The sequence below is a fragment of the Rhyacophila brunnea genome, unplaced genomic scaffold (assembly GCF_057557595.1).
Source record: "Rhyacophila brunnea isolate RB1 unplaced genomic scaffold, BYU_Rbru_1.0 scaffold_2, whole genome shotgun sequence".
NCBI classification, from domain to species: Eukaryota; Metazoa; Arthropoda; class Insecta; order Trichoptera; family Rhyacophilidae; genus Rhyacophila; species Rhyacophila brunnea.
This window is the reverse complement of record NW_028232859.1, coordinates 27,930,696-28,507,411: the sequence shown is the minus strand read 5'-3', so window position 1 is coordinate 28,507,411 and position 576,716 is coordinate 27,930,696. Positions and strand designations below refer to the sequence as shown.

The following is a 576,716-nucleotide window of genomic DNA, read 5'->3' as shown; positions in this document are numbered from 1 at the left end:
TTTGTCTATATTGGATAATTCAAACACGCAGCGTTTTCGCCGTAATCATTTGGAGCGCGATATCCGGAATGAGTTATGCTGCCCTGTCAAGTAAAACACAGTGATTTTACTTAGCAGGGCAGGATGGCACTGAAATCATACAACACTCATCGACAGCTTCGTTTAACTAGTAATTTATGATACTTACGTCTTTTTTACACCCTTTTAATCCTCACCTATAAAATATGAGAACGCAAGACTCACAAAACCAGACTACATCGTCAGATGTGAGAGATTCAGAACCATCCACTGGTTCTACGAGGGAACTCCAGCAAGTATTTGACACATGTGCCGTGTCAACCATATATTGCCAGGATATATGGTCGACATCTTTAGCTAACCGGAATATTGAGAATTAATCTCTTCGCCAGTTAATTAATTACGGTACACTAGGCGGTATCGTGTTTTTTGTAGAATCCGATATACTGATTGAACGCCATTTAAGATGACTGTTTTGAAGCCGCCTTTTTAAATCTTTTGATGAATCTATTGCGTCATCTTCGTCAATGAAAATCGCCACTGTAACTAGGTATATAATAATGAAACTACGCTGAAACTATCATAGGCAGAACATAGATCTTACAATAATATTATATTGTATTTTATTTCACTTTATAGGAGAAACTCAAAGAAGTAAAACAATGAACATCCGCCACAAACATATCATTCTTACCATTTCTGCATATTCTAATATTTTTGGGTAGGTGTCAGAAAAAATCGTAGATACTTACCAAATGGACTAAATACACATTTCACCGAAAGATTCAGCGATGGAAATACAGATACATGAGTGAGCATAGGGTGGGGAAAATCGTGTAAAATGAAATCATATCTACTCAACTCGGCAAGTCATGTCAGTGAAATGAATACCAAAAAATAATCTTGGTTGGGAACCAAAAAACAGATAATAGATAGAATCCCGATAGGCTATATCCAATAGGTACGCCACATCTTGATGCAGGGTTTTGAATGTGTGAATGTCCTACGAAAATGAAGCACGCATTATGCACGTGCAATAGTGTGTGTAATACACCAACATTAAATGAGCGTAAATGCATAAACCGACAGCAGTTTTCAGTATTCGACGTACAACGTGTTCTTGATACGTGTGTAAGTTTAACGCGGATTCTTCCTTACTCGAGTCGGTTACCTGATATCGCCTTACCCGTTAGGTATGTCAGTTCCCATTATTTCTGAGTTCCATGTTGGGAACCCAACAACTAACGGTTGGTAATGGGCAATGGTTGTAACGTTACATCTCTACGGATCATATACAATCACACGTCATCCACTGTGCCATAAATATGTCATAATGAAAAGCTATGAAGGCATTACTTTCAATGATGCAATATTATATACAATAGTGTTTAAATAAATAATTTGACATGACAGTTTTATTTGTGACTAGATGTTAAGAGTTCTCTGTATCACTAGGCGGCACGTGGTAAGGTCGCAGATGCGCTAGGAGGAGGTGGTCATAAACGATGCAAGAGTTTTACTGAAAGATGGGTTATAGAGGATCGGGCCAGCTTGGGGAAATCGTTATAGTAGATCAAGTATCAAGTTTAACTGTAGCTCAATCGGAAGAAGCAACAGAAGGATAGCCACATAATCGTAAATCAGTCAAAATTACAAAAAACTTATAAGGTATCTACTTAATTTCAGATTAGTGTAATGCAATTTATTTTTCGTGATCTCTGTGAAGTACCTACTTGGCTAAATCAAATTTCATTATGTGGGTACTTTTGAGTGAATAAAAAAAACATTTCCTTAACCAAATTAATTAATTTTATTCAAACATTTCGCGTTCATTTTGTTTTCACTGAAACAAGAAAATTAATGAAATCTTACTACATCGCATTGCTCAACAAGGGAAGCTTTAACAACGAAAATGAATCTAATCGCCATTATAAGAGTTTTGATGTAAATTAAATACAAATTTAAAATTACAGAATTTTTCATTTTCTTTTGAAATAAGCTTCAAGTATCTATGTACACCTACATATCCATATATTTTATTAACCCACCAATTTAAAAAATATATAAATCATCAGTTTGTTTTAAACATGTTTTTATATTTTCTATTGGTAGGTTCTAATTTGTTTTTTTTTTCTTTCTTAAAGGTACATCACAACTTTGTTATATTATACCTATAGCTAACAGATATTAGTCTGTGAGGTGTGTGATTTTTTATATATACTACTCGATATAATATACGTAAATCATACTAAAATGTCACTTATACGTTGCTATCATACGAGTATTAAACAAAGTTTCTCGGGGACCAGGACCCAGTCCGAAAATCTTTCCTTTGGGGAATTTCCTCAGAAGCTGGCCCAATTATTGTATACAAACTGTTCATTTCTGTAATTAACTCAGTTTGAATGTTGAGGCAATTGTGTGTTTACCTCAAACGTACAAAGTTTTCTTTGTCAGTTTCCATGCCATAAAATCCAATTGAATTACGTATTTCTAATTATTTTTCAATTATAAAGGCTTGTTCGTGAATTCTTAAGTGTTGAGATAATTGTTTCATTGGAAAATCTTCAACACGGAAACGGGGGCAGTTAAAGCCTACTTTGTAAGTCAATTCAAGAACAAAATCAATCAATTTAAAAGTGTGAATATAGAAACGTAGGTACCTACTATACCTACTTCTATTTTTTACCAAATGAAATAGGTACTTCTAAAGTTATATTGTTTGGATGGAAGTTTATTTCGGTTTTCATTTTTTGGATAAACGTAAATATTTTTTTTTAGTTAAGTAAATCACAGCAAGGAGTTGAGGTATATAGAGACCTCCAAAATATAAAATACCTATCTTACCGCCTTATTTCAAAATAATATTCCTTTCAATCGCATTACAAATATTGACTGACAAAACGTGTGAATGATGGACCCAGCTGAAGGACTCAAACCCGCGACCCACAAGTTAAGACTGTGGTGGGTGTGAATATTTTCAACGCAATTAACGTCGTTTCGATTGCAAAATTGTATACTTATCTGCAAAATCTCAAGTTTTCAGGGGAGCATAAAAACAGTTTTAAAAATGTATGGCACTTGACTCAATTCAAAGAAGAACAAAATATGAACAGCTCTTCTCTTAAAGCTACAGTGACCATTCGTTCATTATTTTATCCTGCCCTGTATCTTAGAGCTGTATAATTTGGATCTATTTTTTATTAAAAAAAAAACCCATATGTGTCCTTTATTTATATATCACTACCTTTTTCCGTTGAATATTTTAACAGAAAAAATACTGAATATATAAAAAGTAGGAAAAATTTGATTGTTCAGAATATCGTATTTTTAGAGCGTCATGAAAAAAATCTTTATACTTACATTAAGGGCGCTGTAAAAAGAAAAGCTTAAAAACCGCGTTCCACATTTCCATCGTCACCACATTCAGTAGAGTTTTTTTGTTAATTACATTTTCGGATAGTCCATGAAAGTTTTTCCGCTGGAACGACTCAATAGGCTTTGCTTTTGCCTCTCAGACAGTGCTAGAACAGTGGTGACCTCTCTACTTCACTTGAAAATAATAATTACTCGCGCGTGAAAGTTTTCCGTAAAGGGTTGTAAATGCGGAAAAATAGCCGCACGAAATATACCTAGTATATTATGTTCTAGACGTTTCGTAGAAAAAATATATGTTATACACAACGGAATGATTTAGTTTAAAAACATAATTCATCTATTTATACCACTATAAAATACATCCGTACATCATTTGCATTGAATAATGAATATACATAATACATAAGGTTTAATAATTGAAATTACGTAATTTTTAAACAGGTTCCTCAGAATCACACCTATAAGAAAAATTCTAAAAGAAATGGATAGAGTGGAAGTCACTCACATCTTTCACTTTCCAGGCGGTTGCCCTACCCATTAAGTCAATGATGCAACTGCTCTTCTTTTGAAATAACTGTTAACGATGACGCCATCTAAGGTACTTCAAATTTCATTAAATAATAGCTACCAAGTGACATGGACGCATTTAGACGACTGAATAGTATATTCAAAAATAACTTTCGAATGAAGCTAACACCTAAAGTGTTCAACTAAAGCCTGCCAACAACGCTTATATATTATTAATATGAAACATGTACCCTTAACGTAAGAGAAGTCCTAAAAAGAGTATGACAACGTGACCTGGGTGGGTGCATGCTGAGCATAACACTGAAAGACCACGAAATAAACCAATGGACAGATAACAGTACGCGATGTGATACAGGTCACCAATTTGAAAAAAAAAAAACAATTTCTAATGTAGATAACCGTTTAACAAATTTAATGCATTATAGTGGACTGGAGCTCGTCGGGTCGGCAGCCTGGGACTTTTTATGAAAGTCTGAGTACGCTCCAGCACGTCTTCTCCGGTTAATCATTTATATAACGTTACAAACAATAATTTTAAATCATTGAATTTAGAAAATTATGTAGTCGTTATTTTTAACTTGGAAAAAAATCCAGAACATACTCTAGGTATATTCATACCTAGTAAACTGCGATTAGACCAATTTCGAAGTCATCATATGAAAATATATTGTCTGGTTTACTTAGTGTCTAACATCCCGTTGCATCAATTTGTTGTCTATTGATAATACGAATTTTGCGGTAGGTCATTGTGTTAAAAAAGGTGGGAGGGATGATTTTATATATGGCACTATACTACTGCATACCGTGGTATCCAAGACTAAACGGTCCACCGTATTGACGAACTCAGTATGTTTGGTGAAAGTAAAGATAGGCAAGCAAATAACTAGATACCGATAACAGTAGAAATAAATAGGGAATACCTTCATCGAGCAGTGAATCATAATAATGATGATGCTGACAATATATTGTCATGATATGTCGACGAATAGCTTTTATGTGTTCATTGTGGCTAATATTTGGAGGCAGTAAATTGTGTGCCACATGTGCTCTCATTAGTTTCAAACGTCACAAAACAAATCCTGGCATTTTTCACAGCGCGGTATTTCGGTGGAACGACACTGAACAGACGGCGCGGCGTGTGTATGAACCGAGCTTGTGTTTTCCAGTGTACACAAAACTCCACAATCCCAAATATACTTTCCCATTGGATGACCGCGTTGTAAATTTATTGCGTCTTTGTTTGCAGGATAGGTGACGGCAATAATTAATTGCTTTTCTGCTGAAAAAAATCTGTTTTTAATCTATTGTGACCCTTTTGGGGATGAAAAACGATCGACCGGACCAGTTTATGATATGAATAAATGTGAATAAAAACACATGGTATATATTTTCAGAATGTAAATATCCTAAATTGAATTATGATTGGTTTATAAAGTGATTGGATATCGAGTTTTTTATATCATCATCAGCCTGGATCTATTTACTCTCTCTAAGCTGATTTCATTCATTTCGGTCATTCAAATATATCATCATGGGTCCACCGGCCTCTCTGTAACTATATATTTATGGTTATTATTAAAACTATGTCGACAATTGCGTAACCTAACCCTTACATAACAAATATAATCAGAATGTAGTTTTCAAATTTGATCAAATCCACTTTTTGACAAAGTGAAAATATGTGATATTTTCATTCCGCATTACTAAAACGTTTGTGATTTGATTAGTAATAAAACAAAATCGCCATTTTTCTAATCGCCTTGATAATGTATGGCATCTTTTTGCAATGATGTGATTGGTAGAAATTGATTTGATGCTGTTTGAAAATAACCCTGCTAAATTTGTTTGCTATCGAAAATTTGGTGAGTTCTGATAATTACATAATATTATCAAGCATTCTCAAGAGAGTGATCTGACATTGGCAGTAAAAAAGAATTGCAAATTACCTCCTTAAGTATCACATTCATATAACCATTTATTTTTTAATTTGTTTTTGTAGAGGAAGGACCGATTCATCTAGCATTACGGCCTCGAAGAAATCATTTTGTACCAGTGTTAGTGTCGATACCAACACCTAAATGAGTCGCCTGCACTGCCAGAAGAATCTGACACTAGTTAGATTTTAAATAATATAAGTGATCTTTTTGTAATTTAAGTTTCTTGAATCCGGCCATATAAGGTTACAACTAGCTAAATGAAGCCTTCAAAAATAAAAAATATTTTAACTAAACCTAACCCTCGATTAACCCATCATCTGAATTATCTTAGATTGTGAGGTATGTGAGGTTATAACACTGCACCAAACATAATAATATTTACATTATTTTATTTTTCCGAACAATCTTTGCAAGTACCTACTAGATCAGCGATACTCAACCTGCAGCCCGCGGGCCGCATGCGGCCCTTTAAGCTTTTATGTGCGGCCCGAAACACATTTATTATCAGGAATTTCGTATATCTTAAGATTCGTTTCGACTTTGAGGCACAGATCTGGTATAAGAGTGTTGCTATTGCACACGATTAATTTAAAAAACACGCATGATTTTTAAAATATCAAAAATGTTTGGTAAAGAAAGGGGTGGGGTTTCATGATTTTTTTCGTCACACCAGTAGTGATGCGGCCAGCGTTACTTTACGAATATATCGTCGGTGTTTTGTAAAAAGGGCGAATCAACCAAAATGCTATTTTACAGGAGGAGGATTTTTAACTTTTGACATTTATTTATTAATTACCTATGGATGATTATAAATTTCTAACAAATACATAATAAAGCTTGGAGGAACTACTGTCTTGATAATATAAAAAAAATGTACAAACTTGTATAAAAAGGTCAGAAAAATCATTTTAAATGGATATTCGCCCTTTATGTGTGTTAAACATACGAAACAGTTGCACGTTCGCCCTTGAGTGTGTGGGTTTATTAGGGAATACTTATAAGGAAAGTAATTTTATTATGTTTATAATATTTTATTTAAACTTTTAATAACAATATAATATAATAGTGAAAGTTAAATTAAATAAAAACCATATTCTAGTAAAAACTAAGAGTGTTTTTGTCCTTCAAAGGCATATTATACCTAATCAAAATAGTTATGGAACATCAGATTATTTTTTATTAAGTAAGGATAAATTAACTAGACTGGAGATACTAAATGAATAAAATTGTGTGAAATATTGTTTACACGCTACCTTTTGGGGTTTTCAATAGTTATACTGTCTGAAATATATTGTCTCTGTTCATCTTGGTTGCCATCGTTTTCACAGAGTTTCCAAAATTCCCCAAAAATCATGTCCTTTTCTTCCTCCAAAAATCTATCACTGCAAATGTACATTTTCTGCATAAAAATTAAATCGTTTCCTATGTTGAACAACATTTCCCGTCGCAGTTTTATACTCTTTTCCAGTGGCTCTCAGCTGTTTTTTTCTTTCCATTTCCGGTATTTTATCTTTATGTGTTTTTTCCAAAAGCTTATTAATCAAATGATTTTTTAATTTACTTTTATAACGATATTTCTGCATACAATCATTACAAATAAATGCGGACACAAAGCTCCCTGTTTTCTTATCCAAAATCAAATAGTTTTGAGCACTTCGACGAAAGTGATCACTTGAGACTAGAGTTGGGTTTCGGGAATTTCCCGACGTGAATTCTCGAGAAATTTTCAATCCCGAATCTCGAGAATAGAAATTTTTAACATCTCAGGAAATCCCGAATCTCGACAATCTTTTCTCGGGATTCAGGATTTCTTTATTATCAAATATTAATTGAAAAAACGATTTCCTATATATATGAAAAAGTGGACAGAAAACACAAAACGTTCAAAGACTGATCGGGGCATTTAAGAAAATTAAGCCAACGTCGACTCCAAATGAGCGCAATTTTTGCAACATCAAGGAATTTTGTATCTCAAAATCGTATGCGATTGTCAGACGCAGCGATTGACAGTCTGTGTTTTGAAATTCCATTTTATTATAAGTAGGTAATGTTTTTAATTATTTTTCTTTTCCTACTTTTATTTTGTTTATCTTCTTACATAAATAAAAAAAAAGATATTTTTTTGGAATTTGTCTGTTTTTACACTGATTATAGGATTTTTACAGGTTTTTTTTTGAAATTTCCCGATATCTCGAGAATTCCCGAGAATTCAAAATTTCATCATTTCGGGAAATCCCGAATCTCGAGATTGAGATTTTTTCGGGAAATACCCAACTCTACTGAGACAGCAATTACTTGGTTGGATTGGATTTCTGAAGATTTCTCAGGTAAAATCGCCAGCGAATTAGTGTAAAAAGCGGTAGCGTCACTCAATCTTTCTGCAGTAATTACACCTAATTTGAACTGAACTAATTTAACCACCTGTTGTCCTCGAGACAATCTGAAATACAATAAAATAACGAGTAGGTAGGTATCACTTTTTCGTAATTTTAAGCATGTCAGAAAGAAAGAAAGTAGAAAGAAGGAAGTGTTAAAAAGAATGAATATACTATTATTAAGTAGGTATGTTATGTATACATATGCAAACAATATTAATATGTCAATGTAAAATTACAATATTACATAACGAAACCAAAATTGCTTAACAACTGTACAACACGAAACATTAAACAAGAAAACTTACATCTCGCCCATTTTGAGGTAAAGTATGTTCTATCACTCGATGAATACTTAATATTGAATACAAATGCAGTTCAATTAGTAGAAAAAGCAAATAACTATATTTCAAACTATTGTTTAACAAGTTGTCAACTTAAACATTCTTTTATCACTAATGGCTTGATGACATTGAGCTACTTTACAAGCTGCTTGTTGGCGAATTTACAATCTGCTTGTAAACTCGCCCAGTGTCATCATCGAACAAGCTAACAAGCAGATTGTAAGCAGTCTATCGAGAAAAGTTGAATGCCGGGCCACTTTACACGCTACACGCTGGCGTGTGGGCCGATCTGCGTCTGCGCAGTAAAGTGATAGTGGCAAACCAGCCGGTAAAAAAACGAACTATTCTATACATCCTGTCAAAATAGTACCAAAAATTATGGTTTCAAATTACTAGCTTGTTGGTTTCTGAGCGAGTGGAAAGTTTTGTGTGTCATCATCACAATCGCATTAGCTGACTCGCCCGCTTTTAAATTCGCCGACAAGCAGCTTGTAAAGTAGCTCAATGTCATCGAGCCATAAATTACACGGAGGAAACTTCTAAAAACAATCCCGCCAATAAGTTTTGTCAATAATAAAATGACACGAATGATAGTGACGTTGGGCGAACTTGACAATTTTGATTTAACAATGTAGGTAGATATGCAAAAAGGGCGAATATCGTATATTCGCCCGTACATCATAACACTTACCACTACTTTAGGACAGATTTTATTTTAAAAGGCCTAATATGTCACATTCGCCTTTTATTCATAACACAAAGTGGATATTCGCCCTTACGATTATCGTTTTTAAGTGCTTTCCCGAGGAGATACAAGTTCGCCGTTTTTACATAACAAGGCTAGTCAGGTACATATTGAGTTTTCATTAAAATCTCAATTTCGCCAAAATGGCTGATTCGCCCTTTTTACAAAACACCGACGATATATATTTGGCCCGAAGAAAAAAAAGGTTGAGTATCATTGTACTAGATGCTAGATGTTTTTGCAAAATACTTACAAACTGACGCCATTCGTAAGTTTCCATGGTGTGAAAATAAAAATAAATGTCTGCTCACACAAGTTCGATACAATATTGTTTACCCAAGAAATCGTTATACCGGTAAGTGTGTAGTCTCCGGGACAATGCTCTTATAAAATTGTACCTGTCGATGGCGTACTTACTAGGATTTTCCCATCGCAAGATCCCAAATTCCGGGATTTTTGATGTATGAAAACATAAAATGTTTTTATTTACAATACTAAGTACAAAAAATATATAAGTAAGTAGGTACCTATTCAAATTTACGAAGATAATGATTTACATTTTTACTTGCCATCGTAATAATTGGGAATGTTTCATGAGACTGTTTATAAGAAGAAATGAAAGTGATCATGCATAAATATTGATTTTCGCGGGATTATATGATTAGAATATTTTTTTAAATAAGATTAAAACTTATTCTCTCATACTTAAGCATAATAAAAAGATGTCTCAAAATATGATTTTTACGGATTTTTATACGAATGTAGGTACATGCGTGGTAAAAATATTTCACGTTTTCACCAATCCCGGGATTGACAATTCTCAGTGCTCACCTACCATCGACTTGAGATGCATAGGATGCTGTAAATTAGAAGCATCCCCAACAATACTCGATAAATTACTAGGTTTGTAATAATAATATATTATCTATATTTTGTTGCGAACGTATATGGTATTTTTTTTAGTTCTTCCAAAGCATATTATAATATATTGCTTGAGACTTTCACGGTTGGTTATTATATATAAATAATACGTTAATATATTTAGGATATCGCAGACTTATGACTCAGCAATAATGCACAGCTTACTACGTCATCAGCCGCCCACCAAGAATCAATTATTTACAAAACCCTAAGTAGATAATATGGAGAAACTGTGGGTATACTTATATCTATTTTTGACAGCATTATAACCACCAAAATTCGCCGCACTCTACTATTACATGATAACAAATGGTACCTACTTATGTAACGATGCATATTTTTTGAAAGATAAACCACGTACTCTCCTATTGTTACCTCAAAATATGCCCAAAAATAAACCTGTAATAATTGTTACTATCAACTGAGAGTAGTTGATGGATATTGTATTTAAATTATATTTGGCACGAGTTTTCGTTTTATCGATCAGGTTCGCACCATTAAGCATCTTCACACTGTACATAATATAACGTGAGTATAGTCGAAAGAGCTAAGGTACCTACATTTTGGCGAAATGAGTTTTCCAAAAACATCCCTAAAGTCCTGTAATCGGTGTTGAAGTAAAAACAAAATAAATATATTATTTCATTTAGCTTTCCTTGTAATTTGCGAATGGTCCCTTACTCCCATTTCGCTTTGCAACCTTAATATAAATATACGGCATCGATAATGGAATAGGTAACTGACAAGTCTGGGCCGCTAAAACCGGTTTCAATGGAATAGTACAAAACTCTCATCAATCAGAATAGAAATCTGTCATGTTTTTTTTATCAAACGTAATTTATGAATTGGTAAGGGAATTTATAATATTTTTAATATATTCTAATAATAATTTACTTGAATGATTTACTCCAATTGATAGGTAGTAGGTAATACAGTAATATCCTTATCTCTTCAAGTCATGCTCGTCTTTCATTCTCTTGAAGCTCATATGTCACTTCTGCTCCTAAAGCATTTTTCCCTGCTCTCACGTGGTATACTTTCCAATCATGATATTCTGGAAAATTTGAATTTTTATGCATGTCGCAGCCATGACCTATTTTGGGTGGAGGCTGTTTCCTCATGTGCTGTAGCGAGGGCTGTGCGGCTCGTCAATGCACTCCCTATAGATGTAGACATTTTTAGCGATGCAATATGTATTTTGATTTTAAAATTCCATTTTATTGTTTAATTTCTATTTTTCTTAAATTATTGGTGGTTTTTTTATTTTATTTCTTTTCTTTAAAATTATTTTTTGCTTTGTTCTTTCTCTACTAAGTTGATTTACCTGTAACTTTATACTAAATGTCATGTTGTGGACGTCTTAAATTAATAATTTGTTATTTGTGATCAATCTGTCTTTTTTAAATAAATTAAATAAAAATAAATATCATTTTCATCGATTATGATTGAACGTTTTGGCATTGCTACAAAAAATACTATGAGACCAATTAAAATATGATATAATAAATTGGATACCTAGACTGATCGACGCATTTGTGGGAAAGATTATGTGGATACTATACAGGTTTGGGTGTGGTGAATTAGGTAAAATGAAAAGATGTGTCGCATAGACCAGACCTCTATCTTCACAAAACTCACAAGGCTGAACTGCACACGCCATATCTAGCGCATACCAATTATGGGGTACCTACCAAAAATGCATCCTCATTGGTAAGCTGTGTGGAGAACCAAAGCTCGGGTTAAGCTGTATATAACCTAACTCTCCTTTAGCTACCTACTTACCTATTCCAAGATATATTCCGACATACTGCGTCGACAAAGCCCTTAGATAAAAAAACAAAATATACTTTGGCGTAGATATAAAATGCTTTTGTTTTTTTAGTAGAGCAAACAATATGGAAGGCAAATATTTCGGATGTATACAATACGTTCACTAATCAAACATATCGTAGATTATAGGTCCCGGGTCGCAAGCGAGAAAAACAACACTCTCTCTACTTTATCGGTCGAAATATCAAACAGATACATAGGTAGATCGGTAGTATAGGTACCCTTTTAGGTAGGTATCGCAGATCTGAACAACGTAACATTTTGTTATATCAACGTGAATATCTAAATCTAAAGCATAATACAAACCAAAAAAACATTTAGCCACAACAATGTACGAAACCTTTTTTTAACATTTTATAATATATAAATGTTTTTAAAATAAAAATATATTCAGGGTTTGGTAAAAACTCATTCACACTCTAAAATTTACTATTTAGATTCGAAATAACTAAATTAGACAAAAATGCATTTTCCTTACAACATGACGTATTATATTATAACTCTTATTAGTGGGTATTATACCTTTTAAAATCAGATAACTGTCTATATTACGGTTTCTTAAACCTGAGACCTTCCTCCCTTTCTTTATGTGTGTACGTTTAGTCAATATTAAACGTTTCGTCGCGTTAAATACCTCACTATTTAGGGGTCTAGGACGATTTGGCGCCGGGACAACTGGACGCCACGCAATTCGAAATTAAATAGACGTTACGTACTTATATGTACTTTAAAAAAAATATTTAATATTATTATTTATATTTAAAATATTATATTATGATTTAATAGTTGGTTAGAATTTAAATATACACACGTAAATAATGATTTAATCGTGCACATGTTTAAGTTCCAACGAAAAAAGACTTTTTTTACTTTATATGAAGCCTAAGGCATGGTTATTCTTAATCTGCAATAAAAAAAACATTATCTTAAGAGTAAAATGAATTAAAACTTCTAAGTAGTAGATAGAAACTGATTAAAACTCCTCGTCTACGTTCTGTATACGTGTCTACGACAACGCGGCGTCCAATTGTCCCATTCCCCTATTTAGCTGATACAATTCAATGGGAATACGGCTAATATTCGATGTGAAATTTACCATAAATTATAATCATGTATGCATTCAACGATGTAGGTACAGATTGCCAGGATGTAAATCAATTTAAAACAAATTTCGCGACAGAGTACACACGGTATCAATTCGTTCCAACATGGCCGCAGGACACGATTTCGCTCAAGTTTGTTACTTTCCCATTTCGCTACCTGCAAAATATTCGCTCATATTTTGTAATCAAAAATCTTCGATGTAATACGTCTTCGCTGTGTGACGTTCTGAAATTGAATTTCAATCTTAAGCGCTTCTTCGACGATGACAACGTCGACAGGTTAGGTCACAACCAATAAGACCCACACCGAAAGTATTTTATTTTACTAAACATCTATGTTGGTACCAGTGGAAGCGGTTACTTTTAGTTGTTGGGATGCTGTCTGTGGTGTGGATGAAAAAAATACCCTCTTTTCCAGTCAGCGCTCGAAGTGGATCGGAGCTCACCGGAGCTCAGCTCCGTCTCATAGAAAAATGCCGTTCTGGTTCGGGAATTATTATGTTTAATATATTGCATAAATAAAATTGTGATTGATGAGAATCTTGTACCATTCCATAAAATTTGGGTTTAGTATTCCAGGTTTCACCTTCCAATATCTTCAACATATGTGAATATATTGTGATATTACTAATTTAACTAAATAAACTATCGTTACGTATATACAGTTACAGAATAAAAACTTAATAGACAATAATATGGTAGTTTATTGATTATTTTGGTAGATTCTTCGCCTCTACAGGATCTATGGACTGCACGCCTCTGATTGGTAATACATTCCACCTATTTAATGTTACAACGCTATATCATCATAGGACATTCAATTGGTAGATCCAATGGCATTGGTATGGACATCCCCTTTTGACGAATATGATTTTGTAATAAAACATGAACTTTGTTACTACAACTAGGTATAACAAAAGTTGGAACTTGAGAAATTTCCTTTTTCAAGGAAAGTAGATACATAAAATTAAAAGAGAAACTTCAAATAATCAAACAATAGGAAAAATTAACTTTCATTAGAGTTCATCCCATTTTATTTCCTATTTAAATTCTGATAAAATGTTATATTTATCGCGAATTTGTTCCATAGTATACTCACAGTAAAAAAGGTGCAGTTGTGTTGAATGTTTATTAACGTTTTCAATTTTATTCTTGTGCAATACTAATTCTTTTTTTTTAATTTTCGTACTTACTATTGCCTGTTTCTATCAGAGACTACACAATTAATATGTTCTCTGGTTTCTATCAAAAATAATAAATAGGTTTCTTTAGTTGTTGTCCTGCTTTAAGGCCAGTATGCACTTTTAGTGTAGGCTTTCTCTGGCACGAGTGAACATAAAAAATAAAACTTTTTTTTTAATAGAATATTAAAAGCAGGGATCCTGTTATGATTTGGGAAATATTGTACACTCAATTTGTGAGAAATACGCATAACTTTTATATCTTCTTATATATCTTATATAACGATTTGAGGCCCTATTTCTAATTTTTGACGAATCCATTGCGTCATTTGCACAAAGTAAATCGCCCCTGGCGGTATTACGTATTATGAGAATCTGTAAAACTCAGGGATACAATAAACTAGGAAAGTTTCTCATCCTGCTGTGGAAAATTTTAAATCACCAATTTGTAATGCAGTTATATAGTTTTGGAAATTTTAATTTTATATTGAATGTATTTTCTGGATACACCAGTGCCCACAACGCAAGCTTTTCAACTCGAAATATCTAAGTATCTAGATTCTAGACTCCACATATAGACGAATTTTATTACACTACGTATTACATCATGGTATGCTACAAATATTGTCATATTATAATCTATCGCACACGATATCAGAACGGTGGGATTTAGGTAATCAATTATAATGTATAGTGGAAATAAATCGTTTGAACGACGACATAACCATTAGACGCGTTGTCACTAAGGCTTATTGTACAGTCCTGGGATTTCGCCCATTTTCAGGATAAGTTTTTATAATGATTTTTGATTTTTTTTATTGTTTTGAATAATATCTATTGCTATGTTATTTTTCATTGAACTCAAAAATCGTAAACAGTCGGGATTCGAACCAAAAACGACCAGAAAAACAAAACCTCTGCTGATGAAGTTTTTCTTTGCAAAAAAATGGTTGCGATTTTCGGGCTGGTAGTGGTGCAAATATTTTGTATAACATGACTGGTATTTTTTTTACTCATCAATTATTGTGTCCTGTTCTTTCGTAAGTAAATTTAATGTTTTCTTTACATGTCAATGCAATCGTCAAATGTTAAATAATCGCTTAATAGTTAATATTCACAATTGGCTGATGGACGAGTCATGCAGTCGGAGAAGGTACAATTATATAATTGCGAATTCGATGATTTTGTCAAAAATATAATCGAAGGTTGCTTTGAACAGATCTGGCTGGAATGCTAAATGTAGATATATTCTATAGATGTAGGCACATCTTTGTACCAATGTACCTATATGTGTCAAGAAGATCAAGAAAAAGAAGAGAGAGAAGAGCATTAGTGTATAATACCAAATTGACTAGGTCTCATGATTGATTACTGCCTATTCCACTATTCTTAATCCGTATGCATCAATCCACTGGTGGATAATTATTAATTACTATCACTTTCCTTCGTTTTTCGTTTGGGCTTATGGTCAGTAGCCACTCAGAATAATTTTAATTTACATATTTACCACGTCTTAATTCGCGTAGATTTATATGCGGTATCCGTATGAATATGTAATTCCATTATCTTTTGGGTAGACTTAGCAACATCTATAACGGACCCATGGGACATTCGCACAGGATATATATAACACCATTGGCGTTCGCAGCCTTATTTCGATTCCCACTGATACTCTCTTTCTTTCCTGGCTAATTGGATTGCTAACAATATATATATTTGTTTAATTCCACGTCTTATATAGGTAGTAGTATTATCCTTGCAGCTAATTTGATTCAACACATTACAATGTCATACTATGTTAATGTTAAGAAATATAGGCAGGTAATCGTAGGTACCCAGTAAATATTATAAATTCAAAGAGCTATGTAGTTGTAGGCTCTTCCTCTTCCGTAGGGACCATCCCCACATCGTTATAATGTCAAAAATACATGCCCGATATTTTTATCATTGTCATAATATACCTACTTAATCACATGATTAAATGAACTATTTAATTTATTTTATCCATCTAAACCGTCGCAATTTTGTAGAGATATTTAGTCACTCAGTCCCATCTCATCGCCGCGGTACAAATCTCGTTCTACAAAGTATGTGAATGCATTAGCGTTAGTATAGGCATACGGGGGAACGAATCAAATAACCCCTAGGTGAGTAAAAACGTTCGCTGTATGTCGTTGTTCAAAACTGATGATGGTAAGTCTATAATAATTATTTTTGTTAATTAAGTTATTATTTTCAAGCACGCTTTTTAGATGTAATTAAATAACGACTTAGATAATCATATTATTATATTTGCACATAATGTATAATATGATAAAGTAGGTATGAATGTATATTTATTAATTAATGGCTAAACCCCACCACTTAGAAAGTCGTCGAGCCGCTACTGTTCTTCCTCATCATCACTCTAATGCCTAAGAATCATGAAATACTGACAAATTCAGCTTTCTCCATCTTTCTATCATAATATCCTTAGTAAGCCTTGTGGCGGATGTTAATTCCAGTTAATTCCTCAATCCAATCACCATATCTAATAACTAAGGACTAAAATTTCTACTTTCCAACTTAATTGATAAATATAGTCACCTCAATACTACAACTAGACAACTTGATTTCCACTGTTTTTGAGATAGTTATTGAATATGATTCTACATTTACTTCTCTACAAAATGATGAAACTAGGTTCTTAAGTCAGAAGTTAATGGGAACTGTATTAATTTTGTGTTTGAAAATAATATTATATATCTTAAAAACCATAAATGCATTAAATAAATAAAATAATATATATTATACAATATGTATTCATACAATTGAACATTATTTACTGATTTCCTATTATACAAGCACAATGTTCGATTTTTATTTTAAATAATATTTACAGCCTAGATTTGTATTAGATAATCAAGTAAAGTATAAAAAATTTCATTTTCCCAACAGTGAGCAAATCAAAATTATCTAGTGGTAGTATTGAGGTAACGATATAATAAAATAGACTAATTTATACTATTCATATTGATTGTAAATTGTATTTTAATAGTTTCAATGCGGATTTTTATACTTTCGTCACTACTTTCTCTCTAATGAAAGGACGAGAGGGAAAAAGGATAGAGATAACCATTAGAGAGAAAAAATCAATTGCGTGCATTCAATTATTAGATTGTCATAAGTAATTATGCTGTATGTAGTACGCCACTGGATGACGCTAATCTCCAGGGTTCATTAATCCGTCTATGATCCGAACTAATTTGTGATCGAGTAGCCACGAGCCCCCTTGGGAGTAACTTTATGCCACAACTAGCTACCTACTTTAATATTTTGGGACAATTTTTGTCGTCTACACCAGTACTTCTCAAACTGGGGGCCGTGGAGCTTCTGCCAGGGAGCCGCGAAATATTTCAGTATTTGAAAAAACAAAAATCATAACGTGATCATTGGACGATACCTGATACAAATCAAGAAATGAAAATATAATTAATATTAAATTATACAGGTTTTTAAAAACCTGTAGAATTTAATATTAATTATATTTTCATTTCTTGTAAAATGGAATTCTACCAAGTAAATGCTAACTCAATTAATGATACAAATCAGTTAAAATCTTGAGGTTGCATTTTTACACGATCACAATACTTTATCCGATATGGATAAGAATTGTAGAATTTAGTATTGAACTTCGCCTCTTTCTTTACACTTTAGTGATGGAAAATGGATGTGTTTTGCTTCATATTTGGCCGATTAGTAAATGAATTGCATTTTTCTCTTCAAGGAAAAGATATCAACATTCTAATTCTGAATATCAAACTTCAAGCTTTCTAAAAAAACTTTCTTCGTGGTCAAAAGGTATTAATCAAGGATGCACTAATATGTTCTCATGCTTGAATGAGAGTGTCTTACGACCAATGAAATGTCGCTCTCGACTTCAATTAAAAGTGTTATACTTGATCACATTGTCGAATCACGACGATTTTTCAACATATATTTCTCTAACTTAAATGAATACCGAAAGTACAATTCGAATTTAATGAAAAAAGTCTTGCAGACTTTTGGATAAGGTGACAGGAAGAATATCCGTCAATCGCAAAGGCAGCATTGTTAATCATAATTCCTTTTGCGACAACATACCTAGGTACCTACCTATGCGAAACAGCATTTTCATCATTACTGGTAATAAAAAATAAGCTCAGGTCGTGTCTTTTAACGAAGTCTTTGGAGCAAACCCTGCGAATTAGCATTTCAAACATTGTACCGGATATTGATTTATTATGCAAAAATATGCAATCACCCCCCCCCCCTTCTCATTAGATTGTTTTTGTAAGCTGTAGCTGTAATAAATTTTAAGTTATTTTTTTTTAATTTTTGTTTTACTTTTCAAAATTAATGTTTAATAAAGTACTGTTTGCCACTAAAGACTAATTTTTTTGGGAAGGGGAGCCATGAATTTATTTTTTCTGGTTTAGGCGGCCGTGGTATGAAAAAGTTTGTGAAGCACTGGTCTACACTAATCATTTTGGTGCAAATTGTAAAAGGGATCGGCACTGTGCTAGGGACTTATTTTCTAAATTCCTTGATTTGTGATTTTATTTTATTTTATTATTAACTAGCTGAAGTACACGGCTTCACACGAAGTCGCGTCGTTGATCAATCAATATACGTCATTTATCTTACTTACCAAAACAATAGTTATATCTTTATTAATTATATCAAAATATTTAAAAAATAAAATAAATCTAACACCAGTAAGAGTCGAACAAAAGAACGCCAAATTAAAATCATAAAATAAGCAAACTTTGTCTTAGTCCATGGTAAAAAATCAAAATTGGAAGGAACAAACAAACATACCTAATTGGTTATGTTTGAGGTTTGAGGTAGGCACATAAATTATTATGTGCCTGGTGATATGATTTTGGCATTATAATATTGTGAAAGTGTTTCCATTAAATAGATAAAAAATCATTTTTGATACCTACGTAGAATCATCGTATGTGTGACAATCAGGTAGGTACACACCAAAGAACTCGGCCGTCACATTTCAAGAACAATACTACCCCTTTCAAAGAAAAGTTTAATTTAATTTACCAAGTATTATATGTAGATAAATAAGTATGTATGTAATAATTAATATCCCATCCCCCAAGGGTGAGTGTAGTAATGTGTAGGACCACGTAGCGATAAAATACAAAATATACAATTTAAAATGTAGGTACTTTAGCAAAATACGTAATATTATTTATATTTTATTGTAACCTTGGTACCTAAATTTATTTTTCAATTATCATTTTTATATTTTTAATATACGTATTGATTATTTGAAATGCTTTTAAATGTAGACTAACCGTAACATTTAAATTGCGTCTTACATAACAAAATTATTCTGTCGCAGGATACCCTCTAGTAGCAGTACGCTCTCCCTTAAAATATGGTGCATGGTAGGTAGTAGGTATTGTGAAGGTTTTTGCAAACTAAAACACGCACATACGGTGATATGGTGTACAATGCAAATAATATCTAGCTATGACCTAGGTATTTGAAACCTTATAAATCGGTTTGTAAAAAAATATATGTATTAATATTTAAAGAAAGAAAAAAAACTATTGAGTGCCTGCTTTATACGGTAGGTAGGTATTTTAATTCGTATCTATCATCCTAATCATCATTCAGTACCTATGTATAAGGAATACAACATAACATAATAGTAATCTAATTTATGTACATAATATTTTGTCAGCAGCTATTTACAGTCCCGTCATAATATGGAAAATTATATAAATAACATAGAATAAATCCCTTATCTGGCCAACATCTACAACAAACAGCACGTCATCCTGGCTAGTCACTTCGCGAACACTTGTATTTATGACTGCAATGTCATAATAACAATATTTTAAAGTGTATTAAGTACTTATATATTTTTAATAAGCATTATGTAGGGATTTTAAAACTATAAAACAAACTATTTTCACATTTTATTATTTTTATATCATTCTCGTACGTAAAATTGTATTGATATTCATATACAAAAACATTTTCCATGGAGCTATAGCATCGGTGGTTCAGTGGTAGAATGCTCGCCTGCCACGCGGGCGGCCCGGGTTCGATTCCCGGCCGATGCATTCTTTTTTATAATTATAAAAACAATAATATTAGTCTTATTATTTCCTATGGTAAATTATGATGTGTTTTGTATTGTCACTATATTTTTTTCTCTCGTTTCGAGATATTGAGACTGGTCGCAGCAACGAGCCCGACTAAAATAACATAGGTACTTAGATACAAAAGCAATAATGACGACACCATAGATTAAATAGATACCTAGGTACTCGTGAAATAAAAGTCTCATGCAAAATAGTAATAAATTAATCTCAGAGTGATCTTATATTATGTTTGGTTTCACTGTTAATTTTCTTGTCCGTAGGTACTATCGTAAAATACGCCATAAGATTCCACAACCAAATTTCATCGACAACATAAATTATGTACATATAGATAATTTTATGAAAATAATAATGCCTACCTACAACATAATAAATGATATTATATTAAAAATAACTCTAAAAAAATTCGATCCTGCCAGGATTCGAACCTGGAATCTTCTGATCCGTAGTCAGACGCGTTATCCGTTGCGCCACAGGACCTGATGACAGTGGCGACTAAAATTTTGTATAAGAAAATGGATCTCGACTAAATAATCTCCCCTCAAAAATAAGAGTAAGTACCTACCTATGCATCGGTGCTGTTCGTATTTATTTTCTTTACATGGTGAAGAAGTAGATAAGTAATAATTAAAGAATATAGGTAAGATACTATAAAAGATTTATATAATTCCTCTACTCGTCACCACGCTGCCTGAATCGTGAAATACAACAGAATTCTAGATCAGCTCTCATCTTCTTCTTGGTTGTACACTCATGGCTGAGGATCGTGACCACATTTTAATTTCGTCATCCTTTGAGCGACCAAGACTTTCCATCCTTCTCGATTTTCCGCTTCTCTCAGGGCAGAATGGATGGTGCCCCCAGGCAGCTCTTTCACTTGGTCGCTCCAGCGCGCAGACGCTCTTCTTCTGCTTCGCCTTCCCTGGAGGCCACCCAAAACCACCAGTCTCTCCAGGTTGTCCGGTCCGCGCCTGACAATATGTCAAAAAAAACTGCAGAATTCGTCTCAGACACATTGTCGAGAGACGTTCCTTTATCTTCAGTCCATGGATGATTGACTGGTTCGTCCTGTGCTCTGTCCAAGAAATACGAAGCATTCGGCGCCAACACCACATCTCAAAGGCATCAATTGCCTTCCGTTCCCTTGCCTTCATTGTCCACGACTCGACTCCGTATAGAAATATCGAGAACACTAATGTTTGCACATCGTTTTTGTGGCAATCGAATTTCCCCGATCCTTCCATATAGTGGTAAGACGTGTCATCGCATTTTTTGCAATCTGTGTGCGCCTTCTTATTTCCGCTTCACATCCGACCTATCTACTGATGGTCGATCCCAGATATACAAACTCGTCGACTGTTTCGAGGTTTTGGAGTGTACTTGCAGTTGGTAGAAGGTTAGCCCGATCAACAACCATTCTCTCAACCAGCTGTCATCATTTCACCATTTTTCTACTTACCTATATCCCCTGCTATAATTTTTCAGTGAATTCCTTCACCTAGTCACCTCATCTCGTCGGCGTTCGCCCTCATTTTACCTGGCACCGAAAAAAAATATTATCCTTTTGACGAAGAGTGTGTCGCTTAATCTAAGCAGTGACGTACCGTTAGAGCATGAAGACCATGCGTTGCTTAGGGGTGACAAATTATGAAAGTAGTTTTGTGTAAATGTTAAGATCAGAATTTCCACGATTTCCGTTATATTTCTATGCTTATGATGACCGAGACTCGGTTTATTACTTTATGACGGTCGGGCCATATATCGTAAAAAACGCAATCCGCACCGCACCGAGTGTCCTCAAATAAAATCGATATTGAATGCGTGTTTCGTTTACGTGACAAACTTTAATGTACATTATAATAAACTATTGAAAATAACACGTAACGTGTCTATTCTTTCACACGGGCTTAAATTTTAAATTTGTCCATTATTTCTCCACGCTCGAGATTTAAAACTTCTTACAACTTCCCCCAGAAGACAACCCGTCTCCCATATTTTTTGTGGATACAACACAAATACACAGAAGAAAGTTACTAATTTATTGATGCCCAGCTATCACAGACGGTTACATATAAATTGTACGTAAAACATTTCACCGTGGCACAGTTAGCCGTTAGCCTTTTATTGGGAGATGACTGTATAATATACGGTCTCCAATTTGATTAGATCCAATATTAACATTAATTCAATTTTCATAGCCGATTTTGGCAAAATTCATAAATTCAATAATGATAACCAAACCTATCAAATAATCCAGTATATCGGCTATTTGTAAAGTGTAACCGCGACACGAACCGTGTTTTATTTTGACATGAATTTTATGTCAGTACTATACGACCCAAAGAGGTTGGACGGTAAAGTGTGATACGGCGAACTGCATACGTACAAGTTTCCGGACACGAGCACAGACTTCGGCCCAGAGCTGCGTTCAAGATATCCTCTGCAGTCCTTGCCAGCACAACATGGCGAATACATCGAGCATTTTTGTTTCATTGGCTCGTAATGTCCAAGATGTCACTTATTAGAAAAAATGTTTAGTTTATTTCGACGGCCTATCACTATCTACTCTGCTTTGGCTAGAGTGGTACCTAAAAGACACAATTTGCCACAATATTGATAATAATGGCAACTGTCATCGACTCACCCCATATATTAATAATTAAAATGAAGCTGGCGCGCAACACCCCGTTAAAATAGTTTATGGTGAAATAAATTATGATAGTTATTGTGTACCAATAAAATTATAATTATTATATTGGTTATACTGTTATACCTACATATTACATTATTTTCTCTGTTTGACAGAATAAAAGCATCGCCTATTGTGTTTTATGGGTTACTATCAAAGTAAGTACACTCGAACTTGGTTATTACGAGTAAGATGGGACCGACTGAATCTGCTCGTTATAAGCGTTACTCGTCATATCAGGGAATAGATATTTTTAAATGAACGGTCACATAACACAAAAAGTTGCAATTCAAGCAAAAATACACAATTAGATTTTTTCCCCGAAACAAGCATGGCATTCATAAACTACAAAAGAAGTTGTTTATTGTAATGAACGCTGGTAGGTACCTACTGACTTCACAAACATTGGATTTTTTACATGCAATTTCAACCATATGCGTGTATACTTTTTCAATATTGTCAACGAAAACACCAATTAGGTAGGTACTTAGACACTTAACTAGTGTCATAAACGTAATCCGATCCCGGCGGCACCCTGTCCGGTCGGATTTTATTGCTTAGGGTCGAAATGTTTTTAAAAGATCGACACATTAACAGTTTTAAGATTTTTTGACGATATTTTAGCTCGGTATAACCGATAATTAGCTCGTTATAAAAGAGAATAAATGGATGGAGAAAATCATAAACTAAAATGTCATCGAATGTTTCCTCGTAACACCCGAGATCACGCTATATCCGTGGCCGTGATAACCGAGTTCGACTGTATATTAAAGTTATATAAATACCCTCGTTTCTGATAAAACTCATGCAAAAAGTGAATAAACATATTTTTAAATACTAAACAACGATACAATATTATGCTGTTTATTTTGAAGTTGTATGAACCTAGTTACACATGTAAATATCCCAATATGGGTAATATTCATAATAAAAATACCTACGTATTCATAATGAAAATTCTTCTATGTTTTTTATTTTTTTTTTTATTATGTAGGTATCACCCACAAAGGAATGTTACGTATAACAAACATTGCATGCGAGGTTGCACTCAATCAGTGGCGTAATAAAAACGTACGAATTTTCTCGTCTCGTATAAAAAAGAAAGCCATAAAGTGTAGGCGAGCAGCGCGCCTTCCTTTATCGAACTAATTAGAATTCTCTTTTAAAAGATAAGCCTTGTGCGGTGTAGTAGGCTTCACCAGAGCTGGACCAGCTATTCTAATATATCACTTAACTCCAAAATCAATTTTTAAAAAGTGATAATTATGCTGTTACGATACCTACAGTTAATTATACCGGGATGTAAACTGTCAACCGTGGTGGTTTTTTTTAATACGGCCGCTCATGATCGTGTAATCTGTTTTAGAGCAAGATAGAGTACGACAATTACATATTGAAAATTTGCTGTTTAGAAAATTTACCGCGAGCTGTCAATTAATGTCGTTGATTATACCGCAACATATTTCTAAATACGTCATTTGACCAACACCAAACGGCTACAAAGAATATAGACATAGGACCGCATGCATATGAAGGGGTGGACAAGTTCACGTATCTCGGATCCAGCCTAAATACCCAAAATAAGACAGCAGAGGAGATAAAAATCCGCCTTATCTCCGGGAATAAATGCTGGTATGCCTGCAAGCGACTGGTGGGCTCGAAAATTCTAGGCCGAAGAAGTACACTCCTAATATACAAAACAATTATAAGGCCAATGGTCACTTATGGCTGTGAGACTCGGTGCTTAACTCAAAACGAGGAAAACAAATTAGCTGTCTTCGAGCGCAAAATACTCCGAAAAATCTTTGGATCCACGTTGGAAAATGGGCACTACAGAATTAAAATTAACCACGAGTTGGAGGAGCTGATTGAACAGCAAACAATCATAAGATACTGTAAGTCCCAAAGACTACGATGGGTGGGACATGTGGAAAGAATGCCTGAAGTTAGAGCGCCAAGGATCATGACGGAGTGGCTACCCCAACGGAAGAGACCCAAAAGCCGTCCAAGAAGGAGATGGGCTGACGCCGTAGAAGTGGACTGGCTTCGTATAGGAAGACCCGGTAACCGGAGAAGTGTGGCGAGAGACAGGAGTGAGTGGAGAGCGGTTGTGGAGGAGGCCAAATCCCACCCCGGGATGTAGCGCCGTGGAAGAAGAAGAAACGGCTACAAAGATTTAATGACTGTAGTAGCTAATCGAGAATATTGACTACAAACCAAAACTCTGACAACTCTAGTTCATAAAATGAGACTTTGTGCACAGTTTTTTTTTCATATATATTATTCTTTTTCCACAGTTAACGACAGGTGTATCTTGCGAAAGAATTGATGGTTTTAATAGATGTTTGGCTTCCACCGCGTGTTTTTCCTTCTACTTTCCTCGACGTTTCGGGCTCATCGCAGAAGCAATTCTAAAGATATAGTGTAAATTATACCGTGATCCGTAAGGTATATAAATGCGACCGCTGTATATCACTGCTGTAAACTATTGGTTGGCAATCATTATTGTGATTGTTAAAAATCTCAATGACAATTAATAATCTTATGAATTAATTCTAGCTATGATTAAATTGAACCGAAGTATGCATTTGCGTGAATTTGTTTCACTAATATAATACTTATTAATTAAAAAATATAAATTATATTAAAAAGTCCTAAATACGTCCGGGGTATACCTAAATAATACGGAGCGGAAATAGGACGAGCTTTTCACCAAACAGGTACCTCCACGCGAGGTTATTTGGAAGGTGGTTTTATCTCGGCACATACAAGATTATCGAAGTAGTATTCCTTGCATAATTTCAACCTCTTTTCAAAGCTTGTCAGCTTTATTGTAAAATATTCCATAAAATTGTCCATTTAGATTACGTATTACCTATTTTAACATAAGAGAACGAATCTTAGAAATGATTTCGATACGGAGGTATATTTTATTATTATTGAACAATTCAACTGAAAGTTTTTACTCGCTGTAGTCTTAAATTCATTGAAGGAAAGTAATAGAAGATGAATATTCTTGATAAAATATCATTAGATATACATGTAAAGTAGCATGATAAACAAGGAGATAAACGAACTTGAAAAATATAATATTGTTTTAAAAATAAAATAATATTCGAAACAAGTGAAATGTGAAACTTTCCTGTCAATGAATTGATTATAAATTTATTATAACACAGGTGTTCATATTATTTGTATTCAGTAAGTCTTTCTAAGTGTGATAATACAATTTCTTAGCCGCTAGGTAAATTTAACTCAGCAGTTCCCAATCTGGGTGCACGCACCGTTTGAGAGGGTGCTACAACTTTTCTATATTCTCTAAAAGTCCTCTAGTCCATACTGTAATCCGTAACTTTCAACTGTAGCAAAATAGTAAAGTATATCTGGCGGAGCGTGAATGTGATCTGGTTGGGACTTTGGAATCACAAAATTCGCAGTAATGCTGGCTTGCTTGGCTTTAATATTTATTTGTATGAAGTGTTTTTCTTCGAGGAAAGGAAATTAGTTGAAATCCTTCAAAGAAACTTTACCTCTTTGGCGTTGAAGTGTCGAAAGCGGATACCTACTCTAATTTTTTTCTTTAGGTACTTGTAGAGATGATTGATCACATTTGATCCATAAGTCCCACATATGTGAATAAATTGTGACTCATTTTGAAAGCGCTATAAGAAATTTCGTCTTTATATAAAAGTTTTTTTACCTCTGAAATATTGTTGATTTTTTTAAACATTATGTTAATATCCATTCTTTACATAGTTGGTCATATTTTAAAGAATTTTAATTGAATAAAATATAGAAATACAACTTCATAGGTACCTTCATTGGAGTGAAAATAATAAAAAATGTGTTTACCACAGTATTGATTATCTCAAAATAAGATATCGTTTACTTTATTCATTGGAATTCTGAACCACCCAAATGTTGGTATGGTTGATTTTAATTTAATGTAATTCTGAGATTAGTAGGTACATATATAAAACTTTCTTTACAAAGCAGAGTAGATATGAACCTGCTTTAAAAATTACCTAATTAGCATACGGCGAAAACTTTTTTTTAATATTCATTAAAACCTACGCTAGAATAATAATTACAAACCAGGATTTAAATACGTTCTGCGAAATTTGATAACAAGAGCACTGATATATTGTAATAGAATATTATAATAAACAGTGGTGTAATGGGGCCGGAGACTTTTTACCAGGCCAAAGCACTCTCCGGCATGTCTTCGAATATTTCTCATCCATCAATATTTTATTACACACAATCATTTAAAATCACGTGAATATATAAAGGTATATAAGTATTTTTTTATATTTTTAACTTCGTGATTAAAATTTTTAAATATGTACCTATATTGATTATGAGAAAATTCATTGATTTTTTTAATGAGAGCGGTGAAATTCACTATTTTAGGTAGGTACCGACATCAACATTAAAATATTGAAGAAAGTATTTGTCTGTTGTCAAAATGTAAACTGGTAATAATTATTAGTTATCAATCATGTACTGGATTAAGGAATCTCCAACCTGTTTACACGTCTCTCAGTACTGAGCATTGTGTTTCTACTTAAACTTAACTACGAATATCTCATCGATCCAGCGGCCACTAACTCTACCTTTCGTATGATGTCTACCTCTTGGGAACCACTAGAATACTCCACCGATTATGACTTCTTTGAGCTATGTATCTCGCTCATTACCATTTAAGATTCTTTTCAAACTCTACTATATCCCATTTAGTAAAGATATTTCGTTGTTAATTTTAGCAGTGGGTATCCTCGTATTGACAATGTATCATCTATTCAGCTACATATAGTTAAAATGAGTAAATTTCGACAAATAAAATGCCCGAAAAAAATAGTGTCAACCCTCATGTTGGTTAAAATTAAGTTTAGTTTTCCATGTAAAATTCGGACCGTGAAATTGTTTTCAGACTATCGTTATATTGTTATATTTAATTATGTCAGCCACAAATTTATTGGTAGTATGCCGAATAGTGCACACAGGCGGCTAAATTTTGATAAATAATTCAGAATGAATCAAATATTATTAATTTTCAAATAAATTTTAACTTTTTTCTAACAAAACTGAGAATATAAGGGTCGACACGGTCTGTTTTATCCCGAGCGAATGAAAATTAATATAAAAGTGTAGTATCTTCCAATGTTCAAGTATATTAGATAATTATGTACCTATATATACCTATAGGTACTACATTATAAAATTGATTTCTTTAGTGAGTACCTGTTTTCGAGATGCAGATAGCCAAGATGAAATTAAACCTGCGGAGAAGTAATCAGAGAAAGAAGAATAATATCACGTCTAAAAATCAATATTCACCTACTCCAACTTGACTACCTATCATTTTTCCTAAATTAGATGTGATAACCCAACCCAAATTATGCGTACACTATGTACCAACTCATTATACCGGAAACCAATCACTTAATACATGTTATAATTCAATCAATTTTCCTTCGGTCAGTGGTCCGGAATCTTTAAACTATCAATATTGTTACACCGAATCGATCAATTCTCGATCACGTCTCGATTTGCGGTCGGGTAGGGTGCTATTTACCCCGGAACGTAAAATATTTAAAGCCTGTTGACCGAGAAGGCTGGACCTCAACCCGGCAGGGTGCGGGGTGACCGCGGCCCACCCCTAATAGCTATTAAGAATTTGTTTTGCCAGTATGGACGCTGATCCGCAATTGAATTATTTCCGGATGACCGGCAATAGTTTGCAACGAGGGTTGGTTCAGCTAGTAGCAAGTAGATAACCAGTGCTTCTCACGTTTTATATGAGTTTCAGTTTGATTTTATATTTTTATAACACCTTATAGGTATACTTTGACTTTAACGGTTTTAACTTTCAATAATTCACGATGGAAAGACACTACATAAATTAAAATACAACACAATATAACCGATAGGTTTGAAGAAGCTAGGCTCGAAATGAACCGGAGCGCACCAAAGCACAGCCGCAGTTCGTGAAATCCCGGTATTATCGCTCCGCCTCGTGGAAAAATTAATTGTAAATAAAAAATGACTGTCTGAGCTGCGTAGGCATACAACAAAACATCGAATACGATTTTGTTATAAAATCTACATAAAATTAGATAAATAAGTTCATATTTTCAGAAAATTATCGCGAGCCCTGGTTCGTAATATTTTCAATTTCTCGCTGGACTCACTTTGACTTATTCTCAAGGATTCATATTGACATGTCATGAAGACACCGTGCTTTCACATGGGGTCTCCGGAATCGATACCCGATGAGCTCACAAATATCGATCGTCCAGTTCATTTGTCAGACAACTCCAAAAAAATTAAATTTGAGTTAAATATGTAAAATTTTGCACTACCTGCTTCAGTACTCAGATATCTCCAAAATGCCACCAAAAAATGCTAATGCTGATAAAGTTCTAAAGAATTAAACGAAATATTGGTTCATTAAAAGAATATTTCTAAATGTCCTCTCTAAATGTCTCTAAAAGTCTAAAAGTACCTAATCTTGAAACACCTGTTGATAAAATATATACAATTTGGGCATAAATCAATAATATTTGATTTTATGGTGCCCATTATAATATTGCTTTTGCCATTATCTCAAAACTAGTTATTTGGAGATGTTTGACTAATGAACTGGATGATCGATATTTATATGGTTTTCTCAAATAATGACTGTTTATGTGATCGTTTTACTTCTACTACTGCACTGCTGAATCACTACACCACTGTCATTAGACCTCATGGCATGTTGTAGGTTTAAAATGAATAGGTATATATTATATTATTATTTATGTCACTACCTACAACTCTTGCTGGGTCTTGGCCTCCTTCAAAAACTTCCTCCATCCTGGACGATCCAGCGCCGACACTCTCCAATTGTTTTGACCGAGCATGTTTAAATCTCCCGTGGCACAATCCAGCTATCTCAATTTCTGCCGTCCAGGATTTCTCTTGTCATCGGGGGTTGTGTACATAGCCCGCCTCGTCGGTATATCCTCCGGCATTCTATGCTCGTGGCCGATCTAGTGCCACGTGATGTTTTCGCCCCCACAAAGTGTATATTACATATATATATTATTCTTAATATAAAATAAATAATATGTAAATAAATTTCCCTCTTTTTGTATGCCATCTTCTACCGAATGCAGCCAAGCAAACTACCTACATAACGTTTCTTTATTCTAAACTAATCTTACCAATTCCGCAACATCCTAGATAGGTATATATAACAATAATTGTATATGTAACCATATATTAAAATATATATCTAATTAAACGTTATTAAGGTAATTGCAGAAATATCATCATGTTTACTCCTAAAACTGCAAAGCCATTCTATAATGTCAAGAATATTATATTGTTGTAATGTACAAATGAATATAATAATGTAAATGTGTGCCTTATTGTGAATATCTACATTAATGTTTAGAATCACTGAATTTAATTATTACATAAAATACCATGTTCGAGTAAGAAGACAGCTACATAGACACAGATATAAAGCTCAAATTTATAATAAGCTTATTTCTCGCGAGCTACGAGGCGCGTCGGTTTGAAGCTTTCGTATCGCGGGAAAAACTATACGAGAACATTGTGATTTATTCACGACGGCCAGAAAAATAATCACACACATTGTGTAAACGATTTCATAATACATGGCGAACAAAATAATACTTTATACCAAGAATCCCTAGTTTTATTCTTATAATTCCAATACAGATACTAGTCGAGTTACAAAACATATATTATTATTATTTTGTAGGTATAATTGGATAAAGAACTTTTAAAAATCAGTATTGATAATATAAAAGTTAATAAAAATGCCTCTTCAAAGTGTAAATTCAACATTCGGGCGAAATGCAGTGCCACTGTAGATTAACGAAATAGTACATCTAGCGGCAGAATATTAATTGTGCAATCTAACATAATTTACATTTTAAAGTGTTTTATAAACGTATTTTCAAACATTAAAAAGAAAAAAAATGTGATAGTACAGAAGCTCTACATTAAAAACAGGATTTTAAGTTAAACGTATTTTAAATTTCAAGAAAAATCAATAGCTATTCAAAAATTGCAATCTTCCGTTGAACTTATAAATGCAATGATAGATGCAATCATAATAAATAATATAGCGGTTGAACGTGTTCAACCAACGCACATTTTATAACATTTTTTTAAGTGTATATTATTTACATTAGTATTTGCTGTAGATTTTGTAGTAATCTATTTGAATCGTTTTAAGCACCCCGGGTTTCACTTTTCGGCATCATCAGGCACTATGCATAGTGGTGCGTTTAGAGTAGTGATTTTGAGGCCCCCACGATAAAAAATAAAACAAAAACCATCGATTCCAACTATTTTTTATTTGTATAAAATGTAATCTAATTCGCATTGCTTTTTTACAAATAAAAAATATTAAAATTCCAACACGAACATTGCCAAACTACATAAATACATAGGTACCTAATCTTTTTATAAAAAATATTACAAAATATTCTCTTCTTTCCTTCACATTTGTATGCGAAAAATAAATAAATAACTTTTCCCTACTTACTTAGGTATTCAATGGCTAATAATTGTTACTGTTGATATATTTTAATTTTACTAAATTATGTAGATACAGTGATACAAAAAAAATGTATGTGGGAAACACGTTTGCTGCACATAAAACTTTAGAAAACTTTGCCTTAAATTTATAATATATATAAAGAAAATGATGGGAGATAATAGTATCTATATCATTTTTTGAATACATAATAATACAGTTACTAACTGTTTATCTAAATACTTAATTAACATATTATTGAAAGATCGCGCAAATTCATTATTCTTACGTAAGTAAAGAATTATTTTCCGAATATTAGAAAATCTGAACAGTGTAAATTTTTGAATAATAAAAAACATACCTACTATTCAATATTCATATATTAAATAAAGATTAAAATTACACAAAATAGGATTGAATAGCCGACGGACATATTCGGTCACAAACACCTCGTACCGTACCCGAGAAGCATCTCACCGCTATAGGGCCGTCCTAAAAACAGCTGAATCGACGGAACTGATCTGCGGAACAGCGGACGTATTTGGCAGCAAAAAACTAGGTAGGTAATGAGAAAGATTTAAGGAACAATGAGGAGACCTTTAAGCAGCAGAATATCATCCCCGGCTGATGATAATAATCACTGTTTATTAAGTTATATTGTGAAATTAATGATAATTCAGACAATATTATTTAACAACATTATAATAAATAATAAAATAAACAAATTTTCTTAAAACTGTATATAATTAATTATTTTATGAGATTCAAATCAAGATACACGCTTCACGTTTACACATATCATTGTATCTAAGAAAGTTAACACTAATATGGTTAAGCTTAAAACATTATCCGGACGCAAAAAGTTATGTAACGAGTTGCTAGGTAGCTTGGTAAAAGTATTGCGAGTGCTGGTTCTAGTTTCCATTTATGGAAACTATTGTCAGTACAAAATTAATACCTGTTTCCAATACGCTACATGAAATAAAAACAGATTGGTCGAAAATGAGTATCTACTAAAGGCAGATAAAACTGGTAATGGTTTTTTTCATTTAAGTATGCTTTCTGTAAAAGTAGTAATTGGAGTATAGGTACTCGTATAATGGATATCCACAAATTAACAGTGGATAAAGTCAAATGAACTGACCTATATTTTACAACAAAACATATTATAACCATTAACACCTCTCTTTTCATAAAATCAGCGCTCGAAATGGAAAAGTTTACGAACCGGAGCGCTCGACAAATTTTTTGAAGATATTTACATAGTCATCAAGTCGTATGTGTATTTCATAAAAATAAGTGTGTCAGATTTTCTATTCTATGGCCTATCTAGCTCAGACGGTCAACATATTTTTTCCACGAGACGGAGCGATAATTTTACAAATTTCACGAGCCGGAACGGCGCTCCGGTGCGTTCCGTTCTATTTCGAGCCCTGCATAAAATTTAAAACACTGAAGTATTGCAAAATAATAATTTCGACAATATTAAAGAAATAGTGTCGACCCACACGTTACTTTGGAATAAAAGAGTTAAATCTTCTCTTTTGAAAACAAGACATCGTAAAAGGATTTTATTTTTGCGTCGCTATTTTTTCTTCAACCGGGAAGTATTTGGGAAACCTTAACGTATTCTGAAAAATCAAAATCAGATCAAAGAGATAAAAATCGCGCAAACTTTACGCATTAGGGAGTGATTTCGGATTCATCGGATTTTTTATGTATCAATAAAATATATTTCACGCAAAATTTACTTTTGAACTCAAATATTTCGCGTGTGTTACTTTTTGCGGAGTCATAAAATTAATTATGTTGGATGAAAGGAGTGAATCTGACATTCTTATCTCTCGATCAACGGACTGATAAATCGCCACACACTGAAATAGTTACCTAAGTACATATAATATGGCACCCTGCGGTCAATAAATCGTCCATGACTATTTATTTACGACCTAGAGTGTCCTAGAGTAACCAAAAATTAAATTTGTGAACCTAGTAGTCATTAGACGAAAACAAGTGGTAAATATTATAATGCTATGATTTGGACACATCAGTATACACTCTAAATGATGTCTGGTTCGATCACTAATCTTCTCCGGATGACATTGCTGCGGTGCAGTGACGTCCTTAGACAAAATGCCGCCACTAGGCAGTTCCAAAATGCCGCCACATTTTTTATACATTACTTTTTATCATCCTTTCTCATGACTCAAATATCTAAAAATATGTTGTACATTACTAACAAGATACTTATAGCTAGCTATACTACTAAATCTATTTTAAATGCCATCTCTGCTTCAATAGACAATATTGCGAGTGTACGGTTTCAGATAGGTACATTTTAACATACACCTGACAACTTCCAAAACTCGCTAGTGACTGGCAAACATATTTGGAATTTTTTTTAAATTAGGTATGCACGTGGCATTGCTGTTCACCAAGAACGTGACATCCAACGACAATAGGAGTAAGCTAGACATCGCGAACCCGAAAAAAAAATAAAGCCATGTTAAAACTTTTATAGTAGGTACCTAATTAGTATATTTTGTTCTCAACCAGTGAGCTGTATTTTTTAATGGAAAGCTATTTCCGTTATTACTAAGTTTATGTAGCTGTATACCTAATGATTCTCCTCAATATGCCGCCCTTTGGGTAACTGCCGCCCCCAAGCGACGCTCAATCTGCCTACCCCCACGGGACGTCACTGCAGCGGTGGAAACGAGCCACTCTTTACTAATATCATTTAGAGTTCTCGAAGGAATGGCAGAATACCGTTAAGGGTATCAGAGCTGTTTCAGTCAGTGAAAATTGCAACCCTTAACTGTGTGATAACTGGTTTCCGACTAGGTAAATACATATACATATTATTATATCGACGATAACAAGAGCCAAAATGTATGAGTTAGTTTATTAACCAACGAGTACACATTACTATAGTGTAAAACCAAATTATCCATTGCATGTTAATACGTTGTATTGTCCTCTTCTACGGTTTTTCTTTGTATTACTTTACAAATTTTGATTTATTTATATAATACCTTGAATATATTACAATGATTAAATATATTTTTTCGAAAACATAATTGCCAACATATTAGACAAAAATATTAAAACTATTTGCAACGAATGCGACATTTAAGCCGCTGTGTAAAAGTCTCTGTTGTTTCAAATTCCATTAACATTTGCGACCATTTCATGTAATTTTTAATTATTGCATTAATAATATACCTTTATTTCTATATTACATTTTTTATATAAGATACTCAATAAAACGTAATCACATGAGTACAAATTAAATCGATATGATTCTAAAATTGTAGTGAAAATGAAATATAAATATCCCACACTTACTAACAAAATTTACCTAACCTAACCGAGCCACACTCAGCACCAGGGACGGCTCTAGTAAAAGAGCAAAGTGTGCACTGCACTCCCATCATCGATTAAATAAAAATATATAATATACAACCCCCAAATATTCCGAAAAATGCGATATCGAAAACTTATACGAAATCAATCATTTTGAATTCCGCGCGTATTCGAACAATAGTGATTTCGACGCGCTAACGCCATCGTCTAGCAATACACACGTAACTACACCAATGAGACGCGACCAATACACACATACCTCCATCGGTGAGACATGCCAAGGAGCAAAATTCAAAGTGTACCTTGAATTTACACTATTTTTCACGCATACATTTAAAAATTCACATCAACAAATGAGGCTAGTAGAATCAAAACCAACAAAGTTCTATAAGACTACATGAGTCTTCGTTGGAAATGATGTTTTCCAAGTTAATTCTTCAGGGGGTTGTCTGTACCTAATGCCATAGCACACAAAGTTTAACTCGGCGTTCGGACAATAAAATCATACACTGGCCGATATAAATATTCCAACACAAGCGCTTAGGCCACGCGTCGAGATATAGTTGGAAGCCTAATTATTGATGACCAACGTCATGTCGATGCATGACGTGCAAAAATAGAAACATATTCCCGACTTATTTATCAAACGGTTAGTTTAGTAAGTTTAGTTCAACGTAAGCCGCTCCCGGTTTCACCGATTTCGCCGATATTATTATGCTAACGTTGGTGGATTAATTTTTTTATTTTCATTTTGAGATTACCCTATTACTATTAGTGTTTCAATAGGTAGGTATCTTAAATTTGATGTACACACAGTTCAGTTCAGCTTGTTGATTTGGTACTTAGGTGCATTATGATTTTAATCAGGTAAGTATTTCACAGAAAGGCTGTTATTGAGAATAAATAGGTACTTAGGTGTAGAATTGTAGACGTAGGTGGGTGGTAGCTTTTAACAATTAATTATCCTAGTGTTTGTCGCAATGAAGTTATCTTAGAAGAACCTTATCATTGGGTAGGTAACTGTGTATGTAGTATGTCGATAACTACCCACTGTCCTATAGTACGAGGGTGGGTCAATAAGTCCTTAGAAAAGCCGACAGGTGGCGCGACTAGTACTGTAAGCGGTTTGTTTTCATGCAGCGGCACTACCGATTCAGTATGCTGCGAAGTTTCAATCAGATTGGTCGGGTTGTTGTGTGTTTCTCGTACACTAAAAAAAAATTTGCTTGTTTACAAAAATGGAGAAAATTGAGTTTAGAGCTGTTATTAAACATTTTAATATAAAAGGGTTAACAGCAAAGGAAATAAAAAATGAGTTGGATTTAGTTCACGGCATATCTGCTCCTTCACTTGCAACTATTTATAACTGGTTAAATGAATTTAAACGTGGTCGTACATCAACAAAGGATGAACCACGCTCAGGACGTCCTGTAGAGGTGACTACACCAGAAATGATCAATAAAATCCACGATATGGTGTTAAGTGACCGAAGATTAAAGTTGAGTGAGATAATTGAGGTTACAGGGATCTCAAAAGGTAGCGTCATTTCTATTTTACATGACAAATTGGGCATGAAAAATATTTCTGCAAGATGGGTGCCGCGTTTGCTCACAGTCGACAATAAACGCAATAGGGTGGTGGCCTCTAAAGCCCTGTTGTCGCTCATGCAACGCAATCCGGATAAATTTTTTCGTCGCTTTGTGACTGTAGATGAAACATGGATACACCACTATACTCCCGAGACGAAAGAACAGTCAAAGCAGTGGATTGCGAAGGCAAACCATGTCCAAAGAAGGCGAAAACCGTAAAATCAGCTGGTAAGGTTATGGCTACTGTATTTTGGGATGCACGTGAAATTATTTTCGTTGACTATTTGGAAAAAGGAAAAACAATAACAGGGGATTATTATGCATCTTTATTGGACCAGCTAAAAAACAAAATTGAAGAAAAACGGCCTCATTTAAACAGGAAAAAAATCCTCTTTCATCAGGACAATGCCCGTGTTCACACATGTTTACGATCAATGGCTAAAATTGAAGAATTGAAGTTCGAATTGGTCGACCACCCACCGTATTCGCCAGATTTAGCCCCCAGTGACTTTTTCCTTTTCCCAAACTTAAAAAAATGGCTAAGTGGACAACGTTTTTTTTCAAATGAAGAAGTCATCGATCGGACAAATGCTTATTTTGAGGACCTTCCGAAAACTTATTTTTCTGACGGTTTAAAAAAAATTGAGAAACGTCTAACCAAGTGTATTGAGCTCCAAGGAGATTATGTTGAGAAATAAAAAAAAAATACAAAAATCAAAACTGTTTTAATGCTTTTTTCTAAGGAATTATTGACCCACCCTCGTATAATGGGAATTAATTTTCCGAGTCGAATTCATGAAGCAATTATTATTCACATTGGCGCATCATCTATCCTATAGGTGGGTAAGTATAAAGACTGCTTTCGGATCACCATAAGTGCTAATACTTCGATACAACCCTACATTGGAATGTCATCAATGGGAATTTAGAGCATAAATCGACGATTCAATTCAATACGTAACGTCATCGTAGGTATCGTGACAATGCATTCATTAATCGAAGTTGCGATTTTATATGACAGATCACAGCACTGTCGTGTCGCGGGAACGTTCTGCGATTTTAATCTGACATGGGCTGATTTTAAAGAAAATACCGAAGATATTGATTTTTCCCACTCAATATCGACGTTTCAATACAATGACTCAAGACAGGCTAAATACTCTTGCGATGTTAAGTATAGAAAAACAATTGATATCGTCAACACCAGACTTTAATGTTCGTGTTATCGACGTGTTTTCAAAATCGATGGAAGATGGACTTCTTGCATAAATAGGTGAGTTTTTTTTGCACTCCCTCATATTTTTGTCACCGGCCGCTACTGCTCAGCACACTACCCACTTCAATATATATATATATATATATACTTTTCTATTTTGTTCTTTGTGAATACAACAACATTCCACTTTTAAATATTGGGGGAAAACTAAATTATTTTGATTGTAGTAAGGCAGCGGTCGAGCACCCATGGTATGCGCGAAAAAAATCTCATACCATACGAGAGAATTTTATATAAGCGGGATCATTGGGGAAAAATAGTCTCTTTTCCAGATCATGTTCAAACCATTATAACCGAAACGAAAAATATTTTTTAACTTATTTTAATTTTATTTAACAGGTAGCTCTAAATGACACCTGCCACAAACGGGATATTTTTTATTGGTATATATATAACAAAAGCCAAATAATATATTAGTCGCATGAATCTTGAAGAGAAGTTTTTGTTTTATAACTGTCGGCTTATAATATAAGTTATTATATATTATTATGAACGACACTTAACAACCCGATAACGGAAACAGAAAAAATATATAGGAAACCTAATTAGAAAGAACTTCTTAATTTATATTTTCCTCCAATGGTAGTATGCTACACATTATTACAAATATTTTTCTACTTTTTTAGCACGCAAGCACAAAAATGTTTGCTATCGCTGGTGGAGAGAGTAGGTTTGAGGGTTTAGGTTTAATGAATTTATGATTTTGCCGATTTTTTCCCTAATTGGCGAAGCAATACAATACAAAAACGAACTGTTGTCAGTACAGAGTCAATCACTGAAATTGAATGTAGGCAGACTGCTCGCTTCCCAATTTACGAAACGTCCAATTGGCACATAATTGTTTAATTTACTCTTCGTGAATTTGCTAACATTTCGGCTAAAAACACTCGAAACTAAATGTTTGTCCTCTGGAGACAACCGAGGGAACAAAACAAACCTATCGGCGAAGTGAACGGACACGTTTTTAGCATTAAACTTGAACGACATGCGATCGAGCCGAGTGACGAGGGTCCATTCTCTGGTGCCACGGACGTCTCAGTGGTGTGTCCAAGAATTTCAATTGACAGGGAAGGAAAACCGAGCTATTTGCCATGAATGAAGTAACAATGGTAATTTATGGCAGTATCTACCTGATCATGAAGCATACCTACCTACTTCAAATTATATATTTGTACATGCAAATAAGACATAATATGTACTGATAACGCCTATGGCCCCACATCTAGATGCTTTTCATAACGTAAAACGTAATTATGCAATAATCCAAATATAATTTCACCCTAATTAATTATTTCCAGAAATATTACATTCAAATTAGTAAGTATTTGTTTTCTGCCGAAAAATAAAAATGCGTTCGATACTTCCATACCCCCGTTATACGCGTGTCTAATAAAACCTATACCTTTCAGCCATTACAATAATTTCTACTAAATCCAATTCAACAAAAAAACAGTTTTCTAAAACGAAAGTTCTCCATAGTGATACCACCCTACCCTATCCTATACAAAAATAACATTCCCCCACTTTACTACTGCGATCTCTCCATATGTGTCAAGGTCAGAGGCAGTTGATTAGTACTGACACAATAAAGTATATACAATAATAATTTGTATCTGTATTTAGGTAGGTACTATGTATGCTAAAAGAGCGATCCATAATTATTAAAATTCTTTGATATACACATAGGTACTTGTATCGAAATATTTATTTGTCGTTAGGTACTTATTCATGGCAAATATTTATTATGATTCGAGATTCGTTTAGTTTACATGTTACATGGTCATAGGACCCAACCTCGTCTTATTATCAGGACCATAGAAAACTGAACTTTAGATCGGAGTGAACAGTGCGCAAATGTCAGTCGCATAGACCCCATGATTTTTATAATGGGCTCATATGCCACATGGCAATAAAATAAATCAATATTAAAGTATAAATGATGACCGTTAACCCAATTTTTATTAATTCTAAGTTAACATTCTTTATCTATATGGCGTTCCCAATGCCTCTAATGTTTCATTGTTAATACATTGACGGCATATATCTGAATCTAGAGTGATTGCATTAGAAATATGGTATAAAAGTCTATTCGTCGCTGTAAAATTTTAGCAGCATAGATTGACCACCAATTTATTCGCTTCCAATGAAAACTCCCTACTAAGCGATTATATTATAGCATTTACCTTAAAAACAAGGTGAAGATTCTATATATTATTTAACATCTAAAATTTGCCTTAACTTATTAAAAAAGATTAATTCACAATTATGAGAAATCATTAACTCCAAAGAAATCTCTGGTTTATTAAATCATACTTCTCGCGATCAAAATGTAAATAAATACAGTGATGACATCATAAAATTTCCGTGCTGTGAGGGTAAAACTAGGCAATTTACGAGTAGCCTACCCCCTACCGTATACCAGAAAAACGAAATTGTGTATTTGTAAAATGAGAATAATTTTTATGCGAAATCCTACGGTGTTCTTATTCTTTTGATGAAAACAGTTGGTTTGAAACTGGGCTAGAATTATTTAAAAAAAAATATTATTTACTGTAAAGAATTATTTAAATATACCTTATGTAATTAATATATATTACTTTATTTGAAAAAGACACAATATGTAAAATCAGTAAAATGCTGAAATGAAATAAAATTCAGCTAAATCCAGACTGTCCAAGTTTGTGTATGCACTTTTTCGATTGCCCTTCACTTACTTCCGTCAAACAGGCACTCTTCGCCCCTGTATAATTTTGATCGGAGATAAAAATATACGTGATACGTCAATCACGGTGGAAGCAAATCATACATAATAACAAATAATATATAATACAAATATTCATGAATGGCAGATAAGTTTCTTGAAGAAAGGCTTGTAGTTTTATAATATCCCTAGTGCGACATGTTTGCGTGTTCTCCTCAAATTGTGGGAAGTAATATGCCATGAATACTTCCGTGTGTATGGTGTATTCGGATGTATCATATTGTTGGTACTATCTATCGCTTTATGCTGAGATCTCCACACTTTACATCACTTGCACAAAAAACCCATTATTTTTTTTCGGAAGAGCGCGTCGTTTTATCTCACATTTCGACAATGAGTGCGCCACTGTAACGTCTCTTTGAAATTTGATTCGATTTTTTTTAAGTCGAAGCGAAACTCGAGGCAGCTTTATGGAAATCGAATAAACTGATAGGAAGAAAGAATCTCCGAGGATCGACCAAATAAACAGCTTGTAAAAATAGCGAGGAAAAGTACATATGTTGTCAAAGACTTCACCTATCTATACGTATGGTATATATTCGTTAAACTCTTTTATCGAGTTTTGACTCTCCATAAATTGAAGATATGTAGAAAGAAGTAAATGAAGGGCATATTGCAAGACCGGTGAATCTTCAAGTAAAGTGATTTTGAGACATCTGCATTTAAAGGTTTAAAACAGTTGCAAAAAAATACAGGTGTCGAGAAATAAATGAATGTATATCTAATTTTGAAGTACACATATTAGAGTATTCTTGTCAATAGTAGTTTATATTCTTGTAATTAGAAAACAAATAATATAACAAAAATTGTCATTGAAGTCCGAAATTACCACTGCAAAAATGAAAATTGTCCATACTGACGCACATTCAAAAATGCATTTCAACTCTGTTATTTTTTACCACGTTTTTCTTAGCTCATATTCTTGTTTGTCCGGTGGTTGTTTATCCAGTACAAACCTTGCAATCGATTTTTAACTAACTTCCCGACTAGCTAGACATTTGAAACTTTTAGAATATATCAGAACACGATGCTAATGCATTCTTTTAATACTTTTAGCCATCTTTAAGTAGAATTGAATTCATTTTCAATTAATTCTGTTTGTATGAAATGTTATTTCGGAAGAAATCCGTAATCCAATCCACTATTATTGGTTGCTAAGGGGGTGGTCCTAGCAACTAAATTATTAATATATACGTGCGTTACTATGGAAATCAAAATGACATTTCAGTATTCTATATTTGTTTGTTGCAAAATAGCAAAAAAATGATTTGCTGACAATTGCCTTATTTGTATTAAATTATTAATACATAGAATTGTCAAGTTTATATGATTCAACAGAAAATTTAAAAACGTGGTATATAAAAACTTCTTTTTATCTTGTAATTATTGTTTATTCATCTGCGTCTCTTAAATTTCCAGCATGAGGAAGATCATCATAATATTCCTTTGTTTCAGGCCGACAAAATTTCTTCAGGAACTGCAGCTCATTGTATTTCGCATTCAATATCGGTAGTCTATTGTTGTATGCTGGATCGGGTAAATTTGAAAATATTCCTTTTTTTATCTTATTTGCACTATGTGTTCTATGGATATTGAGATTGTGTTTTTCGACACTACATCTTGCTATTTGTCTCTGCATACATATTTATTGAAATCGTCCTATATCGATTTACCATGGCATATTTTTAAACCAATGTTTGTCTCAGTTTCTAAAACGTGAGAAAAATGTAGTGTCACAGCTTAAAGTCCTCCTTTAAGCACTATAGGTGAGTATCTCGAAATAAGGTAGTTATCGGGTCTATTTGCATATTGGCAGTAGGTTTATCTTATTTGAGATATTATTGTGTTAAGATTTACTTTGACTGGTAAAGGAATATGTTTAAATTTTAGCAATAATGAAAAACCACATTTATTCGTCGGCATATTAGGCACAGTGAGAACTATCCACTACCGACATAATCAGGATTATAACAACTGCTATTGATGACTTTAAATAACGGCGCTTTATATATTACAAGGAACATCAACATTCCGTATAACCAGGAAAATAAAAGTAAATGTTTGCCAAAAAGGTGATTGTATAAAGATAACAGTATAAATAACGAAGGTGTCTTTTTCTTCTAGTATAAACGTTTGGTTTGAATCTCAGATGTAGGTATATCGACCCTTAATCGGCAGAACAACGTAAGCGACACTTTTTGGTAAATTGCGTTTTAAATGGAGAACTGTTCAATATCATCTAGCGCATAAGTGACAAAAATATTAGAGCCCGATCTCAATCGCGTGACATTTTTTTAGGGTCTGTGCCTTTTAGCGTTTTAACTTGTATCGCATTATAAAGTAGAGCAAAACAACGTAACCGACGTTATTTGATAGTGTAAGCTACGGTACGGTTTATTCGGTGGTCCGTCTGGTAGTGAGTAGTGAGATAAAATAAACCTGGTAATAGAGTTTATTAAATAATAATTACCCGCCGTTACATCTCACTACTGTCGGAATAATCTACGAAGAATAGTATCTTCCTATAGATTTTTTAAATGTTAAAAATGTATAAGTATAAAATTTATACTGAAAATTTGGATTCTTTGAATGAATCCACTAATGTCGTGATTCGGAATGTTTTCAGAAACGTATTTAATAGAAATAAAATGTTAACACTAATTTTAATCCAAGTAGAAATGCTTAAAATACAGTTTTTTCTTAAACTGGTACGTTTACATGACATACGTCCAAAATGTAGTTACGTATCTACTTCTTCATACTGTTATACTTATTTATGTAAGAGACAGAAAATGCTTCTTCTCTTCACTTATTCAGATGAGTTTGTCAAGATATACACGTACATACATACACAGACAAGCGGAGAGAACTACATTTCCGGTGCTACTTAGTAAAGTTGGTCCATACGCCGCGTCAGTAAGGGCCAACTTTCGTTCCGGAAGTGACCCATTTTCACAATTCATTAGGATTTGCAAGGCTTGCGATAAAAGTGGATATATCATGTAACATGTTTGCCATGTCAAACTATTATTGCCAGCAAGATAATATGTTTCAGATTCGTCCACAAAAAATATATTCTTGAGCTGATGTTTTTCTCCTATCAGAGGTTGGACATCATTGCCTCCATTTCTTTCTTTGGCATAGCACTTTTGAGTAATCATACTAGGTTATAACATAACAGAACTATTCTCTAAGATTCTCTAGCTTGTAAATCTTTCTTATTTCATCACTTCCGTCTATATTTTCTCAAGTGATCTATGACGTCATTATATAATAATATACGTTTAGTTTTATAATACGAAAAAAATAAGCATATTATATAAATATAACGTATCACTAAACTTTCACATTCTTGCATTTCTTATTGTTATTTATTTAATCTATATGCTAGGTGTTTTTTTTTTAATATTACATAACACCCTATTTACAACATAAATGTTAATAATATGTAACGTTCATGGTGTATGATGGAATTGTTCTCAGATTAAAGCTGGGCTGGAGTGCTTTTGGCCGCCTGAATAATTAACATCTTCAAAACTGACGTACTACCATTGTACCTAAAATGCAAACCAGTGTGTGCTCCCTATAACCTCATATGAAAATGGAACAGTAAAAGAAAGGTTCAGAAATTTAGAATAACTATCGAATTCCGCCAATAAACGGCTACCCATTTTCTAATTTAACATAATTAAAGTATTCCACTCAGCCTATTCGTGGATTTTTCTAATATGTTAGTTTTTTATAAATTTTCAATAGTATGAAATAATGTTGCATATTGTGTGGTATATTGCGCATTCAGTCTTAAATTAAAATAAATAAATGTACATATAAAAAATTTGGATGCTGTGACTTTTCATGGAAAACATTTTCTTTTTAGTAACCAATGAGACATAAGTAAATTAAATTAATGTTGCTTCGTATTTGACCTGGTTATTAATAAAAAATGTGTTAACTTTGTAAGTGATAATCATTTATTGATATATTTTTCAAACATTGAGTTTTAAAAGTGCTCACATTCATACTAGAAAAAAACGTATGGAATGTTTCTACAACTATAAAATATTACATTATATAAGATACATTATTAAGTTAATTAGTCAGTAATTGGATTAAATGCCTCCAGTAAATCATAATATTAATGTAAAATATTATAAAAAGTGTTTCACCACTATTAGTAGGTGCCTACTTATCTTTATTGAATACTATAGCACGTATATAGAAGACCATTTCCTCACACTTTGAAAGTGCTTACAAAGTGCGGAGTTTGATACTAAAGTCCAGTGATTTTGCGGTCCATCTCTCACCATCCAAGCTTGAGGCTACATCGGAATCGTCTAAAACTAAAGGACATTTCCAAGTTTCTGAATCAATACTTGATCGGTGTATGGTTTTCTACAACTTTATCGAACTCGTACAGTTTCGTTGCCAAGGGTAAACTTTCCAATTCGTCCCTTTGTAATCAGAATAATTTATTTTATTTACGAGTAGCTAATTGAATAACTGTCAATCGTTATAATAAATATTTAAATCGCGATACTTTTTTACATTGATATATAAAAAAATACCACTCCGTGGTCTAATAATTACAATTGGTTAGAATACACTTATAATAAAATAAATAAATTTTAGAGGGCGACGTTTATTTAAGACTGATTATTTATTATCTGTGGCAGTGTTTTTAACCTTTTTAAGTATGCGACACACTTTAAAACGAATAAGGATTTCGCGACACACCAGAATTGTTAAATTAAAAAGCTTTATTTGAAACAATGCAAAATGGAATGGATCACTTTCTGACCATCGTGAAAATGATTATATTTTATATTGGTTTTTAAGGGCTTACATTGTATTAAAGATGACTTTTACTAAAGGGAAAAAATTATATCAAATTGGTTTTAAAGCTCATTTTTAACACTTAATTTATAATCAACTTAGGTACTTAGGCATATCAATTTAGCCAAACATTACAAAATATAAAACTTAGCTTCAGTGAAATGCAAAAATATAGATTTTTATTTGTGTAGAAAACGTCTAACAAATAAAACATAATGTGATTCTAACACATCGAGTGACACTTGAAGCTGTTCATATCTGATTTTAGCCAATATGATTTTATTATGCAAAAATTAAAAAAAAGTTTAATTTAAAATATTTTTGTTCAGATATCAAATGCTCAGAGGTTTGTTTAAAACCTGTGTCATATGAAATATAAAAAGTTTGCCTTAAAATATTGAAGAATTGAAAGCGGTTGTCGTATGTGATTTAATACCTACTATATTGTAATATTATTACAATATCTATGAAATGAGTTCGATTTTTGATTCACTTTAAATTAAGGGTCTGAGAATTTATGTAGGTAATGCAATTTGCCGGGTCTCTTTACGATGCCTATGACGCTGCGTCCAACTTCAGTCGTAGTCAATTTTTTTCAGCTTTCGTTATGTAAAAATAATATACTTATGTAAAATTATAAAAAATTGTACAAAAAAAACAATGAGAAACTACGATTATCCTATTTATCAATATTGGTAAACGAAAGATAAATATTTAACACACCATATAGATAGATAGATATTAGATAGTGCGAAGCAATTCGGACCTTTCTTTTACCGGTCTTTTACATCGGACGTTATTCTCTAAGTAGTTATCAGTGACGTCCCCTGGGGGTAGGCAGATTGATCATTGCTTGGGGGCGGCAGTTACTTGACGGGCGGCAAATTGAAGCAAATCATTTGGTAATACAGAAATAGCTACATAAACTTAGTAATAACGAAAACAAAAAGTATTAATGAACATAAAAGGTATAACAAGACTGTAATTTTTTCTCGGGCTCGCGATGTTTAGTTTACTTAGTAACCAGAAACGACGCGTGAAGATTTGCGAATTTGCGTCTGACTTATTTACCAGTGCGCATGGCAGTTGCGTTGGCCGTCTTAATTCCTCAAGACGGAGCAAATTAATGTAAGAAACCACTGTATTACCAACGTTAAACAAAATTCCCACGTTTGGGAAAAACATATTTATAAACTTAATTTTGTATGTTTTAGTGGTAGGTATATATTTCGTTAGAAATGAATCCATACAACACATTTCTTAGATATTGGAGTCATGATACCTACTGTATAAAAACGGGGTGGCATTTTATCGCTGCCTAGGGGCGGCATTTTGTCTAGGGACGTCACTGGTAGTTATCAATCACTACTCTAAAATATTTCCTAATATCCTTAACTAAAACTAAATTCAATTAATACCTGTTTTTCAAATTGTTTTATATATCATTAAAATCATAATAAAATAGCTTCAAAGTTAATTTTACATTAGGTAACAGGATATGACGTGCTTCATGAAAATTCAACTGCTGCAATGCACAATGATTTTTTTACCCAATAACCAGAATCCAATTAATTGAATTGTTTGCCACTTGCACTTGAGAAACTCCAAACTGGCAACCAACCAACCATCCCTGAGCCAACCCGTGGTGTCAAGGGTGTTGAGTTTATGTTATGCGAACAGATCAGAGCCGTTGGGCGGTAAGAAGGGGAGCAGGCTTCGATACCTGTCGATGTTCTACGAACCTTTGAGACTAACTTGTTAGGTTGCAGTTACTGAAGTAGTTACTTCAGGGTTGGATATAATAATTTCCTCTCAATGAATTTATTATTATACTTGTACATATAATAATATACATACCGCCTACAAATAAAATATATTCTATTGTACATGCATGGCACATTTATATTATGATATTGTAGGTACCATGAAGTGACCAAGGAATTTTTGAGATTGGCAATCGTGGAACCACACATTTTTTTAGCGTCGGAAAACATTCATAAAGCTGAAAACATCTAATACATATATATTACTCACTAGAAAAAAATAATCAACGCCCGATGGGGACAGTTGATAAGCATTTCATATAAGAACTACTAGTTAAAATCATCTTAATTAAGTTGGAGCCCGTAACTTACTTGAAAAAGCACACTGGTGCGAATCGAGCGGTTACGGGTTCATGTCCCGTCGGCTGTTGTTTTTTTTTTCTTTTTTAAAAATGATTTTTTTCTAAGATGTTTTCAGATGATGTATGTTCAATACTCAAATCTTGTGAATTATTCATTGAATAAGTCTAAGTACGTTATAAAAACTAAATAATGGAGTGATCCGTAATATCGGATTTAATGTATAAAAACCGATAGCCAACGTTGATTGTAACGCAATTTTATAAGCATTTAATGTAATAACTACTAGTTATAGTTTTCAAATTATGTTTGTTGAATATATAGAATGTTACATTTTTAAATCTTGTGAACTATTCGAATAAATAGAAAATAGTTTATTTAATTCATAAAGCTGTTAACTCAATTTTTAAATTTCTTAATACCTAGCCAAATTAAATAAATCTATAAAATCAACAAGTTCCTACGATGGTCTACCAGTAAAAAAAGTGTCGGGTATCTATCGTTATCTAATCCCGGGTCTGAAAAATTCACATGTTTTTCAATGTATGTTTGGAGGTAGAGTAGTAACAGGATAACCAAGTGGTGAATATCCTTTTCTCGTAAAAACGAAAATGTTACTTAATAAACGTTTTTAAAAACTAATGTAAAAAATAATGTTTTGCCAATTGTATTAATTTTAATAAAGCGGAATAAATGTTAATGAATTTCACATACATGATTGATTTTAATTACTTACTAATTTGTTTTGTTGTAATATATTTACTTTTTAATAAAGATACGTTTATGCTGTACCTCCAAGTTAGTATTTATAATAGTTTGATTATTTAGGATGAATTATAAACTGTGGCATTTCCCTACCGGACGTGCTAAAGTTTGGTTGATTACGTTGCAAAAGTAAACAACTTCTCCACGCCAACTTAGATTGCTGCCTGCCAAGACCTATTTGACAGTGTCTCTCTTATGGTTATAAATATAATCATTTCAGATAATCTAAACTGAATCTCATGAAAAATTGAATTTTATCTTCAAATTCTATAACTTAATGTTAAATGATATCTACTGATGAATAAATAATATGTCATGTGACTAAGTTTCCCATATAGAGGATTTTGATATAGCATTTTGTTTGCATGACACCAATGGCGGCTCTCGTGGTGCAGTGCGTAAGGCGCTTGTCTTACACCCGAGAGTTCTGGGTTCGATTTCCGGTCAGAACACAATATTTATGTGTTTTTCTCAAAGCCTGGGTGTTTGTGATTGTTCAAAATTACTAACAACCACCTTGTACGAAAAAGCAAGGACATGGTTGGTTATTAATAATTAAAAAAAAAAATACCATGACACCTCGTTATAGACATTTGACCTTCATTACAAATAAAATTTAAAAACACATTTAAAAAACAGGAAATTAAATAAATAAAAACAACAAAACAATATTGTTTTTATTTAATTTCATTTCCTGTGTTTTATAACGTTTAAAGTCGCCCCTGTAAAAATGTTGAATGTTACATTACATTATGAGGTATAAATTTTCCATCGCTGAGTAGTATGTATAATATTGTGACAGACATTTTTTTTAAATAAGAGTATTATTAAATATTATGTATTTAAAACCTTTACAGAGATATTCAAATATAACTAGAAGAGTTCGCATGAAATTTTTGTATCACAATACTGCGTTTCAAAAATGTTTTTTGAATTGGTATAAATAATAATATTGTGTACGTTTTGGCATTGAAAACTGGTGGATATAAACAATATGGCGGTCTACTTTGACAGTTGGTCATAATGTAACCATTGTTTTCATTTTTTTTCTAAATGTAACGCAGCGCGTATTTATCTCAGTGTCAATTTTATAGCACTAAACTCTGACGTTTGCTACAAATAAATCTACAATGCAAAATTACTTACAGCTAATTTAATCATTAGTCTCACCTAAATATTTTCAGTTTCGTGTTACATCAAGGATCCGTTCTCTATTGATAATGTGTTCATAAACGTCTTTTACCAACAATGTTATAGTATCAACAAAAGAAATTGGCAATACCAAAGATGTTGAATCTTCTTCCATCTTTCTTCGTCTTATAATAACCGTTGAAGGCAATTTCAGTTTGACGTAAGTACCACTTTTGTAAGAAAAAAAAATATAAAACTTTCTCTGGAGTGCTTGTATGAAAATAAGTGGTTCTACTGGTACTTTTTTCTACCACTTTCATACGTATATACTCCATCTCTATAATATAAGGTTTTCTTGAACATCTTTGGATAATAGTGACTAATATGTTAATTAAATGAAAAAAAAATGTAGTTCCAAGAAGTATGATTTTGTAAGAATACATCTAATTAAATATATACATTACGTTAAACATTTTAATATGTTCAAGTATTGCTTACAATATTATAATAAGTATACGTATAAGTGTGTTAAAACATATTGAATTAAGCTTTTCAATATATATATATATATATTTTAATTTATAATTCTACTATTCATTACACTTTTGATTTTTATAGAACAAAATATATAAGTACTCGTACTTTTAAAATCCAATAATACTGTGTGCGACAATCCTGATTAAAATTGTAGTAATGAATGCGGACATCTTTTATGAAATTTCAATAAGTATCTACCGAATAGGTACGATTTCGTTATCATTTTATAATAATTTACCTTTCATTAAAATAATAATACTAAGGTAGCAGGTGATTGTGAAGGATTCAGCTAGCTAAGGTATAATCACAGAAGCACTTTCGACTGAGTGACCCCACTTTGATAAAGCTCGCCATAGTTTCATAGTAGTCATAAACGCAATCACTTTGGTAAAGTCAGTGCAGTATCCATTTAAATTTTGGCCTTATTTCTTAACAAGGAGACATGAAATCAACGGAAGGAATTGTAGTGTGTTATGAATTATGATACTGACTTCAATTTCATTCTAAAGAAAATGTATTCAATTAGATAAATTAATACAAAATTGATAAATACACACACTATGAAATACGAAGTCGATTGATTTTATAAAAGCTCACATACAAGATAAAAATAATATGATTTAAATAAATAATGTAGCATATAAACCTGAAAGACGATCTCGACGATCTCTTGTAAGCTATGTATTTGGAATGTCTTAGCGTAACGGTTTTTAAACTCTTTATTTCACTATAAACATTCTTAACGGCGCCCGTAATTGAAAATTCTGTCTTCAGAATCAGTTTCGAGACTATTGTATTAACTTTTTCAAGCTGGCAATCGATAGTGTATTGGTCAGAACTCTGAATCGAATGTAAGAGGTTTTTGATGGTCGCTTTACCGAACTGACTTTATAAATATTAGGCATCTTTACCTATTGTACGTAATTATGTAGTTTAAAAATTAAAAGATTTAACTTTTTTTCTGGCTTAGGTATATGTGGTGTAAATAGGAATAATTCCACCTTAGATAGTGTTGTATATAAATGGTGAATTTCTGAGAAATCGTACTTAAACACACATAATTTAGAAAAACACTTCTGAGAAAATATATTATAATCAATAGAAAAATCTTTTTGAAAAAAATAAGACACCCGGCAGGAATAGAACTGCATCTCCTGGGTTTACGCCCCAATCCGCGCATTATCTACTATGCCACGAGGTGACATACTAATGAAGACAAACTTTTAACTTATTGGCCTTTTAATACCTGCTCATTAGCGTTTTTCCAAATCAAAGTTTCAAAATTATGTATGTTTTATAATTAGAATGGTACATTCTTAATTCTTGTGAATTATTCATTGAATAAAAGAAATAGTTAATCAAAAATTATTAGCAAGTACGAGTAAGTTACATCATAAAATATTGGAGAAATCCGTGACGTCGGTTAGTAATTGAAGTAGTGGGTACCTACTTTGATTTAATAAACAAAAACCGATCGCCAATAGTAACTCGATTTGGAAGAATGCTAATGAGCAGGTATTAAAAGGCCAATAGTTAAAGTTTGTCATCATTAGTATGTCACCTCGTAGCATTGTGGATAATGCGCGGATTAGGACGTAAACCCAGAAGACGCAGGTTCAATTCCTGCCGGGTTTCTTACTTTTTTCAAAAAGATTTTTTCTATTGGTTATAATATATTTTCTCAGAAGTGTTTTTCAAAATTATGTTTGTTGAATAATTAGAATGGTACATTCTTAAATCTTGTGAAGTATTTCTATATAATATATAATATAATTAAGTTGAATAAAAGAAATAGTTAATTAAAAATCGTACTTACTTTTTTTTCGCAAAGTGTAAAACTAGATGCAAATTCCAACTAAATTGCTTCGGTTATCAATACATATTATATGCCATTAACGTTTGTTGAAAAACATATGGATGTCATATCGTTGAGGTAGGTACTGTACTTGTACGATGTATTAAAATAGATAATTTGGAAATTAAAGGTAACTATCAAAAATTGTACCCTCCACTGGACTCGGCCAATTTCTAGAACGGAAATATTATCGTTAAATTAATTATTATATGAGCGTCGGATATCGGTTACTTGAATACAAAATCCTAACAAAGTGTATTGTATTATGCTTGAAAATTAATTAAAGTTCGCCTTACGGGATCATACCTATCTAGATTAAGCATATTCAAATAAAGATGAATATAGAGGTTTATTATATTATTACTATCCAATAGAATTTAAAGATAAACCCCAATTTAAAAATAAACATAAAACATCAGGCATCCGCATAGTTTATTTTTATAATATGCTGATTCAAATTAGTATCATATAAATTGTCAAAATATTAAACAGTATTTTAATTGAAACTCCTAATTTCAAAAATCTTAAAAATCACAGTCTATGTTTGCTATAAAAAAATACTATCGATAATATAATTATTCGATCATAAAAAATATATTATATCGTAAAAGTGTACATAATAATAATAATATTATAATCACTCTAGTAATATATTTTTTCAGATATATTAGTAGGTACTATAAGTATTAGGACTATTTTCACTTATTTCTAACAATATTATGAAGTGGTAACATTTTTTCACGATAAACACCCACCACCAGAACAGTGATGCTGAATCTTTTATTTAGTGACTAATAACAGTGAGCTTTATCGATTTAATTAGGGACTTAGAGAATAATAGTATTACCCATTTTTATAGCTTTTCTTCTACTACCACTACTTCACCCTGTTGCGCCCCACCATTGGAGCATATGGTAACCAACCACACGTTCACGTCACTTCTCTCGGTCCATCGCCAACTCTTGTGCCTTCCGCCACGTCAGACTTGCAGGTCGCTTTTGTATAGCTATGGGAAATGAGTCACTTAATGAGGACTCCGACCGAATAGGTTAATTACGGATAGTGATTTGTTCGGACAGATTAGGTCAATTGTGTCTTTTGTTGCTGTAATAAAATGTATAGTACCTACTAGCGCGTACGAATTACGGAATCTCGTCGCAACCCCACACGTTTCTTCCAATACTGCGCGCGCACTCTCGCGAATCTCGTTCGCCTCGAACGACATATTCCGTTCGCCGGGCAGCGTATCCTTCGCACCCACGTTTCTTCCTATACTGCGCGCGCACTCTCGCGAATCTCGTTCGCCTCGAACGACATATTCCGTTCGCCGGGCAGCGTATCCTTCGCACCCACGTTTCTTCCTATACTGCGCGCGCACTCTCGCGAATCTCGTTCGCGTCGAACGACATATTCCGTTCGCCGGGCAGCGTATCCTTCGCACCCACGTTTCTTCCTATACTGCGCGCGCACTCTCGCGAATCTCGTTCGCGTCGAACGACATATTCCGTTCGCCGGGCAGCGTATCCTTCGCACCCACGTTTCTTCCTATACTGCGCGCGCACTCTCGCGAATCTCGTTCGCCTCGAACGACATATTCCGTTCGCCGGGCAGCGTATCCTTCGCACCCACGTTTCTTCCTATACTGCGCGCGCACTCTCGCGAATCTCGTTCGCCTCGAACGATATATTCCGTTCGCCGGGCAGCGTATCCTTCGCACCCACGTTTCTTACTATACTGCGCGCGCACTCTCGCGAATCTCGTTCGCCTCGAACGATATATTCCGTTCGCCGGGCAGCGTATCCTTCGCACCCACGTTTCTTCCTATACTGCGCGCGCACTCTCGCGAATCTCGTTCGCCTCGAACGACATAAGCGCCACGTGACTCGGGACCGATTTGTTCGCTGGCTAAAGATTAGTTTTAAAAGATACGTTCGTTCGAGAACGACGCATGTCTACTTTTGTAGTACCGTTGCGGGGTAAGGAAGGGTCAACCATGGTGACGGAACCCTTGAGGTTGTGCCACAAGGGTACGGAGCGTCGCACTCTGGTGGCATCCGGAACAGCCCCAACTGATTTGTCCCAGCCTTTTCTTAGACAAACCTATTTTTTCCGACCGATTTTTCCCGCCAAAATAAACCGCACAGAATTCGAGGGCTTTTTAGCTGTTATATTTACAAAAATTCCACGAGCTTTTCTTGCCAAATAAATTTTTCAACGGCAAATTTAAGAAATTCCGTTCAGAGATAGTCTGTAGATAGTTTTTTTTAGCTTGTCCTGTGTCAAATTTTTCTTCAGTTTTGGTCGGCAGCTTTCTTTTTTCGTTTCAACTTCCATTTTTAATTGTTGCCTAATAAAAATTTCTCGAATTCTCGAGTTTCTCATCAACGATCTCTCAAGACATGAAAATTTAATAAATATTGCAAAACTCCTTCTTTGATTGACTTGAGATTCACCCTTTCTGATTATTTCTCGAGAATTCTCGAGTCGAAATTTCTCAATCACAGCTTCTAATGCAATGGTTATCGTAGTTATCTACATAAGGTCACGTGATAATCACGTGTCAATACGAGAAATTCCACCATTACTACTCATAGCTGTAGGCCATAATATTATGTGCCATAATTTAAGATAATAGACGGGTAGGAGCAGTGCTCAGTCGCACTCGCACTCTACTCGGCATGGGGTTACTAGTCGTGCCTGTGTGCAGACAATTATTTTAAGACTTTTAAAAATATATAGATATATCATACTGTTTTTCCAATTGGACTAACCTATATCCATAAATTAATAATAAAAGAGCATTTGGCTCGCCGCTCCTTTCCTAACCAAAGGGTCCTTGTTTACATGTCATTAATTTTTTAAAGCGATGAAATTAGAAACCTTCGCTACCCTCTGTTTTTCCATTAGCGCTCGAAAAGCATCGGATTACGTTTCCGCACTTAGAGATTCCGTTTACCAACATCCTATAACACATTACTTTTTCAAACGTTTTGGATAGACAAATGTTTTTAGGCATGGCAACTAACTACATACAGTTGACTCTCGATTTACCGGAGTCATATAATGCGGGTGACGGATTAACCATTATGAAATTTATGAAGGAAACTTTTATCATAATAAAATTATGGTTTTTCTACTTTAAATGATTATCTTTATTTGTAGAATATGATAAAACGGTATTTTAAGCATTTGAATTTAATTATGTATTTGTAGGAGCTCTACTATTTATTTATTTATAATATAAATAAATATATTCGTATGGCGGAAAATTTTCAACGACACAAAAATATAAAATATCACACACGGTAAGACTGTTTTATTGTCATTTTGTTTATTAAATTACACCTCGTATTGCTTTTTTGCACTACTGAAACTGGCAGATATTAATAATCTTTTAAAGCATTTATTGTCGGCGCGATTGCATTTCATGACTATTCAACTCGTACAATGAAATTGGGTAAGAATATTATCATAATTACGTCGTTTTGAATTTTGTTCAAGGATGTTTTAGATTAAAAGTAGATCGATGATATTCCCATCGACCTCCGCAAATCGAGAGTCAAATATACCATCAATATAACGGCCCACATGCTCAGCGTACGTCAAAATGGAGCTTTTATGCTATTTTCAAAGCATGATCCTGGACATTCCTTAAACGTTGTAGATAATCTATTTACATAATTTTGAAGCCTTATTATCCTTTATATTTATTTTAAATATTTGATGACTGCATAAAGTATGTTTATTACATAAAATAGTATTCTTTTAAACCTCTCGCTCTAATCTTTTAGAATATAGTCATATTTCAGTACGTCCATGTGAAGTGGTGTTAAGATTTTTTACATTTATCAATTTTTAAAAGCATTTATAAAACCATTAGTAAAATTTATGTCGACATTATTATAGTGAAATATTTACAATAAAAATTATATTGATAATCTCTGTGATCCCAAATTTGACAAGAATTAGGCATTTTATTATTCAAAAATGGGCAAGATTTACACATTTAAAGATAATTTTAAAGATACCGATTATAATCTATGTCTTTGATCATTCAAATGTGATAAATATTCTACGAATAATGTTTGCTTTATAATAATTATTGACCTAAGAATAAGGTAGTATTTTTTGAAATACACCATTTCTATTGGCATTTCCCAGTGGTTAAGCTACAACACACGGCCGTAGCCATCAATTGACAAACGATAAATGAAGTAGGGAGGTAAGATCATGGTTATGCGCGTGTTTCAACATGTACCGTTTAAAAAAAATCGATTAGGTATCAGTCATCAAATGTTTAAAATACATATAAAGGATAATAAGGCTTCAAATTTATGTAAATAGATTATCTAAACTTTTAAGAAATGTCGAGGATCATGCTTTCAAAATAGCATAAAAGCTCCATTTTGACGTACGCTGAGCATGTCCCCCCTTAAAGCATCCACCCATCACGACGGCCAGCCGCTGAAACATCACTCAACAGCTAATGGGTAAACACAGCACACGCAGTCTGCGTCGATTATGTACTGCCCAGATATGAAGCAAAAGGAAGCAATCGCGGGTATAACTGAGAAAGTATTAAGGTGAGGTTAGGTATGCATGAAGCCACACGGGGAGTAACAGGGGATTACTGTGCATAGAAAACGTCTGGTGGTTAGCCCCCAGAATTATAACTATCTAATACAAAGTCTGACGGCGGTCTTATCATTATGAACTATTAAAATCCCAGTTAAAATTACTATTTAAACATAATAGTATTTGAATTAATTTTTAATAAAAATATACCTACTAATAGTACTATTAGTATGTTTTTAATACACACGTGGAAAAGGTAATTTAACAAAAGTAATTTCTCATATTATATTATTATGTTAATCTGTAATGTGCTGAAGAATTAATTTGAACTGAGTCCCCGTAAGTACCCTGCAAAATTTTTCGGTTACCCTTTGCTTACCTCCCTTAAACAAGTAGGTACTCTTCGTCATTTAATAGCATTCTTACTTACAAACAACAAAATAGAACTGAGATAATAATTTTACTGAAATCAATATTATTTGAGATGATAAATATGTGTTACATTTTCTGAATGTATTCTATGCCATTATTATTGTTTTACTATTTATAAATTCTATAATATGTAATTCTCAATGTAATATAATATGTAACTGTTTGTTTACAATAAAAATTTTAATTAATTCCATATTCGATTTGCCTAAATTATTAAGTTAAGTTCAAAATTCTAAGCAATTAATTTATGAAAATTATCCTGAAAGTTTTATTCTGTTTAGATAGTATGTAGTTAACCAATTAGGTATCTTCACCAACCGAACGAAATTAAGGCAATTATCTGCGGTTAATAAATAGACTTTTATTAAACATAAAACAAATATGGTTACCTGTGGATATCATATTACGGGTAATGGGAAATTACTTTTAAAGCGACTGTGAAGTTGAATAAACAATTTTAATGGCTTCGCATAAAGGGTTATGTTATTATTATTATTAATTATTGTATCTAGTACAAAATTTATTACTTTTCATGCAAAAAGAGAGGAAAGATAAACAATGAAATTGTACCAATATTTCAAAATAAAATTCTATGAACTATGGAATCATGTTTCAGATACAAACTTAAACATATTGTTGTCACCTGTTTTTATCATATTATTCCTTAAGCTAGATGGAAAACCATCCAAGGATGTAGGAATTAATTTGTAATTTTTGTTAATTATTAAGAAATTTATACTGGCAATTATAATTAAAGAAAATTGCATTAAGATCAAGTCCTCTTATAAAGTTGGTCACTAATCCCATCATTTTTTTTACCGCTGTCATGGATTTATGTTTATTATTTATGCACTCGCACATAAACAATCTATTAAACAAACGCATGTATCAATATAATATTGGTTTCGATAATAAGTGGATGATTTACTGTGTTTGTTTAATCGTTTAATATAATGGTACAAATAGACAACTGACCAAATTTCATAACTTTTTAAGCCTGACATTCTTACGAATTATGGATTATTATAATACCCATTGTTATTTATTATTAGTAGGTACGTATTATTATTATTTTTCATTAGTAAACTCAATTAAATTAATTAATTATGATGTTACGTCTATCGATTGTGTTATTAGTGAGAAGTTATCTAATGATCTATTTGTAGGGATTTGATGATTTATACGCATTTTATTCAATTATTGTTAGTAATTAGGTAGACTTTTTTTACAAACTCTCCATCTATTCATAATTTGTTTGTTATAATTTTTAGTATGAGCCTTGATAAGTAGGTGACAAAGTTTTTACTTACTGTATTGTATTGATTTATTATATAAGTTAGAATCAACCGTATTCGTTGTCAGTGTGTATATACCATTGGTGAGTGCGCATATGCCTGAAGATGCCGAAAGGCGAAACCCGGGTCGCAAAATACGATTCAAATCGAATAGTACAAGACCTAATTCCATTAGAATTTATATACTGTTCACATTTAATTAAATTAATTTAAACATTAGAACGAATAACATCAATTTGTCATGTTATCATTCGACTTCAAAATAATGTTTTTTTTTATAATTGGAACTGTGCAGAATACCTGTGCGCATAAAAATCATTTTACAGTATAATATAATATTATATTGTATGATATTAGTACACATAGCATTATGTCATCGTGGCACGGTTAAATACTATATAAAAACCAAACGAAGTACTAGGTAATTAATATTTAATCCCTTCACGGTAGATTCTACATTTTGTTTCGTCTGATCATTTATTCCGCTTCGTGATAATTACTATTCCCTATTGTAGTTTCACAGTTTGATAGATATTTTATCAACTGTAGCGTCTCAATCTTAGAAGACTGAAACTCGCAGCATGCTCCAACAAGTCAAGGAGATCACCATGAATTAATGAGACCGTGGAAACTCAACTCTTGTCTAGAATAAAAGACCCTTTCACACGTCGATTCCAGAAATAATTCTTTAATAATATTACAAAGAAAATGTCAACGTACTAACAGTGTAATCGTGTAAATAATGAATGTATAGTTATTTTTTGAGTATGAACTGTAAGTGTAAGAATATAGGTATTATGCCCACGATGGCCGAGCGGCTTACACTTCGGCTTATAATGTCGTGGGTCCCAAGTTCGAATCATGGGTCTGGCAAATATATATTATATTGATTTAAATTTGTGTTTGGAGTCAGAGTATGGACCTAATAGGTTGCGCAAGTGGCTAGCGTCCATTTCTCGTAAAAAAAAATCAAAACCACTCTGTGGAGGCACATATTATGTTCATAATATTACGATCGGACATGCTTAAAATAAAAGAAGAACTTTAAGTAAAACTTATATGAAGTATGCTGTGATAAGCAGATACAATATTTTTTAATATATGCATAAATCGGTGAAAACTCGTTTCATAGGGAATACAATATCGTACGTAGGTATAGTACCTATTTATTTAATGTATGATCGTATGTATTTTTGTAATATTATAGCTAGTTTTATACACAATGGTTTAAAAATTGAAAAAATACTCTATTTTATAGATATTTAACCAGAGAAGAAAAATATATTTTTTCACTATGTCAAATTATTCAATTAATATGGTCGTTTAGAATTTTTCGATATAAAAAATAGTACCTAGTGTAACTCCGCTTTATAAAAATCGAATTTATGGTATTTTTTTTTAGTTAATCTTTAAATAGGTTCAGCGTTTACGTTTTGACTTAAAATAATTTTACACGTGTTTCCCTCATACCTTTATCATGAGTATCGACATAAAATTTATTTTGAGTTTACGCTACTTTGTAGAAGAAAGGTATAATTATTATTATAATATGAAAAATGCGAAACAGACAATAAAATTTCCGAATTACAATCGAATGGAAGAGGAGTCGCTAGCAGATTTTAAATATTATTGATTTGTGTTTTATCACTGTTAATATTATTATTTATTTGTTATTAAGAATGGCAAAAAAAATACTGTGAGATATAAATATATTAAACCATCGTAAAATACATAATATAGTAAACATTTCCAACGCGTCGATCGCACCACAGGAATTGAGTAGGTAGTGAAAAGCTAAAAAGCGTGTACATTCAGTTGTAATATAATATGATTTACGGTTTTGAAGGGGAAACATTAACGATTCCAATTATTATTCCCTTAACCAAACTGCCGCGAAAGTCGTTCTCAAAAAATGAACCACGGAGAAGCCCAGGTGCCCTTGCCGTAGCACTCGAAACACATTGCAAGGTTACATGTAAATTGGACGTATTGTATTTCGCCGTATCACATTTCACCGTCAGCAGTCGTACCAGAATAATATGGCAGTATAGTAGTGAGATCAAAAAAATAAGCGTTATTCATGGAGCATTGCAGACAGTGATGTTTCAATTTTATTAGATTCAAGAGGAATATTTATTTCGGAATCAAAATATCTAATAATAACGCTGTCATTATTATCAAATATTTTATAGGTATGACTAAATACTTACGAGCACCTAATTGCAAACCCACTTTTGAATCATTCAGAATTATATATAAATATAATATCATATGATTTTATGTCTGATATACTTTACTACCTATTTTCTTCTGGTTATTCCGGTGGGTTTTATTACGTATTTTAAAGTATTTTATTTAGACATGAATTTTAATACTATACAGTCGTCTATTTTCGATACAATAGCTCATGGTGAACTATAATACGGCCAACTGCATACGTACAAATTTCTAGATACGTTACTGCAACATTTACGGTTTACCGTATGAGTAAAATAAAGGGGAGATTTAAATTCCCGCGCTTTAAACTGAGGTGTAGTCAGTGCTCGAAATGGAAAAGTTAACGAACCGGAGCGCTCGACAGTTTTCTAAAGATATTTACATAGTAAAATTTTATTTGTGTTTCATAAAAATAAGTGTATAAGATTTCCTATTATATGGTCTATATCTAGCTCGGACGGTCAATTTTTATTTCCACGAGACGGAGCGATAACTTTACCGATTTCACGAACAGGAACGGAGCTCCGGCGCGCTCCGGTCCATTTCGAGCCCTATGTGTAGTTGTAGACATGGTTAAAAAATACTGTATAAAGGTTGATAATTAATTAATTAAATGTATAATGTTCGTGATAGCAAAAGAATAATTCGAGAAGGTAAGTGCCAAATATTATATTATTCCCAATTTCAAAGTTATTGATCCACCAGTATAAGTTGTCCGCTGAATGAGGGCTGATGCACCTGACGATTTATGATGGTATACATTATAGACCAAGAATAATAATACCCTTTTATGGTATTAATATATTCTATGTCATCAAAAATATTCAATTCAATTTCAATAATCAAAGAATATCATCATGGTATTGTACACAAGTCTACGTATTCTTCAGATTTAGCTCCTAAATGTATCTTAATTTTGTCATTTTCGGCCATTATGACTATGATACTTGGGTCCATTAAGTTATGACTATTTTCGATTAGATGGTTTGTAAAATGTTATTTTTATGGAACTAATAATATGTTCATTAATCGTGGTACCAAAAGTTTGTTTATAATAATCAGTCATAGTCCTTGCATGTTACTTTATAAATAATATACTTGTTATTTAAATTTGCTATTTTTCATACCTACTATTTTGTATAAAATGTTGAATCTATAATTATTATACGGGATGTAAGAATTCGATTGTTTTGTGAATAATATTCAGAATATTTTAATACTAACTTAATAAAAGTAATTTTGTAGAATCATAATTCTTTGAAAATACTGCAATAATCAACACCTGCGTTATTAGAAATCCTTCGTAGCACGTTGTATATAGTAATATGTAATATAAGTGCAATTTTGGTAACACTTAAACCCGATTCACCTAAATGAGGCTCTCGTGTGTATATATTAAAACATCAAAATAAACCTTGTGACACGTTTATTAAATTCGTAACAATGCGATTCAGTGGCTATAATATTTGCACATGAAAGAAGCAACGAACCCCCGTGTGAAAGGGTTCTAAGTCGCAAGGCGTGGGAACGGGTCGACCGGCGCGGAATAATGAAGGCGCCATTGTTATATGACGTTTTCCTTTTTATTCGACGCGGAAGAAAATGGCGGGAAAGGCTAAGCCTTTGAGAAAAGCGCGGAAACACAACCGAGCTGCAATAAAAAAAAAACAAAGCACTCATCGCAAATCACTCCTGCAGTATTAAATTGACAAAGGCTTCGAGATTATTGTTACATTGGTGTCAGGTGATAATGCCTATTCTATTTTGGTCTGTATTGTTTTTTAGTGAGAGAAACTTTCAGCATTATAAAATCCATTTCGGTGCGTAAAGTTATTCGTCTATTTGCATGCGTTTCGATCTCATATCAATTTCCTCTACGTGACTTCCCACACGATCCATTATGTACGAGGGTGGGTCAATAATTCCTTAGAAAAAAGCATTAAAACAGTTTTTATTTTTGTATTTTTTTTTTATTTCTCAACATAATCTCCTTGGAGCTCAATACACTTGGTTAGACGTATCTCAATTTTTTTTAAACCGTCAGAAAAATAAGTTTTCGGAAGGTCCTCATAATAAGCATTTGTCCGATCGATGACTTCTTCATTTGCAAAAAAACCTTATCCACTTAGCCATTTTTTTAAGTTTGGGAAAAGGAAAAAGTCACTGGGGGCTAAATCTGGCGAATACGGTGGGTGGTCGACCAATTCGAACTTCAATTCTTCAATTTTAGCCATTGATCGTAAACATGTGTGAACACGGGCATTGTCCTGATGAAAGAGGATTTTTTTCCTGTTTAAATGAGGCCATTTTTCTTCAATTTCGTTTTTTAGCTGGTCCAATAAAGATGCATAATAATCCCCTGTTATTGTTTTTCCTTTTTCCAAATAGTCAACGAAAATAATTTCACGTGCATCCCAAAATACAGTAGCCATAACCTTACCAGCTGATTTTACGGTTTTCGCCTTCTTTGGACATGGTTTGTCTTCGCAATCCACTGCTTTGACTGTTCTTTTGTCTCGGGAGTATAGTGGTGTATCCATGTTTCATCTACAGTCACAAAGCGACGAAAAAATTCATCCGGATTGCGTTGCATGAGCGACAACAGGGCTTTAGAGGCCACCACCCTATTGCGCTTATTGTCGACTGTGAGCAAACGCGGCACCCATCTTGCAGAAATATTTTTCATGCCCAATTTGTCATGTAAAATAGAAATGACGCTACCTTTTGAGATCCCTGTAACCTCAATTATCTCACTCAACTTTAATCTTCGGTCACTTAACACCATATCGTGGATTTTATTGATCATTTCTGGTGTAGTCACCTCTACAGGACGTCCTGAGCGTGGTTCATCCTTTGTTGATGTACGACCACGTTTAAATTCATTTAACCAGTTATAAATAGTTGCAAGTGAAGGAGCAGATATGCCGTGAACTAAATCCAACTCATTTTTTATTTCCTTTGCTGTTAACCCTTTTATATTAAAATGTTTAATAACAGCTCTAAACTCAATTTTCTCCATTTTCCATTTTTCCATTTTCCACAAGCAAATTTTTTTTTTAAATGTACGAAAAACACACAACAACCCGACCAATCTGATTGAAACTTCGCAGCATACTGAATCGGTAGTGCCGCTGCATGAAAACAAACCGCTTACAGTACTAATCGCGCCACTTGTCGGCTTTTCTAAGGACTTATTGACCCACCCTCGTATTAAAGAATTTATTCAGTATATTCCACCTTGCTAGTGGTATGATTGTTCACTTTGTGAAACTAACAAATAAAAATAGGTATAGATAGATGTACGATAGAAGTTACTACATACTAAAAAACTCAAGATAATGACTGAGTGGTAAACATGACATTAACTATTAGTTATTGAGTTCATCGTAATCAAGAGCTTGATCACTAAATATATGGTTCTAAAGCATAAAGTATTCACCAAATGTGTGCCTGTGCTCGCGAATGCGTGTAAAACATAGACTCTCAATGTAAGAGAAAACCAAAAAAATGACGTGAAAAGGTGCATGTTGAGCATAACGCGGAAAGACCACAAATATAGGTCGCTAAACAGACGAAATGCCAATGTGCTGGACATGTCGCTCGACTAGTAGACGCTGGACAATAAGAACCCTTCTTCTTTGACCATCATAAAGCGTACATTGCCAAACAACGTAATTTAAATCTCCAATGTCGCTTCTGCATTAATATTAGAATCATTTGTTTTACATATGCTGGAAGATTGTAGTCATCAGCGAATATTGTCAGATAAGTTCAAAACGAGTAACTTGAATGATAATGCATGGGTGAGCTGAAGTTTCGCCATAATTCAATAATAAATACCTATCTAGTTGGCTGTTGCAATATGTAAAAATTGGTTCTTTAAACCTCGCAATGTATTTCTATAAAATAACAAAACATATCTACATAGAACTAAACAATTCCTGTGTTGGATAAAACACTTTTCATGCATGACAGTTGTACAAAGAGCGAGTAAAAAAACACGTTTCACATTACGCGGGCAAGTTTCTTTCTCGGTAAATCGCTAGTTTACAATAAAGGGTACTAGTTCTCTTATCGTCCAGTGGTACGCGTGTCCAATTTATAAGCATTGTTAACTAGTTATTTTCTTTGACGTAGATAATAATAATGTAGAATGATATTCGAAGTCTTTCCAAGCGTTTAAACTTTAAATCAAACTATTCCAATCCATTCATATTGTAACAATCGCTAAAACCGCCAGCAACAGTTAAATATCTATTCATGTCTATAACGACAACAATAAATTATTGTTGAAAATACTGATAAATAAATGACCCCTAAATCTGGTACCTACGTCGAAAATGTATGTTATATGATAGCGTAAAGTGGGAATTTTTACTGAAACCGGAAAATTTCATCGCTAATGCCATGCTAAATAACGACATCAAGATGTATAGGTACATTGTACATCGGTGTTGTCTTCAGCAGAGAATTTTCCTTTTCGTGGGAAATATTAAGAGTCAAAGTGGAATAAGGAATACGGAAATTTTCAACCTCGTTTGAATAGATCTTGGTAAAAACAAACTTTCTCTAATACATCTTGTAAACTCAAATAAAAGTCATACTTAAAGTAGTTAGTCATAAATTTGTTCAATGCAAAATAAACACCCGTGGGGTAATTTTTTTGTCATGTTTTACCGTTTTAAAAAAATCGTCACGCAATACTATTTTTTTTTTAATTTTCGATCGTTCTTTCATTGGTGGTTCAGAAATTTTTGTCGCATCGAAATATTTATTTTAACGAATATTCACGGTTGTGTGAAAAGATTGTTCTCAAATGCTAAAATTTCTTTGTGAAATATTCAAGCGCTTACACAACCACCAACATTTACAATTACTATCAGCGATTAAATATGATCATTTGGAAGGGTTGGCGATAGTATATGCGTAATTATACTGATTGAGTCGTCCGTTTGTGTGGTTTAATACTAAAATTTCAGATTTTTTCGCTTAATGAAATTGCACCTTTAATTATAACCGTTTAATGAACCAAATAAACTTATATGATCACTCTTCATTAACTCCAGTCACGCAACTGCGCACTGCGCATTTCCTGGACAGAGCAATATCAATAGTACGCTTTGCGTTGATTTTTATAAAGACAATGGTATTAAATAACTGTTATACTAAGCTTAATTTAGACTAGAACCAAAATTTAAACCGAATAAAATGACGACTAAAAAAATGTATTTAATATGATTAGTAATTGTAACTGAATTTTGAACTTGCATTCTATTCACCGTTTTAAACTATGCTAAAAGCTCGCCTATTTACATTGCTAACATAAAATATTGTTCATCAAATATCGCAAAGCTTCCGAAATAACACGATAAAAAAACGAACATAACGCACTAGGTAAAGTGATCAAACAGATATAGCTATGAGGAGAGTGTGCGGGTAGAAGATCGATCGTCTACACCCAACTGTTGTCTGTTGTATATCTCATTGAGAAAACAAATGTAATAAGTATTTTTCTTCATTTTGTATTTATATTTAGTAAGAAATAAGTCGCGAGCTATTGGTGGACTTATCATAAAGGTATGTGGTGATTTTGATAATGGGACTAAAATACTTTTTCAATGATTAAAAAATATGTAAGGAAACTTATCGATAGGTATAACATGAGCTTGTAATGTATATTGATAACGACGAATATGCTTTACATTTATTTTTCCTGATATTAAATTTACCTTGAAACGTTACTGGACGAATCTGTGTGACAGTGTGCTGTCTCCCTGTTGAAACTGAACAGGGTATATTTAAGCCAAAACCCAGGCGAAATAGAAAAAGTGCCAGAGCATAAAACAAAATGTCTACCTGCCAGACTACGCGTTGCTTGTTGAATGTCACACCGAAACGTATACACGCCAGTGGCAAAGGGGCGTCGCGACCTCGTGCTGTCACAGTTTCTTTTGGTTTCATACAAAGAGTAAATTGAATTTAGGTATCACAATAATCAAACGGTAACGTGTTGGCTTATATAATGTCATGAGTTTTGGATTCGAATTCCAGAACTAATGACTAAATGACATAATAATATATTGTTTTTCAATGTGCGTTTGGACCCAGAGTATGGGCCTAATAAGTTAAGTGGCTAACATACATTCCTCGTTAAAAAAATCGGTTATTACGACCTCCACTTTGTGGAGGCTCATATCGGCTGTCCGATTTCTAAACCTAGTGAGTGTTTCAACACAAAATCTTCAGGAAGATCAAAAAACATATTCAAGCATGTCCCACTTCACCAACAATAATTTGAAAAGTCAGAATACTTGTAGATATGCGGATATATTCTCTAAACATATTAAATTATTATTTTGAATAATTTTGCATGTTTTATGGCACTTACTAATTTATATTATGTTGTTTTAATGAGGAAAGTATTGTCACTTGCTATATTTAGAAGAATTATTGATTTCACCCACATAGACACCGATTTCATACAATATTTCGACAGTGGCGTATGCATTATAACTTAATAATAACAGAATTGCAAAAAACAGATTTTCAAAAATTTGTAAGTTACTTACTAAGTTTTTAAATTTTGCAGACGATATTATGATCTTCTCAGGATCGATCATGGTGATCTAATGTGACGTAATTTTTTTGCATTGAATTCTTGCTACTTATATATTTATAAGTCAGTACGAAAGCTTATACAAATTCATAAGATGTACCAATTATTACAACACCAATATACAATATCTCTATTCAACTGGAAACAAACTATATATTATATAGGTATATATATTAAATCTCTATCTCTCTCTCTTCTCGGTCGTTCCTTCATGGCTGAGAATCATGACCATCTTAAAATGCAGTCACCTACCCCAGTAAGCTTAATCACTTGGTTATTCCAACGCTCTTCCTCTGCTTCGCCTTCTCTGGAGACTATCAAAAACCACCAGTCTCTCCAGGTTATCTCGTCCGCGTGAAATAATATGTCTAAAAACTGCATAATGCGTCTCAGACCGTATCCGGAAATTTGTACGTAAACAGTTCAACGTAGAACACTTATTCGTGTGCCGCAGTACGTGAAACATGAGTTCGTGCAACATTTAATCAAATGACGAGTTCTTCGTTGAACATTTCACCGTAGAATACATTTCACCGTGGAATGCGTATTCTACAACATGTGGCGCTGGTTTGCAGTTCCAATTAGATTCAATACGAATTTTATGAGATGTCTTTATTGGTTTTAAATAATTTAATGTTGAAACTACATACTTACATATAATTACAATATGAAACTATTTCTAATTTAGTTACCTACTTATTTTCTTCCGTCTTTCCCATATACTCCGATGGTTTAAGTGTTATAATTTTACATGATTATTATACGTTACCAAAATAGCATTATTTTCTTCAAAATTGTAAGTAAATAATATTATATTTCTTTACCTTCGTAAAAGAAGTGGTTATGTCGATATGTCATTTTTTCCAGTACAAACGATTCTTTAATGCCTTTCAAAGTCATTAATTGATAATATAAATAATAATATGCACGATAGATTTTTATGTTGTTTTTAATACAAGTAAATAATTTGGAAAAGACCAAAAAATAAAGCAATTTTTGAACATTTTTAGGAACTTTTCAACACTTAACTTAGTATTGGCAAATTTTGATATTGGCACTTATTTTACCAAGATCCAGATTTATAATTCCTTGTGTAATATAGATATTATCGTGTAAGTATTAATAATTGATGATTTTTATAAGTACTTAATATTATGAAGTGCACTTAATGGTAACTATAAAAACAGCTATTTATTGGTTGGAATTAGGAAAACATTTTATTAGGTAGTTAATTAAAATAAAACAAAAAAATAAGTAGTTAGTGTTTATTCCACAATTCACACATGGATATTATAGGTTAACCTATAATCCTGAGATATTGGTATCATTTCAGTACCGTTTATTATATATTGCACTTATAAGTAATAAGTAAAACTAATAATACACCCATGGTGGCTGAGTTGGTAAAGTGGTCGTCTATCAAGAAGTGGGATCGATCAATCCAGCGTAAAGACCCAATGTGTCGTGCAGTGGCGCAACCAGGGGGGGGGAGGCAAGGGGCCCTGGCACCCCCCAAAAATGAAAATTATCAGAATGATTTTAAACATTTAAATTGAAAGCCAATAAACTATACCTTTGGGCTTAGACAAATAAAGACACAAAAAATGATTTGTAATAATTCTCCAGCACCCTTTTTAGAAAAATTTCGTAGATTTTAATTTTTAACACAAAAATTTTGAAACACTAATGTCAGGTTTTTTTAGAAACACAATCCCTAATGGAAATGTCAAAAATTCTCGATGTCCACCCGAATTCCGGAGTAGTGTCGGTCATGGCTGGGGAGGGCTGACAGAGCTCTAGCCTGGGGGCCCGGGCTGTGGGGGGCCCGGCGTGTCGGGTTGACCAGATAAGTGAGATAAACACACATCATAAATTAGCTTTAATAGTAAAAAAAGTATACTTCATGGTCATGAACATTTTCAATTACTTATATAATTGTGCAATATAGTTTTTGATTATAATGTGTCGATACTCGACAGCTCCATTATTAAAGTAGATGTATTAAAAATCGCCAATAATTCACTGTATAAGTACCCTTAATTTGAACTAAAACACAATTTGAAGAACGTTAATGTAGTGTTTCACACTGCCTTTAATCTAATATCGTAGCCTGAGGGCCCGTTTCAGGATGTGGGGACCATGGTGTAGGTACACCGAGCGCAATAGACAAAAGACCGATAAACGAGAAATTAGGCTGTGAAGAAGAAATAGATCCTATGGGACTAATTTACATTTTCCTCCTTGCCCCCCCCCCCCATATTAAATCCTGGGTGCGCCACTGGTGTCGTGTCAAGTGATTATTTCTAGTGTGTCAATCAATATATAGAATGTTACATTCTCAAATCTAGGGTCTTATTGGTTGAAAAAAAATGGTTTATTATAATTTTTATAATACGAGTACCTATGTATTTATTTAATAATACATTCAGTTTACTGTGGGAAACATGTCCTAAATATAATTAAAAAACCAATAACGAAATGTAGTAAGTGTTTTGAAATGATGCATTACCTAATTACAAATCCGTTTTATTTTGGTGGAATCTAGTAAGTGACACTGACTAAAGTCTAAACTAAACAATACATTCATTCAAGACAAATGTGTCCAGATGGTAGGTAGATTTTTTTTGTATTATGGTCAATTTATTGGGTTGGCCCTTTCTCGAGAGTTCCCTTGTTTATTATTGTGTGCACAAAAAAGACCGTTTTAGAAATTAATATTATTAAAAAAAAAACATTATTACGTACGATATGGTTGTAATTATAATATACTTATCTACCTATTTTCTGCTGTGTCCCTTGTATTATAATGGTTTTATTACGTACTTTTAAGTAAGTATTATATTTTTACATGAATATTTAAAATTTCATTATATATTGTAAATAAATAATATTATATTATGTTACTATGTTTATTGGTATTATGTATTGGTAATGGGAGCTATTTATAAGTAATAACCATATACATAGTATATTTGTCTATGGTAATACCTACGTAATGAACATTAATGGTATTAACTATCAAGTTTAGTATTGATGAGAAAATATTAAGTATATCATTAATTTAAATACCTATAACACAACAATACTATTTAGGTAAGTACCTAATGTTTATTTCGCAATTTAGACAGGTATATAAATATATATGTACAGATAAGTTAACTGAAATTACAAATATACCTAATGCTAATTTAAATCTATTTCCGTTTTATCTATGAACGTACATTTTATATTATTTTTATAATAACTTAACTTGTGTACTCCATCATAATGCAGGAAATTAAGAAGGCATCAGAAGTGTAGATAGGTAAAGATTGTCATGGCTACGGAACCAACGTGTGTTTCAAAACATACATTCTTGAAATTGACTACAATGTTCTTATAGCTATTTACCACGTGATAAAGAATATGTTATTTACATTACGTAAGTATCATAATATGTTTTAATTTGTTAACTGTCAATTCATGGTGGAACTGCATTTTTGTTATATTATTTCTGTCGCTTTGGAATTTGTTTGATAAATATTGTTTTATAAAAATGTACTCAGTTGAAAATGTCCCTCTGAGGCGGACGAAACAGGTCCTAATTAAAAGTGGAATAACTACTACAAAAAATGCGTTTTATTAAATTAAAACAACAATATCATAATATGCATTAAAGTTTCTAACATAAATGAAACGCGCATTCAATACTGGCAATATTCGAAGACACTAAACGGGCTTAGTATTTCTTGCGTTGCTGGCTTCAAATTCTGGGTCGATGGTGACTGGCTTTAGCATTTCTATCTTAATAATCAGTTCTGTGGTATGACCTATAGATATTTAAAATGCACTATTATGCAACTGTAACAAAAGTAACCTATAACGTAAGCGTATTAAACATTACATATTATTTATAAATCATGTATGTGTGAATACTTAGTAAACAGAATACAGTATGTACCTGGCTAAATAATTAACATTTTTGCTCCAAAGCGCAATACATTGAGCTGCATTGAATAGAAATTATATTAATAAATAAACGGAACTGTTCGGTTATACGGAATACAGCGGAAAACGCATTTTGAAAATAGCCGATAAACTGGATTATTTGTTAGGTTAACCTAACCAAACCTAACCAAACCTAACCTAAACTAACAAATAATCCAGTTTATCGCCTATTTTCAAAATGCGTTTTCCGCTGTATTCCGTATAACCGAACAGTACCAAATAAACTTTTTACGAAGAATGTTGTCACTTGTTAGCCATTCGCCAAACCCATTGGGTCTTTACGCTGTATTAACACTCAATGGTTTCAAATGTTTTAATTAGATTATTATAATCTGAGTGGACTAATTGAATTAAAACTTATTGTAAGTAGGTATTATTGAAAATACAAAGATGGCAATACCTAATTTATTTAAAAAATAAATGTTTTTACCTAGGTATATATATTTAATTCATTTAGGATATTATTGATCTTTATAATATATAAAGTAAGTACTTAAGTATCTTAATATATATAATATATATTATACAAAAAATATAAAAATAATAATACTTAATTAATATTATATAAACTAGATAATAAGTAGATAATACAATCATAGATATAATCATAGGTTATACATTAGATATAGTCAATTCACTGTCATTTACTTTTTTTGTTTGTAAGAAATAAAAAGGTTTTTATATTTATACATATATGTATAAAGTACGCGTACCTATCAACATATCCTAAATATAATTAAAAAATCTTGAAATAAATCAATTACAAATCCGTTGTATTTTGCAGTTTATTGTGTAGGTAGGTCCTTTAACTTTCATGTGCTTCTAGTGCACAAAAAACAATTGGCCACTGTAACATACCTAATATCCGGAGTTCTGATCAAATCTAAAAATTAATAAGTATTAATAAAAAGTCAACATTATTACGTACCTACCTTACTATAACAAAAATAACCTATAATGAAACGGAGTGTATTATACGAGTGTAGAATAGGTAATTAATATTTTTTCTGCAATCCGGAACATAAATTGGCTCCATAGAATGGAGATTATATTAACAGACTTTTTACGAATAACGGTTGTTACTTGTTAGCCAATCTTGGTCTCTCGTTGGATTAACACACATTTAAAAAACAGCATGTATTTTTTATTAAGTCACAGGATTGAACCCACTTTCTATATGGAACCGCTCTGCCAAGTCGGATACCATGGCTGTATTATCAGGATATGCAAAAGTTAAAGTACCTACGTAGTAGTACCTATGTTTAAAGTTGCAAAGATCAATCATATCCAAAATGAATTCAATAAATGCAGTCATCTATATAAGTAGGTATATTTATTTTTAAATTAAAGTATGCAGCTATTAACACGTTCGTATTTTCAATAATATCCATTTACAAAAAGTTTCAAATCAACATTGTCCATAATATTATTTTAAATAATAATAAGAACACACATTTTCTATAATACTATAATAAATTTTCAACATATTTGGTAGTTAATTAAAATAAAACGCAATAAGCCACAATAGACACATTTAAAAAAAAAGTGTATTTTTGTATATCCGCGGGAAGAACTAACCCACTCTTCATAAACGACCGCTCCCCCAACTCGGGCACATCTATTTAAAAGTAAAGTAGGTACTACGTACTTATCTATAAAAATCAATAATATCCTAAATGAATTAAACAACAGCATTTACATATACCTATGTACCTATATACATTTATTTTTTAAATTAAAAAAGGTAGGTATTGCCATCTTTTTATTTTCAATAATGCATACTTACAAAAGGTTTCAAATCAACTAGTCCATTGTCCACACCAAAACAACAAAATATTGCTATTTCTGTAAGTTGCAATATTAATGTCTAAATAAAACACTTAAAAATACGTAATAAAACCATCGTAATACAAGAAACACACATTAGAAAATAGGTAGGTAAGTAGATTATAAATACAATCACATCTTATAGGTATATTATTTATGTAGTTTCAACATTAAATTATTTAAAACCAATAAAGACATCTCATAAAATTCGTATTGAATCTAATTGGAAGAGCAAACTAGCGCCACATGTTGTAGAATACGTATTCCACGGTGAAATGTATTCCACGGTGAAATGTTCAACGAAGAACTCGTCATTTGATTAAATGTTGCACGAACTCATGTTTCACGTACTGCGGCACACGAATAAGTGTTCCACGAAGAACTGCATACGTACAAATTTCATGTAACCGTCTCAGACATATTATTATCAAGAGCCGTTTCTTTATTTGGAGTGTCTGGATGATTGATTAATTCGCCGTATGTTCTGTCCAAGAAATACGAAACATTTGGCGCCAGTACCACATTTCAAAGGCATCAATTTCCTCTTCTGCCCTCAGGGTACATGAGTACCTAACATAAACTGAAAAAAAACAATATGTGTTGAAAAAGTTGATGGAAAACCTTTTCTTGAGCTTTTATATGTTATGAAATTTAAACTGGAAATAAGGTTATGGTGGCCGCAATTCATTTCGCACTGCAGTTTGGCGAGAGCCATACTAATAATTATGTTCAGAGATGTAATTACAAAAGCTGCGCCGGGATATAATCGCCTTGTATTAGTACAAAAATTAAATAACTTTTTGGTTAAGTTCGGTTATACGGAATACAGCGGAAAATACATTTTGAAAATACCCGATATACTGGATTATTTGTTAGTTTGGGTTAGTTTAGGTTAGGTTGGGTTGGGTTAGGTTAGATTAGGTTAGATTAGGTTAAACTAACAAATAATCCAGTTTATCTGCTATTTTCAAAATGCGTTCAAAATAACAATATAACGTAATAATTACCTAACAAAAGTAAAAATGTCAATCAAACGGCAGTATTGTATTTTCAAACAATATTAATATTCAACTTTGTCAACACCATGAAAATTAACCTGTATAAATAATAAATAACCTACCAATTAAACCGTAGTAAAAACGTTCTGGATTTTATATGGTGAGTAGTAATAAATCGATCGATGGGCACCCTATATATTAGTATAAATTTGTTAAACATAAACTATGCCTAAATATAATCATTGAATCGATAAGAAATAATAGAATAAGAATCTATGATTACACAGACATTATCAATTTCCTTACTGAATTGTGTGTTTTGTTAGAGTAAATTGACTATTTTTTAATAGCACTACCAATAAAACAAAAATCTGCAGTAAAAGCATCATTTTAGTGTGTAAGTGATGGAAAAATCCTGTGCCAAGTAAATGGATGTGCGCAAATCGCACCGTTTGTGTTACCTATTCCTTCCTTTGTCTTCCCATTCATCTAGGCCAGAGTGTGAACACCAGCAATTTGTTTGAAACGTGAACTTTTTCCCAGGGAAACACTTGCATTTAAATGTTCTGACGCGACAAGTCACAGAGTCGTAAAACTTAAAGTTTCCCGGGCATGTTTAATTATTCGCGAATTAAAATATTAAAACATAAAAATACTTTAACAGATAATAATTTTTGCAGTTTTTTCAAATATGGCTTCTTTTGTCTAAAGAATCTAATTTTTTTTCGTCGGGAAATAATAACTAAGGCTAATGATTTAGCCGTCGGACAACAGCGTTCTCCATGGCTCGACCCACCCTTATTGATATTCAGCGCCACGCAGAGTCTGTGTCAGTGGAAACCCCATAGTACTCTCGATTTTATACGTCCATTGGAAAGGATCTATTTCCGATCCTCTCCAACCTTCGATCTGACTAAATACCCCGAGTTTTCAAAGTAGACATCATCTCTGCGGACAATGTACCTATATCCATATTGAAAAATTCTTTATGTATATAGATGGACCATGGACCTTAAAAGTATAAAAGTGAAGCAAAAAACGACCTCATATTAACAATCAATGTTTTCTTCCATGTTATTGCTTTCTTCCATACAAAAATGAACCACTGAAAACTGTATGTGAAAGGAACATATTTGTGTGAAACATTTTCTTTGTAATATTTAAGATTTTTCGTCATCCTTCATCAAGTGCTGCATATATATGTACCTCTCCTCATTTACGCCAGTCATCGTCATCCACTGCAGTTTTTTTTTATCACATACTTATCATTATCACCAAGCCTAAGAATTTCATCAGTCCAGCAGACTTTTGGTTGTCTTTTGGATCTTTTAATATTACCTTTGATACCAGTGGATGGATGACCGATTCGTCGATGGTCTGCTCATCCAATGAGATTACCTATACATTTTCACTTAGCTATATTGCATAAAGTACGTTGTGACGTCTGTCACTCCAGTCTGGTTTTAATTATTAATCCGTATATGGCTATAACTTTAGAAAATTGTATTTATAATATTGTTATGTAATTAAGTGTTGTAATATTTCAATTAATATTTCCTTCTACAAAGGCGTAAGATTGTAATATAATGTGACTCCCTCTACTCATAACGTTGCTGATCACGCGGCGAGATAAATCTTCCAAAGTTCATCTACTTAATTAAAATGGAGAAAGGTTGGAGGGTAATCTTTACAGGAGAAAAATCACCGAAATGATTAAGCCATTTTGGAAAGAGTTAAGATTTTTAAAAGTGACAAACCTCGCACGCCACCGTGACTTTTTAACATTATTCTTTCGCAAACGACTGGAGTTAGGTAACACAAAGGATGAAAACCCCGTTTTAAACGATTTTTTCGTGAATCAGATGTTAGATTAAAATAATGCAACTTTAATTACACAACCATTTTCAAGTTTTCAAACGATAATTACTATGGGCTTTTCAACTTAAACCATTACCTTCCACTTTCTGCTTACACAAAGTTAGTTATATAACAATCTCCAGGCGTGCACACAGGAAAATGGTATGGGGGAAATTTGGAAAAAATGATTTATAATAATAATTTATTGTTGATTTTTAAGGCGTCGGGAGGGGGCGGGGTTAACAAATTCTAGCAGGTACACTTACTTCCGCTTTTACCCCACGGACCCCCACACTTTCCCCGATACATACCACATACTCAGATACTCCACACTTGAAGTATATCATTCAACACCTAGCCTGCAGCTATAACATCGCCTACGAGTTATTGAGATTTACAGGATCCAAATGCTCGTGGCCTAACGATAATAATTATTAGGGTCATAAGTGCCCGTTTGTGTCCTGACGGAGAAGAAGAAATGTTCTATTTACCTAAATTATTTACTTTTGACTAGGGGTGTCCGTACCCGAATATCCCCCCCCCCCCCCTTGTGTGGCTATTATAAAAATATACCGTATAGGTACCGTGTTTTCAAGAGCAATTGATTGTACAGCTGCAATTCGTAAATAAAGAGATAATGTCGCATTACCATAGAAATAAAATGATGCATCTATAAACTTTTAAATAAACTCAGACCAAGAATACTTCTATAAAGTTATACTATAATATGGAAAGTTATTATATCCCTAGGTGTCATCCTTAGCTGTAGGGATACGAATATCTGAATATTAAGTTATTTTTCAATTTATCTAAAAGTCCGGATATTGCTAGATCCCTCGGGAGAGTTCAATTTTCTTTAAAACTGTATTGAAAACCACTGTCTCAACGGAGTACCCACTTTTATTTGACTAATGCGTTTCCCTTGTCTCGGGCCATTAACGCCATCTCTCGGAGAAAAAAGGAAATAGAGAGGTTGTGCCGCCGCCGGTATCAAGATGGCGGTGCACGTGACAGCTGTACATGTGACACCTCTGGGAAGGAAAACTTTCAAATTTCTGACGTTACCTTATGGAAATACGCGCGTGTATCGTTTACCTGGCAATATTATTAAGATCACAGATAGTTGGAATATAGCAAATGGACACAATATAACTTAATATTTAGATATTTCTCTCAATATAATATCATCAGTATCAGTGGGTCTATTCTATTCTATAGGTACTTATCGGCCGCTAAAGTGATAAAGTGATAGATATTATAGGGTAGGTTTGTATCAAAGTATTAGCACTTACAATAAGCTGGTTGTAATTGTTGCAATAAGTACTAATACTTTGATACAAACCTGTCCTAAGTTTGATAATATTTATCACTTTATCACTTTAGCGGTCGATAATAAGTATAGAATATACCCACAGGAATGCTTGTTAATTCTACGGAGCAGTAAGCTGAGCAGCTCTGGAAAGATTTTACGTAGTAGGTACCTGCCAACCTGCCACTCACATGTTTCATAAACAGGAGGTTATTCTAGCACAGCGTATTCCTTGTACCTATCTACCCATGTAATAATTCTATATTATATATCTGTTAATTAATGTCCAATCAGTATAAAGATAAAAGAATTCTTAAAACGCATTCTACAGTTTTTGGACATATTATTATTACCTGTAGATACTGATGGTACTGGGAAACATCCAGAGAAGGCAAAGCAGAGGAAGAGTGTGGGCGTGCTGGAGCGACCAAGTGAAGGAGCTTACTGGGGACATCCTTCACTCTGACTTGAAAGAAGCAGTGGACCAAGATTGGTGGAGAGTCTTGGTCCCTCAGAAGATGGCTGAATGTTGTAGTGACCACGATCTTCACCATAATGGAACAACCAAGAAGAGAGAATAAAGATTCCATAAGCATAATATGCATAATACTAGTTTGCGCCTGTGGCATCAGAGAATTTCTTCAACTTTTTGAACATTACAAGTTAACTTCTTCGACATAACGACGAAACGTTGGTTGTCATGCAGAATACTAATAATACTTTGGACGCTGAAGACGCACCTGGCGCGTAATGACCAGACGGCCGATCGATATAATTGACGTGCATTTTAAAGGTGGTAATTAAAAAATCATTATCTAGTAAGCAGCGAATGAGTTAAACAAATAAAAGCTTACCTTATTGTTATTATTATCAAGAACTACATATTTTTGTCGACTATTATAGAAGTTGGTTTGAAGACAGTTTTTGGTTTATAAATTGAATAGGTACTATATAAATTAAAATAAATTCCATTAATGATTCTCTCTCTCATCCCCGAGCTCCGGGTTCGACCCGGTGAGGTCACAACTCACAATATACTTATGTGGTTTTCTCAAAGCCTAAGTGTTTATGTAATCGTTTCAATTCAACTACTGCACTCATATTTCGCTAAATTCATGTCACTGGGCATCATGGCCTATTGTAGTATTTACAAAAATATAATGTATAATATTATGTAAGTATGTAAATTAACTTTATTCGTGATTCCGAGTTTGGAAAATGCCAATCCCGTAATCATTTCATTTTTACTGTCACCATTTTAATCTACTATTCGTATTGCGTATGCTACATACATTGATGATTTCAAAAATAATTTTATACGTAGCTGTAGGTAGGTATCTACTATTAATTATGAATACAAACTTTCCTTTCTGGCTGTAACTTTGGGTGACATTGAGACGTGAGGAATACCAATTAACTAACTTTAAGAACATTTTCTGACAATCTATGTTTATCTTTAAGTTTTCCTTAAAACCATCTGTCTATGTCAAACCAAAGTTAAAACTTTTTTCTATTTTATGTACTTTACTTTTTACTATAAATGACAAAATTCTATCCTGCACAGTGTGTAGGGAAAATGGAATATTAATATTGAGAATGGTCACATCTCCGTACGGTATTGGTATAATTTATTGGACGGTTTAAGTAAAGATTAATATTTCATCAAATATTTTCTTTTTATTCAAATCGTAAAGTGAATGTTAACAGTGTTTTTTTAAAACAACAATGAATTAATTATCCACGTACATCATATTATGAACTACGCCATTTAAAGTATTCACTGATATACAACTAATTCGGTAATGCTACTCTACTGTCCTCGGGGGTGAGTCAATGCTACTAGCTGAAATACCCCTTATGCCGGGTCCACACTGGCAACATGTCGCGCGACAACCTCGTTAAATTTTACGATAAGTGTGATAATTATCGTAAAATTTCTTAAGCAGAGGTTGTCGCGCGACATGTTGCCAGTGCGGACCCGGCATTACGTTTACATCCACCTATTTATATTTATGCGGTCTATAATCAGTGATGACTTCTTGAAGTTTGGGAAGAGTGTTATATTTTTAAAAATATACTTATATTATATATTATTTAATAACATAAACCGATGCTTTTAACAATACAATAGATACGTACAATTCACACCGTGAGTGTAAAACCAAGGCGCAAAAGACATATTTTGGATATATTAGGGTTTGAAGTATTAGTTTTGTTAAGACAAATAGAGTTTCTAAAAAAAAACCTTAATATTTGGTTTATATCTACATTATATTGCATGTTCTTTCAGTTATTTCACTTTTACATTATCAAGTTCACGACTTTTGCAGTTTTTTGCATTTAATCTCAAAATTTAAAAATTTGCAGATGCCTTCTTTTTACACTCACGGTACGAATTTTTTACGGAAATTAAATGTAATACAATAAAACTAACTTTGTAAGTTCATTGTACTTATACACAATTTAAAAAAAAATAATTAATGTTTTTAAGTGAAAGGTGAAAAAATCCTCCAAGTACCTTGAGCACAATAATTGTCTATACCAGGATTAATTAAACTTTTTTTAGCCGCGATCAAAATTTGAGTAATATAACGTCATGGTTTCGCGACCTAAAAATACTTTTTGGTCCTGAATCTTCAATCTTCAATCAAATTTTCTACTTATATTCAAAATTCCATTCAGAGTTCGAAGAGTCAAAGACCATTTTTTTTTTTTGCTTTTTCTTCCAGAAACTTCGAAAGTTTTTTAAAGTGATGATTTTAATTTGTAATATACCTATCGCATGTTATTTATTTTCACGCTTTTGTTAGTGTTGAAAATGTTCTATCACGCAACGTTCAATACGCTAAGCGAGCCATGTTCAGATCGCGACCCGTACGTTAATAACTCCTGTTCTATAATCTCCTTTTACATTATTATGCTATAATACACATTTTCCGTATAAAAGTGATAACATTTTACTTTCGCGCTGTTTATCATATAAACATTTACAGTAAGATATCATAGGAACACAAGACAAAAATAATGTTCTACGTTCTACAACGAACTGCCAAAAAATTCTCCTCACTATAAATAAATAAATATTCCAAGGGGATACGGTCCATTTAGTTGGCGAGCGAAAAATTGCTCGCCTAAAAAATCTTCCCTCAATCATAGCCTCTTCTTTTTCGCCGACTTCATGCAATTCGCCCCCAAAAAATCTGCATAAATTTTAATCGCTCTGATGTTAATGCGAATGAAAATATAACATAAATCGAATGCCGTGTAAGTTAGTCGATATTAACTGTGATTTCATGTTGAAATACATTTGGGATCGACGGTATCTTGTGGTTATCTTACGAGGCGAGAGATCTCTAGAGATAATAAGAAATGTTGATTCTCGAAGATCTAATAAAAGATCTTGATCCAAGATCTTGGACGAAAATTTTTTCTGAGGTACCTAATTTTAAATAAAATGCCATAAATCGATTTTTTTAATATAAATCACAAGATATAATTATATAATAAAAAATCAATATTTACAAATATCGTATATCTTCCCAAAATTCAAATCGGTTTTTATATCCCCCCTAACTATACCGACTCCATTTCGAATGTAAACTCATTGTGTGAACAAAATATCGATACTTTATTGTTGAATAAAATTAATGAAGTTGAATAAAATATTTTTGTAATGACGCGGAGCCTAAAGTAAAGCTATAAAAAGTTACTAATGCTAATGATTAAATTAACTGCAAATAATTTCGTGTTCTAGCTTCATTTGTGTGTCACTTTTTTATTCCCCGAGTTTTTCAAGGCTGCAAAGTGCAGCCCTTGCAGTGTTACAAGCAACAATCTTTTTGAAGTGATTCGATTCAACTATGTCATGAAAACCTTCAGGTTATCCGTTACAATTTGTTACTTAATCACGGATTGCACTAATGTCTATGAAACTTGCACAGCTTATAGACGACATTGTGGGTATATACCAATATATATATATAAGGAACCGCAGTAACAAGATAAAACGTAATAAAATAACACACTACGTTAAGTGGTCAGATAGCAACGGTGGAGTGATGAGGTAGGGGTGGATGGATGCATATCTAGATCCATCGTTGTCGATATCATCGATAAACGAATTATCACAATTTAAGAATGTAAACAAATGAATGCTGAAAAATAATGTACAAGGAACCATATTTTTTAAGGATATCTTATTTTTAAAACTACACGAAAATTCTAAAAAATATTGAGTATGTATATTTTTACTATCATTGAGAACCAGTAAAGTTTGTTTTATTCTATATACGTTATTTTTATAGGTACCTACGGAAAATGCTATCGATTTTTTTGCGTTTCGGTGTAGCTTCTTCATATTAATAATAATAATTATAATATATTGTAGGTAAAATAAAATATAACCCGCGTGATTGCGACTATCTATTATCCAAACATGTTTCTAAATAAGAAATAGTTTTAAAAAAAATCAACATTATGTATTTCTAAACAAATAAAATGTAACCACGAAAGTCAATTGTTACTATTGACGCATCCACATTTGAAGCGAAAAGAGTTAATGATAAAAGTATTGATAAAATTAAAATATGACTTATACCTATTCGTTGCAATAATGCGAACAATATAATATAGACGTTCAATTATATTTTCTTTTTTGATTAGATTACTAACGACGCTGATGATATGAGTTACATTGATGTGGATGAATAGTCTGAATTCCGTTTTAAGACTCGCAGTGTAACCTTTTTTCAGATAACAGCTACTCACTTTGCCAGTCTTGTTTCGAGTTTTTTTTTGTGTTCGAAAAGAAAATTGGCAATCGTCTGTCTGCCTACTATCAAAGTCTATTTTCCACTGTGACAGATTTCTTACAATATATCTTTACATTTTACTATCCGTTTCAGGAATAACATAAGATTAATCTTACTCTTAGTGCGTCCATTTATACGAGTAATGTAGTTTACTATATTATTATGATGATACTAATCAACGAACGCAAACAAAAAAAGGTAGGTATACCATGGTTTCCCTAAGTGGCGCTTTATTACCCCTGTGGGTTCTGGATGGATCTGCAGAGCCGTACTGTTTTTGTATATTGGTAGATCAACACTAAGTCATTCTCCAATGATTAGATATTATTTTGAAGTTTACTTATTTGATCATTTGTTAGGCCAATTATAGCGACCCTAATGTTTTACCCACCTGACATCATTAGTGGCGCACCCAGGGGGGGGCCAAGGGGCCTTGCCCTCCCCCCCAAAAACATTGAAATTGAAAGCCAATAGATAAGACAAATAAAAACACGGCAAAAAAATGATTTGTAATAATTCTCCAGCACCCTTTTTAGAAAAATTTCTTAGATTTTAATTTCTAACACAAAAATTTCGAAACACTAATGTCAGGTTTTTTTAGAAACCCAATACCTAAGGACACTGTCAAAAAATTCTCGGTGTCCACCCGAATTCCGGAGTGGTGTAGGTCATGGCTGGGGAGGGCTGACAGGGCTCTAGCCTGAGGGCCCGGGCCGTGGGGGGCCCGGCGTGTCGGGTTGACCAGATAAGTGAGATAAACACACATCATTAATAGTAAAAAAGTCGCCTGCGACGCTATTACACTTCATGGCCATGAACATTTTCAATTACTTTTATAATTGTGCAATATATTTTTTGATTATTATGTGTCGATACTCGACAGCTCCATTATTAAAGTAGATGTATTAAAAATCGCCAATAATTCACTGTATAAGTACCCTTAATTTGAACTAAAATACAATTTGAAAAACGTTAATGTAGTGTTTAATCTTAGCGGTAGGTAGGGCGGCCGCCAAATATCCTAGCCTGAGAGCCCGTATCAGGATGTGGGGACCATGGTATAGGTACACCGAGTGCAATAGACAAAAGACCGATAAACGAGAAATTAAGCTGTGAAGAAGAAAAAGAGTCTATGGGACTAATTTACATTCTCCTCCTTGGCCCCCCCCAATATTAAATCCTGGGTGCGCCACTGATCATTATCCTTGATAGACTTACTATTAACAGGGAGTCATTCTGTAACCGTGTTCTTATTTTGTGTCGTTATTTACGTGCACTGGTTTTGACCATTAAGTGCCGCGCATAGGATGACTCAATAACAATTACGCGCGAGAGTGGTAGTGTGTGTGAGTGACAACCAGACCACGGAGCCAGCCTCATCATCATAAAAAGTCAGTGCCTGGCATCCTTGATATACAACCCCCCCCCCCCCCCCCAGCATCCGAATCATTCATTATCATACAGCCCACTGAAAAAAGCTCCGCCAATCACTAATAATAATGAGCATTGTAGGTCAGGGCTCGAAATGTACCGGAGCGCCGTTCCGGGTCGTACAAACGACAACATTGTCGTTCCGTCTCGTGGAAAAAATAATTTTATCATTTGAGCTAGAATGGCCATATGACAGAAAATCAAACACACTTATTTTTATAAAACACACATAAAATTAGAACTATGTATATTAATATTTTCAGAAAATTAACGAGCGCTCCGGTTGGTAAGATTTTTCATTTCGAGTACTGGTTTGTGTGCAATTCCTGCGTCCAATAGATGCGTCCTAAAATATCTTATTTCTAAAAAAATACATAATAAACGGATATAGGTAGGTACGTGGATCATGAAAATATGCAGTGGGTGGCCGAATTTATTTTTTATATACCTACCCTATTAATTTTATTTTTGAGTCTTTTCACAAAGATGTCATCCCAGCTGACCGCTTTCCAATACTATAACATCGACGATAACATTATGTAGAAAAAAATTATGTAGAAAAAAACTAAACGTAAAAATTATTTTCGAAAACATTTTTTTTTATTCCAGGTATCACCTATCCATGTTATATTTGAGCATGTATCCTTTAGTTATTTTATTAGGTAAAACGTTGTTTTATTTTCAAAATCATACTTTATTTTTACCTAAGAAATCTGCTGCTTTAGATATGGTATTTATTTAGTAGGTACGGGTATTATTGTGGGAGAAGTGGTATTTTTCTGGAGGTAAAAATATTTCTCGGTATAGATTCACCAGTATAAGTTGTATAGAAATTACAAGAAGAGTACAGTTGTGGGAAAAAAATACGGTAGTAGGAAAAAAAATCTTAGAACGTAGGTAGGTACCTAAGCCAGTGCTCGAAATGGAAAAGTTTACGAACCGGAGCGCACGACAGTTTTCTGAAGAACAATACATAGTTAGCATAGTTAGAAGACATAGTTATCAATTTTTTGTGTATTTCATAAAAATAAGTATGTTAGATTTTCTATTACATGGCCTATCCAGCTCAGACGGTCAAATTATTTTTTCCACGAGACGGAGCGATAATTTTACCGATTTCAGGAGCAGGAACGGCGCTCCGGTGCGCTCCGGTCCATTTCGAGCCCTGACCTAAGCTCAATAAAGAATTATTATGGTCATCGAACTATCATGCCACAATCTTGTTGTTTGCACAATCCATTCTATATCTCTAAAAAATCAATCAATTATTGATTTTTTAGAAGTAGGTAGAGTAGATTTTTTTTAAATATTTTAGTTCATAAGTACCTACTAAAAAAATACTTACTAACAAATTCTTACATTTTCCGTCTAATTTACATTTTGTGTTTATTCTTCCATGTCCAAAGAATGAATAATATAATATAATCGTTTTTTATAATTCTGTTTGTAATATAAATATTATATACTTCCACATGCAAATCGAAAGAAGTGAAATAATTAAAATTCCCTACAAAAGAAACCGATGCATTTATTTTCGTTTTCAAAGGCACAGCTTCTTTTTCCTTCATCTTTCAAAACAGCGTTGCGCCTGCTCGTACTTATCTAGGCCATGCTTTATAAAAACAAAATTTCTCTCACCGCGCATCTGCCTCCGTGGCGCAATGGGTAGCGCGTTCGGCTGTTAACCGAAAGGTTGGTGGTTCGAGCCCACCCGGGGGCGTATATTTTTTTGATTTTTTTCAATAACATTTACATTATTATGGGTAAATTATTTATCTAAATGTTTTTTTAAAACCTACTTAGCCAAATAATAATATGATCTCATTGAAAATTGATGAACAATTCTTTCACGGCTTGGCATTTTAAAAAATAGTTACTTATATTGTAAAGATACATTTTTAACCCTACTAAATCTGATATTGTAATAATTATTCAAGGAAATTTGATATAAAATGCGTACACGTATGTAAACAACTGGCGTTAATAATTATTACCGGTTTATTACTATAAAATTAATGTTATAGCCATGAAGAGGTCGATGATACTAAACAAACAGTAAAATAATTCCTTCGCTTGAGTTTAAAAACATTTATAGGTATTGTACCTATATCCTACAATATTATCAACTATTTTTAAATGATTGTATAGTCTGAAATAGCAGGTCTGCTGTCATACCACGACAATCTGTGTTACAGTTACAACTATTACGATGGAGTTGTACCGTGTAATATACATATTCAATGAATATAGTAAGTACATGTTGATGAATTAGCATTTACATGATAGGTAGAACTAGATTGTTAATTCTACAATTTTTCAGTTATTTCTATCGACAGCTGTTTCGGGCTATGAACCCATCTTCGGAGCGATACTACAATAACTAATTATCAAAACTTACAATTGAACGCTTGCAATTCTTAAGACAACCGTTGCTTTATTATTTTTTTATTATCATTTATTGTACCTACATAAAAGTTTTAGTCAGTGGCGGGTTCAGGGACGAGGAGGCCCGACGCACTGACTTACTGATTTTGAACCTCATCTACGATAAAAAAAATAAAAACCACGATTCACATTTTAATAAGTAGGTATTACCTAAAAATAAGTTAGTGGTTTATTTTTTGTAGAAGTATTTACGAATCTATTTGAGTGATATGGGTAGGTACTTTTGGTGTTAACATTTTATACCTACTCAATGTGTGAGAAAGGCGTATGATTTTACTATAAATTATTAATAGTTGTATTACCGATGTCCTATTTGAACGGACGGCTCCATTTCCTACTGATTTAAAACCATATCCAAAGAAATAGGAATCCTTTCAAAATGATTAATCCGATACTAAATCTTACTTTTTATTAATTTTTAATTATTACTGTTTAAATCTCTATTATTATTGGAAATTACAAACAATTCAATACATATTTTTTTAAGAATCAAAAGATCGATTTTATGCTAACGGACATTATCTATTAGATCTCCATAATTATTATAATTTAATTATTCCTCTGTTTAATTAAGATCTATTCAGCCGTAGGTTATAAATAAATATAACAATAAGCTCTAAAAAATATTCACATTTCTGCGAGGATAATATTTACATTCATGAAAGGTTACTCGTGGAAATCTCCTTGCAAGAATTTGCCTCGTGAAGAGAGATTTGTATGGGGATGAATAATTCAAGCGAACCAAAAATGTTGCCCTAATAATGTGCCTCCACTATACCTTTACGCCTTGTAGGGACGGCCAACAACAGCGAGGAAATAAAAACCAACAGGACTACAATTATAATTAATTCTTATACACGTGCTGTACCTTTATGGAGAATGATTAAAATTCCACTAGGTACAGGGTACAGCCACAGCCACAATAATGAATACATTTCATAAATGAATTTCATGATTTTAGGTAAAATGTTCTGATACAATATTAGGTATTTACCTAAACTACTTTACTATTACTACTACTAGTTGTCTGTTTATAATTAGTATGGGGTGGCGCATATTATCACCGCTCTATTGTAAGATACCATCATTGTATTCCCTTTTTAAACTTGATCATTGTGCAGTAGGGTAATAGAAAATTCATCATGAAGTTAGTGAGCAAATAGCAGTAATTTCAAATTCATCTGTTGTGACAATGCAGCGATTTTTTTTTCAGAATTCGCAATCGTGCGGTTCCCCGTGCAGACCCACATGTTCTTTATGTGTATAGAGTGAGACAGAAAATATGTGTGAACAAACTACGGATATTAGAACAGCTAAGATCCAAATTCAATTTTATTTACATTTTATGAACTTTACAAATTACAAATCTAAGACTTTCACAACATGACATGAGAAAATAAATAAATGGAAACAATATAAGTAAAAGAATACGCCGAATGAGCTAAGTAGACCTTATTTTTTTTAAATATGTAAAACAACGTACATCTAATCTCATATTCACGGAGGTGGAATATATCAATATCGGAAATGGTTTGATTGAAAACGGTTATTGCCCGCCCAGTTGGAATTACCAATGGCAGGTTAGTTATGCATCTTAGGAGAACAAACAACTGATGTTCCAGATTTCTAAGATAGTTATTAGGGACACACAAGTCAATTCTACCAAGAATGGCAGGTAAAGTACATACCCAAATATAGATTTCTTTTGACTTTTAGACTTTAGTATGTCAGCGTATCTAATAGAAGGTCAGCAGGATAAAGTTCAACTGAATGTTGCGGGCTATTTTCTGAAAATGTCGCGTGAAAACTTCGTGTAAAGGAGAAACCACTCGACGAATGGGACGTTTACACATTACCACTCGCTTGATTACATGCGACACTAGTCTCTCTACCTGTATTCTAAATAATTCTACACTTACCTTGATCATAAAATAAATACCGTTCTCCGAAACAGCTTGTTGGTAATTGGGACGCCTTACTCCACCCTCCTGATTAAAGTACACCAATGACTAGGGCCCGGGTTCCAGCCTTATCAATACTTACTAATCACTGTAAAATTCAGTCACATAAATACTGGAATAGTACATTTATTTTTCACTGCAAGTCCTTGGTCGAAGGCCATTGAGACGATTCCCGAAAAAAACGATTGTATAAGATAGAATTCATCAGTTCCGCCATTTTATCAGTTATTTAATATCCGAATAATGTAAAAAAAAGAAAAGAAAATTGTAGGTATACAAAACGATTGTCAGAGAAATAAAAACCCATAATCATCTCTATCACCCAGTGAGAATTCTCAATACAATTGCGATACGATCATTCAAAGTGCTATAGTTTGGGGAAATAAAAGGGATTCTTGCCCCAATATGTGGGGGATCGTCCAATAAATAAATGGGCAACCCTGTTCCTGGATAAGCCGCTAAGATAAGCTTGTTTGTCGTACCTAAGGACATTGTTTGCCGCCTCCGAATAATGTTTCGCCAATACATTGCATGGAAAGGTCCGCATTAGCCGGACGTAGGAAGCTTTTTTATTTTCCGGGACATTGAGGAAATGTCATGTTAACATAAAACTTGAGCTTTATTCGAAACACGTTTTCAACGATTGCGGCCAACAATAGTGCGCTAGGGATCAAAGAAATATGACACGAAAAAAATACATTGTCATTAATAATGATGTCAATTTTTTCATGAACAAATTTTGTAATATTCTAACTCATACGTTGGTAGTGAAAATCTTTCTAAAAAAATTCATAATTATTTACACATCCCATTTTTTAATTTCTCTTCCGTCCATAAAGCCCCGAGTGATTGAGTGTCGGGTGTCGCTGTCGTACGGCACTGTCGCCGATTTCGAAAAGCTCTACCCTGCCGTCTCTGGTGATGCCACATAGCGTGTCCTGATGATGACCTGATGCAACTCGCCGTGGACTTCAGAGACTCAACAGTTATAAATTAAAACTGAAGAGTGCTCGTACGCCGCCTATTACTTTATCGCACCTCGTAGCTTTCACGACATACCCCGTGCTAATGTCCAGATACTGCTTTTTGATTCTAGAAATAAACACCTTGCTTTTAGCTATAAGCACTGGTTGGATGCTTAACTACAAGTGGTTGGAACTTGTCGCACCCAAAGGTGGTAATTGTGTGCGTGTAGGCTTATCTTTCATTTTATGAAACTGATTATTTTTTATATCATGGTGAAGTAGTTTTTTCATATCTGTCATAACATACTTATATACTTTAGGCTATAAATGTTCATAAATTTGACAAAATGTTAATATAGAGACAAGATGTTATCAGGAATAATTCAATGTACCTACACCTATTATATTGTCAAATTCTATAAAATGGATCCAATATACGGCATGTCCTTTTATTACCTAACAAAAAAGTTTTGTTTTACCTCAAATATATGTATATATATGTATTGTAACTTTTCGACTTCTGATTACCATCCAATGAACGGCATATAGCTCTGAGTCGTGACTTCATTTCAAGGGAGTGGAGAAATAAATGATTGTAAATGATTTTACGAGACCGGGTAACAGGTAAAAGATAGTTACAGATGAGGGTTGGAAGATGTTACATACAAACCAACATAACTGCCAGAACCATATCATGTTTAATGGGAAAAAAAATGATTTCATGGAGAGGTTAGGTACTGGTTGGCTCACTAGGAAAGTTAAGTAGTGTCGGTGTGAACACAGAACAAATTAATGAGATAGAAATTCGAAAGCCAGTCGACATAGACCAAGGCATGAAGCCAGTTTTTTTATTTCTTCGTAATGGTCAGGCCATAAAGTATAATAAATAAAAAGCTGGCCAAGTGCTCATACATTACCAATATTGAAGGAGTGTTATGTTTACATGACAATTTCGATGTCTTTTGGGTGATCTATGGTTTATTCGTTTAGATCGTAATCTTTCTAATTTATTTAATAACTCTTTTTTTATTTGTAACCAAATTTTCACGAAAGAAAATATTTTATCATAAATGTATATTGCGTACAAATTTTAATATAAATGCTTTAAATTCAACAAAGCGATATACGTATTTCTTTAAATTATTGTCTGAGATTTTCTTTACAACAAAGGTACTCCCTGTTGCTTCGAAAGCATTGTTTGTGAAACGCGCAAAAAGTAAACTGCTTTTGACCTCCCAAAAAAGGCTAAAACGTTATTTTCACTTCATATAACTTGATATCGTTATGGCAAAATGCTAGCTGGGAGGGACACCGATTGGCTCGCGACCCATATAAAAATTTATCTATCAATAAAATAGCATAAATATAAATGACACTTTGAGACTTTCAATGCATTCTTGGTCGTTCTCATGCAGATAACAAATTTAGATTACATTTTATGTTTTTCCAAAAAGATTATTACTCTGACTTCCCGCGAGAAAGAATATTTTCGGAAATCTTCCACTACGTAACATTCATCGGATGTTGAATAAATGTAGGTATACCTTATAAACTTTAAGATTTTGGCAAACAGTTTTACTATCACTCCCCTATCGCATACATAGGCACCTACATATTGTAGTCACTTTTATAACTTGTAGGTATATCTACATATAATATGTTGAAGAAAGCTCGTTTTATAAATATAACAATTACTATAAAATAATTAAATTAACTTCAAGTCATTTAGAATTGTCTGCATTAATTTATTTGCAGCAAACTGTAATTACTAATTATACATGATTTAGTTTCAAGAGCTGAATTGAAAAAGAACACCTTGCAATAATATAAAACAAGTTTTTCATTCAATTAACCATGATCACTTATTTACTCATTTCACCATGTTATACCCCAGCATTAGAGCATAGGGTAAGCGCAAGGTCACGGTACATCGCCACGTTTCGCGCATCCCGCCATTTAATATCCAAAGCGCATATATCGGTTTTGTAGCACCACTGTAGAGTGGAGGAGGGTTAGCCACGGCGACCGAATCCTGGAAGTTGTGACAAAGGGTGCGGAGTGTCGCGCTGTCTGGCTTGATCCGGAACAAATATCCCAGGAACGTGCAGCATCTCTTTCCGACTACTTCAATCACCGAGTGCTGATATATCCGCTCACGAACCATCATTACTCATCTTATTTGTATGAACAATACAACAAGTGCTTACTAAATATGGTTTGGACCACTTGGTTTCGCCACTAATTATTACTGATTCATATTATGTATCCTTCTTGTAAGACCATAGTCTAAAATCTTTAGATATGGGTATACTTTTTGATACCTGGTCCATACATTTTGATACCTGATACATTTTGGTCCCTGATAACTATCTTAGAAATAGAGACCATCAGTAATGAATACGTGTATTAATTAAGGCGCTAAGTACCAAATTAATAAAAACTGACATATTTATAGAAAAATATTCTACATACCAACGCCAATAACTTCAACTATAGTCTAAGTGCCTCAAGCAAGTCAAAAAAACACAGCAAAATAATTAAACTTGTCGACGTTGTAAGTCCGTTGGCGTGTTTTATTTATAATGGTGTAAGTAGCACTGCAGTGGTTAACGGCATTCAATATAAAATAGCTGACGATGGTGTCAGACACTTGCGAGTTCTTAATACCTAAAATTATAGAATCTGCCATGATTGCTTCACACTGTAAAACTACATTTTTCAAAAGGTCTTCTTCATGAAATTTTACTGCAATGACTCGGTATTTTGTAACTACAGGCAATACTACTTTTTGGTACTTAGAGCCTTATTTAATACACGTATTCAGTTGTTTATTCTCCCAAGGTGCAGAACCAACCTGCCACTGGTAATGCCAATTGGGAGGGCGATAACTATGTTCAACGAAATTGCTTCGGGTGTTGATATATTCCACCTACGTGAGAATGAGTTTAGGTGGACGCTGTTTTTTAAATTCTTAAAATAGGGTCTGCTTAACTCATCCGGTGTACTTCCTTGTACCTATCTTATTTATCTACTCATCTATCTCTTTTTTTATGTAATACTGTTATATTTATATATCTTTGTTTCTAAATGTCATGTTGTAAATGTCGTAAACTTATAATTTGTTATGTCTACAATATGTTAAACAAATAAATAAATTGAAATTAAATTGAATACCAATGGTTGGACAAAATGACTTACCTATATTATAAGCTTTTACCAAAAAAAGCCTGTTTGTAAATTTTGTCTAGCCAATGTAGCTAAGCTTAGAAACTGTGACCGACACATCAGTAATACATAGGTGTGCTCTACGTAGATGATGATTACTGTTGCATATTTGCAATCATATATTAAATTCCTCTGCTTCGCTGTAATCCTCATGATTGATATCAATATCACTATGACTCCTGGATTCGCCCATTCCATTGTGATTTTCTTGGGAATATAGATAGCTCTGTGGTTTCCCATTGCTTTCTGCTATAAACTGGTGTTAATAACATAAAATTATTTATTGAATCTCTAATAACTTTACCAATAAATTAATAATGACAAATGGGTCACATTATCGTATGCAAATATTCAATGATTATGCAATATTTTAAAGCACAAACGAACATTTTTTCCAGGAATTAATATTTAATATACTATGATGATGTAAATAAAATGTTCGCGGAAACAATGTGCCACAGCAAAGGTTAATAAACACAGAATTGTGTGCATAAAGCCATTTGACAATTTCAAATAAAATATTAATGAAAATTTAGCAATTTGTTATTCTGTGGTGAACCATTTTCAGTTCTGAACATTGTGTAATTTAGATTAACATGTGAATAGAGAAACATAAAAACAGTTTTTCAACTTTTTTGTACCTTAATTATACTTTTTAAATATAGATTTGTCTCGTAGTTATTCAATAAGATGTATTAAAAAACTGGAAAATCATTTTTCGGGACGATGTCGAAAAAAACGTTCTTCTGAAGAAATTTTGAAACTTAAATAAATGTAACTGTAGCTGAAAGAAAGATTGATCATTTACCTAAGTAGCTAAGAATTTCGTACTGAAGATTCATTTGTAGCAAGTTTCACATTTATTCAATGTAACAAAATCTATTTGCATTAGTATGACAATACCTCATCATATTTTATCATTGCAAAAATAATATATAATAAGTAGATATCAAAACAAAGTGTCAAAACAGGCAACCAATTTCTGCTAATAATTTACAAACATTGTATTTTTTTGTATTCGTAACCAGGCCTGTGATTTCTTAACTATCGACTCGTGTGTCACCCGACGACATGTCGTAATTGTGACATAATCCAATACACGCTCGAGGCAAGCCGCCCAAAGCACACGGCTCACCATAGATATTATTATGCTGAAACACCTATTTGTGTATGGGGACAATGGATAACGCCAGTATTTGAGTAGCGTTAATTTCTCGAATGCTATTATCACTCCGGTAGTACGTCACAATGATGGCATATGACGTCATGTCGACCGGGCGACTTCAACTCGCAAGTTATAACATAAGGCCCCAGACGTCTGTTGTGGCTATCTGTTATAATATAAGATTTAACAACTAATAAGCAGAATACTATTTAAATAGTTATCATATTTTCACCGGTTCATAGATGTTAAAGTTATGCCAGCGCTCCATTGGCGAGCCAAAAGTCCGAGGATAATAAATCGTCTGATTTGTCTATGCTCTGCTACTGATCAACGAACGAATAAAAAAGTCGAGCTGTCAAAAGTCAAAAGTTGCGATTATCGTAATGTCTTCCGATAATCCTATAATTTTGTGTTATTTATATGTAGACTTGCATAAAATAATAAAGCAGTGAAAACAACACAAGTTTTACGTTTTATTTTATGAATTTCATAAATACAAATAAAAAAATAATTGGTAAATCTCTCATTTTCTAATGTGTACATTAACAAATTAATCAATGAAAATGTTTAAAACAATTACAGTTTTTTTTGCGGTCCGAATAATTGCGTATTAATGTCAAAACGAATTTGCATAGCGATCGACGGACGAAGTCTGGCAACTCGGAGGGTAAATATCAAACATGTTTGAAATCCAACGAGCCTGGTCTGCGGATTAAAAAGTCCGCAGACCTGGGGTGCTCCACCCGAAAAAAAAGTCCGAAGACTGTAAATCGTCTGACTTGCGTGCCAATGGAGCGCCGGCATTAAATGTTGTAAAACACTGGTCATAGACAAAACAATTACTTGTTTATGAAACATTTTAGAGATGGGATTCTTACGGGATTAGTTTCATTTTTCTCGTCAAAACTAAGCTTTTTTTTTACTTATAACCCACCCTACTAATACTACCCTAATTATTTTCAAAATTAAAATAAATATTACCAATCAATGTCAGCTTTGGAATTAAATTCAAAAATAAATACGAGTACAATATAATATCACTATCGTTGTAGCAAATACCTCCCAAACTGTTCGCATTATTCATGTGTCTATGGAGAGCGCAGTCTCATATTGAGTCCATAACCATAACAATGTAAAAATATATCTCCCGTGAGAATGGTCAGATGATTTCCAATATTTGGCATAGCGGAAACACGCCGAGTAGAGAATATGCTATACTCACGTTATAGCAATATGTATGTAATACAATATAATATCATCTGACTGTTACTATAGATAACATACTTTTGTCAGGATAGGTAGTACAATACATGGGCATCAAAATAAATGATGTTGAGTGTATCACTATTTCGTGTATTATTTCTTTTCGCGATAATCGTAATTTTGGCAGCTAATAGTACGTATGCATAATAATATATTTAATAGGATGTAGTCGTCGTATTCGTCCAATATATATAACAAGCCAAAACTATACTCTAAACAAGAAAATGTCACGAAGAATTGAGGATCTTGAAATGTGTCATCAGGGCCGCCTACATAATTATTACCATGCTAGTTATTAATACATAATTATCTTCGAATGCAATACGGCATCCTGTTCACAATATAATATGAAGATTTCGATTGCAAATTTTGTTCAAATTATTACAATTTATTTAAATATGCAACAATCGTAATTTTATGCAAATATTGAAGTTAATGCGCCCACCAAACCAGACCCGGTCTTAAGGCGAAGTCTTCATTGAGCCTTTTTTTAAAGAGGCACCTAGCGGAAAAATACGAAGCTTGCAATTTTAAATTTTTTTTTATGTATGGTCCTAATATTGAAGCTTGATTTGATATAAATAAAAAGGATTTCAAGTTATACACATTTATATTTTTTATAAAAATAGAAGTTTTTTAAAATAGATATAAAAAATATTAAAACTATGAATAAGTCAAAAATCTCTTAAGTGATGCTTAGAAAACTTAATAAACTAAATTTTAATAATAAATATGACCATAAAATATATGTAATAATAGAGTGCGGTCCGATTCAACAAATTCACATTTTATTACATTTTTTACAATTGTAAGTTTATCTTTAACTTAAGATAAAAAATATTTTTCTTTTTAATATTTTCAGATACATATTTATTCATTTATACAGTTGAAATTGTAAATTATCAAAAAAATGTTAAAATTGCAAGCTTCGTATTTTTCCGCTAGGTGCCTCTTTAAAAAAGGCTCAGTGAAGACTTCGCCTTGTGACGTGACCCTACGTTTGGATGTACAGGTGAAGCATCAGTATTTGTGTATGACTGGGAATGTCTCAACAGTAGTTACCTAATAATTAGGTCACCATACACTCAAGTGTGATTTGACCGAATTTTGTTAACGGTGCCCTTGGGAGAAAATTCACAACTCATAACTATCACAGAGATCACCCACTTGAGAAGAAGAGGATAGGGGTTTAAAGCACAGGTCCCTTGTACCCTAGTTATATCCAAATTCATTATATACAGCGAATATTATCACGCCACTATGTTCCGTCAAGCGATTGCAATGGAGCCTAATACTGGTCGGCGAACAGTGATCGCGCGACCTCGTATCGCGCGATAATATTCTCTATGTGTGAAACATGGTTAAGTGTTTTGAAATCACGACTGTTTTGATCAACAGCTAGTTGAGTATTTTTTTTTTTGGGCTGGTTATTTTATTTCAATAGATATTATTTCAATGTTGTTTTTAATACCCTTAAAACGCGTTGTTCGTGGAGCATTGCAGACAATAATGTTCGAATTTTATGAAATTTAATAAAAATAATATTTTGATATTGATTGGTATCAAACATCTGTTAATAACGCCAAAATACGACACAATAATAAATACTGATGATGCACATGAATTAATTTATACTTCTATCGCAGCTTTGGAGTTTTACCTAACTATAATTTTCTAAAGGCTCTATTATTATTACCATTGTGTAAATACATTTAAAATTACATAGCTACCGGTGCACACACACCATACCTACTACTTAATCGGCAACCCACCAAGATTTGTTTAGTTACAAAATCACAAGTACAAATATAATAATAGTGTCAATTATATGTTTTTTTTTTCAAGAGTATCCCTACAAGCAAACAGAACCGCACGCTACTGGTATTTTGATTCGGAAATTGATACAACAAATAAAAAAAAAATTATAATTAGCATCCTTTGTGCGAATATACGAAAAGTGCATATTTTTTATGTATTTTTGTAATTTTATACCGTAATACTAACACCATTACTGTATCGACTGGAAGATTCCTAGTCTGTCTTAAATACAACCACTTACGCATTTAAGCAGCATGGTTAAGCTGTTATTATGTTTTAAATACAAATAATTAATATTTGGCCAATTGCCACAAAATAATTATAAAACGTCAGGATAACAAAATTAAAAGATAACCAGTGAAGAAAATAAAGGCACCATTGTTTTAAAAGTTTGAGCGTTGCTGATGTGTTCGGCCCCGTTAAGTAATGAATGCAATTGCTTTACCACTATGGTCAATATTATAGAGAAATTCATAACTATTGAGCTATAAAGTAATATTTTGTTGTATAAAATAAATATCTCAAATTTAAAAAAAAATACTATTTTTCATGTAAGTATAAATAAATCTTGTCATTATTTATATAATTACGTTTACCTATATTTATTGAATTTCGCAGGAAATAATATATACATCACTTATCAGGAATTGCACAATATCTGTCACTGCATATGGAAAAATATTAAAAGCTCCACCTTTACATGCACCGGGATTAATTCAAAAGCCTATTGATATGACGAATTGAAACAAACAATATGGAATATTGAATTTATTAATAATGGAAATATTTCCATTTCGCCTCTATGATTTTTAATTAAATTCAGATATTTCATGTAACAATTAGGTAGGTACCTAGTTCGTAGGTACCAAAAATTAATTCGAAATAAATTATTTCACTTTTGCCAATGTTTTGAAAATAATAATAATATAGTTCGGCTTTTATCATTGCCGACCATTCATTTATTCAAATTTCAAGGACCAAATTAAATAGTTATACATCCATTTTAGAAACAAGATTTATATTAATTCCTTCCTAGGTACTTAAATTTCTACTACTTCCTACAACGCATCTACGCAGCGATTCTTAACAGTTTCCGTTATTTTCATTCGTCCAAAGTAACACGGAAGGCATTCCATACACAAGGCGGTTATCGACGGCTATCTACAATAATTGGTAAATTCGTAATATGGCGAAAATTTAAGTTGGTAGACATGTCGGTCAAATTCGAATATGACCGTACTGGCGGATACGCCCGAACCCAAAAATGTTGTATTGAAACGTCAAACATATCAGCATAAGCTACAATTTAATTAGTCATGTCATTGCGGCATGTAGTAAAACAAATATTATGTTACTAGCTCCTACTAACCACTCAATATTTGACAGCTCACAGGGAACTATAAATTAATGCGGCGGCCATGGGGTAATTATTTTTCAAAACAGATCTTACTTCTCAATATGTAAAATTGACGTAATAGTTAACACAGTCGAGAGAGGGGCTGTTAAAAGATAGCACTTTTGACAGTTCAGACGGTTAACTTATTGTTATTTATCACATGTAGCTCTTTTTGGATCTTAAGTGATATGTTAGAATAGCCTCGCTGGTATCCATACTGTTAATTAGGTATTTAACCATAATTATGTCAACGATTGTTCTTATTTTTTGAAAGATTTTTATATTCTGCATACGTAGTAATTGTTATAGTATCATATTTGATATTCATAACTACATATAATTAATTTGATTGGTCTCTTATTTTAAAATTCCATTTCAATGATGAGAGTGCGTATGTTACAAACAACGTGTAATGGCTTCGGTTTCATAACATTGCACATTTTATAAAAGTTAAAAGCGGGGTTCGCGTTGGGGAAGACATAATATTATTAAATTCACGTGAATTGGTGTTTTGATTCTGCTTTTTGCCATTAAGTGATCCACAATCATGACGTAATGGTAAGTTTATATCTATAGTATTAATTCTACTAATTAAAATGAAAGTAATATTAAGAAAATATCACACCGCGTCGTTTCGTTACTTATAAACTGCTTAAGTATACCCATGGGAATCTATTATGTGATTCATTCCCTCAAACAAACATCAAATATTATTTTATTTGGTATTTGCCTACTATATTTTTATGAATCATCCATATCGACATGCAGTTTTTGTATAAAAGGTTATCATATTTAATCTACGAAATATACCTACCTATCTAATGGAATAATCTATAATACAAAGAATTACATGTCATCCACCACCTCAGCACTCATCAATAGTAAATAAATACACACTGACAAAGAATACAGCTAATTTTCGTTAATATAACAATTTAATACAGTAAAATGAAGTGACAACATTATTATTAAGTAAAGAAGCAAAATTTCTTCGCAAAAATCCCCTTTACACACATGCAAAATAACACAATTTACAAAAAATACATTTTCGTTGAAATCGTGTAACACTTTTTTGAATTGATTCAAGTGCCATACATTTTTTAAACTGTTTTATGCTCCCCTGAAAACTTGAGATTCTGCAGATATACAATTTTGCAATGGAAACGACGAAGTATAAAATCGAGAGTTGAAAATATGAAGTGTTAGGAAAATCCGTACAAGGTGCATTAAATACTCACTATTAATAATTACATTCAGCAAGTGAATTAATATGTCGGACATGGAGGGAGGAAAAAACTTAAAGCCTAATGCTACGTATGATACAAAATAATTTAAAATATTTTCGTTTGTGTATGCATATAACCATAAATTGGCAAGTGTACAATGCGCTGCATCTGCTCTGTCATGGCAGAAAATTGGATTTATGATTCATGCGTTTTAGTTATACAGTGGTATCCTTTGTATCAGTAATTTATACCAAAATGTCATAATGAACACACGCTAAACGCTAGAGGGCAGACGAGAATTTTGTGAAAACTGTAATTATTGGTATCTATCATTATTCACATTGATATTTTCGACTGATAGCCATAGGCCATAACAATACTAAACGTTTCATATTCACAAATAGTCATCTCTGTAGATACTATCCAGGTAATCTAGCATGACTATCGAGTTTGATTTTACTATATGAAACGTTATCAAAATCAATCTATTACCATTAAATGGCTATCTATAATGTAACTTATGTTTATGTTAATGATAATAATAAATTGATCGATATATCTGAAGAAGATTTATTAATTTTACTAAGTATCATCGGTTAGCGATTCTTTTTAAAGCACCGTTGTAGGAATAACCCACCTATATCAGCTATCTAAGTAAAAAAGAAAGGTGGGCAATAAAAAATCTTTTATCTATTCCTGTCATGCTGGTGCTCCGAAGCCTATCAGTAGTTGGAAAGTTTTTTTGAAAGGAATCTGACCTGATACTTACCAGCTACTAGTTATTACTTACGACAAAACGACAATGAAGAGGTCTGTAGTTAAAGGCACTTTGATATGTCTTCAGTGGCGTGTAATAAAAGGATAAACATAATTAAGCACCTAATAGGTTATTTCTCTTATTTCGTTAGCTACCAACTATTGTCCATGTAGACAAGTAAATCGAATACCGATAATAAGGCCAGTTGTATTGTTGTTGAAAAGTATCATGTCGATGTTGTACTCACATTCCAATACTATATTGACCTTCCTTTGGAAAATCTGCAATATATCAACGATTCGAATATAAATTTACATCAACGCCGGTGAAGCAAAAATACACACATTTTATTTATATTAAGAACTCGGTGAGAAAACAAATGAAACTAGTGTTTCTCTCGTCCGCGTTCAAAACCCATTAAGACATTGTCGCCATTAAGCACTGAAAATATCAGTACCTAATAAAATATTATACATGCATATATCTATATGGATATGGCTTTCATGTGGCTATAATATGCATGCAAATGAACATCGAAACACAATTGAGGCTATGAGTTATAAGTCGGTAAACTACATATACCACCATTTTCAGACAATCGCATAAAACCGTCAAGCAAATTTAGGATAGTAAGCAGAATATATAAGTAAGTATATATTTTTTGCAATTAAGACGTCATAAAAATGAATAAAACATATATGTTTGAAGTTCGTTAAATTAATATAGAAATGGCAATTGATGAATATAAATGACTTTGCAACCAACCACCAGCTTAATTCTATTTAACTAACATATGGAGCCAGCTTTAATATCTTATAATCCTAATAAGATCATATAGGCCTCCACAGAGTGGAGGTTTGTATTGACAGATTTTGTTTTTACGAGAAATGGATGTCAGCCACTTGCTCAACCTATTAGGTCCATACTATGATTCATTCAGAAATTGAAAAACAAAATGTGTACTTGCCAGACCCAGGATTCGAACCTGGGATCCACGACGCGATAGGCCGACGCTTAAAGCTATACCTCAGTTGAGGCACGGTCTAAAAAGATCGTGGCTAGGCGATGCGCGGATTGCGGGTGGCGGGTGCAAATGACGCATGCCGAACGAAATATAATTAGTCATATAAATCCAACATGCGTCCATTTAATATTCTGTTAATTGTTCTATTAGTAACAATAATAATATATTCATTGACATGTTTTCTTTTTCAAGTAAATGGGTAACGTTTTTAGTCATCTCTACATGATTTAAGAATTAATACCCCCAACGTAACAAATTGACGTGTTCCCAGCTCGACGTTCTCTCTCCGAATGCCAGCGAGTCCAAAATTTCATCGCGCCTACAGTTGAAAATTATTTGCCGTTTCACCGATGTATCGTCTTAAGCTGCGCGGCCATCGTGGGTGAAAATTACCTACTTATAAAATCAAGAAAAATATCAAAAAATTAGAAATTTAGGTTACTGACTTTGAAATTAATACCTTCAATTATTGATACACAATAATAAATTTAACACATTCTTAGTAAAATTATTGCTTTTGCGCGTCCTAAGATATGCTTTTCAGCAAGCTTGCTAATAAAATTCAATGTGGTTATTTGTTTATAGTTTACCAGGTCTGATCAATATCACATTATCCGAAGCTTATTATGTGACAAATATAATGGTTGGTATACCTATGCGATGTAAGGCTATTATTCCACGTCACTGAAGAAGACCACGCTTCGTAGACATTTATCTCCCCGACGACCTCCATACTAAACAGTGGATTCTGTAATAAAAGCAGTTCGCGAGTTCTATCGAGAGGAAAACTTCCCGAAAAGTTTTTTTCTGCAAAAAAAAACGTAATTTAACTGTCGAAACTATCGGAAAATTTTATATAGCAGAGTGTTTTCTCGACGCAAGGAGCAATAACAGACAAGTTGATAACGTTTCTACGTTTTCGTTGTTTTAAGAGCAATTCTTCAAAAGTGTGTTTGTTACGTCAACTTGTTTCTTTTTTAACAAAACTTTGTTCCTCTTATGAATATTAAAAAATGCAAAAAATGTGACCAATAAGTGTCCGAAACGAATTCAATGTGGGCATTCCACGTGAGCTTGAAAAAGTCTCCACTTTGCGAGTGTGATACAGATCACGGAGCACATTGTGGAGTCCTGCAACTTGTATACCGCCCCTACAGTGGTGATTTAGAGGCGCACGGCCCCAGAGGCGAAGGATGACTTTTGGAAAGAGGTAGGCTGTAGAGATCTGATAAAAAGAACACACTTGTCAGGTATACTTACGAGAGATAAGAAGATAATACGATATTACTACTAATTTATTTATTTATTTATTTATTTATTTGAAAAAGACACGTTGAGTACACAACAAATTATTAATTCAGGACGTTCACAACATGACATTTAGAATAAAAATTACAAGTAATCAGTTAGGAAAATCAGAAAAAACAAAGTGGAGGAAAAAAAAGAAAGCAAAAATAGTTTTATACAAAAGAAATAAAATTTAAGAAAACAACAATGATTCAAAAAATACAAATTAAACAATAAAATAGAATTTAAAAAACAGAATATATAATGGATCGCCAAAAATATCTACATCTCTAGGGAGTGCATTGACCAACCGCACAGCCCTCGCTATTGGTGCCTGGTGAGCCTGACATGAGGAAACAGCTTTCACCCAAAATAGGTCATGGCTGCGACCACGCATGTAATTGACGGGTGTGTAATGTAATGAATAGGTACACACTAATGACAACGACACACTAATTTAATGAAACTTCAAAAACTCACTGACAACATAAAATTAAGCAGTTTAAATTAAGTACGTATTTTTTCAAAACATTTATACACATCAAAAATCATTAGATAAAAGAAATTTTTATTTTTAAAAACAGTCAATATTTATTAATATTCGATTAAACACCATAGAAATATTTTTTTTAAATTACCTAATTATTAATTATTTAGTTTTAGGCTCTACGATCGAAGCTTACCTTAGTTCATACAATTCGACAGACTGGGCGGGGCTACGTGACGTAAAGTCCATATGAAAAAAATTGAGAATTATTTGAAACAGAATCCGACCTTTATTTACGTCAAGACAGGTGCGCTGTGGTATATTTTTTAAAACCTTTGCAGATTGTTTTGTAATTATCTGTGTAATACATTCCTACACATACGGCATCTCTCGTTGGCAAAATAAATTATTTTATAGAATATATTATAATCAAATTAGTCAATATGCAATTAAAAAATATTTTTCTTAAAAAGGTAGGATTCAAATAATCGCCTAGTATGGAGTCTTCGCCACTGCAAGGCCCTGACTATTTTTGGGTCCAACTAATTAAAAATAATTATTCCTGATGACACATAATAATATTAGTGCTTAATTTCTTAGTACGTATCTGCTTAAATGGTTATGTTATGGACTCCATTGATATTAGTTACAGGAATTTTGTTATGCCTTGGGTAATATTCTATATTCAATTTGTGAGAAATACGCATCTTTTTCATATTCTGGTGTAATTTAATAACTTGTTTAAACTGTGTCATCTTCTTATTGTGCCATCCCCTGGCGGATGTCGGCCACCGTCTGCTACCCGGAACAATTCAGTGGAGCCGCACTCGTACCAATCACGGAGGTTCTTAAGCTACGAAATGCGGCACCGTCCTCTGCTACGCTTACCGTTAATCTTTCCTTGAATGACAAGTTGGGGAACGCTGTACTTTTGTCCTCTCATAATGTGGCCGAGGTACTGTAGTTTCCTAATTTTGATACTACGTAGAACTTCTCGGTCCTTCCCTATTCGATTTAGAACTTCAACACTTGTCACCCGGTCAGTCCAAAGAATTTTGAGAATGCGTCTATACAGCCACATCTCGAAAGCTTCGAGTCTCCGTGACATCTCTTGGTGTAGCGTCCATACTTCCATACCATAGAAAAGAATTGAGAGAAAACAACGTATGTAGCAAACTGTGTCTAGGCACCCTTATAAATCTTCTGAAGAATTTGTATGTCATTTTCGTTATAGAAAATTCCCCGGAAAATTGTTAGCCTTACAACAATCTGAAGTGGAGGCTGTTGCGTGGATTGATGCGTTAACGGCACCACAGTGACTTTTATTTAATTTTAACGTAATTTATCGTGAACGTTATTCTTATGAAATATCACAATGATTATTATGTTCTTGTATATGTTACACCGAATGTGCGAAATTGAATATTACATGGAATGGGCAAAATTTTGCCTAAATCATGAAAAATGCAAGCCCGTTGCCTTATTCATGAATTAGACAAAATATCTGGAGAGCGCGTGAAATCGGCAGTAATTTTTCTGCCTACTTCATGTCTTCGACAAATTAGATAGTAGCGCTACGGTGGTATTTTTTGCAACTAAACTAAATGTATCAAATAATGTTCATGGATTGGTCAAAATGTACATTTATATTATCTATGGTCAAAATAGATGATCGCGCTCCGTGGTGTTTTTTGCAACTAAACAAATGTGTCAAATGTCATTGATTTGAACACTATGGATTTGAATGACGTTCATATCCATTTACTATGCGCAAAAAAAATCTAGAACTATAATATGATAACGGAAGAATTTTATTGAAAAGTATTTTCGCGATTTGATTCGTGCTTGGGTATCAATTGTGCAATGGTCGATTGAATGTTTGTGATAGTTTGTTGACACTTGATAGCTAACCTCAAAATGGACATTCAGTTGAATAATTTAATTCAGAATTACAAAACCTAACCTAACCTAACCTAATAATAATAATATTATATTATGTCCAATTATAACTAATAAAACCATCCGTATTAAATTTACTTTTTCTTCTGTCATGTTGACAGTTCAAGAATTCCATACCGTGGCGAATTCATGTACTCAGCAGAAAAATTACCTAATTCATGAATAAGGCAACAGGCTTGACTATTACATGAATTAGCCAAAATTTTGCCCATTTCATGTAATAGTCAATAAAGCACATTCGGTGTAACATATATAAGAGCAGTGCGTAAGATTACTATTATGTTTTATACCTATAAGCATATGAATCTGCCCATGCTTACATTTACGAGCGCAATCCGTTTACGGGAATAAGTACATAATATGTATTCATTCACCCGTATGACAGCACAGTCAAAGAGAACTCGGCATATGGTCGGAGAGATCATAATCTGTGTTAATCGGGAGTTTAAAATGGAAACCCTGGAAAACTTTAATACCATCATAGACTCGCTGCATTTGTGAAATAATATTGTGTGATGGTGCCGGCAGCCATGGCCGTGAAGTAGAGAAAAGCATTTCATTTATGATTAGTATGGTTGTATAATTGACTATGTATCTATGCGGACAGCATGCGTACAATTGTGGCTGCAAACTGGAAAACAATTTATTATCCACTTCCGAGTAATCTAGAAGTAATATGTTTATTAATTTATTTTATACAATGACTTTCTACAAGGAATTAACAATATTAAATTTATTTAGTAAATCCCTAAAAAATATTACTAATGAAACCGATATAAAAGTTGATCTGAGTGGGAATATGGTATTGACATCAAACTCATTTCTATATAAAAACTTCTGGAATATACTATAACAAGAAAAACAGATAGAAGAAAATAGATAGGCAATTAAATTAGAAATACAATCATATCGTATAGTTTATATAAAATTTTGGTAAGTGCTCGTAAGTATCAAGTTATACCTATCAAATATCTGATAATAATCACAGTGCTATTATCAAAGATTTGATACGGAACAATATCCAAGTAATGTTCTTATTGAATCTAACAAAAGTAGAACTTTACTATCTACAATGCTCCACGAACAGCGAGTAATTTTTGATCCCAATGCTATACGGCCATCTCTATCCGGTAAGACTGCTGTAATGTTATAAGCGAAATTTTAATGTAAACTTTCCATTGCTTTGGTTATTGTTCTTGTCCATTAAATATCGAAAGCTTAATGAATAATTAATAGCAGTCACCTGGACAATGAAACATATGAGTATGAAACCAACTCGATTCAGGTTATTTTTTATGATTTTTAAAAATTATGTATTTCAATAAGAAAGAAACTTAAACCTTTAATAAATAAGTATATTCAATACTGAATAAAAAATATATTTTATTAATATTATCACAAGATAATATTATCGTAGAATTATGAATCTTTTTATATTTGAAGATTTACGTTTGACCCGTGTTTACCATCCAATGTCACACTAATTTAATAATTACCAGATAATTCAAACTTGTTGAGATAGTTATTATTAATCGCTGTTTTTCTAATTTCGGACATTGACTAATGATCGAAGTTGCAATTATTTAAAAGTCCAGAATAGCCGTAAAGGCCAAGTAAAAGTTTGAAGAACCGTCTGAAAGTTTAAGTTTGACTAGAAGTCTACGGTTATTTTTATTCTATAATGTTGAACATAAATGAAATTAATGGGCTACTGTAAGAAAGTGCACTTCTCAGTAGATCACTAAAAGAGTTATAAAATATATTTCGAATCTCGATAATATCATCTGATATTATGATATTATCATCTTTCAATTCCAAATATTCAGTAAGTATTAAATTCTTAGTTGATTATAAATAACAATATTGCTTTTTTCCTAATGTTAGGCCTTATTTTAGGTGCTTTCGCCGGACTTTCGGGCATTGACTTGCAGCCGTGTTTGCATAATATGCCAAAAATGCTATAAAGAATTAACAATAATCATCAGTAGTGAGAGTAATACCCCGTTTACACCTGCATTTCTTTACTGCTGACAGTATGTATTATCGCGACCATAACAAGAAAATGCACGTGTAAACATAATATATAATATTATTATCATGCAACTTGCAGGATTGCATGCATGAACGAAAAATCGGTTAACCGATTTTCACAACCTGTCAAATAGTACTATAAAACGACAACATCGCGTCTCGCTTACTCTTGATTAATGAGATTGGCGAGACAGTCAGCACATATACGTGTAAATAGTTATTATCGCGATTGTTTAAAATACACAATATTGATGCAAGTAAATTCATGCACGTGTACAAGCGCTAGGTATTACTTTTTAGCAAACACTGCAATTTAATGTATTTTACTGATAACTTGCATTTTAATTAATCAAAACGCATCATTCAATTTTTTTGGAAGACAGATTTTTAATACTCCATCATATTTGATGAATATTTTTATAATTAAAATGTAGTTCTTTAGAAGAACGGTTAATCATACTGTTCACGTATTTTTATAAATTAAAAAATATTTATTTTTCCAAAAAAATTCTATAAGTAACTTATCTTTTTTTTAATAATATCGAATTGAGCTTTGACGCGACAAACAATACCAAATCTCTAGAACAGTTGGTGTTTACGAGTGCAACTGATTTCTAACGCGGATATTGCTAGTTGTATTATGACAATGTGATGTGTTTAAGCGACAACCCTAAAATAAGTCTTAAGTTTACCTATAGCAGTGATTCCCAACTAAGCCTCCGCAAGAATTGTCAAAGGCTTACAAAAATATTTTACATTTCTTGTAATTAATAAAAAATATGAAACTATCAAAACGTTCGTTTCAACTGTTAATGTCTTGACAGTTTTAATAGTGGTGATACAACCGAAATTCTATCCACTTAAAAAAACCCTGTAGCTTTAATATAATTTATATTATCATTAAGTTAATAACACAATCGAGCATTTTGAATGATTAGGTTGATTACATATTTGCGTAATGAATATTTTAATTTGACAATATTACAATTGTGGGTAGGTACTTATTCTATTTTTACCCCTGACAAACCATATAATTAATATGTGTCATCCACGAGATTTTACAAAATATTTCCTAGTTTCTTCCAACAATGAAAAGGTTGAGAATCACTGATCTATATCTACCAATGTGAATCTGCCACTGACATTTTCCCCATCTCTGTAACCATTACAACAATGATATTTGCATAATCTTATTTTGTAGTTCTGCTTTTTGTTTATCTTCTCTTTGGCGCCTGTTGGACGATTTCTTAAAGGGTAACGATATTTAAATGCAAAATATATATGTAGGTATAGGAAACTTCTTGGAAACTTAACGTTCACATAAGAAAAAATGAATAGTTCGATGATACACTAGTTTTCATACGAATAAATCAAAATATGGTTCTTTCGATACATAGATTTGATATATTATATTATTATATTATGTAAAATGGTCAGTAAATATTTTTTTTTGCATATTTGTTTAATTATTTAACCTTCGGAGAGATATTTTTTATAACCATATCAAACAAAATTAGTAAGTAACTATGAAAAGTTTAAGTCAAAATCTCGTAGAAATAAAAAAAAATAGAATCATCTGTATGTCATACCTATTGTTTAGTAATACTATTTAACTAAGTATTCAGTATTTACATAGCGATTTAATTTTGCGATTGATTTCGAAATTACATATATAATAAGTATTCTATTTTTCTGGGACTATTTACAACTAAAAATTTGCTCCGCAAGATATTTGTCAAACGAAATTTTCCGTGTGTTTGGTTGTAATTATATTACTCAAATTATAAATACGAAAACAGCCAGGGATTTAAATTTAGTCCACGAAAAATTAACATTTCGTGCATTGTATGACCATACGTTTGTGTTGCTGGTGGATTACAGGTCATATCGCGACTCTACGAAATGCTATTTTATAGTATATGCGAACCTTCCACAAATCGTGAAACCATATAAATTGGGTATGTAAGTAGGTATATATGAATTCATTATCATGTCGACACGTAGCCAAAATGCTGTAGGTACTAAATAATGGCTCTCAGTTGATACAAATAATGTGTGGTCGGAGAGGAGTTTATGCGAACGCATTATCGTCATCGAACTGGAATACCACTGCTTCCAACCAACTCTGCTTGGATGCATAATGTGAAAATAATGGAGGAGATTAACGCCGCATTTTGTTACACTTCTATAAACTCACATAAACGCTTTAAACCATTAGCCAAAAATTGGGACGTGAGCTCCATTTCGTTTTCCACATTTAAATTACGAATTCTAAAAATTATGCGAATCGTTTGATTTTATTTTCCATTTAAAAAATGAACAGAAAACTTTAGGTACTTGTAGGTACAATTACTAATATTATTATTCGAAAAATAATATCGTAAAATAAAAGTTTCAATTAGATTAATTTTATTTATGATGGAATATATACGACAACAACCAACGTTCTTAATTTCAAAATCAAGTTATTAACAATACTAACTTTGAGTTCTAGGCGAGGCAGGATCGGGGGTCAAAATCTCTCCAAATTTGTTTCTAGAATTTTCTTATGTCTCTGAAATTCGCTTGAAGTAATTAAAAGATTCTTATATAAACGTCTCTAATGGTGGTAAGTATGAAAAAAATTCCGCCAAAGTAATTTGGTGTGGGGTGCGTTCGGTCGTCCAAACGTTATTTTCAAGAGCGACCTCCGATTGCGCCTAAAGCGCGGGGCATTTAACCAATGTGTGCTTCCGGTACTCATGTATACCTACATGTAAAACTTGGTTTATCAGTTGTAACTGAGAAATCCAGATATTAAGAGTTGAACAACGTGACATGGAGAAGTGTAAAAGGATCGAGTTGATAAGAGAATAATCGGTTGTATGCGAGGAAATTAAGTATGCCAAAATAATTAAATGGAGATGGTCCTAGACACAGACACAGACATAGACGTACAACCAAATAGTCTTAATTATCAATAGTATCATAGGAAAATAGCGCCGCAGGCGACTTTTTGTACCATTAGAGCAAATTTGTGATTTGTGTTTATCTCGGTATACAGACACAGACACAGACACAGACACAGACACAGACACAGACACAGACACAGACACAGACACAGACACAGACACAGACACAGACACAGACACAGACACAGACACAGACACAGACACAGACATATACACAGACATAGACATATGCTCATAGACGAGATAGCCAATAGACGAATGCGATAATTATGCATAGGTGTCAAGTAAAAATACATATTTTTCAAAGCGTACTTAACCATATTATATTGGAATAAAAACCTAATTCAAACGTTTACCTTATTTTTTTAATTGTTTTATAATAATTGTATAAATATTTTAAACATTATTTAATTCCTCAACAAAACAAAAATCCTAAAAAGACAATTATATTATATCTACTCTAATTACTATAGGTTTTATTTTATTATTGGTTTCAAATATTCAGTTATTTTATTTTGTAATTCTATATTCTGTTCCACGAACTTTTCAAATATACTTAATAGATTTCCACATTTGGAGGAAAAATAGCAGATAATTCCAAGAATAACTTAACAATACAATAATTGAAATCTCAATTGTTTTCGACAAACATTTCAAGAAACTCAAACTATAAAACGCGAAGTGAAAATAGCTGAACCCCCCCCCCCCCCCCGGTGATTCTAAAAGACAGTGTTCCGGTGAACCTTCGCTTTTTCATTTTTTTAAACGTTGTATGGAGAAAAGGGAATTTCCGAAAATTCTAACGATAAACGAAAAAAGCGCATAAGCGGTTTAGCTGAAAACGAAATTTTTTCACATCGTATATGAAAAGTTTTTCGTGGAAAATCTGGATTACTTGACTTGATTCTTTTATATTTCCTACATCTAACACGTATTCGAATATCATTCATTTTAATATTTACTCTCATATACCGTCTGTAATAATATTAATACGAGTAATACTATTGATTATTAAATTTATAGTAATAACACAATTTCCAATGAGATTTCGCCAATTAGTGAAATGTTAATCACGAACTTTAATGACGTGATTAGCGTACACACTGTACTAATTATTTGTTATGTGGAAACATTACTGAAGCTACTGTACATTACGCTTTTTTATTCCAAATATTAATATCATGAAATTTGCTTATGTATACACATACAATATAGGTATACTACAAGGGTGCGACACTCCCGGAGTGCATCCAGAACGCATGACCCAACAACATACAGTGCACCATTGTCATCAGAGCCGTCACCATGAACTGGCGTATCACTTCACGAGCTCAACACATTGTAACGTGGTCGCACAAATGTATCCTAAGATTTGGCAGAGATATCGACTCTAAAAGCTCAAGAGTAGAAACCTATGAGTCTAGGTAAGATGCTACAGCCATAAATGGATATATATTATGTGGTCTTCACAAACATACAACTCTAAGTAGAATTCTTGAATTCAAACCCTAACATGCCCATACGAATCCCATGTCCATTCAATACTGTGATAACCATCGATTACTGAGACCACAAAAGTGCGTGTGTTACCATAAGAATAAAATTCCACCGAACAATATCAACTGCTATTTTTTTAAATCTAAATAATATAAAATATAAATGTATGATTTCCTTTTCATCAGTATTTTTTTTTTGTCTTAACGACAGCCAAAAATGGGAAATAAAACGTTTGCCTGAAAATATTTCACTAAATATCTTTGATTTCAAATTCTGCGATAAAAATCTGATTGATTTGCTTCCTTTGGATGTTAAGGGGCGTGCCCGTTTTTAGTTTTCATATACTATTTCTAGATTTTCTTACCCAAAATTAAAGCAGTGAAGTTTCAAAATAAAACATGGCTTATAAAGGATTGTTCAAATATACATAGAATGTATGGATATATGCGAAAACACGATCTCTCCCATGTTATTCAACATCGGTATTTTTGTTTTCAAATAAAAAAATAATTTGTTGAAAATGTGTTACGACTGCAAACACTAGTACGAGTTTCCGCCTTTTACTAGATCAAAGAGGGTGGGAAGAGGGGTTGGAATATGAATTTGCATGATATTTAGAAGATACTGAATAGTCTTCTCAATCATGAGTCGAGCAAGGGCACACTGAATATCATCAACAGGCGCCATGTTTCAAATCAATAGTAGGTATGTCCATCCGAAAAGATTTTTTTTTCTTTGAATGACTTCTTAGTGGGTTCATCATAATACACAAGCAAATATTAATTCAGGATTATTATTTGTCTTGCTGTTAACCTATTTGATAACGACATTGAAATTGATCTTTTTTCAATTGAAAGTGTTTATAACTAATTTAATATTTTTTTTATCGAGCTACGAAGTCTCATCTGAGACTTTTTATCTTTACATTTTATAGACTGTTTTTTATTACAATTTGTGGATACATATTATTTATAAGTACCATAATATTATAATTTAAAAAAATGCAATTTACACTTGAAGGTTACACTCTTTCATAAACACTTGAATACACAGGAACGCCTTGGTATTTGGCTGAGTTAATAACATCGCAAGATTCGTAATTTGTTCAAGTAATTGGTACTTTTGTTTACTCAAGTCTTCAAAAACCTAATAATTTGATTAACATCAACATAATTCAACATGATCAACATAATAACTTGATTAATGTAATTATTTTATAAATTGATTTTTTCTGTTATTAAAATATTTACTTTCACTATACTTATCTTGTTATTAGTATTTTTATGGCATGATTCTCCTCTTTTGTATTTACTTTTAATGTGCATCATAGTGTATTGATAAATTACTCTTATGTTATACTGTGTTTTTTTTCTGAAATAACAAAACAAATTATTACCGTAATTTAGGACATTAGGCAATATTAAATTCATAATTTAGCTATAACTGCACCGGCAGAGCCATAACTCATTGTAGCGGAAATATGCAGATAATGATGACCCAACTAATGGAGGAATTGTATTGTTTGATTATAAATTAATATTAATTCTGACAAAATATTGGATGCAATTAGTATATTATGAATGCAGCAAATTCACACATTTCTACATACTATCGGTATTTGACAAATTGTTGACCACAATTTTTTTTGTTAGAAGAAGAATATTTTTTTATTAAATTACGAAGTCTCAGTGAGACTTATTTACCTGTACATTTTACACTGTTGTTACAATCCATTTCTACAAGATTAATCATTATATTACTTAATCAAAAAATACATTTATTCATAATATCACATTTTACCTTCAACCATGTGGTATTATAATTAATACTTTACTTAAGTTACATTCTCTTAGAAATATTTGGACACGTAAAAATGCTTTGATGTTTGGCTGAGCTACAAACATCTTGAGATTAAGTGGTTTCGATAATTTTAATTTGTTAAATTATCAAGGAGACTTCGTCTTCGATCATCGTACAACGGACATTGCCGCGTGATTTATATCGTTAGCGTCGCTTCCGCATTGGCATTTAGGATCATCTTTTATACCCAACGGAGATATGTATGCTGCAAGATTGGTTGTTACAATAATAATTGTTTCCCTGTCAAGTATTTTATTGACGCAGGTACCTGAGTTTGATTTTGAAATACTAAAAAGAGTTTGTGCGTGGAAAAATGATTAGGTAACTTATAATATTATTAATTACTATGTTACCGTTTTGACAACATTATCATCGTAACAAGTACTACTCATATAAAAACAGTATACAGATATCCTTAAGACAATCACTCATGTATAATCACTATATTATGTATCGTAATTTTCATTTGCGTTATACACGATGGCAAGGCTGTAACGTGTCGGCTTATAATACGTAGTATATTCACGTGTTGTATTTCAATGTATGTTTCGACTAAAAATATAGACCTGACAGGTTGAACAAGTGGCTATCATTCATTTTTCATAGAAACAAAAATCTTTTAATACAACCTCCAATCTGTGGAGGAATTATTACTATAATTTACAATTTTTTTCAATGTAGTGTTATATCTGAAAACTTTACCGACCAGTACTCCACAGAAACAGTAATGCAATATTATAATTCGATGACAAATGGATAATATACTGAATTATTCTGGCAGTAGTTTATCGCAAATAATGTTTAAGTAGATTAAGAAATGTTGTTTAATTTAATTCTCGGAAAATTTCGCACGCCAGTGAAGTTACCGATTTTCCGGTGGAGAAATTTTGAAAGGCGAACAACTTCCGGCGTAAAAAAGCCTCCTGATGCTAATTTAAAATTCATTGTGAGTTTTTATTAAGGCAGGAAGTAAATAATGATAAAAGAAATTTCTTATTCCGTCTTGCAATGTGACTTTTGTAGAATGTACGTGAGTTTCATACAAATCAAGTCGACATGAACGTGATAAAGGAAAATTGCTAATTTTTATCGTATCTTATAAAATAGTGGTAGCATTATTACTTTCCTTTAATTATTATTAAGTCAATATATAATTATATTCCACTATTATTAGAAGACGTTTGTATTAATTAAATTTCACACCTTACTGCTTTATATTATTTAGTATAATTATATTGTTATTGAACTGCATATTTTGAGATATGAAAATATTTTTTTGTATATAACTAATAAAAAATATTACTGTTAATATAGGTAATATACATACGATCCCTAACACAATCTTAATTTGTACCGTTCTAGCATTAATATACGGTCACTACCTAGATACAACACTTAAGATTTAAGAAGCTTCTAAGTATAAATATATAAAATATATTATTATTATATTCTCTAAGTAAATTTATATATTTTAATATTTACAATTAATTTCGTAATTTATAGTTGTCAAGTAGTATAACACATAATTATGATAATTAATTAAGCTTCTTAACAAGTTAAAAAATAGGTCCCACCGAGATTTGAACTCGGATCGCTGGATTCAAAGTCCAAAGTGCTAACCATTACACCATGGGACCGACGGAGTTAACGTCAAAATTGATAAAATGGTAGAGCATCTCTACATTTAATTCAATAGCTATCCATACGAACGAGTATAAGACTAGCAAGAGAAAGTAAAGTTTGACCTACATGAGATAGCAATACGAGTTATCTGTTCAAACATGACGTGTCCACTAATAGTGATACTATGTAAATATTATCTCAGCAGCTATCCTATGTTTGTGATATATTTCACATTCAATTTATGATAATTAAATTTCTCAAAAGCAGTGGCGAGGGGTGGAGGTAGGCTGTTAAGATTCGACATAAATAGTACATACTAAACTTTGTCAATCATTTAACGTGTTATTTAAATGTGGTAATTAAAAAGTTAGCAGTGAGTGTGTTAATTGAACTCAGAATACATTTTTCAGAAGGTGCTGGTTAGTTTTTAACAATCAATTAAACCCTGACTATTCCAAACCATAATAGTTTGGGTACCTATGCTATGGGCGATCCGACAAAAACAGTGCACACTTTTTCAGTCATACTTATTTGATTTCATTTAACTACGAACATCAATTACAGATGGTGTTGGTTAGTTTTTTTAATTCATTAAACCCTGCCTAACCCAAGCCATAACCGATAAAAAAATATTCTTATGTCTATAAAATATGTAATACTATTATCTATGGTTTAATGGCATTATTATGGCGACATTTTATAGATAATCGATTTTTTTTCTATTGTCTACCGTGGCTTGGATTAGGCAGGGTTTAATTAAAACTATAAACAATATCTACACAATGGAGTCTTAGTTGAAAACAAATACTTTTGACTGACTAAGATTATTGTGCACTATTTATGACGAATCTTAACAGTCTACCTCCACCCTTCGCCACTGCTTAAAATACTATACATAGATAATGCGTTGTATCTCATATTTTATTAAGATGGCCATGAAAATACCGTATAAACATTAACTTACCTTACGCATTAAAGAACGCTAACTATCTCATATATAAATTATGTCTCACATATACTTTACATTTTTTTATGTGACGGTACAGTCCTAAACTACTTTATTTTATTTTCCACGAACAGCAGATATAAAAACACTCTCCGTGTATTCTTTTAGACGCTATTTTTATACAATTCAAAATAGAATTATTATATTGTGACATCTTCCTCTGGATGCCGCATCATATATTACATGAATACACATTTAAAGTCGATTCCAAGTTTATGTTTACATCGTATCCTCTTGTTTACAGTAAAGTGCATCGTGGTGTTTGAGTTATACGAGAGGGCATGCTTTTGAGAATATGATGTACCTACGCTCCGCTCCCATCATGAAAAAGTTTTCTGCTATCTGCATATATCATCTCTCAAAATACTTCAGACGAGAATTCAGTCACTACTACAGACTTATTTCAGTATAATAATAACTTATGAGTGATATGAAACCTTTTTAGGTTTGAACAGCCCTTGGAGTTTCCTGGATGACACAAAGATTTAAAGGGGTTAATTAAAAGACGCTTATAATTCAGTATGCAGTGACATACTGAAAAAACGCCGCCCAAAAGTAGACTAACAATCAGTGTGATTTGCTGCCTGTCTTAGTATCCGTAGTCTCGATGTTTATATAATTTCAATCATTACCATTTACATACAATTATTTCTACAATGGATACATACAAAAACAATTCATTCAAATTCCTATTTACACATCTATAAATATCAAAAAACGTTGATGATTCGGTAATCTCGACTAAATCTAATTTTTAAAAAAATATTGCAATTCACCTGTAAGTAATCATAATCATGAATATAATAATCATGAGTAAGTAATAATAATCAATTATCATAACAATAATAATAATTAATGATAATTAACAACCTTATATACTTTACAAAAAAAAATATACATGTTTTCTTCACTATACACAACTTATATAATATTTTAAATATAAAACGAAACCTACTTTTTAGTAGGTAACTGTAACGTTAGCATTAATACAAACGACCAGTGCATAATGGATGGGGACGCTCCTTAGTGACCTGTCAACTTCGCAAATTTTATTCCTTCATACGTTGTTACTGATTTTTTAAATCGATAATCAAAAAAAAATATTCGAATTCTGGCGGAACTGGTTGGGAATCGCTGATCGAAATTATATATTCATGACAATTAAATGATCAAATATTATCAAAGACACTAAAAGACAAAGACACTAAGTATTAGGTCCCGGAGCGGAGCAATTCAAAAAGGGGTATGCTCCAACCTCTGGTTTTTACGAACAACAGTTGTTAGTTATTCGCCCAACCCATTTATGTTCACTGGGTTAAAATAATAGTTTTGAAAAACAACATGTGAAATTGTTAGACACGGGTATTGGCGATATTTAAATCCAATTTGGATTAAGAAGTTTATTCTTTATTATCATTCCACTATAGACACTTTATGCACTAGATACTCACAGAAATAATAATATGTATGTCTTAAGTTTTTATGAAATATTTCAGAAAATTTTAGACTTAATTTCACATGCTCTATTGGTATATAAATACTAACGTACTTAGCTATTACAAATATATTACAGAAAGAGGAACCGCACCTTGCAAGTTCGAAAAAGTTCTCTCCATATCATAAATTCTTTTCATGCGCATTATAACTAGCGAAAAATTACAGAGAGAACGGGTGCAGTTTAACGGCCGTTCTTGAAACTTTCCGGTCAACTTCACCGTTAGAAGTTATTAACTCATTCAGTTTCTACTCACATCCTGTACACTGGTTGCTTCCGAAAAGTCTTTATTAGTTTTTTTCGAGTTTTCGCTAGATTAATAATAGTCAAAATATTTTTCGAAATTTGCTACTACCTTACACTACACTAAAACCGAAAAAATCGCAGAGGTCTGACACAATATCGCGTGACAAATAAAATAAATAATATGATTCTTTTTGGTTTTCTTCAATAGTGAGAGTAAGTATTTTTACTTTCGTTTGATAGTTGATTTGAAAGTCTTCTTCGAAATCATGAACAAATAAAAGCAGGACCAATTGAATGTTTTATGCCTATTTTTCATATTAAACTGTTTAGATTTTTATTCACCTAAATTCATTCAATTACAGTTAAGACTGATGATACACAAATTATCACAATGTCCCCGGACTATTTATATGAAACTTATTCAGAGTTATCAGATGTGTCAGTCATGCGACGTCTGTTTCATAAGTAGAACGTTATCGCCATGTCAATTTTGTATATACATTGATTGTGAGTATAATAAAGAAAATCCACAACACAATCATTTCCCAAAAAAACTCTATGCTTGCACTTGAAAATTAAAAAAAAATATGATTGAAGTAAACCGTTATGATAGCTTGCATTTTATATTCATATATTTGCATTGACTGTTGATATTACTGACTATTTATCCATACGTGAACAACCGTTGATGTAGTGAATTTAGTCTAATGAATTTATATAAAAATACTTTTATATAATATAATAATATGATTTTTTAAACTTATTAATAACAATAATTTTACTCATTCAACAATATTCGAAACCGTAATTCACTGAACAGAAGCACAAAATTTATTGCCTATATTATATTGTGTGCTGTAATAATTAATAATACAACTAAAATAACCTGATTCTCACAGAATTACCTTCGGAATGTAAGCTTTCCACAAAATGAACACAATAAACATCTTGTACACATTTCTAATCGGATAAATTGAGAAATTTTATTTTCCGAGTGAAGCTCACAGGCAAATGTAAAAGCACTCACCTGAGTGGAAATTCGAAAGCTCCCTGGTATCGTAGCACCGTAGCACCTTCCACCCGTAGCGTCGTATCATCTTAGCATTGCCTACTTACCAACATAATTTCGAGTTCGTGTAAAAAAGGATTGTGGAATATTGTAACCACTATAAGAAAGCTTTTATGAATTTTACGTCTACGCCGCGCCGGCATAATACTAATTAGAGAAAACTATACCAACGATAAAATTATAATTTAATGAACATATATATTGGTAACTAAATATGTTCATATATATATTACATACTTTAGATATCTTTTGTTATTATAATATCATATAAATTGACATCCTAATATGTGACACAGTGCAATACAATTTTGCGATTATAATTTTTGACGATGGTTGACGAACTTGTAAATTAAAATTGATTTTTTTCTTTATTGACCATCACGTAAATATCTCTACAATAATAATTCATTCATCATCGATGGCAACTTTATTAGAATTTATTTTTAAATTATAAAAAATAATGTTAATTGTGTCATAATAATAATTATACGTCAAAAATAGTGGAAGAATATACGTGCACTAACAAACCAATTTGTTTCAATTAAAATAAAATACAATATAATAGTAACAGTAATAATTATACTTTTTTAATAAATTGTATCGGCTTCGTCCGCCTTAAAGGGGAATAGAGGTCAACTAAAGCGGACGATACCGGTCTGAAATATTATAATTTACTGTGTTTTATTTTAATTAATACAATGCATTTCCACCATAAATTGACACTTAAGGTGAAGCCTTTACTGAGCCTTTTTTAAAGAGGCACCTAGCGGAAAAATACGAAGCTTGCAATTTGAGATTTTTTTTGGTAATTTACAATTTCAACTGTATTAATTAATAAATTTGTATCTGAAAACATTAAAAAGAAAAATACTTTTTATTTTAAGTCAAAGATAAACTTACAATTGTAAAAAATGTGAATTTGTTGAATCGGACCGCATCTTATTATTACATATATTTTATAGTCATATTTATTATTAAAATTTAGTTTATTAAGTTTTCTAAGCATCGCCTAAGAGATTTTTGACTAATTCATAGTTTTAATATTTTTTATATCTATTTTAAAAAACATCGATATTTTAAAAAAATATATAAATGTGTATAACTTGAAATCCTTTTTATATTTATATTTAATTTTATATTCATATTTAACAATTTAATACGGTTATGATAATATTGGTAGGAGCTTTCTATATATTATTATCTACTTATTATTAAAATATATATAATATACATTATCAAATATACTGCATTATGAAAATCAGCTTTACTAATAAACTTATTACCACCGTATTTTCGTAAATTTTGTTTTAATCTAAATCTAACAGTACAAAACTCTTTGAACTGCAAACATTCACCTACAGAAGACAAAAACACAATACGAGTAGGTACTATGAAATCAAACAATAAATTAGAGAAGTAATTTATTATAAATTAATCTCACAATATCATATTATAAAGGAATTATTGCTGAATTAACAAAATAATAATTGAAATTGAACAGGTAAGTATTTATATTTGCTTTTCTTGAAAACCATAGGTATATCACAGAATGTCCGGCATCTGCCGGCATTTCTGCTAGTTAATAATAATCATCACCATCAGCTAGAGTCGATCCATTTCTGGATAAAGACATCCCCTAGTTCCTTTCACTCTTCTCGGTCCTTAGTTCTTTGATGCCTACATTCGTCTATTCAGCGAATTTTAGGGTGTTCTTGTAGTCGCTTAGTACCACTTGGGTACTCCTACTTACTATATGACTGAATATTCCCAGCCCGTTCCCATTTCATTTGATTAGCGACCTCAATCACATCGCGTACTCTTGTTTGTCTCCTTTTCCATTGCTGTATTTTGTGGTTTTTCACGTTATGCCCAACATGCACCTTTCCATGCAACGTTACACCCTTTATATTTTTTGAATTTTTCTTAAATCAACGCTCCATTTCTCATATGCATACGTGAACATTGGTTACATACATTGGGCTGGACACTTAACGCTTGAGACATAATGGGATGTCTTTTTTGAAAATACAATTCAGGCGCCCAAATGCCCCACATACCAGTTTGGTTCTGCGAGTAATTTCGTCATACATTCTATCGTCAATTGACGTTAAGTGTTGTCCGAGATAGACATAGTTATTGAGTTAGTTTATTGAGTGCCAGGATCGCTTTTAGTTCAGCAAACCAGTTTATCATATTTTTGTCTTCGAGACATTTACGGTTAAACCTACTTTGCGGATTTGATTTGCTAGTGAAAGTTAATAATATTATACCTAATTATATTATTAAAAATATTTAATTATAATTATATCAATAAACCAATAATAAGTCGTTTGTCCAATTGCTAAACGATATTTCATAAATGTATTTAATTTTATAGACGCAACTACATAAATTACGAGATCCTTTTCACTCGGAAGAATCTTTTTTTAAATCTACAATCGTAGATAGGACACTTGAAACGATCGGTTTACAAAGTTTCCTCTCGAAATTTTCATATCAGATAAATAGTTTCGCTTGGAAACCTTATTCTTGAGTAAGAGATCCTATTACAAACTACATAAAATTTGTAAGCCTATCTGTAGTAAAAGGTAGATCAGAGACAAGTGGGAAATATTTTATAATTCAGCGATAGAAGAAATTTAATAAATATGATGTCATATAATATCTAGTATCTATTGTATATAAATGTATATCCTTAATGACTTATCATTAAACGAACGTATTATAATATAAATATGTTACGATTTTATCATTAATAATCATTGCATTTTTTTGAAACGTCTCGTTAATTACTTATTAACTAATTCTAGCAAGTTGTGATTGTATTGTTTCGGTAATTTCATTTTCAGGACAGTCTTACTTTAAAATACTATAACACTAATACTAATACAACACCTGGACGGCTTCATAATAATATCGTCCACTAGTATTCAGAGCACCTATGAGGTGGGTATTGACATGGTGTGGTAAGAAACAATAACGTTGGTAAACGATAGAGATTCTTGGAAACGCGTTCCGTATCAATATGGTAAACATATGAAAAGAATATAAAAGAAAAACGAGAAGATAGAATTCATTATATATTTTATAGGTTTCGTTTAACTTACCACGCAAATAATGCATTTATTTTTGTGGTAAAATATCGCATTTTCAGTTTTTTGTTATCAAATGAATAATATACCTAATACTGAACCCGTTAATGATAATATTATATAGAATATTACATTCACTTATAAATACACGTATGTTAATCTGTGGAATTTTGAATGAATAAATTGAATACCAAAATAGAAGTTCAACGTGTTTGAAATCGTGGCAGGTGGTCTGTGTAATTTATTTAATCTAAAATGGCGGTCGCTCCAGACTTTCATAATAAAAATCAATCCATAAGTCTTTTCACAGTTGTTCTTTGAGATTCGTTTATTTTTTTTTTTTAATTTCGCTCATAATAAAAAAAAATATTAGTCTTATGTATGCCAAGCCAAACATATATTGAATACATAAATAACAGATTTTAATTATTACGTTGCTTACACTCATGTTCGAAAATAAAGAATTCTAGGAATTCTTAAATAATATATAAATTTAAAAAAATATAGGCATAGTATTTGTATCCTTGATTGTAAACTACGTACATATTATGAAATTTACTTCAGGTAGCTTTCAATTTCTTCATTAAACATCTAACGGACTATTATTTAATTTCAAATGCACCAGGACTATAATTTTAATTGGTAATAATACTAATTACATACTAAGCACAAAGTTGAATTTGTGGAAGGATTCTATAAGTATAATTATTAATTATTAATTCCTTTACCTTTGAGCTATGTATTTGCTAATAACGAAATATTCTTACCGTCAACAAGGATACTATTATGTATTCAATGTACGCTTTTTGGTAATGTTTTGTATTATTTTCAATATGTAATTCATACAACTAGTATTACAATTATATACCTATTCATCACTACCTAAATACGATTGATATATTATTACAACTCATTAGTGATACTAATCGTAGACAGTTAACCTGTTTAACGACGTTTTAATTTATCAAATTGATTCCAAGTACCTAAGTGTAAATTGAATTGGCGATAAGAGTTTAAGGGTTGTATTGACCGACCCTTCAATGGAGATCAATAAAGACCGCAGCTTTGAAATCCAGCCCATAAATCGATCAACAACTAGCCCGTAGTAAGTACCCACCTGGGAAACGAGCCTGTACATCAGTAACACGCGGAACGCGGGTAACACGGGCCATAAGTGTTATTTTCCATATAAATTACTGACAGCTACGAAAGAAAGATACGTCGTTTCATTCTTATCTAAAAGTATACAGTGTGTGCGGAAACTACTACGTATTAGATAACATTTTAGGCTCTACTTTTATTTTGTCTCTCGTAGTTTAACACGTGAAATACGGCAAAAAGGTGTGGCTTTATTATTTTTATAGAAAACTTTGTATTCAAGTAAGTTGATATCTCTATGGTAGGTATATTCTTTTCGAGTAACATCACAAACGCAAATATAAAATGAACTAGGGCAAACTTTGATACCTACACTATAACGTATGAAAAAATGTAATTAATGATGAAGACATTATTGTAGTATTGTTTTGGGGGGACATGCTCGTCGAAGGTCAAAATTGAGTTTTTATTGTATTTTCAAACCATGATCCTGGACACTCCTTAAACGTTGTAGATAATCTATTTATATAATTTTGAAGCCTTATTATCCTTTATAGTTATTTTAAACATTTGATGACTGCATAAAGTATTTTTGTTACATAAAATAGTATTCTTTTAAACCTCTCGCTCTAATGTTTTAGAATATAGTCATATTTCGGTACATAACTGTGCAGTGGTGTTAAGATTTTTTACGTTTATTAATTTTTAAACGCATTTATGAAACCATTAGTATAATTTATTACGAGATAATTTTTGTAAAATATTCACGATAAAAAATTATATTGATAATCTCTGTGATCCCAAATTTGACAAGAATTAGGCATTTTATTATTCAAAAAATCGGCAAAATTAACACATTTGAAGATGATTCTAAAGATACTTATTATAAGCTATGTCTTTGACCATTCAAGTGTGATAAACATCTTATGAATAATGATTGCTTTATAATAATTATTGACCTAAGAATAAGGTAGTGTTTTTTTGAAATACGCCATTTCTTTTGTCATTCCCCAGTGGTTAAGCTACAACATAAGGCCGTAGCCATAAATTGACAAACTATAATTGAAGTAGGGAGTAGGGAGGCCGTTAACAAAACGCATTTTTTGTAGTACTTATTCCACTTTCAATCAATAAATTAGGACCGGTTTCGTCCGCCTCAGAGAGACATTTGTAACTAAATCGTAATTTTTTTATCTATACTAATAATACAATAGTAGTGTTTATATCTGATTCCCAAATATTTGCCTTTTGAGAGCTTTTGGGCGCCAGCGTTTAGGCTTAGACTATGGCCATGACATCAATCAGCTAACCACAAAATATACATTTTTGTTAGCTTTTAACTGTCTATCTGTTTGTTCCGTCATAACTAAGGAACTAATATTGATGAAATTTGAACGTCATCTAGTTCTCGAAGCATGGGGTCCTCATACAACCTTCTTCCAATATGCTTACTCACAATCTGAAACATTTGCCAACAGATTTTCCATGATCCAGATAGAAATTTTAAAAAAAACATTGGCGTCGTCAATCTACCTTCCGAGATAATTAACCATTTTTTTAGTTTGTGGATAAGTTTTCAATGTTGAATTTCAACATGTAAAAACAGGAAAATATATTTTTTATAATAACAAGATTTCAAAAAACGTTAAAAGTTTATAAGTATGTGAAAAGATATTTTTACTTATTATCGATTGGTACGATTGTATTCTCAGAATAAGTTGAACCAAGTAACGATATATTTTAAATATAAAACAATCACAAACACACAGTAAATATGTTTTGCATAGATTTTCAATGTACATGGATGGATAAACAGAGTTTAAAATACTTTAAATGTATGGAATATGTACCTACATGTTATGTATATAAAAAAAGATCGGTGTGTGTACTTATGTCCGCGCGTTAGAAGTTATGGGTACTTCTTTGGCGTAACAAAATAAAAACAAAACTTGTGATAAACTAGATTCTTTGACTAGCTTTTAATTATCTTGTTAAATTACTCACTAAAGAAAACGGACCGCTTATTGGAACGCCGTTGGTTTATTTCTATACACTTATAAATTATATTACTACATTCTCGTTATTTTTATTTTTAAAGTACCAACTGTCACTCTGACGTTTAATCGTTTGTTTACGTAAGGAACTGCAAATGTCGGAATAAATTCGCTGCCTAGGCAATGGAACAATTCTAAACTATAATATTATACTGTATAATAGTCACGATTGCAGTATCATACTGTGGCGTAAAGATAGTGTTTCGGCTGATAACCAAACAATCGGTGGTTCGAATCCAATCGAGTACGTTTTTTTTTCGTGTGAAAAAATAAATTATGTGTTACGTCATGTTAAACGCCAAAAATACACTCTCATCTGATTTCCCAAACTCGCCAAAAGAAGTATAACTTCAAAAAGAAACTATTTATACAATCAGAAATTTGTTAAAACATACATAATATTATGTACGGTTTGGTGTTTTAAAATGATATTTTCTATTATTTTTTACATACGTACAAAATAATATAAATCAAATTCTTATTTCTACTTTTATTATAATTATTTTTATAATTATATAATTTAAGAGCATTAAAAGTACATCCTCATACTCAATTACTTCTCACTTTTACACTTAAGTTTAAGTTTAATAGCACCTAAATACTACATTAATAATACAATTATATTTGTATTTTTATCTGTAATAAAGCTGGTTTAATAATTAACGATGTGCTTTATTTACACTATTATAACTATTTCACTACTAACCAAATACCTATTTACGCTAGTTATTCCATATTTTCAAATATTTAGCCGGTTATTAGCATAATATTTTATGCATAACTTCCGTACCTAATTCCAAAAGTCTCTTTGCTACAAAATTACGTCATAAAATTTATATAGGTATGTTTAATATACTTGAGTTAAAGCACCTTTATTTGGGTGACATATTTCTCCAGATTCCGTGGATTATCCCAACGAATAAACTAAATTTTACACTATGATCACAATTATTTACAGCAAGCATTAATGGTTGACATTACTACTAGATGATGAATGGATGTACTAAAATGTTTCTTAATTTGCATGAATATTCGTATAAACGTTTTATTATATAACTTAATCCCTAACTATTTTGCTTAATATGACCTTCCATACTCAGAATTATCAACTTAATCTTAAGATACTTCGAGATGAAACATAATAATGGTGGTAATATTTCTATCTAACAGTTTTTATTATTTTTATTTATAACACTATTAAACTTTGTACACAACAATTCTATTGACATTTTCATGGCATTTTTCTTGGTATTTAGATTGGTGACGGAAAACTCCGCAAATGTTGACATTTCTCTTTGTTTTTGTGATTGTATCATCAATCAAAAATATATTTTGTATATTTTCTTAGAAAACTCTGCAATATAATATAATGTGTGGTGAGTAGTCAGGTCGCAAATTTACACGTTCCAATAGTGCGATATGTTTTCAACTAAAACATACTCTTGAGTGTCGCTGGATGCCGCGAGAATAGAGTCGTGGAGGAGGCTATTCGACAACTAAATCGTACCGGTCACGATCCCCAATCATGTAGAAGAAAAATAAGAAGAAGAATGATGCTAACAAATAATAAGTGCATACTGAACACATATCATAATATATCAAAGTACGCAGTTATATATAATAATATTATCTATACAAAATTAACCTTAAGTTGTTAAGGAGAGGAGTATTGAGATTTTCCATCACTTCAGTGTCTGGCACCGTGACTTTCTCGTGAATACCTGCTATCGTCATTCTCTAAACTATATGAATTATAAAAGAAACCGCGGCCAATAATATGTAGGTATATGAAAAGTCTGTCAGTACCCAGTCCATGTGGGATTTTGGCGTAAGTCATTGGACCTTTCTTTTACATAGAATTCATTAATTATTGGCATACTGTATATAATATACACTAATCCAAGATTGCTTTAAAACACATTGGGGCGTAACTTTTGTTGACATTAATCAGATAACCCAAAAAACTTCATCAGACCCATCTGCGAATAATTTTGGATAAATTATTGGATAATTATTTTTCATAAAGTTGTCTACAAACTTTGTGCTGAGCTATATTTAAATAAGTGAATATTATTTTTGGCACAAGTCTTGTAAAGTTTTCACGTGAAAAATTCAGATATAATAATATCAATTTATTCAGCGCCTGTAATAATTAAATTAGAAAATAATTGGCCAGAGTTGGTTCGAGTAAATCAAATTTTCCAAAACAAACACCCTCATCGATCAAACATAAAATAATCTTTATTAACGATCCTTATTATGGACACATTCCCATTACATAATCGAATCATCAATTATTAGGCTGGCAAACATTTTCCATTAATATTTGAAATTAATCAAGTCCACTTGATTATCCGCAATATCGCAAATTGTTTTAGCCCTCACCCCTTTATTAACATGACCCTTGTTTTACCAGAGATATTAATAATTAAATTAAACATTACCTAGTATGGACAACATAATGGTTTCATTGAAATTGTGGCTAATTAATCAGGCTAATAGTGTTTGTTACCATTTTTGTAAGTCACCATGCTCAAAATATTACGCTATTTTCTCCGGAAATTATAAATATCTACGTTTGTTTATCATTATTTAAGTGTAAAGCCTATGAAAATACATACTCCAATAATATATTGTGTGGAAAGTAAAGTATTTGAGCTAGAGGGATTCGTATAAACCTTTTGTATTAAAACATTTAAAGGGTATTTTACATAGTTTTTAGTGTGGTTGAATTGGTAATCACAGTAAAATTATTATTTATTACGTTAACGCATTGTAAGATGGCAGCCATAAAATCTTATTAATACCCTCAATTTCTGGCCGCCTGTTTTGTTATGGGTAGGTACTCGTATTGACCGTATGGCATATCTACTGTCGTTTACGATTATTCGTAATATTTTGGCTCTACGGTTGAATTTATTAACAAATATTTTTTTATAAGAAATGGTTGTCAGTCATTCAGACTCGAAAGTCCATCGCGGGCACATGTAACTGCTTGTACAGATTACGCGTGTCTCGTCTCGACACGCCGCGAGTGCATGTAGACAGCTCAATGAGGTCACATGTACATGGAATGCGCGTGAGTTTTTACGCGCGAGTCAAATCACGCCATCTAGACAAGGCCTAAGAATGTCACATACACAAGATTGTCTGTTTACATTATTTTGGTCGCAATTTATTGTGATTATTCATCTAATCACGCGAAAGGACCGTAAGATGAACGAATGGGTTAGGAAGCAGACAAGAGTACACGATGTAATAGACGTTGCCAAACAGCTGAAATGGAGATGGGCGGGGCACATTGCTCGCCGAAAGGACGGCCGCTGGACAAATGCCATCATCCAGTGGTACCCAAGGGGTACGAAACGGCCACAGGGTCGCCCTAAAAGCCGCTGGATTGACGAACTGGTAAAGTTCGGCGGAAATACGTGGCAGCGAACGACACAGGACCGAGAGAGTTGGAGAAAGCTTGGGGAGGCCTTCATCCAGCAGTGGATTGACCCTGGCTGATGATGATTCATCTAATTATTATAAATAATGATAGTTAATGTCTAAAATAGATATTTTACGTTATATGTGAGTTTTTAACTTAGTGCAGCCCTAGAATGTATTATATTTGCTACAAAAAGGCGAAATGACTGTCAGCTAATTCAATAATAATTAGTGGCAAACTTTTTCCAGCATCACCTTTATATATATTTCGGCTACGATCTGATATAAATTGGTATTCTTCAACGAATATGGTTGAAAGTCTTTTAATAACGTCTTTTTAAATTATCATTTCAACATAACAGACCTGTTCTCCATCAACTTGAAATGAACGTAAAGTGTCTTTATAAGTATACGTTCTTACATATTATATATACCCTACAATAATGCTTAGTTGGATACTAATATGGTTAGATAATATGATTTAAGTTTCTTTCATACAAGTGGTAGTGTCAATTTTCATATTACAAATTACAACGTAGTCCTTACATAATATATAATATGTGTGTGAAACAGGCGTAGCCAACAATGATATTAATACGTATAACTGATTCGAAATCTAGGTTCTACCTAATCATTACTACTCGTGCGACGTTCATGTACGATTGTTTTAAACTATATGAGTCAGATTTTTCCCGTTAATCACTCATACAAGCGAATGCGTCATGACTGCTGATGGCGTCATTGATGTAAAGCTATGTTTCTATAGTCAGAGTCATCAGCTTTTATGGGAATGCAATATACAGTTTAACGATGTCATAAACAAGTTTTCATGATTCATGGCTTGATGACATGCCTGTTTCTTCGAGAAAAGTGAGATGAATTATGGAGGTTAAAAATCAAGCTCGCGTGTTAAAATTTAATTGATTCCAACTGACTCACATACATAATGATTCAAATGAACTAACTAACTAGTCACAACGGATCATTACCTTATTGAACGAAAATATTCGATTCATTACTGAGTGACTCGATTCACATATCTACATTACTGGGAACGTTGGTTAGTGATCAATTGTATTGTATCCATTTATATTCTAACGTCTAACCCTAAACTATGTCACTAAAGTTATACAATTACTAATTATAGATTTATCAATAAACGATAATCAGTAAAAGTGTTGACAACAGTCATTTTTAAAAAAATATGTCTAGTTGACAGATAAAATGCTGGATTAAATAAGCTAAAAATTTCTACGACCCCGAATATCGAATAAAATGAGTCATAATTATGAACGCTATAACACAGATGCGTATTTTGTAAGTCACATACTTATTCAAAAATGCTATCAAAAAAATGTCAAGTCATATCAATATCTAGAAATAATTCTAAGCCTGGTTGGCAAAATTCTATATATTATAAGTACCTTAAAAATCATAAAATACTTTAAAAAGGTGGTTAGTAACATTGTATTTTATGAGCATATCAGGAACGGCAACAATTAGAGGAGATGATACGTGCGGAACTCTACGATATGACCAACTATTGCTAAATTTAATCAACTAAGATTGGGATATTATGATGGTTAAGGCATGTGCACTGTATTAACGATCATGAACCGGCAAATAGAATTATATCGAGCAATTTGATATAATGTAGACGAAGAGGCCGGTCTAAAATTCGCTAGCTAAATGCTACTACGAATTGCCGTATACTTGCGATTGTGTACCAAACTGGAAAGCGGTGACTATGAAAAGGTACTTATGGAGAGTCTCCATAAACGAAGCCTAGTTTCACAAATGAAATTGTGATAAAAATACAATGAAATATTATATGTCGTCAAAACACTGTGGTAGCCCTGAAATGTTGTTAAAAATACACATAGACATTACCCCAGTGGACCTTCATAAATCCCTATTACCCAAATGTGCAAAATGTTTACTTAGCCACTATTCTCTCCAAAGTGTGAGTTTTCATTGCGCTACTAGATCCAAATGATGGGAAATTATTTACCAAGGAGAAGTGTTGGCCAGAAACATTCTGTAACTTCCGAACAATCACGACGCCTATTGCCGACTCACCCCAAAACCATTTAAAGTGGCAAACTTTCGCATGCTAATTTCTCCCCCTGTTTCACGCTAAGGAGCCAAGCCTTGTGTTTGATTAATGAACCTTTCGGCTCTTTACCCTTGGGGCTTAAGACTTCTGACCGGTTCACGTGCTTCCCTTTCATAACTTGGCCGATACAGTCACAATTAAGATGAGCGATGAATGCATTCCCATAACCCTCAATCAAACCCTCGACAGCTTCAGCGATAGCATAGCACAAGTTTATAATTAGGTATGAATCCTAACAAAAAAAATCAGCAGAGGTCAATTAACTAAGTAATTATTTACCAAATGCTGACAATCTAAATAAATAAATTCTTTCGTCTCTCACAACAATATTGCAAATAAAATCGAAATTAGTGTTCAAGTTTTCTTTAGGTACCTACCACTTCAGTGTTTTAAATGTTTATTCGTAAGTATGTAAGTAAAATTTATATTGCTATTTTCAATGTAGGATTGATTCAGTGCACGGACCCAATGGCTTGGCTGAAAGGCTAACAACTACTATCCCTGTTTTAATAATTTATTAATGTAACCTCCATTATGTGAAAGAACCATTTCTCCATTTGGAGCAAACTCATATATTAAAGGAAGTACAACGTAACGCACTGCACCGAGAGGAATAAAATCAGCTTGGAGATGATTCCATCCGGAAAATAATTGATCCAGACTGATGATGATATATTACAAATAATGACATATTATGATAATCAAGATATATTTTTAGTCAAGTATTTAATGACATTTTGAATTAATTAATATAATTGTAAATATAATAACCCAAAATAGCGATATATTATTATTTATAATTTTTATTATTTATTATGTAGTAGTTATATAGAAGAAATAATTCCACTTAGAAGATTTTTTAATCAAAATATGACTGTGACAATAGTGTCATTGTGTCTGTCGGTTGAGCTTGGTCCTAATTGATATTAAATATTGTAGAAGTATTTAATTTAATATTGACAGTTACTTACTTACTAAACTTATTTAACGAGATCACGTCTTGTCACTCGCCTTTGACATGTCCCCCTCAAATTGTTTGACGAGGGCACACCATCATTTGAATAGCGTCCTGCAACTTGTCACATTCACATAAGACATCCAAGCCTGTTAAAATTTATCACCTTTTCCTGTCCAACCTGCATCTTTTAACACCGGTTCGGTGCAATTATTGAGAGTCAACATCAACAATCAAAATATTTAATCAAGACATATTAACTATATAAATAAGTTTCAACCAAAATAATGCTTTCTTTATCAGATTACGTCTTCAACTATTGACAAATATAATTACAGCTCCAATGATCATTAAAATTGAAATGTCTCAAACCACTTTGTCCACCAAGTTATGAAAAGTAAATGTTTCGGGAATTCCACCTATATAATATGGAACATCCATTTGCTCCTGACACTCCATGTTTGCGGTGTATAATTAAAAGTAAATATTTCGCAGTCGTGTATCCGGTACACTGTTACTTACTATAGGCGCCGCTATAAAACGCGTCGTTAAAACTTGAAACCTCATTTACTCATGCATATTGAGCAAGCTAACTAAGTTTCAGGCGTCGCCGCCGTCGCGACGCAGGCTGAGATAAAGCTCTTCAAAGTGGCTTCCTTGGCTTACCGGAAAAATTGAAGAATGTCAACCTCATTAGCATACTTTATTCTTTCAAGAAAACACTGTAGGGAATTATTACCTCCTGGAGAGATTACGCTCTATAACGACAATGTAGAGAAAATCTTCACTGACAATATTTTGAATATACTTATGGAAGCTTTAGATAAGTAATGATAAAACAGGTAAAGATACCAAAATAAGTTTAAAAATATTATATTGTGAAAATTAAATATATAAATACCTAATTATATAAATGTCATTTTATGTACATAAATAAAAAATCTTTCTAAAATATACTACACTTGGATTAATCATTCCTCGGTCTTTGTATCATTACTGAAGATTTTGATCTTCATGATCAATTCCAAATCTGCTTAGAATTCTATTGCAGTTATTCCTGGGCTCAGGTGAACTGATTTCCAACGCCAAGGAAGTTCGTGACACATCCTTGTTTTGATCTATCCAGCGTTCCGGTGTTTTTCTCCTTCCTCTTTTACAGTTTACGCTGGCAAGTAATAATAAATCTGCCTTTTTTTTAAATATATAGGTACTTGCTGTCAAATATAATATATCTTACACAGCACGCCGTGACATCGTAGAATAAAAGTATTTTTAAATGGTCATCACTCATCCCTATGACAATTTTGGAGAAATTTTAACATGATTTTATTAATTAACACTTATGCGTTACACATTACACTTTTCCCACAATTAATTTATACCCAAGATCCTGAAAGACATTATCAAATAAATTATAACTTACATATCTTTCGAAGTGTTTACTTTTTATAATACCATAATATCATTAAGTATTGAATGACACTAAAAGATTTTATTTCGATGTCAGCGTGTTTTTTGTATTTGTATTATGTGTCAGTGTATTTTTATTACCTTATAAAATTTACAGAAAATTATTATTAAAATAATAATGTTATCTATCGAAAACATATATAAGTAATAATAATGATTAACATCATACTTACTTTTAATATATTATATTGTTCAAAATAAAAACCTAATATTATAATAATGAATTAATCAAAAAATCCGCCCCCGGATGGGCTCGAACCATCAACCTTTCGGTTAACAGCCGAACGCGCTGCCATTTGCGCCACGGAGGCATATAATAAATACTGCATGAGAAAATAATATTTTTGTATACTTATAGTAAACTCTATTGAATCGTCATAAAAATATTTTAGGTACCTATAAGGTATCATAAACAATTGAAAAATACCGATAAGCAAGCATATTTCGCATACCAATTCGATTTTCATTTTGTATTGTTCGACGTATTGTGCTTCTCACATAATATAATATAATTATAAATATTTTCATTTGTTTTAGATTTTCAGGCTCTTGAAACTCTTTGTGTAGGCACCATAAAATATATTTTGAATAATTTATGAGTAAACACAAAGGTCATCATGTTTTCATTGTGAACAATATTTTTACCCAAATATAAACTAACGCTTTGTTTAGTTATCATAAATATTTGCAATGTTTACCTTGAGCTGCCTTAATTTTCCCAAAGCAAATTAACATGCAAACAAACGAAATCAACCCTAATCGTTGTTTGTTGAAACAGTCAAAGGGTAATTTTATAAACGCCCAATTTTCATGGCATTATCAATGCGTGATCTGCGAAATTAACATAATGAGTTAATTTTAGATGTTTTCATGTTTATTCATTGAAAATAAGTTCAGATTAATATTAATATACTATAAGGTATATTGTGACATGATTATCATATAGAAAGTTTTTGTAATAATGTGATATTTTCTACCCATAAGTTAGATAATCTTTTATTTATATTATGGCTATACCCGATTCTCTTCTTGCACGGTTTCGAAATAACACGGTTTAAAAAAGTACCGATTTTTTTTTATTTACACTTATTTTTTTGCTATAACACTAGTAATCAATTTAATATTTACAAACTTCAAGGTATCTCAGAAGAGCTTTATAAAGCTTAGATATTGTGATGATTTATCGTTACATAAGTATAACTTTACGAGACTATTCGTCTCTCTCCTATTTTTAATAAATATTATTTTGTCAATGGCGTTGAAATTTAAACATAACATATAAAATGTTAAATGTAATGTTGTGCATTACCTACCCTGTCTTGAGCACAGAAATATGCATGTTTGCCAGGAAATTACTTTGAAGTTACAAACACTAGATGGACACGAATGAAAGGTACGAAACAAATTTCGCGTGTATACCAAAACACACTCTGACCTGTTGAAGTTATACGAACTAACTAAATGAACGAACAAAATGAAAATAAACTTAAAATATAGTAGTACAAACTTTGAAAGTCTTTGCTTCCGCCAAATTAGTTGCAACCTGCAGAAAGCTCAAATATATGGAATAAACATTTTAAAACAAATTCGCTACAACGGAGATACCAAAAACATTAAGAAAACCTTCCCTATATAGAATGACCATATCATAAATATATCATGGCTAATGATTAAATTGACTTCAAATCATTTCGTATTGTATATTTATTTAAACTTAATAATACCCTTTAACCCGTAGGCGTCTGTCAAAAACCATAAGTATTTTAATAACATAGATATTCAGACAATTCCATAATATATATAAACTACCATGACAAAATTATTTTTATAAATACTTATATGATATGATTTTATTTCATTCTCGACTTATACCAGAACCAAAGCATTCACATTTTTATACATAATATGTAACTTTAACTACATATAAAAAATCATACCGTCATCACTCAGTGTAAATAGATAGGCAATCAATTACACCAACCGATCATTATTTAAATAGTTAAATGAAAAATTACAAAATCTACAGATTATATCATAGCTCAGAAACAGATAACCATCTTTCAATACATCAACGTACAGAATACCTACAACTTTGTCTGTGGATTCCAATTCAACCCAGCAATCTACACGGTGCACATGGCAAGAGGCGCGCGATCTGAGGATGGACTGAGGGGTATGGCACGACCTTCTGCTTGCCCTATGCTTCTATGCTGGAGCGTAATACGGTGAGGCGGCCCAGATCCACATAGGATTATAGAGCCAAATAAAAAAACATTAAATCTGACAATATTTTGTCGAATACCCAATTTGGGCGTACAATATTTTTACAACCTAAAGATCTGATGCTGGCGAGCGGTTATTTTTGTATAAGTACTAACTTAATTTCGGTAAAGACAGGACATACCTACAATATAATATGTGCTCTAACTAGGGAACAAATAAATAATTATTAATTAAAATATGGCACTAACCCATCGATATAGAATTTCTACGTAAAATATTGTATAGGTAAGTATACACCGAAGACATTAAAATAACACCTTTCGTTATGGAAACGAAGCCATTATATATTATTATGAATAATAATAAGGCCAATAATTCAATTGCATCTAAAATTTACCGCATTGTTCTCTGCGATTTATTTGTCATGACTGCACTGCGTTAATTGAACGCACCTTGAATTAATGTTACAATCGTGAAACATGGTTTTTAAACAATGGAATATTATTATTTAGAATATTAAGTTTCTGACCCCTCCAAACCAAAGATACACCAAGTTTGAATCGGGCACATTTCGTGTGAAGCATCAATATTTTTTTTATATGACTGCAAGAGCAGGTAGTTAGTTACCCAGGATTGGGGTTTCCACGCACTCAATTGTGCTGGAACATCGGAGAGAGGACCAAATAGGCTATAGGGGCTACAATAAAAATTGAGATAAACATTGAAGTTAATGGTCCCACCCGCCTTACACCACACCTGGTCTTAATTTAGCGCATCACGGGTTGCTAACGCACCTACGGTTGGTATGAAGCATAGTGTTTTTATGACTGGGAATATCTCAAGAGCAGTTACCCAAGACTGAGGTCGCCATGCACTCAAATGTGCTTTGACTGAATTTACATGACTTTAAGTTAAGAATAGGTACCCATTGAGAAGAGGAGCACGTAGAAGGAAAATTAAAAATTGTAGTAAGTAACAAAAAGCTAATACAAAACTGCGGAATAATCTTTACGTTGGAAATATAACGCCGCAAATTTACTAAATGCAACAAAATTGGTCTTTGTAACGACCAGATCGGACGCTCCGATGGGCCCAACAACTGGTTGAACCGACTTGAGCAGCTCTTCCCCTTCTGTATACATTTTAGGACATTTTCAGTAGATGTCGTTGAGATAAACAATCACAAAAAAATACCAAAAGCACTATGCATACTACTAGTATAGCGCAAAACGTCAATACCGGCAGCAATTTTTCAATGCGCCAACCCACACAAAAGTAATTTATTCAACGACAAAACATTGAAATTCAGACAGTTCATATTATAATCCCTTTAATTAGAGTCCAAACCCTTTGATACACACATATCCTCTTTCACTAATTAATAGTGAAATGAGCAATATGAATATAATAACATACATATCTTTGCATTATATAATATTTATAGTCACAAAGATACGAAATAATCTATCTGCTCACTGAGATGAATTTAGTTGAAACTGTTATAATACAAGAGAAGCCTTTACCGCAGCCATAATGAGAGCATTATTTAAACACATTACAAAGTCTTTGTGCATTTGGCAACATACATTGTATACCTTCGGCTTATGAGTGGGTATTCACAAAACGTATCTACACCCAACACCTAATCCGATTGTTAAGTCACAGGAAAATATTATTATTTTACGCTTGGAAATTTCGGGTTTCTAGTCACTAAACAAAATTAAATAAACACACATTTTCACAAAACGTTCTTTATTGAGAGACTAAAAAAGAAAATGGCGGTAAATTATGGTAGTGAAAATTGTGACTAACACATGACGAGGAAGATAAATTTATTAGTAGTCCATGAAAGAAATATATTGCGCGAATATTTAGGGCCCACTCTAGAATATGAGGCTTACATAATATACCTATGTACTATTTGTATAACCTATGTACTATTTTTTTTATTAATATACTTAAAAGTAACTTTTTGAAGTTATACTTGTTTTGGCGCGTTTGGGAAATCAGATCAGAGTGTATTTTTGGCGTGTGACATGTAACACATAATTTATTTTTTCACGCAAAAAAAACGCACTAGATTGGATTCGAACCACCGATTGTTCGGTTATCAGCCGAACGCACTACCTTTACGCCACAGTATGATACTGCAATCGTGACGATTATACAGTATAATATTATAGTTTAGAATTGTTCCGTTGCTTAGGCAGCGAATTTATTATTGTCGGCCATTTGCAATTCCTTACGTAAACAAACGATTAAACGTCAGATTGACATTTGGTAGTTTAAAAATAAAAACAACGATATAATTTAGTAATATAAGTTAAAGTCAGTTGTTCCGTGTGATCGACAATAGTCGGACGTCTCCAATAACGAGATAGCGAGTGTTTAAAAATTAATAATAACCAGTTGTGCGTGCGGCGTAACAATAAATTATTGTTACAAAGTTGTTTACATTTAAGTGTCTCTGACTACAGGGGCGCTTATTAAAAATCAAAAAATACAACGTTGCCAGCAATGGATCACCAAAAAGAAACCCAACAAACAATGTCGTATGCATCAGTTGCTCAAAAAATGCAGTTTCCGAAGAAGGAGCAAGCCATCGTTCTAGATGCTATCGATGGCATCTCTATACGAGAATACACACTATCGATCGGGAATAAGGTAGGTCCTTGTCATATAAGATATGTATCTAGGATTTCCCAGGGAAGAATATGTATATACTTGAGTAGTGAAGAACAAGCAGATAAATTAACAGAAAATAAAGAAACAGTTAAAATTGGAAACCACATACTAGAAATCAGGCCGCTGATCACCAAATCAAAGAGGATAATAATATCAAACGTGTGTCCTATAATCCCACACAGCGTTTTGGAATCAAAACTCAATGAATTAAAGATAAAAACTACATCACGTATCACAAGCATCAAAGCTGGTATTAATGAACCGGGTTATGCACATATTTTAAGTTTCCGGAGACAGGTTTATGTAAACCCAGAAGACACAATAAAACTGCCAGAGTCAATGCAAATAAATTTTGATAATACCCTGTACTGGATTTACTTCTCCACCGAAAAATTGACATGCTTTATATGCAAAGAAGAGGGCCATCTGGCCAAATATTGTATAACAACTGGAAATAATGAACCTCACACTGTACAATTGCCTGACTCTCTCAATGTACCAAAGGTGTTAACCTCTCTTTCGTTAGAGAGAGAAAATACACTCCAGGAGGATGAACTAGCCACAGATATAGAGTCGGACAACTCTATTATCAACAAGGATACGCCAATCGGTTCAAAAAGGCCGTTTACCAGTCCAACTGATATCAGCAGCGTAGAATTTGAATTTGAAGATACAGTGAAAAGGAATGCAATCACACGCATTCCTGCACTCCAACAGACACCAAAAAAATTGAAAAAAGTATCCATTGAGGATACAAATGAACTTTTTTTACCTGCCAAGGAACATGTTGAAAGTAATCGTCATAGATTTCCTATCGATTATGAAACATTACTCAGTTTCCTTGTGAAAACACATGGAAATCCCAACACGGAAATGATTGCTAATGAATTTACTACTGATATAGAAGCTCTTAATAACATGCTAACAGAAGTCTATAGTCATTTAAAAGAACGCAGCATTAAAAGTCGCATAACAAGGATCAAGAAAAGACTCAGTAATCCACAATTAAAAGATTCCAGTGAAGATATTAGTTCGTTGGAAGGACAAGAGGAACAATAACATAATGCATAATTCCAGCAACAAAGTTAACCAATTTATTCAATCTGATATACGTATTGTTTTCTGGAATACAAGAAGCATTCTTAATAGACTAGAGGAGCTTAGAGTGATGCTAGATGAAATTGATATTTTTATAGGCGTGGAAACATGGTTAAACGACACCATTTCTCACATATTTATTAGCTTCCCAGGTTTTATGGTGCTTCGGCGAGACAGGACGTACGCCAGAGGAGGAGGTATAATTTTCATTATTAGAAATACTATAGCTTACAAAGCTATTAACAACCTCATCATTCCAAACATATCTACTGAAGTTTTGGGCATTACACTGACTAACCTTAAAGATAAAATTAATATCATTGCAGTTTATAGGCCCCCGAGCAATAGCGGAAATAATACAAATCTGTCGCTTCAGGAATGGGATCAAGTTTTTAGTAATACTCTATTAGATGGTAAAACCATATTGGTGGGAGACTTCAATGCCCACAATGTCGCGTGGAATTGCAATAGAAATGATATAAATGGTTCTAGAATCATCTATACTTTAGCTGATTACGACTTAATTTTAATAAATAATAATACTAAAACCCGTATTGATCTGCGACGAGGAACTAAATCAAAAAATTGATTTAGTTTTTGCTTCTCCTAATCTTCTACAACAGATTGTATTAAATATAGATGAAGACCCCCGAGGATCGGATCATTATCCAGTGCGTATTAATTTATCTGTACAAAAAGCAATTTATTTCAAAAAGACTTTCAAGTTGCAGACCAAAAAAACCAATTGGGTTAAATTTAAAAATACAATAGCGGAAAATATTAATGAATTCAAATCAGATTCTTTTCTCAGTTTAAGTTCAGTCTCGCAGTATAAATTCCTAATTAAAAAAATTACACAAGCAGTCATAGACTGCACCCCAAAAAAAGGGAATAATCCCCAATTTCGCCATAGCAATCCAGTAGAATGGTGGGATTCAGAGTGTGATAGGGTAAAGAGAAAAAGAAAAACTGCCTTAAAAAATGGGAATTTACCTTAGATTTTAAAGACTTAATTGAATACAAAAAGAATGCTGCCATAGCTAAAAAAAATTTTAAAAAGAAAAAGAGTGACTGCTTTCGAAAATTTGCAGAGACCATCAATTTTAGCACAGACGTTAAGTATACATGGGAAAAAGCAAAAATTTTTAAAAACAAATGGATAAAAATTAGACCCGATAGTATTGAACAAAATATGCAAAATAAAGAGAAAATTGAAGCTGCTCTTGAAAAACTATGCCCACCGTGGGTTCCAAGTAACCCTAACATTTTCCCTGTTACCAAAAATAACACGCTATTCGACACTCACTTTAGTTTCATAGAATTCAGCATAGCATTAAATTCTCGTCAACATAATTCCGCACCTGGAACGGACGGGATAACGTATGAAGTCATTGATATGCTTTCCACTCCAATAAAACATATATTCCTTGACATTTTTAACCTCATGTTTCATAGCATGGAATTCCCTGACGAATGGAAAAGCATATTTATACATTTTATTAATAAACCTAATTCGGATAGCTTAAGACCTATTGCACTGACCTCATGTGTCTGCAAAATCTTAGAAATCATGGTTGCAAATAGATTTCGCTGGTGGCTGGAAAGAGAAAAAATTATCCCAGATACACAAACCGGATTCAGGAAAGGTTTTTCCTGTGCGGATAACCTAACAAATCTTGCAATGTATATTGAAGAATCTTTTAATGAAAAAAAACATACGCTAGGTATTTTTTTGGACGTGATTGGAGCCTTCAATAACGTTCAATCAGATATTCTCGTTGAAATATTGGCACAAATAGGGTGCCCCTTTAAACTCGTTAAATTCTGTTTTTTCTTGTCTACGAGAGATTAATCTATACTAATTCATACATAGATCTCCCGAGGACACTATATAAAGGCGTTCCTCAAGGAGGAATTTTAAGTCCGCTGTTTTACATTATATACGTTAGCCACATTGTTCGCAATATACCGAAAGCTATAACAGTCTCCCAATTTGCAGACGATATATCTTTGTTCCTTAAAACTAAAGACCCCAATCAGGATAAAAATATAATGGAATGTGCACTAGAAACAATTAGAAATAATCTATTTAAACTGGGTTTGGATCTATCTCCGGAGAAAACGGTATTTGTACATTTCAACAAAAACAAAATACTGCCGGGAGAACTTTAAATTAAATTGAATGATATGATGATTAAATCAACTGACTCAGCCAAATTTCTAGGTATTTATTTTTACTTCAAGCTTTCTTTTGATAAACATGTCAATTACATTGCCCAGAAAGTCAATAGAGCCACCAACATTATAAAGTTCCTCAGAGGTACTTGGTGGGGATCACACCCTTCCACTCTAATAACTTTCTATAAAAGCTACATCAGATCCATAATGGACTATGGAAGCTATATTTACTTCCCAAAAAATAAAGGAGCAAAGCTACAGTTAGAACGACTACAGAACCAAGCTATCAGATTGGCTCTTGGCCTAAGAAAAAGTACCCCTACTAACATACTACTTGCCGAAGCCAAGATAACATTACTAGAAGAAAGATCTAAATTTCTATGTAAAAACTTCTTGGTAAAATGTATGTAAAACCGTACTTCTAATACGAGATACAATGTCAACAGATTTCTACAAACAACTATAACGCGAGATCGTACTCCGAAGAGATTTCAAATTTTAAAAGAAAGTATCCAAGCTGTAAATTGTATTGATCATCTGATTTTAAAAAGAGACTTCTACAACTTTTTAAATTATACCTATGAAGATATTATATATAACGTTTTAACTAATACAAAAATAGGAATGGAGCTATCGCACTCCGACTCTCCCGACTTATTATTCAAGTCCAAATTTAGCAATCAAAATGTAGTCCAAATTTTTACAGATGGAAGCAAAATTCCCGATTCACCTTCAGTAGGTGTAGCAGTGTTCTTCCCCCAATCCAACACGTCGGTTACCAAAAGTGTCCACAGATTCACTTCCATCTATACAGCAGAGTGCTTAGCCTTATGCGAAGCCACTAAAATTGCACTTAATTACAAAAATAAAAATATCAACATTTTCACTGACTCCTTAAGTCTGATTCACTCGCTCGAAAATCCAAATTTCAGCATCAGAACTAATGACTACATTCTTAATATTAGAACCAACATTTCCAAATTTAGCAATAGTAACGAACACGGTACAAATATACAGATATACTGGATTCCAGCACATAAAGGAATTAATGGCAATGAAATTGCTGATCAATTGGCAAAAAAATCTGTACAATACCCATCAGAAAATATAAGAATTCCATACACAGATTTTAAAGCCCAGTTTAAACAAACAATGAGCGAAAATAACGGTAAATATTTAGAAAATCTTGGGAAAGAAAAGGGAACACACTACTATCAAAACTTTTATAGTAGATCTCCTAAAACTTGGTTTAGTAAACATTGTAAAATAAAGCAAGATGTAATAGTGACAATAGCTAGAAGCAGGACAGGGCATTACAGTCTCAACGAATCATTGTACAAAATTAAAGTGGTAGATAGCCCTCAGTGTCAGTGTGGACATCCCACTCAAGATCTTAACCACATTGTCTGGCAATGTGATGCCTATGACCAGGAGAGAGAAGTGTTATTGAATAAGTTGGGAAAATGCAGGTTATACCCTCCTTTTACTATTAATTCGTTCCTGGCAAAACCAAATATTTCAGTTATGAAAATTGTACATGAATTTCTCCAAAAATGTAACGTAAATGTCTAGTGTATAGTGTAACAAAAATGTAATTCTGTATCATTAATAATGTAACTATTTATTCCTGTCGTTAAAAAAAATGTATGTATACTTTTGTAAACCATTGTAAAGCAGAATAGCCTTCCATTCAGGGAAGAGCTCAATTGCTTCCAAACAAAGAAAAAAAAAAAAAAAAGTTAAAGTGTATAGAAATAAATCAACGGCGTTCCAATAAGCGGTCCTTTTTCTTGAGTGTGTAATTTAACAAGATAATTAAGAGCTAGTCAAAGAATCTAGTTTATCACAAGTTTTGTTTTGTTACGCCAAAGAAGTATAGCTTCTAACGCGCGTACTTAAGTACACACACCGATTTTTTTATGCATAATAAAAATTATGCCTTGGAAGAGGAAAATAAATAAGTAGATAGTCCATAGACTTGGCAGAGGACCGTAAAGAGTATTGGTTTCTAAGAAGATGGCTGCATTTCAGGTTGGTCACGATTTTAATAACAGGTTTAGAGAATTAATATCAATCATGAGTGGGATACCCCAGTTCAGTGGTGGAGAACCTATGGCACGTTCGGCACCCCCAGAAATTCTACTGGGATGCAAATGAATTAAACAATCTCATAATTGGGACGACACAAAAGCAAAAAAGTGACGTAAAAACGTTTAGGTCTTCCCTAAAACTAAAAGTTGAGTTGAATTTTTTTATCCTGGATTTGGCTTCCGGCGACATTGATTCTGGATATAAAAAAGATACGTTACAATACAAACTGATGAGTACTGATAATCTCAACGTTTATAGATTACGACATAGATGAGGTTGTATTATTTTTTCTCAATTATAATTTTAACACAAACAACACTTTTCTTATAATATGTTACAATATATTGCAATATATATGTTTATTTTCTATTTCTAACATTTATAACATCGTAAAAGTCTTTGATTGATAATAACTATGAAGAATCTACTTTTTTGAGAGACCTTAAGATTCTAAAATAACAAGTATTTCTGTCGTCATTGGTAAATTTTTTGAATTTAAAATTTTCGTGGCAATTATAATCTAAGTTTACAGTATGTATCCATCTATACATTTTGTGTATTTCTACTATTCCGTATAGCAACCCTTATTGCGTGATTGATCCCAAAACGGAGTGAAAGTGCACTGGCTATTTTTGGCAATGTTTATGGAACGTATTGATTATCTTGTTAGTTCACCAAACATCTCAAATCTACCGATCGCTAATCGAAGTTTATCGGAGTTTAACACAGTGGAGTACCTTCTGTGCATTGTCACACGAAACGCTACCCAAATGTACACCGCCGCATTAAGCCGGCGTGTTTCTTCGAGCCTCAACACAACGTCTGGAGCCGACTTTAGAGTAGGTACCTAGTTATATTATGCATACAATTGCATAATCACCCTCCTGGCTTTTAGTAATTCTCTTATATAACTGCCACCTGGTATAGGTCCTTAAATAATAAATGAATGAACCTGTGATCATGACAAGTCAGTTTAACGTTTTACCTAGACAGTAATGACAGAGGGATATGTTATTTTTGCAAGCTGATTGAAGTTCGACTTACTAAGTACATTTTCTATCTGTCAATCTTCAAAGTAACCACCAAGAAAAGCCATAAGACTGGCATGATGAATAAGATAATAAACCCAACGAGAGCAGTGTGCATGTAAATAGGAGAATTCGCCATTGTTTTTTAATTACTTTATATTTTATCTCATAATGACGGTGAAATATTAAAATAATTTTGATTTGTAGGTAGGTACTTGTAAATATAATTCAAAATAATACTGTGTCAGTGAATGAATCCATTTAATTATAATACGTAGGTACTTATCTATGCAATCTTTGTTTTTATTACTTTTCAAACGTACCCATAACTATTTAAATTGATTCATAATGCATATATCAATTGATGTTAAATATAAAATCATTTACCAAAATTACCGAATTACCGAAAACCAATTCGTATTGTCAAATTAACATTTTAAATTTATTTATCTTACATATTATAGTGAGTTTTACAAATTGCAAATTCAAGACACTCACAATAAATAATTATGTAACAGTACCTATTAGCAATATTTAAACAAAAAAGACTATACACAAAAATTTAATTTTAAAAACTATCTGCATCGAAAGTACACCGAATGAGCTATTAACTAAACCCTATTGTAAGAATTTATAAAAAACCTCCACCTAAAATCATCCTCATTCCTCACATATATGGAATATATTCAGGTAAGTATATCTAGGTTTAGCGTTTGGTATCCAAAAAGAGGATATTTATTTTGTTCTCCTTTTAGATTTAAAAACAATGCCCTTCATCCATTTCAGAAATAACTCTCCTTTATCCTACCTCCCTAGACAAAATGACTTTATCTTTCCCTCAAATCTTGTAATTTTTTTTACCTAATTAGTCATATTTGTATAGTTTTCTTACAAACACGTTTCCACGTGCAATAAAAAAGTCGCCAATGGTTCATTTTGATTTGGTTAAGTTTAGTTCATATCTACTTATGTATATATTTAAAAAATGATTTTGGTAGTTATTTTTCATTCCTGATCCCTTTAAATCGACCATAATAACCTCAATTTGTATTTTTTCATCTATTAATATTTTTTGTTGTTGTTTTTTTAAATACTATTTTAATACTGTTGTTTCTCAGGTCAACGTGACATGAACGTCTGGAATTTGTAATTTATAAAGTTCACTATGTGTAATTAATAAATTTGATTTGAATTTGTATATGTGCCTAAGCGATACTAGATCTTTAAACGTCTTCTCCTGAAATTAATTAACAAAGTAGGTTCATTATCAGTATCAACATCATTCATTAACACATTTGTATTTTTGTACCTAAATGTTGTACCTAAAAAAATTAGATTTGTATGATATACCAAATGTAATTTTAATGAATAAGGTAAATACCTAATAATACCAGCAATAATATTATGTAAACTTATTACAAATATTTTCTTTAACTATATTTAAAATTTCTTTTCGTTTTTCATAATTAATGTATAAAATAATTATAAAATATCCTAAAGATCCTTATTAAAAATACAAATGTGTTATGAATGACGCTTGGATAATTATTCAGGTGGGGTTTTTTTTAAACAGAAAAGCCGGTTTGTCTATACATTCGATATTGATACCAGCTAAGTACATAATATATTCCACGCCATATAAAAATATTCAAAATTATCTATCCATCCAGATATTATTGTAACATGTACCTTTTCTTTTATCAATCTACCCGAAGGGGTTAAAGTTTACGGCTTGGAAATCTGAGCTTTCAACAAAGTATCGAGTGACGTTGAACCCTCTACATATTTTAAGCTTCTTAGATAACGAGTTAGAATAACAATGATGTAACCATATAACATAACCTTATATTCATTCGCTTTTCCAAGAACCACGATCATATAATTTTACATATCCTATACTTACTTTAATTATAATACTCGGAGCCTGCTAATTGAATATAACTTAAGGCAAATAATATTGAAATAAGTAAGTAAATACAAACACGTCATACAATATCATACTCATACTCAGTGTTTTCAAAAAACGTGTAGTATTCGTTGTATACCCAAACGAACATCAGTTAGTTGACCATTATTGTAATCTACACCCAGAAGAAGTATATAAATGTCCTACTATAGAGTCGTCCTTTGCCCAACTGTTATTGTCCGAATAGTCGATGTAGGCTGGTAAAAACCATATTGAAAATTCAATCGTGTCACTACTTAACGCTTCCATAGTTAACGCGCATTCCAGCATACCCCATACTCTAAGTCTAATGTGTTTACTTATGTGACACTCACGGTACAAGCCCCTAACGTTCCTAACGCCGGGATACGTGCTGCATAATGGGATTAAAGACGTGGCGGAAGGTGGAGAGAGACGTAAGACGTAATAAACAATCATTTATTTACATAATTGTTCTACTTCTGCTTAAAATTTCAGTGCACGCTCCATGGATAAATATTTATTTTTAGAGCAATCCAAATCAACCTTGCTCAAAGGCCAATAAAATGCAACGTGTTTAAAAAATCACCGCTGGGGGCTCCTCTTAATAATTCACATCCGCTTTGTTTACTTTACAGAACCTCCGGTGAAACTGCACGAAGTTAGTTGGTGCATGCTAATTTCTGTGCAGCGCAGCACGCTGTGTCGTGACGTCAGCTGCCGCCGTCAAAATGATAGCGTCACTTGATTGGCTGTTTTTTTATTAACTTGCTCGCGAATTCTCCGCACTGCAAAAATACTGTACTAACTTTAAATTAATGTGAAATGAAATTAAATGGCAGTAACAAATGTGCTACTCTTATTTTTTTATTAGACTGTGAGCCCGATGCATGAAATGTCATGAATCGTTATTAGATATTTAGCCGTCGAACGGCTGTTTAAGTATTGGCAAAAACAAAATGTCAACACACGTGGTGCGTGGAAAAAGATGCGCATAGAACTAGTGACAGATAACATTTATAATTACCGACTTGCGAGTTTTCACGCAAAATCAACCAAAAAGCCTTGCAATGATTTGAAATATTTATAATGTCAATTGCATACTTACATAAATTCAAATGACTGATGGTAGCAACTGCCTATTATTATTATATTATTTTTACTGGGATATCGAAAACATAAACAATGTAGCCATTTTGAAATCTACTAACTTCTTTGACATTATAAAAAACGGATCCACTATAAATAGTAGTTATACTGCAATGCGTTAATTATAACAATTCACGACTGATAAAGTAAACCTTTATCATTCCTTCAATTCTAGTAATTCTTTATAATATTCTACACATATGCTGTACTTCGATGTATTTTAACCATATTCCCGTAGATAATTCACAATACATTGATAGCAGTCTAGTACACTTGCAGGTTGAAGGCGCTCGGCTGAAGGCCTCGTGGTAAGAATAACAACGAAGCCGGTCACTAGCGCCACAGGTTACATGTTATTTTTTAGCGAATACTTTATCAGTTTATCCGATACATATTATATACATATAATACATTCATAAAAATGTAAAGTTTACTATTCCTGTACGATAAATCGATACCGCAGCTTATATTTAGAACAACAATACATTGATAATCTGTGGTTACTAATCATTTGGTTTACCAGTATCTATCATGTTGGATTCTATAAATTCCTTTAATAGCATCTGTTCTCCCATTTAAAGGGTAGCCTGGGTAGAACAATTTTTCTGCGAATAAAGACTTTAACTTTGCGAACTGAAATCTTTCTACTTCCATACTTTTAAAAACGATGCAGTATTCAAAAGCATTTGAAATACTATTTTCCAGTTCGAAGAATTTCCACTTAAAAACTTGGTTCTTTTTTCAGGTAAATTTAAATGAAAAAAGTTTTCCCACGAGTACGATTTCTGCCCGGTTGTCTACGTACATAATATTATATCAAAAGTATTTGAAATATTACATTCCTTTACGGCCACTAGGATCTAATATAATACAACGATCAAATTTTTCTAGGAATGTGCGATGGATATTTCAGAATATTTTTTATATTTTCTATAACTTTCTCTACTCGTCGTGGCATGGTATATTTGCTTGCTTAAATAATGTGTAATAACGGAAAGACTTTGATGTCGTAAAAGGGGCTAACAGAATGGTTAACTACGAAAGATCGTGAAATTACACCCTTATAAGACGGTGGAATCGTCACAACATAATGTCATTTTTACTTCATAAATAAGTTTCATAAATTATCCTTTAAAATAAATATTATATGTAGGTAATTGCCGTCTAATAAGTAATGAGTTTCTATTAAGACGGGTTGTTAGTGTTTCTATGGCATTTACGATTTATGATTGTATCGGTATGCATATTACAATCCTACGCTTTTAAAAAGGACCACACTGATGAGAAATTAATTATATTTATTGTAGCCAAAATTTTAGAATTGTTTTCAGTTTATATTGTGTGTTTATATTCTATAAATAAAAAGTTATACAAATAAAAAAATGGCGCGCGCTAAAGAATATTAAATTTATTAATATATAATGACAAAGTGATGTTGAGAAAAATATGCCAGATTGGGTAAGAAAATAAACTAGTTGGCAGAAACAAAATGTTCTCGAAATTTTCAAAATGTTTACCAATTAACGTTTCGAAATACGTAACGTCATATTATTATTATTTTCAAGATTTTTACGAGACCAAAGAATTTATTATTTTGCAAGTAAGAAATAAATCATACAACTAAAAATGAATGTAGGTATGAAAACACTTAAATATCGTTCACGTTAATTGTATTAATTATTAAAACAAACAATTACACATAATTTAATAATGATCAATAATGAGCAATAATAATTTCATATTATAATGGTATCGCTATTTCACGTTGGTATAAGTAAAATTAGATAATATAATTATTATATTTCGTTTTGAGATTATATAAAAATAATCGTACAAGTCTTATTTATATTGCTTTTGTAATATTTTTTGTATGGAAGAACACAATAAAAATCACATATTTAATGTGAAACTTCTAACTAAGCGACATAATCTTTTATCTGATATGACATAGTGTAACGAAAGCTGGTAACATCAAACAATTTCATTAATTTCGCAGGATTTTCTCAAACATTACGTGTAGACTCTTGAATGTCGCAATGAGTCACCGGACGAAAAATGGGATATAAAGCTAATTTATATCTTGATTAAGCTCTCCGGCTAACTAGAAACCATTACTTTTATCATGATGCTAAGCAATTCTACGCCGCAGGATTTTTCAACAAAATAATGCAACTTTCTAAATAATAAATTATTCAACTATTCATTTTAGATTATAAGGAAAATTATAAAATTATTTTAAAGCTTTCATTGGATACCCACAACCATATACTTTTTCGGAAAAATCAATAGTAGGTAGGTACCTACATTACATTTATTATATTGACAAAAATGCACATTTTCCAAATAAATGTAAATAAAAATCGATCAATACCTACTAAATTAATTCACAAACTCTGGAAACATAAAGTTAAAAATAAAAATACAATTGACATGTTTTAACATACAGTGACCAAATAACTAAAATGCATTTTTCTAAAATAAGTATATAGTCACTAAATTTAGTTGGTATATATTATAAAGCAATATATTAACCATGCTATCTATTATGGAGATCACGATTGAGATGGTAAAAGCACTTTTGAAAAAATGAAACATCTCTTCTGCAATCGAGACATAGGTATCTCTGGACACTAGATGGAGGGCAATTAGGTGCTACATCATGCATATAGAGCCGAAGCCTGGATTCACAAAGAACATACAATAAATAGACTAAAGACTTTCAAGATGTGGTTGTATCGACCTACCATGATTATATCCTAGGCGGAACACATTACAAGAGAACTTATATGTGCTATCAAGCGCAGAAAAGCTACATACTTGGGCCATATTTTCCGCAATGATTTACTCCAACTCATAATGCAAGGGAGGCTAGAGGGTAGCAGACGCGGAGGTCGAAAGACATTATTGTGGCTACGCAACCTCCGTAAGTGGCTCAATAATTCAAGGCGTTGGGGATCTGATAGGGATGTGTACTGTAAGTTGGCGACCAACCTTCAATAGAAGACGGTACCGAAAAGAAGAAGGTAAAAAAATATTTTGAAGTAAGTAAATAAAAAATATCATACTCTCAGACTAAGTAAGACGTCGATTTTTTGAGTGTTTGAATATGGCATTTTTGTGTTTTTCTTTTTAAAAAATGTTTTTTGAAATCTTATCTTATAAAGCGTTCTTGAGATTAGTTCAAAGAAAATGCCCCTGAGAAATATGATATAAGCTCGTAGTCATTATTTTATGATACTTTTTTTATCATAAAAAAACTTATCGTCAACACACTCTGGTATCAGGAGATCAGAGCAATAAAGAGAGCCTAAGCGTAGCCTCCATCCTTAGGCAAGTCATGCGAAAGGGTAATCCGATATGGAGGAAATGTATTGCGCGATCGCTATCACCGGACCTTGTGTCCAGATCAATGGAAAAACCTAATGGTCCGTTATGTGCTCCTGTTAATCAACTTAAATAGTGTGGCAAAAAACGGTATGCACGATTATGCGGGGTATTTTTGCGTGAACAGATTGGATTATTACGAGCTGGATAATTAATTGCCTACAAATAAACTATGAAACTATACAGTATGTATCTAAAAATAACTAGGTGATTCGGAAATAATTCAATAAATAAGACGACAAATTCAACATTTTCAAGAACTATTGCATTACCTGCATGCTACGAGTAACATAATAAATAGGGACCGGATTTATATGCTAGTGCATCTTTTGTTAGGGTATATGCACAGATACGAGAGTTGCACAGACATCCGTTTTGAAAGACACAGAATCCAAAAATAAAATTTTATTGTAAATATAAATGCATATTTGAGACGTTAGAGCATATTTGAGACATTAGTGCATATTTCATAAAAAAGCATATTTTAAGGCTTTTGCATTTATAATTTTATTTTTTTTAATTATTTTATCGAAATATAACTAAATTAGGTAGGTAGATAGTTTAGATGCACTTGCATTTTTTGATGGCATCCGAGAAAGTCAACTCGGGCACCTTTATTTAATTTTTTTCCAATCACCTCTGTTGACGTTGAGAGGTCGTTTTCCGCATATAAACAATATACCTACTGACAGATTTTCGGAAAAATTAAATGTCTAAACACACTGAAAAAAGATATTTTAACTTATTTTGTCGGACAAAAAAACAGCAAATAATATTTAGAAATACCTAGTTAAGTGTGCCGTTTTTGTTTTTTTAAGTGGTGTTTAGTTTACATTGCATTTCTTATTCAATTATTTTTAGTTAAACAAACTTTTTGAAAATTGTAATTAATTAACTTTATATTGATTATTTGTGTTTTTTTATTGTATTATATTGATTAAGATTATTAATTCGTTGTTCGATTTTATATCAGTAATATTGGGTGAAGTGAGTATTTAGAATTTTTTTCATAAACAATGTCAATTTTTAACTGCATATTCCTTCGGTTTTAGTGCATGTTTTAATGATTTTAAGTGCATACGTGCATGCATATAACCATGTTTTGTGTTGCATATAAATCCGCTCCCTAATAATAGAACATCATTTGACAGTATATTCAATCCCAATTAGAATGGCATATAGCTGTAATTTTGACTTTTATTGAATTAATGATTACGTATTGTCACAATCGCTTTAATTGTGTCTGCAACCCGTCTGGTTGGTTAACCATAAATTAAAAGTTAGGGTGCTTACCAGGAAACTCAGGGAAAGCGATAGCAGGTAACCGACTCGAGTAGGGAAGAATCCGGGTTAAACTTACACACGTGTCAGGAATATGTTTTACATCGAATACTGAAAACTGCTCTCGGTTTATGCATTTACGCTCATTTAATGTTGGTGTATTACCTACACACACTATTTCACGTGCATAATGCGTGCTTCATTTTCGTAGGACACTCACACATTCAAAACCCGGCATCAACATGCGGCGTATTGAATATAGCCTATCGGTATTCTATTTATTATCTGTTCTGTGATGCTAACCTATCGATAACTACATCGCCTGCATAAGTTTTGCTCCTGGGGAAATTGGATATGTCTTTTGTTATCAGTCTGTGTGTGTGGAAGTAAATATAAATCATGTATCCAATGATTTTATTCGAAATGCCGTTCTGTCTTTTCAGTGCTGCTGCAAATTTTAATAAAACATTATCTTCGTTAAATACATAAAATTTTAGAAAGATAAGAATGAAATACCTATTTATATACATTTATGATAGAGCCTTAGGGGTTAGACGAAATTGAAATTCATGTCACGAGACTTCATTGGCACATTCGTTCGTTTTAAAAATAGCTTTTCTTTGGAAAATATTTGAAAGATTGCTGATTCCGCCCCAACTGATCAAGTAAAAGCTTCCATATATATACTTACATATAAAATATTTCAGGCTCCATAATATATTATCTAAACTGGTTTAGATATCTTTATATATAGACATGAAGCATTACATTTAATTTGCACATATATACGTAACGGGTTATTTATTTATTAGGTACCTACTGACATATTTGACAATGTGATAACTTATTTGAATTAATTTAGCAATTTACATTTTCTTTTCGTAATTGTACGATCGATGATATTTTTCATTAAATGTATTTTTATATTATTTGAAACCACGTTGGCCTAGCTGGTACAGCGGCTGTTTTTTTTTATAAAATACGAAACTCTGGTTTGCAAATTCGAACTCGCAGCTGGTCAAAAAAAAAATACATGTCATTTTTCAATGTGCTTTTGATCAAGTGCAAGAATCCAACAGTTTGCGCGAATGGCTGGCAACCATTCCTCGTGAAAAAGGTCTGTTAATAAGGGTAATCCAAGTTGTTGAACGATTTTTTTAAAGTAAAACACACATATCATTAACCTCTTGCGGAATATATTTATTTCAATCGATAATTTGATCTGCAATTGCACATGGAACACAATATCATTAAAATGACCTGCCTTTGTTGTTGACATAGACCAGGGTCGGCAAACTAATGGCACGCGTGCCAGGGGTGGCAAATTTTGCTGGCACATGAACGATTTACAAATTTATTTATTTTATTACTCTCTGGAGTTTTATTTATATTTCATCTTTCCCTACACCCATACAGTTTTAAGCTTATAACCAACAAAATGTTGTTATCATTGGTGGCTATGTTTGCTATTGGTTACAATAATTATTAGACCAAGCTGACGTTTGCCGTAACCAGTGTGAGTGAAAACAAGTGCAAGCATTTTATTTTATTATAATAATTCATATTTATCATGGATAATTGAAATACACAAAACAAAAATTATTAGAATCAAGCAGCAGAGTTGGTCGGAGTTGGCAACTTTCAAAGTTGGTAGACTGAGTAGTATTTCATGATAAACGAAGACTGTAAAGCACTATATATGTATTTTTTTATGCTGGGACAGTAAAAATATTCAATCAACATACCTAATGAAATGAATCGGCAGTCATTCAAATATAACAGCCGCTTGTTTCTTTGCCTGAAACATAATTGCTAAAAATGGAAAACCGTTCAGTGATGAGGAATATATGAAAGATACGGCTCTCGTGGTGCAGTGCGTAAGACGCTAGCCTTCCACCCGAGAGTTCTGGGTTCAATGCCGGTGATTAGACAATATTTATGTGTTTTTCTCAAAGCTTGGTGTTTGTGATTGCTCAAAATTACTAACAACCATCTTGTATGAAAAAGCAAGTACATGGTTATTAATAATATTCTAAAAAAAGAAAATATTTGAAAGAAGCGTGGCTAAAATGCTCATACGATATTTTTGAAATTTTTGAAAACAAGTAAAAAAAATATTCAAAGAATAAAATATATGTCTGCGGCTAGAAACACGATGAAATATAGAATCTCATGAACACAATTGTAAATTTTAAACCGTTTTAATAGAATTCTTAATAACTTTTTTTCATTGTTCCCAATTTAAAACTCATCGGCACGTCAGACAGTCAAAAATTAATATTTGGGAAATTTTATTTTTATTTATTTTTATTGATTACAGAAATTTAAAATATAATAATAAAAAGTTATTGCAACCAGCAAAGTTTCCATATATACATTATAATATAGTTAAGCCTAACAAGATAGAGAGTACCTACAAATAACATAAATATGAAGAAATTACATAAGATTACATGAGAAAAATGAGGAAGAATAATGAATAATTAAATGATATACAAAAGATAAAAAAGAAAAATAAAAAAGTAACATAAAAAATAAAAGAATATATATATATGTATAAGTAGATACATTATATATCTATTTATACAACATTTTTGAGATAGCATGTTTAAATGAAACAGGTGAATTATTAAAAGATCAACGGTGGAGAAATACATATTATAATTTAAACAAGAGCGCCGAATAAAGGAGTTTTGTGCATAATTAGAACCGCTACGACTGATATGGTACAAAGTTTGGTTTCGCGTAAATCTTGATGGACAATGGAAACCCACCCTTTCGAGTAGGTTTGGCGAGTCAACAAAACCATTGATAATTTTAAAAAGAAAATATTGATCAGATATAGAACGTCGACTTTCCAAAGATGGTACCATAAAAGTTGCAACGGTCGAAGTAGAATTAGATAAATCATAACAGTAGGCACTCGCACGTAAAAAGGTTCACTAACCCTGACATAGACGCTTACTTTCGCGTAACCCGACAAAAAGAAATCCAACAGCGTCAAATCACACGATCTTGATGACTAATTAAAGTCTTGTAATCAAACGGCTATCGATAATTTCACGCAATAAAACCAGTGCTTCACGAGCTGTATACCATGTGGCCCCGTGAATCTTGTCACAAAAAAGTAAATAATCATGTGCCTATAGCGGACACCATTAACCGTAACGATCACACTCTTTCATTATTTTAGAAGAAGTACGGCCCGGGCCGATGACGCCTCCAACCCAAAAACCGCACCAAACAATAACTTTCGCAGCATGTAACGAACGACCTCTCTTGAATTAAGTATGGATTTTCCTCGCCCCAAATACAGTAGTTTTGCTTATTAACATAGCAATTGAGGTGAAAATGTGTCTCATTCTAGATAATTTTCATTGAAAAATCATCATTGATTGCCTGCTCTTCTAAAACCCAATCGGCAAATCTACGAGGCTCCTTGTGGTCCGTTCACTTTAGTTCTTGCGTGACCTGGATCTTATATGGATTTAGGTGGAGGTATTCATGTAAAATTCGCTATAAAGAGGCGTATGACAGACCAATTTACTGCGATCTTCTTGGAATCGACATTTCTGGATCTTCGGTCACACTTTCGCGTACAGCAGCATTTTTTTCACTTGAACGTGTACATGTGTCAAAAATACTACCAGTCTCTACAGCCTTCAGTTGGCTGATAATTTCTAGCGAATTCTGATCTTAATTTTCACAGTATGACTGTTGAAGATTTGCTATTTCTGCGTTGTGCGGTGGATAAACAATGGTAGTCTTTCAACTGACGATACATATATGTCAAAAAATACGCGCGAAATATTTGACAGGTAACAAATGACAGAACTGTAAAATTTGTACCACAAGTTGGATAACACCGTATAACCTCCACATTATGCTCAAATTGGGAGCGAACATAATAATTTGCTTTTTATTTTTAAGTCAATAAAATCATTACTAGTATACAAGTATATATACATATTAATCATGGAATGTGTGTGAAAATAAGTGACGAATATTATACTTGAACTATTTAATACTTCTAGATTAATACGAAAAACACAACGATTTTGTATCTATTCAGGCAACATACATTATTATTTCGTATTATACTAATATTGATATATTATATTATTATATTATTTGATGAATTTTCAGTTTATGTTATTAAACCTTGCTTTTCTTAACATGTATTTAATCTTCAAGTACCTACTTCAAATGAAATAAAGTATCTCATTAGTATAAGTAGCTACTCGCAAACCGAGTGTATTCATTCAATCCATGCGTTGAATACTAATTCCCCCATAATGATAATTGTTTTTCCGTATTCTTGGAACTGATTTCCTCACTTTTCCAACTGTGGAAAATCAACCATGACGTTTCTATGGCATCACGCACATCCCCCGCATAGACCTACAGAGTGAAGGCTTTCCGCCCGAGGGTAACTCTGTAACAGACTATTTTCTACGAATAGAGAGCGATCACAAGCGTATTTTTGGATAAATACCTACTCTTATGCGATGGTTTATACGTTAGGTATACCTAGGTAATTCCAATTGAATACAATAACACGTGTTATTATTATATGACGTGATATTTGTGAAATGTCAATTACCACGAACATTAGGTATGTTTTTTTAAACATTAGTATTGGTACCTACTCAATATTTTTGTACGATATTGATTCGTAGCCCATGAAGTTAATAATAATACAGGGTAATTGATGCCTTTCAAATATGTTGTTGGTTTAAGTTTTCAATTCCTTGGATACAGTACAGAGAAAACCGATCAATCAAACAGCGCCTCCATAGTATTGTTGGAAATGTGATTTTGTGCTACTGTAACCATGCTTTTGTTAATATATGCTATCGCCATACGAATAAATAAATTCAGGACTAAAAATAAAAAAAATGGCTGTCAAGATGTCAAGAATATGTTTCTGACAACTTCTGATTTTTTCGGACATATTGCTCGTCGTAGACGGACAGGACTGGTAGATTTGGGTAGCCTTAAGGATAGAAAAGTGCACGAAGAGCAACCGAGTGAAATAGTTTACTCTGTTCAGCCAAATCCAATATTATACATATTGAATATCAAGGAAAATTTCGAAGTGTCAGTGTAGATATAATACAATTTATTTTAGACTACTTTTGAAAGTTAATAAATTATGAATAAAGTAAAACCGTCACAATTTCATATCAAATTGCTAGTCAAAAGGGAGCTAGAAATAGCAAAAAAACAGCGGCGTAAAAGTAAAAAAACGTTATTCCGTGATGAAAGTATACCTAACTATTTTTAGTTCGTAGATAGTGAAGTACCTATATATTATTATGATATTTGGAATAAAATTATTATTTCAAATTGATATCCTGTATAGTTGTAAATTATCATTCACGCCCTTGTGACCCCAAAGTTGAAACTGATGATAAAACGATGAGTTTATTCTTTTAGAGCGGCATGCACAATCTAAGATTTCGATCCTAAGGATAAGTTGCCGAAAAGCATGACTTAACTATAGACAATCCTGAGTATGGAGTTAAGGAATCCTTAACCATAGACTACTTTTGTTATGAACACGCCCCCTTCTTTATTACCATTTACCACTGACAGCTGCTGTCAAAATAAATTCGCATGTCTATAAAACAGTCCATACACTCAAATTCATTTAACAATGTATCTCAATATGGATATTGATAGTGTTAATTCGTTTGGAATGTACTTGCAGAATATTATTTTACTTTTATACGCCATCCCGCAGAAATACAAGATGCCAGGTGATAGAATGACACTTGACGCTAGTGTTACCATGTTAAAAAAATATCTTGCGGTGCCTGTGGAATCACGTATAATGACTTATAACGGAAACATAAGAGTATTATAATTAAATATTAATATGTATTTATAGTTATTGCATTTATAAAATGCAGTTGTCATATTTTTATCATCGTATAACAAAATTTAAAACAAAAGACAGAGAATTTTTAAATATGGTATTATTTTCAATAGAAATGATCTTAACTAAGGACAATGTTTCTGCATAGTGTTTTCTGCTAAGGAAATTTTAGTTATGACAAACGTTTCTGCATTCCGCTCATAATGTATGTATTTTAATCTTTATTCAGCATATTATTCTGTGTCATAAATACACAAATACTTTAAATGGGCAATGGTAAGGTAGGTACCTACTTTTTGTTCAATATCTTTGTACGTACAACAAATTTTCTGACGTTTTGCTCACTTCATGAAGCTAGTTTTTTAAGTAGTTGAATAAGTATACTATTTATTTTTTTCAATATCATGTTTCAATTTATGAAAATAATGTGCGTATGTTTATTATTATTTTAATCAGACTGGGCCATGGATCTCTTTCTGCGAATCCATTCTCGGATGCTGATGGTAAGCCATTTAGATGAGCGACGCGCATTACACACACACCATTTCGCCAATTCACCGCGTGAAAAATGAAATCGTAGCCACGTGCCTCTTGTTACGCCAGACTGTTACAATATACTGCAATGGCTTGTTGATTTCGCACAAGCTACATGCACAATAATATTGTAATCTGTAAATCTACCTTTCAACACAATTTACAAACGAACGAAGCACGAATTGGAAACGCCGATTAGAATCAAGAGAGCGTCATGGAAACCATCGGATATTTCCAATATTAAAGCTTTTTCTATCTCTTCTATTAGGTACTTCCATTATATCTTATTCAATTATTTTTGATGGAGTGCCATTATGAATCCACAATTGAAAATGCGTAGGCTGGTACTATAAGTCCTACAAAATAATATCGACCCTACTTATGAGAGAAAATTTAGGTACCTCTTAAGGCAATATGGTTTTGTGGCTCAATCAAGTAGGCGCTTATACTATTACAACATTTAAATAAAAGGACTTCAGTTTCTGGTAAAATCTTTCGTACCTAACGAATCAATCAAATTATAATCTCTGAAATGAGTAAGTATCTACTTAAGAAATTTTCCCACTAATTTCATTACGATTTATTCATTAAAAATGATAATTTATTAAAAGGACCGTTATCAATATCTCCTAATTGCTTAATTTGTTAAATTGAATGGCTCTTAGAATTCAAACTACGGAAATTTCATTTATGCCATTTATTTAACTAATTATCTTTATATTTTATAAAAATATTATATAATTACGTGAATATAATAAAACATCAAATCTAAAGTAGTCTTAATTATAAAAAAATATCATTTTATTCGCGGTCACCTCAATGTTTGTAAAATATTAAAATAAAGTTGAATATCGAACAGTTTCATCTTTAACGTGATAATGCTGATAATAATTATCTTAATCGCCTGCACAGTTTGAATTTAGAATTCAGTCGGTGAATAAGTAGATATTATATTGACTGACTTGAATATAATAATTGAAAGAATAAGAATCACGTTATGGTAAAAGTCGTGGAACTCTGTGATATCCAGTAGCGTGGGTTTTGGTGTAGGAAGAAGAATAAAGAAATACGCCAAAATTTGCAACGTGTTCGCTGAATACATGTTTGTTTTTTAATGCACGGCAAAACCTTTTGCCCTTTTTGTCGGAAAATTCGCTTCCACGTTGGTTTTGTTTTGTTTTTACAATGCGTCCAAACGAATTTTGGTCGTGCGCTGTCGCCTGTTGTTTAATCTACTAACTTCGCTAATAATAATATTATCTACGCTGCTCACTTTTAACTCTGGTTTTTGTAACAAATCGTTGAAGTAACTCTGTAAGCTAGCTGTAATTCTTATGGTATTATAAGCAATATGTTCATGTAATATTTTACACAATGCATTGTAAAAAATGTGAACTGCCGGATGAAAATTGTCAGACATTGAAAGAAACTTCTCACATTAAAACAACTAAAAATAACTAACTATTAGGAAAAAATAGCATTCGTCCTGTTAATATTACTTATTTTTATCAATGGAATGTATTTTAATAAAAAAATAGTCTTCACTATAGCAAACAGATCTTAAAATTGTAAGTACAATTCAATATAATATATTATTTTTAGTTTATGCAAACACCTGATTTCTCGATAAGAGAGATTTTTTAAACCTTTTTATGTATAATGGAGCCTATTGGGAGGTTGATATATTTTTTTTGTTTTTTTTTGGATTATCTTGTAAACGTGTAATTAATAGAGATTCTAGTTTATATAATGATCCAAAAATGATTAAGTACATATTTTAGACTAATTAATAATATATAATTTACCGGCGCTTCTAAAACATTTTCTTATTTTATATTCATTGTGTTATCAAGAAAATTATATTACCTATAATCATCATCATAAGTGGCCCAACAACCCAGGGCAAGTCCTAGTCTCTTCCAAGAACTTCATCCAGCTTCTCCCTGGGCCAGTGTCCTCTACACCGGCCGCTATAACATCTCCGTTGACACCGTCGAATCATCGGAGTCTGAGTCTGCCAATCGACCTCCGTCTGGTATCCAGGATTCCCCTCACTCGATTCCCTTCCCCACCTATAATTTGTACCCATCTTCAATCGCATGTCTCGTAATTCCGTTACTGGATGTCTTTAATAATGAATATCCGCTACAATTACTGTAAAACGGACTTTCATCAATTCAGTAATTTAACCATAGGTATCTAATATTGTCGGATTGAATCCTTTTCCATTTAAAGTTGTGTTAATTTAATAGACTACGACACTCAATGTAGAAAGTAATATTTTTTCAAACCTTGAAATATAGCGGATATGAAAGTTTTACCCGAGGGGTTTAACTGTAATCCGCTCAAAAATATATCTCGGACGGAAATCTTCAAAATGTACTTCGAAAATTCTTTGATACAGAAGGAGTTATTTCCTAAAATCGTGAGGGTGTCACAACTCAAATCTTGCAAAACTTTTACACGTTCCTGTTAGATGTTTGTTTTCTCTTTTAAAAGTTATTTTTGCACGTATGGGGAATTGAAATGGTGTACCTAGCTCTATAATATGTATTACTATAAACTTATATTTACTTACATACCTCTGACTACTTAGGTGCAAAAACTTTATAATAGAAGTACACACAGAAAAATTCTCAGCATCCCCAGAAACAGTCAATAAAATAGTATCATATAATACACTTATATTTATTTTGTTATTTTATATTACCTTTTTTAACTATCTATCTACTTCTCTAATGTTTCTATAGTAGTAATCTCCACTCCACAGTCTACACTACTTCATCACCAAATCACTCGCCCACCAAGACTAACTTTCTTTGAATATATAATACCTATATAAAATATAAGTGTTATGTATTTTTTCAATAGCATCCCTACAAGCAAAATAAATGTCACCGTACGCAACAGTTATGCATAACTATGGGATTAGTTATGAGTAAAGCACGTACATATAGTAAAAATCAACACTTTATTTGACATTGTTGTTTGATTTAATAAAACGCATTTTTTTGTAGTAGGTACTTATTCCACTTTAATAAATTATTAATATATATTTTTCCAACCATGTCCGATCCTAATAGGATCATATGGGCCTCCACAGAGTAGAGGTTTGTATTAACAGATTTTGTTTTTTACGAGAAATGGATGTCAGCCACTTGCTCAACCTATTAGGTCCATACCCTGACAGACACAAATTGAAAAACAATATGTGTACTTACCAGACCCAGGATTCGAACCTGAGACCCACGGCGTGATAGTCCAACGCTTATGCCGCGCGGCCACCGTGGGTGTTATTAATATATATAATAATATATAAAGTTATTATAGTGGAAAAGTAATACAAAAAAATGCGTTTTATTGAATCAAACAACAATACAATGCAGTTCCTCTGTGAATTGACAGTAAGGTTAACAAAATAAAAGAAATTATTTGACATTCATTTTAATAAAAATAAAAGAATACCAAGAAATACAACAAGAAGTACAACTGAAAAAATCGGATTGCATTCAATGCCTGGGTATAACTTTAATAAACACCTTGCAAAATTATTGCAGAAGAACAGGTTTCATCAGCAAATATATTTATGGTAAACATCATGTTAAATGTATATTAAACAAAAAGTAACAGTAAAATTATAAAATATGATGAATATAACTGTAATATAATATATGTAACAACTTGTAAAGGGACTTTTTTTATATTAAGCACGATAGAACTTCAAATTGTAAAAAAATATCACAAAACATTACCTTTTCATCATTTTTTTTATTGGAAAGATAAAAAATGGCATTTACATAAAATTTGAAAATGACTTCCGGCATATAGCCACCGCGACTGTTTTTAACAAAGCGGATTCTGAACGTCCAGTTTTGGGCCACCTTTTCAAGCACTGCTGGCCATATATCACGAATAACATGAAAAATGTTGGCTGCCAATACGTCAATTGTTGACGTTTATCAGCATAAATCAGTGACTTTACGTAGCCCAGGAAATAACCCAGACGCACGACCTTGGATGGGCTCCAATTGGGCATTGAGAGGCCCATTTCTCGAAATCAACTTATCACCAAATTTTAATTTCAATAAGTGATGGTCGCCGTATGCCACATAGCACCACTCTGAGGATGCCACATCTCATCCGGATCAATTTCATCCGTATTAAAAAAAACATTTATCATGGTCCGGTAACGATCCCCATTGACCGTAATACGAGCACCGTCTTTATTTTTAAAGAAATAAGATCCGATGATGCCACCATCGTGTAAACCTCACCAAACGATGCATTTTTTGGATTTAATGGAATCTGTCTCACTCTATATGCAGCAATTTTGCTTATTAACAAACCCGTTAAGCTAAAAATGAGCCTCCTCGCTGAACCCAATTTTGCAGTAAAATGACGTCTATGACTCTATAAGTTGCGCGAATCGTCTACTGATTTTCAAAGAAAATTTAGATAATTTGGTAGCGTTGTTATTCATGATGGTTTAGCAGACTATATTGGTCATAAATAATGTCAAAAAGTAAAAGCAGTATCACACCTCGGTTTGACAGTTAACCCAACCCTTTTGTAAGTTCTGTCTAAGTAAAAATAAAATAGCTCTAACAAAAACCAAATATCACTCATAACTTAACGTGCAATTGGAAATTAAGGCAGCTGTGTCTAGTTTCATTCGAAGATTCGAGAAATTGTTTAGCAAACAGATTTTAGAACGACGTTATGAGGAAAGAAGAAGATTAAAGATTAGTGACTCAAAAGAAGTAAGTACTGGAAATATGATATAAATGGTGAATATAGAGGAATATATTTATAGAGGAGACCAAATCCCGCCCTAGGATATATCACCACAATGAACAGTATAATATGTAGGTATCTAAAAATCAATATATATATAAGTACCTACCACGCATAACTGACTAGACATAAAACTCACTCGATGATGCGAATGTTCTATAGATATTTTTTGCCAAAAGATTCTGGAAAAACTGTATAAAATTTCTTATTCATATGCTAAATGCATTGCATGCTCGACTAGCTAGTAACTTAGCCGGCAGCAATAACGAATGATATTCTCGAGCGATTTCAAATTTGGGGTTTATCGATTTTTCAGGACGAAGTAGATACCGAAATATAAAAAGAATAAGCTATAATTAGATGATGATATTGAAAGTTATTCGCGTATCGACATTTATAAAAATGATATAGTGCTATATGCATAATAGAAAGTCTATATGCCATAACGTAAAATAATATCATTTAATCAATAATGTCTGTACTACTTTTAATAAATTCTCTATTTTTTAGAATAAGTCGGAGGCTATCTATCTACTTCTGAAGACGTAGATTGCAGGTTTAAATCTAGAAACTATTTCACTAGTAAATAAACATTTTTTTTATTCAACCAATAATTCAGCCGATTTGAGAATGTAACATTATTTTATTGAGCATACATAATTTTAAAACACCTCAGATGTATGCCTACTATAAAAAACATTTTTAATACGACGCCCAGCGGAACACGAACCCACATCCGCTGGATTCGCGTCAACGTAAAGATGTCTTCTAGTAGGCATACGTCTGAGTAGTTTTCAAATTATATATGTTTAATAATATTACGTTTTCAAATCTTGTGAATCATTCGTTGAATAAAATAAAGTAAGCTATAACTAAAATGTGGTATGATTCGGACATCGGTTAGTAATTAACGTAATTGATACCTTAATTATTTTTTAAAAAAAAAAAACCAATTTGTCTATTGTAGGTACTGTCAATATTGATTGTAAATTATTAAAATATTCGAATATTCACCAGTTCATTTCATCACTCCATCATTCCACTTATTACATCAAATATTACGGTCAATATAATATTATAGCACTGATAGTAATGGTGTTCGTCTACTGGTAGCTATAGACCTGAATAATCTTCAGTGCCATTTTTTTGTATGTAAGTTAAGTAGATTTTTCATTAAAATTATTGAAACCGATAATTACATAACACAGTTCAAGCGAAATATTATTTTATTCGGCCCTGGTCATAAACTATGGGCGATTGTTCAAAATTATGGTCTGTCAAATTTTGAGACATCATTATAATTATTGGCAATCGTAAATTTTATTACGCATATAAAAATAAATTAGATTAGAAACCCCGAATTTATTACCTAATAAAATAATTTTCCAAGCTGAAAAAAGTCATTACGTTCATTTTATGGGTCGTTTTTTGTACCAGAAAAAGATTTGCGAGTAGACTAATATGTTTCCAATGCTCTTCAAGAGTGGTTTATCATTAATTGTTATATACGTTTTTAGGTTTAGGTAAATCATATCATTCATACACAATGCATAGTAACATTACATTCAAACTGCGAGACTACTACTACTAGATATTTTTTTTACTTTCTTTCACGATTTAAAATATAACTATATCATTTTAAAATATACATTTAAAGTTCTTTCTCATATCGTTCGTTCTCTTGATAAGTATATTATTTTATAAATTTTCCAATAAATATAATTATTATGGGTGAGTAGGTATATATTTATTATTTATGAACTTATGAATTGCGTATATCTAATAATAGAATAAATACATGATAAATGAACATCGTAAACATTTTATGGATCCATATTGCGAAGTAAATATATATCTACCTTTTCATCTAGTATAGCCAACATAATAAAAATAATCTTTTAGGGTCCGGAGTATGGCAATCCATAAAAAATCCCATATTTTATTGGGGTTGAAACAATAAGTCATATTGATACTGAATAATGGATAATATTATCGTACGTGAAATCAACTGGAAAGATAACTAAGTATGTGACGTAAATATTCCCATGAAAATTTGCATTAATTATGTTGATAAGTTATTACATCATATGTATTATGTGTCCTTAAATGTGCCTAACTATACTAATTCTGGCACGGGTTCCCAACCCTTATCGAATCACAACCCCATTTTATAAACGCCTACGACTCTCCGTCACATTTTCATGAAAACGAAAAGGTATGTTTACAAAATGCATAAATATTGTTCTATAAAAACCGATACCTACATAATATAATATGGATTATGATCTCTTTTATTTGGAAACTGGTGATTTATTTTATTTGCCAATAATTAATTGTGACCAATCATGAGAGACTGGCAAGTGTGCCGCGAGATATTATTGCGCACTATAAAATTAATCAGGGTCGCACATCTATATTCGTGTCGACTGCAACACGTAGAATATGTCGATGTGTTTTTGTTGGTATTCACAAAACACATGTAATTTATTGTACCTCCCCGCACACAGCTCAAATGTGAACTTTTCGTTTGAAAAAAAACAACTGGTGTCGCAAGCAACAAACTTCACCTGACACGGGATAATCACAACATGTCGCACCGACCATGTGCAGAAGCTGCTTTTTTATTCATTTTGGCTAGCCGCGTGACGCCACTGTCCCGGCACGGCCTCGCCTACGCGAACAGAAGACAGTTGCAACATTGCGCTTAGTTTTAATTTATAACTATATCACAATCGAGACGATTTTTAATGTGCGACTGGCGCTAAGCATCCACTTAACATCACGCGATTCGTTGCATTTGATGTTGGATGTGGAGAAAGAATATGTATGATACCTACGTCCGAATGCATACATATTTTCAGGGGCATGGTTTAAAAGGTTATATAGTAAAAATGATAGACTTCATCGAATCTAAACCGTTACAGTCCAGCCTTTTAGGAGCATAATAAAAGGATATGAGCACAGAAAATCACACCATTAATTTTATTGTCATGGAATAGGCCGGTCGTCGTGTAATTTTCATTAGTTTGTATGATAATGTTAATGTTTATGCTATTACAAAAAAAAAATATAACAATAAATAATTATTGCTCGTCATAATTTCTATGTGTATTATTCGGTGTGCTGAGAAAACTTTGTAATTTTGATAATGTGCCGTGACTCAAGAAAGGTTGAGAAGTGCTGACGTAGACAATGCTGCCTACGCCTAAAAATATCCCAACATCGTTTTAAAAATGCTTGATACTGCGGAGACATTTCGTCGAAAACTACCCTAGACAAGACCGCCAATTTCAAGATTGTATTATGTCAAAACACAAGTCTTCGCAATTTCCATTGCAGAGTGATAATAATAGAATACAATCTTGGAGATAGATCCATTACTTGGCGCATTCCAGAGTATTTACGTAGCCATTATGAATCACTTATCCCGTCTTACCCACAATTACATAGGCGCGAGGGCACTTTCGAGACGTCATCGATGCGGGCGGAGGCGGAGAGGGCCCGGCTTCCAAATCCGCCTACGTAATGCTCGCTTAGCCAGCCCGCCAACTCTTGGGCGGGATTCGCGATCTTCACCGATCGTGCCAAGAGGGAAAGCCCTCGTATTACAGCTGTATATCGAGCAGTGATGGAAATTTGCTTAACTCTCTTAATACTCATAAAATCGAGTACCTATTCTCATATCGAATATTCAATTTAATTCAATTTATTTGTGTAACATACATATTGTGGACATTAAAAATTATAAATTTAAGACGTTCACAACATGACAATATGAAACATTATTATAAAAAAGAAGAAAAAAGTAATAAAAGCGATAAAAATGAAAATATAAAAAAGAACATAATATAAACATACAAAAGCAGTGAAAATACAATTATTGTACATCTATAGAAGTACACCGAGCTTGCTAAGGAAACCCTATTTTAAGTATTTATAAAATAGCGTCCACATAAACTCGCACTCACGCAAGTGGAATATATCAACACCCGAAGCAATTTGGTTGAACACAGTTATCGCCCTCCCAATTGGCATTACCAGTGGCAGGTTGGCTCTACACCTTGGGAGAATATCTATCCGTGAAACCGATATTTCATTAAATTAGGTAAGTACTCCATATTCACTATCTATAAATAGTATTGTAAGTATTGTAAATATGTATTCTGAGTAAAATTATTCCGAATAATAAGGTTAAGCGGGGTTAAGAATGCTTTTAAAAATTTAAAACCACATTCATCTCACATGACTACTTTTGACGTCTGTTGGTAACATTGCATTACAAACATACACACATTAAAGTTTTTTTATGATTTTATTGGAAGACTAACTGCGGTCCAACTCTGAAATTAGGCAGATGTTAAATTATTAGTTAAAATGTTAAATATCTGTACCAACTTGTAATCGTCAATACCAATGAATATCTGGCCACATCCTTAATTCGGTGGATCCAGTCTGCATGTGTCTTTCTTCTTCCTTTTTACCGTTTACGCTAATAATTATGTGCTCATAGGTACTCCCCTCCACCCTATACGAGTCATATGGGCAAAGAACTGAAAAGGTTTTTTCAGATATACGAGCGAATGAGAATCTGTCTTATCGTTTCTTATTTCTTCGAAGTATTTTATAATATATCTGATAATACCATAATACCACATCTTAAAAGCACCGATACTTTTTCGATCTTGTTTTACCCAGAATATCGTATATAATAATTATGTGCCCGAGTAACCGAATACTCGATACTTCGGTTTACATCACTAATTATTGCGAAATAGGCAGGAGAAGTCCGCCCTGACGGCAAACAGTGGAGCCGCTGCTTCGGGTCGTATCTACATCCGGAACGAGGAGTTAAAAAAAATCGTTTACATGGCGGATTCAGGGTAGGTTTTTTCTTATAAGAATATTATATCCCACTTTGCTATTATAAAAGCTTAAAGAAGTTTAGGAAACAATGTTTTGCTTTCATCGTTGTAATATTGGTATATCCACGAAAGTGAAAATATAAATGGATTCTATCTTTGTTTTAATAATGGCTCAGATTGGAATTTGGTAGGTACGTCCATGTAAATATAAAAATTATATACTTTTACTTACCTATCACAAACTGTAAAACACAGAAATATTCTTTGCATAGAGTGGCGATCAGGGTTGGAAAATGGGGAAGTTTGTAGGAATCTACTTCAGAATAAGTATACCTGTATTACGAAGAGCTCTTTTTCCAATTTTAATAATTTCAATATGAACCGACGATACATACATTTATACCTCTGTAATTCCTAGTCACGTGACCGTGACAATTCGTACAATCTTGTAAATAAAGCCGTAACTTGCTACAATATTTTTTAAATAATAATTCTATAAAGACATTGAATAATCGAGATTTTCGTGTGACCTTTTAATATATTTTTTTCAAACCAAAAAAAGTTTGTGAATCAATGATATACTCGTAAAACAAAACTATCCTCGGTATGCTACAAATACAGCAGTATTACTTAACTTAGTAAGTACACCTATAAAGTGTTTACTGAGGAATATTATCAATTTACATTACGCGTGAAACATCTTAACCAATCGAACAGGGTCAAATTGAAATAGGTACGAACTAATTATGGTGAATATCTCACCTACCAGAGGCACCTAGCGGAAATATATGAAGCTTTAAATTTGAAATATTTTTTTTTTAGTTCGTTCATATTAATAATAAAGTCATATTAATAAATACGTATCTAAAATCATTAAAAAGAAATATAATTTGTATTTAAAGTCATAGATCAGTCGTGACGAACCTGCGGCTTTTTAGGGTCTCAAGAGCGGCTTTTTGACTGAATCCAAATTTTATAAGTATCATTTTATTTATTAGGTAGGTATAGGAAAACGTTAGAATTTTTTATATCATTTTAGTGCATTTTTACATATAAATTTATAATAAAATAAAATCCCGTGGATTATCAAAGGAGTGAATGCGCAAGCATCGGGATAAAGAACGTACTTGACCCGTGATACACCCGCAGTCGTTGTTTTACGTACCTAAGTCGAACATATAGAACTACATAATATTTAGTAGGTACATCCGCCACATTAAATATTATTTATGCAGAACCATATATTTTAACTTACTTGTATGTTAATTAGTGAAAAGTTGCAGAGACATCGATTTGTCTGAAACGATACCCTGTCTCACTTTCGATTAACGAGTGCGCTAGTTTGTTAAAAGCTATCTTTTTTAAGCACTTCTTCTTCAGAAAAAAAATTCGGATGAACATTTACCCCAGTTAGCGAAGATTATTAATGAGCAGAATAATTATATATTGGAGTCATTCGAAGAATACGCAGCTGTTAATGATGTATTAATTGTAGAATACAATGAAAGGTTTACTGATTTTGAGACTTATGAAATCGCACTGAATTTAGCATTTCAGCCTCTGTAAAGAGCTATAGATGGAATTGATTGAGCTCACAGCAGATGATATGTTCAAGTCATTGTTTGGTGCTAAGAAAGATTCAATTTAAATATGAAAAATGCCGTAGAATACCCACGCCTTCGGCAACATGCTCGTAAAATGCTTTCCTGCTTTTCAACCACATATTGGTGTGAATCCACATTCTCCTATCTAACCCTAATCAAGACACGATTAAGATCACAATTAACAGATACCCATTTAGAGGATCAACTGAAACTGCGGACCTCTACGCTGCAACCAAATATTCCAATGTTTTCCAAGAAAAGGCAGACACAGCCCAGTCATTAAAAGCTTGACATTAAAAACTGTCAGATTAATAAATAATTTTCATTCATTTTAAATATTTACTATATCCGTGTAAGTATATTATAATGTATGTAGGTAAGTAGTTTACATTTTAAAGGGTAAACCCGTAATTAAATAAATTTCATTGTTTTCCTTCATTTCCAAAATAATGTATACTCATCCCTCGATTTACGCGGTCGAGAAAAAACTAAAAAACGCATTTTTTTTGAAAAAAATAAAAAAAATCTTTGTAATATATCTACCGCGTAAATTAAGGGATGACTGTACATGCATTTCTATGTAATATGTTTCTTAAATGCGGCCTTCTTAAATTATTTAAATATTTGATTTAAAATAAATGAATTTCCGACAGGAAAAGGTTCGTGACCCCTGACAGAGATAAACTTAAATCATAATACATGAATTACTTCGTTAAAGGACCCCACCTTATTATTACGTGTTATTTTATGATCATTATTAAAATTTAGTTCCATCTAATATACTTATTATAAAGTTATATTGTAAAGATTTTTAACTTACTTATTATTGTAAAGATTCTTAGTTTTAATATTTTTGTATTTATTTAAAACATCGATTTTTATTAAAAAAAAAATGTGTTTAACTTGAAATCTGAACTATCATAGTACCATGTACCATGTACATGCAGTAAATTATGTAAGTACTTTCCAATTTAAAAAACATACCGACTAAATTTAATGTTATAAGTACATTTTTTAAATATTGTTTTTCGCAAAAAAAAAGTCAGTAGTAATACAAAACGAATCGAAATTATGAAGTGAGGCGTGTCGCTTTTCAGCCAACATAATTTATTAATTCATGCATCGGCGGACAAAAATGTATTCACCAAGTTGTTTTATGCATTCACTACGATAAAATTTCATCCATTTAATTGCCTGCTGGCGGATTTCAATTTTAAATAAGTAATAAAATTAATTAATGGACATGGGTTTTTTTTTAAATATTAATATCAAACTGCATATTTCCGTTGAAACGAATTGCAATAACTGAAACAATTAATAATAGTTTATTTATTATTTTGATGCCACTTCGTAATTTCATGTTGTGCACAAATTAAAAGGATCGAATATGCATTATGACAACTCTCAATTATTAGTGGAATATACATTAATAATGTGCATTATGAATGGCAACATTGAGAAAACTGCAAATACCTAGGTACCTATGTAAATATTTAAAATGAAATACAGAAACCTTCTAAAAATTACAAGAGTATAAAAATATCAATATTCCTGTGAGGTTTTTGAATTAATCGCCATCGCATCATGTGGTACCGAAACACGTACATGTACATATAAAAAGAAAAAGAAATGATAATCTCATATAATATAATATTTACTGTAAGTATTTTATGTTACCATAAATTGTGTCAATGGCTGTTTACGCTTACAACGGCTTCATTATTTTGTAAGTATATTTTTTATTCTGAGATTGCATGGTCCAGTCGGAGCAAGTTGCCGTTGTAATGATGTTACCAACACCAGCGTGTACTCCCATGTACATGACTTAATAAAATATACGAAATTACGATTAAACTAAATGGTTTTATAGATAATTTACATAGGTATATTTTTATTTATTTATTGACATTGCATAAAATAATCACTTAAACATTCAATAAAAAACGAAAATTTCACAAAATCTCTAATAATTATTACCATATATTCCGGAATATATGTATTGTAGTGTGTACCTATCTTTCATAATAATTATGTTTTGTCTTGTTCATCAGTCGTTTGCTTCACACAAAATACACGCGAAATACTGTATTTCTGTGTAGATCTTGCCGAAAGAAGAAGGTAACTTCTATGAATAGAGTGGTTCGGCAAAATGATCAATCAATTAATAATTATACCGCATTCCGCAATAAGTTCATTCATACATCTCATTCATCTCAACATTCTCAACCATTCTCTAATGTTTGATGAAGACCTCTCCTTGATCTCTTCAATCTTCTCAGCCAGTAGTCTATCGTTGTCAGTCCATCTGATTATTTCATCATTATTAATTTAATACCCGTTTTACTCGCATTTTAGTAAACTTTATCAATTTAGTATGGTACCTAACCAACTATACTGCTGGGTAAGTAATATTCTAATTAATGCCAAATTTATGAGGTGGGAAGGGAAATTATTATTATTACGTTTCTTCAATGGTAACCTACCCGTAACTCACTCTTCGATGCTGAATCTCGTTTCAGCATAGCAAAGTCTTCAAATCCTCACTAGGACTAGTTCAAACTTGTTTCAAAGTCTCTTCCAAAGTGTAATCGGTCACGTTTTTAGTTTTTTTGTTCTTTTATCTCAATATAATGCGGTAATCTTACCCAAAAGGTGGTGCGCGGACTCGGTAAGCCGAATATTCTGCCCTCCTCTGAAAAACTATGCGCCGCACATGATAATAACATGGCCAAAGGTTAAACATGGTGGCTTTATTCCTATATTGTATGCTAGTGTTAGAGTTAGACTGTGTAGTGCAGGGTTTCCCAAACTATCTTCCGCGGAACACCAGTGTTCCGCCGAACCTGAATAGGTGTTCCGCGACCATGTAGAAAGGTTTTATACACTGCAACACATTTAAAGATCTTCTACTAAGTAGAAGTAAAATAAGTAAAACTAAAATATTTAAAGAATCTACATCATATTGAAAGGCTAGTGATGATCAATCTCCACTGATGTTTATGACGTCAAGTATTTAGATAGGTCATGGCTCCCACAAGGGAGGGGCTGACAGGCCTCTAGCCTGGGGGCCTGGGCTTACCCGGCGTGAGAAATCGACCAGCCAAGTGAGATAAACACACATTACAAACGTGCACTAATAGTAAAAAAAATGTCAAGCATACTAACATTTAATAATATGTGGTTTTACCATACTTACAATTTTTGATTATTGTCAATATTTGACATGTCCATTATTGTGCATATCAATATAAAAGTGGGTGTATTAAAAATACAAAAAATCGCTAAAAATACCCTTAATTTTACCTCGAACACCATTTGGAATATGCAACTGTAGATCGTCACATTGGTTTTAACTTTAGCGATAAGTAGGGGGCCCAAAAATCCTAGCCTGGGGACCCCCTTCGGGACGTGGGGGCCATGATCTAGGTACAGACGGAGGACCATCTCTTCTCACACCGTGTGCTTGAAAAAGATGGGGTATATTATTTTTAACTGACCTGCTGACAAGTCTTGTCAGTTTAACGACAGTTGCCAAAATTGGCACAACGGTTAGCTGCGCTAATAAATGACCTACAAAATAAACTAAGTGTTCCGTTAAAATTTCCGGGTTTGCGAAGTGTTCCATTGCAGAAAAAGTTTGGGAAACCCTGGTGTAGTGTACGCTAAAACACAAAAACTCTAGATCAAAGGAATCAACCTCCAACATTTAACATAATATAGGTATATCAGGGTATGATAATTTCATACCAGCAAACCCTAAGATATCAAAATAACTATTTCAACATTTATTAATAATTTGCCTCGACAAATTATAAAAAAAAAATAGAGTCAGGGGACACCCGGGTTTGAACCGGGGACCTCTCGATCTGCAGTCGAATGCTCTACCACTGAGCTATATCCCCTCTTCGTCGGTGTGCTGTAATTTAAAATAACAGAGACGCGTGGAGATATCTACACCCACACACATACAATATCAAAATTTAATGACACAATAATATGACGTACATACTGCGGTTGATTTTTATAAGAGCATATAAAACATAAATAAGTATTATCAATTGAATAAAGTCGATAAGTTTTCATAATTATACAAAACACAGTAGGTATGTAAGTATTAAAAAATACAACATCAATAATCAGGGTAATAGCTAAAAATAATGTGAGTTTCTTTTTATTTTAGTTTATTATAGGTACCTAATCTTAGACAATAGATACAGTACCTAATAGTTATTATGTTTGTAGCTATAATCTAAGGTTTGTACTCATCAAGCACAAATATAACACATACAAAAATTTAATATTACGTAGCTTATCGATTGTCATAGATTTTGATTGTATTATTTTTTTTTACTATATCAATATTGGAAATTTCCAGACAACAAAGTTGGTACTTTATAGTGCAGCAGTTTTCTAATGCGGCCACCCACAATATTTTTTTTCATCCGATTTTGATCGTTGATTTAAATAAGTCTGCTACGTTTACTCGCAAATTAAGTGTATTGTTAATTGAAAAATAATCATTTGTTGAACAGAATAAAGAAATAATATGAATCCAAGACCTTGACTGACTTATAAGAGGCCCAAAAATCATTCATTAACATACATACGATCATCAAATAATAATAATTATTAGATATTCATCCAGCGCTCAAAATTGAAAAAAATATTAAACGGAACGCTCGATAATTTTCCGAAAATATTAAAACTAGACCCCGCCACATTATCATACAATGCATTTAATAATAATACTTGAACTCTACACTTAGATTATCAATCATCTTCTCTCACTTTGTTTATGTTTGCGTTTTAATTAGCAATAACCACACTTTCTTTCATGTAACAATGTTTCACGTAGCTTATCAATGGTAGGGAAACAAAGTTTACCAATGTATGCACATTTAAATGCTTGCAGGTACCTAGGTTATATATTATTATATATTATACAACACCTACATTATATATTCTGATGAATACCCGTACAAAATATGCAATGTTTGTGTATTTCTATGCTCGCGTCTCGATACACTGAAAAACACCGATATACCTATGTGTCGATAGATTTAAAAATCAGCCAAGTCCAGTAGATGAATAGGAGAAAAACGGCTTTTTGTTTTCTCAAATACACAGTCACAAGGGTGAAAGTTTATATTATTTCGAGTATAGAATATTTAAAATTAATAAATTCCACATTTTAATATTGCAGAAATGTTAGAAAGCAGTAGTTATTCAGCAATTCACAAAAAAGTCAAAAATACCTAAAGGAGGACTTGGCTGATTTTGAAATGTAGCGACACATATACAGATGCTGGGGGAAAACCATATTAATGAGGTTCTCATAGCACAGGGATGGCGAATCTTTTTACGTACGGGTGCCGAAATTTTCGAAATATTAATCTTTTACTGTCTTGTGTGCCGAACAGTTTTTCATAGGGAAAAATAGTTATAAGAATTCTATTTAAAAAAAAATCAAATTTATTACTGTATTACATGTAGTAGTACGCACAATTTGAGAATTGCTCATAAGATAAGATAAGATAAGATAAGATCAGGCATTCTCTCGCTACAGTGGCCTCAAGCATTGTAAAATGATTATAAATCGACCAAAATCATAAGTTGGTGCACGGTGGTGAGGTCAGTGCAAAACCTAAGGGCCGATCCATGCAATTTAAATTTAACGTAATGCTTATACTTGAAGACTATCCGCCTGCTATTTTTTATACAATCCGATCTGTCATTTATGCATGAATTTCGTTGTTTCCGTTTGCGCATCGATTGCTAAATATTATTAAAAACCGGAGAAAATACCCATGGCTTTGTTGTCATTATTTTTTAATATTATATAATATCTAGGTATGTATTTATTTGTAAAACTTTTTTTCTAAAAAATATTTTAAAAATTATTAAGTAAGCATACCTATTAATAACTCCCCCTTCAGCGATACGCCACTGCGTAGATCGTTGAATTGTTTAGCTCAGTCGGTGAGGGGTTATCAATAATAAGAAGATGTTTCCTTTTGAATGAGAGTACGGTTATGACTTATTTTATTTTCTCAGCCAATATACATCGTTCAGTTTTCAGCGTACAATATTCGGGCAAATGTAGGTGAAGGCAGCAGACATGTAGACGTAGCGACCGATTTGATATGAAGCGAATGCGCGAGAAATTATCTTACCCGTAAGTAAACGGGATAAGATTTTTCACCGGGTAGTACTTCGGCGTACAAGATGATTCGAAAGTTCCAGAAGCGACGAGAAGAGATGAGCGGCGAGATACTGATGGAACGGGTCCGAAGTTGAAGAGAGGCTGCTAGTCGGCGAGTGACTGTTTCCGAGGGCTGATCCGTGAGACTGATCCCGAGGGCTGATCCCGAGGGCTGATCCGTTAGACTGTAATTTATTACCCGGATGTATCTCTATTTATAGCAGCATCCCTGTTTCTAATTGGTCCAAAGAGATAATAAGAAGGGGTGACCCAAGATTCTAATGTATTCGTTAATTCGTACTACGTGTCATCTCTTGTTTATTTAATAGGAATTTACTGAGTTGTCAAAGTGACCAAGTACCAAGAGATAATATGTTACATGCATGTGGATGGATGTTTTGACGTTATAAAATATCGTCTATCTAATTCGATTGATTTTACATGAATTTATCTAGGGCATTTATATAGCTATCTCCGGCATAAACTCGCGGTTTTTGTCTTATGCCAAGAGTAAACACACGATTTGATTAGCGTTTAAATTATATGCATTTACAACTACTTACTAGGTACCTATTGACACAATAATAAGCCCTGTAATTGTCATCCACCGACCTTCACATAAATATTTGTGATTTTACGACGTAAACCTGTCTGTTGCCTTCACCTTTTACAAATACATATTAATCATATATTTATATAATCAGATATAATTATTATGAACACAAAAATCGAATAATATTTCATAAAAGTTGAAATTTAAGGGACTCTATGATGCTATGATTTGTTTTTTTTTCGCGCGCTTAATTCTTGTCTAGCGGGAAACATTTTTTCATACGCACACCGATGCACACACGTGCCAATGCATTGGCCGGCCGTTGGGTATTGTGATGCCCTCAATTTGGCTGTTGCTACGCGCTCAGTTGCCACGCGGTTTATAAATATTACTTCGTTGAATTAGTTATTCTATATTTATCAATTTATGTTTAAGGAGTTTATGGATTGAAATATCATTCGATTAGTGTGTTCCACATAACTTTTTAATTATTTACATACACTTTATTATTATCTCTCGCTACCGCATTCGTTCTCTTTATATTAGCAATTACTCTTCTTCTTTTATACTAATATATGGATACATAATATTAATCAACTTATACCTAACATTTTATATTAACATTATCACAGGTTTTATGTACAGAACAAGGCAATTTTAGCATCCATCATTCTTTCATTCCGTATTACCTTGTTCGTAGCAATTTGTGTCCCGTCCGATATGTTTTTATGATAGACAAACAATTTACATATGGCTAGACAAGGAAAGCGTTTAGGCGTTTTACTAAGCCGTATATTTAGAGATCAGGTTTATATGTCGGCTTATTGCTAATTAATTTACTATGCGTATTGCCTGCCTACCTGCAGGTGGTGACACTATCTAATTTATTTTCTCTTAAACATAAAACATTCGCTTGCCATGAAAAATCATCTCGATCGAAAGTCATCGTGCCATAGGTTCGCCATCACTGTCATAGCATATAAAAACAAAAACACATAACATGACACATACCTACTGGTGAAAAACTATATCAATATGATACTTTCTCAATTAAATGCGTGCATCTTGGTAATTTTAAAAGACCTAAAATAACATAGGTATGCCTGGTGAAAAGCCTTATCAAAACTGCTTTTTCTTATTTATTGCGAAAACTTGATATTATTTGTATGCAATAAATCGATCAGAATAACCAACAAGTTACCTACCCCTGATAAATAAGTGTGATGATCATTTTACTAATAATTACCTACCTTAAACTGCAATCCACTACAGATAACTTACTACATTCCTTTCATGATTAAATTGAAACAATCTAAGACGAGATCGCTCACACATCAGATGATTTTGTACGCAGTGACCCGGTGCAATTGTTTACGAGTGATCGTCTGAAATGCGGCAACCGAGTTAAATCTTTTGAAATCTTCTATTACTTACGACCTGTTGTCTTTATTATTGTCGGGGCATTCAACGATTCCTTTTGAGATTTTGTGGCACGATCAGTGCTCGAAATGGACAATTTCACGAACAGGAACACTCGATAATTGTCCAAAAATGTGTAATATTAGATATAATAATACCTGTAATATAAAAATAACTCTTAGTTTTACATAATGTACTTTTTTCATCATCAGTGGTAACATACAAATATAGAATCATTTTAGTTTACGAAATCGTTTTCTAAAAAATACATTATTAATAGGTATTAACATGAATAATTATACAAATATAAATACCTAAATGTATATGAATCTAATTGGGGTGAGAAACATTATTATAAGACATGAAATAATAGACAAACTAATCACAATTTCCTATTGGCTTCGTTAGGAGTTTGAATAAAAATATGCAACTAAGAGTGGATAGTATTTGAGTGAAGATACCTTGGTTAAAACAAAATACACTCCGCTTTATTCAAAGCTCTGATTTTTCGTAAATTCGCAATATTTTGATTAAGTAAACTATTTTTAATCAAATTAAAATCCATCGTATACGAACATGCAAGGGCATGGTTTCTAATAAATTAATTTAAAAAATATGTAATACGCAAGATTTCCGAATGTAGCATTATTAGCCGTTACCTGAGTCTATTAATATTACAGTGGATTAGGATAATGAAAACGTACGCGATTCATCAGTATCTCATATAGCACATGATAATTGTAATTTAATTATTGTATTGGACCAAAACTCATCTTTTCCATACAGCGGTTATAATCGATTCAGAAGTGCCCATAATAAAAAATCAAATTTGAATATATTTTTTGAATTATTTACCAAGTCAACATTCACAAAATTTATTTATTTATTGATATATAATTTCACTCATAAATAATACTTACATAAATATAGCCTCAAATCTTGATACACAATTTTTACAATGAAGAATAAATATACACTCTAATATAAATAAATTTTTATGAATCTAAATTAACAGTGTAGAAATATTGGTTATGTTTACAACACGTGCTGTTTACTTGGTTATATTGATCGACTAACTAAATGACACTATGCGCATGCGCATCTACCCTCGAGACCAAAATGAATATAATCATAATAATAAATTGTGTTGCATCGGCGCGCGCATCTTCGTCACACGCCAAAAATACACTCTGATCTGTTTTCCAAAACGCGCCAAAAGAAGTACAGCTTCAAAAATATTTACATCATGTGGACATATGGGATAAACTATTATAATATGTTTCTAATGTTATTAAAATTGTTATATAAAGGAAAATATTTCATATATTTTTTGTTCCATTGTATTCTTGCATTGTATTGTAATTGTATTTTAAATATTTTTATTTCGTATTAATTGTACCTTACATAATATACAAAGTTTTAACATGCATGCGATGATCACGAATATGGAATTATTTGAGTTAAGTTATTAAATGTATTAATATTAATTTAACCGTCAAAAACGCAATTCATTCAACCCGAAAAATATGCGTACAAAATTAAAACAGTAAAAATATATGACGAAATGATATTTTTGTCACTTACTGTAAAATATATTAGATTTAATTTGAAATATTTCTCCCCCTTATAAATTATTATACAACAATTTAAGCTATTAAGTACCTACAAAGAGTTTTTAAACGATGTCAGAGCACAAGATTTTTCGGAAATATAACAATTGAGCAGCTGCGGCTCATGCATGCAATAATAATTATTTATAACCCAACCCATCAACCTTGGTCGATCTAGTGCTCGATTAAGGCCTCCCTTATTTTATTCCATCTCTCACGGTACCTACTTAGTTTTTCACTGCAAAGTATTTCCACTGAACTTCATCAATTCATATTTATATAAAATTTAAAGTTTTATTACAAAAAACAATAACCTATCACTGCTGTATTGATCATAAACATGCTCAAGAATTTCAACCCTCGGTAGGACAGATATAGTATACCTATCTCAGTTGTTGATACTTTAGGTAGGGCACATAGTTTTATTCACACTATTTTTACTATGTTATTTTTGTGTAATATTTAACAAATTAAATGTTTTACATATTAAAGATATGGGCAACTCTTAGATTAAAGAATAAGGTAGGTATTTAATGTGTTTCAATTGAAAATTTAAAATTTCCAGTGTGGATTATAATTAGTACTTTATTAACTCACTATATTTTGGCATGTACCTTAACTTTATTGAAATAATGTGTAGGAACTTGCAAAAAAAATAAGTTTCTCGTTTGATAAATAATTAATACTACAATAATATGTACCTACATTACCTACAGCTTCGACCGTTACCTACTTTACAATCCTAAAAATCTTTTTTTTTGAATATTCATTATTGTACATAAATGGTACAAGGCAATAAATCTTACTCGTAACCATTGCCCGTAACCCTAGTGCATTTTTTTGTATACAATTTTATTGCTTTATCACCATTGTCGCGAAAAGGTCTATTGGTGCATTTGGAAGGCCATACAGTATTGTCTTGAAAAAAGGTTATTTCTCAAATATTTTGTCTTACACTATCACTATTTCAAAAAAACTTAAGTATGTACATACATAAATGAACGGGTCATTGGAAGTCAGGGATTCTAAACTAGTAAAATTATTTTTTAATAATACAAATATTAATTTATATATATGTTTTATATTTATTTATCAATTAATGTTTCCTCAATTTTGATTAAATCCGAACTGGAACGTAATAATATTAAGTAGGAGGCTTGAAGATATTACGAACCGGTACGCTATCCTCGGGGTTTTAACGAACAGGAACGCCATCCTCGGGGAATTCACGAACCGGAGCTACGCTCCGGTGCGTTCCCGTCCATTCCGAGCGCTGGGCACGATTGAAGTTGCAATATGATATTATTTGTTTCTACTTTCTACATAATTTATATTTTAATAAGGACAGTATGAAAAATACTCGTTTTCATGTATTATTTCACCATCATCAGAATCATGGCAGCTTGGAGAGGATTCTGGCTTCCTTCTGCAACTGTCTCCACCACAGAACAGATAATAAATAGAATACCGATAGGTAATATTCAATACGCCGCATGGTGAAGCAGGCTTTTGAATGTGTGAGTGTCCTACGAAAATGAAGCACGCATTATGCACGTGCAATAGTGTGTGTAATACACCAGCATTAAATGAGCGTAAATGCATAAATCGAGAGCAGTTTTTAGTATTCGACGTAACACGTATTCTTAACACGTGTGTAAGTTTAACCCGGATTCTTCCTTACTCGAGTCGGTTACCTGCTATCGCCTTACCCGTTGTGTATTTCAGTTCCCTGGTCTCCACCTTTCACTGCCCTAAGTAGCAGCTTTTCAATACGGTACCCCGACCATGCTGCAATCAAGGGTTGCTTCACAGTTATAATGATCAGTAAAATTTGATCTACCTATAGAAAAATGTAGATCTTTTTAAAAATGAAAATACACTATAATGAAGTAGAAATGTGATTTTAACATATAAGTACCATCAATTAGTTATTGATTTTAATAATGCCGTCAAACATGCTAAAAAGTGGTACTCTGCTATTCTTGATCTTATATTTATGGAAATAAATCCTGGTGCTGAAAATGTCCTTTCGAATTCAATGCTTGTTGGACATGTCTCCAGTCAGTTATAGATGAATTGCAAATATTCACCACATTTTTTACCGATCCAAAGTATGTGCCTATGTTACTGCATCGCGAATTTTTTTTAATATGGGTTAAATTTTAACACTATAACACTAATTGGTGTTTTATCGGGTAATAAATAATACAAAACACTTCCTTATCAAAAATTTTATGTTAATTTAAATACATTTAATTTACGCTTCCTTAATACCAAAAATACCTGTATTTTAGATTTTTTAAAACCGGTATAACCGTGTTGATAAATACCGAGATCCCGGTTTTCAGAATACCGAAATTTCATTCCCTACTTAATACATATGGCATAGTGCATTGTATAATCTTAGTACAATATACTACGTAGTCCCTCAATCTTAAATGCTTTACCTACGCTCTACGCTGCATTAATATATCTATGTAGGTGCATACATACATAGGAATTCAACCTACTGTCGCCTCTGACAATAATATCCAAAACTCTTAATTTAAATTATATTTATCAATTTATTGAAGTGTACCTACTATATACTAATATTAATTCTCTAGCTATAATACTCATACAACTATGAAGCTTCTAAAATGTTCTCAAAAATACTCAACATCCATGATATTTACTTTCTTTATTTAATAGATAAATACTAACTAACATATTATTATGACAACTTTAACTCGATATAAATAGCGTTTAATTATTAATATAATTCCATTTTATAATACATAATATAATCATAATATTAAATTCTACCAACACATATTATAATATATTATTTTCTGAAAATGTATAGAATTTAACGTAGCTCTTATCACAATATTTAGCTATGGGAGATATTCGTATTAGGAGGACCATTACTATATGAATACTTTTTATAAACTATCCCATATTCAAATGAGATCTCTCCCAAATAAATACGTACTTAAATATTTTAGATATCCTATAAAATAAACCTTTAAAGGACACATACTCACGTAATCCAGAATCCTTGGAACTCCTATTTAAATCTATTTAAACGTTTCTCTATGGTTCCGCTCATGTACGAGGATTATCCCTAAAAGTAGGGGAGCAAATTTAAAATGTACCATCAAAGTCTCTCCAAATAAACTGTTATTGTTTTTTTCATTATCCCCAGAACTAATTTGAATATCCCTGCAAAAGGGTTTTGCAGAGACGAATTTTTTTTTCACTAGATAAGTTCACCATAAGAATATACTTATAACTCAGTTTTATATAAAGTTATAAGATTGTTTTATTATCTTCGAAAAAATTCCTTCACTTATTTACTTTCGTAAATATGAAAAACCTACGTACTTTTTTCAACCATATTTCTTTAAATATATGTACCAAAGTAGAAAATCACAAAATCGTCAGCATTAAATGTAATAATTATAGGTACCTACTTAATTTCGTAATAGAAAAAATCATAATTTTCGAAGAAAAAATATTTTCACAATATGTAAAACCAATTTCTTGGAAATCATTAAGATTCTGTTTTCCAGCTATTATTTTTTTAATCCTGAAATTTCCAAGTCCGTAACTGAATAAAAGCCCTAAATACTCGAGGTCGCCCACCTTGGAATTTGGTTTCGCGGGCCATACACCAAAATGTTTGCAAAACTACTATGAAATCTAATTATTATTATTGAATAACAACTGCTTATTCAAATATTAACCACCTGAAAGATAATCTCTGATGTTTTATAAGATGAATGAAGAAAAATATTTTACCTAGTCGATCTCAAATCGAGAACATCAACGATCAGAAGATATCCTATGTGATGATATTATAACTTAAATTTACAGTGAAATAATAAAAAAAATACATAACTCATACTTAGGTATGTTACCTAATGAACAGGCATCCGGTATCCGGCATGGTAAGAGGTTGGGATCAAAAATTCTGGATAAATAATATGAAACTCATTTTTCGAGATATATTTTAGATATTTCGTGATTCTCATTTTTTTACCATGTTCAATCATAAAAGATCATATTATGGGCCTCCACAGAGTGGAGGTTTGTTTTAACAGATTTTTGTTTTTACGAGAAATGGATGTTAACCACTTGATCAACTTACTAAGTCCATACTTTGGCACAAACGCAAATTGAAAATATTATGAGTGTACTTGCCAGACTCAGGATTAAAACCTGGGACCCACGACGCTGTAGGCCGACGCTTAAGCCACTCGGCCATCGTCAATACATGAAATTTTGCGGAAGGCCGGATTCAACAAAAAAAATGTTTGAAATCTCGTGGACAAAAAAACATATTTGGGCCCTGCAGAAAAAAAACCTAAAAAAACTTTCTCTTTGATTTTGGGCGTATAATTTTTATGTTACGGACATCCGGGAAAACTTCGACCAGAAAAAATTAGAACTGAAGGGCGATTCACGAATGAAGCACTATGTCCGGTTGCACAACGTAAGCGCAAGCCTACTTCAACGAAGTATATTAAAAGTCGACCGGTAGTGTCGAGTACAGTATGCAATTGAAGTATACACGTTTTGACGGTAGAGGCGCTAGCAACTCTCCGTTTGACATTTATTAAATTGTCATTCTTTCATGTCTATTTTTTCTATCTTTTACATAACTATTACCGCTGAAAGTATTATTTTGTGTTTAAATTCTCATTTAAATATTTATTGTGATTTTGTAATACAGAAACACACATGTTTGTTTGCAAAATACAACGGAAATTCCGTGTTGTAATATTATTATATTGGAGACATAACTAGCTTGTTTAAAGATTAATTGGCTACGCACTTCAACAATGAATGGGTACTGATTAAATATGAAGTCATTACCAAAATGAATAAAAATGTTATTTAATTTCCATGAAATTCAGAAGAGTTCCGTCATAACATGTTTACTTTCTATCTTACTCTAACGCATGGACATGAGGTATAAGCATGCTGAATGCTTCCTCACTCGCACTTAGCCATTTCGTTCGAAGCTCTATACACACAATATCTCCTGTAAAACTAAAAAAATTACGTACTTCAGTAAAAGCGGTTCGGTGACGTGTTTTGCAGTGCTTCATTCGTGAATTGCTCTTTTGACCGATAACACCGTCTGGTGGTCTGGTGGTTGCGTTATCGCCCTGTATTCCCCGAGCAGGCTTACCACACCGACTGGCCACAACATTTCGTACGGCGAAAGAGTTGACAGGCGAGCGGGGGGTCATACGCTGCGTTCGCTCGAGCGTTATCGACGGACAGCTTTAGAGTCGTAAACACATAGCTGCTATATTCTGTGAGGACCATAATGCCAAATGTTCACCGCGAGCGTGTTACATATTATGCTGTGAGAAGAAGTGGCATGTAACGAAGGCTAATTTTTTTGTTTGAGAAATGTCTGCCAAATCTTGGATGTAGTGTAGGTACAATGGCATAGCCGCGTCACGAACTTTTGAGTTCGTGAACAGACATGGCAGGATACGTCGAACGTTACGCTAACGACCAGCCGAGGAAAATGGCGAAACCTTATATGCGTCTTGAGTTCAGATGCTGAAGCCTGACAGGATGACGTATACAACAATGTAAAACATCAAATAATCCGCAGAGGGTGCACTGACAACAGTTTGATAAAATCCCATAAAACTTCTCAATGTAAAAAACCGAGACACAGCGCAAAGTGTACGAAACTGGGTGAAAGCCATAGAAATAAAAGTAAAAAAAAGAAATAAAAATAGTTACATACTTATATAATGAAAAACATGCAGTACGATTTAAAATATCTCTGTTACTATAATATTACTATAATATTTCCACTTTAGTAAGCTGAATTCGTCTCGATAGCCTACCTGCAATAAGTTTCAACTCATTTATAAGTAAGTACCAATTAAATTATGTGAAAGAAAATATATCAGAATTAGTTTTGGTTACTAGAATCGTCCTTGTAGCGCTTTTTATTAGGCTTCTCATCCAGGAATAGGTGTTCGTTAATCGGCACCCTATCTTTCGCTTTTAAGCCCTTTTAGACATGAATGAGCTCTATCTGTAAGGGTTTTAAATTTACTTTAACGCCTCTCTGTTACTGCATGGCAGAATTCAATTCTAAAAGTGTGTTTAATCGGACATTTCCTTGCGTAACGAATTTATCTAAAATATATCTTTAAAAGTATTTTTGTTAATCTAAATTGCTACATTTGAAAATTAAATATAAGCCGGCTTACCGTCGACTATCGACTAAGTGCTTTAGAAATTAACAATGGAAAAATTTACATTAAACCAGTATAAATTACTTACACTAAAGCCCAACGCGACGTAACCACTTGGCTGCCACCGGTGTCATGAGTGTTGTGTCTGCGGTAAGCCACAAGTGCACAAACAATTAATTGTTTAATGACTTGTAATTATCTACTAATTATACTAATTGAAAGAACGAGAGAAGAGTGATCTCTGGTGGCGTCGAAGAGAATATGCAAGGACATGCGCTTACCAGATGGATGCGACACCATCAAGAAAGCGACCGAATCAACAATCACTGAGGCAACACGATCATCGCAGGATCGCTCTAGAGCAGTACTTCTCAAACTGTGGGGGCGCGGCCCCCTAGGGAGTTGCGAAATAGTTCAGTATTTGAAAAATAATATCATAAAAACGTGATAGGAATAAATAGTATGAAGCTGTCACTTGGATGAGACATCTTCATACTAATTATTCCTATCCAAGTAGACTTGGATCGTACTTGGACCGTGTCAACGCGGCTTAAAGACTAAAATTTTAGGCAAATAATAATATGATGGAGTACTATTTTTATTTTATTTATTTAATTAAATTACTTACTATCATTTTTGCGACAAAATAGGTTTTACGAATGTTTAAATATATTATTTTGGATCATTTCAACAAAACATTCAATCGTCAAATCAAAAATAAAAATGTCATACTTTTTCACGGACCAATGAAAGTTTGTTAGCCACACATAAATGTATTTTTTTTCCAACTAAGTATACAATTCATAATTTTCCGTTTATCAATTATTAGCGTATCAAGCTAAGCCCGGATAAAAAATATAAAATGGTTATTAACCTTTTAGCGCTACACAAATGCATTTACACAATCGTTTATTTTGAGATTTGACGCAATATGTCAACACCTACGAACATTACTGTCAAATTTTAGTCAAACAACATCGGTAAAAAATGAGCCCATTCCTTCCGATGAAACAGTAAACATTTTTCAGAGCTACGGGAACACAGATTGTGTGAAGGCCAATTATTTTGGTTGTTTATAAGCACATTTTCTATTGATTCGTCAACATATTTTAAATTGAGCCTCGAAACAGTTCAAACCAGTCATTCAATTATTAAATCACAAATTAAGTATAAAATATACCCAAAGTATATCAAAATCCCTACAACTAACATCAAAAAGGCTTATACCTAATACAACCACACAAACGGATACGTAACTACTTGTGCAACTCACGTGTCACAGTGTCACTTTCGATAGCAATCAAATTGGATAGAGAAAAGATATCTACATTGTAATTTTTAGTAGTTGGAATTTATGGTTTTTTTTTTTATTTTTTATCATAGGAGTTCTCAAAGTCCTTAAACGGTTAACCTAATTTTTTTTTGACCTTGTCCGATCCTAATGAGATCATATTATATGAGCCTCAACATAGGGCCTCCACATTTATATAACAGATTTTTATTTTTACGAGAAATGGATGTTAGCCACTTGCTCAACATATTAGATCAATACGCTGACTCTAAGCAAAAATCGAAAAAATGTGTATTTTTCCATATCCAGGATTCGAACCTGGAACCCACGACATTATAAGCCGACGCGTAAGCCGCTCGGCCATCGTGGGCGTTATGAATAAATAGAATATACAATGCAATAATACACACCCGGACACAGCATCTCAAACAATGAAAATAATATAATATGGCTAATTCAACAGTTTCATAATTAAGCACAACGTCATGTTCAATATTTGCACAACTTTTTTCTCAGTGGAGTGCGATTGTGAATGTATGAGTAAGTAGATATATCACGGTTTAATTAACACGCACCTCGATGTTTATCTCGAATGTATTTATTTACTCTTGCTCAACCCTTTTATATCGCTTTATAATCTAACATACATGTCCAATTATTAATATAATCCCTAACGGTACAGTTTTCCTTTCCCTAATTAGGAATGTGATAGGATATCATACTTCATGCATAAGTAAGCACACCCTTTTTTCTTGTCAGGTATTCCTAAGAGAAATAACATGTAATAACGGAATGGTTCCTATCTTAAATCAGCAATGTGGAAACGTATTTTAACATCAGTGCCTACAGTTGAAAAATCACATTTTCCTTGACGAATTCTTCGCATACATTTCAAATAATATATTATAGCAATAATATATTCAGATAAAATAAAAATATGTAGGCATTCAGATGAGTATACATTCCAGTGATACGTATGTGTTTACAAGTTAACAGACACGCACTATATTTTTAATAGAAAGTAATGTAGTGATTAAGAAATGGAGAAAATGGTAAAATTATCTTTCTAATGGATGAATGGTGAATATAACATATTTCTTTAAATTATTGCAATACACACAAAAGATTAATAAACAATGAACTGGTTATATGGGCATCAACAGAAATTGTCACGGCTTTCAGTATAGAAACATTGTAGATTACAAACTTGGATATGTACAATTGATTTCTACAAATATGTATTCGACATTTAACAACATTAATAATTAAGTCGTCATTATTTTTTCACCGCAATATTATTATAATTTATAATATTGAATAAAATAAGTGAAGCATAGTGTTGTCATTTCATAATAACTAAATTACATGGTTAATAAAACTGTATTGTAATAGTATCTTAGTAGTATTTATAGTATGTAATATTAGTTTTATTCATGCATACGATTTGATATAGATATACGTAATGCTGGGTCCACACTGGCAACATGTCGCTGGCAACCTCGTTAAATTTTACGATAAGTATGATAATTATCGTAAAATTTCTTAAGCAATTATGATAATTATCGTAAAATTTAATGAGGTTGCCGGCGACATGTTGCCAGTGTGGACCCGGCATAATATGGCAAGGTGTTGACTTATCCGCCAATCGACAAACTACGGCTGAAGACCCGATTCTGAAGAACATTATTTATATTTAAAATACAACTATCATGTTTCTATTCACAATTATTTCAGGAAGACGAAAGATGATATGGATGTTTGGAGGCACCGCACGGTGTCCACTTGCATTCACGATAATTATCATAATTTTATATGACCATAAATTATTTTAATCGAAATTTAATGAGGTTGCCAGCAACTTGTTGCCAATGTGGACACCGCTTTTAGATAACTGATGCAAATACAGGTGTAAAACGGGTGTAGGTATTGCCAACCTCGGTTTTCCCGTTATGAATGACGTTTTATGTCTGAATACAGCCTGTCGGAAAATGCGCGAGGTTGACTTGTGGCTAACTTAATCAGTAGACCATGGGTACTTTTTTGCTTCAATTTCTTAGATTTAGGGTATCGACATATTTGGTAGCTACAAACAATACAAATCGGGCTACTATATACAATGGCGATTTTTCATGAAACATAAAATAAATTACGTGTCAAAATCTTAATACGATTTTTCGTAATATGACGGAAGAAATCCATCAAATTTAATAATAAAAAATATTTTTAACGCCATTTTTTTATTTATTTCAAAATCAATTAAATTTAACCCATATGAAATATTTCCTCATCTAATGGTGCAAAAACAAACCCGTATCCAATGCAGCTTTTTAGAATACTGCGCACGCCAGTGGTGGTTCATAAGCCGTTGACGTTTGTTTTTCCACGTGATGGCTGATGTTTTTGAAAGAAGAAAACTTATTTATTATTTAAACATGCTTTCATAAAAATGTTTGAATTTTTTATTTACAACTCACTTGTTTTTCGCAGGATATTCTATCCATTCAAGTTGGTATGTACAAGTAAAAGAACATGAAAACATCACAATATTTGAAAATAATATATCGGTATCTAAAAACCGTATTCTTATTTCTAATTCCGCTGATTCAACGATGACAAATTTAATACTGGGGGTTTGACGAGAAGTCTTCTTTCATAATAAAGTGCGGTATAAAATACTGACTATCGGGAACCTACGTTCGATTTCCTCCAAACCCGCAGTATTGCTTGTCAATGAATATGAGCCATTGCACTTTACAATAAAAACGCAGATACCTATTATTACAGTTGCATACTGCGACAGATACTATTATTAATATTGCGGTAATATGTAGGTACTGATAATTTAAAATATTAAATAATACTTATATTCGTTACAGTGAAGTAGTGTAATGTAATATATTAGAGACATCTGGCGACAGAATTACGAGACATTAGATTATTTACAACTTCCCTCATAAAAATAACACGTAACATAACTGGAGATAAGACAAATTCATTATAAATAAAACAGTGATTAGTATAATAATACACTTATATTTTTCTGAGAATAAAAAAATCTTTTGCTGTGTGGAAAATACATATTCAATTTTTTTTTAATATAAAAATAGGTCATTATAACGCGGATAGATTTTTATTTTAGAGAAGTTTTATCTCAATATTTATGACCATTATTAGATAGGTACGTACGTTTGAATAGTAGGTATATTGGTGAATACTCCTTCATTCACCAGTGAATAGATTCAGACTACATATTGATAATGATGACTCCATCTAGAACCTATGTACCAAAGGCACCTGCAGAAAATACGAAACTTACAATTTAAGACATTTTTTTTTTAATTTCGTATCTCAAACTATTAAAAACAATAATACATATTTTTTATTTGAAGTCAAAGCTAAACTGACAATTAAAAAAACGTTATAAGATGTGAATTCGAGGATCCCAACATTATTAATATTACAAATGTACCTACTTATTGTTTTGTGGTCATGTCTATTATTAAAATTTACTTTTTTCAAAGTAAGCACTTACCTATTTTTTAAAACATCGATTTTTATAGAAAATAAAATTGTCTAAGAATAACATGAAATATTTTATATTTATATCAGAATAAGAGAATAATTCGTTTTGAATTTAGAGTGGATAAATAAACATAACACCCGGTCATCTTACATAAAATAAGATCAGATTTTCCACAATGAGTTTTCAAGTGGTTATGATTGAAGAAAACAATATTTTGCCACCCCTGAAATCCCTCCCGGGTGCTGGACACGCCTGACACCTCCGCGGTCTGCGGCCCTATAGGATAGGCTACCTATCACAAGCACATATCAATTTCTCCACAACAATAAATTAATGACGTCTACTGTGGACTGCGGTAGACTGATATTATTTATAATTCAAGGTTATAATATTATTTTTATAAAAAAGCATTATTTCTGTAATATATTCACAGATTCACACAATATAATATTCAAGAAGTAGTAAAAAATATTGTTTTTATCGAAACTCATTATACGCTTTTATATAATTAGTTTGTCAACATGCTAGTATGATACAATGGTGTAATGGCTAGTTCCACTATCTACTAGTCATGCAAAACGCTTTCGCACGGAGCGGGTTCGAACCCCACCACAATAACGTTTTGAATCATGAAAAGAATGCGACTATGATGATGGCTTATCACCCATTTTATGAGAAACTTTGATTATTGTAAAACATGCACTACCAGCTGAGAAGCATTCTTTTTTTCCCCAAGAAATAATAAATTCATTATATTATTTTTTATCCGCATACCAACCCAAAACCACATTTTAATAAACTGATAAAGTGAAAGTACCTACCAACCTATTTTTATACATACATATTACAATTTTACATAATATGAGGAAAATAAATTGGCAATTCGGTTAGAAACCATTGTTCATATAGTAAATATTGACAAACCGATTGCACAAAAGCCAACGCCAGTGCAATATGTTCTTTTATGCATTTTCCAGAATCTGTTTTCACATTTATTTGAGCGGGAAATCCAGATGACGTTCCTTGACCGTTTGAATCTTGCCTCTGGGTTGATAATCCAGATTCATGGCAACTGGCGTACGAGTCAATCTTCAATAAAAGATTGAAGTCTCTATTTCATAATTTTAATTACTGAAATAATGTATATTACTATATATACCTATTTATAATTAGATTATATTATTAACACAGATAGTATTTATTATAATGGATTTAAGTTTTGTACTTATTATAGGTAAATATTATGTTTCCTATTTTGTCTTCCGATTTTGATAATGCTTTCTGTGCCCGCCTATTCTTGGGACCATCCAAAGATATTGAAGAATCTCTTATTGTATACAGATTAAGCCTAAAGGTATAAAAGAGATAGGTACTTACAGAATACTGATCGCAAAAACCACTAAATTTCACTGGATTATGTAGCTTATTGTTCTTTCTTCCAAACATAAATGTCACGTGTTTCAAATAAAAAGGAATTCAAGTAAGCATATTATAAAAAAAAATATATAAAAAGCGATGTTTTTTAAAGTACTTAAATATTAAAAATCCGTAAAACTATGAATTTATGAATAAACTTTTATATACGTTAGAGAAAACTTAATAAACTAAATTTTAATAATAAACATAACCACAAAATAAGAATATGTACCTACTTAATTATAAATTTTGTAATGTTTTTTTTATTTGTAAGTTTATCTTAGACTAAAAATAAAATATATTTTCGTATCGCTTCGCATTTTCCTCTATATGCCTCTGGTGGGTGAAGTATTCACTTTAAGTCGACGCAGTCAAGATTTCTACCGATACAATTAAATTTCTTCGAGGCTGTTGAATGTTTCCGATATTCAATTAATTATTATAATTAGTCACCCCGTTTCAAACTTGCTGAAATGACAAAATAACGTACCTAGTCTAGATCTCTCTTCAGCAGACATTGCCGTATATTATAAATCAGCTAAAACTATTAATTACTATCCAGAAATCTACTCTGTTGTATATATACCTACTAACATCGCATATATTTGGAAACAGTCGTCAAACTAGATTAATTCAAAACTAATAATAATTGCTTTAACAAGTTCGAGCTTGAGTGACGAATTAATAGCGAGTTGACACCTACCCTATATATATGCATAATAATCAGGAGTCCTGAAAATACTAGTATGTACCTATAGCTCAAATTATTGTGGATTTGGGATGTACTGGATATGAAAAATTCTCTTGTTACTTGTAATGCTGAAAATAACTAGGTACCCGATGTGATATATGTAGCTCCAATAATGTTAATTCACATAACCTTGGTAAAGTAATTTTATTTTAATTTATGTACCTAAATAAGCAATCAAACATTGCTGAGATCTGTATTGTACTACGGGTCAGAGACGTGATGATATTTCTTTTTATGAATAATCTTTGAACTTCATCTGACTAGTTATCAAAACCCAACGCTTTCATTGGCCAGCACCATGCCACTTATAGATAGTTTTATAACCTAAAGGATATCTTGCGAGGCGACATGATGTGCTTGAGAGCCTCGATGAACTGAACTGTGCACTAGTATTGGAGGACAGGACAGCTCAGTAAATTTGTAAAGTTCCTTAGATGAATTGATAGGAGAATTGCCTGAATAACAGATTCTGAGGAGAAAGGGCGATATGACAGCGGGACGCAGTCAGGCCTTGGTAAATTATAAAACAGAGAGACTTACGAGCGATGGGAGTAAAACTGCAAAAGGAGAGCGCAAACCATGGTGAATGGAAGAGTCTGCTTGGAGTCGGCCAATGTTATAACATCAAAAAAACAAGGAAGCAATCGTTTCAAGTTAGTCGACGATGTCAGATGAATTACTCATGGTAATTCAAGTTACTCTAAATTGTAGTTACTCTTATCACATCATAGTAATCCTTCATCTAAAATTTTATTTTCGTAAATGTCGACCTAACTACTCATCAATTGAGAAGATTTGAATTGTGAACCCTGCTTCCGGAAAACTACAGTAGCGCCGCTGCAGGCAGTCTTCTTGTCCCTTCCTCTCAGTTCCCTTTTCATTTATTGCTCTCATATAAAAATGGCAGCGTACGCTTGGGCGGGCTGTACGCCGCTGTGCATCTAAACGACCTCTTTCCGTTTCCCCGGGGGGCTGGGGACTACGCCACCCTAATACACACGTGTAATGCCCCCGACGTATTTATGGAAATTTCAACCTTACACATAATCCTTATCTAGTAACGTTACATCTTTCTTGGAGAGGGGGGTATTAAATAATATAAAGTCTCTAATAACGTATCATCGCTTCGCCTCTTTTATCATACCGTCGCTTTTTACGTAGGCACTTACTTAACCTGATGCATATCTTTCTTGATTGTGTCCACCAATCTCCATATTGGGCGGTCCATGAAATGGGTGCTTCCTGGTATTCTTCACAAAACCTTATGAAGAGCTCTAGATCTATTGTAGATGAATATTGTATTAATTTAATACGATGCGCCACAGTTTCGTTCGTAGAATTTTTTCTCAGGCACCAGATTTCACATCCAAAAAAGTTTCAATGTTAATTGCTGTTAAATAAAATAATATAAGTAACTGAATTTCTGCTCTCCGTTCCGATAAAATTTGAGAAAATACACAATTTTTTTCAAATATTTCTTTATGAACCTTTTAGAATTTTAGATGTCCTTATTATTTCTAGTACTTAACCAAGATTTAAACATTCCTTCACCGTCCAATCTCTTTACTTGAAATCTTACAACTAAATTAAAAACGACACAATATGACAATCATCAGATATTCATGATTTTACTAGATGTTTTTTATTGAATTATTGGTTTCAAGATGTCTTCTACAATATCGCCGTAGGTACAATATTTACGACCCTGCCGTGAATAACTGATGCTAAGACAATCCTATACAATTGGTCAATGATCATACGATGTCTGGCATTGTACCTATAGATGCTGCTAACTTCCCGTAGAGCTAACGATATGAGTGGTTATCAACCCAATTACTATACGCACTCATACTATTATAGATGTACCATCATAAATCGTCCAGTGTTCAAATTTAGAACCAAGCTCATCACTCAGTCATCACAGTATAAAAAGTATTGAATGATATGTCAAATGTTAGCATGTGGAGCCCTCACTCAGCTGACAACTTATACTGACTTAACATCATTAATCGGACGAGAACCTGTTTAATGTACTAAAACCTAACGTAAATAGGTAAGTTCAACAGACAAAACAAACAATAACCGATTACACCTGAATTATGCGTATGTAGTCTTAAATATCAGACACAAAGTAATCATAACATGACACATCTAGGTATCTATTCAGTATAGTATAGTCATAATACCATTGCAAATTGTAATACTCGTACCTACCATTAAATTGATTAAACATAATATTCTTTTGTTGTAAGTTCTGTGAAGGCATTCATCGTACACCACTGTTGATAAACAAGTCCCAGACTATGCAAACTTATCCGGTATAAAAAGGCGAGACGTCCATGGAAACTTTTTCATACAAAGTTACGGTAGGTACCTACTTATATTTTTTCATCATGCTTTCAAAGTGTACATTTTGAATTGAAAGATGTATCAACAAACGATCTTTCAGGGTTACGTCTATATTTTTAATACAAATTTGATCGCGTGATGCCGAGACGTTGCTTATAAAATTTAATCAAATCAGTGCTATACCTACCTATGTATGTAACATCTATATTGTATATTATTTACCTTTTTCATCTTAAATCCATTACACAGCTATCTACAATGTACATGCAAAACAGTTCAGTAACCTTTATTTAGTGCCTAATATATTTTAATATTATGTCAGTGGTATTCAAAATATCCGAAAGTGTAGAAATGAACATTATTTCATGACCATTATAGGTAAGTACATTAATAACAATAACATAAGAGGCTATATTTTTAAACTACGTCGTTTGAGATTGAGAATAAAGCCATATTTTTCGATGCATCAGATATACCTAACACTTTTATAATTATTCATTTGTCAACACGTGCATTATTTATAAGTATTACTTATAATATAACCTTTATTTACCTTAAATTTTCATTTGGCGTTTGCAATTATTGTGTTGTATTTTCACGATGATAAATTTATTATGACACAAAAGATTTCTGCCTAATTAAAATTTAACTTAATTTCTATTAAAATATGTATTTCATGCTGGTCCTATAATATTCTACAAAGTGTACAGATTGTCCGAAAATAGCTCTGAAAAATACCGAAAACTTCATTCTTTCTACAGCACTTGGGCACCTTAGATCTCTAGATTTAAACCTTTTTACACTTCTCTCTACCTTCTCTGTAATACAAACAATGCATAAATCAGGGAACTCAGAAATATCAGAATTATCGGTTATGTGGCATAAATATATGAAATTGTAGCTGAAAGAGTATTACGAAGTCTAAGGTTAATGGTTAAATTAGCCGCAAGCAGTGGCGCGTTTAGTCACTTAGAGGCCTGACTGATTTGAGGCCCCGCATGTTAAAAAAATTAACAATATAATTTTAATTTTGTATTAATAACTATACAAACATGGTTTAATTGAAACACTGTTCTTTCTTACAAATCCCAATCCCTACATATTATGTAGGTACACAGCGTTATACCTACCAATTTAGTATTAGGAAAATAGCTTTAATGAATTAATAATAAAACACGGATAGAACGAAAGTAGATGAATTACAATAATGTAGATACATTTAATCAAAAACCTTTTAAAAAATATACCAACATAATAATATATTATTAACTTATATTATTGTTACAGCTTGCAGCATTAGTGCGGCAGGCGAAAAATCTCATAACGACGAAATCTGCCATTAAAGATGTGTTTAATATTCGTAATTTTTACCAGTTTACCAAATATCACCTATATACATGATTTGAACAAAAGGGCTGATGTTTGTATGCCCAAGCATTTATTGCTTTAAAATCATTAAATGCGTCGGGCCTCTACGCCACTGGCTGTAATACGAGTACAATACTCCCACATTGCTCTATTAATTTGTAATCAAAACTCTTTACTTGTAATTTGTAATTCTTGGCTATACAATAGTGTCGTGTTGGTACTATTGTATTATTATGATTGCCTTCCTAGAAAGATGGAAAATCTAACAAGCTATCCCTTATAAATTGAAAATCGTCAAAAAGCAAGTGTTAACTAAACAGTACTTTATGGAAGCGTTACATTATTAATACATACAATCCAACCTACGAAGAGTTTCAAATTACATTTTCACGCATTTTCTCGGTTCTGTTCAAACATCTCTATTCTTCTCTTTACATACTTGCGAAGTTATGAATTAAATAATTCTCTTTGGAAGTCACGCTTAGTTTATTTTTTTGTATGTATATTAATTTATTATATTTCTAAAATGGAACAGGTACGTAGATGCAGCGTCAAATTTTTATTTAAAATATTAATAAATAATTACGCAAAAAATAAATATAATTTAATGATTAATCACTCAAGATAATATTCTTAGATACACATACAATTATTTATACATTATTTGATTAGATATTTAATAAGGCGCTTATGGCTTGCAATCCCGGAGTTTTGTGATTAGTTTTTGTAGTGAAAAAATGTCTCGAATTCAGTATAGTAACGTACTTATTTATTTTCTCAGTATGATTTTTTTATACTTAACTATATTTATTATATGTTCTTCCTCATCTGCTAAATCATAATAAAACTTCTCTGATTATATACCTAATAAATTTGTTAATTTTTACAATACTTGCCTTACTTTTGGAGGCATAGATACTAAAAATATGTAATGTTTTCGCCAATACCGCAATCCCGGGATCGGGGTCGGGATCAAGAAGATTAACCCCGAAATCCCGATATTGTAAATTCTTTCCGGGATTACAAACCCTAATAACGATATTGAATAATTATACTACGTATAGGTACGTAATTTCACAGAATTATATACCAATCATACATGTTCAACCAGCGTTCCATACCCGATGAGGTCAATATGTATGTATTATTGTGGTTTTCTCAAAGCCTGTGTGTTTATGTGATCATTTCGGTTCATTGCACTACTATTTCACTATACTACTGTCATTGGAACTCATGGGTTAAATAAAATAAAAAGAAAAAAGAATAAATAAAATAACTGAATACGAATATTGTGTTATAGTAACTATAACATTATTACATTACATCGTATTTATGTGGGTATAGTGATATAACGGTTTTCCAGTTCAAAACAAAAATGCACGTGCCGTGAAAAGCAATTCTTTTATATATATTATATAATATATTACAAATTGTAATTTAATAATTTAGCCTTGTAAAATAATTCAACAACAAACAGTGCGCATCTACTACACGCTATGACTACTAGACATTACCATAAAAAGTTGGTTCTCCAATGCAGGGATGGTTTAAACATGGGGATAATATTCGAGTCTGGCAGATAATGGGCGTCGATTACACCCCCCCCCCCCTCCTCCCAATCCAAGTACCTACGTCCCTTCTATCCCAAACTGAGGGGCGTGCGATAGCCACGCAAAACCCCTCACGAAATCGATTAGAACAGAGAAATTAAAGGAAAAGCTAAATAAGCTGTTTTTTGATTTTGGTCATTTTTTATAAATGGTCAGCACATTCTGCAAGTGTGACATACGTCTGTGAGGGTCTACAACCAAAACCTTGGCAGCAAAAGCTGCGAGATTGCAGCAATGGCAAGCATATCAAGACAGTATGCACATTCGTCACAATAATAGCATAGGACCATAATATTGTGATATAATAAACATAATAACGTGAATATTCATTTCAATAAATGGCGAATCACAATAATTGATGTACTCTTTATCAGCGTGCCTTGGACTAAGCACTCTCTGTCATCGCGTATAACCTGACACTGTTTTACTGTCGCACTTGTCATTGTACTTATTTATCCAGTAAATAAACTCTCGAACTTAATCCACTCAACAACCTCCAGTCTTTCATCCTCAACACACAAATCACCCCAAAAGTCTAAATTTTCTACTACGTCACTGCGTTTGATATCCCCATCTCCAAATCGTTCCTGCACGTTGTATGTGAAATTTGGATCTTCCTCTTATGCGTGGTAACATTTCGTCGCTGTAGGATTGGTTTGTCGAATAGACCAAATGTCAAATGTTCAGGAGACGAAATACAAATTTCATTATTCGATATTTCAATACATGGAAGTATTTAAATTGTAATTTTTTACAGCATATGAATGCTGTATTCATTACAATTCAACTTAAAGAAAAAGATGGTTCAGGTCAATTTAGATACAAAAAAGGTCGATTTCGACAAAAACGGATATTCGACAAACCAATCCTGTAGCGACGATTTAGTGTTGAATACGTCCTCGCGTTCTAAATACGACAGAAATAGGAAAATGGCAATGAAAACTAAGGACTTAGAGGTCCATCCATCAGTGGATCGATTCCGGCTGGTGGCGATGATAAGGCAATAATACATTGAGAATATAACTATGACCCAATGCATTTACAAATACGTGTTACAATGGTCATATTATTATTCTTGTATGCATATATTATAAGTCCATGCAAAATAATATGCGTAATCCGCAAGGTGGGGCGTGTAGATAAACTGAAAAGCAAATCCGCCTTGAAAAGTAACTTGAAAAAATGCCCGACATTAGCGTGCAGCCTTGGTGTAACCTTTCCGTTTATTTCTCCGCTTTCCCGCGATCCAGAAAAAAAGGGGGCGTAATCCGAGGGCAGTCGGGAGTTCCGGATATAACGCTTTTCTTTTCATGACGGTCCCGCAATCCGCGCGCAACGGGGGTAGAGGCTCAATGACCGGGGAGGTTGAAAAATTGAAGCAATATGTAAAGAGATGAAGGGAAAGTTGTATGGGGAGTGGACGGTTTGTGGACATAGTAAATTATAAAAACATCTCTATGGGATTGAACTGGTGGAAAGCTGAAACAGCTGTAAACAAAACAACATAATATCAATATCCACTGTAATTATTTAGAAATGTAAAATTGAATTCTACCAACGATAACCTGTATTATAATACAATAACAAGAAAATAAATTACTAGGTATAATATTACTTTAATGTGTAAGTATAACATATTATACGAGTCAAATTCTTCTTCTTTCAGAGTTACGTGTAGTATATTAAATGTGTTATTGTTACAAATTCGATCGTGTGACGCCAAGAGTCCTATTGATTGTAAAAAATAATCAAATCAGTGCTCTATGTAACAGACATATTCTTTCTATTCTTTATTTTAAATCCATGTTTTACAAATTACACAGAAAAATTGTTAGGGGGGGTCCATTTTGAACAAAAATATCCATTTTTTTTATTATTGATTTTCAATGCGGGAAGAGGAGGGGTTAATAAAATTTAACAGGTCCACTGACTTATTTATTTACCCAGCCCGCTGAATTCCGCACTTTCCATGTACGTTCCTCATACCCAAAAACTCCGCACTTTGAGTCTGTCAATAAACACTCTAGCCTTCACCTACTATTAAATAATTTTTAAATTTTCCATTTCTGAGATGGGAGTCCGGACCATGTGTGCCCGCCTGGCACATTAACCAACTCTGTAGCTGAACTAGTAGCCAGCTAAAACAGTAATCGGTTCATCTTTAGTGTCATGAACCTATTTATAAATTATCCTAATACCTAAGTAGGTAAGAATGAACAGAATTATTTCACTATTGTACAATGAAGAATGACGCTCTATCAAGTTCGATAAACTGTATTACAAATTCGATTGATTGATAATACTTAATTACAGGGGCGGCTCTACCTTAAGAGTTCGTAGGGACCATCCCCGCATCGTTATCATGTCAAAAATACACGTCCAATATTTTTATCATTGTCATAATATACCTACATAATTATATGTTTAAATCAACTATTAAATTTATTTTATCCAACTAAACCTGTCCCGATTTTATAGAGATATTTATTATTATACAAATAAATAAAGCAATGATTGTAAATTGTGTAATATCATAATGATGATTGCGCGGTATTAAAGTAATTAATTAAATTAAATACCTACGCCCTATTTCACGGTGACACATATGTACAAAATAAAAAATCTATGACGTCTATTTTACGCAGATCGGCGTCACTTAGCCGCGGTACCTGCAAATCTCGTTCTACAAAGTATGTTAATGCATTAGCGTTAGTATACGCATACTGGGGAGTGAATAAAATAACCCCTAGGTGAGTAAAAACGCTCGCTGTATGTCGTTGTTTAAAACTGGTAATGGTTAGTCTATAATAATTATTATTTCCTCATTAATAAAATCATATTATTATGAGTAGGTAGGTATAATGGCTAAGCCCCACCACATAGAAAGTGGAAGAGCCGCCACTGCTTAATTATAATAATAGTCAATGATAATACATAATTTTGAGTTAAAATCGTTTTTTTACAACGGGGGCTGAACACCATCGTTGCTGTAAAGTCTAAATTATTGTAGTATACTATTGTATTCTAACTGAATAAAATATAGATGATTTTTTCTATTCATATATAAGAAAACTAAAGGTATTTTTCAATAAAAAATAGCGGAAATATAGGATAGTATTTAATAACTACTCTTCATTAATCACTCAGCAATACATAATAATTCATTTCATAAATATTCTGGTAGGCTGAGGACTGTGACCACCCTGAAATGCAGTAATCTTCTGATCAACCCCTATTAATTTTATTATATTTGTCATCATAAAGTATCTTGTTGCAATTGTCTATAGCTTATTTTTTTTATTTTGAAATATTCACAGATACTTAGGTAGGTACCCAATTATCTACAATACATAGATAGGTACGCAAAGAATCAAATGATCAGCATTACCAGCTTTCTGAAACTTTAAACTGAAATATAGAGTCAAAAATGGCTTTTGTCGTGTGTATACGAATATCTTAGAGCACTTTTATTTACTCCTTTTAAAGAGTTAACAAGTTCAGCAGTGTTATTTACTGAAACTCTTTGGGAAACTTTACGGAATACAAAGAGAATAATATATCGTGACGTAGGTGCAATGAGAAACGTAAGCAATGTTTGCCGAAAGGATAGAACGAAACCTTCAGGAGTATTGACAAAACCTTCTCTTGACTCTTCGGCAACTTCGGGATGTAAATGTTGAGTCGCATTAACCTCACTCGAAACTTTCCGCAAAAAACATGACCCTCGTTTATTCCGAAGAAAATCTTCCTTTTTATCACGCCATAATCCAAGACAACGCCAACTGTCAGTTTATAAAACATTACCAAAGTAAATTATCTGTAAGTATAATATTTGATCATTTCGGTTACCTACCAAATATTACGCTAAGCAGAAATAGCTGCTTCTGCAAAAAAAAAATATACTTACTCGTATAAGAACAATACAGTTCACAAGAGTAGTCAATTAAAATCTATCCATGACTGACTGACTACCACTACCACTACCACTACCACTACCACTACCACTACCACTACCACTACCACTACCACTTGACTGCTTATAATTTAATAATAATATTTCCATTTAAAATCAGAAAAAAATGTATGATAGGTTGCAGGCGCGCACACTAGGGAGGGGAGGATTCGGATCCGGACCCCCCTTATTTAGTCTAACGTGAGCACCCTTAGTTATTCCTGCAGGTCAGGTATTTATCGATGGACTCAAAATGGGGAGTTTCTGGGTATGGGAAATGTACCTGGAAAGTGCGTTATTCCGCTAGCGGGGAAATGTTTTGAGTCCAGACCCCCGCAGAAAAGGAAAAAGACACAAACGGACACTAACGAACCTAATAATTATGACCGTTAAGCCACGTGCATAATCACTTATGTATGCGATAACTCCCAATAACTCGTTTATGAACACACTTAGTTACACTTGCAGACCAGGTGTATATCGCTAAACTCAAAGTGCGGAATGTCTGGGTATGGGGAATGTGTCTATATTCCACGGTTGAAATGACGAGAAGCAAACCTCCCGCCGCCTTAAAAATCAATAAAAAATATTATGGATATTTTTTTAAAGACCCCCCCCCCCCCAACCATTCTTCTTGAGCACGCCTGGTAGGTAGAGTTAGTAAATATATAGCAATGCCTTTTACCATTAGCTGATAATACAGTCAATAGAGAGCATAATTAAAATTTTATATTTGTTTTGACATCTGACAATATTTGATAATGACATTTAGTTGAATCGGTGTTTGTTAAACATATCTCACCTTTGGCCGCCTTTTCCTGGCCGAGTCTAATAAGGTAATAAGTTTCTATTGCATCTGTCAATAATTTCTTGGGGGGAAAATATATTTAAAAATTGTACCGAATATTTTTTTAAATTTTGAATATGATCGAATCGGTTATATCATTATGGAGTTTTTTACATATTCAATATACACAAAAGACCAATTAAGAAAAAAAATGAAATAACGTCTTCTTGAATTAACAGTTAAACTACATGATTGACTGATTGATGATCGTTATATACACGTCAAAGATACGTAGATACAATGTTATATACGTCAAAGGACAGGGACAGCATGTCCGATTTAACTATCTGACTAACTTACAGCGGATATTCTATAGGTGTCTATAATCTACGTAATAAATCATAAAGGTATAGGTATTTAAAAGAATAATAAAATAATATTATGTTACTCTTATAATTCTTATCCTTGTAGGTACCTATCGAAACAAACAACCATTGAGTTCAAAGACCGCTTTCTCTTATCAGTAATGGGCTCACCTTTTACTTTTCCTAGCTGATTAATTATCTATCAATAAATTAATGTTTAATATCAATATTGAGTTCAATAATTTATCAGTGCGCTATCATTTTATTAATATTTAAAATACATTCACTGGTCCCATGGTGTAACGGTTAGCACTCTGGACTTTGAATCCAGCGATCCGAGTTCAAATCTCGGTGGGACCTACGGTGAAATATTATTTTTGATTTTATCTCCTTACTACCTACGTACAAATTAAAAGTAGCATTAAACCGTAGTATTTATACCTAACATCTTGCGTGAGTTTATGTTATAAGTTATAATATATTGCACAGTAAGCTTTGTCAGTAATATTTAATTATTTCCATCGAACTAAGAATACAATTTTCAGATGGTGCTGGTTAATTTTTAAAATTCAATTAAACCCTGCCTATACCAAGCCATAATAGTCGTTGTTTAGTTTTTTTTTTTAAATTGATTAAGCCCTGCCTAAACCAAACCATAATAGATAAAAAATATTCATCTACCTATCTATAAATAATATCTAAAATTATGTATGGTTTAATGGCATAATTTTATAGATAAACGAATATTTTTGACAATATTATTGACTATGACTTGGATTAGGCAGGGTTTAATTGAATTTTAAAAACTAACAAACACTATCTGCACATTGTAGACATATTTCGGTGAAAACAATAATTAATCCGTTTGGTTGACAAAGTTTTGTGTGCATTATTTATGATGGATCTTATCAGCCTACCTCCACCCTTCGCCACTGTAATGCATTGTAAAATTAAACGCATTGTGTGGTGCGAGCATTGGGTGCGAGTATCCGACAAGTCGATTGCGGAAGTGCGATTTAGCCATTTCATCACAAAATGTACAGATTCACAGAGGATCTCTTTAGGCGACTTGGCTAGAAGAACAGAAGAATTGTCACTAACGGTAAATAGTCATTTGCGCTTTGCAGACGACAGGATACAGTAATTTTTAAATAAAAACCGCAAAATATGTTTAAAGATAAATATCGCGAAGACAAAACTGCTTTGCTGATCCAAAAGCGATCTTCATAAATGACACTCAAATCGATCGGGTCGATAACTACGTCTATCTCGGATAACAGATAGCGTCAATTGACACCCATACCGTGCAGGATGTCAGTAATCTCAAAATTAAGATTAAATTTGTCTAATATAGTCTGTCCACGTCTTGTTCCGCTTTTACGGTTAAACTTTGCTTAAAATTTATTTAATCATGCAACACCCAGATTTACAAGAAAAAGTGCCGTGTTTAGGCACGTGGAGGTCTGAAGCACTGACTGATTTTTAGGCCCCTACGATATAAAATAGTACAATAAAAACCATAAATTACAACTAATCTAGTAAAAATAGCAATGTACTAACAAACCTAAATATCTTTCCTAGAATCGGATCGTATAACGAAAAAGAAGAATTATTCAAGATGACAGCGATATCACATAACAGTTTTAGTGGTTAATTTGTTATGTACAAATAGGTTCGAATCTAGTTGATAAGTTATATTATACCTATGCCATGTTGGATGTTGCTCAATATGTGAGAAATACGATTATTTTAAGATCTCTGTACTTATAATTTAATAATTTGACGGCTTTAAACTATTTCAAGGATTCTTTTTAAATCTGTTGTCGAATGGTTGCCAAAAAAATCACCGCTGACTATAGGTATAATTATTAATTGACTCGTTAAACTACAGGTGGAAATTCATTTGTAATAATATCATTTATATATTATTAAGTTATTCTATCTGACGTGGACATCGATAGGATTTCAAACTTTTCCGTTTCACGGCGCCCTTAGTGCAATATTGGCGATACGAGATGCAGATACTATTAGGTACACGTAGCGCTGAAAAAAGCATTCACACCGCTGGAACCAACGTCAAAAAAATAATGCCAGCAAATAAACGAAAAAATGCATGTCTTGCCACAGCAGGATAAACTACTACCCCTCGATAATTGAGTGTTTCACAAGCATAGTTAACCAAGTCCATTCTGGTTGTTTTTGAGTGAGCTAAGTTCAAACATAATAATATTTGGGTATTTCTAATTCTATAAGGGTATGATTGCAATTCTGAAGTGTTATTTTGAGTACATTTAAGTTATTATGTAAGGGAAATCATACCCTTACAGAATAAGAAATACTCAAAAATTATGTTTGAACCTAGCTTACTCTAAAATAACCAGAATGGACTTGGTTCACTATGCTTGTGAACCACTCAATTGGATTTCGGCACGTATACGTCTGAACAGCCGTCGGATTCGTTTGCCATGGGTCTCTTGAGAACCGACATAATGGTAATTCACAGTAAAAATTAACAAGAGAATCGTGTCAGCGAACAAATGGTACTTCGGTCCCACCTACTATCCCATAAGACCAAAGGCACGCTTTACAGGAGTCTTGCAATGACTGTGCTCACTTACGCATCGGAAAGTTGGACATTAACTCTACGATGTGAACGAGCCCTGAATATCTTTGAAAGAAAAGTCCTCGTCCGTATTTATGTGTAGGAACGGCAACAATTGAAGGAGAAGATAATACTATATTGGTACGCTCTTCGGTCTGTAAGATTAAGTAATTATGATTGGGACCGACCGGTCCAAATATTAGATTTTTAATATCTAATTACTACATATTTCTCCACAGTCGAGAACCGTACATTTTCACAACCACACCCAGAAGGTATGCACTTCCTATTATTTGTATTCCGCGATGCCAACAAATGCGATACATGTAAAGGTATACAGTCTATTAAACAATTTTATATGACAGGTTTTGACTTTAGGCATATTCTGGCTACTTCGGTGAGCACGCGTTGATATAGATATTATGAGACAGAAAAAACAAATCTATTTGCTGAAGATTGAAATTGGATAGAAAATTAATTCGCACTAAAATACCTATGTGTTATAAAACAACACAAATACTATTATTGTTTGTTGAAATAGGGGTGCAGTGCACGATATGTCAAGTTTCGTATTAAACTTTGGGGTGAAATATGTGAAGTAAATTATTATAATTATTTTCATAATAGTTCATGAGCCGAAACACAATTTATAACTTTTCCACGAGATGGAGCGAACTTTTTGAGGATTTCAGGATCCGTTGTTGCGCTCGGACCCATTTCAAACGCTGGTTTTGTTGTAAATTCAATTGATACCGAAATTAATTTAACAACGAAGTCTCATGAAGTTGCAGTGATACGAGATCTCAAGTTATATACCTAGGTACTTATAAACAAAACCAATATACCTAGTTTCTGGATAAGCAGTAAACCCGTAAATCCTCACGGCTGGCAGCCTAGTGTTACCTTAATTTATGTCATGTCGTGAACGCTTTAAATTAATAATTTGGCATGTTCATTAATTCATTATATTTATAATGATTTAAATAATGAGATAAATAATTTAAATAATAATAATGAACATTTATATCGTTCAATGAGTTAAAAAAATATTATACATATTCAATGTCATCATATCATATACCTACATGTAATTTTGCATTCAATTATAACGCCAACATGAAAATATTAATAATATAGGTACTTACCTAATCAAATTACGATTGACAGTGATTAATAGGTATAAATAAAATTATTTGGCAATGAAAATAATACTGAGATAGTACAATAATAATTAATAAACCATATTAGGACAATGAATTCATTATAAACTTAATTATAGTAGATAGGTTCCACCTAGTATTGGCATGCATAAATAAAGACAATTTTTTCCGCTTTCTCCAAAATTGTATAATATGACACTTGCATAATGCTGTTATTTCTTTACAGTATTCAGCACGGACAAAAATTATCAGCTCTATTTTAATTATCTACAAATATATTTTATTATTATTTACCACATTCAAAAAGTTAACAATACAAAAAAGTCTCCCCGGCGGGGAATCGAACCCCGGTCTCCCGCGTGACAGGCGGGGATACTTACCACTATACTACCGAGGACATGCCAAATTGGTGAAAAATAATCTATAATACGTTTTACAAAGATAGCAAGAAAATTCAAGAAATATATTTCTAAATGAATATAAAATTTACCAATTTTTCAAATTCAACTACGGTATTCCAATTCCATTTTCGTTTCGAATACCTATCATCCAATAGTTTTTTACACATAAAAAGTTCAGATTGTGAATCTCTGCATCTGTTACATTATTTATCTATTTTCGATATTTCAGATAATGCTATTGTACCTATATTATCGTAGTAGATTTTTGGGTTTCGACCGTGTGTCATTCTTCCTTATTTACTCGACGTTTCGGGCTCGTTGCATAGGTCATTATCAAGAGACGATAATGGCCTTTGCAACGAGCCCGAAACGTCGAGTTAAGAAGGAAGAAGGACACACGGTGGAAATCCAAAAATCTACTACGATAAAAAAAAAACAACCGTGAAAGCCTCAAACATATACCTATATTATATTTATAAGGCTATTTTGGTCGTCACCTGCGTCTCTTGTGTCAATCACATACCCAATAAAATGTCCGTGCGTCTGTCAGCAAACAAGACAATAAAAATTATAATCGTTTTATTATCAGACATTAAAAATGACAAAGTCAACATCGGTCAAGCAATTAAAAACAGAATAAAATACAAAATTAATGGACAATATCAGCAATACACAATAAAAAATATTCAAACGCACAGTGACGTCCCACAAGGGAACATAACACAAATAAAGTGCCACACCTAATCAGACTTACAATGTAACCCTCTTTCATTTTGATTCTCAAATGTATGCAGATTTATTATGTACCTACATAACAGCTATTTTACAATGTACTTTCACCTATATTAATAAATAAATACAACAAAAATATTTTGTAAAAATAAATTACATTATACTGAGGATTTTCACAAAACATATCAAAGAACGGTGATTTAGGTATGTGGAGGTCTGATGCGCTGACAGGTTTCGAGGCCCTCTTGCGAGAAGTTTAGAAGTGCGGTAAGCCTCGATTGGGCATTAAAATACAAATATAGAGACCGATTTCTATAAGCTGGCGTACACGTCATCACGGTTATTTTATGAACCAGTGGAACTAAATTCCTAATTTCCCCCGCTTCAGCATCTTAACACTGCATTACGTCCGCTCCCCGCCAACTTCATCGTCAATGCGACCTAGCGACGCGATGACGTGTACGCCAGCTTTTTGAAATCGGAGTCTATTAGGTTACGTTGCCAGGAATTTTATGTTTCGATAATTTGTTAAACTAAGATGTCGATACTTTCTAATCAAGCGACCGCATCGTCTGTTTCATTGAAAACCGCCACTGCTGTCAAAAGTTGTAATATTTGTATTCGTTCCTTCATTCGCCTCCATATTTGTTATGTCGTCCCTATGTAACGCATTACCATTTCGGGACGTCACTGCGCACAAACAATATTCAGATAATACATAAATACTGCTGTCTACTAAGTTAGTACTAACACAGATGGCGCTCTGAAATGAAATATAATTTTCTAAACCTATGTCGGTGGTGTATATGAAAATACAAAAAAAAAACTGGGAAAATATACGCAAATAAATTATGTTTTTTGCTAGTAGTCCCGTGAGCATTCCGGCGAATCAGATTTCACAGCGCGTATCGTCGCAAAATATGGTCAATACGATTTGGTTCGTGTGCCACTTGTATTGTTGTGTTTTTCTTTTTTCTGTGTTTGTTTTTTTTTATTTCCCGCGAAAACCAAGGAATTCTGGCACCAGTGGCACCTGTTCGAATAACGACAGTCACTGGAAACAGAAATGAAAATTATGAGAACGTATAAATTAAAATAGGTATTCCACGTTCAATTATTTCGAATACCCACCCACCCGGTCATTATTATGAAAAACGACTATACGTCCGGTAGAGCAGTGGTTTTCAGACTGTTTCGTCTTGCAACGCTCTTCGTATATAAGGATTTTTTCCACCGGATCATTTTTGGGCAAGACCTGCTGTTCTCCACACATTTTCTTAAATATTGAAATCAAAGGCAACACAGCTCATACATACATAAGTAAAGTGTTCCTCTTAAGTTAGACTTAATTAAAATGACGCCTCATATCGTTATTGGAAAACATGCAAAAAAATCCGATATACATAATGCAGGTACATTAGACAATGTTCAATGCTAATAGGTTCGTAATATGAGCCTCCACAAAGTGGAGGTTTGTATATTTTTGTTTTTACGAGAAATGTTAGCCACTTACTCAACCTATAAAGTCCATACTCTGACTCCAAACACGATTTGAAAAACAATATGTGTATAATAATATGCCAGACCCAAGATTCGAACCTGGGACCCCACGACATTATAAGCCGACGCGTCGCCGCTCGGCAATCATGGGCGTAAATTTGTATAATACACATAAGAACATAATATTATATCGTTAACGCTGAAGTCGAAAATTTTGTAGGATATTCTCAAAAATTATATTATTCGCATTCTTTCCCCGATTTGCTGCCCTTATGCAACGTAGGACCTCCTAGCCATACGGGAAGCCACTGTAACTACCCTAATTTCTCTCAGATCTTGAATATACCTACTTGAATTTCTCACAATTATCTTCCTGAAAGTGAAGTTGAAATTAGCTGCCAAAGTAAGATATGTGCTCTTCAAAAACGTGATACCGTTTGAAGCATTGGATGCCACAAATTTGGACATCATACAACAGTGGGACCTAAAACAAATTAGGATTGTATTACATTTTGAAAAATCCACTTCAATTTGACATTTATTTTAAAATCTAAATTTATATTTCTAAATCGTTGTCGGAATTAATACTATAATTTGGAAAATCGGAAAAATTATATTCATAAAGAATACGATAAAATAACATAGGTAGTAGGTACGTTACATCTAATCCTTATAGGCAAAATTTTAATAATTGGTTGGTTGTTAACCATTAAAAAAAGAACTCATAATATTTTTATGTATGTAAGGAGAAGGGAGATAGGTCTAAAATCATTAGTTTTCAGGAGAAATAAAGAAGATTCAGTTTTGGATAACTTTGTTCGTGAATTTCCATGTTTATGTGAGCCATTTACCAACTTAGAGTGATTGATTTGACTCGTATCCTTAGTACCTTACACATAATAACATGGTTTATGATTAATTTGGTATATTCAACTAATTGTTTCATCTCCATTTTCCTATCGCGCGATTAATTCATTGGTAGAGGAAAAACACGGACTCACTACGAGCATTTCAAATCTTTAGATCGTTACTTTTCAAATAAAATATTATACGGTCATTTCAAATTTCCGCACTGTCGCGTCATTGAGAATAATATTGGTTAGCGAACATTTTCGCGAATTTCAATTAAAATTATCAGCATATTCGGCAAATTGAATATAATAATATTCATGCAGACGTTTGACAGTTTTGCTTATATTACAGCACTGTTGGTATCTACCAAAGATAACTGTATAGTTATTAACTGGCATGTTCAACCTGTTACGAGAACTGTCCGTCTGTGGCCGGCATTAGATGTGTAGTTTTTTTTAGATAGAAAGTTTCGAGTGTGTTTTTATATTTTGCATTTTTATTTAGGGGTGCTCTTTTCGAATTTTCACTTTGCGGCTAGGATTTTTGCCACCGAATAACACATCTGATAACAATATTCATGCATTGGTGACAATCTCATACAAAAAAGTCCCGACAATAAAATTGAGATCGAAGTGCCAAGCCCACCTCGCGACTGCAAAATAAAATATGAACCATAATATCGTTTGACGATAAAATAAGTTTCGATATAACGGTGGCATTATCGTGATTGGATATTCCAATCACGTGGCCGCCAGCCAATATCCCATTGGCTTGAAAGCGCACGCCAGGACCGCAGTGGGGCTCAGGGCCATACGATGACTCTGTCAAAAAATAATGCAATTTAACATGCGCTTGTGTACGTAAGTGTGCACCAAATTCAGAGTGCATGCCAACATTACCAACTTCATTATTGAATAAGAAAAATTGTAAATACATTATAGATCTTTTACATTATTTTTCTTTATAATAACCAATACCGTCGGCAGATTAAGGATTATTTGATTTACTAACGCGATTCGCTCATTTTTTAGCTCTCTCGACTAATGCTTGTATCTTCTAAGCGTGATACAAAAGAGCTATACACCTACCTATTTCATATTGAACACATTTTTTTTATTATTTTAAGCATTTACGATAATCCCATTAATATCGTTTTATGTAATATAATGGCAGTGGCACGTTTAGTGGCGTAGAGTAGATGAATTACAACAATTAAGTTAACTTTAATCACAATCCTAAAAAAATATATATAAGTAGGTACTTATAATATAAACTTCCATTAAGGGGGAGACGCATGCCAGCAGAGAACCTAGCGGAAATATACGAAGCTTGCAATTTGAGATTTTTTTTTGATAATTTACAATTTCAACTGTATTATTTAATAAATATGTATCCGAAAACATTAAAAAGATTTTTTATTTTTTTTTAAACTTAAAGATAAACTTACAATTGTAAAAAAATGTAATAAAATGTGAATTCGTTGCAGGGTCAAATCTTATTATTGCATTATATTTTATGGACATAATTATCATTAAAATTTAGTTTATTAAGTTTTAGATTTTATGTGGTGTAGATTTTTGACTAATTCATCGTTTTAATATTTTTTATATATATTTTAAAAAACATCGATTTTTATAAAAATATAAATGTGTATAACTTGAAATCCTTTTTATTAAATTATCAAAAAAAATCTCAAATTGCAAGCTTCGTATTTTTCCGTTAGGTGCCTCTTTTCGCCTCTGATGCATCCCCCTTAATGAAGCAGTACGAGATGTTATCTCCACAGGCGAACTCTATCTGTAACTGTATCTGTCCAGTGTCCACAGAATCTACTGTCTATCAAAGTTAATCTACGATGTAGTTGTAGTAGATATATAATATTTGCAATTTTTCCCTTCATTTTCTGTCACTAAGCAACGCTATCATCGGCCTACTTCCACAGATACTAATTTTAATATTATTGAATGGCAGTTGGGCGTTTTTATTGTCTGTATAGTATAATAATTAAAGTATGTATTATTATAGTCCATATTGAGAAATGCACATCTTTTTTAGATCGTGGTGTAATTTAATAGTTTTTTTGAATAGTTTTGACTGTTTGGAGGCCCTCTTTTAATTTGTGTACGAATCTGTTGCGTCATTTGCGTCAAATAAAGCCGCCGCGGTGTAACATTGGACTTATTTAAGAATTATATATTAAGTGAAATATATCTGTTCCTACAAAACAACAAAATTTGTTGTTTGAAAATTTTTTATTTAAATTCCGTGAAATCTCTATAATATAGCGGCGTTTCATTTGAAGGCAGATAAAGATATTAAATTAACATAATAAAAACACAGTATTATACTCCTGCGAATCCAAGTAGAAGAGGACAAGTATGTATACATCATTTTTGCTAACCTAAATATTGTGTCATTTTTACATATCATTGGGTTATTCGAGAGAGTTGTTTAAAATGTAATTGGGACCCAAGTAGTCGATATTTGTCAAATTTAGTAGTGTATATTTTTTAGATTAAATCTAAACCTACATAATTTTGTACTAATAGCTTTTCAAATATGTAACAAAAATAAATGTAGGTAACTATTAATAATATATAACACGGCCTTTAAATAAATTGATTGCCACTGCACAGTCCGTGCATCATGCTGAACAATGGTCATTTTTCTGTTCTCATAGCGAGTGCCTCTCTATTATTTGAAAATAATGGGAAAATAGTGGACATAACCAATTTCCACGGTTGGCCACGCGTCACAGCCTCGCAGGTCGCCCAGGGTTTGGTTACATCGGAAAGGGATGTTAGTAGGGTAGAGCCCGGGGAGCTTTTATTGCGTCCAGCTTTTTTAAAAATTGGAAAACTTTGAAAAAGCTTTTGTCTTTATTGTTTCTTATCAGTACATAAATAATGTACAGTACCTACTTATCTTTATTATAGTAGATACACAAACTAATGAAAATGTAGTAACATTGTCCACATACGTTTATACCTAGAGCAAATCCCATACTTGCTAGTCTACATAATATATAAAGTATTCTAACTAACTTAAAATATAAGTCAAATAATATATCAGAGTAATTACCTAATTTTAAAAATCTATAGTCATAACTAAATCCACATAATATAACATCGCTCAGAACTAATATAACCAATCAAAATTATATAAGTACAACAGATTAATCGACATGAAATTACATAATAATATTAGAATTAAGATAGTAGGTAGTAAAAAATATTTTTTTTTACATATTATATTTTGTTTATTTTAACCATTTGATTGAAACCATGTCAATAAATTTTCTCAGCCATTCCATTTATAAAATTATTTTACACAACGGCACCTAGTGAAAGTTCGATGTATATAATTTCATTTTATTAGTTTATTTGGATAATAATAATTTAAAGTTAAACATTTCAAATTTACTACCCTTACATTATCAGAGATAAAAAGCGTCTTTTTAAAAAATGTATTATTTATTTTGCAGGTGTCTCGCTAAAGACTAATGTATTGTTTTCCTGTAAATCCGCTATCTATTCAAGTAAATAAATACCCTCATTTTCTCTTTTTTGTTTACGTCTCAGAAGTTAATTAAAAAACGAAAACGGCGACGCCGAGGATTAATGGAAATTACCTCATGATTTCAGTAGCGTCCTTACAACAAATAATTCTTTTTACACCTAAGTACTTATTATTAAAGTACGGTATCATTTCTGAAATAATTAATAAAATAAATAAGAAAACACCTCTCCCCGTGATTAAAGTACGTCTAGAGCTCTACGCATAAATACATCGTTTATTTTTGTAGTCTTGTTTGATGGTGTGACAACCGACATAGCTATCCACTTTTAAACCAAGCAGTAAAATTTAATATAACGTACATTGTAATGTATAACTTTCCGCCCACGACGACCGAGCGGCTTACGCGTCGCCTTATAATGACGTGGATCTCAGGTTCGAATCATGGGTCTGGCAAATACACATATTGTTTTTAAATTTATGTTTTGAGTCAGAGTACGGACTTAATACTGCGTAGCATCCATTTTTCCTAAAATCAAAACTCGGTGGAGACCCTGATCCTATTAGGATTGGACATGTCCAAAAGATTAAAAAAAAACTTTAAGGATATTAATGTGTCTTCTTACTTCTTCTTAATCCATTTCTGCCCCTTAGCTAGAACATAGACACCATGCGATACCTTCAAAAGTCCATATCATTCTTTATGTGTATGTTACCTATTTAATGGCAGACAGGTGGGAGGGGTCTCTCTTGAGACGTCCGTAGTCGTGTTCCAGCGTCGCTTCTTCAACTTCGATGTGACGAGAGACTGCAAGGTCACCATTCTTATCTTTATTATAATATAAACATCTTATTTAATTTTTTGATTTAAAAAACACTAGCGAATAAAATACCTACTTTTCTGAGCACATTTCTACCATGTTTACATGTAATTTCTCCAAAAATAGTAATACCCAGTTTATAGTCGATTCACTAGTGTACACTAGTTTATTGTTTAGGTCCATCATACGCAATATTACCAAGAATAGTATATCATTCACCATCTCACTTGTTCACTATCCACTATCTGACCACCTTTGCATGCGTATATTTAAAGTCTGTGGACCTGATCTACCCATCCGTAACCCAAAATTCTCTATAAAGTAATTTATCTTTCAGCTATTTTTTCCATTCATGTGCAATCAGTATTCCACACCAGAACACTCACACGTATAACGAACTTCTTACGACATAATGCGGAAGTATTTCTATTACGAAGGTTACGTCTTATCCATTCTTACACCTTCTGCATTGGCAGTGTCAATACTAACATTAAGCATAGTATACACTGCATGGATTTAGTAGCGTCAGTAAAAGTTTTATGCATATTGTGTAAAACCATCCTTGCTAAAAAAAATAGTGTATGCATAGATCAAAAACAATTATTTACGATTCACACTTCAGTGTAAATACAATTTTTGCGCGCTAACTATTAATAATTGTACATTATTTATTTCTGCAGTTCACGTACGTGTGCTCGAATTTAGCATAATTAACATTAATTTGATATGAACATTAATAATTAGTATTGTGCATTTTGGAATAAGTATTGTAGAGATGCTAAAGAATTGCCAGTAGATAAACTAACTATTTTATTAATTAATCACTACTATCGACTGAGTTTGTTGGTGTGGTTTCGTAACAATGTGTTTTTTTTACGGGATGAGGGATACGGGACGAAAAGCTTTCTTTACAAAACACTTGTAAAGCCAGTGCTCACCTACGCATCGGAAACCTGGACATTAACTCTGCGAAATGAACGAGCCCTGAACATCTTTGAAAGAAAAATTCTCCGCCGTATATATGGACCGATCAGGGATGGCACCAATTGGAGGAGAAGATATAATGCTGAGCTCTACGGACTGTACGAAGATTGCAGCGCAGTTCAATCAATTAAGATTGGGAGACTGCGATGGCTAGGTCATGTGCACCGTATGAATGACAATGAACCGGCAAAGAGAGTGATGTCCAGCAATCCAATAGGACGTAGAAGAAGAGGGAGGCCAAAGATTCGCTGGTTAGATGGAGCTGCCAGTGACTGCCGTATTCTGGGGGTACCAAATTGGAAAGCAGCCACACTGGATAGGGACAGGTGGAGGGAGCTGTTGGAGGAGGCCAGGACCCACACCGGGTTGTCGCGCCCCTGATGATGATGACTTTCGACTGAGCATCGAAGGTAAAACTTGATGGAAATTGAATTCAAATTTTAAATTATATAAATTTATATAGATTAGTGGAATAGTATGAAAAATTGAATGGTACAAAACTTAAATAAATTAGAATGACTATTTTATTTTTTGGTGATAAACAATCCATCATTAGGTTATTCATTTTCTCAGTATAGGATTATAGTGTTACAGTTACATGGTATAAAATAAAATCAAAATTGTATTCTGTTATACGCAAAAAAGTCTCTCTGATACACACAAATTGACCTTCTCACGTAAGTATATTAATACAGTATTTTTATTTGTATTTTTTTTCTTTCTAAATCATTGATCATAATATTCTCAACTATCACTCTGACAAGTATTTGGCAGCTTCTACAAAGGTCACTCAACATTTCAACCTCACACTCTCACCTGAAAAAAAGATTGACGAGATAAACTAACATTGTAAACCTTTTGTGGCATTCAGACTGGCGCCACTAAATCTATACGTCTATAATTGCGCATTAAATTATCTAAGTATATAATTAATATTGTTTATTAGTAATTTTTAAATTTTAAGGCCCTCTAAGTTGTGTGTCACTGCAGGTACAAGGTAATGAAAGAAGGCGGATAGCGAAATAAATTGCATGATAATCTTGATACCTCTTGGTACCTCTATGTACCCACCCTAACTTATGCAGCACTTCCGTTGAAAACTGATAATGGAGCTAGCGTAATAAACACGGCAGATTAATGAAGAAAGTAAGATCTGTTTTTCTGATTGTCAAGATCTGGCTGTTTTTATTATATCTAATTTTTAAAAATAATCAACAAATATTTTTGTTTAGAAATTTTACTTTTTTACACTTTTCAATTTAATTTATATTTATAGTACGATATTAAACCCATCTGAAAATCGTCAATAAATGCGAAAACTCTAATATACAAGCTAGTGCGTAATACGCGAGCTTTTTATTTTGTTGTTTATATAAAATTTCGTTTAAATGATGACATAATATTAAGTCACTTGGAGATTGGACAACCACTGGACAAATGCCGTCATACAGTGGTACCCAATGGGCAGTAAACGAACACACGGACCCCTAAAAACCCGCTAAGTAAGACGAACTCATAAATTTCGGTGAATATATACGTGTCAGCCTAGGGAGGTATGAGGTGGCCTTCATCCAATTCCAATAGTGGATCGATCCACACTGATGATGGTGATTATAATATCATATTATTACACCTTGAATCGTATTTGTTTACAACTAGAATTCTCTCATTGTGTGTCATAATAATAATTCTTATATGAGATATTATATCACAATGTTTGGAATCGTGTTGTTTTAATTCTGCACTTCCACCTTTCTGTCAACAGTGTTAATACAACACCTTCTGCATAGTACTCAAGTTAAGAACATGGGTTGTAGGTTTAGAGACTTGGAGCTGGAGGCTCAAGGCACTGGCCGATTTGAGGGCGCCCCACGATAAAAAAATATAATGAAACAACAAATTATTCCATCTACAAATAATTATTATTGAACATAACAGTAATGCCACAAACCTAATTAATAATATTATTAGTGTTTTATTTTTTGTGTACGAGTACGCGTCTATTTGATTGGTTATGTTATGTAGGCCACTTGATGTGAGTTGCAGGGATTGCATTATGCTGTGGAAAATATTTTATGACTACCTACTCTACTTGTAAGAAATATGCATCTTTTTAACATCTTGGTACAATTTAATAATTGTATGACTAATTTTGACTGTTTCGAGGCCCCCTTTTAAATTTTATGACGAATCGACTGCGTCATCTGCGTCGAAGAAAAATCGCCACTGAGGGACATTACGCGATTATGAAGACGATTTAGTAATAGCTACCTACAAAATATCTATTCACTTCTGGATTTCTCTCAAGAAATTGTTCAGCAATCAGCACTGTGTTGTTCCCTTAGATATTATTGTGGGAATGTTAAAATCAATAAAGCTCACATTTATTAATGAGTGCTTATTATGCCATGTTTACTTTAATTGCACTGCTAATTAGTACTTACGGAGCTATGTTTACATTAGAGCTCGGCTTTATTTTGCATAGACGGGTGCACGTATAGTGTACCTACCTACCTATTGGGAACAGCCTGTAAGCGTAGATTGAGATACATTAAATTGTAATTCTGGTAAAACAGTGATCGATGGGGTTGTCAGCCAGCAGTGAACACACAATTTACATGCCATCAATAACCACCGCGGTGTACTGTGACGTACGAATTTTCCCATAACTCCTGCGGCGCCGACACAGACGCCCGCCATAATGTTACGATCTAATGAAAATGTATTTAGTCTACGTCTATCATACAGCTCGCGACTCGTTACACACGACTAGGGCAATATTTACTCGGTGTGTCTCACTCTGAGCTGATAGAGCTAAAAGCTCAGTTCCGGATTTGGTTCGAATCGAAGAATTGAATGTGGCTCGGTACCGGTTCTATAAAAACCCTACACGCTAATGAAACATAACTGCTTAGCTGAGGGATACTATGATTTTTTCATGGTTTTTAAACAACGTTATTTTTGTTCATTCTTTTTATTGAGTTATTTAATTTGACAGATGATTCGGGTTATAAACCATATTATTCCTATCTCTTTGTTTCAAACCCATTATAATGGAGTTCTACCACATAAACGCCAATTCAAATAATAAATGAATTTCATTGTCATAATCAAAATTATAATATATTATATAATAATTTCACATGTTTATCGTGATAATCCCTACTTAACATATCAACCTACATAATCTCTTATGTATGCTTACATACTGCAGCCTGCGTTTTAGAAGAGATCTTTATTTAGCTACGTACTTTTTTTCGACTTTAAAAATAAATAAATTGAAATAAATTGAAATTGAAATTGAGCAATCAGTCGTGACGGCACATAGTGGATACAAGATTATTATAAACATGACCTTTAAAAAAAAAAAAAATGTCATCCATCTAAGAATTAAAAACAATCTCTTTTAGACAATAACGTAATAGGAAAAGTGACACTCATAGTAACATTTAAAGTTGGTAGGTAGTGAAATCTTGTCAGCGTTGTAGGCGAAAATAATTATGCTTTCAACGTACCCCACTGTGAAACATTATATTATTACCTTTCCTTACGTTATTTGCATGACATGGGACGTCACTGCTTAAAAAAGCCAATATTCTTACTAAATGAAAATTTAATCGATTTATTTATTCTCCTATACAATAAAAAATCAGTTTATATTTAATTGATTCTCAATATTTATTCAACTTTCTTTTTGTCGCGTCTGAAAAAAAATGCCACCATTTTCTTTCGCATGAAAAATAAAAACCAAATCGCGACTAGAAATGCGATGATAACGTCCAGCCCTGACTGCCGAATAAATCCGTAGTCCTGTGCTGGTGACCGGAGCCTATTGGAAGATCCATGTCGCAAAGCATACTCGGTCCAAAAGACAGCTCGATCCAATGGTGTCTGAGGTTGATCCCGAATTGAGTGAGAGATTAACGCCATGTTTTCTCTGAAACTGATAATATTTATACATAAGTAAACACAAATCTCTAAAATTCATGTTGTATTTTACCACCACGAAGTAAGAGAGAAATTATTACGTTTTAGAATTACCATCAGTTATCAGTGTCACAGATTTATGTAGTCTTCGTATCTCTTAAGGGAGAACTTTACCCAAATTTCAAAAAATGGGCAAGATTAACACATTTGAAGATAATTCTAAAGATACTGACACTGAAACAATCATTATTCGTCGGATGTTTATCAGACTTGAATGGTCAAAGACATAGCTTATAATCAGTACCTTTAGAATTATTTTTTGAATAAAAAAATGCCTAATTCTTGTCAAATTTGGGATCACAGAGATAATCAATATAATTTTTTATCGTAAATATTTTACTATAATAATGTCAACATAAATTTTACTAATGGTTTTATAAATCCGTTTAAAAATTAATAAACGTAAAAAATCTTAACACCACTGCACATGGATTTACTGAAATATGACTATATTCTAAAACATAAGATCGAGAGGTTTAAAAGAATACTATTTTATGTAATAAAAATACTTTATGCAGTCATCAAATGTTTAAAATAAATATAATGGATAATAAGGCTTCCAAATTATAGAAATAGATTATCTACAACGTTTAAGGAATGTCCAGGATCATGCTTTGAAAACACCATAAAACTTCCATTTTAACCTATGCGGAGCACGTGGGCCGTTAAGTGAACATTCTCATATATTTATCAATCGGCTGTGAATTCTACACTGTCGTATATGTATACAAACATCGCATACATTGTAATTCAATCTTGAAACTCGATTAATTCCATATATTTCACATAAACGATTTGTTTCCAATTATCCTGCGTTTTTGCGATTTTTTTTTCTATTCTTCTTCTAGCTTTATCTCGCATAGTAACCATGACGAAAAAATGTTTGTGTTATCAAACTTTCTTATAGGTACTGGATACGACTAAATAATGTTGAGTCAAGTCTTTGTTACATTCACGACAGTGTCGATGTAAAGACTGTTTCGGCAAGCCTTGGAATTACATACGCACCTATAAAAATATATCTCATTCCATCACTCACTCTCTATTAACTCATTTAGTCACAATAATAAATTTGCTTATAAAGTAAGAATTGGTGTTTCTATATAATACTATATAGGTAGATTAAATACCTGGAATCGTGTAGTAAAGTATCTATTGCATCTGCAATCAAATCTGTTGATAGCTTCTCTCTGTTAAGTTGTATAGCAATTCCTCTCTCGGCAGCTCGCGCTGCATTATGCTTTTGATCAATAATAAATGGCAGAAGAAGCTGTGGTACTCCATACCAAGCAGCTTCTTGGCAGCTTAATGCACCTCCGTGTCCGATGAAAAGTTTCGTCATTGGGTGCGCTGAAATTAATAATATTTTAACAAAATAGATAAAAAATACAGTAAATCACCATATCTACTCAAAGACGGATCATAATAATTATTGACTTAACTAATTATTAACATTCTATTTACAATATAAAAATTACAGGAGAACCTTCTCCCAACAAGCAATCGACACCGTTACGCTGCATCTAAATACACATAGATATCGATTGACAATTATTTTAAAAAGAAGATCTAAATTTTACCCAGCCAGCGAGATTGAAATACTAGAACTAGACCGGCCGATTATAATTGCAACGTACCTACTAATCCCGATACAATGATGGGTGGCAATTAGGTATATTATCTCAATTAATAATTTAAAATCACGCAAACATTGTCAGGAAATAAGAATTTACCGAGTATCGACACTACACCCCAATGTTTTAGCATCAAGGATCCTGGCCCCTGGGTCTCTTACTACCGAGTTCAACCACCGCAGTCTCCCGACCGTCTTTTTATTATTGGTTTAAAGGTCAGTCTCATGTCAATGTATTTTTTCAGCATTTCCCATATTATTATATATAAATTATTTGACATCTTTTTCGAATTCGCATACATTGAGAACGTGCAGTGCACTTTTACTCCACATATTAGTTCCATACTCTGGATACAAATGCATTTTTTTAAATGTGATTTTTCCCGACCAGGGATTCAAACTAGAAACCCACGACTTAATAAATTGCCACATTACCGTACAAATAAGAAATCAAAAGTAACGATGTTAAAGAAAACTTTATTGTTACATTTTATAGAGAAATCACAGAAGGCGCATAATATGTAAGAAAACTAAACTTCTTTGATAGCAAGACTAAATAAATCCCTATAGATTTTTTTCGTTTCTTTGGCACCATTCAAAATACGTACTAAAATTTAATTAACGACATATTAATACAATTTGTTTTTATTAAACACACTTAAATAATTTTGAAAACACTTCTGAGAAAATATATAACCAACAGGAAAAATCTTTTTTTGATACGACACCCACAGGAATCGAATCTGCGTCTCTCGGGATACGCGCCCACGCACATCGACGACAATGCTATAGACAATAGACATCATATCTAATTGCGATAAATTTTAACGAATGGCTCTTACGATACTCTCTGAAGCGCTTTCTAAATTTTGTGTTTAATCTAATTTTGTGATTAGCTTTTTTATGTTCAATTTTATTGTGATAACCCGAAATATTTATATTTGCTATGTGTGTCACTGACGTATCTAACTCAACATAATTTTTGTATCTTAATATAGGTTACCTACCTACATATAAGTATATAAATCAACATCGTATATATATATACCTATATACTTAAATGATTTTCCTGTATTTTATTGCAAATACCTTTTCAATTTAACATTTTCCTCAACATTGAAGATAGTGTTAACACTACCTATTATAAATAAGTTTTCCTTAAAATTTATTATTACACGAAACCAGTGAAAGCAGCTGCTGCAATGACCATAATTTATGGAAACTTTTTTATGAATGCGTCTTGCGTCGAACTTTGGGTGCAGGTATATTTTCAGCTTTTCGTGTTCCCTTATTTATTTCCTGCGCAATTTCATCAAGTCAAAAAGAAGCCTTCATAATAAATAACGTAAATAAATAATTCCGTAAGCAATGACCACATGGAACTTTGAAAGCGGCTGATATCACGCAAATCTGGCTTATCTTTCAGATATTGGAAACCCCACCACACAATAATTTGGCCATTCATTCCCCAGCAAAACTTGGTTTTATGTTTTTACGACAGACCAACATGATATTTTTACATCGCAGCCAATACAAAAAATTCTATGTCAAGTTTATTCAAATTTTTTACCATCACACAAAACATATTTTATAGTATTTTTCACAAACCTAGTGTCAAGAATGGGGAGGGAACGAGTCCAATAAACAAAAACTTATTAAAAGAAAAAAAAACTATTACGGCGTAGATAGTAAAGTTTACAATATTTTATCTATAAATTGTCAATGTTTGTTTGACTTTTTGACTTTGACTTTTGAGTATGACTCGATGATTGTTTTCGAGAAATAAAATGAAATCAAACGATGACGCATGCGTCATGACTGCATTAGGTAGGTACATACTTGCTGTTTTCGAAGCACAGGTCTACGCCTGAGCCTTGATTTCTCGAAATTTGGAACCTGTTAAAATGTTTGGACATTTATATCGCTACTTAAATAAAACATATTTATATTATTTGACAGCAGGCAGTCTGACAGTCTGACAGAGGCAGGCAGACCGTCAAAAGCTGGCTCTGACATATCTTCGAATTGCGATCAATGTATTTGATGTTATCAGGTTAACTTTTTAAACATTTAAAATTTACCTGGACAACTGTAATTTTAATTGCTATTTTTGGAACCAACGCGATGGAATTTACTGACACATTTGTCGTTATTCGCGACTCTCGCTTCATCTTTCAGCTTATTCTAGCCCTCCTCCTAATACAATTCTACATTCATATATTCCGGGATAACTGACGATCTATGAGTGACGAAGACTTTTTTGGGGGAAAATAAGAATGATTCGTGACATAACAGTGGTTATTATTGATATTGCTACTAATCAATACACGTATACTTGCGAAATCTATTTTTTTTTAAATGCGAATATGATATGTTTTAAATAAATCAACCCATATTGCCCGGCATGTTTCGATTTGTCTCCCTAATCAGATTTCAGTAAATCATTATAACATATTATAAACAACTTATATTTGGTTACTGTTACTTATATCCAGCTCTAAATCAATGTATAGGTATAACCCGTATAACTGAGAGTATCTCTCGAAATCGATCACTGAAAATATTCCAATCTGAATGAGAAATAATTTTATTTATGCAATAATACATAGAATCTGATGTGAAAACTATTTTTATTTATTAGATTTCTGTCAACTTTTATATGCACTTAATTCAACCACCACCGGTTTTCATATATTTTGGAAGAATGAATGACCAATTGAAATAATCCATAAAATCAATTCAAATTGTATTATACTTACTCATCATTTTTTCTCGCGCTGTGCCGTATTTAAATTTGTACAAATAAGTACGTACATTTTTATTGTTTGTGGTTATACTTGCATCGTGGATAATATATTATTATTATAAAATTTTCACAGGTCAAGGAAAACATTAAATATAATCGCATACAACTTCTGCGATCTACATGGGTTGTAGGTTTAGAGACTTGGAGCTGGAGGCTCAAGGCACTGGCCGATTTGAGGGCGCCCCACGATAAAAAAATATAATGAAACAACAAATTATTCCATCTACAAATAATTATTATTGAACATAACAGTAATGCCACAAACCTAATTAATAATATTATTAGTGTTTTATTTTTTGTGTACGAGTACGCGTCTATTTGATTGGTTATGTTATGTAGGCCACTTGATGTGAGTTGCAGGGATTGCATTATGCTGTGGAAAATATTTTATGACTACCTACTCTACTTGTAAGAAATATGCATCTTTTTAACATCTTGGTACAATTTAATAATTGTATGACTAATTTTGACTGTTTCGAGGCCCCCTTTTAAATTTTATGACGAATCGACTGCGTCATCTGCGTCGAAGAAAAATCGCCACTGAGGGACATTACGCGATTATGAAGACGATTTAGTAATAGCTACCTACAAAATATCTATTCACTTCTGGATTTCTCTCAAGAAATTGTTCAGCAATCAGCACTGTGTTGTTCCCTTAGATATTATTGTGGGAATGTTAAAATCAATAAAGCTCACATTTATTAATGAGTGCTTATTATGCCATGTTTACTTTAATTGCACTGCTAATTAGTACTTACGGAGCTATGTTTACATTAGAGCTCGGCTTTATTTTGCATAGACGGGTGCACGTATAGTGTACCTACCTACCTATTGGGAACAGCCTGTAAGCGTAGATTGAGATACATTAAATTGTAATTCTGGTAAAACAGTGATCGATGGGGTTGTCAGCCAGCAGTGAACACACAATTTACATGCCATCAATAACCACCGCGGTGTACTGTGACGTACGAATTTTCCCATAACTCCTGCGGCGCCGACACAGACGCCCGCCATAATGTTACGATCTAATGAAAATGTATTTAGTCTACGTCTATCATACAGCTCGCGACTCGTTACACACGACTAGGGCAATATTTACTCGGTGTGTCTCACTCTGAGCTGATAGAGCTAAAAGCTCAGTTCCGGATTTGGTTCGAATCGAAGAATTGAATGTGGCTCGGTACCGGTTCTATAAAAACCCTACACGCTAATGAAACATAACTGCTTAGCTGAGGGATACTATGATTTTTTCATGGTTTTTAAACAACGTTATTTTTGTTCATTCTTTTTATTGAGTTATTTAATTTGACAGATGATTCGGGTTATAAACCATATTATTCCTATCTCTTTGTTTCAAACCCATTATAATGGAGTTCTACCACATAAACGCCAATTCAAATAATAAATGAATTTCATTGTCATAATCAAAATTATAATATATTATATAATAATTTCACATGTTTATCGTGATAATCCCTACTTAACATATCAACCTACATAATCTCTTATGTATGCTTACATACTGCAGCCTGCGTTTTAGAAGAGATCTTTATTTAGCTACGTACTTTTTTTCGACTTTAAAAATAAATAAATTGAAATAAATTGAAATTGAAATTGAGCAATCAGTCGTGACGGCACATAGTGGATACAAGATTATTATAAACATGACCTTTAAAAAAAAAAAAATGTCATCCATCTAAGAATTAAAAACAATCTCTTTTAGACAATAACGTAATAGGAAAAGTGACACTCATAGTAACATTTAAAGTTGGTAGGTAGTGAAATCTTGTCAGCGTTGTAGGCGAAAATAATTATGCTTTCAACGTACCCCACTGTGAAACATTATATTATTACCTTTCCTTACGTTATTTGCATGACATGGGACGTCACTGCTTAAAAAAGCCAATATTCTTACTAAATGAAAATTTAATCGATTTATTTATTCTCCTATACAATAAAAAATCAGTTTATATTTAATTGATTCTCAATATTTATTCAACTTTCTTTTTGTCGCGTCTGAAAAAAAATGCCACCATTTTCTTTCGCATGAAAAATAAAAACCAAATCGCGACTAGAAATGCGATGATAACGTCCAGCCCTGACTGCCGAATAAATCCGTAGTCCTGTGCTGGTGACCGGAGCCTATTGGAAGATCCATGTCGCAAAGCATACTCGGTCCAAAAGACAGCTCGATCCAATGGTGTCTGAGGTTGATCCCGAATTGAGTGAGAGATTAACGCCATGTTTTCTCTGAAACTGATAATATTTATACATAAGTAAACACAAATCTCTAAAATTCATGTTGTATTTTACCACCACGAAGTAAGAGAGAAATTATTACGTTTTAGAATTACCATCAGTTATCAGTGTCACAGATTTATGTAGTCTTCGTATCTCTTAAGGGAGAACTTTACCCAAATTTCAAAAAATGGGCAAGATTAACACATTTGAAGATAATTCTAAAGATACTGACACTGAAACAATCATTATTCGTCGGATGTTTATCAGACTTGAATGGTCAAAGACATAGCTTATAATCAGTACCTTTAGAATTATTTTTTGAATAAAAAAATGCCTAATTCTTGTCAAATTTGGGATCACAGAGATAATCAATATAATTTTTTATCGTAAATATTTTACTATAATAATGTCAACATAAATTTTACTAATGGTTTTATAAATCCGTTTAAAAATTAATAAACGTAAAAAATCTTAACACCACTGCACATGGATTTACTGAAATATGACTATATTCTAAAACATAAGATCGAGAGGTTTAAAAGAATACTATTTTATGTAATAAAAATACTTTATGCAGTCATCAAATGTTTAAAATAAATATAATGGATAATAAGGCTTCCAAATTATAGAAATAGATTATCTACAACGTTTAAGGAATGTCCAGGATCATGCTTTGAAAACACCATAAAACTTCCATTTTAACCTATGCGGAGCACGTGGGCCGTTAAGTGAACATTCTCATATATTTATCAATCGGCTGTGAATTCTACACTGTCGTATATGTATACAAACATCGCATACATTGTAATTCAATCTTGAAACTCGATTAATTCCATATATTTCACATAAACGATTTGTTTCCAATTATCCTGCGTTTTTGCGATTTTTTTTTCTATTCTTCTTCTAGCTTTATCTCGCATAGTAACCATGACGAAAAAATGTTTGTGTTATCAAACTTTCTTATAGGTACTGGATACGACTAAATAATGTTGAGTCAAGTCTTTGTTACATTCACGACAGTGTCGATGTAAAGACTGTTTCGGCAAGCCTTGGAATTACATACGCACCTATAAAAATATATCTCATTCCATCACTCACTCTCTATTAACTCATTTAGTCACAATAATAAATTTGCTTATAAAGTAAGAATTGGTGTTTCTATATAATACTATATAGGTAGATTAAATACCTGGAATCGTGTAGTAAAGTATCTATTGCATCTGCAATCAAATCTGTTGATAGCTTCTCTCTGTTAAGTTGTATAGCAATTCCTCTCTCGGCAGCTCGCGCTGCATTATGCTTTTGATCAATAATAAATGGCAGAAGAAGCTGTGGTACTCCATACCAAGCAGCTTCTTGGCAGCTTAATGCACCTCCGTGTCCGATGAAAAGTTTCGTCATTGGGTGCGCTGAAATTAATAATATTTTAACAAAATAGATAAAAAATACAGTAAATCACCATATCTACTCAAAGACGGATCATAATAATTATTGACTTAACTAATTATTAACATTCTATTTACAATATAAAAATTACAGGAGAACCTTCTCCCAACAAGCAATCGACACCGTTACGCTGCATCTAAATACACATAGATATCGATTGACAATTATTTTAAAAAGAAGATCTAAATTTTACCCAGCCAGCGAGATTGAAATACTAGAACTAGACCGGCCGATTATAATTGCAACGTACCTACTAATCCCGATACAATGATGGGTGGCAATTAGGTATATTATCTCAATTAATAATTTAAAATCACGCAAACATTGTCAGGAAATAAGAATTTACCGAGTATCGACACTACACCCCAATGTTTTAGCATCAAGGATCCTGGCCCCTGGGTCTCTTACTACCGAGTTCAACCACCGCAGTCTCCCGACCGTCTTTTTATTATTGGTTTAAAGGTCAGTCTCATGTCAATGTATTTTTTCAGCATTTCCCATATTATTATATATAAATTATTTGACATCTTTTTCGAATTCGCATACATTGAGAACGTGCAGTGCACTTTTACTCCACATATTAGTTCCATACTCTGGATACAAATGCATTTTTTTAAATGTGATTTTTCCCGACCAGGGATTCAAACTAGAAACCCACGACTTAATAAATTGCCACATTACCGTACAAATAAGAAATCAAAAGTAACGATGTTAAAGAAAACTTTATTGTTACATTTTATAGAGAAATCACAGAAGGCGCATAATATGTAAGAAAACTAAACTTCTTTGATAGCAAGACTAAATAAATCCCTATAGATTTTTTTCGTTTCTTTGGCACCATTCAAAATACGTACTAAAATTTAATTAACGACATATTAATACAATTTGTTTTTATTAAACACACTTAAATAATTTTGAAAACACTTCTGAGAAAATATATAACCAACAGGAAAAATCTTTTTTTGATACGACACCCACAGGAATCGAATCTGCGTCTCTCGGGATACGCGCCCACGCACATCGACGACAATGCTATAGACAATAGACATCATATCTAATTGCGATAAATTTTAACGAATGGCTCTTACGATACTCTCTGAAGCGCTTTCTAAATTTTGTGTTTAATCTAATTTTGTGATTAGCTTTTTTATGTTCAATTTTATTGTGATAACCCGAAATATTTATATTTGCTATGTGTGTCACTGACGTATCTAACTCAACATAATTTTTGTATCTTAATATAGGTTACCTACCTACATATAAGTATATAAATCAACATCGTATATATATATACCTATATACTTAAATGATTTTCCTGTATTTTATTGCAAATACCTTTTCAATTTAACATTTTCCTCAACATTGAAGATAGTGTTAACACTACCTATTATAAATAAGTTTTCCTTAAAATTTATTATTACACGAAACCAGTGAAAGCAGCTGCTGCAATGACCATAATTTATGGAAACTTTTTTATGAATGCGTCTTGCGTCGAACTTTGGGTGCAGGTATATTTTCAGCTTTTCGTGTTCCCTTATTTATTTCCTGCGCAATTTCATCAAGTCAAAAAGAAGCCTTCATAATAAATAACGTAAATAAATAATTCCGTAAGCAATGACCACATGGAACTTTGAAAGCGGCTGATATCACGCAAATCTGGCTTATCTTTCAGATATTGGAAACCCCACCACACAATAATTTGGCCATTCATTCCCCAGCAAAACTTGGTTTTATGTTTTTACGACAGACCAACATGATATTTTTACATCGCAGCCAATACAAAAAATTCTATGTCAAGTTTATTCAAATTTTTTACCATCACACAAAACATATTTTATAGTATTTTTCACAAACCTAGTGTCAAGAATGGGGAGGGAACGAGTCCAATAAACAAAAACTTATTAAAAGAAAAAAAAACTATTACGGCGTAGATAGTAAAGTTTACAATATTTTATCTATAAATTGTCAATGTTTGTTTGACTTTTTGACTTTGACTTTTGAGTATGACTCGATGATTGTTTTCGAGAAATAAAATGAAATCAAACGATGACGCATGCGTCATGACTGCATTAGGTAGGTACATACTTGCTGTTTTCGAAGCACAGGTCTACGCCTGAGCCTTGATTTCTCGAAATTTGGAACCTGTTAAAATGTTTGGACATTTATATCGCTACTTAAATAAAACATATTTATATTATTTGACAGCAGGCAGTCTGACAGTCTGACAGAGGCAGGCAGACCGTCAAAAGCTGGCTCTGACATATCTTCGAATTGCGATCAATGTATTTGATGTTATCAGGTTAACTTTTTAAACATTTAAAATTTACCTGGACAACTGTAATTTTAATTGCTATTTTTGGAACCAACGCGATGGAATTTACTGACACATTTGTCGTTATTCGCGACTCTCGCTTCATCTTTCAGCTTATTCTAGCCCTCCTCCTAATACAATTCTACATTCATATATTCCGGGATAACTGACGATCTATGAGTGACGAAGACTTTTTTGGGGGAAAATAAGAATGATTCGTGACATAACAGTGGTTATTATTGATATTGCTACTAATCAATACACGTATACTTGCGAAATCTATTTTTTTTTAAATGCGAATATGATATGTTTTAAATAAATCAACCCATATTGCCCGGCATGTTTCGATTTGTCTCCCTAATCAGATTTCAGTAAATCATTATAACATATTATAAACAACTTATATTTGGTTACTGTTACTTATATCCAGCTCTAAATCAATGTATAGGTATAACCCGTATAACTGAGAGTATCTCTCGAAATCGATCACTGAAAATATTCCAATCTGAATGAGAAATAATTTTATTTATGCAATAATACATAGAATCTGATGTGAAAACTATTTTTATTTATTAGATTTCTGTCAACTTTTATATGCACTTAATTCAACCACCACCGGTTTTCATATATTTTGGAAGAATGAATGACCAATTGAAATAATCCATAAAATCAATTCAAATTGTATTATACTTACTCATCATTTTTTCTCGCGCTGTGCCGTATTTAAATTTGTACAAATAAGTACGTACATTTTTATTGTTTGTGGTTATACTTGCATCGTGGATAATATATTATTATTATAAAATTTTCACAGGTCAAGGAAAACATTAAATATAATCGCATACAACTTCTGCGATCTATCTATATGAACAGATATATTCCCTTAATAACAAAACCATCGGAATCATATTGTATTCATTAGTGATAATCTCCTAAATTGTATAAGCAAAACTCATTAACCTATATACAAAAATTAATAAAATATACATAATATAGTAGGTAAATAAAACATGGACATGTCATATCAATGCATCAGTTTTTTATATGTATGTTTAGAAATTTCTATCATGTTCGATGGTTCAATGGAAACCATTTCTTTTCATGAGATGGTATTAAAGATCATAATAAAAAAAGAATTTTGTATTTAGTAGAGTGTGTTATGCTATGATTGATTGCACCACCCAAAAGCTGTATTTTGCCAAGTTTAGGCGAGTGTTTACGCGCAACCAAACAAACTATTTTTACACATGAGATAAACATTCCCACGCGTTTACGTTTTTATTTTATTTTGCTTCAATAAGTAGATATAAATCAAAATGTTGGTTTCTTTTTAAAAGCGATTTCTTACAGAAACCGAACCTGTGTTTAATGCATTTGTATTTTGCATAACATCACCATTAAAATAAATATCAACGCAATGATGATACCAATTTTATTATAAAAAAATAATTTAAGACGTTATTTAGAAAATTTGTACAATGGAAACATTTTCATTGCGATCCGTTTTGTTGAAGCTAAATACCTAGTCACCTAATTAAAAAGAAGTATAATTTATCTACCTACTTTATATCCTGTTGGAGATATTAAATGTACATTATATATAAAGAAATCAGATATAATTATACTTATGCTAGTTTTTTATCACACATAATAATTTAATCTTACGATCAATCTGATAATATTAGGTATATGACAAAACTGATCTTAAAATGTGATAAAAGTTCTAAAAATATAAAATAATCAAATAACACAATCAGTACATTTATTATATACCATTATATTATATTATAAGTAAACTAAGTAAGTATAATAAATTTTATCACTATGTAGTTTATGTACAGAACATAACTACATAAATACGTTACTTGATCATTTTTATTGCTTATTATTTATTTGTGAATTTAATTTATAATTTTATTGTTCCTTAAATATATATAATATATATTATTATGATATGGTTGTATTTATACTATGAAAAGAGAACATAATATACATATTATGTAAAGCTAATTTCATAATATTATATTCTTACTTAAGTCAGTTTCGGTTCACAAAAGATACATGAAAAACTGATTATTAAAAATAGTTTATGTGTGTAAATAAAAATTGGTAATTACAATAATATTATGATTGTAAAAGTATCTCCATATATTATATGTGTGCTGTATTATAGTGGATGCCCACTAGGAGTTGAATTTTAATAACATTAAAACAATTTTTTGTGGGAATGATTCTGCTTGTAATTTTTATCACGCCAGTTTTCATCAACAAGAAGCATTTCACAGAACGACAGTTAAAATCTTCCCGATATGCGAACACCATCCATTTGCCGAAACTTGACAAGCATTCCTACAATTCCTCGCAAAAGGATGAAATACGGATATAAAAAGCGAATATTAACACATCCAGGCGATATATTAGAATAAATTTACATGATTTTCCACTTCTTACCGAGAATATCGTTTTGGGGCATCCACGCTCTTATCATAACGTTCTTCGACAGAGCGTGTTTCATTTGGGCAGGGTCATATTTCCACACAAATCTGTACGAAGGGAACCGTTTAAAGGCGTCCAGGAAGTACTTCACTTGTGAAGAAGTAAAATGCTCCGATTTTATATTGGTCCCAAGAGCAAAATAGACAATTCCCGCACTTGCTTCGCCAATGAAATCACTCAAATCCTGCAATTAAAAAATAACAATACAGGTCCATAGCTGCAATTAAATTTATTTATGTTATAATTAATTTTCTACAAGAAACCAAATAGAAAATAATATATACTAGTACGCCTAGTAAAAAAAATAGTTGTTTTCAAATCATCAGCAGTGGCGATGGGAGCCTTTTGAAGAAAGGTAGGCTATGGTAGGAAACTGAAAAAACATCCTAGAATAGCCATATTTACGATACTTGAATTTGAATTTTGTTTCAGCTTCAGTTTACTATTATAAACTAACATTTAAAAAAGACAATCGAACATGAGCTAATACATTCTACGGCTTCATTGGATAGTCTTCTTATCCAATAAACTACCATAAACAATAGGCGAAAAGGTAGATGCAGTCTTTGGAACCAATGGGTCTATTCTATTCTATACACAAGGCAGCTATCGGCGGCTATCGACGGTAGTTTATCATATATATGTATTGAGGTATTATAATTGTTAAAATAAGTTAGCTGTCTAAACTGTACTTTTAAAATGTTTTTGGGTTACTTATTAAAATATTGTATTTTACCTAAGGTAGGCTTTAAATAATCGCCTTGTATGGCGGCTTCGTCAATGTCATTCAGATGCTTTGATCTTGTATAATTGATTAAAATAAATTATTAATATTTTAATTTGGTTAATTTAGGATTTCTTATATATTAGGTATTATATACATACAGCGTTTTATCCCAGAATAATACCTAATATATAAGAAATCCTAAATTAACCAAATTAAAATATTAATAATTTATTTTAATCAATTATACAAGATCAAAGCATCTGAATGACAGTGACGAAGCCGCCTATTATATATTATATATTTGTGTTTATATGGCGTCTACGTTACGTAATTAAGATAGTATTCAACCTTCGACTTTCTTTATTTTCTAGTGTCATTAATCATATTTATATTAAATATGTGTGCCAACATACTTAATTCTCAAACATTTACAAATCACTAACATATAAATTATATAACAATAACCATTAAGTATTTTACGAATGATTGATAATAAGTAATAACTAACTGATATAGCATTTACTTAGTAGAATTTCATTTTACAATATGTGCTTATCTATTAATAACATAATATTATTATTAATTTAGGTTTACAGTTGATAGCTATTTCGGTTATAATATCATTAGCAATACTATCTTTTTTTCTTACTCCTGGTGGGGTATGGCCTCCTACAGCATCTGCCTCCATCCAGGTCCATCCGAAGCTTCCCTTCAGCTTAAGACGCCAAATATCTGTAAATTTAACTCGACACTATCCTTACATCCTGTACGAAATCGACCAGGTCTTTTGTTTGCCTTCCGGTTTCCCGAATGTTAGCTTCGTTTAAATGAGGTCAATACTCTTACCATATGTTTAGTCATGCACCAGGTCTCCGAGTCATACAATATGACAACCGGTCTTATTAGTGTTTTGTACAAGATGCATTTCAAGTGACGATTCAATAACCTGGAACGTAGTACCTCATAAGACCGAAGCAACATTATGTTTAACTAGCACATTTTTTCATCTTCTAATTTATATGTTCTGTTAATAGAGGAACCGAGGTACACGAAAATCTTTACCCTCTCAAAAGCGTGCAACTATCTAGGGAGCCGTAATAATGGACAATGGTGATACAAACAAAAAGCCCATATTACAAAATAACAATATCAATCATATTAAATTCTATAGATTACTTTTTAGTCGATAGCTTATCAACAATCTGTAGGATTTCATAATCTATAATTTATTGAGTAAAAACCTAAATTTTTGAAATTTACTATTATTAATATACTATTGTATGGAGGCGCCGCTTGGTGATCATATGCTCCAACTAAGGAGTGGACATGCACTAAGAAGAAATAGAATATGAAGAAAGAAGAACTACGATAAATCCTAAAAATATGTTTTACGATTATCCTTACCTACTAACTTTGCAAATACTTTGAATGAATTGTTTGTGACTTACTTTATCTGTAATTGGATTCGGTTGTTTGATATGCATTCCGCCAACTGCAATGACAGTCTGAAAAAATGGTTGCATCACTTCCGCTGGAGACAAATTCACCAAAGTCATCACAGAAGATCTTGAAATCGCAGCGACATCCAAGCTGTCATCCTTGAAGTACTCCCTCGCCATTTTATTTTGGCGGGCAATCATAAAATACTCCCTCAACAAATTATCATATATATACAATAACATGTTGAACGCACGTGTTACAAATCCCATCGTATATCCGACCCGCAAATGATTTGTTGGAATAATTCCAGGATATTGTGGATTACCGGACGCTGCTGATATCCCAACTGGGCATGTACTTGCCGACAGGCTCACCAGGGGTGGATCCCCAAATTTTGATATCAAGCCAAGTAAACATTGTGCGCCAGCAAAGTCGTGTACCACCAAGTCAAATGTATAATTTCTTGGATAGTTCATCAATTGTTTTAGTCCTTTACTTTGAAAAGCCGCTATACAAACATCTGATCTGAAGTACGCCAAGTCATTTATGTCTCGCAACGGACTATTTCCCGCCATTTCTCTCAAAGTGTCAGATTTTTTGTAGAAATCGTATACATTTTCCATGTGAATGAATGTTAAGTTGGCTGTCTTTCGGTCTTCGATGTCTACACTTAGAGCTGTTACATTGTGGCCTTTCTGGGCCAGAGCTTTCTGGAGAACACCTCCCCATAGTTGATGACTTGGCGACGCCAATCCCGCGATCCATAGAATATTCGCAGTCTCAGCAATGTTAATTAAATAAAGTATATTAATCACAAAATAGAATATCACAATTTTTCCATTGACTGCCATATTGTCCATTTATTTTATACTTAATACCTATATACTATTTTGTAAATTCACATTGATCACCTACTCTTGCTTACTGCGATTGTATCTATTAATAGCCATAGCCAAACCGATGCAGTGTTTCAGTTTTTCAAAATAAATAATATCATCAAATATATTAAAATAATATAAGTAGGTATATCATATTCACTGTCATTGTTTGGCAATGGTGCAATTATTATGCAAATTTAATTGTCATTGACTGTGCATTCTTTTCGTAATCTTATGTACGAACCCAGACGTGGTTCAAAGAATCCACATAATATCAAAAGTATGTTAAAATACGTAATGGTCAGAATCCAACATAAGAGGGTAAAAGAGTAAAATTTGTGTAAAGAGGCTAAATTTTTTTAAAGAAACGTGAAACAAAACAAAAACCCAAACGAAGTAATGACATAGATATAGATAGATAAAGATTGCGTATAGGTAGGTACAGTGCAGTGCAAAAAAATACAATAAAATCAACGACGTTATTAAAAACTTCGAACTAGGGTAAATGCACTGGTATCCGGACAGTTAACTATTTTCTCACCTTATTTTCGATTATCTTTTCCATTTTTAGAAGAAAACAAAATATGTTATGATTTATAAATGTTTACATATATATGCTTTTGGTTTATAAATATTTTAAAAATCTATATTTAGGTAAATTACTATCATATTTCTCATGTTAAGAAAAATGGTTGGTTTTTTTAGTCTCCGGACACACAATCTTAGTTTCCGGACGTACTATTTTTAGTGGTCGGACAGATTATTTCGTATAGAAAATAAGACAAGTTTTGGTGTTAAAAAAATATTTTTTCACGTTTAAACAATTTTAGTTAATACAGTGATGCAATAAAAGCAGAAATAGTTCACAATGAGCACTCAAGCAACTGCTAACTTGAAAAAAAAACATATTTTTATTTATTCAATGTGTTTCTTTCATATAGTTCTGTCGAAGTAATTTTGAGTGCAAATTGAGCAAAGCAAAATGAAATAAAAAACTGAACTTCATAAATCAAATGGTAAAACTAATAAACATCTCAAGTGAGTTGACCAAATTTTGACATTAATTTTTATTACATCCAAAAAATCTCAAACTGTGTAACTTTTGTTTGTGTTCTATAATATGCAAAGCAGGCTTACAAAAAAAAAACATACTTGAGAACTGCTGGCAACTAAATTATTGCCATTGATAATTTTAAAAAGGTTCAACACTTCAGCCACCATAATTATATTTCCAAACACACTAAAATAAATTTCAATACTAATCCTAATTCCTTCTCTGACGAAAAATAAATGTTTTCAAGTGCTATTTTCAATCATAAATATAAAAGAGAACTAAGTGTAAAAAATCCATGCTTGAATCAAGCACTCTTCAGTAGTTTTACAGAGAAAAAAATGCTTCAGTGCTATACCCCCAACCCAATAGCCTGGATATGTGACTTAATGTCTAAACACCTACAAACCCGGAACCGGGGTTCAACGTAATACGGGTGTCTGAGTGATTATACGGGTGATAAACATATTAATGTAGGTCTAAGTTTAAACAAAAATTACATACAAAGTCTTTTAGTGATGCTTCACTATAAGATAACATAGACATTGTCGTGCATTTACGGTGAAACCAACGAACACATCCATCACAGCCAATGTTCTTTAATAAACTATCCTCAACATCACTTTCTAATTCATCGGAACAATTTTGGCAAATCGCCTTTTTCGCTTTCCTTTTTTTATTTGTCTTCTCTTTTCTAAGGAAGACCTTTAATCATTTATGAATTGCTGTACTTTTGTCATCCTTCACTTTTTCTTCTATGATCTTCCTCTACGCTTCCGAAGAAATGGCGCTTGGTGCATTGACAGTGTCTTATTATTCTATTTTTACTCCCAAATTGAGTAGGTTTGGGGTAAAAAAGATGAGATTTTAATGTTAAATTGCTCACACTTGATGAACTGGTGCTTGCATTTGACGTACTCGTACCAGCTATTGGAGATAATTGTGTAAATACATAATAATTTATTAGAAAATAGCTTTGTCCGGTCATTCAATATTGAATTTTAGTCGCCGGACAGCAGGATCAAAATTATAAAATCGTGTCCGAAAACTAAAAATATTTACAATTCTATGTTTGTCCTTTTCTAACTTGTATGAAACCAAGCAAGCCTCGATGTGATACTTTACACACACAAATACTCAATGTCTCTTATAAATTCAGTGCCCGGACACTGCGTCCGACAACTAAAAAAAGATAAAATTTTGCACTTTAGTTGCCGGACACCAAATATTTAACTAAATTTAACAAAATACATTATTTTTATCATTGAATAATATACAAGAACATATTACTGAATAATATGAAACATCTTTGAAGCGAATAAATGAAATAATCATAGTTTTAACGTACTTTTTGTATCCTTCGTTCACTAATTATTTTTTAAGAAATCGAATATTTTTTTTGTTCGAGTCAGCATGTGCACCACTACTAATGTAATACTATAGAATGAATTCCTTTGTGTGTGACAAATATAGTTTTATTGGTCCAGGAACAATACAGGCACAATATGTGAGTCATCCTTCATATGAAACTCTCATACTTTGCTTATTTTCGTTATATTTGTACAAAACTGTCCGTATACTGAAGCTGTCCGGGGACTAATGCAGTTACCCTATATAGGTAGTGATCCATTTTTTTAACGGCGTCCATGTGTACGCACTTCAAGCCCTGTTCTCTGATTTGCTATGCGGTTTGGTCTGCGATGCACATCTCGAACCATCAAATCCCTAATCCATTCCCCCCATTTCAACAAAGTGTTTTCAGATTCAAAACAAGAAGAAGGGCTGAAGCACACTGGAAGCGGCGCGCATGGCGTAGGTGGCGTCATAGATTCTTTTCAGCAGTTGCGACCACCCACACCACACATCTACCGTTTCAAGTCACTTTACGTTATAATTCAGTCAGAGTGTTATATTTTTATAATTCATAATCAAGTCATAATTTTTATAAGTTATAAGTCATAATCAGGGCTCGAAATGGACCGGGGCGCACCGGAGCGTCGTTCTGGTTTGTGAAATCGATAAAATTATCTCGTCTCGTGGAAAAAATATTTTGACCATCCTTAGCTAAATATGCTATATAATAGAAAATATAACACACTTATTTTTATAACATACACATAAAATTTGTGTCTATGTACTTAAATATCTTCAGAAAATTGTCGAGCGCTCCGGTTCGTAAGCTTTTCCATTTCGAGCGCTGGACTCATAATGTGATAATTCTATCATATTGGCTGGCACCCGGACGGCAGCCACCCTTGACGTGGCCCTGGTTATGTTTACTTATTTCCTCACACCCCCATTGAAAATGTGTGCACATCAATTTAATGCTATGATGTAGTTACACAATGGTCCAGTCGATATTTCTGTCAGGAATTGAGTTAACTGCAAAGCGACATTTCATGCAAATATGAGAATGGCTACTACAGGGTGCTATTTTGAATTTATGAAACAATGGAATGAAAGCGGCACGCTGTGACGTCATAAATCATTGTGCTTTTTTATTAGGGCAACACACATGACGGAATGCGTAGAGGGCAATAATGTAATAATGTGAACTCGTATCTAGAGACAGAGAAAGATGAAAATGTCGAATGAAACCGAGTTATATCTTTATTTGCAGCGATGTTACCAAAAGCGTTATGCTAATTGCTGCTTTAACGGGCTTGGGGAGCTTTACCTACTCCACAGTAGAACCCAGTCCCACAATCCAGTGCAAGTACCAATAATATCACCAAATGAATGACACACAATGTGACTGTGGTCAGTTGTATTCAGTAGCTACAATAAAATCGGGCATTGCAATATTATTTTGTTATGCAAACCATAGTGTTGGAGCAGGAGCACGGAGCAGTGGAGCAATGGGGTTTTACCTGGAGCAGGATCGGAGCTGGAGCATCGAAAATTTGTAGTGCTCCACTGCTCCAGGCGTTTTTATTATTATTAAATTTTCGTCCTATAATCCGATGAAAATATTATATTTGATACAACACTGGAATTATTTGAAATACGGCAACACTGCCGAGTGATAAATAACCTCACTTTTTGACAGAAGAGGCAGATAATGAAAGACGATTTGCTGTCGGTATTTTGTTTACATAATAGAATTAATAATGAAAAGTGCGAATAATAAACCTTATTTCAAAACTACGTATTTTTAAAAAATTTTAACATTTGTATACATATAACACCTATTAAAACTTTTAACCCGGAGCGAGCAGACCCTGGAGCGGAGCTGGAGCAATTATTAGGTCCCGGAGCGGAGTTGGAACGGAGCAATTCAAAAAAGAGTCCAACTCCAACGCTCTGATGCAAACAACTAATTCATTCTGTAAGATACATGAAAAAATAAGAGATAAATAATTAGAATATTGAGTATTCTGAACATTTTCCTGGATTTTCGGTAATGTCGCAAATTGTCATTTAAAATAAGTAAGTACCTAATTATTATATTTCAATAAAAAAATCTATTTTAGACCATTTTGTCTAATTTCTAAAAATATTTACTCAAAGCTGTCTAATGTCTTTCACCCAAAATTAAAAGATTCCCTCCAGAACCAGTGAAGAGACATTATTTAGCTCTAAACAAACCATCCAGAACCAAGGACAAAAGATTTTTGTACATAAAATTGACGACTTGGTACGAGTAGTTCTGCGCAAAATTATTTGATTTCAGCCGGTGATGAAGTCTTTTCTTCCCACTATGAACTTCCATTTTTTCATCGAAAGTAATAACTATATAAATACTTTTCCTAAAACAACAAAAAAACTAAATGCATCTTCGTTTTCCACCAAAGAGTCAATCTCCAATCTTTGTTTTCTCGGATTCGACTAAAATCAGGTATGATTTCAAAAAAAAACTGACCTTTTCTGAATAAAATAAATCTAAAATACCTACACTGGACAACAAAAAACGATGATGGTCACCGTAGTAGACAATACAAAATGAAAATAGATCTAAGGCATAAAGCCCATTGACGCGGCGAGTGCGGCGCTCGCGCAAAATTTCTACAAGTGGCGCGTAAATCATCGAAAATACAACGTAATCAAATACGCCAGCGCATACTGGACTTGACGATGCCTTGTGTCCCGCCTGCCGCATGAGTCACCGTTTTTCGCTTCTCGGCGATACGATTTAATGAAAATACAAAGAAGTCCATTCATTGAACACGGCTACCAAAATCACGCTGCTCGAGGCGTCGTCGATCGACGGGCGAAAAGCAATTATTTAATAACAGAGAATCATTGTTTAATTTTATTGCGTGTCCAGTTTATCGCTGGTTGAATAATGTCGTCGTTAATATTAATTACAAGCCCCGAAATAATATAATATTTTTATTGCTTTGTTATGAGAGGCGCTGTAATAATAATTATTTTGTGCTGCTTGGGCCGCTTATTACATAGGTGAAGGGTAATGCGCGGCACGAGACGTGTGATTATGGTTATGAATAAACGCTTCATACGCGGACTTCGCCCGCTCGACGCGTTCTATGGGCACTATCGCTAAGATATCTAACATTATAAGAAGTAGCAATGATATGTTTATATTAAAATTATATACAGACCATGACATCTGATATAGTAGCTATTTATTTACCTTAGAAATGGTTATAGTCTTTTTAGTGTCAATTCTATATCATATTATTCTATATGGAACTCTGTAGAATTTAAAGCGTCGACATTGCGGGAAATTTTGATTCATGAAAGCCAATTGCATCGAATAAAAACGACTCAATCACGTCCGCTGGAATATTTCAATTTCCGAAAAAAGAAATACCGGGAGATCATCATTCAATAAGGCGACGAGGAAAGAAATATTTTCCATTTCGCGGTCCATCTGGCGCCGATACGCACGCCTTCGCACCCTTTCTAGCTCAACCCATCGAGGTTTCTTGCATGCTACCCGGATAACTTCACGGCTTAGTAATTCAAAGACTAAATTTTAATAAAAAAATTGCACACGGACAATCAGAAGTGAATGTTTTTCTCTCGTATACGTATCGTCATCCACCCTTAGGATATGTTTTATTCGTATGAGTTTGCAAGCTTAGTTAAAAACTCTTTCGATCGTTGTGTGGATGATTTTGCCGTATCGTTTTATGAGCCCGACATCGGGCATATTGAAGCTCGATTTGATATAAATAAAAATGGTTTCAAGTTATACACATTTATATTTTTATAAAAATCGATGTTTTTTAAAATACTTAGATTGACTTAAGAGCCGTACTTCAGTGGAACGGCAAATAATTTTCAACAGTAGGTGCGACGAAATTTCTCACTCGTTGCCTGAATTCGCCAATCGGAGACCGATAGTCGAAGTGTGCGCACGTCGATATGTTTTGTCATGGCGTCGTATGAAAATACTTTTAAATCGTGTAAAGATGACTAAAAAACTTTACTACCTACTTAAAAAAGAAAACATGCCAATGAATATACTATTATTATTAGTAATATAACAATAAACATACCATTAAATGGACGCATGTTGGATTATGACAAATTATATTTCGTTCGGCACGCGTCATTTGCACAATCCGCGCACCGCCTGCCTAGCCACGATCTTTTTATACAATGCCTCAACTGAAGTATAGCCTTAAAATAAAAATATATTTTTCATGTAAGGGGGATCCTATATGCCAACAGAGAACCTAGCGGGAAAATACGAAGCTTGCGATTTGAGATTTTTTTTGAATTTGTGACAAATTCACATTTTTTTACAATTGTTAGTTTAACTTTGACTTAAAAATAAATCTTTTTAATGTTTTCAGATACATATTTTTATTAAAAATTGCAGTTCTCTGTTTCAGATATTTATTTATCAATGTCTCAAATTGCAAGCTTCGTATTTTTCCGCTAGGCGCCCCTGGTAGTTTTTTTATTCTTTAGTAGGTATTTCGTGATTTGTATGTTTCAAGGAGGCGAAAGAGCCATACCCTCTTGCGTCCTGAGGTACACATATGTGGACGTTATTTAAATATTTTTTAGTAATGATTTGAATGGATACTTGAACCGCATTTGACTACAGTGGTATAGATAGTATATTTTTCTACCACTAGAGCAAAACACTAGCCTATGTAGTTTTAAAATAAATTGTTATTTTGACTTTGAAGTTATGGATATTTGCACAAGACAAAAATGGCGGCTAAAAAGTCAACTCTGACAAGTAAGTGCTTTTAATTAAATATTAATATTTATTTATATTAAAAACCAATGATGTATTTAGTTTCACAATGAATCATAGTAATATTCCGTATACTTTAAATTATCTTTACACTTTTGTAAAATATTATAATCATAGTTTCAAAATTCGGTACACACATGAGTAACTCAGGTCTAGAGTGATATATTTTGACATTAGTATATCTGATTTATTGAGGTTATGTTTTTTGTTTACATTTAGACGAATCCTTGAATAGCCAGCATATTGGTGATATTTTGAATGATAATGATGTCGAAGTTGGTGGAGGATATAACCCTGACGACAGTAATGATGTTCACATTCATCTCCTGGGCCCAGATGATGACTTTATTCTGGAGAACCAGTGAACTTTACTCACTGCTAGAGGCTGAGATACATCCTTCAAAATCACAATCCAGGATCCTATCCTGGCTTATGAAACCATAAGGTATCAATGCTCATATTATATTACTTTATCATTTAGTCATAAATATCAAACTTATCATTTTATTAGGCAAGTGCATGCACTGCTAAAAAATCAATTAAGTACCAATTAAATTGATACAGTTTGTGATGAAAGGGCTTTGTGATCTCCATATTGAGGATTCGATGGACAGAATAATTAATATACTTAATATACCTAGTGATTAATACTATTGGCCATTAGTATTTATATTACTGGTGTTGAATACTTAATAAATAGGAATAAATGTATCGATTAATTCATAGTATTGTATTTTCTATTGTTTCAGTACGCTGAGCCTAATAAGACGAATGATGCTGAGCTGAAGAGTTCAGTTCATGGCCATATATGGTTTATTGGGTGCTGGACTCCAATTGCTCTATAAATTATTCTCCATGTGGGGAAGTGAATCCTACCTATCTGATGAAGATACGATACAATCTCAATGCAACGCTGTGATGTTACTTTGGCTTCACAACAACTGCCCTTGTACGTCTACACATATGACTTTTTTACCAGCTTCAACCTCACCGATTCGTTATTTCAGGCCAATACGTGTTATGATTCAAAGAAGACGAAGAACGATATGCATCACTCAGTCAGCTGTTGTAAAATACTGATTACAAGTCGATGAGCCGCATTAATCTTCACAGTGGTGTGTTTGCTTTCACAGGACATCAAGCATGTAAACTGTGAGGATCTTTGACCACTGTGGACATGGACTTGTTGGACATGGACATGAAATAGTTTGCTCATTGTACATGCAAACTTATAGGCAAGAAAATATTCACTGTGATTGGAATACTTCATAGTCATGGAAAATCAGACTTGCAAACCCTACGATTTGGTATGAAAGTCATTTAGCCATCATTATCATCATCGATACAAGGTCATCCAAGAAACTCTTCACCATTAGCTTCCATAACACACCGAGTAAACACAGATCTACTTCTAAAGCAAAGAATGGTTGTCCCTAAACCTATTCCCTGAAGTGCGCGTTAATTAATGTGTAGTATTTTAGGGTTTTGACCGTTATTGTACTATATTTTTAATCTAAATAAATATAATTATCCAATCACCATTATATTATTATGATTATTGTATTATTTTTCTAATAAAATTGTATCATTATATGGATATCACATTGTTTTTCTTTCATTTCATTGTTTGTACTGTATCCAATATTGTACTCTATTGTGACCTGAGATGCACTCACGTGCACGTAGTGGATTTTAGTTAATATATAGTAAAAAAAATATTTTAATTTTTTTTTGTGATCTTAACATTAATTATTAACTTAATATTTTTTCTCATGACTGGTTCTATCTCGGGTCTCAAGAGGATACAAAAATAAATTATACCCGCCTATAGTACAAGGTACAGCTCATAGATGGCTGTATGACGGCCGTAAATTAACATAAAATCGTTCGCCCATCTCTAATTTTGCCCATCACTATGATTTGCTAGTACGATGCTCAGATTAGTGAAAGCCAATCAAATTAACGGATTTTATTAGTATGAAGTCTTTGCAAATGCCATACTCTGGCAACTGAATATGTTTAAAAATAACTGTCAAACTGTCATTTCACTCAAAGATAAGATACGTTTTCACTATTTCAGCTATAAAGAATCTTATGATATCTACATATTACTTATCAATACAATCAATTCAATTGTGTTATTATAGTTATCTGTGATTATAGTATTTGACTGCCCTGAATTAATATTATTTCGATATGTATTTTGGCATTGTGTTTATTATACTTACATGACAAACCGTTTGGCATACTGACTATTGTAATAATTTTACGATTATAAACCAATAGACTTCCAGACTCTTGAGGTTTTGAGGACTTTGGACGTCAGCGTAATAACAGAATTGCGGATCATGTCCTGGTCTTCATGATACGGAGTTTGGTTGGTCGTTTAAAGCAGCCAATCGCATATTATTATTGCCAATCCGCTACCAAGTCTAACCAGTTAGTTCAGCGTATTACAGAAGTTTATGAAGCATTGGATTCCACAGGTTCGAACTTTGTATATTTATTTTATAGACCTGAAGAAATATCATAATATTAGGTATATCAATTAATTATTCCTACACATTCAAAGCAACTCATTCAAAAATAATTCATTTGTATGCATTCTGAATGAGCTTTCGCTCTGCATTTTGAATTATATTTTGGAGTAGAATGTGTATTTTCAATTAGAACATGACTTATTATACATTTATTATGTTACAGGTTTAAAAATAATCGCAACGGTATGCGATCAAAGCTCAACAAACACTGCTGCTTTGAATATTCTGCGTAGGAGGACAAAACTGTTTAGAGAGGGAACCGGATATGAACGTACATATCTATTGTATCTCAAATTAATTTTATTACTTTACACAGTTTTGTATGCCTTTTACACTTGTTCAATCTACCTTCAGGTATAACAATAGAAATCATGAAAGGGAAAGAGGTTGTTTTTCTTTTCGATATGCCTCATTTATTGAAAGGGATAAGAAATAATTTGATGACCAAAGATCTCATGTATTTTGATGGTAATACATATAGATAATATGCATCGTGGAAACACATTGTATATTTATACGAGATAGATCAACTGACTGTCGACGATTTTCGGACTATCCCTAAAATAAATGACTTACACATTTATGCATCAAAAATTAATAAAATTAAGGTGTCGACATGTGCCCAAGCGGGTTGGTAGTGAATTAGCATCCTGTGCCAGAAAAGGTAATGATGTCTAATACAATTAATATTTTCAAATGCTGTCTCAAAATCGAATTAATCATTAGATATGTAAGTACCGTGTATTGGCATTCTTATGTTACCGTAGATTACTTTAACTAATTCGAATATTGAATTATCAATTAGGCGCGCATGCGCAACTCACCAAATTTCCTGACAGGATTTCCCATAATTCCCACCGAATTGGCCGCTGCGTAAAAACGAGAAAATATTGAGTAGTTCCGTAACAATAAGCTAGCGTGAGGAAAGAGGTAAAAAAATCAAAGTACAAGAGTATCAATTCAATTTCTCTTATGGACCGTTCAATAAATATAACGTTACACAAACTTAACTCGATACAAAGTAGCTAAACTCGATGGCCTTATGATAGGCCCCGTGCGCACTCCACTGTGTCTGGTATGATAATGGCTATCTTTGCTTACTTTCTGCTTAGGATATTGGCATAATTTATGGGGCGCTAACTAATGCTAGCCATCCCCGTTATATCTTGTTGCTATCTGTTGGAGTGCCTTATGGGTTTTTTTTAACCTCTTCTGTGATTATTGGGCCTCGGTAGCTTCGCGACCGATCCGAGGCCCAATTTATGATCTGGGCTTGATTGTCTCTTAGTAAAGAATTGAAAAATTGAGCATTCTTCTGCCGTCCGTCGATTGGCTATCTTTGGTCGCGACGTCCATTTATAAGGAATATAATTCACGCTATAGTTTTGGTAACTGAAGCAAAATTGTAAACCCAGTGACGTATGTCTATACTCTATAAGCAAAGTTCCATTCTTGACAGACTTGAAATGCCGCCCCTGCCAGCTTTCAGATTTAATTCACCTGTTGCGAAGTCATACATAGGTTACTGATTTCCCCTTTTATTTTGATTCCAGGGACGAAAATGCCAAACGGCCAAGTCATCCCAAAAGAAGCTATATATACCGCCACGAATGTGTTGTTTTGGGATGGCTTTTTTGATTCACTGAACAGAACTTCATTAACACCGAAACCAACGTCGAAATTCAGAAGAGTTTGCGCATCAGTTGGATCATTCCATCGACAATTTTAGTTTGAGTGTATCCAGATGATTGATAAAATGTGATTTGTAGACAAACACAATAACCCAGTATCAGTGCCATCACTGCGAAATTTCGTTAAAACCGTGGAAGGCTGTATAAAATTATGCGATATGTGGGAAGCTATGGGGCATAAGTATTTAGCTATTTGCAACTTGAACCAGGATCCCCTATATTTCAGATAAAAGTACAGATGAAGGGGATGTGGGACTAACCCGGGTGCCCTGAATCCGAGGAATATCACAAACAAAAAAACCAGGATCCGTTAGAAAATTTCTTTGGCAGTATAAGAAGCCACAGTGTTCGTAATATAAATCCTACACTTTATCAGTTTTCTGGATCCTATAAATGCCTTTGTTAAATAATTTAACATCTAGACATTCCATCTGGAGTAACTGTGAGGACGCTGCTGGTGATCTTTTTAAAAATTTAATGGAGTTTATAGAACAATCTGACAACACCCCACAAAACCTTCTTGGAAACGTTTCAAACGTAATTGTAGAGGTCACGTTGAAGATAATTTAACCTTTGCAGATGGTAAAATGTACACTGCTGGGTATATCGTTCGTAAAATGTCTACCTCCTGTAGGCATTGTGAACAGAACTTAAATACCGAGCCTACCAGAGGGGTATAAAAGCATAACCGCCACTATCCATACTTTATCATTTTTCAAGTAATGATTGATTAATGATCGGTTTATTACTCTCTATGCCCTATAAACTTCAAACCGACGCAAAAACGCCTCTAACTCCTTCAAAATCGCCATCAAAAACGGCGATCAAATGCATAACCGCCTCTCTTACACTATAAGTGAAGTTCAAAAGCGCCACAACCTAAATGCACCAATCACGAACCAGTAAACACATACTTATCGTAAATCTAATATGGCCGCCGTGCTCAGTTGCCGTACAAACGTGTTGTGTTCGCTTTGCTAATTATTTAGAAATTAACTTTAAAAATGGATCTCAATGTATCACCTGTGCCTAGTACTAGTGCTAGAAAGCGCCAAGTCAACAGGGATCAATGGAAACGGAATGTACAAAAGCGAAATAGGTAAGAATTATTCACTTTAAAAAACTGCTTTTCAACCGTCACTTGTTAACACTTTAAAGGTCGGAGGACTGAATCGATTTTTAATAAACTATTTTTTTATAGATACGCACCAAAGAGTTTGCCGAATCTACAAGTAATTGGGAATACTTGTCGCCATGAAAACAACATAAAGATGAAGTGCAATGAAATAGGACCGCAAGACATCAGAAAATTTCACAGTGTCTTCTACGCAAAACATGATAAAGTATATCAAGATGCATTCATTTTGAAATTTTTGAAAGTGAAATTGCCTCAACGACACCGTCCGAAAGTCAATACAAGGGCGTTGCCACAAACGCACACTAGACTGTACGTGAGGAAGTCCACACAGCCGTTTCAGGTACTGCAGGTATGCCAAAAGTTTTTTTTAAATATTCTAGGCATTGGAGTCCATAGACTGCGATCCATTGCGAAAACTTTTCTACTTTCTGGAACACTCTTCCAAGATAAACGTGGTGGAGATAGAGTATCTAGCAAAAATGCTGAAAAGAAGACGGCAGTAAAGAGATTCATCGAATCTTTCAAATGCATTGAATCGCATTATTGCAGGAGTGCAACGGCAACAAGAAAGTACATGGTATCTGATTTAAACATCAAAAAAATGTGGCGTATGTACCAAAATTTGCAGGGTAATGATGGAATTCTTAAGGTGCGGCATTGTTACTTTAGAAATATATTTACCCGGTATTATAATATCGGGTTCAAGACACCGAGTACCGATGTTTGCTCTAAGTGTCTTGAACTATCAGCAAAAATTAAAAATGAAAGCGACGACCATGAAAAGGCGTTATTAATGTCGCAAAAACATTTGCACAAACTAAAAGCTAAATGCTTTTTCGAATACCTGAAAGAAAACAATAAAGCGATGGTAACTCTTTCCTTTGATTGCCAAAAAAACCAGGTACTTCCAAAAGTACCAGATCAAGCGGCATACTATAGCCGACAGCTTTATATAAATAATTTTGCCATTGTGCAAAATACACGTGGACAGAAGACAGGCATGCGAAAGGAGCTAATGAGATTGCTTCAGCTGTTTTCCATCGCCTCAGTCAGATCGATCTAACCAATATTAAAATTATCCGATTGATGGCTGACGGCTGTGGCTCGCAGAATAAAAATTCTGTGATGATATCGATGTGTACATTTTGGCTAATAAATAAAGCTCCAAGAACAGTCAAACATATCCAGTTAATATTTCCGATACCAGGTCATTCGTTTATGCCAGCGGACAGACTCTTTGGACTCATTGAAAAGGAGATAAAAAATAAACAAGAAATAATAGATCCATCCGAATACAAGCAAATATATGAAAATTATGGAAATGTTATTGAGCTTGGTATAGATTGTCCCGTACTTGATTGGAAAAAGGCTGGAGCAGAAATATTAAAGTCTCCCAATCAGTACCATTTTAAATGTGCACCTTGCAAAAGATATTTCATTGCTAGAGTTAAAGGAAATCCTGAAAGGGCATTACTAAAAGGTGAAATAAATTACAAAGTGGAACTTGGCGAGTTCAAGTCTTTTGTTAATAGGGGTAAACATATTTCTAATATGACGCCCAATGTTATTAATCCATACGAAGTAAAATTGAATCCTCTGAAATTGAATGACGTTGAAAGACTCATTGAAAAACATTTCGGGGTAAACTGGAAACAAGATTTTGGCGTTGGACAACTCAAATTTTATAAAAACATAATTGAAAGAAATAACATTTTAGCAAATCATGAAACTGAAGATGAAAATATTTTGTGTGACTATTACCCAGAAGAAATTGGACAATCAGTGTAGTTGACGAATCTTTCTTAACAAATTGGTTGCTGCCGGCAATTTGATTTTTTATAGACATTTTTCGGTGTTTTATTGTCATGTGTTTTATAAGATTATATAAGGTACTACCTACCTACCAATTATCATTATCGTTATCACTTATCACATGTTCAGCAATGGCGGCATTGGGTTATTTAGAATATTTTTCAGTATGATTTTATAAAGATAAAAAGTTTTTTAATCAAGCGCGCCACTGTTCAAAGAAAATATTAATTGGTCTACATATTATTGTTACTCAAATGGACTGCTTTGAAATTTGATAGTTTTCATAACATGGTGAGCAGACCGTAAAAAAACCATAAAAAAAAACTGTTGACATATTTTGGAGTGCGACATTCACAAAACCGACTTAAATGTTTTCAATGTATAGGTACTGTAACATTTTTTATAATTTATGACTTGTTATAACATAACTTATTTATAACAAAATACAGTTCAAGTGGCGGTGCCGCTGACTCGGAGCGGTGCATTATATTTTACTGACGTATTTACATATTATCGACTAATAAAAAATATTATGAATATAGTCATCACTTGGTTTCGTCTACCTTGACCTAATTTTTACGTTTTCGTGAATTGGCACATGGCGTCAATTCTATATTATACAGGGCGGCAGCGAACTGTTAATTTAAACAAAATATATTATAACTATCTCACATTTCATTATCTATACATAATCAAATTTTAATTATTACAATTGTATCCGCATTATGTTATCTTACAATTATACACACAATAACATGTAAAATTTAATTAATTTATATAATTTATATATATTTTGAGTTTTTTTAGCCTGTAAATAGCCTATTATTTTACAATATTTTATCATTATTATTTGCAAATATTTTTACCTGTTCATTTTATGTAGGTACCCTATGAATAAAATAAAATAATAACAAAATTAATCATACATATTAGCTTTATTTCGTAGTTCTGGTCTCGAAATGGTTAAGTCATTAAGTAAAAGTATGTTGAAGTGCAAATCAGCCACTACCACAAACATTCAGTAACAAAAGCGCCACTTTGAAAAGATGAGATGCAAAACCTCCACTATTAAAAAAATAATTGTTTTTATTGCAGTAACAGAACTAAAATTGCTTGATTTGGATTCGCGAATCTTAGAACAAATCTAATAGGATGTGAATACAAAATCAAGGAAACATTAAAAACTAAAATTCTCGACAATATCGATTTCTCTTTTTTTTCATGCCCTCTCCATAAAGATGAAATTAAGAATAAATTCATAAAATATATGCTTTCTCTACATATAGTACATATGTTTTGTAATACAACAAATAAAATTCTCTGTGGCAAATTACGTTACTCGGGGAGAAATAAAACTTATTTAGAAGCCACTGAAAGATATAAAAGTAAAAATAAGTGTAAGAAGGCTGTATGATATTATTTTTTAGCTATAATATTATTTGTACAGATACTTTAATTGCCTTTAGTCAAATCCAATTCAGAGGGGCGGCATTGGCTGGTTTTGGCCACTAAGCTGTGGAATTTCAAAAACATTAAGATATGTAAAGATGGCCTTTTTTATAATGTCTACGGTTTAGCGATAGCATCATTAATTTGTGCATTTTATTTAATGTAATACGTACGTACCGGCGAATAGTTTTTACGTATTCTTTAATCGTTTAGTACTTGCGTTTTCAAGTTTCGCTTTTTCTTCTCTTAGTATTTACCATGACCACCTTTCTTACGAAGTGAGTTATTATTATTTGTTTACATATTTTTCTAGTAACAAGGAGTTCAAGAGAATGGTCCGGGCAGCCTTTAGTCAGATCCAAATCAAAAGGATTGGCCGGTTTCAGCCACTAAGCTGTGGAATTTCAAAAACATTAAGATAAGCAAAGATGGCCTTTTTATAATGTCTACGGTTTAGCGATAGCATCATTAATTTGTACATTTTATTTAATGTAATACGTACGTACTGGCGAATAGTTTTTACGTATTCTTTAATCGTTTAGTACTTGCGTTTTCAAGTCTCGCCTTTTCTTCTCTTAGTATTTACCATTATCACCTTTCTTACGGAGTGAGTTATTATTATTTGTTTACATATTTTTCTAGTAACAAGGAGTTCAAGAATGCGGCCGTTCATACATCTTCTCATCACATCCAAATGAACCTGACTCGACTACGCGCTACAGCTAATGCATCAAAACAGTTACAAGCTGTTTGCCTGTTCAACCGACATAAATACTATCCACATTATTTGTATAATACTTACATAATATGAATATGTTTTCAATAGGTTTGTGTCTGAGATGTTCCAATTTATGTATCTATGTGAAGAATATAATATAATATGAAGTAATTTAAATAATCGTCTTTTATTATTTTCACTGCTATTATTTACATGAAGACTTTGAATTATAAAATAACATACACTTAATTATTATGTAATTATATATTTTAATTTTTCTTACTTATTTCCACAATTATATTAAATTTAATATCGGGTTTGTCTTTATGACATACTCAATTTAAATATGACTATAGAAATAAGTACGAAAAATAAAAAATATATAACTTCTATAATAATTGAGTGTATGTTATTTTATAATCCAATTTTTTATTAAAATATATTTTCAAAATTGGCGGGCTTTTTCGATAGTGGTTCAGGTACAGCTCAGAGATGGCGCTGTACAGCGGTAATAATTTTGTTCGACTCTTGCGAATCTATAAGTATCTTATATAATATGGTATGTTTTCAGTGTAAAATGGTTCTACTACCTACAATCTATCCTATTCTATTATAACGGTCGCTACGCCTGGAAAAAGTAACATCGTATGTAAACTACTCTTACCATACTATTATTATTATAGCAATAAAACGAATGATACAATCATGTAAGATCTGTGGAATCGTCTTTGAATGTATAGCTGGTACGCAATCCAAAAATGATTTAAGCTTAGCGAAGATTCAATCCATTCATAAATGATTTTACTTTAGAGCTGAAAACCAATATTTTTTTATAAACTGTTTCAAATCAAACAGAAAAAAGTTACACTATGTAATAATAATTTATAAAGTTACTATGAACAGTAAAATATCAGTAGAAAAGTCAATCATGAGTGTCAATAAAATAAAAACAAAACAAACCTGCATCGGCCGGGAATCGAACCCGGGCCGCCCGCGTGGCAGGCGAGCATTCTACCACTGAACCACCGATGCCTCGAATAAATTTAAAAAAATGAAGTATATATAAAATTTATATTAATAATTTTTCCGTAACCCGGGTGATTTTATATTTTCTCCTTTCCTAACGAATATTAATTTTGTATCGCCTATTATTATACTGATGTAGGAAAAATCTAAAAGGCTGCCTAGTCCAGAGTGTTAGCGAACCTTTTTACGTACGCGTGCCAAAAAATTTCCCAAATATAATTTTTTGACTGTCTGACGTGCCGAACATTTTTTCCACAGGGAAAAATAGTTGTAAGAATTCTATTAAAAAAGTTCAAATATACTTAGTTTGGTTCTTTACACATAAATTGACGCCATAATTGCTCCGGTCAGGTGAGGAATTCTCTCGCTACAGTGGCAGTGATCGAAATGGAAAATTTCACGAACAGGAACGCTCTATAATTTTCCGAAAAAAAAGTATGCTTGATTTTTTTCGTTACATACGTACGTACTTTGGATGTACAAATGCAACAATAAACTTTGAACTTCTTACGTGGATGTATATTGAGCAGGTGGGTAAGGATTGTCAGCGCCGCAGGCGAAAGAACCTCGTTTCAACAAAGTATACCGTCAAAAATTGTATTATTCTTTATTCTTAAGACATAAAAAAAACAACATATCCACATACCTACCATAAAGTTCAAATTAAAAATTAATTTACATATAGCAAATTTTATAGATTATAGATTCAAGACCAGTACAGAATATAAAAAAAACCAAAGAAATAGTATTAAAATAGTATTTAAAAAATAAATAAATATATACAGCACCTATTAGAAAAAATAGTTAGAACCTATACAGAGACGAGTAAATACAAAATTTATACAGTACATATCTATACACCGATAGAGCTAACTACAAGGCTATTTAATTATTTGAGGAGTTATAAAACTAAAAATTAATAAACCGTTCACATAAACTCGTTCTCACGCAGGTGGAATATACCAATATCCGAAGCGATTTGGTTGAAGACAGTTATTTCCTGCGCAATCATCATTAGCGATTGCAGGTTAGTTCTGCAGTACAGTATGTAAGCATACTTAAGAGGGGGCTCAAGAGGAGGAGATTGAAATATAATCTAGTATCAAAAGGACATCGGCGTCGTTAGGACGTTAATTTAAATCGATATTTTCGCAAAAACCACTAATCATCGGAGATTTTATTTAAAAAAAAAAAAATATTATTGGCATTGTCGGCCGTCTTACACATTATTATTTGATAAACAACTGCACGTGTTCGCCGATCAGAAAACAGGGCTGTCAAAATATTATATGCATTAATATTTTTAAAATGTTAATTTCGTCATAGTATTATTATTACCTAATTCAAATTGAGCGTAGGTTGATACTCAAATACTATTATAGTATGTTTATGATTTCGAGAAAATAATACGATGATATATAATCCATATCAATTATTTGAAAACAATACATTTGCATGTAGGTACATGTATAATATAGTGAAAAGGTCAGATACCTGTTTAATTTGCAAGATAACATCAAAATTTGTATATACTTACCTAAATGAAGAATATTCGACATTCATGAGTGAGCACGGCTCAAAGCTATGAAAATGTGTTTTTTTCAATTTGAAAATATTTTAATTGTGTATTATTTTATTACAGATTCATAATACGTTATATTATAACTAATACAACATACTGTTTTTTTCTATGAATAAAAAAGACTGGAAGGAACATATTGTGTCACGGCAATTAAGAAAGACCGGAAAATATGGCCAACAATGCATGATACACAAACATAAAATACACAAAATAACCTATTTAAGTTTACCGCACACGTGCAGACCACACGATATTTGTTTTCGCAAAGTCATCGCTTTCCAAAATGGCGAATTTGGTTGCCAGTTTTTATGGCGATGAATCAGTATGTTCCTTCCTGTCTTTTTTTATTCGTAGGTTTGTTTACTATGTACACCAAGAAATTTCCATTTATAAAATCCAAAATGAGTTTTGGAATATAATGCAACTAAAACTAGAAAAATTCTATCATGGGTGTTTACTTCTTGAATTAATTGACCCCAGAAACAACAGGTCCATTCCACTACGTGAACCACAGTGGATATTATGCAGGGTCCACATTGGCAACATGTCGCCGGCAACCTCGTTAAATTTTACGATAAGTATGATAATTATCGTAAAATTTCTTAAGCCATTATGATAATTATCGTAAAATTTATCGAGGTTGTCGCGCGACATGTTGCCAGTGTGGACCCGGCATTAGATGCACAAAACTTGAATAAAATATATTATAAATAAAATTTAAAAAGTACAATATAATTAATTGCGTCGACAGCCCTGGCGTCGCCCGCCAGTCGGATGGACTAATAAAAAAATAATGTATCTAGTGACTGTATGTTAATAATTATTTTTAGGCACTCATGATATAAATTATTTCGCCCATTGCCTTTACATGCAATAATGGTTCTACCTACCACTTGTTTCACTAGTATAAAAGTGAAGTTGCGCAGTCAATAAAAAGTCACTTTCTTTTTATAATAGGCAGACACTAAATTCTACGTTTTAAAAAATATGCATTAGAATTAAACAATACCTATTATTTTTAATACGTAGGTCCTAAACATTACAAATAAACACTATTCATTACTAATGTTTTTTGGATAGCACATGAAATAAAAATGTAGGTAGATATGCATTTCAACATCCTTCGTATGTTTAATTCTCGGACAATTTCAGGTTAAAAAGTTATTAATATATTATTGAGTTTATATTGTGGCAACCACATAATTGAAAATGTCACCATCATATTGGTTGCAATACTTTCTCCCAAACAGTTGATTAACAAATTGAATTTAGTAACATTTACGTACCTACCTATATTAGAAGATATTATTTTTTGGTCACCCCATTCTGTCTTCACGTCGACCGTGTTTATGATTTAAATTTAATTTAGAGACCATTTACATTTGACACAAGCATTGTCGGCGACCTTTGTATATTGCTATTAGACCAACAATTCCGGACCACATATAAAAAAATCATATTTTCAATTCTCAAGGGCAATTCTGTAGAGCTTACCCTTAAGATAAATCAATCAGATAAACCCATGGATGGTATCCACACAACTTCAAACAAAGGATCCTCAAAGATTTCTTTTGAACCTTCTCCACCATAAGGGCCATAAGGCCATATCTACTTCTAAGAAAAGTTTCAAGTCATCATCACCAAACAACGTAATTATAGCATTTTAAATTACCAATGGTGTGTCATAAAATTGTCATTAATCAGTACCTACCTATATTCAACATTATAAGGATTAATATTGTAGTGTAATGTATGTACCTATATGTTACAAAGGTGATGCTTTGGTTACCATTATTGTAATATACCTACACTTTCCACCTCAGATTAAAGAACCTACCACCGTATTTATTTAATCTATGACTACCACCTAAAATTATTAGATGTCCGCACTGAACACGTACCTACCTAATTTGTGAGTGTATTCTAAACTAAACGATTCAATTTATGTTGCTTGTCCTTACCTACTCTCATTATTATTGCCACGGTGATGAATGATGATAATACAGAATAATAATTTATTATTATGATAGTAATAAATTTTTATTGGAGGATATTCCTATTTTTTTTTAAACAAATTTACAAACAAGAATTAATTAAAAGTTCTCTACATAGTTTGTATTATTTCTATTATTTTTAAAGTCGCAAGTAACAACGTATGTAATTGTAACACAATAGAAACGTCCCATAAAAATAAACTAATTGCGGTAGGCTATACAATAGTTCCCAAAAACATTTTTGTATGAAAATGGCATAATGGTGCATTCATTCATTATTCATTGTAAAAATAGGGATTACGACACGTCATAAATATGTTATAACACGAGTCAATTGTTAAAATGACATTGAATCACAAAACCCTGTTTCCACTGTATTGTCGATCTTAAATGCTTATCGGAGTGAATTCTTAATGTTGTAGCAGATTTACACGAAGTATCTACTACCTACTTAATTAAGCCTTCATTATTTTTATAAATAACCACTCATTTTTATCATTTTTAAAACGATGAAATTCTGCTTGTGGCCAACAGCATTATGTTAAATCAGTTTGGATACCAATGACAATAAAAAAATGTATATAGAAAGGTATCGCCTGCTGAGATGTTTAACCAAATTTTAAGAGAACGAATTTAAATAATACAAAATGTTTTAAAAAACAAGTGATGATCACTAATAAGTATATTATAGCGGAATTGTACGATTTAAATTGAAGATCTTGGCATAAAAACATCAAATGTCCACTTTTTTCCATTTTCATTTTATTGCATTTCTATATTCCCTGTGTATGATTACATACAAATGTGCAAAGATATATTTTTTTAAAAAATCATAAGTCCCTCAAATCTGCTCTCCAAAATATGCCACTTTTCTAAAAACAGCAATAGTCCAGGCATTTTTGTGTAAAAACAGCAAAGGTCCAGTAGTTCTACACTTTTATCACCAGGCGGCGTTAATAATGTTAGTATACATTCCATACAATTTTGTGTCTGAGCTGTCAAATTATCCTTGATTCTTTTAATTATTGCTTTTAAAAACGTTTTCTTATGATTTTTTTAATATTTTATCATGGATATTACTAGCATAGACATCTGAAACGTCTCGAAAGAGAAAAATTAACAACACCAAGCAACGTTTTTGCCAAAACGGTGACTTTCATTATTGTTTAGTTGATAGTTCAGATCAGTTGAATAGGGTGGTATTGGATGCAATAAGGAAAATTTTAGGCCCTTCATTATAAAATCTAAAAATACCGGAAAAGAGATTTTTTTAATATCAAATATAGGTTAAAACTTTGGCATTTTTCGGTAAAAATTTGTAGGCTAGTTATAATGTACAGAATAGATCAGGATAGTAAGGGAGAAGTGCTTTGCGAACATTTCAGTTTCTCTCTGGGCTGTGGGATAGATTTAATGTAGTGAAGAAAAATCAAATGCAAGTCACGATTGCATTTAAAACAACACAATGGTGGATTAATTCCATTGAAAGGATCTAAAAAAAATATATTATTAGTATTATGAGCTAAATATTTACAAAACCCAATAAATGCATCGTTTAATTTGCTGATAGTGAAGGTGTCAGACGAAGCTAATTGGTTTTCTTTTATCGTGTTAACATCAATTCATGGTGGAAATCCATTGTGTTAATGATTTAATTTAATAAAACACATTTTTTTAGTACTTATTCCACTTTTAATAAATAAATCTGGATAGGTATCGTCCGCCTTAGAGGGACATTTTCAACAAGCAGAAAAACAGAGGCGGACGAAACCGGTCCACATTTATTTATTTAAAGTGGAATAAGTAGATAATAAAAAATGTATTTTATTAAATTAAATCAATAATAATAATATGAAGCTAATCATTATTAACCCGCACATAATTAAAACATTTTTTTAAATATTTAATTCTTGAGTTTTTACATACATTGAAATCGTTTGTTAATAGGTAAATAATATGTTCAAACCTTATTAAAAGTTGTATTATGATTAAAAAATAACATAAATATATATCCTTTATTTTATTTAATAAAATTATAGTTTTAGTCATACTATTTACATTTCGATCTTTTCAATTTTGCAATAAAAACAACAAATGTCCATAAATTGTGTAAAAACAGCAAATGTCACACTCATTCTTTTTTAAATATCTATTTAACCATAATAAATTTAATATATTTTTTACATTCATATAGTGCATATAAGGTTTCTCTATAATTCCTCATTGTTCAATTAATAAAATTTTTCTTGACAACCAAGATATTATGTTTTTACCCTCTCCTGAAAAAAAAGTGTTTTGTGACATTTGCTGTTTTTATGCCAAGATCTTCAATTACCAAAATTTATCATATATTAAAAAAACTAAATATTATTAATTTTACCACCGAAAACTCAATTCATTCGCCCGCAAAAATATACGTAGCTATAAAATTAACACGGCGAAAATAGATGGTGATGAAAATAAATAGTTTTTGTCACTCACAATAAAATATAAGTAATAAGTTAGTTGGTAAGTAAATTCGCAATGCATATCAGTCAAAGGTAAAAGCGAGACTGTACCTACTGAGATGTTTCATACTTTATAAATTATTATACAAATATGTAGGTACTTATTTTATTTTTTATCGAATTTAAGTTATTTAAGTACAAAAGGTCTTCAAACAATGTCAACAAAGGTACATTGTAGCTTGCAGCTGCACATACGTTTTTCATGTAAGTATGCAATTATTGTGTTTAGACAATGCATTTAGGCACGTACGTATCGACACAAAAAAAGAAAATTGAAAGAAATTTAGGGATGTCATAAATTTTATTTTTAACCCTTGCACGCCCGGCATAACATAACTTCGTTAATTTTTAATTTTGAAATTTTTTTAAAAGATACATTCATACATAATTATCTCAATCTAACGAACCGGAACGCAATTTTAAATGAATCCACGAGCCGGAACGGTATTTTTTGGAATTCCACAAACCGCAGCGGCGCCCCGGTGCGTTCTGGTCCATTCCGAGCTCTGTAAGTAGCCTCAGGCATTGTAGCATTATTGTAAATAATGTAAATCGATCAAAATCAGACATTCGTCATGCGGCTCGCCCCGCCGCTTGATGAGGTCAGTGCGATAATATGTGTGATGCATAAAACCAAAGGACCGACTTATGCAATTTAAATTAAACGTAATACCTACTCATTCTTGAAAAGTATCTGGCTAACTATTTCTTTTATTCGACGAATATTTTACAACATTTAAGAATGTACCATTCTAATTATTGAACATACATAATTTTGAAAAACAATATATTATAACCAATAGAAAAAATCTTTTTGAAAAAAGTAAGCCACCCGGCTGGAATCGAACCAGCATCTCTTGGGTTTAGCTTTAGTCGGGTGGCTTACTTTTGTGCGATTTTTTTCGTGTGAAAAATAAATTATGTGTTACATGTCACACGCCAAAAATACACTCTGATCTGATTTTCCAAACGCGCCTAAAGAAGTATAACTTCAATAACATTTCCATATACTTTTCTTGTAAAATTGTTCCATCAATAGTAAGTCTCACGTTTTTTAAGATTTCAAAATATATGGTTGCACGTTGAAGTTATACTTCTTTAGGCGCGTTTGGAAAATCAGACCAGAGTGTATTGTTAGCGTGTGTCATGTAACACATAATTTATCTTTTCACACGAAAAATATCACACTCGATTGGTTCGAACCACGGTTCTTCGGTTATCAGCCGAACATACTGTCTTTGCGCCACAGTATGATAATGCAATTGTGACGATTATACAGTATAATATCTGTACCTCAGAGGCAGACGGATGCAACTCCGTTTTTGGGAAAAATGAGTTTTTTAAGAATCGTCATGCTAAAGGCTTTATTTATTAGAGGCAGAGAGATGGAAGTCCTAGTCCAAGATATGCATAGCATAAAGATGCAAATGCCATACCTACCTTAGAAGCAGAAGGATGCAAATCCAATAATCCACTAAGATAAAATTCTCTCAAGCCGTCTGCAATATGTACTAGACGAGAACCAGCCAGGAGAACGAGCTTTAGAGGAGGATACAGCACTATGAAGCATATCCAAGTCATCAGAGAAATCAGCGCGGTAACAGGAATACAAGCTGCCGCTATCCATGGGTTTTATAGACTATGAGAAAGCGTTCGATTCCATAAAGAATTTTTCAATACTCGATGCACTCAGAAATCAAGGAATCCCCGGGCGCTATATAAATATTTTCAATAATATATACAGTAGCGCAACAACATCTTCATAAATCATCGAGCATTTGCTATCAGCAAAGGAGTCCGACAAGGTGATACAATCTCACCTAAACTATTTACAGCTACATTTGAAGACTTATTTAGGCAACTTGACTGGAATGACACGGGTCCCCATAAATGGAGAATACGTGAGTCATCTGCGCTTTGCCGATGACAATAAATAGTAGTTTGCAAGACTCAGAAGACCTCCAAAGCAGAATGCAGGAACTCGCTGGAGTAAGCAACAAAGTAGGCTTGAAAATAAATGTATCAAAGAAGAAAGTCATGTTCAACTGCTTTGCGGGCCAAAAAGAGAACCTCATCAATGGCATTCAGCTCGAACAGGTGAAAAACTACATCTATCTGGCACAACAAGTGTCTAGAGATGGATGTATATTTGATTTGTTCGCAGAGTAAAGCTAGGCTGGAGTGCTTTTGGCCGCCTGAATAATTTCTTCAAAAATGACCTCCCACTGTGCCTAAAGTGCAGTGTTCAACCAGTGTGTACTTCCCGTAATCACATGCGTGTAAAACATGGACCCTAAGTAAAAGAGAGATCCAGAAACTTAGAGTAGCACAACGTGGTATGGAAAGGTGCATGCTGGGCATAACGCAAAAGGACAAAAAGAGGAATGAGTGGATAAGGGAACAGACATGAACTAATGATGTCATAGAGTTTGCTAGAAACCTCAAATGGAAATGGGCTGGACACATAGCTCGAAGAAAGGACAATTGTTGGACAAATTTAGTCATCCAGTGGTATCCAAGAGGTATAAAACATCCGCAAGATAGACCTAGAGGCCGCTGGATCGATGAAATGATAAAGTTCTGCGGAAGTACTTGGCAACGCAACGCACATGAACGAGAGAAGTGTAATCAGCTTGGAGATTAGCGAGGCCTTCATCCAGCAGTGAATAGATTCAGGCTGGTGATGATGATGACGACATAATAAATTTTTTTTAAAGTTTTGCTTTGTTATATTATTTATACCTGTAAATTTTTTTAACTTATAAATTGTTTTATTTTGGCTAGGTAAATAAGATACAAATCCACTTTCTTTAGAGGCAGAAGGATGCAAATCCACTCTCCGTTTTTTATTTTATTTTTTTTAGATATAAAATTGTATTATATTTTTTCATTTCTTACATATTCCAGAAGTACTTGAATTGAAATAGAATAAAAAAAATAATGATCATTCTATGTATATTTTCTTAGAAGTTATGAGTATTCGTTTAAAATAAAAATTGTTTTTTGGCTCTCCTGAACAATTGGGTATTTGGCACTTGCATCCGTCTGCCTCTGAGGTACAGATATTATAGTTTATTCCGTTGCCTAGGCAGCGAATTTATTATTATATGCACGGAGAATTGTTCCGTTGCCTAGGAAACGAATTTATTATTGTTGGCCAAAATAAAATCAACGAGAAATAATTAAATAATTTATTTAGTGATATAAGTTAAAGTGTCCAGAAATAAACCAGTCCAATAAACGGCCCTCCTTTATTCTAGTTTTTATTGATATGGGGCTATTAAAACGTCATACTTTATTATTTGACAGATCTGACATGACGTCTCGCGCAATGATGTGACACATCATTATAATATGCATACATCTGCCGACCATAGTGACCATAGAATAAGGAGTAAGTATCGATTATTTTGCTTGGTGAAAAATATTCTTTTGCGTTGTGAATTGTACCTACTCCTTTTTATAATATGTGATTAACTAATATTTTTAAGTGTGATAAGTACGTTACTTTTGTTTGGTATTACATATTTAGTTACCTATGTGAAAACTATTTTCTGTTTGAATATCTTTGGTTGATCTGAATTTTGACTAACGCGGTGTGCGATTATTTTATTTTGTTACGCCAAAGAAGTATAACTTCTAACGCGCGTACATAAGTACACACACTGATTTTGTTTTATATATTTGATTATCTTCTTATAATATATTATGTTAATGTGATGAGGGTTGCATGTTACTTGGCTTTTCCAGAAAGGGCTCGCGAAACGAAAAAGATTGGTATTGCGAATTTGAGTATTTTTCAGATGCAATGCATTTTAGAATATTAACTTCGGTTGAATTCATTTTTTACATCATACAGTAACAAATCATTATTGGTCGGTCTACTTTCTATTTTGGTGTTCTTCGTACCTATGATGTCATTGTACCTATGTCAATGTATAGGTAGGTACCTACCTAGGTACGCTACTTTGTGATCATCAAATGGAGTGCTCGTATACTTTACAAATACAATCAAACGGTATGTATGATAATACTTTCTTCATAAACAAACATAAAAAATAGCAATATTTTTATCCAAAAACATGCATCGGCCGGGAATCGAACCCGGGCCGCCCGCGTGGCAGGCGAGCATTCTACCACTGAACCACCGATGCCCGGGCATTTTAACGAAGAGCAGAAATCGGATTTGCGAAGTGAACTACTTTTGCCCCCCTCCCGGCCCCAGAAAAATGCATCAGCCACCAAATAGGTATATCTTTTTAATTTACTAGTCGATAATTAATTATTCGACCGATTGGTCGGTGAGATCAACAAATTCGCGTTTCCATTATCATATACATACCGCATTGTATACTTCATCATCATCATCCGCTTTTTACTATTTTGGCTGTGAACCCGCCCAACCTCCATTATAATTTCAATATTAAACTGCTGACTAGATAATTACTTTTTAGTTACCACATTAAATAGCATGCTAATTATAACGAATGGCCACCTAGTCGTTACGCGCTAGGCGCGTCTTTAGCGTACAATGTATTAAGAGACAAAGTGAGAGTTAATGTTATAATTATATTAATAATCCACGCATTTTAATATTAACAATTTAATCAATCGTATTAATAATAACAATAACACTCAGCTGAAAATACATGGGCCAATTATCCTATTATCTGATCAGGACAGTGGCGTCACGTAGAGGTAGGCAGGCCATGCGTTGATTAGGGGTGAAAAATTATAAAGGGCGGCAAATAAAAGAACGAATGCGATCATTACAACTTTTGAAAGCAGTTTTCCATGAAGCAAACGATACGGCCGCTTCGTTAGAAAATATCGACATCTTAGTTTAAAAAAAACATAAAGGGGGCTCCAAACATGGCAATGCCACAAACCTCCATGTACCTAAAACACCGCTGTTTGAGAGTATATACAGTTATAGTACGTATTTTTTTCAAGAATTCTGTTCTGCCCAAGGCGTCACTTTGGTTACGGAAGTCACTGGGCCCAGGTACCCAAACACTTTACGAATGACAGCTATCTTTTATATTTCATGATAGTATGTACCCACTAAGACAGGGATGGCGAACCTATGGCACGCGAGATAATTTTGCATGGCACGCGTTTGAAGACAAAAAAAATACCTACAATACTAATAAATGACACATCAGATTGTACAAAAAATAGCAGGCAAATAATCTTCAAGAATAAACATTACGTTTATATAACTGCACAGGTCAATCCTTACACTTTATGCGTCATACATATATAATGTTATCGCACTAACATCATCAGGCGGCGGGGAATGCCGCGCCACGAAACTCTAGTTTTGATCGATTTACAATGCTTGAGACCACTGTAGAGAGAGAATGCCTCATCTGATCGGAGCAATTCTGGTGTCAATTTGTGCGTAAATAACCAAACTAATGAATACATTAACAAACGATTTCATTTCTACCCATAAAAAATGACTGCACCAAATAAGAAACAAAAACTTGGTGAAGCTATTCTGACAGTCAGTTTCAAAATTGGTGGACCGAAATGAATCTCGTATGTAATTAAAGTGTAAGTGATAAAACTATGTTCTGTGAGTGGTATCTAGAACATCCATCCATTTTTTCAAAAGAATTTTTATAAACTATTTTCCTCGGCACGTCAGACAGTTGAAAAATAATATTTGGGAATTTTCGGCACGCGTACGCAAAAAAGTTCGCCATCCTTGCACTAAGGCATACGACCCCTCCCCCATATTTTCATAAAAGAGAATTTTTAACCGGTTGAAGAAAGCACATTAATAATAATCATAAAGAGGGGTTTTGTGTAACAATATATTGATTAAGCACTTATAATTTTACCACGTTTTTATTAGCTCGTATTCTTGTTTGTCCAGTACATTTTTTTTTGTCCAAGATTTGTATTGGACGATTGAAGATTTTTAACTAACTTCACGACTGTCTAGGCATTTGAAACTTTTAGAATATATCAGAACACGATTACAATGCATTCTTATAATACTTTTAGTCATCTATAAGCAGAATTGAATTCATTTCCAGTTAATTCTATGTTGTATGGAAAGTTATTTCGGAAAAAAATCGTAAAAAGTAAAACATTATTATTGGTTGCTAAGGGGTCCTAGCAACTAAATTATTAATATATACGTGCGTTACTATGAAAATCAATATGAAATGTCAAAATGACATGTCAGCACGGCCCCCGAAGCGGGCCCCCAGGCCAAGATCTATGGCGGGCCCCCAACCGATCGCTAAGGTTTAAGGCAGTGTGATTTTCTACAGTAGTATTCCCCAAGTGGTTTCCACGGAACCCCAGAGTTAAAGAGTGTTTCGTATATTTTTAGCGATTTTTAAATAAATCCAGTTGATTTGTTGAGTTGTCGGCATAATATTATGAAACACTGGTCGCGACCTCTTTCTATGGTAACTAGCCAAGTAACATTCAACCCTTCGCCATATTGGATAAAAAGCCATTTTGTAAGTCAGGAAACACACTTAAATTAAGTAATTATCAAATAAAATTCTACGCGTGAATTATCATTTAATTATATCAATAATTATCATATCACATCAAATTACATCACACAACCACATATTTTTAATATTTTTTTTTCATTTAGGAAAATAGCACCACAGGCGACTTTTTACTATTAGAGAAAAATTATGGTGTGTTTTTTTCACTTAACTGGTCGACCCACCACGCCGGGCCCCCTCTAAGCCCCCCAAGCTAGCGCCCTGTCAGCCCCCCCTTTGTGGGGGCCATGCATTTCAGTATTTTATATTTATTCAGTATTTCTATCAGAACAAAAAAAAGTATTTATTAATACATAGAATTGTCAAGTTTATATGATTCAACAGAAAATTTAAAAACGTGGCATATAAAAAGTTCTTTTTATCTTGTAACTTTTATATTTATGTCTAGTATGTATTTCATTTCAATAGACTTCGAGCATACTCTCTAACTCTGAGTCTCGGAGTACAAAATGTACTGTCCAGTTCTATAACAAACTCCAGTAATAGCTAGAATTGCTAACCATCCCGGAGACCCGGTCCGGATCCCATTTTTTTCAGACACAGCTTTCAGACTGATTCCTCTCTATCTACATTCTACGTCATACCTATTCTATGATCCCCGCTTGCAATCCTCTCCGAATTAAAATCCTGTTGAATCGTATTCAAGCAGTATCGTACTGATAGGGTTGAAATGCCTGCATAATAATAATTATTATAACAACGATATCCAGTCAAGCTGTTGATTTTTACAAAACGGTTAGTCAGACATATAAGTACCCCGTTTACACGTGCATGGATTTACTGTTGACAGTACTTACATATTATCGCGGCCGTAACAATAAAATGCACATGTATTATGCTACAAGTTGCAAGATTGCATACATGAATCAAAAAAGTTCGGAAGCTTCTGATTTTTCACGCGACAGTTGGGATTCGTTCAATATCTGCGGCTGCGCAGTATAACGATACTGGCGAACCTGACGGGGAAAAAAACGAAATATACCGCACAGAGACTCATTTTGAGGTTAACCGATTTTTACGACTGTTAAATAGTACCATAAAATGACAACATCGCGTCTCGCTTACTCACTTGAAGAATGAGATTGGTGAGGTAGTCAGCACTTTTACGAGTAAACAGTGTTATTATCGCGATAGCGTAAAATACACACTATTGCTGCAAGTAAATCTATACACGTGTACAGGCTCTATTAATATCTATGCAATTGTGTATATTATTATTATTTAATACCTATGTCACTAACTGAAACATTTTTATTTTGTTTACGAAGTATCTCCAAAACTTATTTAAAACATTTTTTGTTCTGTCTTGTGAACAGTTCACCAGTTACGTGATGTTTTTTTATAAAACTTACATTTTAGGTATTCTGAATTAATTGCACTTTTTAAAATCACAATAATTAATTTACATCGTAGACTGTTATAAAAGTAATTTAACATACCTATTGAGTAGGTACGTGCACCAAAACAATTATTATTAATACAAGGAAATCAATCACACTGTATGTACCTACATACTATTGAATGAAATATTACCGTTCCATACACAGAGATACTAACGTCGTACTCTGTAGTGAGTGCGTACAATAGTACATGTTAAATCACGATATACACAATCCTTGTGTATATAAGAAACACATATTTTTTGTTTACATACAGAGTATTTGAATTTAGATAATATTTAATTACATGTCTCGGTGGAATGGGCCTGATAGTAAGTACTATATTTGTCGCTCCATTATTTCATTACGGAGTGGTCCGAAAACTTTGAGACGTGACCTCCTGGGAATTCAAGAAGCTCCTGTTGTTTCACATCGCCATATACGTACAGTTTATTTTATACGTTATACTCGTACTAACATACCTATAAAATCTATGCAACAATGGCATTTTAAAATTTAGACACTAACAAAGTAAATAACACAATAACAAAACCAGGCACGGTTTTAGAGCGAACTCCCAGTTACTTTAGAACTCGCAATAATGATAGATTACAATTGATTTTAAATTGCTAGCAAATATTTGAATAAACATTTAAAACGCCAAGCTCTTATGCAGTAGGTAGCAGTAGTAGAATCAACGACGTGTTTCTAATAAATATAATACAGAACTCATTAGCATTATGGAAGATCCAGTACAAAGAATATTGCTAGATAAAAGTACCCAGTATTTTGTTGTTTTTCAATAATTTCTGTTTATTTTCTGGAGTATATTGGAGTGGAATTTTTAAATAATTACGACAAATTTACTGATAAGACGGTAAGACAAATATAATTTTGATTAGGTAAGTAATTTTGTTATATGTATAACCAAAATGCTCCATATAATATTGTGCATTCGGTAATGAAGATGTTATATAATTAGTTTTTCAGTAAACTACTTACACTGATAAGCAGGGTTCGAAATGGACTGGACGTGAATTCCTCGAGACTTCCGCTTCGTCTTCTGGAAAAATTATTATAACAATCATGAACTACTGTAATGCGTCAATTACATTGAGCTACTTTATGAGCTGCTTGTTGTCGAATTTACAATCTGCCTGTATAGTCGCCCAGTGTCATCATCGAACAAGCTAACAAGCAGATTGTAAACAATCTACCGAGAAAAGTTGAAAGCCGGTCAACTTTACACGCTACACGCCGGCGTGTGGGCCTACTGCGTCTGCGCAGTAGAGCGTAGTAGCAACCTCCCGGTAAAAAAACAAACTATGTTCTGTCAAAATAGTCGCTGGCTTGTGGCTTCTCAGCGAATGGAAAGTTTTGTGTGTCATCATCACGATCGCAGTACCGTAAACTATGGCAACTTTACCATATTTTTTGTAAAAATGTTAATATGTCAAAAACTGACGACATAAGTCGAATTTTTTTTATTTACGAGTAAGGTGAGTTAGGGTAAGTGCGTCTATGGGGGAAGAGCATCTAGGTTAAATAACTTTTTACTGCAATTAATGTAATTACTGCCGTCGATAGGAATATATTACAAATACATAAATGTATGCCAACACCCAAAGATGGCATCATAATAACTAATAAACTGGCTTGTGGCTTCTCAGCGAATGGAAAGTGTTGTGTGTCATCATCACAATCGCAGTAGCTGAATCGCCCGCTTTTAAATTCGCCAACAAACAGCTCGTAAAGTAGCTCAATGTAATTGACGCTTTACCACCATATTTTGCCTTGGGGGTAGATGCCGTCTTTAGAGCCAAACACAGACTAACCGAAGAATTAGACGCCAGCCCAGCGTAGGAATCAATTCCCTCTCAGGATGCCTGACCAGGATTATGACAGATTCTTCAAGCGCTACACTTAGAGATCAGCAGGAGGAACATGTGGGCGAGTGGTTAGAATGTCGGGTTGTTCGAGTCGAAAAGAAACGCTTCTTATGTCAGTCTAGGGACCGACTGCAACCCTCCATAGAGATGAGAGCTGTGGGAATGCGTCAATTGCGAATTCGAATGGCTTGACGTATTTCACCCTACCCACTTCCACCTCAAGATATCAAGGTGTGACGCTATCGAGGAGCCAGCCATAAGTACTGTGGATAACAAGATTTTGAATTGTAATAGAATAGAGAATAAGATTGAATATCATACCTACCTTACGTGTCGAAAAGAGAGGTCCGACACGATCGATATAACAAAGAGAGAGAGAAAGTGGGGGGAGATACTAGCTTTAATAAGATTGATATTATGCCATATTTTTTATTGATATATTTTATGTAAACTAAGTAAAAGAGGCTGACGTCGGGGAGATAAACTGGGTATAAATCATCTGATAAGCGAATCAGATGAATAATATTACCATATAAGTATTTGTAACGGCCAATGACATCGGGCCTTGTCAGCATTATTTCGACATATAACATGTAAGAATTAGCAAGACATTCTTCGATGGGGTTCGACTGCCTCGGACTAGGTCATCGAAACGCTCGAAGTTGCAATAATGCAGAATCCAGCAGATTTCCCAATTGCAAACTATAATTATCAAAAATGACTCTTGCAATTTACCGATTATTCATGTATATTCATGTAGCGAGTCATAGTTGATGAGTTAGTCGTAGTATCATTCTTAAACGCAGTCAGTTCAGTGGGTATTAATCTTAATCCGATCAGTAATCGTGTCAGTCAGATCTCAGTCTACGTATCGCTCCGCACAACATCTCATCCATCGAGCCTCGGACCTCGCGGACTGTTTACACTGCAATAGGAACTCAATCCATCATTAATCAGAGCAACCATCAATCCGACTTCTCAATTCCTGGTCACCTTTCTACAGCGGTCTCATCCCTTTACAACCAGACCTCCGGTTCAGGGCCATCGATATAAATATGTAATCATATAAAATCAAATCGCGATTAGTTATTAAGAAATAATTGATTAGCACATTTAGTACGCGTTATCAGTAGCTATCGGTGTTATCTTATCTTATCAGGTCACAAGTAATATCATTCATTAGAAATAATTATTATCAGAAGATAATAAAACTAACGATAAGTAATCACTAATCAGTAATCACGTAATCAGTAATCAGTAAAATCAGTAATCATGAAACGTGCTTATCAACCACGCTAGGAATAATGTCGATGAATGAAATGAAAATAAATCATTCGGGGACAGCGATGATCAATGACATTCACAATAATTGCATGTAGGTACTCGTAAGTAGGTGCGTAAGATAATTCTGAGAATGTATTGTGAAAACTGCATAGACTTAAGAACCACTGCTAAATAATATGATAGTTTTTATCATATACCTACATAACAATGTGTTGTAAATATTTGTACGCAATACACATTTACTTTTATTAATAACTTGGAAAGATTATCAAATAACAAAGTTTTAAGCCAGGACGTCAAAATGGAATTCGAGGCTTCGCTGTGTTTACTATGATCGATGTGGCCTTTTAGTGCAGGATCCCATGGACTTTTCGTATACATAATATGCGAAACGCATTCTGACAATTGGAATAGGTTCTAGGGGTCACAAAGATATATAATGTCGATGTTGCCAGGCGATATAAGTGGTCAATTTTGTTTTATTGAGGTTTTAATTTTTTTTTATAACCCATCAAAAATTGTTCTGATTTCTTCAATAAACACAATTCACATAAAATAATCTTTAATGAAATTGATGAAAATTGCACACTTTAATTCAATTCAACACTCAAGTAGACAAAAATCGATAACAGACCGATAACTTACGCCCGTTTCAGACGGGATACCGGTGTCGCGCCCGATATAATATAGGAGGCCTCTGTATTCTAATAAATGGGCCTTTGTATTATGTTTATGAAAGCCCCAGAGCTAATGAGTCAACGCATAATTTCGCGTTATAAATTAGAACATAAAACTAGCTGCAGTAATAAAAACAAGTGTATCGGGCACGCGTTGACTCATTAGGTCTGGGGCCTTCATAAACATAATACAAAGACCTCTTTATTCGAATACAAAGGCCTCCTATATTATATCGAGCGCGACCCCGGTGTCCCGTGTGAAACGGGCCCTACTATAACGTGAGGTGCGGTGCGCTGGTTTGAAGAACTAATAAGGGCTTGCGTAGACAGGGAGCGGTCAGGCGGTCTGCGTTCCGCGTTCGGAGTTCGGCGTTCTTTGTACTGTACGGACTTCATACTGTATGGGCACACAGCCGGCGGTCAGACCGCGCCGGTCAATTGGAACGCTAGCGTTCTAGAGTTCTATTCCCGCAATTACAAAGAACTCCGTATCTCTCAACCGTTGCAATGTCTGGATCAGAAAAATGAATCGATATAGAGAAGATTGATACTTGATTTAAGTGACGTAAATTATATAAATCGTTTTTAATACTAATATGTACTTATATTGTTTTTAAATCAACACTTGATTGATTTACGTGCATAAATACTTAATTTGGCGAGATTTATAGTTTTCATAGTTCAATATGTAATAGAATAAATTTGACATGTGAGGTTATGGGTAAAATTAAAAGGTTAGAATCGAAATGTCAAATATTATAGATAGAGGTAGGTACACAAACAAATAAGTTTATATGTCACTTCGTTTAAAATCATCGATATTAAGTTTTTAAATATCCGGTTTGATAAAATGCATTGATTACAGCAGTAATTTTAGTACCTAGATTATATTTAGTTTACAAGTCAATGTCAAATGTAATTAAATTATATAATTCATCGAAGCTTTGTATTGAAATGCGAAAGTAAATAAAAATTTGAATGGAATTTGAGCAGTCAAACAATATAGAGCGAAACCACACGGGGGAGTGAATACGCAACAGCGGTGCTTTCTCACTTCCACTTGCAGTCGGAATATAGCGGTCTCGCATTATGCAGCGCCTGTGTCACTACAACGTTTGTATACAAATGGAACGCATATTGTTGACCGCCACCAGTCTGCTGTCCCTGAACGCTAGCGGTCAACGGTCCGTTGAACGCAGAACTCCGACCGCTCTCTGTCTGCGCAAGCCCTAAGTTAATAGGTAATCGTAATACACCGCCAATAAACGCATGGATACACTATTAATGCTGAAGTTATAATAATATGTAGCTGTCGGTCTATAGCTAGTTGAATAATTAGTTTCTGATATGGCGCATGGTTTATAAACATAACATTTTTTTGTTTGTATAGGTATACTGTATAGAAGTATAGAGAGAGACGACGCTGAGTGAAGCGGGAGTAACGTTGCGGGAGTAATAAGGCGTGGTAAGGTATAGGTAAATCATTCTACAGTGGCACCATAGGCGATTCGCGCATGTATTGAATTGTTTGCGACAATGCCTGTTTCAATACTAGCAAACAATACCACTACAACTGCAAGCCGCATTTGCCGTACCCATGGTGCCTCTGTAAAACGATTTAAGTATACGCACGGAGATGAGAAGCCAAATATATGTCGATTTTAGAAAATAAAATCAATTTAAAGGACAACCCTCTCAAATAATAGAATAAAAATAGCCACAAACAGTGGCGCGTTTAGTGACGTATAGGTCCGACGCACTGACTGACTTTGAGCCCCGCCTACGATAAAAAGTGAACAATCTAATTTTAATTTTCCAAATTAATCCTTGCATTTCTATTTCAACACAATTTCTATTTTATATACAGCAGAATACCCACCAATTCAGTACTTATTTGGAAAATAATTTTCATGAATTTATATTTACAATCAAATAAAACGGAAGTAAGTGGATTACAATAATTTAAATTTTCCCCTTTTTAAATTTTATCACGAATCGGTTGCGTCATGTTGCGTTGGGGAAACGCGCCTCTGGGCCCACGAGACGTATAGGTATTATGTATATTACATGAAATGGATTTTCCTTCGTTTAGGTAGGGACTATTTTTTTTAACCATTGCTTATAAGACAGTTCTCATTTTGTACATAGGTAACGTAATTACTCTCATAAGTAAGTATTATTTACAATGTCATTACACGAATGTAGTCGAATTTCAACATTGACAATCGTACATTACCTTAGTTTGGACAAACCCGATATCAAATCTCATTGGTTGAAAACCACTCCATAGTCCATACTAATCAGGCAATACCTCATTGGTTGCATACCGTTATACCGACCAATGAATGGTTCATAATGCTTCAATTTGCGAACTATAAGAAAATGTATCCAACAAATCTATGTGAGTTCTAAAGGCATAATCATCAATCAATGTTATAAATAAGCATGCCTAAAATCTTAGCATCAGTGGGAGCCATTAGTTTTTTTTTTCAATTAAGTAAGTACAAAAAATGTGCTTATTGTGTAGGTACCTACTTATACGAAAAAAAATGTTAAATTATACAGTAGATGTTGTAGGTACCACCGTATCACAAGACTAGGTATATAAACAATTGTGACCCTGCCTGACAAAGGGCCTAAATTTTTTGCACAGGGGCGAACATTTCTAGCTATGCCACTGATTATTCCTGACCCTTCAGATTGCAAGATTTTTAGATGACCCTAAATAAAATTATCAAGACATTGTATAAAATAAAATGTTCACACCATAGATTTAAGTTCACGCACGACGTTGGTGGAAGCGGTTACAGAAAACAGTACCACTTGCGTTTCTATTCTCATCCATAAATGCATACTGATGGAACATCATATTCTCATAGCTTCAAAGGTAGCCAGCCAGGCTGAAGATAGGTACAACACATTCCGACAGAGATAATTTTATTCAAATTCCAATTCAATTCAATCAGCCAAATCAACTCTTACACTTGGCTTTTTATCACAGCCAAACGTTACGTAGTCCCTGTAAATACATAAAAGATCAAAATAGTAATAACACTAATAACTGTGATTAATTATAATAAAACATTATAACAAACAATGGTATCTCAGATCGGAAGATTTAAGATTCGAAAAGAATTTCCTATAAAAAATAAATACATACAAATAATAACCACCTGATGTGGCTTAAATCAGTTATATACAAACCGGAGCCCGTGAGCCGCATGCGGCCCAAAATAACAAGTACTTCATCACCAAATTCATGTTTTGAAGTTATACTTACTTCTTTAGGCGCGTTTGGAAAATCAGATCAGAGTGTATTTTTGGCGTGTGACACATAATTTATTTTTTCACACGAAAAAAACCGCACTCGATTGGATTCGAACCACCGCGTGTTCCTATATCAGCCGAGCGCACTACGTTTACGCCACATTATGATACTGCAATCATGACGATTATACAGTATAATATTATAGTTTAGAATTGTTCCGTTGATCGTTGCCTAGGCAGCGAATTTATTATTGTCGGCCATTTGCAATTCCTTACGTAAACAAACTATTAAACGTCATAGGTGGCAGTTATTACTTTAAAAATAAAAACAACGATAAATACTAAAATTATATAATTTAGTAATATAAGTTAAAGTGTATAGAAATAAACCAACGGCGTTCCAATAAGCGTGAGTGTGTAATTTAAAAAGATAATTAAGAGCTATTCAAAGAATCTAGTTTATCACAAGTTTTGTTTTTGTTACGCCAAAAAGTATAACTTCTAACCCGCGTACATAAGTACACACACCGATTTTTTTTTACAAATGGGTCACTCTGTCTGCGATGCAGCTCCAGTCTTTTTATAGATTATTGTTTTCAAAATACAAAAGTTAGTATTAGGTTTCCTGGAAATTTGTCAATGCACGTTTAAAATAATAAAACGTATGTCTCGTCTAGTATAATATATCATTATTTTTCAACACAATCAGTGAAACCATGGATAAATAATTCGCCCCTTTTTCAAATAGGTTGTGCACCACTGGCTTAAATCATAATATTGTAGGTACATAATGGGCACCTACCACCCAGGTGCGCACACAAAGGAACGAAAAAATACAATATTTTTAGGTGAATAGAACATTACTGCTTTTTCTTCCTCGGCGGGACTTCATAACTGACGATCGTGACCCGGATGATTTGGCCATCGGGCAGTTTTAGTAGTATATTTTAAGTATCCTCATCATGTGTGGACAACCTTTGGCAGGTCTTGGCCTCTTTCAAAAACTTCCTCCATCCTGGACGACCCAGCGCCGACCGACACTCTCCGGTTGCTTTGACCGAGCATTCGTAAATCTCCTGTGGCGCAATCCAACCATCTCAATTTCTACCGTCCAGGTCCTGTCTTGCTCTCGGGGGTTGCGTACACAGCTCGGCTTGTTGGTATATCCTCCGGCATTCTATGGACGTTGCCGATCAAACGCAGTATCTGCATGTTCATATTATGCCACGTGATATTTTCACCCTTTTAAAGTGTGTACAGCTCCTCATCACATAAACACGTCCATTTTTTTTGACCTGCGCTTTCAACCAGGTAACTATCGATATAATATTAAAATTGTATCGTTCTTCTCGCAATGTAGTAGACGCTCGTATTTTCATTCGCTTCTTTCATAAATTTAACATTCTATAGGTAGCTAAAATGCTACCTGCGGCGCAATTTTGTTTAGTTTTCATTAACATAAAATATAATATATAGCACTAGCAGAAATGGTGTTGCATCTAAGTAGTGTAGAATGTGTAGGTAAATAGACAATAATTATAAACACACTGTTCGTTAAATACCCTCTTGACCATTTTTTGGTAATTTTTTCATGGTAACGAGTGTCTGAGATCTGAAAATTATGAGGAATGTAACTGGAAATTAGTGATACTGACTAGATTTTGTTAACCACCCTCATACAGCCGTAAAAATCTATAATTTAATTATTATATTATTATGGATACATGGTTATTTTACCACGTTTTTATTAGCTCGTATTCTTGTTTGTCCAGCACACATTTTTCCTTGTGTGTCCAGTACAATTTTTTTCTTGTTTGTCCAAGATTTGTATTGGACGATTGAAGATTTTTAACTAACTTCCCGACTGTCTAGAGTCTAGACATTTGAAACTTTTAGAATATAATTCAGAACACGACGACAATGCATTCTTTTAATACTTTTAGCCATTTTTAAGCAGAATTGAATTCATTTTCAGTTAATTCTGTTTTGTATGGAAAGTTATTTCTGAAAAAAATCGTAAAAAGTAAAACACTAGGTATTATTGGTTGCTAAGGGGGTCCTAGCAACTAACTTATGAATACTCTACATAATTATGATATACTTACCTGCGTTACTATGGGAATTAATATGAAATGTCATAATGTCATTCCAGTATTCTATATTTACTCAGTAAGTACTTATTTCTATCAAGTAGGTACAATAAAAAGTTTTTATTAATACATAGAATTGTCAATTTTATATGATTCAACAGAAAATTTAAAAACGTGGTACTTATATAAAAAGTTCTTTTTATCTTGTAATTATTTCTTTACGTTTTATACGTCATACTATCACATGACCCACATTTTCATTTATGTGGTTTTTTTAACTCTTCATATACGATTAAATTGACTCACTGCGCATGTCGGCTCAATGGTCTAGGGGTATGATTCTCGCTTTGGGTGCGAGAGGTCCCGGGTTCAAATCCCGGTTGAGCCCGATTTTTGCTTCGATTTTATATATTTTTTTTAATAAAAATTTAATCAAAGTGTTGGAAAATAAGTTTCAACAAAACATAGAGATAGTTTACAATTATTTTACAAATTGTAAGACTTCTGAATTGTACACATGTATAGTAAATGCTTTTGCATAGGTAAGTACTTGCTTAGGTACTTAGATATTTTATATGATAAAAAAGGTCTTGCATACAATTAGTTTATGAAAGTGGGATAGCGTAGGAATTAAATTTACCTTGCTACAATATTTGCAATATAAGCCCCCCACAAAAATATGAAGAACGTGCTTGTTATGTTGAGAAATGAAAAACAATTAATCGTTAAAGTACATACGCTCCTCAAATAAATTTTCTTATGATAGACGGTGCTGATTCCTCGATGTTTATTAATAATTGTTTGTGTTCCTTAGCTTGTTTGTGTCTTTCTTGGAATAAATTATTATTCTGCCCACCAACCTACCTATATGTTGTCTCTTATCTTCGGTTACGCAGTTACTGTATCGTACCAGACACTCAGTTAATCTTATGGGAAAACCGGTGAAAGGTAAGTACTTACAAAATATTTGCAAAACAATCGCACAATAATAAATAATAATATTTGCTTACTTTCAGCTTCCGGTGGGGTGAAATAAAATTGGGCGTAGCGGGCCTTATGCCAACAGAGAACCTAGCGAAAAAATACGAAGCTTGCAATTTGAGATTTTTATTTATTTTCATTTTAGGTATGGTCCCAATAATGAAGCTTGACTTGATATAAATAAAAAGGATTTCAAGTTATACACATTTATATTTTTATAAAAATCGATGTTTTTTAAAATAAATATAAAAAATATTAATACGATGAATTAGTTAACAATCTAAACGTTAAAAAATAATTTTAATAATAAATATGACCATAAAATATAATGTAAGTAATAAGATGTGACCCTGCAACAAATTCACATATTATTAAGTAACTACTTACATTTTTTTACAATTGAAAGTTTATCTTGGACTTGGAAAAAAAAATCCAAAATTGCAAGCTTCATTTCCGATAGGTTCTCTGTTGGCATAAGGATCCCCCTTAAGGGGGAGAGGCATAGAAATTCATTATCAAATTAAAGCTTTAAACATATTTTAATCGATCGATACCTATCTAAATACAATGGGAAAAATAAAATATATTTTTTTATTTCAAAGAGAAAGCGACAAATTTGAAAAAACGGCTAAAAATAAGGGTTTTACTAAAATAAATATTTATTGTTCCAAGTAATTTCTTGAAACAAAATTATCGATTTAACATTGTTTAATAAGTTTTCTTGGAACTGGCGAATCTCTTTTGTCAATTAATTATAGTTTTAATGTTTTTTTTTCAATCTAAAATCAATCGATTTTTACGAAAAATAAAAATGTTCAATTTTCATTAATTGCATCAAGCGAATACGTGAGCCTGTTCAATATATTTTTCTTACTTTTTAGGTATATTTAACGTAATATTATAATTTATATTTATTATGTTATTTACTAATTTCCAATTAAATACAGTCGTCAAGGACGTGCTGCCTCTAGCGGCAATAACGTGCGATACCGAAATAACTGTCATCTGTATTAGATTCTAGTTCGCATGAATAATAGGTACCTACCTCGTATGTAGATACGTGGCGGTTAGTAGGCATTCACAGAATATTTTATTATCTATGCAGATGTGGCAACGTTGCTAACTGGCAACATCGCACTTTTTTTGACATTGATTTTTATTGTTTACAGTTTTCCATTGCTTTCAAAAGTTAGGTACGGAAGTTGTGTCGATAGATACCTAATGTTAGTTAGTTAGTGTTGGTTTGATATTGCTTGGTGGAATAGTTAGATTTTTGGGTAGATAGCGGCTGTAACAGTGTCTAATACAAGTGTTGTAACGTGAATTCAGTTCATATTTTTTGCGGTTTTTCTAGGACCTAGGTAGATAGGCAGGGGTTTTAACTATGGAGTTTACAGATTCTCTTGTAATAAAAGCCCTGCCTATCTACCTAGGAAAACCGCAAAAAATATGTACTGAACGTTGTGTCATATTGTGAACGTCTTAAAGAACCAAATACTGCCTATTCGACGCTTTCATTCTGACGGTGCTGGTAGCCCATATTTGTATTCATATTTGCCGATATTATATAATATATTCCCACAAGAAATATTTTGATGCATTCTAACGTTGAATTATACCCATAATGTTATACAGCACCTGACTATTGTTTCAATGAAATTGTAGTATATTCATTGTCGTCCCTGTCTGTCCACAGCTTTGTGAATGTGAAATACTCATAAATTTTATTATCATCGATTCCAGTCTGAACAAAATTATAATACTTACATATAATTTCATAATTCACATTGATGCTCGCCTCTTTGTGTACCCGAGGAAAATTCTTTATATATGAAGTTTACACGTATCATGAAATAATTGATATAATAAGCAAAATGTATAAATCAAACAGAATTGGAGCCTTACCTATGCCTTGTGGGCTAATTAGCGTCGTGTGACCGTAATGTAAAATTTTCAATCAAACACTGAATATAAAATAAAAAATAAGAGCCCTTTAATAATTATTAAACTCATTTTTTATGTTAAATGTTTATTTTTATGTATCTCCATAACAACAGTAAATGGTTGTTGGTAAATATAATATGTAAAGAAGCATAATAACGATATATTTCACCTTCTTGATTTGATGATAGTATAGGTGGGCATTGTTGTGTATTGTGTATTTGTGTATTTTTTTTATTACTTCATGTATTACTATTATTTTTTTTTGTCGTTTGTGTGTATTTTAAATTTATAAAGATATAATGGTGTAATTTTACTTATGCGATCATCGGATCTTATCAAACCGAATTGAATGTGTATGTACATTCAAATTGCCTGTACCGACTTATTTGCAGTCATCGCGTAAGCGAAATTACCAAAATATTGTTTTTATAGCACTGTCGCATCACTATTATAGTAAGAAATTATGTTATTATATTCTGTATGAACATTGCCTAATGTAACATGAGAAAAAAAATCTGCAAGACTTGAAGAGCTCCAAGAATACACATTGAGTTGTTATTTCATCTAGTCAATCTATGTGAAAAGACTATGCAAAGACTGATTTTTCATAAGACTAGTATTAAAGGTTGGCGAGCGATTTGCAATACACCTCCGGCTGCCTATCCTAAGTTCGTCATATCAGATCCCTGACGCTTTGGACAGTGAGACTGATAATGGTTGCGTAGCCAACAAAATGTCATTCTACCTATGGCTTCTGCTGCCCATCCCTCGGAGTAAATCATACATCTCATTGTGGAGAATATGGCAAACACTGATGATGGGTGCAAAATCATCAATTGCATAATACACCATCACCCTGATAGAGCAGACTATGTACAAGACTGTTATACATAAGTAAAAATAGTCTCTATGAACATTATAGGCAAACGACACCTAACATCAATTGGACATGGATCACATTGTGAACTGCACTTTTTCTGGTAAAGAATCTGTTCTGCAAATTGCCACCATGCCAGTTATCATCATCTTCGTCTCCCCAATCCAGAGGGAGGGGGGCTACTCAAGGTAGCAGATTCCATAGTCGCCAAAATTGCCAACCGCTTCTTTCAAAGATTCATGAATACTGACACAGCACTGGCAACAACTTACCTCTGACTCTTAACATTCAGCTATTCTTCGACAACAGTGATGAAATCTCAAGAAAGTTACCCATAAGTGTGAACAGTTACTGTGAAGAACTGAATAGGTTGATAATTATCGAACATATTGGCATAATACAGACATAAATAATTGTAGACAAAAATATTAGGTACACAGTGCAATAGTCAGAAATAAAGACAAATTATGTAAATTGTAATGAAGCGAATTTATCTATATATTTCATTATGAATGTATATATTATATAAAGAATGGTTGTCTATTAAAATATTAGCAATGACGAATGTAACATTAAATTATGTCCTGATATAAATTGTTTTATAATAAATAAAAAACATTGTACACCAAGATTCTTTTTCTTTCAAGCCTTCCTATCATTATCAGTCATGGTAAACAGGTACTTATAGTCGCAACTGCAAAAACACCCCTTTTTCTTTTTCCCTTTGTCCTGAATGGCTTTGTATTCAGCAGCATCATGAACGGTATCCACCTATAAATGATACATAATTATAAATTGTAATAAATAATCATAAAATATAGGTATTATTGTAATTAAGTATATGTACCTATGAGTAATATATTTATACCCACAATATTATAAGCCGCTCGGCCATTGTGAGCTTAATAGTGATTTACTATGCAATATATAAATAAATTCAACGATTCTGAACATACCTGAAGTAGGAGGTATCTGATCTTATGATACCATATCTAATGTTTCATCGGTGACTCTAAGAGTTTGATGATAAATTTGAATCAATAAAGGGTTCATCGATTTCAATTTCATTATTCCATTCAAATGGGCATAACTCAATTAGCTGCTCGTTGCCTGGAAATATTAATACACGATTAACATGCTACCTACCTTATAAAAATAAAACGTATTTTGGTAACTCACAAACAAACGTAAAATTTTGATATTTGATACATAACAATATTATTAGTATGAATTAATCTTACCTGAAAATAAATTCAAGATTTTGTTGGTTTTAATATTTCTGATAATTTTTTGCCACGCAAATATTTTAAATATGTACAACATGGATAATAATTATGATACTGTAGAACAATATTAAGTCAAACTTTGAAATTGAGTGAAACACGAAATATTTTAGGTTATGTATAGAGTATTATGATATACCAAATGTCATGCAAATACCATAGACAATATACATAAAAAATATTATTATCACCAACTTGATAGGCAATCAAATATTAAATTTAAATATTATTCCATAATATCATATAATTTTAGGACATTGTACAATAATATATTCATTAGAATGACTATAAAATCCAGAATCTGGACTATTCAGTTACATTCATATAATTATTATTACTAGGTCGATTTTCAGTATTTTTATAAAAATATGAAGACAGTTCGATTGAAATAAAATGCAATATGTTATATAGATGTATAAAACCATTGTTTAAATAACAACTGTAATTATAACACCGGTTTTTCGATTTTTTCATCGATTTTTAATACGGAGACATCTAGTTAAGATGACTCGAAGGTTCTTTGAATTGGAATGATATTCCAATATGATTTTTCGTATATGCTTTGCAAATCGTGTAATAGATGTCTCTATGAAATCACAATTTTTGATGACATCGCCCTTAAGGCTCTTTGCCAAGGTTTAAATTTTTTTAATGCCGCACACATAGGTATAGCGCAGGTTACTTAGGGCCAAGACCACACAAGGGGGGGGGGGGGGGGGCTGACAGGGCTCTAGCCTGGGAGCCCGGGCTTAGGGGCCCGGTGTGGCGACCAGCTAAATGAGATGGACAGAAAAAAAGAGACTTTATAAATTATTGACAATTGCGTTTGATTTAAAGCTCAAATTGCAAACATAATAAAAATACGCAGCGACAAAAAGCGATTACTTTGCGGTTGGTGTTTATGAGTTTATGATGTGTGGGCCATGGATGTGGGGGCCATGGCCAAGACACAGGTGCTGCGAATTGCCGCCCTCTATTTGTTTGTCATTAGCAGCATATCGAATATTTTCCAGATTCTCCCTAAAAATACCATTCACCGGGATGGGTGAACCTGCTCTTTTAGGCATAGTTTCTCAAATCTCGGCCCACCTTACGCACATCACCAGACATCACTGAAACTACCCTCATTTAGATATCGAATACATTTATTGTGTACGTACTTCTCCATAATTTCCCTTCTTGGAAGTAGTATTGTTGAAATCAGTTAGATACTTACTAAGGTGAGATAGGTGCTGCTCAAAAACAATCTTAATATCGTGAGAGGAAACATTGGTACATCAATGTTCAATGAGATTAATTATTATTGTCATCGATTGTCAGTATTATCATTGTAATCCATGTATGTACGTAGGTATTTAAAATTTTCTGTGATTATTAAAAAAAACAACAGCCCTTATAACCATTCCTACGGTTTTCTTGACGACATCTACTGTTTATACTTTAAATAAAATGCTATTTTCAATGTCACATGGTTGGAAATTGTACAATAGATGACTCAAAAAAAATAGGTGTCGTCCTTATTTTAATTACATAATGGTAATGTTAAAACTTAGTATACATTAAACATTAATTTTAAAATATTTCTAAAATTACTGTTTCAACAAAATGAAAACTGTGGAATTAAATTTACGTACAACAAAAATATATTTTTAAATAATTATTGTATAATGTACACTAGTGAGTAGTGACATCTGTATGGGTTGTCTATTATGAATATTAAACATTTGCTTAATAAATTTAGCCAACCTAAAAAACATAAAATGTTTTCGTTTTCGTAAGTTTGTGTAATTTATTTTATTGTAATATGCAAAATGAAGTTAGTTGACAATACAATCTAAGTTTACGTTAAATTTAATCTTCAAAAAATGTCTTTAATTTGGGAAAAGTGGTGTAGATTATGCGCAAAAGATCATGATTGCACGATCGGATTGTTCTTGGATACGCGCGGATCTGACTTTATGCTCAGAATTTCAAAATATCTTTATATACAGGTGTGACATTAGCTTCGTATTGTAAATGACATTTACTACAGGGTATTTATGATATTACTTTACAAGATTTCATTCGTTTTATTCAGGTAGAGAAACACAATGATCTACCGAATTTCATCTGCGTCAAATGCTCTGAAATATTGGCTAATTTTGATGTGTACGCGAATCGATGCGAAAGAGTACAGTTGATGTTCCATACTCTTACTGACAAATCGGAGATTCGTCAAGATGAGGAAAGATGTCGAGAAGTCAAGAATGATTACTTACAGAATTTCGATATTGATGAAAATAAATTTTTCCCTATATGTGACCTTAAGGTAGGTACCGTAATTTCTATAAATTTCCAGTACTTACCTATTTATGTCTATATGTGGTCTCAAAAACATATTGCTTGTTCCACCTTAATTCTAGTGTTTTCATTTCAAAACAACACACATGTAGGTACCTATTGCAATATTGACTAGGGAGTGCAAGACTGGACAAAAAAAAATACCCTGGGTTTCTGGGATTGGTATTCTCAATCCCGGGATTGGTTAAAATATGAAATTTTGCCGAAAGATATTTTTCACTATATGCAATCCATAAAAATCCATATATTCAGATACTTTTTTACATTTGGAGTTAATTGTTTTGTTATGATTAATGGGTAAAAATTGGCAATTCTGTAATCCCAAAAAAATTAATTCATCCCATAAATAGGTATTATGTTTTTGTCAAAAGTTCTTAAAGCGATCTTTATGCAATGTTATGATGAAAAGTTAGAATCTTCTAACTATAAAAAAAAGATGAGATCAATATTGAGTAGACCATATCACTATTTTTAACAAAAAAAAAACTAATCCCAATATTCTAGAATTTCAAACCCTCATATTGAACACTATTGCAAAACAGGGTCTTCAACTATATGCGCGTACCATAGTGTTTATGATTATTGGAAATATGTTTAGATTGAAGATGACAAACCCGAAGAAGTCATTGCTGTTGAAGAAACCGTTGTTAAAAAAATTACCAGAAGCAAAAGAATTACTAGCAACCCTGTTAAAGAGCCAGATCCATCATTTGTTAAGAACGAAGTCGTCAGTGATATGGAAGGTGGCGATTTTCAAACATTCGATAACTCAAGTGAAGACGACTATTTACCACTCTCCAGTGTCACAGGTATTTTTTTTGATTCGTTATGTGGTAACACAACCGTGGCCGCGCACATATGATAACCACTAGTCGTGCCAGATCACAATGACAGATAATTGAGTAACCTACCAATGATTATAGTTGCAGGCCGGGTGTTCATGTGCAGAGTTTCTGAACATGGTGCAGTAAAGTAATAGACGGTTACAAATAATAGCCCTCGGTAGCGACAGACAGTTAGCTGTGGACTTTTTAAACTTCATAGCGGGTTGCATCTGGACATCCCATACAAACCATAAGGGAAATGCAGTCCATGGTGCAGTTTTACTCAAGCACGTTTTGCACACACATATTGTTTTTAAATTTGTGTTTATGTCAGAGTATGGACCTAATAGGTTGAGCAAGTGGCCAACATCCATTTCTCGCGAAAACTAAAATCTGTTAATACAAACCTCCACCCTGTGGAGGGCTATATGATTTTATTAGGATCGGACATAGTTTAAAAATATAAAAAAAATATATGTTTTGGATAAACTACTTACACATACTTACACTATATTAAGATAAACTTACACAAGACATCTATAAATAATAGGCAACAGCTGTCACTGCGGCTTCGCTAAGTTATTGCGTTCCAAGTTGTTGAGCCGCCACTCACAGCGCATCTTGTATAAGGTCAGTTGTCGTGGTTCAGGAACCTGGTGAATGGCCAAAAACACTGAATGCCGATAACCTTAAAACGAAAGGTACTTTGTGATATCATCGGACCCATCAATGACAACCAGTCATCATGGAGTAGGAGATACAACAATATGCATTATACAAGAACGAGAACGGGATGTCTACATACCGTTTGGTTATAATAATATCAATTTGGTATCTGCCAAGATTGTGAATAATAATTAAATTTAACTTTTATTTTTAATTAACTATTTCTTTAATTCAAACGAATAATTCACAAGATTTAAGAATATATCATTCTGATTATTGAACATTATATAATGTATAATGTTTACCCGTTGGAGATGCCGGGTTCGATTCCCGACCGGTTGGCTTACTTTTTTCCAAAAAAAAGTTTTTTCTATTGGTTGTGATATACTCTCTCAGTTAGTGTTTTTCTAAATTATATAATGTTTAACTTTTATTGTTGACATGTATTACATTTTTCAAAATTTTAATCTTTTAGAATCAAAAATATCAAGTAAGTCCCGTAAACGAAAATTGCCTAAGAAAGCCAGTAAACATGCATCTAAACCCAAGCGTAAAAAAGGAAATAAAGAGAAACACAAAGTTGAATTATATAATGCAATTACTATTGACGACATGAACATTAAAATGGAGCCGCTTTCTGACGAAGAGAATTTGAATATCCCAAATGAGGCAACTGCGCACTCAGAAAAATTGTCTCTTTTAAAAGCTGAAAAAAAAGACAAGAAGGAGAGAAGGAAGGCAACTTCTGTTGTTGGTATTTTAAAGTAAGTGATATTATATTAAAAAAAAATTCAATACTAAATACACACAAGGTTTAAGAATATTGGATTCCTCCTCTGAAAACCTCAGGAACTAGAGATTGTGATCGAGAAATCTTGTCTCGAGAATTCTCATGAAATAATCAGAAATAGCTAAATATAACTAATAATTTATATATATTACTAATAATTTAAATTGTTATTTTTATCTCATGATGATAAGTTGCATCTTTGGTAAATAATCATGGTTTCGATCAAATAGTAATTGTATATTAATTTATTTATCGAAATCTCAAGAAATTAATTGTCTGAAATTTCAAAAATTCTCATTTCTTGAGAAACCATCAAGGAGAATCTCGAGAAATTGTCACTAGGCTAAACTGCCGACCGCAAGAAAATATGATGTCTTAGCATCGACTTTGATTCTGACCCGAATTTCTTAAATTTGTCAGTAAAAAATTGTTGGCTGGAAGAAATTTATTGGTAAAAATTTATTTTGGCTGGAAGATTTAAAAAATGAAAAGATATGGTAGTAAAAGTAACATCATTACCTAATTAAAAGTTTATAAAAATTTCATATTATTTTTGAAGAGGTAATTTTATAATGGTGATAATTTCTCGAGAATCTCAAGAATTCTCGAGAAATCAAAAAACCAATCTCGAATTCTCAAGAAAACAAATATTCTTAATTTCGAGAATTCTCAAATCTCGAGAAATGAAAAAAGTCGAAAAATCACAAACTTTATCTGGAACCTATTAAAAAAAATCATAGAAAAATAAATTGAACCAAATGGGGCTCATTCACTTTCCAGATGAGTGCTCTGTCCTTTAAGCTATCGATCCTCTTACGATTCATGTGTATCTGCTAATCAGGAGGCAATCTGCTTTGTAATCAATTGAGGTGTCATTTACATTCACTGATTCTGGTGTTAGCCAATTTTTGTTTTTGTTAGTAAATTATTAACTTTTTTCTAAATTTATTTTTATGTTCAATGCCAGATCGACCTTAGTAAAACTTGCATCATTTTGGAATAAATTTACTTTCTCTAATTTCTCCACACCATCAAACATGTAAACAATCTTATCGCTATATTCTAAAATTAAGGTTTAATCATACTCTTTTCTATTTATGTATTATTGTTAGGTTGTAACGAGGCAGACACATTGAATCGGTGCTTGACTGCTATTTGACCTTATGATTAAATATTCGTTTATCTTTTGATAGAAATGTATCGTAATATAATAATGTCACATATTTGTTAGCCATGGAAGTCATACTTAATAAGTAATACATATTATGTTGCCTGTGAAAATAAGAATGAACAATTATTACAAAATAATTTCTTTTCGTTTTCAGTTGTCAAATTTATTTAGGGAAGTGATTGATTTTGTTTTTTTTTTAGATACGACTGCCACATTTGCAATGAAGATTGTAAAAATTGGCATGCTCTGTGCGTGCATTTCAGAGACGTTCATGACACACGTGCCAAGGTTATGTGCTGCTGTGGGAAGTTCTTGGCGTCTCGGGTATCCATCGGCAGACACTGTGCAAAGCATGGGAAAGCTCACAGCTATGAGTACGAACAGCATTACTTTAGTATTTCTATTTAAATAAAAACTATTAAGTAGGCACAATAGACAAGGCCCTGGCGAGATGTCGACTGCACCCCCAGGGTGGACCGCCCAGAAATTTTGTGATGACCACCTAAATTAAACAGCCATAATTAGTTATATTTCTCGTAAAACAATAATCTATTAATACAACCTTCACTCTGTGGAAGCCCATATGATGCTCTTAGGATTGAAAATGGTGATGTAATCGTAATCGTAGTGTAAAACTTTAGAAACATAGATTTTTAAGCCAATTGAATTTTAGTGTCAATTGTGTAAATTATGAATGAATTTTTTATATTATTTTAGTGCTACATTGTATTATCAGTATAGCCTGACCACTATATCATGGCTACGGATATATTATTGGCGTACTGCGAAACTATATTTTCCCCAACACTTTCAGGTGTATTTTTAGTCCCGACCCTCGCTAAAGTCTTTACAACTGCATACAGCACCATAAAATCATAGCCAATATATAATGGTTCCACTAATAGTTCATTGACATATAGTTTTGTATACATTAGTTGCCTTTATCTGTTGAAGAATAACAAATCTTGTACTTTGATAAAATACGATTTTTTTCTTTCAGTTGCTCGAAATGCGGTAAAAGGTTTCCTCGTGAATCGGAACTGACGACTCATATGATCACTCACTTGCCCAAAGAAGAATATCCATTCGTCTGTTGCAAATGCGCTAGAAGATTTACAACACAACAACTTTTAAGACATCATGAAAAGAAACATATACCTATGGAAGAAAGAATGGTCCATCCATGTGAAATATGCAAATCAAAGTTTGTAACTTTTTAACTTTTTTATATATTTTTTTTGAAATTTAAAATAACGACTACTGAAGACCCACAATTTTATTGATTAATTAACTACGCTTTTTTTCAATTAAATTATGATATCCGAGATGGCGAATGTCATCTCCCTCCATGTGCGAAAGTGAAAACACGCTGTCACTTTTATTTTTGTATGGTTTTTTTTTCATCTGGGTTCGGGACTTGGAGGTGGACAAATAACACACCGGAATTGTGGTGGAAACGACGAGATTTATTTACGTTAATATATACTAATGGTTACATTTCTATAATTTCTTTTATACGTAGTGCACGTTAACAATGTTTACTGTCTGGCAGTCAGCCGCGTTCTCTCCGCCATTTTATGTTTCGCCTTCAACGGAAAACAGCGACAATGGCGACGTTGCAGATGTTTTTAAACGGCCGCAATTTACAGCATTGCCGGCTTTATTATTATTTATTTTCGTAATCCACTCTTACTATTTGTCGGTTTGGTGTCGGTTTGGTACCGATTTGGGCTTCTCCAGATTCACAGAGACATCCCCAAATGGGGACCATTTGGGAATGTAACACAAACCTTTTTACGTACACATGCCAAAAATTTTCAAATATTATTTTTTGACTGTCTGGCGTGCCGAGCAGTTTTTCGAGTAGTTCGAGCAAAAAATAGTTAAGAATTCTCTTAAAAAACTTCAAAAATTATAAGCAATTGAGTTCTTGAGTATTATTACCATAAAACCTACTTAGTTTGGTTCTTTACGCACAAATTGACGCCAAAATTTTTAAGATCAGATGAGGCATCCTCTCGCTACAGTGGTCTCAAGCATTGTAAAATGTTTGCAAATCGATCAAAATCAGAGGATCCTGACACGGCTTACTCTGCCGCCAGATGAGGTCAATGCTATAATATTATTATGTGTGACGCATAAAACCTAAAGACCCATCTATTCAATTTCAATTAATTATAATACTTTTCACAAAAAAAAAAAGCATTATTCGACACCCACGGTGGCCGCGCAGCTTAAGCGTTGGACTATCACGCCGTGGGTCTCAAGTTCGAATCCTGGGTCTGGCAAGTACACATATTGTTTTTCAATTTGTGTGTGAGTCAGGGTATGGACCTAATAGGTTGAGCAAGTGGCTGACATCCATTTCTTGTAAAAAACAAAATCTGTTAATACAAACCTCTACTCTGTGGAGGCCCATATGATCCTATTAGGATCGGACATGGTCGAAAAAAAAAAAATAATATTGCTTATTCTTCAAGAGTATCAGCTGCCTGTTATTTTTTATACAATGCGATCAGTGATTTATGCATGATTTTCATCGTTTCCATTTGCGTACCAATTGATAAATACTATTAAAAACCGAAGAAAATACGAATTTTTAATATTATAATATAATATATATTTAGGTATTTGTGAAACTATTTGTAAAAAACTATCGTTTGAATTAGATAGGTATCTATTTTTTTTCTCTTCAACACAAAACATTCGCGTGCCATGCAAAATCTTCTTGCGTGCAATATGTTCGCCATCCCTGGTATATACGGAGATACATCTTTGTGTTACAGATAGAATCGATTATAGTGAATAATTCTGCATACTCAACTAAAAAACACATTTTTTGTAGATGGGTTTTTGTGTTAATCACCCATCGAAGTGAGATAGTATTTACTTGATACAGTTTCTTTTGATAACAAAATTAATTTTAAGTTGTGATAAATTACAGGTTTGCATCAAAGAGTAGTCTTTTAATGCATATGAAAGCTGTCCACGAGCGGTTGAAACCATTTGTTTGTGATCAGTGTGGACGGGCGTTTACCACCAAGGGCATTCTGGAAGAGCATCAAGTACGGCACAGCGACGCCAGGCCACATGTCTGCACAGTTTGCCATAAGAGGTACCTAACTAACTTTGTGAATCGTGAACATAGTTGTACATAATAAACGTTTACGTTATTTGTGGAACGAACCAATAATTACCAAATATTTCACTTCAATACTTCAGACTAAAACCACCCGTTGACTACATAATATATAACGTAAGGTTGTAGATTCCGCTAGAAAAGATGTCTCACAATTTATCTACTTTATAGATAAAGTGTTTTTCTATCCAAATACTATCTGGAGTTTAATTACCTTTTCAGCTTCAAAACCAAGCAACGTCTCGCAATCCACTCGGATACACACAATGACACGGTTTACCAGTGCCCGCATTGCCCCATTCAACTCAATTCGAGAAGAACCCTGCGGATGCATCTCTTCGTTCACGATGAAGTGTGCCGCTACCAATGTAATTTCTGTGATAAAGCATTTAAACGGGCCAAGGTAAGTTTCCACAATATGACATTTTTAATAAGTGATAAAAGCCATATTTTTGTAGGTGAATATATAAATTTCCAAATATACGTGTACACTCCTCAAATATGTTAAATAGCACGTTCAAATTGACAGATTTCATTAACTATTTGCCTTTAATCTGAGCATATTGTTTCCAACATCTATGTTTTCAGTCATATTGACATGACTTCAAATTATTAATAATGTAAGTTTCTTTTATTTTGTTAACTGTCAATTCATGGTGGAACTGCATTGTATTGTTGTTTTTATTTAATAAAACGAATTTTTTGTAGTACTTATTCCACTTTTAATCAATAGATTAGGACCAGTTTCGTCCGCCTCAGAGGGACATTTTCAACTGAATACATTTTTTTAAAACAATATTTATCAAACAAAATCCAAAGCGATAGAAATAATATAACAATAGGTACATAAATAATTATCCGTCCAATAATACCTTCCCAATAACAGATTAATTTAAAACTAATGAGGTTGGACATTAATATTTCATACTACGTCAGGGGCATTAAACAAATTATTTTAAATATTAACAAACCACAAAATATGAAACAATCTACACTTACAATAACATTAATATCAACAAATAATTATGATTAATCAAAATTTACAATAAATTTTTTTTATAAAAAATAATAAAATAAACAATATTATCAATTGAAGTGAGATCGAATACATAAACAAATACAACCAAAATATTAGTCAAAATTAAAATAATAAATAATGTACAATATACAAAGTTATGTTATAACAATCCCAAATATTAAATAGGGTATAATAATGGAGAATACACAAAATATAATTGATCATTTAACAAATAATTAGAATTGGGCAAAAAATTATACCTATTAATTTCTAGGATTTCATGTTTATCCAATTTTATAGATTTCTCATTCAAATGCAGGATTTTAAAATTTTTACTGATATTAAAAGAGTGATTATTTAAACTTAAATGATTTCCAAATGATGAAGATTCATTACCAATTTTGGCACAGGCTAAATGTTCTTTGATCCTAGTGTTAAAAGAACGTCCCGTTTGTCCAACATATTTGGCATCACAAGATTCACAACTTAATAGATAAATTCCACTTTCAGTTAAGTTTCTCCAATTTATCTTTAGTATTCACCAGTATTGAATTCAAATTTTGTGTGTTGTAAAATGTTACATTGAAAAGTTTTTTATCTATTTTTCTTGAAATATTCTCAGACACTCTTCCTAGGAAACATAATTTAACCCAGCGTTTTTTAACACTGGCTTCATCTATCACCAAGCCAGAGGTCACATTTAATAAAGCTAATTTTTTAGATTTGTTGGCCAGAATGCGATCAATCAAACGTGGGTCATAACCGTTATTAAAAGCGATTTGTTTAATCGTCTTTAACTCCAAAGCAAAACTATTTTCGGACATAGGAACCATTAATAAACGATGTATAAAAGCATGGAAAACTGATAATTTATGTGAGATATGGTGTCTAGAAGAGTTATTAATAATGTTATCACTGAAGGTACCCTTTCTAAAAATGCTAAATGTATGTTTGTTATTAATTGTAATATTGATTGTTAAATCCAAGAAGTTAATTGTACTGTTCCCTAGTTCCATTGTGAATTGAATTGACTTATTAATACTATTTATGTCTTTTAAAAAATTATCCAATTGTCTTTCCGTGCCTGACCACAAAAAAAAAATTGCATTTTATTAAATAAAAACAACAATAATGTAAGTGTTTTTATCTAACGAATATGTGCACCTTTTCGCTGACGATATTCATGTACTACTGTACAACAACAAGAAATCATCGATAACAGGAAGTCGCTGTAGTCGCAGATAGAAGACTTCTCAGTAACATACCTGTCATGGCGGCAATGCATGTTAAAGGCATGCTTGAATAATGTATTTGCTCTACTTTTAGAAGCAACTCCTTTTCTTCCTCGCAATAAACCAAAGATTACTAATAATAATTCTAAGATCACTCCTGATCGTTTTAAACTTATTTTTGTTATTAAATGCTACAAATTACGTAAACTGATAGATGTCTACACCACGGGAGCGTAAAATGAAATAATAAATTTGGGGGCATTTCTCTTTGAAAAGTGCAATTAGCTACACTGGAGGGATTGTTAGTTCACACTTTTAACACGTGGACAAGAAGTTCTTGTTCGACTATAGTTTCTTATATTTTGCCATTATGCATCTGCTTAGCAAAGTTGCGGTAAGCCTTCCTTTAATAAAAACACTACATACATAGGTCTTCATGTTTATATTATTAATTGGTGAAAAATGTATTTTTTTTTAAATGAGTTTAGCTTGAAGAGATTGAACACTGCTGTCCAACAGGATCTTCTTGGCTACGTGTTAAGACTGTGAACTAACAAGCTTCTCCCATTTTTAACCGCATTCTGAATGAAGCGCCTTCCCGTTAGCGACGAGTTGTCCATGTTTTAAAACTGTGAACTAACAAGCTCCCTCCCACTTTTAACCGCACTAGCGACTTTGTTGCAATGTTCAAACACGCGCGTTAGTATCATTTTACTCCCTACTTCAATTATAGTCTGTCAATGGCTACGGCCGTATGTTGTAGTTTAACCACTGGGGAATGCCAAAAGAAATGGCGTATTTCAAAAAAACACTACCTTATTCTTAGGTCAATATTTATTATAAAGCAATCATTATTCGTAGGATGTTTATCACATTTGAATGGTCAAAGACATAGCTTATAATGAGTATCTTTAGAATTATCTTCAAATGTGTTAATCTTGCCCATTTTTTGAATAATAAAATGCCTAATTCTTGTCAAATTTGGGATCACAGAGATTATCAATATAATTTTTTATCGTAAATATTTCACAATAATTATGTCGATATAAATTATACTGATGGTTTTATAAATGCGTTTAAAAATTGATAAATGTAAAAAATCTTAACACCACTGCACAGTTATGTATTGAAATATGACTATATTCTAAAACATTAGAGCTAGAGGTTTAAAAGAATACTATTTTATGTAATAAAAATACTTTATGCAGTCATCAAATGTTTAAAATAAATATAAAGGATAATAAGGCTTCAAAATTATCTACAATGTTTAAGGTATGTCCAGGATCATGCTTTGAAAATAGAAAAAAAGCTCCATTTTGACCCACGCTGAGTACGTCCGCCCTTAAATGGGGACAAGCAATATCTTCCGAGTATTGGATAATTTTTAATGCTCTTATATTTTATGGATGTGAATATCATAATTAAATAAATATATTTCCATGTGTGTATTTAAGATAGTGAAATGGTAAAATGTAGCAGAACTAATGAATTTATATAAATTTTTTAACCTAAAAATAGTAAGGAGTGACAATTTGTCTAGTTTTGTCACTAGGTACCAGAGTCTATCTTGATTCCAAGCTTTGAGAAACTGTATGATGAACCCATACTGGTATTTTTTAGCGTGAAACTCAAACAAAAAGGGCACTGTAAAACAAAAATGTTTGGAGAACACTGGATGAAGGTATTGTTTAAATTTACAATTCACCGTAACATTTTCTTTAATTTTTTCAGGATCTCAAAAACCACAGCAATCTTCACACTGGAAGACGTCCGTATTCATGCCCTTGGTGTTCGCGGACTTTTGCAAATGGGTCGAATTGTCGCGCTCATAAACGGCGGATGCATCCTAATGAACTGAGAATATCCGATGCCAGTGCTGCAATGGTCAACAAAGTACCAGGTAAACTTTATTTCATTATTGCATTTACATTGTTATGATATTATAATATTTGTCCAGTAACGGTGCCAGGATATTATCATCCAATCTCAATGAAGAAACGAATGGAGGCTATAAAGCTTGCATTACACATACTTATATCAATTTTGACGCAGTAATTCAATCAATCTGATCAGCGACAAGCAAAACATCGAGTTTGTGGACAACATTTTAAATACCCGGGAGTGCACATCCTTTAGACATAGACAGCACTTCCCAAAAAGATATTGCTATGCGAGTGACAATGGCTGAAGCAACATTCAACTTGATGCAAAATGTCTCACAGCTATACTCGTTTACAATCAAATGCTTGCTTTCTGATGGACCTGCTTTACGGCAGCAAACCAGGGCACCGTATGAAGGCTCAACTTATACGTTAGACTTGGCTCGGCCATGTGTTACAAATGTCTCAAGACAGTTTCAGCCTGACCGTGTTTTCTTTATATCAACCGGATTCTGGCATTCTGGAAGGTCGCTGAATACCATCCACAGAGTGTATGCGTCGGATACTGGCATGAGCTGGGAAAACGCAAGAATACTGATGAGCGACAGTGATTCTTGGATGTGCTGCATAATGTCCATATGCTCTGACTGAGGAGTGTACATGCAAGAAGATAAATTCAATTATCTCATCTAGTGAATACACACCGCGTTCACCTAATATATTTGCAACTAGAGAAACATATGTACATATGACGAGTTTATAAAAACAGATTTTAATTTCCAAATGTCAATAAGTAGTGAAGATAATCATACCAATTTCTACAAAGTAAAGACTATATTGTTGAGACAATAAAACATCTAAATATAATATGGCAGATTATACAGTGTGTATTCAATATATGTCATCATAAAAAGTCATTTCCATAGTTTTAATATCTATGTAACCGAATGAGTAGGTATAACATAATTATTATGTATATATAAAAATACATATATTTTCATTACAGCTCCTCCAGATACTGAAAATGAGGATAAAAAGTCAGCTGACATTGCAGCTCCAAAAGTAATCTATGCTACTGTCAAGAGGAAACTGCCCGTGGCTTCGGCTGCCAACAAAATTCCCAACTTCACCTTCCCTCCCGATGTGACAGAGAAAGACAAAACTGAACCATCCAATGAACATAGTGAAATATCAACCACTTTAATACCAAAATCAGAGTCAAAGCAAAGTGTACAAGATATGTCGTCATCTAAAAAGAAACTGGAGAAAACGTCTCCTCTTCACAATTATGAATCGAGCATGTCTCCATTAAATCTCAACACAAACTCGGCGGCTACCCACAAATACTCAGATATGAGATCTGGGGCCAACGCTTCATTAACCATCACCCCGGTCTCCCAAGGGGACGAATCCATAACAGAATTCGATGACGTGTCGGATAACTATCATCAGGTTCAGAATGCAATCTTACACAATCGCAACCAGCTCCAACAAAACTATTCGTCGGGTGCCGATTACAAAGACTCACCGGACCACGTGTTCAACAAAACCACCCAACAGCTGTTCAGTAATTTTGCCAGCAACAGTGTCCCTAATAATATAATGTACGGCGCCGGCGGAGCACCGCTGACTGCTGCCTCATTTGCTTCTTCCAATCCGTACGGATTGCACTACGCGCGAGATGAAGACAACTAGTGCGCTCGACTGAAGTTCTTATTATGTTAAGTATAAAACATATTTGCCTACTAAATTGTAAGTGTTTTTTGTACAATATGTTACTGACGTACAATTAGATTTTAATGATGTATGTAATATTTACTTTCTATCAATAAATGTGTATATTATTTAGTTAATGTGCCATCGGGTATTTACCACAGTAATTTTTCATCACAAATTTTTTTTCAGATTTACAGTCCAATTATTTACGAGGATGTCTGTAAATCAGAAATATGCAGTAAAAATGTTGTATAATTTTGTAAAACATTTAGTTTTGTTTCATTTAGTAGAACAAAGTGCATCCTTTTAAATACCAATAAAACTTCAAAATCAAAATATTTGTGAATGTTATGAATTAATTTTTTGATTTTTAAAATACTTTGTAGTACCTGATGTCGGTATTTAAATTGCATAATATTTTAATGATGAAATGTTTGGAGTCACTCACATTATTTAAATAAGGACCTATTGCCATTAAGGTATTTTACTTTTTATTCTACACATGTGAACTATTTATGTCCCGGGTATTATTTTTGTGTATTTTTATGTTCTATATTTTTATTATGTTATGATTTATGAAGAAATGTATGACACAAATTTCTTGGATGCAAAATCAAAGAAAATACATTCAAGAATTTCAAGATTGCCACTCAATTATCAAAGTATCAGAAGTGATTCTTACCTTTCAGAATAACAGCTGTCTGGAGATTTCTTTCTCGTTTTCGCACCTATTTCACCTGTTCCACCTATTCTATTCACCACCTCACAAAGATTCTTTTTGACAGTCTTTGATTAATTTACAATATTATGATGAAAAATCAAATGGTATTGTCCAAATTCTTTGAAACAATATCAATCTAAAATTTAATCGTAAATTCAACGTACCAATAGATATATATGCAAATCAAAAAAAAGAGAGTCAAATGTAATTTGAAATACTTGAATCAAGCAATGGATCAACATTACCTATATTAAACCTGTTTTTTAAGCCAAAAAACAGACTTCAGCTCCTGAATGTCTAAACCCTTGCTGGCATCAAGGCAGATGTATTTATTAATAATATATGTTGGACTTAAAATGAGAATCCCTTCCGGACAACTAGATTTTTAAAAATACAGTTGAAATTCTATCTTTTTATAATATAATTAACATGACCCAGCAATTAATTTCATTATTGTTTTATCATTGACCAAATTAGAAAACACTACAAAGGGACATGGAACGGGGCTGCAATTCAATCCTGTGAATACAGTGGATATTTCACTATAATTTCAAGCTTTTTAAAAATGTTTTACAATAATATGCCACAGTTATTATCACAGTCACGGAATTATTCCACCTAGCAAACTGTGGAGAGTTAGTTTGTGTACGCTCGTCACACCAAATGTATCAAATAGAACGGACGGAAATAGCTGACTGATTAAAGAGACAATAGTACAAAAATGTGAGTTGAAATATAAAATTTTGTGAAACAGATATTAAACGTAACATCAATAAAAATTGGTGATTTGTTAGTGATAATTTATTTGAAAGAATGTAAAAAAGTCTAACTTTGTTTTTATACTATCAAGTATTTTAATACTAGACACTGTGTTTATTACGTAATAATTCGTCTCATAAAGTCATAAGCCATGATATGGTTGTCTGTGCCGTTCTTAAACTGAACTGTCGCTCACTAAAAATCAATAAACGTCAATGTCTATAAAAGTCACAAATCTTATTTCATAGGTATTGAATTATGCTCCACCATCTCTACGGCTAAAATCAATAACATGATAATATATTTCATAAAACTCCTGATGTATGATTAAATTCTCATAGATGTTAATAATTTATTTATTCTTTTTTTACATTCCAAGGGAAATATTTAAATAATATTTTATTCGTCTTGCCTTTGTATTAATTTTATGTATAAATTGTGTTGTTACCTTTTTAATTTTTTCAATGTATTTTCCATAATTAAATAATGTCCTTTTTTAGAAAAACAAATTGCTTTTCATTTTTACAAAATCCCAAATTTTTATTTTTGTTTATCGCTACAGTCACTGTAGGTAATTTAGAAATCTCAGCGGCGATTACAATATAGTACAAATAATAAAAAAACACAGAATTTTATAAATAATTTAATACTTCTTATAGGTTGTGTATATCAATCATATACATTCTTAAACCTTAAGATCACAGATGATATTATGATGTTACAAGTACAATATAATTTAAAAATGTATTATTTACCACATGTCTAAAATCATATAACAGATATGAGACTTTCATTTATTATGCGCACAGCATTTTCTGGTATGGGCCTTTTTATTGTAGTGGGTCATTTATAAATAATGTCAATGGAGTTAGTTCTGAATCACTTATGCGATTGCCCGCACTCACAATTACCAACAAAACACCGAACATAGCCGATGATTCAGGACTATTTGTAGCTACTCTAGCAATGCAACCAATGATATTAAGGTAGCGCAAATATAACTAATAGATTTTATAATTTATACAATTAATTCTTTAACTTGAATGAAGGCTCTCTTCTAACGGGATTCTATGTACTAGTAAGTAGCAAAATATATATTTCTTTAATACTTACTCTTTATTGGAATGCCTCAAATTGTTTTAGTCTTTTCCGAAATAATATTTAATTAGTGTTTTGAGTAGGTGTATTTTAAAAACTCATTATTCTATATAACAGAGGTCTTCAGGTTTAATCACAGTTTTTTTTGAGAGAAATTACAAAAGCACAGGTTTGCACCTATTCAAAACAAGAATCCCTAAAGAAAATAATGTAATAAATAACATAATATTTTATCTTAGAAGAAAATTCTGTTATACTCTGGTGATTGACAGAACATTTATATGAACTCCTACTTATCTAAATGCTATGTTTTATAAAATTATCTACACATTATTTCCAAAGAAATTTCACTACATAGGTACATATTATACATTACCACAAATAAATAATAAAGTGCCATAATTAATTTAAATATTTTGGAAAAATTATCACCCCGGTAGAACATATGGGTCTCCAAAATGTGGATGCTATTTTAATAGACTGTTTACGAGGAATGGTTGATTGCCATTTGCCCATCCCATCCCTTGCTCTGGATCAAACATGTTAAAAAAGCAGCATGGGATTTTTTTATATGCAGGATTCAAACCCACACCTATGGCTTTAGAAACGGGCGCACTCAAACACTACTCCACTGTGAGGTACAATGATTGACGAGTCGATATAAAATAAAATTGATCAAAAATATTTATTGAATTATCAAAGATCGGTAGAGACTTTGGCTTTAGATGACTTAAAGTAAATTAACCTTTCGATAGTTCATAAACGAAATAATTTGTTATTCCTATTAACCACTGTAATAATTATTTGAGCTTAATAAAACGTTAAATTTATTCTAAGTCGGGTTGTTATCATCTGAATGCCAACTATTTCTGTGCTGCTTCTCATTGGCCTCTCCGCTCTTGGGTAAATTGGATTTTTTTATTTCTCCTTTGGGTGGCTTTGAAAATCCGCTTATCTGTGATAGACGCTCCTCTTCGATTTCCTCAGGAATTGAGTCGCGGCGAGCCATCCTTTCATGGTCTACCAAGACTGCCAGAGCGGGTTGCGATATATTCTTTTGACTCAGTTTTGGAGCACTGCTCGCTAACTGAAATTAAAATTATAATAAAATATTTAATATTCCTCTGATTTTTACTGCACATTGAATATCTCTACATGGATTACACATACAGCACTCACCTTTGTCCTGTTTCACTATATAGAGGAGTGATACAAACCCTTTTTTGTTTGTGAAATATCGGAGAACCCCTACCTGACTAACACATATTAAGGTTCCCAGTAATAACATATATTCAACAGTCTGATTGTGAATAAAAATATATATTATATACTATGAAAATTCTATTGTTAACAGAAATCTGCAAATAAATTATTAATAATAGCGCGAAATCTGCTGCTGCATCTTTGCTAGAATAGTTGATAACTGTAGCTTCTTGTTTTGGAAAGACGGCTGCATTGACATCCATTCACTTTCTCTGTTTAGTTTTTATTACTGATATGGCTGAAAAAGTCTTCTCATATGAATACGAGTAGGTTTGTAGTCGACAATTCGGACAATTTACGAGTATCATAATTTTATTGATTTCCATAGCAACGCGCATATATAAAAAAATAGTTGATGGGACCTCCTTAGCAACCAGCAGTAGTCTTTTGTTTCAATGTTTAGAAAATAAAAAGAAGCTTACAGACCTTACAGATAAGTTTGTAGGTCTTTATAATCTATATTTTATTAAAAAATTTAATTTGTAAATAATAAAATAAATAAATAATAATTTGCCTTGGTCTTCTTGGTACTTATTTCGTAATATTCATGCGGAAATCACATACCTATTACCTGTATTTTTTTACATCGAAGGGTTTAGTTGATACGTGCAATATTATTGTAGGCATGCATTGTAAATGTTTCTCCCGGTGCCATTTTTTTTTTTGTAATAATTGATTTCGATAATTTTATTGAAACCAGCTGCATACTTAGCCGTGCTTTTGGAACCCAAATTTATTGACGCGGAACACTACTCTGTCGTGGGGAATTATTACTATGCAAATATTTTTATTAGGTATATTGTTTCAATCAACGGACAATGATACTTACTTTGCTGTTGCTGTTCCTTTCGTTTTGCCGCGACAGTGATGGATTAGAGATGTTATTTTTGGTATGGTTGATTTCCAATGCAGATTTGAGCAAGTCCATCTTTGATGCACTTCCTCGCGGAGTTGTTTTATTTGATATTTCAACGTTGCTACTTCGTCTTGTGCTATTACTTCGGCTTCTATACAGCTCGTTTATATCTCCTTGTGAAAGCTGGAAAAATAAAATGTGAGTAAGTATGGCTGTAAATTCAAATTTGCATAATTATTTTATTAGTAGGTATATACTTTATCAGTTTACCAACAAATCGTGGCAATTAATATTCTTTTTAAATATTTAAATGCTAAAACGATAAATATTGGGTATGAAGCCACGCGAAAAATTATAAGTAGAATAGTAGATCCTACTTAGGGATTGCAATACCGGTATTTAAAAACCGGTATTCCAGTATTTTTCGATACCGAAATACCGGTTTTAAAAATCAGACGAATACTGATATATTCGGTATTAAAAGTAGAAAGATTTCTCTATGAAATAATAAGTAGGTATACACTATAACGGACTTGTTTGTAAGTACCTAATTTTTTACCGAAGAGTAGCTTATACATAAATGGAGAAATATATTTTTTAAAACAAAGCAGTGGGCAATATTGTGTGTGGTTTTACTGGATAAAAGTAAAAAAATTACTAAATGTAAAAAGTGCAATAAATTAATAAAACGCTACGTAGAATTACCAGTGGGGCACATACACATCTAAAAACACTTAATATTATAAGTTAATTTAAAGATCATTCGAAGAAGAAAGTGCCAATAGTTCAACTACTAGGTATTTGTAAACCTCAGTATCTCTTTACCTATTTTTAATTGTTTACATATTATGTACATAGAAGAGATTTTTTAAATTAGGTATATTTATTGGTAGATATTTTTTTCCATATATTTCACGAATACCGGTATTCAATAGAAAATACCGGTATTGATACTTTCATTCGGTATTGCAATCCCTAAATTCCTACCGAAGTACAATTTCTGTTTTCCAATACGTAAGGAAGTTTCAATCTAACAATATAATATTGTAATGATCCATGTTTCATAGTACTGTGCAAGCTATGGGTCGTGTAACGTGTATGTTATAGATAAATAAAAAATACAACATACTCGCACTCGCGAGCCTCTTGGTAAAGATGTAAGCGATCCGATGGGATTATAGTGAATCATCATGGAGAGTCTTTCCGTGGAAACCATAGTTGCAGCTTCCTTCGTTAAAGGTTCTCCATTCAATTTTTCTGGATCTCCATTCTCGCCTATAATTAGGTAATATTTTTCATTTCATTGTTAATGGAATAATTAAATGATTATTAATTCAATGATAGCTCATTATTTTCACCCATATCTACACAAATGTCTGTTTTAGTTTAAAGCGATCTATAAAATCTGTTTATTTTTTTATAAATACAATGCACATAATATTATCCAAAATAGATAATCAGCACCTACATCAGAATTACTGTGTCGTATATAAGTACATATTCTTCAGTCAATTACACATACCTGAAACTTGAAATTTCTAAAACCGAAAGTCCATAGACAACAAGTGACTGTAAAATCTTAAATTGGGTTTTACGGAAACTGTTTTTTTCTGGCTCTCATGTACAGGTAGTATATACCTAATAATAATAAAATCCTCATCCTGTCAATATTGTATATAAGTCTCGTAAACAAAACTTTGGAAATTGTTATGAATTAGGTACTTAATTAGTTAGTTTTATAAAGTATATTTACCAATTTAGCATATTATTCTATTTATGTATAATAAAGTATACATAATGTATTCTTGCCTATATCATCCAGATCTTCATCATCCGTGCCAGAGTCTCCGATTTTCCTCAGCCAGAAGTAATGCAAAAGTCCGTAGCATATCCCTCCAAGACACGCCACCAGCCCCATGTAGCGGAAAGCTTCGCGAGTTCCAAACGATGATATGAGAAATCCGCCCGCAAAGCTTCCACTACCTCTCCCTATATATACGACATAATTTTCAATATCATAATATTATTAAGTATTTTCTTTCGATTTGAAAACGTTTTAATATAATGATTTAACTTACTAAGAAACGTTAAAGCAACTAATTACCCACACAATTTGGCGGGAATATGACATCATGGAATTAATCCTTCGCCCCTGAATCTTTTGATAACTAGGTACTGTCAGGTATTTTATTTAAAAATAATAAACATTATAATATATAGCATAGCTGCGGGTTTAAATAAGGCGTCTGCTAAATTCACATGTTGTTTGTTCAACTAGTTTTTGGATTTAGACCATGGACCTAAAATGTTGACTTTATGAATATACAAATATCTTTTAAGATTTTTTTTCAAAAGGCGGCCATGATCTACATTTGTATGTTATTTACATGTAGATTTGCATAAAATAATATAGCAGTGAAAATAACACAAGTTTTACGTTTTATTTTAAGAATTTCATAAATTCAAATAAAAAAATAATTGTTCAGTCTCTCAGTTTCTAATTTATGTAAATTAACAAATTAATCAAAAAAAAAAGTTAAGGACAATAATTGTTACAGGTGTTGTTGGTTCGAATGATGTGTAGGGTATACCTAGACTGAAATGTGCCATTCCTAAAACACCTATGAGTGTTGCCAGTAAACTTTTTGGTGCCAGAAGAGCGCAATAAGTTGCAGCTGCCACCCACATCAAATGAACCGACAGAGACTCCATTGCCTCGAAAGGGAAGCACCACCAAGCATTTCTGTAAACGAAATATTAATTTAATCCACTGTTATTTTAGTTATGGATAATGTATTGGTTTATCTTTATATAATATAAGCCCCTGTGTAAACACAAACAGATCGACATACATGTGTATCTATTTCATGGCTTATTTATATTTTATAACAGCTTTCCACGCTATTTTGCAAAATTTTCCCTGTTTTGTTTCTCTGTTTTCTGTCTCAAACATCTCATCATTGGGGCGATTTCAAGTTTTCAACATCTCAACCTCTACATCAGTCTACGGCGTAGACTACGCCCTACGGCAGAACATCGACAACGTAGCACCGTAACACTTTTTTTAGTATAACACTCTTACACTAGCCATAATATGGTGCGCTTCTTCTTTTTTTCCATTAAATTAGAACACACTGATTACTCACTCGATAAAGGAATATCCCACAAGTCGAGCAGAGTGTGAGAAAAAGGCGATAACAATTACGTTAACATGACCAACTTTCGCTGTGATGGTTTCGGCGCCATACAAAAATGGAATACTACTAAGTGTCCCCACCGTTACAGTTATACCTAAAAAATAAAAACAGTATATGGTTATTATTAAATAAAATAAAACACAATATATGGTGCTCATTCCATATAGTTACTATGTGGAATAAGAGCAATGTCTTTCCACCTACAAGAAATTGACAGTTAACAGCATTAAAGAAAAAAATACTATCTTTTAATATTTATTACAATACATTATTACATTTTTGCATGCCTAATGTGCTAAAAAATCACATTCACAATGTATACCTTTTTATGTTGAGATGTCACAATTTAATTATGATATATATAAAAGAAAAACATATTTCCAATCTTTTTTGATTTCGAACCCCGGACCCATTTTGGGAAATTTTGGAGAATTCCTACCAGGTACACATTAAGGTATATTGAAAAATAAATGTGTAGGCAGTGACAAATTTTTTGAAAAAGTGCTGCCCTTGAACAGATTCAAAATACCGTCATTAAGTAACTTGTTTTTTTTGGTAATATTCATGTAATGTTTACATAAAACATTTAAAATTGTATTAAATCTGTCCGTAAGCAACACGTGACTTGCTTGCTCGCATTCATTATGAAAAACATCAAACATTTTCATTCTGATTAAGGTTTCAAATTGTATCTTCTGCGATAGTCCCTGATATATTTTGCGGAACCCTGTTGGGAATCACAGCTTTAAGAACATACTAGGTTTAGTCAATTTAGAAGTGGTAACTGTTAATTTTTTATAGAATGACATTTAAAAATAAAATAAATCTGAATATGTAGTACCAACATATTCCAATGATATCAGGTTCAGGTTTTTTTATAAATTAGTTACGAAAAAAAACAAAAAAACTTCGCCATCATTTGTCTTCAAATAATATCAATAATTAGTCTTTCTTTTCAGACATCTAATTATAAAGAAAAACATAGTATAGGAATAGATTAATAAATCCGATATTTTTATAGCACCTCGTGTAATTAATAACATATTATTATATAATATTATGTAATGTTTGCAAGTACTGTCAAAATTGTAAGATAAATCAAACCGATCGTATGTATAATCGATATTTTTAGTAAACCAATAGTTACTTTAATATTGTCATGATGGTAAAATATATTTCAAAGTTATATGCATTTATCTTACCCAATAGATAGTTTGGCGCACCCAATTCCTTCAAGTAAAGGAACAGAAATGATTCGATAAATCCCCAGAAATTTCCAAGCGCGAACAAAAAGAATATGAAAAGTATGACGTGGGGCATCTTTATAATATTGACGAGATCTCGGAATAGATTATCAGCCGGAAGTTTGGCTCCAAGGGGCATCATCAGGACAGTCACGGCTGATATTGTTAACAGGACGTCATACGTATAAAAAGCAGCTGAATAATCCGTGTAACCTAATAAAAAGCACATACATTTTTTAATAAATACATTTAAACAAGGTGACAAGCTAATTAAACCTAAAAAGAGAAATAAAAATGTTGATCTCGCATTTATTAATATTCAGACCGTGAGCACTTGTCTTGTAATGTTATCTCATTTAGTCTCCCGAAATAAATGACTAAATAAATATTGTGGTTATAATATATTTTGGTATCCATTATTTTATGAGAAAAAGTCACTCGAATTTTGTCAATCTACAAAAAAATCAAATAGCATGAAAGAATTTATTTTACTACAATTAAAAAAATCTTATTGGTTAAATGAGTTACTGATTGGCGTTTACGTTATTTTAAAGACAAAGTTTATTTTGTTAATTTTACGATATTTGAGACAGCGAATAGAATTGAATTAAGCTAGATCTTTTACAATTAATAAGGCCTATAAGGTAGGTAGTGTTATGCCTGAGGAGTAGGAAATCCAATAAACAAGAACTTTACAAAGAGGTATTTACTTTTAAAAAGAACGATTAGATCGTAGTTAATTTTATGTATGTCTATAAATTTAGAATTGCTGCTGGCATACCATGCCAGCTTGCTAAAGGACAGGATCCAATTGCCACATTTAATGTGACGACAATATCTAATCAACGCCTCTTCCCTCTTTATATTCTACCTGAAGCTGTCCGTACTGGTGCTATGTCACCCTCACAAAAATGGGTCACTGGCAGAACATTCAAGTAAAGGTATCTTACAGCTTATGAAATATGTACAGAAATATATAATAATATTAATCTTCTCAAAATTACAAACAACTCCTGGTAATAAAATCGTCAGAGCCAGTTTTAGACTACTTAAATAGACTGAAACATTCAATTACATATTGCTTACCAACTTTTTTGCTCTTCATATCAATAAGAACACCAGTTATAGGAGAGAAAATGGCCATCCCAATACTAGAAAAGAGCCTTTCGCGACCAAAGTCTCCACCGTACTTCTGAATCATAGTCAGAGCGATCGGATCCATGATTGTCACGCCCGCAGAAAGCATTATCGTCCCCAAAAATCTCAAAACGAAATATATCCAAAATGTTGTATCGTCGCTCTCCTTATAATCTGGGGGACATATTTCTGGACCACCGTATCTGTAATAAAACATTAATTAATTGAAGAGGTGTTATGATTTTTGACATTCTGATTTAATAATGGTAGCGATGTCAACAAACTCTCAGCCACCCATTATATATTACATATTATTCATTTCGGACGATATAAATAAAACGACCTAACAATAACTTAGTATCGTGATCAGACATCGTCATTCGATGCAGCCAGTGGCGCACTCAGGATTTAATATTGGGAGGAGCCCAAGGAGGAGAATGTAAATTAGTCCCAAAGGCTCGTTTTCTTCTTCATATAATTAGTTTTACATATTTTCACAATACACGGCGGTATACCTATTTGAATAGTTTCTCCTAGTTTTTATTAAAGTGGAGGCATAGTGGCGGCAACCGTTGAGCGTGTCATCAGCGACCTTGCTGGATATGTGCGCCTAGTATGCTAAAACATTACTCAAATAATATCGGCTGTGCTACCCGCTTGGTCTAGAGAGCTACAATATTTAAGCCGAATTCCACTGAAATAAAAATGTTCTGTTGATTTACACCACCACCGACTGTAGTGGGTGTAGTCGTTCTTTTCGCCGAATGTTTATCGTTGATTCTTGTTTTTTTAATATTGAGGTTCCAAAATATTAATTGAAAATGGACAAAAAAAAGTATTATTGCATTTAACTTATACACAAACCTACTCAACACAACACAGCCTAATTTCTCGTATATCGGTCTTTTGTCTATTGTACTCGGTGTACCTACACCATGACCCCCACATCCTGAAACGGGCCCTCAGTCTAGGATATTTGGCGGGCCCCCTACCTACCGCGTAGATTAAAGGAAATACTACATTAAAGTTTTTCAAATTGTGTTTCAGTTCAAATTAAGGGTACTTAATTAGTACTTACTAGGGCACATAATAATCAGAAAATATATTGCACAATTATATAATTTAAAATGTTTATGGCTATTTTTTCGATTGAAGCTAATTTATGATGTGTGTTTATCTCATTTATCTGGTCAACCCGACACGCCGGGCCCCCGAGAATTTTTTGACAGTTACAAAATTAGTTAATTACAAAGTTGACAGAATTACAAATCATTTTTTTGCCGTGTTTTTATTTGTCTAAGCCCCAAGGTATGGTTTATTGGCTTACAATTTCAATGTTTAAAATCATTTTGATAATTTTCATGTTTGGGGGGTGCCAGGGATGGATTTATGTGCCACAAATGAATTTATATTATTTACTACTCATAAGTACCTTCTCGACACCCATGATGGCCGTGTGGCTTAAACGCCGGCCTATTGAGTCGAGGGTCCCAGGTTCGAATCCTGGGTCTGACAAGTACACATATTGTTTTTCAATCTGTGTATAAGTCAGAGTATGGACCTAATAGGTTGAGCAAGTGGTTGACATCCATTTCTCGTAAAAATAAAAATCTGTTAATACAAACCTCCACTCTGTGGAGGCCCATATGATCCTACTAGGATCGGACATGGTTGAAAGAAGAAAGAAAGAAGAAGTACCTTCTCAATATTGCATGAAATATTATTGAAGCTTAAAAAATAACGCGCAAAAACTTAAATGTCCGGCGTAGCCAGTGCGTTGCAGTTAATTGTCATGTCGTAGACCCCGCTACGCAAGGCAGCGAAAAAAATTTCGTGAAATCATTACGAACAATGAACGAGTCTTGCACTACTATTATTCATTTTACTTTATGACATAAGTCGCGCGTACTTATTTACCTATTACTGTGGGAGTGGAGTATGGACACGAAAAATATATTCACCGTCTCATTATGATATACCTACCTACTCTATTATAGCATTAATATTATTGCGTATTTTTAGTTGGAGTAGGTACTTACTATAAAATTATAAATACTCACCTATTTTATAATTATTATTAATTTAAACGATATCTATTTTTAACTTATATTTGTATTCTAGGTATTTTCAATTCATTGTGATTAGCTGTAAATAACGGGATATATTTTAATACAATATTTAGGTGCTTATCAACTTCACTTTTTTACCACGTTTTTATTAGCTCGTATTCTTGTTTGTCCAGTAAATTTTTTTTCTTGTGTGTCCAGTACAATTTTTTTCTTATTTGTCCAAGATTTGAAACTTTTAGAATATATTATCAGAATACGACGACAATGCATTCTTTTAATACTTTTGGCCATCTTTAAGCAGAATTGAATTCATTTTCAGTTAATTCTGTTTTGTATGGAAAGTTATTTCGGAAAAAAAATCGTAAAAAGTAAAACACTATTATTGGTTGCTAAGGGGGTCCTAGCAACTAAATTATTAATATATACGTGCGTTACTATGGAAATCATGGATATAAGAAGTTCTTTTTATCTTGTAATTATTTATTTAGATGTTTAAAATATTTGGTACCTATTGATACCATAGTTCAAATGAATGTATAAGTTAAACATTATACGAGTATTGTAACAATTGTTACAGGTTGTGGGCAAATTTAAATGTAATTATTAGTAAAGCAATGCCTCTCAGTGGCGAAGGGTGGAGGTAGGCTGTTAAGATCCGCCATAAATAGTGCACATTAACCTTTTTCAGTCAAATGTATATGTTTTTATTAAAATAAGACTACAGTTTACAGATGGTATTGGTTGGATTTTAAAAATCAATTAATCTATCTATTATGGCTTGGTTTTCGCAGGGTTTAATTGAATTTTAAAAACTAACCAACACCATCTGTAAAATGTAGTCTTATTTCAATGAAAACAAGTATGTATGACTGACAAAGTTAAGTGTGTAATATTTATGGCGGATCTTAACAGCCTACCTCCACCCTTCGCCACTGGGCCCTCTAGTCAATGTTAAACCATCATTTTTATCAATATTTTGTTTATATTCTATAAGGTAGACTTAAATAGACTTAAGTAGACTTAAATGATTTAGTTGGTAGAGCGCCCGTCTGTGAAGCTGTGTGTCGCGGAATCGACCACGCGACTGAAAATAAAATGTAAGTTGGTTTTTATCAATACGTGTTTGATGCAAGATCCCAAAAAAGTATGTTAACATATATGCTGCACTCAATATTGAAGATGGTAATTGACTAGATTTACAACAATGTGTTATATTATACGTAGGTACCTACAAGCCAAGATAACCGTGCCACGAAAAGGCATGTGTATGCAATCAATTTAACGGAATCGTCTAACGGAAGTATGGAAGCTACAGGCAAATATATTTATTTGAATATTAGTGTTGATCGACCGATCTGATTAGAGTTTACCTAAAGTTGCACTTCTGGACCATACATTCGGCTGATGAGGCAGATATTTTTGTAGCATTTGATCCCAATACAAGTCCACCGCACCGGAGATCTTCTTTATCCAACGCTGTCAAATTCACGCCAGAATCGCGAAGGATTTTTTCCCCAAAGCGCTGTCGAAAATCAGTCACTGTTTCGTTTTCGTCCTGCAAATGAATTATGATGAAACAAACATATTCACAAGTTTATAAAAAAATATATTATTAGTCACTATGAAAATTACAAAGTATTAATTTATTAATATTGATCACTTTGTTTCATCAAAAATAAAGTTTGATAATACGGATTGGAGTGTTTCCTACTGTTTATTCCAAATGTGGTACTACTATGTTATGGTGATGGAAAGAATGAGGGGAGAGGAAATTACCTACATCACAGAATACCCATGACCTAAACGTAAAAAAATATAGGTCAGTAGTCAGTACTTCCCAATATTATGGCCCTATTTGAGTACTCTTTGAGTACAAAATGTTGATAAACGAAAAGAAACTATTGTTTTACATATAAATAAAATAATTTAGTATTTGTGTACTGATTGATGTCATTGTGATAATATTATATTCTTTAAGTAACTTTTATCATCGGTGCCTGGGTATAAATGTCCGAATTAGTAGTAGCCGGTTCAGAAGTGAAATAAACAATGTTTCACTCTGAATTGGCCAAGTTATGTGAAAAATAATCTCCCTAGAATTTCATTTTATTTTCACTTCAAAATCTTGTAAATTCTGGTAAAAATTCGTATTTTATTCCACTTTCTGTTTGAAAGAAGGAAAAATCGACGTTAACAATCGTGTTCTCTTGATCAAAAACTAAACCGTAGTTATTTGTAAAATTGTAAGCATGTTGTGAACATCTTAAATTTATAATTTGTAATGTTCACCGTATGTAAAAAAAATAAATAATAATAATACATTAATTTGAATTTGTAGGGAATAGTGGATTGTTTTGAGGATCGTAAATAAGCAACGTAGTTTTAATATACGATTAACTTTATTTATATTCAACTGCATGAATATTATTATATAGAAAGATTACATTTTAAATGCGCGCGTTATCAAATAACCGAAGAGAACTCCTAACTAGTATCATGCCGCACACACAGGTGCGGCGTAAGAGTGGGAAGAAGAATCTGTCTCCCTCTTACAAACAATAATCGGTATCTAGCAGCGTCGCACAGCGAGCGCTAGATGAAAACACGTACTTCTTTATTCTTATATTATTAATTATATTATTTAGTTATATTGTTATATTAGACGGCTATATACGAGGGTGGGTCAATAAGTCCTTAGAAAAGCCGACAGGTGGCGCGACTAGTACTGTAAGCGGTTTGTTTTCATGCAGCGGCACTACCAATTCAGTATGCTGCGAAGTTTCAATCAGATTGGTCGGGTTGTTGTGTGTTTCTCGTACATTTAAAAAAAAAAATTGCTTGTGGAAAATGGAAAAATGGAAAATGGAGAAAATTGAGTTTAGAGCTGTTATTAAACATTTTAATATAAAAGGGTTAACAGCAAAGGAAATAAAAAATGAGTTGGATTTAGTTCACGGCATAACTGCTCCTTCACTTGCAACTATTTATAACTGGTTAAATGAATTTAAACGTGGTCGTACATCAACAAAGGATGAACCACGCTCAGGACGTCCTGTAGAGGTGACTACACCAGAAATGATCAATAAAATCCACGATATGGTGTTAAGTGACCGAAGATTAAAGTTGAGTTGATAATTGAGGTTACAGGGATCTCAAAAGGTAGCGTCATTTCTATTTTACATGACAAATTGGGCATGAAAAATATTTCTGCAAGATGGGTGCCGCGTTTGCTCACAGTCGACAATAAACGCAATAGGGTGGTGGCCTCTAAAGCCCTGTTGTCGCTCATGCAACGCAATCCGGATAAATTTTTTCATCGCTTTGTGACTGTAGATGAAACATGGATACACCACTATACTCCCGAGACGAAAGAACAGTCAAAGCAGTGGATTGCGAAGGCAAACCATGTCCAAAGAAGGCGAAAACCGTGAAATCAGCTGGTAAGGTTATGGCTACTGTATTTTGGGATGCACGTGAAATTATTTTCGTTGACTATTTGGAAAAAGGAAAAACAATAACAGGGGATTATTATGCATCTTTATTAGACCAGCTAAAAAACAAAATTGAAGAAAAACGGCCTCATTTAAACAGGAAAAAAATCCTCTTTCATCAGGACAATGCCCGTGTTCACACATGTTTACGATCAATGGCTAAAATTGAAGAATTGAAGTTCGAATTGGTCGACCACCCACCGTATTCGCCAGATTTAGCCCCCAGTGACTTTTTCCTTTTCCCAAACTTAAAAAAATGGCTAAGTGGACAACGTTTTTTTTCAAATGAAGAAGTCATCGATCGGACAAATGCTTATTTTGAGGACCTTTCGAAAACTTATTTTTCTGACGGTTTAAAAAAAAATGAGAAACGTCTAACCAAGTGTATTGAGCTCCAAGGAGATTATGTTGAGAAATAAAAAAAAAGTACAAAAATAAAAACTGTTTTAATGCTTTTTTCTAAGGAATTATTGACCCACCCTCGTATCAACAGAATTGATTACAAAGTATAGAAGTTTCATTGAAGAAATGTATGAGTGCCACTCTTTTGATAAATGTTCTCCTAATCTCAAAAATTTGGGTACCCCTGCTGTATGAATTTGAACGCAGGATCTTAACGATCTTGTGCATGCTAGATTATTAGATTGAAGCACTATCCACTTAGCTGCGACGGCCTTATCCATACTCATTGTACCAGATATTCGGAGGGCATCCCCCTTGTATACAATTTTGTACTTGAACAATGGTAGGAGGGCAGAGTGCTGATAAAATGCAAATTTTACTGTCACAATAAGTATTATAGAATATTGCATACTTTATGTAATATATAAGTGTCAGTCGACCTCTTTTCATATGTTCAAACCAACGATTAGCTAACATCGCGGCAGTACAAAAAAAACAATTTAATGGCGTGCGCCGTCAAAATCCTTGGAAAATTATTGTCACAGCGTAGTACTCTACGAATTGTGATAGTGATGACGACAAACTATTGAAAACTTTGCTTACTGTCCAACAAGAAGATTTAGGCAATATCCGGAAGTCGTCGACTAAATGGGAGGACCTTATTAGTTCACAGTTTTAACACGTGGACAACTCGTCGCTAACCGGACATCGCTATAATCGAATTGCGGTTAAAAATGGGAGGAGCTTGTTAGTTCACAGTTTTAACACGTAGCCAAGAAGATCTTGTCGTACAGTACATTACATCACTGTGTTCGATTAAAACCTAAGAAAATCATAATTATTATGGACCTTCACAGAGTGGAGGTGTTGTATTAGTGAATGTTTATTTTTACAAGAAATTTATATTATCTATTAATTGAGCAACCTATTAGATCCATACTCTGACTCAAGGCACACATTATAAACCTTTTTTTAAATTTGTGAGAACCCGGGAACCCACGACATTAGAAGCCGACACGTTACCGCTCAGCCAAAGTAAACATTGACTACTTTTAAAAGTGAGGATGTGCGACTAGCTTATTTCATAAAAACAAAATACTTTAGTATTTTAAAGAAAAATGTGTATTCAATAATAATTATCTATCTTATGTATATGTATTTAGCGTGTAGGAGTCATCCGGTCTTCGAGAGAGTATTGATGATTGAATAACTGCTTGTGATAAATTCAATTGAAAAATTGGTTGTTATCAAAATTAGAAATATAATTAGATATATATTCTACGAAATCATTTAATTCGAAGTTCTAGGAGAATACGACGTCACAAACAGTTATACGACAATGCACAAAGACTCCCCTGCTGGCGATCAAATGTACAGCATGCCCACCATATTCCGAACTCACGAAATCCAAAAATAATCCCAACCGAATACTTTGATGGGAAGTGAAAGGGAGGAAAAGGGTGCACGTTGGTGTTGTTTGGCGTGCGGTACTATAATGGAAGAGGATAATAATTGACGAGGGATAATTTATACCATTAGATGAAGATCCACAACTGTGTATTGAACAGACTTGAAAGTGGGTCGATTGTTTTTGACCCTCCATCGGTTAAATTCGGTGTAAATCTGTGGCTGGATCCGACTGACTTTGTACTACCTTACATACTAGTAGCTAGTCTAAAATTAGAAATATATTTGTTAGACTACGTACTTTCTTATGGAATCGGTACGCAATGTAAATGAGGTCTCTGCTATTATTGCTATTATTAATTGATGTGTGAAGGATTCAAGATGAAAATTGTTAATGTACTATAGTTTTTTTTAGAAATACATTGTGCAGAACTCACTTGATATTTTTTTTTTTTAGAATTATTAGTAATAATAACCATGTCCTTGCTTTTTCGTACAAGATGGTTGTTAGTAATTTTGAACAATCACAAACACCCAGGCTTTGAGAAATACACATAAATATTGTGTCCTGACCGGGATCGAACCCAGAACTCCCGGGTGGAAGGCAAGCGCCTTACGCACTGCACCACGAGAGACGCCTGATATTAATTATTAATGCCAATTGGGAGGACAATAATAATTATGTTCAAATAAATCGCTTCAGGTATTGATACATTCCATTTGCGTGGGATGAGTTTAAATAGATGTTGTTTTTAAATTCTTAATATACTTAGTATTTAGTTTACTCATATTTTTCTTATTATGCCGTTTTTTTATTGTAATTTTTTTGTCTTATTTTATTCGCACATAATATTATGTAAGTATAATATTTTCTGTATAGTATTTATTATCTATGTGTCTTGTTATGAACCTCTATAATAAATTCTAAATAAATTTGAATTCCAACAAAAGGTTGATAACATTAATTTTACAAATTAAATATTACCTGTTCCATCTCAATCCCAAGCTGTTCAACTGGCTCTCCAAGATCTGGATGCATATCGATTAAATAAGACGTCCCTTCTTCAAAATATTCTGGTATTACATTGGATATAGTTTCGTTTTCATCGCTGTAATAAAAATGTTGGTGTTATTATTTAATTTTAGATACAGTTATTCCGCAATTTCAACGTACCTGTATTAATAGTTATGTTGCTATATTTTTTTAATTATTGAATGAAGTGATGTAGGTATATTTAAACGTATACACATTTTATGTAAACCATAACATGATTGTAAAACACACTAAAGTGGTAATATAAAACTTAAACCAATATATATTTTTTTTTACTAATATAGAACCATTATTACATGCTGGGTGTGATTTTATGGCGCTGAATGCAATGATAAAGTCTTTAGTGGCAATCGGGGCGTATAAATATACCTAACTGAAAATGCGGGTGAAAATCTATAATATATTGGAGTTCACCAAATGTGTAAAATAATTCAAGTAAACGTTTCCCAAAGTTCCATTTAATTAAAAATTAAACCTAGTATTTTTTTCTATCAGGGTAGCGAAATGACTAAATATTACCATAATAAATTTAATAATACTATATAAAACCCCAGTCACATTTTGCTTTTGATAAAGTCCAACAAAACATCTTTAAAATATAAAATATACTTAATTTTGAAAAACCTTAGCAACATCCTACCTCTTAACTACCTACCTCTTAAAAACCCTAGAAAAATAGTTGGGCCAAGTGGGACTCGAAATCCCTTCTTTCACTTTCCGGTTGAATGCTCTATTCTTTAAGCTATCGATCCGACTATGATTCATGCTAATTATTTATAATAACTACGTTTATCTGAGGTGTTTCAAATTCTGCTAATCGAAAGGCGATTGGTTTTGTTACAAATTAAGGTAAATGAAATTGCTAACTTATTTTTGTAACCGTCGTCAGGCGCTATCCAAATTGTATTATTGACGTTCATGTACTTGTGAATAATGAAGTTTTTTTATAAAAAAATACGTTTCTGATGGATTACAAATTAATGTAGAGACTCTAATAAATAATCTAGCATTCTTAAACCGTGTGTATGCTCAGTATAAAAAAAATATCTTGAAAATCTGAATTTATCCAATAAAAGGTCACACAATTATTGGTCGTAGTATACGTAACATATTAATGATACATTTTATATAGATAGGTATTCACTCGCTTGTACAGAATACGAATAAACAGGTACGTGTCTAACAAAAAAGTTTTATTTAAGTTCTCGCAACGAGTGTGAATTTAGTATAATTCATATAACGTTAATAACTAAAACAAGCTTTTCAAAGAAATTGCTTCATTATTAATATTTCACCTAGAATATAATGCGTCGCCGTCAGGGTCATCGTCTTGAACTTCGCTCGCATTCTCGTCTTCCAGGCTTCCATTTTTCGTATGACCGTCGTCGATGTTCCAGTTAGGCGTCGTGCTGATGTCGCTGAAATTGAGGTCACCGGTGTTCACTAGATCAGCGTCGGTGGTAATAATCGACGTCAGTTCCGGCGCTCCCGTCGTCGCGGCGATCGGCTGCAACAGCTCGCAGTGGTCGACGCACCGCCCCAGGACTAGTTCGACCTCCTCCTCCTCGGGACATTCCCTGCTGGGACACGGACTCCACCAGATCTACACGCCACACAAATACACAGCAAATTACCCCAAACTGCTTCCACATTTTCACGCAATCGTATTAACACGGCTCTATTACTATTCATCTCGCGCGACACGATAACTTCAATGAATCTCTATCAATTGTAGTTAATCTCCATACCTAATTCACGATGACATCTACACATATTGTAACACTATTAGTTAATTCTCTCGGCGAACGGATGTCAGCAATTTGCTAAAGTTCTTCAAGGAACGTAATACGCGGTCGTGCGCTGCCGCATTATTTTTTGTCAATTTTTAACAGATGACAATTTTCCTAATTCACTAAATATTAGCTAAGGGTTAAAAACGAAAACTCTCAAACCTCTACATCACCAGATATAGGATGCCTCATCACATATGCGGAAGGCATTATTCCAGGTGTCTCTTGGTGAGGAATAAACAGCAGTGAGTGGTGGAAAGCGGCATTTAAAATCAAGGTGATTATTACGACCGGTTTGTACTGGCCGAATTTATCCACAAGAAATCCTGAAATACGTTATCATAGTAAGAATTTATCGGAAATCAATAATATTGCGCTTAGTAAAAAACCCTACATAAGACACTTACCTGTAATCGGTGGGCTCAAAAATGTAGTGAACGGCAAAGCCAAGTAAACAAATGAAATTTCCGGGACCGTGAGCCCGATACTTTGCATGTGTATTGTTAAATATGGTAAAAGAGAAGCCGTGGCACCATACATTACAAATAAAGTCACTTTCAACATTACTAAATTTGGATTGATGCCCATTTTTCTGAAAAATCTTCCTGCCTTTGTGTCTTCTTCGTCCAACTCATCCATCCCTGTCCCACTGTCTTCAACCTTCTTCTTAATTTCTTCATCCATTTCGAGATTATATTTTACACACGGAACTGTAAATCACTCAAAACAAACTATTGCACCCCAACAATCGAGAATGAATTTTTCATATGCATGGTTAAAACACAAAGATCGCTGAACACATCACGTTTTGCCGCCAAGAAACCACTCTGTGCATAAAGCATCACTTATTTCAACGAAATATTCATTTTCAAAAAAAAATCACGGTTTATTTCTTTAATATATTTTCTCCCAAGATAAATAAATAAGAAAATCCTTTCTGGCCGCGTTTTGTTTGATTTTCTATCATTTTAGCACTTGGTCACATTTTATAATATATCATTAATTGAATGTGTCTTTCGGTGCTAAATCGAGATGATGCAAATGAGGTATGCAAGTAATTGTGTGATTGAATCAGATGCCCGATTACAATGTGTGTGGATAAGTGAAGTGAGTAGAAAACTTATGTGATCCTACGGCTGTGCTCAAATTGAAATTGAACCTTTATGTTTGGTCTCTTAGCCAATTTAAGAATGAAAACAAATTAGCCTCATTCGCTAGTGTGACCGTTGAAAACGGAGAGGGGGCATTATGGAAATATAAATGTGGGTGAAGCAAGGATATTTATGATTCTTTATAAAATGGGACAAATTGACACATTTTTGAGTTCATAGATGCACAGTAATTTGTGAAAAACAGAAATTTTCATGGGCGTTCATTATCGAAACGACAAAACCTTTGAGAACCATACACACTGCAAAGCCAAAAGAGGGGGAATCATTGTTGCTAATTAAATTTAATAGTGACAGCATTTTCTTCTGTTTTCTGTGCTCTAAAACTTTTTATATGTCTATTGTCTATATAGCATTGTCGACAGTGGTCTTCCACCTATCACGATCCTTTCAGCTCACACAGATCATACTCGAGCGAGACAGTCTTTTCACTTTTTTGGCTTTCGTTTTTTTTTTGTAGTCCCCATTTTGAATGTTTTGGAGGCTTTACGCCTCCTTGCTAGCTTGCATCCTTTCTAGGTGACCTGCTCATCGCATCCTTTGCAATGGTGGTGTTTATGGCCAATTTTTTCCTATTTGTGATTTCTTGTAATCCGGTAGGATCCATCGGCGTTTACATACCTAACTAGAGTATGTATTTAACGCATACCTTTAAAATATTCCCCAGTTGGACCCAACATAAAAACCGCACTCTAAGCTAAAATTTAATGAAAAAAATTTAATTTTAATGTTTCAAAACGACAGAAAATCAACAACTAACTCAAAAATTTTAAAGGTATAAAAGGTTTTAAAGATAATTAGTCTTACCATAATTATGAAACTCTTAGTAGCTTAAACAGTAACGAGAGATAGGTCAAAGAATCAAATTTACCCACTAAAATTGTTTTATTATTAAAAGTATGTACAAAAAAATATTTCTTTTGCAGTAGAAATTTAATTAATTAATTTATTTTACCAGTCGAACTTCTCGCTGGAATAAACTTTTTAGCACCTTATCATTTTTTTTAATTGTCTCATAAAAAAAGTTGCGTGTAATGCCAAAGTGGCCAATTGAATTACTCGAACTGTGTACATATGAACATATTATTAATTATATATTTTCACAACAAGAGATTCAATTTCGATTGACAGACATCCACATCAGATTAAAGTATATTGTGCATATTAACACCAAGTTCTTGTTTGAGTCGGCTGTAAACGTTATTTTGCCTTCTTCTCCGCCTCCAAAATTCAGGTTACAATTATTGTCACCACAAAATGCACCTATCTTTTTATCGATCTCATGACTCAATCCAGTGGGTCTATTCTATACTTATCGACCGCTAAACTGATAAAGTGATAAATATTATCAAACTTAGGGTAGGTTTGTATCAAAATATTAGCACTTATTGTAACAATTACACGAAGTTGGTTTTTATTGTTGCAATAAGTGCTAATATTTTGATACAAACCTACCCTAAGTTTGATAATATTTATCACTTTATCAGTTTAGCGGTCGATAAGTATAGAATAGACCCACTGAAATTATGTTTCCGATGTCTCCCAATGAACAGACTCAAAATCCAGTAGTTTTACGTGCACACCTTCCAATGGTAAAAAGTATATACCTAACAGCTGGAGCTAGTTTCACTTATTTTCTATTTGAAGTGTCGTTAACACAAAATGCGTCTTCTGTCTGCGGTAAATCATGACAATATATTATTGACAATTATTAATATGAGGAATAACAGCCGAGACAAAATGCCAAAACGGCCGGGACCAATGTGTGAAACCGGGGAAATCCCGGTCAAACCGGGACGTATGGTAAGGCTAAAGCCTCAATTACATTGAGCTTCTTTACGAGCTGTGTGTTGGCGAATTTATAATCTGCCTGTAAAGTCGCCCAGTGTAATCATCGAACAAGCTAACATGTTCGATGATTACACTGGGCGACTTTACAGGCAGATTATAAATTCGCCAACAAATAGCTCGTAAAGAAGCTCAATGTAATTGAGGCTTAACGATAATGTACGAGTATGATAATATTAATTGTCAATGTGCACTTACGGAAACAAAGTACAATTTTATTATTATCCAACCAACCATAGTCTCATTTTTTAATTATTCACCCTCGATGCTACAATATCTTTCGAGAGAATAACTTACGTAGGTACGTACCTGAACTTTCTGATATTTTGTAAGCAAGCTGCTGGATTATTTCAAAAGTAAGTTTCACTGGAACGTATAGTGTATCCAAATGTGAATCGCGAGTACAAAAAATCGTAAACCGTTGGCACAATACAGTAAAATTGCTAATCTGCAGGTATTATAAGACTTTTTACGAGGAGTGGTTGCTAACATTGAGATAGCATTGTTACTACTCTTTTTTTCAAACTCTATTCGGGGGATAAAATGCAGGAAAAAGTCAACAGAATCACAGACACTCATGACTTGGATTCAAATACACATTTGTTTATTTTTATTATTTATATTTTACGTAGCCGGTACCTGGGGTATACAATCCCGCTCGATTTCTTGATCTCAAAATACCGAGATGCTCAAATCTATTTTTCCGCAAAAATAGCGTACCTACCTTCATTAAACAATTAATATTCTTTAAACAATGTTATCAGATTCAAAAAATAATAATACATATTATTAAAATATGTATGTATAAAATGAGATTTATGCCTTTATACTTTCATATGTATTTACTTTTTTTATGTAAACATTAGTATATAATGATCACTTCATATATATGATAATAAATGATAAGTATACCCTTAAATGTCTGTTACGCAACTATAAACTTTCACCCCTACTCAATCATAATAATATATTGTTTTTCTTCTAAATGTCACGTCGTTGGGTGCATTTTTCATTTGTCGTCTTTGGGACAAATACTAGAAAAAGAATAGACAAAAAAACCAATTGATTCTTCGGTCACAAACTATGCCAGTGGAAGACCAGTGGAACTCATGAGTTGGTCCTTTTAATTATTCTGACGCGGTATGTCTAAAAGAAAAGGGTATATACCCGGAAAAGTTCGGAGGTAGAAGCTACACATAAATAGTAGCAGGGTAAGTAAGGAACTCAATGAAAAAGTTTGTGTAACCCCCCCCCCCCCCCCTCTCGCCTTCTTAAAAATCAATACATAATAAATTATTATGAATATTTTTTCGAAAAATACCCCCCTTACAATTTTTCTATGTGCGCGGCCATGTACATAGATTCCATCCATTGCAGAACATTTTAAATGTTCACATTAAAAAAAAATGTATACAGTTATTACACAATGTTCATTTGTTAACGCACATATGAATCTTGGTTTGGATGAGGCATTCGAGGTATTGGTGAAACAATCGGGTAGCCATATTCGGAAAAGTGAATGAGACAGCTGGTGTAAACTATGTGTCAGTCACGAAATAATTTATGAAAAATTTGAGGTAGGTACCCAAGTCCATTCAGATCATGATAATCTGAGCTGACCGGCTATTCGAGCTCTTGAAGTGAAGCCCTCTGGCCAGATATGTGTTGCAGAGATGCAGTTATTGGACAGTGTAGCTGGGTTGTACCTACATCAGATTTTTAAAATTCCGTTTGTAAATAGATATTATCAAAATCTGTTAATAGTAATTAATCACTGCTGAATATATATAGGCACTATGGGTACAATTGTACAAAAACGCCATTAATGCTAGAAACACATTACTATCACGTCACGTGAGCTCACACCACCGAAAAAAAGAGTGTGCAATGTTTACTTGATATTTTTAATGTTATCAAACAGATGCTCCTATCACGTAGTACATTAGTGTGAGTAAGTAGCTGTGGAAAGCATTTTTTATGAATATAGTGGTTTTTATCGAATAATTGTAGAGAAATTAATAACAATCTTTGGAAAATTTACAAAATCTACCAAACAGCAATTGATTTTTTTTAAGAATACCGCCTAGTATTTTTTTTTTACAAAATTTTAATTTTTGTATTTTTTCATGTGGTTCTTTATTTTATTATTTTTGATTTTATTTATAAATTGAAGTCTATATTTTACAATAGGTACATAATAAGGTTCTCTCATTTATTTTAGTTTAATTTGTAATAATATTATTTCCATAAAATAAAGCTACCTACCCACTTATCTGGAAAATTACTTTAACTTTTTATAATCGAAGATCTTCATCTTCTAATCAATCTTGTTCACAAATATGTACATTTAATTCAATTAAAAAATTAGCAACCGTCATTTTGATAATATTTGGGTCAATATAATATTACTAGCTAAAGTACCCGGCTTCGCACAGGGTCGCTTCGTGGATACATTTATCTTAGATATTTAAAAAATAATAATAGGTAATTATTTTTTTAATATTAAAATATCTGTGTAATACAATATGGCCATATGAAAATAATTATAATAGGAGTAAAGGTCAAACAAAAGAACACTAAATTAAAATCGAATCCAAAATATGCAAACGTTATAAATAGTATTAATATGTTGTAAAAAATTCAAAATTGGATGGAGCAAACAAACAAACAAACTTTGTATTTTATATGTTACTAATTTAGAAACCTTCGCTGGTATGCGCACAACAACTCACCAAAGTTTCATTGCAACCGGATGAATGGTATAGGAACCATACGAATAAAAGAAGAAGAAGAAGATGGCTGTACTAATTTAGAAACCTTCGCAGAAGTGCGCACAGCAACTGACAAAAGTTTCATCTCAATCAGATGAATGATATAGGAACGCATATGAATAGAAGAAGATAGAATGAAGAAGGAGAAAAAGAAAAAGATGATTTTTCTAATTAAGAAACCTTTGCGGGTGTGCGCACAACAACTGACGAAAGTTTCATCGCAATCGGATGAATGGTATAGGAACCATACGAATAAAAGTAAATAGAATGATGAAGAAGAAGAAGATAGTTGTACTAATTCAGAAACCTTCGCGGGCGTGCGCACAATAACTTATCAAAGTTTCATCGCAATCGGATGAATGGTATAGGAACCATACGAATAAAAAAAGATATAATGAAGAAAAAGATGAAGAAGAAGAAGAAGATGGTTGTACTAATTCAGAAACCTTTGCAGGTGTGCGCACAACAACTGACGAAAGTTTCATCGCAATCGGATGAATGGTATAGGAACCATACGAATAAAAGAAGATAGAATGAAGAAGAAGAGGAAGAAGAAGCAGATGGTTGTACTAATTCAAAAACATTTGCTGGTGTTGGCACAACAACTGACGAAAGTTTCATTGCAATCGGATGAATGGTATAGGAACCATACGAATAAAAGTAAATAGAATGATGAAGAAGAAGAAGATAGTTGTACTAATTCAGAAACCTTTGCGGGTGTGGGCCCAACAATTGACGAAAGTTTCATTGCAATCGGATGAATGGTGTAGGAACCATACTAATAAAAGAAGATAGAATGAAGAAGAAGAAGAAGATGGTTGTACTAATTCAGAAACCCTTGCAGGTGTGGTCCCAACAACTGACGAAAGTTTCATTTCAATCGGATGAATGGTTTAGGAACCATACGAATAAAAGAAGATAGAATGAAGAAGGAGAAAAAGAAGATGATTTTTCTAATTCAGAAACCTTTGCGGGTGTGCGCACAACAACTGACGAAAGTTTCATCGGAATCGGATGAATGGTATAGGAACCATACGAATAAAAGAAGATAGAACGAAGAAGAAGAGGAAGAAGAAGATGGTTGTACTAATTCAGAAACCCTTGCGGGTGTGCGTACAACAACTCACGAAAGTTTCGTCGCAATCGGATGAATGGTATAGGAACCATACGAATAAAAGAAAATAGAATGATGAAGAAGAAGAAGATAGTTGTACTAATTCAGAGACCTTCGCGGGCGTGCGCACAATAACTTATCAATGTTTCATTACAATCGGATGAATGGTATAGGAACCATACGAATAAAAAAAGATAGAATGAAGAAAAAGATGAAGAAGATGGTTGTACTTATTCAGAAACCTTTGTGGGTGTGGGCCCAACAACTGACGAAAGTCTCATTGCAATCGGATGAATGGTATAGGAACCATACGAATAAAAGAAGATAGAATGAAGAAGAAGATGGTAGTACTAATTCAGAAACCTTCGCGGGCGTGCGCACAATAACTCATCAAAGTTTCATTACAATCGGATGAATGGTATAGGAACCATACGAATAAAAAAAGATAGAATGAAGAAAAAGTTGAAGAAGATGGTTGTACTTATTCAGAAACCTTCGCGGGTATGCACACAACAACTCACTAAAGTTTCATCGCAATCGGATGAATGGTATAGGAACCATACGAATAAAAGAAGATTAAATTAAGAGTTAAATCTTAAATTCGATACCCCCACCACGCACTCCGGCTCGTCGGCCTCCGTCTACCCTCCAAATTTTGTCGAAATCTGACTGCGCGTGTGGATTTGTATAAAGAAAAACCGACACGACGGTACAAACATCCAAATATATTTTCGAAATTATAGATAGTATAGATATATGAGAGAGAAATTAAAGTATAGATATATGCGAACAACTATTTGCATAACAACTTGAATAATATTTTTTCTGTGTTTGTGTAAATTTAAAAAATAAATAGTTATTATTAATCTTTTGTTGAATATACCCATTTTATTTATCCGACATTTGTGGTTTTTGAGAGTGTATACTTTGACACAATAATATGTAGAAAGGGGTTCGCCATACTTGTCTTATTATTATGCCCCCTTGGATCTAACTTTTAAAATCAGAATTCAATCTATAATATCCTTACAGATTATTTAAAATACTGCTTCTGGATGTTATGTGGATAAGCCACTTGACAAAAAAATAAATTACCAAATTTTACTGAAGAGTGTTTTCCAATTTATCCAATTTTAAACATTCTTTTAAATACACTCCCATTTAATTGTTTTTACTTTCTTTCATTAGGTAACACTATCAAATTTTGTGAGTTTTACTAATTATTAGTTTTTTTTTAAAATAGGTAACATAAAAATCATATTATATTCACATACAAGAATATATTATTATAAGTATGTTTATACAAAATAACAATGCTGATTTTTCATGAAGTAGATGTGGCGATTGCATTGTTAGAAAGTACAAAAATCTTAAAGGGCGTGTATTTTTCACAATCTTAGTGTAAAAATATCCTGGCAACATAGCTGTTTGCGTACTTTTAATACTCAATACATACTGGTTTATCGTATAGGCAAGATGGTACTGTTCGGTTAAAGCGGATACAGCGGAAAGCGCATTTTGAAAATAGCCGATAAACTGGATTATTTGTTAGGTTAACCTAACCAAACCTAACCTAACCTAACCTAACCTAACCCAACCTAACCTAACCTAAACTAAGCCAAACTAACAAAAATAATCCAGTTTATCGGCTATTTTCAAAATGCGTTTTCCGCTGTATCCGCTTTAACCGAACAGTACCGGCAAGATTTTCGAAAGGGGCCCAACAGACAAATACCTAATAAAATGAGAAGACAGTATAATCTTGAAAATTAGAAGATTATTGCAACAATATCCCTAAAAATCCCTGAATAAATAAGGAAACTTTTTGATTGGCCGGTCAGAAGACCTAAAAAAATGAACTCATAATTCAGTATAAAACGTGGGTACGCCTTCAAATATGTCGTGAAAGGGATACTATAATGATGCAAATTTTGTAATGGTAATAGATAAATGGTATTAAATAATATGGTGACAAATTAGTTTTGAGATATAGAATATAATAACATAATGTGGAATGATTTATTATAAATTTCATGATGCCATGCATTCATAAGGCGTAAATATGATTACAATATACCATATACTGTAGGTACATAATAAATCATTATCTATGATTAGTTTTATTATATACTAGTGATTGCCCATAACATTGTTGACATAAAATATGGAAAAAGATATTTAAAATGATGAAATAGACTGTGAGAATGGTATAATTAATCTTCAATTTCTAGACAAGAACATTTCAATCTTCGCCTCACCTCATATTGTTGCAAGTGTGTTATTTTCAAAAAGTATCTTTTGTGATATCGAGAAATGAGATGTAAATCTATGTCAGTATCAGTAATGTAGTCTATAAGTTGTGCAATTGTCATCAATATTGGTCCAGTAGTTTTTGATTTATAACTAAACAAATGGACCGATAGATAGACACTTCAATTTTATTATCATCCCCGAATGAGTACTTATATAAGTATCAATATATTTGGATGCACTTCTTCTAAACAATTTACTAACATATCCAAGGCCGGATGTATTGGTACTCTAAATGCTAACAGGTGTAAAAACCAGCGCTAATATGGGACCCCCAAAATTCAAAAATCTTAATAGTTATTAAGGGACAACAGCCAAGTTAATACGATATTATTAATTATTGTGGAACTTTTTATTACAGAAAAATTAACGCAATTAATCTTCTCTCAAAACATTTATTGTCGAATAATGACGGTACGGTGTTGAAAAAGTTATTCAATGATTCTGATGACTTCGTAACCATTTTTAAAATGACACAAAAATAAATAGTGGTGACACAGTCTATATTCTATAACAAGGCTGACAAAGCTCACAAAACACTATATTGAGGACTTTGATATGACATGATACATCAGTTGTGGAATTGGAGAAGAGAAAGGAATCAGTTAAATTAATATTGTTGCTATTGATGTCATTTTACCTGTGGGTGAAGCCAATTAAGAGCATTAAAAATTATTGAGTATCTCCCGAAAAGGTATTTTCATTTTGTGGTTTTCCTATAAAAATCACTAAAGCCGGCTCCAGTTTGATGTAAGTGCCATTTTTGTATGGAAGAAAGAAAAAAGTATCTAAGTAGTCCTGAGAGTTTGTATGAAAACTAGTGCAGTATTCCCAGAGTACTTTTTTTATCTCACATTTCATACATTAAAGGCGGCCCACCCACATTGAGGTGCATGTCATGGTGCTTGTCGTCTGCTGTCACGGGCTGCCGCTACGGGGAAAAAGTGTGTAATGTCGTTGTTCCTGATGTTTAAAATTTCATCAGACTGATGCTCCCATCCCGTAGCACATTTTGAACGTTTAAACGAACATTGTCAGTTGAAAAAATCTGCCGTAATCATCAAACTGACGTTCTTTTTTATTTTTAGCAGTTGGCACTATGTATTTTCTATGAGAATGTTGTCAATTATCTATGGTCTGCAGGCTATGTTCTATTATCTACGAACGTCATGCCGCATGTATTTTACGTACGCACACGTAGAAACTGTTAAAATTAATTGAAATTAGCATGAATAATATAATAATTATTCAAATTACTAATACATTATAGTAGGCACTCTTCATCAGTGTCATTATTCAGTGACTTTACGAGATGGTGCACGTTCAAAATATTCTACAAAATGACGAAACCATAAACATTTTTATTGCCGTGATAGTCTGCAACATGCACCTCGATGTGGGTGGGCCTTATGGCTCCATCTCTATACGGGAACATCTTTGGTAGCTACCTACTCAAAATAAATTAATTCAAATGAATGCAATTATTTTGTTCATTTAAAAACTAAATAATAAATTATAAAATGTTGGTGATAGCATTTTTATGGGGGTAGTGCAATTTTGTTAGGATGGTTCTTTCTATGATGCTGCAAGTAGGCACATCACCCATATACACCTAATTTAATCTTCAATTTTATCTGGTCACTTTTACACAACGTCGCTATACGATTGGTTTGTTGAATATCCGTTTTTGTTGAAATCGACCATTTAATGCAGAATGATTTTTTGTATCTAAATGGACCAGAACCATCCTTTTCTTTAAATTGCTTTGTAATGAAAACAGCATTCATATGCTGTAAAAACAACAATTTAAATACCTTCATGTATTTAAATATAAAATAATCAAATTTGTTTTTCGTCTCCTGAACATTTGACATTTGGTCTATTCGACAAACCAATCCTACAGCGATGACAAATCATTTAATCTAAAACTGAGATCCAAGAAACACTAACTAAATCATTGTGTGTTACCTACTAAAACTTTGATTTCAGCTTTGATTTGATAATGTTGAAACAAGGTAACTGATCAAAATACTTGAATTGCTTTATTAGATATTTTAGCATCTTCATGGTGTTAACACCGTTAACTCTCAATTATTATTAGTGGGAAAACATTATTTTAATGGAAATTATTGTGTTTTCTGTTGTTGAAAATGAAGACATAATGATATTATTAATATAATATTAATTATTTTATTTCTAGAAAGTTTATTATTTTTGCATCGTATCATGTAAGAGACATCTAGTAATAAATATTAAAAGTTATTAAAATATAATGCCACATCTTAATTATGTCCAATAATATTCATAATAATATACCTACATTTCAGTTTAATCTTAATTAAATTCACCGTTTGTCTGCAACATTATAAAATAAAATATGATAAATAATACGTGAGCAGTAACAAATTACTGAAAATGGGATTAATGGATCCAAAAAATTTCAATATTATCTGTGGTGTGTTGTTATTTTTGCCAACTCTATTTTTAAAAATAACATAATAATAATAATATCTATAAATAATTTTGGTAAATCTAAATAGTTGTACCTAGTCATATTACATTACATTACAATATATCAAATGAATTTGGTAAAAAATTTATTGTGATAAAATATATGACGTGTGATCAACTAACCTTTGAATTTTCATTATTTTATGCCCATAATGATTCTTATAAATTCAAATTATATTTATAGTAAGCAATGCACAAGTTATTTCTATTTTTTCAATGTAAAAATCTTTTTATTATTAAAGTTGCCAGTGGAATATATTAATGTCGGGTTCACAATGTTTAGCTACTTGTCACCCACAATGCATTGCGAAGAAATGGCCGCCATGTTGCCTGTATCTGAGGAATATTCTTGACTCTGTGTTTACGAACGATTTTAAACCGTAATTAGTGGAATAATTTTCCGTGTGACTTTATAAGTGAACAATGAATAACAGTAATTTGTGTAAACCTTAATCAAACGTCGGATAAATGAATTTAATCTTATTTATAGTGAAATTTTCATCTGTAGTTTCATTTGATTTGGCAGCTCAACATGGCTGACAATCTAAGTCAAAAGTCACATAAAACTAACGAAAAAAACAAATATAACAATGTCGTGCACCGCACTACTAGTGAATCTCTTCGTCTGAACGATACGGAGAAAGGAGTCAATACCCCTACCAGTCTGCAGGCTGCATCACATAACACTAGAAAAATATCTTCGTTTCAGATTACCAGTGTGACAGTAGGGTCGCGAGTGAGCACAGACGCAGGGGAAGATTCCGCCGACGATTTGGATGAATCTCACACAGATGACATCTCGAGGATTACGGATTTAGAAAATGAAACTCCTAGTTTTTCGGAGGATACCTTTTCCAAAGATGACGTGTTTTACAACGCCTCCAGTGCTTCGTTAGGTTGTGCGCCCGTCATACCGACCAGTTCTCAGTATGGTCTGGCTCTCGTCGGTCAGAACGAAAACAATTCTCACATACCGGGAGTGCCCACCCTCAACAATACCGACGTCGGGGAGATGCACGTGAGCGTCACCAATTCCGGCGGTAGTAGCATAATAAACATTATCGGTAATCCCAAACCGGCCGAAGGAATGAAGGAAATACAAGAACACGTCCGTAACGAGAGGTTTAAGGTCGTGAAAATAGAAAGCACCGAACCGTTTAGGAGAGGTCGCTGGATGTGTATGGACTATCTCGATCACACTACCACCCAGGCGAGTGCTCCCATAATAGTGAACAACAATGTCGACTGTCAGACGGAACCGTCGACCGTTCTGAACGCTCCCGACAGTGGGGTCGTCATGAATGACGGGCAGCACGATGAAGGCGGAACTCTGGTCGAATCGCTCAACAAAGTTGTCGGGAAAGATCTCCAGGTTCCCCATCAACAGGAGCAGACCGTCTCGCATCCGTTCCCCGTCGCCTCGCCCGGACAGTCTCTGACTCAACCTCTCAATATGATGCAGCAAAATGTTCCACCTAACCAATCCGGCTCCATTCAGTCTCCGCCTGTCGAGATGGCACAGCTGAATCAAAACCCCGCGCTGCAGAGCGGCCCGGCCGTTGGCCAGCCTCACGCCCAGAGCATGTCTCACATATCGCTTAATCCCCCTACCAACCATCCGCCCCCTGCTCAACAGCCTCCTGTTCAGCAGATGCCACAGAGTTTTCCCTCTCACCAGCTGCAGCAGGTTATCTCTCAGGGAATGCCCCAGATGCAGCAGATACAGATGCACCAACAGCTCCCCCCTCAGCAGATGCAGCAGATGCAAAACCAGCAGGCCCAAATACAGCAAATGCAAGGACAGCATCTGGCGCATAACCAATCTCAGATGTCCAACATGCAACAGATGCAGCAAATGCCGCAGATGCAGCAGTTGCAAACCCAAAGTCAAATACAACAGATGCCGGGGCAGCAGGCCCAGATGCAGCAGATCCAAATGCAGCAGATGACCAACCAGCAGGTCAACAGTCAGCAGCCCCTCCATCAGCTGCACGGGCAGTCGATGCCTCAACAGGGGATTCACATGCAAAACCAGCAGCCCCTGTCTAATCAGCAGCCCCAGTTGCAGCATTTGCAAAATCAGACCCAGATGCATCCTATGCAGTCACAGCAATCTCATCAGATCCAAAGCCACATGCAACAGATGCAACAAATGCCGCAGCTCAATAACCAGGGGCAAGGAATGCCTCAGATGCACAGCCAGGCTCAAATGCACCAGATGACCTCCCAGCCTGGGCAGGTGACCTCCCAAGGGGGGCAAGTCCAGGCACACTCTATCCACCCCCAGTTGCAGCAGCAGAATATGGCTGGCGTGCAACACCCATATGGCGCACAGGCGGTCGGCCAGCCGGCTAATCCTCAGAATATGATGCAGGGGTCGATGCCCAATCAGGCTCAGCACATGGGCCAGCAAGCGCAGGTGTCGCAGCCGCTCGGCCAGCCTCAGCACGCTGTCCCTCAGTACTATCAGCAGACCCAACTGAATCAGCAGGGTCAGAGTTTAACGCAGGAGGTGATGGCCAACATTGTAAATTCTCAACAAGGCGCTACCCTGCCTAGCAATTTACAGTCCATGAGCTCACAAGCTCAGGGGTCTACCTTGCCTTCCAATCTCCAAGGCATGAGCGCTCAGCAGAATACCTCGATGCATCCGTTGAATCAGCCGACCCAGAGCATACCGCAGAATGCTATGCAGATGATGTCTCAGGCATCTCAAAACATTCCAATGTCCATGGATAGCAATCAATCTAACATGCAAATACCTGTTTCAGATCCCATCTACATGCAAACGTCTAATGTTAATCAACAAATACCGATGGGCCAACACATCACTCCGCAGCAGAATTTGATGAGTCAACAGGTGTCATCGACGGCTGGGCAGGGGCAACCGTCCCACATTAACCAGCAGGGGCAGATGTCCATGGCGCATGTTATGTCCCCGCAGCAGGGGTTGAACAGTCAGTCCTCCGTGACGAATCAAACTGTCGTGGTCAATCAGACGGGAATGCAAAACGTGCCAGTACAGCAGAATCAACAGATACCTCAAGTCTCTCTGGCCAACGTTCAACAGCCGGCTCAGCCTATGATGCAAAACATGGGAACGCCCAATCAGCAATCCATGAATCAAAATGTAGTTCAGCATAATCAAAATATTGGCATCCCGATGCAGCAAAACATGCCATCCATGCAGCCGACTGCAGTTCATAGCGTGCCCACCAGTGTCGTCCAGACGCAGACAGGCATGCATTCGCAGGTCGGCATGCCAATCGGAGGGTTCAACCCCCAAGGGGGGGTGGGATCCATGCCTCAGACCGGCATGACGTCTGCGATGGGCATTCAAAACTCAACAGGAAACCAAATGGACATTCACATAACCCAGCAAAACATTTGCTCCAGCACGACTGCGGCATCGCAGCCCGCCATATCGGGTACTAATTCTCCAGTTGTGTCGTTGCCAGTGAGCTCTAGCATGAATTACACCCAGAACCAGACTCCTCCGTCAAACGTTGTGGACGGTCAACATTTTGGGAGTCCTGTGAGTGCGGCAGTGTCTCACGTTGTGAACAGCATAGTTACTAGTATGGTGGGTCTCTCTGCAGGAGACAACGCGGCTGCTGAGAGTGGAGGAGGGACGCCCGCCTCCGATGGAACTCAGCAGGTCGACCTCTACGATGGCAAAGACGATGGGCAGGCGGTGCAGAGCAATGAAGACAGCGAGAGGTGAGCCTCATGCAAACCCATATCACATCATAAATATCATATTATCATTTACTTGGTAGAATTCCATTAAAAAATGATAATATAAATATACATAATTTTGACACTCTTTTCAAATCAACTCAAAAAAATCTTTTTGAAAAAAGTGAGACACCCCCACCCCGCAGGAAACGAACCTGCATCTCTCGGGTATCGCGCCCACGCACATAGTCCACTATGCTAAAGGAGTCATACTTAATTATGACTAGTCTTACTTTTTTCAAAAAGATTTTTTCTATTGGTTATGATATATTTTCTCAGAAGTGTTTTCAAAATTATGTATGTTCAATAATTGGAATATTAAATTCTTAAATCTTGTGAATTATTTGTTGAATAAAAAAATAGTTAATTTATAATATAAATAATCTTAAATACTTCTAACTCAATCTGTACAATTTAATATAATTGATTTTGTCATTAAATATAGAATTTCATGGGAAATATTATAAATTGGAATATTTCTGCTATCTCATTTTTTTAAATTAAGTACTTAAGTAGTATTATAATATTTTCAAAAGTTTTTATGACAAAAGCCATTCCAAATTTATTCTTCATAAATGAATGACACAGAACAACAAAATGACTCAAAATTATCAGAAATTTTAAAATGAATGTGTTCATATTAAAATCAAGAAAATCATCAGTCCAATCCATTGATAATATAGGTACCTACTATGATTCTTTCCAAGTAACTAACCAGTGAGAATTGGACTGATTCATTGAGGTTGGCATTAATTGGTTGCCTAATTTTCTTTTAGGAATATTTAAAATAGATTAGCTTAATAAATTTCATGCAAGTTTAAAAAAAATATATTACTTAATATTTTAAAATACGTAGGTACTTTACATAATATGTACCTACTTCATTAAGAATAAATATTTAAAATTCCACTAGGTAGGATACCCATTTGAATAAACTTACAGCTGTACTTGCATCATGAAATTATTATCTAGTATGTGCTTGGCCTTGGCCAGTATCCAGATTTTTTTCTTGTAACTGTATAATGTCCCGAATAATGATGATTATTATCTGCCCTTTGCTGGCCTGATATAGTATGTCTCATATTATAATTCTAATCAAATTTATATACATATTTTATTAATTTATTCTACTACTACATTTTCAACCCCCAACTTTTTAAAGGTTCGGTTCTAGTGGAAAAATCGAATGGGGTTCTATTCCATCAAATCTTAAATCCGAACTGCGATTCCGGATTTTGATTGCGGTTCTTTAAAGAAACCAATATACTTACCTACCTAATTATAGGTAGGTATATTATCAAAGATGGTGAATCTTCTGATGTAATTTGCCCTATAAAAATAACTGTTGGAAATTTTGACGTAAGTACCACTCGTATGCAAAAAAGGAATGTATACTATTATTATCGGGGTTTGTATGAAAATTAGCGGTTCTAATGGTCCTTTATTCTCATCACTTTCATACCTTTAGTTAAGCTATATCTCTATACAAGAAGGATTTCTTTAACATCTTTAAAATATTATATTATATTTTTTCAACATACTTAATGCGTAACAAACTTTTATAAAACTTACTTCTGAATGTATAATAATATATCAAGTAGTTAAGTAATTACTTACTTTATCAGGTATACTATACATTTATCATTTATTACTTTCAGGCATGGTCACAATATTGAAGCTCGAGTTGATATAAGTAAAAAGGATTTCAAGTTATACACATTTATATTTTTATAAAAATCGATGTTTTTAAAAATAAATATAAAGCATATTAAAACGATGAATTAGTCAAAAATCTAAACAACAGAAAATCTAAAAATTAATAAACTAAATTTTAATTATAATTATGACCATAAAATATAATGCAATAATAAGATTTGACCCAGCAACGAATTCACATTTTATTACATTTTTTTACAATTGTAAGTTTATCTTTAAGTTAAAAAAAAAAAAAAATCTTTTAAATGTTTTCGGATACATATAGGTATACAGTTGAAATTGTAAATTATCAAAAAAAAATCTCAAATTACAAGCTTCGTATATTTCCGCTAGGTTCTCTGCTGGCATGCGTCTCCCCCTTAACCGGCAATAATACTATATCTATAACATATTAGGGAGCCTCAATTCCTGTATGTCTTATCGCCCACGGATGTAAAGAAATGAATGTTAAATTTCATGCATTAAGTGAAATGCAAGTAAGAGTAGGTATATATTTATAACATCTATGGTAGGTATATTCATTCTTTCAAATTCATATTATGTTCTCTTTGATGGTGCTACTGCTTACGTCTCACCTTATTTGTATGGCCTGTAGTAGTTTTATTTATAGTATTAATTTTGGCCCGCGGACCATAAAGGTTCCATTTCTGACGTAGGCAGATCCTGACAGCTGCTAACAGTGGAGATAGTGAGAGGAGTAAGCCCAAGATGTGGCTAAGAGTGACGTATATATAGTCTAAAGCAGAGATGGCGAACCTATGGCACGCGATGTTTCATTTTGAAAAGAAAAGAAATTACTACCTATTTTATATACTTATCCTATTTAAAAAGGTTTTTATCACTCATTTATAATATTAAAAAATAATGACCACATAGCCATGCGTATTTTCTTCGGTTTTTCATATGTTAACCAATCGATGCGCAAATCGACGAAATTTATGCACCAATCGCATTATATAAAAAATAGCAGGCAAATCCTTTTCAAGATAATCATTACGTTTAATGTAAATTTATACAGTTGCATAGGTCGGTCCTTGGGATCGGGCAATTAAAAATAAAAATATTCAATCAACAAACCTTATGAAATGAAGAGTGGTTCAAATGCTTCCAAGATCTCTGAGAAGTTTGAAAACTAGACAAAAATATTCAAAGAATAAAAGGTATGCATTCGGCTAGAAATACGGTGTAAAATATCAAGAACTCAATTGTAATTTTGAATTTTTTTAATGGAATTCTTAAAAACCATTTTTTTTTAGAAAACTTAAATCTTTTTTGTTCGCCATGAAAAACTGCTTGGCACGTCAGACAGTAGAAAAATATTATTTGGGAAATTTTGGCACGCGTTCGTAAAAAGGTTCGCCATCCCTGGTCTAAGGGGTGAGGTTAATTTGTATGATGTCTCTGATTGCATTGGTATCGCCGACATTGTTTACTTACAGTCTTACGTCGTTTCTATTACCCATCTCACGTGCTTTTGTGTTACCCACCTGATTGTCAAACCTTATTTACAATGTGGTACATTAATTATAATAACGGTGTTTGTAGTATATTTTTTTTCTAGTAGGTACAGGTACCTAGTTACTAATTTTGAAATTCGTCGATTATTACAAATAACATGGGTACGATAAAAGCGGCTCGCAGTTGTAGTGGATTTTTTTGGTAGCATCGGGAAAAGCATTGCAGCAAACGATTCCAATGTACGCGCGATTCGCCCATGGTGGCACTGGGTAATGATTTACCTACGCATACACATTTGACATTACTCATAGTTTACAGTTACACTTTCAGGTTTACACCTTACAGCGTAAACCATAAAATAATACTATAATGGAATGTGAACTGATGTCAGTCAATTAAATATACTTTTCATTTATTTTTACACTGGTCATATCGTATGACTACGAACCGTTGTGAGCATAATATTATTTGCGCCGATTTCAATGCCAAGCCAAACCTACGAATTGTGTAAAAAAACTGCAATGAATGGATCAGCCCACAAAACACTTCCGCAATTCGGTTTTTTATACATCGGGCACCATACATTATTTTGTTGCGTTTTCGCTATGCATTCTTACTTTTTTTCCGTATGACTTATTTATAAACGAATCATCAAACTGTTGCACATTACACGTTACTGTTTGAATTATTGTGAAAGGTTAATAATAGGTATTAGGTAGGTGCCATCTTCAAATTATAGTAATGTTGGCCCCTGTGGAATGTGATTTTTTTTAAAGGTAATGTGTCGGTTTCGCTGCCCAGTAAGTATAGTTTCATGAATCTATAATGCCTAGTTTCTTGGACTCATTACTCCATTACACCTACTACTCTCCTACGAATGAAATATTATCATCGAGTGGTTTAAACATTGTTTCGGTGATAACAGCAAGCTGTCTACAATCCGCACTTATTCGGACTTATTATTAAATTTATATCCTCTCTTATATTTATATTCTATAGCCACTCTATTGTTTATTTATTACCTATGTATACTTATCTCACAACTTTTTCTTAACTCTATCATCTTACTAATCCCTTATTCAAGTTATTGCAAATTTAATAAAAAAAGTAAACTCGCTTTCTGTTTTGCATGTAGGCAACAAAACACGTTCATACTTTGATATTGACCATTCCATTTGTCACAAAACTTTTCTCAAAATGGTGTATGACTATATAATTAGAATTAGATGCTTGGATCGTGAAGGGTTAACAGTAATAATCTAATAATCACTCAGCAGTGCCATTGGCAATTCGATCTGCACATGCGAACCAGGGCGGTTCGTATCCACAGTTTTAAACGTTTAATTCCGGGTTCGGTTTCAGTGGGAAAATCAAACAAAAGTCCGTTCCTTGAAGTCAAAATACAGGTTGTAGGATTCGGTTCTGGTTCTTTAAAAAACTATACATTTACGTATTTTAGATATGTTTGCCGGGTTCACTCGGTGGAGCAATGTGGACACCACTAAGTAAAACAAATTGAATAACATCGAAATATATACTAACACAGGGGCGGGCAAACTTTTTGGATGGAGGGCCAAATTCAAGAATTCAAAATGAGCGGCGGGCCGCAAGTAAAATACCATTTTTAGATATACACTATTTATTATCACGAAAAATAAACATTACAAAAAAAATAATGAGAAGAATGAAACTGTTGTACATTTTTTTAAATTTAGGTGTTAATTTTGTAGTTGATATTGTTCAAAATCAAAGCTCAAAACTGCTAGTAAATGGGCATCGGAGATATTTGATCGTAAAGAATTTTTATTGAGGTTCATGATCGAAAATGTTTGTTCACATATATAGGTTGATCAAAAAATAACGAACATTTTTCTTACATACCTACTCTTTAAGTTGGTCGAATTTGTCTGAATTAAGAGCATTGTAAAATTTGGAGATTTCTTCACGACGATGCAATTCTCTTAAATTAGTGTCACACTGCAGATTAATAATCTCAAGTTGTAGCTCTGTCGGTACACTATCAATATCTATTGAAATCGATGTTCAACGTAGAAAATCGTGGTTACATAGTGTGAGACGAGACGCAAGGAATACGTACTGAGATAATACATTTACGAAACAACAAATTCTTCAAATTATGATCTATTGTCAATATTTTTTTAAAAATTATAAAAAAGTTATTCGTAATCACAAGTACAATTATCGATGGCGGGCCGCGAAAAAATACCCGGCGGGCCACATGCGGCCCGCGGGCCGCAGTTTGCCCTCCCCTGTACTAACATCATATTATTAATAACTTTCTATTAATTAATCTTTTTGAATAACTGGCTCGCAACCGTCGGAACCCCGTCATTTTTAAAGGGTTCCTGTTCTGGGTTCTTAACATTCGGAAGGATTCCGATCCCACTTTCACAATGATGAGGGTTCGCTTCCGATTCCATTTCCAGCTCTGATACTACCATACATGAATTGAAATTACTCAGAGCCCCTATATCTTTATTTCCGAGTAAGTCTGTATGCTTAACTTTGAAAGTTATAAATTACTTATTTTGTAAGTATTTTTTCGCCCAGGGTTGAAAAATTGAAAAATATATGAATTATAATTATTGTGTTTCAACCAGTTAATGCGCAAATTAGTTTTTGTGCCTGCGCTTTTGGCGACTTATTATCATAATTATTTATTTTAACATGAGAAACAAATGTATTTAATGGATGTTTTTTAGTTTTTATAAATATACACAGGTTACAAGTTAATGTATTTGTTGTGACTGCTGCTTTTTGTTAAATTTCTTTTATCTTTAAATATTTATAGAATATAATAATAACGCACATTAAACAGATTGGAAAAGGGATTATTTTGAAAATTTTAACTCATTCAAAAAGCCGCAATTAATACTTCAAGGCCCCAGGTTTCCAACTCATGTTATGACCCATATACTCTTACAAACTATGAGAAAGATACAGTTCCTAAGTTTAGAGAAGCCTTTGGTAAGTAAAAGAATCAATTGCGATTTCAGATAAAATTAGGATTAAGATACATTTAATTTAAAATGTAACACATTGGTAAAACCATCGTTAATACGCGAGGACCTTTAAATATAATATAATGGTATGCTGCATTTATTAAAAATGTTACAATACGGTGTTTTTCGTGTATTTTAAAATGCATGCATGCGGTGACCATTGTTAACCAAATACGCGATATTACCAAGAAATTGACCGATAAAATCATCATCTTAGGAAATTACCCGGTACAGAATTTTGTTGGACGGGTGTACGCCTCTGCAGTGGTCCGATCATTATTGCACAACTTATTCTATTAGGTACGATTTAACACTCTGTGGTTTCGTTCAATAGAATTCCTTTGGTGACGACTGGCGAATAAATGCATGACTGTGACTCGGTCTGCTACCCACTAGGGCGGAAATAAAAATACGGTCACACCGGCTTACGGACCTACATAAAAATAGTTTCCCCGTAGAAATCATATGCAAATATCACTGAAATTATGCTTTGTGTAATATTTTCCTGGTTATAATAAAGCATTATTGTGTGCTTGTAATAATTGCATGGCATCACAGCTCCATATTTATAATTCGTCGGTCCCTATTAAAAAAGTCGGATCTGAAATTTTGTCATTTTCGGATTATTACGTAAAAGTTATTTAAACATTTATACCACAATCACAGTTTTTTTTGTTTGTTTGAAAAATTTCGAGATACTCAAGTTAAAAATGACGGATCTACCGAGAGTGTCCGAATAACAATGTCGGTTATTAGCAACCGACATTGTTGGCTGGGCGTGGGTGAGCAAGATGCGTCGGATCTGACAGTTGCTGCTATGTTCACCGGACAGACGGATGTTTTTATAAACGTTTAGAAAAGTTTCTATAACCCGTTTTTTTATTCATTACGGCATGCATTATGTCACAAAGGATATTTGATGAAACATCTTTGATTGCTCGTACTGAAAAATAGCATTTTGCAGATCCGACTTTTTTAATAGGGACCGACGAATTATATTCTACATCTTATTATGTATCAGTACTATCAGTAAGTGCCAAATTAGTGGAGTCTACAACTAATATTCAATAATACGGTATACCGATGTATTGTACCGTTTCTTTTTTACGATTGCTTAATAATACGCCTTGCCACTGTATTATGTAGACAGGTGGAAGATAATTATGATATATCCTTACCTCTCAGCTAATGAAATTATTTTACCAGCTCCCATCGATGGCGGTTTCTCATGAAGTGTTCGCTTGGTTGGAAAGTACCAAAATCTCAAAAACCTGCGTATTTTTCACAATCTGTGTGTAAAAAATCCCGGCAACAAAGCATTTGCCAGAACTATCCACTTACCTAAAACCACCACTGAGTACACTAAACATTGTCACGGATATCCGTATAACTTATAGCCAGGGCTCGAAATGGACGGGAGCGCCGTTCCGGTTCGTGAAATCCCCAAAATTATCGCTCCGTCTCGTGGAAAAATTAATTTGACCATCCTAGATATGCTATATAACAAAAAAACTAACACTATTTTTCATCAACTTAGATAACTATGTTAATATATTCTGAAAATTATTTGGCGCCCCGGTTCCTAAAATTTTCCATTTTGAGCGCTGCTTATGGCAAAATAATATGTATTCGGATAAATATAAGTTATAGTAATGGTGGTTGTATGGAGCCTAATGGAGTCGGTGCATGTATATAATAAGTAACAAGCCAAGCCAGAGAATATTAAACCGGACCGCCCCATAAACAGCATCTCGCGCCACTCGGATGACGAGGGACTTAAACAAAACCTTTCAAATCTTAGCTCCCGGATTATTGTCATTGTAATTATATTATACTTAGTAGGACCTACTGAATAGTGCAGTGTGGCTAATTTCTGTTTTTGTTTTTTGTAAGTATATATAAAATAATTACAAGCATAGTTTGACGGGATTTAGTAAATATGGGATAGAACCACCCCACGCGACTCGGATGGATAGGGACCTTTTTTAAACAATAAAGAGGTTGAGAGCAGCTACATTCCGGCAAAATTTCAGCTCCCTACCTAGCGCGATCATCACGTCCATACATTTTTGCCAGCCTCGACTAGACTAATCATTGTACAGTTTATAATATCATTACTCTGAGGTACAGTCCAATACTTTTAATGATGTACGGCTAAGGCATCGCGATCAAATAAACACATCAAAATAATATGTTTTCACACATTTTATTGTAAATTTACCAAGAAATAAGTAAGTTGCATAGCTTTCATAAACTTACGCAGTTAATGTGTACACTAAAATGTTATTTAAATTTTTTGTGGGATTTATTTTATATGATGCCAATTTATTTGTTCGCGGCTTATAATTGGAGAATTTTAATCTTGCACATGCTGCTGCAGTCAAATCATTACCAAGACGATTTCTTACTTTCGATTTGATATTGTTAAAATAGCAGTTGATATATATATTTTTAGTGAATTAAATATAACGGATAACGATTTCCAAAAGTACATTCTCCGATAATGTTACATCGCCGCACGCTTCAAATTTCGAAAAAAGGGTTTCTATGTTTAAATTAAGTCTCACATATTTATTTCTAGATGGATGTAACTATTTTGGATTCTTATTTCCAACTCTTCTAATCCGATACAAATGTATGAAGATAATTTTATGTGCTAATATTTTATGCAACGTGCTAAAATTAGAAACAGAAACTAAGTCATTTTTTTGATATTTTTGCCATGAGTACCTATTTGCAACCCTAAAGCCTCAATGACATTGACAGCTACTTTACAAGCTGCTTGTTGGCGAATTTAAAAGCGGGCTAGTCAGCTAGTGCGATTGTGATGATGACACACAAAACTTTCCATTCGCTCAGAAGCCAACAAGCTAGCGAATTGCAACCGTTATTTTTGGTACTATTTTGACAGGACATGTTGAGTAGTTCGTTTTTTCACCGGGAGGTCGCTACCATCGCTCTACTGCACAGACGCAGTAGGCCCACACGCCAGCGTGTAGCGTGTAAAGTTGACCGGCTTTCAACTTTTTTTGGTAGATTGTTTATAATCTGCTTGTTAGCTTGTTCAATGATGACACTGGGTTTACAAGCAGATTGTAAATTCGCCAACAAGCAGCTTGTAAAGTAAGTAGCTCAATGTCATCGACCCATAAGTGGCGGAGCACATTGCGCGACCACTTGGAGTGTGAATTGTCACTTAAGCATAATACAATATATCCGTATTATTGAATTTTAGCTTTTATGTACCAATAAACTACAATTTCTGGTACCACTTCTTCTTCTTATTCCACTTCTAATTATTTTAATAACATTGATTTACTTTATTGTTTGACTTACTCTACAGCTTATTTCAATCCTTTCTTCACTTTTGCCACGTTGTGTCGACGATGTTGTTCAAGGGTCTCTGATTTTTTTGATTTTAGGTGCGTCCATTATCCCGGGGACCAATCACAGTAACAACGCTTGCTTGTTATGTAATGCTTTAATAATCGTGCTCGGTATTGATTAAAGAATTATTGAATTAAATGTAATACCTGTACATAAACTGACTAGACACGGAACGTACATTTTTTCATTACGATTATACGTATATGTTAGCCAGTTAGCCGTATAATTATTCTCCCAGCTACCTTTCCATTTATAAATTAATGCATATATTTTCAATACATAACTACAAAGTTGTAAAGATTAATGTTTAAAGTAACCAATGCCATAGGCCTTTATTATGTTATCAATCTTTATTGGAAGTTGACGGAGATCATCGACATCATCAAATTCTTCGAAGTACCTTATGTTAATCATCATTTGGTCAGCATTCTTTTTTATTTAGCTTACAAATAAAATACCAGTTTTAAAGATATTTCGTTACCTCCGCCGGATTTAGTAGCACCCTAACGATATCGAATATATTATTATGAAGTACCTAAGTATTTTATCACGTACGTAAATCAAACCATGGAGTTCATCCATATGAATTTAATAAAAACCATTAATTGTGACCGTTAATTATTGTTAAATGTTTTTTTCTAACTACACGTGTTGAAAATCGATTCAGAAAAGGTATTAATTTAATATGCACTAGCATTAAGTTGCCGTGTGCTTATGAGAAGAAAATGATTTTCATTTGGAGGTTTCGCCTACTTTCTTAGGTGATAACAAAATTTAGAAATTACACGGTGGGAATCTTAACATATCGAAACCGAGCGTCGGAAAATCTCAGTCTGGTGGGATTCCAAAGTTACTTGTGTATTTTTAGCTGCTTAAAAGGAACCAAACCATTCAGACGTGTACTGTCGTCAACTGGATAAATTAAATGATGCCATCAAACAGAAGCGTCCAGACTTGATGAATCCTCAAGGTGTTGTGTTTAACCATGATAACGCTAGACCACATACAAGTTTGGTCACTCATCAAAAAATACTGTTAACACATCCTCCCTATTCGCCTGCCCCGACCCGGCACCATCCGGCTAACGTTTATCTCGTTCTTTTAATGGTACCTTCACTGCTGATGAGGATATTAAATCTTTCGTGGAACGTTGTTCGCCGAAAAGATAAGAAGTTTTTTGAGCTCGGAAACATGATGTTGCCTGTAAAATGGCAAAAGGTAATCGAACAAAAGTGACAATAGCTATTATATTGCTTTATAACGTTTTTGTTCAAAATTTCGCCTTTCATTTACCAGTATAGAAAAAACGCAATAACTTTTTGGCCTACCTGACACTCCGCACCTAGCGATAAAGGTATAAAAGAGTCACCTAGCGGCTAGCAAACATTCAATATTTACAAGAATGGAAGGATTTTGCAATGCGGTTTTCAGTGTGTTACTATTTTGCAGTACACAATAATATAAACCGCAATACGTCAATTAATGTAATAATAGAAATCGACACGTGTTCTCTATCAGGTAGGTACTAATAAGATTAAGGGTCTGAACATTTCAAAACTATTCGTGTGTAGATAGATACACTGACAAGGTTTCGCGAGAAGAAGTAAGAGTAAGAACAACATGCTACGAGGTCCTACAATGATTAAAAAGTCTTTCTTATTGGAGTTTCATGAGCGCCATATTTATAAAACATAATATTGAATATAAATCAAAAGTATATATATATATATTGTTAAAACCATGTTCGATCCTAAGATCGTAATATGGGCCTTCACATAGTGGATATTGTATTAACAGATTTTTGTTTTTACGAGAAACGAATGTTAGCCACTAATTTCTCAATATATTAGATCCATACTCTGGTTCACAAACGGTTGAAAAACAACATGTGAATTTTTGCCAGACTCGGGATCCACGACATTATACGCCTGATGCGTAACCTCTCGGCCGTCGTGGGTGAAGAGTATACTTTCCATATTATTTCCAAGTACATATTAATTTAGTTATCTGCATAACCGTGAATTTCAATTTGATTTGGTAGTAGCGTAGGTACCTATTCTGTCTTGGCCTAGCCTTCTGTTGCAATCGATTATTTACTCGCAACCAAGACTGAGTGAACGAATCATTACAGAAACTGAAGGTATTATTTAGGAGTACTTAGTAAAACGTTTTTTGGTATCCATCTCGCTTATTTTCCGCTGGGGTTGTAGAGAATTTAATAAACGTCAGTTCTTCTACTCACGGCATGAAGTTCAAGAGCCGCACGGCACGCGCGACCTTTGCGAATGTTTTTAATCGCAACTACACAAAAAATAATGTAACGATTAATTTTTCGCATGGACTTGGCGATTTTATAATATTTAATGTGGTACCTACATAGTAGCTAACTATGTCGGTCGAGAGAGGTTGAGAAAAATGACACGTCAATGTTGAAATTATCGACTTTGTGAGAATCTGTCACCCAGGGTGCTACTCGTAATTACTATTTGATTGCTTTCTGATGACGAACCTTCAAGTGTGTAGTATGGTCTGCTATTAAAATTAGAAAGTGCTTAAAAACCAAATGTGATGAATAACTATCACGGAGTGTTTACTTTTTTACTCAATAAAGTATAAAGTGTTAATTCATTTTTTTTTTAAATTTATGGTGTAAGGTGTAAGTATAGTTCATTTACCTCACAAATGCACGTCCACGACCTGCGAACCGCGTGCTCAGATCAAATTATAAATCATTTATATTTTGAATTGCGCTACCACGCATCCAGCTTAACAGAGTATACGTCATAATATGTACATATGAGCGTTTTTATAAAATAAATAATTGTAACTCTCATAATGACTGTTCTGATCGGCCGAAGTAAATCCGCAGTGAGAAGAGAAACGCTTTCAAAATTAGTACTAACCTCTTTATCTACATTGTATATTTAGTCAGTTGCATTTACATTCAAATTTATCAACATCGTTTCTGTCAAAATTGTTAGAACCTACGTACTTACCCAGTGCTTCATTGTTAGATTCAAATTCAAAATAAAGTAGATAGTTTTTTCAATATTAGAGAATTTATTATACATTATAAAATAGTTTTTCGGTTCATTTTGGGCACATATTATGTCATATTCGTTTTGTAGGATACGTTATGTGGTTACGATTGGTCGAATGAGCCGATTATTTGCCTATTGTGTAAACGCCTGCGACGAATCAAGTAACTTTACTATTAGACTATTTGACACCGCACTACATTATAAAGTAAATTTAATTGACATTGAATTACCTCTTACTTATCGAGAAATATAAGTCATACTTACGAAGGTATACTGTATATTTATTATTGAGATTTCTAACATACTCGTACTTCAATTGGCTTGAAAGAATAATGAGTGAAATTCTTGCTTCTTCTGGAAATATTATTAATTATTTATCTTGTCTTCACTGCGGGGGTGCTTTTCTATAACGCTTTTGATTACATTCAATCTATATACTTACCGTTTGGAAATACCTTTTTCCATTGTTGTAATTTCTCGCTATGTGTATAAAACAATATGTATGCCCGAGTGTCCACAAGAAGATGATGAATTATTACAATAATCTTTGATTCGATTAGTATTTTGAAGCTTTTGTCGAAAGCAATATTTTATAATAGCATGTCAATATGATCACATTTAGCGTGTAAACGAGGCTTTCCATTTTTACGGACTTAATTAAATTAAATGAGTTATATGTTTAACGTACTTTGGCACCGTAGTAGGTACAGCTGTTTTAAGCGAGCATAATAATATAATTGAGTGCATTAACTTTGGTGCAATTAATTGTTAGCATAGAATTTCTCAACATATATGCCGAGCACGTACATCGGGCTTATTAATTAGCCACGTAGATGTTATTATATGAAGTAGGTACTGGTGATTGTTGGGTTTGAATCAAAAACATCGATTCGATTTCCAGAATATTCTCTAAATACATATTATTGTAAATACTCTCGACGAAAGCCTATTTATTGGTTTGGTTTGTTGGTACGTGTTTTGAGTTACACACCCATCATCAGTATCACATTTCTTAGTTAGAATCTGAAAAAATTGGAAACTGTACAACTTTACTATTAACAACAACGTTATATTATGGCTAGTGAGTGGAATGATAGTTATACGGCATAAATGTCAATTGAATCAATCAATAATACGTATGCTATAACTCTACTACATAATATTGGTTGATATAGTTTTGTTGGTGGACGCACCTTTTGAAACGATTCGTCAATGTGTATGCGTCGTCGTCCTTATTATTTGAATGCTTGTTCATTCATTGTTTGGTTTGTCGTTGTCTGTCTGGATGCAAAGTCAGAACGCTCGCGCAAATACAATAAAACATAAATCATTAGAAAAGAAAACACTACTGAAGTGAAATCACATGCATTCGACAATTGACATTCCAATGTAATGCATATTATGTACGTTCATTTAAGATGCAGCTCTTTCAGCGGAGACTTAATCATCATTTATACGCTTATAAAATATGCATCTGCAATACTACGTGATTATAACAGAGGATATTACTTTCCACTTATTTGTAAATGATGAGATGTCAACAGGCTCCCTCATCTGATCGAACCCAAAATTTCTACTTACTTATAACTTACTTATGATACTACTTAACCCATTGAGACGGGGTGAATTTTTCAGGATCACTTCAAAAGTCACACTGATTACTGAAATTGAAATAACTCATTTATTATTCATTTAATTCAAATAAATCTTTTTAATACCTATTTATATGTATTGAATCCTTCTATTATTTATTTATATTTTAAGTTAACCTTGTGTATCAGTGGAATCAAAAAAACATGTAAAATATAGTTTTTTCCATAGATAAAAACTCCATGATAGAAGTAAGTGATAAAAGAAAGATATGCCTACTAAAACTGGAGCTAAATAATATAATACTCTTCGAGATATTAAGAAGATTGAGGGCCATTATATGTTTTTTACCGTTTCAAACACCTCATACCTACCAAACTGATTATTTTGACAACTTTAAATAAAAATAGATTTTGTAAATCAAATAATTCTTTAAAAATATAGGGGATAGCTACATCTATTACGTAATTTCAACAAAAAAAATCTAAATATGATTTAAATTGTTTGATTTTCATGTCCTGCATCCTGTAACAGCGGCGCCGATTGGGTCCAAGAGTTCACCAGAATCTTTGGGTATACCTACTGACAACAAAATAGACAATCGTCTTCTGAAGCGGATTGATTATTCCTTCAATCAATATTGCAGAGCGTTAGACTGCATTTGTATGCAGATACTTATCTTTAAGACTTTCAATATTTTTAAGATCTTTTTAATATAAAATGAAATTTCTATGTCACAAGTTGACAGTCTAATGATCCTAAATAATTGGGATCACAATCTCTGAATGGCTGAAATAAATCAATACTTATACTGAGCCACTTTATTTGCAAAATGTGAGATTGAGTGGCTAAACTCTATCTATATAGAACTTATCTGAAACTAAATCCATTCTATTCATTCGCCTTATTATCATGTTTGCCCTAACAAACGTGCAACGTGCATTAATTTTCTAACTCCGAGTAGATGAATGAAACACTGGTAAGCTCGGCCACAACTTTCCGGCTCTAGTAGTAAACAAACAGTTCGGTTTGCATATCTCTAATGTAAACGGTTATCGCGACCGCGAGAGAGTTCATTCATTTGTTGTGCCTTATCAAACTTATCGTGATTTATGTTAGAATGGTTCAAAACGCAAGGCCCTCGTTACTACTGCTGCTCTGTGACAAGTCGATGCGCGTCAATTATATTGTGACAGGTTTACCGTAGTTTATTGCATTTCAATCTCAGCATATTTCCATCATAATTTTCCATATACATTAAAATGTGTTTTTTTACTTTCTCATTGTATTGAATGTTCTAATAAGACTTGAATTGAATGAATTTTCGCCGTTTGAGCAATAGCTATACAGTAGGGTAGGGCAAGCATGTCCAATGCGTCGATCGCGAGATGGATTTTAGTCAAATGTACCACATGCCCAGGAGTTTAGTCGCGAACATGTAAAAAGCGTGTACATTCAGTAAAGTGTTCATATAACATGATTTCATTGAGATTTCGAAGGTAGATCCTTAACGGAGCCTATTTTTATTTCCTTAATCATCATACGTCAAAGTTTTTTTCCAAATTAACCACGAGATGGCCTGTGTGACGTCGTTATATCCTGTATTATATCGTATTGGCCTGCCGCAGGAGTGAGAGGAAGAGTAGACGTAAATCGCGTGCTTCAAACCGAGACTTTAATCGTACAGCTGCGCAGTAGGGTCTACGCACAATTAAAGCAATATTTTTAATTTAATTAATAATACAAATGCATTTCCATCATGAATTATTGACAGTTAACACAATAAAAGTAAGAAAATAGTTTGACGGCGAGTACCTTTAAGTAGACGAATATAAAATTGAGTATTATTTCTTTGTGATGGGGAAAGACAAGTGTTTCATTTTTAACAAACCAGTATTCGCAGCGAAATATACATAATACGTTTATTTAATTCGAAGAATGGCAATGGGAGATTAATGGTAGATCACTGTCAGCTTTGATACTGTATAGTAGATCACAGCATACTTGAACTCTGCACCTACACAGTGATGAAAAACCTTTTTATCAATAAGGCTTACAATAATATAATAATGATCACAGGCCGCATAGGAAACAAGTATCGGGAACTGTATCCTCACCCGAGTTGAGATATATTTATTATTATTTTTAATTATAAATAAGTACATGTCATAATAATATGCCTTAGTTATTTTCAATTTAACTCTGCGTTACGTAGGTACGGTAAAAACGAAACAATAATGCGGTCGGTCGATAGTGTGCGTGCGTATGGGTAGCCGTCATGAATGCCTGGCAGCCAATGACATTATTAATGAACAACACACTCAATACAGTAGTTAGCAAGTAAATTCGCGCATAGCGACATTCGCACATGTATAGGTAGACGTCACGCGATTTCCATTGTGCGATATCACGCGTCGGGAATTTATAGCAATATGACCTTTATTGTAATGGCGTTAGAACAGTGTTTCTAGTGCCAATGTTCATTTGAGCGAACCCGTTCGAACCGAACCATTCGGCAGACCCGACAAAAAAGTGAATGTCATTTTTTTTCCAGATGCTTCGTCCATATTAATGTCATTGCTGGCAGCCGATGACCGCGTATTCGTACGTATACGTACATATACAATCGACGAACCGCATCATTGTTTCGTTTTTACTGTACATACATGACAGTATGACAGTGGGTACTCAGTGTCAGCGCTAATGAGACTGTTGACAATGTATCCTAGCGACAATTCGATTCGATTGTTCGATGTCGAATACAAACATTTTACCCTTACTAATTTTAGTCTTAAATTTTATGAAAAATCATCAAACTACATTTTATTATTTATGCGTAACATTTATTTTAGGTATCGTCCCAATATTGAAGCTCGATTTGATATAAATAAAAAGAATTTCAAGTAATACACATTTATATTTTTCATAAAAATCGAAATTTTTTAAAATAGATAAAAAAAGTATTAAAACTATGAATTAGTCAAAAATCTACGCGTTAAAAATTGAAAACTTAATTTAAATTTTAATAATAGATATGACCATAAAATATAATGTAATAATAACGTACCTGTTGTCATAAATATGTAACAAATTCACATTTTTTTACAATTATTGTAAGTTTAGACTTAAGAAATTGTAAATTATCAAAAAAATGTCTCAAAATGCAATCTTCGTATTTTTCCGCTAGGTGCCTCTGCTGGTATAACGCCCTTTGCATATGCGGGGTGTTGTAGGGTACTTTGCTATTATAAAGAGGGGACGCGAATCGACATAAGTTGAGAACCGGTGTGCTAATGGCTCCGTGAGCTCTGCTCAGTTCTAAAGGCCTTCGAGTATGTGATCGCTGGCTGTAGATATAAGTATAAGATATAATATAAGCTGTATGCTTCGCTCGTAATATAAATCCATCAAAGAGAAACAAAATAGATAGGTATGTATGATATGGTATTTAACGCTGCATAGCTTGCTTATTCATAATATTCCGGACGGCATTATTTACAGTCGGTGGCCTGTGTAATCAATTATTTTGGTGCTGTTTAATAGAAAGTACAGTTATATCACAGTCACCACTCATCACGCCTTCCATTTTTCAGAATTTCAGCCGATTGTTCACTTCACGACCTAGTTTAACGCCCGCGACATTTTCTGCATGCTGCACTTTCTTGTCTCCCATTTTATCGTAACCACCTCTAGCTTAGTGTTATTTATGTGGGCACGGGCGTAGGTACTATACATATTTTATGGTTACTATTTATTAGCAACCGAATCTCACTTATACGACAAAATTAATTCGATTGAGATTACTGTACGTACAGTATTCAACAGTGCAATTTTTAAGATTGCAGACAGTAATATATCTTATCATTTTCTATACAGTATATTAAAAACAATTTGTGGGTTCAATTATTTACTATGCAGTCAAATTTTCTCAGCGAATGAAAATTCCAAGGTCTATAAAATATGTAATCGGTCGTATTATTGAACTTAATGTAAAATATCAACATGAGAAGCTTTCTCTAGCGTCCATTGTTAACAGATAAATAAAAATATTCAATTATTGTGTACGTTTTTGTTTGTGTTTTACATTCACAGTATTTTATTTTGCGAATAAGTATCTTATATCACGTTTAAGACGATTCGATTCTGCCGACTGGACGCCAAGATAACTAGATGACGTACATCTGGGCGCCGCACAATGAACTAATTACGTGAAAAATACGCGTATGTTAAGGTACCTACACCACCCACCGTATTCTCATATATCTCTTAGTGGAGACGTCTGGATGAGTTTAAGTTTTATGTTATACCTACTTATATTATGCTTAATTTATCAAAAGTTGATATGAATCTTGACATTGCGGCGCCTAGACCTCCGTTGTCCAGTTGTCCTTGCGTCTAATCGACGCCAATTTTATACATACACATATTTCATTCTATGCATCCATACCGAAGCCCAATTGACTGGCAGCGGGGGGGTCTTTGCTATTTTTCTTCCGGTGTGCATTGTTTTAATGAAATTCTGTTATTTGACCGAAAAACAGATACATATGTAGAAAAATTTCCATTAAAGTACCTATCTACTGTGTAGGTGGTAGGATCTGTCCCACGCATTATTGTCTCATGATTAAAAAGTTAGGTATTTACGTATCTATGGTGCCAAATATTTATGTGGCGTTGAAAAATAATCGTTATCATTTATCATCACGTATGTATGAAAACATGAAATATCTGGATATATCCAGTAATAAACGTTAATCATGCAATTCATTCAACAAATATACACCAGTCGTAACAAGCTTTTCAAAAACTCTACTGATTACTGGTTTTTGATCCATTATCATAAAACAGCACGTTGGTACTGATCTGATGAGTAAATGCGATGTAATGCTTAATTCTACGGATAGTGTATTTGTTTGTAAATATTGTTAATAGTAAGTACCTACCTATATAATGCATAATGTTGTACTTTTTATATTAAAGAATAGTAATGTTGTGCATTACTTTAAAACACTTGATTTGGTATTTTAATTTCTCACCATTCGTAGGTATGGTCATAGACTAATGATATGGTATGTCTACGTTGAATCGTATAAGATCTTTACATAATGATAATTTATTTGTAAATCCCGTGACATTTTTTTATTGTGGGAGACTGCTATATCATTAATATATTAAATTAATCCGGCACTCTGGCGGATATTCTTACTGCTTCGTTATCGATTTAGAGACAGTTCTGGCTAATGGACAGTCTAAACTAAAATAAATATTTATTTATTAAGTAAGTAATTATGTTCAGCGTCTTACACGCATTTAAATATTCAAATTTAATATTTGAAGACTATTTAATTGATACCTGTTCTGCGTTTTAAGAAATGTTCATTTTCGCTAATATTTCTCAAATAATTGTACATAATCGTAATCTAAGTAGGTATGGTTCCCAGGTGTCACTTACTAGTCATGTTGGTTACTGATGTTTTAAAGGTTATTTTTTTAATTGATTGACTTGTACCTATTGTCTTTAAGAGGACGTTCTACAGAAATGGCCTTGAGAATTGAAAATATGATTTTTTAACATGTGGTCCATAATATCTGGTCTACTAGTTAATATAAAAAGGTCATGTCAAAGTTGTTTGTGTTAATAAATTTGCTCTGTGACTGATCCGACTCATATTTCACATTTATTTCATCAGGGCTGTCGAAGACATAAATCATAATATATATTTATAATTTTAAATTTTTATTTATAATATATATTATTTAAGTTTTGTGCATCTAATGCCGGGTCCACACTGGCAACAAGTTAATTTGCTGGCAACCTCGTTAGATTTTACGATAATTATTGTAAAATTTCTTAAGCAATTATGGTAAGTATCGTAAAATTTAATGAGGTTGCCAGCAACTTGTTGCCAGTGTGGAAATGGCTTAATATCCACTGTGGTTCACGTAGTGGCATGGACCTGGGGTTAGCTAATTCAGGAAGTCAACACCCATGATAGAATTTTTTCCAGTTTTGGTTGCATTATATTCCAAAACTCTTCTGTAAAAATCGTTTCCGAGTTTATAAATGGAAATTTCTCGGTGTACATAGTAAACAAACCTACGAATAAAAAAAGACAAAAAGGAACATACTGATTCATCGCAGTAAAATCTGGTAATCAAATTCGCCATTTTGAAAAGCGACGATTTTGCGTAAACAAATATCACGTGGTCTGTACGTGTGCGGCAAACTTCGAATGTGTTTGTAATTTTGTGCAAAGTGCGAATGTAATGTTTTCAAATAATTGATATGGATTAATTATACCATCGTATTATTTTCTCGAAATCATAAACATACTATAATAGTATTTGAGTATCAACCTATGTTCAATTTGAATTGGGTTATAATAATAATATACCCGTATATATATCAATAGTATGTTTGCTACAAAATCCACCCAAGTTATCAGTACGTACTTGCACAGGTTTGATTAAAAACCATGATGAAATTAACATTTAAAAAATATGAATGCTTAATATTATTTTGACAGCCCTGTTTTCTGATCGGCTTCATGTCGCAGGTGTTCATAAAATAATAATAATTCTCCGCGCGGCAGAAATTATCAGTAATAATAATAATATTTCTTGAAATAAAATCTCCGATGATTAGTGATTTTTGCGAAAAGATCGATTTAAATTGACGTAGTTACGACGCCGAGGTCCTTTTTATACTAAATTATATTTGAACGGCGGGCTCTTCAGCGGGCCCTTAATGGTGAATTGATGTTGAAATAAGTTTCTTAATTCTTGTGTCATTTAATTAACTTTATTTTAATGTTTAAAATTATATGTTTCTGTTAAATATCTGCAGTATTTCAGAATTACTTGATTCTCAAAAGACAGTCTGAAAATTGCATTTTGATTCTCAATAATTTTAAACTTATTCGTTTTATCACGCAGATAATTTATTGTCTCTGCACCCTACTCTATATAAATAAGGGTTGGTTGTCTCAGTAAGTTTGATGAAAGTGATGGTGGAACATCTACGTCACTAATCAGCTACGATGGTGTGTTTCTTTTCGATATAGGGAGTCTTATTTTCACCCAATGTCTTAAAATACAATAACATCATCGTTTTCATGTCGTTCTTGCGAGTGAATTTTATTTCTAACTTTCCACAACATGCCATTGCATGACTACTTTGTCCGTAACCTTCCTTACCTTCTATAAATCTATACAACCCAACCGGCGTTTAGTTTTTCGCAAATATTTAACTCCGCCGTGGGATTCAACCATGTTGTACTTGCAATCGATCGTAGTGGGCTCTCGGGCGGCCTTACCTCCCATGCCTCTCTCGTCTTACGCTAGATTTGAAAAAAGCTTTTTTATCAACTGAAATAAAAGTTTTTTTTCGGCGTGTTCAACCTCAATGTCTGGTAATGCACCTGTCAAGTACTCTCCCTACAATTACTAACAAACTGATAATGACCATCTCGTGAAAGACCAATTCCAAATCTTACACCGTTTCTTTGGTGTTTTTAGTAAACTGATACAGGCCCATTTGAATCACCATGTTATTTAATACTGATTAAATTTCACTTTGATATGAAATCTGATGAAAGCGTGACCATTTTCGAAGTAAGACAATGTATAGTATTTTTCAGTCCTGGCGTATGCGGGGTCGTTTCAGCCGCCAATCGGCGGGGAGAATTACTCTAAATAAATGTACATTATAATGACGTCGCATTCTTCAGGTAATGGATCGAAATCCTAATAAAGCTATAAATATAACGTGATAATAACAACAATTTTCCCAATTGTTTGCAACACTGTTAATTATTATTGTTTAACAGATATATTCAGCAGCAGTGAACTGACACACCAAACCATCCATTTTGTTATTATTTTACCAAATAGTTTTGATATAATGTATGTATCATATTTTTTCCTGTGTATCAAGACACATCGATCGAGCTTGTTTCAATATGCTGCTCATATAAATATTTCATTTTCTCAGTTCAACTTGCCAACTTCGCAAATACAAATTTGATGCGCGTACTATCATGATAGAATATGTTCATTGAATTTCAGATTGAGCGCATCACCTAATAGTTTTATCGAAGTTATCGCTATTGGAAGAACAATAATTTGTGTTAAGGCATCGAAGACTAATTCACTCCGAACCAGCCGACGGAATTATCTATTCAGCCAGCATTACTATAAATAGTAAAGCGATTAAATTATTATTTTGGTACGATTACCTATGCTATCTTCCGACGCTTGAATATGAAATGCCCCATAAGTGGCTTGAATGAAATTTCCATGCATGCATACGTCTATTGACGTATGTAGTAGGTATCTACGTTGTGTGTATATTAGCTATATCCTCAATCCATCTCGCGAACACTTCCGGTCGTTTCCTTTTCCCACAATATTCTTTTGGTATCAAGTTGATATAGGACTTGAATGACTGAAATATTATGTATTTTCATAATAGCGATACCATCACGTACGATTGTGTCGGTTATCTTGAGGTATTTTATTATTAAATATTATTCATATACCTACTACGGATATTTTCCACCCAAAAGTATCTTCCTGTCAACCTGAAAACGTATTCGTCAATCTTACAAGTGTGTTATAGTCACTTACTATTGTGAGATTTGTCACAATGGGGAGGGGTGAGTATATTTATAGTCTAAGGGTGGGATAGTAGCCGAGTGTTCGTCTCTAAAGCCTATAGGGTGGATGTTCGAATTCCGCGTCCGCCGAAAAACATAATTTTCTTCAATATGTATGTATTTAGGCCACAGGAAGGTTGTGTTGTAACTGATTGCTCGACTGGTTACGAACAATCATTGTGAAATACTTATTATTCATCCAGTTTATTGTGGATATAGGTGTTATATTATATAGTTTTTTGAAATGCGTTTCTTATTATTTTGTAGGTTGTTGATAATAATATAACAAGTAATAGTGCAGGATCCCATAGACTTTTCGTATACATAGTATGCGGAACGCTTTCTGACAATTGGAATGGGTTCTAGGGGTCACAAAGATATATAATGTCGATGTTGCCAGGCGATATTTTTTTTTTTTTTTTTCTTTATTTGGAAGCAATTGAGCTCTTCTCTGAATGGAAGACTATTCTGCTTTACAATGGTTTACAAAAGTATACATACATTTTTTTTTAACGACAGGCATAAATAGTTACATTATTAATGATACAGAATTACATTTTTGTTACACTATACACTAGACATTTACGTTACATTTTTGGAGAAATTCATGTACAATTTTCATAACTGAAATATTTGGTTTTGCCAGGAACGAATTAATCGTAAAAGGAGGGTATAACCTGCATTTCCCCAACTTATTCAATAACACTTCTCTCTCCTGGTCATAGGCATCACATTGCCAGACAATGTGGTTAAGATCTTGAGTGGGATGTCCACACTGACACTGAGGGCTATCTACCACTTTAATTTTGTACAATGATTCGTTGAGACTGTAATGCCCTGACCTGCTTCTAGCTATTGTCACTATTACATCTCGCTTTATTTTACAATGTTTACTAAACCAAGTTTTAGGAGATCTACTATAAAAGTTTTGATAGTAGTGTGTTCCCTTTTCTTTCCCAAGATTTTCTAAATATTTACCGTTATTTTCGCTCATTGTTTGTTTAAACTGGGCTTTAAAATCTGTGTATGGAATTCTTATATTTTCTGATGGGTATTTTACAGATTTTTTTGCCAATTGATCCGCAATTTCATTGCCATTAATTCCTTTATGTGCTGGAATCCAGTATATCTGTATATTTGTACCGTGTTCGTTACTATTGCTAAATTTGGAAATGTTGGTTCTAATATTAAGAATGTAGTCATTAGTTTTGATGCTGAAATTTGGATTTTCGAGCGAGTGAATCAGACTTAAGGGTCAGTGAAAATGTTGATATTTTTATTTTTGTAATTAAGTGCAATTTTAGTGGCTTCGTATAAGGCTAAGCACTCTGCTGTATAGATGGAAGTGAATCTGTGGACACTTTTGGCAACCGACGTGTTGGATTGGGGGAAGAACACTGCTACACCTACTGAAGGTGAATCGGGAATTTTGCTTCCATCCGTAAAAATTTGGACTACATTTTGATTGCTAAATTTGGACTTGAATAATAAGTCTGGAGAGTCGGAGTGCGATAGCTCCATTCCTATTTTTGTATTAGTTAAAACGTTATATATAATATCCTCATATGTATAATTAAAAAAGTTGTAGAAGTCTCTTTTTAAAATCAGATGATCAATACAATTTACAGCTTGGATACTTTCTTTTAAAATTTGAAATCTCTTCGGAGTACGATCTCGCGTTATAGTTGTTTGTAGAAATCTGTTGACATTGTATCTCGTATTAGAAGTACGGTTTGACATACATTTTACCAAGAAGTTTTTACATAGAAATTTAGATCTTTCTTCTAGTAATGTTATCTTGGCTTCGGCAAGTAGTATGTTAGTAGGTGTACTTTTTCTTAGGCCAAGAGCCAATCTGATAGCTTGGTTCTGTAGTCGTTCTAACTGTAGCTTTGCTCCTTTATTTTTTGGGAAGTAAATATAGCTTCCATAGTCCATTATGGATCTGATGTAGCTTTTATAGAAAGTTATTAGAGTGGAAGGGTGTGATCCCCACCAAGTACCTCTGAGGAACTTTATAATGTTGGTGGCTCTATTGACTTTCTGGGCAATGTAATTGACATGTTTATCAAAAGAAAGCTTGAAGTCAAAATAAATACCTAGAAATTTGGCTGATTCAGTTGATTTAATCATCATATCATTCAATTTAATTTGAAATTCTCCCGGCAGTATTTTGTTTTTGTTGAAATGTACGAATACCGTTTTCTCCGGAGATAGATCCAAACCCAGTTTGAATAGATTATTTCTAATTGTTTCTAGTGCACATACCATTATATTTTTATCCTGATTGGGGTCTTTAGTTTTAAGGAACAAAGATATATCGTCTGCAAATTGGGAGACTGTTATAGCTTTCGGTATATTGCGAACAATGTGGCTAACGTATATAATGTAAAACAGCGGACTTAAAATTCCTCCTTGAGGAACGCCTTTATACAGTGTCCTCGGGAGATCTATGTTTGAATTAGTATAGATTAATCTCTCGTAGATAAGAAAAAAACAGAATTTAACGAGTTTAAAGGGGCACCCTATTTGTGCCAATATTTCAACGAGAATATCTGATTGAACGTTATTGAAGGCTCCAATCACGTCCAAAAAAATACCTAGCGTATGTTTTTTTTCATTAAAAGATTCTTCAATATACATTGCAACATTTGTTAGGTTATCCGCACAGGAAAAACCTTTCCTGAATCCGGTTTGTGTATCTGGGATAATTTTTTCTCTTTCCAGCCACCAGCGAAATCTATTTGCGACCATGATTTCTAAGATTTTGCAGACACATGAGGTCAGTGCAATAGGTCTTAAGCTATCCGAATTAGGTTTATTAATAAAATGTATAAATATGCTTTTCCATTCGTCAGGGAATTCCATGCTATGAAACATGAGGTTAAAAATGTCAAGGAATATATGTTTTATTGGAGTGGGAAGCATATTAATGACTTCATACGTTATCCCGTCCGTTCCAGGTGCGGAATTATGTTGACGAGAATTTAATGCTATGCTGAATTCTATGAAACTAAAGTGAGTGTCGAATAGCGTGTTATTTTTGGTAACAGGGAAAATGTTAGGGTTACTTGGAACCCACGGTGGGCATAGTTTTTCAAGAGCAGCTTCAATTTTCTCTTTATTTTGCATATTTTGTTCAATACTATCGGGTCTAATTTTTATCCATTTGTTTTTAAAAATTTTTGCTTTTTCCCATGTATACTTAAGGTCTGTGCTAAAATTGATGGTCTCTGCAAATTTTCGAAAGCAGTCACTCTTTTTCTTTTTAAAAGTTTTAGCTATGGCAGCATTCTTTTTGTATTCAATTAAGTCTTTAAAATCTAAGGTAAATTCCCATTTTTTTAAGGCAGCTTTTCTTTTTCTCTTTACCTTATCACACTCTGAATCCCACCATTCTACTGGATTGCTATGGCGAAATTGGGGATTATTCCCTTTTTTGGGGTGCAGTCTATGATTGCTTGTGTGATTTTTTTAATGAGGAATTTATACTGCGAGACTGAACTTAAACTGAGAAAAGAATCTGTTTTGAATTCATTAATATTTTCAGCCATTGTATTTTTAAATTTAACCCAATTGGTTTTTTTGGCCTGCAACTTGAAAGTCTTTTTGAAATAAATTGCTTTTTGTACAGATAAATTAATACGCACTGGATAGTGATCCGATCCCCGGGGGTCTTCATCTATATTTAATACAATATGTTGTAGAAGATTAGGAGAAGAAAAAACTAAATCAATATTTGATTTTGTACCTCGTCGCAGATCAATACGGGTTTTAGTATTATTGTTTATTAAAATTAAGTCGTAATCAGCTAAAGTATAGATGATTCTAGAACATTTATATCATTTCTATTGCAATTCCACGCGACATTGTGGGCATTGAAGTCTCCCACCAATATGGTTTTATCATCTAATAGAGTATTACTAAAAACTTGATCCCATTCCTGAAGCGACAGATTTGTATTATTTCCGCTATTGCTCGGGGGCCTATAAACTGCAATGATATTAATTTTATTCTTATAAATTATATTATTTGTTCCTCTTGTCCTTCCAACGAACTAATATCTTCACTGGAAACTTTTAATTGTGGATTACTGAGTCTTTTCTTGATCTTTGTTATGCGACTTTTAATGCTGCGTTCTTTTAAATGACTATAGATTTCTGTTAGCATGTTATTAAGAGCTTCTATATCAGTAGTAAATTCATTAGCAATCATTTCGGTATTGGGATTTCCATGTGTTTTCACAAGGAAACTGAGTAATGTTTCATAATCGATTGGAAATCTATGACGATTACTTTCAACATGTTCCTTGGCAGGTAACAAAAGTTCATTTGTATCCTCAGTGGATACTTTTTTTCTTTCTTTTTTTGATTTTTTTGGTGTCTGTTGGAGTGCAGGAATGCGTGATATTGCATTATTTTTCACTGTATCTTCAAATTCAAATTCTACGCTGCTGATATCAGTTGGACTGGTCAACGGCCTTTTTGAACCGATTGGCGTATCCTTGTTGATAATAGAGTTGTCCGACTCTATATCTGCGGCTAGTTCATCCTCCTGGAGTGTATTTTTTCTCTCTAACGAAAGAGAGGTTAACACTTTTGGTACATTGAGAGAGTCAGGCAATTGTACAGTGTGAGGTTCATTATTTCCAGTTGTTTTACAATATTTGGCCAGATGGCCCTCTTCTTTGCATATAAAGCATGTCAATTTTTCGGTGGAGAAGTAAATCCAGTACAGGGTATTATCAAAATTTATTTGCATTGACTCTGGCAGTTTAATTGTGTCTTCTGGGTTTACATAAACCTGTCTCCGGAAACTTAAAATATGTGCATAGCCCGGTTCGTTAATACCAGCTCTGATGCTTGTAATACGTGAAGTAGTTTTTATGTTTAATTCGTTGAGTTTTGATTCCAGAACGCTGTGTGGGATTATAGGACACACGTTTGATATTATTATCCTCTTTGATTTGGTGATCAGCGGCCTGATTTCTAGTACGTGGTTTCCAATTTTAACTGTTTCTTGATTTACTGTTAATTTATCTGCTTGTTCTTCACTACTCAAGTATATACATATTCTTCCCTGGGAAATCCTAGATACATATCTTATATGACATGGACCTACCTTATTCCCGATTGACAGTGTATATTCTCGTATAGAGATGCCCTCGATAGCATCTAAAACGATGGCTTGCTCCTTCTTCGGAAATTGCATTTTTTGAGCAACTGATGCATAAGACATTGTTTGTTGGGTTTCTTTTTGGTGATCCATTGCTGGCAAGGTTGTATTTTTGATTTTTAATAAGCGCCCCTGTAGTCAGAGACACTTAAATGTAAACAACTTTGTAACAATAATTTATTGTTACGCCGCACGCACCACTGGTTATTATTAATTTGTAAACACTCGCTATCTCGTTTGGTGACGTCCGACTGTTGTCGAGCACACGGAACAACTGGCCAGGCGATATTAGTGGTAATTTTTTTTTATTGAGGTTTTAATTTTTTTTTTTTATAACCGTCCAAAAATTGTTCTGAGTTCTTCAATAAAATCAACACCGAATCAGGGATTGATTGAAAATGCAATAATTGTACCACGCCATAATTCGCCACGTTCAAAATTATCGATTCTTAGGATCCTCCTAGGCTTAAATTATTTTGTTTAGTAGCATTTTTGTATAGAATCACCCAGATTGGTTTCTTTGCTATATCAATGCATATGACATTAGTTTTAGTATTATGGTTAATCCAGAAACAGTGTAGGTTGCATATATAGGTAGGTGAATAAATGAAATAACGATAACCACTAATCACACTAAGTACACATTTATTAAAAAAAAGAAACAAGTCAAGTGTTCAAACTACTTTAAGTATCATGGTCACAGTTTTTACAAACACTACTTACACATTTGCACAATGATACACATGTCAAAGCCTATTTATTATAACTACATGATAATCTACGGCAGTTAAAATTACATTTGCATGGTTTAACTAAATAATTTGGTAGAGGTTCATTTGTCATTTGTCTTGGATACAAATTATTTTCTCGTAACTCATAGCAAAGTTGTAGGAAATCAATAAACTCAATAGTGGATCAGATGAGCTTTTCCATAAATAAACTTGTGCTGAAGCCTTTAAACAGTGTAAATACAATGAATCATATGTGCATATCACTCTTGACAAATTTAAACTAAATCCAATATTTTGGGAAATAAATTTATATCAAAGTTCATCCGCTGTTGTTTTTTGTTTACATTATAAGTAAGTGCAAACTTTTTCCAGGTCTCAAAACTGCTGTGGTCTCCAACAATCCATTTCCTACAGCTGAAAGTGCATCCTGAACAAAACTCATTGACGAAATGGTTAAAGCTTTGTTTTTTTTGTACCTATGCGACTAGTGTAGTAAAAAAAAATTGACCACTAATATCGCCTGGCAACATCGACATTATATAATATCTTTGTGACCCCTAGAACCTATTCCAATTGTCAGAATGCGTTCCGCATATTATGTATACGAAAAGTCTATGGGATCCTGCACTATAATGCCGACACGAAAGAGTTTGTGTTTATGATCTACAATAAAAGTACAATATGAAATAAGTTTAACTATGTATTTATGTTTGAAAAAAATGTACTTGCCTAGCGTCTAAAAATACACCAGTTAAAAAAAATATTCAATTTAATAGTCTTCTATTAAACTCTTAATGCAACCATTCCCTTTGGAATTGCCAGCCAAGTAAATTTAAACACTTCGATTAATATCGCATCCACGAAACCTCTTACAGCACTCGCGACTTTCTCACTTTTGTTCGCGCTCTGCTTCTGGTTGATAGCGGGTCAATTATGTTGGGAGAGCACAGAGCACGCAGACTTGGAAGGTCGCGAAAGTGTGTTTGGGTCGCTTCACCGTCTGGCGGTTTCGGCTCGGTCTGCAGAATGGCGCATGCTGTCTGCCGTGTGCGAGAATCGGCTGGAGGGGGAGGGGATTCCCCTTGGGCTGCCAGGCACCGTCGCGGAACACCTCTGTAATCCGCCTAGCCACCCTCGCCATCGATTCGGAAAGTGCCGGCCGGAAGTAGGCGAAACTTGGAAAAGAGATGTTTTTGTCGAAGTATTAAAATTTGTATTTCGATCTACGTTACCTGAGACCAATCGTTACGTTACCTAAGTTAATAAGAAGTAGGTATACTATTCGTGCGGCGGTTGTTGCGTATATACATAATATTTCATTAGGTAGGTATATTTACAACCAATCCTTTCATAATAATATGTTATTGTTTATAGTAGACAACATAATGGTTGAGATCTATAAATAAGTTTAACTATGATAATTACTTAGTTTTTAGATTGTTCTTGTTTCAATTAGATATACATTTGACACCTTCTTTACAATGTTATTATGAAATTAATTATTTGTTTCTTATAGACTATAGTACATATGAAAGAGTTTATTTAAATACGTTTATTTATTAAATTCATTTACCCAACGCTACGTACGTAGGTATCAAGGCTGTTTAAGAAACAATTTATCGGTAGTGAAATGATTAGATTATCATTTCGTTATAAAATGTTCGTCACATTCCATTACGCATATTTGTTATTATTTATTAAACTTATTAAAAGCCACCGTCAAATCACTCCAAAGCTACTTGACGTTTGTAATGTTTGTATCTCACTAATGAATGGGCTTAATTCAATCACATGGTGCAGTGCAAACACAATGATAACTAAATAACAATGCATTTACGTAAAATAATACGTAGAAAACGAATTATAATAATACGTCACAACAATCATATTGTATGCTAGCGACAATAATATGAATACATTACAGCAGTAGGTACTACGTCCACGTCGTATCTGATCGAAGAATCTGTATACCTACCTACATACTTCTAAAACCAACTGGAAATATGAATTTTTAGAATGCAAGCATTTTGGTCGTGGTCATATTGATACCGTACTTCCCCACTTGGGCTTCCTTTCATCTGGCGATGCTGTATTACGAGACTAGCTGTAGAATAAGTTAGGGCAAATTCATGTTAAGTCTTTTGTTTTCTTACTGACGCATTGAAGTACCTACCTCAATGGACGATTTTTTGTACTCTGAAATGCAGCATTCGTATCAAATTTACGTATTGTGTATCAAGATAACCTTGGCGTCAATACTCATTGATGAACAACCTTCTGAATATTATTTGCATAGATTCGATCACAACGAATACATCAGTAAATAATAACACGCATCTGATATTCTCTCAGCGAGCCCATCAATCTTGCTGTAAATAATGCGAAGAATATGATTTATCTTAAGGTTAGACTGCTATTACTGTTTACTTTTACTTATAAATTTGGGTTCAACAAACGTGAGATTTGAATCTTAAGAGCATTCGCTTTGGCATTGACAACCAAAATGATATTAATTACCGATCAAAAACTGACCTCATACTTTCCATTTCCACCGCTTGATTCTTCAATTTTATGATTTCGAAGACTTGTCCAAATTTAACCCCGATTTACCCGACGAGGACCGGCAATATTGAGATATCATCTTAACATTAGATTAGGGTTCATGACTTTTATGTTAATGAACTCGATCAGGAATTTCACGTATTTTTTTTTTCGTTTATTACTTACTATAATCTCGTTTTCAATAATTCCGTCGATAACTCATCTGTTGTTATTAGCGTTAGCGTCCAGTGGCTTTACACGTGTTTTGTCATAAAACTGTTGGTTTTAGTTGTACCAACTTCAAAACAAGTAGGCATTATCTGTGATAATTTATTTCAAATAGTAATAAATTTTTGTTTCATTGAATTCAATAAATTTTCTAAAAAACCACAGTATTATCATAATAATAATATTATGTATGTATACCTATTATGAATATGATAGTACTGAATAAATTGGATATAACTATATTTTTTATGCTATTGAAAATTATGGCAAAGCATTACAAGATTTAACATTTCTTTTTCTGCACAATAACAACAGTCAAAACTGCAAAAGCATACGTATTCTATGAAATAAAAATAAATAGTAAACACAATGTTGGTGTTGAGAAAACATTCTCTGTATGGTGTCAGGTGAGGTGAAGCGAAACCGATAAAATGTTACTAAGTAATACATGCCAACGAGGTAATTTCGCATTGCAGATTCATTTGTAGCTGAAAAACCGCTACCATTTTACCACAGTTTTAGATTTACTTGGGGGATATTTGAATTTGTTATGAATGGTGGTCACCCAATATTAATTAGAGCGTATTACTTATTTACTGTGACCGTCATAACAATAATGCATCGACAGGTATTGTGGCAGTTTATTGAGATTTAAATTATTGATCGTAATCAAGACCTTGTTGGTTTTGTGAATTTGTTGCCATTCCAAAGTTCTGGATACTACCTACCTGCATAGACAAAGGACGCGCGACCTTTACACGGAGATTCGGTCGGCTTCGAACCGTTTTTTGTAACTTATCTCGTTAAAAATGTCAATCATACTTTTAGTTGTACCGGCCAAGGGGAGCTATTAAATTGCACCCCGAGGTCCCAGTCTGCAATTCAATACCCCTCCAATTTGTGTTGTATTCTAGATCACTGTAATAATATTTATATCTCTTGGTCGTACACTCATGGCTGCGGATCGTGACCACTTTTTAATGTTGCCATCCTTTGAGCGACCAGACTTTCCATCCTTCTCGATCTTCCGCTTCTCTCAGGGCAGACTAAATGTTACCTCCCCCAGTCAGCTCTTTCACTTGGCCGCTCCAGCACGCAGACGCTCTTCCTCTGCTTTGCCTTCCCTGGAGGCCACCCAAAATCACCAGTCTCTCCAGGTTGTCCGGTCCGCGCCGGACAATATGTCCAAAAAAACTGCGGAATTCGTCTCAGGTCGAGAGCCATTCCTTTATCTGCAGTCTCTGGGTGATTGACTGGTTCGTCCTGTGCTCCGTCCAAGAAATACGAAGCATTCGGCGCCAACACCACATCTCAAAGGTATCAATTGCCTTCCGCTCCCTTGCCTTCACGGTCTATGACTCGACTCCGTATAACAATCTAGAGAACACTAATGTTTCCACAAGCATCATATTTATATAAAATAATATAATTATGTAATATAATCTCGTAGTATCTTTCGTCCGCTCAAATGACTACAGTGGTTCTAGGCCCCGTCCAGGGTGGACGCGTTCGGCGGAGCGTTGAGCGGCGTGCGCAACTCAAACGTATAACCGGGTGTGAAAATGTTCGTAGACAATGTCTTTTTTTGGTTTTACGGTTATACGCTTGAGTTGCGCACGCCGTTTAACGCTCCGCCGAACGCGTCCACCCTGGACGGTGGCCTAGGGTTACGGTACATTAGGACAATTAGTCAAAACGAGTCGCCATCGTACAAATTTAGACTAAAAACTTTGTGTATGTGTGGACCACGGTGTTCCATGACCATGGTGTGGATATCCATTGTCTTACGTACTAACAAACCGCACTCGTGGCTGCCGAAGTATATGGTCTGGAATCGCGGGAGAAAGGGTGTGGAATGTTTTTGGTGAGGGGTGGTTGCTTTAGGATGGAAACATGTGATAGTAGAAATTACAAAGTTGTTTTACAATATTTTGTTTGAGTGTGCGGGGAAAGATTTTCGGTATTTATCTCCTCACAGAGACATGACGTATTTAGTTAAGAACGCTTCTTTTCCTCGCTCCGATAAGGCGTGTACTCAATCTTAAAAACACTGTGTAAATGGGGTGAACTCTGTGTGTCCGTGGTGCCTTATAAACTGAAATACAGACTGGACATGAATGAATCCAGCCTTTATTTCAGTTTGTCCAGTTCAGGGTGTCGTCATAAAAAGCTTGTCTTTAACAAAAAAATACTTGTGATTTGACGTACGGGCCTCGACTTTTCCTCTCGCCCCACAGTTGTAAAAGTGGAGACGGTGCTGAGACACGCGGACGTTAGCGGCGAGGCCACTTCCCCGCGACGTCCGACCGTCACCCGCCGCCTGCCGCCCCGGCCCCCGCCCGCGGTGACTGACCGACCCGCCCAATGCCAAACTCTGCAACAGGACAGTTAATTATACACAGCAGTCGCTTTCTCTCTTCCCTTGATCGCCTTCACGGTCGCCTATTACTTTTCCACAACCCGTGATCGAAGATGGAAGAACATCTTCCCTACCGGCGGATGCACTTTTAGCCCAGAAAACATTCTCGCCGTGCAATGGGATCTATTTTTTAAATATCTTCGAATAATGCCTGATTTGTAACAATACTTATTCAAACTCTGAAACCAGTTTCATTCACTTATCTGTATCTTCTGCCGTTTGTTCAAATATACTATAATATAGGTTAGTTTCCGTCAATATTTCAAATCGCATTATGTACCAATCATTGCGTGCTTTCTTGGGCCATGCGCACACGATAGCAAGGTGTGGGTGCGATAAGTCATAGCTCCTGGCATATGAACGTCCCACCAGCGGTTGTTTGTGGGGAGTATTTGGGTATGGGAGATGTACACGAGAAAGTTAGGGTTCCAGGATGGAAGGGACGAGACGCGGTACGACTAGTGGCTATACGCTACGAACTGTGTCCTCATATCCCATATAAGTAATATTTAGAATGCAGATCGCAGCGTGTGGTTACCGTCTGTGGCTGTGGAGTTCTTATTCGTGAAAAACACTACTACTTTATTAACACCACAGGTTGTCCGAAATTAGAATAGCTTTCCCTCATTCCTTATAATATATTATAGAAAATGCGTGTGTTATTCGTAAGTGTACCTAGCCGATGCTGAAGTTGATTTAAAACTTCACCCTTTGAATATTTATCTACACTAAGCCTATCAAATGCATCAAAGCCCACTATATTCAGACCGCTGTACGAAACCCTGAATTTCTATCCTAGTGCTAGTTATTACTTATACTTCGAATGCACTATGTTAAATCATTTGTAGAAAATGATAAGATTTTTTTATATTAAAAAAAAAGATAAAAGGTTAATTAAAGTGAACGAAATATGCAATCAAAAATCTTTATTTACTGCGAACATGTTACAATATTGCGTTCGAAGTTACACAATAACCTAGCACTATCATCGGAACTCTCCATTGAGTGCCGCGGCCTGACTATAAATATACGGCCTTGCATGCTATGCATGTATAAAAATAATCTAACGCATTTACGAGTGTGAATAACTTTGTTTCAAAACCATTATAATATAATGGAGTTTTCCACCTAGACTCCAGTTCTATTAATATGTCAATTAATTATTCATTTATATTTTATGGTATATTATCGGTATTGCGCTTCTGTAATAATTATTGTATCTCAACATTTCCCATTACTCCCATAAATATGTCACTATTTCGATCAACCAAGCAATTGTACAAGCTCCAACATAATATGACGTCCGCACTAGATACCTACTGACTTACTGCGCAATTGACACACTTCAACGGAAACAACTTCACGTCGGATTTCGCTGTTAATTATTAATTTTATTATTTTTCTATTATAAATATTTTATTTCATCAATATGCTCCGACGACCAATAAGTGAAAATCCTTTAGAATAAATATTCTGGTATGCAATCATCATTATCAGTAGCATGAATATGTTACTCAGGTATTACAGTAGTACCTACATGTTTTTACTTTTGTGTACTTTGCATGTATCATTCCGCCTACTGAGCTCATCAAGCCAATATGAAGTTATTTAGAAATAAATTCTTCGAAATCCTACCATATTCAATTTGTTATGCGTTTTCAGATGATTCATAATATCATGATGCAGTAAATTCAAGAAACCATGTTGGTATAAAACTACGTTTCCGTTATCAATAATCATTACTTACTAAATAATTAATATTCCATTTTATATGCTATGCTATAGACATCTCTATTATTACTTGCTTATTTACATTCGATAGAAAAACAATAATAATAATATTATGGTATTACAGCATGCGCCATGTTGCAATAGGTATACTATATTATCTACATATGTGTTTACATTGAGCGTAAAAAACAAAAAATAAATATAGGTACCTACATTTAATAGCGTTTAAAAGTTTTAAAACGATAAATGTACAACGTACATGCTCGATTAAGCCGCGTTGACACGGTCCAAGTACACTTAGACCGAGTGCCATCCAAGCTCACTCGTATGAGACATCGTCATACTAAGTATTCCTATCCAAGCTGGCTTGGATGAGTTGGACGCGGTCCAGGTAGCTTGGATAGGAGTAATTTATATGAAGATGTCCCGTACGACTGCGCTTGGATGGCGCTCGGTCCAAGTGTACCTACTTGGATCATACTTGGACCGTGTCAACGCGGCTTTAGGCAAGTCCAAGACTAGCTAAGTTTTAAGTGTGTTCTCTTATCATTGGAGGATTTAACCTAGACTTAACTTATAAAATTTTCATCTTATGAGTGTTTTTACCTTTTGAGAGTATCTCATATTTTTCGCCCTTGTGTAGTAAATCTCCCACAATACCATCCAGTATGGATCGGAAATTTTGTGATCCGAGATGGACAATAACCAACCACCGCGAAGAAAGTATTTTTTATCCAATGTTGTTTAGTTATTAATTATCCGTTACCAGGCGAATAAATAAATGAAAATCTGCTGTTTAAATATGCATTAGAAATAGGAAGAATGACTTACGACGTACAATTGACCACAATTCGCGAGTGGCAGGTTTTCTTGCTAGATGATTTATCTCTGTTGGATTGTAATTTAGATAAATTCCTGGCGCTTCATTTTTTATCGTAAGCTTGACACATTAACCGCTTATCTCTGCCATCAGCATTTTGTTGGCCAATGTTGTAGCCAACTCGAACACAGATTTATAAAAACATACCTACATAACAACATAACATACGAAAATCGCCTAGACCAGAAGCTTTAGTACTCTAGACTCGGGCTAGACAATTTTTGCTAACTACATTATGTTTATTTATATAAAGTTGCCGCCTATCCGTTATTGAATACGCCGTAGTTCTCTACAATTTCCGCAGCATTTTACGAAAACACACTAAGTGTTTCATAACAAAAGATCTGCGTGTAAGCATATATAAATATAGGGAAGTGTTAAAAAATGTGAATGTGTTTTTCTAGAAATAGTTTGAATGTATTTTCATTTTCCCCCCACTCGTTGCTCTATTTACTGGACTTGACACTATTTGAAGAACATGTTTATTTTTCTAGGCCACATAAACATGTTTTTTGTTTTGATTCCAAAAATGCATTGTTATAGGTTATAGTATTCCGCGGGTCATAAGACGGCAAAATGGTTGTCCTGTGTAGGTTCTATTCCATCGATGTGTATTGTAAAATTATTTTTCAATTGATTGCGAGTCCAATATTCATACTTTTGTAGCGTTCACGTGATACTATTAGGGTTGCTAACCGTCCCGGTTTGTTTGACCAGGTCGTCCCGGAAAAATATTTCATTTCCCGGATCCCGGGAAAACCTCAACCTGACACAATGACCGGGAATATTAGAAGTCTCCGACCCGACTTTTTAACGTAAAGATGACGACAAGGGAAATCATACGGTCGGAAGAAACGGTTTTACACCACAGAATTTATAAAACTTATCGTTACAAAGAATTTTTGAATCTAGCGTTAAAAAAACGAAATTTTCATTTTGACTTGAAAAGCCTATATCACTGAGAAAAAGTATTTTTTTGGACGGAGAGCTTTATAATCTCGATGTCGACTCTGGACGAAAAAAATATTTTAGGTGGAAAAGCTGGCGGGTAGAATGGAAGCTCTTTTGGAAGCAATAGTAATTGTTTTTGTAACCCATTCTGTCGTTAGTAATATGAATATGTTTTCAGCCCTATTTATATGTGTCGCTAGATTTCAAAATCAACCAAGTCCATAATAGATGAATAGGAGAAAAACAGCTTTTTGTTTTCTCAAATACACAAGTCACAAGGGTGAAAGTTTATATTATTTCGAGTATAGAATATTTAAAATTAATAAATTCCACATTTTGATAATGCAAAAATGTTAGAAAGCAGTAGTTCTTCAGCAATTCACAAAATAGTAAAAAATACCTAAAGGTGGACTTGGCTGATTTTGAAATTTAGCAACACATATATAGGTATAATTTTCTGGTAAGTGTAGGTGACACATACAAAAGTTATCTTGCAAACAGTTCCGTAATAAGATACAATTTTAATAAAAAAAAATGGTGCCAGGAAATATCTATGTCTATGTGATATTCTTAAGTTATTCACGCTCGAAGTAGCAGTAGTAAGTCTGAATCTATATAATTTGATCGTATCATAATCCTACATATATATATATTTTTAATAATGTATGTATAGTTAATTTAATATAGACTGATTCAATTGATAGAAAGCTTTCCAGTTCGCACGGAGTAAGTAATATGAAGCATCAATATTATTATTATAACATAATATGTCCTGAGGATATATTTGTGAAACGTTGCAACGAAATGATGGATATGTTTTGTGGCTGAAATTGATTGCTACATAAATATAACTCTTTTTGTGGCAGTCTCCCTTTCTAATGTTAAGATTTTAGGGGCCAATAGCACGTACATAAAAACAACAGGGTCAATATACTCTATCTGGAAACCATTTATTATCTAGTGGTCTTGATTTGGTTTCATTATTTGGCTTCATGCTTACACCTGAAGTTTTTATTGCAATCCTTCGTCTCGATTGTCGGCCGGTTCTCGCTTGCGATTCGAGAATGTGCAATGCGGAACATTCGGAATTTCCGTTTCAAATTCAATTTTTAAAAAGGTCTTATAAATATTTCGCGAAGACGTTGCAACATTTTGCGCTCGTCACATACAGAATATTATTAAACATCACCAATAGCTTGTCACCACAGAACAGATTAATCAGATGCCTATAAATACGAAAGCCAATCGACAGAGACCAAGACTTTGTTTGGTTTATGACTTAATGAATGTCCTTAAATTACCAATATTGAACGCGCGATTCGTTACACGTTGTCACCTTATTTCGACAAACGAAAACATATGAATACAATATGTGAAATAGTGTAACCGTTGAGTGGTACAACAAACAAACTACACTTTTTCACGGCAACGTATTTTAATTCAAAATAAAATGCAGCATTCTACCTATTGATTATTTTAGTTTACAGAAACAAATAGAGATAGGTACGTTTACTATTTTTTTCATGTTTGCTGATTCTCTGTGCCTTCCGGTGTCTGTTGTGTCAACCGTCGTTTCCAGAAACACTATTTGACAGGTGGTTTTTAAAAGTACATATTCATCTCAAAACTGCAGTGTATTATTTTTTTGTAGTACCTATGTGGACCTCATAGGTATATCTCTTGATTATATGCACGGTTGTTGTAGCGAAAATTAACGCAATTCAATTCATTGGAAAATTTTTGCTTGCTTGCTTGACTTTGAATTACATGGCGTTGACCCGTTGCACAGTTTGCATCGGTCACATCAAAATAATATCATGCAGCATTGTTGGCAAACAGGACATTTTCATTTAGACGCAATAGATAATAATTAAATTAGTTTTTTTATTCAAATGTATTCTGGAACTAATTAGATTTTGATATCTCGACAAGGCCAGCCCATTCGATAATGAAATACGAGATCATTCTCCGCATATTTTGTTTTTATTCCGAAGGCGCGGAATGTATGTGCTATGCCTGCTTGCAGGATCAATGTGGGATACGTTCACTCAATTTTCATGTGGAAAATGCAACTTCTGTTTATACTTACAACCGGTCTCTGAACGCTGCTAATACAGGAATGACGTTTTTATAGCTTCGGCGGCCAAACGGCATTTGCGGATTCTTCAGCGATACTCAGGCGAAGATGCGCACAATCCAGAAATATACTACCGCATACATACATTTTTATCACGATTTTTCCGTTTATTCTAATATAACATAAAACCCCGTGCTATTTACAATGGGTATCTTTTTATTTCGTTTGAAATAATTATTTGACGAAGCTATAAAATTATGTTTTGTATGCATGGTTTCTTTTTTCGACCGGGTGAGGGCTTTTCCGAATTTCGAAGAAAATATGTACATAGGTACATCTATTTAAAAATAATTTCATCGACCTTTAATGAGAAAATCAACATTTTGAGCAATACATGGATATAAATAATTGGACATTAGGACACAAGTACTCTTTAACAACCATGTTATCACACTGGTGCTTTTGTAGATTTTTGTTGTAGACAATGATGATTTTATTTCGAAATGCTGTTAACTTACATTGGTTCGTCTATCTATACTTTATAGCAGTGGCAGGCAACCTTTTTGCCACGGAGGGCGCAATGCAAAATTTAAAAATCGTCATGGGCCCATCATAATATAGATGGATCATAATAAAAATATATCAGAGCGTTAAACTGTCGATAAATATCTACTAATGGAACTTAAAAATATGTGAGGGGTTTATAATATTTATAATATTCCGTTTATAATATTTTACAATATTTGTGGCGGACACTTTAAAAATCCTTCACAAAACACTTGTTGCCGACATCTGCTGAATGTGGTGACAATTGTTGTTTTTTTTTATACGAAGCTATTTTTACATGTGTCATACTAATTTATTGTTTTAAATTTATTGTGGATTTGACTAAATGCTAGTTATTTTACTGTTGTACCTAATTCGTCATTATTGATTTTTAACACACTTAGGAAATGCCAATTTTTATTCAATTACCTCTAATTTTAGTCCTGGGCCATATGCTATCCCATGTAATTTTGGATAAAGAAAGTGTGCGGCTATCTGAAATATAATATAGTCCTTCTGGTCTCTACAATAATTATGCACCTGAACCAGCTCAGCTGTTTTGCTAGACATTGAAATAATAAAAATATATCTTCTAAAATCTAGATATTATATCTATGGCAATTCTATGCCAAGCCCTGTCTACATAATACTTATTTATATTGTGTATGAAAGTAATCATATTAATTATTATAGAATGACGTTTTAATTTCTCAATTCTATTCTAAAACGCAATTATTTCTTAGAAAACACTGTTGATTCATCGCATCAATGGAACACAACTTTTGACCGTAAAATAAATCGTAAAAATAAGTAATAAATAAACTATTCGCCATCTATGATGATAATAGTAAAGTTGAAGCATTGGCGAGTGGTGAATAACTGCGGTAAAAGTCAAAAATAGTGATTTATTATAGCAAATAAAATTGCAGCGGAGATTAAATTTCACAATTTAAATAAAATATTCGTTTACATATTATATTTCTTAAAAAAATCTACTTTTTCAATCTCATCTCAATCGCAGTTGCATTTCTTGGCAAATGAATTTGAATTTCTAAACAATAATTTCATAGTTCTTCCTTGTGACCTGATGTACCCTTTTTGTGGGAAAGAATTTGAATATTAGGTTGCTTGGGTCATCTAGCTAGAATAATGTAGATTCGCAATAACGCGTGATTGAAAAGCAGCCAACGATTTTCGCGCGTTTTTCATGTTTAGACTAAAACCCCTGTTACTAGTGTGTTATTATTTTGTAACCGTCGGTCGAGTAGGATTATTTGAGTGTTTTTTTTTTACTACATATTTGGTATTTTATGATTTTATGACATAATAAAAAACGATCATTAACCTTACAAATTTTGAATTAATTTAAAAAGTCATATGCTCCCCACCACTATTGACTTTGGAGATATATATTTTAAGGGATGATATATTACCACATCTGTCACTTGTATTTTTCCGGATATTTAATTATATCCTAATGTAATGAATAATTAAATATACGTATGGCGGATTAAGCTAATGGCTGACCGTTTAGGATGCGGATGGGGATGCTTTGTGACTATGAGTTGTTATTAAATCATCCACGAATTAGCGTCATGGTATGCCTCCTGTGAAAAGATGAAAATAATTTCAAAATTATAAGCCCGATGTCACGCCATGTGCAAATATCATCCACCAACGATAATTTATATTTCGCGACAGGCGAATCGTGCTCAGTCCCCATTTTACTTTGTATTGTAACTGTCTATCCTAGACATAATTAGTTTTGCTAAATTATAAATGTATTTGATAACATACAATTAGCGAATAGATGCAGTTACGAATAATGTCTCTTCCTGGTCAACATTTCATTATCATTGTGGTTCAACTATTTTCTCTGACATGTTCAATTAAAATACTTTTGTGTCAAATTATTTTATACGGTATGCACACTCAAATTGTGTCAGTAGGTATGCAATTTTCATTAGCCCGCGAATTCATTGTCCAATTTGTATGATACCAATATAATAAAATACTATAATATCCAACACGAAAACATCCAGATAGGTACACGTACTAACGTATAAAATAATACAGTATCGTCTTATGGGTCTGATAAATTGGGTCATTTATCATTTCCATGCGAAATAAATATCACTCTGTCTGCCTTTTGTTCTATGCATATATTTGTTACTTTGCCTAATTCTGCTTTATCTTTCATTTTAAATTGGGGATTAAATAAGCGTTCAGAGTTAAATACGAATTAAAGCTAAAAGTTTCCGCAAAATGGTCGAGGCCTGTTATTACGGGTTTCGTCACATCGTGATATGTAAGCCAAATAGATTACTTCAAAACCAATTAAATTTACTTGGCTTCTGATTTTCATAGCCTTGAATGGAAACGTCGTTCACATTCACAATAACTGATGTGTTCATTTTGTCATATACTATTTATTTTTTTAACACGACTAAAATTCAATTTTGAATAAATGGAATACCTCTGAATAATTTACGTAAAACAGTTATCTGCTTATTTGGGCGCAGTCCAACCCCTTCTGTTGTACGTTGTACTTATTTGATATTCGTACTTATGTTTCATTATTTTTTACAGTTAATACCTATATTACGTACATATTGCGCAGTCTACGACGTTTTTGTACCTACGAGTATTTATGGTACGTCTTTGTTGGAAACTGCGGAACACTCACTTTCAGGTGTTTCATCTCAATTCAAATGAAAATTAACGGCTAAATTCAAAAAAAAAAAAAACATCGGCCGGGGGGTGAATCCACTGTTGGACTACCTACCCAAGACTACACGACAACCCATACTGTTCAAACCATATAAATATAGTACAAGACTAGCCATACTGTTCTTCGCTGCCACGCACTTCCGCTGACCTAGAGTCAGTCGATCAAGTGAGTTTTAGGGCGACCATGTGATGGTTTAATCTTATTGACACGTGGATAGTACCCGTTGTGGGACTGCATTATTTGCAGCTATTGATTTCAAAGTCGGTCACCTCCATGAAGCACCATTTCGAGATAATCGCAAAAAAAAAAAACGCCAAACACATTTTAAGACTGCATATAGGTATATAGCCTTTTTTGCAAGTATACTTTTAAGTACACAACTAAATAATCCAAAACTCAAGAGTGTTTCGGCCTATTGTCATTTTATCAGTTTGGTGATATGTATCACATCGAATACTTCTACTGACTACGACTATCAACATCAGGGTTTCCTAAATCAGAGTGCGCCAATCTTTCCATATTATAAAAGTCTGCTGGTTGTCACGTTTACACATTTTTGTGATTACTTAATTTATATTTGCAATGAATTATACTTATACCTTATTTTATCTGCAATACTGTACGTATGGTGTTCAATCTGTGGTTAAAAAGGCTTATCCATCTTCAAAGGGGTTTTTACTTTTTAATGGATACGAACATTAATTATCAAAAAAAAAATATAGATGCATAGTATAGAAAAGGTTTATAACCCCTGACCTACATGATACGTCACATACTACATTCAACTAGATTTTCAATAAGCACGGAGTACCTACAGGTTTCGGAGCACTTATCCTGTCATTGCGCCATATTAGAAATACTGCTCCTCTTGGTGATATTCGTCATTCGTGTACTGTACCGGAAGGAGGTCCATTTGAACTCCTTAACTGTAACCTTCAATTGCGTCACACGTCCTTTTACATCGTGCTCGAAACGTGGACGAATACATTTTAAGCGCTCACTGTCCACTGACTAATTTTTATACTCATTGTCCTTCTTGCGTAGCAGGTATCAATCATACTTCATTTTGGATGAACTGCCTCTAGTGTTTTGTTTAATTCTTGAACTACATTGCCAACAGTGGCGTGCGTTGACTCTTGAGATCAGGCATGCTCTTCAAAATGAGTAGTTTTATTTGTCAAGCACGGTTGAACAGATTATAGTATGTTTTTTTATTTATTGGTTGTATGTATATTATATTAAATGAATATCTTAGAATAATTATTTAGGCATGCGCCACATCCGTTGCATCTCGCACGCAACTGATTGTCTATGTTCTACAATTTTTAATTTTAATTTATTTTATATGAAAATGTAAGAAACATTCCACAATGAAATACAATTACGTATTTCCTTAAGTTTCGACAATCACGGTGGAACAATAATACTTATTTACTTAATTATGTTTTTTTGTTTTTAATTTATTGTCTATAATTAGATGAGTGGACCTTGTTTGTACACAAGATTGACTGGTCACAGGTGACGAATAGGTACGTTCGGGAAGTTGGAAGGCAAAATGATGATCTGGTCCACCTTACACCTCAGGTGTAGTAATTTTCAAACACAGGTAGTTCTCACTTACCAGTTTATCACCCACCAAAAACTTATCACACTACATTTTAATGATAAAACTATTCATCAAATACGATTTACATAAAAATATGTCGTATAAGACACATACATTTTATCTGTTTTTGTAAATTGTCAGTTTATTTTTTAATTAATTAATGTAATATTTGTAATGTTTTTGGACGTTATGTATTTATAATTTATTAAATTAAAATTATAAATATTACATGACAGTTTTCAAATTCACTCGCAGAGGCATTAACCCCCGTAAGTTTAACTTTAAATGCAGACTATGTACTCATTTTACCCTACGAAGTGTCGGCTCACCGCCATACTCATAAGTCAGTCGTATGCTGTGGGCTAACCCACCTAACTAATTTGTTATTACTAGGTGGTTGACTAAAATGCACGTCAGTGGTACACAACATGCAGCCAACGAGCTTCGTACAATTTATTATGGCGCACTGATGAAATGAAACATGCAAAAAAATCGTAATAATTACAAATAATATACATACTAAGTTTTCACTATTTGTATCATATTAATTTGATATACTTACGGCGCATGATGAGTGTGTGTGAAATTGAGATTTGAATACAATATAATATTTTCGCTAATAGATATTACTATGTTTAGACCCTGGAGAAATATCATCCCGACAATTAGAATATTGATGAACTATAAAAAGCTTTATAATGTAGAAAAATCGACTTCAATCCGAAAGTTCCGCACTATTGATGTAGTTGTAAGTAATTCTGAATTTTATCACAATTTTCATAGATGTTCGCTAACGTATTGTAAGCACATTGCAAACAATCAGTATTTATGACTCCTTATGAAAACTTGAGATTTTGATACATTCAAAGGTGTATGGGATTTTTATATATATTATGTAACACAATCCTATTCAATTTTTGTCCATTTTCATTACAAATTACAGTTTTTAATGTGGCTTAACCAGTTTTTCAATATATTGTGAAAATGTATGGATTGAGATTGTATTGCAATATTATTATTTTACAGGGTAGTTTTGCTTAATTTATTTATGCTCAGTGATCCAATAGTATCGTCTAAAATTCATAGTGGTATTATTTTTTTGAAAGTTTTTCGGTTTTTAAAAATTCTTATCAAAAAGTCTCGAGCATAAGTGAAAAACTGGATAGGTAATCAACATAAAATACAAGTTGAAGGGACTACTTGCTTCATCAGTGAATTTATCGAATAGGACATTGTTTTCATCTTGATCAAGTTTCAACATAAGCTTGAAGTTCACCAGATTGGATTGTCACTATTTCCTCTACAAAAATCAATTGGGTTTCTTCAATATTGAAGTTTGAATAAAATTCTTGTAATGCTCACAAGAATCTCTAACGTTGGCCATCTTGCTGTGTTTTGTCTTGTTTTTCAACGGTAAAGTGGGTAAATGTGGAATGTATTTTTGTGGATTACTGTCATACACTAAATTAATATAGTTTAACTAAAATGATTGAAATATTTAAAGAAAAATCTGCTTTAGTCGATAAAGTAGTTAACTCAAAATATCACATGCTGTGGGTTATCCAGTTTTTCGACCACACCCCCTCAATTGTAGTGATTATCTGATTTATTATTTTTTTTTCGTGTATGTACTATATGAGCGTAACGAAATTCTCTGAATTATTTACTCTTTTATCGCGAATAAATAAAGACACACCGTTCAATAATTGATCCAGGATCCTTTGATGATATTTTTTCAATTACCCAACGCTGGTTTTGTTTTAAACAGATTAAGAGCGGCATGCACAATCTAAGATTTCGATCCTAAGGATAAGTCGCCGAAAAGTATGACTTAACTATAGACAATACTGAGTATAGAGTTAAGGAATCCTTAACCATAGACTACTTTTGTTATGAACGCCGCCCCCTTCTGTATTACCATTTACCACTGACAGCTGCTGTCAAAATAAATTCGCATGTCTATAAAACAGTCCATACACTCAAACTCATTTAACAATGTATCTCAATATGGATATTGATAGTGTTAATTCGTTTTGCATGTACTTGCAGAATATTATTTTACTCTTAGGCATAAATCCCACCCAAAAAAGCGTTCGGTGCGCTCACTACTGAGTAGGCCCCCTCCCACCCGCGCATTACCCTTCACCTATGTAATAAGGGGCCCAAAAAGCACAAAATAATTATTATTATCAGCGTCTCTCATAACAAAGCAATAAAAATATTATATTATTTCTCGGGGCTTGTAATTACGCAATAACTAAACAAAGAGTTCACTGTTATTAAATAATGGCTTCTCGCCCGTCTATCGACGACGCTTCCAGAGCGTGATTTTGCTCGCCGTGTTCAATGAATGGACTACGTTGTATTTTCGTTAATTCGTCCGGCTGAAAAACCATACAACGGTGACTCATGGGGCAGGCGGGCACAATGCGTCGTCAAATCCAGTGTGCGCTGGCGTATTTGATTACGTTGTATTTTCGATGATTTACACGCCACTTGTGAAATTTTGCGCGAGAGCCCCACTCGCTCCGTTAAGTGGGTTTTACGCCTTAGACGCCAGCCCGCAGAAATACAAGATTCCAGGTGATAGAATGACACTTGACGCTATTGTTACCATGAAAAATATCTTGCGGTGCCTGTTGAATCACGTATAACGGAACGTATAACGGAAACATAAGAGTATTAGGTATAATTAAATATGTATAGTTATTGCATTTATAAAATGCAGTTGTCATATTTTTGTCATCGTTTAACAATTATAAAATAATTTACCTAACCTACAGGAAAGAGAATTTTTAAATATGGTATTACTTTCAATAGAAATCTCTAAGGACAATATTTCTGCATAGTGTTTTCTGCTAAGGAAATTTTAGTTATGACAAATGTTTCTGCATTTCGCTCTAACATTTTTAATCGATGTCCTTTTATTTACGCAAATGTACTTGCTAGGCTTTTTTATTTGTCATATTTTATTTTGCTACTATGATATATTATAACACGTGTATTAAATTCCCGTGGACTAATTTAGATATTTTAAAAATACTTCTAAATTAGTTATTATTCCACTGTGTCATGGCACCAATTTATACCATTGATTGAGAGCGCTATATAGAGTTAGTGTTGAAATTGAAATGTTATTAATTTGTGCGATGTTATACCACTTTGATCAACACAATAATAATTCTAGGTAGGTACTTATACTATATAACAGACATCATGACCAACGCATCGATCACGGGATGGATTTTTGTTGATCACACCGTTGGCCCGCCCACCCCATAGGAATTGACTCATGAAGATGTAAACAGCGTAATCATTCGATTGTAATATAAAATGACTTTATGAAGGATTTGAAGGGGAATTTTTAACCATTTTTATTTCCTTAACCAGCTTACATGAAAGTCGTTTTCAAATTAAGCACGAAAAAAGCTCACGTTACCTCTTAGTATCACGTAATTTGCATTGCATCACTTAATGCGTACTGCAGGAGTTAGAGAAGGAGAAGATGTGAATCTCCGCGCTTTAAACTAAGACGTTGTTTTTCCTTACCGTCATGTAGTAGGAGAGTAGTTGGACCACGATAACTCAGAAGAAACCAAAACTTTCACTAAGTAACTCATTTTCACATCAAATGGGAAAATTATGATGGTAAAAGATAAGGATTGTTGTTTAAACTGTAAGTGCAAAGCCTCAGTGTCCTCAACCAAATATAATACGTTTTTTAAAGTTGAAGAATGACAATAGGAGAGTGTGGTAAATCACTGTCAATTTTGATACTCCATAGGAGATCGGCGCCTAATTGAAGTTACACATGCCTGCTATAGAATATCTAATGTGCCCTCCATTATTATTAAGATTTTTTTTGTTTTTGCCATTAATTGCATGCAATTACAAAATATATAATCTCCACGTATTTGTCCACCATTTAATTGATACGTATGTGGACGGCTTGAAAAAACACCAGTGTGTATGAAGCCTTAGTTTTAAAACAATATAATAACTTTACTATACTATTTAAGTCTCAGAATTTATTGATGAATTGCATAGCAAGTTGTATTATCATAATATCAATGTATCGGGAATTCTTGGTCCTACCTTTTTAAATATTACTTAATTTATGTAAGCATACCCCATTCTCAGACTTTTTAAATTCGGCCATGACGATCAGACCCAAGAAATGACGCACTGTGAATGAAAAGTGTCTACTTCTGCGTAACTTATTGCTCCTCCCACAATGATTAATGATCTATCTTCGGTTTATGCTTTGGCTAATACACGAAACTTGGCGAGAGTAATAATTATTGTTAAAAATGTTAAAATGCATCACCAGTTCAATGCTGTCATATCAGTCACAATAATCCATGGCTGATAGCTCTGATAATAATAAAAAAATTAAAAAAAAACAATGGGTCTCGTCTGTACTTATATCATAGTATTATATTAAATAAAAATAGAAAAATATTATCCTCGATTAAAACTGTTGTAAGTAACCACGACACGACATGACTATAAATTTATTGCCATGTCAATAAATAAATATACGAATCATTAAGAACTTAGGTATACCGTATCCACAATGGGTCAATTGATTCAGTTGACTACTTATAAACCAACGATAAAATTATAATAAGTATGTATGTAGTTTATATTGACTATTAATTATAATAAGTACCTAATTCAATTTATATTGTGCTGTTAGCATACTTTTACCAGTGTTTCATTTAAATATGTAATGGAATGGCAAGAATTCTGACTTCGTATGCAACGTTGCTTGAATGGATACCTAGGGACTTTCGCAGCTGTCTTTATATTTTGATTTGTGTGCATGTCATTTTGATGTTGTTTCCATTTAGCGTTACTCAGTATTACATATTATAATGCATCTCTCGCGTACTTATTATGTCATCAAATTCATTCGCCGTGCAAACGGTTGAAGTGAATTTAAAAATCATTAATAATTTAAGCTTCCTGATTATTCTGCCACCTCACCTCATTCAAAATATCACTTGAATCGCTTGAATCAGTCTGCGTCTAGGAATTTTTAGTAGGCTGCAACCTGCAGCCGTTTCATTCACTACGTATTTTTCTACCTATACTAGTATAGAGTCTTTTCTATAGGTAGCATAAATCAATTATTTTCATATAAAATATAAAATAATGATAGTTATTATGATCATAATCCATAAGGTGTATGATATTTTGTAGCTCTTTGGGCCTGAACAGCACGGTCATGGTCTTTACAATATGCCGGTTTATCTGGAAGAAAATAAAAGAAAAACATATATAATAAATAGGTGTGCAGTGGATTTATAGGCTAGATTATATCTCATCTCATAACAGCATGACTAAACTTGTTTCATGCTTTCGTGGTAGGATTTCGCCGTTGATGGGTAAATAATATGTCCTTTCGCAGGTATTTTCCTTGTTTCTATCGAATCCACATTAACAATTATTCGTTCAAGTTTGTTCTTGTTTAGACACGCCGATCTTTCTGCATATTATTCAAATAATGTACATATACGTATAGGTACCTCGAGTTGGATATTTCCCGAGAAAATCTCAATCTCGAGATTCGGGATTTCCAGAAAATAATTCTCGATAATTCTCGAGATATCGAAGAAATTTAAAAAAAAAACCAGTAAAAAATCCTAAAATCAGTGTAAAAACAGACAAATAAGAAGACAAACAAATAGAAGTAGGTAGGAAAACAAAAATAATTCTATACATTACTTATTAAAATAGAATTTAAAAAAAAATACAGACTGTCAATGGCTGCCTCTGACAATAGTGGACGCTTTTGAGAAACGAAATTCCCCGATATTGAAAAATCGCACTGATTTTGAGTCGACGTTGGCTTAATTGTGTTAAATGCCCGAACGGTCTTTGAACGATTTGTGTTTTCTGTCCACTTTTTCATATGCATTTAGTTCGTTTTTTAACGTTAATAACGTTAAAGAAGTAATCGTATACATATCTATTTATAGAACTAAAATCACACGATTGCACACTGCGTGACATACTCGAACTCAAATGTTGTTAATTTATTTTAATTAAAAAAAATCGTTTTTTTTTTCAATTAATATTTGATTCTTGATTGAAGAAAAGATTCTCGAGATCCGGGATTTCCCTAAATGTTAAAAATTTAAATTCTCGAGATTGGGGATGAAAAATCTCGAAAATTTCTCGGGAATTCCCGTAAAAATTTCCTGAAACCCAACCCAACGTATACGTATCGGGTGCTTTTGTATACGTTCCATTCCAATTTACCGCTGCCCACTATGGGTGCAACTGAAAGCTAGATATTCCATAAATTGAATACTTACTAAGTTACGATACACATATGAATCTACCAGCTACCTAGTACCTTCCTCCTCATGTTTACTCTCCTGAAAAAAAAATAATCGTTTTGCTTAATTGGGCATTTAAAAAATAATACATTTTATTTAAACATTTACATACTTATTATTTTCCCAATGGTTGTGAATTATTGCATCATATTATCGATATTCTAACTGTGACACCTCGTTTCTGAAATTCAATATTTTCGATATGTGGAATTTGAATGTGGAAAAAAACCAGTGGGTCTATTCTTTTATATACTTATCGACCGCTAAAGTGATAAATATTATCAAACTTAGGGTAGGTTTGTATCAAAATATTAGCACTTATTGTAACAATACAATAAGTTGGTTTTTATTGTTGCAATAAGTGCTATATTTTAACAGCGCCTATCTTGCTGCTCTTAAAATATAGCACTTATTACAACAATAAAAACCAACTTATTGCAACTGTTACAATAAGTGCTAATACTTTGATACAAACCTACCCCTAGTTTGATACTATTTATCACTTTATCACTTTAGCGGTCGATAAGTATAGAATAGACCCACAAGTTTTCAAATTAAATAAAAACAAAAATTCAGATGCCTCAAAAAGTAAACTAAATTGTTTTTGTACGAAGCGCATTTTTGTTTTTATTTAATTTCATTTACTTAATAGTTTTTGTAAGTATGACATTCTTAGCTCCCCCATTGTCAAAAAGATTGAATGTCAGATACGTACAAGGTGTCAATGATATGCCGGGTCCACATTGGCAACATGTCGCCGGCAACCTCATTAAATTTTACGATAATTATCATACTTATCGTAAAATTTAACGAGATGTTGCCAGTGTGGACCCGGCATTAGAACATCTTTATGATAAATAGAGTCATTATACAAAATTTTACATTACCAAAACATCACTATTAAGAAAATTATCACATTTTTTCCCGAAATCCTCTTAAATGAGAAAAATCGTTATCCCCCATTTACCCGATTTGCCCATATTGAAATATATTTATATACTTAAATATTGGTAAATAACTACGCTGTAATGTAAATTGAAGTTACAACTTACTGTAGACACATTTTGGTTGTATGTACTGTGTAATGAAAAATTCTCAAAATTTTCGAGTAAACAGCTGCATAATTTTCTATTTCTTATAGGTTATTTTTACCATGTATTTTTACAATGAAAACAATAAGTTGTTGACGCGCTTATACATCGACTGTGTCAACACAGTAGGAATTGCAATCCCGCCCCCCAACGCTCAACCAAATCGTGACGCGTATAGCGTTCGTTGTTGTTTAGTTTTCCTCAAGTCTAGGTCTAGAGCAGTGGTTCTCACGTGGAATTTAGCTGTGTCCGCACAATTGACATTGACAGTTCTATGGAAACGTTTGGTGGCCGCACCAAATTTCACTTTGGTTGTGATTGAAAAAATTAAAGATAAATTTTATTTTCGAAAAAAATGGATCAATTTATTTATAGTCCATTTAATAAAAGATATTTGAACATTTTAGTATATATCTATTTATTTAAAATAATGCAAATGTAAATTCCTCATAGCCTTTTTTTCAATGCGAGCCGCATGGCTGCTTCTAAGTTAACTTCTGTCAACTGGCTTCGATATTTGTTTTTTATTAAGTGCATTATACTGAATGATCCTAATATTAAACAATATTAATAAAGCAATAATTGTTGCCAATTATTTGAATTGTGTTGATTCTTCGTCAACATATTACTTTGACCGAAATTTTTCCACCTTGGTATTATTAAATGGTTTTTAAGTACCTACTTGTTCATGACTCATTTCCAATAACGCATATTTAACGTAAGCCCAGTTAATTAAATAAAATACTGAAAATGATGTTAACCTCGTTTGTAGTCCTACGTAATTTTCATTTGTTGTTATTTGAAAAGGCGAAGTTACTAAAGAAAGAGTTTTCTATATTTGGTCCCACACAAACAAATGCGTGAAAACCGGCAAAAATTTCGTTAAGGTGACGCATCAGTGAAACGCCAAATAATTTTCAACTGTACGCGCGACGAAATTTTGGACTCGCTGCCATTCACTGAGAGAATGTTGACCCGGGAACACGTCACTTTGCTGCGTGATGGCGACGGGTCAATTAATTCTAAAATCGTGTAAAGATGACTAAAAACGTTACCCATTTACTTTAATAAGAAAACATGTCAATGAATATATTATTATTGTTACTAATAGAACAATAAACAGAACATAAAATGGACGTATGTTGGATTTATATGACAATTAATATTTCGTTTGACAGGCGTCATTTTCACCCGCCACCCGCAATCCGCGCATCGCCTAGCGACGATCTTTTTAGACCGTGCCTCAACTAATGCATGGCCTTAAGTTCTATAATAATAATACGTTAATTTCAATATACCTCAGTTGAGGCATGGTTTAAAATGATCGTGGCTAGCGATGCGCGGATTGCGGATCGCGGGTGCAAATGACGCATGCCGAACGAAATATAATTTTGTCATATAAATCCAACATGCGTCCGTTTAATGTTCTGTTTATTGTTCTATTAGTAATAATAATATATTCATTGACATGTTTTCTTTTCCAAGTAAATGGTTAACGTTTTTAGTCATCTTTACACGATTCAAGAATTAATACCCCCGTCGCCATTACTAAACAAATTGGCGTATTGACACCTCGACGTTCGCTCTCCGAATGCCAGCGAGTCCAAAATTTCGTCGCGCCTATAGTTGAAAATTATTTACCGTTTCACTTACGTCTTAACTCAGAAACGGACTATTTGATCTCATCACAGGAACACATTATGGATCGTGGAAAGAAATTTAAGACAAGTCATGTGTATTGAACCAATTTCATAATTTTATACTTAAATAAATTTGATATTATTCTGTAAAGCACCGGTGGCCGCAGCAAAATCCTCTGGTGGCCGCACATGTGAACCACTGGTCTAGCTAGAGTCTAGACTAGATCTTGTGATTTCTTGACATTTTTCGTTTCTCGAGATTAGAATATGAAATTTGGTTCTCGAGAATTCACGATTGGTTTATTGATTAAAGCGAACTATTGTATGCGAATTTCATACGAAAAGGCTGTGTCGAGAACTTTTTTCTTATATCTTCCGGGAAAAATGAATGACTCATGAATTTATCAAAAATTTAAGTCGAGGACTTTTTTTGTATCTTCCAAAAACAAATTTCGTCCAGTCTAGTCTTTTTTCATTTGCTTGTCAACGTTGCTTCATTTTTTCAAAATAGAACTGATAAGAATTTCTCTGTAAAAAAATTCTCCATAATTGGATTTTGAAGGTAGTTTTGGCTGTGGTTTTGGCATTACAATACAATGCAATACAGCGCCCCAGGAATCTCCCTAAATATTTATTAGTAGATACTAATATCTATTGAATGCGTGCTTCGTTTCCGTGACAAACTTTAATGCATATTATGATAAAAGCGCAGGTACTCAAATATTGGAAATAACGTAATTATTTATCCATACTCGAGAATCGTACACTATTACAGCCACACCGAGAAGCTAACCCACTCTCATTATTTGTGTTCCCTGGGCAACCATCGACCAAAATACAGTGTCAACCAAATCTGAATGTCTTATTTTATTATAAATTGTTATAATTTATTATAAACTGTTTGTTGTTGATAATGATGATTGATGACGAATCGTATATGTACTTTTCAACGTCCCGGTGAAGGCGCAACATCAACTATTTATTAATTTTACCTGTACCAACTGAAAATTATTATGTACGATGGACGTATCAATTTAATAGTACATTATAATAAGCATAATAAATAATAAAATTATAATGCAATCCAAAAGTATTGTATCGTACCTTCGGAAAATCGTCGCATCGGCCGACTGGGCACGCGCAACCGTCGGTGTCGAGAAATCGAGACGTCTGCTCTGCGCAGCACGTCGCACGTCGCACGCCTCACTTTTGTTATGTGGGCCACTGGCGAGACGGTGGTCTGTGGATGTTTTTGGTGCACGTGTACCTAAATTCGATGAATGACTCCCCAATTAATTAATATGACAATGGGAGTAATGAAAATATTTGTTACTTGCATTTACCGAACGACTTGGAACAGTCGATTCTAATTCTAAACGAAAATATCTAATTTGTCTATCTTACTTACTTATTTTAATTGCATGTCGGTATGTACGTTTTGTGTTACGTCTTTTAATTTAATTTATAATAAGAAAATCATGAGACGCTTTCGCACCAGCAAATCCTTAATTAATTCAGAGTAATGGAAATACATACATGCAATCTCGCCACTCTACATAAAGTTTTCAATCATTTTCAGTAGGTACATAGGTAGGTACACTAATAATAAATATTTTTTCTCCTTCTACGCTCTACAGTCTGACATGGTGAAAACAGTCGAACATCAATAATTAATAGGTACTTACCTACTATGCGTTACGAACAAGTTCGGTATGCATCGGAAATATTTTTTATTTAAACTACCTAGTATAGGTATTATAAGATACCATCTGAGTTGAAAATTGAGGTCCCAGGACGAACTGTCAACTGTTTCTCCTGCCCCCTCTCTCTGATATGGCCTGCTCATAATATTATTGATTTTAATTTTCTTATTCCGTTTTATAATCCATGATCAGTAATTGATCACAATCAACCTTAAAAATATTTATACATAATTTGTAATTAGGTACTCCTGCGGAATGTAGCAAGTATTCAATAATATTATAAGTATAATACATCAATAATAATTATTGATATCCTACCTACTATCATTTTCATTTTTTCCTGGCCATTAAAATTTTATATTGACGATAAAATAATGCATTTTATTATGAATATGTACAATGCCATGTATAAGTTTCTTAATATTTTCCGTCCCGACTTCATCAGCCCGGATAGCTCAGTCGGTAGAGCATTGGACTTTTAATCCAAGGGTCCAGGGTTCAAGTCCCTGTTCGGGCGGCTTTATTTTTATTCTCTCTCTTGCTTCAATATTATTGTCTATTGCTATTTCTATGTAGAATAAAAAATGCATAACGTATGTAGTATTATATTTCTATTGTAATAATTAGGTGCCTAGGCTACGTGTATTATTTTAAATTTGTAACTATTTCATGGACCCAAACCACTGCGATAGAAAACAATTTAAGAAATAATATTGTTAATCAACGTTTGAGCAAACCGTCAGATGGCACGACTAGTCATATCGTGTTGGTATAAGAATATATTTCATAGGTGTCAGTAATCTACTTTTGCTAGCCAGGAGCAAAAATTGGTATACTTTTATAATAAAATTATTTAGTTAAATTATAATTAAAATAATTATTATTAAAAAAAATGATAAAATAATATAATTAATTTATACATAGTTAAAACATTCAATAAGATAATGGTAAGCGAATCGATCTCAGCGGAAATGTTTGACTTTATATAGATATATTTTGGCGCTTCCGTTGACTGCCCGGCTAGCTCAGTCGGTAGAGCATGAGACTCTTAATCTCAGGGTCGTGGGTTCGAGCCCCACGTTGGGCGAATTATTTTTGAATAGCACAACACTTCAGATCATTTTTTCATTATAATAATATTATAATTATTATAAAAATATGCTAGGTTGAATAATGTGATGTGTAGTTCCATATTATTTATGGATTCCATATTATAAATAGAAGAAAATCTACCTTTTGAAATGAATGTAGGTATAGTGCTAAATCCAAAATGGGAATTTGAATCTACATAATATTCTGCAAAATACTAATAAAATAAGACAAACAGATATTTTTTACGTTTTATAAAGAAAATAATAAATTGTAGGTGTATTCTAGTTATTTTTTTTCAAATTTCATTTTGCTTGGTTATTTGAAATAATATCGAGCTTCAATATTGGGACCATACCTAAAATAAAATTTGATATAAATAAAAAGGATTTCAAGTTATACACATTTATATTTTTATAAAAATCAATGTTTTTTAAAATAAATATAAAAAATATTAAAACGATGAATTAGTCAAAAATCTACACCACATAAAATCTAAAACTTAATAAACTATATTTTAATAATAAATATGGCAATAAAATATAATGTAATAATAAGATTTGACCCTGCAACGAATTCACATTTTATTACATTTTTTTACAATTGCCAGTTTATCTTTAAATTTTAAAAAAAAAAATCTTTTTAGTGTTTTCAGATACATATTTATTAATTACTACAGTTGAAATTGTAAATTATCAAAAAAATCTCAAATTGCAAGCTTCGTATTTTTCCGTTAGGTGCCTCTTTTCGCCTCTGATAGTATAATCATCCCCCTTTAGCTATCCTCATTTTTCTTTATTTATTTGCTTGATATTTTAGTACTAGCATCAGTAAGTACCTACCTACATTCAATTAATTTATACTTTTATGTACATTACTTTATCCTTATAGTTACATTATTTTATAAGTATTACATTGAATTTGATGAAGATAGAAAAACATTCTCAATTAAGCAATTAACAAGCTCATTATTATTTATCAACTCCTACACATTCTTTATTTTTGTGAATTTATATTAATATGTGTAGGTACATATTATATTACCCTTATGAAGGGAAACGCGATATACCTATTAAATTTATCTTCATGAACTGACAGCAGCTTATTCATGCTTTTTTCCAACCAATTTCCAAACGATTTTTCATATCCTTAAATTTGATTCTTCTTGCGGCTTAGTAGAAATGCCTGGATGTAAATCTATGTTTCAACATAATAGGGTTTTTTCAATGATTTTTAAAGCATATTTCCCCACATCTTACTAGAGGACAATGATAAGTTGGCCTGTGATTCCCTTTTATAAGTTTTTTTTTATAAAATCTCATTTGGGTATTGTACTTAAAATAATGACAAAACGGTTTACTTACTATACCTACAATTTTTGTATCGTTCTTGTTAGATAGATGGCGGTATATGTATATGATTTATCAATGTATTCAAATTTATTCTGTAACATTAAAATGCATATTCAGTTCAAAGCTGACATAGACTCTATTTTTAATTCTTTTAATAAAATACGACAAACGATAGGAGTATATTTTGCTATTGATGTATGTACATCTTCTCATCATTATCATTTTATCCAAACAATTAATATTCATTTTAATTTTATTGTCTTGTTACAAGAAAAAAAGATGGACTTTCCAATGTATGTGCCTACCTACCTATTCTATATTAATTATTTTGCATCTTCAGACTAAAGAATGTAGATACTTATCGAAGTCATGCGGGAATTTAAATGAGATTATCAATACATTAATATCGATGTTGTTTCATTGACACTTCGTATCTAATGGAAAACTCCAACTTATTGGATTGTCGGATCGATTTTTGAAGCTATTCGGGATTTATTTTAGTAACCGCCAACAATACGTTTCGTACGGCCTTTATCAGTCACAGACCTTTTACACATTTTCTGGTGTCCCCCAGGGCTCAAACTTAGGACCATTGTTGTTCACGATTTTTATAAATGACATAGCATTGGTAATTAAAAATGCTATGTTTTTGTTGTTTGCTGACGACTTGAAACTCTTCATGGAAGTTGTCACCTTGGACGATTGTCGTCAACTCCAACTTGATATAGATAATATATTAGATTGGGGCAGGCGTAACAAACTGGACTTCAATATTGATAAAAGCAATGTTTTATCGTTTACTAATGCCTCACGAGTATTGTTTTTCCAGTACTCGATGCATGGCAGAGTTCTCTCGCGAATATCATCTGTAAGAGATCTTGGAATTACGTTTGACGGTAAACTGACGTTTAGTGGTCATATAGATACCATTTGTAAAAAGGCGCTAAAGATGTTGGGCTTTGTCTTGCGTACTTCCCGGGTCTTTTCGGGTGTTACGGTACTAAAAATTCTCTATAACTCCTTAGTTAGAAGCAGACTTGAGAGTGGGTCTATCGTTTGGGCCCCGCATCAGTTGAAGTACGGCCTTATGGTGGAGAGAGTCCAAAAGAATTTTTTAAGACTCCTTTACTTTCGACTGTATGGATATTATCCGTGGCTCTATCCGACTGATTTTCTCTTAGGGATGCTTACATACATACTGTAGCTTAAAATTTAGAAGGGATCTTTATTTAGCTACATATTTTTTCAGACTTATACGCGGCGTAAATATGAACTCTGACATTCTTGGTGGTGTTGGCTTGTGTGTCTCTGATAATTACCTTAGGAATCGAGGGCATCCGTTGTTTGTTCTCCCACGGTGCAGAACTAACCTGCCATTAGTAATGTCGATTGGGAGGGCAGTAACCATATTTAATGAAATCGCTTCGGATATTGATATATTCCACTTACGTGAGGTGAATTTAGGTGGACGTTGTTTTATAAGTTTTTAAGATAGGGTCTATCAAAGTTCACTCTGTGTGCTTTCATCTACTTTTATTGTGTTACTTATTTTATTTATTTTCTTATTTTATTTCTTATTTTATTACTTATTCTCTGTATTTTTATTTTTAAAACTTATTTTATGGCATGTCGTGAACGCTTTGAATTTATAATTTGTTATGTTCATTATATGTAAAATAAATAAATTTGATTTGATTTGATATTCAATATTTTTGACAGGCCCCGGAGTAAAAATGTTATACAAATACTATTAAATAAAATCAAATATACGCTTAGTTCAAAACTAATTTAGTTTATTTTTACGGTAATCGTATTTTTCGATCAATAAAAATCAATAATTTCAAATATAATCGATTTTTTTATTGCATATAAAGAAGAAGTACCTAGCTACACAATGTAGATTTATATAGGCTTCTAATTATTTGGTAAGTATAAATATTCAAAAGTATCTTAATAAAAGTACTTTATTAAACTTTGGCAATAATTTAACATCAGCAGCACGTAAAAAATGCTCAATGGTAAGTATTCAAATAATATATGAGAAAGTATTTAAATAAGCACAGGGAATTATTAAAATGTTAAATGTCAAGTATAAATATTTGTGTGTCAGAATAGATTAAAATTTGGGCAGAAATAATTTAATTGGCCGCTTTTTTAAATTTTCTAAAATAGTATCCTTCTGTCATTCCAACCAGGGTTATAACATAGAATAATATTCGAGTTAGTTGTATCATAGACTAATATACCTTGACAGATGACAGTTGACTTCCTCAGCACTAGAAATCTAGAATAGTATTTTTTCTTTCTATTATAATGAATGTATCTAAAAAAATGGCTCCACAATTCAATGTGGATCTTAGCAGGTTTCTTAAGAAATTCGTTCTAGCCATCAGCTGTAACTGTTGATTCTATGCTCTGGGTACAACAGAATTAGTTTGTAATCAATTATTAATGTTTATTAGAAACTGTTTTCAGTAGGTATCTACACTGGGCTAATGACCATTGAAAATACATGCTCCATTATAGAATTATGTTGTATGCCTAGTGTGTATTATCATATATTTTTAACATTTAAAAAAATAAGAAGACAGGTCGGTAGGTACACCAGATGTGTCTATTATAGGTTTATTTTTGACATAAAAATAACGAATAAGGCAGACTTCAGTTGTTTACAAAAAAAAAATACATGGCAACTTGAAGGGTCGCTTGGCTTGTCATGTCAACGGTGAACGGTGTGACCAGGTTATTGTAAATTTTATAAAAATATATCAATATTTACCCCACAGCAAAAAATGCCTAGCCATTGTCGATCAATGAACATTCCTTTTATTTTATAAATAAAAGTATTTAGTATAATTTATCGATATCCGTAATTTTTATATGTGGAATAGGTAATAGGTATGTCTCAATTGTCTCGACATTAAAAGGTTCGTTATCTAAAAGATTTATACTAATATAAATTGTTTTATAATCGACATGCAAACCAGAAAGTATGTAGCTATTTTATTTGAATTAATACTAATATCACATAAAATCATTCGATTATCGATTTATTAGTTCGATCAATCATATTAGGTAGGTATTTTAATCTCATTCAAAATGTATGAAAAATTTCGTTGAATGAATAATATTTCACAATATAACATTTTTAATCAAATTTAACCTTAAAATGAGGTATTTTTTTCATTATTACTTTCTTTAAAAATATTTAAGTAAGTATATTGGATATAGGTAGAAATAGTCCATTAACTATCACTTAACTTTAAAGCTACTTAGTTATTTTGCACGTAATTTCAATTGAAGACAAATTATTCATAATCGTTTCAATAGAATTAATTTATGAAACAGGTTATTTCAATTAGATAATAATAGTTTAATAGGTATTATATTTAATTTCCATAATATTTATAAACCGTCAAATATCACTAAATTATTATAATTTGGGTTTAAAGTTATCGGAATTGAGGTTATCTTCTGTCATCTGTGTGATGTGCTCATATAATTATAGCTCTTTTTGCTGCACCTTCGATTACTTCTTAATTGGTGTTCTTTTAATAATCACAATAATGGTTATTTGTACCGAATATTCATGAATTTGGCGTGCGAGCAGACAAATGTCCTTATACGTGCGAGATGGTAACCCTAAATTGCTATGCGTCCCATATAAAATTGTTTACTTGTCAAATTATCATAATAATAATGGATATATGTTTTATCTAATGACACGCGTAATTTAAATAATGATTATTTAGTTTTACAACCGATTTTTTAATATTATTACTTCCTCAAACATTATTTTACCCTCCACACTAAAACTGGCGTCCTTATTCTGACACTTCGAAATAAATACTTACCAATGATTAAAAATTAAGACACTTGGAATTTAAAATCTTTTCAAAATTGTCTATTAATACTTACTTCAAAAATACACGCCATTTATATACTTGTTAGAACTAATAGGTTCTCGTATAACATGAAATAATAAAACAACAAGAAGTATGCCGATTCTTGCTGGTAATGCGAAAATCTTAAAATTTTAAAATAATTGTTAAAAATATATTACCCCGGCATACAACATCTCTTCCCAGGATGCCGCTAGACAAGATAATATGAGATTTCTTGATTAGTAACGTAAACTTTAAAAAAACGTTGACAAAATAATTAGATAAGTAGATAATTCGATAATATCTGACTCATCATTTTCTGGTATACACATCCAATGAAATATTTTTGTACAAACTTTGCATTCCATTGGGTATAAATAATTCTGCCACATTTGTAACATATAATTGAATGCATTTTATTATCATTATATTCATATGACAGGAAGCTCAACTGGAACATTGACGAAATCTATGTTACCTTTATTTGCTTTTGTTAAATTATTAGTTTTCCTTTCAATTTTAATAGATTCCTTCATTTGTACTGTTTTATTTTTCCTTTAATTTTTAATCTGAAACATAATTCAATTTTCTAAATATTAAAATCGAACATCTGTAAATAGTAAAGTTGCTTACAATGTGTAGTAAAATACCTATTAAAGTTATAGATAGGAAAAATTTATTATACTTAATTAGATATCAATATACTTACCTAACTACTAATATTCTTTGCTTTGGCAATGTAACATGGCTTCGTGGTCAGCTTCGTGCCCGTCGGTCCGTGACGGGCGTCTCCAAGTCAATACACAATGTTAGGCCCTCCGCCGAAGCAGCAACTTAAATCCCGCAAACTGGCTGGTGACGGAACTCATAAACTGGCCTGTGACTGGTGCTTCGCACACAGCGCTACTGGAACTCTAATCTCATAACCTCAAACTGTTAAAGTGGGCAATCAGCTGTTTGGTACACAATGCCGGTGTTGAGACAAAATAAAAGAAGATTTTGGATACATCCTTATATAGACAAAAATATAAACTACAGACTATTCGTTGCTGCACATGAACTACGAGAAACGGATTCCAAAATTCCTACTTCATTCCAAGCCTTTTCCGTAATATCTCTACGGGAATAATCTGGTAGTCTGTAATTATACAGGCAGGGATGTTTTTCGAGTTCTGCCACAAAATTTTAATTAAAAATTTGTTCTTCCATCTTTGCTCTCGTTTGACGTCTTGGTTTGTAATCTTGTTATGGTCTATGGAATGACGTTGTTAGAAGTGCTACCAATTTTGGTAAGAACATATGATTTTTTCACCGAATCTACTGATATTGGTACCACTGTTTAATGGATGACTGGCAACTGAGAGACTGGGAGCTTAGCATGTCGCGTTTCCTCAATTTTAGTTGCGGATACTGTGAAACTGAGAGACTCCAGTCTTACCGTCAGCGAGCCGCCATTGAAATACATTAGCTAGATACTGGAGTTTCAGTTCCGGCCTTAGACAATAGATACATATAGGTTCCGGCGGATTTTAGTTACTGCGTCGGCGGAGGGCATTACTGTCACAAAGGTCCGAAGAATAAAGAGAAAAAACAAGATGGCCAAAGGGTTTTTATCGTTTCACGCCGCAAACTTCACTTCAAAGCCGAGATCCGGAGTAACGCGTAATTTCGCCGCGCGTAGCGGTGTTGGGGTTGCCAGTCATCAGAACGTTTGGTGTTCATTTCAATATTATATTCGATACAATATCTAAAATTATGCCATTATAACATACATAATTTTAGATAGGTACTTATGTATTTTAATATAACTAAAACAAAAAAGTATGACTGAAAAAGTGTGCACTATTTTGTCGGATCGTCCATAACATACCTAAACTATTATGGTTTAGTTTTGGCTGGGTTTAATTGGATTTAAAAAAAAAATAACCAGCATCATCTGCAAATTGATTCTTGGTTCAATGACATCAAATAAGTATGGCCTACCTCCACCCCTCGCCACCGATAGATACATAGGTAGGCTTCTATTTCCTTTTTTAATTCAGAAACATGGAATGACGTGGGTAGACATTTGAATGTTGCACATAATTTTTATGATCATAAATTTATTAATCTAACGAAAAAATCAACGCTTCGTTATATTATTACTTTATTAGTGTGACCGATCAATAACCTTCATAGTTTTGTTTACGTTCCATGAATAATGAACGCTGTCAAATCGTCGGGCTCATCTGCCACCGGTGCGTGGTGATGTCATGGCTCGCTTGCCTGCATACTGCAGTCGTGTCGTCCGTATCAGCCGTGATTTCGAATTCCTGTTGGGAAAATGATATACCTACCTATGTATATCATATTATTGGATTTATTTACATTAATGCATAATATTATGAATTGCAATTTCAAGCCATTCATAATTTGATAATCTGAAATGATTTCAATTCCAATTTTGAAATAAATTATTTCTACGTGACGTGTCGGTCGCATTGCGCACTGACTGACGTAGATTAGTCAATCTGGCGACAAGACTGAAATATCCGTCGATCTGTTAATTTTGACACGTCAATCACTAATGCACTATGTTCTGACACTTTTGTGTTACTAATTCACTAAATCACTCGCCACTCTACTAAATCACTCGACCGGTCCGAACCGGCCATTAGATCTGCACATCGGGAGATGACAAATAACTGATGATCCCGGTTTCTTAGATACGTAACTAGTTATCAGGAGCAAACACAACAATACAAGGAATACAGTTATTATTTATACCATGTATAGTTCGGAATGCAATCGATTATGTTGTCTGTTTATTATACCCATACAAAAAAATGTCGCACTCGTATTGGTATTTTTTGATATGCCTATTTTAAAGAAAATTATTCGTAGCCACGTCGTCAGCGTCTCAAATAACCCGCGATAAATTATTGTTTTTGCATGCGAAATTTGCGAATCGCTTCTCGAATGAAAGATTAATTTCGAGTTTACGTTGCACATTTTTTGAAACAGGTTTTCACATCAGTGAAATCTTTCGGGTGAATTATTATCGCCGTTCATGCGAAAGAATTTCAAAGTAGGCTCGCTTGAAAGCTGACCTATGAGATGAAACGTTTAATATTTATGTAGGTATATAATTCTTCTTAAATGATCAATTCCCTAATGTGAATGTAAATAATATAGTATGTAGGCGATGAAGTTAGATGTATATTATTGTTTTAGGGCGTCGTTCTTTTGTGTTTTAAAAACTCACGTCTGTCATTTGTGTGCTTTGCTGTACTTTATTTTTATTGGAAAATATATATAAAATCGGAAAATAAATATCCACTACATGCCATTGCGTAAGTTTAGATTGACATTTGTGAAGAAAACTTCTCACATCTGATTCTAAAGGGCATGGTATGCAAATGAATATTTAGCGGTTATTCTTCACAATCTGAATCAAGCCTTCTTTCTCATAATATTATAGGTATAGCAAATACTACCAGCTTTAACATATTCATGTTTGAATTTAGTAAAACTTGAGTATGTATCAATCTGTTCCAGCTGACATTAATTTCAGATATGTTCATTATAAGATGTATATTATTTAAGTATTTTTACAGTATTGGTAATTCGTAATTACATATGTACACGTGGAAGGTAAATTGTTTAAATACCTAATTATTTATGGATTACTGTGTTATTTATTATATGCTCTAGCAGCCAGCCAGCTGTTTGGTGCATAGGTCGTAGTTAATGATGTGTGAATAATATTGTTTATTATAATTAAAATTGACTTACATATCGATCTGCTTATAAATACCTATAAGTAAAACACAATTGAATGATGTAGTTCTAAAACGTTTCACAACAAGTCACAATTGTGTTTTAGTCAAAATAGTGAAAACAATCTCTTATCTATTTAAAAATAAATAGTTTTTATGTAAAAATATATTATTATGTTATTTTTTTTTAATTTTATTCATTAAGGAAAACAAACAGTTACATATTGATTACAGAAATTTATAATATAATAATAAAAAGTTAATGCAACCAGCAAAGTTTCCATATATACATTATAATATAGTTAAGCCTAACAAGATAGAGAGTAAAATAACATAAATATAAAGAAATTACATAAGAAGATTACATGAGAAAAAATGAGAAAAATGAGGAAGAATAATGAATAATTAAATAATATACAAAAGATAAAAAAGAAAAATTAAAAAGTAACATCAGAAATGAAAGAATTAATATATATGTATAAGTAAATACATTATATATCTATTTATACAAAATTTTTGATATAGCATGTTTAAATGAAACAGGTGAATTATTAAAAGGGTCAACGGTGGAGAAATACATATTATAATTTAAACAAGAGCGCCGAATAAAGGAGTTTTGTGCATAATTAGAACCGCTACGACTGATATGGTACAAAGTTATAGTAAGTATGATCTGAGTTGTCTTTAAAAAACTACGAAAAAAGTTGCTTTACATTTTTTTTGTATATTTAGGTAATATGAAGATTTTTGCAACTTATGTCAATCTTTTTTAAAATGTGACATGTAACGTTTTCGAAATACAGCATTCAATTAATAGTCAATCGAATTTATGTTAACGTGGTAGAACTCCCATTATAATGGTTTTAAAACGAACATAAAGCAAACCCCCCCCCATTAGGTAGGTACCTCAAAATATTATATTTTTAAAAGATTGACATTGCACGTGTATTGTATTTTAAAAAATTATATTATAAATAACATGTTTCAAAATTTATCAGTTATCACATGGCTATTGTTATAATATTACTTAAATTTTAATATATTATGTAGGTAGATAATCAAATAAAAGTTGTGAGTTTTGCATTTTTGCATTTTTATTCACCGTTTCAGGTCATACATAGTTGGTTTCTAAGAACTCTTTTGAACAACTAAAATATGTCGTACTTAGTATATTTTATATGATCACGCCGAAGCTGCAAATAGAAAGTTTCTGATTTAATTTTATCAATACCAATACCATTTTTTACTGCTGTCGTTACAATGTGAGAAGCTAGGAAATACCTATGATATCATTTTTGATTTCCCTTCTAATGAGACGTATTCTAAGATGTAAGACAAATACCACTCACTTTCAAAATACGTTTTCGTAAATATACCTACTAATATATTTAATACGAGGGTGGGTGGGTCAATAAGTCCTTAGAAAAGCCGACAGGTGGCGCGACTAGTACTGTAAGCGGTTTGTTTTCATGCAGCGGCACTACCGATTCAGTATGCTGCGAAGTTTCAATCAGATTGGTCGGGTTGTTGTGTGTTTCTCGTACATTTAAAAAAAAAATTTGCTTGTGGAAAATGGAAAAATGGAAAATGGAGAAAATTGAGTTTAGAGCTGTTATTAAACATTTTAATATAAAAGGGTTAACAGCAAAGGAAATAAAAAATGAGTTGGATTTAGTTCACGGCATATCTGCTCCTTCACTTGCAACTATTTATAACTGGTTAAATGAATTTAAACGTGGTCGTACATCAACAAAGGATGAACCACGCTCAGGACGTCCTGTAGAGGTGACTACACCAGAAATGATCAATAAAATCCACGATATGGTGTTAAGTGACCGAAGATTAAAGTTGAGTGAGATAATTGAGGTTACAGGGATCTCAAAAGGTAGCGTCATTTCTAGTTTACATGACAAATTGGGCATGAAAAACATTTCTGCAAGATAGGTGCCGCGTTTGCTCACAGTCGACAATAAACGCAATAGGGTGGTGGCCTCTAAAGCCCTGTTGTCGCTCATGCAACGCAATCCGGATGAATTTTTTCGTCGCTTTGTGACTGTAGATGAAACATGGGTACACCACTATACTCCCGAGACGAAAAAACAGTCAAAGCAGTGGATTGCGAAAGGCGAACCATGTCCAAAGAAGGCGAAAACCATAAAATCAGCTGGTAAGGTTATGGCTACTGTATTTTGGGATGCACGTGGAATTATTTTCGTTGACTATTTGTAAAAAGGAAAAACAATAACAGGGAATTATTATGCATCTTTATTGGACCAGCTAAAAAACAAAATTGAAGAAAAACGGCCTCATTTAAAAAGGAAAAAAATCCTCTTTTATCAGGACAATGCCCGTGTTCACACATGTTTACGATCAATGGCTAAAATTGAAGAATTGAAGTTCGAATTGGTCGACCACCCACCGTATTCGCCAGATTTAGCCCCCAGTGACTTTTTCCTTTTCCCAAACTTAAAAAAATGGCTAAGTGGACAACGTTTTTTTTCAAATGAAGAAGTCATCGATCGGACAAATGCTTATTTTGAGGACCTTCCGAAAACTTATTTTTCTGACGGTTTAAAAAAAATTGAGAAACGTCTAACCAAGTGTATTGAGCTCCAAGGAAATTATGTTGAGAAATAAAAAAAAAATACAAAAATAAAAACTGTTTTAATGCTTTTTTCTAAGGAATTATTGACCCACCCTCGTACATATGGTTACATTAAAATATTGATTGACGATTTACAGTATTTTTGTGCGTATGGATAATAATAATAATAGGTATGTGTACTGATTTGAAAAGGTCTTGGTAGATAGATAAAGCGAAGAAAGAAATAAATGAGGGGTGGGTATCATCATTTTGTGGTGTAGGCGTTCTGACCTACTTTTTGTCACATAATTATATTGAAAATGGTGCCACAGTTTTCATTGCTTTTCTTGTTATTCTCAGAAAGAGGTCTGATAGGCAAACAACCCCCCCAGTTGGTTGTTCCACTTACACCCTGTCATTTTGCGCACGCATAAGCCACTTTTCATAATTCCTTCAACACGTCACTTGGCCATGTGTAGTGTAGTCGTTCAATAACATAATAGTAATATGAATATGTATTCCCCGCTATAGTCGCCAACACTCACCAGGTAGAATGCGGCATACGAGAAAAATATGCTGCAATTAACGCAAATCATGTTTTAATTACTGTCAATATTTTATCTTCTCTTTAATTGTTCTAATATGGCTGCTGCATTATTCATGAATATAAAGGAAAATCCTACTCACTGCAAACTCGGAATTATTAAAAACTAGATTCTCCAATTCGTATTATAAAACGATACTAGTGGTGAAATGCGGAGAAAGACTATAACTTCGCAAGCACGTATGTACCTATGAAATTGTTAATCCAGCGAAAATTTGAACCTTGCGTGGGCTCAGTGCTGGTCTTTTTAGTCACTTCCAATAATTGGAATTCCTTAATTATTAAGGCCGACCATATTCAGGCCGTGGCACTGCATTGCGAATTACGCTGGTAGTGCAAGGTATTTATCACCTTCGAATGCATTGCGGTTGGGTACCTGTTCGCAGTAAATTAAAAGTTTCGGTTGCATATTTCGTTATTAAATTACTGGATACCATTTATTTCATTCAAAGTATGAACAGTAACTAGCACTACCATCGAAGTTTACAGTTTCGTGTCACGACATGGCTACACTTGTAGTCGGTCTTGCTTACAATATTGCTGTGGTTGACAGATTACTAAAACGCATATAATTTTGATTTATAAGTAGGTATAATGTACATTTTTTTTCAAATATGTATTAGGTATACAATCAATGTTCAGTAACCACGTAGTGTGTATTTTTCTGTAGAGGTACCTACCTGTATATTATATAATATATACCATGAATATATTGCCCTTCAACAAGAGTCAACTACGATACCGTGCATACAGCGAGTCTATTTTTATTTTCTGTTATCGGTCTTTTATATCATTGTCGCGAGTAGTGAACATTTTCGCCCACATTAAAAATTATTAAATACCTTTCGAGCTTTGGTTGCCGAATGAAGGGTAAACATATTATTCTATCAGCGTAGGTACATAGAAAGTACACCCATTTTGATTCCAATATATTTGACCAGCTTAAACGTTTTATCTTTTCGTAAATGCTTATTAACATGGAAATTTTATTAACCCGAATAAATTATAATTATACAGTGTCTTTAAATTCGTAATTAAACGAATCAAATGTAGGTACGGGCACATTGCATTTATTCCGTATATATTGTGTTTGTAATTATAATTATTATATCATTGTGTGGAATACTTTTTTCGAATTTAAAAAAATGTTTGTGTCAATGCATATTTTAATTCAAATTTCAACATATCAACGCTGATATTGTCTTGGTCTATTATTTGGGTAAAAATCACATTTTTAAAAGATTTTATTATAATCGACCTAGATCGATCCACTGCTATGTGAAGGCCCCGCACTCCTGTGTATTGCGTTGCTACACACTTCTATAGAACTGTACTATTTCCTCGATCCAGCAGCCTCTGGGTGAATATAGTCATTCAGCGATTTTCTTTCTGTAGATCTAAGTGTTTTGCAAAATATTACATTGCATATGTCTTTGTTTGGGTCATTATTCAATTATTCCGTATTTTTTTTTTGTCTCGACGCGTTATGCCCAAGCAAAGCATCCCTTCGCACCACTCTGTGCTACAGTTTCCGAACCTCTTTCTCTGGAGGCCCATGTGTCACATACCCACGTAAATGGTTACGGGAGACGGTACACACTGGATTAATGCTTTGGGGGGTTTAGGAAAATTATTCATTTGGCTAAAAGGACTCCTGCCTGTATATTTTATCAAAATCCATCCATATAGCTAATTAGATTTTTTTAAACTTTAGTATATAAATATGTTCGATATAATAAGCATCGTTGATGAGTATCTCTTTTTGGTTAGCAAACCAGTAATCACGACTTTCGTTTCTTGTTATGTTTATTATTAACCCTAATTTGATACATACGGACGAACTCTACATATTATCTACTTCTACTTTATATTATAAAAATATATGGTGACAATACATTGTATTAAAGTTTGTAGGCGGCACGGTACTCCACTACTATTATACAATCTTAAATCCCTCGTAGTCCAGTTTGTAAGGCACTGGCCTCACCCAGGGGATCCGGGTTCGATACCGATGAGGCCACAATATATTTATGTGAATATCTCAAAGCCTGCGTGTTTGTGATTGTTTGACTTATATTACTAATTACTAGAGACCGGATTATATGCACTTGCATATGCAATTGCATATTTAGCCCATTCTCACCGGTTATTGCATATTTTACCTAAAATCTAGTGATGATGCACATTTTCGCTATATTTCAGTCCAAAGAACCATTTAACGATCCTAGTTTAAAAAAACATAGCTGTGATTAGCACTCATTTTTCCCACATACCTGCGCGACTCTGCGAGTATTAAAAAGCTTAAAACTCAAGGGTTGTCGTTGACTGAATCTATAGCCTAGTACCCACGTAAGTTCCTGCTCGACGGTTTTGCTCGATCGAGCATTTTGGCTTGGAAGCATGCTCTTCGTTGCGTCCACACAGTCGAGCAACTCGACACAGGACGCTGTGAGGCCACCGTCGCACAGCCACGACTTCGACCACGAGTGAGAGCGAGGCCACAGCGAGCCTTGCCATTGCGTCCTCACTCCCTCACTTAAACTGCGTCGAGCAAGAATTACGGAACTTCAATCTTTTTCGGATGGTGCAATTTGCTCGATGTCGAACAAAAACCATCGAGACATGTTGGAATGATCGTAAAACCATCGAGCAAGAACATGCGTGTATACTTACTATATGAAAGTTTGAAGAAAGACTGAAAGTTTAATAACAATTTGAACAATAACCCATGCTTTGAACCTTTGTGTCAAATTGATAGTTTTATTAAGGGGACGAGTGAACTTTTGCCAGAAACAATAAGTGCTAACATAGCACCCAAATTAAAATCCTGCCCGGTTACCTCAGTGGTTGTTGAAGGGTCCTTTTCCACTTATAAACATATTTTGATTGATCGACGACACAATCTTACTACGGAATATTTGAAACAGTACCTGATTGTTGACGTTTACAAGAGTAAGAAAATGTTAAATAATTCTTAATTAATAATTATCGTCGATACTTACTAATTGTATGCTGATTTTGAAATAAAAAAACTAAAAATTACTTTATTTTTATTATTTAATGTTGCATATTTTGACACTTTTCATGCATATTTCAAGCTTTTTATGTTGCATATAATCCGGTCTCTACTAATTACAATACGCACTGTTTCACTGCACTGCCCCTCATTGGGCCTCATGACCTGTTGTAATGTTAAAAAAGAATATATAGATATGTATGTACTATATATATATTTTCCTAAAAGAAAATGTTGTCGATCTACTTTTCGAGATAATGGAACCTAAAGATTGCATTAGTGCGCGTGAAGCGATGAGCGGGTTGGCCGCCGAAGGTGCCCAAGATGGCGATGCCCCACTAGTTATCTGTGTATAGTATACACTGTATACCTACCACTTATCAAGTGTGTATGGTAATAATTATTGTGCGCTTACGTAATTTATTGTGGATTGCATCCAAAAATATATCCCCAACCCAATCAGAAGTAAGTGATATGAAAGTGCATTTTATTTTTAATATCGTATAATATGATAGTAAACAATCCCCCGCAGTGACATGCTCGCGTATAAACAAATTTGTATGACACTCTGGAGAAATAAATCACGCCAGCTTCCGTATTGCGAGCTTTCGCCTGACCTTGTGTCGGAACGAACTGCGCACTTGCCGAATGCTTTTCCGCCCTGCCATTGCACCCTCCGTTCCCCGAGCCTCTACTACTATTTCCACTTCTAACTACGCTGAGATTTTTCAAATGATTCTTTGCATCCGTATTTTGGTGTGCATCCATGGAAGTTCATGGACACGTTGAGTAGCAAATTTTACTCTATTATAGTACCTATTATTATGTATACGAGAACAACAATTATTATTGAGAAAGCATTTCCTAGAGGCGTTTATTAACAAATTGGAATCATTTAATAGTTACATTTTTATGCTATTGAAGTAGCTTGAGTTAACCACTATATTCACCCATATTTATACTCGTACATGTATGGAATCTACATACACATTATGGTTGAGTTCTATACTTTATTTTAAAAATAAACCATTAAAAAAGCGTACATACCTAATAGTAAAATCCTAAAAAATACTCGAACCAAGTGTGATTCCAAATTATATTTTTCACTTCCCGTGTGTCATCTTTTGTCCATTAAGCTACTGATTAATAACAACTATGTAATGTCGGTGTTTTAAATTTCGCCAAAAATATCTATCTTGGAAATTTAAAATAATAGATAGGTACTTATTACTAACGTGACTTATAATTTATAAGTCTTATAACATAACTTTCTGTCGTAATGGGTTACCTAATAGGTTTTTTAGCAGTCTGGAATAAGTACTTAGAAAAAATAATAATACTTACTGAGATTTTATAATTGAATATATTTAAATTCCATCAAGTACATACCTACTCTCATTTTGAAAATACTTGATTATTGAATAATTTTGTTTAATGTTTTTAACCGAATATAAGTTTTCAAATAATAACGAATTTTATAATTGAATATTTCGTATGCAACTAAACTTGACTTAAACCGAAGTACAGGGAAAGTACAATAATAATAATATGATATACTTTTTGGCGGCTTTCGTGGTGCAGTGGGCAAGGCACTGGCCTTCTATAATTCTAATATTTATGTGTTTTTCTCAAAGCCTGGGTGTTTGTGATTGTCCAAAATTACTAACAACCACCTTGTACGAGAAAGCAAGGGCATGGTTATTAATAATTCTAAAAAAAAATATGATGTATTTTATACGATATATTATATTATATCGTTTGTACGACGTGGGGAATAGCTGTGCCTACTTCCAACAGTTTCAACCCAAACAAGCCACACGAAATAATGTTATCTACATTCTTTCAAAGCACACCCTGTCAATGTTACTTGTCTATTTAAAGTGAAGTATATATATATAACTTTATATATTATAATATGTAGGTTATGTTAGTAGATTTATTATCATTTAATCAACGGGGCCCTAAAATAATATCTCGATAAACTGCTAATAATTTAATTTTCATAAAAACGCGTCTTGTCTCTAATAATCGCCAATGTGACACCGGACTATCTATTAACTATTCCATGAGGCGTTGATTTCGTGCGACGCCGTTTTAAATGTCAGGGATTAAACAGGTTAACGAACGCAATGCGAATTGCGTAGTTGGGTACACGTGGGTCCCGTAAACACGATCGATCCGGGAGCGTCAAGGCTACGAGCTCCCACCCACCCCCGGCATAGGGGATGAAAACGGCAGCGAGCGATGCGAATGGGGATGTTTTGCGTGAGATATTTGCAAAATTCTCACTGTTACTTTGTAGTTAACATTACGTTATTACGCACTAGCTGTGTTGATAGTGGTTTACGTGAAATTGATATTTTTATGAAGATACGTCAAACCACAATATTTTGCTGACAGTTAGGAAGTGACTAATTTTTTATACAAACATGTAAAATGTATTCATTTTAAATTATAACAGTTTGCCTATGTCGTCCTCTGTTTGTCATCTGAAACCGGTACCTACTTACGTTCCTCTCAACATGTTTTTCGATCTCTGATGGTATACGACCGATTGGTCAATCGTTTGAACATTATATAAGTACATACAGAACTCGGAAAATATAAATTTGAAAAAGTATTGAAAAAAATATGGTGAAGAGCGACGAGTGACATCATATTTAGGTTAATGTGCTTTACCAAATCAGCCACCTCCACGCGGCCGAACTACTTACCTTCATTAATTAATAATTGTGGAAATTATACTTTAACATACACGTAAGATATTTTCCTTGGCAGTGGTAAAAAAAACAATGATGGGATTATGTACTAACTTTATAGACTTATGCAGTGGCGATTCTCCCTTGAGAGCGTTGGAGCGGTGCACACCCACCCACTCAATTTATGCGAAAAGACTTTTTTTAAATGAGTATTTAATTTATATTTGATTAATTAAAAGTGTTCTGATCTATTACCGTAGTCATTAATTCATATACAAAAACAAATTCTAATATGTGTTTTTAACCGGCTATTTTAAATAATAATATTATATGTTGATGTGAGCGATATTCGCCATCGCTCGACCAAAGCGCCCAGTAATCTAATTTCGATTTCTTTGCAATGAGAAAGAGCGTCGTCTGGCGCGTGGAACAGCAATACGTAAATATTTTTTCTACGTGCTCGGGAGCGACAGTTCAAGTCGCTCTCGGCCCGAACGCAGATTCATCGGTTTTAAAACAATACAGCCCGTATCAGACGTACAATTATTGTATGACAATTTTTATTCAATATTATTATAAAAATAAATTCTTTTCACAGTACGCATTTAAATTTCTGCACATGTTGACAACATTTCTCAAATTTAGGCGAAGTACAATTTAAAAATAAACTTCAAGTTTTTTTTTCAGTTTGATAACTAAATTCACAATGTTTATCAATTATGATATCTCTTCAAACTAGCTCTGTAATACGTCTGACTTTTGAGATAAAAATAAACTCAAAAATGAATTGTCTGTTATTTACAGCTTGGATAATTTTTATAATGCTGATGGCGCCTCAGCATTATAAAACATTTTAATCGAAAAAAATCTCATTGACACATTTACGGAAACGGTTTTACTATTAAATTTAATTTTTACTATTCCGATGACATCAGTGGAAAGCGAAAGATGTTTTTTCACACTCAAACGGATCAAGTGTTTTAGTAGAAACACCATCGCGCAATCAAGATTGAACGCATTATGTATGCTCAGTATCGAAAAAAGAATGATACAAGAGATTCCTGACTTCAACAAACGCGTAATTGAAAAATTTGTGTCGATGAAAAACAGAAGAATGGATTTCTCATACAAATGAACAATAAATCCCGGTCACTGCCAGATACGAGATATTTCGGTACTACTAATAATTCGGTCAAAACAAAATAGTTTGTGTTAAAGTTTAAAATCCATTTTTTTTTCAAGAAAAACTGTTTTTAGAGGTACAACAAATAATAAATAATGAGTTATTTATTATTTCTTTTAAATGTACTAAATTAAAAAAACCAATAGTTTTTTTTTTTGATTTTTTGGTGAAGTTTTGATGAAGGCAAATGCCTTTTTACGGCAGTCAAAAGGTGAAAAAAGTGAACTCCCAGTAAAATAACTCACCGGTCGCCACTGCTTATAAGGGGTACTTCGGACAACACTTTTCTGTTATTTTACACGAGGTTTATATTCCAGTAGAAAGTTCCTAATAATTAACAAGAATTTCGATATTATTCGTAGGTATATACATCCTTGGATGGGATTTTCACCTAGTTTATAATAATATGTATTATATATTATGTATTATATATATTATTATATATATATATTATAATAATAACAAAACATAGTACCCATATTTTACACTTATGTAATACATACTAAATTGACAATAGTTTACTGTTTGACCTATTATTTTTAGAGTCCGCTATCAGCACTTGGATCTTTTGGTAAATTGAATAGAAACCTTGAACATTCATTTGAGAAATTTGCGATTGGATTTCTTAACGATTTTTAGCATTATCGTATAAATCCTTTACTGTAGTGATTATTCTGTGAACCTAATAAATTACCGTTAAACATGAAATAAATTCACTACCATTTTTTACCTACTGATATATCTATTCAATTCATATCGCAGCGATTGAAAATATAAGAAAATTTATAGTAAGTGTAAAATACCTATACACCAATATAAAACCAAATAAACAAACAAAAAAATATATAAATCATACGTATTGTACCATTGGGTATGGAGGTGTATTATTGCAAACATAATTTTCTTGTTTAGTAATATATTCCCTACTTGCTTACATTTTCCACGTTTTATTATAGTACACCAATAGTTGTCGGTTTCGTGGCAAACGACATTTTGTTTCAATTTGAGATTGATTAAAACGTTGAAGGATATCCACTGAAAATTAAATTGTATAGATTAACAACAACAATAAAAAAAATAAGTTTATTTTGGATTTACGTAATCAATTTCAATAAATATTTGTGATAAATATCTTCTTAATAATATAACAAAAAAATATATAAATGTTTTATTATTATACTTCAATCAACGTCAACATAATGTGCACCTTTGTCACCGTCGACATATTGTTCTAAGAAGTTAAAAAAATCTTAGATATCAATCTAAATAGGTACACCGAAATTAAAATAAATTAATAAATAATGGTGTAGGTACATATTGTGTTTTTTTCATTTCCTGCTCTGGTAGATTTTAAAAGAACAGTTTCTATTTATATGGGTAGTTAAAACACCAAGGTCAAAAAAAACATTTACCTATCTACAGGTAATTACTTGCAGTTGTATGAATTATAATGAAATGAAGTAATTATTTTTCACTGACACATAAACGGAAGTGTCCACTAAATAATAATCGTGTCACGATCAATGTTATCTAATACGTCATTGTCTAATACCGATATCGCATTCTGAGTTTATTACTATTATTTTCTCAAAACAACCCCTAACGTGATACGTTCAATTTATTCCCCCTTTCCATCTTGCAGTCCTGTAAAATAGGATCGTCTGCCGTCATGGCCTTTCATGCCATACCCTCTGTCCTTGTACAATGTACATATTATATTGTACTTACTGCGAGTGGGTTGAACCCCGACCGCTGTTATGCGGCCTCGCCCTTAGAGGCTGACCTTCGCTGAGCTCTGTGTCGCAGCCTTATCACGAAGGTCGCGGGCTGGCTTTCGACCCGGATGAATGTGGCACAAACTCCTTTGTTGTAACCACTTGACCATCATACTGAAACTTGATTGACTAGATGCAGTTATTATACTCACGTCTGTTGACAGTATTTTATACAGTAGGTAGTACTTTATTTTCCTAAGTATCCTTTACTTGTATGTATCCAGTATCTACCAAACTGCATAGTTATCAAATTATATAACGTGTAGGTATCGAAAGCTATTTGTTTAAATATGTATGTAATATTGTATACCTATTATGTTTAGGGTCTCATAAATTTTGTATGTTTTATTTTGCTGTTCTACTATTTAAATATTTTTACGTGAAGTGACTGAAACAAATTATAAATTAAAGGGGTACACTATTTAAGCAACAGCGTAATAAGAAGAATACATACAAACCAGTGGCGATGGGTGGAGGTAGGCTGTTAAGATCTGACATAAATAGTGCACATTAATCTTTTCAGTCATACGTATTTGTTTTCATTACACAAGACTACAATGTGCAGAGAATGTTGGTTAGTTTTTATAAATCAATTGCCTAAACCAAACCATAATAGTTTTGGTATGCTATGGGCAATATGACAAAAATAGTGCACACTTTTCAGTCATACTTGTTTGTTTTCGTTGAATTAAGCATACATACAAATTACAGATAGTGATGGGTTAGTTTACTCTATTTTACTATTTTAGTTATAATTCATTAAGCCGTGGATAAACCAAACCATAATAGATAAAAAGATATTCTTCTATCTATAAAATATCCAAAATTATGTAAGTATGATTTAATGGCATAATTTTAGATACTAGTTTTTGACAGTTATTTATTATGGCTTCGTTTACAGAAGGTTTAATTGAATTTTAAAAACTAACCAACACTGTCTGCTTATTGTAGTCTTAGTTAAATAAAAACAAATACGTATGACTGAGAAAGGTTAGTATCCACTATTTATGTCGGATCTTAACAGCCTACCTCCACCCTTCGCCAGTGATACAAACTCATTATGCTAAGACGCTAAGTAGAAGACCTTATTTTAAGAAATTATTAAACATCCGCATAAACTGTAAGTGAAATATACCTATGTACCTACCCAGGGCTTTTTTTTAAAAAACAAAGGTGCCGGAACTCACTTCTTGTCAAACTTCTTACCTACTAATGAAAATTATATTCAAATATCATTTAAAGCAACTTTTCATATACCACGAAGCACATAAAAAAAACCGTGAAAAAAGGTGCCGGAACGCCGTTCCACCGCGTTACATGACAAAAAAAGCCCTGTACCTACCAATGAAATATATAAGAATCTGAATCGATTTGGTGGAACACAGTAAGTTATTATTATATAGGTATACTTAAATTTTTATAAATACTATGTGAACTTCCATACTGATGTGTTATATCTACGTAAGTACTCACCATTTATTTCACAAGTAATTACAGTGCTATAAAATAATCTATAGTTATTAATTTATCTCCAGGCATGTCCGATCAGTCGGTTGGTCGTGGGATGGATTTTAGTGTACAGCACCGTCCATAGGAATTGAGCCGTGTCAATTTATTTACGACTCAATTCCTGATGTAAAAAGCGTGTACAGTAAGTTAATATGATTACATTTTCGAGGGGGACAAATTAACCATTTCTATTTTTATTTCCTTAACCAGCTTCCGTGAAGTCATTTTCAAATTAACCACGAGGAAGCCGGAAGACCTCGTCGTCTCACTTGATTCGTATTGCAATACTCGCAGTCTTCAGCAGGGGTGAGGGGGTAAATGTGAATCCCCGCAATTTAAACTGAGACACAGTTCCTATTACCGTCGCGCAGAAGTCTCTTTTGTACACTAGGAGAATAGTTTGACGGCGAGTGCCCAAGAGAAGACATTTACACGATGGTTGGAACATTGAGTATTGCTTTATGATAGTGAAATACAAGGGTTGCTTAACTTGTCCAAGTCTTAATGTCTTCAGCCAAATATTATTCATAATGTTCAAGTTGAAGAATGGCAGTTTTGATACTGGATGATCACATCCTACTTGTAGTTTTACATGCTTGATGTAAGCAGGTCATGCATTGGATACGTATCGTATGTCAACGGAATAAAATGTCTGTAAACTGCACAATATTTATTTAACATGTTTACCCGTGCTATGTCGGATATTATGTGTTCATTGTGGTAAAATTAGCTCAAAGAATAGAAGAATACGCTTTACCACAAATTAATTATCTAGTTAATTAGAGTTGTGCGGTTTTCAAGCGTTTTCTAAATACCAAATACACCCACGCATTAGTGACATTATCTCGCTAATCGATGACTGCGATGTATTAGTAATAGTCCTGTCATATTGACATCCTCTTGAGTGGCATATTATAGCAATATCACACCGCAATGACATCAGTCTTACAATGGCAGTGATATCAATATTATTCCTTACGTCAAACTGATATCACGTCACATTGGTTTGTTGCCCAAACAGACAAACCTACCTACTTATATACCACATGTTTATTAAAATTTTATAACAAACACTGTGATACTGATAACTTTAAAATCACACAAACCAATTTAATACTTTTTATTTACAATAATGTCTCGCATTTAAAATATTTTTATCTTTGTTTTGAATGACGTTTTTCACATTAAATTGCAGTACGCTTTTTCATTGTTGTTATTTTTATCAAAACAAACCTTTTGTCTTGTTTCTGTTTACATGTATTTGTTTGGCAGCAATTAACATTAATCGATATAATGTGTAAACTCTCTTTTATCTAAAATCATAAAATAGTGGTTTGGATACCACGTATATGCTGTATTTGTGTATTCTATCAAATTCTTTACTGTTACATTATATGCATTAAACTTAAACAATGTACCCAGTTAGTTACTAACAAACCACCGTTTGACTCCGGACGAATTACGTGGGAATCGCATGAGGGAGAGACTGTTTTGTGGAAGAGAGGAAGTTGTATCAGGATAAACAATGTTCTGGTAAAACTGATTTTTATTAATAAATTTGAAACTGCAAAATTGGTTTATAGTACAGTTTAAAATTCGCGACGTCGAACGTCGGAACAATGTTTGATTCCTTTAAGTATACAGTACGTGTACGTGTATTGAACAACGCGTCTTAATGTTGCGGCACGAAGGCAAATACTGAACTTGAAAAACACTATTCCAATAGGGGAGTTTAAACTCTGTGGACCCATCAGTGGGTCTATTCTATACTTATCGACCGCTAAAGTGATAAAGTAATAAATATTATCAAACTTAGGGTAGATTTGTATCAAAATATTAGCACTTATTGTAACAATTACACGAAGATGGTTTTTATTGTTGCAATAAGTGCTATATTTTAACAGCACCTATCTTGCTGCTGTTAAAATATCGCACTTATTGCAACAATAAATACCAGCTTCGTGTAATTGTTACAATAAGTGCTAATATTTTGATACAAACCTACCCTAAGTTTGATACTATTTATTACTTTAGTGTTCGATAAGTATAGAATAGACCCACAGGGAGACGTATCATAAACCTAAAATGTGTAACGAATCCTCTTAACGAATGGCAGCGGACTTGAAATGCATCCAGAGGTGTGACGTCTTAAAAACACAATGTCATTACCTACCTATTATTTTTCCAATGAACCATTTAACATCGAAACTATTCGATTCTGTAACAAACTACCGATAATAATTAAACTAATATTTATGATTTGATTGATACATACATAAATTATTATGTTTTAGTTGTCACAGGGTTTTTTATAATTCCGAGTAAGTTTTTGTTATTCCACTTGTACACAAGTTATTTAATCTATCGCTTATGTCTTGACTTATATTATCCCATGTTTAAATCAGTTTTCAGTTTCCCGGGCGACCTAATTCTGTAAACAACAATCGAATCGCATGAAATTTACGTCAATGTACATGTAGTGTGGTAATAAGCACTTACTCTGTACACAGTGTACAGTGTACGTACATAATCGAAATCGATGAATGTACATAGTTGATATTCCGTATGATAAAATACAAGGTAGGTATTTCTTTGTATTTTATTGTATCTGCGGTAGTTTACATGGGTGAACTTAACTGAAAACGCATTTATTATTATTAATAATTACTTACATATTTATGTATTGTATTTATTAGGTATTGTGATCCCGGACATATTTTTTTTTAATTTAGTGATATCGGGTTATTGCCTAACTGACTTTCAAATGTCTATTTAAAAGGAGAAAAAAATATAAGGTAGGTATACCAGTGGCGAAGGGTGGAGTTCTAGAGATCCGAAATAATTAGTTGCAAACTAAACTTTGTTATATTTAGTTTTTAAAATTCAATTAATCCCTGCCGCAAACCATAATTATATATTAAATAAAAATATTCTCTTGTCTATAAAATATCTAAACTGTACCATTAAATCATACATAATTTTAGATATTTTATATAACGAATAATACTTTTTACCTATTATGGTTTGGTTAGGCAGAGTTTAATCAATTTTTAACCCATTGATTATCGACTTTATTTTTGTGTATCTATAATACTAAATTGACTTCCAACAATTAAATATTAACAACTCAAATAGTATATGGTTAAACCATTTGCTTTTGAACATAAATAAAAAATGATACTTTGATATGGTTTAAAAGGCAGAAATGAAAACAAAAATATTTAAAAGAAGATAGGGACGTTCAAAGTGCAATAAATAAAAACTTTCGTTAATTTTTCTTCTAAATTTTAAGTTTAGTGTTAAATAAAAAAAACAATTACGTCATAAAGATTAATAAAACTACTTGTATTATAAAGTGTAATTTATTTTCGTATGATAACTTTAATACTTCATTGATGATAACACATAAAATATCTGAAAAATTATTGACAGATACTGAATTATTCGCGTTTATCAATAAGATTTTTATGTCCATTCCATTTTAAATTTGATTGGAAACATGAATACTTATTTTTGTCTATGCAGTGAACTGTTTTAATACATATTGAATTAAATATTCGATCAACAAATATCACAAACTGTAAATTTTAAAAAAAATACATCAGATAAGTACCGACTTACTATTTTTTATTTGATATTTTTTCAATCCAATATTTTATTCTGAATGGTAAGAATCCTTGCTATTTGTTATATTAATTCTGTAGAAAATTTCTTTCTGAACACATTACCTAGTGATGCCCTAATAAGGTGGACAAAAGCATTACCTGTACATATACCTACTGACACGATAATTCCTCGTATTTGGGTGTCAATGGGTTAAAAAAACCTTTCTGAAATTTTTATTCTTAGTTGAATGAAAACAATTAAGTTTGACTGACCAAGTTTAGTGTGCATTGTTTTTGTCGGATCTACACAGCCCCCATACGTCGTATAGGTACTTACTCATAATTTTTGTGTGAATTGATAACTAAAATCAAACCAAGTTCAACAAGACTTCTTCCGAATCTTAGAACCAACTGGGTACGTAGTAATAGATGTTGTTTTGTTTTTTTTTTAAATTTAATTTAATCGTATAGGTATGGGTAACTATGTAACACCTGACATTTATATTGATGATGTATAGTTATATAACATAACATGCAGGTTGTTAAAATGTAACATTATATTAAAAAAAAGAGTTAAACTTGAATTATTATCATTTACTTAATAATCGTAATCTGTAGTAAAACTATCGTTTTTATTAATTACTTTCGTTTCATGTTTGATTAAATTAAATGGCTACCGGCAATACGTTCAATCTTCTAATAAACACCACCCGCCTTGGGGACGGTATAAAACCCGATATAGGTACCCCATTCGTTTATTTAACATGAGTATAAGTTGGCCACATTTATATAGCTATCGTGGAATGTCGGTAATCTATTATAGATGTAGATACATCATTTGGTGCACATGCTATATTAGTATTTTCAGTTAACTTTGTGTTTTGATAATCAAGCCATAATGTGATAGACCAATGACAAAATAATTTTACTTCCACAGACATAATATATTACATCAATTAACAATATTTTCTTGGAAAAACAAACTGTGTCACTCGTGACTCGATTCACTTATAAAATTATTCTATTTATTTCCTTATTAAAGACATGGGAAATTTTGCCTTGAAAAACAGTAGTATTAATAGGTATTGTGTAAGGCGCAAGCATTCTGATAAACACTAGATTTTTCAGTAGATCTTATTTAATTATTTGATTATATTATTGTATATTTATATTCTTTTGCATACATATCGGTACTCGGTTAAATAGTATATACTGACGGGAATAAATCAAAATGTCAGACCGAGTAGTAAAATAAAAATAATTTTCAATTGTTAAACTGTTTTTAGAAACACTTAAATGACAATCAGGTAAGTTTTCAGTACCACCGCTTCAATGATATTTACATGCGACCGTCAAACACTTTTTAGTCATCGTAGACATACAATTTTAGCATTTAACATGACGTGCTATACGTTATATTCAATAAATACCATTAGACTGATGTTTTTAAATGAATAATTACTAGTACCTACCTATTTTATTTGTATACTTAGTGCTTTTTGTTGTAATATTAATAATACATATTTCGTAAAACGGTTAAAATCTAAGCTCAAGTTCATTGGTGAAGTTTCAGACTTTCAGACTATGGGTCGTATGCATGAGATTCCCAAAAACCTTATAGGCTATATACTGCACGTTCGTATGCATGAGTACAAACGTAATTAGCTGTTAAGTGACGTCACGAATGTGAGATCTCATGTGTCATGGTGTTCGTATTATAAAATTTCATTCCCCGATAAATAATTCAAAATTTTGAAATTGTAAATGTGTCTGAAAGTGTGCGAACGGTGCCATATAAATTTAATAATTATACATGAATAATTATTATGAACTTTAAATAATTTATCAGCTATTTTATATCACTTGTATTTTAAAATTATTCTACTGTACGAAAGGTTGTATTGCCAGTAAACTTTTCCATTTGGTGGCAATACTGAATATTATTATGACTAACTTCACTTCAATGGGACTTCTTCAATTATTATGAGAAATGTCAAAACAGAATAAGAATAAATGACAGAAAATGCAAATGATTTAGACAATAATATGTAATGATCTCTGTATAATATTATCATTTATACCAATCACCGTATGACACTATTGATGTTTCCAGTGTATCTTACAATAATTAACTAGGTAGGTAGGTACCATAATATTTTGAAGAACACAGAACGCTTCCAATTGTATATTTTAATGCCATATACAGCAGTAGGTACATATTTTTGCGGTGGTTTAGCGGAGATATTTTATCGTAATCTTACGTAAGTCCATCTTATGTCTCCATGAGAAATATTGCAAGAGAAATAGGTACGAGGCATTTTATCAGTTACCTACTATCTAGATCAGGGGGGGGCAAACTTTTTGGATGGAGGGCCAAATTCAAGAATTCAAAATGAGCGGCGGGCCGCAAGTAAAATACCATTTTTAGATATACACTATTTATTATCACGAAAAATAAACATTAAAAAAAATTTATGAGAAGAATGAAACTGTTGTACATTGTTTTTTAATTCAGATGTTAATTTTGTAGTTGATATTCTCAAAACTTCTTGTAAATGGGCATCGGAGATATTTGATCGTAAAGAATTTCTATTGAGGTTCATGATCGAAAATGTTTGTTCACATATATAGATTGATCCAAAAATAACGAACATTTTTCTTGCATAATCTTTAAGTTGGTCGAATTTGTCTGAATTAAGGGCATTGTAAAATTTGGAGATTTCTTCACGACGATGCAATTCTCTTAAATCAGTGTCACACTACGGATCAATAATCTCAAGTTGTAGCTCTGTCGGTACACTATCAATATCTATTGAAATCGATGTTCAACGTAGAAAATAGTGCTTACATAGTACGAGACGAGACGCAAGGAAGATGTACTGAGATAATACATTTACGAAACAACTAATTCTTCAAATTTTAATCTATTGTCAATATTTTTTAAAAAATTATAAAAAAAGTTATTCGTAATCAAAAATACAATTAATGATGGCGGGCCGCATAAAAATACCCGGCGGGCCACATGCGGCCCGCGGGCCGCAGTTTGCCCTCCCCTGATCTAGATTATAGACTAGGGATCAAAATTATACGTATTTTGTAAACAGCACGACCAGGAATTGTTTTTAGAGTTCGCAAATGTTTTACAGAATCTACAAAACGAACAAGGGCCTCAACCAAACGTTTGTTGCAATAAATGCAAAATTAAAATGACATTTGAAAGTGACAGCTGAGGCAGCCATTTTTAATGGCGCGTGACGTCAGATCGCTTACGTCACAAACAGTGTTATAAGCTATTCGATGGAAAATCGGTTAAATAGCTTATAAAGAATTTGGGAATCTCATACATACGGCCATATGTATAGTAATATTCAAAAATACCATTAATATTATGTTCCTTTTAAAATAAATGAAATGGCATTTCTCTGTTGTGTTGAGGAGATCTTGGCATGATCTGTAACATTGATTGTGTGGCAATTTATGTTGACAGAGGCAATAACAGGTAAGTGTACAGAACGTGGGTGTATTTTAGCGATACTTCACGTATTAATCGCACGGCATCGCTCCATCGACTTTAGTGCTATTTTGGGTGTCTGTTGATCGAACTCATTTTACGGCAGCTGGGATGGTTGAAGAGTTGAACTGGTGCCAAGAAGACAAAGCGGTCTAGCGCGTTCGCTGAATCAATTTTTGCCATCCACCACGTCTTCAGTTGAATTTCGTACGATGATAATCCACGTTTACAGCGTTAAGACAAACGCGGAAGAACTTTTCAACCATGGAAATAGATCTGACACAGTATTTTAAATTTTTCATAACATTTAAATATGGAAAGATAAATTAATAAAATATTCTTCTTTGTCGGAAGTAACCATGGTCGAATAATGTATGTTGCTTTTCGGTTGTTAATATCTTGACTACCACCCTAACAGCAGCGTAACCGGGCAATTGGTTGGGTGGATAAATAAATTTACAAGCATATAAAAAAATATTAGGTAGGTAGGTACATACCTACTTTCTGTAATATCGAAGAAAATTATCGTATAAGTGTTTCCTTTATATTTTCGTGTATGCAACCAATTAAATCAATCAATGGATTTGTATTTTTTTATATATATATTTCCTAATATTGCAGAAACTACAAAGTAAACAAAAAAATCTTGTATTTAATGATGCTATCGTTTACTACCGTAACCGGACAAAACAGAACATGTAATCCAATCCAATCATGGAACCCGTTTACTACATCATCTTGAAATCTACTTATCATTGTATCTTATTTTTATGATTATGTAATGTCTTCTGAGGAAAAGCTTATTCTGTGTAGAGAGAGATTGAGTCTAAATGTGGGAAAGGATTTTTATTTGAAAATCACAGGAGGCTCCAACTGGCCAAATAGGTTTTTTTTAACCAATAAAGGCGTCCGGGAATTTTCAGCAATGGGTGAGAATCTATCGAAACGTGAAAAAAAATCTCAGATCTGTTTGTATCACCTATTTATCCCATTTGGATGCTACACCACTACTATAATGTATCTGATAAACCCCTACTATAATAATTTGATAAATTAACGTTTGTTAGCCGAAAATCTCGGAAATCACCGAAATGCAACGACAAATTCTACACGTTTGATAATTAAAAAAATAATGATTAACTTACATTTTGAGAGCATTAGTTAATAAAAGTATATTTTCGCAATGCTTTGAATGGTACACACGATTAGCTGATTGTCTCCATTTCGTTTTATAAACACTACATTTAGCATCGCAAAATAAAATAGGTAAGTAATCAATTAAAATGCAGCTCTCTCGGTATGAGTATGATTTCCGTAGTCTGTGAAAAAAACAGTGCAAGCTCATTCGATTTAATTTGATATTATTTAGATTAGTTGGTACATATTTATTGTTATGCATTTGAATGATAATTTGACATCGTTTCACTCTACATAGCTGTATTTTATTTTATCGAACAATTATAATATAAACAGTATAACAAAATCCCTATAAATTATTTCCTGATACAATATTTTCAAGATCGCCAAGTGAACCCATTCTCATAGCCACATTATTGTTATTGTAGTGTCCGATAGTACAGTTATCCATGTTTTATCCATAATTTCTGTATGGGCATATTAAAATGACCTTGCTTCAAGATTAACTTCTTGTACCAATAATTGACAGTAAAGTATACATCGGCGAATGACCTATTATTGCGACTTGTATGGTAATCCACATAATATTATGTAGGTATGCATTGCGAATACATTCGTCACACGTATTCTAAAGGCATTGCTTATTTGAACGGTACCTCTTTTACTTTTAAATTATCAGTGATGTGTATAATTTTCATCAAATATTTTTTCTAGCTACTCTGCCAACTGCTTTTTTTTATATTTTGCTTGTGTCGAAGCTAGCAAGCATTGAAATATCGATTATTTCGAGATGATTTTGCCGTGCATTTTGTGTATGAAATTTTTAAATCATAATTTCAAGATGTCTACAGTCGTTCATACAAATCGGTAAGCTATTCACTCGAAGCCTACATACGTATGGTCTGACTTTTTAACCATTGCGTCCAGTAGTTGCGTAGACCTTTGAAACTTAAGATGAAAGAAAGAAAATTTTAATGTTTTGAATTTTTTGCTTACTGAGTATTAGGAAATTATAAATTTTCTAACTCTTGCAATCTTTACACGGAATACACGCGACCCCTTGCACCACGCGCATAAGTGAAGCGGTTGGACTCTAAAAGGCCCCGCCTAGGGTGGGAGCGTTCGGCGGAGCGTTGAGCGGCGCGCGCAACTCAAACGTATAACCGTATAAACGTATAACCAAAAAAAGACATTGTCTACGAACATTTTCACACACGGTTATGCACATTTATTCAAAATAATACAATTTAAAAAAAATCTATGGAATGTTGTTAAAAATATGAAATAATATATACCGTGATTTTTATTTATCAGTTATAAATTGTTATAGAACAGATACACAACAACGTATTTTTTCAAATATGTCTATTTTTTGAGCGTATATTACGTTTATCAATGTTTAGAAAAATACATAATTCAAACTAGTTGCTTAATTTTTGTGTCATTCATCAGTAGTAATATAGGATTATCTTATTCTCCCTAAGTATATCTGACTAGTAAGTGTGCTGTCTCCGCAGCCTACCTCTTTCCAAAAGTCACCCATTCGCCACTGTGATTTAGTATTTAAAGTATTTTTTTTTAAATGATTATGTTGCTTTGTTGGTTTCACGCAACAATAATCACAACAGTATTTTACTGATACAATTTACTGAACATAAAATATTTTTTTAATTGATTTAAATTTTGTACTATTTTGTACAGTTAATTCTCGCTTATATATATAATATTTATACAATAAAATAAGGTTTTTACCATTAGGTAAATGATGAAGTCCAAAACTTAGATCAATTAGAATTTTAATTCAAACTCCATTAAGTACTCGGTCGATGTAGTATTAATAAAATAAATTGATTTTGCTAAAAATGTATGCCCAACCGCGAATCGAACTTGCACTAAAAATATTCAGCCTCACTAGTGGAGCCTCTTATCCAATATATCGTTAGGTGAGTAACCATCGCGCGTAACATAACATAATCATCTTTTCATACAGTGAGCCAGACAATAAAAATCTCTTGAACAAACCATGTCAAGCTACAATATACAAGAAACTTTTGAATTATCCCAAGCCTTTGTTTGCGTGTGTTACTAGAAGATTCAGTAGACTCGGTTACTGTCTATCTATATGTAGGTGCATCCTAAATTTAATATTATCTTTGGAGACTGTTGGTATTTTTAGTTGTTAAATGTCTTTTGGTGATTAAAATCTACTTTTCTTAAAAAAGGTGTACGTGTACATACTTACATCTTCATTCCAATTTATTAGAATGCATATATTATGTTCGAATTCGGATTAAAATTATTTTTACTATCGGTTGAACTTCGTTATTTTGTCAAAAGTTTATATTATGTTTATTACTATGATGTACTTATATTTGTTTATAATTTTATACTCACACTCCAATACCTACCTATTAATTATTATTTATGTAGACGGAATGGTAAATTATATTTTCATTGTTGTGTTGGGAGAATTTCATAAGCCATCAACGCTTATATACTTTAAAACTAATTTTCTTGTTAATTATCATGTGTTGCAAATTTTATGTTAATGTTATATTTGTCGCCATTTTCCATAATATTATTATACTGTCCCGAGTGTTGACCGCTGTATTGCTTGCGCGGCCTCGGGTGGGTAGCCTTCCGCTGTTTTTATAATAATTTAATGTTATTGTTTTCATATTAGCAAATGCACCGACCGATTCAAATCAGCCTACGTAATTTATATTGTAACATCTTTAGGTGGCCATACATGTACAGTTTGAGTAGCAGGTTGAACCTGGCACACACAATAACTGTACGTTAGTGGGCACACCACAGATCAGTTCAAACTACCCCATTTAAATCTGTCGAACTGTCAACAGACGTGCCCATATTCGTACAGTTATTGTATGTGGCAGAGCAAGTGTCAAAAACAGTGGAGGTTAGGTTCGCAGAGATAATACACAGGGGTAGTGTTTAAATTAGTTTTAAGTAGGGTATACTTGAACGATATTAATACACGAATAATGTTACTTGTTAATTTATTATGTACATATATAATTGTTTTTATTAGAAACAAATTGACACAACAAATGACGTTGCCAAAAAAATCATGATTAGTGGATTGTGTATGTTATCGATTCACCGAGACAATATTATACACATTCGTGTAAATATAAAATATGATCTATAATCTTTTATTTTTAATAAATTATTCCCTTTAATGGGCATATGAGTCAGTATTTATCCATTTAGTCATATTTTTAGAATACGGTAATATTTATATATTGATTTTATATACAATTTAAACATGCCACTAAATTATATTTACATCAATCATTAGTATAATAATTAATTACTATGTTATTATTAAAATAATATATACTTACGTAAATTTTATTTAGATAAACAAGCATTGTCATTCACAATTAGGTATATTAATTTATGTTGTGAACGTCTTAAATTAATAATTTGTAATATTCTCAACATAAAATAAATACAATTTGAATACTGAGTTATTAGTCTATATTTTCAGAATAACTTAAGATTTATAATGCTCTCTAAAATTTTAACATTTATATTATATTGTATAAAATAATATGTTTACATAAATAATTATAACTTTGTTTTACCCTCGTAAAAATAAATAAAATAGATTTGCGATCTGCGATCTGCGCGTACATGTTATTACATTATTAATAATAAATGAATTTGTATTTTATGACAAGCAACACCAGCCGCAGCTGTATCGCGCGGTATATTCTATTTAACGTCACAAACATCTAGTGTCATCCGAGAACTTTAGCAACATCAGCCGCAGCTGTATCGCGCGGTATATTCTATTTAATGTCACAAACATCTAGTGTCACCCGAGAACTTTCGGCGAGTCGAAATTCCAACATTTTTACAAAAACACGGGAGTGGGGGGTCGCCGGCAGTTTGAACCTGGCAGACATCTGGCAGGTCGAAAACTGTCCGTCTATGGGCGCCGTAGATAATATATCTACCAAAGATAACTGTCATTACGTATTAACTGGCATGTTCAACCTTTCACTCAAACTGTACGTGTATGGGGAGCTTTTGCGAGATTTTTCATCCGGCTTTATCCGGAAATCAAAACGTATTAAATAAGAATAATATCAACCATTATTACCAAAACATATCTACGTATTTTCTACGTATCAATGTATTTTCACTATATTTTCGTATGCCTCATTTTTGCGCATTTTATGTGTGTATTTTAAATTAGCAATGTTAAATTGTTAAATCTTCTCTAGTACCTTGGTCCTAGGTATTCGTCTGGATTTAAAAAAAACTTAGCAACTGCAGCGAGGTTAAAATTTAAATTTGTATAAACCCTGACGCCACATAGTAGAAACCTGTTAGTAATTATATTATCTTGATTCAAAATTACAAAAGATGGTTGCCATTATTGTCGGAATTTGAATACACCTCAGGTGGGCAGGTAGGGACTATGGACTCATGTATCATTCTAATGGGTACCATTTGCTAATCGTGTAAAATTCTTAAGTATATAACGAGGGTATACTGACAGAACGCATTATTTCAGTTTTTACTGTTTTTCTGTTTTAAATGCCAAAATGTATACAATTTTACGCTCTACGTCCTGATAAAACGCACAAAGGCATAGGATATAATGGTGAGAAAATAGAAGCATTATTAAATCATATTGTTATTTTTTTATTCTGATAGTGACCTAATGCGTTCTGCGTATACAAAATACAGGACTTGTAACATGTCGTATATTGTGTTTGCCATTGGTTAGTCTTTATAATGTAGAAAAAATGTTTTTAAATCATAAAAAAATCTACGTGGGAGAACGCTTTAAAAAAAATTTAAGTCCTTTTTGCGATTATCTCAGAACTTGTTTTAATAAGTTAATGCTTTCTGTCAGTATACCCTCGATAATATGTATCTACTTATTTTTTAATGCAACAAATAACCTTGTCCATATCGCGTTTTGATAATTACAATTCATAATAATTGTAACTTCTTAAGCGTCTATTCTTTGTTATAATTATTTGAATAGCACTGTCATTTCTAATTTGTTACATGATATCAATTTAATTACGATCCTCTGGAAAACTGTGTGCACACTACATATTAGATACCTAGGTATGTCTAGTAACAAGATTACAACAATATTTTCCTTGTGGAATTGTAAAGTAAATTTTAAATTACCGATGGTGACTTGCTATGAAAAACTCGCACAAGAAGAATAATTCCATTTTTATTCACCATAGTTAATCGCGTGGTTTTACTCGCATTCACGAGTGACCTTTAAAACGGTCACGCCATATCTTTAAAATGTATTTACAATGTATGACGTTCATCACTGTTATAAGTTTATCAGTGTTGCGGTGTATATTTTATTGGAACACAGTGTAAATAGGTACCTACTTATAACAATTCTTTTAATAATCCTGGCAATCCAAACATATTCAGCATCGTTTTATGAGAACCAAACACTAATTATTTAAATGCAAATTGTTATTATTAAATGTTGTTATTATAAAAAAAATATTAAATGTATTTGTTTTTAAGGGGGGACATGCTCGTCGTAGGTCAAAATTGAGTTTTTATTGTATTTTCAAACCATGATCCTGGACACTCCTTAAACGTTGTAGATAATCTATTTATATAATTTTGAAGCCTTATTATCCTTAGAATTATCTTCAAATGTGTTAATCTTGCCGATTTTTTGAATAATAAAATGCCTAATTCTTGTCAAATTTGGGATCACAGAGATTATCAATATAATTTTTTATCGTAAATATTTTACTAAAATTATCTCGTCATAAATTATACTAATGGTTTTATAAATGCGATTAAAAATTAATAAATGTAAAAAATCTTAACACCACTGCACATTCATGTACCGAAATATGACTATATTCTAAAACATTAGAGCGAGAGGTTTAAAAGAATACTATTTTATGTAACCAAAATACTTTATGCAGTCATCAAATGTTTAAAATAAATATAAAGGATAATAAGGCTTCAAAATTATATAAATAGATTATCTACAACGTCTACAAAGGATCATGGTCTGAAAATACAATAAAACTCAATTTTGACCTACGACGAGCATGTGGGCCCTTAAGTAGGTAAGCTCTAGTGACTAGAGCAGCGGTTTCCAACCTGGAGGCGCGCCTCCCAGGGGAGGCGCGATCTATTGCCAGGGGAGGCGCCAAAATTTTTTAATAAATTAATTTTTATACCATAATATCTACAAATAAAATATTTGGAGCGGAGAAATTTAAAAATGGCGCTTTTGCAAACGCTCTGTTTCGGTAATGCACAAAACGACCGCTGGTTGCATGAAAACAATAACCTCAAATTTAAATGTCACTCGTAGCTAAAGTATCAACTGAAGCGTGTAGGCAGGGTGTGATATTGTTTTTTTAAATTGTTTTTGACGTGATTTCTTTAATATAATATAACAATAATACATGTCTTCACTTTTAAATGATTTCTACGCCAGATATATTGAAGCAAACAAAAATCTATTTCCTGAGTTCTTGGTTAGTTTGCTAATGCATTTTTCATATTATTTTATTAATAGTAAAAAAGTCGCCTGCGGCGCTGCTTTGTTTCAGGGCTATTAAATATTTTAAATATATGGGTGAAAGATCCTGGCCTGTGGGCCCTATTCAGTATGTGGAGCCCATGATAGAATCCATTAATTTTTGTCAATGAACGATGATGAATTTGGTTGACTTCTATTAAAATTGATTGTGGTAATAAACAAGCTCATTCGTCGCATGAAAAAAAAAATAATTAAAAAATGAATTTAATATAAGTAAGTAGTAAAAACTTGTGTGTTAAAAAAGTGTCTGTATTATTTAATGAAATAAAGGGGGGGAGGCGCCAAGATTAGATTTTTTTAAAGGGAGGCGTAGTAACATAAAGGTTGGAGACCACTGGACTAGAGTCTAATCAAATGTAACGCGAAAAGCACTTTCTGGGTACCCGCTATCTATGTAGGTATATCGATGGAATATGGAAATATTTATTTCGTTTTTTTATTCGTGAGGAAATGAAAGCAATTCAAATTTCCCTGACTATTCACTGTTTCGATACGAATATCCTCCTAGAAGTTTTTAACAATGTCTCAATGTCCGTCCAGCACTGTGGTTGGTATTGCACAAATTCTGTATCGCATTCCAATTTTCCAATCATTACTTTTTGCCCCAGCATGAAAATAACGATGAGAAACTACGATTAGTAGGTATGAATTCAACATACGAACATCGTTTATTATATTATTATAATATCGTTCATTTTCATATTCCTATATTTATCATTTCTATAGTAGTGGACACTCTAATTTCAACTTGTCAAGTATTACAATAGGTACCTACATATTATTATAGGTAAGTACTTATGTTTGTTTAGTGAGTTTAGTCGATTGTTAAAGAAATACATAATATATTATTAATAAGTACCTATGTGTTCTGTGATATTTGCGATTACCAGTTAAATTTTTTCATGGTAGTGGCTATCGTCCTTGGATTTGTATGCCCTCCAGACGTCTTTGTATATCATTAAGCCAGGCGCGCACTCCCATGTTTGAATGATTCATAATATTATTATGTTTGACACGGTCATTACGCGGGGTGTGTACAATCTTGGATTTTATATTTTAATGCACCTATTACATTCATCATTCAATTTATAAGGGTTGAAATGAGTACAAAGTGGAATTAGATATCAATCTTTGGCGATATACATTATTTAAGTACTTACATACATTTAGATAGGTACCAACCTAAAACAGGTGATGTTTTAATTTTTTTACGGGCGGTACACGAGAATTATGAGTGGAATGATGTCTGCCGGTGACGGAAAACTGTCATGATTTACTCGACAAATGAAATAATAATTAAAGACAACGAATGGGATCGATAACGCAGGCGCGCACGTTGCCGATTGCGCTATTGCTACCACCATAGGATGACTGACTAAATTGAATATTATAATATGATTTACCTTCAATAATTTAAATTATACTATTGATAACATCGTACAAACACAATGAATAATAGATTTTATTAAGTTAATGTCCTATTATTGACCTTCAAATGAAATTTGCATGTATTTTCCAAGCATTTTATTTTAATCGATAATATTGAAAAAACAACTATTAATGTAGATGGATGCAAACAAATAAATTATTGATTAATTTGTGTTGGTATTGACAGATATCAATAAAGAAATCATCTATTAAGTTTGATTTAAAACTTAATAGGTTACAGTTATGCATACATTCCAATTTTATTCAAGTATTTTTTCGAATTAAAATTGCATTAGAACACTAAAATTACATAAGTACCTACATAATATAATATGGCCGGTACTAATAATACATGGTACCGAGAATGTAGAGCAAAACGAAGAGTTTCACTTCTGTTACGTGTGTTCGTCATACACACCCTCATAATTTTTTTCTTGCCAGATATAAGCATCTGATTGAACAATTAATATTAAAATAGCATTTTCAAAAATATTTGATGACGGAAAAGTCACTTTATAATTAATTTATACTAAGTATGTACCTATATGAAAATATTTAACGGTCACAAGTCCACACCCCATACTAAATTTAATTTAAAAAATGTAATTTTTGTCAAGCCAAGTCAAAAATGTTTTCGTCGTAAATAATAATTACCCTCTATATACCCTTGTATAAGGGCGTAACCGTCATCCGAGGTGCGTCAAAAGCTGCCTACTTTAAACATATCTCGTAATGAGTTTTTATTTTATAATTCTGCACGCATCATCGCCTGGGGCGAAAGGTCGGAAAATTGGTTTTTAAATACTTCCACATAGGTATTATAAACATACAAGCCTACGTCGAAATAATATTTGTGCATATTTCCATCCGATGTCGTTGATGCTTGCGCTTGTGTGGGCTTTTAAAAATTAAATATCGCGACTAAAACATGAATTTTGCAAAGTATTCGCTCATTTCGTGATCCGAAATCACGGCTGACCTGTTTTACTCAAGTGAAAATGGTCTATTTTTAACAGCGTGTAATTTATTCTTTCCGTATCTAAAAGTCAAATTCTGCTGACAATTTGCGTATAAATATTATTCAAAATTTAATAATTATTCTTCTTATGTTCCAATATATTGTGTCTTACAATAATAAATATTAAACCATTCACAATAAAGAGTTTTCTCATATTTGGCAATAAATTTCCCTATTCAATGGACTTGACATTCAATATTACCTTTATCACTGATAATGAAACTGTATCAAATATTATTTGCTTAAAATAATAAAATTATTGAATTTTGAACTATATTTATTATAATAATATAGGTATACCTAGTTAGTGTCTATTCCATCTTCAAGATAATTTTACATATTATGTACCTTACCTACCTAGTTGAATTGAAAATCTGTTATACCTACTTACTTAATTTTTTTTATATGATAGTTGCTTATCGGTACTGCTACTTGTGAGAGTAAATATTTGGGACTTTCTGTTTGTGTACCTACTAGATTTAAAAAAATATATATTTTAAAATATTAACTTACATAATATTATGAATGAAATATTTTTGTAATATTATTAGTAGATACTTACCCACCTACGTAACTTATTTGAAAATAAGTTAATAAATTTAGCTTGCCCACTTTACACGCAATCGAATGATAGTAAGACTACATTAATATTGATAATCTGCCTTCAATGTACCTATTTCAAAATTAAAATATGCAGTGTGACAAAAATGCTTCAATATGTGTATCGAAAAATACCCTTTACAATTTTAATATTACATGATTTATATGTACCTATACAGTCACATCATAATATATTATACGCTGGGCTGACTGCACCTGAATGGAGCACCAGTTTGAAGCCAACCTCGCCCTTGCCCTTGAAATTAGTTATTTTACGATGATGTGTGTATGCAGCCGAATTCCTACATCTATAATGTTCAAACAGCAACCCTCATAAGCATTTATCTGGTTGGTAACATAGGAGAGTTTTGGTTTTTGCATACCTTTGCCAACTGACTGTTTTTTTAGAGAGAAGAGAATGAAGCGCTCTGTTGCCAGTTCTGCAGATAATGATGTCATGGCTATATTTATTTGTTGGTCTGATCTCAAATTGGTCCGAACTACAGGTGTACAAGCTTGCTATAAGAAGTCACCGAAGATGGATCTTCAAAGAATACGTTTCTATGATTTTTTAAGACGGCCTTTTGCAATATCGCATACGGGCCCACATGCCCAACGTATGTCAAAATGGAAATTGTATGGTATTTTCAGAGCATAACCCTGGGCATTCCTTAAACGTTGTAGTTAATCTATTTATATAATTTTGAAGAATTATTATCCTTTATATTCATTTTAAACATTTGATGACTGCTTAAAGTATTTTTATTACATAAAATAGTATTCTTTTAAACCTCTCGATCTAATATTTTAGAATATAGGTAGTCATATTTCAGTACATCCATGTGCAGTGGTGGTAGGATTTTTTGAGGTTTATTAATTTTTAAACGCATTTATAAAACCATTAGTAAAATTAAGGTTTACATTATATAGTGAAATATTTACGATAAAAAAAATATTTTATAATCTCTGTGATCCCAAATTTGATGAGAATTGGGCATTTTATTATTCAAAAAATGGGCAAGATCTACACATTTAAAGATAATTCTAAAGATCCTGATTATAAGTTATGTCTGACCATTCAAATGTGATAAACATTCTACGAATAATGTTTGCTTTATAATAATTATTGACCTAAGAATAAGATAGATTTTTTTTGAAATACGCCATTTCTATTGGCATGTCCCAATGGTTAAGCTACAACATACGGCCGTAGCACATAAATTGACAAACGATAAATGAAGTAGGGAGTAAGATCATGTTAACGCGCGTGTTTGAACATGTACGTAACCGAAAAGGCGAATGAGGCTTTTAATGAATTCTATTACATCGCAAACCTTTGTCTGCTTCCTTATCCACTCTTTCCTCTTTTTGTCCTTTCGCGTTATGCTCAGCATGCACCTGTCCATACCACGTTGTGCTACTCTAAGTTTCTGAATCTCTCTTTTACTTAGGGTCCATGTTTCACACGCACGTGATCACGGGAATTACATATAACACCTATTAAAATAAATATACCTACTATTCGTCATGGGCGTCATGGCATATGCATGTAAATGCGTTCGATATTCCACGTATATTTTATTTATGTGAATCGGTTGAATGATATTGCAATATTAATAATTACATTCAATATTTTGTGTTCGCTGTATTTTTCATTCTTGTATTCTATAAAAAAATAGTGGTCACCCAACCTTGCATTGGATACTCGATTAGGAATAGGTACATCAACAGGCATCTTAAATTAAAACCAATCCGTTTATTTTCAATCATGGGTGCATGCTTTCTTTTTATACCGGTTTATTGAGCGAATTTCCTCTTCAATTATTGTTCAGTACCCGTGTACTTTTCTTTCGTCATTGGTAACGAACCGATCCATACTTCCACTGAAAATAGTCTTCATTTGCCAATAAGAAAACTTTCATGACCAAACTTTATTTTTAAACCAAGTGAAAAATTTTATTCAGGACCGCCTTTTAATCATTTAATGTTTAGGTAATAATAAATTATTATGCGTGTTTTGAATAAACTAGCTTATTATCGCACGTAAGTAATGAGTAATGACATACGTTACCGCGTTCACGAAAATAGTGAATATTATTTAAATTGGTGTAACTAAAAAATTTATATTTGGCAAATGATTCCGGTGTCGAAAATATATGTTTAGTCACAGCATATCACACAACGTTTGTGGACAAACGTTGCTTTTCTGAAAAATACAATAATGAACATCAGTGTAAGCATAATATTATTTATTACTTAGATAATATAGACACTAGGTACTAGAGGTGGGAAAACTGGTCGATTTTGAAGTATACTTACTACCAGTATAAAAAAATACTTAGTATCGAAACTTGTTCTAAAATACTTACTAGTATTTGGAATACTATATAGAGCGTTTGGCGTGCATATGCGACATAAGTCTCATACTCAACTGAAACTAAAACCAACTCCATATTAGTATTTGAAATATCGGCTTCAATAGAATCGGTAAAAATACATTGCTCGGCTTTTCGAAATGTCCCATTTATCATAAAATTTTAAACACATATTAAATTTATGAGTTGTCTTTCTGCTAGGTTATAATCAGTGGCGGCTCGTGAATATTATATCTGGGGGTGCTGCGGTTGATTTAAAATAAAAAAAAATGAATCGATTTAAATTTTTAAAAGTTCACAATGCACCAGTTGCCTGACGCTGAGTACCTCCGCTACACGGAAGTATATCGGAACATGTATATGTGAGAACGATTAAAGACACATATCAGCATTCCAATGTACTTCTTTGTAGCGGAGTACTCATCATCAGGCTACTAATTCAGGCGGGTATTTGGAGGTTGGTGGTATTTCGTATGTTTGTAAAATAAAGAGATTGTACACTGTGAGTTCTAAACGTTTTTTTTTTATTGAACCCAGCGATAAGACATAATATTATCCTACTACTGAACGACCGAATTGCATACCGGCTGTTGTCATATTTTATAAAATGTCATTTTGCATATTACAATATTTATTCACTTATTAACGTACCTATATTAAATATTAATATAAATTTAAAAAAAAACATAAAAAATATTTGTCGGAAGATGAATGGATTCGAACCCACGCGAATTTGAATCTTAGACCGTGAAAAATTATAATAAAACAAGCGGTCACCCATCCAGGTCATAGACGCGCTCAATGTTGCTTAACATCGGTGATTGGATACAAACTTTGTGAGCGCTCTGTTATGGGTAAGCGTAACTATGACGTGAAAATTTTTGATAAAATACTTGTAGCAACAATTTCTGCGTTAACAGTTGAATTTCTGCATACAATTTTAATATCGTGGCAAGCAGTAAAACATATACATGTTAAGGGCGGATGTGCTCAGCGTGGGTCAAAATGAAGCTTTTTTTTATTTTCAAAGCATGATCCTGGACAGACCTTAAACGTTGTAGATAATCTATTTACATAATTTTGAAGCCTTATTATCTGTTTTAATTGTAATGTAACATTTGATGACTGCATAAAGTATTTTTATTACATAAAATAGTATTCTTATAAACCTCTCGCTTTAATGTTTTAGAATATAGTCATATTTCAGTACATAAATGTGCAGTGGTGTTAAGATTTTGTACATTTATCAATTTTTAAACGCATTTATAAAAAAAACCATCAGTATAATTTATATCGACATTATTATAGTGAAATATTTACGATAAAAAATTATATTGATAATCTCTGTTATCCCAAATTTGACAAGAATTGGGCATTTTATTATTCAAAAAATGGGCAAGATTAACACATTTGAAGATAATTCTAAAGATACTCATTATAAGCTATGCCTTTGACCATTCAAGTGTGATAAACATCCTACGAATAATGATTGCTTTATAATAATTATTGACCTAAGAATAAGGTAGTGTTTTTTTGAAATACGCCATTTCTTTTGGCATTCCCCAGTAGTTAAGCTCCAACATATGGCCGTAGCCGTAAATTGACAAACTATAATTGAAGTAGGGAGTAAAATGATGTTAACGCGCGTGTTTGAACATGTACCTACCGAAACGGTACATGTTCAAATACGCGTTTTTTTATTTCATTATACAATTGATTCTTCTGCCTTTTTTCCTTAAAAGAATGTCTATCACCGTTTAGTTGCTTTCGACATCTATCGCGACTCGCTACTAGCTCAGTCGCTGTCCCGACAACTTTCGCAACACGAAAATAGTATTTTCGTATAAGTATTACTGTCTAAACGACAGTACCTGGCTAAACTCTGAGCGGCAAGCCCCGCGCCCCGCGCCCCCCTTTGCCAATTCGAACATTATTATTCTATCGAAAATGGTACTGCATGAAATCACGCGATGCATCACTTTCATCGCGGTCATGATAAGTATTATTGAATGTATCGTTGCGTGAGCATGCTTAACAAGCTTAAAAAGCTTAAATAATATTGATATTTTCATATAATATACATAAATTTATGTATATTATAATATTACATTTTTCTCAATTTGCTTAGGGGTGTTACATTTCCGCAGTGCATAAATGGACGAGCCGCCACTGGTTATAATATTCTTGTTAACAAAAATGAATAACAGTGATTTTTTTTTAAATTGTAAACATCGAATCCATAGACTAATAAATTAAAACATACTATTGTATTCAAGCGCTATCTCGCTCGCGCGCATTTAATGTCAATAGTGTTGAAAGTCTACTAACTAGCGAGCGACTCGCGATGACATCATCACAAGTTTTTTGGAACAAGTTTATTGGGCCACACATGGTAGTAGATAGAGTATGGGTAGTCATTCATCATTCATCCGAGACTTGAGTACACAAACTGGTGACAGTATTTCTAACTCACCTCTACTAGGTACTCCGCCTGGAATGTGTATTTTTATGTACGTACCTAAATACTATGATTAATTAGTTCAGTTTTATTTTTGGTTGTTTCTCACTATTTATAATGAAGATCTACATACAAATGTTGAATCTGTAAAGACAACTCTTAAATATTTTTTTATTCCTGTGTCATTTGGTGTTCAGTAGCATGCAATTATTTATTTACAACATAAATAAGCATGTGTTCATACTCGATTATGTTTACTATGTGAACGCACACGTGTCGGGTCTACATAATATGCAATTTCAAATGCGGTGAATACCATCATGTAATTTTGTTGATATTATCGCTGCTGAATCCCTTTGAAAGATTATTAAATTATTTCGCACAGTCGTTCTGTTCTATTCGATACAAGTCAAGTTTCGCATAGAAACTATTGCGTCGTGGCAATTATATTACATTATGTATGCAGATTTCCACGCCTTCCTTCACCGAGCGAAATACTTTCCCGCTCGTTTCTTTACTACTTCGGTTTATTAAAATGGCATAATTGCCCACCTTTCAAATGTTGCGTACGTATCTTTCGGGCCCGCCTTCGTCGGTTCGGTTTTAGCTTAACCGCTAAGTCAGTCGTGCCGAACATCTGGCACAATATCGTGACCCCAAATTGGCCAACTGAAAAATTCTTTGGCATAAGTACTTACTGAATGTGTATATTTTTTAAGCTTCATCTCAAACTTCGCCCGTCCTTCTATTCAAATTCTATTAAAAGATAAACTAAAAATTCTTGGGCCAAATTCCAGTACTGTTTCACCGGAAGTCACACCAAAGATGACATTAAATGCAAGCAATAAGCTATTAATTTCTTCTCGTAAGGATCGCATTTCGCGTAGGTACTTGCATTTATTGAAGCAAGCTTGCGTCTTCGCTAGGTGGTGTGGTATGGTGGAATAAGTTTAGGAATAGTTTGCTTCAATTTCAGGAACATTATCAATATGACTACTTTCAAGTCGACTTACACGTCTAGTCATAGGAACACGTTATTTGACTACTTTATACATATTTATAGTGTTGTCATATTTTTCAGTTCGGACACTCATATTGTATAGCAATCAACGCATCAATAAAAAAACCAAGAAGCTCGTTGTTCCCCTTCGTATTATAATAGTTAAACAAAATGAAGATCATTATTGGCCACTTTTGACCATTTCTTCATTTTATCGCCTTTTTTCTTCATTGGCAATCCGAATATCACTCGTATTATTCAGATGAAAAGCGTTTCAACTATTGCACATTAGTCTTTATTATATATCATAGAAAATAGATCCACCATCATTGTTTTTATTTTTTATGTCTAACAGTGTGACCACTACCGAATCAAAGTTTTCTTATATGTAGAGTATCATTTTAATTAAACCTTATTTTAGATACCTCTTTCCCGCATTCGACCGCAGTTTTGTATCCAAAACGACTTATTCGAGCTAAATCCGGGAGTATTACAAGTTATACATGACCGAAACAATCAACATGTATTCAAATTATTTAATGAATTCTTCGGTGAAATTTAATTGGAACATTCACAATTACCAAGTGAACTCTCATAAATATCAGCATGATTGAATGCATTCGTAGCTACACGTGTCATGAACGTAGAAATAATTCAATTTTGTTATTACTAGGGGGTTTGATCTAGCTTAGTATGCACAATGATATCGGGGTGCAGTGTCACTGTTAAAAAAGCATTTTGCTGTCAAATCGCCCGAGGACGCTCCATTAGATTATGACTGGCAGCATTCGCGAATGTGATATTCGCCAACCAACCAACACCGCTGCCATCACAACTAGGTTAAGGACTTTCAAATTTAATGTCTACCTATCGACGGAGGTAATTTTTTAACCAATCGTTTTACATTTGCCAAACGGTTGCGCAAAATGGCGAGATCGAGAACGAGATACTACCAACCTATTATAGTTCCTATAAATTATAATTATTGCAAACATGCCGTATCATGCCGCAGGCAGGAAAGCCTACGGCGCTGTAATACCGATTTTAATATGCATATAAAAAATATTAAATTATATTACGTACTAAAACCCATCTATGCATTTGCATGCATACCTACCTTAATTTTTTCAGTGTGTTCTGACACCCTATTTTATTTACATAAATACTTACTACTTTACTACTCATAAGAGAATATAGGTACCTAAATAAAAACTTTTCATGAGAGCAATTTCCATTTCGTAAAATTATTGTTGGGCGATTTAATATAATGAAATAGTCTTTGTGTTTTTTTTTTAAATAATACCTACGGTAGTTATGCATACTACGGTGAAGAATTTAAAAATGCAATGCTGAGACTTAGCACTTTTAATCTCATGAAGATTATTAGAAAAAACTGTAAACTAAAGTATGGTGTAAGTATCCTTAGTGTACGTCCTGAGTGGCAGCGTTCGGCGCAGCGTTGAGCGTTTGGCGCAACTCAAACGTATAACCGTGTGTGAAAATGTTCGTAGACAATGTCTTTTTTTGGTTATACATTTATTCGGTTATACGTTTGAGTTGCGCAAAACGCTCAACGCTGCGCCGAACGCTGGCACTGAGGCCTCACACTTAGCCTACGTACGGTAGCATGATTGATAATAAATACCTATATGGTGAAAATATGGTATGCTACATTGGTTTTTAAACTCCCTACAGTCGATAACTATCATTAGCTAAATTACTTTAATATAATTTTTACAATAATACCTACTTACCTACTTTGAAGGTGATTTGAAAGTGTTTTTTGTTTTTGTTTTACTTCACTTGCATCTCTGACGTCTGTCGTATCGAAGGACAGATACTTACCTGCCTATTAAATTATTAAAAATAAATTTTGGTTCCTAATTATTGATGCCTATTTACCGGGGGTTTTCCGCTTCGATTCGGACTAACTCTTCAATATCGTTATATTAATACTTAGGTACCTACGTCAATTGTTTTTTTGTTCTATGGTGAGCAATAATTGACCACTACAATACTAATAAGTGAATAACAATAACACAAGTAGATACTTCGCGCAGTGACCTTACATAAAACAAGATGACAATGTATTATTTCGACACTGCCCGAAACAACTTCTTAATTGTTGTTTATTTTAATAAACCGCATTTTTTTGTAGTACTTATTCCACTTTTAATCAATTAATTAGGACTCAGATGAATTTCAGAACTTCAGAACTGATGTTCAGTTGAAAATGTCCGTCTGAGGCGGACGAAACCGGTCATAATTTATTGATTAAAAATGGAATACGTACTGCAAAAAATGCGTTTTATTAAATTAAACAACAATACAATGCAGTTCCAGAATGAATTGACAGTTAAGAAAATAAAAAAAAATATATATATTTTGTTAACTCTAATACATTAATAGTTTAACACCAGCAATCCCTTGTTTGAATTTTCCGGTTTATAATTTATTGGTAATGTACCTATGCAAGTTAATAGGTACAGTATATTACCTACAATGCATTGAGGCTGCTCTCCACTGATTTTAAGAACATTGAATATTTCCTGCGTAATTTACATAGAATCTCAGCACGGAATAATATTTAATGAATGTTCATTTGTTGTAATTATCCCTAATTATATGAATTTAATGACACTCCGGCCACTCTATTAGAAACAGTTATGTAAATAGCAAAAATAGAAATAGTATGTATAGTCATTATAAAATAAATTGCATAAAAGGTATACTATGTTTGTTTTATTCGTGGAAGATGAAAGGTTTTTGTCAGTGCACCAAACAAAAAAGGGAAACCGCTGATGCAGTTTTACTAAATATTAATACGATCAATTGCATTTTATATTGTTCAAACTTACATTCGAATCTCGAATACCAAGATAATAGCAAAGTTATTTATTATAATACGAAAATCAAAACCATTATTAAATATGTAGGTATCTATTGTGTCTATCGGTATCTTACTTATTGTTGACGTCTGTCTGGCTATCATGGTATACCTAGCTTAAAATAATAATTAATTTTGGACTTTTTTTTGATTACACCAAGATTGCTTCTTGTTTACAACGCCATCGGTTGGCTTCACAACCTTGAATTTTAATTCCTAAACTGGTTCAAAATGCGCTAAAATAAAGACTCCAGTTTAATTAATGTTTTTTCAAGACTGATTTTATGTCAATTAAATAAAGTTTTACGTTTGGCATGTGAAATAGGGCGGTATGAAACATGCGCCTTAATGTAATTGTAATTAAGTTTATTATGTACCTACTTCTTTCTATTCATATTGAGATTAAGATTTTTTGGAAATTTAAATTTTGGTTAATTTGAAATATTGTATATTTCACCATAATATTGCGGAATAAAATTGGTCTTCAGCTAGTCTTCATGAGGCAATCAGTGTGACATGCAACGTATTTGAATAATTCGAACGTTTGATATTTCTACTTACCTATAGTTACTACATATTATAATTCAATCATATTTCTTAAATATTTTATAGTGTGTAATAATAATTAATTGTAGCTATGTACCCTGCCAAGTTATCCTAATGTTTCTGTCATAGTTAAGGTGTATTTCTGATTGCTTTAATTCTAGCATGGAAACTGTCTTGCCCCTATGGTAGTTATTATATAATATAATGGCGTCTATTAATTCAATGTTTCTACATACCTACTCTATCAACGTGTTATCAAAACAAGTGATAATATATCTGTTATACCTTTTGTATTGATAAGCAATGATTTACTCCCAACACCTCTTGAAAGTTAGAAGTATTTGTAACATCAAAAAATAAAATAGTTGGCCTTACCTTTACTACCTTCCACATTTCTATATTTTTATTATTCTCACCCTTCGTAGATATTGAGCACTCACGCACAATTTTTTTGATTTACAGCAAAAAAATGCTTGTGGAATTTTCATTTGGCATAATAATTGCAATCTTTTACCACTTCCATAGTTTTAACTTCTTTGTAGAGTTTTCTTATCAATTAAATTTTTATTTTGGTAATACCTACCTGTCGTGTTAGTGAGTGTGTCCGAGAGCATATTGTTTTCAAATTCTAAATTCAAAAATTAGGTTTACGATCACCAATCATCGCGTGACGATCCTCGGCGGATCTGCCGCGCCGCATCAACCACACTGTCAAATCCGTCATACAAGCTGGTGAAACTCGTGCGATTGGTGTGTTTCCAACAGCTTCAGCGGACTGGCGATGGCTCTGGGCGGCGCTGCCGGCAGGACGTCATCCTCATCCGGAGGCGGAGGCGCGAGCGTGAGCGGACCCCCGTCCCGCGCTCATACTCCGACTCCTCAGCAGGCGCAAACCCAGCTCCTCCCGCCGCAGACCCACCCGCCCGACAATCACTCGACCTCTTCCGCTACCCCAGCCGCGCACCACAGGTAGGCAATGCCATGTGCCCTCCGACGAGGAACGTTTTCACATACATATCTTTCAGTGTGGTAAAATGGCTTTTGCAGCCAGCCCGATACTGGGGAGGCTTCTTTTTGTTATTTTTTTTTAATTTCTTTACCGTCGATCTAACATGATGAAGTGCGTGTCTTTAGATTTTGAGGTTTTGGTTTTTTTTTATAATTGTAGTTGATCATTTTCTCATTTTGGTTTTCGGTTTGGGGATTTTATCATTATAATAAATAATTTCTATCCACACAGCAAAGATTCGCATTTTGTAAAAAAAAAAAATAACATCCAATACTTTTTTGCTTACAGTGCAGTATTTATGTCATTGCGTCTCTAAGCATTGGTAACCACCAGGGAACTCAGAAATAATGTTCTGTGGTAACCACATAATATACATTTTTCTGCAACGCTGGAAATTCTTTTTACATGCGTATTATTTTTTCATAAAAACTCATTAGATACATTTTTTTATATTTTTATCGACAATATAATATAAGTAATAATGATATGTACTTATTTTTGTAGTTGCATCTGTATTGTTTATTGTATGATTGTTCTGTATATTATTGTAGGTACGGGGATGACACTTGCATTTCATCATGTGATTTTCAAAATTAATAAATTACCTATATTTTATCATATTGAAATTTTGTCGTAAAACGTTCCAAGTATGTGTGCATGCTTGCCTGCTTTCTTTGATGTATTCATTAATTTTCCCCTTGTTACGAGCAGCGATGTTTCTGCCAATATTATTTGTATATGAAATTCATCATGCACTGTATCTATTGACACTGCTATGTTTATGGTTTACTTTGTTTCTCTTCATCTTTTAAATGTGCTAACATAAATTATTATACTTTTTTCATCCACCAGCTAGCTATAAAGCAAGCTTTCGCTACTCAGTTTGGTGCTATGATTGTGCGTACCTGTTACTAAGTTATTCTTTATTTAAAACAATAGGTAAGTATAATAATATAGGTATGTAAAATAATGTTTATTATGAATACCAGAACAATTGTCAATACTACTGAGTGTTACTTCTAGTGAAACTACAGCGGGAAAATTCCCGAAGTGAGCGGAAAGCGATCTTCCGTGATTACTCGTCGTTACCTTTCAGTCATTACTCATTATCAATATTTATTTTACTCGCTATACTCATAATTGAGAATTGTGATTACTCTGGAATATGTAGGTACTGTGGAATTCTGTATCAACCTTCGGTTCTATCGGTTTTCCAGCGAATTCTTTCAGTTGATCATTCTACGTCATCGGGCTGTTCTCTCTGCTCTTTTTTACTCGTCACTTTGCTGAAAACAACAACTAATCCTTTGATGATTAATTAAGGCTTTCTGGGCCACGGCCAACGATGTGTCCAAAGAATCATAAAATACAACTCAAGCACATAGAGGACTATCCACCGCTGATGCCAACTCCTGCAGTATCGATGCAATGGTTCTGTGTTCCGTCGAGGACACACTCAGCAATCATCAATACAACCTGCCAATATACTGGATTCCGTGAAAATACAAAATCTTTAACGAATGCAAACAATACTGACACCGGCTAGATAAAGGTCTCGATTCAATAATGTTTATACAATTAACTTCTCGATGTAATGACCCTGGGTAGTTTTCGAACTTAGTATGAATGCCATTTGACCATTCTTCGTTTATGTAATATTCGATTATTTCAGGTAAAATCAATTTTCTGCAATGTGTACAATTATTGTCATGTAGATATATAAAGGTACTTATGAGTATTGTTTGACATATAGTACAATGTCTGTCGGCACCATAATATTATATGGTATATGCTTAGAATGTTTTGACGGACAAATATAATAATTCATGTCAAATGTGACATGTTATTCATTCGTAATAGTGAAATGGTTTTATAATGTATGTTGAACCAATTGCGTAAGAGCAAAATAAGTGTAGCACAAAAACACAACAAAATTCCTACCGAGAAACACTGGGATTGATTCAGGTGACTGAAAAGTCTCAGCGTTTACATAAATGTTTTGTGTGTGTTTTCGCTTATATTATTATGTAAATACATGTTGATAACGCCTGTTGACTATCTTCTGTTATCAATGTTATCATCGACATATTCGTCTAACTCTCTTAGCTATTTGCGAGTTGTCGACACGAGCAGTGCTGCATTCTCATATTTCCATCGGAGGAAAATATACAACATTGGTTTTCCACTGATAATATCATAATTAGGTTTTGTTAGTTTCGTCGGGTCGGCTTATTCTAATCTTTACATATTTTATTGATATTGTTGGCATTATTTTAATATAAATCTAGTACCTAATTATACCTACATCCACAGTCCATATTTTAACTGGAAAATGCCCAGAAACTAATCATTAGTAGGTAACATCCACAGTCCATATTTTAACTGGAAAATGCGCAGAAACTAATCATTAGTAGGTACACAGTTGAAATGGAATGCGCGATTATACCATTGTGCTCTTCCGCTTCTTCGTCTGAGGATCGTGACGATTGGCTTCTCCATAGGGCGGTACCCACCACCACTCTTGTCAGCCAAATGCAATAGCATCGCTTTTATTGTCAACTGTAGATTTGTAGTTGATGGAAGCTACTGTATCAAACAAAATAACCAACGATAAAAATCCAATCAGTTTGATGCAATATTAATTACCTACGGTTAGTTATATAGGTAATGAAAGCGCTAATTAATAATGTGGATATAAAGAATTAAGATTGGTAGGGTGATTGTTAAAGTGCGGCCACACCGGCAACAAGTCGCGCGACAACTCGTTAAATTTTACGATAATTATCATAATTGCTTAGGAAATTTTACGATAATTATCATGCTTATCGTAAAATTTAACGAGTTGTCGCGCGACTTGTTTTCGGTGTGGACCCGGCATTAGATGTACATATTATTATGCATAAGCTTAGGTTCAAACTAATATTTAAATCAATGTTAATTTTTAAGTAGGTACGTAAAGTGCAGATGAAAAATTAAACAAGTATGTATCTTGCGTTAATATTTTGTTGTTCTAGTGAGACAAATTTGTTTTCTTTAATAGGAAGGTACTTTTGATTTTCTGTGTACATATGACCAACTGCAATAGATGTGCTATATTGATTGGCAACTTATCCATGCGACATATAAATTTTATCAAAAATGTCGAATGGGTGGGAATTCTCCAAGGCTGACTATATTCAGGCCATGGCACTGAATTGCGAATTACGATGGTGGTGATGTTATCGATTATCTTCGAATGCAATGCGGTAACCTGTTCACAGAAAAATAAGGTTTTCGATTGTATATTTCGTTTTAAAAAATACGATTTATTTCAATATGCATTAATTATCATTTTCTACCAACAGTTTACCATATTGAGTTAGAAGTATGCTTAATAAATAGCACTACCGTCAAAATTTACAGTTTGGAAACGGCCTGACTATAGTGGGCCTTGGTATTGTAAGAATGCCCGCAATAAATGAGTAAAACCAATCGATTGTTCTCTCGTCGATGATATGCGTGATATGCGTCTCTGCATATCGTGCGCACCCCGATGGGTTAGTTGGTGGAAATAGCTTATACTTACTTGTTTTGTATGCTGATGTCATTTCTGATAATAGAACGCGAAGTAATCACTCGTCAAATAATTGCAAATGAAAAACACACCTTGTACATTGTACTCCAGGTATGTATTATTAACTCATCCAATACCGATGTGCTTTGTCTCAAAACTCCACGCTCAATCACTTCCTCGGCATATTGAAATGTAAATATAATTTGAATTGGATTTTAATTCATTTATTTCAACAATCAATAAATTAGTTAAAATAACGATAATTGAATTCGGGAGTTGTCTATTTTCGTTTTTGGTATAGGTAAGTCAGTACATAGTTAGTATTAATTAATTAATACTCTTTTATTTGAGAAACGACAATAATATAATTTAATTGTGCAGATTTTTGTATTGTAAATTGTATATTGCCAATAATATAAATAGGCATCGAACGTGTTCCTGTCAACCCTAATAATAAATAGCAAGCACGACATCAATAAATAACCTACTGCATATTTATTAGACCGAATCGTCTTAATCTAATTTTATTGTTAAGTAGTCACCAAAATTAATGGCTATCTAATAATATGTTGTATTACAAATCGCATTGTTTAATATAATGCATATTGACAAAGTACATAATGTTAGAGCGAATAAAAAAATGTCTACTAGCATGGGTGTCCAACCTTTTGCTTCGCAGGGCCACAACCTTTTTTCATTTTTTAACTCCCCTAGTCTAAATTCTTCATTACGATCAGCTTTTCCGCCCAACATTACAAATTTTAACATAATAGTATTTCGGGACTGGGTTGGGGCCTTTTTTGGTTTTTTTTTTAACAATAAAACAGACCACGAGGCCCAATAACAATAGTCTAGTGAAACAGTAGTCTAATTAGTAGAGTAACATACAGACTTTGAGAAAACCACATAAATTTATTGTGACCTCACCGGGTCGAACCCGAGCTCCGGGATGAAAGTCCGGCACCTTACGCACTGGACTATGAGGGCTAAGGACTAGTCTAGCATGTACTACATAATTCCGTAGTTGTGTTGAAGTATAACTTAAAAACTACCTAATACAAATGTTAGCGATATAATTTTTTTAAAACATATTAAGTGCCGCCTACTAGATATTACGTAATTTCTTCCAATTTTAAATTACGATTCATACAGTATGTATGCGTAGAAATTATGCCAGATGATCGGTATTTTATTTTCCAAATTCATCGTATAATATACATAATAATATATTGTATTAGATTTTTTTTTAAATATCGCATATTTCATTTACAGCTGTCGAATTAGACATTTTCATGCTTTACATACCAACCACTTGAAATCAGCGGAATCTCATTTGTGAAGTAATTCGCCTAAGATTTTTTTTTTAAATTTTAATATCCATGTCCTTGCTTTTTCGTACAAGGTGGTTATTCGTAATTTTGAACAATCACAAACACTGAAGCTTTGAGAAATCACATAAATATATTCTGTGATCCCCGGTAAGGGGGATCGAACCCATAGTTCCCGGATGGAAGGCCAGCGCCTTACGCACTGCACCACGAGAGCCGCCAATTCGTCTAGGATTGTGTTTTTTTTTCGTTGATTTAGGTAAGTCACAGACTTTTATAAACACCGTGTAACTAGTTCTTACAGTTGGATCGATTGGTGGTAATTAAAAAATATATATATAACAGCACAATAATACGTAATATTCTATGTGAAACCCCAAATATAATGTTTTTAGCAGATAGAAATAATCTAATTTAATCAGTTCACGTTGCACTAGCAGTAATCTTGGATAATAATACATTCTAAGTAAGGTTGTCGTTTATTTATACATGTACGCGCATTGGACATGTATTTATTTTTTGTTTATCTTCTTAGTATGTGTAGAAGCATAACGCAGCCTGGAACAGTTGCCTACTTTCTGCATCCGAGGTGATAGTTGTTCTGTGGACGAAGAGTCCCGTTGTATTCTCCAATATAATATTATGTAGCCTCCTACCAGTCCTACGTTAGTGATTCGCCGGTAGTGAGCTATGGCATTTTCCGGAAAAACCTTTTTTTATCACTGGAAACAGAGATTACCAAAATATATACATGTAGGTTTTAAGACCAATTTAAACTAATTTGGAAAAAAAAAAAAATATTTTTACAAGTAAATATTATATTAGTAGATACTTACTTAGGTATATACTATTTAACAATAATGACGACATAGACATGCGTATTTTCTTCGGTTTTTCATATTATGTTTACCAATCGATGCGCAAACAGAAACAACGAAATTCATGCATAAATATGACAAATCGCATTGTATACAAAATTGCAGGAAAATCTTTTTCAAGAATAGTCATTATTCATTACGTTTATATGTAAATATACAATTGCATAGGTCGGTCCTTAAGATCGGGGAACTAAAAATAAAAATATTCAATCAACAAACATTATGAAATTAATTATCGGCAGTCATTCAATAATATAATAACTGCTTGTTATTTTGCCTCAAACTTAATCTCTAAAAATGGAAAACCGTTCAGTGATGGAGAATATAATATGAAAGAAGAGTGGTTTAAATGCTTCCACGATATCTTTGATTAATTCGAAAGCAGTGGGAAAAATTGAAAGAATCGAAGATATTATGCCTTCGGCTAGAAATACAGTGAAATATAGAGTATCAAGAACTCAGTTGTAATTTTTAAATCTTTTTAATAAAATTCTTAAAATCTATTTTTTTTTGCAATAAAAAACTGCTTGGCACGTCAGACAGTCGATACATATTACTTGGGAAATTTTGGCACGCATACGTAAAAAGGTTCGCCAGCCCTGCTCTATGCAAATCAAATCATCATTTACTTACTGCATGGAGTTATTAATTATTAGATTCGATGTAGAGAAATATTATTTTGTCGTAGAGTTAGTGTTTTACGGTTTTTTTATCACGACATTTGTTTATTCGTCATGTGTTCATTTGCATAGAGAAAGTTATATTAAACGTACGTGTCCAGAATTAAAAGTATGTAGGTATGTGTGATAAGATAATTGAAAACTCCCCTACAGTGACTGTTAGATGAATCTTGTCGGGGTCACTAATACCTTCTTAACGACAATTATTATTTTTAATTGCATATGTGTTTGTCTATGCATTATTTGGTTATAATAATAATCTCAGTCTGACTTAGCGACATCTTATTTCAATATGACATCTTATGTTGTCTGCCAGCTAGTCTAACAGGCGAAAATCAACTTCGGTCGGACGAAAAATGTGTAGATACCTACTTATACTGAAAGTTTTCTGTTGCCAGTCAGTTGGATTGCCAACGTCAGCCGAGATTAAACAAAGCAAAATCTTATCTTAATTTTCTTTGGTGTGCATGCAAATTTCTGACCTTGACGTATGCTTGTTTTCTTGAGAAAAATCCGACATACTCGTATATTCAGCTGTATGCATTTTCTTGTGAGCTTTGCCGCTCATTGCATTTTTCTGGCAGTTGAATGAAATGTCCTTTGGCAAGTCTCATTAATTTTGCTATTTCTTCTGTGAAGTTGACAACTTTCTCAGAAACGCATCATTAAAATAATATTACAAAACTAACGACCATGTAAATATGTTTAATATATTTTCGATACCTCTAACTCTCAACTACTATATTGTGAATCAAAAGTAACATACATTTTAGTGTAAGTAAGTCATAGGGTTAAATAACCCGGAATAAAAACTCATGAAATTCTCGTTTTACTACATTGGTTGCGTACATATATAAATAATATTTAAATTTAACTACATACTCTGCTAATCAGCGTATTATGTATGAATGAATCGAAGTACTCATTAATTACTCTACATTCTGTCTTGTAAAATAAGTTTTTTTAAAGTAGGTACCTAATTTAGAAAAGCGTTAGAAACATACCCAACATCTAGCTTAGTTGGCCAAAAACACTCGAAAGATAATATATATTGTGTTCGAACCTACTAGGTTCCAAGAATATGCTATAAAATGCTTCTGAAGGTTATACAAATTAATTAATAATGCCACAATTTTCAAACTGGTGTATATTCAGTTCAAGTAAAAAAAATATTCTAGGTTTTCTTTTATTTTGAAATAAAAGATGAAATCGTTCATCATCTCACTTCCAGTCTGAGCGAACTGATGTTTATTTAACCGACTGAAAATCATTATTTTGACCGTCAATTCCGTCAAGTTGAAAGACCGTCAAGTCCTATTAAAGACCATAGTCTCTCCATTCTTCAGAGAATCGTTAACGTAACTAAAATTTGGATACGTACTAACGTCATAGTGCTCCCGATATCTGACTCCATCCTGTTTTACAAAGCTCTTGATTTATGACTGATCTCATTGTAAATCTAGATTTGTGATACCTTCGTCTATTCACTGTATCTACTTTTAGTCTTCTTTTTAGTCTTAACATTCCGAGAATTGCTATCATTCTCAGTCTTCGCGGATATACGTAGCATAGTTTTAATACTGTTCCTCTGATTGCAGTGTGCTTATTCGTATTGTGTGTTACTATGTCATAATGATGCATGCGTCTTGCCAGCAAAAACTGGCATCGGCATCAGTGCACGCTTTTGATCGGATTTACAAACCGGGAATGCTCGAGAATGATTTATTAAAGCATTTCCTAGTTTGCTGAAACGAATATTGTTATTGTAAAAGCCATTACAGATAATATTGTATACTAATTTGAAGAGGTGAAAATAAATTGTATTAAAGGGACATGGACATAGACAAGAGTTCCTGAACGTTATTAAATTGTGTATATTTGTATATTATTGGTGAATATAATAATACACGAAGAAAATAATTTGTCATATCGTTTCTTTTGATATCTAGAAGACAACAGAAATCCACATTTTTTTCATGATTTTTAGCTTGTGAGACATGCGTAATTTCGTTCACAATAAAACCGATAGAATAAAATTTTCTTAGGGAATATACGTATTTATCTTTATAGGTTATACAATCTTTTCAACAGTTTTAGCTGTCACATGCTTCTTGGTAATTCATGACAATTAATAATATGTATTATTAAAATCGGTTCACTTACCCGTTATGCTATTACAAGCTAAACAGTATTCGTCCAATGTCATACCATCGATAATGTGTGCCTACTATGTTAACGGAAAGTAGTAATACTAGTTTCCTATACTTTTATTAATTTATGACTTGCGTTATTGATAAGTAAAAGTTTGCAAAATATAATACCAAGGTACCCATCAGTCTCGATCCTTGACTTCGGTGATTGTCTCTCTACTACTTATATCAAATTAAATCTAGAAAAAAACTCGAAAGCCTTGTATTTAATAAATAATATTATGTTTATCATCATTATTATGCATTGATATTAAAATTTTATGATTTATATTCTATAACGTGCTTGTCACACAACTAGGTCACAGATCAACAACAGCAAACGCCTACATCGATAGTTTTAAACATGATTGTGACATTGCAAAATGTTTTAAGATGCATAATTTACGATAAAAACACCTGGCGAAACCTGCCCACTGTAACATTTACGTACACATGTAAGTAATTTATTTTCTATGCTAATAGATTTATTGGGTTTGTTTTGAATCGTCAATTTCTATCATTAATTTATGCATCGTCCTGTTATTAGTTTATTACTTTCAACACATTTGGCCAGTCCGCGTTAAACCGTAATAATAGATAAGTACCAGAATACTGTTGATAAATTACACATATTTAGGGTTGTCATCTGTTCTCATTGATCGAGATCCTAACGGGACTTAAGTCTCTGTCTAGTGTCCTTATTGGATCATATCCGGGACACTAATATTCCGAAATTTTAGAGAAACCCGCCGACCGAAATTACCTCACACTTTTTAAAGTGTCTATCGCACACAACTATTCGCACTCATCTCTTGTACTCATCCTAACCTAACCTACTAACCTAACTTATAAATGTGTTGTTCAATCTGTACAAATATCGATTATTTCATTAATAAGGATTAAGGAAAGTGTCATTATTGTAAACTATTAATTTTATTTTGTCATGTATGTTTGTTTACATTAAAAAAAAATACTCATTTATTCAGATAGTGGTCAGGTGTTTGTGGAGATTATATTTGTATTTATGTTTTCAGCAATATGTCTCGAAATTTTCCGAAAAATAGTTGGCAACACAACATCTATTCGTGATTTTCTACCACTTTTCGATTTCCCTTTTCTCACTGGCGGACTTTGTTATGGGCATTCCATTTATAATGCAAGGGTGGTCACTCATATGTTTTTTTACGTCAAACTTTGTAGTGATCGTAACTTTTGTCCTTATGATTTATTTCTAATCATGGTTAGCTTTATATTTCAAATTTTACCTTAAAACATACAATTTACATTTTGTAACGCAGGTATTTGGATTTACGATGTTGACATGTTTCGTCTTCCAAAGCTAGTAAATATGCACATATAAATTAATACATGTTTGTATTTTCATGTAAATATAAACCAGTAGATACTTACATACATATAATAATATAATTTTATTCTTCAGTGACATTTTATTTTTTATAACTAAGTGCAACATTATAATATTGAACAAAACGTCATTGCGATTAGTCTCTTATACTTAGGAGGCGTACATATACCTTGACCGGTTTCATGTGAATACGTAAATACTAATTGCTTTTCTTGCTCTCGACAGGCATGCAAAATCTTTGATAGCTATACACAGTTGGCTTTATAGCGATTTTCCGACTTCTATTGTTTCGTCTCTGGGCACTTAGAACAAAAATGGCGTGCCGTTTTGTAAAATAAATGGTCTTGTTGATCGAAGGTCTCTCGTCTCCCTCGTAATTCTTCCATCCTACATTAAATTTGTGACGTGAATCATGTAGGTACCTACCTACTTGTTATAAGGAAACTTGCCATAACGATCATGTGATTCAGTTATTTACTCTTCCCATTCGGTTGCTACTTTGGATTCAAACATCCGTCGAAAAAACAACACGGTTGTTGGGCCAATCGTAGGGTTCGAATCTGTATTTCGTGGCCTGGAGGCGGGCGAACTCGCACTACCTACTCTATAGTTGCGATGCGGGTATAACCTATACATTTATTACCAATCAGTAGTTTCAATTATGTTTCTATTATGTATGCAAGAAGCAATTAATACGAGACGCATACTGTAAATCGTATAAATTATGTAAAAATAAATCAACGCTATCTACTTTTTTATCAAGAATTATTTCCATATTACACAGCATCGATATTAATTACCACGCATACCTACCTATCCAAAAATATCCTTCAGCACAACATCGGATTGTAACTTAATAGCGTTTTTGTCTTTTCAGTTGCAAGTGAAGTGGGTTGTCGAAATGAAAAATGCCACATTTACATTAGAATAGCGGATCGTCGTATTGGTGACTAAATTCCAGGGTTAGTTCAGTATCACATACGGCGGGTAGTACACAGACAACAAATGAGCTGGAAAATCTCGGTCTATCGTCAGAACACTTCTGATCAGTATTATGGTTCCGTCCCCGCATTTGTATTGCGTTGATGGGAACAAATTTTATGCGACTTATACAAAAGAGTTGATTCCGTATTCTTTAAACCAAACGCTATTCCATTTTCCCCATATTTGTCAATTATTATAAAATTGACGTCATTAAAAACTTACTTGTCAAAGTTTTCAACTATCAAAATTTATGTAAGTAAATTTGTTTGGTTCCCCGTATACCTATAAGAATCAATTTTAGGATTATTAAATCATTAATCATGATCATGCCTTCATGTAGAAGTCATTATAATCTAATTTGAATGACAGACGAACTAACAAGTATGATAAGATAATATTGTCATAGCTTTGTTAGGCAATCGATCAATTTTAATTAATACTTATAATAATTTATTCTGCTACAATAGTTTACACAATCTTGTGAAATTAATTGTCATTTTTCACATGTTACTCAATAAAACCTACACTTCCGCTACATCTGTTATAAAGTTATAAGATAATAAATAATATATAACATATTGTTTTCTCCATTTTGTATTCGTATGTTCTTATTGACAATTTATAATTAATATTCGAATTCACAATTTTTTAGTATTGGTACCTACTCATCTAAATGTAGGTATTATGCCGGGTCCACACCGAAAACAAGTCGTGCGACAACTCGTTAAATTTTACGATACCTACTCATCTAAATGTAGGTATTATGCCGGGTCCACACCGAAAACAAGTCGCGCGACAACTCGTTAAATTTTACGATACCTACTCATCTAAATGTAGGTATTATGCCGGGTCCACACCGAAAACAAGTCGCGCGACAACTCGTTAAATTTTACGATACCTACTCATCTAAATGTAGGTATTATGCCGGGTCCACACCGAAAACAAGTCGTGCGACAACTCGTTAAATTTTACGATACCTACTCATCTAAATGTAGGTATTATGCCGGGTCCACACCGAAAACAAGTCGCGCGACAACTCGTTAAATTTTACGATAAGCATGATAATTATCGTAAAATTTCTTAAGCAATTATGACAATTATCGTAAAATTTAACGAGTTGTCGCGCGACTTGTTGCCGGTGTGGCCGCACTTTTAGGTACGTATTGTTGCTGAGCCACCTCGAGCATTTTATCGAAGTACCTACCTACCTATATACCTATAGAACTTTAAACATATTTTGATTGGTAATAACAACCAATTGTAGGTACTTATATTGTATTATAATTAAATGTAATAACAGTAATAACCGTCTATTTAGGTAGGTACCTACTTACAGTTTTTTTCGTAACTTGTTTTGAATGTATCATAAACACTGGATTCGATTCAATAATGTGAGTAGGTACTTATACATAATATGAAAATTCACACTTAAGAAAAACTATTAATTATTAATTAACCATAATAATTATATTTTCTCAAATTTATTTAATTTACCAAACCTAGTCTTGCCAGATTTTTCAGTAAACATATTATTATTTTATGTGGAATAGTGCAATCAGTCACAAAATCCAATGAAATTGTGTCACATCGTTTCGTCGAGTGGATAGACCAGAATACTAATGATCTATTCGTGGACAGCACGCGCTAATAATTTTCCTCTCAGAATTAATAATGTCGATATGGTTCAGATTTAAACAGCCACGTGGATATTCCACACAACGCGAAGCACGTGTCTCGCAGGTATAATAATATGGCGGTCTTCGTACATTGTGTGGAGACGGAGACGCGACCTGCATCGCTTGCATGTTTCTCTCATGAGATCTTTTGTGTGCACCTTTACTCTTAAATAAATGGCTATTTCAACCCTTTCAATGTTCGATTCAATTTATACATTTTGACAGCATCTAGGAACAAATTTTACGACTTAACTAATATCTTAAAGTACCTATGGTGTATATCACATTCATTTTCCAATAAAAACAAACAATAAATAATAAAAAAAAAACCTATATAAGTACTGTGTATAGTCTGAAACAGCTTTTAGAGCTGTGGATACGAATAAATCAGTGTTTTTGTTGCTATTTTAATAAAAAAGACTTTGGTATCTCAAACTGAGATAGTGGAGCCTAAAAAGCACTGTTCAATATTGCTTTTAGAACACCGTTCGATCGATAAAAAATACATTTTGTTTTAAAAGCTATATAAATAACTTCAACAATGATTAAATGTATACACTAATAAAAATACTGTCATAACTCGCAATAATTAAAACATCTCCATTAAAAAAACGAAAAATGTAGTTCATTTATAAATCCAGACTTCTGTATTTATCGAGAATATTCGAAAAGCTTTAGATGACTCCTGCAAAATGACATTTTACTTACAACAGTATTTCACTGGGGGTGCGATATTTATAATGTATAACGAAGACAAACATAGTTACGTAGTATGTTGTAGGTACTTACGAACAATACATGTGGATAACAAAAATCATTTTAATAAACAATAAACGTTACACATCACTGATAGTTATGTCCATATTTCGGGCAGTGGCATAAGTTTTTATGCGTTTGTAACTTGTATCTCATAAGCTTGCGGCGAATAAACAATTCAAACAGAAGTGAAAAGATCATGACATCGCCCACGAATTAAAAACGCTGAATTTGTTTTATAACAGAAAATAGCTTCGGAGATTTAAAGGTGTGAAGTGGGAAAGGGACCCATGGGTGATTATGATGATGCTAATGGCTACTTTTCAGATTTGTTTCTTTGTAAGCAGTATCGTCGAATAAAAATACGTTGATACCTTTAAACGCTTACACTATCTACTAATCAATTTGATTGTGGCTTCTTGACGCCGGCTCGTATAGGGTTAACTTTATAAACCGGTTTGCGTCATTTCAGTATCCCTCATCGCGTCTCCATCCCCTTCCCTCCACCATTTGAGACATCAGTCTCTCTCTCATTTGCCCCCGTTTCGCGGACACGATTTTCGGGTCGAGCTTTGTGTTTTTTATTCGCTAATGTATATACACTATTGGTGTGTAAGTGTGTGTGCCTTTTACACAACCTTCAGAAACGTGTACCGCAAATAAAGCAATCATTTTTTCCACGCTCTGCCAAGTTGGCAATATTTTGGCATCGCTTGTCTCGCGAAGCCGAAATCTCGGCGATGACGTCACGGCAAATCAATCATTTATCTGCTGTTTTCTTGTGGCCTAGTGTTTTCGTTCTTGCTGAAATGTGAGGGAAAGCCAAGACAAACACTAAAGAAAGATATTTCTTTCAGAGTTTATTCAACTACAACATACTATTTATAATTTAATAATATATTCCATGTTGCTATGGAAATGTACCTATTTTATCCCGTATAATCCCGTAATCTGTCTATAGGTACAGTTTTTTTTTAATATTTTGCTGCAGTACCTAGGTACACAGGAAAGCATTATATTAAATGAAATAAGAGATTCAATTATTTTCACACACGGTGACCTGTTGATGAAACCCCTGAAGCTGTGTTCGCGGGTTCGATCTCACGACGGGCATAAAATGCATAGTTTTTTCATGTTATTCGATGTGCAATAACCCAATGGATTAGTCAAATTGTTCAACCATTCCTCATAAAAATAAAAATCTGTTAATACAAACCTCCCATATTAATACAGAGGCCCATATTATCTTTTTATGTCGGGTCCACACTGACAATATGTCGCCGGCAACCTCGTTAAATTTTACGATAATTATGATAATTATCGTAAAATTTAACGAGGTTGCCGGCGACATGTTGCCAGTGTGGACCCGGCATTAGGATCGGAAATGGTCAAAAAAATCTAAGTATATAAAAAGATTCCTTATGGATTTACACATTTCACTACATCACGTTGTGGGTATATGCGTTGAAATACACTATCAAAATTGGGATCAATCCAGTCGTGAAACGATAAATTGAAATTTAAGACAGAAACTTTTAAATTCTATTCTTTTCGTGATGGGAGTTCGCTTTCATAATATAATTATGGTTGGCATGTAAAAAAGCTCACAGCTTTCATTTTACCCCCGGTTAGTTGTTTAAACGTTGTACAAAACGTGAATCTATTTATTATTGTGAACTTTCTTCGCGTGCATAAAAGGGATTTTTTAATTGTCCATAAGTCTATAAGTAATATATAATCTTAATAATTACATAATCTTAATTTCTGCACCAATTCTTATCTGGTACCTACCTATGGCTAGATGTATGGATGCAAAAACTGATTAATATTATGTAAGCAACATCATAATACTACCGAGTAATTATTATTGAATACGTCATAGGTAGGTAGGTACATCGAAACTCTCACTAATATTTTTGCAACGTAATGTTGGCTAAAGTGCTTTCAAGTCAAATTCACACTTTCTAATCTGTGAGAAACACCCACATGAATTTGTTACCTATTGATCATTTTTTTTTCTTTTCTTTATATCGATACTAAACTGTCTTCTGCAGTTTCGATTTTATTTGCAAACGTAAAACAGTAAACCCCACTAGAAGCAAGTGGCCAGGAGGTGATCGCAGCAATGCGAATTTGCATTTTGAATATGTAATTAATTCTACGACCGACCGTCGTGGCTATACAATTTCATTACTCATTATCAGAGAAACCGACAGTGCCAATTTGTCAAGATGTTATTTTCATATCATTATGTATCTAGGGACTAGAGATTGGACAGATTGGATCCAGGATATAATTTCCAACCTCGGGATTAGTATTGCTAAAGTGGTGAATACATGACATTTTTGCAAGACACGTTTTGTCTTTTTAACATATTGTGTAATATTATTTCCGTAGTCCAGTCCACATCCCAACACACATAAATGTCCCATGTTTTTTTTTTATTCCGCCGCGGATGGAAAACAAATGCAAATACACCGTAAAATGAAAATTCATGCCCATGTTTGCGTGATTCTTTTGGTCTTGCGAAATGTTGTTTTGATTAATACTCCCAATTTCGTACGGTGTGGACTGTCCAAACTACACTTAATTTATTAAAAATGTTTACAGATGTTGTGGACGTTGGGTTTTAAAGAAATCACGACATGCATATTTGCGTACGGAAACATTTCCAAACCATTATAGTATTATATAATAAATCTATTATGCGGACATAATAATGTGGAATGTATAAAACACATTTTTCAAGTTTGGTGACATGGTGTTATTCGTATTAGGATTCTGTTAGTTAGGTAATGGTTTAGTAGTTATGGCGTATATTTTTCCAATACTTATACTTACCTACCAAAAATTCACGATGGTGCCTAATACCTGCATCAAAGAGTACCTATTATAATCTTTTATACGGACACTATAAGTACATGCAATCTAGTAAGCGCATTGTTAAGACGTTGGCCAATGTTTTAAACTTTGAAGAAACACTTTCATTGTTTCAGTTAGAATTCAAATGATATTTTAACTTTTTCAATTTCCGAGATTTTAAATTCCGGGATTGCAAATTTTCTAACTAGCTATATTCTATATCTACACAGATATCGAATACAATATTATTTATTTATTTTTATTCATATCATTTTCAGTTATGAATAATCTAATTCCACATCAATTAGGTACATAATATGTAATAAGTATATTATTGTATGTCCAGTTTTTAATGTTTTGGGAAAATCAAATTTTAAGATTTGAGATACATGAGAAATGAGCATAATATTATGTATTTGAAATATACAATATCTTCTCAAATATCCTATTTGGACGTAAGTACAATATTTTTACAGCATTAAGATACGATGCAGACGAACGTTTTGTCTATGTTAATCAATTTCGACAAAAACTGGACATACCTATCTTTGCTTTGCACTAACTAAGCCATCGAATTATATATGTACATATATATTAATTACTATTGTTGATTATTTTTTATTTTGTTATTCAAATATTAAACACATTATATTATATCTTGCCTTAAAACTAGCCAATGGTCACATCGCAAACTACTTAATCTCAATAAATTGTTGTTTGTATCGAGTTGGGTTGTGTATTTCTGAGAAACGTTTAATGTTTTTTTTTTTAGTATGTAATCAATATAATACCGGTGGCGTAAATAAAAAAACTTGGATATATTTACGTCACACCGCCATACATTGTGTACATTTTAATTAATTTTCTTTCAAAGCACGTTGTGTTATTTATTTATTTATTCCGCCGCATAACGTTGAGGCACAGATAGATCACGCTCTCAGTCCGTGGACGTGGATGACTGAACGAGCGAGTGGAGGCTTCGCGACCTTGTTCACCGAGTAAACATCTCGCACCAGTACCAGTGTAGCATATAAATTTTCTCATTTTCTCGGGTCGTTTTCCTTCCTTGATGTCTCGCATTTCCTGCTAATGACGTCGGCATGTAGCCTGAATTGAATATGATCATAATATTATGTCACACCACAGAATACAACGTAATGTAACATGACAACCCTAAACGTGTTGATATTGTATACTTTTCTCCCATTTTAACGAACTTCTTAATTTTTCTAGTCCACGTTTATAATAAATCAAGATCGGTTTCGTCTTACGACATTATCATTATCATTATCAATAATTGATAATAGGTTACACTGAAGATACCGAAAGGCGAATCCCGGGTTGGAAAAAAATACTCAAATGGAATATTACAATTCTTAAATCAATTAATATATAATTATTGTTAAGTAGATAATATGTATTTTAAACGTATTAATTTTGTCGTTGGAATACTATGTACCTATTCAATTATTTATTTTTTGTAATATTATGGAATGTATTTGAGAGAAAATTATTCCATATTTGTTTTCAAGTTTGTCAAATAGAAATAATTAAGAAAATGTTTATATTTTTACATAGCTAGGGTATATGACATATTTTTGTTTTGAGTGCATCAATAAAAAATGCACACAATATCATTTATCTGCATCAATAGCAATTTATTACAACGTATTCGTATTAATTACTATTTTGTGATAAGGTAAACATACATATTGATTTCACCTAATTATCGACTTTGTGTGAAATTTATCACACGGCGGAATACAATCGAACATAATATTTATAATCTGTCGAGTCTGTTGAACATTTAAAAACAATAAAAGATTTATAGATAAAATGTATAGTCTGTCAATTTTGAAACTATGCAAACATAAAATCTTTCAAGTGGCGTGCAGCCAAATGAAAAAAATAAGTATAGGTATTTTACAAACTTCACTCTCGTGCTAAATTATGCCTATTTCTTCAATATTGTTAGTTACATAAGGGAACACATTAAGTTCTAAGAATTTTCGTTTCAATGTTATATTTTACGAGGGTGGGTCAATAATTCCTTAGAAAAAAGCATTAAAACAGTTTTTATTTTTGTATTTTTTTTTTATTTCTCTACATAATCTCCTTGGAGCTCAATACACTTGGTTAGACGTTTCTCAATTTTTTTTAAACCGTCAGAAAAATAAGTTTTCGGAAGGTCCTCAAAATAAGCATTTGTCCGATCGATGACTTCTTCATTTGAAAAAAAACGTTGTCCACTTAGCCATTTTTTTAAGTTTGGGAAAAGGAAAAAGTCACTGGGGGCTAAATCTGGCGAATACGGTGGATGGTCGACCAATTCGAACTTCAATTCTTCAATTTTAGCCATTGATCGTAAACATGTGTGAACACGGGCATTGTCCTGATGAAAGAGGATTTTTTTCCTGTTTAAATGAGGCCATTTTTCTTCAATTTCGTTTTTTAGCTGGTCCAATAAAGATGCATAATAATCCCCTGTTATTGTTTTTCCTTTTTCCAAATAGTCAACGAAAATAATTTCACGTGCATCCCAAAATACAGTAGCCATAACCTTACCAGCAGATTTTACGGTTTTCGCCTTCTTTGGACATGGTTTGTCTTCGCAATCCACTGCTTTGACTGTTCTTTCATCTCGGGAGTATAGTGGTGTATCCATGTTTCATCTACAGTCACAAAGCGACGAAAAAATTCATCCGGATTGCGATGCATGAGTGACAACAGGGCTTTAGAGGCCACCACCCTATTGCGTTTATTGTCGACTGTGAGCAAACGCGGCACCCATCTTGCAGAAATATTTTTCATGCCCAATTTGTCATGTAAAATAGAAATGACGCTACCTTTTGAGATCCCTGTAACCTCAATTATCTCACTCAACTTTAATCTTTGGTCACTTAACACCATATCGTGGATTTTATTGATCATTTCTGGTGTAGTCACCTCTACAGGACGTCCTGAGCGTGGTTCATCCTTTGTTGATGTACGACCACGTTTAAATTCATTTAACCAGTTATAAATAGTTGCAAGTGAAGGAGCAGATATGCCGTGAACTAAATCCAACTCATTTTTTATTTCCTTTGCTGTTAACTCTTTTATATTAAAATGTTTAATAACAGCTCTAAACTCAATTTTCTCCATTTTCCATTTTTCCATTTTCCACAAGCAAATTTTTTTTTAAATGTACGAAAAACACACAACAACCCGACCAATCTGGTTGAAACTTCGCAGCATACTGAATCGGTAGTGCCGCTGCATGAAAACAAACCGCTTACAGTACTAGTCGCGCCACTTGTCGGCTTTTCTAAGGACTTATTGACCCACCCTCGTATAATAATTAATACACGCCACATACCAACGATTATCTATAGTTACGAGTTAGAAAAGAATAATTATCGCGGAAACATATTATTGTATTGTGTTCACGGTTTCTATGTTGCAAATGTATTTTATTAGTATCACTTGCAGCCGTGTATTGTATGGGTCCTGCTAGTTACAAGATAATAATCATTATTGTCTGTAGTCGAAGGAAAATGTATATAGAAGTGAGATCACTAGATTTCTGCATATATAATAAAATTATGATTACGCTGTTCGCTAATAGCTTTCGTTATTCAACAGCTCTGTTTCGTAATGGAATCGTATTTTTATTGTATCTATTCCATAGTCTATATACCTAATACTTACCCAAAAATAGACAGAACATTTTTAAACAAATTAACTAAAATCAACAGACGTGTTGGTAGAGTTGGGTTTCGGGAATTTCCCGACCGGAATTCTCGAGAAATTTTCGAGATTTTCCATCCTGAATCTGGAGAATTGAAATTTTTAACATTTCGGGAAATCCCGGATCTCGAGAAAAGATTCTCGAGATACCTAACCGAAAAAAAATCGTTTTTTTTAAACGGTACATGTTCAAACACGCGCGTTAACATGATCTTAATCCCTACTTCATTTATCGTTTGTCAAATTATGGCTACGGCCGTATGTTGTAGCTTAACCACTGGGAAATGCCAATAGAAATGGCGTACATATTTCAAAAAAATACTACCTTATTATTTGAAAGGTCAGAGACATAGCTTATAATCAGTATCTTTAGAATTATCCTCAAATGTATTAATTGTGCCCATTTTTTGAATAATAAAATGCCTAATTCTTGTCAAATTTGGGATCACAGAGATTATAAAATATAATTTTTTATCGTAAATATTTCACTATATAATGCAAACATTAATTTTACTAATGGTTTTATAAATGTGTTTAAAAATTAATAAATCTCAAAAAATCATTAAGAAGATAACACATGGATGTACTGAAATATGACTATATTCTAAAACATTAGATCGAGAGGTTTAAAAGAATAATATTTTATATTAAATGCTTAAAATAAATATAAGGGATAATAAGGGTTCAAAATTATATAAATAGATTATCTACAACGTTTAAGGAATGTTCGGGCTAATGCTTTGAAAATACCATAAACTCCATTTTGACCTACGTCGGGCATCTGGGCCGTTAACACACCGTAAATGGGTAGTTGTTCTCAAATCATCCACTGCTACCATTCAATGAAATATATTAGTGTTTCTATAAAAATAGTAACGTTTTATATAAGTACATAAGTTCATGGAGTGGAATCCAATGTTTGGAATAACTAGCTTATAACTTTAAGCTTGTACCTACAAAGCAGTACCGTGTTTGACTCCTTTCTCACGAATACTTAGCATTCATACGTATATGGCGAAAGCCATACTACCGTAAGTCCAAAAAGAACACATTTCAAACGCGATTAAGTCTTTTAAAAGGCACATACAATATCCAATCAAATATCATTGTCGGAGAATTTACGCTGTAGGTATGTAAGTAAATGCATGCATCTAACAAAGCACTGTGTAAAACTTACTGTGCAGCTTCTATTGTGTAATATTTATCTGCGTTTGATTCGATACTGCTTTCGTGATGTTAATCATTAAATCCGTATTTGCGGTCGGTAGGTGGCTGACCAATTGCATACTTGCAGATATTGACTAATGCACCAAGTCTGCGTAATAATTGACATGTGCATAATATTTTATTCCAGAATAATAATAATTGTTTCACGCGAATGCAATGATCGCTATTCATAGCTGCATAATGACCACCTGTGCTGAGCCTAAAAACAGTGAGTCTATGAATATTGCCAATTGTGTGTGCAATAAATAGTAACGCATTTCCGTATTATGTAAAATCTACGCAATTTATGAACTATTTATTGGTAAATACTATACTATTGGTGCCAAATTAGCTGACACGATTTGCTGCCACTGAATTAAACTTACACTTACCAATAATTTGTTGCAGAAAGTATTGAGGTCGTTATCAATAAATTACTTCTTTCGAACAGATGTAGGTATTGTTGCACCATTATCACATTACCGCTAACGCTTTGATTTAAGAAGGCGGATGGTGCTACTAATTACATTTTGGTGGTGGAAATTATTTGCATTTCTTATCATTATATTAAAAAGTAACTATTACATTCCACTGGGATATGGTTCATTGATTTAATGAACATCATGATTAGATCTTTAAATTACACACGTCTCAGAACAACTGGATATTATATTATGTTAAACGTGTTAACTATGCAAGTAAAAAATAAGAAATCAATCACATCACTCGATTCTTAAATCAAACGTCACTCACGTATTTATTGTACGAATACGATAGTAACTACCAATAGCTGAGTGCTGGGTATGTATATTTTTGAGAAAAAAACAACACATGCATGCCCCGGTATTATGGTAGCTTAAAACTTACATAATACATATAAGATTATTATTATATGAATAGTAATATCAAAATAGCTAAATATATGTATTATTTTATTTAAATTCAAATATCAGTCATTGAATTCAATAGGTATAATAAATGTATTTTACTGCAGGTCGTGGTGTATTTTTTTTATTTTTGCGTTGTTTTCTGTTATTGTTTTACACCTATTCACATATTCTTTATTAATGAGTATCAAGATATTTAATTTAATAATAATTGTTGTTTTTCTTGTTACAGGTAAGCAGTACACATTGTTATCGTATCCTAAACGAGATGATACATGCCAGCATGAACACCAGGTAAGTAGGTATATGTTTATTTATTTTGTCGATCCTGACAAGATGACCACGATTATACACTTATATTGCCATAATATTAGATCGTTCGATGTGTTACTTGATTGGTAGTTAGATATCCATAATAAAAGTATTTGATCATGATAGTTGGAAGTTATGGATGGCCGAACGATCACTAAAATTTATTTTCATGGCCCGATTTGATTCGGTATTGATGCGAACCACGTATGAGCGATCGTTACTATTCCGGAAATAAAATGTATGCAGAATGCAATAATTATTGAATGCGTTCACGGCCGCAAGGCTGACTGACCAGCGATCACTGCGGTGAAGATTCACGAACGTTGAGTCATCATCATTCCTCACATTATCACTATATTTTTTTAATATCAAATATCCACTAACATCAGGTTTGCCAATACTACTTAATTTTCCTTTCTTGTTTGTGATTAATTAGATACCTACACGTTACACAACCACTTACATATCTCAGGAAATAACTACTACTTTGCATAATAATCAAAACACCATATGTAAAATTTAATTTTAGTTGATGCATACTTAGTTATATACCTATCTAGGAGGTAATCCAGTCAGTAATAAAAATGATAGGTGGTTAGTTAACTAACTAAATAATCAACGTAAGTGGGTTTTGGCAGTTTATTTACTGATAGAATTTTAGAAATTTACCATATTAATTATATTAAATTCCACAGATTCCTTTTTTTACTGGATATATTTAGGTTGTATCATAATGCAGTTGCAAGACAAGACTATCAAATACTCAGAGATCAGGTAGTTTGTACCATATTGATAACGTCATTTCATTATGAAAGAGAAAGATAATATATTTATATTTGACAACAGGAACTTACTAGTAGATTTGGATAACATACCTACTTACTTTTTTTTTTTTTTTAATGAAGACATTTTCTTACATGATTAAAGTTCAAAGCTGACCCAAAAACCTACCATTTTATTTGTTTCGCTTGAAGATATTGACAATTAATGTTATTTATGTACCTAGTCTTTTACTTTACAAACTACTCTGAAAAGTAAGTATGTACATATATAAATGCCAATGGCATGAAATATGCGACTTTTTCTGGTTGAATTGACGCTCATCTTTGAGGATGGCGAACTCGCACACCTTGTTGACTGTCTCGCATGTTCCCCATTGTTAACCCATGACAAGTAGCATAGCTTCCAATGCATCTGTTTCGAGAATGCTGCTGAACGCTACATTGAAAAGAGTACCAACTATTATACGCCTTCTGGCTTATCTATTCTTGGTTTTTATTGTTTCCTGACTCTTATTGATTAAAATATAACTGATAGGCGTGAACGATAACCATTAATATTCATTGAACGCTGTTAACAATATCAACCTCACGTGTGTTAGTAGTTACAGCGTACAAATAATATACGATATTTAATTTTGTTCATTAATCAATTATTTGAGTCGAGCTTTTCAGAGCTACGACTAAAATTGCTGTACAATTGTACTTTTATATTATTTAATTATGTTGCAACATATACATATTGTAACAGGACTGTTGAGATTCATAATAAATTATTGTAGGTACTAGGCCAGGGTTCGCGAACCTTTTTATGTACGCGTGCCAAAATTTCGCAAATAATATTTGACTGTCTCACGTCGCCAAGCAGTTTTTATGGAGAAAAGGGTCTTTTTAAGTTTTCTAAAACAAAAGTTTTTTTAAGAATCCTATTAAATTAGCTTAAAAACTGCAATTGAGCTCATGATATTTTATCTTTCATCGTATTTTTAGCCGAATATCTTTTATTCTTTGAATATTTTGTTCCTTGTTTTAAAATTCTCAAAGAGATCGTGGAAGCATTTAAACCACTCTTCTTTCGTGTTATATTCTCCATCACTGAACGGTTTTCCATTTTTAGAGATTATGTTTGAGGCAAAAAACAAGCAATTATATTTGAATGACTGCCGATTATTATTTTCCATTTACATTATTCAGCATAATGATTATTCTTGAAAAGTATTTGCCTACTATTTTTATTCAATGCGATTTGTCATTTTATACATGAATTTTGACGTTTCCGTTTGCGCATTGATTGGTAAACACAATATGAAAAACCGAAGATAATACGCATGGCTTGTTTATAAAAAAAACATTTTTTAAATACATTTAAAATAGTAATTTCTTTTCTCTTCAAAATTTTACATTCGCGTGCCAAGCAAAATCATATCGCGTGCCACTAGTGGTACGCGTGCCAAAGGTTCGCCATCCCTGCACTAGGTAGTAAAGCAGATAATATCCGCAGCATAAGCCAGGACATTCCTTAAACGTTGTAGATAATCTATTTATACAAATTTGAAGCCTTATTATCCTTTATATTTATTTTAAACATTTGTTGACTGCTGCGTAAGTATTTTTATTATATAAAATACGAGGGTGGGTCAATAATTCCTTAGAAAAAAGCATTAAAACAGTTTTTATTTTTGTATTTTTTTTTTATTTCTCAACATAATCTCCTTGGAGCTCAATACACTTGGTTAGACGTTTCTCAATTTTTTTTAAACCGTCAGAAAAATAAGTTTTCGGAAGGTCCTCAAAATAAGCATTTGTCCGATCGATGACTTCTTCATTTGAAAAAAAACGTTGTCCACTTAGCCATTTTTTTAAGTTTGGGAAAAGGAAAAAGTCACTGGGGGCTAAATCTGGCGAATACGGTGGGTGGTCGACCAATTCGAACTTCAATTCTTCAATTTTAGCCATTGATCGTAAACATGTGTGAACACGGGCATTGTCCTGATGAAAGAGGATTTTTTTCCTGTTTAAATGAGGCCGTTTTTCTTCAATTTTGTTTTTTAGCTGGTCCAATAAAGATGCATAATAATCCCCTGTTATTGTTTTTCCTTTTTCCAAATAGTCAACGAAAATAATTTCACGTGCATCCCAAAATACAGTAGCCATAACCTTACCAGCTGATTTTACGGTTTTCGCCTTCTTTGGACATGGTTTGCCTTCGCAATCCACTGCTTTGACTGTTCTTTCATCTCGGGAGTATAGTGGTGTATCCATGTTTCATCTACAGTCACAAAGCGACGAAAAAATTCATCCGGATTGCGTTGCATGAGCGACAACAGGGCTTTAGAGGCCACCACCCTATTGCGTTTATTGTCGACTGTGAGCAAACGCGGCACCCATCTTGCAGAAATATTTTTCATGCCCAATTTGTCATGTAAAATAGAAATGACGCTACCTTTTGAGATCCCTGTAACCTCAATTATCTCACTCAACTTTAATCTTCGGTCACTTAACACCATATCGTGGATTTTATTGATCATTTCTGGTGTAGTCACCTCTACAGGACGTCCTGAGCGTGGTTCATCCTTTGTTGATGTACGACCACGTTTAAATTCATTTAACCAGTTATAAATAGTTGCAAGTGAAGGAACAGATATGCCGTGAACTAAATCCAACTCATTTTTTATTTCCTTTGCTGTTAACCCTTTTATATTAAAATGTTTAATAACAGCTCTAAACTCAATTTTCTCCATTTTCCATTTTTCCATTTTCCACAAGCAAATTTTTTTTTTAAATGTACGAGAAACACACAACAACCCGACCAATCTGATTGAAACTTCGCAGCATACTGAATCGGTAGTGCCGCTGCATGAAAACAAACCGCTTACAGTACTAGTCGCGCCACCTGTCGGCTTTTCTAAGGACTTATTGACCCACCCTCGTAGTATTCTTTTAAACCTCTCGATCGAATGTTTTAGAATAGTCATATTTCAGTAGACCCATGTGCAGAAAACCATTCGTAAAATTGTTGTTAACGTTATATTATAGTGAAATATTTACGATAAAAAATATATTTATATTCTCTGTGATCCTGAATTTGACAAGGATTAGGCATTTTATTATTCAAAAAATGGGCACGTTTAACACATTTGAAGATAATTCGAAAGATACTGATTATAAGCTATGTCTTTGACCATTCAAATGTGATAAAACATCTTACGAATAATGATTATTGTATAATAATTATTGACCTAAGAATAAGGTAGTATTTTTTGAAATACGCCATTTCTATTGGCATTTCCCAGTGGTTAAGCTACAACATACGGCCGTAGCCATAAGTTGACAAACGATAACTGAAGTAGAGAGTAAGATCATGTTATCTCGCGTGTTTCAACATGTATTTAACCGAAAAAACGATTTTTTCAATAATAAAATGCCTAATTCTTGTCAAATTTGTGATCACAGAGATTAAAAGTATAATTTAAGTATTTATTTATTTCTATTATTTAAATAGTAATCATTTTTACTAATGGTTTTATAAATGCGTTTAAAAAATAATAAACCTAAAAAATCTTAACACCACTGCACATGGATGTACTGAAATATGACTATATTCTAAAACATTAGATCGAGAGGTTGAAAAGAATACTATTTTATGAAATAAAAATACTTTATGCAGTCGTCGAATGTTTAAAATAAATATAAAGGATAATAAGGCTTCAAAATTATATAAATAGATTATCTACAACGTTAAAGGAATGTTCAGACTTATGTTCTGAAAATACCATAAAACTCCATTTTGACCTACGAGGCGCACGTGGGCCGTTAAGAAATCGTAATTGAACAACAAGAAAATCGTGGCGTAAGTACTATACCGAATAAAATATACAACAGCGACGTCAAAAGTTAAGTAATGTAATATGTAATAGTTTCATTGACATTAATCACACTTTTGCTGCATGCTTATTGTTAAATTGTTAAATAAGCCATTTCCTCGGAATGTCTAAAATAGTCAACGTCGTTAATAAATAATTGGAATTAATTGATACGCTTCTTTCTACTCCAGCAATAATATAAATCGATCTATAATTAATTTTCTTAGTGAACAATTATTATTGGCAACGTACCTATTCTAAATATCAGCATTTGGCTCAAGATAATATGGTTTCAAAAGAATAAATTTCAATCTGGCAGCGAAATGTTCGCAGGCTCATGAATGATTCAGACAATGTTATTTTAATAAGATTTTACATTTAAAAACGTATTTTGAAAATTCACTGCCCATGCATTTCGTCGTAAATTGTCCGACAGTAGTTGAATCCAAGAAAATTTTATCTATTATTATTTTTCACATAATTCCGTGTTCACTAATAGAATCTTTGATCTTATGAATACGTATTGTCAGCATTCTATAAAATACATGCGAATTGTTGTCGAGTTCCTGTAAAATTTTAAAAACATTAATATTTATTCATATCGTCTGTTGCAGTATACGATAGCGCTTATCTATCTATGTTTGCGGTTTAAAAAAATGCATGTTCAATGTCAAACCAGTCACCGATTAGTTTCATCATCATACATATTATTATAATTATTATTACATCGTGTCAGCAAAATCTATGACATGTTTGCATTACAATTAACAAAAATAACTTTGTTTAAAAATCATTATAATGTAGCTCTACTACGTAAGCGTCAGGCGTAAAACTCACTTAAATTTCACAAGTGGCGCGTAAATCATCGAAAATACAACGTAATCAAATACGCCAGCGCACACAGGATTTGACGACGCATTGTGCCCGCCTGCCCCATGAGTCACCGTCGTGTGGCTTCTCAGCGGCACGAATTAACGAAAATACAACGTAGTCCATTCATTGAACACGGCAAGCAAAATCATGCTCCTAGAAGCGTCGTCGATAGACGGGCGAGAAGCCATTATTTAATAACAGTGAACTTATTGTTTAGTTATTGTGTGTCCGATATTTCACTGGTAGAATGATGTCATCGTGAATATTAATTACAAGCCCCGAGAAATAATATAATATTTTTATTGCTTTGTTATGAGAGACGCTGATAATAGTGATAATAATAATTATTTTGTGCTTCTTGGGCCCCTTATTACATAGGTGAAGGGTAATGCGCGGGTGGGAGGGGGCCTACTCAGTAGTGAGCGCACCGAGCGCTTTTTTGGTGGGCTTTATGCCTCAGTTCAATTGATAATTAATTTATACATTTAATTTAACCTAGATATATTTTCAATTGAGTATATATTATAAAAAAAAACTTCACATACTGACGTAAGCTAACTCACTGCCACGATTGTCACAATTTATATATCCGTAATAATATACATGGTAACCTATACAAACACTAATAAAATTGATGATTTGTATTGATTAATTTATTTCTGCCCCCTTTTTATATAAAATATTAAGATAAAATGTTTCATCCTTAGACTTGATTTTCATGTATAATGATTAATTTTGTTGATCGCGATACCCTTTTTATCCGTATCGCGTTAACTCGCCATTTGCATAATATTGCAAAAGAGCTCGCGGAAAATTTCCAGCCGTAGCGCAAATCTATAATCTCCCGCGTTCGAGTAAACAAACACGGTGTAGCCCGTAGTGGCAAACAAAGCTACGCTGTAATTATAGTAACGTGACATCATCATCGTCCTATGTCAATTTTTATATTATTCAGGTCACCGCAAAATAATGTCACGCCCGTTTTCGACCTGTCATAGTGTGTGTATCGTTTTAAAATATATTTTTGCACACAATACCCGAGGCTCGACTTTTCAGCTCTGTGACGTCGGTGATATCCGATTACTGCCGGCTTAACATGAGCACTTGTATGAGCCGACCGATCCACGGCGTGTTGTATGAAGACTTCGACAATTAGGCGAAGCCACAACCTCGCCAACTGAAGAGAAGAACCTGACCAAAGGAAAAACAAAACAGCCACGATCATACAGTTGTTTTTAATGTATAATTAATGTATGCTTATTAATGTTTAATTAACCATTTCTTTTTTTATTCAACGAATAATTCTCAAGATTAAGAATGTACCATTCTAATTATTGAACATACATAAATCTGAAAACACTCATGGAAAAATATAGCCAATAGAAAAAATCTTTTTCTAAAAAAGTAAGACACCCGGCAGGAATCGAACCTACGTCTCTTGGCTTTCGCACCCTGTGAATTACCATTATGCCACGACTGCCATGCTTTATTGCGACAAATTATAACTATTAGGTAAAATTATTAGCAAGTTCAATTAAGTTACAACAGAAAATATTGGAAAGATCCGTGACGTCGGTTAGTAATTAAAGTATTTAATACTTTGATTTAGAATACAAAAATCGATTGCCTACCATAACTCAATTTGAGAGCTCGTATGAGCAGGTATTAATAATGCCAATAGTTAAAATTTGTCGCAATTAAGCATGACAGTCGTAGCTTAGTGGTAATGCACAGGGTGCGAAACCCAAGAGATGTAGGTTCGATCCTACGTAGGTTCGATCCTGCCGGGTGTCTTACTTTTTTCGAAAAAGATTTTTTTTATTGGCTATATTTTCTTAAGAGTGTTTTCAGAATTATGTAGGTATGTTGTATAATTAATAGATTAACCTGACAGTCGAATATCATGGATTAGTTTTTAGATTTTTTTTTACATAAATAAAACCTAAATTGTGCCAAGACTTTTAATAACACTACACATATTAGGTCCTGTATTCATAAATGAGACATTGTATTATTTATATACCATATTATTATACACAGTTTGTTATTTACATCTTATTGTGTTGTCTATTGGTTGGCAAACTGTTGATTCTGCAACTGGTAGTGTTAATTCTTACAGTGAATGTATTTTCCGGAAAAATACTTTGCAACGTACCGTTTACTGGTGATATAATAAATAATCTCGTAGCCTAGCAGGCCTAGCAGCTATACGGAAATACTGCAAAATACTTCGCCAGCAGAGGTAATCTGCTTTGCGTAGCTGTAGACGTTTATAATTAAAATTGTCCTAGATGAAACTTTCTCAAAGTACACGAAACAAAAATTACCGGGAAATCAAAAATTGCATGACTTGCAATTAATTATATCATGGAAGACTATTAAATACTACTGTTTTGAGTTCCTACGGTATTATGATTTTTATATATTGTCCCAATCTTCGTAAATTTAGATAATATCTATCTCAAATATGATTTATAATATCTTTTTAAGTGTCGAAGCACTAAATCAACATGAATCAGTTTCTCAATATTAACGTTTTTTTTTCATAACTAAAATAGTTTTGAAAACCGTCGCGGCGTAGCGGTCAGCTTATTCGCGATATTCCCAGCGCATTTTCATTAGTTGCATCTACGTATTCTGTACCTATGTCAAACCTAGCATACGCTTGCAGGTAGAAAACTTTCGTAGCTCATAATACTAATGTGTTTTCTATTAAGTATATACAATTTTTATTTTGTAGTTACTTATATCTTTTTGTTTTTGTTTAAGTAGGTATTTATTCGATACATCATAACCAATTTAGGTTGTAATCCGACTTTAAGTTAATTAGATGGAGATTTTTGTGTGTCAAATGAGGTATTATAGCTTACTGAAGGCCACGGCCCGCGAGTAAGGTAATTTAGTTTTACAAAAAAGACCTTCATTTGCAATCGATACCGTAGAACGTAGATAATAATCATGTGTGCCACTTTTTGGTCAGAAGTGCGAATTTGTATGTTTTCTCGGGTGCGACACTCGATTATCTGATTATGCATTGCCTTGAAGTACGCCCCGTCATAATACCCAAGCAAATGAAGAATGGAGTAAAGCAGTACAGTACGGTGTTTTATTTATTATTTCCCGGAATGGAGTACTAGTATGGATATAGCAAACTCGCGGCGTCTCGCAAACGTGGCCCCGGTCGGCGTCAGGCCGTCTGGTCCGACCGAGCAAACTACACACAGGCGGCGTGGCATGCCATTCTGACAATAATAGTTCTTATTATTTTCACGTCAGGCTACGGACGACTGGCTTTGCCCTGACAGTAAGAATGTATTGAATACACATTTTTTATTTTAAGTATTCAGCTTAGAGACTTTGGACTATTCGATTATTATCCATCAATCATCAGAAAAATTTATGCGAGACGTCTGTGCGCCGGAGTCAATTTTATTGTTGAAAATATTTGTATTCTACTTTCATTCGAAATGTCTTAGTTTTATAAGCCGTGCATTTACTGTGTTGGGAAAAATTTAGTGATTCCGTTTTATTACTTTTGCGTAATACCTAACTATAATTATTATTAATACAATAACAATTATTGTCAACATGAATATCAATAATAAAAATTTCAAACTAAACAATTTTTTGTCACCGCCTATTTTTATTATTACTTTCCCTGAATTGTGCTGAATGGCAATGACCTTTTAGTAGGTTTATTTGTCAAAACAAAACATATGCAAATTTTCATCAAATACTTATTATGCTAACTCGAATCCAACAAACAACTTTTTGAATGATTATGCTAATTTTAGAAAAACAAATAATACCTACCATGATATTATTACATTGGTTTTGGATGTAAGTATTAGATTATTATTTATATGCATAATATTACCTAAAACAAGTCGTCGATATATTTTGTCAGTGCCCAACAGTGTTGCCATCTTTTTTATGCTGAAGTACGAAGGGGTAAAAATTATAGTATTTCTAAGAAATATATAGTACAGGAACATTTTTCGTCTTGAATCCTTTAAAATTATAGTATTTTACATTTTTCGCGGAATCAAAATTATAGTATTGTACTATAATTATAGTACGGTTGGCATCACTGGTGTCCAATTACAATTAGTATGTTTAACTTGGAACGGTCTGGAATACATGTTTTTATAATTTATTGGTATTCGTTTAAAATGAAAAAAAATAATAAGCACACGATTTTTTACTTTCTCAATTACTACAACCAATATTAAACTGCGGTGCCGTGTGGTCCGACCCTTGGTATTGAATGTGGATTTGTTAGGAAATATTGTTTTCTTAGGAAAAAGTCAGTCGCTAAAAACAATCTTGTTTTTTCCCAAATTTTTTTCACTTTCATTTGCATTGTGTCGCTATCTTCTTGGGTGGCGATGACGATGTATTGAACTACTGAATTCACAACTTACAGTCTCTGAAGGTTTTTGAGTTGAACGTTCTTCCTCCTGCCAGGGCATCGCTTACTGAAAATCAATCTCCACTACTTGAATAATAAAATGAAAATGTTTATTGGTAGGTACCTACTTATATCATGGCGGGCCGAAGTATTCTTGCTAGCTTTCGTAATTTAGCAAAAATAATTAATAAAAAATACCTAAAAATAAAACATCGTTACCCCATATTGCAAAATTAATAACACAAAATAAAATGTTTGTTCTTTTAATAGCCATACGAATTTTATTAGTTAGTACATTTAACTTTCGTGCGGACTTATTTACTTCGCAATATTTAAACAATATTAAAACATTGCGCGCCCACTAAACATTAGAAATTAACGTATATTTAGTATCGGTATTTATAGCTCGTCGCTGTTTTGTTTCTCCTTCCAAGCTAGTTTGCTTATCGGTCTTATTAGATCTTGAGTTGCGTAATTGACGACTTGGTTACATAATATTAAAAGAAATGAGGTTCTAAATATATTATATTGACGGTGCTGACTGGTGTCCTCGTACATCCATCTAGCTGAGTTATTCCAAGGGTTATTGGACAATAGCAACAATGACAAAACCTATAAGTATCTAACTTTGAAAATATGGGGAGATGGGTGACCATATAGATTAGCCTCCTCACGTCGACACTCAATGAAATTTCATTGTAAATACTATGCTTAGTTAAAAATAATATTATAGGTACTTAGTTGAGAACGTATCTATGAGTTATTTCAATTACCATCTCAACAGTTTCGTTTTGTTATGCTTTCCGGCTGTCATCTAGACATAGTATAACTACCCACCTAGACTCCTTTGTGGTATCGAGCATATAGTGATATTCAGCTTAAACGTAACTCCAAACTCGACAATATTGCATCCCTGCATAGATACTTTGTATTGAGGTCGCGTCGTTGGCCCTCTACATTTTTTGTATACTTACTTAAACATTCGCCAGCCTATTTAGAAAGTTATGCTGTGCTAACATTTTTACGACATCCGTCAATCTTCGATTGGTTTTCAAACCGGTGCGTTTTATTGTAGCGTTTTCATTTATTTTATTAGCCCTCGATTAATGATACATTTTGTATTGGCATATTCTACAATCTTTAATAAAGGTAATATAGTCAATCGTGGACAAGCATTTGCAACTTCCAACATTATATTATTATGCTCTTAACATCAATGTGCATACTAATCACGTACCCACAATTATTGGAAATACATGTTATTACATTCTTACCATTGCATAAGTAAAATCTGATCATTTATGTTGGACTTCTACTTGCTATAAGTGTTATTTTGCTAGAAATTATTTTGTTATTATCGTGACTAGTTTACCATAGCATATAAATTAATTATATAGGTATGTAAGTAACTTAATAATTAAGTCAGCATTTACTTGTTGAATTCCATTTTAAAAATGATAATATAAATTACTTAATATATTAAATTATATATGAACATTTTAAGTCGATAGGTAGCTATTTCGGTTGTAAAACCATTGTGAAGACTACTACCGAAATAAGTATCGGATTAGCTGTAGAATTTAATATATTTATTTGTACATAAACGTTAAACGAGGCTGTGCTTACGTGTGCATTGGGTTAAAGCAGCGATACTCAACCCGCCGCCCGCGGGCCGCATGTGGCCCTTCAAGCTTTTATGTGCGGCCCGAAACACATTTATTATCAGGAATTTCGTATATCTTGAGATTCGTTTCGACTTTGACGCACAGATAGTGACACCCGAAGAGGATTGTCATTATGGTCCACATCAGATCTGGTATAAGAGTGTTGCTATTGCACACGATTAATTTAAAAAACACGCATAATTTTTAAAATCTCAAAAATGTTTTGTAAAAAAGGGGGGTTTCATGATTTTTTTCGTCACACCAGTAGTGATGCGGCCCGCGTTACTTTACAAATATATGTATCTGGCCTGAAGAAAAAAAAGGTTGAGTACCATTGAGTTAAAGTGGTTGAACGTTAATGATCTTTAAAATATATACCTAAGTAGGGAAATAATATATCGTATGTTATTCGTGTCAATGTATTTAATAAAATATATGTAGGTACCGAAGTATCTATCGAGCGAATGGGTGTCACGTCATCGCCACTTATTTTTGTTTTCGCGCATTGCGGTCAATTATAAAAGTGCTTGGCACTTTTCAATTTGCTGACAACTTATTGACTCGATCGGTTCGAACCAGTTCGTTCGAGGTGTGTTTAAACCAAACATAAATTATTCACTCTTGATAGAGCCAGCAGGGTAATATTGTATATTTTATTGGAGTCGGCTCTACAGATTGAGATGAAAGCTTTCAATGATGGATCGATATTCAAACAAGCTAAATAAATGCGTCCATATAAAATTCATTGATTAATTTTATTTATTTTGTACCTATTAAATTGGTATAGTGGATATTCTGTATGTAAAATTCAGTCATCAATAGCTGTACCTGCCCGACCAGGGAACACAGAATTTATGGGTACTGAAATACCTACCTAACAGGTGTTGAGTAACAGGCAACCGATCTGAATTTTATTTATTAAACTGTTCTTTGTGCCCAACGCTATTTTTTTTTTAATATGAATTTACCGATTTAAAAAATGGAGGTCGCTATTTTAAAAATAAAAAAATATAAACGAACATTAAGTACATACACTGAACTCCCCATTTACACGGTAGAGACATTCCACGCGATACCGTGTTAAAAAAAACGTGTTAAAAAGTATACACTAAAATACTTTAAAAAATCAAAGATTACAAAAACTATTCACTATGTATTAACACATTCTGGCCAAATTGGTCTCCAACATGCATTCAGAGTTGATGGCTTTGCACCGTGTTATTTCGAAATCGTGTAAAAAGGGAGTTCAGTGTATTACTAATTGTTAAAAACTATCCAATCTTATTTATAACTTTTTTGTCATATTTACATACTTACTTAATAATAGTATATTGGTTAAAGACGTTGAAGAAATTTTTATTCTACAATGACGTAGCCAAAATATTAGAAAGTGGGGGCTACTAAGGCTAATCATCGAAATAGCTGCAAGTCATTTAGAAATACAAATTCATTCAGTGTCGTAAAAGTGCGGCCACACCGGCAACAAGTCGCGCGACAACTCGTTAAATTTTACGATAATTATCATAATTGCTTAAGAAATTTTACGATAATTATCATGCTTATCGTAAAATTTAACGAGTTGTCGCGCGACTTGTTTTCGATGTGGACCCGGCATAAGGACACACACATTGAGATATAAGCATTCACATAACCGCAAACAACAGTACTTATGACTTATGTCATAGTCACATTATATCGATACGTCAAAACACGCCGCCATTTTTCAATACGCCAACGTATAGATTATTACTTGTTCTATTGTGAACAAACATGTTTTGGAATCGCCATCATACAAAAAGTTCGTATATATCACTCTAGTTTTTTTTTATTATCAATGTAAACATAAAGTGTAAACTGTAAGTAGTCTGGCAGTAAATATTTTTCACAATTTTCAACGTTCGTTCTTGATTTCAATTTGAGTTTTCATGAATTTTCCTGCGGAATTTGGGTTGGACACACATTATTACAGCTGTGTTTTGGACATAGTTTTGGTAACCATCATTCCATACAATCGGTAGTTTTGATGTAAACCGTTATCATGAATGAATAAATTCACGTGGCTCGTCAGTTTTTTCGGCATTGTGTATCAGAGTTGCCAAAGCTAAATTTTAATAAATACATTCACTACATGGGCAACTCATATGCGGTGGTTGATACGATATGATATATCGCTGCGGGGTTGGTGCGTGCGTCCTTGCGAGTTTTTACCTGCTTTTTAGTATTTACCGCCCCTTTTATCGCATACCACCGACCTACTTGCTGCCAACGCAGTACTACCCTATTTATATTACGCCCCGCACTAATAGCATTATACTTCCAAATAATTCATTAAGGGGGGACATGCTCAGCGTAGGTCAAAATGGAGCTTTTGTTCTTTTTTCAAAGCATGATCCTGAGTTTTATAAATGCGTTTAAAAATTAATAAATGTAAAAAATCTTAACACCACAGCACAGTTATGTACCGAAATATGACTATATTCTAAAACATTAGAGCGAGAGGTTTAAAAGAATACTATTTTATGTAATAAAAATACTTTATGCAGTCATCAAATGTTTAAAATAAATATAAAGGATAATAAGGCTTCAAAATTATACAAATAGATTACAGTATAACCTCGTTTTTACGTGCCTGGAATTCACGTTTTCCCGGCAATTGCGTGTATTCTTTTCAGTCCCGATGTATTTCAGTACATTTAATACCCGCATTTACGTTTTTCTTTCCCGCGATTTACGTCGGAAATATTCAAAATATGCGAGTTACGCGCACTTGACAATGATTGGGTCGTGACATTCGAACGATTTTTCAATAAAAATTTTAATTGAATTTAATTCAATTGAATTATGCAGCACATAAAGCAATTAATGGCAATGAAATTGCTGATCAATTGACAAAAAAATCTGTAAAATACCCATCAGAAAATATAAGAATTCCATACACAGATTTTAAAGCCCAGTTTAAACAAACAATGAGCGAAAATAACGGTAAATATTTAGAAAATCTTGGGAAAGAAAAGGGAACACACTACTATCAAAACTTTTATAGTAGATCTCCTAAAACTTGGTTTAGTAAACATTGTAAAATAAAGCGAGATGTAATAGTGACAATAGCTAGAAGCAGGACAGGGCATTACAGTCTCAACGAATCATTGTACAAAATTAAAGTGGTAGATAGCCCTCAGTGTCAGTGTGGACATCCCACTCAAGATCTTAACCACATTGTCTGGCAATGTGATGCATATGACCAGGAGAGAGAGGTGTTATTGAATAAGTTGGGGAAATGCAGGTTATACCCTCCTTTTACGATTAATTCATTCCTGGCAAAACCAAATATTTCAGTTATGAAAATTGTACATGAATTTCTCCAAAAATGTAACGTAAATGTCTAGTGTATAGTGTAACAAAAATGTAATTCTGTATCATTAATAATGTAACTATTTATGCCTGTCGTTAAAAAAAATGTATGTATACTTTTGTAAACCATTGTAAAGCAGAATAGCCTTCCATTCAGAGAAGAGCTCAATTGCTTCCAAATAAAGAAAAAAAAATATTATATTCTTTATAAGTACATAACACTACAACAGGCCAAGAGGCCCAATGACAGTAGTGTAGTGAACAGTATCGTATTTAGTAATATAAGTGAAACAATCACAAACACCCAGGCTTTGAGAAAACCACATTCATATATTGTGACCTCTGCGGGATCGCACCCGGAACTCCCGGCGGCTTACGCACTGCACTACGAGAGCCGCCTTCTTCCTGTGTTCTTGTAAATTGTTGTGCCGTGTGAATAATGTTGTTTATTATTTCATACAATTTATATCAGTCTTAATTTTAAGAGAATATAATATTAGAAAAGAATTTGTCCATTTATACTTATGTACTTACTCGTACTTAAAAAAAAATACCAATAAATATGAAGCAATAAAATTATTCGTGATTGGTGAGCTAAGGATTAAAATAATTCAAGTGCATAGTTATCGTAGGTTGAGTAAATTAACTTCAGAATTAAATTTAATATGCGATAGAAAAAAGGTTTATACCTATTTATTAGGTTTTTTTTTAGTTTTCTTCTTCGTCTGTCCTAGACTTTTCCTAATCTTCCCAATTGGCTTCAAACGTATCATCGATCATACAGTTGGTTGGAGCGAGCGGACAGTCCATCACATGTTCCGGAGTGTCCTCAGCACCACATTCACAGTTTGAAGGATCATTGGAGTATCGCCACTTCTTTGTATTGTCCACGGTCCTAAATACTCCACTTCGTATTCAATTAATTGTCCTCCAAACTACTTCTCGACGGGCTCTGAATGCTGCGTACTTGCATTTCGCTCCATCTCGCCATTTTTTCCACGTAGGCGGCTCCGAAGTCTCCTTGGTTGACCGTAGGAAGCTCTTTCTAGATTGTAGTCATGATTGCCACTATGCATGACGACATAGTGGATGTCTTTCAGCACACATTTGGGCTCTACGATGTACATCGGCGGCTACTTCTCTACGGACATCCGGCGGTGCAATTCCAGCCAGAATGTCCACTTTTGCCACCTCATCAATTAGTTTCAAACATCCCGTTAGTATGTCGTCGCTATAGGATTTGTTTCCCGAATAGACCAAATGTCAATTTTACAGGAGACGAAAAACAAATTTCACTGTCGTATATTTTAATATCAGTAGATGTAACAATCATTCTTTCTATACTGTATGATTGCAACATTATCTAAGAATAGATTCCAAGAATAATATACTGGTATAAATCATTAAATGCACAGAAAATGCGTTTTATTTACAAGTACTCACTGTGGATATTCGGGAAATTTTTAGCGCTCTCTTAGAATAATGGATATTCGGGACAAAACATGGACGTTCGGGATTTAAGACCGTAGCGTATTGCTGCACGGCCCACAGATTACTGAGTGGTCAAAAAGTACGCGCCTCAAATGTTATATTTATTTACACGATAATTGTTAATAATTACCTCTACTATTTCAATACTTAATGATCGTAATTATCCAAGTTCGTATGTAATAATAACACGCGGCAATCGCTTTTTTCGGTTTTTTTTCGGATTAAGTAATAAAATAGTTTTTAAGTAATTAACTATTTTTTTATTGAACGAATATTTCACGAGATTTAAGAATGTACCATTCTAATAATTGAACATACTTACATATTTTTTTTAAATCACTTCTGAGAAAATATATTATAAGGTATCTACTACTTCAATTACTAACCGACGTCACGGTCATTTCTCCAATATTTTATGATGGTACTTACTCGTACTTGCTAACAATTTTATATTAATACTTTTTCCAAAAAAAAAAATCTATTTATATATATCTGTATATTATTATATATATATATATATATTTCTATAATTGACAATTAAACTTATTACAAACCACCAAATAAATATTATATATTTACTATTGTAAGGAACAACAACACAAAATAATAGCATGTATAAATTAATTACCATTGGCTGCTAATATTAGGTAGGTACCAATATCCTAAGTATATAATATCCACCAAATAAATAGTTACTAACATACATATTAAATTAAAATATTAATTATCAGCGCATTCAAAAATAAATAATAGCATCGCCTTTATTTTCATAGAAATACCTAGATTAAAAGTAAAATAAAGACAAACAATGTTTGATTAATAATAATTTGAAATATGAATTATTTTTTACGTCATAGTAGTTGCCGGGTCATACTGTAGAATTCATATAACCGTTGGGATTTTGTGTCATTTATCAAAACAAAATGCAGTTATTTAGGTTGAAATACTCACTTCCACAACTCTATTGTAAGTTCAGGGCAAACTGGTAGTGTATCAGCTATGAATGATCTCTTCAAATTTGATGAATTCACTATTAAAACAATAGTAACGTTAAAAACAATATCAATAAGACGAAATTTGAAAGAAGTCTCCAGACGGCGGAAAAATATGAAAGTGGGCGTGATTGTTTTAGAGCTAGACAGCGTGAATGTGGGAGCGAGATGCACGGCGTGAGCGCGGTTTGATTGGCTAAAGTCATATTCGGGAAATAAACACTCAGCCAGAGATATATTTCGACCGAAATTAACTTGGATATTCAGGTACGAATAGTTGGACATTCGGGAGAAAACCACGGAGTAATTGTAACTTAACATGGCGTATTCGGGTTTTTTAAAAAAATATCTCTGTTCCTAGATAAAAATATATTGTTTTTATAAATGATTTCGGTAGAGTTCGATAAAAGAAATTGAACTGCATTAAAATGTCGATTTCGACAAAAATGGATATTCGGGAAACAAATCCTATAGCGACGATGTGGCAAGCATCATTCAGGGATGTATCCATCTTTCTCATATGGCGTGAACGGTTCCCATACAGGACGTCATGCGTATTTACCAGTGGCGAAGGGTGACTTTTGGAAAGAGGTAGGCTGTGGAGATCTGATAAAAAGAGCACACTTGTCAGGTATACTTAGGAGAATAGTACGATATTTACTACTAATGAATAGGTACACACTAGTAAATGACAACGACACACTAATTCAATTAACCTTCAAAAACTCATTGACGACATAAAAATGAGCGATGTGTTTAAATTACGTATTTTTCAAAACATGTATACCCATCAAAAATCATTAGATAAAATTTATTTTTATTTATATTATTAAGTATATCTATACTTACTTATTTATTAATATTCGATTAAACGCCGTTGAAATTATTTTTTTAATTATCTAATTATTAATGATTTTGTCCAAAGTGCGCATTCGTGACAACATTATTATGCGCGAATGTTTTAAGCTCTGCGATAGGAGCTTACCTTATTTCGTACAAATCAGCAGACTTACTGAGGTTACGAGACGTAAAGTCCATACGAATAAAATTCAGAATCATTTCACACATAATCGGAGATTTATTTACGTCGAGACGTCGCGGCGTTTATTATTTATTTACGGCGCGCTGTGGTATATTTTTTAATACCTTTGCAGTTGTTTTGTAAACTGTGTAATACTGTAATACATTCCTACATATACGGCATCTCTCGTTGGCAAAATAAATTATTTTTATATAACATAAAATAATGAAATGATTAAGTATATAAATATGCAATTAAAAAATATTTTTCTTAAGAAGGTAGGCTTTAAATAATCGCCTAGTATGGAGTCTTCGCCACTGGTATTCACCAGCTGAAAAAAACTTACAGCCTTATCCAGAAGGTAACCCACTTCTATTATTTTTGTGTTCTCTAGTGTGTGGTGTGGTGGCTGCTGATGAAAACTACTCGTAACTCAGTTTTAGTATTTTTAATTATTTCCCCTCTACTTCAGAATAACTACTGGTGTTCATTTTAACATTATTTTTATATATATGTAGGTACATAGTGATTATTTGCATATTATTTAGTAGGTGGTTTATTACCATCCATTATTTATTGTTGATTGAAAAAGGACATGTTTACTTACTTATTTTTTTAGACACATTATATTACACCATTTATTGCGTATGTACAATTGCGCCAGTATAATTCCGTAAAACTGCGTGTTTACCTGTAACTACGCTATTCGCGATCGGTGTTCCCGCATGCGTGACTATTGTTTATTTCTATAAATCACCAGCGAAGTTCAGTTTGGGAGGTGATATCACGTGACCGCAGCAAGCCGACTTGCCGACTAGTTCTGCGGCGCACACTCTTTGGCAATATTATGAAAGTGTTCGGCATAAAATATTATATTCTAAATTTAGCGATGACATCAGTTCGCCAACTGCGGTTAGAGCCCATGTAGGTAGGTGCCAGAAGCGTTTTTTTTCGATTCGCCGCTAAAAAATAAATTGTTGTTTTGGTATCTATTCCTTTGCATTCAGAACGAACGCTCAAATTCAGCTAGCGAATTTGGCGGACATTATTCTTCCGAAAGAAATCATCACTATCATCTACCAGCTACCTACCTGATTGTTTCAAAGGATTTGCGACCAACGAAAATAAACTATTTTCATTATACCGATCAATAGTGGAGCTTTTAATGGCATTTTTTTCTAAGGAAGTCGTGAGGTAATTAGTAATCTATCGGTTATCCGTTGTTCTTCCTGCTGTAACTGCCAATAACAAGGCAGAAAAATGCTAATTTTATTTCTATTAAATTAAACACTTGTAAGTCTTGAACTTTACTGTTAGTTTTTCTAAAAAATATTGAAGTATTATAAAATAAAGATTCAAAATCAGTATAGATCTTTATAATCAATTATTGAACATACCTTCATAATTCTGAAACACCTGTTTTTAAGTAAGTATCTACTTATAGTTATAATATATTTTCTCAGAAGTGTTTTCAGAATTATGTATGCTCAATAATAAAAATGTTACATTCTTAAATCTTGTGAATTAATGAATAAAAAAATACTTAATTATTGTATTGCATAGATGGAGGTTGGTGGTAGGTACTTGTTTTGCCTCTTTTGACTGTATAGTAGATTCGTATGAATTTAATGTCTTCAGAAACTCAATTTTCCATTTTTTTCTTGAACACCTCGATACTATAATTTTATTTATAAGATTGGTACCTACTTACTATGTTATCTATTTTTTTGTTGGTTTCAAATATAAAACGTTTTAATTTAATTAAGTAGATACAAACAGGTAGGTACCTGCATACATAATAATATGCAATACAATTATACAACTCCGTACTTACTGATTTTGAATGTACGAGGGTGGGTCAATAAGTCCTTAGAAAAGCCGACAAGTGGCGTGACTAGTACTGTAAGCGGTTTGTTTTCAAGCAGCGGCACTACCGATTCAGTATGCTGCGAAGTTTCAATCAGATTGGTCGGGTTTTTGTGTGTTTTTCGTACATTTAAAAAAAAAATTTGCTTGTGGAAAATGGAAAAATGGAAAATGGAGAAAATTGAGTTTAGAGCTGTTATTAAACATTTTAATATAAAAGGGTTAACAGCAAAGGAAATAAAAAATGAGTTGGATTTAGTTCACGGCATATCTGCTCCTTCACTTGCAACTATTTATAACTGGTTAAATGAATTTAAACGTGGTCGTACATCAACAAAGGATGAACCACGCTCAGGACGTCCTGTAGAGGTGACTACACCAGAAATGATCAATAAAATCCACGATATGGTGTTAAGTGACCGAAGATTAAAGTTGAGTGAGATAATTGAGGTTACAGGGATCTCAAAAGGTAGCGTCATTTCTATTTTACATGACAAATTGGGCATGAAAAATATTTCTGCAAGATGGGTGCCGCGTTTGCTCACAGTCGACAATAAACGCAATAGGGTGGTGGCCTCTAAAGTCCTGTTATCGCTCATGCAACGGAATCCGGATGAATTTTTTCGTCGCTTTGTGACTGTAGATGAAACATGGATACACCACTATACTCCCGAGACGAAAGAACAGTCAAAGCAGTGGATTGCGAAGACAAACCATGTCCAAAGAAGGCGAAAACCGTAAAATCAGCTGGTAAGGTTATGGCTACTGTATTTTGGGATGCACGTGAAATTATTTTCGTTGACTATTTGGAAAAAGGAAAAACAATAACAGGGGATTATTATGCATCTTTATTGGACCAGCTAAAAAACGAAATTGAAGAAAAATGGCCTCATTTAAACAGGGAAAAAATCCTCTTTCATCAGGACAATGCCCGTGTTCACACATGTTTACGATCAATGGCTAAAATTGAAGAATTGAAGTTCGAATTGGTCGACCTCCCACCGTATTCGCCAGATTTAGCCCCCGGTGACTTTTTCCTTTTCCCAAACTTAAAAAAATGGCTAAGTGGACAACGTTTTTTTTCAAATGAAGAAGTCATCGATCGGACAAATGCTTATTTTGAGGACCTTCCGAAAACTTATTTTTCTGACGGTTTAAAAAAAATTGAGAAACGTCTAACCAAGTGTATTGAGCTCCAAGGAGATTATGTTGAGAAATAAAAAAAAAATACAAAAATAAAAACTGTTTTAATGCTTTTTTCTAAGGAATTATTGACCCACCCTCGTACATTAATGAGAATGTTTTGTAGTAAAAATAACAGTTCAAGAATTGCAAACTAAATGTAATGTAATTTTAATTAATATGGCCTGTAAAACAAAGGTTTACCATTATTGCTGCTATTCTGGTGGTAAATCAGTGTTGCCAACCGTACTATAATTATAGTATTTGTACTATAATTTTCTTCTGCGTACTATGTACGATATAAAACAGGTATAGTACGCCCAAAATACTATAATTTTGAATATCGGAAAAAATACCCGAAAAGTACTAAAATTTCGATATTTTTGTGCTACAAATCAGTGCAAAGTACTATAATTTCGCAATATAAGAAATTTTGGAGAACATGGAAAAAATTGTACGAAAAACGTAAAAAAAGCCGTTGACTTTGGTTTACAATGAAATTCCTTGAATTCGTCGGGAAACAGTTTTGATCGGAAGAGGTAGGTACCTACATAAAAAGCGGCTCGAAATTTCTCGTATTTTACGTTATTTTTTATTTGTGAGAATCATAAAACCTATCTTCAACAGATCACAACGCGTACTATATTTTTTTGCCAAAATACTATAATTTCTTGGTCCGCGTACTATAATTCGGTAACGAAAAGATGGCAACACTGAGGTGAAGTCATAAGTTTGTGTAAGTAGGTATAAGATTATTTTTCATGTCATAAGGCCCACAGTTGTAATTATGTTATCCTGCATGATACGAGGGTGGGTCAATAATTCCTTAGAAAAAAGCATTAAAACAGTTTTTATTTTTGTATTTTTTTTTTATTTCTCAACATAATCTCCTTGGAGCTCAATACACTTGGTTAGACGTTTCTCAATTTTTTTTAAACCGTCAGAAAAATAAGTTTTCGGAAGGTCCTCAAAATAAGCATTTGTCCGATCGATGACTTCTTCATTTGAAAAAAAACGTTGTCCACTTAGCCATTTTTTGAAGTTTGGGAAAAGGAAAAAGTCACTGGGGGCTAAATCTGGCGAATACGGTGGGTTGTTGACCAATTCGAACTTCAATTCTTCAATTTTAGCCATTGATCGTAAACATGTGTGAACACGGGCATTGTCCTGATGAAAGAGGATTTTTTTCCTGTTTAAATGAGGCCGTTTTTCTTCAATTTCGTTTTTTAGCTGGTCCAATAAAGATGCATAATAATCCCCTGTTATTGTTTTTCCTTTTTCCAAATAGTCAACGAAAATAATTTCACGTGCATCCCAAAATACAGTAGCCATAACCTTACCAGCTGATTTTACGGTTTTCGCCTTCTTTGGACATGGTTCGCCTTTCGCAATCCACTGCTTTGACTGTTCTTTCGTCTCGGGAGTATAGTGGTGTATCCATGTTTCATCTACAGTCACAAAGCGACGAAAAAATTCATCCGGATTGCATTGCATGAGCGACAACAGGGCTTTAGAGGCCACCACCCTATTGCGTTTATTGTCGACTGTGAGCAAACGCGGCACCCATCTTGCAGAAATATTTTTCATGCCCAATTTGTCATGTAAAATAGAAATGACGCTACCTTTTGAGATCCCTGTAACCTCAGTTATCTCACTCAACTTTAATCTTCGGTCACTTAACACCATATCGTGGATTTTATTGATCATTTCTGGTGTAGTCACCTCTACAGGACGTCCTGAGCGTGGTTCATCCTTTGTTGATGTACGACCACGTTTAAATTCATTTAACCAGTTATAAATAGTTGCAAGTGAAGGAGCAGATATGCCGTGAACTAAATCCAACTCATTTTTTATTTCCTTTGCTGTTAACCCTTTTATATTAAAATGTTTAATAACAGCTCTAAACTCAATTTTCTCCATTTTCCATTTTTCCATTTTCCACAAGCAAATTTTTTTTTTAAATGTACGAGAAACACACAACAACCCGACCAATCTGATTGAAACTTCGCAGCATACTGAATCGGTAGTGCCGCTGCATGAAAACAAACCGCTTACAGTACTAGTCGCGCCACCTGTCGGCTTTTCTAAGGACTTATTGACCCACCCTCGTATCTCACATCTTTGATTGAATGTGTACTCGCATTTTTTTCAGCGACCGCAGATGTGTTTTAGTGGCATATTAATAATAAATTCTCAGAAATATTCTCTCTTTCAAAGTCAAACCAAAATTGCCCTTGATGATAATAATTGCTGCATCAGTAGCTATACTAGCAATCACTTACCGATTTGTATTTCTTTTAATACTTAATATTGTCTAGGTTACTATCATTGAAGATGTCCAGCCATGTTGTTATCAGCTTTGTTTTGGTCAGTGGACCGGCAGGTGGTAGGTATACCTATTATTTTTCTGCCAAAAATCGAAGCGGTTAATTTGTTTTTTTTTTACATGTGCAGGAGCCACGCGGCTTCCCATAAACAATAATATGTTAGATTAACGTATAAATCATGCTTGTTGCTTTCATATCTAATTATGTATTACTACATAAACGAATCGAGTGAGTGTCCACTAAAACTTTCGAAAAAAAAACATGGCTGCTGCCAAATATCAGAAAAGATTTCGCATAACACCTGCCTACCCACACACTAAATTAATAATGAAAACAAATATTCACGTGCGTAGAGTAGACGCTGCATTCGTATTGTTTGGTTATCTGTTTTTTTATTCGAGTGCATTTAGCTGTGTTGATTTATTTTTAATTTTCTCGTTAGGTACTCTTCTAGCTGTAGGACAAGTAAACATGAATATTATATCCATGTAGGGAAATCTCATGAAAGCCTTCTGATCGAATAATGCAGTCATTAAGTAACTGATGAAGTGCACGTTAATCAAGTGCACTGTCGATTTATCGCCGCTAACTGCTAATAGAATTTTATTGCACGTTGCTACATGGTACACAGACACACGATGCTTGTTCGGATAGCACGTGGCGCTGCTATCACTATATCACTATAGCTATTAGTGTTATTAGTTATTTTATTACGAAGAAATCCAACAGTGACGTCTATACGGCCAGGCAATCAGATAAGACAGAACTGCATTTTATAAATCATAGAAAAATATTTAACTTTAAGTGTGCTTAATGAAATATTATGTACTTAATCGCGTTTCTTATGCAATAGGTCCTCACGTAGGGTTGTTTTGAAAAGGTTTTAAGTTTATGAATAATTCATTTAGAGTTTAGGCAAAGTTTTACGTTATCGAACGGAATGTTGTCCTCAGTACGGTCATAGTGATGTATCAATGCATGTATGTACATAGTAATCTAGTTGGCTACTAATTTGTATCATTCTCATCCGAAAACGTATGTTATATGGATCTACTTACTCATGTTATTAATCTATGTTCATGTTGCTTACATGCACCTACCGGTCTGTTCTGTGTGTACCTACATCAATATGCTTATGGACTTTAAGCCTCAATTACATTGAGCTTCTTTACGAGCTGTGTATTGGCGAATTTATAATCTGCCTTTAAAGTCGCCCAGTGTAATCATCGAACAAGCTAACATGTTCGATGATTACACTGGGTGACTTTACAGGCAGATTATAAATTCGCCAACAAACAGCTCGTAAAGAAGCTCAATGTAATTGAGGCTTTAAGCACGATATGAGGTTGAATAAACAATCACGCTGGGTAGTCTGTTGGTGCAAATATGTATGATCACGAGTGAGTGATGAATGTGACGATTATCCTTCCTGCCGAAACAAACATACATAATTATTGTTCGTCGTGCATAAAATGTAATGTAGGTTCTTGATTTCATCAGCAGCCTCTTTGACACGCTTTTCAATTACAGATGCTATTTACTATGTTAGGTACTTACTAGAAAAGGTTACCAGTGCACTACCACCTGCCAACATTCTTGGATGTGGACTTTCCCGAGCACGCCATCGCTGAACTCGTTTTGTCAAGCGGCAACGATAGTTTTTCCCCATCCATAAATTTTCAATTTTTGAAGATTGTGTATTCGTATTGGATTACACACTATTTTTCTTTATCTAAACGCCACTTTGATTTTTTAACACTTTCATTTCGATTTATATACTCCCGAAGTCACTTAAATTTGAATCGTTATACAAATTGATATTTTCAGATGTATCATTTTCAAAATCGTATTTCCTATCCGACACAATACTTCTTAATAACTTTCGTCAATCTGTCGTAAATTAATTGTAATGTCGTTTAATACTTTATATATACTCGATGTGCTAGTACCTACAACACTATAAAGCAACTGTCAAACTTACGGGAGTATTCTATCATTTGTTTTCTTTCACGACCCGATCCAAATAAACGATTCCTTTATTTTCGTGTAAATTAATTTTTCAAATTTAGAATTGGCGTTTACGTGTTTATTTTCTTTCACCTCACCCCATTTAATAGGTATTCTCGCTCTCTCATACACAGTTAGGTACATATTTTTTCTCTTGCGTTATACATAAATCAAGACAAATATTATTATATTATATACCTATATAATTAATATGAATGTTGTTACTAATAGTCTGCCAGTCTTGTTTTTCATTCGGATCTTCGGCTGTCCTGATGTAGGCATCATCCTGTCAATGTCAATTATATCATTGACGTCTGACGTTCGCACACATTCGCCAATTCTGAAATTAGGCCATGCTGAAACTTCAATTAGCAGCTTCCCAGAATTCCGTACGATATTTAATTATATAATTATTATTGTCCCAAGACAAATTACTTCCAAAGGGAGGAGGAGTGGTCAGTGAAAATATTCCCCGATTATCAATCAACAAATTTGCTATTTCTTATAGCATTAATTTGTCTTTCTTGCCGCATCCTACAGATCCTCTTATTATCAGCTAACAGGTTGCATGAAATCTCCCCATTTGATAATTTTAATTTGTCCACTCGTTTTATAAAGCAATGATTTTTTTCAGAATTCATGTGTTTTTTTTTTTCGATTCATAGCATCGCCAGGCGAATGATTCTATATTGATACACGACAATAATATTATACCTATCTCTCATCCAGTCGTGCCTACTTCTGTCGACGTGGAAAATTAAGAGTCACAATTTATTTTTGGCAAGATGTTGGCCTGATTTTGTCAATCAAGTGGTTGGTTTTTGTTTCTATGTCAGAGATCATGTTTAAAAACATATTCATTTTTTATATTATGTCAGAACAAATATAGACTTGAGACTATTGATATCAATTGACAAAACTATATACCCACTACCTACCTATCTACTAATAGCATTATTGTTTTCTTACTTATATAATTTAGACCCACAGAACAGACTAGTTACTAGGTAATATACACCAATCTCTCAAATTTTATAGTTTTCAAAATAAAGTACAATGAAACATTGCTGTTAAATGATGATAGTGATATCAAATCTTGTATGTTATATTTGAAAAAGAAATACAACAGCGCTTTGATAAAATGGCGGAACGCCCCTTCGCATTTTCTGATGAAAAGAGTTGACTGACCTCGGGTTTTTTCGTCTATTGAAAAAAAATATTCGCCAAAAGATGCTCCACCTCTGTTTGAAGTGAAACGTATCCCAAACAGAGTCCGCCGACCTATTTCTTGTATTTCTAAGAAATTTCATCTCACTTTGCTAGTATTATTAAACTAAAATACTTATAATATATATATAATTATAATGATATAATTTGTATTAAATTTGCATGACACGATTGTATGAAAAGTGAGTTTAATACGTCATGTTGCATTTTGTCGAATGAAAGATACGAATTCCATGTGTGTAACGCAGAATTAATTCAGGTACCTACTAAATACAACGCAATATAACACAGATAAATCGATATAATTAAATTTATTTAGTTGTACCAATTCTGCCATCATAAAAAATAATAATATATTTAACCCAACTTTTTTGTAAAAATAGCTTTAAGGGCGGACGTGCTCAGCGTGGGTCAAAGTGGAGCTTTTTTTCTATTTTCAAAGCATAATCCTGGACATTCCTTAAACGTTGTAGATAATCTATTTATATAATTTTTAAGCCTTATTATCCTTTATATTTATTTTAAACATTTGATGACTGCATAAAGTATTTTTATTACATAAAATAGTTTTCTTTTAAACCGCTCGCTCTAATGTTTTAGAATATAGTCATATTTCAGTACATAAATGTGCAGTGGTGTTAAGATTTTTTACATTTATTAATTTTCAAACGCATTTATAAAACCATCCGTATAATTTATGTCGACATTATAATAGTGAAATATTTACGATAAAAAATTATATTGATAATCTCTGTGATCCCAAATTTGACAAGAATTAGGCATTTTATTATTCAAAAAATGGGCAAGATTAACACATTTGAAGATAATTCTAAAGAAACTAATTATAAGCTATGTATTTGACCATTCAAGTGTGATAAACATCCTACGAATAATGATTGCTTTATAATAATTATTGACCTAAGAATAAGGTAGTGTTTTTATGAAATACGCCATTTCTTTTGGCATTCCCCAGTAGTTAAGCTACAACATACGGCCGTAGCCATAAATTGACAAACTATAATTGAAGTAGGGAGTAAAATGATGTTAACGCGCGTGTTTGAACATGTACCGTTTTAAAAATATATATATTTTCGGTTAGGTTAGGTTAGGTTACATGTTCAAACACGCACGTTAACATCATTTTACTCCCTACTTCAATTATAGTTTGTCAATTTATGGCTACGGCCGTATGTTGTAACTTAACTACAACATTCATATTTATTCATACATTACAAAATATCAAGTACAGTTTTCAGTAGACAGTGTATTAGAATAATAATTACAGTATTCCTAGTTCCTACAGGGATTCTCCGAAAGTATACTAACTTGCACATGTTGGAATTTTTGATATTGATTTTAATTTTCATTTTGATTTTCAATGGGCAAGAATAGAGTTTAAGTAGTTTTGCATAGTAGTTCTCAACGTCATCATCGTCATCATCGTCATGCCACTTATCGAGGCGTTGTACGTCTGATGAATCTGACAGTGTGTTGATTATTGTACAACGGTGTAAAAATACAGTATAAAGTTATAGTATTTTACATTTTTTTTCAGAATCAAAATTATAGTATTGTACTATCAATTCTGTGATTGCAGGGTAAAAGTTTAGTCGCATTTTTGAAATTAAGATTTTAATGCCAATGTGTGTAAATAATTGTCCTCTTTTTTTGTGTAGATTTTGTCACATGTAAGCAAAATAAATATATATTTTAATTTGTAGAAATAGCTTAAATTGAGAAAAAAAATTTAATGCGTAAATTTACTTATTCAAAACATTGAATAACACAATATCAAAAACTTAATTATATATAAATAATGTAAAAGAAATAATAATAATACGATTCATCAATATTTGGAAATGATTTATATCAAAACCGATTATCTCAGCTACAACCAAACTGACTACCCCGAAACCACAGAATTGTACGGTTGGCAATACTGTAAAATGCAAACTGTCAATTTGACAGGAGTCTCGTGGTGTAATATTTTAATTGTAAATAGTCCCGGAATGTGCAATAATTTCTGTATAGTGATCGTATATTTGAAAGTACTTCAATTAAAAAAAAACAGCGAATGAACAGTTAAATATTTCCGATATTTGGATGCAAAACTTTTGGTGTTTTGTTTGCGTTGGGTTATAAAACAATATGTGCATCAGATAAAAATAATTATCAAATAAATATTTCATAGTAATATGATGTTTGTTATGAAAACAGGTGTCTCAAAAACGAAAATTTTTGTGTAGTAGTTAGGTATACCCTCTTAACAATAAATAACTCGCATTCCTATCTCATACATTATCTCAATCTAGATTCTCGATGGTGTATTGTGACATGATATTTTTCTTTGGCAATTGGCGGAGTGGATTCAGTTGATATAAAAAAAGTGTAGAAATTGGCGTTTCGACTTTATTTTTCGTGATTCATTTTAATGTAAGAGGCTTTGTCCATTTTTGATAACATATTATAGGAAGAGTGATTGATTGTTAATAAATTTAATGAAAACAAATAGAATTCGTAAGAGAATATCTTAAGCGGACACTGATATTATTTATTGAAGAAATTTGTGCACACTATTATTTTCATATACGCTTGACTTGTGGGAAGTTACGCATAGTATTTTAATGTGTTTTTATTGCAGCCGCGTGAAAAAGCACATCATTAAGTGTTTTTAAACAATGTTCTGTTACCTTTATTTCTATTAATCGAAGACTCATTACGCATCTTGTCTTGTCCCTTCAATAAATCGGTTACGACACAATTTCCTTTTGGAACACAGCAAGAAGGAAGCAATTATTATTCCATTTGGACGACGGTGCCAGCCAGCACTTATAATAATTTATTAATCCTATCTAATTTACACGACGCATAATGCAGTGAATAATGAGTGAATAAACGACTGACTGTCTTTGGCTCGATTCGATCCCATTTTCACGCACTGCGTTGACAAGGAAGCGACGCGCTTCCGCACTTTTTTGACACACTTATCAGCGCCCATTTGGCTAGCTACTACGAGCGGCTAGCATTAACTCAATATTGTGATTTTTCGCTCAAATTTCCAAGAAAATTATGCTTTTCCGTAATTATTATTTCTTTTAATTTCTCTGAGTGACTGCCGGTGTCCGTGTGGCCGCGCGCTGTAGGCATATTATTTTACTCAGAATTATTCTACTCACTGGACACCATTTTTTTTAATGTTTGCTGTTATTAACCGTGTTTTCAAAAAAATATAAATTTCCGGATAACTTAATGCCAACGCATCCATAGACCTTTATAAAATAATTTACCAAATAGATAAGTAATAATATCGCCGTTGGGGTAAATGGACCCAAATTCTATTGATTAGGCGGTTTATAAGTCCGAAAGTGGCACGCACAGTCACCGATAGTTGGTTATTTGTAATTTAATCGACCCAACCAAAAACTCAAACTAAAAAAGTGCATCAAGGGTATTAGCGTTCGAGAAAGATGAAACTATTACATGAAACATTTAATACAAATTACGAACGCTGCGCTAATTGAAGAGCAATGAACTTTTTTTAGATTTTTTTGCTGGTGTCATTCGGTATTTTGTTTTTTGACTTTGTCTCGCCTATATTTTAATATCATACGTCTCATTTTCGTGTTCTTCTCCAGCGTAAAACAATCAGTAAATCTTGTGAAAAGTTCTTTAATTTTTAATTTTATATTGCACCGTATCGATCAGTCAATTTCGTTTGAGAAGCAATCGCATTCGCAGCTAGCGCCAAAATAATCGCAATGGCTCCGACTATTGCACTTCAAACAGCATTGTCATTTGATTGCGATCGTCCGATGCCATTTTATTGTGGCGCGATGCAAATAAGCCGGCGATTGCATAACGAACGTAGTAAAAGTCAGCGAGTGAGTGCATTATACCGCATCACTTCGTCTGTGTGATTTACGATCGGATGTTAGTAGTCGTGTGTCGCCTGTCTTATTGCACACGTTGCGATAATCCACATCGCTCGACACGTCAATGGAATAGTATTCTCTCTTTGGGATTAAGTTATATTTTCAACAACAATAGGAGGTTACATTAAAAAACGTCGCATATATATTTTAGATAACGGTTATTTTTCTTTTTCATACAAACATTTGGAAAATTCTTGCAAGGTGCTATCTAATTTCTAGTTATGCTGAACGTATTGTTTGTCTATGATTGTAATTCAACTATTCTTTTTTTCATTTCTAGCAGGGTATATTATATCCGTTATCGATATTATCCTGACAGTTGTTTAGTGTCTTGTCTTCGTGGTAATACATATAAATTACAATGTTATTCTGCCTTCATAAATCGTACAGCTTTAAATCACTTATTTGATAAGATGGAGTTAAAAATAAGAAACATTAATTGTTATATGTAGTTTTATAAGTAATATCAGCTACTGTTATGAAAAAATATTTAATTTTCAATGTTTTTAATGTCCTTGGCGGACGAAAATAGTCTTGATCAATATTCAATTAGGTATGTTAATTATATTATTATAATTTAAAAAAGTTTAATCATTTCTAAATAAATCACACCATTAATTTATTCCTATAGATATGAGTAATACGTACAATGAATAAAAAAACAAATATTTCTACAAGAATATTTTTTAACGATTTGATTCAAAAGTTAATACTTTTGTTGTATTTCATCGCAGATGGAAAACATTGTTCACGTCTAGATGCATGCTGGTCCAAAACTATGCATAATATGATTGTAACGAAAATTCTTTATTAAACGGATGTCCTCGATTAAAATATTATTGTGGTTACTCCTAAATAATTCCTTCGTGTAATAACCGTCGTCGTTTTTTTTATTTTTGAAGGTTCTTTGGATATCAATATAATATATAATCACTTCATACATCTCTATTGAACATAGTTATTATCGACAAAAAAAAACTTCGGTTAACCTAGGAAAGTGAGACCTTCGAATACATTTTTAAGAGATTGTACCTTCACATTTAACTAAACAGTACCTTCAACCTCGACTCAATATAATAGTCATAATTTTTGCATGATCAACGGCGTTTCCAATTTGCTTTTCTTATCAGTCGCATTGGACTTCATTAAGAGATAAAATATAATGTTTTGATAATGTCAGTGTGTTTGCTTTTCCGCAAGCTCTGATAATGCCATCCTTATCAGAGTTTAACACCATATAAGGAGACAAAATAGCGCATAGTTCGTTGAATCGTATTTTTTGCGAAGGATCAAATCATTTACGTAGGCAGTCGTAAAATGGGAATTGACTACTTATACTAGGTATCTGTATTTTTTCAGCTATCGATTTGTAGCTGAAGGGTAACCCACGAATTTGGCTTTAAACTACGATTACAACATTCATTCCTTCAAGTCAAAAACGTATTGATGAACCGCATTTACTATTTTTTAAGTGCGGTTATGTTGTGGTGGATGTTTGGAAGTGTAGGCTTGTCTACTGCTTGATCCTTATGGTCTGGACCCGTGAAAAATACCTGTACCGCGATGTAACATCGCGTTATGTGTGATGCGTGGGAGAGCTGGCGGTGAGATAGAACCATTCCTCGCGCCGCGCTGGCTCACCGGTTCGCCTCCGCCCGAGCACATGGCCAGAGTCAGTCTAGCGCTGCCGCCGAACCTGCCCGCACTCGTTAGCGCGCTCTGCCACTTCACAACAAACCAACTGTTTTGTATTTACATTTGCCGGCAGCTGCTTCCAAGCACCGCAATGCTTTGACATCCCCCTGTCACGGATGCGTATAAATCTAGAAATGACTGTCGTGTGCAGACTGTCCAACAATATGGATACCATGTAATTTTCTGAAAAGTGTTAAAAACTACACTATGTACCTTTAATCCAAATGCTACGGAATTTTTGACTGTATGCTTTGAGCAATTATAGTTTTAGTTATTCTTCGATACCATAAAGTGATTCAAAATGCCCGTTTACTGTGCTTACGTTGTTTATCCGTGGCTTTTTGTAATTCTTTACCTCGCTTTCTTGATGCTTGACGTTTAATAGGTTCAAAGTCGGCTTTGTCCTTTCGTTGTCAATCGGCAATCGCGAAGACGCGCGAAGACGTCGCTTGCATTGTTTTGAAAAGCGCCGAGCGTCGCTCGACGTCGGGTGGACGTCAACAAACCGTAAAGCGTGCACGTAGGGCGCATGCGTCGCGGCGCGCGCCACGCGGTCGATAGCTCTCACCGGGCGCCGGGATCCGCCCTGCACCCGCTACCCGCCCTAAACTCTCCTGCACATGCCGACACAACGGAGTTCTCTCCTCGCATTCGCTACGCAGGCCAATTCGTCCTCCCTTTAAAAAGTGAATTCACCCCTGACAGACTTTCATCTATGAAAAACGTGTCCCACAGTGAACAGTGATATCTTAAAAGAAATTTCTGTGTCGTGGCCGAGTGCATCGCGTCGCGAAATCAAAAAGCTTTGACATTTTCCGTGCGACAGTCGCGCGGAGGTTCTGTCGGCGATCGCGACCTCCGATTCAGTTTCGTCCCCGCGGACAGAGTGCCGTCAGCTTCTCGACGGCACGTTCGCGCTCACGACCGCACCGTGAAGTCGCTCACAAATTCGCCCACAATCATTCTCGACGTCGGCGTGCCGGATCTCTGGTGTATCAACACCAGATATTATGCGCCGCCATTTTACCCGTTCCCGTCATTTGAGTGGCGAGCGGGCGAGGGCCCCTATTCCGCCGCGTGGCCACAGATAAGGCTGCTGAGGAACGCCAGCCCATCTCGAGCGAATTAATCGGGGGCGAGAGTGATGGGCCGAGTGCTAAAGAGAGTCGGGATGTCGTGCGGCGAGCCTGAAGGAGCCGACGCTGATCTCGCGGAGTGACCGGACAGCACGTTTACGAATCACTCGCCCGCCAGTCGGGTGACCCGTAAACGCGCGTTCAATTTGGATGCATTTTTTAAATCTCGATAAGTGAACCATTCAAACCGGTGAACTATAACACGAATCGCAGATTCGCAACAAATTTGTGACATTTCACATCGCATTTACGACTGAAACCCGGTAGTGTTTTCCCGCCGAAAAGTCAGGGAAAAGAGTACAAAAAACAGTCGAAGCGACATACAAATCCCAATGAAAATATTACTAAACATTTCATTGTAACAGTAAAAGTGACCAGTAATAAAAAACGTTATCAGTTCAAATTCTGATTCAAAATAGTGGAGTGATCAACATTACCTAGTATCGTCCGAAGAAATTACCTACATACTTATCGACAATCCGTCATATTGCAATTTAGCGAAATAAATCAAAGAATAAAAGTAAGGATTGTTCCTATCACGACGATTGCGACTGGGGCAGCGGTGATTTCCGATCACCGATAATAAAAAATAAATTATATTAGTCGGGTGTCGCCTCTGTCGAGGAGGCGACGTCCCTGGTGAGCGTCCAGGATCGCGCCCCCCGCGATGAGTGCTGCCGCGGACGTGCGGGTCGCGACGGGCAGCCCGTCAGCTCCCGCGCCCTTGCCTGCCGCCCTGCCGCGGATCAAGCCAGATCTCGGCCTCAACGACACCACACTCTTCGCCGTCTACTGCTTCATCAAGAACTTCATTGGGTAAGAAGTCGCTTTTGTCTTATACTCGCTATCTCAAATCCCAATCTATCTGATACACGTTGGGGAGTGAAGGCGTTTTATAAATATTGTAATAATTTATGTAAAGTCATTAGTAACTAGCGAGAGAAAAATTTCGACCATAAACAATGGTATAATTTTGTATTCCATTACGCTGACTGTTCTTAGGATATACTTATCATCAGCCTGAATCCATCCACTGCTATATAAGGTGCTTCCACTCTTCTCGGTCATGTGAGTTGCGTAGCACAACTTTACTATTTCATCGATCCGGTGGCCTATAGGTCTACTTTTCGGACGCTTTATACCTATTTAGTATCACCGGGTGACTAGATTTGTCCAGCGATTATCATTTCTTCGAGCTATGTGATGTAACATACTATAACTAAGTGTGTACGTATTGACCAAAAGAAATTGCTTATTACAATAAATTGGCATTAATACATTTGAAGGTTCAGCACCCAGCCAACAGATGTTGCGAATTCGGCCGAACACAAAAATGCACTTACAGATTTTTTTTCAATCTTGAAATATACCCATCTAATGTATCTGTAATATTGTGTATCTATTAGTGCAGGGGGAGCAAACTTTTCGGATGAAGAGCCAAATTCAGGAATTCAAATGAGCGGCGGGCCGCCGCAAGTAAAGTATCATTTTTATATGTACCTACACTATTTATTATCGTGAAAAAAAATATTACTAAAAAAACGAGATGAATTAATGAAAATAGTGGAACTGTTTTACGTCTTTTATTTAACATTTTTTTTTAATTCAGGTGTTAATTTTATAGTTGAGAAAGGCGTTAAAAGATAAAAACGATCTTTTTCAAAAATATAATATTGCTCGTGGGCCGCAGAAAAATACGCGGTTTGCCCTTGCCTGCATTAGTGTGTAAAATTTGTGAATTATGCTTCTGAAATAAATAGACTCGTTTGTACCCTTATCTAATTATTCCACCTTTGTTCATAATACATATTTTAATTATAATAAAAATATTTAAAATATAATATTCAATTTTGTAATTTGAAAATATTTTCCATAATATAATCTGAGCGGACCTCGTAGTAAATGGAAGCAAATTTCATAATAAATTACTAGCCACTACGATAGCCGGTTTTTTGATCTTGCGGTGAATAAAAACCGGTTGGGAGATTCATTTTGAATACGCTGGCCAAAGGTAAAATCGGGTCATTGGAAAAAATTACTCCGACACATTATTTCGAAATAAATCTATGCCTAGAAATAATATCAGTGCTTATTATACCGTTAAAATCAAATGGCTGCTTAGACCATGTACTTACTGTGCTTATTTGTGAATAAAATTTCATGATGTTTGAAGAACCTGTAATTATAATTTAATAAACTATATTTTTTTATTAAACGAATAATTCACAATATTTAAGAATGTAACAATATAATTATTGAACATAATCATTTTGAAAACACTTATGAGAAAATGTATTATAACCAATAGAAAAAATCTTTTTGATAAAAGTAAGACACCCGCAGGATCGAACCTGCATCTCTCGGATATCATAGCCACTATAAAGGAGTAAAAGATTTTTTCTATTGGCTACAATAGATTTTCTCAGAAGTGTTTTCAAAGTTATGTATGTTCAATAATTAGAATGTTACATTCTTAAATCTTGTGAATTATTCGTTGAATAAAAAAATTGTTAATTAAAAATTATTAGCAAGTTCAATTAAGTTACAACAAAAAAATCTTGCAGTGATCCATGACGTCGGTTAGTAATTAAAGTAATACTTACTTTGATTTAAAATACAAAAGCCGATCGCCAATACGTCGCTATAGGATTTGTTTCCCGAATAGACCAAATGTCAATTTTTCAGGAGACGAAAAACAAATTTCATTGTCGTATATTGAAATATCAGTAGATGTATCAATCATTCTTTCTACACTGTATGATTGCAACATTATCTAAGAATAGATTCCAAGAATAATATACTGGTATAAATCAGTAAATGCACAGAAAATGCGTTTTATTTACAAGTACTCGTTGTGGATATTCCGGAAATTTTTAGCGCTCTCTCAGAATAATGGATATTCGGGACAAATCATGGACGTTCGGGACTTAAGACCGTAGCGTATTGCTGCACGGCCCACGGATTACTGAGTGGTTAAAAAGTACGCACCTCAAATGTTATATTTATTTACACGATAATTGGTAATGATTACTTTTACTATTTAAATACCTAATGATCGTAATAACCCAAGTTCGTAGGTAATAATAACATGCGGCATTCGCTTTTTTCGGTTTTTTTCGTAATAAGTAATAAAATAGTTTTTAATAATCTTTTTTTTTATTCAACGAATAATTCACAAGATTTAAGAATGTACCATTCTAATTATTGAACATACATAATTTTGAAAATCACTTCTGAGAAAATATATTAAAACCAATAGAAAAAATCTTTTTGAAAAAAGTAAGACACCCGGCAGGAATCGTCCCTGCATCTCTTGGGTTTACGACCAAGTCCACGAATTATCCACCATGCTACGAGGTGACATACTTATGGCGACAAACTTTAACTATTGGCCTGTTAATACCTGCTCATCAGTATTCTTCAAAATCAAGCGACTATTGGCGATCGGTTTTTGTTTATTAAATAAAAGTAGGTATCTACTACTTCAATTACTAACCGACGTCATGGATTTCTCCAATATTTTATGATGGTACTTACTCGTACTTGCTAACAATTTTATATTAATACTTTTTCAAAAAAAAAAAAAAAAGCTATGTATATATATCTGTATATTATTATACCTATATATTTCTATAATTAACAATTAAACTTATTACAAACCACCAAATAAATATTATATATTTACTATTGGAATGACAACACAAAATAACAGCATCTATAAATTAATTACCATTGGCTGCTAATATTAGGTAGGTACCAATATCCTAAGTATATAATATTCACCAAATAAATAGTTACTAACATACATATTAAATTAAATTAACTATCAGCGCATTCAAAAATAAATCATAGCATCGCCTTTATTTTCATAGAAATACCTAGATTAAAAGTAAAATAAAGACAAACAATGTTTGATTAATAATAATTTGAAATAATAATTATTTTTTACGTCATAGTAGTTGCCGGGTCATACTGTAGAATTCATATAACCGTTGGGATTTTGTGTCATTTATCAAAACAAAATGCAGTTATTTAGGTTAAAATACTCACTTCCATAACTTTACTATAAGTTCAGGGCAAACTGGTGATGTATCAGCTATAAACGATCTCTTCAAATTAGATGAATTCACTATTAAAACAATAGTAACTTTAAAAACAATATCAATAAGACGAAATTTGAAAGAGGATTCCAGACGGCCGAAAAATATGAAAGTGGGCGTGATTGTTTTAGAGCTAGACAGCGTGAATGTGGGAGCGAGATGCACGGCGTCAGCGCGGTTTGATTGGCTAAAAGTCATATTCGGGAAATAAAAACTCAGCCAGAGATTTATTTCGACCGAAATTAACTTGGATATTCAGGTACGAATAGTTGGACATTCGGGAGAACAACACGGAGTAATTGTAACTTAACATGGCGTATTCGGGTTTTTCAAAAAAATATCTCTGTTCCTAGATAAAAAAATATTTTTTTTATAAATGATTTCGGTAGAGTTCGATAAAAGAAATTGAACTGCATTAAAATGTCGATTTCGACAAAAATGGATATTCGGGAAACAAATCCTATAGCGACGAATAGTAGCTCAATTTCGAAAGCGCTTCAGTGGAAGCCATTAGTTAAAATTTGTCGCAATTAAGTATGACTTATGAGTTTTTAAAATGACATATGTTCTATAATTGAATAGTTATAAATTATTTCTGATATTGATTCAACCATATAGTCGTTTACTCTGCTCGGTCATATATACAAATTATCAATCATTTTTCATAATTAAGAAATATTTATTATTTGCGAAATTCAATTTAATTTGAGGCGCCGAGCGCCAAAGGAGCTCAAGCACCATTTAACAAAAGTACTACAAAATGGCCGACAAGTTTTCAGTGAATTTATTTTTTTAATTTTAAACTTGAATGATGAAATGGACAATTATTTTCTAAGCAAAGCAAATTTTAAAAAAATCATAGTATTGCAATAATATTTAATGAAAAATATCTATTGGATTCCAAAAAAAATGGTGTTTGAGCCCCTTTGGCATATAGAAAAATGAAAAAAGGTGGCACTTGATACTTTTTTTTGTTGCATAAGCTTCTGTGGCATTAACATTTTCAAACTCAAAGAATGGCATTAATTTAAAAAAATAAATCATTTAAAAAAAAATTTTTTAATATAAGGGTTTGAATAGCAATAAAAAAACATTTTGATATAAACAAATTTTATTATGCCAAATAAACACTGAAAAAATGGTCAAATTTGTTATGATTGTTACATGAGTTTGTTTGGCATAAAATTTGCCTTATAATATTAAATACGTTTTTGCCATTACAGCAATGATTTCAAAGCCTTTGGATTGTTTTTTGTAATAACCGTCTATATACCCAATATTATTAATAATACTAAATCAAATCGTTACTCCAAACTGGCCAAAATAACAAAAACATTATTCAAATTTAACACCATCATTTTTTCTCAAGGATTCGGGTGATTTTTTTAATACTTTTTTTAGTGTAGGTATATCAATCGTAATTGGATATAAAATAAGATGAAATTAGAAATAAGAGTTATTTTCCTTCATGGAAGTAAAAGTTTAGTGGACATAATTACTAAAATGACGTTAATAACCATATTTCAAAAGTAATCTAAAATATTTTAAACAACAGCGTATGTGAAAGAAAAACGGATAAAACATGTTAAACTTACCATGATTTTCCTCGTTTACAGGTTTAACACACATCAAAACTATTTTTCTAATCCTTCTTGAGCTCATTTTTAGTTTTTTTCACTGTTGAGAACGTATATTCAATAAGACAAATTTGACAGTTGTTTTGAATTCTCCATAGAATAATGGCGGATAAGCTTCTGTGGCGTGCCGACATAACGACCAAAACAATTATGCCACAGAAAATAAATCTTTATTGTAAAATATCCATAATTATTTGAGCGATAAGACTTTGTGGCATGATACATATCGATTTATAGAAAAAACCTACATTCAAATGTCAAAAATCGTAAAGTTAGTGCTTAAGCTCCTTTGGCACTCGGCGCCTCATTTGTTTGAGGTCTACATCACATGTCACAGTCTTACAGATAATAACTGTTGGGTTTCAAGAAAATAATTGTCTTCCTGTGTGTTTTAAGTGATAATTTTTAGTATTTACGTGATTCAAACAGAATAGTCGTGAGTAGAGAGTCGTTCTGTTTTCATTATTACAATCTTGAAAACCGTCATGTTTTCAAGTTGGATAGCAATTATTATGCTTAAATGAATATTATTATTCTCTTAATTGTATATTCATGTCACTGTCGTATCAATTCATTATTTACTCTCCAACAAGAAGATTTAGGCAAAAGCCGGAAGGCGCTGTTGTCGACTAAATGGGAGGAGCTTGTTAGTTTATAATGGAATTGCGGTTAACCGCAAAAAATGGGAGGAGCTTGTTAGTTCACAGTTTCAACACGTAGCCAAGAAGATGTTGGAGTATAGATATTTTATCCAATTACTGGGTCAACCCATTGTTTCCTAAACTTATGACAAAAACCATTTGACTAATCAGAGACCACAGATAGCTAACCAAAAGTTAGCTTATTTTGTTCTAGTTTCAGCTTAAAAATATTCCTATTTTTGTCGACGTCAAATCATTTCAACCTCAATAATATTTGCCAAATTTATGTTTAACAAAATCATTTTGTATATAGGTATAGCGTAAATCAATTAACTCTAATATCTTAATCAAGTGAAAATGTTATGTTAACTTCATTTTATCGCTGCATTTTGTGGTTTAACAATCATAATTTATATTTATATTATTTCATCTATGTTAAATATAAGTAAATGTTCAACATGCGAACAATTACTTAGCTAGGTATTTACTATTTATATATTACAAAAGAAATATAGTACTAAACACGCGGGACAGTAAATTTAACGATACTGTGGTATTTCACCGCGTCCAAAAAAACATATTCTGATGTCAATCTGTTCGTCTTCATAAAAAATTAAAGAGTGTTTTCAGTCGTTTTCTTTCTTCTGTCACCGGATGTTCACTTTCTTGGAAATGCTGTAGGTACAATGTGGAAACAACGCCAACGAGATTAGAGCGATATGTCCAAATACATTGTCTTACTCGACGCCACTGGTTAACTCATAGTTATAGTTCCAATTGTTTGGACATTATGTATTTGATGAGTTTTTCGGAAAGAGAAGAAAGAAAATTTATATTTTATAAAAACTATAGGTAGGTACCTAGATAGATCGCTTGGTTTTCATATCATTGCTTTGTTTTAAGACACCTGTTTCCTTAGTAGTTTTGTTTGCAAATTCTGAAAAATTATTACTTTTTATTCATATAATAGTTATGCATACAATAGTTACACATTATTAATCCTAATATAGATTAATATATAATTAGACCCGTGCCATGTATTTCAATTTTATTCAATTTCATATTATATAACTCATCATGAATCTAATCGAATCCAAATGGACCACCAAGTGTTATATAAATAAAGTACTTAAAATGAATATAAATTAAAATATTTATATTTCGACATAACAATAACATGTTCTTATACATAAGATGATTGATTGTACCTATGTATGTACATATCTACACAATTATATTATATATACCTACCTAATGAACATATCCAGGGCTCGAAATGAACCGACGCGGGGCGGCTAGGGATTGCAATACCGAATGAATATATCAATACTGGTATTTCGGTATTTCTTATTGAATACCGGTATTCGTCAACACTTATTGTAGAAAAAAATAAGTACGTACCTATCAATAAATATAACTATTAAAATCTATTTGAAATACTATTTTTTTGCAATTTATCTACATTTATTATGTTGACCTTGTGTATCTATAGATATGTATAGATGATAATATTTTAGAACTGTCAATATTTAGAAAATACTAGTCCGGGTACAGGAAAATCTTTCTGAAATACATCGTTTGTTGGATGTAGGTACTATCACCGTTGGATCAATAATTATAGAATAATTGGAGACATTGCCACGAATGTCTTCTTTTTCGAAATACATTTGTTAATTCTTCGCGACAATTCTATAATATATTTGAGGGATTTTGTTTTAATATTATGTAACATTAAACTTTTGTTGGTTTCAGTCAATATATTTGCGTTTTGGCAGCATAGAATTTATACACTATATAGTTATACAATATAGTATCTATTAAATAATGAAAAAATAACATTAATTCATTTTCGATAACATAAACGTGTGTATGCTTTGTTAATAGATACCGAAAATATCGGTATTTCGGATTTTTGAAACCGGTATTTCGGTATCGATAAATAATTAAATACCGGTATTGGAGTCCCTAGGCGCGGCGTTCCGGTTCATAAAATCTCCAAAATTATCGCTCCGTCTCGTGGAAAAAATAATTTGACCGTCTGAGCTATATAAAAAAATCTATCGCTTATTTTTATAAAATACATATAAAATTAGATAACTACGTTGGTATTTTCGTAAAATTATCAAGCGCTCCGGTTAGTAAAATTGTCCATTTCGAGCGCTAAAAAGGTCATACATATTATTCATATTATATAAATAATTGTAAGACAACATCGATTTTATAAAGAAATTTGTTGTTTTCAAGTAGAATAATTCATTGTATTATCTTATTTTATTTATACTTACAACGCGTTGTTTAACTTTAACCAAAGGTAAGCATATTTTGCCACCTCCAAAGCTATGAACATGTAGTAATTATCCATACAAAATTTAGTAACTATGTCATCAGAATTTGCTATCACTCACCTTATGAACTACTCTACTAGTATGTGTATGACTGAGAGAGTTATTTGTGTATGAACGTTTTTCACGTCTTCGTTGGATGAACTGTCTACTTTGTATCCGATGTACGCCTTTAGAAGAGTATCTCTTTCTTTCGTCACTCGCTTGCTTGACGGTAATCGAACACCTTTTCTTCGTCTGTAAAATAGCTTTCAGGGGAAAATGTCACGGATACCTACGTTATTGAGAACACAGATCATATTTTCATAGTGTTAATAAAATATGATATCAACATAGTAACTAATCCAACCGTTAATACTTTTATTCGAATCTATAAGAATTTTGTACACTTCCGTTTGTGTAATGTTGGGTTTTCCGACTCGGGATTCTTGGCACCGAAAGGCGAAGTCGTCTTCGCAAAAAACTAGCAATATGGTAGTCTTATACATACACCGGGATAGCTATTTTCCTTTAATGCATTATTATAGTATAGGTAAACATTACTTCATTCGATTGAGTGTATCCCTATAGCATTTCAACTATTTTATATTTTACGTTACCTATTTATTTATGAATTATAAATAGGAAGTCATTGTTTTAATCGAAAATAAACAAATCGGGCTTACTCAATATTGTTTGATTTGGCATGCATTGAGTGTTGCGCAAATGTGTGCCAAGAAAAGAAGTAAATTTATGGTCTTTTATTTGACTACTCTCTTGTTAAAATATAGGTGTCTTTTGTGAACAAGATAAGTGATAAAGATATAGCTAATAAAGTATACAAATATTTTAGCATAAAAGTCTTAATGTAGTTTTTATCAATTGACATTTCATACACGTATTAAAATTTTCTTTTTCAGTTTATACCTACTCAATTTTTCGTAATATGTAATTGAATATATAATTTCAACAATGTAATATGGTTAAAAAAAATAATCGTTTTGTTAGTAGGTACCTATCTATTATATTTTTTTTAAAAATTATGAAAAATGAAAATACTCAAGAAGCCTACGAGCTTGATAACCTTTAATCAATTATTTTGAAGCCGTCAAGGGATGAACGCCAATGGTGCGCTGTCTATCGGAAATCAAAACAGCACGCAACTAATTTCCGTACACCCACCGATCACCTATCTACCCAACGTACCTCTCCTCAATATCTCCCTGCGGAGGAGGCTTTTGAATCCATCGATCGCGCAAGGGTTGATGCCCTCACACTCTCCTCGGTAAGCCCTTTAATGTTGTTTCGAAAATACTTCACTTCCGGGGCAAGTCAGTGCGGGCCGAACAATTTCGGTGTCGCATCCTTTTTTAAATTTGTATTTCCGCCTCCCGATATTATTTTAAAACGTTTATGTTCGTGCCTACATAAATACTACACATTTACCGCATTCACTGTCCTTCTGATGAGATTTTCAGTCCTCGATGGAGGGACATTACATACGCATATTAGTTTGAAAAACAGCATTATCAAACACATTATTTACGTATCGCACTAATAGTAGATAACTTCACATGTTTGCCCATCATTGATTGAGTCACCAAATAAATTAGTGCTTTTGCTATAATTCAATTTTTTTTTTTTTTACTTATAGTGAACATTACAAAGTATTAATTTAAGACGTTCACAACATGACATTTAGAAGATAAGAAATATTAATAAAACAGTATTATATTATGTAGGTATATAAAAAAGAAATATATCAGCATTATACAGTAGAAAAGTGTAAAATCAATTAATCGGTCGGAAACATGTTTAGAATAATAAAATAATCCTGTACATATACGAATACTGAATAGATGTGATGGTGTTATCTTGCGTTGTGTTGTTTCATTAGCAAAAAAAACACGTTAAGAGTTTTAAACTGTAAACTTGTTTTTATAGCTAATAGGTTATTTGATTAAATTTGAAGTTTTTACCATTCCATATCCCTGAGATTTCCATCTTGGGTTCCGCGAGGTGTATGCCTGGGCCTCCGCGAAAATTCGCAACAACAAGGAATGAAGGAATAAAAAATGAGATATTACTCCGCACTGCTCATTTTGTTGCTATCAAATCTTTTAAAATTTCCACAGATACATAAAGCATTAATGTGCTTATTACTTTTTTTGTTAACCCCATTAGTTTTGGACAATATGGAAGTATATATGTTATATAATTATGTATCTGAAGTGTAGGGAATAAATGCAATACTCTTTTAATACATATTTTTCAAAATAGATAGTTACCTACCTAATAATTAATTTTTACATCAACATTTACCATGCGTTGTTTCGGGTGGCACAGGACACAACATTGAGAGAGGAATGCGTCTAATATAATATTTTCGAGTAGATCCAGTGCTCGTGATAAATTTTACGTATTTGTCGCTTAATCAATTTTTGTTCACGAGTTGTGACAAATATAGTAAGAGGTGACATTTTGAGCATTTTTTGTAATTTTCGTTTCTGGACCGGTTAGGTAGGGGTTCCGCTAGATATTAAAAAATGCTTCAAGGTTTTTGCCATACAAAAAGGTTGGGAATCACTAATACAAATACCTATTTGTCATAATATAAACCTGTAGAACGCAGTCTCTTTGTTTCGTTTTGCGGAGTAGCATTTCCAACACATGCCTGCGCATCGCGCCGATTCACCATGGTAACAAAATACACCCCTCAGTATTTTCGACATGAATGGCACTTGCCCTCTTTGTGTCGCCCAATATATAAAAAACACCCCCATGCAACCCCTATATCTATATAGGCAGTATTTACCTAGTCTCTGCAGACGTCATGTCTATTAGGGTAGTATTTGCCTATAAATCTTGTGCGACAATTAATATATTTATGCAAGTACATATTATCATGTGAATTGTTTTTATTAAAAAATGTTTTCCAGATCTATAAGGAAATTTCGTGAGAAACTAAAATAGGGATCCGCGTCGTTTCAATGTGGCCATGTAATGCTTCTAATTCGCACAAAGGTACTTACGTATGTCCGGTCCCGGTGCGTTGATAGTTGACATAGATAAGAATACAACTTCTGATTAAGTACTAATATTGTCTACGTCAAAACATTATTTACGATGTTAGATACTTCAGTTCAGCTTTGGCTTATTTGCTCTTTGACAAAATAATAGTGTAAATAGCTATGCGTCAATTAAATTTATCTGGCCCAGTTCTCACCTTTGACGCTTTGATTGTAAACAAAATACCGTATCAGCAGCTCTTTCTGGTCAATGTTTATTTACCCCTTGCTCTCTATATGTGGTCATATAATAATATGTATTGGTGTTTCACGTGTTTTATCTTATCTTACTTTCTTAAAAAGTACATTATAATACTTATAATATATATGTGTAAATGTTATTGCTCCTCAATCATATTTGCGAAACGAAAACTATGAAAAATCTTTCATGAATCTTAAAATGAAATGTATCCTCCGAGTCGTTAAATTTTCGTTATTTTTTTTTTAATTTGTGGGTTTGTGTGGTGCGGCGCTATGGAGCCGCCAATACTGCGCTAATTGCAAACAATACTGCAGCCATGTGAAACTTTGTAACACACTACACGTCTTGTCTATTACTATGTAGGTATACGTTTTATTTTGCGTAAATCACATCATTTACTTTGATCACCACATTTCAACGTGTAGCCGAGCAATCTGGTTTATTGGATTCAGTGAGAATCTATTTTAATTTTTCTCCGAATCAGATAAATTATTTGTTTTCGGTTTGAGACTACTCAAGCTTTTACCTTAACTGTTACAGATTCATTATGTGCAAATTATAAATATATCATTTCTAAATCGATTAGCTTTTAGCTTAGATTGTCTGTTGGCATTGTTCAGTGAATAGACTTCTTTAGAATAATAAAAATAGTACCAACTCTGCACGTGTGTTTCTTCATCATGGTACAAATTTGACACGGACACAGGGTTTGATTTGCACTTGCTAGTAATTATAAATAATCAAAATATCTTATTAGGTAGATATAGGTCCAGAGTTAAGGGGGAAGGTGTTCCATGTCAGCTATTTTATGGTATTTTCGGAGGTTAAGCCTGAATCTTACGAAAGATTTATAGAAAAACTATTTATATAATTATGAAGCTTATTCATCGGCAAATATTTATGTTAAACATTTGATAACTGCATAAAGTATTTTTATGACGTAAAATAATATTCTTTGGAACCTTGAAATGTAATAATGGAGAACGAAGCCATATTTTTGTGACATTAATGGACTGTGTTGATAACCGTTTTTTCCACTAAATATTATGTCAAACCATGTATTATAGATAGTTTTAATGTTATCAAACATAATGCAGTAAAATATATTCAGTGTAATTATAATATTTGCAGTTTCTGTTGGCTCTAAATCTAACGGAATCGACTGGATATTTTGTTATTAAAATATGCGATAATTATATACATTCCAAATAATCTAAAGCTACGTATCAGAAGGGTTATCATTAATCATTGAAGAAATGATGAAATATCTTGTAAATTATAAATTTATAATACTAAATAAATACCTTTTAAAAACAACCATTTCACGAAATATTTGACCAACTTGAAGGTATGTTAGATCCGCCAGCAATTTGGCGAAAGATGTATGGAATTTGTAGCTGGTATTATTTTCAGTTTATATGACCAAAAAAATACGCCAACCTACGAGTATTGTACAAAAATATGTTTATAAAAGTGAATGCTACAAATTGAGCACAAAAATAGGTAAAACAAACATAAATTCGAACAAATTAATCAAAAGGAAAACATATTTTGACATTTGAGGACAAAACAAAAAAACATCTGAAGAAATTTGTACTTTCGTAAATTCTACGTAATGTCATACTAAATCATACATCGTAATTTTTAACACTGTTGCAACCATTTGTGCCTAATATTGCAACATAGCAATTAGTTTTCTGTCCCTTTCTATAACTATCTCCCTCTATATTCAAAATAATTATTATGATGAAGTATGTATTTTTTAAAATGTGATAGATTTTATTTCAGTGAAATATAGCGGATCGTCCAGTATTGCCATATCTACTAAAATATTATTGGATTGATATTTTAGTAAATAAGAGAATGAAGTTTTTCACCAGTACTATTAGTTTTACTATTTTTTATTTAATAAATAATACACATGAGGTTTTACGAATTTCACATTTGTTATTAAACATACTTACATAATTTAGAACACCCCAAACACATCGCGAAGTAAAAATATCTATATTTTTTACTTAGCCAAAATTATGAATCAACCTGGGTTAGGTACCTACTGATATTTATATTACAGAAAATTTAACTTTTACTAAATTATGAATTTGCGAGATTATAATAATACAGATGATTTTAAAGAATACTTTCATCAAATAACATAATAATGGATGCCTGTACTTACATAATATTTTCCAATGTAATTTTTTTTTTAAAAATAACTTTAATTTCGAAACTTTAGCCTGGCAATACTATGAACGTCATTTATTTCAGCGGGAATGCGAAATTTTCATCCTCGGTTTTTGACATAGGTACCTAACAGTATTATCACAATTATTTATATCGATTGTACTTACAAAAAATGCCACGAACTCACTATCCGATGGCTGGAAGTTCCAAAAAAAGACGTAGGAGAAAAGATGGAAATACTAATACATTAAAAACACAAAGGTTTGAAATTATTATTTTATAATTTGACATAATCATACATAGTTGAAAAAACCACATTTCACAGAAAATTTTGGTTCACAATATTTTTTTATCTTGCAAAAAGAAGTTTTGCGTATTACTTATTAATACACACAATTAAGTATAATGATCATTTGTACTTATATTTTTTTTATATTATGTTTGTGCCATGTCTTATTCGACATTAGTGTGTCTGTGACAAAAATAATTATAATCTGGTACAATAATTAATACCAGCTATACATTTTGTTTTCTGTTAACTATCTAACTATCTACTAAACTAATATTTTTGAATGTATTATAGTATTGATATATTGCCGAAGACTATGCCTGAGCATGGAAATCCTCAAAGCATACTACCTGAACCAGAATTTCATCCCACATTTGAACACGAACACGAAGAATTTATTATAGAAAATAAAATTGAAGATTCAAGCCCTAAATTCCGTGTAGAAGGCCGTAGAATTATAGACTTTTCATATTTTTTCCAACAACTTCAATTAATTAGCCACCATGATTCTCCATTTAATTGTAATTTATCACATTTAGAAATTTTTGGGGAAAATCGGGAAAACTTTAGTAGTACATTTTTTATCCAATGTAAACTTTGTGGTAAAAAATTAAAATTATATACCACTGAAATGAACGAAAACAAAATGAATCTCTGTGACGCATTTGTATCCAGTATAATCAGTATCGGCAGTGGATTTTCAAATCTGGAAGAAATGTGTTCTGCAATTGATGTACCATCGATTACAGCAAGAACATACAGAAAGAGTCAACAGAAGGTGTACGAGTGGTTTGAAGAAACCAAAAATAAGAGTATGGAAAACGCTGCGAAAGAAGAGCGACAACTTGCAATCGAAAATGGTGACGTCGATTCTTCTGGTATTCCCATGATATCAGTTGTTGCAGACGGCTGTTGGTCAAAACGTTCATACAGATGCAATTATTCCGCAGCATCTGGTGCTGCCACGATCATTGGTCAAAGAACCGGGAAGATTTTGTACATGTCAGTGAAAAATAAATATTGCGATTTGTGCGCTAAAGCTAAAAATATCCCTGCTCAACAACATAAATGCTTCTTAAATTACACCGGTCCGTCAGCTGGAATGGAATCTACAGCAATATTAGAAGGCTTTAAAGAATCTATTAATACACATGGATTGATTTATTCAAAATTGATTGCTGATGGAGATTCCAGCACATACAAAAAAATTCTTGATTGTCACCCTTATCCGAATGTAACTGTCGAGAAAGTTGAATGTAAAAACCATTTAATTAGAAATTATTGTGGCAAAATAGATTTTGGATTGAAAAGATTGAAAAAAAGATATATCACTTTTATATGAATTGTCTACTGCCAGAAATAGTAGATCCCAGAACCAGTAGATCTATGAATATTAGAGAACCAGAAAGGCTAAATTTCTAAATTTTATTATACTTAATATATTTTCAACAAGTCTTTATTACATCACTATTTTATAGTTCATCAAGATATATCTAATTTACTAATATAGTTTACTGTTGCGAGACACCCAGAACAAGTGTAATTTTATGAAATTCAAAATAATATGTATACTTACATCTAAATAATGATACCTACAGATCTTGCTGGCGATTCCACTGTGCCATATTTTGTATAAGCATTCGTCTCTGCAGCCGTGGAGTTTGGTCCCGTGTAAAAAGTACATTTTGTTCTCAAGGTCAAAAACCAAATTGGTTGTGCCAATGGCTTATAACCATTCCTCATAAATGATTATAACTGATATCACCTCATAACTGATCAGTGCCACGCACGAGTTAACTCGCGGGATCTTTTAAACGTCATAACTTCTGAATGAACTGTTTGTGTATATTTTCTTAACAATATTTATCATTTTAGTGTGAAAATATTCACGTTAAACATGTTGATTTGGTAAATTTTCACAAATATATATCATTCTATTCTTATTTCATGTTTTTTAAGGGATTCATTTTATTCCAAAAATAGCTGACCTACAAGTACCCACCTAGTAAAAATTGGATTTGGATTGGATAGAATTTCCTAGTAGAAATTCCAACTGAACAACATGACGCTTTCTATATTATTTACTGTTAGTTTTTAAATTGTATTGTATTGTATTTGAAATAAATAATGTATCAATTATACACATAGAAATCAATAGATATATAAAATAGATATCACAGTTTAAAAATCAGAAAGATCAATGCATATTACCATTGTTTATGTTACAATATAAAACAACATTTATCATTGAACGTAGGTACCAAGAAAAATAGACTTCATTAAAATGTGTCAATATAGTATATACCCGATATAATTATATAAATTATTATATTGTTAATTACTCTGTGGGGTCCATATATACTTCTTCAATTGTAATTTAATTTTACAGTATAATTATTTATGTTAAGTACTTGATTTACTTATTATATGTACAAATGTAATATACTTACCTACTTATTAGGATATATCTTGGTGAATTTTAAAATAAGAGGAAATTAAATGGAGCTTATCGTGTCTAAGTAGATGTCAGCCGTTGTTAAGTCTTATATAAATATTTATACATTATTAAATTGTTTTTCTGTTTTTTATTGATGTAAAGACATGGCATGTATTCAAAGTAATAACAAATTAGCTGTGTACTATTTATTTAAGGCCATGCATTAGTTGAGGCACGGTCTAAAAAGATCGTCGCTAGGCGATGCGCGGATTGCGGGTGGCGGGTGAAAATGACGCCTGTCAAACGAAATATTAATTGTCATATAAATCCAACATACGTCCATTTTATGTTCTGTTTATTGTTCTATTAGTAACAATAATAATATATTCATTGACATGTTTTCTTTTTAAAGTAAATGTGTAACGTTTTTAGTCATCTTTACACGATTTTAGAATTAATTGACCCGTCGCCATCACGCAGCAAAGTGACGTGTTCCTGGATCAATATTCTCTCAGTGAATGGCAGCGAGTCCAAAATTTCGTCGCCCGTACAGTTGAAAATTATTTGGCGTTTCACTGATGCGTCACCTTAACTTATATTAAAACCCCAAGATTGATTTCGTCTTGCGACATATTTTATTCTTCTAAGTTTTACTATGACATTGTAATATGAACCATGGATATAGTATAGTACTTAAAAAAATCAAAACTGGTAATATATTATTTCAATATTTAATTGTCAATTTTCATTTGAAGTCAGCATTTAATTACTGGTATAACACATAATTATTAACTGTTATCTACAACTTCAGATGGACAAATTAATTGATATATCATATTATCAGTTTTCATTTCCTTTCAACAATGTATTCATTCTAGCAGTTATTTTGAATATCTTACTAGTTTTTATGTCATGGCACCTTACAAAGGCTCCGAGCAACCGTATACTGAGCTTCGAGAACAGATGTTTACGACGGATACTGGGTGTGCGGTAATTTTAGAAGTAACGGGAGATAAAAGAACGCACCAAATAGCCTCCCATCACGCTGAGAGTGAATACGCAACTTTGTACCTGGCCCGGCCACGTGCTGCGGGTGCCTGAAGAGAATCCCAATCTGGTTTGCCTGTTCTTCAAGCCAACCGGATTCCGGCGTTCTGGATGGCCGCTAAACACTATCTATATAGCATATCTGGCAGAGTTACGGGCTGCTAGTATGACCTGGAACGATGCAAAAAAACTAAAGTGACAGAGATTCTTGGAGGCGCCGCATTGTATCCATATGCTGCAACTAAGATGCGGATATAGCCGAAGAGAAGAAGTAATATACAGCATCTAGAAAACTTAAAGCCTTTGAAATGTGTGTGTATAGATACATGCACCTTTCATTGGTGTTGGAAAGACAATTTTTCTAATATCAAAGTGATATTGAGGCTGAAAAAGACAAGACTTGGAGAGTAAGCTCTACCAAATGACATACCTAATATGATACAAGTAACTGATATGCATAATAATTATATTATATTTTATATTACGAATCAAAATAGCAACTTTTATATCATTATCGATAATAAATTTAGTGCAAAAATGTTTTATTTTTTAAACATTAGTCACTTTATATTTACCTTGTGTAATTGTACTATTAAATCTATAAAATGGGTGTATATGCTTGATGGTCGACGTCATAAATCACGCCATGTTCGAATCGTACGCCGAAAGTTGGATTTATTTCATTATTAATTAAAAGATTTATTTCATTCCATCTTATTCATATGAAACCGTCGACAAGCAAAGATCTCGGTAGACATTTTCTCCATCTGCAAAAAACATAACATAGGAACTGTTAATAGTGTGATTTTTAATCTTTTATAGTTGGCGACTGTTTGAAGAGTGGTAATTAAAACGCATTAGTGATAATACAAAGCATCAAAAAAGATTGATTAACTAAAATAAAGTAATCAGGTAGGTAACATGTTTAATAACAACTAGAACGCCTTAGATTATATCAAACAAATATATATGAAATCACAGGTTTTATATAATTCTGGAATGAATGTAACTAACCTCAAAAAAAGGATTGTATTACGTCGGAATTATGAAACATTGAAAGTATGTATAGACTAAGAAAACAATAAATAAACACTTGAATAATATATGCAAAACACACAGAATACTACGATAGTAATAAATAACATAATATTGTACTTACAGATAGTGTTTCTTATTCCTGATATAAAACACAATTGTTTTAGGTACCTTGCAATTTGCAAACATAATATTTGACAGCAGAGATTTTTATATTAGTCTATGGCCAAAAATACGGATTTATTTGGCCGGCTAAAAAAAAGATTTTAATATAGCAAGAACATTTTAAATATGCGACAAATAAATAAAAGTATATATAATATAGTTGTTAAAAAAATCTGTGTACATTATAAAATATATTTAATATTATAAATACATATATTTTTTAAATTTATGTTATAATTTGTAAACGACGAAGCACGTCAGCTAATACGCATAGTAAATGTTTAAACTTCGGTAATCAAATTCGAATGTGACAGAAAGAGAAAGAATAACTTTTTAATCATATTAGCATGCGTAAAAGAGATGTAACATAATATCACTTTCACTTTAAAAATCATACCTAGTATTCAATGTCATAGTTCAACTTTAAATGAAAAAACAGAAACTCTAGGTAAGCATGTGTGCCCTTAAGAAATAAATTTTTTTAAATAATTCTCTTCCTGCTTTTTTGTTTGTAAAATTGCATAGTATTACATGAAAATCCATTTTCATACATTTGCAATTCAATCAACTTTAAAACAAGTAAATTCAATGGCTTTCAGTCAATGAACGGTATTACATAAATTATTTTTAATTCGTGACAATATGAGAAGTGGCCCATTTGCAATAAAATTAAGCTTCAAATCCAATGTGAAAAAATATTTTATTTTGTTTGTGAGGGCTATCCAAACCTAATGGTTTTCCCGTTTCCCAAGTTTTTGAATTGTGCAACTTGACTTTTATTTCTGTGGGATTGTTACCGATTTGCTGGCACGTCGAAAAGATTAATATTACATGTTCCGCCAGGTGCTGTTTCCCTCACATACAATAGTTGACATTTTGTTAACACCTATTTCAATTAATTAATAACATGTGGATTTATTAAACGACTTGCGTTCACAATTTTATTTCTTTTATATTATTATTTTAAGGTAGAATGTGTCAAAACATACGCAATAAATATAATTAATTTTAGGAACTCTTCCAATATAATTTTATGCAACAAAACAGCGTCGTGATTTATTTTCATTCATACAATTTTCATAGCCGTGACGATGTGAAGAACCTTGAATGCTCGCCTGATAGCCAATAAATCTCGATTCAAGTATCCTTCAAAACTTGGAAAGCTGTTTTAATTAGATTAACCGTCTACCGCGGTGAGACTATATCAAAACTTGTCTACTTTTATCCACTTCTGCTGAAGTTTTAATCTTTCGGTTAACGCAAAGGCCGTATTACGAGGAAGTGAAAATTGCAATTTATTCTTCTCACAGAATCGATCAGCCTTCAACGCCAAAATAAATATACTTTTTGTGGTCACAAACCTACGTTGTCACTGGTTGGGTGGCCAATGGGGAGATAACAAAACAGTAGTAATGTAGTTTTTTTTTTTATTTATTGTTAATAACAATTAGTTCTGTGACTTTTCTGTTTGGTTATCCGAGCAATGACACTTTATACGCTTATGTAAACCGTTAAATAAGTAACTCGGCTTGACAGACCTCTTATTTTATAACATAAGTATAAAAAACTACTTGTTAATGTTGGAATCAAATGTATTGTCCAACTTAACTAAACATCACTAATTATTATTATTGTCGATTAAAAACAATCTTTTCTATTAGTTTGAATGAATCTTAATATAAAATATTTTCATAGTCGTAATATACCTACCTATTTTTAGTTATGAAATCCGTATTACAACATTGTGCAAGTAGGTACATATTATGTATGCCTATCGACCTATCTACCTATGTACTATGTTGTTGCCAAATTTATGGTGATTTATGCTGATTAATATTACAAGATATCTTTTCGCGTAGGTACATACTCCACTAATTTTAAAATTAAAATATTGAAACAAGAGCTTATTTTCGCCCGGTGGCCGGCCGGTGTCAATATCCTCTCTGAAGTAAACAACATTATTCTACTCTCTCGCATGCCTGCCGGACAAATGAATGCCTCCGTACAGGGTTGCATACTGTTTTTTTCCATAATTCTTCAACAGGATCCATGGGACGCCAGAAAAATATTCTGTTAAATATACACTCAATTAGGAAAAGCAAATAAATTGTTAGTTCGCCCCCGTAGCACATATTTTTCGTTGAATTTGTCTTAATAATTAAATAATGATTGATATCTTTTATAGACAATGCGTTTTTCAAATATCGGCTTCATTTGATTGTACCTACTATAGATACGTCTTAATTCCACTATTACCATTTTATAATTTATTATAAAAGTATGCTACCTACGTTTGTATTAAAAAAGAAAAATGTTTTCCTTATGGCACTAGATATAATAAGTTCGGTATGGGAGATTTTTATTATATTCAAATAGTATATAATATAACCTTTTACCCAAGATGTTTCCAACATTTTCCACTATTCAAATTGTAAACGCATGCCGCACCGGGAAAAATAATCAGATGCAATAATTATTATACTCTGTAAAGAATATGTATATTATATACCTGTATGTAGTAATTATGATTAATCAAATGTGTTCATAACAAATAAAAATAATACTTTATTATATTGAATTTGGGTATCCATTCACATGTTGCATCCATCATGGGTAAGAAAGTGACGTTCTTCCGTTATTATTGATTGCATATATCGAGGGTATACTGACAGAAAGCATTAAGTCATTAAAACAAGTTCTGAGATAATCGCATTAATAGCTTAATTTTTTTTTCAAAGCTTTCTCCCACGTAGAATGTTTTATGTTTTATATATTTTTTTTCTACATTATAAAGAATAACCTTTTTGGCATACAAAACATAAGATTTGATGTTGATAAGTTGTATGGATATTTTTTTAAAAATGTAAATGTAAGTGACCGCTGACATAATGCATTCTGTCAGTAACTATTTGCTAACTTTGACATATTATTAGATAAATGACAATGCATTATTGTTATATTTATTTATGTTAATGATTAGATTGGTACATAATAATACAAATAAAAATAATATTTTTAGTGAAAATAACATTATTTATTTCAAATTAGAGAAATATAGAAAAAATACAATGAAAATAATAATAAATCACAATAATTTTTAAACAGATTTTTTTTAGAATTAAATTATTTACCGTAAACTACAATAACATTTCTCTGAAGGGTATGCAGATTGGATAGTATGCTACATATTACGACTAGCCTTAATTCTGATTGACATTCTTTGCACCTTGCACTTGCACATTGCACTTATTTATGAAAACAATTAGATTAGTATCAGTATTAATATTAAAAAAAAGAATGTTCATTATTATTTGTCGTTTTTGGCATCGGAATCATTTATATCGGGCTCCGGAAGTAAGTCTGGATGGCTGTTATTCTCGGCAGATAATTGTTGAAACCACCAATGAAAAATGTCCAGTATTACACTTTTTTCACACAAATCCTTTTTTTTTGCACAACTTATTTTTAATGGATTTTTATATTATAATTGTGGAATGTTTTCGATTTCTACAAAACAAATTTGGTTGATACGCGAAGCATTTCTAATTTTTAAAACGTTTATTGTTTCGTACACATCACTAAAATTATATTTATATTGAATGGTAAATGGTTTTTCCTTTTCATATTTAAGACATTTCATTTTTAGCCAATTTACGCCAAGTTTTTATTTTTTATTAACTGATTCGACAAAAATTTGAGGTCATAAAAGTCAGTATATTTTAGCTCGCTTGCTTCGTATGGTTTCTTTTTCGAAATGAAACGAGACATTTAAAAATCATTTAGTCATTGGCACAATAAATCGACGCAAACTTTTGCCTGTTTTCTATGGCACTATGCATAGAATCGCATTCCATAGATTCAAGAAAAGAGCAGATACTTGCAAATTTCTATTATGGCCTCCGCATGTATCGGAGAAGAAAGATATTTCAGTTACACTCGATGGAAGCTGCTTGAGATACCACATGAGACAACTTCCTATTTCGCAGCTCCCTCGTTTTCCATTTATTTCGGTCCAAGCCAAACAAAATCCTTTATTCGGCTTTGGACCTTCGTAAATAGTTAAGTTAAACATATTTAATTTTCTTTTATAATAGAGCAGTGAAACCTCTGTGGATAGTATATGTAACACACTCTGAAGATAGTATGTTACAGTCATGAATAAGGACTCATTATTAGACATATCCTTATCTTTTTCTTTTTCAGAATGACATTCATTTTTCCTTTTCAAATGACTCTGAAAATCCTCTTCCATTATGATGTTGTCTTCGGGGCAACTTACTTTGTATTTATTACAAAATGTGCACTGGTCCTTTTTTGGTTTGAAAAACGATAAATTATAATTTTTGCAGAACACTCTATGATAGGTTATCTGTGTCAATAGTCTTTACACAGGCTATACATTTTGCAAATTGTTAATTTACTGTCTAAATATTACCTTATATATATATGTCCTTTCTCGTGTAGTGACTCCATAAACGGGAAGGATTCTATGTGAGACTTTATATGGATTAAATTCTCATTGCTTGTTTTGTGAATAGGGGGATGTTTACCTCTACGATCGTGTAACGTAAACTGTACTTCCACGTCTTCTTGTTCTTTAAATGCGTGAATTACTGATCTATTTGAAATGTGTAAAGTACTCTAAAAAAATATTTCAGACTCTGACTTTTTGTCCACTCTTGAAAAAGAAATAACTCTTTAGTTTTGTCTGGATTTCCTTTTTTCATTCCTTGGTTTTCTATCAACGGGAATTTCAATCTCAACATTTTTTAGAATGTAATCTTTTTTGCGATCATAAGAACAACTCCAACACATCTTTAATATATTATGTTTAGCTCTTTGAGACGAAGCCATTCTAATAAATTCTTCAAATGGTTCAATGTATTGTTTCACTAATCACTAAAGACAGATGAATTAAAATTGCAAAGGTATGGCCTATGCCCTATGGTGACATCTATTGACAAAATTTGTACTGACAGAATGCATTATGTCACACTTAATGCATATGCCATGTTACAAGTCCTGTATTTTGTACACACAAAACGCATTATAGGTCATATAATGCTTTCTGTCAGTATAAAAAAATAACAATATGACTTAATGCAGTTTCTATTTTCTTACCAGTATATCCTATGACTAAGTGCGTTTTACCAGAACGTAGAGCGTAAAATTCTAAGAATTTTGGCATTTAAAACAGAAAAACAGCAAAAACTCACTTAATGCGTTCTGCAAGTATACCCTCGATATTATTATTTATTTTATTTATTTAAGAAAACAAAACATCGTAGACATAACACATCAAAATTCAGGACGTTTACAACATGAGATTCACAAGAGAAAAGAAGAAAAAAATATATAAAAAAACATAAACAATTTTATACAATTAAATAAAATTTCAAAAACAAAATGCTAAGTAGGTACATCACTGAAAATGTCTCTTTAGGGAGCGCTTTTACTAGTATTGCACCCCTCGATCAATGTATGTAATTACCCCTTGTGATCAATGTAATAAAATCCCCGATAGTTATGATATTGGTGCTAGCCCTACCTACGGCCATCTTCCCCCGGCATGAAGATTGTTTTTCACATTTACTGTTCTCCGATTCAACCCGAATCGCGTGTTATTAATATAAATATTTTGATAGCGACGACCGACTTGCTGTGAGGATGGTTCGGAAAATAGATCGCTGACTAATCCCTTCGCGTAATAATATATTATTTTCATTTCACGTTTCCCGCCCGCCGGTTGAATTATTGTTTTAGATGCAGTTTGTTGGCTATCGTGTCTTTAATCCACGGAAAGCTCACAGGATTAGACATCAATCGACCCTATTTCGACATGCAGCAGAGTACATTTTCATTTAAATCCCATGTTTATTTAAGACCCACGCACATCACTATATTACATACATTAGTTTTTTTATAATTATTATCTTCTAGAGTAAAAGCAAAGGCATCTTGATGTATAAAACTGTTTTTCAACGCGTTACAAACTGAAAATAAATATAAAACATTGTCGCGTTTTCGTATTATACCTATACCTATTATTATGTACCTACATTTGTCAACATTATCGCTGGAATACAGGTCGTGGTGAACCTCCAACATTGCTCTCCACCATTCCTTCCTTCCCCTGGATTGCGAGTTGGACACGCCGAGATTCCTTTTCGATGAGAGGTCCTTTTCTACTTAGTCCATCCTCGAGAGCCGTTGTTGTCTATTTGTCAACATCCGGCGCTTCTGATATTTTTTTGTCCATTCTTACCATGTTTCGTTACTACTACAGCTTGTGATTAAAATATGGCCACTATACTCTATTTCAATAGATAGGTAATAATTGGTCCATGATCTCTTCTGCCGGTTCTACCAAACGTTTTGTTTTATTTTTTACCACGCTAGTGGTAACTCTGTAAATGCATCTCTCACCGTTGTGTATGTATAACTTGAATTATTGTTAACTGTCAATTTTTTGTGAAGAATATTCTATTAATTAAAAAAAAAACAATATAAAAGTCTCATCATAATTTATTTTGATTAAGATCAGCACTGGTCCCGTATGTGGTTCTGCTCTTTATTAAAATATGTCGAATATGCATTACTATAGTATAGTGTTATTTTATTTGTTAGTTATTTGAATGGATTTATACGATTAAGTACATGTTATATGACAATCGATTCGAAAGTTTTAAAAAACACTGAATATGTGTACAAAGTCAGACAATTATTCTATGAATACGTAGGTAACTTATGTAACAGGTGTTAATAAATTATTATGATTCAGAGAATGAAGTTAAGTCATTGCGGTCTGCAAGAACTCTTATCGGGTTTTTAATTAATGTACTCGTAAGGCCCAACGTGAGAGTGGCCAGTTAGCGAGTTGCAGTTTTAGGTATTCACGTGGAAAACTCGTTTTTCAATAGGAAGTCGTCGCCGTGCGTAAAATGACGTCCGAATCGACGACGACCGCCCGTCTGTCTTCGTTTCGTCGCTTGGCTTCCGCGAACAGGCGGCCCGATTCCCGGAACAACAACTTGTTAAACGCCTTCTTCCTTATCGATTCATCGCCATATTGCCGTTCAGCTTGACATACTTCTTTACTCGGGTTTACACGTTTTTCGTGTGAACCTGCTCAGCATACATTTCTATGAGTAGGTAGGTAGGTATATAATATTATATTGTCTCCTCGCCCGTCTTTAAATTTATTTTTAATATCATGGTGGCCTATTCGAAGGTTTTAAATATGAAGAGCAATAGAGATATCAAACGTTGTTCTGGTCGTTTCAAGTTTACGAAGACATTTATAGCTGTAATTATTATGTTTGACATTTTAGCATTTAACAGGTTTGCAATGTGAACTTACGTAATGGATAGCGAAATTCTTTCAGTTTATTTACAACCTGAGAAATACTTCTTATTACCGAATTGAAAAAGATACACTGTGTATCTTTTACTTAACAGTATACAAATACTTAATCGGCGTTTATAATAGGTACATATTATGCTTTTAAAGGGGAAGTTAATTCTTTGCGTTTTCATCAATTTTTTGTTTGTTTGCTGTACGTATAACGTTACCTCATGCCCTACTCATAAACATACATTAAGTAAGTGGATAGTGACAAAAACATCAACACAATTATTACAAGTATGAATATTTTTGTTCAATTAAATTTTGTCTACTTAGTCCAGTGATTCTGGTCCGGTGTATAGGTAGTATCATTCAAGTGTCTACTTAACATCGCGCAGTTCATTGCATTTTGACATCAAACTTATTTTTAGTACCTACCATGTACCGTACCTATTAATTTCCAACTCTGATGATGGTCTCGTCGATGCTCAATATCTTCTGAAATTCGAAAAAAACATCTTGACAATTATTAATCAACATAAATAGGTGTGTACTTTTGTTAATTTAAGAGTTTGAATGAAGTGATTGGTTCTTTAAGTGTGCCCCGAAAAGGGTTGGGAACATTTATTTACCATAATATAGGATATGCCTTTCATAAATTCACATGGATTTGCGGGCATTTATTGGTGGACGGTATGCAGCCAATTGGGTATGGACTGATTAGTAAGGAATGGTTTTCAGCCAATGAGATTTAATATCGTTATGATGCAAGCTTGCCCGAAATGGAGGTGGGTAATGTGCAATTTTCGGTTGTAAAGGCATATCAGCGCAGCGAAAAAACCGAAACTTATTAATTGATAAGTAGGTAATAACGGACAATTTTATCGTCAAATTAATTTTAAAGGGGTAGTTGTGGTATCGCTTACATTTTCAGATTCTTTGAACAATTTTAATGGCTGATGAAGGCTCAAAAATATTATTTAAAAACATTAGTTTATGAATTCTGCATGCGAATAATATTTTTTTATATATTATATATGATTATGATGTTATGACTTAGATTATTATGCATGGCCCTAGTTTCGAAATACACCTCTGCGGCCCACGTTCAGGATGCCTCGCTGTCTTACCTTGAACTGTGTTATTATTGTCGTCACCCGTCAAAGACATTGGAATCTCATTTTAAAATTGTATCGTTCTAACTTAGTGTCATCATCTATACAAAGTTTCTTGTACCGACCGATCGTAACTTTTCGGTGACGTGGTCAGTACATACTATTTACTCTCCTGAATGTGATTGACAATTCTTATGTTTTGTTACCCTCGTAGCACTTACTAGAAGCTGTGTTATTTTGTTTGCTAAATTTGAAAATTAAAGATATCGTCTTGGTGTAACTTGTTATTTCGATGTAGTTAACACAGTTATATATTTATTTACTTCGTGTGGAGATATACCATTTAGACACCATTACAATGCTCGATCTGTCTCCACAACCAAACGACTGCTTAATATAACTAGTTATAAAATTAGTTTTTAATTGAGGAAAGCCAGTTAGAGGAAATATCAGTTTTTCAATTTGCAATGCCTTAATTACATTGACTTGCCACATAATGCAATGATACAATATAGCGAGCAATTGCAAATAGATTACGCTTGTATTTCAATGTCACGTATAATAATATCATTACATAATTATAATGTACAATAATAATTCAGCTCTTTATTATATGTCATCAGTACCTTTCTAATGGTATGCGTATCTGTCAATTTAATTTTAACTTCTTTATGGTTGGGTCCAATCCACCACCTCTGCCGCATCTGCAAGTCATGTTAGTTCATATCAAAAATAATGTAAAATTAAATGCATAGGAAACTTAAATTTCATTGTTACTGTATTCAATTATTGCAATCCCAGAAACGTGAATGGAGATACATATTATAACATCTTGATTGCTTCCACTGTCATATATGTGCATAGTCTATAGGTAATAATTATTATTACATATATGTTATTACATTGAAGTGAAAATAATTGCAGATTATAGATACAGACCATTACATCAGCCGAGCTGCAACTAACCCACTTGGCGTTTCAACATGGGCACACGTCGAATAGATTTGCAATAGGCGTCAGTTAAGTTTTGAATCGAGAATTTGTTTGCTATTCGTTACCATGATCGATTGCTAAAAATATCCGTTGTACTACTATCTATATACTAGATTAGAGTTTCTTTTATGATTTCACTTAAATATTTAAACTAAATTCAATGTATTAATACATGTTGCGTATTTTTAAATAATATATTTTATTTTTATTTTATACATATGACAACAATATTTACCTTCACAAGTAAACCAAACAAAATTAATATCATTATTATTAAATTAACATCGACCCAAAGGACTAATTTACCTAAGTATATTTTTTATTGAATTGCATTTTAATATCTGATTAAAAATCTTACATCGGTGTCTTTCGGAAGCTGTTTGTACATTTACCGCGAGCTATTTCAAAACCCCAAGAGCCACATGGCGATCATCAACACTAAATAATCTCCCAAATGGCCTTCCCACCAAATAATTATGAGGAACATCTATTTCCGACGACCAGACCAGCCACAAATACACCGATGGAAAGCTGTTTATTGATTATGAGCAGAGTAACATCTACCTATTTCGTATAATATGTAGGTATCCACAAGTAAAATTGCACCTTACCACGATTTCAAGAAGCACCACAAAACAATTTTTGCAAAGATAAAGAATATTCAATTTTTAAATGTAAACTTCCAAATAATATTATGTATTCCCAAACCTGAGTAAATGTTTCGGTTCACATAAAATGCAGTATCTACATAGCATATTACAAAGGTACCTACATGCCTGCTGTGTGAACGTGATTCTTGCATCATTGTTATTTTTTTATTCTCTTTTGTTTTATATTATCAGTTATTACCATACTTGGATATTTTGTTTATCATATCTTTTAGGAATCTTGTTTATAGTAACGTGAATAATTTTATTGACAGCATTGCAGCGATCCGCTTGCGTTTCGTACAAATCCAACGACGTAGCCGTAACTCGCATAATAGGTATGTGCTGTCTTTCCTTATGGATTTGCCAATAATGATAATATCGATCGCCGAATAAAATCGATACCGTTCACACAACAATATTTGTATGTTATAAATAGAAATTGGCTTCCGGTTAGCGACGATTCCCGCCCTCCATTTGGCACGCGCGTCCACTGTTGACAGCGAGCCACACGCTGCACAACAGAACATCAACTCTTCGATCGTCAATCGATCGACATTGCATCCAAATGCAACTCAATAACAACCCGCACACTGCAACAGTCGCAGTTGGGCAGGTAGCACAGTGAAAGTGTTCACCGACGGATCTGCCATGGATCATAGCTTGTGATAGTTAGTGTCTTCGATACTTATCGTTGTTGGATTAATTATTAATTCCGAACAATGACACTTGTTTCAGATATAATATTATTCAAGCACTGACTGGTGCATATTATCCAGTGATAGCATACATATCTTTATCTACCACTCTCACCTGCGCAATATTCATTTTTTTTCTGATAACCAGTTTTAGTGTTGAAACTACTAAGTGCGACAGTGCCTACTACATAATTTATAAATTGATTCTTCGTAAACGTTTTTGCGTTTGCTTCGGGGATGAATGCCATCAGGGAAATCTGTAGGGGGAGATATTAACTTACAGCTTTTTAAAAGTATTATTAATCACTAAGCTTACATCATTCATTTTAAATAAAGTGTTAAATACGATAGTCTTCAAGATGTCTGACCTGAGACTTGTTATCAGCAAGCGAGTCCTTCCTGGGCAGAGCTACTCCAGACGTGACCTAAGAACCAACCTTCATAAGAACATGAGCAGAATGCTCAATATGAGGTAAACCTCCCACTTCGTCATCGTTCATAATTAGTCAATTAAAAGTAAATCAAAAATGTTGGCCGCTGTGCAAACAAAAACTATTCTTGGGACCGCATTCGCGAAAAAAAATGTTTTGATAGAAAAGATAATAATGAATCTTAGTTTTTTATTCATACGTCGTAGAGTAGACTAGTTTTTATAACACAAATTACATATCACATGGTTTGCAAAATATTTACTAGACTTTTTTTTTAGATGGGATCCGGTTCTAATGATTATCCACCATGATGTCATTGTATATTGTTTTTATAGTATAAACCCGCTTAAAACTATATAGGTATTTACCACGTGATGCCTTGGCGACGATCTTGTTATATCTCAAGTTGTGTTAAGATGTTTTTATGCATATATGAATAATTACTATTGTAAGCCTGAAATTCACTCTTTATTATTGAGCATGTTTATTAATATAAATAATACTTTTTGTGTTGGCATTTTTATTTATTGTGAACACTGTGTATACTACTATATGTACTAGAACTAGAGTTTCGAAGATGTCAAATCGAAGCTGAATTAGTAGCGAATCAGTGTTCTTCACGCACCAGTTGGCAAAGTCAAGTCAATCTGTTGGGTTACTAATTTGAACAGTACTGTGGGATTGCCTAAATTGTCTCCCACCAACAATAAATTATTGATAGCTCTTGCCACCGCTTATCGAATACTGCTCTGAGTCCGAACAAATAGGACGTCCCATTTAATTGGCTAAAATTAAACTGGGTTGTCACTGTTGTCAGTGTAAATAATTGTGGAGTCATTCTGACAATTGATTGTTAGGTGATTGGTGTTCGCATCGCAACTGACGTCGGCTGATGTATTTTTTTTATATAACATGTGTATGGGCATTTTCGCCAAAGTTTGTACATGTTTGAAATTTGGGTAATATTATTTTTTCACTCAAATTAACCATTTTTATATAGCTAGCAGATTCCTTGTTCTATTGCTGAATTAGTGACAGCAATTTTTCAACAAAATATGATCAATACAATATTTTTATTTTGAAATTGGGCATAATAAGTTTCCGTTCCGTGACCACGAAACTAAGCTTATAAAACATGAATGAGACACTTTTTATCACTTAAAAGAGCTCTATTAGATAAAAAAAAAACAAACACTTTAAAATAAAACTACAAATAGTCAAAAAATATTATTGAATTTTAATTCTTGGGCACATTTCGTTCCACTCCGTTACCCTATGTCTATAATGGCAGAGCATTTTTCCTTTTCACTGTTATAACGAGCAACTTATCGGATATACCGAGCTAAAATACTGTTAATGTGTCGATCGTTTAAAAACATTTCGACCTTAAGCAATAAAATCCGATTGGACAGGATGCCGCCGGGGTCAGATTACGTTTATGACACTAGTAAAGTGTCTAAGTACCTTCCTTATTGGTGTTTCGCCGACAATAATAAAAAATTATCCACGCATATGGTTGAAAAATCCAAGGTTTGTGAAATCCGTAGGTACCTACCAGCGTTCATTACAATAAACAACTTCTTTTGTAGTTTATGAATGCCATGCTTGTTTCGGGGATTTTTACGATGGTTTCCAGATTTTTTTTTTTCGACTTTTTGTGTAATGTGACAATCTCATTTAAAAATACCTATTCTCTGACATAACGAGTAACGCTTATAACAAGCAAATTCAGTCGGTCCCATCTTCCTCGTAATAACCAAGTTCGACTGTATGTTGTCTTGAAATTGATTTGTATTCATCAACATAAAATGTAGCTATACAGGTTGATAGCTATTTAGATAGACATTTCGCGAATACCTATAGTTCCAGGTATTAAATCTAATAGGGCACACATTTCTGTTAAACGAGGCAAAAAAATACCTTTTCATACATTTTTATAAATTTCTATGCCTAAAATGTATGGAGAAGTTTTAAAATTTTGGTGGCGTATGACAGAGCCAGTGCCTGTCTCGCAATTATTTCAGTCTGGTGTTTTTTCTTTTCCTTCTGTTGTTTTTTTTTCTCTCCATACTTTTATCTGCGCTAGTTTTGCGTATTCAGACATATTACATACTTTTTTAATCTTGGGCTTAATTCTTTTTAAATATTTTTTTTTATATTCGTCATATTTTGCTGGATCGCGTTTTAATCTCTTCCTATAAATTCTCATTTTCTGAGCAGGAGTGAGCGGCATCTAAAAAAATGAATTGGTACAACTAAATAAAAAAATCATTTTTAAAGAGAAAATAATGCATATCTATTATATAGTCAGGTTATTTTCTATATTTTTAATGAAAATATTTTTGTTTTTCATACAAACAGACAAAATAAAACTTTTTATAATCTATGAAGACCTAAACACACAATGTAAACCCAACTTTATGCATTCCATTTCGTTACTTTTACATTCCACATATACGTTACCACCAATATAGTTTCGGAATGGAAGTAACGGATTCTGTTTCAGAAGTGTTTGAAGCCAAAATTTAGCTTAGTTTTATTGTTAAACCTGCGATATGTTATGTCATGTTGTCATTATTTCTAAATATTATATACTTAAGTAAGTACATATATAGTTATTTGTAAAACTTAAAAAAACATTTTTAAAGTATATATAAAATAGTAATTTCCTTTCTCTTCAAAATAAAATATTCGCGTGCCATGCAAAATCATCTCGCGTGCCATAGGTTCGCCATCCCTGCACACTTTCCTACAACTTGAAGTTAGCTTTCGTAGGTATAACTTTCATGCGAAATATCATATTTTGTCAACGAAAGCAACGCAATTTAAATAATAATATATTTTATATTATTATAATATTATAATTTAATATACTTATATTTTAGTAATACCATTGATCTATGTTATATCAGTACTGGCATTTTTATTTGTTCAATCTCGAAAAGTCGTGATAGAAAAAATAATCAGCGGGATTGTATTTCCCTAGTCATATTCTACTTGTCCGATTTAAAAGAGAATCATCCGCGAAAAGCTATATAAAACTAGAATATCAGACTCGTCTCGTTTCTTTAAATAAGTACATATAATATTGTGACTGATGATAACGCTTAGTTCATTTTGAAATAATAAATTAAAATTTAAAATGATATAAGTATGTACATATTATATATTTACCTATATGCCAATGATTTTATCACTTTATTTATTATGTTGATAATATTAACGCTGTAATTGTTTGATAACAAATAGTACCTATACCTACTCAGTTTAGGATATAGATAGGTATATAATATTCTTGTTACTCATTCAATGTGCTTTCGCTATCAGTAATAGTTTTACGAATCCTGAAAACCAATCTCTGTATAAGTAAACCATTATCTCTCTTCTAGTCTACATAACTGGATTAATATTGTATTGTATGCCTTCAGGATTGATTATTGTGACTGTTGTCGATTGATATACACAATATAATAATAGGTAACGCAATACGCACCAAGCTTTCTTGAAACAACTACTGATTTCTTGGTAGGCGGCACCAAAATAATGCTACTATATAATATTATATATTTTCGTGTTAATTAAGGTTATGGGTTTATGGCCGATGTGGCCTTGAAATCCCTAAATATACGTGTCAAGAGTGAACACTATTTACTTTAGTATGATTGTATCATATACGTTTATCGGAAAATATTGATTTTGTCATTATCAACTTGTCGCAAAATCACATCGGTTTATCAATTGACATCTCTCCGATAATTATCCGGTAAGTACACTAGGTAATGTGATATCGATGCGCTACGATAAGCAACGCTGAACAAAACACCACGATATCCTAGGATTGTCCTCGGAAAATTTTCGCATTCAGAATACTTTGCGGTCGGTTTTCTCATTCGCATGTTTGACACCGACTGGTCGTAATTGTATACCGTAGCGCTTGATGATTTTTATTATATTACGGATAAGACACTTTGACTACAGTCGCGACTTAATCAACTGTCGTCTTGGAATAGTAGCACGTGCACTGGACGCGGTAATTGTGTGCCGTATTATCGAATAAAATAAAGCCATATTACTTACCCAAAAAATGGCTAAGTTCCCGCGCGTGTATATTCATATTCGATAGTCGTTGATTGTGGAATGACGTGCCGGCAGATAGTTAATTGGCCGAATTGTCTTGGACCGAGCGTGCGCCTCGTATTATTAATATTACGGCAATTGATTCCGCTTTATTGTTTGTCATGGACGTTTTCGACGCCGTGAGCGTATTGGCTTTTTTGTGAGCCATCCAATCTCAAATCGTCGGCCGACTCACCGCGTAGTTAGTTTTTCATTCTCGCCTGTCGGTCCAGCAAAACCGCGCAGTGTTGCGGAAACCGTCTGCCCGCCCAATCCGAAACCGTTCGCGCGAAATTTTATATAAAAATCGTTCCGGGATGGAGCGCTATCCCGTTCCGTCGGCGATTTCCCTGCACAGGCGCGGCTCCACTCCGAGCCTCGTGCAGTTCGCGACCATTAACGCCCAGCTGAAGAAAGAGAGATCATCGCCGTCTCTAGAAGTGATAGATAACGCCGACACCGACGAAGAGACGGTCGATTCTGAATATCCGCCAAAAAGTAACATCAGCAAGAGTGTCTCTCAGCCGGCGCTCAATATACTTCATATCACGACCGTCCGCGGTAGAGCCAATCCAAATTTCGCCGCGACGAAACGACATTTTGTCGCTAAGAACAGTTTCCCCCCGAAATCGATACCTAACGGTCGTGGCAAAACCAAGAAGAAGGACGATTCCGGGAGTGAATGCTCCCTCAAGAGGTCCGCCAGTCACGATGTACTAGGAAAACCGCCGAAGACGACAGTCGAGACCCCACTACCTCCGCAACCTTCTGAAGACCGCCTCAACATTCGCCGAAACACGTGGTGTCAGTGAGTGTCAGAGCTCTATTATTTTTTCCGCCCATTTTTTAAGTCAGCCTAGTTCACGCAATGTTATCGGGAGTTTTAATTTTCTTTCATTTTCACGTTCAATTCGATTCACACCTGAATTCCATCTTGGGAAAGAATAGTCAATATTTTAAAATAGCCGCGTCGAGTAGATTTATCATCAGTGCCAGGTGTAAATGGAATGTGTTGGCTCCCGAAATTGCGTGGTTATCTACATAGTATTATATGTTTCACGTTCCAGCATTTTCTGGGAATTTTCTCAAAGTAATGAATATTTGCAACCCACGTTTGTCTACGACAAAATAAATCATTATGGCAAAACAAATAAACTAGGTATCACGCGTTACTAGAATGATGAATAAAATTACACTTCTATACATATTAAAATGTTCGTGAATCCACAGTTCTGTTTTTGTTTACCTTGGCTAACCAGTTTAGACTTCGAAAAATATACTCAAAACAACGTAGTAATCCTGATGCTAAAATATAGCAATTAAGTATGTATTATTGTTTTTTATTACCTTGATTTTTTGTATTTTTTGTGTAAATTTTTAATGATTACGTATTCCATGTAGAAGTCGTGTTTAAAATAATTTGGTATCAATTCAACAAGGTTGCAAGCCAGCCAGCGTATCGTTATAGAAAATGTTACATTAATTCTAGTCAAATTTGATTGTTGTATATATTACCTATATCTATAATGAAATTATTACATTTCAACTGGATTTTGTTGCAAACTATAATGAACTTTTATCAATGATCGACACTATCAGCATTATATAATGTTTATTTTGTTTAAGGGGGGACATGCTCGTCGAAGGTCAAAATTGAGTTTTTATTGTATTTTCAAACCATGATCCTGGACACTCCTTAAACGTTGTAGATGATCTATTTATATAATTTTGAAGCCTTATTATCCTTTATAGTTATTTTAAACATTTGATGACTGCATGAAGTATTTTTGTTACATAAAATAGTATTCTTTTAAACCTCTCGCTCTAATGTTTTAGAATATAGTCATATTTCGGTACATAACTGTGCAGTGGTGTTAAGATTTTTTACATTTATTAATTTTTAAATGAATTTATAAAACCATTAGTATAATTAATTACGAGATAATTTTTGTAAAATATTCACGATAAAAAATTATTTTGATAATCTCTGTGATCCCAAATTTGACAAGAATTAGGCATTTTATTATTCAAAAAATCGGCAAGATTAACACATTTGAAGATGATTCTAAAGATACTTATTATAAGCTATGTCTTTGACCATTCAAGTGTGATAAAAATCTTATGAATAATGATTGCTTTATAATAATTATTGACCTAAGAATAAGGTAGTGTTTTTTTGAAATACGCCATTTCTTTTGTCATTCCCTAGTGGTTAAGCTACAACATACGGGCGTAGCCATAAAATGACAAACTATAATTAAAGTAGGGAGTAAAATTATGTTAACGCGCGTGTTTGAAATGACATGTTCAAACACGCGCGTTAATATCATTTTACTCCCTACTTCAATTATAGTTTGTCAATTTATGGCTACGGCCGTATGTTGTAGCTTAACCACTGGGGAATGACAAAAGAAATGGCGTATTTCAAAAAAACACTACCTTATTCTTAGGTCAATAATTATTATAAAGCAATCATTATTCATAAGATGTTTATCACACTTGAATGGTCAAAGACATAGCTTATAATAAGTATCTTTAGAATTATCTTCAAATGTGTTAATCTTGCCGATTTTTTGAATAATAAAATGCCTAATTCTTGTCAAATTTGGGATCACAGAGATTATCAATATAATTTTTTATCGTGAATATTTTACAAAAATTATCTCGTAATAAATTATGCTAATGGTTTTATAAATGCGTTTAAAAATTAATAAATGTAAAAAATCTTAACACCACTGCACAGTTATGTACCGAAATATGACTATATTCTAAAACATTAGAGCGAGAGGTTTAAAAGAATACTATTTTATGTAACAAAAATACTTCATGCAGTCATCAAATGTTTAAAATAACTATAAAGGATAATAAGGCTTCAAAATTATATAAATAGATCATCTACAACGTTTAAGGAGTGTCCAGGATCATGGTTTGAAAATACAATAAAAACTCAATTTTGACCTTCGACGAGCATGTCCCCCCTTAAACCGTTGAGAATGCAATTATAGGAACAATGTGTATCATCACAGAAGTTTTGAAGTCGTATTACTTTAGAGTAGAGTTAAGACCATAAAACCCAAGGGACATAAAACGCGCCGTCTATCCTCAAATATTAAATACGCGTTTCGGTTCATATTCTTTAACACGTGTTAAAGTTTATCCCATATTTTTCCATATTCGAGATCCATACCCTGTTTTACTACACCCGGTAGGATATGTCGTTTCCCGAGGTTTGCCATACTAATATCATATACCTAACTGTTATTCGCACAGAATAGATTATTAAGATAGAAATGCAAAGTCAGTCATCATAAATTATTAGACATTATGTATATCACCATGATAAATTGCATTTGCCTATATATTTTAAAACTTTACTATCTTCTATTAAATCTTCTAAACTTAACTAAATCTTGTATTAGTATGTGTTATAAGTTATGTAAAAATGGTATGGTTTTATAGACTATGAAAAGGCGTTTGTTTCCATCAAAAAATTCTCAATTATAGACGCCCTTAGCAACCAAGGAATTTCCAGACGCTACATAAACATATTGAACAGTATATACAGTGATGCCACAGCATGCGTGAAACTCCACAAACGGTCGTGTAAATTCCCCATTAACAAAGGTGTCCGGCAAGGTGATACCATTTCACCTAAACTATTCACCGCTACTCTTGAGGACTTATTTAGGAAACTTGATTGGGAGGAAAAAGGTGTTCCAATTAATGGGGAACACCTCAGTCACCTGCGCTTTGCAGATGATATTGTTATACTCTCACAAGACCCGAAAGACCTCCAAGGTAGAATGCAAGAACTCGCGGATGTCAGTCAAACGGTCGGTCTAAAGATAAATGTATCAAAGACAAAAGTGATGAACTGTTTTTCGGACCCTGCGATTATCTGTATTTCTGGCACCCAACTCGAGCAAGTCAGCAGCTACGTCTATCTCGGACAGCAGGTGTCCATAGACGGAAGCATGCACGATGAAATTGCTCGAAGAACAAAGCTAGGATGGAGTGCTTTCGGACGTCTGAATAGTATCTTCAAGCGTGACCTACCATTATGTCTAAAGCGTAGGGTGTTCAACCAATGTGTGCTACCCGTGCTCACGTATGGCTGCGAGACGTGGACCCTCAACACGAGAGATGTCCAAAGGCTAAGGGTCACACAGCGAGGCATGGAGAGGTGTATGTTGGGCATCACGCGAAAGGACCGTAAGAGAAACGAATGGGTTAGGAAGCAGACAAGAGTACGCGATGTAATAGACGTTGCCAAACAGCTGAAATGGAGATGGGCGGGGCACATTGCTCGCCGAAAGGACGGCCGCTGGAGAAATGCCGTCATCCAGTGGTACCCAAGGGGCACGAAACGACCACAGGGTCGCCCTAAAAGCCGCTGGATTGACGAACTGGTAAAGTTCGGCGGAAATAAGTGGCAGCGAACGACACAGGACCGAGAGAGTTGGAGAAAGCTTGGGGAGTCCTTCATCCAGCAGTGGATTGACCCCGGCTGATGATGAAAAGTTACGTTATAACTACAATACATCATTGCGATTAGGTATTGTATTCTATCATAATATACCGTCGTTGCATTGAATATTCATAAAGAATTTTTAACTGGCAGCCACAGCGGTCCACAAAATGAAGTCAGTTTTACATAAAAAAAACTATTAACCTACCATTTAATCCCTGTAACCATGTCGCTCATCCGCATTGTTACAAATTTAATTTCATGGCATATTCGCGTTATCTCAGCATATTGACACCATGTTATGTGTAACGGTGTTTTAATAGAAAACACTGCTTGCTTGACAATAAATTGATAATGTTTTCGATTCGCTAGCGTTAGTAAAGAGTTTTCCTAACTTTTTCGGACTTGCTATCTAAAAAGCCGGAGGCAAACATCCAAGCATAATTTTTAATGAAAAAACACTATTTTAAATGCGATATTTGTATTTTACAAGCGATACAGTACGTATTATCACTTAAAACATAATATAAAGTGACACGTCCTGATGAAATTCTATTTAACTACGATATCTGTGCATATACAAGTAGAACGTTTCACTATTTAAAAACATAACATGATTCATACATATGAAACATCTGAGGTACCTACCTACCTATCGATGTGTATTATTTGCCCTTTTGGAATAGCGTTACGCCCCTTGCCGCCCCGCTCATCACTGCATTAGCGGCCATACGCACTGCCTCGGCGTCTCCGGCTACCAGGTTTCTAGCAACCACGAAGAACCAGAAGAACGCAGTCGTGGACGTGGTTGCGACAACCACCCACACTTTCTGGTTGCCGGCGGATGGCAGTCGACAGTGCATAATAAGCCAAAGTGTAGGCTGTATTATATTATTCCGATTATTAATATTCGTGCCTAAACAGAACGAAAGCAGTTTATTTATTGGAAAGCGTTCCCTGGATCTCTAATATCCACTGTACGATTTTAGATCACTTACCTTTTTACTGCTCTCAACCAGTATAGGAGTTGACAAACTTTTGACAGAGATGAGCCAAATATGAATATCACAACGATTAGACTTTTTCGTGAGCAATTATTATTGACCGCTTGGAGAGATTGGCCATGATTTGCAGCATGGTGCGAGTCATGGACGCTAAATGTGAAAGTAGCTAAAATGGTGGATTGCTTTGAGAGAAAGATCCTTAGGCGGATATACGGACCCATGAATGATGGTGGGGAGTGGAGAATTAAGTACAACACGGAACTATACCGCTTATACCAAGATTCAAAACTCTCCAACTTATTAAAACTCCAGAGGCTAAACTGGGCAGGCCATGTCCAGTGCATGCCTGAGTCACGGATACCGAAGAAGTTCCTCGAAGGAAACCCAGGGGGGAAAAGGCCAGTGGGAAAGCTACGCACACGATGGGGTAACGACATTACAAAAGATGCCAACCAGCTCCTAAAAATCATGAACTGGAAAAGACGTGCGGAGTACCGTTCCGGCTGGAGGACGGCGGTGGAGGAGGCCAGGGCTCGACTTGAGCTGTAGCGCCATCGAAGAAGAAGAAGAATCAGCATGTTGAAACTAGCTGTGTCTACAATATGTAGATAGTAGCCCACTTGCATTTTGAACTCAGATCGCATTTTTATTTCTCCATATTATATCCGTATTCAGTACCAAGACGTGTACGCATTTAGAACTCCAAAGTCAATAATATGATATAGAGAAAAAATAATTTGTTGACTTTGCCATTGAGAGGATTTGTAACAAACCCTAGGATCTCTTGCATCATTTATAAATTCTAGACATCTTCACAGAAAAGATTTCCCTCGGGTTGTCTTAGCTGTCTTGGAAAATACACGTTAATAAGAGGCATTTTTTGTCAGCAGTATTTTAACATTGGAGTTTTATTTTCACATTCAATATTTTTGAAGTGCCCTGCGCACGTACCAAAGAAGCCATATAAGTATGTGTTTGGCGAGTCAATATTTGACGACTCCCGGACTTGGGTTTGCAAACGGCATCCCTCTGGATTTCTTGATTCCTGAATACTTGAATGTTGAAATTATGTTTCATATATTTTTCCACTAATTGACTTATACTTAGGTAGACAACTTTTAAAAACCCGGACTTGGGTTTGCAAACGGCATCCCTCTGGATTTCTTGATTCCTGAATACTTGAATGTTGAAATTATGTTTCATATATTTTTCCACTAATTGACTTATACTTAGGTAGACAACTTTTTTAAAAAAAAGTCTCCATTTGTTTTACAATGTTCGTGGAATTAAGAGATTATCAAAAATATAGTCAATCAAAAACTTAAAAATAAAAATAGATCATAATATCTGCTAATAAAGTTATAGGTATATTTCTTTACAATGAGGAGAGGTGGAGTCATAACATAGAACATAGACAGTAATTAATATCACAGTAAATAATCTAAATAATATACGAACACACGCAAAAGAAAAACAATTGGTTCATTCCTAAACAATAAAACTGATGAAGTTTTTTTAATGCAATGAATGACTGTCGTCTTAATATTTTTCTAAGTGGTGAATGCCAAGTGATAGCTAAATTTATTTACAACACTACATAATTACCTATGTATACCTAACGATTTTTCTCTGTACCTACATACTGTTTGAACTTTTCGAACAATATTGTATAGGTACATAATTTCTTCTGATGTTAACATTCAATTAACTGCATCTATTCATAATTTATATTATACAGGTTAATTCAATTAAAATTAATATATTGTACCCGCGTAAACTACATTTTTGATTTTTTTGCTGATCGTTCATTTGTGTTCACCAATTATCACGTAGGTACATTGGTACCAGTGGCGGCCGGTGACAAGAATATGAGGGAGTGCAAAAAAGACTCACCTATTTATGCAAGAAGTCCATCCTCCGATCCTTGGATTTTGAAAACACGTCAATAACACGAATATTAAAGTCTGGTATTGACGATATCAATTGTTTTTCTATACTAAGCATCGCAAGAGCATTTAGCCTGCCTTGAGACATGGTATTTCTCAAAAATGACTTAACCCTCTTTAAAGTTGAGAAACAACGCTCACTTTCCACTGAAGTCATCGGAATTGTACAAATTATTTTTAATAGGGTAACACTTTCACTAAATACTTCCAGTAAATTATTATTAGTGAAAAGTTGAAGTATCGACAATGCTCCATCAGTAACGTAGAAATCTTCTCTACTGTATAAGACTATTAGTTCATTTTTAAGTTTAAATTTGTCAATAATGTCGTATAATGTGGTTACCGTATTAAAATCTGTAGTTGGAAAATTTGTATGATAATCCCGGAACTTTTCACTAAAAAACAATTTGGCTATTACTAAATGACCTTTATATTCGAAACGATCTTTCGCTTGGTTCACTATAATGTCGCATACTTCATTGCATATTACAGAATGAGGTAAATCATTGGGACGACGTTTTTTCGATGGTTGAATTTGTGACATATGATTATTTTGACGAATACATTGTATAGCACGCGTAAAGTGTTCAATGTCCATATTTATCTCCAACACGTCCTTTGACCTCGATTGAAGTTGTTTAAAAAGTATATCACAGTTTGGCATAATTTTGGCAAAGAAATCTAACCAATAGTTAAAATTGTCTTCGTTTAACGCTTTCGCTGCTGAATAGATAATGAGATTTTAATTGCCCCCTTTAAAATGCACGTTAATTACATCGATCGGCCGCCTGGTCATTACGCACCGTGTGCGTCTTCCGCGTCCAAAGTATTAAATACCGTAACAACATTCCAGCTTGATTAATGGTATCGGCGTCTAAATTTTCAGATTCTAAAATGTGTTCCATGCACTCTTTTAACTGATCGCGATAAGTATGCACAACAGTAACTGTTCTTATATTGAAATTCCACCTCGTTGTTGGTGCTGCTGGTATTTTTCTATGAACTATTTCTTTCAAGATATCAGTTCGCTTCGCAGACCTCGAAAAAAAAATTGGAAACGCTCGTAAATTAGCAAAAAAGTTTCGGACTATGGTGTTAGCTGAAACACTTCTTTCCATTACCAAATTCAATTGGTGTGCATAACAATGTATGAAGTGTGCGTGTGGATACGAAGCTTTTATCAAAGCCTGTACACCACCTAATCGGCCACTCATCACGGATGCGCCGTCATAACTCTGGCCAATTAGTTGTGCTTGTTTAATGTCGAGAACTACTAGTTCTTTCAAAATTTCAGATGCAATACCTGCCGCAGTGTGGTTTTTCGGCGTCATAAATTTCCAGAATCGTTCATGTATCTGTCCGCGTAGTTCATACCTTATGACCAAAACAAGTTGTTCTGTAGTAGATATGTCCGTTGTTTCATCTGCTTGTATAGCTACAAACTTGCTTTGTGATATTTCATTTTTAATTTCGTTACGGCACACCTCTAGAATCGAATCTAAAATGTCATTTTGAATCGTTTTTGACGTACCCTTAAAAACACTATTGCTCTCCAAATGCTGTTTCATGGCTATGTCAATTTCCGAGACAAAGTCAATAAGCCCTCGGTAAACACCTGGATTATTTGAATCTGCAGATTCATCATGTCCTCTAAGAGCTAATTCAAATGCACCACAGAACTTCACACAGTCAATCAATCTGGATAAAATATAACGATTTTTGTCAACACGTTCGTTAAATTGTTTCACAGATAAACGGGGTACCCTGCATCCAATTGTGAACGTATATCTATTTCTCCCAAGACTGCAAGTTGCATTTCATTTAAAATATGTTTTTCTGAACCACTGTGTTTTTTGATTTTTACTGACAGGTGGACCAAGTCTTGAATACCATGGACCGTCCAGTTAACATCTCCGCCGAACAACAGACACGGAAAACAAAATAGGGTATTAAGAATATTACATCCGCAAAGCCATTGTGTTTTTGAGTATATTTGCACATTAAATTTCCGATTAACAATCTTCGATTTCACTGTACACTTTTGAATTAAATTTATACATGGCAAAGGACGGCCTGCCACTTTAATATCAATTCGTTTGGAAAAATCGTGACGATTGTCCTTAATAGGTATATGCAACTGAATACACGGTACTCATTGTAAATACTATTAAATCTATATTATAAACCCAACTGTCGAACGATCAACCCATAGACTATATCAACCAAACTAACAGTCGTGAATATGATTATATTTTTGACACAATATGCATCGACATGAAGTTCGTCATTTCATTATAATAATTAGGCTTCCAACTGTACCTCGACGCGTCGCCTGAGTTATATGTAGGAATATTCATATTGGTTTGTGAGGTTTGTGTATAAAGTCCAAATGACTAGCTTATGTGTGTGTGCTTTCGGCCGGTGCACTGTACTTGAAATGAAAAGAATACGAAAAACATCGTTTCCAACGAAGACTCATGTAGTCTTATAGAACTTTGGTGATTTTGATTCTACAAGCTTCATTTCTTTTGTCGCTGTGGTTGTCCGCTATAAATGTATGCGTGAAAAATGTGCGTAAATTCAAGGAACACTTCGAATAATGCTCCTGCATCGATGGAATTATTACGTGTGTATTGGTCGCGTCTCATCGACATTGTTTTTTCGACATTTGTGTGTATGGGTGGCTGAGGCGAAGTGTTGAAACGCTTGCTTGCGTCACCATTGTTCGAAAACGCGCGGAATTTAAAATGAGTGATTTCGCATAAGTTTTCGATATCGCATTTTTCTGAATACATGGGGGTTTTATATTACCTATATATTTTTATTTAATCTATGACGGGAGTGCACTGCACACTTTGCTCCTTTACTAGAGCCGTCCCTGATTGGTACGTCAACTTCCTTCCTCTTCCTCTGCCGCTGAGACTATGTCCAAGGGGTGATTAGTGTTTTCTTGGCACTTTACAGAAAATATCGCATTACTCACGGCGTGATACCCATCTTTTCTTTCTTCGCTTGTTCTAAAGATAATATCACACTGATGCCAGCGACCGTATTAATTATAATATACTGTATAGTAGATACCTACCCAATTCACATAATTTAATGTTCATCGGGACTTGCTTCGTCTGCTTAGATTTTAAAATACCTAATGTATACTTATTAGGTACATAACCAACGACTCTCTAGTGTTAGCCCCATTTCGAGAAAATAAAAATTTAAAGCTATTGATTATAGGTATATTATTTTATTTTCGCTTTGTGATAATTTATAATTCTATTCTTTTTCTTTTCGTTACCTATATCAATAGGCAATAATTAGTGGTGGAAGCCACGTATGTGGGTCTCTCGTAGTTAAACCCTAAAGTGTCCCTGTAAAAGCATACCTAGGTATGCAAAAACTCAGTTAACAGAAGAGGAAAAATTCGCCTTCTACTATAAAATGTGTTATTGACTCCTAAGAACTAGAACTAGGATAATTATTTAATTATTATACACACACCTACTTAACTAGATCTAGGAGTTTGTTGTACTATTGAGCTACCTATATCATTACATTCATTACATATAAATTTTCTTGTTAGAATCCGATAAGATTCCAACTAGTCCTAAAATTAATAGACAAATCGCCCAAACCAGCTAGCTCGCCGCACAGTGGCTCGCGTTTCAGATGGTCATATTCTGTTGTTTACCGATTTGCTCAATCTCGTAAACGCATTGCGAGATGTTACTATTTTCGTGAGATACGTTCACATTCGCCATCTCAATGGTGGTGTTTGATATCAAATTATGCAACCAAATAAATTGTGCAATAGTAAATCCGTTTCCTTGTAAGGCAACGTTGCCCAACTGGCCAACCACTCCAACCAGATTGAAATTCTGCTACAAAGACTGCGACTGAACCACCGAGGATGGAACGTTGTGCGAGCGAGGGGAGAGATTTGCGCGCGCAGCACTCCCCTCTCGTTTTTCCTCTCGTTCTTCAGTCGCTCGACATCGCCGAGGCGGGTTGCACGCGTCCGTCTAATTTATTTTTTTACCACGTGAAACTTCACAAACATTTTCTTTATTCCAAATTTATACTATTTTGTAGATTTTTTAATTTGCGCGAGTGCATTCCGTGATTTGGGTTTCAAATCAAGTGTTTTAGTTGAGCCTTCAACGGTGTTCAAATCTGTTACCCCGTCCTCCGAGACGTCCTCCGCTCTCCCCCGTAGACGGTTTTTATCGATTCATAGAGCGCGAGCTGCCTTTTCGGCCGCCGCGTCCCGTCCATCGCCCGTGATGCAAGCCAAACTACTGAATATACATTATCCTTCGATAATGAACAAACAGGACCTCCTTCGGGAGGTGGTTGTTAAATACATCGACTACTTTTATCCGCTGTGAGTAAAATTAATATAAATTTAATAATACAATAGTGAAGGACGGACTGAAATGTTATTATATTGCGGTTGGCGTCTCACGCTCCGGTGCGTACATAATTTTAAAACGCCGCCCTTCACCTGTCGTCGTGAATGTTTTGCCGCTCGCAGCTACTGAGCGCAAACGCATTTCGATATTATTTGAATTATAATATTATGACGGATCATTGTGCATCGTCACCGGACTGTTCTATTTTGATTATATACATAATGTACCTACTCTAATTTTATCAGCACTAGTACCGAAATCATCGATGTTTAACTGTTATTAATAGTAAACAACACAAACGCATTTTGTTATTTTAATTTCACCCCTTTATTTTTGAGATTTGCCATTGTTATCTATCAACATATCTACCAGGTGTCTACTAGTATTCTATTAAAATTGTACTTAATAATTTAAAAAAAATTGTGTCAACAAATTGATCCACTGTACAACGTCATCTTAAAGGACATGAATATATTATTATCTTATAATTATTTAATTACATGTTAATATTACCTTTTTAATTGCCTTCATTGTCAGAAGTGACATACACAATTTTGCAATGTTTCAAATCATTTTCTATCAGCTATATCAGCCATTTACATCGACTTACCATTTCTACTCGGGAAAAACGGTCGATAGCGCTTCGGCCGGTTATGATCGGAATTTTTAATATGTATTGGGAATAGACAAACAAACCACAATAAATGAATCAATCATGCTGTAGGTAGCTAGGTAACTAGTTTTTCATTTTCTATATATTATTAAAGTCAAAATACATGTTTATTTCAGTCTAATACCTGTAATATCTGTTGTTTCTACAATTGGTACCGTTAATACATTTTTATGACGTCAATATTGTATGTTCACCGTTGTTTTCCATCGACCTCCGTGATCCACAATCTACGTTCAAGTAAGTATCAAGTCTTCCATTAGAGAAAGCTAATGTAAGTAGCATACAAACGCTACATACAAAGTTGGATTATCAAACCGCGGACCGAGAAAGTAATTCGCGACAATAATTAATACGTCGTGTTATTGAATGATGAACAATATCTTTTGCTTGATGAACTTGATCTTCATTCGCTGCGACGTTTTATTTCGACGTCCTCGACTTTAATAATATACTTTGGTATACCTACTTCCATTAAAATGTACATAAGTGTATGACTATCAGCACCTGGTCCATTTGAAACTCTGCCGGGAGGTTTTGCCACGAACTAAAAATACCTACCAAATAATAATGTCTCCATTCGGATATTGAGGGGTGCTTCGCAAGATTTACACCATTATTAAGAACCTAATCGTAATATATCTACAAATATCATATAAAATATACCAGTATTATCTCGAAATGCACATTAGATTGCAAATTTACTTCGTTTAATGTCTTGTGAAGCCTGCGTGACCCACGTATTGGATCTAAGCGTGCATTTTCATATTGTTATGTATTTATATCAGATTAATTTAAATACGTAACTGAAATATGTACTTTAATTCAATACATATTATCATGTCCATTTAACTAACTTATCGGGCGATATATTTGTTTTTAATTCCTGTAGTAAGTATTTTATTTGTTCCCCCCACATTTTCCTCTCCAATAAAACATTTATTTTCCTATTTCTGATTCAACATCATTTTGGTTCAAGGTGTATAATCATAATAATATTAATGCTTGCGGTTTAAAAATTTCGGCTTTTCCAATGCAGAACAAAACCCATGACTGCTGAGTTTGCGAACGCTATAGAAGGGGTTGTCTGCAGTGCGCGTCGCATAAACAATGCTGGTTCAGAGAACACATTTTTCAAATTCCTTTGGCTTTTCATTTTTATCTTTTATTCACTTCTATTAACTTCTTTCTTTTACCTCTCCTGTCAAACGAAAACACTCTTTATCATTATTAATTATTAATCGATGTAATCAGTCATTGTTGTGTTGTTTACGCATTCCAGTAAAGCCTCTTTAATTTTTAACAATACATGGAGATTATGGCGTCAGAAAAATGCTTGTTTTCTATTAATAAACCATACCGGTCAATACCGCTTTCAATTGAATTAAATTATTGGCGAGAACGAGATACAGACGGCCATAAATTCATTTTATAGACTTGTTATTCAAAGTTTTTCTTCCTATTTTTGATTTAGGCATCCAAGGAACTCATATTAGTACTTTTACGAAAATTAATATAATAGGTGCTATTTGCCAATTTTAATTATAACGGTACGAGACAATTATAATTATAATGGTATTTACCGAGTTGTATTGAACTGCCTGCCTGCGCATCTATTCTATACACAAGACTGCTTTCGGCCTTTACGGCAGCTATATAGGGTAGGAAAGTATCGAAATATTAACACTTATTGTAACAATTACAATAAGTTAGCCATCTGAACTGTCGTAACTGTCTATCTCACACTAAAATTTATCACAGCCAAGAGAGGTGCTGTTTAAAAATAGCACTTATTGTAACAATTACAACTGACTTATTGGAATTGTTACAATAACTGCTAATCTTGGATACTTTCCTACCCTAGATAGAAAGCAGTCGTGTGTGTGTATAGAATAGATGCGCTGGTACGTTTACTGGTACTTTACTTATGTCTTCGAATATTTTTCTTTTTATACACTTGAAGTTGAAGCAATTGAGTCTAGTAAATGCCGCCGCCCCTACGTCACATTAAATTTGATGTGCGTGGTTATATAGGCCAAGCACGATTCTAGTCGTCGCCTAATTTGCATTGGGTTATTTCGGTGACGGAACTCGAACGCGTGTTCTCTTGTCACTCCGACTTGAACCTATCCGCCGAGTTGCCTCGTACTGAAATGTTTGTATTCGTCTTCTCACCATATTACCTCGCCGCGGCTTGATTTTCGTGTCTCCGTAAACTTTCTACCGGATACCGCTCTTTGCCGTTTGTAGGCTTTTCGAAGTTTTTGTTTGGTCAACTCCGCGATTGTCCAAAGACAAAGAAGGATGTCATAATTTCAATTATAATCCAGATTTGTAAAATAGTATTTTTTATAAATACTAATGTAATATAATACTAAGCCCATTGTTTTGTCTATGAAGGTAAAATAACTGAACCATCAGTCGTCTTGATGTCAAATTTTATGGTAGGTACTAATATTATCGTGTTTTTGATAGGCCATTAAAATTTATGCTTCGTACCGGCTATTTGAATCTAACTCATTTTACGACTACGTATAACCTTGTTATATGCACCTATTTACTCCAAAACAAATGTGTAAGATAAAATTATTTCGATATTACTAAATTTTAGAATAAAATAACACCAAATCGTTCGTTACTCAACAGTGCATCAGCATGTTTTTTTGTATACTTACTAGGTATTATAATTCTATGCACATATTTGCACGGCGATAATTAATATTGTAATGCTCATAATTAATTGTCTTGTGATGACTCAACTCTTGTGTGTCACTGTCAGTTATATTCAAATGTAGCACGCAATTACTATATAGGTATCATATTGGTATCAAAGGTTTAAAACATATTGTAAATTTGTAACTACAATAAGTCTTCGTTTTTATTAATATTATTCGTCGCTCGACCTAGAAGTGATTAATACAATATAATATAAAATATAGATAAATAAATGTTTTTCCACTACCAACGCTAGACTGGAAAAAATACCTCTTTTAAGGCATCTTGTAATAATGTCTTCATTATTATTTGTCTGTAGGCTCGAGACGATGCAAATATAGTTAATAATTATTGTTTTGAAACATTTTTTTTTCGATAATTGAGTTGTTTATGTTGACAGCTGTTTCATCGAATGTTATTACTTAGTTATCCAAGTGTCGTTCTGAAGATGGTAGGAATGGAAGCGGGATGGAAGGTGACAGAACTAATAATATAGTTGTCAGCATCAATAACTCATAGAATTAACAAAAAAAACCTGTATTAATACCGTTATAATGGAGTTATACGACAAATACGCAAATTCAATTAATATTATGACTTGAGTGAGTTTTACCTTCACGTGAATACATAAATACGTCTACTACACTTGACATATCATTGACAGCTGTCTACATTTTGAGTTTTGACTATGTCTAGTGTGCATATCATTTTACTAGAAAAACAGTCAATATATTTAGGTTAGGTAAGATAGGTACGTTACATTTTAATTCATTCACCATTTTGGCTTAGTATCAAGTATTATCAGCTGTGATAATGTGCTTTATATTATTATGTATCACTTAATGTTGTTTATTAACTGCCATTTATTGGCAAAAAGATAATAAGTACTGCTTTAATTAAACACAATATTGTACCTACTTACATAATTTAATAGCAGGAACCCCAAAAAGAGACTAATGCAGTGGCTTCCAAACTTTATGTTACTACGCCTCCCTTTAAAAAAATCTAATCTTGGCGCCTGCCTCCCCCCCTTTATTTCATTAAATAATACAGACACCTTTTTAAATAGTCAACAGTGTACTAAAAAAAAATGAAAAAAATAAATATTAAAATAAACAAGGTTTTACTACATAAGTATATTATATTCATTTTTAAATCAATTTGTTTTTCATGCGATGAATGTGCTTGTTTATTAGCACAATCAATTTCAATAGTAGTCAATCCAAATTCATCATCGTTCATTGACAAATGTATTCTATCATGGGCCCCGCATCCTGAAGCGGGCCCCCAGGCAAGGATCTTTGGCGGGCCCACCTACCTATCGCTGAGGTTAAGAGCAGTGTGGTGCTCTAATGTAGTGTTTCCTAAATTATGCACGGGAGTTATCATTTAAGTATATCAATCATCATATAGGTATCACGTCAAATTACAACGCAACAACCACATATTTAAAATATTTAATAGTATTAACACAAAGCAGCGCCGCGGGCGATTTTTTTTTACTATTAATGAAATAATGTGAAAAGTGCATTAGCAAACTACCTAACCAAGAACTCAGTAAATAGATTTTTGTTTGCTTCAATATATCTGGCGCAGAAATCATTTAAAAGTGGAAACATGGCGAACTTATTTTTTCCAAAGCTCCATTTTTTATGAATTCACTTTGTTAGTGGTCCTTGCATTGATTTATTCACTTTTTTTAAATTCTCAACCAAATCGACAAGTTTAACAACAAAATTATCGTTCCTAAACAAATTTGCCTCAAATTTCAACATTATGATTTGACCCTTTTATTTCATTTTTTCACGAGATAGCCAGCGCGCTTCACAATAGTATTGAAGTGAGGTATTATAAAATTAGTCTGCATATTTTCAGACAGGTTTGCAAACAACCTTTTATAGAACTGTTTTTTATGTAGTTTATAACTAGCGGCCATTTTATAAACTATGCATTTGCGAACTGCAAACATGTGGCTACATTAATTGTGTTTAACTTTTCGCGCCCCAGTTAGGAAATCGCTGCTCTAATGTGTAACTGTAAACCTATATAAAGCTATTTCCCCAAACAAACTTATTATTGATTATAAATCATAATCGTCAGTCATCATAATAATACTATGATCTGTTTTGTATGAATTAATGGACATGAAAATTATCTTGTCAGCTTTTGCTGAAGTTCGACATCCTTTGGGGATTCTCGTCCCAAGGCCCGCTTCTGTCATAGTGTTTTTCATTTTTACCTGATTTTATGTAATGTTTACATTATTCTGTTGTGCTCATGGAGCGGTTTGTTTAAACGATGTGTTTAAAAATCTGTTTGCTTTCGAGCTTTCACGGCATTAGTGTGAATGATAAAACATGATATAGGTACCCACACGTACTCCGGCCGAGATTGTGTTATCACGCGTAGTAGATATGACTGGTTTACTTAAAACATACTACACATTAGATCCTCTATCTATGTTACTATAATAAACTTTCATACCTACTCGAACCATGCAGGCCGTAGGGCGTAGGCCTTTACTACTGTCGTGCCGAATGACTAGATAGAGAAGGTATAATATTTTTGGAGTCATCTGCCACAAAGGGTACCACATTTAACTAACTCTGCGGTACACAGATATCATAATTGATATTTTAGATATGATTATGTTGTGGGTCCTCTACGTTCATTTATAAAAATATGCTGGTTGTTATTTTTCAACCTACGATAGATTTTTTGTTATAATATCTTGATAATATTATCGCCACGTCTTTGTCTAAAAGCATAAGCCTTGAACCTCGCAACCTCTGGCGTATTTCACTCGGTCTTTATTTGAAAAGCTGTAAAATAAATATCGTATAAAAGTCATTGCTAACAGTTCGCGCAGTAATTTTGTGCCTTGCGTGCCAAAACATCTCAAAACTTTATTTCGCCCGATTTTAAGAAGTTCACGAGTATTTAAATATGACCCGAACAATCCGATTTGTGACACACTTTCCTAATGGAAAATTATATATCTACTTATAGTTTCATCGTGGAAACTTTACTACTTAGAAATTATATTGTAACTACTTAACTACATAAAAGAAAATGTACATATTTTTGTATGTGTAGTTTAAAAATCGCGTACGCTGAATTGGCATTTCAACCGGTTTATTATTTGAACAAGCCTCAATTATTTATGTAGTTGACAATATGTAAATAATATGACGTAATACCTACTTTTTTACATATTTTTCTTGATACAACTATTCGGCTACCCACGGTAAAACACATTATTTGTATATAATAAATTAGTTTTTGCGAAATATCCAATGTAGTAAGTATGTATTAATCAGGTTAATTTGTTTTGCCCAATTTTTTTCGTTTACCAGCAAATATCTATATTTAATTTTCATACAATCATCCTTAAAACATTCCTTTGTGCGATGTCGAAAGCTTTCGTCATTTCGCATGGAGTAGGTACTAGTTTGATTTTCACGTTTGGCTTGGCCTCTACCACAAACAGCCAAGCACAACGATTTTGCTCATTGAATTGAGATGTAGGTATTAAATTCTATGAAGTCTTTTTAATGAACGACACTTTGCTTTTTCCCCACCAACTCTAAAGCAGCATCCATCCTTCGCGTTGAAAAACCTAACTTCAATAATCTTAACTATTGTACTAAGTAGGTAGTAGGTATATTAGTTTGTAACCATTTTATGAAAAGAAAAATATTATGCTTTATGCCAGTGACTATTTCAGCAGCATTCGGTGTATTATTATTGATTATATTAGTACCTAATGTGTTCTCTGTTTTGAACCACGAAAGGGATTAAGTGCTGAGCTCAAACCCCTTGTAGTTACATATTTCAAGCGTTATGCCTGGTCCACACCGAAAACAAGTCGCGCGACAACTCGTTAAATTTTACGATAAGCATGATAATTATCGTAAAATTTCTTAAGCAATTATGATAATTATCGTAAAATTTAACGAGTTGTCGCGCGACTTGTTGCCGGTGTGGCCGCACTTTTAGAATATTTTTCTTAAGCTGGGCATAAGTGACATTTTTGCACAGCACGCCGCTTGTCTCACTTTCATCCATTACTTGATTATAACGTATAATAATTTATTGTGATACCTAGTCCAGTTGTTGGAACAAACAATGGAATGATATATTATTATTTATTACCTATATCCTCTCGAAACACCTGCTGTGGACGTGTTCAAGATAACACTTATTGAATATCAATTTACCATTGATAGAACGCATTCGACATCTAACTTTTAGAATAATTCAAAATGTTTTTGTTGACAACCGAAAGTTTATTGATGCCCGCGTCTGAAGCGATCTTAGAGATTCTGACAATGGACTTCATCTTGTGTATTCATCCACTGAGTGGTCGGAGTGACTGGTATAATATATATCCATATAGGTATTTAATTACAATTATAATTCCTATGCATAGATAGATAGACTGTGGAAAGCTTATAATAGGTATCATTGAAAAAAACATAATTTAACTTTACTTAAACTTGAACTCACGTCTTCCACTTTCCTGGTGAGCGTTTTCGCCACCGAGCTATCGACCCGTCTATGATTCATGCGAATTATTTCTTATAAGTACCTACTACATTTTGTTTTAACGGAGCAGTGTTGCCATATTTTTCTTTGCTGATTATAGTACAAAGGCGTAAAAATTATAGTATTTCTGAAAAATATATAGTACAGGAACATTTTTCGTCTTGCATCATTTAAAAATATAGTATTTTGGTATATTTTGCGTAAAATTGTAGTATTTTACATTTTCCACGGAATTAAAATTATAGTATTGTACTATAATAATTATAGTACGGTTGGCACCACTGTAACGGAGGTTCTTCAAAGGCAATCTGCTTTGTGATAAGGTAAATGGCATTACTAACTTATTTGTAACAGACAGTATTATTCATTATCTGCGGCAGTTCTCGTCTGTGCAGCCCGCCAATAATATAAAATATATAAATTGTGGCCTAAGCGATAGTGCCCATAGAACGCGTCGAGCGGGCGAAGTCCGCGTATGAAGCGTTTATTCATAACCATAATCACACGTCTCATGCCGCGCATTACCCTTCACCTATGTAATAAGCGGCCCAAGCAGCACAAAATAATTATTATTACAGCGCCTCTCATAACAAAGCAATAAAAATATTATATTATTTCGGGGCTTGTAATTAATATTTACGACGACATTATTCAACCAGCGATAAACTGGACACGCAATAAAATTAAACAATGATTCTCTGTTATTAAATAATTGCTTTTCGTCCGTCGATCGACGATGCCTCGCGCAGCGTGATTTTGGTAGCCGTGTTCAATGAATGGACTTCTTTGTATTTTCATTAAATCGTATCGCCGAGAAGCGATAAACGGTGACTCATGCGGCAGGCGGGGCGCAAGGCATCGTCAAGTCCAGTGTGCGCTGGCGTATTTGATTACGTTGTATTTTCGATGATTTACGCGCCACTTGTAGAAATTTCGCGCGAGCGCCGCACTCGCTGCGTCAATGGGCTTTATGCCTTATGATAAAATAGTGTACATCACTGGTTGCAAATGTCGTCTGCAATGTCCCAAAATGCGTAAGCAATTTTTTTTAGTATCTGCTTGTGGTACTCCTTAATTAATGAAAAAATATAAACACCAACAAAGCAGAGTAAATAAGATAGAAATGTGAAATCCAGACGCCATGGACCAAGGTTTTAAAGCCGAGTTCGAATTATTACTATACGCTGGCCAGGCTATAAAACGCAAGGAACACAAAGTGCTCCGACTATCCTAAAATATCACCAATATTGAATGTGCGTTTCGTTTACCTGGTAAACGTTAATGCATATCAAGCAAGATACAGATTACTATTGAAAATAACAATTTTTTTCAGGCGTGTTTAACTGTATCCCATAATTTCGCCATACTCAAGTTTAAAACTTTTTACACTCATATCCAGAAGGCAACCCTTTTCCCATTACTTTGGTGCTCCCTGGATGACACCAATAAGATTCTTATTTGAAATTGCTCTCCTGTTAGGATGAAAATCTTTATGTCGGTTTTTTCTCGAAGTTTGTTGCGTGAAAATGGCGCAGGCCGCGTCGCGCCGGTGTCGTCCGATTGTCATCAAATCAGGCGTAACGGGAAAACGTGCGGCAAAACTTTCTCCGGCCGGGTCCGTTCGTTTATTTTTGTCGTATGGACCTTTTCGTCACTGGCGAAAGTACGTACACCACAGTGTTCTACGGCTAACATAACGATAGTGGATTTGCCGCAAAGCTTTTTCTAATTCGTTCATTTATAATAAACAAATTGTACGGAGGTTTCCCAACGACAAAACAAAACAAAAAATCGATCGATGAATGTAAATTTTCTTTACGCTCGTGATGGAGAAATTACTACTAACTACTTTACAAAACGTAATATTTTGTTTTTTATGTAGCACGTTTTATCGTACCTAATTGTTATTCGATTTAAACTTCATTCAATCATTGTGTAGGTATTCATTTTTATTTACGAAATTTCACTGAACCTTGACATGTTTTTCTTCTTAAAATGCCTGAAATAGGAACCTGTTTGGTAACACTAGTGGTGTCAGTAAATCAAAAATTTATTTGATTTTTAATAAACAAAATCAACTCCCAAAGACTCCTGGTACTTAGGTTTATAAAAGAACTTTGAAACTCAATTTTAAAATCCGTGTCGCCATTCCTTGCTATACCTATATTCGTTTATAATGTTGTTTTGCGATTGATGTAGAATTATAAATAACATTGTTATTATCTGTCTTTCTGTGACAGCATTGTTTGTATCAGATTGTACGTATCCGTGTTTATTTACGATCGTCCGTTCTGCTCCGATTCCGCTGCCCACATTACCGACCGGATCTGCTTCTACATGACATCCCAATCATTTCGCTTGTATTTACCCATTAGGCCCAGCTTTTCAACCAACAGCACGTACACTTTCATATTGTAAAAATATCTACATTTTCTAGGTACTTTTTAATCTAATAACTGTAGGACATGTTGAAAAAAACATAGACGTAGGCGTAACTTAAAAATAAATATATCAAAATTAAGCTGAAAAGGGGTTCATCAAATTGAAGTCATTTCATATTGCGGATTTATTTGTAGCAAACTTATCACTATTGCCACCGCATCCACAATTCAAAACCACCAGTGTTTCAACACAATTTTATATTCTTCCAAATAGTCAATTCCATAATAAGTACATACGTGACGTTTGACTTATAGCGCAACCAAATTTTTCACATTATAATGCAATAATGCAGCCTGTGAAAAGACAGACCGCTTCAATTATTTTACATTTTAAAAAAAATACACCGAAATATAATCGCTTAGATTATTTAGATATTCCACCACAAAATTGCGTACATGTATTACGGAAACGTCCAATAATGCCAAGAAAGGGATGGCGGTTGTAATGTACCTAACCTATACCGCCATTTTTCAACGCGCAGCTTACAAACTATTAATTTTCTGTGACTACCAATTTTACTACACTAAAAATTCACAGAAATGCCGTCAAAGACTAAAAATCATAAGACGCCCTCTTTATTTATACCCCACCCCAAGCTTTATGTTATTGTTATTATATATAATAATAATAATATAATATTAAAATACGCACTTTGTTTCGTGACTTAATAAAAGCATTTTTTCGCCAATTGGCTTAAGGCATGTGCTATACTTGAACTAGCATGAAAATCTATTTATATTCTAAATCTAACGATTTATTTATAAACCATAATGTTAGCATGGCAGCCAATCTAAATATGCCGCCAACCCCTTTCTATAAAAGTCCAATAAAAATCTTGAAAACCAATATAAAGGAATTATTTTCGTCATTTTATTACTATTTGCGCCGAATATTTATAATTAACGTGATACAATCAATATTACTCGCATTAACTTATAGTTCTTAATTCGGAAATAGATTTTGGCTTGCGCGTTAGATATTTCACAATGTATTGTGTTTGTTTTCACTAATAAAATTTACGCATGATTGATATTCATTTAACGAAAGGTGCAAAAATATACAATTCTGACGTCTCCGCGAGAGAACACATCTCCCGAGTAGGTATGTACACCGTGACCGCAATGCCGCGAGCTTTCTCGTGATCTTACACTCCCCCTTTCTATTTTAAAGTATCGCTTCAGCATAAGTTGCCGCAAACCCTTTAAATTTTAAACTATAAAGGAGTAACGCTTAGAATACTAAATAAATTCCGTGTAACCATTTACAATTGATTACTCGATCTAAATGGATGTCAGAGCATTTTGTTAAAAAATATATGAAAGTTTTTTTCTACAATAAAATTAATATAATATTGCGCACATTTCATTCGTTTAGTATCTTATCGGTATGACTTTATTTTGCCTGTCTAAAGTTATCTAGCTTCTTATCATTCCCAACTCAAAACTCATATCTTATTTACTTTTCTATAGGTGAAAAAATTACAAAATATACGATGTTTATTTAGTCTGTAGTATTATTATTATGACTTTATGATATTATTAAGTTAAATAATACCTCTTTGTAACACTCATATCAACACATATATCATACACAAGTCATATTTAATTGAAATTGAATTATTAAGTCATATCCGTTTGCTATCAAAATATTACAGGCTAATAAACTTCACTGTTGTTCCGCGTCTTGAACGGATATAAGTACACACGATTACGTAACTATTGTATTTATATAATTTAATAATGAAGAATGACTGCGTACGTAGTCCACTTCATTTTACAATAGTGTGTACAGTGCGAAAAGTTTACGGTGATGGGCGGTGGCTTGGAGAACTAGGCCCGTTACAGACGGGACACCGGTGTCGCGCTCGATATAATATAGGAAGCCTTTATATTCGAATAAAGGGGCATTTGTATTATGTTTATGAACGCCCCAGAGCGTTTTAAATTAGAACATAAAACTGGCTGCGGTAATAAAAACAAGTGTATCGGCGGCTTGAGAATGTAGCGGCCGACGGAAAAGTGTACCGGACACGCGTTGACTCATTAGCTCTGGGGCGTTCATAAATATAATACAAAGGCCCCTGTATTCGAATATAAAGGCCTCCTTATTATATACGAGCGCGACACCGGTGCCCCGTCTGAAACAGGCCCTAGATCTCCTCTCGCATTTCAATACTCCCAATACGTTGAAATTGAAAACCATAGCTGATAAGATACGACACGGGCGCCGCCGCCAGACCTTACGCTAAACTTTCCGGTCCTAGCATCTAAAGATGTTTCTAAAACCTGCTATCTATGAAAGTGAAACTGAAAAGGGTCATTTCGCATTGGAGATTCATTTATCACAACTCGATATGTATTTTCCAGAGCTAATTGATGGAATAATTTCTTTGGAAATCCAATGAACCCTCATTATTAAAGAATCATGTAAATCTCAACCAACAGAACGCAAGTAGCGACCAAAGCAAAATTCTCCAAAGTTCAAGTGATTCCTAGGTAGATAATACATGTTTCCCAAGAAAATTTTCGCTATAAGCTAATATCGCTTTTGTCGTGTTTTTGTATCAGAATTCAATATAAATTATATTTATCCAATTATAATATTGTTAACGAGACGACAGTATCATTCTATTGGGACTTTCAACGAGGTTCTGGATCGATTAACCTTTGATCATTGAGTTAAACCGGATGTAGTAATCATGTTCACTTGATGTGTAATTTATTACACGTGTGTTTATTCATAATTTTAATTTGTGTTTTCTTTATTTTTCAGTGCGTCTGGAACCAGTGCAGTGGCTATAGACAACAAGATCGAGCAAGCAATGGTAATGCAATATTTCAATATTCATCATTATTAAAAATACTTCGTTATTTTATAGTACATCAGCTAATTAATATAATTTAACCTTTTTTATTTTAGTAATTTTAAGTCCAATAGAGTTATGAATAAAATTTGTATATATTCATACTCGAGTGCTTCTGTCAAATTCACTGCTTAGACTTCTTACGCGGACCTCAATATTTCCACTTTTTCTCTACTTTGATAGTGAATAATTCACATAGAAATCGTCAGCTTTCAACACCTTTTTATATTGTGTGACAGAGGACACCAATAATTATTGTTAAATTGTAACAGGTTCAATTAATTTTATTTACTCTTTTTGGCACAATTTTATTTTATTTTAACCAATTAGGTATTATTAATTAAACATATAAGTATTCATTTATACCGAGATCGGGAGATTCTTTTAATTCGCCCTAAAATCTAGATATTTCAAAAAAGATCCAAATTTATACCATCGGTAAATAGTAACTATTGTTGTCATTCATGTAAAATTCTGGTTAGTATGTACGTGGTGATGTGTACAATATATACATATATATATATATTATGATGGAATTCCACGCACAAGTTTACGGAATTCCACTAAATAACACGTTTCAATATTTACAAACTACTTTAGCATTCGCTATTACAGTGGGTGATATACATGATGAATGATAACATATATAACTGACTTTTCTTGTCAGATTGTAAAAAAATATCAGACAACTCATACGAAATCAATATATTTCTCCAGGACTCATGTGTAGAGCGAAATTCACAGTTGGTGTATTTTTCGTAAGACAACAAAGCTCGTATTTTACTGCTTTGGGTCTTGATATCTTAATGAAATGGGAAACAATAATTTCTGTACACTGTAGGTACATGTACTACCTCTACTTCTGAGTCCTTGACAGGTGAATGTTAGATATCGAATATTGTGCATGCTTGACACACTTATTTGAAATTGTTTGAGCGGCTAACACAATGGCTAACATACCGTCGCTATAGGATTTGTTTCCCGAATAGACCAAATGTCAATTTTACAGGAGACGAAAAACAAATTTCATTGTCGTATATTTTAATATCAGTAGATGTATCAATCATTCTTTCGATACTGTATGATTGCAAAATTATCTAAGAATAGATTCCAAGAGTAATATACTGGTATAAATCATTAAATGCACAGAAAATGCGTTTTATTTACAAGTATTCACTGTGGATATTCGGGAAATTTTTAGCGCTCTCTCAGAATAATGGATATTCGGGACAAAACATGGACGTTCGGGATTTAAAACCGTAGCGTATTGCTGCACGGCCCACAGATTACTGAGTGGTCAAAAAGTACGCGCCTCAAATGTTATATTTATATACACGATAATTGTTAATAATTACCTCTACTATTTAAATACTTAATGATCATAATTACCCAAGTTCGTATGTAATAATAACATGCGGTAATCGCTTTTTCGGTTTTTTTTCGGATTAAGTAATAAAATAGTTTTTAAGTAATTAACTATTTTTTTATTGAACGAATAATTCACAAGATTTAAGAATGTACCATTCTAATAATTAAACATACTTACATAATTTTTTTAAATAACTTCTGAGAAAATATATTATAAGGTATCTACTACTTTAATTATTAACCGCCGTCACGGTCATTTCTCCAATATTTTATGATGGTACTTACTCGTACTTGCTAACAATTTTATATTAATACTTTTTCCAAAAAAAAAAAAATCTATTTATATATATCTGTATATTATTATATCTATATATTTCTATAATTGACAATTAAACTTATTACAAACCACCAAATAAATATTATATATTTACTATTGTAAGGAATAACAACACAAAATAATAGCATGTATAAATTAATTACCATTAGCTGCTAATATTAGGTAGGTACCAATATCCTTAGTATATAATATCCACCAAATAAATAGTTACTAACATACATATTAAATTAAATTAACTATCAGCGCATTCAAAAATAAATAATAGCATCGCCTTTATTTTCATAGAAATACCTAGATTAAAAGTAAAATAAAGACAAACAATGTTTGATTAATAATAATTTGAAATAATAATTATTTTTTACGTCATAGTAGTTGCCGGGTCATACTGTAGAATTCATATAACCGTTGGGATTTTGTGTCATTTATCAAAACAAAATGCAGTTATTTAGGTTAAAATAGTCACTTCCACAACTCTACTGTAAGTTCAGGGCGAACTGGTGATGTATCAGCTATGAATGATCTCTTCAAATTTGATGAATTCACTATTAAAACAATAGTAACGTTAAAAACAATATCAATAAGACGAAATTTGAAAGAAGTCTCCGGACGGCCGAAACATATGAAAGTGGGCGTGATTGTTTTAGAGATAGACAGCGTGAATGTGGGAGCGAGATGCACGGCGTGAGCGCGGTTTGATTGGCTAAAGTCATATTCGGGAAATAAACACTCAGCCAGAGATATATTTCGACCAAAATTAACTTGGATATTCAGGTACGAATAGTTGGATATTCGGGAGAACACCACGGAGTAATTGTAACTTAACATGGCGTATTCGGGTTTTTTAAAAAAATATCTCTGTTCCTAGATAAAAATATATCGTTTTTATATATGATTTCGGTAGAGTTCGATAAAAGAAATTGAACTGCATTAAAATGTCGATTTCGACAAAAATGGATATTCGGGAAACAAATCCTATAGCGACGATACGTAATCCCCGTTTTGACAAGTCAGTCTGAAGATATTTTATAGCCGCCAACCATCTCACTAGTCACTAGTGATTTGTTCTATTCGTGTGGTGCGTTCACTGTTTCATAAACATAATATCAAACTCTGCTTTGCTTGGCGGTTTACCTTGGTATTATGTATCAATAATGCAAAGTTAACTAGATCATTTCAATACCATTTAAATAAGGCTTATAATCATAAAAGAGACTTTTATCTATATATATCTAAATATTACCTACTCAATGAGATGTACTAAAGGAAAATTGGTAACTAATGTGACATTTGATTATACGAATTGAGGTGTCTTCAGGAGAAATACAAAATAAAAATGTTCTGTGAATTATAGGAACTTTAAATAATTCTAGTTTATAGTCAGTTAAAGAAGTTTTGTCAATTCCTGTATACTGCAACCATAAATTAGGTAAATAAAGAAAATATTAAACAATTATTCCAAGATTTAAATATTCCTTGGTTTTTCATTTGCCCTCGTTGTGGTATCTTTTCTAGTGAGTACCTAATTATTACATTTGACGGAAAATTATTGATCGTCGACGAAAAACATCGTTAAAATTCAAGTACTTTTTGTTTTGTTTACCTTATGGTTGCTTCAAGAAAGTCAAACGGAAAATCAACGTATGTAACTCATTTCATTGTATGTATGCTCGAATTATTAAAAAAAGAATACAAAAAACGAACCACCATTAAGGGGGAGAGGCATGCCAGCAGAGGCACCTAGCCGTAAAATACGAAGCCTACAATTTGAGACATTTTTTGATAATTTACGATTTCAGCTGTATTACTTAATAAATATGTATCTGAAAATATTGAAAAGATTGAAAGAAGTCAAAGATAAACTTACAATTATTATTGTATTAAACGTTATTATGCTGGAAGAAAGAAGTAACCAATACAGTATTGTTTTGTTATGTCATGGAACATAATATGTAGTGGTTATTATTAATTTTCTTATTTTAACTAAGCTTGTGAATCTATTCACGCGACCGTTAGTAGTATAGCAACTACCTACATGGAAAATGTGCTTTGAGTTAATTCGTCTATCTATACTATAATATTAAAATAATTAAAACGTACCTATCTTATATTAAGTATCATATAAACAATAAAGTGTATTAAATGGTCTCAATCTAAATAGTTTCCTATTACCTTCTAACAGTTAATAAGCTATTGCACGCTTATATGTTTTCTTACGAAACATAGGTACCACAACCATTAGCTACGTTGCCATTAAATAGATGGTAAAATTTTAATTTCGTTGCAGCAGAGCAATGCTTACAGATTGTTCGCGTTCTACATTTCGGTTTCTCGCTTAGCATTCGATTCTGTAGTCTTGTGTGTTTGTTTACTTTTTATCAAGGCAAAAGAGTAGTCAGTAGACAGCTGATAGGTAAAACCTGTTTTGCGCTAGCAACCAATACAAATCGCTCACCATTCGCGTGAACTATTTGTTTTACCCTTTTAGTTGAATTTTATATCGTCATGTTTTGCAGTTGCAGCCCAATTTTACTGCTTGGAATAAAATATTTCTATTGATATTTTGTATATAAAATACTCGATAAAAATAAATTAATCGATGCTAACCTCAAGCACAATTTTCTATTCAAGTAAATCGTATTTTTGCACTTAAATCACAATATCATTTAATTTATTCTTCATATTATTCGTTTTAAGACGTAGAGCCTATGTAGCCTCCAATATGTGAATATTAATTATGTCGTTTTCAGATCAGATTGATGGACCTTTTACACACCGCTTCGATAATATATTACTTAGCTTGCAAATATGGAATCAATTAATTATATTGTAGGTACATATTGCATCGGCCATAGATAATCTTCTGTCGTAGCGCAACGTTGATTTCTGTTTGTGCCGGCGTCCTGCCCTCCACAGTACGACGCCAGAATCATCCCCCGACCCGTGGCGCAGCGCGATCGATAAAATGGCCACGGCGGAAAGCACGAGCACGGTCGCCTTCTCGTCCTTCGGGAAGCAAGGCTGAACGAAACTTGCAAGTCTCCAATGTGCCACCCATATAACTTACAGATCAGTAATACTGTCTCAAATTCGTTCAACGTACGCTTCTAATCTGTTAAGTAGTAAGATCGACCCCATCAGCTTTTCGAAAATAATTTTGCCTTATAAAATGTACAAATCGTGTCTCAAGGACCCTTAAAATTCGGTATCACAGCTTATGTCATACCCAGCTACTTATTAACGCGAAATGTCGTTCGATAAAGTCGTTTACCGGTGCGGATTTATCACCGCATATGTTAATGGCCGCGGAAAGTTGCCAAAATGTTGTTGATCGCGTGCACCACGTCAGTTTTCCTCATAATCAGTAATCGCTGGAGGTGCTGGTACAATTGGAGACCTGACACCGCCAAAATTTCAAAAACTTTTTATTGGAATGGAAACAGGCTACCAAGTTTCTAACGTAGGTATATCTTATAAATTTTAATAGGTACTTGCGATTTTTTTCACTATCTTGTAACGACTGAGCGTCATGTCACTATTATCACATATATATCGTGTTTGTTATTTATTTTTTTCAGTACAAACTCTTTTAATACAATGAGTAATAAATAACACAATATTTCACAGATTTATATATCACTTGGACCTGCGTTAGCAATGATAAAAGTAGAATATTAATTGATACATTTACAAACTCACAAAGACCTTACAATGTTGTTCCTTAAAAACTTGAATCATTGTTTAATAAATGCCTCATGTCTACTAATTTATCCTAAACAATGTTTATGATGTATGCATAATATAACGATAAATAAAAATGATTTATTAATTATAAAAATATATAAAGTGGGTTGTGTTATAAATGTAATCAATAATTGCAATGAATATTATGTTTATCTCTTGGAATATAATTGTCATTAAAACAATAATAAAATTATTGACACTTATATTATATAATATTACGATTACATTATTATACAAACGTATTGATAATTTACATTTGATCACGTTTTCGTCCATGCCGTTGGTTTGTACCGGTTTCATTATTAATGTTATTTTATTGCAATTTGTAATGTTTGTCAACCGACGTGTAAACATTGTGTTAATATTTTATTAGTTCCTGCTAAATATTGATTACCGGATTTAAAAATATGCACTCTTGATTGACATGCAGTTATGTAGATACCTACATAACTTATTATTAAAGGTCAAGTATGGAAATATATGCGTATTATTTGTATATTACCTATATCTGCATTGGAACGAATGTGTGTATTATTTGTATAAAATTAAATTATAATGGCCCAGACATAATAGTAAGTTAAATAACCTACCGATTACTATTTAATGGAAATCTAATACTTGGTAAATTGAAACATGTACAAGCTACGATTTTTTACATAATGAAATTTATGTAGACTTAATGAATTTTTGATTCAATGAAGTAATAATAAATTGTTATAACTTATAATTAAATTTAAAATCTTATCTGCTTCACGGTTAAGATGTTAAATGTTTCCTCTCGTCAATCACCGACGCCTACTGTCGAACAAGATCTTCTTGTCAACCTGTTTAAACTGCGAACTAAGCCCCTCCTATTTTAACCGCACTTCGACTGCAACGACTTCCGGTTGTCGACTAGTTGTCTACGTGTTAAAACTGTGAACTAACAAGCCCCTCTTATTTAGTTAATCGCACTTCGACTACATCGACTTCCGGTTATCGCCTAGATCTTCTTTTCGGACAGTATACCCAAATAAACACATGAATGTTTCAATTTAATAATAATTTTCCTCAAGAAAAATGGTTATTAAGGGAATAGCTAATGTAGGAAAACAAATGAAATTCAACGAATCTATCTATCAATTGTTTTGCTTGCGCGTGTTTTATTTATTTACCTACGAATCTACGATGCATATTATTTTGGAACGAAAACAATAAATTGCATCCGCTCCAAATTCAATCACCAAAGCAGTTGCTCTTGTAATACATAATATGCATTACACTTTTGTCAATATTCTTAAAATCACGGCCATGAATAGAATCTATACACAAGGTAAGTCCAGAAGAAAACGAAAATTATCATCAATCCGTTTCTTAATTTAAACTTGTTTCAGATGAATAGTAGGTACCACGTATATAATTATAGTGTGGTACAGAATCTTACATTGCTTTCTGTTACTAAGTCATTTGATATTTATAATAATCTAACAAGGATATTAGATAGTTTCGTGCTGATTCTTTTTTTTCTCGATTTTTCATGTAATGTCATTGCATTATATTATATTTAAATGGATTGATTATCAGTTCACTTGGTATTTAACTTATCACTAGTTATTAACATACAATAAAGTAGTGGTTCAGCTATTAATAACAATTATTTTATTAACTTATATGCAATAAAATGTTCCTGAAAGCACGATATTTACGTTTTTTTTTATCATTTTAATCAATACCTACATCATCAGAAATCATTTCATAATCAGTTTTCATAATCAATTAACTACACTTACATACCTACGAGTGGGTACATATTTGAAACAAGAACTTGTTGCGAAATCCAAAACTTATGTTGTCAAGTGTTTGATGTACGTACGTACAGTTGCAATCACTTCATTTGATAAGTTTAAAAATGTCTGCAGGCAGAAATTGTATACACATTTGATGCTAATAATAATCAGACTATAGAGAATAATCAGTAGTATTCTCAAATATTCTTAAATTTTAAACTGCCAAATAATATTGCGCCTAGCGTTTTGATTTACATTTCGAAATCGGTGAACGGCAATCTGCAAAAAACCAAGAATTTGCTAGTTATCTTACTTTCCAAATGAATGACATCATCGTGTTCTTGTCCAACTGAAGAAACAACTAATCGCACACAAATAATACCTTTAAAAATCATCTCTGTAGCATCAATATTATTGTGTTGTGTCTAATTAATTTCTTTCTCCGAAGAAGAATCTTAATTATTAAATAAAACCTAACAGTTAAACAGTTTAATTATTAGATTCTTAGGAATACATAATTATTATCAAAAAATTGACATTGAGTCAACTGGAAAAAGCTTATAACGTCCAGTAGGCTATACTATTAAACTCGTATATTAAAAAGTCATTTTGTGTTACCATTAAACCAATTCCATGTTTAAAGTAAACGAAGGACCATAATAATGTTGTTTTAATGGATTTGAATTTGTACTCGGTTCGTTGAATCGTATCACTTGTAGGTACAAATTTAAATTGTTCGTTCTACTTTCAATGTGTAATCACTAATCAATATTCTTCCATCCATATTGTAGTGGCGTGATATTCGGTTATCAACCATGCATGATTGACACTCCGGCCAATAAAGGGACCCTACACGACTGGTGCGATTATTTTATAATCATTGTCATCCATTATTACGTTGTAAAGTTTCGCAGCCATTACCGACAGACCTCAGTGTCTGGAAATTTATCGGAAAACTGTCAGCTGTTTCATTTAAGCCTATAGTTTAGTTAACACCGTCTTGACATTTTTCTTTATACTTTGTTTTCTAAGTATTGTGATAAATTTTAGACGCCGAAACGAGTTGATTGATTTTTTTTAATAAGCACTACCTACAATATTATATTGTTTTCGACTTTTACATGTACCTAATAATCTTCCCAAAATCACGGATAAAGGCAAACTATATTAAACGCAAGTACTTCGTTGTTTTGTACATATAGGGATGTCATATTTACATAATTTCTCTTTTAAATCAATAAATACTTTTTTACTGTTTATCAATATGTTATCTAGTTTTTCGTACTTGTGATAGTATGATGTCAATCTTTACTCACAGCTGGCAAATTTATTAACTATTTGATGAAATACCAAGTAAACAAGCGTGTTATCTGTATTTTTCCATAAACCTGTTATCTTTATAGTCGTCCAATATGGCTGATATTGACTGCTTTTTTAGATCAAAGTTCAATTGTAATGTTTAGACTTACTGGCAGACGATTGCAATATTTAAAAGTAATTTCTTCGTGTGGTTATAGGAGAACCTTCTACAGATTTTTTTCCAAACTTTTCCCGCTCGTATTAAACCACAATTATTGTATTATTTACCCAACATCATACATTATTGACATTTTTGTTACCCTAAGACCCAAATTTGATGTCAGTAAATAGTATTATAGTTTGTTATGTTTGCAATTTCTCGCGCAAAATAAAAAAGTTATGTCGCACATACTGTTTTCAGTGATTTACATAAATCTTATTAAATAGCAAGGTTTTTTCTTTCCTTAAATCTTCAAGTTAAAAAAGTGTTGATGAAATTTTCTTAGATAAGTGGGTATAATAATTAGTCACGTTCGGCATACGTAGAGGCTATTATAATTATTATTGTTCATTATTAGAGCACTACTTGTGTTCTTGTGTACACGTAAAAACTGCGAATTTACAAACACCCACCCACTCGTGCTGAAAATACACTGCCTTCAAACGACGTACATTGACCTCCCGTTCTGCTTGAAACTTATCGGACCTCACGATGGCAATGGCTTCTTCTACGTTCATCATCCATCGTCGCCATTTTTATATTTCTCCGTCAATTATAATCAATAAAAGTATGTTTTTTCAATTAACAATTGATGTATTTACCTACAATATTCGCATTGACGACAGCGGTTTGATACAGACGACCAAATATATCGAAGTATGTGAAATTGGGACTTTAAATTGGAATTGTAGAAGTATTTTTTTTAAATACATACAGGGTTTTATGCACACATTTAATTTGCTCTTAAATGTAAAATACCATTAATGTTAAGTTAATGAGGCTAAAATAAAACAATATGTTGTAATATAATATTATCACGGTGTATTAATTTTAGTTAGAATGCAGTGTAGTATTTAAACAAAATAGTTAATTGTTTCGCCTGCGAATTTTCTGATTTGATAAGATCTCGGCACTTAAATTTTTAGCAACAGTATACTCGACGCAAAACTATTGGAAGACCCGTTAACTTTTACTGCGGCCTCCCATTTACTGTTAAACTTCCATTTATATTTTTTCTCTTTTATATACGGTCTTGTACGTAGATTCTATTTTCATACATGGCCATCTTAAACGATAAATCCGCTGATGGTATCAATGTAATATTGTTTTATGTCGTCTCTCCCGGACACCCTGGACCGATAAATAAAAAACGATGCCCCTCAAATAGATAAAGGACAAAACTCAAGGCAAAAAAAGAAATTTGTAATAATCTGCATACAGACTAACATTTTACCATCTTTACCAAATCGGTGTAATGTTTCTACTTGGTCTCTCTTGAAGTTTTTGTCGTATTTATATGATGTAAAATAATGTAAAATATTGTCTACTTCTAGAATGTGTACTTATAACATAACGATTGTAAACATTTTTTTCATTGTGATTATTGATTATTTTTAGTTAGTCTTGTTTCTGATTATCAATTTCATGATATCTACGAAAAAGTATACGACTTTTATATCTCTATTTGTTTTGTTTATGATACGTATGTAGCATTTTAAAATGTGATTGATTGGGTACTGTTTTGTTTACGCTGTTGTCAAAAAGAAATTAATAACAGCGTTATCTTTCTTGTTTGAATTATTTATTATTAAACATCAACTCATTCTGAATCCCGGTAATCTTCGTTAATAATTTTGTTTTGTATCAATACACTAATTGAAGTATTGACTGATAATTTGTTGACTCAGGGTTAAGAGCACAGAAGATCAATAAGCTATTATCACTTTGTTATCACGTGCACCTCCACACACGATGACGTGACAACTCAATAGCTATCTACACGTATCTATTATTACAAACCTAGATTTTTTTTATGAAACTTTTCTGGAAATGAATGCAAATATTATTTCAATATCTCTAAGGAACGTATTGCATATTCTTTTCAACTGTTTTGTTAATTTTTATTAATAATTGTCGAATATATATTATTTGTAATATTAATACTATCGACCAAAGGTACTTGATGGAATTTGGATTTAAATCCATTAGAATATATTATTTTGTTTTAGTTGTGGTATATAATTATAAAATTGAATATCCCTTACACCCTACGCCCTACAGTCATCGGATCATCCACACTATTTGTGTTAATATTTTGAAATAAAATCTTGATTTTCACTACCCAGTCATTCGTGTGTGAATATTTATTTTAACACTTATGATTGAACTGGGTAAGTTGTCAACACATTTTGGAAGCACCCTGAATGTGTGAGCATCGTATATTATACCGATCTAGGTGGAAAAGTAAATATTAAAAATAAATACCTATTCCTCGCTAATCATAATATATTTCATATCTTATCATTTTTTCACAAATTATGATAGTGTTTATTATCTTGTTTTCGTCTTTTTCCAGAATATATCGAGGTCATGAAAATAAATTTCGACACACAGTTTGAATTTGATTTTTTAACTAGATTCGTTGTATTTTTGTATACAATGTAAACTCGTCAGTCTTAATAGTAAACATGGCAACTGCATTTAAGACATTTACAAGTTTTCCTGTATACCAACTACGTATGGATACATTTTCTTATCATCGATTAATCTCACACTGTTACAATTCTATGGAAGGACAACTAGTTTTTTAAATGTGTGTGTTTTAATGAAAACTGCATTTTATTATAATAATTTACGTTGATGACATATTCATTGTAAATTTTTCTCGTGTTGCATATTCACATGCATTCATTATAGTCACACCACCGTATATCAATCAATACAGTCGTCAAATTGATTCAGTACCTGTATAAAGAGTATAATATTTTATTGTAGGTACACGATTCAATGTCGTTTTCTGTATTAAATACGTCGTCACTTGACAACGATACTTTAAGCATGATCTTGCAAATTGATGTTTTATTGTCATCGACACATTTTTTCTCGCATTCCAATGCAGCATTAATGTTTGCAATTTTAACTTAATATAAAAAGAGGATTTTTATGGAAGGCAATAATTCAATGTTGCTATGTTGCAATGTTTGCTTATTTGTGTTTTTGCCGCATGTCGTTTATAGTCTCGTGTATTATTCATAGAGTCGTGTTCATGGTTGCAGAGGGAAACAAATAAGTACTTAATATTTTAAGTTTTAGTGCAGGACTTTCCAGCTGTTAGATAATTTCTATACGATATACGCTAACATCCCACGGTGGAAACCCAAAAATCTACTATATAAAAAACAACCGTGAAAGCCTAAAAAATTATATATTCCACGTGTAATTTAATCTATTACCGACCACCATCAACCATCTTTTTTTTCTAAACTGTTGCAATTGCATCTACTCGTCGTAACCAAGTCGTGATGTAATAATCCTTGGAAATCAGTGAATGGTCACCTTTATTCAGCGATTATCCCGCATTGCAGCGATTCAGCTGCCTTCCACCGAACACTCAGCATTATGCATAGAGGGATAAGAAATGAAACGAATAGATTAGACGCCTACTTAATCAATATTATAATAATTATGCATGGAAGACTCTTCACATTGAATTTAAAAAATCTTCTAATAATTATCTGTACGTGCCCCCTATTATGGTTCAACGTATTACATAAGAAGTTGAAGAAAATAGTGTTTCGTGACTTCACACAGTTACATAAATTATTTTCTCTTGCCTAGTTCTCTTACACCTTTCATTTATATTTTTAACTATTGTCTGTTGGTATAATATCGTGTTTTGGCATACTTTGTGTTACCGTTCATATATTTTATTTTACTCATATTTAGAATCGATTGCCTATTAACATCACATGACACAGTACTTCCTTCACGTCCGATATTGTACCGTAATAATTCATTGGTATCCTTATCCTAATTCTAGTTGTAATACATAAGTATTTTGCTAATAAAGCACTTTTCACATTTGCGTTGGCAAGACGGCGAGGCTCAACGAGTGGTTAATTTAACTTAATCGAAACGTTTTTCCAAAACTATAAATATACGTAACACACATCGTATTTCCAGTTCTGCGTTTTTTATTAAGTAACTACCTAATAATAATGTACGGATTTTCCAGCTATCTTTCCTGCTGTAGTTTAATTTAATTAGAATATACTCAAGATACTCAGTAAATTAAATCGAGCCTTGATGCGTTAATTGGCTTGTAGTTTGTAATCGGTGAACACATTTTTGCAAGTTGTTCCTCATATCGGAGCGCGATCTATTTTTTTTATTGTGATATCTTTGTAAATGAGGACTGGCGACAGTAGTTGCCATCTTGTGGGTACCAAACAAATACCTATTGCGATTTAAAATTATACCGTACTAAGGGCTATTTGTATAAAGCATATAGGTAATAAGAGTATTATTTACTGTTACGAAACACCAAAAAACACGTTTAAACTATCAATATTTTTTCGATGTAATTTTAGGAATACTACATTTGAATGGAAGATTTCGTGTATTCTTCGTAACCTTTTTATTGTTAATCGATATGGAATATAAGGTGATCTATTTATATGTTTATACGTGATACCTAGTCTTGCACTCTGCTTGTTTGGTGTTATGTATTATTATGATATTACTTAATTAGATGTAAGAATATGTTATTTAATATAGTTTTTTAATTACATGCCACGCTGTTTGATACTCATTACCGTCACATGGACAACAATTATCGTCCCTCAGCTTAAATCGGTTTAGATACGCTAATAGGATAATATTGTAATGTATTTACATGTTACGATTTAAGGCTAAATCTATGATTGCTAATTCCATATATATAGGTAGGTATTAGATAATATTAGGAAATGTTCATTTTCTCAGTAACTAACCGTAAGCATTTCGTGCGTTGGAAAACTGTCGATATCGTGTGATGTTTTATGCCGGCCGGTGGAAATTTTATGCAGCTGTCCGCAAACGTACTGTTGCGAGCATGCATAATATTTTTGTCGCAGAACACATGGACAATGGAAAAACGCGGAAATGTGGAAAAATACGTTCGCCAAGGCCGCGTAACGAAGCTGCTGTTAATAATCTAGTCTCGTTAAAATGCGACAATTATAGACTATAATTCCTTTATTAGCTACGTGTTTTGAAAAAATCACCTCCTGGTCCAGGAACATCTTAAAGAAGATTTTATTATGCAGCTGTGGGCTCAAGGTTTCCTATTTTGGTTACGTTGAATCACGGTCGGCGGAGCCAACTATTCGTTGTGATCGCTTTTAAATCAGTCGAAAATGTCATGCGTTGACTATATAGCTATATGAGCCCCTACATTTCAATAGCCTTGTAAGAATAAATGAATGCAAACTATTCTACCAATCTATGTACTTCACAGATATTAGATAATATTATCGGTAGGTAGTAATTTTATAAATTATGGAATATTATTATGTAACATGCGAAAATTGCTACGAGCTGCTACCTCGTAGCATCGTAGAAACGGTGTCTACGGCCTACGCCATTTGCTACGGTGTTTTCTTTTTAAACTTATTTCCTTTGAACAACTTGTTTTGCATACTTATTTTATTGACAGCGTTTTCCTTATCATGTTTCATCAGATGCGTTTATATTATAAGGGGGTACTTTTTAGTACCTAATATGAATTTTGGTGGGTTTAAGATCCGAAAGATCATTGAACAAAATGTACGTCCAAGACTGTTTTTCTTGTAGGTGCATATTATCGATAGGGTTATTTTAATTGATTTTTGGCACACGATAACAATATGGGTCTAACCAATCTATTTAATTCTGAGCTGACTCTTATTATGCATTTCTAATTTTGAATATCAATCGTAAACCATTACCATCTATTAACCATAAATAGCATTGAAATTTTGAAATTTGCTTATTACATTGTTTCGTGAACTTTTGGCTAAATTTCCTCCTGTCACACCCTCTCGATATTTACTTGAAACTTGAACCAGCGAATCGGCCACCGCAAGCCTCGACCGAGCGCTTTATCTCGGTCTACTCGTCATCACGATGCATAGTCACGGCGAGTGTATAAAACGCGCCGCCCAACCGGCAGACCATCAGTCGCCGCTCAGAAGGAAACCTACACACAGTACGACAGACGCGACATTATTTTTTTTTGTTCATTCGTGATTTTGTTTGTCACTATCTTGCTGTCAGTGATTCGCATCTTCGTTGAACAAATCAGTCGAGTTTTTTTTGTGTCGTGCCAGTTCTCAGTTCTACGCGGATTTTTTTTATTAAATTCAAAACAATTCAATGTGATATTTTCACCGTTTTGTTGCTCCTTACTATATCGAGTGCCGAAAATAAAATCAAAATCAGTGAAATAGTCGCGGTCTTAAAAAGATTATGCTGCTTGTACGAGATCAGGCAGCGCGGGCAACAGGATGCCTGCTACGTGGTCGTGCCCGATACGAAAGTAGGTCTTCGCGCTTCTCTACTGTGGCAGAAGATTACTCGTGTTTATTTAATTAATTTCGTTTCTACCCAATCCACTGATTTAGTGGTTGATATTCTTTCTCTAATAAGCCTTTATTAATATATTCATTAGCGAACGCTCTAAAAATGCCGTTATTATGTTTTACACTATTCTTTCCAGGATAAGTTTGTTTTTAATTATTGACAAAACTTTTGCAAAAATAATCTCATGGTAGAATTAACGAAAAACTTTTAAAACCACAAATAGTTTTACTTTTGTTTTAAAACTAATTTTATTTTTTTGTTAGATTGCAATTGGAAAAATTCCGATGGATAATAAATTGTCTTTTAAATATTTTTAATCCAAATCTTATGCAGTAACCTTTATTATTTTGTATTCGAAATTATTTATGCCCCTTAGATTCAACAAATAATTCGTGGGGAATTAATCTTCAAAAATTACCCAGCCGATGTGCCCTATTGACATAATAATTTTATTAACTCTCGTATTTTTGTCTTTCCAGGATCTGGTGAAAAGTCATCTGATGTTTGCCGTGCGCGAAGAGGTTGAAGTGCTAAAAGAGAAGATCGCCGAGCTGATGGAGCGCATCAACCAGCTGGAGGTGGAGAACAGCATCCTGCGGGCGCACGCCTCGCAGGAGACGCTGGCCCAGCTGACGGCGCCCCCCGCCCCGCCCGCGCTGCTGCCCCCCGCACCGCCCACCGGACCGGTCTCCTAAGCGCATCCCCGACGCCGCAATCGACGCGGTGCGGGATCGCGGCGCAGCCGTCTCCTGCATCGCCCCCATCGATGCGTCGATATTTTTTTTTACTGCGGAATCTATTCCATTCCGGGACGGCCCCGCGTCTCCCGCCTCCCTGAGAGAAACGGCTCAGCATCTATCGTTTGGGGCTCTTTCGTTTTAAGTTGCGGAATGTGGCTCTCGTCGTTCGAGACCCGCCCCGTTGCTCGAATCGATCGCAAAAATGAGAAGGAAGCTGGATTTTGTCATCGAAGAAAGAGGAAAGAAGAAAATCACGTGAAATGGAGATTTCGCGGTCATATTAATCATTCAGTGCCAGACGTGCTCTCGGCTGATGAAGAGGCGCTGCTGAAAATGCAGACAGCGATCAAGTCCATCGACCCTTGGGGATCAAATGGATCGTTTGGCGATCGCCTACGCAAGATTGATGTCAAATGTGCAAATGTTGGGGCCCGCGCGGCGAAAGCGCGGGCGTGGTGCTAAATTGTCCCTACTGGCGCGGGAGACGAGTCTAGTCGAATAGGTTTTAGAGTTTTAAGGGCATCTATTTTTCTACGAAAAACGTGTTGTGTGTTTTGTATGGAATCAAACTTGACTGTCTTTGCGCGTTCGTGTCTACGACGAAATCTCCGATGGCAGTGCCGCCGTTCTCGAGGTATTCATCGATTGAAATCATTCTGTTGACGTCTGCCATTGCAGAACCGTCGAGCGAGATGTAAATGAAGACTGGATTTAATGACTGCCGAGCATCGAACGCTCCCTCGCTTATCGAGATTGTACATGTTAGTGATAGATTTTGTGTTATTCAAAACATTTTCAATGCGAAACTTATAGTTAAGTTATTTGATTTTAGTACGCCACTGTGCACCTGGCCGATTTGCTTTTGGCGCACAATTTTTACTACTTCGAAATATCTTGTTTATTTTCTTTAATAACGTAGTTGTCTCTTTTCCATTGGAAATTATATGGGTTTTCTCTCCAATGTCATGAGTCAGCTAACAATTCGACTCTTATAATGTAAGAAATATTTTTAATCTTTAAGAGATTCAGCGTTTATTATTCATGATAATTTATAAAATGTGTACCACTTGGTATTCACTACGTATAAAGTTTGTTTACATGTGTTTCCGAGCTTTAACAAGAATGAGTACTTACCAAAATTTACAGTATTTGTATTTGATGTTATAGTTATCGTCAATGCTATATGTTGGGGGTGGAAAGGGAGGTATGTATTGAGAAAAAAATGGACAGTAATTACACATTAGTTAACAACATTTTCAATCCTAATTAAACTTTGGTAGGTACTCATACTTGTTAAAACTCACCATGTGAACCAAACACATGATAAAACAATCTTTATATATGTTGAATAAATACCAAGTGATGCTAACCTAACCTCCTAACCATCCAATCTGCATTAATTCTATTCGCTGGCTACAATAAAATTCCCATCGAACTACACAAAAGGCTTTTTGACTAAAATATTCTCAATTCAAATAAAATAAGCTCACCTGCATACCTAACTCTTTATAATGAATGACATGTAATCATAAAAACAATAAATTTGAAAAATGTATCGCTTTGCTGGCAGTGTATGGGATTTACAACTTTCACATTAAACTCGTAAGGTTGGTTACACTGATGTATATTAAATGTGTAAAGCTTGTCCTTTTAATGGTAAATGTATATTTTCTTTATTTTAGAATAATATTTGAAAGATCTGCGTTTAATAACTGGAAACAAATTGTTTTACTTCAATCGTCAAAAGTATTCTTTTTCAGTCCCCTAGTGCCGATTATATATTTAAAAACGATTTGATATTATCTATTCCCCTAACATAAGTTTTAATATTTTCTAACAATTATTTAATTACTACGAATACACTAAGCAGTCTAAACAATACGTTGGATTTATTAGCGATTTTAAACTATTTAATACAATAAAATAAAATATGACTATTTCCAAAGCCTTTGTCTAATTTTCTATATCTACCGAAATATGAATACTAGATTTTATGCATACAAGGCTTATGATAGGAATGTCTCTGAATAGGAATAACTCTGAAATATGGTGATTTATTTTATGTTAACTATGATTATTTATTTGAGTAAATTAGTGGAGTGTTCAATTGGCTTAGTCGCTTAGTGCATTCCAAATAAGTTATATAATGTTTTTTCTTATTGTCGAGATAATTTTATTTCAAATCGAGTACTACTTAATACCATCGTTAGGTCCACATAGTGTACTGTAAACTGTAAGTTTTCCGCTTATAAATAGTTCATAATAAATTCAATCCATACTTTGTAATATTACCATCAGTTGGCATTTTTAGAAGTGATATAGTTTTTACGGTCGAGTCTTTGAATTATATGCTTTATAGAAACGTTTTGTTATGGGCAATGAGTTTTGTGCACAGTGTTTGTTATTGTGGACAGAGATAGAGTAGACGCCGGCGGGTGCGGTGTCTCACTCACTGCCGATTGCGAGATGCGTAGTATCTGCGGCCCGCCAGCCACCAGACTTCATCAGGATCATATTAAAAAAGTCAAAATGGCTGTGCTATACGTTTTGTCGTATATTTTAATGTAACAGATACATTGTTAGTAGTGTCGCCAACAATCATACTAAAATAGTTTTGTTGTAAGTTACATCAAGCTGATAAGGTATAAAACATGTGTAAAAATGAAATTTAAAATTATCATTTACTTTAATTATACCACAGAAGTATGTTAACTCCTATACTATTATTATTAATTATATTATTATATTGTATAGATGATGTTCATTTTGTTTACTCTTAATTTTATTTATGTTTATCACTTATTTATTACTTTTAATTTAATAGCAATTTTCTAGTTTTGCTTATATGTAAAATGAATGTATTGAGAGGTTTTAATCACTCTCAATCCTGAATAGAAATTATAGGTGATATTTTAACATTAATTTTGTATACAGTTTGTTTTCAGTTTATTATTCATTAAATTAGTTTCAATTATCGTAACCTGTAAACAATATGTAATATGACAAAAGTAGTGTAAATATTATATCAATTAATATAGTAATATTTTATTGATCTTATAAATATTTGTGTACATAAGATAATATAAAGAAAGTGGTTTCATATTCATTCGGAATGACGAGCTTTTTTAAGAAAATCAAGCAATAGAGAATGTGTTGGAGGATATTGATTCTGGATAAAATAAAAACAATGATTTGAGATGGAAATGTTATGCAAATCCGAATACATATTTCATATATCTGCAAAGATTTATTACTCATATGTTTATAATTTTGAAATATGCTACGTATAACTACAAATATATGTAAATAATATACTGTCCACTATATAGCTTACATACCTAAAATGTTCCTCATATCCAATAAACTATGAAAACATTATTTGAAATTTTTGTTTTATTCACATGTCCTTTACTGTTTCTCACAAAGTGTCTATTTAACAGTGTGGAATATATATTCGCAAAATAAAATTAGACTGTTTTCTTAAGTGCCGACAACATTGAAAAAGATGAAAGTCACTTCAGAAATGATTGGTTTTCACAAATGAATGACAACTGTCAAATGGTAGATTTTCACTATGGAAAGAAATAATTCTCTCTTCAATAGATAATAAATTTTAAGCTAAAAAATGAATGGATGTATCGACGGAAAATACATTTTGCTCATTTTAGCGGGTAAATTATTTAAAAGAATATTACTATATAATTATATGAATATTACTTTTGTTTGGTATTATTTAGTTAATGCAATACAGCATGCAATTTTGATAAAATATATATACAGAACATACACGGTAGAGGTGAGTTGGAAATACTGTCAATAGTTTGTGTATTCAAGTTTCGGATGAAACTACCCATACTCAGCATGTGTGGCCCTATAAACTTATTCCAAAAAACTTGTGATGATATCATCGCGAGTCGCTGTTCTGTGCACTCGCCAATTGGTAGACTTTCAACACTATTGACATTAAATGCGCGCAAACGAGGTAGCACTTGAATGTAGGTATATTTTAATTTATTAGTCTATTGCATTCGAATGTATGAATAATAAATAGATCATAAATTTTTTGTCCCAGCAGTGGTGAGATGACACACAGGCTTAGGCTTGTTATATGAGCTCAAAACATGTTTAAAATTAAAAAAATCATTGTTATTCATTTTTGTTTACAAGAATATTGTTGTAACCTAACAGAAAAGCAACTCATAAATTTTAATGTGTTTAAAATTTTATAATAAATGGGACTTTTGAACAGACGGAGCCCAGCGTATTTTTAGCGATTCTATTGAAGCCGATGCAGAGTCTGAGTTCCCTGAGCCGATACGTATATCAAATACTAATATGGAGTTGGTTTTAGTTTAAGTTGAGTATGACACTTTTGTCACATACGCACGCCAAACGCTCTATATAGTATTCCAAATACTATAATAAATAGTATTTTGGAACAAGTTTCTATACTAAATATTTTTTTATACTGGTAGTAAGTATACTTAGTCTTCAAAATCGACCAGTTTTCCCATCTCTAATACACAGATCTATCTAATATAGAGTCTTCTTAGTGTGTTTCTTAAACTTTTTACACCTGCGGACTATTGAAAAAAATAGAAAAGACAGAAACACTGAATGATAGATGACTTTAAATTTAATGAAAAACTATTTTACTATTGATAGGGCAGTATATCGTCGCTTAAGAAACAACACCGCGGAAGTCAATTCATTAAAATTTTCAGGGGAAACAAAAAACGTCTCAAAAAATTGAAAATTGATACCTTTTAACTTATTTTTTTTGTGTTTAGTTAAAAAAAACATTTTTTTAACTAAACACAAAAAAAATAAGTTAAAAGGTATCAATTTTCAATTTTTTGAGACGTTTTTTGTTTCCCCTGAAAATTTTAATGAATTGACTTCCGCAGTGTTGTTTCTTAAGCGACGATATACTTGATTATTATTAATAGGAATTAACTATTGGAGTCTTGATGTATTATGTTTTTGCTCGAAACAAAATTGAATTGAATTTGATGCATTGCATTATTAATTTTGAATAATTGGTAAAATATGTGTTATTTTAGATTTCAGAAGTCTATTTGAAAAGCTTTTTTTTTTTAATCATTTCCGAATTTGGAGGCAAGAGTCAATGTCAGATTTTTCATAAATGACTGCAGTCCAGAAATTATTGACTGCTGCCATCTTAACCCATTGAAGACATTAAAAAGGAGAAAAATGTGGATGTAGTAAATTTGACAAGAGTTACAACTTTTGTTAAAAGTTGTTGTGTCTAAGGACAGGTGGCGCCAATAGTGCAGAATCACTCTGTCAAGTTGGCGCCAATTGTCTCCAATAGGTTAAACAACTCTTTTGGTAAAAATGGGTTAGATTTCTCTTCTGTCGTTGTGGGAGTTTTTAAAAGAAAATCGTTTAAAGTTGTCATGTCTTTACCAGAAAAATAATTTTCTAACACAAATCACATTGATATATACCTATATATATTTTGCTTAGCATTAATGCAAAGAATAATTAAAAAAATACAATAAACAGTTTATGAATTGAAGGAAATACAAAAATGACATGCAGCTATGAAACTAAAATATTGCCAATGTCCTAAAAAAATATGCGTTTGCTGAGTTCCTATCTGCAATATATAAAATTATCAACTAGGTAAAACCATAAGAAAAGAATTCAATAATCAATGTACAAATAGATTATCTTGAGCTTTGAGAATCATTGTCTCCGCCGGATCTTAGGGGTTCATTGGTACGACCGCGTTACAAAAACTTGAGTTTGTGAGCGTACGTGTCGACCCTCAGTGATTGTAGTAGTCACGAAGAAACACTTCACACAGCATAGATGTGTTTTCCGGATGCCGCTGAAATGTGTGACACCTGTACCTTTGTGATTGCCTCATAGATTTAGTCACAATGTTTGACCCTCGTTCATGCTGCAGTGGTGGAATAAAGCGATTGATGCCATTCAGATCACCCACGGCGGGAGATGTGACATGTGGCAATGGACCGAGGGAAGTGGCAAGATGTTATACTTGCCCCATTCTCAAATTCTGGGTGTAAGTAACATGGTAAAGTAATAAATAAATAGATCAAAAATTATAAAACCATCGTTTTAAGGCTAGAGAGGCACCTAGCGGAAAAATATGAAGCTTGCAATTTAATATAATAATTAATTAATATACTTACATAACTTTAAAATGAAAATAAATATTTTTTTTGATTCTATGATCGTGTTCTTCAAGAGTCCATACATGAAGCCTTGTCCTATTAGAAACACATCAAAAAACCGTAATACGTGTGAGGCCTGATAAATGGGCCCACTTTTTCATAATGGATGCGTCACATCTATATCATCATGTTCGATCCTGAGATCATATGGGCCTTTAGAGAGCAGACCCTGTCTTAAGGGGACGTTCTACAGAATTGGCCTTCGTTAGATTTTACGATAATTATGATGATTATCGTAAAATTTCTGAAGCAATTATGGTAAGTATCGTAAAATTTAATGAGGTTGCCAGCAACTTGTTGCCAGTGTGGAAATGGTTTAATATCCACTGTGGTTCACGTAGTGGCATGGACTTGGGGTTAACTAATTCAGGAAGTCAACACCCATGATAGAAT

At 33.1% G+C, this 576,716-nt stretch overlaps 4 protein-coding genes, 3 long non-coding RNA genes and 13 other non-coding genes across 30 annotated transcripts; 9 read left to right on the top strand and 11 right to left on the bottom strand.

Moving 5' to 3' along the window:
• The first annotated feature begins 20,399 nt into the window (after positions 1–20,399).
• TRNAG-GCC (transfer RNA glycine (anticodon GCC)) lies at positions 20,400–20,470 on the top strand. Its single transcript has one exon. It is a non-coding gene; the product is annotated as a tRNA-Gly (tRNA).
• Positions 20,471–20,919: 449 nt separating this feature from the next.
• TRNAR-ACG (transfer RNA arginine (anticodon ACG)) lies at positions 20,920–20,992 on the bottom strand. The gene has a single exon. It is a non-coding gene; the product is annotated as a tRNA-Arg (tRNA).
• A 64,004-nt stretch (positions 20,993–84,996) lies between these two features.
• On the top strand, positions 84,997–85,069 carry TRNAN-GUU (transfer RNA asparagine (anticodon GUU)). Its single transcript has one exon. It is a non-coding gene; the product is annotated as a tRNA-Asn (tRNA).
• A 29,162-nt stretch (positions 85,070–114,231) lies between these two features.
• TRNAQ-UUG (transfer RNA glutamine (anticodon UUG)) lies at positions 114,232–114,303 on the bottom strand. The gene has a single exon. It is a non-coding gene; the product is annotated as a tRNA-Gln (tRNA).
• An 18,257-nt stretch (positions 114,304–132,560) lies between these two features.
• TRNAN-GUU (transfer RNA asparagine (anticodon GUU)) lies at positions 132,561–132,633 on the bottom strand. Its single transcript has one exon. It is a non-coding gene; the product is annotated as a tRNA-Asn (tRNA).
• Positions 132,634–172,868: 40,235 nt separating this feature from the next.
• On the bottom strand, positions 172,869–172,940 carry TRNAC-GCA (transfer RNA cysteine (anticodon GCA)). Its single transcript has one exon. It is a non-coding gene; the product is annotated as a tRNA-Cys (tRNA).
• Positions 172,941–202,737: 29,797 nt separating this feature from the next.
• TRNAQ-UUG (transfer RNA glutamine (anticodon UUG)) lies at positions 202,738–202,809 on the top strand. The gene has a single exon. It is a non-coding gene; the product is annotated as a tRNA-Gln (tRNA).
• Positions 202,810–206,536: 3,727 nt separating this feature from the next.
• On the bottom strand, positions 206,537–206,608 carry TRNAD-GUC (transfer RNA aspartic acid (anticodon GUC)). Its single transcript has one exon. It is a non-coding gene; the product is annotated as a tRNA-Asp (tRNA).
• Positions 206,609–225,058: 18,450 nt separating this feature from the next.
• LOC147072147 (UDP-glucosyltransferase 2-like) lies at positions 225,059–266,790 on the bottom strand. 10 transcript variants are annotated; one of them, XM_085947168.1, is made up of 5 exons: positions 266,719–266,790; positions 234,113–234,989; positions 231,893–232,121; positions 226,874–227,093; positions 225,059–225,699 (listed from the first exon to the last, which is right to left on the bottom strand). In XM_085947168.1, exons 2-5 carry the CDS (start codon positions 234,962–234,964, stop codon positions 225,435–225,437), a joined length of 1,566 nt encoding a protein of 521 aa, XP_085803294.1. In that variant the 5' UTR covers positions 234,965–234,989; positions 266,719–266,790; the 3' UTR covers positions 225,059–225,434. The 10 variants fall into 10 exon arrangements, with proteins under 10 accessions (XP_085803294.1, XP_085803289.1, XP_085803288.1 ...); XM_085947163.1 differs by having other exon boundaries at positions 234,113–235,040; positions 266,723–266,790; XM_085947162.1 differs by having other exon boundaries at positions 234,113–235,040; positions 266,436–266,730.
• LOC147072150 (uncharacterized) lies at positions 241,971–243,810 on the top strand. Its single transcript, XR_015070606.1, has 3 exons — positions 241,971–242,193; positions 242,431–242,656; positions 242,961–243,810. It is a non-coding gene; the product is annotated as an uncharacterized LOC147072150 (long non-coding RNA).
• TRNAG-GCC (transfer RNA glycine (anticodon GCC)) lies at positions 252,521–252,591 on the bottom strand. Its single transcript has one exon. It is a non-coding gene; the product is annotated as a tRNA-Gly (tRNA).
• Positions 262,752–262,822, bottom strand: TRNAG-GCC (transfer RNA glycine (anticodon GCC)). The gene has a single exon. It is a non-coding gene; the product is annotated as a tRNA-Gly (tRNA).
• Positions 266,791–276,109: 9,319 nt separating the features above from the next.
• TRNAP-UGG (transfer RNA proline (anticodon UGG)) lies at positions 276,110–276,181 on the top strand. Its single transcript has one exon. It is a non-coding gene; the product is annotated as a tRNA-Pro (tRNA).
• A 2,631-nt stretch (positions 276,182–278,812) lies between these two features.
• Positions 278,813–281,442, bottom strand: LOC147072145 (uncharacterized). The gene is made up of 3 exons (XR_015070619.1): positions 280,837–281,442; positions 280,552–280,705; positions 278,813–280,366 (listed from the first exon to the last, which is right to left on the bottom strand). It is a non-coding gene; the product is annotated as an uncharacterized LOC147072145 (long non-coding RNA).
• A 1,232-nt stretch (positions 281,443–282,674) lies between these two features.
• LOC147072144 (uncharacterized) lies at positions 282,675–297,634 on the top strand. The gene is made up of 10 exons (XM_085947209.1): positions 282,675–282,869; positions 282,956–283,186; positions 283,817–284,027; positions 285,184–285,472; positions 286,870–287,043; positions 287,670–287,873; positions 289,614–289,784; positions 290,031–290,211; positions 293,790–293,958; positions 294,945–297,634. Exons 1-10 carry the CDS (start codon positions 282,744–282,746, stop codon positions 295,631–295,633), a joined length of 2,445 nt encoding a protein of 814 aa, XP_085803335.1. The 5' UTR covers positions 282,675–282,743; the 3' UTR covers positions 295,634–297,634.
• A 1,296-nt stretch (positions 297,635–298,930) lies between these two features.
• On the bottom strand, positions 298,931–317,297 carry LOC147072143 (uncharacterized). The gene is made up of 13 exons (XM_085946541.1): positions 316,550–317,297; positions 316,305–316,468; positions 315,648–315,955; positions 314,284–314,407; positions 309,369–309,553; positions 305,879–306,132; positions 304,751–305,005; positions 303,498–303,642; positions 302,943–303,094; positions 302,161–302,340; positions 301,481–301,626; positions 300,325–300,534; positions 298,931–299,319 (listed from the first exon to the last, which is right to left on the bottom strand). Exons 1-13 carry the CDS (start codon positions 316,824–316,826, stop codon positions 299,065–299,067), a joined length of 2,655 nt encoding a protein of 884 aa, XP_085802667.1. The 5' UTR covers positions 316,827–317,297; the 3' UTR covers positions 298,931–299,064.
• Positions 317,298–328,139: 10,842 nt separating this feature from the next.
• Positions 328,140–571,841, top strand: LOC147072139 (uncharacterized). 2 transcript variants are annotated; one of them, XM_085947151.1, is made up of 4 exons: positions 328,141–331,585; positions 438,245–438,448; positions 554,157–554,208; positions 569,839–571,841. In XM_085947151.1, exons 1-4 carry the CDS (start codon positions 328,398–328,400, stop codon positions 570,052–570,054), a joined length of 3,660 nt encoding a protein of 1,219 aa, XP_085803277.1. In that variant the 5' UTR covers positions 328,141–328,397; the 3' UTR covers positions 570,055–571,841. The 2 variants fall into 2 exon arrangements, with proteins under 2 accessions (XP_085803278.1, XP_085803277.1); XM_085947152.1 differs by lacking the exon at positions 438,245–438,448 and having other exon boundaries at positions 328,140–331,585; positions 569,839–571,629.
• On the top strand, positions 387,317–387,389 carry TRNAK-UUU (transfer RNA lysine (anticodon UUU)). The gene has a single exon. It is a non-coding gene; the product is annotated as a tRNA-Lys (tRNA).
• Positions 387,887–387,959, top strand: TRNAK-CUU (transfer RNA lysine (anticodon CUU)). The gene has a single exon. It is a non-coding gene; the product is annotated as a tRNA-Lys (tRNA).
• On the bottom strand, positions 512,203–513,861 carry LOC147072140 (uncharacterized). Its single transcript, XR_015070646.1, has 3 exons — positions 513,797–513,861; positions 513,213–513,404; positions 512,203–512,808 (listed from the first exon to the last, which is right to left on the bottom strand). It is a non-coding gene; the product is annotated as an uncharacterized LOC147072140 (long non-coding RNA).
• Positions 571,842–576,716: the final 4,875 nt, after the last annotated feature.

What these genes read in the sequence shown, in the direction of transcription:
- LOC147072139 (XM_085947151.1), top strand. Translation starts at nt 328,398, where the DNA reads ATGGCTGACAATCTAAGTCAAAAGTCACATAAAACTAACGAAAAAAAC. An exon ending in AGCAATGAAGACAGCGAGAG is followed by an intron (nt 331,586 to 438,244) that starts GTGAGCCTCATG and finishes TGTTTCCAACAG; the next exon opens with CTTCAGCGGACTGGCGATGG. An exon ending in ACCCCAGCCGCGCACCACAG is followed by an intron (nt 438,449 to 554,156) that starts GTAGGCAATGCC and finishes TTTATTTTTCAG; the next exon opens with TGCGTCTGGAACCAGTGCAG.
- LOC147072144 (XM_085947209.1), top strand. Translation starts at nt 282,744, where the DNA reads ATGTCTTTAATTTGGGAAAAGTGGTGTAGATTATGCGCAAAAGATCAT. An exon ending in GGGAAAGCTCACAGCTATGA is followed by an intron (nt 287,044 to 287,669) that starts GTACGAACAGCA and finishes TTTTTCTTTCAG; the next exon opens with TTGCTCGAAATGCGGTAAAA. An exon ending in TGCACAGTTTGCCATAAGAG is followed by an intron (nt 289,785 to 290,030) that starts GTACCTAACTAA and finishes TTACCTTTTCAG; the next exon opens with CTTCAAAACCAAGCAACGTC.
- LOC147072147 (XM_085947168.1), bottom strand. Translation starts at nt 234,964, where the DNA reads ATGGACAATATGGCAGTCAATGGAAAAATTGTGATATTCTATTTTGTG. An exon ending in CGAATCCAATTACAGATAAA is followed by an intron (nt 232,122 to 234,112) that starts GTAAGTCACAAA and finishes TTTTAATTGCAG; the next exon opens with GATTTGAGTGATTTCATTGG. An exon ending in GCCCCAAAACGATATTCTCG is followed by an intron (nt 227,094 to 231,892) that starts GTAAGAAGTGGA and finishes TATTAATTTCAG; the next exon opens with CGCACCCAATGACGAAACTT.
- LOC147072143 (XM_085946541.1), bottom strand. Translation starts at nt 316,826, where the DNA reads ATGGATGAAGAAATTAAGAAGAAGGTTGAAGACAGTGGGACAGGGATG. An exon ending in CTATATCTGGTGATGTAGAG is followed by an intron (nt 315,956 to 316,304) that starts GTTTGAGAGTTT and finishes TGTGGCGTGTAG; the next exon opens with ATCTGGTGGAGTCCGTGTCC. An exon ending in GTGGGATATTCCTTTATCGA is followed by an intron (nt 303,095 to 303,497) that starts GTGAGTAATCAG and finishes TTTCGTTTACAG; the next exon opens with AAATGCTTGGTGGTGCTTCC.